The following is a 452,779-nucleotide window of genomic DNA, read 5'->3' as shown; positions in this document are numbered from 1 at the left end:
TACATGTACTGTTCCACCTACACACAGAAGAATTCACTGACCTACACACTCACAGCTAAACAGCCACGGCAAAGGAATTAATCCACCTGACGGATCCCACGGAAAACAAACACCCCCCACTTAAACCACGGCAAATCAGTTGCTCTCACTTCTTCGACCACGACGGACGTCTCACAGCAGCCCTCTTCACAGCACAGCAGCCACCCGCAGCAAAAGAAGGAGTCCACTTGAAGAATTCACTGACCTGCACACTCACAGCTAGACAGCCACGGCAAAGGAATTAATCCACCTAACAGATCCCACGGAAACAAACACCCCGCACTAGGAGCTACGGCAAAGGAGGTGATCTACTGGGTAATCTTTATACTATGTTTAAGAAATCTCTCCGAAGACTTAGGCTTCTTTACTCGAAACAGATCCACGGCTAAGCAAACAGTTTTGCAAACTCTCAGCAACCGGAAGAATCCAGGAGGTAAAACCTACTTCCGCTCGGGCCTTTTCCTGAGAAATTCGTGCTCCTCACCACCACTGGACACCCCGCCTTTACTGGAAACCCGGACAGAGAAAAGAGAACAGCAGGTCGATTTGTAACCATCTGACCAGATTACTTCAGAAGCAAGAGGATCCCAAAGATGTTAGTACCGCATTCTGTGTATTTGATCTGTGTACCCGTTCCCCGCGCTGTGTAGAAACTACTATGGATGGCTAACTAAGTCCCATCACTTCCCTACTTTCTACACTCCAAGGGAATCATCTTTAACTCATCTTTAAAAATCTGGTGGCTCCCCGTGTGCGACTAGAGACCATGGAGTGGCGGTTAGAGTCCGGGCTCCTTCCACCTCGAATCAAACCAAGGGAATAATGTTAAGTACCTACCCCTCCTACCATGCTATATACACCTGTGTTCATTTAAATCCAAATCCATTGGGTGCAGTTCTGTTGCGTAGCGACACAACTCACTCACGAGTATGGCTGTTGTTAAGATGAGACTTAGAGCTAGTAATTGATCCTTGTGACTGTTACCCAAGCCTAATTGCTCTAGCAATAGTAAGAAACACTCGAACCGTGACGTCGTCCGATAAGGGGTAGTTTATCTGCCACCTTTTGAAAGGCACGTGTGGGTTTTGATGCATCTCGCGGTTCGCCATTGCGGCTCCAAAAGAATGATCATTGAAAATGGAAATTAACACAAAAGTAAGCAAAAAACCTTTCCTTCCTATTTTTCACCCTTGTAAAAATTAAGACATCTACTCTGACTCACGTCACTCAAAAACAACATCTTAATCGACTGGAAACTAACGAAGAAAAACAAACTCTACAAGCAAACAACTCTACGAAGGAAGAAATGTGGTTCTTTTCTCTATCTTTTTAAACTTAGAATAAGTCTTAAATTAAAATGTTAAGTTTAGGGTTCCAGTAGAGTGTGGCCCCTTCTGGGCTAACTCTGACCTCGTCCAAAGGGAATATTGAGTTTGAGGTCGAAATTCCCGTCCATGCCTACGGTATGGACAACTTTGGATTCTCAACTGACGAACTGGATTAGAAAACCCTAGTTTTAATAAGAAATTAGGTTAATTTCAAACTAGGTTATTTAGGTTATAACTTTATTACTTGTTAACTTAAAAAAGTACGTATCAGCATGGACCCACCAGCAGAAAGAACAATTTTTGTTAAGGATCTCTTTCCAAATTATCTTGGCGTGATCCTTTCACACTATTGCCCCGCCTTCCTGGCCGGACGATCGGAAGAAGAAATCCACTCTTTTCATAAGTTGGAATCGTCGTCTCTATTTATTAAAAAACACCTTATACTTATTTCTCTCCACAGGCCCTTCCCATTTAGACGGCCGGTTGTATACCATGTCGGGGCCCATAACCTATATAACGTAATGAATAAAGAGAAGAACCTCTCCCAATCAATATGGCTAAACGTTGTGGCCTTAGAGGACCACGAACCGGATGTAGCTGCTAACACCCGAATCCACTTCTACGGGCTTACTCACGTCAACAACACCGTTCACGACTCTTGGAACAGCACACTGCACTACGTTAGTGAAACCATACAACTCTCCGTACAAACAGTTGAGCAACATACTCCAATAAGTTTCAAATTGGCTCTCATTCCCACTGAAGAAAATAACGACCCAAGAGACACGGAACTCAAGAAATATTGCACACCGTCCGATAACACAGAATGGGTAAGACTTGATGGCTACGAGGCCCGGAATATTTGGGTTCTCGCTCTTAACACAATCAACCTCGTCAAAATAAAAGAAACAAGACCGTTACCACCACTGATTATAACTTTTACATTCCCGAGCATCACCACATTGTTCGACATAATGGAACTTGAAGAACAAGAAACAGAACGACACCACTGCAAAATGATCAATTGTCTTGAATTCTCACTTTGCCCAACAACTAAAGAAGAACCGACGAACCAACCACCGCACCTGCACTGTATGTCAAAAACATGCGTTAGATTCTGGGAAATGAGCACAGTACCAACCAACATCCAGCAAACTTGAAAACGCAAAAAATAATAAAATAATGTATTACACGGCACTTGAGGAATGATCAAAATACAAACGGCAGTTTTTTAAATATCAAGTTTTTTTCTATCTTCTGTTATCTTCTTTCGTATGGACAAATCAAGCATCTAAAAACCCCTTCTTCGTCTTCTCATATAGGAGCATGAACGTAACTAGAACCTCCTATGAAATAGAAGGACAAATGATCAACATGGATTTTGTCATTACCCCAACATACCAACATCCCACATCTCCACCAGCTTGGACTGATTTTTTCCAACGGGTCAGTTGGAATACCACTCTTCCGCCACCAAAGAACCTTTTGTGCATCAACTTGGAAAACCACGGTATATTCATGTATAGACGATGCCCACCATTTTTTCTAGACCAAGATCCATGTGCAAACTGGTTGGAATGGATTATCTACGAAACACCGATCCCAAATGGACCCATTAAGATGCTACACGTAAAAAATGGAATGAATCCTAACAACATTCGAAACAACACATCAATCTGCACTCACATAATGTACGAACTATACACATCCCAACTTGAGGCAAAACCGATTGAAGAACCAGCAACCCCAGTCCGGCATTGTACCATACTTTAAAACAGAATATTGTACAAAATAAATGGAAAAAGATGGAAATTATGATTAATTTTACAAATCTCTGTCTGACATGTAACCACCAATAAATAGAATCCCCAATCGGTTAAAATCAACTATGAATAAATTCACTGAGCAAACGAGGTTCTTGGATGCTGTACTAAATATTAACTGCTCGGAATTGGAGCTGTGAATTGGCTATATCCAGTCTAGCGTAACAAACGATGATAATATTTGCAAAATTCATCTATAACCTACCTCTACACCCGAAGAAGAGGAAAGTTTGGTTTTCAACGGAATGGAAAGCTGGGAATTCGGAACTAGTTCGGGCTCCCTTGAGTGCATCACGTCTGTTCGAGATAGCCTAAGAGCTCGACGTGGTCTGGGGGTGCCGGTGAGCTTGAACTACTTCACGTGCCCTTAAGCTCTTCCAATCTGGAGTTAATCAAAGTAATAAAAACATAAGAAAGTATTTGCAAAGTTCATCTTTAACCTACCTCTACACCCGAAGAAGAAGAAAGTTTGGTTTTCAACAGAAAAGAAAGCTGGGAATTCGGAACTAGCTCGGGCTCCCTTGCGTGCATCACGTCTGTCCGAGATAGCCTAAGAGCTCGGCGTGGTCTGGGGGTGCCGGTGAGCTTGAACTACTTCACGTGCCCTTTAGCTCTTCCAATCTGGAGTTTATCAAAGTAATAAAAAGAAGAAAACTGAAGAAACCATTTTTGCACAAATCACACACTACACATAAACACGGCTCTTTTATTTTTTTTTTTTTTTTTTTTTTTTTTTTTTTTTTTTTTTTTTTTTTTTTTTTTTTTTTTTTTTTTATTTTCTTCTCTCTCTTCTCAGTAGGCCATTTCAAAAAATTATTTTTTTTGTTTTTAAATAAACTAACCATACCGGCCGCCCTGGTCACCATCGTGGGAACCAAGGCCATAGCCAGCGCTACCCCAGAGACACCCCCTGCCTCTGGGAAAGGGATTATAAAAATTATCGACAGGAAAGGAAAACGCCCCCATCCAGCATGCGAACTGGCTATATAAAGCACACACACACGGTCAGTAGCTCAGTTGCTCCCACTTCTTCGACCACGACGGACGTCTCACAGCAGCCCTCTTCACAGCACAGCAGCCACCCGCAGCCAAGGAAGGATTCATCTTGGTAATTAGTTTTAATTTAATTATATTTAAAGAACTGAACTACATGTACTGTTCCACCTACACACAGAAGAATTCACTGACCTACACACTCACAGCTAAACAGCCACGGCAAAGGAATTAATCCACCTGACGGATCCCACGGAAAACAAACACCCCCCACTTAAACCACGGCAAATCAGTTGCTCTCACTTCTTCGACCACGACGGACGTCTCACAGCAGCCCTCTTCACAGCACAGCAGCCACCCGCAGCAAAAGAAGGAGTCCACTTGAAGAATTCACTGACCTGCACACTCACAGCTAGACAGCCACGGCAAAGGAATTAATCCACCTAACAGATCCCACGGAAACAAACACCCCGCACTAGGAGCTACGGCAAAGGAGGTGATCTACTGGGTAATCTTTATACTATGTTTAAGAAATCTCTCCGAAGACTTAGGCTTCTTTACTCGAAACAGATCCACGGCTAAGCAAACAGTTTTGCAAACTCTCAGCAACCGGAAGAATCCAGGAGGTAAAACCTACTTCCGCTCGGGCCTTTTCCTGAGAAATTCGTGCTCCTCACCACCACTGGACACCCCGCCTTTACTGGAAACCCGGACAGAGAAAAGAGAACAGCAGGTCGATTTGTAACCATCTGACCAGATTACTTCAGAAGCAAGAGGATCCCAAAGATGTTAGTACCGCATTCTGTGTATTTGATCTGTGTACCCGTTCCCCGCGCTGTGTAGAAACTACTATGGATGGCTAACTAAGTCCCATCACTTCCCTACTTTCTACACTCCAAGGGAATCATCTTTAACTCATCTTTAAAAATCTGGTGGCTCCCCGTGTGCGACTAGAGACCATGGAGTGGCGGTTAGAGTCCGGGCTCCTTCCACCTCGAATCAAACCAAGGGAATAATGTTAAGTACCTACCCCTCCTACCATGCTATATACACCTGTGTTCATTTAAATCCAAATCCATTGGGTGCAGTTCTGTTGCGTAGCGACACAACTCACTCACGAGTATGGCTGTTGTTAAGATGAGACTTAGAGCTAGTAATTGATCCTTGTGACTGTTACCCAAGCCTAATTGCTCTAGCAATAGTAAGAAACACTCGAACCGTGACGTCGTCCGATAAGGGGTAGTTTATCTGCCACCTTTTGAAAGGCACGTGTGGGTTTTGATGCATCTCGCGGTTCGCCATTGCGGCTCCAAAAGAATGATCATTGAAAATGGAAATTAACACAAAAGTAAGCAAAAAACCTTTCCTTCCTATTTTTCACCCTTGTAAAAATTAAGACATCTACTCTGACTCACGTCACTCAAAAACAACATCTTAATCGACTGGAAACTAACGAAGAAAAACAAACTCTACAAGCAAACAACTCTACGAAGGAAGAAATGTGGTTCTTTTCTCTATCTTTTTAAACTTAGAATAAGTCTTAAATTAAAATGTTAAGTTTAGGGTTCCAGTAGAGTGTGGCCCCTTCTGGGCTAACTCTGACCTCGTCCAAAGGGAATATTGAGTTTGAGGTCGAAATTCCCGTCCATGCCTACGGTATGGACAACTTTGGATTCTCAACTGACGAACTGGATTAGAAAACCCTAGTTTTAATAAGAAATTAGGTTAATTTCAAACTAGGTTATTTAGGTTATAACTTTATTACTTGTTAACTTAAAAAAGTACGTATCAGCATGGACCCACCAGCAGAAAGAACAATTTTTGTTAAGGATCTCTTTCCAAATTATCTTGGCGTGATCCTTTCACACTATTGCCCCGCCTTCCTGGCCGGACGATCGGAAGAAGAAATCCACTCTTTTCATAAGTTGGAATCGTCGTCTCTATTTATTAAAAAACACCTTATACTTATTTCTCTCCACAGGCCCTTCCCATTTAGACGGCCGGTTGTATACCATGTCGGGGCCCATAACCTATATAACGTAATGAATAAAGAGAAGAACCTCTCCCAATCAATATGGCTAAACGTTGTGGCCTTAGAGGACCACGAACCGGATGTAGCTGCTAACACCCGAATCCACTTCTACGGGCTTACTCACGTCAACAACACCGTTCACGACTCTTGGAACAGCACACTGCACTACGTTAGTGAAACCATACAACTCTCCGTACAAACAGTTGAGCAACATACTCCAATAAGTTTCAAATTGGCTCTCATTCCCACTGAAGAAAATAACGACCCAAGAGACACGGAACTCAAGAAATATTGCACACCGTCCGATAACACAGAATGGGTAAGACTTGATGGCTACGAGGCCCGGAATATTTGGGTTCTCGCTCTTAACACAATCAACCTCGTCAAAATAAAAGAAACAAGACCGTTACCACCACTGATTATAACTTTTACATTCCCGAGCATCACCACATTGTTCGACATAATGGAACTTGAAGAACAAGAAACAGAACGACACCACTGCAAAATGATCAATTGTCTTGAATTCTCACTTTGCCCAACAACTAAAGAAGAACCGACGAACCAACCACCGCACCTGCACTGTATGTCAAAAACATGCGTTAGATTCTGGGAAATGAGCACAGTACCAACCAACATCCAGCAAACTTGAAAACGCAAAAAATAATAAAATAATGTATTACACGGCACTTGAGGAATGATCAAAATACAAACGGCAGTTTTTTAAATATCAAGTTTTTTTCTATCTTCTGTTATCTTCTTTCGTATGGACAAATCAAGCATCTAAAAACCCCTTCTTCGTCTTCTCATATAGGAGCATGAACGTAACTAGAACCTCCTATGAAATAGAAGGACAAATGATCAACATGGATTTTGTCATTACCCCAACATACCAACATCCCACATCTCCACCAGCTTGGACTGATTTTTTCCAACGGGTCAGTTGGAATACCACTCTTCCGCCACCAAAGAACCTTTTGTGCATCAACTTGGAAAACCACGGTATATTCATGTATAGACGATGCCCACCATTTTTTCTAGACCAAGATCCATGTGCAAACTGGTTGGAATGGATTATCTACGAAACACCGATCCCAAATGGACCCATTAAGATGCTACACGTAAAAAATGGAATGAATCCTAACAACATTCGAAACAACACATCAATCTGCACTCACATAATGTACGAACTATACACATCCCAACTTGAGGCAAAACCGATTGAAGAACCAGCAACCCCAGTCCGGCATTGTACCATACTTTAAAACAGAATATTGTACAAAATAAATGGAAAAAGATGGAAATTATGATTAATTTTACAAATCTCTGTCTGACATGTAACCACCAATAAATAGAATCCCCAATCGGTTAAAATCAACTATGAATAAATTCACTGAGCAAACGAGGTTCTTGGATGCTGTACTAAATATTAACTGCTCGGAATTGGAGCTGTGAATTGGCTATATCCAGTCTAGCGTAACAAACGATGATAATATTTGCAAAATTCATCTATAACCTACCTCTACACCCGAAGAAGAGGAAAGTTTGGTTTTCAACGGAATGGAAAGCTGGGAATTCGGAACTAGTTCGGGCTCCCTTGAGTGCATCACGTCTGTTCGAGATAGCCTAAGAGCTCGACGTGGTCTGGGGGTGCCGGTGAGCTTGAACTACTTCACGTGCCCTTAAGCTCTTCCAATCTGGAGTTAATCAAAGTAATAAAAACATAAGAAAGTATTTGCAAAGTTCATCTTTAACCTACCTCTACACCCGAAGAAGAAGAAAGTTTGGTTTTCAACAGAAAAGAAAGCTGGGAATTCGGAACTAGCTCGGGCTCCCTTGCGTGCATCACGTCTGTCCGAGATAGCCTAAGAGCTCGGCGTGGTCTGGGGGTGCCGGTGAGCTTGAACTACTTCACGTGCCCTTTAGCTCTTCCAATCTGGAGTTTATCAAAGTAATAAAAAGAAGAAAACTGAAGAAACCATTTTTGCACAAATCACACACTACACATAAACACGGCTCTTTTATTTTTTTTTTTTTTATTTTTTTATTTTCTTCTCTCTCTTCTCAGTAGGCCATTTCAAAAAATTATTTTTTTTGTTTTTAAATAAACAAACTACTAAGGTTGCGAGAACGACGCTGATTATGCGATGATACCTTGAGCATTTTCGCGTGAACCGTTCTCGTATCCGGCGATGGTCTTGTCCCTCCAGACATGAAAATACTTAGACACTTTTAAACACAAAACTCTAGCCGAAGAAGAAGAAAATTTGGTTTTTCAAAAGAAAGGAAAGCTGGGAATTCGGAACGAGTTCAGGCTCCCTTGCGTGCATCACGTCTGTTCGAGATAGCCTAAGAGCTCGGCGTGGTCTGGGGGTGCCGGTGAGCTTGGACTTCTTCACGTGCCCTTTGGCTCTTCCAATCTGGCGATAATCAAAATAATAAAAAAGAAAACATAAGAAAACATTTCCAGAATTCATCTTTAACTTATCTCTACACCTGAAGAAGAAGAAAACTTGGTTTTTCAAAGGAAAGGAAAGCTGGGAACTCGGAACTGGTTAGGGCTCCCTCGCGTACATCACGCCTGTTCGAGATAGCCTAAGAGCTCGACATGGTCTGGGGGTGGCGGGTTCGGCGAGCCTGAACTACTTCACGTGCCCTTTGGCTCTTCCAATCCGGCGATAATCAAAATAATAAAAACAGAAGAAACTATTCTCATCAGAAATGGACAATCAACCCTTTGTTTTGCAATAGACTGGTGGAAAGAATGATGTATGCGTTCACTGCGCGAACTAAGTTCATAGATGTTGTGGTGATCGCTACGCGATCTAAGTTCTGGGATGTTGAAATGATCGCTACGCGATCAAAGGACAGCTCTGGTGTGCGCTACGCGCACTAAGCTATGTCAGGTTTTTAATTGAGAATTAAAAAGTGTAAACACTCACGGCCTAACCTAACCTAACCTGGAGTTATCAATTTAAGAGTATCGACATGACAATGGAAAAATCGTCGTCACCCTGAATCAAGATCGTTACCTACTACTTTATCTTTTACTTAAAGTTATTAATAACTACCGCTAGATTGCATTTTTGAAGAAACAAAATTATTGAAAAGTTGCCAAAACTACCGCTAGATGACGTTTTGAAGAAACTAATTTTTGGAAAAGTTGTTAATACCGACCGCTAGATGGCGTTCCGAAGAAACTATTTTTGAAAAAGTTGTTAATAACCACCGCTAGATGGCGCTCTTTCAAAAAATTGCGTGAAGCTGACCCGGTCACCATTAACACTGCCCCGGTCACCATCGAGCTTGGCCTGGCCAACATAAAGACTTGCCCGGTCACCATCAACCTGTTTGTACCATGGAGTCTGACCTGGTCAACATAGAGACTGACCCGGTCACCATCAAGGCTGCCCTGGTCACCATAAAAATAAAAACGAATCACCACAAAAAATGACACAACCACACTGGCCCGGCCACCATGGAGGCTGACCTGGTCACCATAGAGACTGACCCGGTCATCATCGACGCTGACCTGGTCAACATTAAAATCGACACAAATTTCAAGACTGACCCGGTCACCATGGAGGCTGACCTGGTCACCATAGTGACTGACCCGGTCATCATCGAGGCTGCCCTGGTCACCATAAAAATCGACAAAAATTTCAAGACTGACCCGGTCACCATGGAGGCTGACCTGGTCACCATAGAGACTGACCCGGTCATCATCGAGGCTGCCCTGGTCACAATAAAAATCGACACAAATACAAGACTGACCCGGTCACCATGGAGGCTGACCTGGTCACCATGGAAGCTGACCTGGTCACCATGGAAGCTGACCTGGTCACCATCAAGGCTGCCCTGGTCACCATAAGAATAAAAACGAATCAAAATAAAAAGACACAATAACAAGACTGACCCGGTCACCATAGAGGCTGACCTGGTCACCATGGAAGCTGACCTGGTCACCATCAAGGCTGCCCTGGTCACCATAAGAATTAAAACGAATCAAAATAAAAAGACACAATAACAAGACTGACCCGGTCACCATAGAGGCTGACCTGGTCACCATGGAAGCCGACCTGGTCACCATCAAAGCCACGTGGCTCGGCCTAGCAACTGGCCATGAGGTCTTGCCTTAGCAGCAAGGCCGCGTGGGAACCAAGGCTACTGGTCGATCAATATAGGCTGACCTGGTCACCATACCGGCCGCCCTGGTCACCATCGTGGGAACCAAGGCCATAGCCAGCGCTACCCCAGAGACACCCCCTGCCTCTGGGAAAGGGATTATAAAAATTATCGACAGGAAAGGAAAACGCCCCCATCCAGCATGCGAACTGGCTATATAAAGCACACACACACGGTCAGTAGCTCAGTTGCTCCCACTTCTTCGACCACGACGGACGTCTCACAGCAGCCCTCTTCACAGCACAGCAGCCACCCGCAGCCAAGGAAGGATTCATCTTGGTAATTAGTTTTAATTTAATTATATTTAAAGAACTGAACTACATGTACTGTTCCACCTACACACAGAAGAATTCACTGACCTACACACTCACAGCTAAACAGCCACGGCAAAGGAATTAATCCACCTGACGGATCCCACGGAAAACAAACACCCCCCACTTAAACCACGGCAAATCAGTTGCTCTCACTTCTTCGACCACGACGGACGTCTCACAGCAGCCCTCTTCACAGCACAGCAGCCACCCGCAGCAAAAGAAGGAGTCCACTTGAAGAATTCACTGACCTGCACACTCACAGCTAGACAGCCACGGCAAAGGAATTAATCCACCTAACAGATCCCACGGAAACAAACACCCCGCACTAGGAGCTACGGCAAAGGAGGTGATCTACTGGGTAATCTTTATACTATGTTTAAGAAATCTCTCCGAAGACTTAGGCTTCTTTACTCGAAACAGATCCACGGCTAAGCAAACAGTTTTGCAAACTCTCAGCAACCGGAAGAATCCAGGAGGTAAAACCTACTTCCGCTCGGGCCTTTTCCTGAGAAATTCGTGCTCCTCACCACCACTGGACACCCCGCCTTTACTGGAAACCCGGACAGAGAAAAGAGAACAGCAGGTCGATTTGTAACCATCTGACCAGATTACTTCAGAAGCAAGAGGATCCCAAAGATGTTAGTACCGCATTCTGTGTATTTGATCTGTGTACCCGTTCCCCGCGCTGTGTAGAAACTACTATGGATGGCTAACTAAGTCCCATCACTTCCCTACTTTCTACACTCCAAGGGAATCATCTTTAACTCATCTTTAAAAATCTGGTGGCTCCCCGTGTGCGACTAGAGACCATGGAGTGGCGGTTAGAGTCCGGGCTCCTTCCACCTCGAATCAAACCAAGGGAATAATGTTAAGTACCTACCCCTCCTACCATGCTATATACACCTGTGTTCATTTAAATCCAAATCCATTGGGTGCAGTTCTGTTGCGTAGCGACACAACTCACTCACGAGTATGGCTGTTGTTAAGATGAGACTTAGAGCTAGTAATTGATCCTTGTGACTGTTACCCAAGCCTAATTGCTCTAGCAATAGTAAGAAACACTCGAACCGTGACGTCGTCCGATAAGGGGTAGTTTATCTGCCACCTTTTGAAAGGCACGTGTGGGTTTTGATGCATCTCGCGGTTCGCCATTGCGGCTCCAAAAGAATGATCATTGAAAATGGAAATTAACACAAAAGTAAGCAAAAAACCTTTCCTTCCTATTTTTCACCCTTGTAAAAATTAAGACATCTACTCTGACTCACGTCACTCAAAAACAACATCTTAATCGACTGGAAACTAACGAAGAAAAACAAACTCTACAAGCAAACAACTCTACGAAGGAAGAAATGTGGTTCTTTTCTCTATCTTTTTAAACTTAGAATAAGTCTTAAATTAAAATGTTAAGTTTAGGGTTCCAGTAGAGTGTGGCCCCTTCTGGGCTAACTCTGACCTCGTCCAAAGGGAATATTGAGTTTGAGGTCGAAATTCCCGTCCATGCCTACGGTATGGACAACTTTGGATTCTCAACTGACGAACTGGATTAGAAAACCCTAGTTTTAATAAGAAATTAGGTTAATTTCAAACTAGGTTATTTAGGTTATAACTTTATTACTTGTTAACTTAAAAAAGTACGTATCAGCATGGACCCACCAGCAGAAAGAACAATTTTTGTTAAGGATCTCTTTCCAAATTATCTTGGCGTGATCCTTTCACACTATTGCCCCGCCTTCCTGGCCGGACGATCGGAAGAAGAAATCCACTCTTTTCATAAGTTGGAATCGTCGTCTCTATTTATTAAAAAACACCTTATACTTATTTCTCTCCACAGGCCCTTCCCATTTAGACGGCCGGTTGTATACCATGTCGGGGCCCATAACCTATATAACGTAATGAATAAAGAGAAGAACCTCTCCCAATCAATATGGCTAAACGTTGTGGCCTTAGAGGACCACGAACCGGATGTAGCTGCTAACACCCGAATCCACTTCTACGGGCTTACTCACGTCAACAACACCGTTCACGACTCTTGGAACAGCACACTGCACTACGTTAGTGAAACCATACAACTCTCCGTACAAACAGTTGAGCAACATACTCCAATAAGTTTCAAATTGGCTCTCATTCCCACTGAAGAAAATAACGACCCAAGAGACACGGAACTCAAGAAATATTGCACACCGTCCGATAACACAGAATGGGTAAGACTTGATGGCTACGAGGCCCGGAATATTTGGGTTCTCGCTCTTAACACAATCAACCTCGTCAAAATAAAAGAAACAAGACCGTTACCACCACTGATTATAACTTTTACATTCCCGAGCATCACCACATTGTTCGACATAATGGAACTTGAAGAACAAGAAACAGAACGACACCACTGCAAAATGATCAATTGTCTTGAATTCTCACTTTGCCCAACAACTAAAGAAGAACCGACGAACCAACCACCGCACCTGCACTGTATGTCAAAAACATGCGTTAGATTCTGGGAAATGAGCACAGTACCAACCAACATCCAGCAAACTTGAAAACGCAAAAAATAATAAAATAATGTATTACACGGCACTTGAGGAATGATCAAAATACAAACGGCAGTTTTTTAAATATCAAGTTTTTTTCTATCTTCTGTTATCTTCTTTCGTATGGACAAATCAAGCATCTAAAAACCCCTTCTTCGTCTTCTCATATAGGAGCATGAACGTAACTAGAACCTCCTATGAAATAGAAGGACAAATGATCAACATGGATTTTGTCATTACCCCAACATACCAACATCCCACATCTCCACCAGCTTGGACTGATTTTTTCCAACGGGTCAGTTGGAATACCACTCTTCCGCCACCAAAGAACCTTTTGTGCATCAACTTGGAAAACCACGGTATATTCATGTATAGACGATGCCCACCATTTTTTCTAGACCAAGATCCATGTGCAAACTGGTTGGAATGGATTATCTACGAAACACCGATCCCAAATGGACCCATTAAGATGCTACACGTAAAAAATGGAATGAATCCTAACAACATTCGAAACAACACATCAATCTGCACTCACATAATGTACGAACTATACACATCCCAACTTGAGGCAAAACCGATTGAAGAACCAGCAACCCCAGTCCGGCATTGTACCATACTTTAAAACAGAATATTGTACAAAATAAATGGAAAAAGATGGAAATTATGATTAATTTTACAAATCTCTGTCTGACATGTAACCACCAATAAATAGAATCCCCAATCGGTTAAAATCAACTATGAATAAATTCACTGAGCAAACGAGGTTCTTGGATGCTGTACTAAATATTAACTGCTCGGAATTGGAGCTGTGAATTGGCTATATCCAGTCTAGCGTAACAAACGATGATAATATTTGCAAAATTCATCTATAACCTACCTCTACACCCGAAGAAGAGGAAAGTTTGGTTTTCAACGGAATGGAAAGCTGGGAATTCGGAACTAGTTCGGGCTCCCTTGAGTGCATCACGTCTGTTCGAGATAGCCTAAGAGCTCGACGTGGTCTGGGGGTGCCGGTGAGCTTGAACTACTTCACGTGCCCTTAAGCTCTTCCAATCTGGAGTTAATCAAAGTAATAAAAACATAAGAAAGTATTTGCAAAGTTCATCTTTAACCTACCTCTACACCCGAAGAAGAAGAAAGTTTGGTTTTCAACAGAAAAGAAAGCTGGGAATTCGGAACTAGCTCGGGCTCCCTTGCGTGCATCACGTCTGTCCGAGATAGCCTAAGAGCTCGGCGTGGTCTGGGGGTGCCGGTGAGCTTGAACTACTTCACGTGCCCTTTAGCTCTTCCAATCTGGAGTTTATCAAAGTAATAAAAAGAAGAAAACTGAAGAAACCATTTTTGCACAAATCACACACTACACATAAACACGGCTCTTTTATTTTTTTTTTTTTTATTTTTTTATTTTCTTCTCTCTCTTCTCAGTAGGCCATTTCAAAAAATTATTTTTTTTGTTTTTAAATAAACAAACTACTAAGGTTGCGAGAACGACGCTGATTATGCGATGATACCTTGAGCATTTTCGCGTGAACCGTTCTCGTATCCGGCGATGGTCTTGTCCCTCCAGACATGAAAATACTTAGACACTTTTAAACACAAAACTCTAGCCGAAGAAGAAGAAAATTTGGTTTTTCAAAAGAAAGGAAAGCTGGGAATTCGGAACGAGTTCAGGCTCCCTTGCGTGCATCACGTCTGTTCGAGATAGCCTAAGAGCTCGGCGTGGTCTGGGGGTGCCGGTGAGCTTGGACTTCTTCACGTGCCCTTTGGCTCTTCCAATCTGGCGATAATCAAAATAATAAAAAAGAAAACATAAGAAAACATTTCCAGAATTCATCTTTAACTTATCTCTACACCTGAAGAAGAAGAAAACTTGGTTTTTCAAAGGAAAGGAAAGCTGGGAACTCGGAACTGGTTAGGGCTCCCTCGCGTACATCACGCCTGTTCGAGATAGCCTAAGAGCTCGACATGGTCTGGGGGTGGCGGGTTCGGCGAGCCTGAACTACTTCACGTGCCCTTTGGCTCTTCCAATCCGGCGATAATCAAAATAATAAAAACAGAAGAAACTATTCTCATCAGAAATGGACAATCAACCCTTTGTTTTGCAATAGACTGGTGGAAAGAATGATGTATGCGTTCACTGCGCGAACTAAGTTCATAGATGTTGTGGTGATCGCTACGCGATCTAAGTTCTGGGATGTTGAAATGATCGCTACGCGATCAAAGGACAGCTCTGGTGTGCGCTACGCGCACTAAGCTATGTCAGGTTTTTAATTGAGAATTAAAAAGTGTAAACACTCACGGCCTAACCTAACCTAACCTGGAGTTATCAATTTAAGAGTATCGACATGACAATGGAAAAATCGTCGTCACCCTGAATCAAGATCGTTACCTACTACTTTATCTTTTACTTAAAGTTATTAATAACTACCGCTAGATTGCATTTTTGAAGAAACAAAATTATTGAAAAGTTGCCAAAACTACCGCTAGATGACGTTTTGAAGAAACTAATTTTTGGAAAAGTTGTTAATACCGACCGCTAGATGGCGTTCCGAAGAAACTATTTTTGAAAAAGTTGTTAATAACCACCGCTAGATGGCGCTCTTTCAAAAAATTGCGTGAAGCTGACCCGGTCACCATTAACACTGCCCCGGTCACCATCGAGCTTGGCCTGGCCAACATAAAGACTTGCCCGGTCACCATCAACCTGTTTGTACCATGGAGTCTGACCTGGTCAACATAGAGACTGACCCGGTCACCATCAAGGCTGCCCTGGTCACCATAAAAATAAAAACGAATCACCACAAAAAATGACACAACCACACTGGCCCGGCCACCATGGAGGCTGACCTGGTCACCATAGAGACTGACCCGGTCATCATCGACGCTGACCTGGTCAACATTAAAATCGACACAAATTTCAAGACTGACCCGGTCACCATGGAGGCTGACCTGGTCACCATAGTGACTGACCCGGTCATCATCGAGGCTGCCCTGGTCACCATAAAAATCGACAAAAATTTCAAGACTGACCCGGTCACCATGGAGGCTGACCTGGTCACCATAGAGACTGACCCGGTCATCATCGAGGCTGCCCTGGTCACAATAAAAATCGACACAAATACAAGACTGACCCGGTCACCATGGAGGCTGACCTGGTCACCATGGAAGCTGACCTGGTCACCATGGAAGCTGACCTGGTCACCATCAAGGCTGCCCTGGTCACCATAAGAATAAAAACGAATCAAAATAAAAAGACACAATAACAAGACTGACCCGGTCACCATAGAGGCTGACCTGGTCACCATGGAAGCTGACCTGGTCACCATCAAGGCTGCCCTGGTCACCATAAGAATTAAAACGAATCAAAATAAAAAGACACAATAACAAGACTGACCCGGTCACCATAGAGGCTGACCTGGTCACCATGGAAGCCGACCTGGTCACCATCAAAGCCACGTGGCTCGGCCTAGCAACTGGCCATGAGGTCTTGCCTTAGCAGCAAGGCCGCGTGGGAACCAAGGCTACTGGCCGATCAATATAGGCTGACCTGGTCACCATACCGGCCGCCCTGGTCACCATCGTGGGAACCAAGGCCATAGCCAGCGCTACCCCAGAGACACCCCCTGCCTCTGGGAAAGGGATTATAAAAATTATCGACAGGAAAGGAAAACGCCCCCATCCAGCATGCGAACTGGCTATATAAAGCACACACACACGGTCAGTAGCTCAGTTGCTCCCACTTCTTCGACCACGACGGACGTCTCACAGCAGCCCTCTTCACAGCACAGCAGCCACCCGCAGCCAAGGAAGGATTCATCTTGGTAATTAGTTTTAATTTAATTATATTTAAAGAACTGAACTACATGTACTGTTCCACCTACACACAGAAGAATTCACTGACCTACACACTCACAGCTAAACAGCCACGGCAAAGGAATTAATCCACCTGACGGATCCCACGGAAAACAAACACCCCCCACTTAAACCACGGCAAATCAGTTGCTCTCACTTCTTCGACCACGACGGACGTCTCACAGCAGCCCTCTTCACAGCACAGCAGCCACCCGCAGCAAAAGAAGGAGTCCACTTGAAGAATTCACTGACCTGCACACTCACAGCTAGACAGCCACGGCAAAGGAATTAATCCACCTAACAGATCCCACGGAAACAAACACCCCGCACTAGGAGCTACGGCAAAGGAGGTGATCTACTGGGTAATCTTTATACTATGTTTAAGAAATCTCTCCGAAGACTTAGGCTTCTTTACTCGAAACAGATCCACGGCTAAGCAAACAGTTTTGCAAACTCTCAGCAACCGGAAGAATCCAGGAGGTAAAACCTACTTCCGCTCGGGCCTTTTCCTGAGAAATTCGTGCTCCTCACCACCACTGGACACCCCGCCTTTACTGGAAACCCGGACAGAGAAAAGAGAACAGCAGGTCGATTTGTAACCATCTGACCAGATTACTTCAGAAGCAAGAGGATCCCAAAGATGTTAGTACCGCATTCTGTGTATTTGATCTGTGTACCCGTTCCCCGCGCTGTGTAGAAACTACTATGGATGGCTAACTAAGTCCCATCACTTCCCTACTTTCTACACTCCAAGGGAATCATCTTTAACTCATCTTTAAAAATCTGGTGGCTCCCCGTGTGCGACTAGAGACCATGGAGTGGCGGTTAGAGTCCGGGCTCCTTCCACCTCGAATCAAACCAAGGGAATAATGTTAAGTACCTACCCCTCCTACCATGCTATATACACCTGTGTTCATTTAAATCCAAATCCATTGGGTGCAGTTCTGTTGCGTAGCGACACAACTCACTCACGAGTATGGCTGTTGTTAAGATGAGACTTAGAGCTAGTAATTGATCCTTGTGACTGTTACCCAAGCCTAATTGCTCTAGCAATAGTAAGAAACACTCGAACCGTGACGTCGTCCGATAAGGGGTAGTTTATCTGCCACCTTTTGAAAGGCACGTGTGGGTTTTGATGCATCTCGCGGTTCGCCATTGCGGCTCCAAAAGAATGATCATTGAAAATGGAAATTAACACAAAAGTAAGCAAAAAACCTTTCCTTCCTATTTTTCACCCTTGTAAAAATTAAGACATCTACTCTGACTCACGTCACTCAAAAACAACATCTTAATCGACTGGAAACTAACGAAGAAAAACAAACTCTACAAGCAAACAACTCTACGAAGGAAGAAATGTGGTTCTTTTCTCTATCTTTTTAAACTTAGAATAAGTCTTAAATTAAAATGTTAAGTTTAGGGTTCCAGTAGAGTGTGGCCCCTTCTGGGCTAACTCTGACCTCGTCCAAAGGGAATATTGAGTTTGAGGTCGAAATTCCCGTCCATGCCTACGGTATGGACAACTTTGGATTCTCAACTGACGAACTGGATTAGAAAACCCTAGTTTTAATAAGAAATTAGGTTAATTTCAAACTAGGTTATTTAGGTTATAACTTTATTACTTGTTAACTTAAAAAAGTACGTATCAGCATGGACCCACCAGCAGAAAGAACAATTTTTGTTAAGGATCTCTTTCCAAATTATCTTGGCGTGATCCTTTCACACTATTGCCCCGCCTTCCTGGCCGGACGATCGGAAGAAGAAATCCACTCTTTTCATAAGTTGGAATCGTCGTCTCTATTTATTAAAAAACACCTTATACTTATTTCTCTCCACAGGCCCTTCCCATTTAGACGGCCGGTTGTATACCATGTCGGGGCCCATAACCTATATAACGTAATGAATAAAGAGAAGAACCTCTCCCAATCAATATGGCTAAACGTTGTGGCCTTAGAGGACCACGAACCGGATGTAGCTGCTAACACCCGAATCCACTTCTACGGGCTTACTCACGTCAACAACACCGTTCACGACTCTTGGAACAGCACACTGCACTACGTTAGTGAAACCATACAACTCTCCGTACAAACAGTTGAGCAACATACTCCAATAAGTTTCAAATTGGCTCTCATTCCCACTGAAGAAAATAACGACCCAAGAGACACGGAACTCAAGAAATATTGCACACCGTCCGATAACACAGAATGGGTAAGACTTGATGGCTACGAGGCCCGGAATATTTGGGTTCTCGCTCTTAACACAATCAACCTCGTCAAAATAAAAGAAACAAGACCGTTACCACCACTGATTATAACTTTTACATTCCCGAGCATCACCACATTGTTCGACATAATGGAACTTGAAGAACAAGAAACAGAACGACACCACTGCAAAATGATCAATTGTCTTGAATTCTCACTTTGCCCAACAACTAAAGAAGAACCGACGAACCAACCACCGCACCTGCACTGTATGTCAAAAACATGCGTTAGATTCTGGGAAATGAGCACAGTACCAACCAACATCCAGCAAACTTGAAAACGCAAAAAATAATAAAATAATGTATTACACGGCACTTGAGGAATGATCAAAATACAAACGGCAGTTTTTTAAATATCAAGTTTTTTTCTATCTTCTGTTATCTTCTTTCGTATGGACAAATCAAGCATCTAAAAACCCCTTCTTCGTCTTCTCATATAGGAGCATGAACGTAACTAGAACCTCCTATGAAATAGAAGGACAAATGATCAACATGGATTTTGTCATTACCCCAACATACCAACATCCCACATCTCCACCAGCTTGGACTGATTTTTTCCAACGGGTCAGTTGGAATACCACTCTTCCGCCACCAAAGAACCTTTTGTGCATCAACTTGGAAAACCACGGTATATTCATGTATAGACGATGCCCACCATTTTTTCTAGACCAAGATCCATGTGCAAACTGGTTGGAATGGATTATCTACGAAACACCGATCCCAAATGGACCCATTAAGATGCTACACGTAAAAAATGGAATGAATCCTAACAACATTCGAAACAACACATCAATCTGCACTCACATAATGTACGAACTATACACATCCCAACTTGAGGCAAAACCGATTGAAGAACCAGCAACCCCAGTCCGGCATTGTACCATACTTTAAAACAGAATATTGTACAAAATAAATGGAAAAAGATGGAAATTATGATTAATTTTACAAATCTCTGTCTGACATGTAACCACCAATAAATAGAATCCCCAATCGGTTAAAATCAACTATGAATAAATTCACTGAGCAAACGAGGTTCTTGGATGCTGTACTAAATATTAACTGCTCGGAATTGGAGCTGTGAATTGGCTATATCCAGTCTAGCGTAACAAACGATGATAATATTTGCAAAATTCATCTATAACCTACCTCTACACCCGAAGAAGAGGAAAGTTTGGTTTTCAACGGAATGGAAAGCTGGGAATTCGGAACTAGTTCGGGCTCCCTTGAGTGCATCACGTCTGTTCGAGATAGCCTAAGAGCTCGACGTGGTCTGGGGGTGCCGGTGAGCTTGAACTACTTCACGTGCCCTTAAGCTCTTCCAATCTGGAGTTAATCAAAGTAATAAAAACATAAGAAAGTATTTGCAAAGTTCATCTTTAACCTACCTCTACACCCGAAGAAGAAGAAAGTTTGGTTTTCAACAGAAAAGAAAGCTGGGAATTCGGAACTAGCTCGGGCTCCCTTGCGTGCATCACGTCTGTCCGAGATAGCCTAAGAGCTCGGCGTGGTCTGGGGGTGCCGGTGAGCTTGAACTACTTCACGTGCCCTTTAGCTCTTCCAATCTGGAGTTTATCAAAGTAATAAAAAGAAGAAAACTGAAGAAACCATTTTTGCACAAATCACACACTACACATAAACACGGCTCTTTTATTTTTTATTTTTTTATTTTTTTATTTTCTTCTCTCTCTTCTCAGTAGGCCATTTCAAAAAATTATTTTTTTTGTTTTTAAATAAACTAACCATCACTTCCCTACTTTCTACACTCCAAGGGAATCATCTTTAACTCATCTTTAAAAATCTGGTGGCTCCCCGTGTGCGACTAGAGACCATGGAGTGGCGGTTAGAGTCCGGGCTCCTTCCACCTCGAATCAAACCAAGGGAATAATGTTAAGTACCTACCCCTCCTACCATGCTATATACACCTGTGTTCATTTAAATCCAAATCCATTGGGTGCAGTTCTGTTGCGTAGCGACACAACTCACTCACGAGTATGGCTGTTGTTAAGATGAGACTTAGAGCTAGTAATTGATCCTTGTGACTGTTACCCAAGCCTAATTGCTCTAGCAATAGTAAGAAACACTCGAACCGTGACGTCGTCCGATAAGGGGTAGTTTATCTGCCACCTTTTGAAAGGCACGTGTGGGTTTTGATGCATCTCGCGGTTCGCCATTGCGGCTCCAAAAGAATGATCATTGAAAATGGAAATTAACACAAAAGTAAGCAAAAAACCTTTCCTTCCTATTTTTCACCCTTGTAAAAATTAAGACATCTACTCTGACTCACGTCACTCAAAAACAACATCTTAATCGACTGGAAACTAACGAAGAAAAACAAACTCTACAAGCAAACAACTCTACGAAGGAAGAAATGTGGTTCTTTTCTCTATCTTTTTAAACTTAGAATAAGTCTTAAATTAAAATGTTAAGTTTAGGGTTCCAGTAGAGTGTGGCCCCTTCTGGGCTAACTCTGACCTCGTCCAAAGGGAATATTGAGTTTGAGGTCGAAATTCCCGTCCATGCCTACGGTATGGACAACTTTGGATTCTCAACTGACGAACTGGATTAGAAAACCCTAGTTTTAATAAGAAATTAGGTTAATTTCAAACTAGGTTATTTAGGTTATAACTTTATTACTTGTTAACTTAAAAAAGTACGTATCAGCATGGACCCACCAGCAGAAAGAACAATTTTTGTTAAGGATCTCTTTCCAAATTATCTTGGCGTGATCCTTTCACACTATTGCCCCGCCTTCCTGGCCGGACGATCGGAAGAAGAAATCCACTCTTTTCATAAGTTGGAATCGTCGTCTCTATTTATTAAAAAACACCTTATACTTATTTCTCTCCACAGGCCCTTCCCATTTAGACGGCCGGTTGTATACCATGTCGGGGCCCATAACCTATATAACGTAATGAATAAAGAGAAGAACCTCTCCCAATCAATATGGCTAAACGTTGTGGCCTTAGAGGACCACGAACCGGATGTAGCTGCTAACACCCGAATCCACTTCTACGGGCTTACTCACGTCAACAACACCGTTCACGACTCTTGGAACAGCACACTGCACTACGTTAGTGAAACCATACAACTCTCCGTACAAACAGTTGAGCAACATACTCCAATAAGTTTCAAATTGGCTCTCATTCCCACTGAAGAAAATAACGACCCAAGAGACACGGAACTCAAGAAATATTGCACACCGTCCGATAACACAGAATGGGTAAGACTTGATGGCTACGAGGCCCGGAATATTTGGGTTCTCGCTCTTAACACAATCAACCTCGTCAAAATAAAAGAAACAAGACCGTTACCACCACTGATTATAACTTTTACATTCCCGAGCATCACCACATTGTTCGACATAATGGAACTTGAAGAACAAGAAACAGAACGACACCACTGCAAAATGATCAATTGTCTTGAATTCTCACTTTGCCCAACAACTAAAGAAGAACCGACGAACCAACCACCGCACCTGCACTGTATGTCAAAAACATGCGTTAGATTCTGGGAAATGAGCACAGTACCAACCAACATCCAGCAAACTTGAAAACGCAAAAAATAATAAAATAATGTATTACACGGCACTTGAGGAATGATCAAAATACAAACGGCAGTTTTTTAAATATCAAGTTTTTTTCTATCTTCTGTTATCTTCTTTCGTATGGACAAATCAAGCATCTAAAAACCCCTTCTTCGTCTTCTCATATAGGAGCATGAACGTAACTAGAACCTCCTATGAAATAGAAGGACAAATGATCAACATGGATTTTGTCATTACCCCAACATACCAACATCCCACATCTCCACCAGCTTGGACTGATTTTTTCCAACGGGTCAGTTGGAATACCACTCTTCCGCCACCAAAGAACCTTTTGTGCATCAACTTGGAAAACCACGGTATATTCATGTATAGACGATGCCCACCATTTTTTCTAGACCAAGATCCATGTGCAAACTGGTTGGAATGGATTATCTACGAAACACCGATCCCAAATGGACCCATTAAGATGCTACACGTAAAAAATGGAATGAATCCTAACAACATTCGAAACAACACATCAATCTGCACTCACATAATGTACGAACTATACACATCCCAACTTGAGGCAAAACCGATTGAAGAACCAGCAACCCCAGTCCGGCATTGTACCATACTTTAAAACAGAATATTGTACAAAATAAATGGAAAAAGATGGAAATTATGATTAATTTTACAAATCTCTGTCTGACATGTAACCACCAATAAATAGAATCCCCAATCGGTTAAAATCAACTATGAATAAATTCACTGAGCAAACGAGGTTCTTGGATGCTGTACTAAATATTAACTGCTCGGAATTGGAGCTGTGAATTGGCTATATCCAGTCTAGCGTAACAAACGATGATAATATTTGCAAAATTCATCTATAACCTACCTCTACACCCGAAGAAGAGGAAAGTTTGGTTTTCAACGGAATGGAAAGCTGGGAATTCGGAACTAGTTCGGGCTCCCTTGAGTGCATCACGTCTGTTCGAGATAGCCTAAGAGCTCGACGTGGTCTGGGGGTGCCGGTGAGCTTGAACTACTTCACGTGCCCTTAAGCTCTTCCAATCTGGAGTTAATCAAAGTAATAAAAACATAAGAAAGTATTTGCAAAGTTCATCTTTAACCTACCTCTACACCCGAAGAAGAAGAAAGTTTGGTTTTCAACAGAAAAGAAAGCTGGGAATTCGGAACTAGCTCGGGCTCCCTTGCGTGCATCACGTCTGTCCGAGATAGCCTAAGAGCTCGGCGTGGTCTGGGGGTGCCGGTGAGCTTGAACTACTTCACGTGCCCTTTAGCTCTTCCAATCTGGAGTTTATCAAAGTAATAAAAAGAAGAAAACTGAAGAAACCATTTTTGCACAAATCACACACTACACATAAACACGGCTCTTTTATTTTTTTTATTTTTTTATTTTCTTCTCTCTCTTCTCAGTAGGCCATTTCAAAAAATTATTTTTTTTGTTTTTAAATAAACAAACTACTAAGGTTGCGAGAACGACGCTGATTATGCGATGATACCTTGAGCATTTTCGCGTGAACCGTTCTCGTATCCGGCGATGGTCTTGTCCCTCCAGACATGAAAATACTTAGACACTTTTAAACACAAAACTCTAGCCGAAGAAGAAGAAAATTTGGTTTTTCAAAAGAAAGGAAAGCTGGGAATTCGGAACGAGTTCAGGCTCCCTTGCGTGCATCACGTCTGTTCGAGATAGCCTAAGAGCTCGGCGTGGTCTGGGGGTGCCGGTGAGCTTGGACTTCTTCACGTGCCCTTTGGCTCTTCCAATCTGGCGATAATCAAAATAATAAAAAAGAAAACATAAGAAAACATTTCCAGAATTCATCTTTAACTTATCTCTACACCTGAAGAAGAAGAAAACTTGGTTTTTCAAAGGAAAGGAAAGCTGGGAACTCGGAACTGGTTAGGGCTCCCTCGCGTACATCACGCCTGTTCGAGATAGCCTAAGAGCTCGACATGGTCTGGGGGTGGCGGGTTCGGCGAGCCTGAACTACTTCACGTGCCCTTTGGCTCTTCCAATCCGGCGATAATCAAAATAATAAAAACAGAAGAAACTATTCTCATCAGAAATGGACAATCAACCCTTTGTTTTGCAATAGACTGGTGGAAAGAATGATGTATGCGTTCACTGCGCGAACTAAGTTCATAGATGTTGTGGTGATCGCTACGCGATCTAAGTTCTGGGATGTTGAAATGATCGCTACGCGATCTAAGGACAGCTCTGGTGTGCGCTACGCGCACTAAGCTATGTCAGGTTTTTAATTGAGAATTAAAAAGTGTAAACACTCACGGCCTAACCTAACCTAACCTGGAGTTATCAATTTAAGAGTATCGACATGACAATGGAAAAATCGTCGTCACCCTGAATCAAGATCGTTACCTACTACTTTATCTTTTACTTAAAGTTATTAATAACTACCGCTAGATTGCATTTTTGAAGAAACAAAATTATTGAAAAGTTGCCAAAACTACCGCTAGATGGCGTTTTGAAGAAACTAATTTTTGGAAAAGTTGTTAATACCGACCGCTAGATGGCGTTCCGAAGAAACTATTTTTGAAAAAGTTGTTAATAACCACCGCTAGATGGCGCTCTTTCAAAAAATTGCGTGAAGCTGACCCGGTCACCATTAACACTGCCCCGGTCACCATCGAGCTTGGCCTGGCCAACATAAAGACTTGCCCGGTCACCATCAACCTGTTTGTACCATGGAGGCTGACCTGGTCAACATAGAGACTGACCCGGTCACCATCAAGGCTGCCCTGGTCACCATAAAAATAAAAACGAATCACCACAAAAAATGACACAACCACACTGGCCCGGCCACCATGGAGGCTGACCTGGTCACCATAGAGACTGACCCGGTCATCATCGACGCTGACCTGGTCAACATTAAAATCGACACAAATTTCAAGACTGACCCGGTCACCATGGAGGCTGACCTGGTCACCATAGTGACTGACCCGGTCATCATCGAGGCTGCCCTGGTCACCATAAAAATCGACAAAAATTTCAAGACTGACCCGGTCACCATGGAGGCTGACCTGGTCACCATAGAGACTGACCCGGTCATCATCGAGGCTGCCCTGGTCACAATAAAAATCGACACAAATACAAGACTGACCCGGTCACCATGGAGGCTGACCTGGTCACCATGGAAGCTGACTTGGTCACCATGGAAGCTGACCTGGTCACCATCAAGGCTGCCCTGGTCACCATAAGAATAAAAACGAATCAAAATAAAAAGACACAATAACAAGACTGACCCGGTCACCATAGAGGCTGACCTGGTCACCATGGAAGCTGACCTGGTCACCATCAAGGCTGCCCTGGTCACCATAAGAATTAAAACGAATCAAAATAAAAAGACACAATAACAAGACTGACCCGGTCACCATAGAGGCTGACCTGGTCACCATGGAAGCCGACCTGGTCACCATCACAGCCACGTGGCTCGGCCTGGCAACTGGCCATGAGGTCTTGCCTTAGCAGCAAGGCCGCGTGGGAACCAAGGCTACTGGCCGATCAATATAGGCTGACCTGGTCACCATACCGGCCGCCCTGGTCACCATCGTGGGAACCAAGGCCATAGCCAGCGCTACCCCAGAGACACCCCCTGCCTCTGGGAAAGGGATTATAAAAATTATCGACAGGAAAGGAAAACGCCCCCATCCAGCATGCGAACTGGCTATATAAAGCACACACACACGGTCAGTAGCTCAGTTGCTCCCACTTCTTCGACCACGACGGACGTCTCACAGCAGCCCTCTTCACAGCACAGCAGCCACCCGCAGCCAAGGAAGGATTCATCTTGGTAATTAGTTTTAATTTAATTATATTTAAAGAACTGAACTACATGTACTGTTCCACCTACACACAGAAGAATTCACTGACCTAAACACTCACAGCTAAACAGCCACGGCAAAGGAATTAATCCACCTGACGGATCCCACGGAAAACAAACACCCCCCACTTAAACCACGGCAAATCAGTTGCTCTCACTTCTTCGACCACGACGGACGTCTCACAGCAGCCCTCTTCACAGCACAGCAGCCACCCGCAGCAAAAGAAGGAGTCCACTTGAAGAATTCACTGACCTGCACACTCACAGCTAGACAGCCACGGCAAAGGAATTAATCCACCTAACAGATCCCACGGAAACAAACACCCCGCACTAGGAGCTACGGCAAAGGAGGTGATCTACTGGGTAATCTTTATACTATGTTTAAGAAATCTCTCCGAAGACTTAGGCTTCTTTACTCGAAACAGATCCACGGCTAAGCAAACAGTTTTGCAAACTCTCAGCAACCGGAAGAATCCAGGAGGTAAAACCTACTTCCGCTCGGGCCTTTTCCTGAGAAATTCGTGCTCCTCACCACCACTGGACACCCCGCCTTTACTGGAAACCCGGACAGAGAAAAGAGAACAGCAGGTCGATTTGTAACCATCTGACCAGATTACTTCAGAAGCAAGAGGATCCCAAAGATGTTAGTACCGCATTCTGTGTATTTGATCTGTGTACCCGTTCCCCGCGCTGTGTAGAAACTACTATGGATGGCTAACTAAGTCCCATCACTTCCCTACTTTCTACACTCCAAGGGAATCATCTTTAACTCATCTTTAAAAATCTGGTGGCTCCCCGTGTGCGACTAGAGACCATGGAGTGGCGGTTAGAGTCCGGGCTCCTTCCACCTCGAATCAAACCAAGGGAATAATGTTAAGTACCTACCCCTCCTACCATGCTATATACACCTGTGTTCATTTAAATCCAAATCCATTGGGTGCAGTTCTGTTGCGTAGCGACACAACTCACTCACGAGTATGGCTGTTGTTAAGATGAGACTTAGAGCTAGTAATTGATCCTTGTGACTGTTACCCAAGCCTAATTGCTCTAGCAATAGTAAGAAACACTCGAACCGTGACGTCGTCCGATAAGGGGTAGTTTATCTGCCACCTTTTGAAAGGCACGTGTGGGTTTTGATGCATCTCGCGGTTCGCCATTGCGGCTCCAAAAGAATGATCATTGAAAATGGAAATTAACACAAAAGTAAGCAAAAAACCTTTCCTTCCTATTTTTCACCCTTGTAAAAATTAAGACATCTACTCTGACTCACGTCACTCAAAAACAACATCTTAATCGACTGGAAACTAACGAAGAAAAACAAACTCTACAAGCAAACAACTCTACGAAGGAAGAAATGTGGTTCTTTTCTCTATCTTTTTAAACTTAGAATAAGTCTTAAATTAAAATGTTAAGTTTAGGGTTCCAGTAGAGTGTGGCCCCTTCTGGGCTAACTCTGACCTCGTCCAAAGGGAATATTGAGTTTGAGGTCGAAATTCCCGTCCATGCCTACGGTATGGACAACTTTGGATTCTCAACTGACGAACTGGATTAGAAAACCCTAGTTTTAATAAGAAATTAGGTTAATTTCAAACTAGGTTATTTAGGTTATAACTTTATTACTTGTTAACTTAAAAAAGTACGTATCAGCATGGACCCACCAGCAGAAAGAACAATTTTTGTTAAGGATCTCTTTCCAAATTATCTTGGCGTGATCCTTTCACACTATTGCCCCGCCTTCCTGGCCGGACGATCGGAAGAAGAAATCCACTCTTTTCATAAGTTGGAATCGTCGTCTCTATTTATTAAAAAACACCTTATACTTATTTCTCTCCACAGGCCCTTCCCATTTAGACGGCCGGTTGTATACCATGTCGGGGCCCATAACCTATATAACGTAATGAATAAAGAGAAGAACCTCTCCCAATCAATATGGCTAAACGTTGTGGCCTTAGAGGACCACGAACCGGATGTAGCTGCTAACACCCGAATCCACTTCTACGGGCTTACTCACGTCAACAACACCGTTCACGACTCTTGGAACAGCACACTGCACTACGTTAGTGAAACCATACAACTCTCCGTACAAACAGTTGAGCAACATACTCCAATAAGTTTCAAATTGGCTCTCATTCCCACTGAAGAAAATAACGACCCAAGAGACACGAAACTCAAGAAATATTGCACACCGTCCGATAACACAGAATGGGTAAGACTTGATGGCTACGAGGCCCGGAATATTTGGGTTCTCGCTCTTAACACAATCAACCTCGTCAAAATAAAAGAAACAAGACCGTTACCACCACTGATTATAACTTTTACATTCCCGAGCATCACCACATTGTTCGACATAATGGAACTTGAAGAACAAGAAACAGAACGACACCACTGCAAAATGATCAATTGTCTTGAATTCTCACTTTGCCCAACAACTAAAGAAGAACCGACGAACCAACCACCGCACCTGCACTGTATGTCGAAAACATGCGTTAGATTCTGGGAAATGAGCACAGTACCAACCAACATCCAGCAAACTTGAAAACGCAAAAAATAATAAAATAATGTATTACACGGCACTTGAGGAATGATCAAAATACAAACGGCAGTTTTTTAAATAACAAGTTTTTTTCTATCTTCTGTTATCTTCTTTCGTATGGACAAATCTAGCATCTAAAAACCCCTTCTTCGTCTTCTCATATAGGAGCATGAACGTAACTAGAACCTCCTATGAAATAGAAGGACAAATGATCAACATGGATTTTGTCATTACCCCAACATACCAACATCCCACATCTCCACCAGCTTGGACTGATTTTTTCCAACGGGTCAGTTGGAATACCACTCTTCCGCCACCAAAGAACCTTTTGTGCATCAACTTGGAAAACCACGGTATATTCATGTATAGACGATGCCCACCATTTTTTCTAGACCAAGATCCATGTGCAAACTGGTTGGAATGGATTATCTACGAAACACCGATCCCAAATGGACCCATTAAGATGCTACACGTAAAAAATGGAATGAATCCTAACAACATTCGAAACAACACATCAATCTGCACTCACATAATGTACGAACTATACACATCCCAACTTGAGGCAAAACCGATTGAAGAACCAGCAACCCCAGTCCGGCATTGTACCATACTTTAAAACAGAATATTGTACAAAATAAATGGAAAAAGATGGAAATTATGATTAATTTTACAAATCTCTGTCTGACATGTAACCACCAATAAATAGAATCCCCAATCGGTTAAAATCAACTATGAATAAATTCACTGAGCAAACGAGGTTCTTGGATGCTGTACTAAATATTAACTGCTCGGAATTGGAGCTGTGAATTGGCTATATCCAGTCTAGCGTAACAAACGATGATAATATTTGCAAAATTCATCTATAACCTACCTCTACACCCGAAGAAGAGGAAAGTTTGGTTTTCAACGGAATGGAAAGCTGGGAATTCGGAACTAGTTCGGGCTCCCTTGAGTGCATCACGTCTGTTCGAGATAGCCTAAGAGCTCGACGTGGTCTGGGGGTGCCGGTGAGCTTGAACTACTTCACGTGCCCTTAAGCTCTTCCAATCTGGAGTTAATCAAAGTAATAAAAACATAAGAAAGTATTTGCAAAGTTCATCTTTAACCTACCTCTACACCCGAAGAAGAAGAAAGTTTGGTTTTCAACAGAAAAGAAAGCTGGGAATTCGGAACTAGCTCGGGCTCCCTTGCGTGCATCACGTCTGTCCGAGATAGCCTAAGAGCTCGGCGTGGTCTGGGGGTGCCGGTGAGCTTGAACTACTTCACGTGCCCTTTAGCTCTTCCAATCTGGAGTTTATCAAAGTAATAAAAAGAAGAAAACTGAAGAAACCATTTTTGCACAAATCACACACTACACATAAACACGGCTCTTTTATTTTTTTTATTTTTTTATTTTCTTCTCTCTCTTCTCAGTAGGCCATTTCAAAAAATTATTTTTTTTGTTTTTAAATAAACAAACGGCTTGTTAGCCACCAATTTACCGGAGATATTATTTTAAATTTTCAAAAGGATCCCAAGATTTAACTCTACAAAGAAAATAATAAATGAAAAAACAAATCTCTTTTAGTATGCTTCAGCTATTCAATTTAAAACCCATCTCTAAATTTACTCGTACAAAAATCCGAAGAAGAAGAAAGTTTGGTTTTCACCGGAAAGGAAAGCTGGGAATTCGGAACAAGTTCGGGCTCCCTCGCGTACATCACGCCTGTTCGAGATAGCCTAAGAGCTCGACATGGTCTGGGGGTGGCGGGTCCGGTGAGCTCGGACTTCTTCACGTGCCCTTTGGCTCTTCCGACCTGGAGTTAATCAAAGTAATAAAAAGAAGAAAACTGAAGAAACTATTTTTGCACAAATCACACACTACACATAAACACGGCTCTTTTATTTTTTTATTTTTTTATTTTCTTCTCTCTCTTCTCAGTAGGCCATTTCAAAAAATTATTTTTTTTGTTTTTAAATAAACAAACTACTAAGGTTGCGAGAACGACGCTGATTATGCGATGATACCTTGAGCATTTTCGCGTGAACCGTTCTCGTATCCGGCGATGGTCTTGTCCCTCCAGACATGAAAATACTTAGACACTTTTAAACACAAAACTCTAGCCGAAGAAGAAGAAAATTTGGTTTTTCAAAAGAAAGGAAAGCTGGGAATTCGGAACTAGTTCGGGCTCCCTCGCGTACATCACGCCTGTTCGAGATAGCCTAAGAGCTCGACATGGTCTGGGGGTGGCGGGTTCGGCGAGCCTGAACTACTTCACGTGCCCTTTGGCTCTTCCAATCTGGCGATAATCAAAATAATAAAAAGAAGAAAAACAGAAGAAACTATTCTCATCAGAAATGGACAATCATCCTATTTTTTTGCAATAGACTGGTGGAAAGAATGATATATGAGTTCGCTGCGCGAACTAAGTTCATAGATGTTGTGGTGATCGCTACGCGATCTAAGTTCTGGGATGTTGAAATGATCGCTACGCGACCTAAGGACAGCTCTGGTGTGCGCTACGCGCACTAAGCTATGTCAGGTTTTTAATTGAGAATTAAAAAGTGTAAACACTCACGGCCTAACCTAACCTAACCTGGAGTTATCAATTTAAGAGTGTTTTTAATTAAGAATTAAAAAGTGTAAACACTCACGGCCTAACCTAACCCAACCTTGAGTTATCAATTTAAGAGTATCGGCATGACAATGGAAAAATCGTCGTCACCCTGAATCAAGTTCGGTACGATCAACCCACTGCTGTATTCTTTTGCTAAAAGTTATTAAAAACTACCGCTAGATTGCGTTTTGAAGAAAATTGATTTTTAATAAAGTTGTTAATAACCACCGCTAGATGGCGCTCTTTCAAAAAATTGCGTGAAGCTGACCCGGTCACCATTAAGACTGCCCCGGTCACCATTGAGCTTGGCCTGGCCAACATGGAGACTGGCCCGGTCACCATCAACCTATTTGTACCATGGAGTCTGACCCGGTCAACATAGAGACTGACCCGGTCATCATCGAGGCTGCCCTGGTCACCATAAAAATCGACACAAATTTCAAGACTGACCCGGTCACCATGGAGGCTGACCTGGTCACCATAGAGACTGACCCGGTCATCATCAAGGCTGCCCTGGTCACCATAAAAATCGACACAAATTTCAAGACTGACCCGGTCACCATGGAGGCTGACCTGGTCACCATACAGTCTGACCCGGTCACCATCGAGCATGACCTGGTCACCATAAAGGCCGCCCCGGTCACCATCAAACCACGTGGTGTGGCCAAGGCCACTAGCCGCATGGAAACCAAGGCCACTGACCGCGTGGGAACCAAGGCCACTGGCCGCGTGGGAACCAAGGCCATACAAAAGGGATTAAAGGCTTTTTCACCAAAATTAAATACGCCCCCTTCCGGAGAGAGGGCTATATAAACAGCGCGCCTCATGACCAGAGCTCAGTTGGATTCCGGAGCTCGCCCGAGCAACACCTCTTCTACAGGACCCACCACTACCCAGGAGAAGGAGCCAGGCCCAGGACCCTGGAGTGAACCAGAAGTAGGCACCGCCACCAGCATTTTTTAATGCTACCGCTATTTTCTCGTCTTAATGCATTCTGTGTATTCGATCTGTGTGCCGTTCCCTCCAGCTGTGTAAAACTACTATGGATGGCTAACTAAGTCCCATCACTTCCCTACTTTTACACACCGGGGGAATCATCTTTAACTCATCTTTAAAAACCTGGTGGCTCCCCGTAACCGACTAGAGACTATGGAGTGGAGGTTAGAGTCCTCACTCCTTTCACCTCAAATCAACCCAAGGGAATAATGTTAAGTACCTACCCCTCCTACCACGCTATGTACACCTGTGTTCATTTAAATCCAAATTCATTGGGTGCAGCTCTGTTGCGTAGCGACACAACTCACTCACGAGTATGGCTGTTGTTACGATGAGACTTAGAGCTAGTAATTGCTCCTTGTGACTGTTACCCAAGCCTAATTGCTCTAGCAATAGTAAGAAACACTCGAACCGTGACGCTGTCCGATAAGGGGTAGTTCATCTGCCACCTTTTGAAAGGCACGTGTGGGTTTTGATGCATCTCGCGGTTCGCCATTGCGGCTCCAAAAGAACGATCATTGAAAATGGAAATAAACACAAAGTAAGCAAAATCCTTTTCCTTCCTATTCTACCCTGGTTAAAATTAAGACACTGCTCAAACCTGCGCTACTCGAAAAGAAACCCTCAAATCAACTTAAATCACTTGGAATGAAGAAACCAAACTCAACAGAGAAGACCTGTAATTTTAAATTTGCATTTGTGTTAGCTTTTAAATATATTTTTAAAATATAAGTTAAGGGATCCAGTAGAGAACGGTCCCTTCTGGGCTGTCTCTGACTCCGTCCAAATCAGAATATTGAGATAGGAGTCGAAATTCTGGCGTCTATGCTTATGGCATAGATAAATTTGGATTCTCAACTGACGAACTGGATTAGAATTCCCTTTTTTACTAAGAAATTAGATTTAATTATGCATTTATTTACTATATAAATTATTTTTATTTACTCTACAAGACATTCCCATCAATTCCGGAAAATCAAACCAATATGGTACAACAAAAACAGTCTCTGATCTTCACCTGAATCTAACAAGTTCGGACGCCGATATCAACGTAGATTCAACAACGAAATACGAAATTTATACATCTGTAACTAACTTCAAATTTTTCCCGTTTAACTCAGACCTCTATTCTGAGTCCTCCAATCTTATTTTAATTCTTTCCGGAATTGGAACAAAACTCTACGTATCCGAAGGGATAGATCTATTTCTCTATATTAAAATTTTTTTTACGATTCAAGATCTCCAAAGAAGAAATTTCTATTTAAAAACACTATTTTTTTAATAAAAAAGTACTACGAGCTCCGTTCTAAACTTCCCTCAAGGACTTTGAAATATTTCAACTAACTTAAAATGTTTTCCACTCAACTCAGTTTCTCATGCCGGGTCCTTCAGTCACCGATACCTCTCTTATATGCAACTTAATTGTCCTTCAGGACTCGAAAGGGAATTAAAATTCGTGAAAGGTTTTTTTCGCTGGTTTTGTTTATCAAAAACCACCCAACAAATCGTATTTATTCTACTTTGAAATGGAAAGGAGGCCACTTAGCCAGAAAATTACCACAGAAAATGAAAAACGCCAACACTCAAGACCTGGCCTTACGATAATTCGATTTCTATGTAAAAAACCTCATTTCATGTTGAGTTAATTCGGATTCTTTTGATTCACCGAATCTATTAGTAATATACATCTTTGACTCAATCTGTTACGCCGAACTTGAACATCACCTCTACATATTTTATCCACTCTTAAAACGGCTTGTTAGCCACCAATTTACCGGAGATATTATTTTAAATTTTCAAAAGGATCCCAAGATTTAACTCTACAAAGAAAATAATAAATGAAAAAACAAATCTCTTTTAGTATGCTTCAGCTATTCAATTTAAAACCCATCTCTAAATTTACTCGTACAAAAATCCGAAGAAGAAGAAAGTTTGGTTTTCACCGGAAAGGAAAGCTGGGAATTCGGAACAAGTTCGGGCTCCCTCGCGTACATCACGCCTGTTCGAGATAGCCTAAGAGCTCGACATGGTCTGGGGGTGGCGGGTCCGGTGAGCTCGGACTTCTTCACGTGCCCTTTGGCTCTTCCGACCTGGAGTTAATCAAAGTAATAAAAAGAAGAAAACTGAAGAAACTATTTTTGCACAAATCACACACTACACATAAACACGGCTCTTTTATTTTTTTATTTTTTTATTTTCTTCTCTCTCTTCTCAGTAGGCCATTTCAAAAAATTATTTTTTTTGTTTTTAAATAAACAAACTACTAAGGTTGCGAGAACGACGCTGATTATGCGATGATACCTTGAGCATTTTCGCGTGAACCGTTCTCGTATCCGGCGATGGTCTTGTCCCTCCAGACATGAAAATACTTAGACACTTTTAAACACAAAACTCTAGCCGAAGAAGAAGAAAATTTGGTTTTTCAAAAGAAAGGAAAGCTGGGAATTCGGAACTAGTTCGGGCTCCCTCGCGTACATCACGCCTGTTCGAGATAGCCTAAGAGCTCGACATGGTCTGGGGGTGGCGGGTTCGGCGAGCCTGAACTACTTCACGTGCCCTTTGGCTCTTCCAATCTGGCGATAATCAAAATAATAAAAAGAAGAAAAACAGAAGAAACTATTCTCATCAGAAATGGACAATCATCCTATTTTTTTGCAATAGACTGGTGGAAAGAATGATATATGAGTTCGCTGCGCGAACTAAGTTCATAGATGTTGTGGTGATCGCTACGCGATCTAAGTTCTGGGATGTTGAAATGATCGCTACGCGACCTAAGGACAGCTCTGGTGTGCGCTACGCGCACTAAGCTATGTCAGGTTTTTAATTGAGAATTAAAAAGTGTAAACACTCACGGCCTAACCTAACCTAACCTGGAGTTATCAATTTAAGAGTGTTTTTAATTAAGAATTAAAAAGTGTAAACACTCACGGCCTAACCTAACCCAACCTTGAGTTATCAATTTAAGAGTATCGGCATGACAATGGAAAAATCGTCGTCACCCTGAATCAAGTTCGGTACGATCAACCCACTGCTGTATTCTTTTGCTAAAAGTTATTAAAAACTACCGCTAGATTGCGTTTTGAAGAAAATTGATTTTTAATAAAGTTGTTAATAACCACCGCTAGATGGCGCTCTTTCAAAAAATTGCGTGAAGCTGACCCGGTCACCATTAAGACTGCCCCGGTCACCATTGAGCTTGGCCTGGCCAACATGGAGACTGGCCCGGTCACCATCAACCTATTTGTACCATGGAGTCTGACCCGGTCAACATAGAGACTGACCCGGTCATCATCGAGGCTGCCCTGGTCACCATAAAAATCGACACAAATTTCAAGACTGACCCGGTCACCATGGAGGCTGACCTGGTCACCATAGAGACTGACCCGGTCATCATCAAGGCTGCCCTGGTCACCATAAAAATCGACACAAATTTCAAGACTGACCCGGTCACCATGGAGGCTGACCTGGTCACCATACAGTCTGACCCGGTCACCATCGAGCATGACCTGGTCACCATAAAGGCCGCCCCGGTCACCATCAAACCACGTGGTGTGGCCAAGGCCACTAGCCGCATGGAAACCAAGGCCACTGACCGCGTGGGAACCAAGGCCACTGGCCGCGTGGGAACCAAGGCCATACAAAAGGGATTAAAGGCTTTTTCACCAAAATTAAATACGCCCCCTTCCGGAGAGAGGGCTATATAAACAGCGCGCCTCATGACCAGAGCTCAGTTGGATTCCGGAGCTCGCCCGAGCAACACCTCTTCTACAGGACCCACCACTACCCAGGAGAAGGAGCCAGGCCCAGGACCCTGGAGTGAACCAGAAGTAGGCACCGCCACCAGCATTTTTTAATGCTACCGCTATTTTCTCGTCTTAATGCATTCTGTGTATTCGATCTGTGTGCCGTTCCCTCCAGCTGTGTAAAACTACTATGGATGGCTAACTAAGTCCCATCACTTCCCTACTTTTACACACCGGGGGAATCATCTTTAACTCATCTTTAAAAACCTGGTGGCTCCCCGTAACCGACTAGAGACTATGGAGTGGAGGTTAGAGTCCTCACTCCTTTCACCTCAAATCAACCCAAGGGAATAATGTTAAGTACCTACCCCTCCTACCACGCTATGTACACCTGTGTTCATTTAAATCCAAATTCATTGGGTGCAGCTCTGTTGCGTAGCGACACAACTCACTCACGAGTATGGCTGTTGTTACGATGAGACTTAGAGCTAGTAATTGCTCCTTGTGACTGTTACCCAAGCCTAATTGCTCTAGCAATAGTAAGAAACACTCGAACCGTGACGCTGTCCGATAAGGGGTAGTTCATCTGCCACCTTTTGAAAGGCACGTGTGGGTTTTGATGCATCTCGCGGTTCGCCATTGCGGCTCCAAAAGAACGATCATTGAAAATGGAAATAAACACAAAGTAAGCAAAATCCTTTTCCTTCCTATTCTACCCTGGTTAAAATTAAGACACTGCTCAAACCTGCGCTACTCGAAAAGAAACCCTCAAATCAACTTAAATCACTTGGAATGAAGAAACCAAACTCAACAGAGAAGACCTGTAATTTTAAATTTGCATTTGTGTTAGCTTTTAAATATATTTTTAAAATATAAGTTAAGGGATCCAGTAGAGAACGGTCCCTTCTGGGCTGTCTCTGACTCCGTCCAAATCAGAATATTGAGATAGGAGTCGAAATTCTGGCGTCTATGCTTATGGCATAGATAAATTTGGATTCTCAACTGACGAACTGGATTAGAATTCCCTTTTTTACTAAGAAATTAGATTTAATTATGCATTTATTTACTATATAAATTATTTTTATTTACTCTACAAGACATTCCCATCAATTCCGGAAAATCAAACCAATATGGTACAACAAAAACAGTCTCTGATCTTCACCTGAATCTAACAAGTTCGGACGCCGATATCAACGTAGATTCAACAACGAAATACGAAATTTATACATCTGTAACTAACTTCAAATTTTTCCCGTTTAACTCAGACCTCTATTCTGAGTCCTCCAATCTTATTTTAATTCTTTCCGGAATTGGAACAAAACTCTACGTATCCGAAGGGATAGATCTATTTCTCTATATTAAAATTTTTTTTACGATTCAAGATCTCCAAAGAAGAAATTTCTATTTAAAAACACTATTTTTTTAATAAAAAAGTACTACGAGCTCCGTTCTAAACTTCCCTCAAGGACTTTGAAATATTTCAACTAACTTAAAATGTTTTCCACTCAACTCAGTTTCTCATGCCGGGTCCTTCAGTCACCGATACCTCTCTTATATGCAACTTAATTGTCCTTCAGGACTCGAAAGGGAATTAAAATTCGTGAAAGGTTTTTTTCGCTGGTTTTGTTTATCAAAAACCACCCAACAAATCGTATTTATTCTACTTTGAAATGGAAAGGAGGCCACTTAGCCAGAAAATTACCACAGAAAATGAAAAACGCCAACACTCAAGACCTGGCCTTACGATAATTCGATTTCTATGTAAAAAACCTCATTTCATGTTGAGTTAATTCGGATTCTTTTGATTCACCGAATCTATTAGTAATATACATCTTTGACTCAATCTGTTACGCCGAACTTGAACATCACCTCTACATATTTTATCTACTCTTAAAACGGCTTGTTAGCCACCAATTTACCGGAGATATTATTTTAAATTTTCAAAAGGATCCCAAGATTTAACTCTACAAAGAAAATAATAAATGAAAAAACAAATCTCTTTTAGTATGCTTCAGCTATTCAATTTAAAACCCATCTCTAAATTTACTCGTACAAAAATCCGAAGAAGAAGAAAGTTTGGTTTTCACCGGAAAGGAAAGCTGGGAATTCGGAACAAGTTCGGGCTCCCTCGCGTACATCACGCCTGTTCGAGATAGCCTAAGAGCTCGACATGGTCTGGGGGTGGCGGGTCCGGTGAGCTCGGACTTCTTCACGTGCCCTTTGGCTCTTCCGACCTGGAGTTAATCAAAGTAATAAAAAGAAGAAAACTGAAGAAACTATTTTTGCACAAATCACACACTACACATAAACACGGCTCTTTTATTTTTTTATTTTTTTATTTTCTTCTCTCTCTTCTCAGTAGGCCATTTCAAAAAATTATTTTTTTTGTTTTTAAATAAACAAGCTGACCTGGTCACCATCAAAGCTGCCCTGGTCACCATATGAATAAAAATGAATCAAAATAAAAAGACACAATAACAAGACTGACCCGGTCACCATAGAGACTGACCTGGTCACCATGGAAGCTGACCTGGTCACCATCAAAGCTGCCCTGGTCACCATATGAATAAAAATGAATCAAAATAAAAAGACACAATAACAAGACTGACCCGGTCACCATAGAGACTGACCTGGTCACCATGGAAGCTGACCTGGTCACCATCATGGCTGCCCTGGTCACCATAAGAATAAAAACGAATCAAAATAAAAAGTCACAATAACAAAACTGACCCGGTCACCATAGAGGCTGACCTGGTCACCATGGAAGCTGACCTGGTCACCATCAAGGCTGCCCTGGTCACCATAAGAATTAAAACGAATCAAAATAAAAAGACACAACCACAATACTGCCCCGGCCACCATGGAGGCTGACTTGGTCACCATAGAGACTGACCCGGTCATCATCGAGGCTGCCCTGGTCACCGTAACAATCAACGCAAATAACAAAACTGACCCAGTCACCATAGAGGCTGACCTGGTCACCATAGAAGCTGACCTGGTCACCATCAAGGCTGCCCTGGTCACCATAAGAATAAAAATGAATCAAAATGAAAAGACACAACAACAAGACTGACCCGGTCACCATAGAGGCTGACCTGGTCACCATGGAAGCTGACCTGGTCACCATCAAGGCTGCCCTGGTCACCATAAGAATAAAAACGAATCAAAATAAAAAGACACAATAACAAGACTGACCCGGTCACCATAGAGGCTGACCTGGTCACCATGGAAGCTGACCTGGTCACCATCAAAGCTGCCCTGGTCACCATAAGAATAAAAATGAATCAAAATAAAAAGACACAATAACAAGACTGACCCGGTCACCATAGAGACTGACCTGGTCACCATGGAAGCTGACCTGGTCACCATCAAGGCTGCCCTGGTCACCATAAGAATAAAAACGAATCAAAATAAAAAGTCACAATAACAAGACTGACCCGGTCACCATAGAGGCTGACCTGGTCACCATGGAAGCCGACCTGGTCACCATCAAAGCCACGTGGCTCGGCCTAGCAACTGGCCATGAGGTCTTGCCTTAGCAGCAAGGCCGCGTGGGAACCAAGGCCACTGGCCGATCAATATAGGCTGACCTGGTCACCATACCGGCCGCCCTGGTCACCATCGTGGGAACCAAGGCCATAGCCAGCGCTACCCCAGAGACACCCCCTGCCTCTGGGAAAGGGATTATAAAAATTATCGACAGGAAAGATAAACGCCCCCATCCAGCATGCGAACTGGCTATATAAAGCACACACACACGGTCAGTAGCTCAGTTGCTCCCACTTCTTCGACCACGACGGACGTCTCACAGCAGCCCTCTTCACAGCACAGCAGCCACCCGCAGCCAAGGAAGGATTCATCTTGGTAAATAGTTTTAATTTAATTATATTTAAAGAACTGAACTACATGTACTGTTCCACCTACACACAGAAGAATTCACTGACCTACACACTCACAGTTAAACAGCCACGGCAAAGGAATTAATCCACCTGACGGATCCTACGGAAAACAAACAACCCCCCCACTTAAACCACGGCAAGTCAGTTGCTCTCACTTCTTCGACCACGACGGACGTCTCACAGCAGCCCTCTTCACAGCACAGCAGCCACCCGCAGCAAAAGAAGGAGTCCACTTGGTAATTAGCTTTGATTTAAATATTTTTAAGAACTGAACTACATGTACTGTTTCACCTACGCACAGAAGAATTCACTGACCTGCACACTCACAGCTAGACAGCCACGGCAAAGGAATTAATCCACCTAACAGATCCTACGGAAACAAACACCCCGCACTAGGAGCTACGGCAAAGGAGGTGATCTACTGGGTAATCTTTATCTCTCCGAAGACTTAGGCTTCTTTACTCGAAACAGATCCACGGCTAAGCAAACAGTTTTGCAAACTCTCAGCAACCGGAAGAATCCAGGAGGTAAAACCTACTTCCGCTCGGCCCTTTCCTGAAAAATTCGTGCTCCTCACCACCACTGGACACCCCGCCTTTACTGGAAACCCGGACAGAGAAAAGAGAACAGCAGGTCGATTTGTAACCATCTAACCAGATTACTTCAGAAGCAAGAGGATCCCAAAGATGTTAGTACCGCATTCTGTGTATTTGATCTGTGTACCCGTTCCCCGCGCTGTGTAGAAACTACTATGGATGGCTAACTAAGTCCCATCACTTCCCTACTTTCTACACTCCAAGGGAATCATCTTTAACTCATCTTTAAAAATCTGGTGGCTCCCCGTGTGCGACTAGAGACCATGGAGTGGCGGTTAGAGTCCGGGCTCCTTCCACCTCGAATCAAACCAAGGGAATAATGTTAAGTACCTACCCCTCCTACCATGCTATATACACCTGTGTTCATTTAAATCCAAATCCATTGGGTGCAGTTCTGTTGCGTAGCGACATAACTCACTCACGAGTATGGCTGTTGTTAAGATGAGACTTAGAGCTAGTAATTGATCCTTGTGACTGTTACCCAAGCCTAATTGCTCTAGCAATAGTAAGAAACACTCGAACCGTGACGTCGTCCGATAAGGGGTAGTTTATCTGCCACCTTTTGAAAGGCACGTGTGGGTTTTGATGCATCTCGCGGTTCGCCACTGCGGCTCCAAAAGAACGATCATTGAAAATGGAAATTAACACAAAAGTAAGCAAAAACCTTTTTTCCTTCCTATTTTTCACCCTGGTTAAAATTAAGACATCTACTCTACTCAAGAAAAACTTCTAATCAACTGGAAACGAACGGAAAAAAAAGCTCTGCAAAACCCTACCAGCAAACAACTCTATGAAGGAAGAAATTTGTCTTTCTTTAATTCTATATTTCTGTTAAATTTAGAGTTATTCTTAAAAAATTAAAATGTTAAGTTAAGGGTTCCAGTAGAGTTTGGTCCCTTCTGGGCCAACTCTGACCCCGTCCAAAGGGAATATTGAGACTGGGGGTCGAAATTCCCGTCCATGCCTACGGTATGGACAACTTTGGATTCTCAACTGACGAACTGGATTAGAAAACCCTAGTTTTACTAAGAAAATTAGATTAATTCTCCAACTAAGTTATCTAGGTTGAAACTACATTACTTGTTAACTTAAAATAAGAACAATCTTCTTTACATTAAAAAAAAGTACATATCAGCATGGACCCACCAGCAGAAAGAACAATTTTGGTTACGGATCTCTTTCCAAATTATCTTGGTGTGATCCTTTCACACTATTGCCCCGCCTTCCTGGCCGGACGATCGGAAGAAGAAATCCACTCTTTTCTTAACGAGAAATCATCGTCTCTAGACAATGGCTCCCACAAATGTTTTTATTGGCCTTGTTGGGCTTTCAATATTTGTCCAACAAACTGAAAATCCCCCATTTCCTCTCCATTGTTGTAGCCACTGGTATTGCGTCTATAGCGATTGCACCTATTTTTCAAATCATCTCATCACCACTAACTACTTGTTAATATATAAATTAAAATAATAAAATAGATTACGGCCCACCCGTAAAAAACAAGAAACCTTCTAAAAAACAATACTATTTTTTTAATAGATAAAAATGAGCCAACATGTTTCACTCGACTTCGTGGAAATCAACAAAAGATACTTCAACCTCAGCTACATAATCGTAAAAAATCGGGATCCCAAAGATCCATGGTCAAATTTCTTCTGCCGAACTCCATGGGCCTCAAACGTCACCACGCCCATGTCTTTTTACACTCTTGACCTTGGCTTTCATGGCCGACACACATTCTACCCATGTGCACCGTTTTTTCTCGCTAAAGATGACTGCAGTACTTGGTTAGAATGGGAAATCGTCCCCCGCAGTAACGACGAAGAAGATAAGGTTAAGATGCTGCATTTCATCAACGACCCTACTGAAACAATTGCTGACACCAAACTCAAAACAAGGATTTCAGCCCACCCATGCATCGCCCAGTGGGCTGAACAACTATTACAAGGGCCCGCACCCATACTTGGAAATCTAAACCGGATGGAAGATCTCGTAAGAAACACAATACTTCACTCTACACGTCAGATACCAAATATCGTATCGAACAGACTCCGTCAGGATATACGGAACCTCCAGCAGCAGCAACCACACCGAGAAGAACGACAGTCGCGACCACGATCGCCTCACAATCGGAACTACAATAGGTCACCCGACCGACGTCGATCCCCTCGACGTCGTAATTCACCACAGCAATACAACACACATCCGGTAATTCAACCCGAGTACGGAACCCAGCAGATACAGCCGCAGCAACTACTACAAACCCAAGGGATGCTCCCACCAATTTATACCACACAGCAGCAACAACCTGTACAACAAGTTATGCCACAACAACACCTTGTACAACAACAACACCAACTGAACCCCCAACAGCAGCAATGGAACAACGGGATACAGAATGTGATGTCTAACCAGCCGCAGCCGGGACTCCTTTACGCACCACAACTACCCTATCGGAATTACGTAACATCGGTTCATGAAGACTACAAACCGCAATTCTTTGCTAATGCAAATCATCTTAATAAACTACTCCAGAAGAAATTCCTGATCAACCAATCGAATACGAAAATTACGGACGAAGAAACAGAGGTTCTGTGTCTAGGCCTTAATTTCATCCCTTCTACCAAAATCAATGACAAAAGAATCAACGTACCCCTTAACCAACTTATCTTGGACATAAACAAACAAATAGTACTCTTTAAAAAAAAGGAAACCGAAAACAAGGGATGGTTATCAAAAATCGTAAAAAGCGAGTGGACCCCGGATGAACAAACCTGGACAACAGACCATCGAGTTGCACCTTTACTTGTCAAACTATCGGACCCTGAGGAACTGGTCAACCCCATCCTCCACACCAGTACCCTCGAGACCTTAAAAAAGTTACGTGAGAACAAAGACATCCACATTTTAAAAGCCGATAAAGGACGAAACACAGTTATTTGGTGCACCACCGACTATAATAAAGAAGCCTCACGACAATTGGCGGACTCATCCACTTATTCCGAACTCTCAGAAAAGGCCTACAACACCGAACTTATTCAAATTCAGTCTAAATGCTCCCTAATGGCAGAAAACCTACTCGCGCTTAACCACATTTCACCAACAGAGGACGAGGCCATCCAAAAACGAGAGCCGAAGGGTGCTGAGATTTACTTCCTTCCAAAAATCCACAAGGAAATACAGAAAGAGAGTCAAACATTCCCAGGAAGACCCATAGTAGCCACATTCTCAGCTGTCACACACTTACTCGATAAATATATCACTGAAATCACCAGTCATCTGATACGACTTATCCCAGGTTCTCTCATGGACACACAGGATTTCCTTAACCAGCTTCCTCCTCATCCACTCCCTGGATCTGCAATGCTCACTACAGCAGACTTATCTAGTCTATACCCCAGCATCCCATGGAAAGAGGGAATAGAAGCATCAACCCAGTTTTACAAAGAAAACTTTTTGAGCCTTAGCAACAAAGCAACAGAACTAAAGAAGAGGAAACCTCCCCAACCTCATCTATTTAAAAGAATCCTCGAGCTAGTCCTCACCAACTCGATGATCACATTTAAAAACGAACGCTTTTTTAAACAAATTAAAGGTACGGCAATGGGGTGCTGCATTTCTGTCTACTTCGCGAACTGTTACATGTTCTCACTAACAAGAAATCTCATCAACAACAGACCATCGTGGCTTATAACTTTCCTGAGATTCATCGATGATTTATTCTTCATAACTAACACAAACGACGGCTCTGAAATGGATAAACTAATCCAATCGATCTCAAACGAGAACATCCGCTACGAAGTTAACACTCCAGGGAAAACCCAGAATTTTCTGGATACAACAATCACGTTGAACAAAAAAGGCATCATTTCGTTCGCCCCATTTTCGAAGGAAACAGCATCAGGGGCTTACCTCCACCCATCCTCAACACACCCTCGGCACACAATCACTGCATCACCATACTCACAGTTCCTACGACTCAGAAGAATCTCATCCAATAAATATATCTACAGAAAGCATGCCCAACCCATGAAAAGAGATTTCATTAATATGGGGTATCCTAAAACACTGATACAACGACTCTACACGATAATCGGAAGGAAAACTGTAGCTGAACTATTTGACAAAAAAGAAAACCCCTCTAAAAAAGCCTTTAGACTGGTCACGAAGTTCAACTTTTCCCACGACTGGAAAAAAACTAACAGCGACCTAAAAACCCTCCACCAGGCTATCATCATGCACTATGAGGAGGAAGGACCAAACAAAAACGAGGACGTGGCCTCGATATTTCGTGATAAACCAATAAAACTGGTCACGGGAAATGAACCAAACATTAACTCTTTCTTCTCTTCACATGTCAAAAAGGGATCTAGATGAAATATCTAATTTTCCTTGAATTTCTGATCTGCCCAACAACTAAGGAGGAACCAACAGACCAACCACACGATTTATGAATTGAACGTATCCTCACTTGAAAAAATTCCTAAAAAAGAACCAACAACCCCAAACTGACAGTGTACCATCCCTTGTAACTTTTCAAACGACTCGGCTCAATGAAATAAAAAACTGGGATAAGGACTTTTGTCTCTAAAATATATATCATCTTTTAATTACCCCTAAACCCGAAGAAGAAGAAGAAAGTTTGGTTTTAAACGGAAAGGAAAGCTGGGAATTAGCTCTTCCAATCTGGAGTTAATCAAAGTTTAAACATAAGAAAATATTTGCATAATTCATCTTTAAACTTACATCTACACCCGAAGAAGAAGAAAGGTTGGTTTTCAACGGAAAGGTAAGCTGGGAATTCGGAACTAGTTCGGGCTCCCTTGAGTGCATCACGTCTGTTCGAGATAGCCTAAGAGCTCGGCGTGGTCTGGGGGTGCCGGTGAGCTTTAACTACTTCACGTACCCTTTAGCTCTTCCAATCTGGAGTTAATCAAAGTAATAAAAAATAGAAAAACATAAGAAAATATTTGCATAATTCATCTTTAAACTTACATCTACACCCGAAGAAGAAGAAAGGTTGGTTTTCAACGGAAAGGAAAGCTGGGAATTCGGAACTAGTTCGGGCTACCTTGAGTGCATCACGTCTGTTCGAGATAGCCTAAGAGCTCGGCGTGGTCTGGGGGTGCCGGTGAGCTTGAACTACTTCACGTACCCTTTAGCTCTTCCAATCTGGAGTTAATCAAAGTAATAAAAAATAGAAAAACATAAGAAAATATTTGCATAATTCATCTTTAAACTTACATCTACACCCGAAGAAGAAGAAAGGTTGGTTTTCAACGGAAAGGAAAGCTGGGAATTCGGAACTAGTTCGGGCTCCCTTGAGTGCATCACGTCTGTTCGAGATAGCCTAAGAGCTCGGCGTGGTCTGGGGGTGCCGGTGAGCTTTAACTACTTCACGTACCCTTTAGCTCTTCCAAATCTGGAGTTAATCAAAGTAATAAAAAATAGAAAAACATAAGAAAATATTTGCATAATTCATCTTTAAACTTACATCTACACCCGAAGAAGAAGAAAGGTTGGTTTTCAACGGAAAGGAAAGCTGGGAATTCGGAACTAGTTCGGGCTTCCTTGAGTGCATCACGTCTGTTCGAGATAGCCTAAGAGCTCGGCGTGGTCTGGGGGTGCCGGTGAGCTTGAACTACTTTACGTGCCCTTTAGCTCTTCCAATCTGGAGTTTATCAAAGTAATAAAAAGAAGAAAACTGAAGAAACCATTTTTGCACAAATCACACACTACACATAAACACGGCTCTCTTATTTTTTTTATTTTTTTATTTTCTTCTATTTTTTCCCGGTGGCCATGCCCAGAATATTTTTATTTTTGCTTTGAATGGACGAGCCTAACGGGGACAAGACCGACGCTGATTATGCAATGATACCCTGAGCATTTAGCGTGGCACGGTCTTGTATCCAGGGACCAGGCCCTGTCCTATACAGTACTAAAAACCTAGACACTTTTAAACACGCAACTATAGCCGAAGAAGAAGAAAATTTGGTTTTTCAAAGGAAAGGAAAGCTGGGAACTCGGGACTGGTTCAGGCTCCCTCGCGTACATCACGTCTGTCCGAGATAGCCTAAGAGCTCGGCATGATCTGGGGGTGGCGGGTTCGGCGAGCTTGGACTACTTCACGTGCCCTTTAGCTCTTCCAATCTGGCGATAATCAAAATAATAAAAAGATAAAAAAACGGAAGAAAAAATCCTCATCAGAAACGGACACCCACCCTAATTTTACCAATAGAAGCTGGTGGAAAAAAAGATGAATGCATCCGTTGCGCAAACAAAATCTTAGGAATATTGTGGTGATCGCTGCGCGATCTAAGCTCTGGGATACTGTATTAATCGCTACGCGATCTAAGGAGAGCTCTGGTGTGCGCTACGCGCATTGAGCTATGATAGATTTTTAAAAAAAAGATAATGAAAAAGTGTAAACACTCACGGCCTAACCTAACCTAATTGTTGCTGCATATGATGCACAGCCTGCATCAGAATAAATTGGGTCGAGCATTTGTTGAACATATATTTTATACCAGCAGTCTGGTCCCTTACCTCTTCCAATCTAGTAATAATCGAAATAATATAAAACGGAAGAAAATAATCTCATCGAAAAACGGACATAATCCCAACTTTAACCAATAGAAACTGTTGAAAAAAGGATTGATGCGTTCGCTGCGCGAACCAAAAAAATTCAAATGGTGTGGTGATCGCTACGCGATCTAAATTCTGGGACACTGTATTTATCGCTACGCGATCTAAGGACAGCTCTGGTGTGCGCTACGCGCACTAAGCTATGACAGGTTTTTCATTAAAACAATTAAAAAGTGTAAACACTCACGGCCTAACCTAACCTAATTGTTGCTGCATATGATGCACAGCCTGCATCAGAATAAATCGGGTCGAGCATTTGTTGAACATGTATGTTATACCAGCAGTCTGGTCTCTAACCTCTTCCAATCTAGTAATAATAAAAATAATATAAAACGGAAGAAAAATAATCTCATCGAAAAACGGACATCATCCCAACTTTAACAAATAGAAACTGTTGAAAAAAGGATGGATGAGTTCGCTGCGCGAACCAAAAATTCAAATGGTGTGGTGATCGCTACGCGATCTAAATTCTGGGACACTGTATTTATCGCTACGCGATCTAAGGACTGTTCTGGTGTGCGCTACGCGCACTAAGCTATGACAGGTTTTTCATTAAAACAATTAAAAAGTGTAAACACTCACGGCCTAACCTAACCTAATTGTTGCTTCATATTCTACACTGCTAGCATTGACATAAATCGGATTGGCACTTTGAAAAAGACTTCTTTACCAGCGGTCTGGTCTCTTGTCTCTTCCAATCTGGCAATAATGAAAATAATAAAAAGAAGATAAAACGGGAGAAAAAATATTCTCATCAGAAACGAATAATCGTCCTATTGTTGCAATTGAAAATGGTGGGAAAAATGATGAATGCGTTCGCTGCGCGAACTAAAATTCCGGGATGTTGTGGTGATCGCTACGCGATCTAAATTCTGGGATGTTGTAATAACCACTACGCGGTTTAAGGACAGCTCTGGTGTGCGCTACGCGCACTAAGCAATGACAGGTTTTTAATTAAAAGAATTAAAAAGTGTAAACACTCACGGCCTAACCTAACCTAACCTGGAGTCATCAATTTAAGACTACCGGCATGACAATGGAAAAATCGTCGTCACCCTGAATCAAGATCGGTACGATCAACCCACTAATGTATCTTTTTGCTAAAAGTTATTAACAACTACCGCTAGATGGCGTTTTGAAGAAAATGGATTTTTAAATAAAGTTGTTAATAACCACCGCTAGATGGCGCTCTTTCAAAAAAATTGCGTAAAACTGACCCGGTCACCATTAAGACTGCCCCGGTCAACATCGAGCTTGGCCTGGCCAACATGGAGACTGGCCCGGTCACCATCAACCTGTTTGTACCATGGAGTCTGACCCGGTCAACAAAGAGACTGACCTGGTCACCATCAAGGCTGCCCTGGTCACCATAAGAATAAAAACAAATCACCACAAAAAAATGACACAACCACACTGGCCAGGCCACCATGGAGGCTGACCTGGTCACCATAGAGACTGACCCGGTCACCATCGAGGCTGCCCTGGTCACCATAAAAATCAACGCAAATAACAAGATTGACCCGGTCACCATAGAGGTTGACCTGGTCACCATGGAAGCTGACCTGGTCACCATCAAGGCTGCCCTGGTCACCATAAGAATAAAAACGAATCAAAATAAAAAGACACAACCAGAATACTGACCTGGCCACCATGGAGGCTGACCTGGTCACCATAGAGACTGACCCGGTCATCATCAAGGCTGCCCTGGTCACCATAAAAATCAACGCAAATAACAAGACTGACCCGGTCACCATAGAGGCTGACCTGGTCACCATGGAAGCTGACCTGGTCACCATCACGGCTGCCCTGGTCACCATAAGAATAAAAACGAATCAAAATAAAAAGACACAACCACAATACTGCCCCGGCCACCATGGAGGCTGACTTGGTCACCATAGAGACTGACCCGGTCATCATCGAGGCTGCCCTGGTCACCGTAACAATCAACGCAAATAACAAAACTGACCCGGTCACCATAGAGGCTGACCTGGTCACCATAGAAGCTGACCTGGTCACCATCAAGGCTGCCCTGGTCACCATAAGAATAAAAATGAATCAAAATGAAAAGACACAATAACAAGACTGACCCGGTCACCATAGAGGCTGACCTGGTCACCATGGAAGCTGACCTGGTCACCATCAAGGCTGCCCTGGTCACCATAAGAATAAAAACGAATCAAAATAAAAAGACACAATAACAAGACTGACCCGGTCACCATAGAGACTGACCTGGTCACCATGGAAGCTGACCTGGTCACCATCAAAGCTGCCCTGGTCACCATATGAATAAAAATGAATCAAAATAAAAAGACACAATAACAAGACTGACCCGGTCACCATAGAGACTGACCTGGTCACCATGGAAGCTGACCTGGTCACCATCATGGCTGCCCTGGTCACCATAAGAATAAAAACGAATCAAAATAAAAAGTCACAATAACAAAACTGACCCGGTCACCATAGAGGCTGACCTGGTCACCATGGAAGCTGACCTGGTCACCATCAAGGCTGCCCTGGTCACCATAAGAATAAAAATGAATCAAAATGAAAAGACACAATAACAAGACTGACCCGGTCACCATAGAGGTTGACCTGGTCACCATGGAAGCTGACCTGGTCACCATCAAGGCTGCCCTGGTCACCATAAGAATAAAAACGAATCAAAATAAAAAGACACAATAACAAGACTGACCCGGTCACCATAGAGACTGACCTGGTCACCATGGAAGCTGACCTGGTCACCATCAAAGCTGCCCTGGTCACCATATGAATAAAAATGAATCAAAATAAAAAGACACAATAACAAGACTGACCCGGTCACCATAGAGACTGACCTGGTCACCATGGAAGCTGACCTGGTCACCATCATGGCTGCCCTGGTCACCATAAGAATAAAAACGAATCAAAATAAAAAGTCACAATAACAAAACTGACCCGGTCACCATAGAGGCTGACCTGGTCACCATGGAAGCTGACCTGGTCACCATCAAGGCTGCCCTGGTCACCATAAGAATTAAAACGAATCAAAATAAAAAGACACAACCACAATACTGCCCCGGCCACCATGGAGGCTGACTTGGTCACCATAGAGACTGACCCGGTCATCATCGAGGCTGCCCTGGTCACCGTAACAATCAACGCAAATAACAAAACTGACCCAGTCACCATAGAGGCTGACCTGGTCACCATAGAAGCTGACCTGGTCACCATCAAGGCTGCCCTGGTCACCATAAGAATAAAAATGAATCAAAATGAAAAGACACAACAACAAGACTGACCCGGTCACCATAGAGGCTGACCTGGTCACCATGGAAGCTGACCTGGTCACCATCAAGGCTGCCCTGGTCACCATAAGAATAAAAACGAATCAAAATAAAAAGACACAATAACAAGACTGACCCGGTCACCATAGAGGCTGACCTGGTCACCATGGAAGCTGACCTGGTCACCATCAAAGCTGCCCTGGTCACCATAAGAATAAAAATGAATCAAAATAAAAAGACACAATAACAAGACTGACCCGGTCACCATAGAGACTGACCTGGTCACCATGGAAGCTGACCTGGTCACCATCAAGGCTGCCCTGGTCACCATAAGAATAAAAACGAATCAAAATAAAAAGTCACAATAACAAGACTGACCCGGTCACCATAGAGGCTGACCTGGTCACCATGGAAGCCGACCTGGTCACCATCAAAGCCACGTGGCTCGGCCTAGCAACTGGCCATGAGGTCTTGCCTTAGCAGCAAGGCCGCGTGGGAACCAAGGCCACTGGCCGATCAATATAGGCTGACCTGGTCACCATACCGGCCGCCCTGGTCACCATCGTGGGAACCAAGGCCATAGCCAGCGCTACCCCAGAGACACCCCCTGCCTCTGGGAAAGGGATTATAAAAATTATCGACAGGAAAGATAAACGCCCCCATCCAGCATGCGAACTGGCTATATAAAGCACACACACACGGTCAGTAGCTCAGTTGCTCCCACTTCTTCGACCACGACGGACGTCTCACAGCAGCCCTCTTCACAGCACAGCAGCCACCCGCAGCCAAGGAAGGATTCATCTTGGTAAATAGTTTTAATTTAATTATATTTAAAGAACTGAACTACATGTACTGTTCCACCTACACACAGAAGAATTCACTGACCTACACACTCACAGTTAAACAGCCACGGCAAAGGAATTAATCCACCTGACGGATCCTACGGAAAACAAACAACCCCCCCACTTAAACCACGGCAAGTCAGTTGCTCTCACTTCTTCGACCACGACGGACGTCTCACAGCAGCCCTCTTCACAGCACAGCAGCCACCCGCAGCAAAAGAAGGAGTCCACTTGGTAATTAGCTTTGATTTAAATATTTTTAAGAACTGAACTACATGTACTGTTTCACCTACGCACAGAAGAATTCACTGACCTGCACACTCACAGCTAGACAGCCACGGCAAAGGAATTAATCCACCTAACAGATCCTACGGAAACAAACACCCCGCACTAGGAGCTACGGCAAAGGAGGTGATCTACTGGGTAATCTTTATCTCTCCGAAGACTTAGGCTTCTTTACTCGAAACAGATCCACGGCTAAGCAAACAGTTTTGCAAACTCTCAGCAACCGGAAGAATCCAGGAGGTAAAACCTACTTCCGCTCGGCCCTTTCCTGAAAAATTCGTGCTCCTCACCACCACTGGACACCCCGCCTTTACTGGAAACCCGGACAGAGAAAAGAGAACAGCAGGTCGATTTGTAACCATCTAACCAGATTACTTCAGAAGCAAGAGGATCCCAAAGATGTTAGTACCGCATTCTGTGTATTTGATCTGTGTACCCGTTCCCCGCGCTGTGTAGAAACTACTATGGATGGCTAACTAAGTCCCATCACTTCCCTACTTTCTACACTCCAAGGGAATCATCTTTAACTCATCTTTAAAAATCTGGTGGCTCCCCGTGTGCGACTAGAGACCATGGAGTGGCGGTTAGAGTCCGGGCTCCTTCCACCTCGAATCAAACCAAGGGAATAATGTTAAGTACCTACCCCTCCTACCATGCTATATACACCTGTGTTCATTTAAATCCAAATCCATTGGGTGCAGTTCTGTTGCGTAGCGACACAACTCACTCACGAGTATGGCTGTTGTTAAGATGAGACTTAGAGCTAGTAATTGATCCTTGTGACTGTTACCCAAGCCTAATTGCTCTAGCAATAGTAAGAAACACTCGAACCGTGACGTCGTCCGATAAGGGGTAGTTTATCTGCCACCTTTTGAAAGGCACGTGTGGGTTTTGATGCATCTCGCGGTTCGCCACTGCGGCTCCAAAAGAACGATCATTGAAAATGGAAATTAACACAAAAGTAAGCAAAAACCTTTTTTCCTTCCTATTTTTCACCCTGGTTAAAATTAAGACATCTACTCTACTCAAGAAAAACTTCTAATCAACTGGAAACGAACGGAAAAAAAAGCTCTGCAAAACCCTACCAGCAAACAACTCTATGAAGGAAGAAATTTGTCTTTCTTTAATTCTATATTTCTGTTAAATTTAGAGTTATTCTTAAAAAATTAAAATGTTAAGTTAAGGGTTCCAGTAGAGTTTGGTCCCTTCTGGGCCAACTCTGACCCCGTCCAAAGGGAATATTGAGACTGGGGGTCGAAATTCCCGTCCATGCCTACGGTATGGACAACTTTGGATTCTCAACTGACGAACTGGATTAGAAAACCCTAGTTTTACTAAGAAAATTAGATTAATTCTCCAACTAAGTTATCTAGGTTGAAACTACATTACTTGTTAACTTAAAATAAGAACAATCTTCTTTACATTAAAAAAAAGTACATATCAGCATGGACCCACCAGCAGAAAGAACAATTTTGGTTACGGATCTCTTTCCAAATTATCTTGGTGTGATCCTTTCACACTATTGCCCCGCCTTCCTGGCCGGACGATCGGAAGAAGAAATCCACTCTTTTCTTAACGAGAAATCATCGTCTCTAGACAATGGCTCCCACAAATGTTTTTATTGGCCTTGTTGGGCTTTCAATATTTGTCCAACAAACTGAAAATCCCCCATTTCCTCTCCATTGTTGTAGCCACTGGTATTGCGTCTATAGCGATTGCACCTATTTTTCAAATCATCTCATCACCACTAACTACTTGTTAATATATAAATTAAAATAATAAAATAGATTACGGCCCACCCGTAAAAAACAAGAAACCTTCTAAAAAACAATACTATTTTTTTAATAGATAAAAATGAGCCAACATGTTTCACTCGACTTCGTGGAAATCAACAAAAGATACTTCAACCTCAGCTACATAATCGTAAAAAATCGGGATCCCAAAGATCCATGGTCAAATTTCTTCTGCCGAACTCCATGGGCCTCAAACGTCACCACGCCCATGTCTTTTTACACTCTTGACCTTGGCTTTCATGGCCGACACACATTCTACCCATGTGCACCGTTTTTTCTCGCTAAAGATGACTGCAGTACTTGGTTAGAATGGGAAATCGTCCCCCGCAGTAACGACGAAGAAGATAAGGTTAAGATGCTGCATTTCATCAACGACCCTACTGAAACAATTGCTGACACCAAACTCAAAACAAGGATTTCAGCCCACCCATGCATCGCCCAGTGGGCTGAACAACTATTACAAGGGCCCGCACCCATACTTGGAAATCTAAACCGGATGGAAGATCTCGTAAGAAACACAATACTTCACTCTACACGTCAGATACCAAATATCGTATCGAACAGACTCCGTCAGGATATACGGAACCTCCAGCAGCAGCAACCACACCGAGAAGAACGACAGTCGCGACCACGATCGCCTCACAATCGGAACTACAATAGGTCACCCGACCGACGTCGATCCCCTCGACGTCGTAATTCACCACAGCAATACAACACACATCCGGTAATTCAACCCGAGTACGGAACCCAGCAGATACAGCCGCAGCAACTACTACAAACCCAAGGGATGCTCCCACCAATTTATACCACACAGCAGCAACAACCTGTACAACAAGTTATGCCACAACAACACCTTGTACAACAACAACACCAACTGAACCCCCAACAGCAGCAATGGAACAACGGGATACAGAATGTGATGTCTAACCAGCCGCAGCCGGGACTCCTTTACGCACCACAACTACCCTATCGGAATTACGTAACATCGGTTCATGAAGACTACAAACCGCAATTCTTTGCTAATGCAAATCATCTTAATAAACTACTCCAGAAGAAATTCCTGATCAACCAATCGAATACGAAAATTACGGACGAAGAAACAGAGGTTCTGTGTCTAGGCCTTAATTTCATCCCTTCTACCAAAATCAATGACAAAAGAATCAACGTACCCCTTAACCAACTTATCTTGGACATAAACAAACAAATAGTACTCTTTAAAAAAAAGGAAACCGAAAACAAGGGATGGTTATCAAAAATCGTAAAAAGCGAGTGGACCCCGGATGAACAAACCTGGACAACAGACCATCGAGTTGCACCTTTACTTGTCAAACTATCGGACCCTGAGGAACTGGTCAACCCCATCCTCCACACCAGTACCCTCGAGACCTTAAAAAAGTTACGTGAGAACAAAGACATCCACATTTTAAAAGCCGATAAAGGACGAAACACAGTTATTTGGTGCACCACCGACTATAATAAAGAAGCCTCACGACAATTGGCGGACTCATCCACTTATTCCGAACTCTCAGAAAAGGCCTACAACACCGAACTTATTCAAATTCAGTCTAAATGCTCCCTAATGGCAGAAAACCTACTCGCGCTTAACCACATTTCACCAACAGAGGACGAGGCCATCCAAAAACGAGAGCCGAAGGGTGCTGAGATTTACTTCCTTCCAAAAATCCACAAGGAAATACAGAAAGAGAGTCAAACATTCCCAGGAAGACCCATAGTAGCCACATTCTCAGCTGTCACACACTTACTCGATAAATATATCACTGAAATCACCAGTCATCTGATACGACTTATCCCAGGTTCTCTCATGGACACACAGGATTTCCTTAACCAGCTTCCTCCTCATCCACTCCCTGGATCTGCAATGCTCACTACAGCAGACTTATCTAGTCTATACCCCAGCATCCCATGGAAAGAGGGAATAGAAGCATCAACCCAGTTTTACAAAGAAAACTTTTTGAGCCTTAGCAACAAAGCAACAGAACTAAAGAAGAGGAAACCTCCCCAACCTCATCTATTTAAAAGAATCCTCGAGCTAGTCCTCACCAACTCGATGATCACATTTAAAAACGAACGCTTTTTTAAACAAATTAAAGGTACGGCAATGGGGTGCTGCATTTCTGTCTACTTCGCGAACTGTTACATGTTCTCACTAACAAGAAATCTCATCAACAACAGACCATCGTGGCTTATAACTTTCCTGAGATTCATCGATGATTTATTCTTCATAACTAACACAAACGACGGCTCTGAAATGGATAAACTAATCCAATCGATCTCAAACGAGAACATCCGCTACGAAGTTAACACTCCAGGGAAAACCCAGAATTTTCTGGATACAACAATCACGTTGAACAAAAAAGGCATCATTTCGTTCGCCCCATTTTCGAAGGAAACAGCATCAGGGGCTTACCTCCACCCATCCTCAACACACCCTCGGCACACAATCACTGCATCACCATACTCACAGTTCCTACGACTCAGAAGAATCTCATCCAATAAATATATCTACAGAAAGCATGCCCAACCCATGAAAAGAGATTTCATTAATATGGGGTATCCTAAAACACTGATACAACGACTCTACACGATAATCGGAAGGAAAACTGTAGCTGAACTATTTGACAAAAAAGAAAACCCCTCTAAAAAAGCCTTTAGACTGGTCACGAAGTTCAACTTTTCCCACGACTGGAAAAAAACTAACAGCGACCTAAAAACCCTCCACCAGGCTATCATCATGCACTATGAGGAGGAAGGACCAAACAAAAACGAGGACGTGGCCTCGATATTTCGTGATAAACCAATAAAACTGGTCACGGGAAATGAACCAAACATTAACTCTTTCTTCTCTTCACATGTCAAAAAGGGATCTAGATGAAATATCTAATTTTCCTTGAATTTCTGATCTGCCCAACAACTAAGGAGGAACCAACAGACCAACCACACGATTTATGAATTGAACGTATCCTCACTTGAAAAAATTCCTAAAAAAGAACCAACAACCCCAAACTGACAGTGTACCATCCCTTGTAACTTTTCAAACGACTCGGCTCAATGAAATAAAAAACTGGGATAAGGACTTTTGTCTCTAAAATATATATCATCTTTTAATTACCCCTAAACCCGAAGAAGAAGAAGAAAGTTTGGTTTTAAACGGAAAGGAAAGCTGGGAATTAGCTCTTCCAATCTGGAGTTAATCAAAGTTTAAACATAAGAAAATATTTGCATAATTCATCTTTAAACTTACATCTACACCCGAAGAAGAAGAAAGGTTGGTTTTCAACGGAAAGGAAAGCTGGGAATTCGGAACTAGTTCGGGCTCCCTTGAGTGCATCACGTCTGTTCGAGATAGCCTAAGAGCTCGGCGTGGTCTGGGGGTGCCGGTGAGCTTTAACTACTTCACGTACCCTTTAGCTCTTCCAATCTGGAGTTAATCAAAGTAATAAAAAATAGAAAAACATAAGAAAATATTTGCATAATTCATCTTTAAACTTACATCTACACCCGAAGAAGAAGAAAGGTTGGTTTTCAACGGAAAGGAAAGCTGGGAATTCGGAACTAGTTCGGGCTCCCTTGAGTGCATCACGTCTGTTCGAGATAGCCTAAGAGCTCGGCGTGGTCTGGGGGTGCCGGTGAGCTTTAACTACTTCACGTACCCTTTAGCTCTTCCAAATCTGGAGTTAATCAAAGTAATAAAAAATAGAAAAACATAAGAAAATATTTGCATAATTCATCTTTAAACTTACATCTACACCCGAAGAAGAAGAAAGGTTGGTTTTCAACGGAAAGGAAAGCTGGGAATTCGGAACTAGTTCGGGCTTCCTTGAGTGCATCACGTCTGTTCGAGATAGCCTAAGAGCTCGGCGTGGTCTGGGGGTGCCGGTGAGCTTGAACTACTTTACGTGCCCTTTAGCTCTTCCAATCTGGAGTTTATCAAAGTAATAAAAAGAAGAAAACTGAAGAAACCATTTTTGCACAAATCACACACTACACATAAACACGGCTCTCTTATTTTTTTTATTTTTTTATTTTCTTCTATTTTTTCCCGGTGGCCATGCCCAGAATATTTTTATTTTTGCTTTGAATGGACGGGACTAACCTAACCTAACCTAACCTAACCTAACCTAACCTAACCTAACCCAAGATCCAAAATTGGATAAAAATTTAAGATTTATTTCGAGCCACAATTTTTCTGGTTAACTAGCCCCAGAGGACCGAAATTGATTTACTTAATGAAAAAAATTACAAAATCATTGCCTAGAAACAATTATATTGCACAATAAGTACACTTGAACGCGGCTTCGCCGCTATTTTTTGCTAACACGGAGGAAAAACACAAGATGCAACACGCATCTTGATTTTAACAGCCCATCATAGCACCTAGTGCTGGGAGATTTTAAATTTAGGACACGACGGCTTCGCCGCGTATTCGGTCAAAACAGTGGACACGATTGCTAAACGCATACCCACTTTAGGAAAAATATCAAAACTTAACCTGACCGGACCTAACCTAATTGCTCCGGATGGATTCAACAAGAATCCGCCGGATTCGCCGCGCTCTTTTCAAAATGCGTTAACATAACGGAATTTAATTTTTTATCCGACGATTGACCATTGGTTACCACTGGCAAGCCAGTGGGGAGAACGGAGACGTCTGATCTCCCTCGCGGACATTGCGACCGCCCGGGATAGCCTTAGAGCCCGGGGGGATCAGTTGATGACGGGTTCGGTGAGAACGGATGCTCTTGTACCCGTTTCACTCGGCCCGCCTCGGACCAATATAGATCTTAGGACACGGTTTCAACACGAAAACCATCAAAAATTCGTCAATGAACCCAAATTAGGACTAACAAACGCTGAATTCGCCGCGATTTTATAACACGCAGTGCAAAGGGACCAAAAATATAAAGATAAACATGAATTTGTATCAAGTGCATCCCGCACAAATTTTTGTCAAGTGCATTCGGCACAAATTCTTATTAAGTGCACCCCGCACAAATTTGTATCAAGTGCATCCCGCACAAATTTTCGCCAAGTGCACCCGGCACAAATTTTCATTAAGTGCACCCCGTACAAATTTGTATCAAGTGCATCCCGCACAAATTTTCGCCAAGTGCACTCGGCACAAATTTTCAATAAGTGCATCCCGCACAAATTTGTATCAAGTGCATCCCGCACAAATTTTCGCCAAGTGCACTCGGCACAAATTTTCAATAAGTGCATCCCGCACAAATTTATATCAAGTGCATCCCGCACAAATTTTCGCCAAGTGCACTCGGCACAAATTTTCAATACGTGCACTTAGCACAAATTCAAAAACAAGTGCATCCCGCACCAAATTTTTTAAATTTTTTTTTTTTTTTTTTTTTTTTAATAAATGCATTATGCACAATGTTTAACAAGTACATCTGGCACAAATTTGTAACAAGTGCACTGGGCACAAATTTACAAAAAACATTCTAGAACATTCTAGAACAAATATAAAACCCGCGGAAATTTCTATGACACGTGCAATCAGCACAAAAATATTCTAGAACATTCGAGAACATTCTAGAATAAACCCTGAACACCCGCGAATTTCTTAATGACACGATTGTCTACCTCACCTCTGGGATAACATACGCCCACCGAACTTCATACGCCACCGCTGCAAAATGGGATATATAAACCCCGGCCGTATGCTGTTCTACCATCATTCGACTACTTGAGAGCAACCGCTCGTTCCGGAATAGTCTTCTAAAAAACAGGCAAATATCTTCGGCACTTATATTTTGTTTCATTTTTTTGTTTCGCCAAGATATTGGTCTTTATCGGCTGTGTCGTGCCACATCCAACCGGATCGGCACATGGTTAGCGGCAGCTTCTACAACCAACATCAACTTGTACTCTTCCTTCAAGAACGAGCCGCCCGACACCGTAGCCTCCTCCTGAACCAGCAGCATCAGCAGGACGGGACCCGATCCATCAGTGGCCAGGAATCCCTTCCAGCCTGGACGGAGCCTAAAATTGAAGGAAATCTTTCTGTCTTGACGACACTCTCGGCCTCTCTGCAATCCGGGACAACGCCGTCGACTCTTCTCCCTACTTCTAGATCTTCACTCTGCAGGATCAACACGAAGCAATTAGCTTCCAATCCGGATACGTGGATACCACTATCCGAAGGTTCCCTCCGGAACTCTTAGCAAATTATTGCTTTTCTTCCTGGCTAAATCCAGAAGATCGAAAATTTGGTTAAAATTTTACGATTTGCATCAAGTGCACTCAATAAAAACTGCAAAATCATTGCTTTATTCCTGGTTAACATGGTCCAGAAGATCCAAAATTGGCTTAAAACCTAAGATTTATTTCAAGCCACAATATTCCTGGCTAACTAGCTCCAGAAGATCAAATTTGATTAATTAAAATATAAAAAAATTGCCTCAAATCCTGGTTAACATGGTCCAGAAGATCCAAAATTGGCCAACTATCTATTTTTAGCCACAATATTCGTGGTTTAATAGCCCAAGAAGAACTAATTTGATTAATTAAATCTAAAAAATTGCAAAATTATTGCTTTACACCTGGTTAACGTGGTCCAGAAGATCCAAAATTGGATAAAAATTTAAGATTTATTTCGAGCCACAATTTTTCTGGTTAACTAGCCCCAGAGGACCGAAATTGATTTACTTAATGAAAAAAATTACAAAATCATTGCCTAGAAACAATTATATTGCACAATAAGTACACTTGAACGCGGCTTCGCCGCTATTTTTTGCTAACACGGAGGAAAAACACAAGATGCAACACGCATCTTGATTTTAACAGCCCATCATAGCACCTAGTGCTGGGAGATTTTAAATTTAGGACACGACGGCTTCGCCGCGTATTCGGTCAAAACAGTGGACACGATTGCTAAACGCATACCCACTTTAGGAAAAATATCAAAACTTAACCTGACCGGACCTAACCTAATTGCTCCGGATGGATTCAACAAGAATCCGCCGGATTCGCCGCGCTCTTTTCAAAATGCGTTAACATAACGGAATTTAATTTTTTATCCGACGATTGACCATTGGTTACCACTGGCAAGCCAGTGGGGAGAACGGAGACGTCTGATCTCCCTCGCGGACATTGCGACCGCCCGGGATAGCCTTAGAGCCCGGGGGGATCAGTTGATGACGGGTTCGGTGAGAACGGATGCTCTTGTACCCGTTTCACTCGGCCCGCCTCGGACCAATATAGATCTTAGGACACGGTTTCAACACGAAAACCATCAAAAATTCGTCAATGAACCCAAATTAGGACTAACAAACGCTGAATTCGCCGCGATTTTATAACACGCAGTGCAAAGGGACCAAAAATATAAAGATAAACATGAATTTGTATCAAGTGCATCCCGCACAAATTTTTGTCAAGTGCATTCGGCACAAATTCTTATTAAGTGCACCCCGCACAAATTTGTATCAAGTGCATCCCGCACAAATTTTCGCCAAGTGCACCCGGCACAAATTTTCATTAAGTGCACCCCGTACAAATTTGTATCAAGTGCATCCCGCACAAATTTTCGCCAAGTGCACTCGGCACAAATTTTCAATAAGTGCATCCCGCACAAATTTGTATCAAGTGCATCCCGCACAAATTTTCGCCAAGTGCACTCGGCACAAATTTTCAATAAGTGCATCCCGCACAAATTTATATCAAGTGCATCCCGCACAAATTTTCGCCAAGTGCACTCGGCACAAATTTTCAATACGTGCACTTAGCACAAATTCAAAAACAAGTGCATCCCGCACCAAATTTTTTAAAATTTTTTTTTTTTTTTTTTTTTAATAAATGCATTATGCACAATGTTTAACAAGTACATCTGGCACAAATTTGTAACAAGTGCACTGGGCACAAATTTACAAAAAACATTCTAGAACATTCTAGAACAAATATAAAACCCGCGGAAATTTCTATGACACGTGCAATCAGCACAAAAATATTCTAGAACATTCGAGAACATTCTAGAATAAACCCTGAACACCCGCGAATTTCTTAATGACACGATTGTCTACCTCACCTCTGGGATAACATACGCCCACCGAACTTCATACGCCACCGCTGCAAAATGGGATATATAAACCCCGGCCGTATGCTGTTCTACCATCATTCGACTACTTGAGAGCAACCGCTCGTTCCGGAATAGTCTTCTAAAAAACAGGCAAATATCTTCGGCACTTATATTTTGTTTCATTTTTTTGTTTCGCCAAGATATTGGTCTTTATCGGCTGTGTCGTGCCACATCCAACCGGATCGGCACATGGTTAGCGGCAGCTTCTACAACCAACATCAACTTGTACTCTTCCTTCAAGAACGAGCCACCCGACACCGTAGCCTCCTCCTGAACCAGCAGCATCAGCAGGACGGGACCCGATCCATCAGTGGCCAGGAATCCCTTCCAGCCTGGACGGAGCCTAAAATTGAAGGAAATCTTTCTGTCTTGACGACACTCTCGGCCTCTCTGCAATCCGGGACAACGCCGTCGACTCTTCTCCCTACTTCTAGATCTTCACTCTGCAGGATCAACACGAAGCAATTAGCTTCCAATCCGGATACGTGGATACCACTATCCGAAGGTTCCCTCCGGAACTCTTAGCAAATTATTGCTTTTCTTCCTGGCTAAATCCAGAAGATCGAAAATTTGGTTAAAATTTTACGATTTGCATCAAGTGCACTCAATAAAAACTGCAAAATCATTGCTTTATTCCTGGTTAACATGGTCCAGAAGATCCAAAATTGGCTTAAAACCTAAGATTTATTTCAAGCCACAATATTCCTGGCTAACTAGCTCCAGAAGATCAAATTTGATTAATTAAAATATAAAAAAATTGCCTCAAATCCTGGTTAACATGGTCCAGAAGATCCAAAATTGGCCAACTATCTATTTTTAGCCACAATATTCGTGGTTTAATAGCCCAAGAAGAACTAATTTGATTAATTAAATCTAAAAAATTGCAAAATTATTGCTTTACACCTGGTTAACGTGGTCCAGAAGATCCAAAATTGGATAAAAATTTAAGATTTATTTCGAGCCACAATTTTTCTGGTTAACTAGCCCCAGAGGACCGAAATTGATTTACTTAATGAAAAAAATTACAAAATCATTGCCTAGAAACAATTATATTGCACAATAAGTACACTTGAACGCGGCTTCGCCGCTATTTTTTGCTAACACGGAGGAAAAACACAAGATGCAACACGCATCTTGATTTTAACAGCCCATCATAGCACCTAGTGCTGGGAGATTTTAAATTTAGGACACGACGGCTTCGCCGCGTATTCGGTCAAAACAGTGGACACGATTGCTAAACGCATACCCACTTTAGGAAAAATATCAAAACTTAACCTGACCGGACCTAACCTAATTGCTCCGGATGGATTCAACAAGAATCCGCCGGATTCGCCGCGCTCTTTTCAAAATGCGTTAACATAACGGAATTTAATTTTTTATCCGACGATTGACCATTGGTTACCACTGGCAAGCCAGTGGGGAGAACGGAGACGTCTGATCTCCCTCGCGGACATTGCGACCGCCCGGGATAGCCTTAGAGCCCGGGGGGATCAGTTGATGACGGGTTCGGTGAGAACGGATGCTCTTGTACCCGTTTCACTCGGCCCGCCTCGGACCAATATAGATCTTAGGACACGGTTTCAACACGAAAACCATCAAAAATTCGTCAATGAACCCAAATTAGGACTAACAAACGCTGAATTCGCCGCGATTTTATAACACGCAGTGCAAAGGGACCAAAAATATAAAGATAAACATGAATTTGTATCAAGTGCATCCCGCACAAATTTTTGTCAAGTGCATTCGGCACAAATTCTTATTAAGTGCACCCCGCACAAATTTGTATCAAGTGCATCCCGCACAAATTTTCGCCAAGTGCACCCGGCACAAATTTTCATTAAGTGCACCCCGTACAAATTTGTATCAAGTGCATCCCGCACAAATTTTCGCCAAGTGCACTCGGCACAAATTTTCAATAAGTGCATCCCGCACAAATTTGTATCAAGTGCATCCCGCACAAATTTTCGCCAAGTGCACTCGGCACAAATTTTCAATAAGTGCATCCCGCACAAATTTATATCAAGTGCATCCCGCACAAATTTTCGCCAAGTGCACTCGGCACAAATTTTCAATACGTGCACTTAGCACAAATTCAAAAACAAGTGCATCCCGCACCAAATTTTTTAAATTTTTTTTTTTTTTTTTTTTTTTTTTTTTTTAATAAATGCATTATGCACAATGTTTAACAAGTACATCTGGCACAAATTTGTAACAAGTGCACTGGGCACAAATTTACAAAAAACATTCTAGAACATTCTAGAACAAATATAAAACCCGCGGAAATTTCTATGACACGTGCAATCAGCACAAAAATATTCTAGAACATTCGAGAACATTCTAGAATAAACCCTGAACACCCGCGAATTTCTTAATGACACGATTGTCTACCTCACCTCTGGGATAACATACGCCCACCGAACTTCATACGCCACCGCTGCAAAATGGGATATATAAACCCCGGCCGTATGCTGTTCTACCATCATTCGACTACTTGAGAGCAACCGCTCGTTCCGGAATAGTCTTCTAAAAAACAGGCAAATATCTTCGGCACTTATATTTTGTTTCATTTTTTTGTTTCGCCAAGATATTGGTCTTTATCGGCTGTGTCGTGCCACATCCAACCGGATCGGCACATGGTTAGCGGCAGCTTCTACAACCAACATCAACTTGTACTCTTCCTTCAAGAACGAGCCGCCCGACACCGTAGCCTCCTCCTGAACCAGCAGCATCAGCAGGACGGGACCCGATCCATCAGTGGCCAGGAATCCCTTCCAGCCTGGACGGAGCCTAAAATTGAAGGAAATCTTTCTGTCTTGACGACACTCTCGGCCTCTCTGCAATCCGGGACAACGCCGTCGACTCTTCTCCCTACTTCTAGATCTTCACTCTGCAGGATCAACACGAAGCAATTAGCTTCCAATCCGGATACGTGGATACCACTATCCGAAGGTTCCCTCCGGAACTCTTAGCAAATTATTGCTTTTCTTCCTGGCTAAATCCAGAAGATCGAAAATTTGGTTAAAATTTTACGATTTGCATCAAGTGCACTCAATAAAAACTGCAAAATCATTGCTTTATTCCTGGTTAACATGGTCCAGAAGATCCAAAATTGGCTTAAAACCTAAGATTTATTTCAAGCCACAATATTCCTGGCTAACTAGCTCCAGAAGATCAAATTTGATTAATTAAAATATAAAAAAATTGCCTCAAATCCTGGTTAACATGGTCCAGAAGATCCAAAATTGGCCAACTATCTATTTTTAGCCACAATATTCGTGGTTTAATAGCCCAAGAAGAACTAATTTGATTAATTAAATCTAAAAAATTGCAAAATTATTGCTTTACACCTGGTTAACGTGGTCCAGAAGATCCAAAATTGGATAAAAATTTAAGATTTATTTCGAGCCACAATTTTTCTGGTTAACTAGCCCCAGAGGACCGAAATTGATTTACTTAATGAAAAAAATTACAAAATCATTGCCTAGAAACAATTATATTGCACAATAAGTACACTTGAACGCGGCTTCGCCGCTATTTTTTGCTAACACGGAGGAAAAACACAAGATGCAACACGCATCTTGATTTTAACAGCCCATCATAGCACCTAGTGCTGGGAGATTTTAAATTTAGGACACGACGGCTTCGCCGCGTATTCGGTCAAAACAGTGGACACGATTGCTAAACGCATACCCACTTTAGGAAAAATATCAAAACTTAACCTGACCGGACCTAACCTAATTGCTCCGGATGGATTCAACAAGAATCCGCCGGATTCGCCGCGCTCTTTTCAAAATGCGTTAACATAACGGAATTTAATTTTTTATCCGACGATTGACCATTGGTTACCACTGGCAAGCCAGTGGGGAGAACGGAGACGTCTGATCTCCCTCGCGGACATTGCGACCGCCCGGGATAGCCTTAGAGCCCGGGGGGATCAGTTGATGACGGGTTCGGTGAGAACGGATGCTCTTGTACCCGTTTCACTCGGCCCGCCTCGGACCAATATAGATCTTAGGACACGGTTTCAACACGAAAACCATCAAAAATTCGTCAATGAACCCAAATTAGGACTAACAAACGCTGAATTCGCCGCGATTTTATAACACGCAGTGCAAAGGGACCAAAAATATAAAGATAAACATGAATTTGTATCAAGTGCATCCCGCACAAATTTTTGTCAAGTGCATTCGGCACAAATTCTTATTAAGTGCACCCCGCACAAATTTGTATCAAGTGCATCCCGCACAAATTTTCGCCAAGTGCACCCGGCACAAATTTTCATTAAGTGCACCCCGTACAAATTTGTATCAAGTGCATCCCGCACAAATTTTCGCCAAGTGCACTCGGCACAAATTTTCAATAAGTGCATCCCGCACAAATTTGTATCAAGTGCATCCCGCACAAATTTTCGCCAAGTGCACTCGGCACAAATTTTCAATAAGTGCATCCCGCACAAATTTATATCAAGTGCATCCCGCACAAATTTTCGCCAAGTGCACTCGGCACAAATTTTCAATACGTGCACTTAGCACAAATTCAAAAACAAGTGCATCCCGCACCAAATTTTTTAAATTTTTTTTTTTTTTTTTTAATAAATGCATTATGCACAATGTTTAACAAGTACATCTGGCACAAATTTGTAACAAGTGCACTGGGCACAAATTTACAAAAAACATTCTAGAACATTCTAGAACAAATATAAAACCCGCGGAAATTTCTATGACACGTGCAATCAGCACAAAAATATTCTAGAACATTCGAGAACATTCTAGAATAAACCCTGAACACCCGCGAATTTCTTAATGACACGATTGTCTACCTCACCTCTGGGATAACATACGCCCACCGAACTTCATACGCCACCGCTGCAAAATGGGATATATAAACCCCGGCCGTATGCTGTTCTACCATCATTCGACTACTTGAGAGCAACCGCTCGTTCCGGAATAGTCTTCTAAAAAACAGGCAAATATCTTCGGCACTTATATTTTGTTTCATTTTTTTGTTTCGCCAAGATATTGGTCTTTATCGGCTGTGTCGTGCCACATCCAACCGGATCGGCACATGGTTAGCGGCAGCTTCTACAACCAACATCAACTTGTACTCTTCCTTCAAGAACGAGCCGCCCGACACCGTAGCCTCCTCCTGAACCAGCAGCATCAGCAGGACGGGACCCGATCCATCAGTGGCCAGGAATCCCTTCCAGCCTGGACGGAGCCTAAAATTGAAGGAAATCTTTCTGTCTTGACGACACTCTCGGCCTCTCTGCAATCCGGGACAACGCCGTCGACTCTTCTCCCTACTTCTAGATCTTCACTCTGCAGGATCAACACGAAGCAATTAGCTTCCAATCCGGATACGTGGATACCACTATCCGAAGGTTCCCTCCGGAACTCTTAGCAAATTATTGCTTTTCTTCCTGGCTAAATCCAGAAGATCGAAAATTTGGTTAAAATTTTACGATTTGCATCAAGTGCACTCAATAAAAACTGCAAAATCATTGCTTTATTCCTGGTTAACATGGTCCAGAAGATCCAAAATTGGCTTAAAACCTAAGATTTATTTCAAGCCACAATATTCCTGGCTAACTAGCTCCAGAAGATCAAATTTGATTAATTAAAATATAAAAAAATTGCCTCAAATCCTGGTTAACATGGTCCAGAAGATCCAAAATTGGCCAACTATCTATTTTTAGCCACAATATTCGTGGTTTAATAGCCCAAGAAGAACTAATTTGATTAATTAAATCTAAAAAATTGCAAAATTATTGCTTTACACCTGGTTAACGTGGTCCAGAAGATCCAAAATTGGATAAAAATTTAAGATTTATTTCGAGCCACAATTTTTCTGGTTAACTAGCCCCAGAGGACCGAAATTGATTTACTTAATGAAAAAAATTACAAAATCATTGCCTAGAAACAATTATATTGCACAATAAGTACACTTGAACGCGGCTTCGCCGCTATTTTTTGCTAACACGGAGGAAAAACACAAGATGCAACACGCATCTTGATTTTAACAGCCCATCATAGCACCTAGTGCTGGGAGATTTTAAATTTAGGACACGACGGCTTCGCCGCGTATTCGGTCAAAACAGTGGACACGATTGCTAAACGCATACCCACTTTAGGAAAAATATCAAAACTTAACCTGACCGGACCTAACCTAATTGCTCCGGATGGATTCAACAAGAATCCGCCGGATTCGCCGCGCTCTTTTCAAAATGCGTTAACATAACGGAATTTAATTTTTTATCCGACGATTGACCATTGGTTACCACTGGCAAGCCAGTGGGGAGAACGGAGACGTCTGATCTCCCTCGCGGACATTGCGACCGCCCGGGATAGCCTTAGAGCCCGGGGGGATCAGTTGATGACGGGTTCGGTGAGAACGGATGCTCTTGTACCCGTTTCACTCGGCCCGCCTCGGACCAATATAGATCTTAGGACACGGTTTCAACACGAAAACCATCAAAAATTCGTCAATGAACCCAAATTAGGACTAACAAACGCTGAATTCGCCGCGATTTTATAACACGCAGTGCAAAGGGACCAAAAATATAAAGATAAACATGAATTTGTATCAAGTGCATCCCGCACAAATTTTTGTCAAGTGCATTCGGCACAAATTCTTATTAAGTGCACCCCGCACAAATTTGTATCAAGTGCATCCCGCACAAATTTTCGCCAAGTGCACCCGGCACAAATTTTCATTAAGTGCACCCCGTACAAATTTGTATCAAGTGCATCCCGCACAAATTTTCGCCAAGTGCACTCGGCACAAATTTTCAATAAGTGCATCCCGCACAAATTTGTATCAAGTGCATCCCGCACAAATTTTCGCCAAGTGCACTCGGCACAAATTTTCAATAAGTGCATCCCGCACAAATTTATATCAAGTGCATCCCGCACAAATTTTCGCCAAGTGCACTCGGCACAAATTTTCAATACGTGCACTTAGCACAAATTCAAAAACAAGTGCATCCCGCACCAAATTTTTTAAATTTTTTTTTTTTTTTTTTTTAATAAATGCATTATGCACAATGTTTAACAAGTACATCTGGCACAAATTTGTAACAAGTGCACTGGGCACAAATTTACAAAAAACATTCTAGAACATTCTAGAACAAATATAAAACCCGCGGAAATTTCTATGACACGTGCAATCAGCACAAAAATATTCTAGAACATTCGAGAACATTCTAGAATAAACCCTGAACACCCGCGAATTTCTTAATGACACGATTGTCTACCTCACCTCTGGGATAACATACGCCCACCGAACTTCATACGCCACCGCTGCAAAATGGGATATATAAACCCCGGCCGTATGCTGTTCTACCATCATTCGACTACTTGAGAGCAACCGCTCGTTCCGGAATAGTCTTCTAAAAAACAGGCAAATATCTTCGGCACTTATATTTTGTTTCATTTTTTTGTTTCGCCAAGATATTGGTCTTTATCGGCTGTGTCGTGCCACATCCAACCGGATCGGCACATGGTTAGCGGCAGCTTCTACAACCAACATCAACTTGTACTCTTCCTTCAAGAACGAGCCGCCCGACACCGTAGCCTCCTCCTGAACCAGCAGCATCAGCAGGACGGGACCCGATCCATCAGTGGCCAGGAATCCCTTCCAGCCTGGACGGAGCCTAAAATTGAAGGAAATCTTTCTGTCTTGACGACACTCTCGGCCTCTCTGCAATCCGGGACAACGCCGTCGACTCTTCTCCCTACTTCTAGATCTTCACTCTGCAGGATCAACACGAAGCAATTAGCTTCCAATCCGGATACGTGGATACCACTATCCGAAGGTTCCCTCCGGAACTCTTAGCAAATTATTGCTTTTCTTCCTGGCTAAATCCAGAAGATCGAAAATTTGGTTAAAATTTTACGATTTGCATCAAGTGCACTCAATAAAAACTGCAAAATCATTGCTTTATTCCTGGTTAACATGGTCCAGAAGATCCAAAATTGGCTTAAAACCTAAGATTTATTTCAAGCCACAATATTCCTGGCTAACTAGCTCCAGAAGATCAAATTTGATTAATTAAAATATAAAAAAATTGCCTCAAATCCTGGTTAACATGGTCCAGAAGATCCAAAATTGGCCAACTATCTATTTTTAGCCACAATATTCGTGGTTAAATAGCCCAAGAAGAACTAATTTGATTAATTAAATCTAAAAAATTGCAAAATTATTGCTTTACACCTGGTTAACGTGGTCCAGAAGATCCAAAATTGGATAAAAATTTAAGATTTATTTCGAGCCACAATTTTTCTGGTTAACTAGCCCCAGAGGACCGAAATTGATTTACTTAATGAAAAAAATTACAAAATCATTGCCTAGAAACAATTATATTGCACAATAAGTACACTTGAACGCGGCTTCGCCGCTATTTTTTGCTAACACGGAGGAAAAACACAAGATGCAACACGCATCTTGATTTTAACAGCCCATCATAGCACCTAGTGCTGGGAGATTTTAAATTTAGGACACGACGGCTTCGCCGCGTATTCGGTCAAAACAGTGGACACGATTGCTAAACGCATACCCACTTTAGGAAAAATATCAAAACTTAACCTGACCGGACCTAACCTAATTGCTCCGGATGGATTCAACAAGAATCCGCCGGATTCGCCGCGCTCTTTTCAAAATGCGTTAACATAACGGAATTTAATTTTTTATCCGACGATTGACCATTGGTTACCACTGGCAAGCCAGTGGGGAGAACGGAGACGTCTGATCTCCCTCGCGGACATTGCGACCGCCCGGGATAGCCTTAGAGCCCGGGGGGATCAGTTGATGACGGGTTCGGTGAGAACGGATGCTCTTGTACCCGTTTCACTCGGCCCGCCTCGGACCAATATAGATCTTAGGACACGGTTTCAACACGAAAACCATCAAAAATTCGTCAATGAACCCAAATTAGGACTAACAAACGCTGAATTCGCCGCGATTTTATAACACGCAGTGCAAAGGGACCAAAAATATAAAGATAAACATGAATTTGTATCAAGTGCATCCCGCACAAATTTTTGTCAAGTGCATTCGGCACAAATTCTTATTAAGTGCACCCCGCACAAATTTGTATCAAGTGCATCCCGCACAAATTTTCGCCAAGTGCACCCGGCACAAATTTTCATTAAGTGCACCCCGTACAAATTTGTATCAAGTGCATCCCGCACAAATTTTCGCCAAGTGCACTCGGCACAAATTTTCAATAAGTGCATCCCGCACAAATTTGTATCAAGTGCATCCCGCACAAATTTTCGCCAAGTGCACTCGGCACAAATTTTCAATAAGTGCATCCCGCACAAATTTATATCAAGTGCATCCCGCACAAATTTTCGCCAAGTGCACTCGGCACAAATTTTCAATACGTGCACTTAGCACAAATTCAAAAACAAGTGCATCCCGCACCAAATTTTTTAAATTTTTTTTTTTTTTTTTTTTTTTTTTTTTTTTTTTTAATAAATGCATTATGCACAATGTTTAACAAGTACATCTGGCACAAATTTGTAACAAGTGCACTGGGCACAAATTTACAAAAAACATTCTAGAACATTCTAGAACAAATATAAAACCCGCGGAAATTTCTATGACACGTGCAATCAGCACAAAAATATTCTAGAACATTCGAGAACATTCTAGAATAAACCCTGAACACCCGCGAATTTCTTAATGACACGATTGTCTACCTCACCTCTGGGATAACATACGCCCACCGAACTTCATACGCCACCGCTGCAAAATGGGATATATAAACCCCGGCCGTATGCTGTTCTACCATCATTCGACTACTTGAGAGCAACCGCTCGTTCCGGAATAGTCTTCTAAAAAACAGGCAAATATCTTCGGCACTTATATTTTGTTTCATTTTTTTGTTTCGCCAAGATATTGGTCTTTATCGGCTGTGTCGTGCCACATCCAACCGGATCGGCACATGGTTAGCGGCAGCTTCTACAACCAACATCAACTTGTACTCTTCCTTCAAGAACGAGCCGCCCGACACCGTAGCCTCCTCCTGAACCAGCAGCATCAGCAGGACGGGACCCGATCCATCAGTGGCCAGGAATCCCTTCCAGCCTGGACGGAGCCTAAAATTGAAGGAAATCTTTCTGTCTTGACGACACTCTCGGCCTCTCTGCAATCCGGGACAACGCCGTCGACTCTTCTCCCTACTTCTAGATCTTCACTCTGCAGGATCAACACGAAGCAATTAGCTTCCAATCCGGATACGTGGATACCACTATCCGAAGGTTCCCTCCGGAACTCTTAGCAAATTATTGCTTTTCTTCCTGGCTAAATCCAGAAGATCGAAAATTTGGTTAAAATTTTACGATTTGCATCAAGTGCACTCAATAAAAACTGCAAAATCATTGCTTTATTCCTGGTTAACATGGTCCAGAAGATCCAAAATTGGCTTAAAACCTAAGATTTATTTCAAGCCACAATATTCCTGGCTAACTAGCTCCAGAAGATCAAATTTGATTAATTAAAATATAAAAAAATTGCCTCAAATCCTGGTTAACATGGTCCAGAAGATCCAAAATTGGCCAACTATCTATTTTTAGCCACAATATTCGTGGTTTAATAGCCCAAGAAGAACTAATTTGATTAATTAAATCTAAAAAATTGCAAAATTATTGCTTTACACCTGGTTAACGTGGTCCAGAAGATCCAAAATTGGATAAAAATTTAAGATTTATTTCGAGCCACAATTTTTCTGGTTAACTAGCCCCAGAGGACCGAAATTGATTTACTTAATGAAAAAAATTACAAAATCATTGCCTAGAAACAATTATATTGCACAATAAGTACACTTGAACGCGGCTTCGCCGCTATTTTTTGCTAACACGGAGGAAAAACACAAGATGCAACACGCATCTTGATTTTAACAGCCCATCATAGCACCTAGTGCTGGGAGATTTTAAATTTAGGACACGACGGCTTCGCCGCGTATTCGGTCAAAACAGTGGACACGATTGCTAAACGCATACCCACTTTAGGAAAAATATCAAAACTTAACCTGACCGGACCTAACCTAATTGCTCCGGATGGATTCAACAAGAATCCGCCGGATTCGCCGCGCTCTTTTCAAAATGCGTTAACATAACGGAATTTAATTTTTTATCCGACGATTGACCATTGGTTACCACTGGCAAGCCAGTGGGGAGAACGGAGACGTCTGATCTCCCTCGCGGACATTGCGACCGCCCGGGATAGCCTTAGAGCCCGGGGGGATCAGTTGATGACGGGTTCGGTGAGAACGGATGCTCTTGTACCCGTTTCACTCGGCCCGCCTCGGACCAATATAGATCTTAGGACACGGTTTCAACACGAAAACCATCAAAAATTCGTCAATGAACCCAAATTAGGACTAACAAACGCTGAATTCGCCGCGATTTTATAACACGCAGTGCAAAGGGACCAAAAATATAAAGATAAACATGAATTTGTATCAAGTGCATCCCGCACAAATTTTTGTCAAGTGCATTCGGCACAAATTCTTATTAAGTGCACCCCGCACAAATTTGTATCAAGTGCATCCCGCACAAATTTTCGCCAAGTGCACCCGGCACAAATTTTCATTAAGTGCACCCCGTACAAATTTGTATCAAGTGCATCCCGCACAAATTTTCGCCAAGTGCACTCGGCACAAATTTTCAATAAGTGCATCCCGCACAAATTTGTATCAAGTGCATCCCGCACAAATTTTCGCCAAGTGCACTCGGCACAAATTTTCAATAAGTGCATCCCGCACAAATTTATATCAAGTGCATCCCGCACAAATTTTCGCCAAGTGCACTCGGCACAAATTTTCAATACGTGCACTTAGCACAAATTCAAAAACAAGTGCATCCCGCACCAAATTTTTTAAATTTTTTTTTTTTTTTTTTTTTTTTTTTTTTTAATAAATGCATTATGCACAATGTTTAACAAGTACATCTGGCACAAATTTGTAACAAGTGCACTGGGCACAAATTTACAAAAAACATTCTAGAACATTCTAGAACAAATATAAAACCCGCGGAAATTTCTATGACACGTGCAATCAGCACAAAAATATTCTAGAACATTCGAGAACATTCTAGAATAAACCCTGAACACCCGCGAATTTCTTAATGACACGATTGTCTACCTCACCTCTGGGATAACATACGCCCACCGAACTTCATACGCCACCGCTGCAAAATGGGATATATAAACCCCGGCCGTATGCTGTTCTACCATCATTCGACTACTTGAGAGCAACCGCTCGTTCCGGAATAGTCTTCTAAAAAACAGGCAAATATCTTCGGCACTTATATTTTGTTTCATTTTTTTGTTTCGCCAAGATATTGGTCTTTATCGGCTGTGTCGTGCCACATCCAACCGGATCGGCACATGGTTAGCGGCAGCTTCTACAACCAACATCAACTTGTACTCTTCCTTCAAGAACGAGCCGCCCGACACCGTAGCCTCCTCCTGAACCAGCAGCATCAGCAGGACGGGACCCGATCCATCAGTGGCCAGGAATCCCTTCCAGCCTGGACGGAGCCTAAAATTGAAGGAAATCTTTCTGTCTTGACGACACTCTCGGCCTCTCTGCAATCCGGGACAACGCCGTCGACTCTTCTCCCTACTTCTAGATCTTCACTCTGCAGGATCAACACGAAGCAATTAGCTTCCAATCCGGATACGTGGATACCACTATCCGAAGGTTCCCTCCGGAACTCTTAGCAAATTATTGCTTTTCTTCCTGGCTAAATCCAGAAGATCGAAAATTTGGTTAAAATTTTACGATTTGCATCAAGTGCACTCAATAAAAACTGCAAAATCATTGCTTTATTCCTGGTTAACATGGTCCAGAAGATCCAAAATTGGCTTAAAACCTAAGATTTATTTCAAGCCACAATATTCCTGGCTAACTAGCTCCAGAAGATCAAATTTGATTAATTAAAATATAAAAAAATTGCCTCAAATCCTGGTTAACATGGTCCAGAAGATCCAAAATTGGCCAACTATCTATTTTTAGCCACAATATTCGTGGTTTAATAGCCCAAGAAGAACTAATTTGATTAATTAAATCTAAAAAATTGCAAAATTATTGCTTTACACCTGGTTAACGTGGTCCAGAAGATCCAAAATTGGATAAAAATTTAAGATTTATTTCGAGCCACAATTTTTCTGGTTAACTAGCCCCAGAGGACCGAAATTGATTTACTTAATGAAAAAAATTACAAAATCATTGCCTAGAAACAATTATATTGCACAATAAGTACACTTGAACGCGGCTTCGCCGCTATTTTTTGCTAACACGGAGGAAAAACACAAGATGCAACACGCATCTTGATTTTAACAGCCCATCATAGCACCTAGTGCTGGGAGATTTTAAATTTAGGACACGACGGCTTCGCCGCGTATTCGGTCAAAACAGTGGACACGATTGCTAAACGCATACCCACTTTAGGAAAAATATCAAAACTTAACCTGACCGGACCTAACCTAATTGCTCCGGATGGATTCAACAAGAATCCGCCGGATTCGCCGCGCTCTTTTCAAAATGCGTTAACATAACGGAATTTAATTTTTTATCCGACGATTGACCATTGGTTACCACTGGCAAGCCAGTGGGGAGAACGGAGACGTCTGATCTCCCTCGCGGACATTGCGACCGCCCGGGATAGCCTTAGAGCCCGGGGGGATCAGTTGATGACGGGTTCGGTGAGAACGGATGCTCTTGTACCCGTTTCACTCGGCCCGCCTCGGACCAATATAGATCTTAGGACACGGTTTCAACACGAAAACCATCAAAAATTCGTCAATGAACCCAAATTAGGACTAACAAACGCTGAATTCGCCGCGATTTTATAACACGCAGTGCAAAGGGACCAAAAATATAAAGATAAACATGAATTTGTATCAAGTGCATCCCGCACAAATTTTTGTCAAGTGCATTCGGCACAAATTCTTATTAAGTGCACCCCGCACAAATTTGTATCAAGTGCATCCCGCACAAATTTTCGCCAAGTGCACCCGGCACAAATTTTCATTAAGTGCACCCCGTACAAATTTGTATCAAGTGCATCCCGCACAAATTTTCGCCAAGTGCACTCGGCACAAATTTTCAATAAGTGCATCCCGCACAAATTTGTATCAAGTGCATCCCGCACAAATTTTCGCCAAGTGCACTCGGCACAAATTTTCAATAAGTGCATCCCGCACAAATTTATATCAAGTGCATCCCGCACAAATTTTCGCCAAGTGCACTCGGCACAAATTTTCAATACGTGCACTTAGCACAAATTCAAAAACAAGTGCATCCCGCACCAAATTTTTTAAATTTTTTTTTTTTTTTTTTTTTTTTTTTTTTTTTTTTTAATAAATGCATTATGCACAATGTTTAACAAGTACATCTGGCACAAATTTGTAACAAGTGCACTGGGCACAAATTTACAAAAAACATTCTAGAACATTCTAGAACAAATATAAAACCCGCGGAAATTTCTATGACACGTGCAATCAGCACAAAAATATTCTAGAACATTCGAGAACATTCTAGAATAAACCCTGAACACCCGCGAATTTCTTAATGACACGATTGTCTACCTCACCTCTGGGATAACATACGCCCACCGAACTTCATACGCCACCGCTGCAAAATGGGATATATAAACCCCGGCCGTATGCTGTTCTATCATCATTCGACTACTTGAGAGCAACCGCTCGTTCCGGAATAGTCTTCTAAAAAACAGGCAAATATCTTCGGCACTTATATTTTGTTTCATTTTTTTGTTTCGCCAAGATATTGGTCTTTATCGGCTGTGTCGTGCCACATCCAACCGGATCGGCACATGGTTAGCGGCAGCTTCTACAACCAACATCAACTTGTACTCTTCCTTCAAGAACGAGCCGCCCGACACCGTAGCCTCCTCCTGAACCAGCAGCATCAGCAGGACGGGACCCGATCCATCAGTGGCCAGGAATCCCTTCCAGCCTGGACGGAGCCTAAAATTGAAGGAAATCTTTCTGTCTTGACGACACTCTCGGCCTCTCTGCAATCCGGGACAACGCCGTCGACTCTTCTCCCTACTTCTAGATCTTCACTCTGCAGGATCAACACGAAGCAATTAGCTTCCAATCCGGATACGTGGATACCACTATCCGAAGGTTCCCTCCGGAACTCTTAGCAAATTATTGCTTTTCTTCCTGGCTAAATCCAGAAGATCGAAAATTTGGTTAAAATTTTACGATTTGCATCAAGTGCACTCAATAAAAACTGCAAAATCATTGCTTTATTCCTGGTTAACATGGTCCAGAAGATCCAAAATTGGCTTAAAACCTAAGATTTATTTCAAGCCACAATATTCCTGGCTAACTAGCTCCAGAAGATCAAATTTGATTAATTAAAATATAAAAAAATTGCCTCAAATCCTGGTTAACATGGTCCAGAAGATCCAAAATTGGCCAACTATCTATTTTTAGCCACAATATTCGTGGTTTAATAGCCCAAGAAGAACTAATTTGATTAATTAAATCTAAAAAATTGCAAAATTATTGCTTTACACCTGGTTAACGTGGTCCAGAAGATCCAAAATTGGATAAAAATTTAAGATTTATTTCGAGCCACAATTTTTCTGGTTAACTAGCCCCAGAGGACCGAAATTGATTTACTTAATGAAAAAAATTACAAAATCATTGCCTAGAAACAATTATATTGCACAATAAGTACACTTGAACGCGGCTTCGCCGCTATTTTTTGCTAACACGGAGGAAAAACACAAGATGCAACACGCATCTTGATTTTAACAGCCCATCATAGCACCTAGTGCTGGGAGATTTTAAATTTAGGACACGACGGCTTCGCCGCGTATTCGGTCAAAACAGTGGACACGATTGCTAAACGCATACCCACTTTAGGAAAAATATCAAAACTTAACCTGACCGGACCTAACCTAATTGCTCCGGATGGATTCAACAAGAATCCGCCGGATTCGCCGCGCTCTTTTCAAAATGCGTTAACATAACGGAATTTAATTTTTTATCCGACGATTGACCATTGGTTACCACTGGCAAGCCAGTGGGGAGAACGGAGACGTCTGATCTCCCTCGCGGACATTGCGACCGCCCGGGATAGCCTTAGAGCCCGGGGGGATCAGTTGATGACGGGTTCGGTGAGAACGGATGCTCTTGTACCCGTTTCACTCGGCCCGCCTCGGACCAATATAGATCTTAGGACACGGTTTCAACACGAAAACCATCAAAAATTCGTCAATGAACCCAAATTAGGACTAACAAACGCTGAATTCGCCGCGATTTTATAACACGCAGTGCAAAGGGACCAAAAATATAAAGATAAACATGAATTTGTATCAAGTGCATCCCGCACAAATTTTTGTCAAGTGCATTCGGCACAAATTCTTATTAAGTGCACCCCGCACAAATTTGTATCAAGTGCATCCCGCACAAATTTTCGCCAAGTGCACCCGGCACAAATTTTCATTAAGTGCACCCCGTACAAATTTGTATCAAGTGCATCCCGCACAAATTTTCGCCAAGTGCACTCGGCACAAATTTTCAATAAGTGCATCCCGCACAAATTTGTATCAAGTGCATCCCGCACAAATTTTCGCCAAGTGCACTCGGCACAAATTTTCAATAAGTGCATCCCGCACAAATTTATATCAAGTGCATCCCGCACAAATTTTCGCCAAGTGCACTCGGCACAAATTTTCAATACGTGCACTTAGCACAAATTCAAAAACAAGTGCATCCCGCACCAAATTTTTTAAATTTTTTTTTTTTTTTTTTTTTTTTTTTTTAATAAATGCATTATGCACAATGTTTAACAAGTACATCTGGCACAAATTTGTAACAAGTGCACTGGGCACAAATTTACAAAAAACATTCTAGAACATTCTAGAACAAATATAAAACCCGCGGAAATTTCTATGACACGTGCAATCAGCACAAAAATATTCTAGAACATTCGAGAACATTCTAGAATAAACCCTGAACACCCGCGAATTTCTTAATGACACGATTGTCTACCTCACCTCTGGGATAACATACGCCCACCGAACTTCATACGCCACCGCTGCAAAATGGGATATATAAACCCCGGCCGTATGCTGTTCTACCATCATTCGACTACTTGAGAGCAACCGCTCGTTCCGGAATAGTCTTCTAAAAAACAGGCAAATATCTTCGGCACTTATATTTTGTTTCATTTTTTTGTTTCGCCAAGATATTGGTCTTTATCGGCTGTGTCGTGCCACATCCAACCGGATCGGCACATGGTTAGCGGCAGCTTCTACAACCAACACCAAAATTGGATAAAAATTTAAGATTTATTTCGAGCCACAATTTTTCTGGTTAACTAGCCCCAGAGGACCGAAATTGATTTACTTAATGAAAAAAATTACAAAATCATTGCCTAGAAACAATTATATTGCACAATAAGTACACTTGAACGCGGCTTCGCCGCTATTTTTTGCTAACACGGAGGAAAAACACAAGATGCAACACGCATCTTGATTTTAACAGCCCATCATAGCACCTAGTGCTGGGAGATTTTAAATTTAGGACACGACGGCTTCGCCGCGTATTCGGTCAAAACAGTGGACACGATTGCTAAACGCATACCCACTTTAGGAAAAATATCAAAACTTAACCTGACCGGACCTAACCTAATTGCTCCGGATGGATTCAACAAGAATCCGCCGGATTCGCCGCGCTCTTTTCAAAATGCGTTAACATAACGGAATTTAATTTTTTATCCGACGATTGACCATTGGTTACCACTGGCAAGCCAGTGGGGAGAACGGAGACGTCTGATCTCCCTCGCGGACATTGCGACCGCCCGGGATAGCCTTAGAGCCCGGGGGGATCAGTTGATGACGGGTTCGGTGAGAACGGATGCTCTTGTACCCGTTTCACTCGGCCCGCCTCGGACCAATATAGATCTTAGGACACGGTTTCAACACGAAAACCATCAAAAATTCGTCAATGAACCCAAATTAGGACTAACAAACGCTGAATTCGCCGCGATTTTATAACACGCAGTGCAAAGGGACCAAAAATATAAAGATAAACATGAATTTGTATCAAGTGCATCCCGCACAAATTTTTGTCAAGTGCATTCGGCACAAATTCTTATTAAGTGCACCCCGCACAAATTTGTATCAAGTGCATCCCGCACAAATTTTCGCCAAGTGCACCCGGCACAAATTTTCATTAAGTGCACCCCGTACAAATTTGTATCAAGTGCATCCCGCACAAATTTTCGCCAAGTGCACTCGGCACAAATTTTCAATAAGTGCATCCCGCACAAATTTGTATCAAGTGCATCCCGCACAAATTTTCGCCAAGTGCACTCGGCACAAATTTTCAATAAGTGCATCCCGCACAAATTTATATCAAGTGCATCCCGCACAAATTTTCGCCAAGTGCACTCGGCACAAATTTTCAATACGTGCACTTAGCACAAATTCAAAAACAAGTGCATCCCGCACCAAATTTTTAAAATTTTTTTTTTTAATAAATGCATTATGCACAATGTTTAACAAGTACATCTGGCACAAATTTGTAACAAGTGCACTGGGCACAAATTTACAAAAAACATTCTAGAACATTCTAGAACAAATATAAAACCCGCGGAAATTTCTATGACACGTGCAATCAGCACAAAAATATTCTAGAACATTCGAGAACATTCTAGAATAAACCCTGAACACCCGCGAATTTCTTAATGACACGATTGTCTACCTCACCTCTGGGATAACATACGCCCACCGAACTTCATACGCCACCGCTGCAAAATGGGATATATAAACCCCGGCCGTATGCTGTTCTATCATCATTCGACTACTTGAGAGCAACCGCTCGTTCCGGAATAGTCTTCTAAAAAACAGGCAAATATCTTCGGCACTTATATTTTGTTTCATTTTTTTGTTTCGCCAAGATATTGGTCTTTATCGGCTGTGTCGTGCCACATCCAACCGGATCGGCACATGGTTAGCGGCAGCTTCTACAACCAACATCAACTTGTACTCTTCCTTCAAGAACGAGCCGCCCGACACCGTAGCCTCCTCCTGAACCAGCAGCATCAGCAGGACGGGACCCGATCCATCAGTGGCCAGGAATCCCTTCCAGCCTGGACGGAGCCTAAAATTGAAGGAAATCTTTCTGTCTTGACGACACTCTCGGCCTCTCTGCAATCCGGGACAACGCCGTCGACTCTTCTCCCTACTTCTAGATCTTCACTCTGCAGGATCAACACGAAGCAATTAGCTTCCAATCCGGATACGTGGATACCACTATCCGAAGGTTCCCTCCGGAACTCTTAGCAAATTATTGCTTTTCTTCCTGGCTAAATCCAGAAGATCGAAAATTTGGTTAAAATTTTACGATTTGCATCAAGTGCACTCAATAAAAACTGCAAAATCATTGCTTTATTCCTGGTTAACATGGTCCAGAAGATCCAAAATTGGCTTAAAACCTAAGATTTATTTCAAGCCACAATATTCCTGGCTAACTAGCTCCAGAAGATCAAATTTGATTAATTAAAATATAAAAAAATTGCCTCAAATCCTGGTTAACATGGTCCAGAAGATCCAAAATTGGCCAACTATCTATTTTTAGCCACAATATTCGTGGTTTAATAGCCCAAGAAGAACTAATTTGATTAATTAAATCTAAAAAATTGCAAAATTATTGCTTTACACCTGGTTAACGTGGTCCAGAAGATCCAAAATTGGATAAAAATTTAAGATTTATTTCGAGCCACAATTTTTCTGGTTAACTAGCCCCAGAGGACCGAAATTGATTTACTTAATGAAAAAAATTACAAAATCATTGCCTAGAAACAATTATATTGCACAATAAGTACACTTGAACGCGGCTTCGCCGCTATTTTTTGCTAACACGGAGGAAAAACACAAGATGCAACACGCATCTTGATTTTAACAGCCCATCATAGCACCTAGTGCTGGGAGATTTTAAATTTAGGACACGACGGCTTCGCCGCGTATTCGGTCAAAACAGTGGACACGATTGCTAAACGCATACCCACTTTAGGAAAAATATCAAAACTTAACCTGACCGGACCTAACCTAATTGCTCCGGATGGATTCAACAAGAATCCGCCGGATTCGCCGCGCTCTTTTCAAAATGCGTTAACATAACGGAATTTAATTTTTTATCCGACGATTGACCATTGGTTACCACTGGCAAGCCAGTGGGGAGAACGGAGACGTCTGATCTCCCTCGCGGACATTGCGACCGCCCGGGATAGCCTTAGAGCCCGGGGGGATCAGTTGATGACGGGTTCGGTGAGAACGGATGCTCTTGTACCCGTTTCACTCGGCCCGCCTCGGACCAATATAGATCTTAGGACACGGTTTCAACACGAAAACCATCAAAAATTCGTCAATGAACCCAAATTAGGACTAACAAACGCTGAATTCGCCGCGATTTTATAACACGCAGTGCAAAGGGACCAAAAATATAAAGATAAACATGAATTTGTATCAAGTGCATCCCGCACAAATTTTTGTCAAGTGCATTCGGCACAAATTCTTATTAAGTGCACCCCGCACAAATTTGTATCAAGTGCATCCCGCACAAATTTTCGCCAAGTGCACCCGGCACAAATTTTCATTAAGTGCACCCCGTACAAATTTGTATCAAGTGCATCCCGCACAAATTTTCGCCAAGTGCACTCGGCACAAATTTTCAATAAGTGCATCCCGCACAAATTTGTATCAAGTGCATCCCGCACAAATTTTCGCCAAGTGCACTCGGCACAAATTTTCAATAAGTGCATCCCGCACAAATTTATATCAAGTGCATCCCGCACAAATTTTCGCCAAGTGCACTCGGCACAAATTTTCAATACGTGCACTTAGCACAAATTCAAAAACAAGTGCATCCCGCACCAAATTTTTAAAATTTTTTTTTTTAATAAATGCATTATGCACAATGTTTAACAAGTACATCTGGCACAAATTTGTAACAAGTGCACTGGGCACAAATTTACAAAAAACATTCTAGAACATTCTAGAACAAATATAAAACCCGCGGAAATTTCTATGACACGTGCAATCAGCACAAAAATATTCTAGAACATTCGAGAACATTCTAGAATAAACCCTGAACACCCGCGAATTTCTTAATGACACGATTGTCTACCTCACCTCTGGGATAACATACGCCCACCGAACTTCATACGCCACCGCTGCAAAATGGGATATATAAACCCCGGCCGTATGCTGTTCTATCATCATTCGACTACTTGAGAGCAACCGCTCGTTCCGGAATAGTCTTCTAAAAAACAGGCAAATATCTTCGGCACTTATATTTTGTTTCATTTTTTTGTTTCGCCAAGATATTGGTCTTTATCGGCTGTGTCGTGCCACATCCAACCGGATCGGCACATGGTTAGCGGCAGCTTCTACAACCAACATCAACTTGTACTCTTCCTTCAAGAACGAGCCGCCCGACACCGTAGCCTCCTCCTGAACCAGCAGCATCAGCAGGACGGGACCCGATCCATCAGTGGCCAGGAATCCCTTCCAGCCTGGACGGAGCCTAAAATTGAAGGAAATCTTTCTGTCTTGACGACACTCTCGGCCTCTCTGCAATCCGGGACAACGCCGTCGACTCTTCTCCCTACTTCTAGATCTTCACTCTGCAGGATCAACACGAAGCAATTAGCTTCCAATCCGGATACGTGGATACCACTATCCGAAGGTTCCCTCCGGAACTCTTAGCAAATTATTGCTTTTCTTCCTGGCTAAATCCAGAAGATCGAAAATTTTGTTAAAATTTTACGATTTGCATCAAGTGCACTCAATAAAAACTGCAAAATCATTGCTTTATTCCTGGTTAACATGGTCCAGAAGATCCAAAATTGGCTTAAAACCTAAGATTTATTTCAAGCCACAATATTCCTGGCTAACTAGCTCCAGAAGATCAAATTTGATTAATTAAAATATAAAAAAATTGCCTCAAATCCTGGTTAACATGGTCCAGAAGATCCAAAATTGGCCAACTATCTATTTTTAGCCACAATATTCGTGGTTTAATAGCCCAAGAAGAACTAATTTGATTAATTAAATCTAAAAAATTGCAAAATTATTGCTTTACACCTGGTTAACGTGGTCCAGAAGATCCAAAATTGGATAAAAATTTAAGATTTATTTCGAGCCACAATTTTTCTGGTTAACTAGCCCCAGAGGACCGAAATTGATTTACTTAATGAAAAAAATTACAAAATCATTGCCTAGAAACAACTATATTGCACAATAAGTACACTTGAACGCGGCTTCGCCGCTATTTTTTGCTAACACGGAGGAAAAACACAAGATGCAACACGCATCTTGATTTTAACAGCCCATCATAGCACCTAGTGCTGGGAGATTTTAAATTTAGGACACGACGGCTTCGCCGCGTATTCGGTCAAAACAGTGGACACGATTGCTAAACGCATACCCACTTTAGGAAAAATATCAAAACTTAACCTGACCGGACCTAACCTAATTGCTCCGGATGGATTCAACAAGAATCCGCCGGATTCGCCGCGCTCTTTTCAAAATGCGTTAACATAACGGAATTTAATTTTTTATCCGACGATTGACCATTGGTTACCACTGGCAAGCCAGTGGGGAGAACGGAGACGTCTGATCTCCCTCGCGGACATTGCGACCGCCCGGGATAGCCTTAGAGCCCGGGGGGATCAGTTGATGACGGGTTCGGTGAGAACGGATGCTCTTGTACCCGTTTCACTCGGCCCGCCTCGGACCAATATAGATCTTAGGACACGGTTTCAACACGAAAACCATCAAAAATTCGTCAATGAACCCAAATTAGGACTAACAAACGCTGAATTCGCCGCGATTTTATAACACGCAGTGCAAAGGGACCAAAAATATAAAGATAAACATGAATTTGTATCAAGTGCATCCCGCACAAATTTTTGTCAAGTGCATTCGGCACAAATTCTTATTAAGTGCACCCCGCACAAATTTGTATCAAGTGCATCCCGCACAAATTTTCGCCAAGTGCACCCGGCACAAATTTTCATTAAGTGCACCCCGTACAAATTTGTATCAAGTGCATCCCGCACAAATTTTCGCCAAGTGCACTCGGCACAAATTTTCAATAAGTGCATCCCGCACAAATTTGTATCAAGTGCATCCCGCACAAATTTTCGCCAAGTGCACTCGGCACAAATTTTCAATAAGTGCATCCCGCACAAATTTATATCAAGTGCATCCCGCACAAATTTTCGCCAAGTGCACTCGGCACAAATTTTCAATACGTGCACTTAGCACAAATTCAAAAACAAGTGCATCCCGCACCAAATTTTTAAAATTTTTTTTTAATAAATGCATTATGCACAATGTTTAACAAGTACATCTGGCACAAATTTGTAACAAGTGCACTGGGCACAAATTTACAAAAAACATTCTAGAACATTCTAGAACAAATATAAAACCCGCGGAAATTTCTATGACACGTGCAATCAGCACAAAAATATTCTAGAACATTCGAGAACATTCTAGAATAAACCCTGAACACCCGCGAATTTCTTAATGACACGATTGTCTACCTCACCTCTGGGATAACATACGCCCACCGAACTTCATACGCCACCGCTGCAAAATGGGATATATAAACCCCGGCCGTATGCTGTTCTATCATCATTCGACTACTTGAGAGCAACCGCTCGTTCCGGAATAGTCTTCTAAAAAACAGGCAAATATCTTCGGCACTTATATTTTGTTTCATTTTTTTGTTTCGCCAAGATATTGGTCTTTATCGGCTGTGTCGTGCCACATCCAACCGGATCGGCACATGGTTAGCGGCAGCTTCTACAACCAACATCAACTTGTACTCTTCCTTCAAGAACGAGCCGCCCGACACCGTAGCCTCCTCCTGAACCAGCAGCATCAGCAGGACGGGACCCGATCCATCAGTGGCCAGGAATCCCTTCCAGCCTGGACGGAGCCTAAAATTGAAGGAAATCTTTCTGTCTTGACGACACTCTCGGCCTCTCTGCAATCCGGGACAACGCCGTCGACTCTTCTCCCTACTTCTAGATCTTCACTCTGCAGGATCAACACGAAGCAATTAGCTTCCAATCCGGATACGTGGATACCACTATCCGAAGGTTCCCTCCGGAACTCTTAGCAAATTATTGCTTTTCTTCCTGGCTAAATCCAGAAGATCGAAAATTTGGTTAAAATTTTACGATTTGCATCAAGTGCACTCAATAAAAACTGCAAAATCATTGCTTTATTCCTGGTTAACATGGTCCAGAAGATCCAAAATTGGCTTAAAACCTAAGATTTATTTCAAGCCACAATATTCCTGGCTAACTAGCTCCAGAAGATCAAATTTGATTAATTAAAATATAAAAAAATTGCCTCAAATCCTGGTTAACATGGTCCAGAAGATCCAAAATTGGCCAACTATCTATTTTTAGCCACAATATTCGTGGTTTAATAGCCCAAGAAGAACTAATTTGATTAATTAAATCTAAAAAATTGCAAAATTATTGCTTTACACCTGGTTAACGTGGTCCAGAAGATCCAAAATTGGATAAAAATTTAAGATTTATTTCGAGCCACAATTTTTCTGGTTAACTAGCCCCAGAGGACCGAAATTGATTTACTTAATGAAAAAAATTACAAAATCATTGCCTAGAAACAATTATATTGCACAATAAGTACACTTGAACGCGGCTTCGCCGCTATTTTTTGCTAACACGGAGGAAAAACACAAGATGCAACACGCATCTTGATTTTAACAGCCCATCATAGCACCTAGTGCTGGGAGATTTTAAATTTAGGACACGACGGCTTCGCCGCGTATTCGGTCAAAACAGTGGACACGATTGCTAAACGCATACCCACTTTAGGAAAAATATCAAAACTTAACCTGACCGGACCTAACCTAATTGCTCCGGATGGATTCAACAAGAATCCGCCGGATTCGCCGCGCTCTTTTCAAAATGCGTTAACATAACGGAATTTAATTTTTTATCCGACGATTGACCATTGGTTACCACTGGCAAGCCAGTGGGGAGAACGGAGACGTCTGATCTCCCTCGCGGACATTGCGACCGCCCGGGATAGCCTTAGAGCCCGGGGGGATCAGTTGATGACGGGTTCGGTGAGAACGGATGCTCTTGTACCCGTTTCACTCGGCCCGCCTCGGACCAATATAGATCTTAGGACACGGTTTCAACACGAAAACCATCAAAAATTCGTCAATGAACCCAAATTAGGACTAACAAACGCTGAATTCGCCGCGATTTTATAACACGCAGTGCAAAGGGACCAAAAATATAAAGATAAACATGAATTTGTATCAAGTGCATCCCGCACAAATTTTTGTCAAGTGCATTCGGCACAAATTCTTATTAAGTGCACCCCGCACAAATTTGTATCAAGTGCATCCCGCACAAATTTTCGCCAAGTGCACCCGGCACAAATTTTCATTAAGTGCACCCCGTACAAATTTGTATCAAGTGCATCCCGCACAAATTTTCGCCAAGTGCACTCGGCACAAATTTTCAATAAGTGCATCCCGCACAAATTTATATCAAGTGCATCCCGCACAAATTTTCGCCAAGTGCACTCGGCACAAATTTTCAATACGTGCACTTAGCACAAATTCAAAAACAAGTGCATCCCGCACCAAATTTTTAAAATTTTTTTTTAATAAATGCATTATGCACAATGTTTAACAAGTACATCTGGCACAAATTTGTAACAAGTGCACTGGGCACAAATTTACAAAAAACATTCTAGAACATTCTAGAACAAATATAAAACCCGCGGAAATTTCTATGACACGTGCAATCAGCACAAAAATATTCTAGAACATTCGAGAACATTCTAGAATAAACCCTGAACACCCGCGAATTTCTTAATGACACGATTGTCTACCTCACCTCTGGGATAACATACGCCCACCGAACTTCATACGCCACCGCTGCAAAATGGGATATATAAACCCCGGCCGTATGCTGTTCTATCATCATTCGACTACTTGAGAGCAACCGCTCGTTCCGGAATAGTCTTCTAAAAAACAGGCAAATATCTTCGGCACTTATATTTTGTTTCATTTTTTTGTTTCGCCAAGATATTGGTCTTTATCGGCTGTGTCGTGCCACATCCAACCGGATCGGCACATGGTTAGCGGCAGCTTCTACAACCAACATCAACTTGTACTCTTCCTTCAAGAACGAGCCGCCCGACACCGTAGCCTCCTCCTGAACCAGCAGCATCAGCAGGACGGGACCCGATCCATCAGTGGCCAGGAATCCCTTCCAGCCTGGACGGAGCCTAAAATTGAAGGAAATCTTTCTGTCTTGACGACACTCTCGGCCTCTCTGCAATCCGGGACAACGCCGTCGACTCTTCTCCCTACTTCTAGATCTTCACTCTGCAGGATCAACACGAAGCAATTAGCTTCCAATCCGGATACGTGGATACCACTATCCGAAGGTTCCCTCCGGAACTCTTAGCAAATTATTGCTTTTCTTCCTGGCTAAATCCAGAAGATCGAAAATTTGGTTAAAATTTTACGATTTGCATCAAGTGCACTCAATAAAAACTGCAAAATCATTGCTTTATTCCTGGTTAACATGGTCCAGAAGATCCAAAATTGGCTTAAAACCTAAGATTTATTTCAAGCCACAATATTCCTGGCTAACTAGCTCCAGAAGATCAAATTTGATTAATTAAAATATAAAAAAATTGCCTCAAATCCTGGTTAACATGGTCCAGAAGATCCAAAATTGGCCAACTATCTATTTTTAGCCACAATATTCGTGGTTTAATAGCCCAAGAAGAACTAATTTGATTAATTAAATCTAAAAAATTGCAAAATTATTGCTTTACACCTGGTTAACGTGGTCCAGAAGATCCAAAATTGGATAAAAATTTAAGATTTATTTCGAGCCACAATTTTTCTGGTTAACTAGCCCCAGAGGACCGAAATTGATTTACTTAATGAAAAAAATTACAAAATCATTGCCTAGAAACAATTATATTGCACAATAAGTACACTTGAACGCGGCTTCGCCGCTATTTTTTGCTAACACGGAGGAAAAACACAAGATGCAACACGCATCTTGATTTTAACAGCCCATCATAGCACCTAGTGCTGGGAGATTTTAAATTTAGGACACGACGGCTTCGCCGCGTATTCGGTCAAAACAGTGGACACGATTGCTAAACGCATACCCACTTTAGGAAAAATATCAAAACTTAACCTGACCGGACCTAACCTAATTGCTCCGGATGGATTCAACAAGAATCCGCCGGATTCGCCGCGCTCTTTTCAAAATGCGTTAACATAACGGAATTTAATTTTTTATCCGACGATTGACCATTGGTTACCACTGGCAAGCCAGTGGGGAGAACGGAGACGTCTGATCTCCCTCGCGGACATTGCGACCGCCCGGGATAGCCTTAGAGCCCGGGGGGATCAGTTGATGACGGGTTCGGTGAGAACGGATGCTCTTGTACCCGTTTCACTCGGCCCGCCTCGGACCAATATAGATCTTAGGACACGGTTTCAACACGAAAACCATCAAAAATTCGTCAATGAACCCAAATTAGGACTAACAAACGCTGAATTCGCCGCGATTTTATAACACGCAGTGCAAAGGGACCAAAAATATAAAGATAAACATGAATTTGTATCAAGTGCATCCCGCACAAATTTTTGTCAAGTGCATTCGGCACAAATTCTTATTAAGTGCACCCCGCACAAATTTGTATCAAGTGCATCCCGCACAAATTTTCGCCAAGTGCACCCGGCACAAATTTTCATTAAGTGCACCCCGTACAAATTTGTATCAAGTGCATCCCGCACAAATTTTCGCCAAGTGCACTCGGCACAAATTTTCAATAAGTGCATCCCGCACAAATTTGTATCAAGTGCATCCCGCACAAATTTTCGCCAAGTGCACTCGGCACAAATTTTCAATAAGTGCATCCCGCACAAATTTATATCAAGTGCATCCCGCACAAATTTTCGCCAAGTGCACTCGGCACAAATTTTCAATACGTGCACTTAGCACAAATTCAAAAACAAGTGCATCCCGCACCAAATTTTTAAAATTTTTTTTTTTTTTTAATAAATGCATTATGCACAATGTTTAACAAGTACATCTGGCACAAATTTGTAACAAGTGCACTGGGCACAAATTTACAAAAAACATTCTAGAACATTCTAGAACAAATATAAAACCCGCGGAAATTTCTATGACACGTGCAATCAGCACAAAAATATTCTAGAACATTCGAGAACATTCTAGAATAAACCCTGAACACCCGCGAATTTCTTAATGACACGATTGTCTACCTCACCTCTGGGATAACATACGCCCACCGAACTTCATACGCCACCGCTGCAAAATGGGATATATAAACCCCGGCCGTATGCTGTTCTATCATCATTCGACTACTTGAGAGCAACCGCTCGTTCCGGAATAGTCTTCTAAAAAACAGGCAAATATCTTCGGCACTTATATTTTGTTTCATTTTTTTGTTTCGCCAAGATATTGGTCTTTATCGGCTGTGTCGTGCCACATCCAACCGGATCGGCACATGGTTAGCGGCAGCTTCTACAACCAACATCAACTTGTACTCTTCCTTCAAGAACGAGCCGCCCGACACCGTAGCCTCCTCCTGAACCAGCAGCATCAGCAGGACGGGACCCGATCCATCAGTGGCCAGGAATCCCTTCCAGCCTGGACGGAGCCTAAAATTGAAGGAAATCTTTCTGTCTTGACGACACTCTCGGCCTCTCTGCAATCCGGGACAACGCCGTCGACTCTTCTCCCTACTTCTAGATCTTCACTCTGCAGGATCAACACGAAGCAATTAGCTTCCAATCCGGATACGTGGATACCACTATCCGAAGGTTCCCTCCGGAACTCTTAGCAAATTATTGCTTTTCTTCCTGGCTAAATCCAGAAGATCGAAAATTTGGTTAAAATTTTACGATTTGCATCAAGTGCACTCAATAAAAACTGCAAAATCATTGCTTTATTCCTGGTTAACATGGTCCAGAAGATCCAAAATTGGCTTAAAACCTAAGATTTATTTCAAGCCACAATATTCCTGGCTAACTAGCTCCAGAAGATCAAATTTGATTAATTAAAATATAAAAAAATTGCCTCAAATCCTGGTTAACATGGTCCAGAAGATCCAAAATTGGCCAACTATCTATTTTTAGCCACAATATTCGTGGTTTAATAGCCCAAGAAGAACTAATTTGATTAATTAAATCTAAAAAATTGCAAAATTATTGCTTTACACCTGGTTAACGTGGTCCAGAAGATCCAAAATTGGATAAAAATTTAAGATTTATTTCGAGCCACAATTTTTCTGGTTAACTAGCCCCAGAGGACCGAAATTGATTTACTTAATGAAAAAATTACAAAATCATTGCCTAGAAACAATTATATTGCACAATAAGTACACTTGAACGCGGCTTCGCCGCTATTTTTTGCTAACACGGAGGAAAAACACAAGATGCAACACGCATCTTGATTTTAACAGCCCATCATAGCACCTAGTGCTGGGAGATTTTAAATTTAGGACACGACGGCTTCGCCGCGTATTCGGTCAAAACAGTGGACACGATTGCTAAACGCATACCCACTTTAGGAAAAATATCAAAACTTAACCTGACCGGACCTAACCTAATTGCTCCGGATGGATTCAACAAGAATCCGCCGGATTCGCCGCGCTCTTTTCAAAATGCGTTAACATAACGGAATTTAATTTTTTATCCGACGATTGACCATTGGTTACCACTGGCAAGCCAGTGGGGAGAACGGAGACGTCTGATCTCCCTCGCGGACATTGCGACCGCCCGGGATAGCCTTAGAGCCCGGGGGGATCAGTTGATGACGGGTTCGGTGAGAACGGATGCTCTTGTACCCGTTTCACTCGGCCCGCCTCGGACCAATATAGATCTTAGGACACGGTTTCAACACGAAAACCATCAAAAATTCGTCAATGAACCCAAATTAGGACTAACAAACGCTGAATTCGCCGCGATTTTATAACACGCAGTGCAAAGGGACCAAAAATATAAAGATAAACATGAATTTGTATCAAGTGCATCCCGCACAAATTTTTGTCAAGTGCATTCGGCACAAATTCTTATTAAGTGCACCCCGCACAAATTTGTATCAAGTGCATCCCGCACAAATTTTCGCCAAGTGCACCCGGCACAAATTTTCATTAAGTGCACCCCGTACAAATTTGTATCAAGTGCATCCCGCACAAATTTTCGCCAAGTGCACTCGGCACAAATTTTCAATAAGTGCATCCCGCACAAATTTGTATCAAGTGCATCCCGCACAAATTTTCGCCAAGTGCACTCGGCACAAATTTTCAATAAGTGCATCCCGCACAAATTTATATCAAGTGCATCCCGCACAAATTTTCGCCAAGTGCACTCGGCACAAATTTTCAATACGTGCACTTAGCACAAATTCAAAAACAAGTGCATCCCGCACCAAATTTTTAAAATTTTTTTTTTTAATAAATGCATTATGCACAATGTTTAACAAGTACATCTGGCACAAATTTGTAACAAGTGCACTGGGCACAAATTTACAAAAAACATTCTAGAACATTCTAGAACAAATATAAAACCCGCGGAAATTTCTATGACACGTGCAATCAGCACAAAAATATTCTAGAACATTCGAGAACATTCTAGAATAAACCCTGAACACCCGCGAATTTCTTAATGACACGATTGTCTACCTCACCTCTGGGATAACATACGCCCACCGAACTTCATACGCCACCGCTGCAAAATGGGATATATAAACCCCGGCCGTATGCTGTTCTATCATCATTCGACTACTTGAGAGCAACCGCTCGTTCCGGAATAGTCTTCTAAAAAACAGGCAAATATCTTCGGCACTTATATTTTGTTTCATTTTTTTGTTTCGCCAAGATATTGGTCTTTATCGGCTGTGTCGTGCCACATCCAACCGGATCGGCACATGGTTAGCGGCAGCTTCTACAACCAACATCAACTTGTACTCTTCCTTCAAGAACGAGCCGCCCGACACCGTAGCCTCCTCCTGAACCAGCAGCATCAGCAGGACGGGACCCGATCCATCAGTGGCCAGGAATCCCTTCCAGCCTGGACGGAGCCTAAAATTGAAGGAAATCTTTCTGTCTTGACGACACTCTCGGCCTCTCTGCAATCCGGGACAACGCCGTCGACTCTTCTCCCTACTTCTAGATCTTCACTCTGCAGGATCAACACGAAGCAATTAGCTTCCAATCCGGATACGTGGATACCACTATCCGAAGGTTCCCTCCGGAACTCTTAGCAAATTATTGCTTTTCTTCCTGGCTAAATCCAGAAGATCGAAAATTTGGTTAAAATTTTACGATTTGCATCAAGTGCACTCAATAAAAACTGCAAAATCATTGCTTTATTCCTGGTTAACATGGTCCAGAAGATCCAAAATTGGCTTAAAACCTAAGATTTATTTCAAGCCACAATATTCCTGGCTAACTAGCTCCAGAAGATCAAATTTGATTAATTAAAATATAAAAAAATTGCCTCAAATCCTGGTTAACATGGTCCAGAAGATCCAAAATTGGCCAACTATCTATTTTTAGCCACAATATTCGTGGTTTAATAGCCCAAGAAGAACTAATTTGATTAATTAAATCTAAAAAATTGCAAAATTATTGCTTTACACCTGGTTAACGTGGTCCAGAAGATCCAAAATTGGATAAAAATTTAAGATTTATTTCGAGCCACAATTTTTCTGGTTAACTAGCCCCAGAGGACCGAAATTGATTTACTTAATGAAAAAAATTACAAAATCATTGCCTAGAAACAATTATATTGCACAATAAGTACACTTGAACGCGGCTTCGCCGCTATTTTTTGCTAACACGGAGGAAAAACACAAGATGCAACACGCATCTTGATTTTAACAGCCCATCATAGCACCTAGTGCTGGGAGATTTTAAATTTAGGACACGACGGCTTCGCCGCGTATTCGGTCAAAACAGTGGACACGATTGCTAAACGCATACCCACTTTAGGAAAAATATCAAAACTTAACCTGACCGGACCTAACCTAATTGCTCCGGATGGATTCAACAAGAATCCGCCGGATTCGCCGCGCTCTTTTCAAAATGCGTTAACATAACGGAATTTAATTTTTTATCCGACGATTGACCATTGGTTACCACTGGCAAGCCAGTGGGGAGAACGGAGACGTCTGATCTCCCTCGCGGACATTGCGACCGCCCGGGATAGCCTTAGAGCCCGGGGGGATCAGTTGATGACGGGTTCGGTGAGAACGGATGCTCTTGTACCCGTTTCACTCGGCCCGCCTCGGACCAATATAGATCTTAGGACACGGTTTCAACACGAAAACCATCAAAAATTCGTCAATGAACCCAAATTAGGACTAACAAACGCTGAATTCGCCGCGATTTTATAACACGCAGTGCAAAGGGACCAAAAATATAAAGATAAACATGAATTTGTATCAAGTGCATCCCGCACAAATTTTTGTCAAGTGCATTCGGCACAAATTCTTATTAAGTGCACCCCGCACAAATTTGTATCAAGTGCATCCCGCACAAATTTTCGCCAAGTGCACCCGGCACAAATTTTCATTAAGTGCACCCCGTACAAATTTGTATCAAGTGCATCCCGCACAAATTTTCGCCAAGTGCACTCGGCACAAATTTTCAATAAGTGCATCCCGCACAAATTTGTATCAAGTGCATCCCGCACAAATTTTCGCCAAGTGCACTCGGCACAAATTTTCAATAAGTGCATCCCGCACAAATTTATATCAAGTGCATCCCGCACAAATTTTCGCCAAGTGCACTCGGCACAAATTTTCAATACGTGCACTTAGCACAAATTCAAAAACAAGTGCATCCCGCACCAAATTTTTAAATTTTTTTTTTTTTTAATAAATGCATTATGCACAATGTTTAACAAGTACATCTGGCACAAATTTGTAACAAGTGCACTGGGCACAAATTTACAAAAAACATTCTAGAACATTCTAGAACAAATATAAAACCCGCGGAAATTTCTATGACACGTGCAATCAGCACAAAAATATTCTAGAACATTCGAGAACATTCTAGAATAAACCCTGAACACCCGCGAATTTCTTAATGACACGATTGTCTACCTCACCTCTGGGATAACATACGCCCACCGAACTTCATACGCCACCGCTGCAAAATGGGATATATAAACCCCGGCCGTATGCTGTTCTATCATCATTCGACTACTTGAGAGCAACCGCTCGTTCCGGAATAGTCTTCTAAAAAACAGGCAAATATCTTCGGCACTTATATTTTGTTTCATTTTTTTGTTTCGCCAAGATATTGGTCTTTATCGGCTGTGTCGTGCCACATCCAACCGGATCGGCACATGGTTAGCGGCAGCTTCTACAACCAACATCAACTTGTACTCTTCCTTCAAGAACGAGCCGCCCGACACCGTAGCCTCCTCCTGAACCAGCAGCATCAGCAGGACGGGACCCGATCCATCAGTGGCCAGGAATCCCTTCCAGCCTGGACGGAGCCTAAAATTGAAGGAAATCTTTCTGTCTTGACGACACTCTCGGCCTCTCTGCAATCCGGGACAACGCCGTCGACTCTTCTCCCTACTTCTAGATCTTCACTCTGCAGGATCAACACGAAGCAATTAGCTTCCAATCCGGATACGTGGATACCACTATCCGAAGGTTCCCTCCGGAACTCTTAGCAAATTATTGCTTTTCTTCCTGGCTAAATCCAGAAGATCGAAAATTTGGTTAAAATTTTACGATTTGCATCAAGTGCACTCAATAAAAACTGCAAAATCATTGCTTTATTCCTGGTTAACATGGTCCAGAAGATCCAAAATTGGCTTAAAACCTAAGATTTATTTCAAGCCACAATATTCCTGGCTAACTAGCTCCAGAAGATCAAATTTGATTAATTAAAATATAAAAAAATTGCCTCAAATCCTGGTTAACATGGTCCAGAAGATCCAAAATTGGCCAACTATCTATTTTTAGCCACAATATTCGTGGTTTAATAGCCCAAGAAGAACTAATTTGATTAATTAAATCTAAAAAATTGCAAAATTATTGCTTTACACCTGGTTAACGTGGTCCAGAAGATCCAAAATTGGATAAAAATTTAAGATTTATTTCGAGCCACAATTTTTCTGGTTAACTAGCCCCAGAGGACCGAAATTGATTTACTTAATGAAAAAAATTACAAAATCATTGCCTAGAAACAATTATATTGCACAATAAGTACACTTGAACGCGGCTTCGCCGCTATTTTTTGCTAACACGGAGGAAAAACACAAGATGCAACACGCATCTTGATTTTAACAGCCCATCATAGCACCTAGTGCTGGGAGATTTTAAATTTAGGACACGACGGCTTCGCCGCGTATTCGGTCAAAACAGTGGACACGATTGCTAAACGCATACCCACTTTAGGAAAAATATCAAAACTTAACCTGACCGGACCTAACCTAATTGCTCCGGATGGATTCAACAAGAATCCGCCGGATTCGCCGCGCTCTTTTCAAAATGCGTTAACATAACGGAATTTAATTTTTTATCCGACGATTGACCATTGGTTACCACTGGCAAGCCAGTGGGGAGAACGGAGACGTCTGATCTCCCTCGCGGACATTGCGACCGCCCGGGATAGCCTTAGAGCCCGGGGGGATCAGTTGATGACGGGTTCGGTGAGAACGGATGCTCTTGTACCCGTTTCACTCGGCCCGCCTCGGACCAATATAGATCTTAGGACACGGTTTCAACACGAAAACCATCAAAAATTCGTCAATGAACCCAAATTAGGACTAACAAACGCTGAATTCGCCGCGATTTTATAACAAGCAGTGCAAAGGGACCAAAAATATAAAGATAAACATGAATTTGTATCAAGTGCATCCCGCACAAATTTTTGTCAAGTGCATTCGGCACAAATTCTTATTAAGTGCACCCCGCACAAATTTGTATCAAGTGCATCCCGCACAAATTTTCGCCAAGTGCACCCGGCACAAATTTTCATTAAGTGCACCCCGTACAAATTTGTATCAAGTGCATCCCGCACAAATTTTCGCCAAGTGCACTCGGCACAAATTTTCAATAAGTGCATCCCGCACAAATTTGTATCAAGTGCATCCCGCACAAATTTTCGCCAAGTGCACTCGGCACAAATTTTCAATAAGTGCATCCCGCACAAATTTATATCAAGTGCATCCCGCACAAATTTTCGCCAAGTGCACTCGGCACAAATTTTCAATACGTGCACTTAGCACAAATTCAAAAACAAGTGCATCCCGCACCAAATTTTTAAAATTTTTTTTTTAATAAATGCATTATGCACAATGTTTAACAAGTACATCTGGCACAAATTTGTAACAAGTGCACTGGGCACAAATTTACAAAAAACATTCTAGAACATTCTAGAACAAATATAAAACCCGCGGAAATTTCTATGACACGTGCAATCAGCACAAAAATATTCTAGAACATTCGAGAACATTCTAGAATAAACCCTGAACACCCGCGAATTTCTTAATGACACGATTGTCTACCTCACCTCTGGGATAACATACGCCCACCGAACTTCATACGCCACCGCTGCAAAATGGGATATATAAACCCCGGCCGTATGCTGTTCTATCATCATTCGACTACTTGAGAGCAACCGCTCGTTCCGGAATAGTCTTCTAAAAAACAGGCAAATATCTTCGGCACTTATATTTTGTTTCATTTTTTTGTTTCGCCAAGATATTGGTCTTTATCGGCTGTGTCGTGCCACATCCAACCGGATCGGCACATGGTTAGCGGCAGCTTCTACAACCAACATCAACTTGTACTCTTCCTTCAAGAACGAGCCGCCCGACACCGTAGCCTCCTCCTGAACCAGCAGCATCAGCAGGACGGGACCCGATCCATCAGTGGCCAGGAATCCCTTCCAGCCTGGACGGAGCCTAAAATTGAAGGAAATCTTTCTGTCTTGACGACACTCTCGGCCTCTCTGCAATCCGGGACAACGCCGTCGACTCTTCTCCCTACTTCTAGATCTTCACTCTGCAGGATCAACACGAAGCAATTAGCTTCCAATCCGGATACGTGGATACCACTATCCGAAGGTTCCCTCCGGAACTCTTAGCAAATTATTGCTTTTCTTCCTGGCTAAATCCAGAAGATCGAAAATTTGGTTAAAATTTTACGATTTGCATCAAGTGCACTCAATAAAAACTGCAAAATCATTGCTTTATTCCTGGTTAACATGGTCCAGAAGATCCAAAATTGGCTTAAAACCTAAGATTTATTTCAAGCCACAATATTCCTGGCTAACTAGCTCCAGAAGATCAAATTTGATTAATTAAAATATAAAAAAATTGCCTCAAATCCTGGTTAACATGGTCCAGAAGATCCAAAATTGGCCAACTATCTATTTTTAGCCACAATATTCGTGGTTTAATAGCCCAAGAAGAACTAATTTGATTAATTAAATCTAAAAAATTGCAAAATTATTGCTTTACACCTGGTTAACGTGGTCCAGAAGATCCAAAATTGGATAAAAATTTAAGATTTATTTCGAGCCACAATTTTTCTGGTTAACTAGCCCCAGAGGACCGAAATTGATTTACTTAATGAAAAAAATTACAAAATCATTGCCTAGAAACAATTATATTGCACAATAAGTACACTTGAACGCGGCTTCGCCGCTATTTTTTGCTAACACGGAGGAAAAACACAAGATGCAACACGCATCTTGATTTTAACAGCCCATCATAGCACCTAGTGCTGGGAGATTTTAAATTTAGGACACGACGGCTTCGCCGCGTATTCGGTCAAAACAGTGGACACGATTGCTAAACGCATACCCACTTTAGGAAAAATATCAAAACTTAACCTGACCGGACCTAACCTAATTGCTCCGGATGGATTCAACAAGAATCCGCCGGATTCGCCGCGCTCTTTTCAAAATGCGTTAACATAACGGAATTTAATTTTTTATCCGACGATTGACCATTGGTTACCACTGGCAAGCCAGTGGGGAGAACGGAGACGTCTGATCTCCCTCGCGGACATTGCGACCGCCCGGGATAGCCTTAGAGCCCGGGGGGATCAGTTGATGACGGGTTCGGTGAGAACGGATGCTCTTGTACCCGTTTCACTCGGCCCGCCTCGGACCAATATAGATCTTAGGACACGGTTTCAACACGAAAACCATCAAAAATTCGTCAATGAACCCAAATTAGGACTAACAAACGCTGAATTCGCCGCGATTTTATAACACGCAGTGCAAAGGGACCAAAAATATAAAGATAAACATGAATTTGTATCAAGTGCATCCCGCACAAATTTTTGTCAAGTGCATTCGGCACAAATTCTTATTAAGTGCACCCCGCACAAATTTGTATCAAGTGCATCCCGCACAAATTTTCGCCAAGTGCACCCGGCACAAATTTTCATTAAGTGCACCCCGTACAAATTTGTATCAAGTGCATCCCGCACAAATTTTCGCCAAGTGCACTCGGCACAAATTTTCAATAAGTGCATCCCGCACAAATTTGTATCAAGTGCATCCCGCACAAATTTTCGCCAAGTGCACTCGGCACAAATTTTCAATAAGTGCATCCCGCACAAATTTATATCAAGTGCATCCCGCACAAATTTTCGCCAAGTGCACTCGGCACAAATTTTCAATACGTGCACTTAGCACAAATTCAAAAACAAGTGCATCCCGCACCAAATTTTTAAAATTTTTTTTTTTAATAAATGCATTATGCACAATGTTTAACAAGTACATCTGGCACAAATTTGTAACAAGTGCACTGGGCACAAATTTACAAAAAACATTCTAGAACATTCTAGAACAAATATAAAACCCGCGGAAATTTCTATGACACGTGCAATCAGCACAAAAATATTCTAGAACATTCGAGAACATTCTAGAATAAACCCTGAACACCCGCGAATTTCTTAATGACACGATTGTCTACCTCACCTCTGGGATAACATACGCCCACCGAACTTCATACGCCACCGCTGCAAAATGGGATATATAAACCCCGGCCGTATGCTGTTCTATCATCATTCGACTACTTGAGAGCAACCGCTCGTTCCGGAATAGTCTTCTAAAAAACAGGCAAATATCTTCGGCACTTATATTTTGTTTCATTTTTTTGTTTCGCCAAGATATTGGTCTTTATCGGCTGTGTCGTGCCACATCCAACCGGATCGGCACATGGTTAGCGGCAGCTTCTACAACCAACATCAACTTGTACTCTTCCTTCAAGAACGAGCCGCCCGACACCGTAGCCTCCTCCTGAACCAGCAGCATCAGCAGGACGGGACCCGATCCATCAGTGGCCAGGAATCCCTTCCAGCCTGGACGGAGCCTAAAATTGAAGGAAATCTTTCTGTCTTGACGACACTCTCGGCCTCTCTGCAATCCGGGACAACGCCGTCGACTCTTCTCCCTACTTCTAGATCTTCACTCTGCAGGATCAACACGAAGCAATTAGCTTCCAATCCGGATACGTGGATACCACTATCCGAAGGTTCCCTCCGGAACTCTTAGCAAATTATTGCTTTTCTTCCTGGCTAAATCCAGAAGATCGAAAATTTGGTTAAAATTTTACGATTTGCATCAAGTGCACTCAATAAAAACTGCAAAATCATTGCTTTATTCCTGGTTAACATGGTCCAGAAGATCCAAAATTGGCTTAAAACCTAAGATTTATTTCAAGCCACAATATTCCTGGCTAACTAGCTCCAGAAGATCAAATTTGATTAATTAAAATATAAAAAAATTGCCTCAAATCCTGGTTAACATGGTCCAGAAGATCCAAAATTGGCCAACTATCTATTTTTAGCCACAATATTCGTGGTTTAATAGCCCAAGAAGAACTAATTTGATTAATAAAATCTAAAAAATTGCAAAATTATTGCTTTACACCTGGTTAACGTGGTCCAGAAGATCCAAAATTGGATAAAAATTTAAGATTTATTTCGAGCCACAATTTTTCTGGTTAACTAGCCCCAGAGGACCGAAATTGATTTACTTAATGAAAAAAATTACAAAATCATTGCCTAGAAACAATTATATTGCACAATAAGTACACTTGAACGCGGCTTCGCCGCTATTTTTTGCTAACACGGAGGAAAAACACAAGATGCAACACGCATCTTGATTTTAACAGCCCATCATAGCACCTAGTGCTGGGAGATTTTAAATTTAGGACACGACGGCTTCGCCGCGTATTCGGTCAAAACAGTGGACACGATTGCTAAACGCATACCCACTTTAGGAAAAATATCAAAACTTAACCTGACCGGACCTAACCTAATTGCTCCGGATGGATTCAACAAGAATCCGCCGGATTCGCCGCGCTCTTTTCAAAATGCGTTAACATAACGGAATTTAATTTTTTATCCGACGATTGACCATTGGTTACCACTGGCAAGCCAGTGGGGAGAACGGAGACGTCTGATCTCCCTCGCGGACATTGCGACCGCCCGGGATAGCCTTAGAGCCCGGGGGGATCAGTTGATGACGGGTTCGGTGAGAACGGATGCTCTTGTACCCGTTTCACTCGGCCCGCCTCGGACCAATATAGATCTTAGGACACGGTTTCAACACGAAAACCATCAAAAATTCGTCAATGAACCCAAATTAGGACTAACAAACGCTGAATTCGCCGCGATTTTATAACACGCAGTGCAAAGGGACCAAAAATATAAAGATAAACATGAATTTGTATCAAGTGCATCCCGCACAAATTTTTGTCAAGTGCATTCGGCACAAATTCTTATTAAGTGCACCCCGCACAAATTTGTATCAAGTGCATCCCGCACAAATTTTCGCCAAGTGCACCCGGCACAAATTTTCATTAAGTGCACCCCGTACAAATTTGTATCAAGTGCATCCCGCACAAATTTTCGCCAAGTGCACTCGGCACAAATTTTCAATAAGTGCATCCCGCACAAATTTGTATCAAGTGCATCCCGCACAAATTTTCGCCAAGTGCACTCGGCACAAATTTTCAATAAGTGCATCCCGCACAAATTTATATCAAGTGCATCCCGCACAAATTTTCGCCAAGTGCACTCGGCACAAATTTTCAATACGTGCACTTAGCACAAATTCAAAAACAAGTGCATCCCGCACCAAATTTTTAAAATTTTTTTTTAATAAATGCATTATGCACAATGTTTAACAAGTACATCTGGCACAAATTTGTAACAAGTGCACTGGGCACAAATTTACAAAAAACATTCTAGAACATTCTAGAACAAATATAAAACCCGCGGAAATTTCTATGACACGTGCAATCAGCACAAAAATATTCTAGAACATTCGAGAACATTCTAGAATAAACCCTGAACACCCGCGAATTTCTTAATGACACGATTGTCTACCTCACCTCTGGGATAACATACGCCCACCGAACTTCATACGCCACCGCTGCAAAATGGGATATATAAACCCCGGCCGTATGCTGTTCTATCATCATTCGACTACTTGAGAGCAACCGCTCGTTCCGGAATAGTCTTCTAAAAAACAGGCAAATATCTTCGGCACTTATATTTTGTTTCATTTTTTTGTTTCGCCAAGATATTGGTCTTTATCGGCTGTGTCGTGCCACATCCAACCGGATCGGCACATGGTTAGCGGCAGCTTCTACAACCAACATCAACTTGTACTCTTCCTTCAAGAACGAGCCGCCCGACACCGTAGCCTCCTCCTGAACCAGCAGCATCAGCAGGACGGGACCCGATCCATCAGTGGCCAGGAATCCCTTCCAGCCTGGACGGAGCCTAAAATTGAAGGAAATCTTTCTGTCTTGACGACACTCTCGGCCTCTCTGCAATCCGGGACAACGCCGTCGACTCTTCTCCCTACTTCTAGATCTTCACTCTGCAGGATCAACACGAAGCAATTAGCTTCCAATCCGGATACGTGGATACCACTATCCGAAGGTTCCCTCCGGAACTCTTAGCAAATTATTGCTTTTCTTCCTGGCTAAATCCAGAAGATCGAAAATTTGGTTAAAATTTTACGATTTGCATCAAGTGCACTCAATAAAAACTGCAAAATCATTGCTTTATTCCTGGTTAACATGGTCCAGAAGATCCAAAATTGGCTTAAAACCTAAGATTTATTTCAAGCCACAATATTCCTGGCTAACTAGCTCCAGAAGATCAAATTTGATTAATTAAAATATAAAAAAATTGCCTCAAATCCTGGTTAACATGGTCCAGAAGATCCAAAATTGGCCAACTATCTATTTTTAGCCACAATATTCGTGGTTTAATAGCCCAAGAAGAACTAATTTGATTAATTAAATCTAAAAAATTGCAAAATTATTGCTTTACACCTGGTTAACGTGGTCCAGAAGATCCAAAATTGGATAAAAATTTAAGATTTATTTCGAGCCACAATTTTTCTGGTTAACTAGCCCCAGAGGACCGAAATTGATTTACTTAATGAAAAAAATTACAAAATCATTGCCTAGAAACAATTATATTGCACAATAAGTACACTTGAACGCGGCTTCGCCGCTATTTTTTGCTAACACGGAGGAAAAACACAAGATGCAACACGCATCTTGATTTTAACAGCCCATCATAGCACCTAGTGCTGGGAGATTTTAAATTTAGGACACGACGGCTTCGCCGCGTATTCGGTCAAAACAGTGGACACGATTGCTAAACGCATACCCACTTTAGGAAAAATATCAAAACTTAACCTGACCGGACCTAACCTAATTGCTCCGGATGGATTCAACAAGAATCCGCCGGATTCGCCGCGCTCTTTTCAAAATGCGTTAACATAACGGAATTTAATTTTTTATCCGACGATTGACCATTGGTTACCACTGGCAAGCCAGTGGGGAGAACGGAGACGTCTGATCTCCCTCGCGGACATTGCGACCGCCCGGGATAGCCTTAGAGCCCGGGGGGATCAGTTGATGACGGGTTCGGTGAGAACGGATGCTCTTGTACCCGTTTCACTCGGCCCGCCTCGGACCAATATAGATCTTAGGACACGGTTTCAACACGAAAACCATCAAAAATTCGTCAATGAACCCAAATTAGGACTAACAAACGCTGAATTCGCCGCGATTTTATAACACGCAGTGCAAAGGGACCAAAAATATAAAGATAAACATGAATTTGTATCAAGTGCATCCCGCACAAATTTTTGTCAAGTGCATTCGGCACAAATTCTTATTAAGTGCACCCCGCACAAATTTGTATCAAGTGCATCCCGCACAAATTTTCGCCAAGTGCACCCGGCACAAATTTTCATTAAGTGCACCCCGTACAAATTTGTATCAAGTGCATCCCGCACAAATTTTCGCCAAGTGCACTCGGCACAAATTTTCAATAAGTGCATCCCGCACAAATTTGTATCAAGTGCATCCCGCACAAATTTTCGCCAAGTGCACTCGGCACAAATTTTCAATAAGTGCATCCCGCACAAATTTATATCAAGTGCATCCCGCACAAATTTTCGCCAAGTGCACTCGGCACAAATTTTCAATACGTGCACTTAGCACAAATTCAAAAACAAGTGCATCCCGCACCAAATTTTTAAAATTTTTTTTTTTTTAATAAATGCATTATGCACAATGTTTAACAAGTACATCTGGCACAAATTTGTAACAAGTGCACTGGGCACAAATTTACAAAAAACATTCTAGAACATTCTAGAACAAATATAAAACCCGCGGAAATTTCTATGACACGTGCAATCAGCACAAAAATATTCTAGAACATTCGAGAACATTCTAGAATAAACCCTGAACACCCGCGAATTTCTTAATGACACGATTGTCTACCTCACCTCTGGGATAACATACGCCCACCGAACTTCATACGCCACCGCTGCAAAATGGGATATATAAACCCCGGCCGTATGCTGTTCTATCATCATTCGACTACTTGAGAGCAACCGCTCGTTCCGGAATAGTCTTCTAAAAAACAGGCAAATATCTTCGGCACTTATATTTTGTTTCATTTTTTTGTTTCGCCAAGATATTGGTCTTTATCGGCTGTGTCGTGCCACATCCAACCGGATCGGCACATGGTTAGCGGCAGCTTCTACAACCAACATCAAATCCTGGTTAACATGGTCCAGAAGATCCAAAATTGGCCAACTATCTATTTTTAGCCACAATATTCGTGGTTTAATAGCCCAAGAAGAACTAATTTGATTAATTAAATCTAAAAAATTGCAAAATTATTGCTTTACACCTGGTTAACGTGGTCCAGAAGATCCAAAATTGGATAAAAATTTAAGATTTATTTCGAGCCACAATTTTTCTGGTTAACTAGCCCCAGAGGACCGAAATTGATTTACTTAATGAAAAAAATTACAAAATCATTGCCTAGAAACAATTATATTGCACAATAAGTACACTTGAACGCGGCTTCGCCGCTATTTTTTGCTAACACGGAGGAAAAACACAAGATGCAACACGCATCTTGATTTTAACAGCCCATCATAGCACCTAGTGCTGGGAGATTTTAAATTTAGGACACGACGGCTTCGCCGCGTATTCGGTCAAAACAGTGGACACGATTGCTAAACGCATACCCACTTTAGGAAAAATATCAAAACTTAACCTGACCGGACCTAACCTAATTGCTCCGGATGGATTCAACAAGAATCCGCCGGATTCGCCGCGCTCTTTTCAAAATGCGTTAACATAACGGAATTTAATTTTTTATCCGACGATTGACCATTGGTTACCACTGGCAAGCCAGTGGGGAGAACGGAGACGTCTGATCTCCCTCGCGGACATTGCGACCGCCCGGGATAGCCTTAGAGCCCGGGGGGATCAGTTGATGACGGGTTCGGTGAGAACGGATGCTCTTGTACCCGTTTCACTCGGCCCGCCTCGGACCAATATAGATCTTAGGACACGGTTTCAACACGAAAACCATCAAAAATTCGTCAATGAACCCAAATTAGGACTAACAAACGCTGAATTCGCCGCGATTTTATAACACGCAGTGCAAAGGGACCAAAAATATAAAGATAAACATGAATTTGTATCAAGTGCATCCCGCACAAATTTTTGTCAAGTGCATTCGGCACAAATTCTTATTAAGTGCACCCCGCACAAATTTGTATCAAGTGCATCCCGCACAAATTTTCGCCAAGTGCACCCGGCACAAATTTTCATTAAGTGCACCCCGCACAAATTTGTATCAAGTGCATCCCGCACAAATTTTCGCCAAGTGCACTCGGCACAAATTTTCAATAAGTGCATCCCGCACAAATTTGTATCAAGTGCATCCCGCACAAATTTTCGCCAAGTGCACTCGGCACAAATTTTCAATAAGTGCATCCCGCACAAATTTATATCAAGTGCATCCCGCACAAATTTTCGCCAAGTGCACTCGGCACAAATTTTCAATACGTGCACTTAGCACAAATTCAAAAACAAGTGCATCCCGCACCAAATTTTTAAAATTTTTAATTGTTTTTTAATAAATGCATTATGCACAATGTTTAACAAGTACATCTGGCACAAATTTGTAACAAGTGCACTGAGCACAAATTTACAAAAAACATTCTAGAACATTCTAGAACAAATATAAAACCCGCGGAAATTTCTATGACACGTGCAATCAGCACAAAAATATTCTAGAACATTCGAGAACATTCTAGAATAAACCCTGAACACCCGCGAATTTCTTAATGACACGATTGTCTACCTCACCTCTGGGATAACATACGCCCACCGAACTTCATACGCCACCGCTGCAAAATGGGATATATAAACCCCGGCCGTATGCTGTTCTATCATCATTCGACTACTTGAGAGCAACCGCTCGTTCCGGAATAGTCTTCTAAAAAACAGGCAAATATCTTCGGCACTTATATTTTGTTTCATTTTTTTGTTTCGCCAAGATATTGGTCTTTATCGGCTGTGTCGTGCCACATCCAACCGGATCGGCACATGGTTAGCGGCAGCTTCTACAACCAACATCAATTTGCATCAAGTGCACTCAATAAAAACTGCAAAATCATTGCTTTATTCCTGGTTAACATGGTCCAGAAGATCCAAAATTGGCTTAAAACCTAAGATTTATTTCAAGCCACAATATTCCTGGCTAACTAGCTCCAGAAGATCAAATTTGATTAATTAAAATATAAAAAATTGCCTCAAATCCTGGTTAACATGGTCCAGAAGATCCAAAATTGGCCAACTATCTATTTTTAGCCACAATATTCGTGGTTTAATAGCCCAAGAAGAACTAATTTGATTAATTAAATCTAAAAAATTGCAAAATTATTGCTTTACACCTGGTTAACGTGGTCCAGAAGATCCAAAATTGGATAAAAATTTAAGATTTATTTCGAGCCACAATTTTTCTGGTTAACTAGCCCCAGAGGACCGAAATTGATTTACTTAATGAAAAAAATTACAAAATCATTGCCTAGAAACAATTATATTGCACAATAAGTACACTTGAACGCGGCTTCGCCGCTATTTTTTGCTAACACGGAGGAAAAACACAAGATGCAACACGCATCTTGATTTTAACAGCCCATCATAGCACCTAGTGCTGGGAGATTTTAAATTTAGGACACGACGGCTTCGCCGCGTATTCGGTCAAAACAGTGGACACGATTGCTAAACGCATACCCACTTTAGGAAAAATATCAAAACTTAACCTGACCGGACCTAACCTAATTGCTCCGGATGGATTCAACAAGAATCCGCCGGATTCGCCGCGCTCTTTTCAAAATGCGTTAACATAACGGAATTTAATTTTTTATCCGACGATTGACCATTGGTTACCACTGGCAAGCCAGTGGGGAGAACGGAGACGTCTGATCTCCCTCGCGGACATTGCGACCGCCCGGGATAGCCTTAGAGCCCGGGGGGATCAGTTGATGACGGGTTCGGTGAGAACGGATGCTCTTGTACCCGTTTCACTCGGCCCGCCTCGGACCAATATAGATCTTAGGACACGGTTTCAACACGAAAACCATCAAAAATTCGTCAATGAACCCAAATTAGGACTAACAAACGCTGAATTCGCCGCGATTTTATAACACGCAGTGCAAAGGGACCAAAAATATAAAGATAAACATGAATTTGTATCAAGTGCATCCCGCACAAATTTTTGTCAAGTGCATTCGGCACAAATTCTTATTAAGTGCACCCCGCACAAATTTGTATCAAGTGCATCCCGCACAAATTTTCGCCAAGTGCACCCGGCACAAATTTTCATTAAGTGCACCCCGCACAAATTTGTATCAAGTGCATCCCGCACAAATTTTCGCCAAGTGCACTCGGCACAAATTTTCAATAAGTGCATCCCGCACAAATTTGTATCAAGTGCATCCCGCACAAATTTTCGCCAAGTGCACTCGGCACAAATTTTCAATAAGTGCATCCCGCACAAATTTATATCAAGTGCATCCCGCACAAATTTTCGCCAAGTGCACTCGGCACAAATTTTCAATACGTGCACTTAGCACAAATTCAAAAACAAGTGCATCCCGCACCAAATTTTTAAAATTTTTAATTGTTTTTTAATAAATGCATTATGCACAATGTTTAACAAGTACATCTGGCACAAATTTGTAACAAGTGCACTGAGCACAAATTTACAAAAAACATTCTAGAACATTCTAGAACAAATATAAAACCCGCGGAAATTTCTATGACACGTGCAATCAGCACAAAAATATTCGAGAACATTCGAGAACATTCTAGAATAAACCCTGAACACCCGCGAATTTCTTAATGACACGATTGTCTACCTCACCTCTGGGATAACATACGCCCACCGAACTTCATACGCCACCGCTGCAAAATGGGATATATAAACCCCGGCCGTATGCTGTTCTATCATCATTCGACTACTTGAGAGCAACCGCTCGTTCCGGAATAGTCTTCTAAAAAACAGGCAAATATCTTCGGCACTTATATTTTGTTTCATTTTTTTGTTTCGCCAAGATATTGGTCTTTATCGGCTGTGTCGTGCCACATCCAACCGGATCGGCACATGGTTAGCGGCAGCTTCTACAACCAACATCAACTTGTACTCTTCCTTCAAGAACGAGCCGCCCGACACCGTAGCCTCTTCCTGAACCAGCAGCATCAGCAGGACGGGACCCGATCCATCAGTGGCCAGGAATCCCTTCCAGCCTGGACGGAGCCTAAAATTGAAGGAAATCTTTCTGTCTTGACGACACTCTCGGCCTCTCTGCAATCCGGGACAACGCCGTCGACTCTTCTCCCTACTTCTAGATCTTCACTCTGCAGGATCAACACGAAGCAATTAGCTTCCAATCCGGATACGTGGATACCACTATCCGAAGGTTCCCTCCGGAACTCTTAGCAAATTATTGCTTTTCTTCCTGGCTAAATCCAGAAGATCGAAAATTTGGTTAAAATTTTACGATTTGCATCAAGTGCACTCAATAAAAACTGCAAAATCATTGCTTTATTCCTGGTTAACATGGTCCAGAAGATCCAAAATTGGCTTAAAACCTAAGATTTATTTCAAGCCACAATATTCCTGGCTAACTAGCTCCAGAAGATCAAATTTGATTAATTAAAATATAAAAAATTGCCTCAAATCCTGGTTAACATGGTCCAGAAGATCCAAAATTGGCCAACTATCTATTTTTAGCCACAATATTCGTGGTTTAATAGCCCAAGAAGAACTAATTTGATTAATTAAATCTAAAAAATTGCAAAATTATTGCTTTACACCTGGTTAACGTGGTCCAGAAGATCCAAAATTGGATAAAAATTTAAGATTTATTTCGAGCCACAATTTTTCTGGTTAACTAGCCCCAGAGGACCGAAATTGATTTACTTAATGAAAAAAATTACAAAATCATTGCCTAGAAACAATTATATTGCACAATAAGTACACTTGAACGCGGCTTCGCCGCTATTTTTTGCTAACACGGAGGAAAAACACAAGATGCAACACGCATCTTGATTTTAACAGCCCATCATAGCACCTAGTGCTGGGAGATTTTAAATTTAGGACACGACGGCTTCGCCGCGTATTCGGTCAAAACAGTGGACACGATTGCTAAACGCATACCCACTTTAGGAAAAATATCAAAACTTAACCTGACCGGACCTAACCTAATTGCTCCGGATGGATTCAACAAGAATCCGCCGGATTCGCCGCGCTCTTTTCAAAATGCGTTAACATAACGGAATTTAATTTTTTATCCGACGATTGACCATTGGTTACCACTGGCAAGCCAGTGGGGAGAACGGAGACGTCTGATCTCCCTCGCGGACATTGCGACCGCCCGGGATAGCCTTAGAGCCCGGGGGGATCAGTTGATGACGGGTTCGGTGAGAACGGATGCTCTTGTACCCGTTTCACTCGGCCCGCCTCGGACCAATATAGATCTTAGGACACGGTTTCAACACGAAAACCATCAAAAATTCGTCAATGAACCCAAATTAGGACTAACAAACGCTGAATTCGCCGCGATTTTATAACACGCAGTGCAAAGGGACCAAAAATATAAAGATAAACATGAATTTGTATCAAGTGCATCCCGCACAAATTTTTGTCAAGTGCATTCGGCACAAATTCTTATTAAGTGCACCCCGCACAAATTTGTATCAAGTGCATCCCGCACAAATTTTCGCCAAGTGCACCCGGCACAAATTTTCATTAAGTGCACCCCGCACAAATTTGTATCAAGTGCATCCCGCACAAATTTTCGCCAAGTGCACTCGGCACAAATTTTCAATAAGTGCATCCCGCACAAATTTGTATCAAGTGCATCCCGCACAAATTTTCGCCAAGTGCACTCGGCACAAATTTTCAATAAGTGCATCCCGCACAAATTTATATCAAGTGCATCCCGCACAAATTTTCGCCAAGTGCACTCGGCACAAATTTTCAATACGTGCACTTAGCACAAATTCAAAAACAAGTGCATCCCGCACCAAATTTTTAAAATTTTTAATTGTTTTTTAATAAATGCATTATGCACAATGTTTAACAAGTACATCTGGCACAAATTTGTAACAAGTGCACTGAGCACAAATTTACAAAAAACATTCTAGAACATTCTAGAACAAATATAAAACCCGCGGAAATTTCTATGACACGTGCAATCAGCACAAAAATATTCGAGAACATTCGAGAACATTCTAGAATAAACCCTGAACACCCGCGAATTTCTTAATGACACGATTGTCTACCTCACCTCTGGGATAACATACGCCCACCGAACTTCATACGCCACCGCTGCAAAATGGGATATATAAACCCCGGCCGTATGCTGTTCTATCATCATTCGACTACTTGAGAGCAACCGCTCGTTCCGGAATAGTCTTCTAAAAAACAGGCAAATATCTTCGGCACTTATATTTTGTTTCATTTTTTTGTTTCGCCAAGATATTGGTCTTTATCGGCTGTGTCGTGCCACATCCAACCGGATCGGCACATGGTTAGCGGCAGCTTCTACAACCAACATCAACTTGTACTCTTCCTTCAAGAACGAGCCGCCCGACACCGTAGCCTCTTCCTGAACCAGCAGCATCAGCAGGACGGGACCCGATCCATCAGTGGCCAGGAATCCCTTCCAGCCTGGACGGAGCCTAAAATTGAAGGAAATCTTTCTGTCTTGACGACACTCTCGGCCTCTCTGCAATCCGGGACAACGCCGTCGACTCTTCTCCCTACTTCTAGATCTTCACTCTGCAGGATCAACACGAAGCAATTAGCTTCCAATCCGGATACGTGGATACCACTATCCGAAGGTTCCCTCCGGAACTCTTAGCAAATTATTGCTTTTCTTCCTGGCTAAATCCAGAAGATCGAAAATTTGGTTAAAATTTTACGATTTGCATCAAGTGCACTCAATAAAAACTGCAAAATCATTGCTTTATTCCTGGTTAACATGGTCCAGAAGATCCAAAATTGGCTTAAAACCTAAGATTTATTTCAAGCCACAATATTCCTGGCTAACTAGCTCCAGAAGATCAAATTTGATTAATTAAAATATAAAAAATTGCCTCAAATCCTGGTTAACATGGTCCAGAAGATCCAAAATTGGCCAACTATCTATTTTTAGCCACAATATTCGTGGTTTAATAGCCCAAGAAGAACTAATTTGATTAATTAAATCTAAAAAATTGCAAAATTATTGCTTTACACCTGGTTAACGTGGTCCAGAAGATCCAAAATTGGATAAAAATTTAAGATTTATTTCGAGCCACAATTTTTCTGGTTAACTAGCCCCAGAGGACCGAAATTGATTTACTTAATGAAAAAAATTACAAAATCATTGCCTAGAAACAATTATATTGCACAATAAGTACACTTGAACGCGGCTTCGCCGCTATTTTTTGCTAACACGGAGGAAAAACACAAGATGCAACACGCATCTTGATTTTAACAGCCCATCATAGCACCTAGTGCTGGGAGATTTTAAATTTAGGACACGACGGCTTCGCCGCGTATTCGGTCAAAACAGTGGACACGATTGCTAAACGCATACCCACTTTAGGAAAAATATCAAAACTTAACCTGACCGGACCTAACCTAATTGCTCCGGATGGATTCAACAAGAATCCGCCGGATTCGCCGCGCTCTTTTCAAAATGCGTTAACATAACGGAATTTAATTTTTTATCCGACGATTGACCATTGGTTACCACTGGCAAGCCAGTGGGGAGAACGGAGACGTCTGATCTCCCTCGCGGACATTGCGACCGCCCGGGATAGCCTTAGAGCCCGGGGGGATCAGTTGATGACGGGTTCGGTGAGAACGGATGCTCTTGTACCCGTTTCACTCGGCCCGCCTCGGACCAATATAGATCTTAGGACACGGTTTCAACACGAAAACCATCAAAAATTCGTCAATGAACCCAAATTAGGACTAACAAACGCTGAATTCGCCGCGATTTTATAACACGCAGTGCAAAGGGACCAAAAATATAAAGATAAACATGAATTTGTATCAAGTGCATCCCGCACAAATTTTTGTCAAGTGCATTCGGCACAAATTCTTATTAAGTGCACCCCGCACAAATTTGTATCAAGTGCATCCCGCACAAATTTTCGCCAAGTGCACCCGGCACAAATTTTCATTAAGTGCACCCCGCACAAATTTGTATCAAGTGCATCCCGCACAAATTTTCGCCAAGTGCACTCGGCACAAATTTTCAATAAGTGCATCCCGCACAAATTTGTATCAAGTGCATCCCGCACAAATTTTCGCCAAGTGCACTCGGCACAAATTTTCAATAAGTGCATCCCGCACAAATTTATATCAAGTGCATCCCGCACAAATTTTCGCCAAGTGCACTCGGCACAAATTTTCAATACGTGCACTTAGCACAAATTCAAAAACAAGTGCATCCCGCACCAAATTTTTAAAATTTTTAATTGTTTTTTAATAAATGCATTATGCACAATGTTTAACAAGTACATCTGGCACAAATTTGTAACAAGTGCACTGAGCACAAATTTACAAAAAACATTCTAGAACATTCTAGAACAAATATAAAACCCGCGGAAATTTCTATGACACGTGCAATCAGCACAAAAATATTCTAGAACATTCGAGAACATTCTAGAATAAACCCTGAACACCCGCGAATTTCTTAATGACACGATTGTCTACCTCACCTCTGGGATAACATACGCCCACCGAACTTCATACGCCACCGCTGCAAAATGGGATATATAAACCCCGGCCGTATGCTGTTCTATCATCATTCGACTACTTGAGAGCAACCGCTCGTTCCGGAATAGTCTTCTAAAAAACAGGCAAATATCTTCGGCACTTATATTTTGTGTCATTTTTTTGTTTCGCCAAGATATTGGTCTTTATCGGCTGTGTCGTGCCACATCCAACCGGATCGGCACATGGTTAGCGGCAGCTTCTACAACCAACATCAACTTGTACTCTTCCTTCAAGAACGAGCCGCCCGACACCGTAGCCTCCTCCTGAACCAGCAGCATCAGCAGGACGGGACCCGATCCATCAGTGGCCAGGAATCCCTTCCAGCCTGGACGGAGCCTAAAATTGAAGGAAATCTTTCTGTCTTGACGACACTCTCGGCCTCTCTGCAATCCGGGACAACGCCGTCGACTCTTCTCCCTACTTCTAGATCTTCACTCTGCAGGATCAACACGAAGCAATTAGCTTCCAATCCGGATACGTGGATACCACTATCCGAAGGTTCCCTCCGGAACTCTTAGCAAATTATTGCTTTTCTTCCTGGCTAAATCCAGAAGATCGAAAATTTGGTTAAAATTTTACGATTTGCATCAAGTGCACTCAATAAAAACTGCAAAATCATTGCTTTATTCCTGGTTAACATGGTCCAGAAGATCCAAAATTGGCTTAAAACCTAAGATTTATTTCAAGCCACAATATTCCTGGCTAACTAGCTCCAGAAGATCAAATTTGATTAATTAAAATATAAAAAATTGCCTCAAATCCTGGTTAACATGGTCCAGAAGATCCAAAATTGGCCAACTATCTATTTTTAGCCACAATATTCGTGGTTTAATAGCCCAAGAAGAACTAATTTGATTAATTAAATCTAAAAAATTGCAAAATTATTGCTTTACACCTGGTTAACGTGGTCCAGAAGATCCAAAATTGGATAAAAATTTAAGATTTATTTCGAGCCACAATTTTTCTGGTTAACTAGCCCCAGAGGACCGAAATTGATTTACTTAATGAAAAAAATTACAAAATCATTGCCTAGAAACAATTATATTGCACAATAAGTACACTTGAACGCGGCTTCGCCGCTATTTTTTGCTAACACGGAGGAAAAACACAAGATGCAACACGCATCTTGATTTTAACAGCCCATCATAGCACCTAGTGCTGGGAGATTTTAAATTTAGGACACGACGGCTTCGCCGCGTATTCGGTCAAAACAGTGGACACGATTGCTAAACGCATACCCACTTTAGGAAAAATATCAAAACTTAACCTGACCGGACCTAACCTAATTGCTCCGGATGGATTCAACAAGAATCCGCCGGATTCGCCGCGCTCTTTTCAAAATGCGTTAACATAACGGAATTTAATTTTTTATCCGACGATTGACCATTGGTTACCACTGGCAAGCCAGTGGGGAGAACGGAGACGTCTGATCTCCCTCGCGGACATTGCGACCGCCCGGGATAGCCTTAGAGCCCGGGGGGATCAGTTGATGACGGGTTCGGTGAGAACGGATGCTCTTGTACCCGTTTCACTCGGCCCGCCTCGGACCAATATAGATCTTAGGACACGGTTTCAACACGAAAACCATCAAAAATTCGTCAATGAACCCAAATTAGGACTAACAAACGCTGAATTCGCCGCGATTTTATAACACGCAGTGCAAAGGGACCAAAAATATAAAGATAAACATGAATTTGTATCAAGTGCATCCCGCACCAAATTTTTAAAATTTTTAATTGTTTTTTAATAAATGCATTATGCACAATGTTTAACAAGTACATCTGGCACAAATTTGTAACAAGTGCACTGAGCACAAATTTACAAAAAACATTCTAGAACATTCTAGAACAAATATAAAACCCGCGGAAATTTCTATGACACGTGCAATCAGCACAAAAATATTCTAGAACATTCGAGAACATTCTAGAATAAACCCTGAACACCCGCGAATTTCTTAATGACACGATTGTCTACCTCACCTCTGGGATAACATACGCCCACCGAACTTCATACGCCACCGCTGCAAAATGGGATATATAAACCCCGGCCGTATGCTGTTCTATCATCATTCGACTACTTGAGAGCAACCGCTCGTTCCGGAATAGTCTTCTAAAAAACAGGCAAATATCTTCGGCACTTATATTTTGTTTCATTTTTTTGTTTCGCCAAGATATTGGTCTTTATCGGCTGTGTCGTGCCACATCCAACCGGATCGGCACATGGTTAGCGGCAGCTTCTACAACCAACATCAAGTGCACTAGGGCACAAATTTACAAAAAACATTCTAGAACATTCTAGAACAAATATAAAACCCGCGGAAATTTCTATGACACGTGCAATCAGCACAAAAATATTCTAGAACATTCGAGAACATTCTAGAATAAACCCTGAAACACCCGCGAATTTCTTAATGACACGATTGTCTACCTCACCTCTGGGATAACATACGCCCACCGAACTTCATACGCCACCGCTGCAAAATGGAATACATAAACCCCGGCCGTATGCTGTTCTATCATCATTCGACTACTTGAGAGCAACCGCTCGTTCCGGAATAGTCTTCATCTTTATCAGGCAAATATCTTCGGCACTTATATTTTGTTTAATTTTTTTGTTTCGCCAAGATACTTGTCTTTATCGGCTTTGTGTCGTGCCACATCCGACCGGATTGGCACATGGCTGCGGCAGCTTCCACAACCACAACCTAACCTAACCTAACCTAACCTTACCTAACCTAACCTAACCTAACCTAACCTAACCTAACCTAACCTAACCTAACCTAACCTAACCTAACCTAACCTAACCTAACCTAACCTAACCTAACCTAACCAACCTAACCTAACCTAACCTAACCTAACCTAACCTAACCTAACCCCGCGTGTACCGTTCTCGTATCCGGGGCTCGAGCTTTGTCTCTCCAGACATGAAAATACTTAGACACTTTTAAACACGCAACCATAGCCGAAGAAGAAGAAAATTTGGTTTTTCAAAGGAAAGGAAAGCTGGGAATTCGGAACGAGTTCAAGCTCCCTTGCGTGCATCACGTCTGTTCGAGATAGCCTAAGAGCTCGGCGTGGTCTGGGGGTGCCGGTGAGCTTGGACTTCTTCACGTGCCCTTTGGCTCTTCCAATCTGGCGATAATCAAAGTAATAAAAAGAAGAAAACTGAAGAAAATATTTGCACCATTTCCACAATCACCACAATAGAAGAAGATGAGAAACTGATAAATATGTTCGCTGCGCGAACTAAGTTCACAAATGTTGCGGTGATCGCTACGCGATCTAAGTTCTGGGATGTTGAAATGATCGCTACGCGATCTAAGGACAGCTCTGGTGTGCGCTACGCGCACTAAGCTATGTCAGGTTTTAATTGAAAGAATTAAAAAGTGTAAACACTCACGGCCTAACCTAACCTAACCTGGAGTTATCAATTTAAGAGTATCGGCATGACCCTGGAAAAATCGTCGTCACCCTGAATCAAGATCGATACCTACCGCTTTATCTTTTACTTAAAGCTATTAATAACTACCGCTAGATTGCACTTTGAAGAAACAAAATTATTGAAAAGTTGTCAATAACTACCGCTAGATGGCGTTTTGAAGAAACTAATTTTTTGAAAAGTTGTTAATAACGACCGCTAGATGGCGTTCTGAAGAAACTAATTTTTGAAAAGTTGTTAATAACGACCGCTAGATGGCGTGAAAAATTGTTAATAACGACCGCTAGATGGCGTTTTGAAGAAACTTGATTTTTTGAAAAGTTGTTAATATCGACCGCTAGATGGCGTAACGGCACCAACCTGAGACTATCGGCGTCAATCTGAGACTATCGGGGCCCATCTGAGATTATCGGCGTCACCCTCGGGGCCACCTGGGCCTAAACCCAAGGTCAAATGAGTTCAACGGCCAAGGCCAACTGAGTTCAGCAGCCAAGGCCACACAACAAAGGAATTGCGCCAATTCTGAATACGCCCACTTCCGGCAAAAGGACTATATAAGCAGCGAGCCTCATGGCCGGAGCTCAGTCAGTTTCCGGAGCTCGCCCGAGCAACATCTCTACTACAGGACCCACTGCTACCCAGGAGAAGGAGCCACCCTATGGATCACACTGGAAAACAATGCCCAGGACCCTGGATTTAACCGGAAGACCCACTGCTACCCAGGAGAAGGAGCCACCCTATGGATCACACTGGAAAACAATGCCCAGGACCCTGGATTTAACTGGAAGTAGGCACCGCTACCAGCATTTTTTAATGCTACCGCTATTTCTCGTCTTAATGCATTCTGTGTATTTGATCTGTGTACCCGTTCCCTTCTTGCTGTGTATAACTACTATGGGTGGCTAACTAAGTCCCACCCTTCCCTACTTATACACTCCAAGGGAATCATCTATAATGCATCTTTAATTATCTGGCGGCTCCCATCGTTCGACTAGAGACTATGGAGTGGCGGTTAGAGTCCGGGCTCCTTCCACCTCGAATCAAACCAAGGGAATAATGTTAAGTACCCACCCCTCCTTCCACGCTATATACACCTGTGTTTATTCAATCCAAATTCATAGAGTGCAGTTCTAATGCGTTGCATTTCAACTCACTCACGAGTATGGCCTTGTTATTATGAGACTTAGAGCTAGTAATTGCTCCCTCGCGTCAATTACCCAAGCCTAATTGCTCTAGCAATGGTAAGATACACTCGTACCGTGACGATGTCTGATAAGGGGTAGTTCCTGCCACCTTTTGAAAGGCACGTGTGGGTATTGATACATCTAGTGGTTCGCCATTGCGGCTCCTAAAGAACAATCATTGAAAATGGAATAAATACAAAAGTAAGCAATTTCCTTTCCTTCTCCCTTGTCTACCCCATTAAAATAAGACATCTTTAAAACCAAATCAACTGGAATCGCCTGAAATGAAGAAAAACTCAACAAAGAAGACACATATTTTAAAATTTGCATTTGTGTTAGCTTTATAATATATTTTTAATGATAAGTAAGGGATCCAGTAGAGAACGGTCCCTTCTGGGCTGTCTCTGACTCCGTCCAAATCAGAATATTGAGATAGGAGTCGAAATTCTGGCGTCTATGCTTATGGCATAGATAAATTTGGATTCTCAACTGACGAACTGGATTAGAACTCCCTTTTTTACTAAGAATTAGATTTAAATATATTTATCTTTACTAAATTAAGGCATTTTTCGGTATCCTGCATCACATTCCCATCAAATTGGAAAATCTATGCAACTATAGTTCAACAAAAAATCTTCCAATCATGAATTTAATATTCCTACGCCGACTTCAACATGAATTCAACTTCGAGATAAAAGAAACTCATATTTATATTCTTCTTTCTTCAATCATCTTATTTTTTACTAATTTACACATGGCTCTTCGTATCCAAATGGATAAACTAATAATTTAAAAAAATGGACATTTGAGATCCTCAAGAAGGATCTGTTGAATTTAAAATTAAAAAAACATTGTAAAATACAAAATTGGAACAAGAACCATTTATTTTCCTGCAGGACTTTAATATTTGAATTAACTCCGAAAATACTTACGTCTAAAAACTCAGTTTTTTATGCCGAGCTGTCAGGTCAGCTCTATTTTTCTTCCATATGCAACAAACTTGTTTTTTACTGAAAATTGAATAAAGGTTATTTTTTAATAAAAAACCTTCATTTACAATCAACTTCTTTCGACACCCGTCCAAAAAATCGCATCTTTTCTATTTTGAAATAAACAAGAGGCCACTGGGCTCAAAAATTTTACCAAAGAAATTTTGAACACAAAAATTCCGGTTTTCATAAAATTCTGGCTTGAACGACAATTCGCTGTTATGGAAAACACCCATCAAATTATGTCAATTTGGATTCTAAGAAAACTCATCAATTCTCTGTGGAAAAACATATCTTTGCCTCAATCTGTTTTTTTGAGCTTAAAATCATCTTTATTTTTCTCAAAATTTACTTACGAAAAGAACGACTATTGACCATTGGTTACCACTGGCAAGCCAGTGGGGAGAACGGAGACGTCTGATCTCCCTCGCGGACATTGCGACCGCCCGGGATAGCCTTAGAGCCCGGGGGGATCAGTTGATGACGGGTTCGGTGAGAACGGATGCTCTTGTACCCGTTTCACTCGGCCCGCCTCGGACCAATATAGATCTTAGGACACGGTTTCAACACGAAAACCATCAAAAATTCGTCAATGAACCCAAATTAGGACTAACAAACGCTGAATTCGCCGCGATTTTATAACACGCAGTGCAAAGGGACCAAAAATATAAAGATAAACATGAATTTGTATCAAGTGCATCCCGCACAAATTTTTGTCAAGTGCATTCGGCACAAATTCTTATTAAGTGCACCCCGCACAAATTTGTATCAAGTGCATCCCGCACAAATTTTCGCCAAGTGCACCCGGCACAAATTTTCATTAAGTGCACCCCGTACAAATTTGTATCAAGTGCATCCCGCACAAATTTTCGCCAAGTGCACTCGGCACAAATTTTCAATAAGTGCATCCCGCACAAATTTGTATCAAGTGCATCCCGCACAAATTTTCGCCAAGTGCACTCGGCACAAATTTTCAATAAGTGCATCCCGCACAAATTTATATCAAGTGCATCCCGCACAAATTTTCGCCAAGTGCACTCGGCACAAATTTTCAATACGTGCACTTAGCACAAATTCAAAAACAAGTGCATCCCGCACCAAATTTTTAAAATTTTTTTTTTTAATAAATGCATTATGCACAATGTTTAACAAGTACATCTGGCACAAATTTGTAACAAGTGCACTGGGCACAAATTTACAAAAAACATTCTAGAACATTCTAGAACAAATATAAAACCCGCGGAAATTTCTATGACACGTGCAATCAGCACAAAAATATTCTAGAACATTCGAGAACATTCTAGAATAAACCCTGAACACCCGCGAATTTCTTAATGACACGATTGTCTACCTCACCTCTGGGATAACATACGCCCACCGAACTTCATACGCCACCGCTGCAAAATGGGATATATAAACCCCGGCCGTATGCTGTTCTATCATCATTCGACTACTTGAGAGCAACCGCTCGTTCCGGAATAGTCTTCTAAAAAACAGGCAAATATCTTCGGCACTTATATTTTGTTTCATTTTTTTGTTTCGCCAAGATATTGGTCTTTATCGGCTGTGTCGTGCCACATCCAACCGGATCGGCACATGGTTAGCGGCAGCTTCTACAACCAACATCAACTTGTACTCTTCCTTCAAGAACGAGCCGCCCGACACCGTAGCCTCCTCCTGAACCAGCAGCATCAGCAGGACGGGACCCGATCCATCAGTGGCCAGGAATCCCTTCCAGCCTGGACGGAGCCTAAAATTGAAGGAAATCTTTCTGTCTTGACGACACTCTCGGCCTCTCTGCAATCCGGGACAACGCCGTCGACTCTTCTCCCTACTTCTAGATCTTCACTCTGCAGGATCAACACGAAGCAATTAGCTTCCAATCCGGATACGTGGATACCACTATCCGAAGGTTCCCTCCGGAACTCTTAGCAAATTATTGCTTTTCTTCCTGGCTAAATCCAGAAGATCGAAAATTTGGTTAAAATTTTACGATTTGCATCAAGTGCACTCAATAAAAACTGCAAAATCATTGCTTTATTCCTGGTTAACATGGTCCAGAAGATCCAAAATTGGCTTAAAACCTAAGATTTATTTCAAGCCACAATATTCCTGGCTAACTAGCTCCAGAAGATCAAATTTGATTAATTAAAATATAAAAAAATTGCCTCAAATCCTGGTTAACATGGTCCAGAAGATCCAAAATTGGCCAACTATCTATTTTTAGCCACAATATTCGTGGTTTAATAGCCCAAGAAGAACTAATTTGATTAATTAAATCTAAAAAATTGCAAAATTATTGCTTTACACCTGGTTAACGTGGTCCAGAAGATCCAAAATTGGATAAAAATTTAAGATTTATTTCGAGCCACAATTTTTCTGGTTAACTAGCCCCAGAGGACCGAAATTGATTTACTTAATGAAAAAAATTACAAAATCATTGCCTAGAAACAATTATATTGCACAATAAGTACACTTGAACGCGGCTTCGCCGCTATTTTTTGCTAACACGGAGGAAAAACACAAGATGCAACACGCATCTTGATTTTAACAGCCCATCATAGCACCTAGTGCTGGGAGATTTTAAATTTAGGACACGACGGCTTCGCCGCGTATTCGGTCAAAACAGTGGACACGATTGCTAAACGCATACCCACTTTAGGAAAAATATCAAAACTTAACCTGACCGGACCTAACCTAATTGCTCCGGATGGATTCAACAAGAATCCGCCGGATTCGCCGCGCTCTTTTCAAAATGCGTTAACATAACGGAATTTAATTTTTTATCCGACGATTGACCATTGGTTACCACTGGCAAGCCAGTGGGGAGAACGGAGACGTCTGATCTCCCTCGCGGACATTGCGACCGCCCGGGATAGCCTTAGAGCCCGGGGGGATCAGTTGATGACGGGTTCGGTGAGAACGGATGCTCTTGTACCCGTTTCACTCGGCCCGCCTCGGACCAATATAGATCTTAGGACACGGTTTCAACACGAAAACCATCAAAAATTCGTCAATGAACCCAAATTAGGACTAACAAACGCTGAATTCGCCGCGATTTTATAACACGCAGTGCAAAGGGACCAAAAATATAAAGATAAACATGAATTTGTATCAAGTGCATCCCGCACAAATTTTTGTCAAGTGCATTCGGCACAAATTCTTATTAAGTGCACCCCGCACAAATTTGTATCAAGTGCATCCCGCACAAATTTTCGCCAAGTGCACCCGGCACAAATTTTCATTAAGTGCACCCCGTACAAATTTGTATCAAGTGCATCCCGCACAAATTTTCGCCAAGTGCACTCGGCACAAATTTTCAATAAGTGCATCCCGCACAAATTTGTATCAAGTGCATCCCGCACAAATTTTCGCCAAGTGCACTCGGCACAAATTTTCAATAAGTGCATCCCGCACAAATTTATATCAAGTGCATCCCGCACAAATTTTCGCCAAGTGCACTCGGCACAAATTTTCAATACGTGCACTTAGCACAAATTCAAAAACAAGTGCATCCCGCACCAAATTTTTAAAATTTTTTTTTAATAAATGCATTATGCACAATGTTTAACAAGTACATCTGGCACAAATTTGTAACAAGTGCACTGGGCACAAATTTACAAAAAACATTCTAGAACATTCTAGAACAAATATAAAACCCGCGGAAATTTCTATGACACGTGCAATCAGCACAAAAATATTCTAGAACATTCGAGAACATTCTAGAATAAACCCTGAACACCCGCGAATTTCTTAATGACACGATTGTCTACCTCACCTCTGGGATAACATACGCCCACCGAACTTCATACGCCACCGCTGCAAAATGGGATATATAAACCCCGGCCGTATGCTGTTCTATCATCATTCGACTACTTGAGAGCAACCGCTCGTTCCGGAATAGTCTTCTAAAAAACAGGCAAATATCTTCGGCACTTATATTTTGTTTCATTTTTTTGTTTCGCCAAGATATTGGTCTTTATCGGCTGTGTCGTGCCACATCCAACCGGATCGGCACATGGTTAGCGGCAGCTTCTACAACCAACATCAACTTGTACTCTTCCTTCAAGAACGAGCCGCCCGACACCGTAGCCTCCTCCTGAACCAGCAGCATCAGCAGGACGGGACCCGATCCATCAGTGGCCAGGAATCCCTTCCAGCCTGGACGGAGCCTAAAATTGAAGGAAATCTTTCTGTCTTGACGACACTCTCGGCCTCTCTGCAATCCGGGACAACGCCGTCGACTCTTCTCCCTACTTCTAGATCTTCACTCTGCAGGATCAACACGAAGCAATTAGCTTCCAATCCGGATACGTGGATACCACTATCCGAAGGTTCCCTCCGGAACTCTTAGCAAATTATTGCTTTTCTTCCTGGCTAAATCCAGAAGATCGAAAATTTGGTTAAAATTTTACGATTTGCATCAAGTGCACTCAATAAAAACTGCAAAATCATTGCTTTATTCCTGGTTAACATGGTCCAGAAGATCCAAAATTGGCTTAAAACCTAAGATTTATTTCAAGCCACAATATTCCTGGCTAACTAGCTCCAGAAGATCAAATTTGATTAATTAAAATATAAAAAAATTGCCTCAAATCCTGGTTAACATGGTCCAGAAGATCCAAAATTGGCCAACTATCTATTTTTAGCCACAATATTCGTGGTTTAATAGCCCAAGAAGAACTAATTTGATTAATTAAATCTAAAAAATTGCAAAATTATTGCTTTACACCTGGTTAACGTGGTCCAGAAGATCCAAAATTGGATAAAAATTTAAGATTTATTTCGAGCCACAATTTTTCTGGTTAACTAGCCCCAGAGGACCGAAATTGATTTACTTAATGAAAAAAATTACAAAATCATTGCCTAGAAACAATTATATTGCACAATAAGTACACTTGAACGCGGCTTCGCCGCTATTTTTTGCTAACACGGAGGAAAAACACAAGATGCAACACGCATCTTGATTTTAACAGCCCATCATAGCACCTAGTGCTGGGAGATTTTAAATTTAGGACACGACGGCTTCGCCGCGTATTCGGTCAAAACAGTGGACACGATTGCTAAACGCATACCCACTTTAGGAAAAATATCAAAACTTAACCTGACCGGACCTAACCTAATTGCTCCGGATGGATTCAACAAGAATCCGCCGGATTCGCCGCGCTCTTTTCAAAATGCGTTAACATAACGGAATTTAATTTTTTATCCGACGATTGACCATTGGTTACCACTGGCAAGCCAGTGGGGAGAACGGAGACGTCTGATCTCCCTCGCGGACATTGCGACCGCCCGGGATAGCCTTAGAGCCCGGGGGGATCAGTTGATGACGGGTTCGGTGAGAACGGATGCTCTTGTACCCGTTTCACTCGGCCCGCCTCGGACCAATATAGATCTTAGGACACGGTTTCAACACGAAAACCATCAAAAATTCGTCAATGAACCCAAATTAGGACTAACAAACGCTGAATTCGCCGCGATTTTATAACACGCAGTGCAAAGGGACCAAAAATATAAAGATAAACATGAATTTGTATCAAGTGCATCCCGCACAAATTTTTGTCAAGTGCATTCGGCACAAATTCTTATTAAGTGCACCCCGCACAAATTTGTATCAAGTGCATCCCGCACAAATTTTCGCCAAGTGCACCCGGCACAAATTTTCATTAAGTGCACCCCGTACAAATTTGTATCAAGTGCATCCCGCACAAATTTTCGCCAAGTGCACTCGGCACAAATTTTCAATAAGTGCATCCCGCACAAATTTGTATCAAGTGCATCCCGCACAAATTTTCGCCAAGTGCACTCGGCACAAATTTTCAATAAGTGCATCCCGCACAAATTTATATCAAGTGCATCCCGCACAAATTTTCGCCAAGTGCACTCGGCACAAATTTTCAATACGTGCACTTAGCACAAATTCAAAAACAAGTGCATCCCGCACCAAATTTTTAAAATTTTTTTTTTTTTAATAAATGCATTATGCACAATGTTTAACAAGTACATCTGGCACAAATTTGTAACAAGTGCACTGGGCACAAATTTACAAAAAACATTCTAGAACATTCTAGAACAAATATAAAACCCGCGGAAATTTCTATGACACGTGCAATCAGCACAAAAATATTCTAGAACATTCGAGAACATTCTAGAATAAACCCTGAACACCCGCGAATTTCTTAATGACACGATTGTCTACCTCACCTCTGGGATAACATACGCCCACCGAACTTCATACGCCACCGCTGCAAAATGGGATATATAAACCCCGGCCGTATGCTGTTCTATCATCATTCGACTACTTGAGAGCAACCGCTCGTTCCGGAATAGTCTTCTAAAAAACAGGCAAATATCTTCGGCACTTATATTTTGTTTCATTTTTTTGTTTCGCCAAGATATTGGTCTTTATCGGCTGTGTCGTGCCACATCCAACCGGATCGGCACATGGTTAGCGGCAGCTTCTACAACCAACATCAAATCCTGGTTAACATGGTCCAGAAGATCCAAAATTGGCCAACTATCTATTTTTAGCCACAATATTCGTGGTTTAATAGCCCAAGAAGAACTAATTTGATTAATTAAATCTAAAAAATTGCAAAATTATTGCTTTACACCTGGTTAACGTGGTCCAGAAGATCCAAAATTGGATAAAAATTTAAGATTTATTTCGAGCCACAATTTTTCTGGTTAACTAGCCCCAGAGGACCGAAATTGATTTACTTAATGAAAAAAATTACAAAATCATTGCCTAGAAACAATTATATTGCACAATAAGTACACTTGAACGCGGCTTCGCCGCTATTTTTTGCTAACACGGAGGAAAAACACAAGATGCAACACGCATCTTGATTTTAACAGCCCATCATAGCACCTAGTGCTGGGAGATTTTAAATTTAGGACACGACGGCTTCGCCGCGTATTCGGTCAAAACAGTGGACACGATTGCTAAACGCATACCCACTTTAGGAAAAATATCAAAACTTAACCTGACCGGACCTAACCTAATTGCTCCGGATGGATTCAACAAGAATCCGCCGGATTCGCCGCGCTCTTTTCAAAATGCGTTAACATAACGGAATTTAATTTTTTATCCGACGATTGACCATTGGTTACCACTGGCAAGCCAGTGGGGAGAACGGAGACGTCTGATCTCCCTCGCGGACATTGCGACCGCCCGGGATAGCCTTAGAGCCCGGGGGGATCAGTTGATGACGGGTTCGGTGAGAACGGATGCTCTTGTACCCGTTTCACTCGGCCCGCCTCGGACCAATATAGATCTTAGGACACGGTTTCAACACGAAAACCATCAAAAATTCGTCAATGAACCCAAATTAGGACTAACAAACGCTGAATTCGCCGCGATTTTATAACACGCAGTGCAAAGGGACCAAAAATATAAAGATAAACATGAATTTGTATCAAGTGCATCCCGCACAAATTTTTGTCAAGTGCATTCGGCACAAATTCTTATTAAGTGCACCCCGCACAAATTTGTATCAAGTGCATCCCGCACAAATTTTCGCCAAGTGCACCCGGCACAAATTTTCATTAAGTGCACCCCGCACAAATTTGTATCAAGTGCATCCCGCACAAATTTTCGCCAAGTGCACTCGGCACAAATTTTCAATAAGTGCATCCCGCACAAATTTGTATCAAGTGCATCCCGCACAAATTTTCGCCAAGTGCACTCGGCACAAATTTTCAATAAGTGCATCCCGCACAAATTTATATCAAGTGCATCCCGCACAAATTTTCGCCAAGTGCACTCGGCACAAATTTTCAATACGTGCACTTAGCACAAATTCAAAAACAAGTGCATCCCGCACCAAATTTTTAAAATTTTTAATTGTTTTTTAATAAATGCATTATGCACAATGTTTAACAAGTACATCTGGCACAAATTTGTAACAAGTGCACTGAGCACAAATTTACAAAAAACATTCTAGAACATTCTAGAACAAATATAAAACCCGCGGAAATTTCTATGACACGTGCAATCAGCACAAAAATATTCTAGAACATTCGAGAACATTCTAGAATAAACCCTGAACACCCGCGAATTTCTTAATGACACGATTGTCTACCTCACCTCTGGGATAACATACGCCCACCGAACTTCATACGCCACCGCTGCAAAATGGGATATATAAACCCCGGCCGTATGCTGTTCTATCATCATTCGACTACTTGAGAGCAACCGCTCGTTCCGGAATAGTCTTCTAAAAAACAGGCAAATATCTTCGGCACTTATATTTTGTTTCATTTTTTTGTTTCGCCAAGATATTGGTCTTTATCGGCTGTGTCGTGCCACATCCAACCGGATCGGCACATGGTTAGCGGCAGCTTCTACAACCAACATCAATTTGCATCAAGTGCACTCAATAAAAACTGCAAAATCATTGCTTTATTCCTGGTTAACATGGTCCAGAAGATCCAAAATTGGCTTAAAACCTAAGATTTATTTCAAGCCACAATATTCCTGGCTAACTAGCTCCAGAAGATCAAATTTGATTAATTAAAATATAAAAAATTGCCTCAAATCCTGGTTAACATGGTCCAGAAGATCCAAAATTGGCCAACTATCTATTTTTAGCCACAATATTCGTGGTTTAATAGCCCAAGAAGAACTAATTTGATTAATTAAATCTAAAAAATTGCAAAATTATTGCTTTACACCTGGTTAACGTGGTCCAGAAGATCCAAAATTGGATAAAAATTTAAGATTTATTTCGAGCCACAATTTTTCTGGTTAACTAGCCCCAGAGGACCGAAATTGATTTACTTAATGAAAAAAATTACAAAATCATTGCCTAGAAACAATTATATTGCACAATAAGTACACTTGAACGCGGCTTCGCCGCTATTTTTTGCTAACACGGAGGAAAAACACAAGATGCAACACGCATCTTGATTTTAACAGCCCATCATAGCACCTAGTGCTGGGAGATTTTAAATTTAGGACACGACGGCTTCGCCGCGTATTCGGTCAAAACAGTGGACACGATTGCTAAACGCATACCCACTTTAGGAAAAATATCAAAACTTAACCTGACCGGACCTAACCTAATTGCTCCGGATGGATTCAACAAGAATCCGCCGGATTCGCCGCGCTCTTTTCAAAATGCGTTAACATAACGGAATTTAATTTTTTATCCGACGATTGACCATTGGTTACCACTGGCAAGCCAGTGGGGAGAACGGAGACGTCTGATCTCCCTCGCGGACATTGCGACCGCCCGGGATAGCCTTAGAGCCCGGGGGGATCAGTTGATGACGGGTTCGGTGAGAACGGATGCTCTTGTACCCGTTTCACTCGGCCCGCCTCGGACCAATATAGATCTTAGGACACGGTTTCAACACGAAAACCATCAAAAATTCGTCAATGAACCCAAATTAGGACTAACAAACGCTGAATTCGCCGCGATTTTATAACACGCAGTGCAAAGGGACCAAAAATATAAAGATAAACATGAATTTGTATCAAGTGCATCCCGCACAAATTTTTGTCAAGTGCATTCGGCACAAATTCTTATTAAGTGCACCCCGCACAAATTTGTATCAAGTGCATCCCGCACAAATTTTCGCCAAGTGCACCCGGCACAAATTTTCATTAAGTGCACCCCGCACAAATTTGTATCAAGTGCATCCCGCACAAATTTTCGCCAAGTGCACTCGGCACAAATTTTCAATAAGTGCATCCCGCACAAATTTGTATCAAGTGCATCCCGCACAAATTTTCGCCAAGTGCACTCGGCACAAATTTTCAATAAGTGCATCCCGCACAAATTTATATCAAGTGCATCCCGCACAAATTTTCGCCAAGTGCACTCGGCACAAATTTTCAATACGTGCACTTAGCACAAATTCAAAAACAAGTGCATCCCGCACCAAATTTTTAAAATTTTTAATTGTTTTTTAATAAATGCATTATGCACAATGTTTAACAAGTACATCTGGCACAAATTTGTAACAAGTGCACTGAGCACAAATTTACAAAAAACATTCTAGAACATTCTAGAACAAATATAAAACCCGCGGAAATTTCTATGACACGTGCAATCAGCACAAAAATATTCGAGAACATTCGAGAACATTCTAGAATAAACCCTGAACACCCGCGAATTTCTTAATGACACGATTGTCTACCTCACCTCTGGGATAACATACGCCCACCGAACTTCATACGCCACCGCTGCAAAATGGGATATATAAACCCCGGCCGTATGCTGTTCTATCATCATTCGACTACTTGAGAGCAACCGCTCGTTCCGGAATAGTCTTCTAAAAAACAGGCAAATATCTTCGGCACTTATATTTTGTTTCATTTTTTTGTTTCGCCAAGATATTGGTCTTTATCGGCTGTGTCGTGCCACATCCAACCGGATCGGCACATGGTTAGCGGCAGCTTCTACAACCAACATCAACTTGTACTCTTCCTTCAAGAACGAGCCGCCCGACACCGTAGCCTCTTCCTGAACCAGCAGCATCAGCAGGACGGGACCCGATCCATCAGTGGCCAGGAATCCCTTCCAGCCTGGACGGAGCCTAAAATTGAAGGAAATCTTTCTGTCTTGACGACACTCTCGGCCTCTCTGCAATCCGGGACAACGCCGTCGACTCTTCTCCCTACTTCTAGATCTTCACTCTGCAGGATCAACACGAAGCAATTAGCTTCCAATCCGGATACGTGGATACCACTATCCGAAGGTTCCCTCCGGAACTCTTAGCAAATTATTGCTTTTCTTCCTGGCTAAATCCAGAAGATCGAAAATTTGGTTAAAATTTTACGATTTGCATCAAGTGCACTCAATAAAAACTGCAAAATCATTGCTTTATTCCTGGTTAACATGGTCCAGAAGATCCAAAATTGGCTTAAAACCTAAGATTTATTTCAAGCCACAATATTCCTGGCTAACTAGCTCCAGAAGATCAAATTTGATTAATTAAAATATAAAAAATTGCCTCAAATCCTGGTTAACATGGTCCAGAAGATCCAAAATTGGCCAACTATCTATTTTTAGCCACAATATTCGTGGTTTAATAGCCCAAGAAGAACTAATTTGATTAATTAAATCTAAAAAATTGCAAAATTATTGCTTTACACCTGGTTAACGTGGTCCAGAAGATCCAAAATTGGATAAAAATTTAAGATTTATTTCGAGCCACAATTTTTCTGGTTAACTAGCCCCAGAGGACCGAAATTGATTTACTTAATGAAAAAAATTACAAAATCATTGCCTAGAAACAATTATATTGCACAATAAGTACACTTGAACGCGGCTTCGCCGCTATTTTTTGCTAACACGGAGGAAAAACACAAGATGCAACACGCATCTTGATTTTAACAGCCCATCATAGCACCTAGTGCTGGGAGATTTTAAATTTAGGACACGACGGCTTCGCCGCGTATTCGGTCAAAACAGTGGACACGATTGCTAAACGCATACCCACTTTAGGAAAAATATCAAAACTTAACCTGACCGGACCTAACCTAATTGCTCCGGATGGATTCAACAAGAATCCGCCGGATTCGCCGCGCTCTTTTCAAAATGCGTTAACATAACGGAATTTAATTTTTTATCCGACGATTGACCATTGGTTACCACTGGCAAGCCAGTGGGGAGAACGGAGACGTCTGATCTCCCTCGCGGACATTGCGACCGCCCGGGATAGCCTTAGAGCCCGGTGGGATCAGTTGATGACGGGTTCGGTGAGAACGGATGCTCTTGTACCCGTTTCACTCGGCCCGCCTCGGACCAATATAGATCTTAGGACACGGTTTCAACACGAAAACCATCAAAAATTCGTCAATGAACCCAAATTAGGACTAACAAACGCTGAATTCGCCGCGATTTTATAACACGCAGTGCAAAGGGACCAAAAATATAAAGATAAACATGAATTTGTATCAAGTGCATCCCGCACAAATTTTTGTCAAGTGCATTCGGCACAAATTCTTATTAAGTGCACCCCGCACAAATTTGTATCAAGTGCATCCCGCACAAATTTTCGCCAAGTGCACCCGGCACAAATTTTCATTAAGTGCACCCCGCACAAATTTGTATCAAGTGCATCCCGCACAAATTTTCGCCAAGTGCACTCGGCACAAATTTTCAATAAGTGCATCCCGCACAAATTTGTATCAAGTGCATCCCGCACAAATTTTCGCCAAGTGCACTCGGCACAAATTTTCAATAAGTGCATCCCGCACAAATTTATATCAAGTGCATCCCGCACAAATTTTCGCCAAGTGCACTCGGCACAAATTTTCAATACGTGCACTTAGCACAAATTCAAAAACAAGTGCATCCCGCACCAAATTTTTAAAATTTTTAATTGTTTTTTAATAAATGCATTATGCACAATGTTTAACAAGTACATCTGGCACAAATTTGTAACAAGTGCACTGAGCACAAATTTACAAAAAACATTCTAGAACATTCTAGAACAAATATAAAACCCGCGGAAATTTCTATGACACGTGCAATCAGCACAAAAATATTCTAGAACATTCGAGAACATTCTAGAATAAACCCTGAACACCCGCGAATTTCTTAATGACACGATTGTCTACCTCACCTCTGGGATAACATACGCCCACCGAACTTCATACGCCACCGCTGCAAAATGGGATATATAAACCCCGGCCGTATGCTGTTCTATCATCATTCGACTACTTGAGAGCAACCGCTCGTTCCGGAATAGTCTTCTAAAAAACAGGCAAATATCTTCGGCACTTATATTTTGTGTCATTTTTTTGTTTCGCCAAGATATTGGTCTTTATCGGCTGTGTCGTGCCACATCCAACCGGATCGGCACATGGTTAGCGGCAGCTTCTACAACCAACATCAACTTGTACTCTTCCTTCAAGAACGAGCCGCCCGACACCGTAGCCTCCTCCTGAACCAGCAGCATCAGCAGGACGGGACCCGATCCATCAGTGGCCAGGAATCCCTTCCAGCCTGGACGGAGCCTAAAATTGAAGGAAATCTTTCTGTCTTGACGACACTCTCGGCCTCTCTGCAATCCGGGACAACGCCGTCGACTCTTCTCCCTACTTCTAGATCTTCACTCTGCAGGATCAACACGAAGCAATTAGCTTCCAATCCGGATACGTGGATACCACTATCCGAAGGTTCCCTCCGGAACTCTTAGCAAATTATTGCTTTTCTTCCTGGCTAAATCCAGAAGATCGAAAATTTGGTTAAAATTTTACGATTTGCATCAAGTGCACTCAATAAAAACTGCAAAATCATTGCTTTATTCCTGGTTAACATGGTCCAGAAGATCCAAAATTGGCTTAAAACCTAAGATTTATTTCAAGCCACAATATTCCTGGCTAACTAGCTCCAGAAGATCAAATTTGATTAATTAAAATATAAAAAATTGCCTCAAATCCTGGTTAACATGGTCCAGAAGATCCAAAATTGGCCAACTATCTATTTTTAGCCACAATATTCGTGGTTTAATAGCCCAAGAAGAACTAATTTGATTAATTAAATCTAAAAAATTGCAAAATTATTGCTTTACACCTGGTTAACGTGGTCCAGAAGATCCAAAATTGGATAAAAATTTAAGATTTATTTCGAGCCACAATTTTTCTGGTTAACTAGCCCCAGAGGACCGAAATTGATTTACTTAATGAAAAAAATTACAAAATCATTGCCTAGAAACAATTATATTGCACAATAAGTACACTTGAACGCGGCTTCGCCGCTATTTTTTGCTAACACGGAGGAAAAACACAAGATGCAACACGCATCTTGATTTTAACAGCCCATCATAGCACCTAGTGCTGGGAGATTTTAAATTTAGGACACGACGGCTTCGCCGCGTATTCGGTCAAAACAGTGGACACGATTGCTAAACGCATACCCACTTTAGGAAAAATATCAAAACTTAACCTGACCGGACCTAACCTAATTGCTCCGGATGGATTCAACAAGAATCCGCCGGATTCGCCGCGCTCTTTTCAAAATGCGTTAACATAACGGAATTTAATTTTTTATCCGACGATTGACCATTGGTTACCACTGGCAAGCCAGTGGGGAGAACGGAGACGTCTGATCTCCCTCGCGGACATTGCGACCGCCCGGGATAGCCTTAGAGCCCGGGGGGATCAGTTGATGACGGGTTCGGTGAGAACGGATGCTCTTGTACCCGTTTCACTCGGCCCGCCTCGGACCAATATAGATCTTAGGACACGGTTTCAACACGAAAACCATCAAAAATTCGTCAATGAACCCAAATTAGGACTAACAAACGCTGAATTCGCCGCGATTTTATAACACGCAGTGCAAAGGGACCAAAAATATAAAGATAAACATGAATTTGTATCAAGTGCATCCCGCACCAAATTTTTAAAATTTTTAATTGTTTTTTAATAAATGCATTATGCACAATGTTTAACAAGTACATCTGGCACAAATTTGTAACAAGTGCACTGAGCACAAATTTACAAAAAACATTCTAGAACATTCTAGAACAAATATAAAACCCGCGGAAATTTCTATGACACGTGCAATCAGCACAAAAATATTCTAGAACATTCGAGAACATTCTAGAATAAACCCTGAACACCCGCGAATTTCTTAATGACACGATTGTCTACCTCACCTCTGGGATAACATACGCCCACCGAACTTCATACGCCACCGCTGCAAAATGGGATATATAAACCCCGGCCGTATGCTGTTCTATCATCATTCGACTACTTGAGAGCAACCGCTCGTTCCGGAATAGTCTTCTAAAAAACAGGCAAATATCTTCGGCACTTATATTTTGTTTCATTTTTTTGTTTCGCCAAGATATTGGTCTTTATCGGCTGTGTCGTGCCACATCCAACCGGATCGGCACATGGTTAGCGGCAGCTTCTACAACCAACATCAAGTGCACTAGGGCACAAATTTACAAAAAACATTCTAGAACATTCTAGAACAAATATAAAACCCGCGGAAATTTCTATGACACGTGCAATCAGCACAAAAATATTCTAGAACATTCGAGAACATTCTAGAATAAACCCTGAAACACCCGCGAATTTCTTAATGACACGATTGTCTACCTCACCTCTGGGATAACATACGCCCACCGAACTTCATACGCCACCGCTGCAAAATGGAATACATAAACCCCGGCCGTATGCTGTTCTATCATCATTCGACTACTTGAGAGCAACCGCTCGTTCCGGAATAGTCTTCATCTTTATCAGGCAAATATCTTCGGCACTTATATTTTGTTTAATTTTTTTGTTTCGCCAAGATACTTGTCTTTATCGGCTTTGTGTCGTGCCACATCCGACCGGATTGGCACATGGCTGCGGCAGCTTCCACAACCACAACCTAACCTAACCTAACCTAACCTTACCTAACCTAACCTAACCTAACCTAACCTAACCTAACCTAACCTAACCTAACCTAACCTAACCTAACCTAACCTAACCTAACCTAACCTAACCTAACCTAACCAACCTAACCTAACCTAACCTAACCTAACCTAACCTAACCTAACCCCGCGTGTACCGTTCTCGTATCCGGGGCTCGAGCTTTGTCTCTCCAGACATGAAAATACTTAGACACTTTTAAACACGCAACCATAGCCGAAGAAGAAGAAAATTTGGTTTTTCAAAGGAAAGGAAAGCTGGGAATTCGGAACGAGTTCAAGCTCCCTTGCGTGCATCACGTCTGTTCGAGATAGCCTAAGAGCTCGGCGTGGTCTGGGGGTGCCGGTGAGCTTGGACTTCTTCACGTGCCCTTTGGCTCTTCCAATCTGGCGATAATCAAAGTAATAAAAAGAAGAAAACTGAAGAAAATATTTGCACCATTTCCACAATCACCACAATAGAAGAAGATGAGAAACTGATAAATATGTTCGCTGCGCGAACTAAGTTCACAAATGTTGCGGTGATCGCTACGCGATCTAAGTTCTGGGATGTTGAAATGATCGCTACGCGATCTAAGGACAGCTCTGGTGTGCGCTACGCGCACTAAGCTATGTCAGGTTTTAATTGAAAGAATTAAAAAGTGTAAACACTCACGGCCTAACCTAACCTAACCTGGAGTTATCAATTTAAGAGTATCGGCATGACCCTGGAAAAATCGTCGTCACCCTGAATCAAGATCGATACCTACCGCTTTATCTTTTACTTAAAGCTATTAATAACTACCGCTAGATTGCACTTTGAAGAAACAAAATTATTGAAAAGTTGTCAATAACTACCGCTAGATGGCGTTTTGAAGAAACTAATTTTTTGAAAAGTTGTTAATAACGACCGCTAGATGGCGTTCTGAAGAAACTAATTTTTGAAAAGTTGTTAATAACGACCGCTAGATGGCGTGAAAAATTGTTAATAACGACCGCTAGATGGCGTTTTGAAGAAACTTGATTTTTTGAAAAGTTGTTAATATCGACCGCTAGATGGCGTAACGGCACCAACCTGAGACTATCGGCGTCAATCTGAGACTATCGGGGCCCATCTGAGATTATCGGCGTCACCCTCGGGGCCACCTGGGCCTAAACCCAAGGTCAAATGAGTTCAACGGCCAAGGCCAACTGAGTTCAGCAGCCAAGGCCACACAACAAAGGAATTGCGCCAATTCTGAATACGCCCACTTCCGGCAAAAGGACTATATAAGCAGCGAGCCTCATGGCCGGAGCTCAGTCAGTTTCCGGAGCTCGCCCGAGCAACATCTCTACTACAGGACCCACTGCTACCCAGGAGAAGGAGCCACCCTATGGATCACACTGGAAAACAATGCCCAGGACCCTGGATTTAACCGGAAGACCCACTGCTACCCAGGAGAAGGAGCCACCCTATGGATCACACTGGAAAACAATGCCCAGGACCCTGGATTTAACTGGAAGTAGGCACCGCTACCAGCATTTTTTAATGCTACCGCTATTTCTCGTCTTAATGCATTCTGTGTATTTGATCTGTGTACCCGTTCCCTTCTTGCTGTGTATAACTACTATGGGTGGCTAACTAAGTCCCACCCTTCCCTACTTATACACTCCAAGGGAATCATCTATAATGCATCTTTAATTATCTGGCGGCTCCCATCGTTCGACTAGAGACTATGGAGTGGCGGTTAGAGTCCGGGCTCCTTCCACCTCGAATCAAACCAAGGGAATAATGTTAAGTACCCACCCCTCCTTCCACGCTATATACACCTGTGTTTATTCAATCCAAATTCATAGAGTGCAGTTCTAATGCGTTGCATTTCAACTCACTCACGAGTATGGCCTTGTTATTATGAGACTTAGAGCTAGTAATTGCTCCCTCGCGTCAATTACCCAAGCCTAATTGCTCTAGCAATGGTAAGATACACTCGTACCGTGACGATGTCTGATAAGGGGTAGTTCCTGCCACCTTTTGAAAGGCACGTGTGGGTATTGATACATCTAGTGGTTCGCCATTGCGGCTCCTAAAGAACAATCATTGAAAATGGAATAAATACAAAAGTAAGCAATTTCCTTTCCTTCTCCCTTGTCTACCCCATTAAAATAAGACATCTTTAAAACCAAATCAACTGGAATCGCCTGAAATGAAGAAAAACTCAACAAAGAAGACACATATTTTAAAATTTGCATTTGTGTTAGCTTTATAATATATTTTTAATGATAAGTAAGGGATCCAGTAGAGAACGGTCCCTTCTGGGCTGTCTCTGACTCCGTCCAAATCAGAATATTGAGATAGGAGTCGAAATTCTGGCGTCTATGCTTATGGCATAGATAAATTTGGATTCTCAACTGACGAACTGGATTAGAACTCCCTTTTTTACTAAGAATTAGATTTAAATATATTTATCTTTACTAAATTAAGGCATTTTTCGGTATCCTGCATCACATTCCCATCAAATTGGAAAATCTATGCAACTATAGTTCAACAAAAAATCTTCCAATCATGAATTTAATATTCCTACGCCGACTTCAACATGAATTCAACTTCGAGATAAAAGAAACTCATATTTATATTCTTCTTTCTTCAATCATCTTATTTTTTACTAATTTACACATGGCTCTTCGTATCCAAATGGATAAACTAATAATTTAAAAAAATGGACATTTGAGATCCTCAAGAAGGATCTGTTGAATTTAAAATTAAAAAAACATTGTAAAATACAAAATTGGAACAAGAACCATTTATTTTCCTGCAGGACTTTAATATTTGAATTAACTCCGAAAATACTTACGTCTAAAAACTCAGTTTTTTATGCCGAGCTGTCAGGTCAGCTCTATTTTTCTTCCATATGCAACAAACTTGTTTTTTACTGAAAATTGAATAAAGGTTATTTTTTAATAAAAAACCTTCATTTACAATCAACTTCTTTCGACACCCGTCCAAAAAATCGCATCTTTTCTATTTTGAAATAAACAAGAGGCCACTGGGCTCAAAAATTTTACCAAAGAAATTTTGAACACAAAAATTCCGGTTTTCATAAAATTCTGGCTTGAACGACAATTCGCTGTTATGGAAAACACCCATCAAATTATGTCAATTTGGATTCTAAGAAAACTCATCAATTCTCTGTGGAAAAACATATCTTTGCCTCAATCTGTTTTTTTGAGCTTAAAATCATCTTTATTTTTCTCAAAATTTACTTACGAAAAGAACGACTAATTAACCAACACTGCTCCGGAATAATTTATTCAACAAACTACCAAAAGATCATCAAGATACAAATCTACAGAATAATTATTAAAAAAACAAAGCTGATTCAGCATATTTTGTCTACTCCACACAAAAAAATCAATTTATTTACCTCTACAACCGAAGAAGAAGAAAGTTTGGTTTTCAACAGAAGGAAAGCTGGGAATTCGGAACTAGTTCGGGCTCCCTTGAGTGCATCACGTCTGTTCGAGATAGCCTAAGAGCTCGGCGTGGTCTGGGGGTGCCGGTGAGCTTGAGCTACTTCACGTGCCCTTTGGCTCTTCCAATCTGGAGTTGATCAAAGTAATAAAAAGAAGAAAGCATAAGAAAATATTTGCATAATTCATCTTTAACTTACCTCTACACCCGAAGAAGAAGAAAGTTTGGTTTTCAACGGAAAGGAAAGCTGGGAATTCGGAACTAGTTCGGGATCCCTTGAGTGCATCACGTCTGTTCGAGATAGCCTAAGAGCTCGGCGTGGTCTGGGGGTGCCGGTGAGCTTGAACTACTTCACGTGCCCTCTAGCTCTTCCAATCTGGAGTTGATCAAAGTAATAAAAAGAAGAAAGCATAAGAAAATATTTGCAGAATTCATCTTTAACTTACCTCTACACCCGAAGAAGAAGAAAGTTTGGTTTTCAACGGAAAGGAAAGCTGGGAATTCGGAACTAGTTTGGGCTCCCTTGAGTGCATCACGTCTGTTCGAGATAGCCTATGAGCTCGGCGTGGTCTGGGGGTGCCGGTGAGCTCGAGCTACTTCACGTGCCCTTTTGGCTCTTCCAATCTGGAGTTAATCAAAGTAATAAAAAGAAGAAAACTGAAGAAACTATTTTTGCACAAATCACACACACATAAACACGGCTCTTTTATTTTTTATTTTTTTTATTTTCTTCTCTTTTTTCTCGGTAGCCAGCCCAAAAAATTTTTTATTTTTGTTTTTAATAACAAACCTCTTCAGGTTGCGAGACCGACGCTGATTATGCGATGATATCTTGAGCATTTAGCGAGGCCCGGTCTCGTATCCGGGGATCAGGCCCTGTCCTATACAGAAATTAAAATACTGAGACATTTTTAAACACGCAACTATAGCCGAAGAAGAAGAAAATTTGGTTTTTCAAAGGAAAGGAAAGCTGGGAATTCGGAACTAGTTCTGGCTCCCTCGCGTACATCACGCTTGTTCGAGATAGCCTAAGAGCTCGACATGGTCTGGGGGTGGCGGGTTCGGTGAGCTCGGACTTCTTCACGTGCCCTTTGGCTCTTCCAATCTGGAGTTAATCAAAGTAATAAAAAGAAGAAAACTGAAGAAACTATTTTGCACAAATCACACCTTACACATAAACACGGCTCTTTTATTTTTTATTTTTTTATTTCCTTCTCTCTTTTCCCAGTAAGCCTGCCCGAAAAATTCTTTTTTTTGCTTTTAAATGAACAAACCTACTCAGGTTGCGAGACCGACGCTGAAAATGCAATGATATCTTGAGCATTTCGCGTGTACCGTTCTCGTATCCGGGGCTCGAGCTTTGTCTCTCCAGACATGAAAATACTTAGACACTTTTAAACACGCAACCATAGCCGAAGAAGAAGAAAATTTGGTTTTTCAAAGGAAAGGAAAGCTGGGAATTCGGAACGAGTTCAAGCTCCCTTGCGTGCATCACGTCTGTTCGAGATAGTCTAAGAGCTCGGCGTGGTCTGGGGGTGCCGGTGAGCTTGGACTTCTTCACGTGCCCTTTGGCTCTTCCAATCTGGCGATAATCAAAGTAATAAAAAGAAGAAAACTGAAGAAAATATTTGCACCATTTCCACAATCACCACAATAGAAGAAGATGAGAAACTGATAAATATGTTCGCTGCGCGAACTAAGTTCACAAATGTTGCGGTGATCGCTACGCGATCTAAGTTCTGGGATGTTGAAATGATCGCTACGCGATCTAAGGACAGCTCTGGTGTGCGCTACGCGCACTAAGCTATGTCAGGTTTTAATTGAAAGAATTAAAAAGTGTAAACACTCACGGCCTAACCTAACCTAACCTGGAGTTATCAATTTAAGAGTATCGGCATGACCCTGGAAAAATCGTCGTCACCCTGAATCAAGATCGATACCTACCGCTTTATCTTTTACTTAAAGCTATTAATAACTACCGCTAGATTGCACTTTGAAGAAACAAAATTATTGAAAAGTTGTCAATAACTACCGCTAGATGGCGTTTTGAAGAAACTAATTTTTTGAAAAGTTGTTAATAACGACCGCTAGATGGCGTTCTGAAGAAACTAATTTTTGAAAAGTTGTTAATAACGACCGCTAGATGGCGTGAAAAATTGTTAATAACGACCGCTAGATGGCGTTTTGAAGAAACTTGATTTTTTGAAAAGTTGTTAATATCGACCGCTAGATGGCGTAACGGCACCAACCTGAGACTATCGGCGTCAATCTGAGACTATCGGGGCCCATCTGAGATTATCGGCGTCACCCTCGGGGCCACCTGGGCCTAAACCCAAGGTCAAATGAGTTCAACGGCCAAGGCCAACTGAGTTCAGCAGCCAAGGCCACACAACAAAGGAATTGCGCCAATTCTGAATACGCCCACTTCCGGCAAAAGGACTATATAAGCAGCGAGCCTCATGGCCGGAGCTCAGTCAGTTTCCGGAGCTCGCCCGAGCAACATCTCTACTACAGGACCCACTGCTACCCAGGAGAAGGAGCCACCCTATGGATCACACTGGAAAACAATGCCCAGGACCCTGGATTTAACCGGAAGACCCACTGCTACCCAGGAGAAGGAGCCACCCTATGGATCACACTGGAAAACAATGCCCAGGACCCTGGATTTAACTGGAAGTAGGCACCGCTACCAGCATTTTTTAATGCTACCGCTATTTCTCGTCTTAATGCATTCTGTGTATTTGATCTGTGTACCCGTTCCCTTCTTGCTGTGTATAACTACTATGGGTGGCTAACTAAGTCCCACCCTTCCCTACTTATACACTCCAAGGGAATCATCTATAATGCATCTTTAATTATCTGGCGGCTCCCATCGTTCGACTAGAGACTATGGAGTGGCGGTTAGAGTCCGGGCTCCTTCCACCTCGAATCAAACCAAGGGAATAATGTTAAGTACCCACCCCTCCTTCCACGCTATATACACCTGTGTTTATTCAATCCAAATTCATAGAGTGCAGTTCTAATGCGTTGCATTTCAACTCACTCACGAGTATGGCCTTGTTATTATGAGACTTAGAGCTAGTAATTGCTCCCTCGCGTCAATTACCCAAGCCTAATTGCTCTAGCAATGGTAAGATACACTCGTACCGTGACGATGTCTGATAAGGGGTAGTTCCTGCCACCTTTTGAAAGGCACGTGTGGGTATTGATACATCTAGTGGTTCGCCATTGCGGCTCCTAAAGAACAATCATTGAAAATGGAATAAATACAAAAGTAAGCAATTTCCTTTCCTTCTCCCTTGTCTACCCCATTAAAATAAGACATCTTTAAAACCAAATCAACTGGAATCGCCTGAAATGAAGAAAAACTCAACAAAGAAGACACATATTTTAAAATTTGCATTTGTGTTAGCTTTATAATATATTTTTAATGATAAGTAAGGGATCCAGTAGAGAACGGTCCCTTCTGGGCTGTCTCTGACTCCGTCCAAATCAGAATATTGAGATAGGAGTCGAAATTCTGGCGTCTATGCTTATGGCATAGATAAATTTGGATTCTCAACTGACGAACTGGATTAGAACTCCCTTTTTTACTAAGAATTAGATTTAAATATATTTATCTTTACTAAATTAAGGCATTTTTCGGTATCCTGCATCACATTCCCATCAAATTGGAAAATCTATGCAACTATAGTTCAACAAAAAATCTTCCAATCATGAATTTAATATTCCTACGCCGACTTCAACATGAATTCAACTTCGAGATAAAAGAAACTCATATTTATATTCTTCTTTCTTCAATCATCTTATTTTTTACTAATTTACACATGGCTCTTCGTATCCAAATGGATAAACTAATAATTTAAAAAAATGGACATTTGAGATCCTCAAGAAGGATCTGTTGAATTTAAAATTAAAAAAACATTGTAAAATACAAAATTGGAACAAGAACCATTTATTTTCCTGCAGGACTTTAATATTTGAATTAACTCCGAAAATACTTACGTCTAAAAACTCAGTTTTTTATGCCGAGCTGTCAGGTCAGCTCTATTTTTCTTCCATATGCAACAAACTTGTTTTTTACTGAAAATTGAATAAAGGTTATTTTTTAATAAAAAACCTTCATTTACAATCAACTTCTTTCGACACCCGTCCAAAAAATCGCATCTTTTCTATTTTGAAATAAACAAGAGGCCACTGGGCTCAAAAATTTTACCAAAGAAATTTTGAACACAAAAATTCCGGTTTTCATAAAATTCTGGCTTGAACGACAATTCGCTGTTATGGAAAACACCCATCAAATTATGTCAATTTGGATTCTAAGAAAACTCATCAATTCTCTGTGGAAAAACATATCTTTGCCTCAATCTGTTTTTTTGAGCTTAAAATCATCTTTATTTTTCTCAAAATTTACTTACGAAAAGAACGACTAATTAACCAACACTGCTCCGGAATAATTTATTCAACAAACTACCAAAAGATCATCAAGATACAAATCTACAGAATAATTATTAAAAAAACAAAGCTGATTCAGCATATTTTGTCTACTCCACACAAAAAAATCAATTTATTTACCTCTACAACCGAAGAAGAAGAAAGTTTGGTTTTCAACAGAAGGAAAGCTGGGAATTCGGAACTAGTTCGGGCTCCCTTGAGTGCATCACGTCTGTTCGAGATAGCCTAAGAGCTCGGCGTGGTCTGGGGGTGCCGGTGAGCTTGAGCTACTTCACGTGCCCTTTGGCTCTTCCAATCTGGAGTTGATCAAAGTAATAAAAAGAAGAAAGCATAAGAAAATATTTGCATAATTCATCTTTAACTTACCTCTACACCCGAAGAAGAAGAAAGTTTGGTTTTCAACGGAAAGGAAAGCTGGGAATTCGGAACTAGTTCGGGATCCCTTGAGTGCATCACGTCTGTTCGAGATAGCCTAAGAGCTCGGCGTGGTCTGGGGGTGCCGGTGAGCTTGAACTACTTCACGTGCCCTCTAGCTCTTCCAATCTGGAGTTGATCAAAGTAATAAAAAGAAGAAAGCATAAGAAAATATTTGCATAATTCATCTTTAACTTACCTCTACACCCGAAGAAGAAGAAAGTTTGGTTTTCAACGGAAAGGAAAGCTGGGAATTCGGAACTAGTTTGGGCTCCCTTGAGTGCATCACGTCTGTTCGAGATAGCCTATGAGCTCGGCGTGGTCTGGGGGTGCCGGTGAGCTCGAGCTACTTCACGTGCCCTTTTGGCTCTTCCAATCTGGAGTTAATCAAAGTAATAAAAAGAAGAAAACTGAAGAAACTATTTTTGCACAAATCACACACACATAAACACGGCTCTTTTATTTTTTATTTTTTTTATTTTCTTCTCTTTTTTCTCGGTAGCCAGCCCAAAAAATTTTTTATTTTTGTTTTTAATAACAAACCTCTTCAGGTTGCGAGACCGACGCTGATTATGCGATGATATCTTGAGCATTTAGCGAGGCCCGGTCTCGTATCCGGGGATCAGGCCCTGTCCTATACAGAAATTAAAATACTGAGACATTTTTAAACACGCAACTATAGCCGAAGAAGAAGAAAATTTGGTTTTTCAAAGGAAAGGAAAGCTGGGAATTCGGAACTAGTTCTGGCTCCCTCGCGTACATCACGCTTGTTCGAGATAGCCTAAGAGCTCGACATGGTCTGGGGGTGGCGGGTTCGGTGAGCTCGGACTTCTTCACGTGCCCTTTGGCTCTTCCAATCTGGAGTTAATCAAAGTAATAAAAAGAAGAAAACTGAAGAAACTATTTTGCACAAATCACACCTTACACATAAACACGGCTCTTTTATTTTTTATTTTTTTATTTCCTTCTCTCTTTTCCCAGTAAGCCTGCCCGAAAAATTCTTTTTTTTGCTTTTAAATGAACAAACCTACTCAGGTTGCGAGACCGACGCTGAAAATGCAATGATATCTTGAGCATTTCGCGTGTACCGTTCTCGTATCCGGGGCTCGAGCTTTGTCTCTCCAGACATGAAAATACTTAGACACTTTTAAACACGCAACCATAGCCGAAGAAGAAGAAAATTTGGTTTTTCAAAGGAAAGGAAAGCTGGGAATTCGGAACGAGTTCAAGCTCCCTTGCGTGCATCACGTCTGTTCGAGATAGCCTAAGAGCTTGCGTGGTCTGGGGGTGCCGGTGAGCTTGGACTTCTTCACGTGCCCTTTGGCTCTTCCAATCTGGCGATAATCAAAGTAATAAAAAGAAGAAAACTGAAGAAAATATTTGCACCATTTCCACAATCACCACAATAGAAGAAGATGAGAAACTGATAAATATGTTCGCTGCGCGAACTAAGTTCACAAATGTTGCGGTGATCGCTACGCGATCTAAGTTCTGGGATGTTGAAATGATCGCTACGCGATCTAAGGACAGCTCTGGTGTGCGCTACGCGCACTAAGCTATGTCAGGTTTTAATTGAAAGAATTAAAAAGTGTAAACACTCACGGCCTAACCTAACCTAACCTGGAGTTATCAATTTAAGAGTATCGGCATGACCCTGGAAAAATCGTCGTCACCCTGAATCAAGATCGATACCTACCGCTTTATCTTTTACTTAAAGCTATTAATAACTACCGCTAGATTGCACTTTGAAGAAACAAAATTATTGAAAAGTTGTCAATAACTACCGCTAGATGGCGTTTTGAAGAAACTAATTTTTTGAAAAGTTGTTAATAACGACCGCTAGATGGCGTTCTGAAGAAACTAATTTTTGAAAAGTTGTTAATAACGACCGCTAGATGGCGTGAAAAATTGTTAATAACGACCGCTAGATGGCGTTTTGAAGAAACTTGATTTTTTGAAAAGTTGTTAATATCGACCGCTAGATGGCGTAACGGCACCAACCTGAGACTATCGGCGTCAATCTGAGACTATCGGGGCCCATCTGAGATTATCGGCGTCACCCTCGGGGCCACCTGGGCCTAAACCCAAGGTCAAATGAGTTCAACGGCCAAGGCCAACTGAGTTCAGCAGCCAAGGCCACACAACAAAGGAATTGCGCCAATTCTGAATACGCCCACTTCCGGCAAAAGGACTATATAAGCAGCGAGCCTCATGGCCGGAGCTCAGTCAGTTTCCGGAGCTCGCCCGAGCAACATCTCTACTACAGGACCCACTGCTACCCAGGAGAAGGAGCCACCCTATGGATCACACTGGAAAACAATGCCCAGGACCCTGGATTTAACCGGAAGACCCACTGCTACCCAGGAGAAGGAGCCACCCTATGGATCACACTGGAAAACAATGCCCAGGACCCTGGATTTAACTGGAAGTAGGCACCGCTACCAGCATTTTTTAATGCTACCGCTATTTCTCGTCTTAATGCATTCTGTGTATTTGATCTGTGTACCCGTTCCCTTCTTGCTGTGTATAACTACTATGGGTGGCTAACTAAGTCCCACCCTTCCCTACTTATACACTCCAAGGGAATCATCTATAATGCATCTTTAATTATCTGGCGGCTCCCATCGTTCGACTAGAGACTATGGAGTGGCGGTTAGAGTCCGGGCTCCTTCCACCTCGAATCAAACCAAGGGAATAATGTTAAGTACCCACCCCTCCTTCCACGCTATATACACCTGTGTTTATTCAATCCAAATTCATAGAGTGCAGTTCTAATGCGTTGCATTTCAACTCACTCACGAGTATGGCCTTGTTATTATGAGACTTAGAGCTAGTAATTGCTCCCTCGCGTCAATTACCCAAGCCTAATTGCTCTAGCAATGGTAAGATACACTCGTACCGTGACGATGTCTGATAAGGGGTAGTTCCTGCCACCTTTTGAAAGGCACGTGTGGGTATTGATACATCTAGTGGTTCGCCATTGCGGCTCCTAAAGAACAATCATTGAAAATGGAATAAATACAAAAGTAAGCAATTTCCTTTCCTTCTCCCTTGTCTACCCCATTAAAATAAGACATCTTTAAAACCAAATCAACTGGAATCGCCTGAAATGAAGAAAAACTCAACAAAGAAGACACATATTTTAAAATTTGCATTTGTGTTAGCTTTATAATATATTTTTAATGATAAGTAAGGGATCCAGTAGAGAACGGTCCCTTCTGGGCTGTCTCTGACTCCGTCCAAATCAGAATATTGAGATAGGAGTCGAAATTCTGGCGTCTATGCTTATGGCATAGATAAATTTGGATTCTCAACTGACGAACTGGATTAGAACTCCCTTTTTTACTAAGAATTAGATTTAAATATATTTATCTTTACTAAATTAAGGCATTTTTCGGTATCCTGCATCACATTCCCATCAAATTGGAAAATCTATGCAACTATAGTTCAACAAAAAATCTTCCAATCATGAATTTAATATTCCTACGCCGACTTCAACATGAATTCAACTTCGAGATAAAAGAAACTCATATTTATATTCTTCTTTCTTCAATCATCTTATTTTTTACTAATTTACACATGGCTCTTCGTATCCAAATGGATAAACTAATAATTTAAAAAAATGGACATTTGAGATCCTCAAGAAGGATCTGTTGAATTTAAAATTAAAAAAACATTGTAAAATACAAAATTGGAACAAGAACCATTTATTTTCCTGCAGGACTTTAATATTTGAATTAACTCCGAAAATACTTACGTCTAAAAACTCAGTTTTTTATGCCGAGCTGTCAGGTCAGCTCTATTTTTCTTCCATATGCAACAAACTTGTTTTTTACTGAAAATTGAATAAAGGTTATTTTTTAATAAAAAACCTTCATTTACAATCAACTTCTTTCGACACCCGTCCAAAAAATCGCATCTTTTCTATTTTGAAATAAACAAGAGGCCACTGGGCTCAAAAATTTTACCAAAGAAATTTTGAACACAAAAATTCCGGTTTTCATAAAATTCTGGCTTGAACGACAATTCGCTGTTATGGAAAACACCCATCAAATTATGTCAATTTGGATTCTAAGAAAACTCATCAATTCTCTGTGGAAAAACATATCTTTGCCTCAATCTGTTTTTTTGAGCTTAAAATCATCTTTATTTTTCTCAAAATTTACTTACGAAAAGAACGACTAATTAACCAACACTGCTCCGGAATAATTTATTCAACAAACTACCAAAAGATCATCAAGATACAAATCTACAGAATAATTATTAAAAAAACAAAGCTGATTCAGCATATTTTGTCTACTCCACACAAAAAAATCAATTTATTTACCTCTACAACCGAAGAAGAAGAAAGTTTGGTTTTCAACAGAAGGAAAGCTGGGAATTCGGAACTAGTTCGGGCTCCCTTGAGTGCATCACGTCTGTTCGAGATAGCCTAAGAGCTCGGCGTGGTCTGGGGGTGCCGGTGAGCTTGAGCTACTTCACGTGCCCTTTGGCTCTTCCAATCTGGAGTTGATCAAAGTAATAAAAAGAAGAAAGCATAAGAAAATATTTGCATAATTCATCTTTAACTTACCTCTACACCCGAAGAAGAAGAAAGTTTGGTTTTCAACGGAAAGGAAAGCTGGGAATTCGGAACTAGTTCGGGATCCCTTGAGTGCATCACGTCTGTTCGAGATAGCCTAAGAGCTCGGCGTGGTCTGGGGGTGCCGGTGAGCTTGAACTACTTCACGTGCCCTCTAGCTCTTCCAATCTGGAGTTGATCAAAGTAATAAAAAGAAGAAAGCATAAGAAAATATTTGCAGAATTCATCTTTAACTTACCTCTACACCCGAAGAAGAAGAAAGTTTGGTTTTCAACGGAAAGGAAAGCTGGGAATTCGGAACTAGTTTGGGCTCCCTTGAGTGCATCACGTCTGTTCGAGATAGCCTATGAGCTCGGCGTGGTCTGGGGGTGCCGGTGAGCTCGAGCTACTTCACGTGCCCTTTTGGCTCTTCCAATCTGGAGTTAATCAAAGTAATAAAAAGAAGAAAACTGAAGAAACTATTTTTGCACAAATCACACACACATAAACACGGCTCTTTTATTTTTTATTTTTTTTATTTTCTTCTCTTTTTTCTCGGTAGCCAGCCCAAAAAATTTTTTATTTTTGTTTTTAATAACAAACCTCTTCAGGTTGCGAGACCGACGCTGATTATGCGATGATATCTTGAGCATTTAGCGAGGCCCGGTCTCGTATCCGGGGATCAGGCCCTGTCCTATACAGAAATTAAAATACTGAGACATTTTTAAACACGCAACTATAGCCGAAGAAGAAGAAAATTTGGTTTTTCAAAGGAAAGGAAAGCTGGGAATTCGGAACTAGTTCTGGCTCCCTCGCGTACATCACGCTTGTTCGAGATAGCCTAAGAGCTCGACATGGTCTGGGGGTGGCGGGTTCGGTGAGCTCGGACTTCTTCACGTGCCCTTTGGCTCTTCCAATCTGGAGTTAATCAAAGTAATAAAAAGAAGAAAACTGAAGAAACTATTTTGCACAAATCACACCTTACACATAAACACGGCTCTTTTATTTTTTATTTTTTTATTTCCTTCTCTCTTTTCCCAGTAAGCCTGCCCGAAAAATTCTTTTTTTTGCTTTTAAATGAACAAACCTACTCAGGTTGCGAGACCGACGCTGAAAATGCAATGATATCTTGAGCATTTCGCGTGTACCGTTCTCGTATCCGGGGCTCGAGCTTTGTCTCTCCAGACATGAAAATACTTAGACACTTTTAAACACGCAACCATAGCCGAAGAAGAAGAAAATTTGGTTTTTCAAAGGAAAGGAAAGCTGGGAATTCGGAACGAGTTCAAGCTCCCTTGCGTGCATCACGTCTGTTCGAGATAGCCTAAGAGCTCGGCGTGGTCTGGGGGTGCCGGTGAGCTTGGACTTCTTCACGTGCCCTTTGGCTCTTCCAATCTGGCGATAATCAAAGTAATAAAAAGAAGAAAACTGAAGAAAATATTTGCACCATTTCCACAATCACCACAATAGAAGAAGATGAGAAACTGATAAATATGTTCGCTGCGCGAACTAAGTTCACAAATGTTGCGGTGATCGCTACGCGATCTAAGTTCTGGGATGTTGAAATGATCGCTACGCGATCTAAGGACAGCTCTGGTGTGCGCTACGCGCACTAAGCTATGTCAGGTTTTAATTGAAAGAATTAAAAAGTGTAAACACTCACGGCCTAACCTAACCTAACCTGGAGTTATCAATTTAAGAGTATCGGCATGACCCTGGAAAAATCGTCGTCACCCTGAATCAAGATCGATACCTACCGCTTTATCTTTTACTTAAAGCTATTAATAACTACCGCTAGATTGCACTTTGAAGAAACAAAATTATTGAAAAGTTGTCAATAACTACCGCTAGATGGCGTTTTGAAGAAACTAATTTTTTGAAAAGTTGTTAATAACGACCGCTAGATGGCGTTCTGAAGAAACTAATTTTTGAAAAGTTGTTAATAACGACCGCTAGATGGCGTGAAAAATTGTTAATAACGACCGCTAGATGGCGTTTTGAAGAAACTTGATTTTTTGAAAAGTTGTTAATATCGACCGCTAGATGGCGTAACGGCACCAACCTGAGACTATCGGCGTCAATCTGAGACTATCGGGGCCCATCTGAGATTATCGGCGTCACCCTCGGGGCCACCTGGGCCTAAACCCAAGGTCAAATGAGTTCAACGGCCAAGGCCAACTGAGTTCAGCAGCCAAGGCCACACAACAAAGGAATTGCGCCAATTCTGAATACGCCCACTTCCGGCAAAAGGACTATATAAGCAGCGAGCCTCATGGCCGGAGCTCAGTCAGTTTCCGGAGCTCGCCCGAGCAACATCTCTACTACAGGACCCACTGCTACCCAGGAGAAGGAGCCACCCTATGGATCACACTGGAAAACAATGCCCAGGACCCTGGATTTAACCGGAAGACCCACTGCTACCCAGGAGAAGGAGCCACCCTATGGATCACACTGGAAAACAATGCCCAGGACCCTGGATTTAACTGGAAGTAGGCACCGCTACCAGCATTTTTTAATGCTACCGCTATTTCTCGTCTTAATGCATTCTGTGTATTTGATCTGTGTACCCGTTCCCTTCTTGCTGTGTATAACTACTATGGGTGGCTAACTAAGTCCCACCCTTCCCTACTTATACACTCCAAGGGAATCATCTATAATGCATCTTTAATTATCTGGCGGCTCCCATCGTTCGACTAGAGACTATGGAGTGGCGGTTAGAGTCCGGGCTCCTTCCACCTCGAATCAAACCAAGGGAATAATGTTAAGTACCCACCCCTCCTTCCACGCTATATACACCTGTGTTTATTCAATCCAAATTCATAGAGTGCAGTTCTAATGCGTTGCATTTCAACTCACTCACGAGTATGGCCTTGTTATTATGAGACTTAGAGCTAGTAATTGCTCCCTCGCGTCAATTACCCAAGCCTAATTGCTCTAGCAATGGTAAGATACACTCGTACCGTGACGATGTCTGATAAGGGGTAGTTCCTGCCACCTTTTGAAAGGCACGTGTGGGTATTGATACATCTAGTGGTTCGCCATTGCGGCTCCTAAAGAACAATCATTGAAAATGGAATAAATACAAAAGTAAGCAATTTCCTTTCCTTCTCCCTTGTCTACCCCATTAAAATAAGACATCTTTAAAACCAAATCAACTGGAATCGCCTGAAATGAAGAAAAACTCAACAAAGAAGACACATATTTTAAAATTTGCATTTGTGTTAGCTTTATAATATATTTTTAATGATAAGTAAGGGATCCAGTAGAGAACGGTCCCTTCTGGGCTGTCTCTGACTCCGTCCAAATCAGAATATTGAGATAGGAGTCGAAATTCTGGCGTCTATGCTTATGGCATAGATAAATTTGGATTCTCAACTGACGAACTGGATTAGAACTCCCTTTTTTACTAAGAATTAGATTTAAATATATTTATCTTTACTAAATTAAGGCATTTTTCGGTATCCTGCATCACATTCCCATCAAATTGGAAAATCTATGCAACTATAGTTCAACAAAAAATCTTCCAATCATGAATTTAATATTCCTACGCCGACTTCAACATGAATTCAACTTCGAGATAAAAGAAACTCATATTTATATTCTTCTTTCTTCAATCATCTTATTTTTTACTAATTTACACATGGCTCTTCGTATCCAAATGGATAAACTAATAATTTAAAAAAATGGACATTTGAGATCCTCAAGAAGGATCTGTTGAATTTAAAATTAAAAAAACATTGTAAAATACAAAATTGGAACAAGAACCATTTATTTTCCTGCAGGACTTTAATATTTGAATTAACTCCGAAAATACTTACGTCTAAAAACTCAGTTTTTTATGCCGAGCTGTCAGGTCAGCTCTATTTTTCTTCCATATGCAACAAACTTGTTTTTTACTGAAAATTGAATAAAGGTTATTTTTTAATAAAAAACCTTCATTTACAATCAACTTCTTTCGACACCCGTCCAAAAAATCGCATCTTTTCTATTTTGAAATAAACAAGAGGCCACTGGGCTCAAAAATTTTACCAAAGAAATTTTGAACACAAAAATTCCGGTTTTCATAAAATTCTGGCTTGAACGACAATTCGCTGTTATGGAAAACACCCATCAAATTATGTCAATTTGGATTCTAAGAAAACTCATCAATTCTCTGTGGAAAAACATATCTTTGCCTCAATCTGTTTTTTTGAGCTTAAAATCATCTTTATTTTTCTCAAAATTTACTTACGAAAAGAACGACTAATTAACCAACACTGCTCCGGAATAATTTATTCAACAAACTACCAAAAGATCATCAAGATACAAATCTACAGAATAATTATTAAAAAAACAAAGCTGATTCAGCATATTTTGTCTACTCCACACAAAAAAATCAATTTATTTACCTCTACAACCGAAGAAGAAGAAAGTTTGGTTTTCAACAGAAGGAAAGCTGGGATTTCGGAACTAGTTCGGGCTCCCTTGAGTGCATCACGTCTGTTCGAGATAGCCTAAGAGCTCGGCGTGGTCTGGGGGTGCCGGTGAGCTTGAGCTACTTCACGTGCCCTTTGGCTCTTCCAATCTGGAGTTGATCAAAGTAATAAAAAGAAGAAAGCATAAGAAAATATTTGCATAATTCATCTTTAACTTACCTCTACACCCGAAGAAGAAGAAAGTTTGGTTTTCAACGGAAAGGAAAGCTGGGAATTCGGAACTAGTTCGGGATCCCTTGAGTGCATCACGTCTGTTCGAGATAGCCTAAGAGCTCGGCGTGGTCTGGGGGTGCCGGTGAGCTTGAACTACTTCACGTGCCCTCTAGCTCTTCCAATCTGGAGTTGATCAAAGTAATAAAAAGAAGAAAGCATAAGAAAATATTTGCAGAATTCATCTTTAACTTACCTCTACACCCGAAGAAGAAGAAAGTTTGGTTTTCAACGGAAAGGAAAGCTGGGAATTCGGAACTAGTTTGGGCTCCCTTGAGTGCATCACGTCTGTTCGAGATAGCCTATGAGCTCGGCGTGGTCTGGGGGTGCCGGTGAGCTCGAGCTACTTCACGTGCCCTTTTGGCTCTTCCAATCTGGAGTTAATCAAAGTAATAAAAAGAAGAAAACTGAAGAAACTATTTTTGCACAAATCACACACACATAAACACGGCTCTTTTATTTTTTATTTTTTTTATTTTCTTCTCTTTTTTCTCGGTAGCCAGCCCAAAAAATTTTTTATTTTTGTTTTTAATAACAAATCTCGATTCTGCGAGAGTAAACATGGCCATCAGCGCTCCGATAGATCGGCTGCCTTCCATCACTTACCGGAAGGAGATGATAACCTTCGAAATCAGGATCCAAATCAAAATCATTAACGGGAAGAGGGTTGTTAAGAGGGGGGACTGGGTTATCAAGGGGGGTCGGGGGTGGGTTAGTGGGAGGGGTCGGGATGGTAGGAGTAGGAAGGATTTGGTTAGTAGGAGGGGTCTGGTCAGTAGGGATAGGAAGGGGTGGGTTAGTAGGTTCAGGGAGAGGAGGGTTAGAAGGTTGAGACATGTTAAAAAACAAATTGGGATGAGTAGATTGGAGAGCAAAATTAAAACACGTCTGGTCGCTTTGGGAAAGTAAAAAGAAGTGCAAAGAAGATAATACGAAATTTTGGTACCAAACCAATTTTGGTCTTCAACAAAGGCCTTATGGATAAATAATTTTTTTACAATATATAACAATAAAAACATATATTTTCCAACATAATTAGAATATATACAGCCAATATTTTACAAAATTACAAAAAATTAAACAAAAAAATGGACATCACAACAAAACTACCACGATTTTGGGTAAATATACAAAAAACAACAAAAAACAGAGAAAATAAATAAATCAGGCAACAACTGTGTATAAAAATTTGTATAAATATATATATATATATATCCCAAAAAAAGGAACAAAGAAACTCAATAAGGAATGTTTTAACTTTTATTTACAAAAAATATCAACACATCACCATCATGAAAAATCATAACCATTCAACACAAGAAAATAAAAAGCCAGGGAAATCGCAATAGAAAACAGCCAAAGCAATGAATATAAAATCTCTGTTTTGAACAGAAGTTAAAAAGGAATAAAAACAGTTAAAACTTATTTCATAAAATACATAAGTTTTTGAAATTAAAAAAATTATTATGGTTTTTTTTCTGATACTATCCCCGTCATCCTAAGACTATCGCCGTCATCCTGAGACTATTGCCGCTATCCTGAGACAATCGCCACCATCCTCAGAATAACGCCGCCATGCTCAGGTTACCGCCGACACACTAGCTGAGGCTGTCAACCTGAGACTATCCCCGTTACGCTTAGACTATCGCCACTATCCTGAGATAATCGCCGCTATCCTCAGATAAACGCCGTCATGCTCAGGCTACCACCGACACACTGGCTAAAGCAGTCAACCTGAGACTATCCCCACCACGCTAAGACTATCGCCGCTATCCTGAGATGAGCGCCGCTGTCCTCAGATGAACGCCGTCATACTCAGGCTACCGCCGACACACTGGCTAGGGCAGTCAACCTGAGACTATCCCCGCCACGCTAAAACTGTCGCCGCTATCCTGAGATAATCACCGCCATCCTCAGATAAACGCCGCCATGCTCAGACTACCGCCGACACACTGGCTGAGGCAGCCAACCCGAGACTATCCCCGCTAACTTAAGACTATCGCCGCTATCCTGAGATAATCGCCGCCAACTTTAGACAATCGCCGACATGCTCAGACTACCGCCGACACACTGGCTGAGGCAGTCAACCTGAGACTATTCCCGCCATCCTAGGACTGTCGCCGCCATCCTGAGCATATCGCAACTACCCTCAGACTATCGCCGCTATGATCTTTTCTTAGAAATAATACAATAAACAACAAATATCCATTCAACAACCTCGTTTATTTCCCGAAACAACTCACAACCGCTCGTAATAATTTATGAAATCAACAGCAGCGTTGATAAAATCCAATCCATGATCTCTTGGATTAACCAAGACGTCTGCAGCAAGGTCGATATCTGCATAAAATAAGAGAGAATTAATTAAGAACACCCTAAAATAAATAGAAAAATGTCTTACCCATAAGATCAGGTACACCTTGTTCATCATCGGTCAAATCAATGAGCTCATAAACAATGGCAACATCTGGTTCTGGGATTTCGAAAGCCGGAGCAATCAGAATCAAGAATTCGTTCAGGTCTTGAGCCATCCTGTTAGCCTCGGCTTCAATACCTGCACGCATAGCAAGTACAACTGCGTTTTCATCAGGAGTCAAAAGGCAAGCAATTGATTCAGCCATGACTAGAGAGCAGTGAAGCCAGAGAGAGACTGACGAAAATCTATAGAAACCGGCGCCTTTTATATGGAAATTTTTAAGAAACGTTGAGGAGACGTCTTATTTCTGAGAAACAAAGCCTCATCAAAAAAGAAATGGATCCGCTAAACTGGGATTATCGCCGACAGCCTGAGCCTACCGCCGCTATCCTGAGATAACCGCCGTCAAACTTCAGATAATCGCCGCCATGCTCAGGTTACCCCCGACCTACTGGCTGAGGCAGTCAACCTAGGACTATCCCCGGTAATCTAAGACTATCGCCGTTATACTGAGATAATCGCCGCCTAACTTCAGACAATCGCCGCCATACTCAGGCTACCGCCGACACACTGGCTGAGGCAGTCAACCTGAGACTATCCCCGCTAACTTAAGACTATCGCCGCTATCCTAAGGTAATCGCCGCCAACCTCAGATAATCGCCGACATGCTCAAGCTACCGCCGACACACTGGCTGAGGCGGTCAACCTGAGACTATCCCCGCTAACCTAAAGACTATCGCCGCTATCCTGATATAATCGCCGCCAACCTCAGATAATAGCCGACATGCTCAGGCTACCGCCGACACACTGGCTTAGGCAGTCAACATGAGACTATCCCCGCTAATGTAAGACTATCGCCGCTATCCTGAGATAACCGCCGCCAACCTCAGATAATCGCCGACATGCTCAGGCTACCGCCGACACACTGGATGAGGCAGTCAACCTGAGATTATCCCCGCCACCCTTAGACTATCGCCGTTATCCTGAGATAATCGCCGCCAACTTCAGATAATCGCCACCATGCTAAGGCTATCGCCGACACACTGGCTGAGGCCGTCAACCTAAGACTATCCCCGCTAAACTTAAGACTATCGCCGCTATCCTGAGATAATCGCCGTCAACCTCAGATAATCGCCGACATGCTCAGGCTACCGCCGACACACTGGCTAAGGCAGTCAACCTGAGACTATCCCCGCTAACGTAAGACTATCGCCGCTATCCTGAGATAACCACCGCCAACCTCAGATAATCGCCGACATGCTCAGGCTACCGCCGACACACTGGATGAGGCATTCAACCTAAGATTATCCCCGCCACCCTTAGACTATCGCCGTTATCCTGAGATAATCGCCGCCAACTTCAGATAATCGCCACCATGCTAAGGCTACCGCCGACACACTGGCTGAGGCCGTCAACCTAAGATTATCCCCGCTAAACTTAAGACTATCGCCGCTATCCTGAGATAATCGCCGCCAGCTTCGGACAATCGCCGCCTTGCTCAGGCTACCGCCGACACAATAGCTGAGGCAGTCAACCGGAGACCATCCCCGCTAACTTAAGACTATCGCCGCTACCCTGAGATAATCGCCGCCAACGTCAGATAATCGCCGCCATGCTCAGACTACAACCTAGAGAATTACTCACAGGGTCAACCTGAGATTATCGCCGCCAAACTAAGACTATCGCCGTCACCCTGATCCTAACGCCGTTATTGTTGAACCACATAGCAACCGGGAGCAAGGCCACTTCGTCCCAGGAACTGCGCAGTGCCCTCAACCAAGGTCATAACCTTGACCTGAAATAAGAAATTCACCGGAAATCAAAAAACGCCCCCACCAGCTGCGCCGGGGTATATAAAGGGAGCCCCATCTGGCCAAGAGCTCATTCTTAGTTTATCTCCCACACAAGAAGGACCTCTCTTGCCTCTCAGCAGCCACACAGGACCCCTACTGGACATCTACTGGACATCTACTGGCCACATTTGGTAAACAGAAAAAAATCTCAAACTTGTTTTTACATAATTGTTAACTGCCTCATTTTTGTAAAAACTATATTCCTACGGACGTTCAAAATTTCTCTTTTTAACTGGACCAGCAAAAAAAACTTTCTTCCACTGGAATTACGTCGGCCAACCACGGGATTCACTGGACATCCACTGGACAACTCTGGTATAAAACAATTATTCTGAAAATCTCACTGGAAAAACTCTGAACTATGTCATTCTTTAAACCACATGGCTGGTAACGACAGGCCGAAAGAAGCAATTCACTGGACCAACGAATCCCTTCACTGGAAACCACCCTCGTATCCTGGACTTTAAGGAGCCATCCTGATCCCTGGAAACTCAGCTAGCTCCCAACACTGTACTCCAAGGACCCAATCAACGCAGAATCAACATAAAAAATGTTAGTAACCACCGCTTCACCAGCACTTCTCAGTGCTACCGCTATTTTCTCGTCTTAATGCATTCTGTGTATTTAATCTGTGTACCCGTTCCCTTCTTGCTGTGTATAACTACTATGGGTGGCTAACTAAGTCCCACCTTTCCCTACTTATACCCTCCAAGGGAATCATCTATAACGCATCTTTAATTATCTGGCGGCTCCCATCGTTCGACTAGAGACTATGGAGTGGCGGTTAGAGTCCGGACTCCTTCCACCTCGAATCAACCAAGGGAATAATGTTAAGTACCCACCCTTCCTACCACGCTATACACCTGTGTTCATTTAAATCCAAATCCATTGGGTGCAGTTCTGTTGCGTAGCGACACAACTCACTCACGAGTACGGCTGCGGTTAAGACGAGACTTAGAGCTAGTAATTGCTCCTTGTGACTGTTACCCAAGCCTAATTGCTCTAGCAATAGTAAGTAACACTCGAACCGTGACGTTGTCCGATAAGGGGTAGTTTATCTGCCACCTTTTGAAAGGCACGTGTGGGTTTTGATGCATCTCGCGGTTCGCCATTGCGGCTCCAAAAGAACGATCATTGAAAATGGAAATTAACACAAAAGTTGGCAAAATCCTTTCCTTCCTTTTTCTGCCCTGGTTAAAATTAAAAACATCTCCTCAAACTTACACTAATCAAATGCAAATCAACTAAAAAACAAACCAAAAAAGGAAAAAAAAGTTCTACAAAAAACAACTCTACAAAGAAGAATTGTGTCTTTTTAAGTCTATAATTTTTAAAAATTTAGAATTGTTCTTAAATTTAAATGATAAGTTTTGGGTTCCAGTAGAGTTTGGTCCCTTCAGGGCCTACTCTGACCTCGTCCAAAGGGAATATTGAGATTAGAGGTCGAAATTCCCGTCCATGCCTATGGTATGGACAACTTTGGATTCTCAACTGAAGAAACTGGATAGAACACCCTAATTTTTACTAAAAATAAAATTAAGAATTTACATCTAATTGCCTAAGTGTAAATTCAGTTGTTTAATTAGTTATTTCTTAAATTAAGAAGAAACATGTCTTCCATGTTTTTTCTTTCTTCCACTCAGCATGTCCTCAAATACAACAAGAATACCTCTGAATACGAACATATTTCCGAATTATCTTGGTGTTGTTCTCTCGCACTACTGCCCCCTTTTCCTGGCCGGACACACTGCAGAAGAAATCCATTTTTCCCTCAACTGGTTAACATTAGTTCAGGATAATGGCACCCACAATTGTTTCTACTGGCCTTGCTGGGCTTTCAAAATTTGCCCAACAACTGAATCCTCCCCAGTCCCCTTTTATTGCTGTAGCCACTGGCATTGCGTGTATTGCGATTGTGCTAATTTTATCGAACATTTTACCCCTTTCTTTCTTCCAGTATCTTTGTCTGTTTTATAAGATAATAGAAAATTAATAATAAAACATGGTCCAATCCTCTTCTTTTAAAAAAAAAAAAAAAAAAAAAAAAAAAAAAAAAAAACTCAAAAATCTACATTTCTTAACAATAGATCAAGATGAGTCAACACGTTTCCCAAGACTTCGTGGAAATCAACGGAAGGCACTTCAATCTAAGTTTCATCATTGTAAAAAGTCGTGGTAGTAATGACCCATGGTCTCATTTTTTCTGCCGGACACCATGGATCTCAAACGTCGAAACACCACAATCCTTTTATACGCTGGATCTTGGCGTAAGCGGCCGGCATACCTACTACCCATGCGCTCCGTTCCTGCTCGTAAAGGACGAGTGTAGCTCCTGGCTGGAATGGGAAATCGTCCCCCCGAACAGCACCGAAGAGGACGAAATTAAGATGCTGCATTTCATCAACGATCCAGCGGAAACACTTTCCGACACAAAACTCAAAACCAGGATCTCAGCACACCCTTGCATCGTCCAATGGGCTGATCAACTAAGCAAAGGACCTCCACCCGTAGTCGGAAACCTAAATCGAATGGAAGAACTGGTGAAATCTACGGTCTACACGTTCGATACCAAACATGGTATCAAACCGACTCCGCCAGGACATGCGGGACCTGCGGGACCTCAAACAGGAAGAACCAAGGCGAGGAGATCGACAGCAACGACCCCGATCCCCCGGATATCGAAGCTATGACAGATCACCAAGCCGACATCGATCGCCAAGACGTCCTAGGTCACCACAACAATACAGCACTCATCCGGCAGCTCAACACTTGTACGGAGCCCAGCATCCGCAGCCACAACAACAGATGCAACAACCGGGAATGATACAACCGATGTATGTCCCACAGCAGCAACACATTCCACAACAACAACCAGCTCAACAACAGCCTATGCAGCAACAGCATCCTGCACAACAACAACATCTGAATCCCCAGCAGCAGCAATGGAACAACGGGATACAGACTATGATGCAGAATCAACCACAACCGGGACTTCTCTATGCACCACAACGTACGAATACGAATTAAAAAAATTCTTTTTTTCTGTTGTACGAAGTCTCATAACCATTGAACCAAGAAATAAAATACTTGGTCCTCAGAAAATAAATTCATTTTCATTTTTTTTCTTAAAAACTTTTTCATATGGTTCCAGTACCTTATCGGAACTTTGTGACATCGGTCAACCAAGACTACGGTCCACAATTCTTTGCAACAACGGAGGAATTGAATATATTACTTCAAAAAAAGTTTTTAATTAACCAATCCAATACGGAAATATCTGACGAGGCAATAGAGGTGCTGTGCCTTGGCCTCAACTTCATCCCCTCCAAAAAATTAGTTAAAGAGAAAATTGACAAACCCCTCAACAAACTAATCTCGGACATCAACAAACATATAGGGCTATACAAACGAAAAGAAACCGGGAATAAGGGATGGCTATCAAAAATCGTAAAAAGTAAATGGACTCCTGACGAGCAGACATGGACACTGGATAGCCGGATAATCCCATTATTGAACAAACTATCCGACCCGGAGGAACTGATTAACCCTGTCCTTCACGACAGTGTCCTGGAAACACTGAAGAAATTACAAACGCGTACGGATATACACATTCTAAAAGCGGACAAAGGAAGGAACACAGTGATCTGGAGTACCACTGATTATGATAGAGAGGCAGAACGACAACTAGCTGACTCATCCACTTACCTCGAACTCTCAAAGGATGAGTACAACAGTGAGCTTTTAAATATAAAGTACGAATGCTCCGAAATGGCAGAAAACTTACTCGCCCTTAACCACATTTCCCCGACAGAGGATGAGGCCATCCAACAAAGACAACCAAAGGGAGCAGAAATATATTTCCTTCCCAAAATACACAAGGACATACAAAAAGATAGTAAAACGTTTCCGGGTAGACCAATAGTAGCCACTTTCTCGTCAGTCACATACCTCCTCGACAAATATATCACTGAAATCACCAGCAACCTGATAAGGCTGATTCCCGGATCCCTTATCGACACACAGGACTTTCTAAATCAGCTCCCAGTACATTCACTACCCGAATCGACAATACTCATCACCGCGGACGTATCTAGCCTCTACCCTAACATTCCATGGAAGGAGGGAATTGACGCATCAACACAGTTCTACAAGGACAACCACTTAACCCTGGTTAACAAAGCAATAGAACTAAAAAAGAAAAAACCCCCACTACCTCATCTGTTCAAAAGGATCCTCGAGCTCGTTCTCACCAACTCAATGATCACCTTTAAAAATAAGCGTTTCTTCAAACAAACTAAAGGCACAGCAATGGGTTGCTGCATTTCAGTATACTTCGCAAATTGTTACATGTTTGCTATCACAAAAAATCTTATCAACAACAGACCACCTTGGCTTATATCCTTTCTTAGATTTATCGATGATTTGTTTTTTATTTCAGAACTAAATGATAGTACTGAAATCAATAACATAATTCAATCCATTTCGAACGAAAATATCAAATACGAAGTAAGCACTCCTGGTAAAATGCAGAATTTCCTTGACACAACAATCACCTTGACCAAAAAAGGTGCCATTTTGTTCGCCCCTTACTCGAAAGAAACGGCATCAGGTGCCTACCTTCATCCTTCTTCTACACATCCACAACACACAATTTTAGCATCACCGTACTCCCAGCTCCTAAGAATAAGACGGATATCCTCCAATCTACGTATTTACAAACAACATGCCATACCCATGAAAAAGAACTTCATTGACATGGGCTATCCAGAGAAACTGATCCAACGCCTCTTTACCATAATTAGGAAAAAAACTTTGGCTGAACTTATTGACAAAAAAGAAAACAATTTTGGGAATGCTTTCAGACTTATCACAAAATTTAACTTCTCCCATGACTGGAAAAAAACCAACAGTGACCTAAAAACCCTCCATGAAGCCATTATTACGCACTATGAAGAGGAAGGACCTAACCAAAACAAAGACATCGCCTCAACACTACGGAAAAAACCAATCCAACTCGTTACGGGAAATGAACCTAACATAAACTCTTTTTTTTCACCATATGTTAAAAAAGGAAAAAACGGAAAGAATTTTTCAAAAAATAATTTGTCTCTTTTAAAGGATAAACTTGGGACTCATCGACACCACCACGCTTGAAAACGGACAGTTTATCTTCCACCAAATAATAAAGAAATCTGGATATTATGGGGACTCTACAATTCTGATCGACCCCTTATATACGACAAATTACCCCTATGAAAAGGGCTTACCAACTTTTAAATACGAGTTCCGGACCAACACGGGAAAGAAAACAAGAGAATACCTACCAATTCAAAATGATCCAACAATTCTAGAGTACCTTGGAACCAACCCGGGAACTACTTGGATACCGGTCCAACCGGCAAACCATGAGCAAGAAATTATACACACCCTCGAGATTACAAACGCACCGCAATTCGAAAACATTGACTTCCAATTTTACTGGGAAGAAAAAATCCAACCGGGCCAACTAGCGATACCCAGGGAACTCAACATTCAACCCCCACGAAAACGGAAGTGGAGTATTGCACATGGTCAATCATATCTCATGTCCTCAAAAACTGATGAAAATATCCAAGTGACTAACCAAGTTATGCTGGGACCAAAACCAAGACAACTCTACACAATTACGGTCCCCGAATGGTACGTCCAGGAAAACCAACGCCTCGCAACCATACTAAAACGAGGAGAGAAAACCCCATCAAGAGAGCCGGATTGGGGTAACATTTATCTTCGCTTCCGGAAGGGAAAACTCAATCACTACTATGTATTTTGTGAAAATCCCTCCCACAATGGTTTAACCTTCGAACATGGAGACAACACAATATATTTTCACCGAATCTCGCCACTGACGGGTCAAAAGTACAGATTCATCCACAAGAAATTGTCAAAATTCACAGGGTTAGCCGACTGGATTCCTTTGTCCCTGGATGAAATCATGTTCCTATCCATAATTATGCCATCTAAAATTCATGCTAAGTTACTTGAACGAATCCTATGAAATACAACTCTCCTTTAAAAAATTAATTGGTTTCTGATTATTCTCTTCTCATTACCTCTCCAAACAGGCCCTTTCCGTTTAAACGCCCGGTTATCTACCACTGCGACACTAACAATTTGTGCATGACCACAAATGGGGCGAACAAGTTGGCCCAGATAATATGGATAAACATCATGGCTATATCACACCAGGAACAGGGCGCCCAAGCCAATATCACAACCAACTTTTACGGCCTGACACATGTTAACAACAAATCTACAGATTCCGGAAATTTCGCACTCCATTTTAGCACCAATACCCGTTCCCTAACGTTGCGTTTATTTAAAAACAACCATCCCTCGACTCTCCGTTACGCACTCATCCCAACATCTGATGAAAACAATACGCTGGATATTGAACTGGCTAAATACTGCACACCCTCCATCCACACAAAGTGGGCCAAACTAGAGGGATATGAAAACCAAAATATTCATGTCCTCACTCTACGCACCATCACACTCACAAGAACAAGGGAGATCAAACCCACCCCACAACCAATCATAACCTTTTCATTCCCCAGCATCATTGATATAAACGACTTAATTGAATTAGAGGGAAAAGCTGCCTCTAGACACCATTGTACAATGTTACCTTGCAAAGAGTTTTCAATATGCCCGACAACACGCCAAATACCCATCCCCACATCACCTCCACACTTGCATTGCATGTCAGATAAATGCGTCCGATTTTATGAAATGTCCAGTATGCCACCCTCTAACCCACAAATTTAAAAAAAGGGAAAAAAAAGAATTAAAAAAACGCACCTCCACAAATACCCATTCTGTTCCCCCACAGGAGCATGAACGTGACCAGGACATCCTACGAAATAAACGGAGTCATGATAAACATGGATTTCCTTATTATCCCAAATTACCAACACCCAACAGCTAGGCCAGCTTGGACGAATTTCTTTCAACGAGTCAGCTGGAATACAACCCTCCCACCACCGGAAAATCTCCTCTGCATCAACTTGGAAAACCACGGAATATTCGTATATAGAAAATGCCCACCATTCGACCTGGACAAAGATCCATGCGCTACCTGGTTAGAATGGACAACCTACACACCGCCATTTCCACACGGGCCACTTAAGCTGCTCCACGTTAAAAAATAAAAATCCAATAAAAAAGAATCCGAACAACATCCGAAATAATACATCAATTTGCACCCACATAATGTATGAATTGTACATATCCCAACTTGAAGCGAAACCAGAAGAGCAAACGCCGGCCCCAAACCAATGCTGTGCCATCCTTTGAACTGTTAAAATGATGCGCTATACAGGAAAGAAATAATAAAATAATGGGGTTTTTTTCAAAAAAAACGGCCTTATCTCTTATGTTTTTTTCTATATTCTTTGTCAAATGGATACGAAACCATTAACACAGTTGATGAAATTAATTCCCAAATATAAAACCTCGTTATACGGATAGGTAAAAAAATACCCATACCCTCATCTCCGATGGAAGCAAAATAATTTCCCCGAAGAAGAAGAAAGTTTGGTTTTCAACGGAAAGGAAAGTTGGGAATTCGGAACTAGTTCGGGCTCCCTTGTGTGCATCACGTCTGTTCGAGATAGCCTAAGAGCTCGGCATGGTCTGGGGGTGCCGGTGAGCTTGAACTACTTCACGTACCCTTTGGCTCTTCCAATCTGAAGATAATCAAAACTATAAAAAGGAAGAAAACATAAGAAAATATTTGCAAAATTCATCTTTAACCTACCTCTACACCCGAAGAAGAAGAAAGTTTGGTTTTCAACGGAAAGGAAAGCTGGGAATTCGGAACTAGTTCGGGCTCCCTTGCGTGCATCACGTCTGTTCGAGATAGCCTAAGAGCTCGGCATGGTCTGGGGGTGCCGGTGAGCTTGAAATACTTCACGTGCCCTTTGGCTCTTCCAATCTGTAGTTAATCAAAGCAATAAAAAAAAGAAGACAATGTTTGCACAATTTCCACACACTACACATTAACACGGCTCTTTTATTTCTTCTCTCTTTTCTCGGTAGCCAGCCCAAAAAAATTTTTATTTTTGCTTTTAATAAACAAACCTAACCTAACCTAACCTAACCTAACCTAACCTAACCTAACCTAACCTAACCTAACCTAACCTAACCTAACCTAACCTAACCTAACCTAACCTAACCTAACCTAACCTAACCTAACCTAACCTAACCTAACGATCATAATAAAATTTAGTTCCAAAACTTGTCACTAGATGGCGCTGATTTCAATACTTAGAAAAAGGCACTTCTACTGCTCAGAAACATCAGTCTAGGGTAAATTCTTGATCAGAATTTCACGCTGAATACGATGCGATCAAAATAAAATTTAGTTCCAAAACTTGTCACTAGATGGCGCTGATTTCAATACTTAGAAAAAGGCACTTCTACTGCTCAGAACCATTTGAAACAAACATTTTCTTGATCAGAATTTCACGCTGAGCACGATGCGATCATAATAAAATTTAGTTCCAAAACTTGTCACTAGATGGTGCTGATTTCAATACTTAGAAAAACCCCTTCTACTGCTTAGAAACATGCAATCTAGGGTAAATTCTTGATCAGAATTTCACGCTGAATACGATGCGATCAAAATAAAATTTAGTTCCAAAACTTGTCACTAGATGGCGCTGATTTCAATACTTAGAAAAAGGCACTTCTACTGCTCAGAACCATCTGAAACATACATATTCTTGATCAGAATTTCACGCTGAGCACGATGCGATCAAAATAAAATTTAGTTCCAAAACTTGTCACTAGATGGCGCTGATTTCAACACTTAGAAAAAGGCACTTCTACTGCTCAGAACCATTTGAAACAAACATATTCTTGATCAGAATTTCACGCTGAGCACGATGCGATCAAAATAAAATTTAGTTCCAAAACTTGTCACTAGATGGCGCTGATTTCAACACTTAGAAAAAGGCACTTCTACTGCTCAGAACCATTTGAAACAAACATATTCTTGATCAGAATTTCACGCTGAGCACGATGTGATCAAAATAAAATTTAGTTCCAAAACTTGTCACTAGATGGCGCTGATTTCAATACTTAGAAAAAGGCACTTCTACTGCTCAGAACCATCTGAAACATACATATTCTTGATCAGAATTTCACGCTGAGCACGATGCGATCATAATAAAATTTAGTTCCAAAACTTGTCACTAGATGGCGCTGATTTCAATACTTAGAAAAACCCCTTCTACTGCTCAGAAACATGCAATCTAGGGTAAATTCTTGATCAGAATTTCACGTTGAATACGATGCGATCAAAATAAAATTTAGTTCCAAAACTTGTCACTAGATGGCGCTGATTTCAGCATTTAGAAAATGGCACTTCTACTGCTCAGAACCATTTGAAACAAACATATTCTTGATCAGAATTTCCCGCTGAGCACGATGCGATCATAATAAAATTTAGTTCCAAAACTTGTCACTAGATGGCAATGATTTCAATACTTAGAAAAAGGCACTTCTACTGCTCAGAACCATATGAAACATACATATTCTTGATCAGAATTTCACGCAAAACACGATGCGATCAAAATAAAATTTAGTTCCAAAACTTTTCAACAGGTGGCGCTGATTTCAACACTTAGAAAAAGGCACTTCTACTGCTCAGAACCATTTGAAACAAACATATTCTTGATCAGAATTTCACGCTGAGCACGATGCGATCATAATAAAATTTAGTTCCAAAACTTGTCACTAGATGGCGCTGATTTCAATACTTAGAAAAACCCCTTCTACTGCTCAGAAACATGCAATCTAGGGTAAATTCTTGATCAGAATTTCACGCTGAGCACGATGCGATCAAAATAAAATTTAGTTCCAAAACTTGTCACTAGATGGCGCTGATTTCAACACTTAGAAAAAGGCACTTCTACTGCTCAGAACCATTTGAAACAAACATATTCTTGATCAGAATTTCACGCTGAGCACGATGTGATCAAAATAAAATTTAGTTCCAAAACTTGTCACTAGATGGCGCTGATTTCAACACTTAGAAAAAGGCACTTCTACTCCTCAGAACCATTTGAAACAAACATATTCTTGATCAGAATTTCACGCTGAGCACGATGCGATCAAAATAAAATTTAGTTCCAAAACTTTTCAACAGGTGGCGCTGATTTCAACACTTAGAAAAAGGCACTTCTACTGCTCAGAACCATTTGAAACAAACATATTCTTGATCAGAATTTCACGCTGAGCACGATGCGATCAAAATAATATTTAGTTCCAAAACTTGTCACTAGATGGCGCTGATTTCAATACTTAGAAAAAGGCACTTCTACTGCTCAGAACCATCTGAAACATACATATTCTTGATCCGAATTTCACGCTGAGCACGATGCGATAATAATAAAATTCAGTTCCAAAACTTTTCACTAGATGGCGCTGATTTCAATACTTAGAAAAAGGCACTTCTACTGCTCAGAAACATGCAATCTAGGGTAAATTCTTGATGAGAATTTCACGCTGAATACGATGCGATCAATATAAAATTTAGTTCCAAAACTTGTCACTAGATGGCGCTGATTTCAATACTTAGAAAAAGGCACTTCTACTGCTCAGAACCATTTGAAACAAACATATACTTGATCAGAATTTCACGCTGAACACGATGCGATCAAAATAAAATTTAGTTCCAAAACTTGTCACTAGATGGCGCTGATTTCAATACTTAGAAAAACCCCTTCTACTGCTTAGAAACATGCAATCTAGGGTAAATTCTTGATCAGAATTTCACGCTGAATACGATGCGATCAAAATAAAATTTAGTTCCAAAACTTGTCACTAGATGGCGCTGATTTCAGCATTTAGAAAATGGCACTTCTACTGCTCAGAACCATTTGAAACAAACATATTCTTGATCAGAATTTCCCGCTGAGCACGATGCGATCATAATAAAATTTAGTTCCAAAACTTGTCACTAGATGGCGCTGATTTCAACACTTAGAAAAAGGCACTTCTACTGCTCAGAACCTATTAAAACAAACATATTCTTGATCAGAATTTCACGCTGAGCACGATGCGATAATAATAAAATTCAGTTCCAAAACTTGTCACTAGATGGCGCTGATTTCAATACTTAGAAAAAGGCACTTCTACTGCTCAGAACCATCTGAAACATACATATTCTTGATCAGAATTTCACGCTGAGCACGATGCGATCATAATAAAATTTAGTTCCAAAACTTGTCACTAGATGGCGCTGATTTCAATACTTAGAAAAACCCCTTCTACTGCTCAGAAACATGCAATCTAGGGTAAATTCTTGATGAGAATTTCACGCTGAATACGATGCGATCAATATAAAATTTAGTTCCAAAACTTGTCACTAGATGGCGCTGATTTCAATACTTAGAAAAAGGCACTTCTACTGCTCAGAACCATTTGAAACAAACATATACTTGATCAGAATTTCACGCTGAACACGATGCGATCAAAATAAAATTTAGTTCCAAAACTTGTCACTAGATGGCGCTGATTTCAATACTTAGAAAAACCCCTTCTACTGCTTAGAAACATGCAATCTAGGGTAAATTCTTGATCAGAATTTCACGCTGAATACGATGGCGATCAAAATAAAATTTAGTTCCAAAACTTGTCACTAGATGGCGCTGATTTCAGCATTTAGAAAATGGCACTTCTACTGCTCAGAACCATTTGAAACAAACATATTCTTGATCAGAATTTCCCGCTGAGCACGATGCGATCATAATAAAATTTAGTTCCAAAACTTGTCACTAGATGGCGCTGATTTCAACACTTAGAAAAAGGCACTTCTACTGCTCAGAACCATCTGAAACATACATATTCTTGATCAGAATTTCACGCTGAGCACGATGCGATCATAATAAAATTTAGTTCCAAAACTTGTCACTAGATGGCGCTGATTTCAATACTTAGAAAAACCCCTTCTACTGCTCAGAAACATGCAATCTAGGGTAAATTCTTGATCAGAATTTCACGCTGAATACGATGCGATCAAAATAAAATTTAGTTCCAAAACTTGTCACTAGATGGCGCTGATTTCAGCATTTAGAAAATGGCACTTCTACTGCTCAGAACCATTTGAAACAAACATATTCTTGATCAGAATTTCCCGCTGAGCACGATGCGATCATAATAAAATTTAGTTCCAAAACTTGTCACTAGATGGCAATGATTTCAATACTTAGAAAAAGGCACTTCTACTGCTCAGAACCATATGAAACATACATATTCTTGATCAGAATTTCACGCAAAACACGATGCGATCAAAATAAAATTTAGTTCCAAAACTTTTCAACAGGTGGCGCTGATTTCAACACTTAGAAAAAGGCACTTCTACTGCTCAGAACCATTTGAAACAAACATATTCTTGATCAGAATTTCCCGCTGAGCACGATGCGATCATAATAAAATTTAGTTCCAAAACTTGTCACTAGATGGCAATGATTTCAATACTTAGAAAAAGGCACTTCTACTGCTCAGAACCATATGAAACATACATATTCTTGATCAGAATTTCACGCTGAACACGATGCGATCAAAATAAAATTTAGTTCCAAAACTTTTCAACAGGTGGCGCTGATTTCAACACTTAGAAAAAGGCACTTCTACTGCTCAGAACCATTTGAAACAAACATATTCTTGATCAGAATTTCACGCTGAGCACGATGCGATCAAAATAATATTTAGTTCCAAAACTTGTCACTAGATGGCGCTGATTTCAATACTTAGAAAAAGGCACTTCTACTGCTCAGAACCATCTGAAACATACATATTCTTGATCCGAATTTCACGCTGAGCACGATGCGATAATAATAAAATTCAGTTCCAAAACTTGTCACTAGATGGCGCTGATTTCAATACTTAGAAAAAGGCACTTCTACTGCTCAGAAACATGCAATCTAGGGTAAATTCTTGATGAGAATTTCACGCTGAATACGATGCGATCAAAATAAAATTTAGTTCCAAAACTTGTCACTAGATGGCGCTGATTTCAATACTTAGAAAAAGGCACTTCTACTGCTCAGAACCATTTGAAACAAACATATACTTGATCAGAATTTCACGCTGAACACGATGCGATCAAAATAAAATTTAGTTCCAAAACTTGTCACTAGATGGCGCTGATTTCAATACTTAGAAAAACCCCTTCTACTGCTTAGAACCTATTAAAACAAACATATTCTTGATCAGAATTTCACGCTGAGCACGATGCGATAATAATAAAATTCAGTTCCAAAACTTGTCACTAGATGGCGCTGATTTCAATACTTAGAAAAAGGCACTTCTACTGCTCAGAACCATCTGAAACATACATATTCTTGATCAGAATTTCACGCTGAGCACGATGCGATCATAATAAAATTTAGTTCCAAAACTTGTCACTAGATGGCGCTGATTTCAGCATTTAGAAAATGGCACTTCTACTGCTCAGAACCATTTGAAACAAACATATTCTTGATCAGAATTTCCCGCTGAGCACGATGCGATCATAATAAAATTTAGTTCCAAAACTTGTCACTAGATGGCAATGATTTCAATACTTAGAAAAAGGCACTTCTACTGCTCAGAACCATATGAAACATACATATTCTTGATCAGAATTTCACGCTGAACACGATGCGATCAAAATAAAATTTAGTTCCAAAACTTTTCAACAGGTGGCGCTGATTTCAACACTTAGAAAAAGGCACTTCTACTGCTCAGAACCATTTGAAACAAACATATTCTTGATCAGAATTTCACGCTGAGCACGATGCGATCAAAATAATATTTAGTTCCAAAACTTGTCACTAGATGGCGCTGATTTCAATACTTAGAAAAAGGCACTTCTACTGCTCAGAACCATCTGAAACATACATATTCTTGATCCGAATTTCACGCTGAGCACGATGCGATAATAATAAAATTCAGTTCCAAAACTTGTCACTAGATGGCGCTGATTTCAATACTTAGAAAAAGGCACTTCTACTGCTCAGAAACATGCAATCTAGGGTAAATTCTTGATGAGAATTTCACGCTGAATACGATGCGATCAAAATAAAATTTAGTTCCAAAACTTGTCACTAGATGGCGCTGATTTCAATACTTAGAAAAAGGCACTTCTACTGCTCAGAACCATTTGAAACAAACATATACTTGATCAGAATTTCACGCTGAACACGATGCGATCAAAATAAAATTTAGTTCCAAAACTTGTCACTAGATGGCGCTGATTTCAATACTTAGAAAAACCCCTTCTACTGCTTAGAACCTATTAAAACAAACATATTCTTGATCAGAATTTCACGCTGAGCACGATGCGATAATAATAAAATTCAGTTCCAAAACTTGTCACTAGATGGCGCTGATTTCAATACTTAGAAAAAGGCACTTCTACTGCTCAGAACCATCTGAAACATACATATTCTTGATCAGAATTTCACGCTGAGCACGATGCGATCATAATAAAATTTAGTTCCAAAACTTGTCACTAGATGGCGCTGATTTCAATACTTAGAAAAACCCCTTCTACTGCTCAGAAACATGCAATCTAGGGTAAATTCTTGATCAGAATTTCACGCTGAATACGATGCGATCAAAATAAAATTTAGTTCCAAAACTTGTCACTAGATGGCGCTGATTTCAGCATTTAGAAAATGGCACTTCTACTGCTCAGAACCATTTGAAACAAACATATTCTTGATCAGAATTTCCCGCTGAGCACGATGCGATCATAATAAAATTTAGTTCCAAAACTTGTCACTAGATGGCAATGATTTCAATACTTAGAAAAAGGCACTTCTACTGCTCAGAACCATATGAAACATACATATTCTTGATCAGAATTTCACGCTGAACACGATGCGATCAAAATAAAATTTAGTTCCAAAACTTTTCAACAGGTGGCGCTGATTTCAACACTTAGAAAAAGGCACTTCTACTGCTCAGAACCATTTGAAACAAACATATTCTTGATCAGAATTTCACGCTGAGCACGATGCGATCAAAATAATATTTAGTTCCAAAACTTGTCACTAGATGGCGCTGATTTCAATACTTAGAAAAAGGCACTTCTACTGCTCAGAACCATCTGAAACATACATATTCTTGATCCGAATTTCACGCTGAGCACGATGCGATAATAATAAAATTCAGTTCCAAAACTTGTCACTAGATGGCGCTGATTTCAATACTTAGAAAAAGGCACTTCTACTGCTCAGAAACATGCAATCTAGGGTAAATTCTTGATGAGAATTTCACGCTGAATACGATGCGATCAAAATAAAATTTAGTTCCAAAACTTGTCACTAGATGGCGCTGATTTCAATACTTAGAAAAAGGCACTTCTACTGCTCAGAACCATTTGAAACAAACATATACTTGATCAGAATTTCACGCTGAACACGATGCGATCAAAATAAAATTTAGTTCCAAAACTTGTCACTAGATGGCGCTGATTTCAATACTTAGAAAAACCCCTTCTACTGCTTAGAAACATGCAATCTAGGGTAAATTCTTGATCAGAATTTCACGCTGAATACGATGCGATCAAAATAAAATTTAGTTCCAAAACTTGTCACTAGATGGCGCTGATTTCAGCATTTAGAAAATGGCACTTCTACTGCTCAGAACCATTTGAAACAAACATATTCTTGATCAGAATTTCCCGCTGAGCACGATGCGATCATAATAAAATTTAGTTCCAAAACTTGTCACTAGATGGCGCTGATTTCAACACTTAGAAAAAGGCACTTCTACTGCTCAGAACCTATTAAAACAAACATATTCTTGATCAGAATTTCACGCTGAGCACGATGCGATAATAATAAAATTCAGTTCCAAAACTTGTCACTAGATGGCGCTGATTTCAATACTTAGAAAAAGGCACTTCTACTGCTCAGAACCATCTGAAACATACATATTCTTGATCAGAATTTCACGCTGAGCACGATGCGATCATAATAAAATTTAGTTCCAAAACTTGTCACTAGATGGCGCTGATTTCAATACTTAGAAAAACCCCTTCTACTGCTCAGAAACATGCAATCTAGGGTAAATTCTTGATCAGAATTTCACGCTGAATACGATGCGATCAAAATAAAATTTAGTTCCAAAACTTGTCACTAGATGGCGCTGATTTCAGCATTTAGAAAATGGCACTTCTACTGCTCAGAACCATTTGAAACAAACATATTCTTGATCAGAATTTCCCGCTGAGCACGATGCGATCATAATAAAATTTAGTTCCAAAACTTGTCACTAGATGGCGCTGATTTCAATACTTAGAAAAAGGCACTTCTACTGCTCAGAACCATATGAAACATACATATTCTTGATCAGAATTTCACGCTGAACACGATGCGATCAAAATAAAATTTAGTTCCAAAACTTTTCAACAGGTGGCGCTGATTTCAACACTTAGAAAAAGGCACTTCTACTGCTCAGAACCTATTGAAACAAACATATTCTTGATCAGAATTTCACGCTGAGCACGATGCGATCAAAATAATATTTAGTTCCAAAACTTGTCACTAGATGGCGCTGATTTCAATACTTAGAAAAAGGCACTTCTACTGCTCAGAACCATCTGAAACATACATATTCTTGATCCGAATTTCACGCTGAGCACGATGCGATAATAATAAAATTCAGTTCCAAAACTTGTCACTAGATGGCGCTGATTTCAATACTTAGAAAAAGGCACTTCTACTGCTCAGAACCATCTGAAACATACATATTCTTGATCCGAATTTCACGCTGAGCACGATGCGATCATAATAAAATTTAGTTCCAAAACTTGTCACTAGATGGCGCTGATTTCAATACTTAGAAAAACCCCTTCTACTGCTCAGAAACATGCAATCTAGGGTATATTCTTTATCAGAATGATCAGAACCCCATGTAAAAATGAAATATGGGAAAATGAATGGGAGGGAGGAGGGCGTACGAAAAAAAGGGGACCCACGTTCCTCTTCTCCCCCATTCGTCCCATTCTCTCTCTTCTCCCCGTTCTTCCCTCAAAGAAACCAAAACAAAGTTTTACATTTAAATTTTTAGCCCTAAACAATTTTTAAGTCCTAGTAAATTATACATCAAATTAACAACCAATATCTTACCTAGAGCACTGTGAAATTCTTTTGAAGAAATATTCCGAATTAAAAACACTAGATTATTTTTATTGAAGCCACTTAGATTTCTTATGGCCTTTGCCATGTAAACGGAAAAAACTACAAAACGCATGCGTTGCCAGATTTCTGGAAGTCGGATTTTTGCGATGTGAATAAGCCCTATTGTTGATCATGAAAATAATTAAAGAATTTATTGGAGTTCTACTGTCTCTGAGCAGGTATCGGAATCGCAAGTGCTATAAGTGAAATTTTGGCAAACAAAAATTCAAGGTCCCTTTAAGAGGTAAAGAAGAAGTCCCCCTAATAAAGGTGAAGATTAGAATAAACAGAAAATCTATTGCATTAGCTATAAATACAAGAGTTAATTTCCAGGCTTAGTTTCTTGCCACAATTTTTGAAATTCAGCACAAAAAGGTTCAACAGTCCAGGGATCATTAGTGATTATGACAGATTCGTTGTTACCAGTGACAGCTTGTGAAGTCCAGTTGAAGGACCCAGAGCAAAGCAGCTCATCGTCAATAATAAAAAACTTGTGGTGCATTAGAAATGGGGTGTTACTAAAGTATGGAATTGGAACTTCCAAAATGGAAGTATAAAATATGGAATTCGATCGAAAACTATGGAATTCAAGGGCCGACTTTCCAGATTTTAGCAAAATTTCTGCCGTCTAAAATATGGAAAGGAACTTCCAAAAATTAATGGAATTCAACTAAAAATTCTAAAAATTCACATTTTTTTTTTTTGTGTGGCACTAGATGGCATATACATTTCATATTCATATTTATTTACAAAAGTGCCACCAATACTGCCCAACCCACATATTGTTCTATTTTTTTAGATTTTTTTTTGCTTGTCCTACAACTTTTTTGTAAAATATAAGGAAAGCTGAATAAACTAAGGAATCTATATATTTTTATTTTGAAAAATTCATTTTTTAAATCGCACCTTTGAAATTGGGTGAGTTAAGAAGGTTAGTGACTTAGTCCCCAGAGAGAAAAACCATGCTTTAGAGAGGGGGAATCAGTACGCACAATTTTCGAATGGGTGGCCTCTAGACTTGCAACTGAACATAAATTTGATTTGTATCTGTAAAATACCGCTTAATGAGAAATATTGTGGGATTTCAGAAAATACCGTAAGGTCTTTTAATGCATCACTTGTGTAACGACCACTCCATCTCGCGGAGATCGGGTCGTACAATTAACACAAGCGAATAAATGAGGCTTGGGGCTACCCACAATTGCTAAAAGTATTCTGGATTTCTAAGCTAAGAGTACATAAACGAGACAAGAGTTAAACGCGGGACATACCGATATTGACGGAAGCTGATGACACGGAAAGGAAAAGGAAGTAGAGTGCGAACCCGGCACAAAAGAGCACACGGATGATAATCGCACGGTGGCAGACGCGCGTACACACACGACACAGCAAGCGCAAATGCGCACACAAAACAGACACGGAGGTAGAGAAATAGAAATGGGAAAGATAACTCGTAATCGGCACTTAACTGGGTTAACTGAAGAAGAACGGAGAAAAATGAAAGGAGTCGATAAGTAACTAGCTAATCAGAAATTAGGAAGAGCTCTACGAACTAGTCGGAGAGTCGAACGAGACTAACTAACTGTTCGGCGCACATTTGCGACGAAACTTTGCATACAGCTGGGCCCATCTGGTCCAGCAACAAAGGCACATTATTCACTAATAATCGTCCTGTGTAAAGGGTACCCCCAAATACGTTGACGTGTGAAACGATGTGGGAGGCTGACAGAAGAATTCCAAAGACAGAAGAATTCCACCGACAGTAGAACCCCAATATTTTGATTAATTTTTAAAAATTTCTTTGTATGCGACAGTAGAACGACAGTAGAACTCCTTTTTTAAATATTATTAAAAATATCCGACAACAGAACTCCAGTGCCCAACAGCAAAACTCCACTACGCGATAATAGAACTCCAATAATTTTTTAAGTTTTGTTCATGTCCGATAATAGAACTTTAATAATTATCCTTCGAAAATAATTAAAGAATTTATTGGAATTCTATTGTCTCGTAGTGGAGTTATACTGTCGGGCAGTGGAGTTCTATTGTCAGGTATTTAAAATAATTTTAAAATAATTTCTTATATGTCTTTGGGTTTCAACTGTCGTCGGAGTTCTACTGTCGCATAAAAAGATTTTTTTTTTAAATTATTTAAAATATTTGGGTTCTATTTTCGGTCGAGTTCTTCTGTCTTTAGAGTTCTACGGTCGCCGCCATAACTTTTATTTATATGCAATCGTATTTTTCTTTATTTGCTTGATCTTTCTTAACATATATAAATTCATGATGTTGTGTTGAATAATAATAAACTATAAAAATTCAAGAATTTAATTCGTGTTCCATTTTTTTAAAATTCTGTGTTCAATTTTGGAATTCCATATTTTTCGTCTACTTCCATACTTTAGGCTCCTACTTCCAGTGTTTGAGACACCTAACGCCACCTAGCGGATTCCATAGTTTTCTGTCGATTTCCAGATTTTATACTTCCATTTTGGAAGTTCCAATTCCATAGTTTAGTAACACCCTTAGAAATGGGGGTTTGTTGGTATGTACCCTGATCCCTGTTTGATAAGTGGAAAATAAGCATGCTTCCTAAAATTTGTATAAAGTCCTTTACCATCTTTCATAAAACGGTTATTCTGGGATCCGAAAGCTATCTCCATGCTCTGGTCTGTAATCACTCTGACTCTGACTCCAACTTTGTGACATTGCAACACAACATCTGCAATCTCAAAACAAGAGATGCAATAAACAGCAATGTCGATAGATTTCCTTGCTGACTTTATGTGGGAAAGTAGTTGCCTGCATTGCAAAAAGTGATAAAATAAAGGTTGTCTTTTACATTCACAGACCGACACACCAAAAACTCATATATGTCCAACCTGAAGCCAGTTGTTGTGTGGCTGAAATCGCAGCGAATCCTAGAACAGCTTTCGACTGAATCGAAAAAGTCTTTACAGGCAATTTGTTTATCAGGAAAGAATATCACTTGTCTAATCACTGGCTTTGAATTTTTTCGCTGCAGGTAATTCAAGCCTTGCCGAGTGCATTCTACCAACACAATTCCTAATTTCCTACTACGACTAGACCAAGTTTGGGGATAAAACCAGAGATTTCTACCGAATTCATTTCGTTTATCGACTTTTCTTCAACGAGTTTTGGCTAGGAAATAAATTAATAACAACGTAAACGTGTGAAGATTGAAGAACGAAGATGGGATTTGAAAGGGAAGGGAAAATAAATCAACGTTGCCGGGTTATTAAAAACAGATTTTTAAAGTTTCGGAAAAAATAAAACATTTTAGAAACGCGTCTGGGAAATGTATTTTCAATTTTCATAGCTTCTACACATGAAAAAATAAAGAAAAAAAAACGAATAAAAATCCCAACAGAATCTCAATCAATCACCTTGAGATGACCTTTATTGGTTCCCAATACAAATCCCTGCCCAGCAGTAGGAATCCAGCGAATGCAATTGAGACTTGTCAATCCAACGTCAGTCGTTTGACTTAAATCACGTACGTGGAGCAAACTGCCTTGTGGCGGGGGAATGCTCTGCTTCTTTTCTAACAGCGGATGCATTTGGTCTGCCGACACTATTTTGGCCAGCAGCAGTTGCAGCATTAGCAGCCGTAGTTGACGGATTGTTTCTTTGAGCTTGAAAGGCTTTGGTAGGAATCTGATACACCTGGGCCCAGAGTGTTGGAAGAGCATGATCACGACTGGCCACAGAGAGGGCGCGGGAACTTGCCAAGCCCAGCAGAAGATGGCGACAAGTTGGTGAAATGCTGACGGACACGACAAACTGGTCGACATTGACTTGTGCAAGGCACAAGCCCAACCGAGACGGTTCTAAACTAAGCAGACCTGGTAAAAAATACAAAAAATATAATCAATTCAATTCAATAATAACAAATTAAAATTCTGTTTTGTTAGTACTAATGAGAGCTCCAGTGAGTGAAGTGCAAGGGACGAGCGTAACGAGGAACCGGCCGTCAGCTGACACATCGACACTGGCGTCATTGTGGATTTTACTTTCGGGAACGACAATGTTGGCGTAAGGATCGCGGATGTCGGGAATGCATCCGTCTTTGGCGCAGAAATTCCAGGCCTGGATGCGGTACGTCAGATGTGCGCTGAGTGACACTTGTGATTCCGCATTCCGGCGGAGAGTCCAGCGCTGCTGCCCTGGTCCTTGTTCGGCTCCCCCGAAAGCAATTCCGGCAGCTCCAGCGCCTCCTCCCACGACATGCCGAGAAACGGGAAACGTAAGGGAATGACTGGGGAACGGCCGAAGTTCCAGGTCTGGGTGGAATTCCTGGAAATTGTCTAGCCTGACTGCTTCCGGCTACCGATGTTGTCGTCGTTGCTGTTGGTGGTTGCGGAGTAGGAGCTGGAGTCGCATCGACCGAATCAGATGAATTGATTCCGTGTTGGGAAAAGAAACTGGTGAGACTTTCCACCATGGTCGAAAGCCAGAGACGATAATGAGTTCGTTTTTGGTCGTTGTTATCGCCTCCGCTATCCGGCGCTCCTGGCTGTTAAGAGCTGGGAGCGTTGCTGCTTCCGCCGCCGTCACTCATATTGTTTAGCTGCACATTAACTACCTGAGACAAATACTCTCTCCACAAAAGCCTGTCAAATATAATTGGCAGGTTAAAAACTGCTGTCCCAATGAGTCATTAACATTAGTTTACCTCATTCGCTGCTCTACACCCCGGGGTGAACGAATGGGACTCGACTGTCGCCAACGATTCGCTGCCGTTGCGGCGGACTCGGCAGTCACATCTGAGAGAGTGGGCCAGTAAATTAAAAACATGAAGATTAACAGTCAAATTTATGATAAAATTATAAATGTTCGTCCCAACAGAGACGAATTTTACCAATGTCTGTATCGGAACTGACTTCATCTTCTACAAGGCGAAATGGGCGATAACGTGGCGGAAATCCAATGTTTAGGCTAAGCTATCCATCCGCCTGGGCGGTTGAAAACTATCCAAGCTGCCACCCGAGGATAATCTGTTTCGAATAAAAGTGAAAATATTTAACTTGTCAGGAAGTCATACAACGAAACCAAATTTACCTGGACTCGAAAGAACGAGCTCTTTCAAAGGCATCTCTTCTAGCTCGCCAATGGCGGATGCTGTGCAGGACATTAGAGGCCCACGGCCCGCCACGGGATGATACGCTGCTATCACTAAAACTGGCCGTGGACGCACCACCGCCGTCGATCAAACTTTCTCCAGCGGCCGTGGAACCATCGGTAGTTGTGCCAATGCCGTTGGCTACAGCGGCTTCGTTCAGCTGGGCCAATATGCCGATTGTCTGACGCTGAAGTCGGAAATGCGACTCTAGACGCTCCATCAAAGGACGAAGTGACTGGAAAAAATGGCAAAAATAACAAATTAATCCAGGACAATTTCATAATAATCAGAAAATGTTACCTGATCGCCGGAACGTTGTCCAGTTTCCAGATTGACTGGAGCAGTGGCTTCCGATGTCGAATGGTGAGTCGACAGGGATCTCATGATGTTTTGAAGGGTACGCCCGTGGAAAATGCGGTTGAGCAGTGAAGGTTTTCTTCGCTGGATTCCCAAATGACGGGCGTGAAGTAGGGAGTTGCTCCTGGGCGAGATGTGTGAGTTGTTGCGACGAGTCATCCGAGAGAACCGAGATCTTCTCCAGCCGACCGAATGACTCGATCCACGATCCAAACTCGGCATCACTTCATTGAATGCCAAATCTTAACAAAATTTAAAAGAAACAAAACAAGAAATTAGAATTAAATTTTCAAGTTCTAATAGGTTATAACGTTTACAACACCCACCAATTTCCATGGAATAATCACGAGAAGTTCCCGGCTGCGGGTCAATTTGTTCAACCGGATTGACTGGGGGCGAACTAGGACCACTCTGATAAAGACTCAATCTTCTGTAAAAACCCAAACAAAATTGAATAAATTGAAGCCACAGCTAATTTCAATAGAATTTTACCGGATGGGATATCTGGTGTCTCTTCCGGCAACAAAATAGCGTCTGAGTCTCGGTTCATCGCGGTGATGTTGGAGTCCAATTCGACGCAAACGGCCAAACAAATAATTGGCGAATCGGTGGCACTGAACGGGCGAATAAGCTCGTGATCCCAGGACCATTCGCCCGCTGCTGTTGAACTGGAGATCGCTTTCAAGGATCGGGCCGCTGTTGCTGCTCCCGGCTGTCCCTCCTGCTTCACGATTGTACGGGAAATGATCCTTCATTTCATGGGAATGGTCCTGGAGCTTGTTGTTACCCGCCGATGCCGTTTCGGTCGTGTTGACCGACATGGTGGACCGGATTTCCGCTTGCGACTCTCTGACTTGGTCGTGGAACACCTTGAAGAAGATGGCGCTCGTCTCGGCCGACTGCAATTTCGTGTAGAGATTCCACTGGATGGTTGCCGCCTTCAAGAAGGGCGATGCCCAACTGGACCGCTTCCATGAAAACGTTTGGCGATAACGACGACTTCATGACCAATTCGGCCACCAAATCAGAGGCGCCTTCTCGGTCCAGGTACACTTGCACCTCGTGCAAACACATTTCACCTCGCGACAGGAGACGCCCTCCAGGTCCGTGGGTTGTCAGCGATTACGATTGTCCCACACCGCCTCCACCACCACCAGTACCACCAGCAGATAATGTTGAATGAATTCCAGCGGTAGAGATTCCGCTTCCGCCATTGAGCTCGGTTTTTTTTAAACTATGCGAGGTTGGTTTGGCAAAGTAGCGAACTAAAAGATTCTTCCTCAATGCGTCTCCCTGATAATAATTGATTCATTAAGGTAATTTTATTGCTTTCAAATCATAATAAAATAATTACCTTTTCGCCATTGTGAACATCGAAATTCATCATCTGACGTAAGGTGTTGAGAACTTGGATGCAAAGTTTTTCCTCCTTGTCCTCCAGCAATCATTCAGTGTGTTTAATCAACCTTCAATCAAAATAAATTCAAAGTTAGATCAAGGGTTAACATAAATACAAGTCAAATTTACCTGCGAATGAATCCACCATTGTCACACTTTTTCCGTGCTTCCGTGCCAGGCTGGAAAAGGTATTCCGGTCGGTAAAGGACATCGACGATAACGGAAGACTCGGCTTGAATCAAAGGATGCAGTTGAGCCTTAACAAGACGACAATTTCTTGCAGGCCCTCAATAATTGTCCGATCAAAGCGGACGCTCAACTGCGAAATGAGGTACCTGAAAAAAGACCAGATAAAGTCAAAAGCTTTAAGGAAATTAAATTTCTTTTGGTTTTACTTGAGAGCTCCGCTGCTGTCAGTGGCGTCCAGCCTTTCCTTCACCTCCTTCCGCTTCACGATCGATGAAGTGCAGTCTGCAGAAAGTGGAGATATTCCACGTGACGGCCGTGAGTCTCGATGTAGTGAACGAAATGCTGGACCACTTTGTCGCTCAGTTCGCTGCACAGTTGGGCATAGTCTTGGAAGATGGCACAAACCGTTTAAGCTTCCAGCAACTGAATTGAAAAAATGATCAAGTTTGAAAAACATTAGGGCTACCAACATGGTGTGGTGACGCTGGCTAGCGGGTCGCCGTTGATGGACCAGAGGTGGAGCCAAGTGCCTGAGCAGGCAGCGCTTGTCGCCCGTCAACTGGCGGATGAAAGTCAAACGAGACAAGATCACGCGGAGAAGATCTCCAGGGCGATGAGCTGGCAGAGGTAGCGGTGCTTGTGCACCTCGCCAATGTCCTCGTAGTCCAGCAGGGAGAACTTGCTGCTGTTGCTGCTGCCGTAGGTAAGCGTCGTGTACGTTGGAACGATCTGCCCGAAAGTCCCAGACGGGAAATTGAGTCTGAGTGAATCTGTCCACCACGTACGAATGTCCCTTTCCTGTTTCATTCAATTTAAAAATTTAAATTCCCGGCCAGCAATTGAAGGAGGGAAACAAAGAGTTTACCGAAAATGAGGAGGCCGTCCTCCAGCACCATCCTCAGGCCCTTTCTTCCAGTCGCATTAGGTTCTGCCAATCCTGCGGTTGCTGTTGGGCCGTCGATTGCAAAGACGGAACGGGAAACGGAAGACAGTTTGCTAGACTGTGGGGCGTGGGCTTCTAAAACAATTCTGGCTGAAATAAACCGACATGAAACTAGAATCAAACTACTGACTGCAGGTCTGGGGTTGAACTGACCAGACTGGGCTCAGGTGAGATCCACCTTCTAACCTCTGTGGTTAAGACATTCTGCCAAATGTTGGTGACTGCTGGAATCGTAGTGAAAGGACCAGGGCAAAATCACACTACCACAGACGATGGGTGAATCTCTCGTAGAGTCGAGTCTACAGGCCCAGCCAGCCAGAGTGCAACTTGCTCACCACATCCACACTGCGACTGAACAATCTGGAGACAGCCTTCAAGATGAATTCATCTCTGGTGACGTCTGTTTTCTCCAATATCTCATTCGAGGAAGTCCCCCCTGATTCCTGCAACTGCTGACGGCCGTGCATGGGGCGCCGGAAAAACAGGAAACAGCTCCAGCGGCTGGAATAGGCTGGCTAGTCTTTTATCAACACTGTCACAAGAGATCAGACTCGGCCACCAAGTATTGCTGACCAATGTGGAAGAAAATAACTACATATCACATCAATGAAAAAACTGAATCGAAGTTTTGTAATAATTCAAAGGTTACCTAAACGCCAATTGACGAGGTATCACTGACACTGAGTTAGTGTCAGTCAGTGAATAGACAAATTATGTCACTGACAAACGTGACACAGCCATTTGTTGTTTCTTTGTTTTGGAGGGGGGAGGGGGTAGGAATGCATGTCAAATTTCTTTAAATTTTTAAATACATTTTATTTATTTGCTTGTTTTCTAAAATTTGACCAGGATTCAATTAATAAGAAATATTCAAAGTAAAATTCACAATCCATTCAACTTCTAATCTCTTCGAATTTTTACGTAACAGTTTGAAAGAATTAAGAATAATTGCAACCATGATAGCAGAAGTCAAAATAAACATTTGACTGATTTCATCATGCTTGTTCCCTTGTTCTTATTCCGACAACAAAGTAATGCTTGTTTATAAAAAAGAAAACTGCAAAATGTGTGTATTCGAATTGAGAACCATAGTTTGATCCTTACTGTTTTTATTGCTAAGCATAAGGCTATGTAGAGCAACAAAAACAAAGATGGATTCTTTTGAAAACATCAGTGTATCACACGAACAATTGGAGGACTTTGCAGAATATTATTTTGGGTTGTCAATCAGCAAATTAGTCGCTCTTCTGCTTGCTATTATACTGTTTAGTTATGTGTTAGCCAACTTGCTTGTGGAGAAGTGTAGGGAAAATGGTTTCTTGGGTAGCGTGTACGAGCAAAAGTTACTCTTTGTGCCTGATGCTGGTTCAAAACCTGAAGAGGAACACGAAGTAACAGAAATTGGGCTACTACTCTCACTCCATGAAGGACCAAGGACACAACTCGATGAAGCTGAAACACTGGACTATTTAAAAGACATCAACACAGAGTCGAAAATTACTCAGGTCGAAATCCACCAAAGCAGCATGAAGAAAGCGACAGATGTGATCAAGGCATTTCACGTTTTCCTCATCTTCAAAACGACAAGTGAAGCAGACGAGGGAGACTTTTGGTGGTCATTAGAGAAGAACCTGGACTACATCGTCTTGCAAAGATCCCGCAACAAAGACGACGTCAAAAACAAGTTGTACGGCGAAGAGCGAAAACCAGGCGAACAAATTATTGAAAATTTGGTCGGAAAAGGTTCAATCAAGGATCTGTTTGGAATGCTTTTGACACATCAAGTCATTGAAGAACACTACAACATCGAAGATTCCAACTGCGAGTCCTTGGTCTATTTCGTCAGCAAACGCATTACTGAAATAGGATACGAATACGAGCGTTGGAATCGCGCCTACTCTCCTCTTAAATGTGAACGCAACTCTAACGTACTTCACTTGCAAGTGATCAATTTATTAACGGGTGTAACTGACTGGCCCACTTTATTCATTCTCGTTTATTTAAAAAATACCAATGTCATTGATAAAGTGATGAAGAGTGGCAACTATGACATCAACGCCCTCCACGGGGGAATCACTCCGCTCCAGTTTGCCATTATGTATTCAAAAACCAACATGGTGAAACATCTTCTAAAAGATCCAATCAATGCCGACCCGACAACTCGCGACAGTCAATCGGGGGGGAATGCACTTCACGCGGCAGTAACGTACACATTGGAAACAGAGATCATTGATTTACTCCTGGCTCATCCCAAAGTCAACGTTGACGACGTAGACGGAGATGGAGAATCGGCTCTCCATCGGGCCGCTTATCGATCCCACACCATCGCTGTTGGAAAATTATTAGAAAAAGGTGCCAATCCCAACATTTTCAACAAAAAAGGTTGGTCTCCTCTTCATGTAGCAGCTTTGCACGGAAGCGAAACAGAGATCATCGATTTAATCCTTCAAGCTCAAAAACAAAACCACGTTGACGATGACAAAGCTCAAAATGGAGCAACTGCTCTTCATTGCGCCGCCGCCTCATCCAATGAAATCATTGCCCAACATTTGATCAACAAGGGCGCATACCTCCATTCTCGAGACAAGAATGGAGATCCTCCACTTCACTATGCTGTAGTCGGTGCAAAGAATATGAAAAACATAGACTTACTATTACGAAACATAAAAGATGAAGACATGTTGTACGAGTACAGAAACGATGACAAACTTTTGTATCGTGCCTACCAAAACCAGCACTTACTAGGAGCGGAAATTGCTGCTCGGTTAAAGGCAATCGACAGGATACAAAAACCTCAAAGTTGGGCTGACAAAATACTTGAGGTACTCCGCCGTGTCATCGAGATTCCCGCCAATCTTTTACGTAAAACCATCAAGAAAGTCGAAACATTTTTCTTTTCTTTTACACTACTGGTTCGCCTCCGAATAGCCAACGCCAAGAATTCACAGGAAATTGATGAAATCCTGAAACAAGAAGAAATCGGAACCAACAACCGCGATGAAAATGGGGAAACTCCACTTTTTTGCGCAATAAGAGCCAACAACGTGAATGCTGTTAGATGTTTGCTGGAAAAAGGAGCCGATACCACCAGACGCAACAACAATGGCCTCACTCCGTTTCAAGTGGCTACGATACAACCTGAGGATAATGTCGATATTCTCGACTTACTTCTGGCAAACGACAAAGTCGACATCAATGACGGTGGCAAATCTGGATACACTCTTCTTCATTTGGCAATGGCAACATCCGACGTGACTACCGTTCGCTTCCTGTTATCAAAAGGAGCTAATCCAAATGTTGCTGACCAAAATGGAACCACTCCAATCCATGTGGCGGCCTATTGTGCAGACACAACTGACGTTCTCGGCCTGATCCTGGAAAAAAAAGAAGTCGTCATCAATCGTCTCGACAATGATGGCCAAACTGCTCTTCATTATGCAGTAAGAGGCAAGAGAGAGAATAATGTTGGCTACTTGCTGGAAAACGGAGCCGACCGCACCATATGCGACAAAAAAGGCAACACTCCGTTTCAAGTGGCAGCAGCGGCAGTCAGTCAAGACTCGGCTATTCTCGACTTACTTCTGGCAAACGAAAAAAAATCTGAGATTGACGAAAGGAACAACGCAGAAGACTTGGACATTATCGAGCTACCCCCGAGTCAGGAAAATGTCGTCAATGTCAACTCCTTGGACAACAGCGGAGCACATCATCAACATATCCAGTCTGAGCAAAGTGAAGAAATTTCTAATCCTTTGAAAAACGCCACGGAGGTAATAGGAAACACAAGTTCAGGGGTGCAGAGCACAGCAGATTAGCATTCCTATTCAAATGATTGCATCATTTATCTAATTTACTTTTTTTTATTTTCCGGTCCATCCCTGGAAGGTTATTGGCAACCCTTGCGGGTGTGGTGCCCTACGAGTCCAAGGTGAAATTCCCCAGGAAGCGTCGAGCAGCGCTGGACGGTCAGGATTCACCACGGATTAATAATGCAGAACGTTTAGAGTAAAAATATGATTTTGATGTCAAGCCTGTACCGTCAGTCCGTCCCAGCAGCGCAATTCACCTCCTGCAATTAAATGTTAAGATGTTAGGTTGATTACTTGATTCAATGCAACACATCATTTAGCCATTCAGTTGGTTGCTGCTTCGGTAACTGGAAAAGCCAAACAAATTCTGTTATCACTCAACCAATTAATGAAATACAATATTATAAATATGAAGTACAGTATAAATGGACTCGGCATTTCAATCAAATAGACCTTAGATATGAATCGATGTGTTGCTTACCTACAGATAATCGTGGCCAGCCTCCAAATAGAAATGTGGTGAATGCCAACCCTATACCATACCATACCACCATGAATGCCATAATAACTTGCTGGTTAACTTCACTAAGGAAGTAAGGAACAATTCCCTAGTCCAATAAAATATTAGCCAAAACTCCTGTAGAAAACGTCAGAACACCACGAACTTGCTTCAGACCGTCCGTCACTTTCTTTATCTTGAACTGGAAACTGATTGGGCGTTGGCGACCAAAAGTCGTATCTCTTCCACTCAAATAAGTCATAATAAACGAACCCATCACCCGACTTTCGGTTTAGGTACACTACAAATCAGTCAGCCTGCCGTGCGTCACGGTTGGCATCCTAGCGATGTGGTACCAATGCGCAACAGCCGCTTCGGTACAAACTATACTCACCCCATACAGGAGTGCTGGAATAAAAAACTGTAGGTCTCGATGGCCACTTGTGCTGTTGTCCTTGGTGTCACATTCGGTCACATTGCAACGTGTTAGACAAATAAGTGAACGTCAAAAAGTTGAACTAATCATGGAGAACGTGGAAAACTTCATTAAAAGCATTCCAGGTATGGGGCAATATTTCGGTGGATATTTTGGTGGCGAGTCGCAGCAAAAATTGCTCTTCGTGCCCGATGCTGATAACAACCCTGATACGGATTACGAAATAACGGAACCTGCGCTCTTTCGATTCTTACTCAACGAAGAAACTACGGAACAATGCAAAGAGGTTCAAGCTGTATTACCCGACATGCTGAACGTTTTAAAAGACATAAAAAAAGAGTCGAAAATCACCGAGTTCGAAGCCCACCAAAGCAGCATAGACATGATGAAAGATTTCAAAGGAGCCTTTCACGTTTTCATCCTCTTCAAAACGACAAGTGAAACAGATGGAGTCTACTGGTGGTCCCTCGAAAAAAACCGGGACTACATCGTCTTGCAACGATCCCGTAACAAAGATGACGTCAAGAACCAGTGTTATGGAGAAACGCGAAGAAAAGTGAAACCCATTGTCGAAAAGTTGGCGGGAAAAGGTAGGATTGACGATCTTTTTGCAATGCTTTGGGTCAATCAGATGATTCCGGAAGAGTACCACATTAGGAAATCCAACTGTCAGTCCTTTGTCACTTTCGTCAGCAAACGAATAACTGAAGAAGAATACGAATACAAGGGGTATTTCGAATACTTTCCTCCCGAAAACGACCGCAACGTCAAAATGTTGGATTTATTAAAAATCTTGACGATAGAATCCCATCCGCTATTGAGTCTTATCAATTATGAAAATACCGATCTTCTCGACAAGGTAATAAAGAGTGGGAAATACGTCATCGATGCCCTTCACAGCGGAATTACTCCGCTCCACTTTGCGATTGCCATGTCAAAAACCAAAGTGGTAGAATATCTTCTACAAAACCAAAATGCCGATCCCACAACGCGCGGCCAATACGGAGGAAGTGCACTACAAATGGCGGCCTTGTTCACTACGAAAACGGAGATCATCGATTTGATTCTAGCTCACCCCAAGGTCAAGCTTGACGATGTAGACGAAAACGGAGACACGGCTCTTCATGCTGCCGCTGATTCATCCAACGTCATTGCCGTCAAACACTTGATAAACAAAGGAGCCCATCCCAACATATTAGACGTAGACGGTCTGTCTCCTCTTCATGTGGCAGCCAGGAACAGAAACGGTAACCCTATCATCGATCTCCTCCTGGAAGCTCAAAAAGTCAAAGGCATGGGCGGCGGTGTGGACGATGCCAATGAAAAAGGAATGACGGCCCTTCATTACGCCGCCTTCGAATCCAATGAAATCACGGCCGAGCATTTGATCCAAAAGGGCGCCGATCCCAATAATCCAGACAAAGGTGGTATTACTCCACTTCACTATGCTGCACTCGGTGCAAAGGACATGAACATCATCGACTTATTATTGCTGAACATAAAAGATGAAGAGATCGGCCAGTACAACAACAACCAAATACTTTTCTTTGGCGCCAAGACTAACAAGCACGGACTGCAGGCGAAAATAGTTGCTCGGCTGGCGGAAAAAGGCATAGCTACAGAAGACGAACCTGAAAATAGGACTGGCAACTTTTACAAGGTGTTTGAAGAATTGGACGAGGCAACAGGAGCTGTGACTCGCCGATTCGCAAAGGAAGACGAAGACGCTGCCGATCCTTCAACAATGAACTTTGCCCAACTGTATGGATGTTGGATAGCAGGAGCAAAGACTTTACAAGAAGTGGAGGAAATCCTGAAAGAAAGAAACTACAATATCAATGACCGCGATCAAAACGGGGAAACTGCTCTTCACTTGACATGCAAAGCCGCAAACGTGGACATTGCTCGCTACTTGCTGGAAAATGGAGCCGATCCAACGGCACGCGACAACGACGGCCTCACTCCACTTCACATAGCGGCGGCATACATTTCAGATTCTGACATTTTCGATTTACTACTTGTGGCAAATCGAAATGTCGACATTGACGCAAGTGACGAATCTGGAATGACTGCCCTTCATTTCGCAACGGCGACATCCAACGTGACTTGTGCTCGCTTCCTCTTATCAAACGGAGCCAATCCCAACACTCGAAATCAAAATGGATCCACTCCACTTCATTTTGCTGCTATGTTCGCCAAAGACATGGACATTGTCGAATTACTCGTCAATCACAAAGACGTGGATGCTGTCAACTGCTTGGACAATAGTGAACTAAACGCGCTAATGCATTGCGCAACATTCAACGAGAACGGCCACGGCGAAAGAATTGTTAATCTTTTGAGAGAGAAACGTGCCTCGGCGGAAGAAAGAAACATCTTGAACGGATCGCTCATAATCTGGGACGGTGACCAGCCGGATCGTGAAGACGTGCAACACTTTTACCTCTCTCACAGGGAGAGGATGCTGGGGAGTCGGGAAAAAGAAGGTCAAAGTGTGGATTACGTAGACTTCTTCAACGACGACAAAGTGAAAATCGAGGACAAAATCGAGAAAATGTTTCTAATTCGTCTAGATAACGCAATGGCAAATTCGGACGTGGGAAAGGTTCGCCACCTGATAGAAATGGGAGCAGAGCTCAGCAAAGCGACTTGGGGAGGAGGAAGGAATGCCCTTCATGCGGCATCAAAATACGTGACCAAAACGGAACTACTCGACGTCATTCTGGCAACCGGAATATTCGATGTCAACAGTCGCGACGAAAATGGACACACTGCTCTTCGTTTTGCCGTAGACGCCAACAGCGTAGAGAATGTTCGCCACTTACTGGAACAAGGAGCCGATCCCACCATTAGCGACAACGACGGCTTCACTCCATTTCATATGGCAGCGGCATTCAATAAAGATTCCGAGATTCTCATTTTACTCAGCCTGGCAACTGATGGCAATACATTTGAGATGGACGAAAGAAACAAATTTGGATTGACTGCCCTCCACCTGGCTACTTATGCATCCAACGTGACTGCCGCTCGCCTCCTCTTATCAAACGGAGCCGACCCCAACGTCACTGACAAAAACGGAGCTACTCCACTCCATGTGGCTGCCATTTTTGCTAAAGACATGCAAGTCGTCGAGTTACTCGTGAATCATCCCGACGTCGATGTCAACTGCTTGGACAACTGGGGAAGAAATGCGCTAGATCACGCAAGAAAAAACACGAACGGACAGAGTGACAAAATTTCAGAATTGTTGAAAGAAAAAGGCGCAGTGGAAACAGAAGTAGAAAACAAGCCGGAGAAAGTAGAGAAGGCAGCATTGGCTCTAAGGAACGCCATCACCGATTCGGAGGTCGAAACGATTCGCAACTTGTTAACAACAGCACAAGGATTAGATATTATTAGCGCTGTGATCTGGGGAGAAGAAGGAATGAATGCACTTCACTTGGCATCACGTCATGCAAAGACGACGGATGTCATCGACGTCGTTCTCGAAACTGGGAAATTCGACATCAACGGAGTCGACAACGATGGAAAAACACCTCTCCACTACGCAGTCGAGGGATCTGATCGTGCAATTATTGTTCCTCACCTGATTGAAAAGGGAGCCGATCCCAACATTGGTGAAAAAGGAGGAATAACTCCAGTTCATGTGGCAGCAGCGTTGAATAGAGACTTGGATATTCTCGATCGTCTAGTCTCAGCATATGAAAATGTCAATGTAAATCAATGTGATTGTGATGGTTTAACTGCCCTACATTCGGCCGCCCTAGCATCCAACGTGACAGCCGCTCGCATTCTCTTATCGAAAGGAGCTAACCCCAACGCTGCTCTTCAAAATGGAGTCACTCCACTTCATTTGGCGGCCAAGTTTGCCAAAGACATTGACATCGTTGAGTTACTCCTCAATCATGAGGACACAAATGTCAACTACTCGGACAACATTGGACGCAAGGCGCTAGATTACGCAACGATCAACGAGAGCGGGCTCGGTGAAAGAATTGTCAATCTGTTGAAAGAAAAAGACGCCGTGGACGAGGCAGGAATAGAAAACAAATCGGAAAACATTGTAGCATTGGTATTTAACGCAATCAAAAATTCGAACGTGGAAACGACTCGTAACTTGATAGAAAATGGATATGATATCAGCACTGCGACTTGGGAAGAAGGAATGAATGCACTTCACTTGGCATCATATTACGCAGAGACGACCGATCTCATCGACGTCGTTCTTGAAACACGGAAATTCGACATCAACGGAGGCGACAACAGTGGAAGGACACCTCTCCATTACGCAATCAATGGGACGAGCCATGCAATCATTGCATGGGTTCAAAGGAGAACGGACCCCAACATTTTTGACACTAAGAATGATGCAAGGACTTCAATCCATCACATTACGGCAAATAACGAGACCGACATGGATTTCATTCGGGAAATAAATGCCAACAGAAATGTTATTGTTGGTTATTTGATGGGAAAAGGAGCTGATCCCACTATACGCGACAACCATGGCATCACTGCACTTCACGTGGCAGCGACAGGCATTACGAATACCGATATTCTTGATTCACTTCTGGCAAACGGAAAATTAGATGTAAACGACAGCAGCAAATCTGGATTGACTGCCCTCCATATGGCAGTTGCAGAACATAACGTGACTGCCACTCGCTTCCTCTTATCGAATGGAGCCAACCCCAACGCTGCCGAAGAAAATGGACTCACTCCACTCCATGTGGCGGCCAATTATGCAAGGGACATGGACATTATCGAACTACTCCTTAATCACAAAGACGTAAATGTCAACTATTTGAACAATAGAGGACAAAATGCACTACACTGCGCAAGAAACAATTTTCACGGGCTCGGCGAAGCCATTACCAATTTGTTGAGGGAAAAAATGGCCGGGAAGGCAGAAGGAAACAACCACGAACCGGAGAACATTACTGCATTGGTACCACCAGGTCGCATCAAAGAAGATTCGGACATAAAGACGATTCGTTTCTTGATTGAAAGTGGACAAGATATTAGCGCGATGACGTGGGGAGAAAACGGATCGAACGCACTTCATCTGGCGGCAGCTAATGCAAAGACGACCGATGTCATCGACGTCATTTTGGAAACGGGAGAATTCGACATCAACGGAGGTGACAACGATGGAAGAACACCTCTCCATTACGCAATTAAGAGACCCGACCCTGTTACAATCAACGCTCGACGTCTGATTAAACTGGGAGCCAATCCCGGCATCGCTGACAAGAACAGAGTCACCCCTCTTCACATGGCCGCAAGGAATGCAGAATCGATGGATCTCATCGAACTACTCCTCAATACAGAAGCGGTGGACGTGAATTGTGTCGACAAACAAGGACGGACTCCTCTCGATTGTGCTCGGGCCAACAAACACGGACTAGGTGAGAAGATTATCGCTCGTCTGACCGAATATGACCAAAAGGAATGGTAAGAATTGATATTCTGTTTACATTCTAGTTTCTCCCAACTCCTAATAAGAAAACCTTGCAAACTGATGGTGGCTGTGTAGCAACAGTAAAAAAAAAATAACAATAAAACGACTTTTTTAGAATCGTCACTCCAGGCGACTGTGCTAAAACGTTACATTTGCATCGGTATTGGCTTACCTCTCTGTATACCACTGTTCTTCTTTAAACCAGTCGAGGTATCAACAATTATCTATGAGTTCATAGATAATTGTAAAAATTGTAAAAGAGTAAAGTTAAAGTAATAATTGTAAAAGATAATTCGTAGATAATTCTCCAATTGTCGACGAGTTCATAGATAATTGTCATTGAACTTGTGACGCGCCAGTAGCGTTAATACATCTTAGATCATTTCCTAGTGTGTGTATACTACTTTAATAGGCTAAGAAACTGACCTGAACAAAGGCAGTTACGGTGTGTGTGAGGATCCATCTCAGATTTTTCTTTTCTTTCGTGTCCAACAGCAGGAGCACCGCCCATAATCCGGAGATGAGCGGAGGTGAGCGGAGGTGAGCGGAGGACGCCGGAAGGATATTTTCTGAATTGCATCGTCTTTCGTTGTTATTAATGAAATGTACAATTGAAAGTCTTGAAGAACTTTGGTGTCGAACGATATGAAATGCAAAATATTTTCTGATTAAGAATAAACTCTTACAAACTACACTGGTGTTAAATAAATTCTGATTATTTTTCCCCCTTTTCAAATGTGACAACTTCATTAATAAAATGAAATAAATTGCTTAAGCTAGATAGAATTTAAAAATAAATAGCCTATCCTTTATACCCTTATAGATTAAGTCTTGTGTGGCCTACGTTACCCTCATAAGAAAACCCCAATGAATCGTACCCACACCCAGCAAAAATAACATTTTCTAATTAGTTGAAATGCGGGTTTTGGCCTAATTTCGGATAAACTCTTAAATGTTCCAGAAACATTAACTGTGTTGTTTGCCTTCCTTGGAACAGCTCCGACTCACATACGTACCTGGAAAACTGCATGATCAACTCATCGCGCCATAGTTTGACAAGAAATCAAGACTGCATCTGAAGGCCCTCTGGTAAATTGTACAATGAACTACAGCAATTAAATTAGCGATGTTTGGCTTCAACCTATTGAAGCAGAGCTGATGTTGGATGTTGTCGCCCAGGTTGCAAGTGGTCAAGGCTCCCTCCTCGACGGCCAGCTTCTTGCTGACGCACAATTCCTCCGCACAATTACCGGCGCTCTGTGGGCGGCCACGGCAAACCAAAATGCAGGGCCCCTATCAAACTACTGTGGGTCAAATAAAATATAATTAAAGGGCAAACAAAATATAATTAAAGAGCAAATAAAATAAATTTCGTACTCGGCTTGCCCGTTGCACTGACGGACGCGTCGAGGCAGATTAATAAGCGCGTCCTCGACAAGATGAGTCGGCCCTTGACGCCAGACGAGCCACGACTGGGGCCGCCGTGCCATAGCCGAAAACGGACGAAGCCCTCGTCGAGTGGGCGGCTCCTCGGCCCGGGTTCATGTAATGCATCTGCACCTGAAATTAAATGAACGAGAGAAATCAGACTGAACCAAACAAATGACTGGTGACTCGCTTTGCCCGTGTACACAACAACTGGCCGTTGATGTGAAGGGAAAACTGGGAATAACCCTTCAAGACGACCCGTCTCCAGACAAAGGCCAAGTGATGCCAATGACCTTCCTGGATCATATCGGGATTCCAAATACAAACACTAAAATCCCACTTTCCATTGCTTAATTTTAATGCAATTCACTTTCAATTTGAATTCAATCGGCCAACTTGGAATTCATTTTCAGAAAAATTATTTACGTTCATTAATAACCACACCCCTACCTAAAACATAAAAGACAAATAATCAAGTTAAACAGTGCAATGGTGTGATAAGGACTTGATTGTTTACAAAAAATAATCTAATTCAGGCGACTAATCCCACGATCGTAATCAGATGCCAAGTCAAACAGTCGCTGACGGCCGGGATCATGGAACCAACTGACGTGGCACAATATGAAAAATGATAACTTAGGTGGCGCAATAAGGGCGGCACATTTCTTATCATTCCTCCGCCACCAAAAAGAGAAAATCTATTTGCATCCATTCAGTCAAAGTGCTGAAACCAACTCCCAACGTACTGCAGAGTGTCAGCAAAGTCAAACAACGAAAAAGCAAGATTAATTGTCACTGTGAAATCCTCAGAGTATCAAATGATAATATCAGCATGAAGTGCTCACGAGTTCTCTTTGATTTCGTTTGGTGGTTGGCTGTTGTTGGTAGTGCAAGTGGTAGTGGTTTATATGGTCGCGTGCAAAATTTAAGCTTCGTGCCTGACGCTGCTACAAATCCCGAAGATAAGCACGATATGCCGGAACCTGCGCTATTTCAATTTTTACTCGACGAAGAAATTATGGAGCAACTCGATGAAGCTGGAGCTGAAATACCTGAAATGCTGGACGTTTTAAAAGACCTCGACAAAGAATCGAAAATCACGGAATTCGAAATCCACCAAATCAACAGGACGGGCAAAGTTGCAGACTTGAAAAAATTAGCATTTCACACTTTTGTCGTGTTCAAAACGACAAGTGAAACAGAGGGAGACGATTGGTGGTCATTGGAAAAGAATAACCTGGATACTGGCCTCGTCTTGCAGAGATCCGGCAACAAAGACGACGTCAAAAACAAGTTGTACGGCGTCGAGCGAATCAATGTTGAGCCCATTCAAAAAGGACTGAAAGGAAAAGGTACCGTTCAAGATCTTTTTGTGTTACTTTGGGCCCATCAAGTCATGGGGAAAAACTCGGATATCGACGACTCTTACTGCCAGACCTTTGTCACTTTTCTCAGCCAACAAATGACTGAAATAGGATACGAATACCAGGGTGATTTCGAGTGCTCCTCTCCCCTTGAAAATGAACGAAAAACCAGATTATTGACTGTAATTAACTACCTGTCAGATGTGACTGTGTGGCGGCCTTTAGATATTTTCATTTATTTAGAAAATGCAGATCTTGTTGATCAAGTCTTGATGGAGAGTGGCGAGTTTGACATCGATGAACTCCGTAGGGAAATTACTTTTGCCCTCCATTTTGCGATTATGTTTTCGAAAACAAAAATGGTTGGACATCTTTTGAAACCTCCGCATAGTGCCGATCCAACAAGAAGCGACGAAGACGGGATGGACGCCCTTCGAATAGCGGGCACGTTCGCAAAAGACCCGGAGATCTTGGATTTGCTCCTAGCCCATGGCAATATCGAAATTGACCGTGTCGACGGAGTAGGACATACTGCGCTTCACGCTGCCGCTCTCGCCTCCAACGTCGTTGCAGTCAAACGCTTGATAAACAAAGGAGCCCATCCCAACATGTTGACCAAGATGGTCTGTCTCCTCTTCATTTGGCAGCCCACCAAAGAGACGGTAATCCTATCATTGATCTACTGCTGGAAGCTCAAAGAGTCAAAGGGATGGGCGACGTCAACGATCAAGATGAACGTGGATGGACTACACTTCATTACGCCGCCATGGCATCCAATGAAATCACGGCCGAGCATTTGATTCAAAAGGGCGCAGATCTCAATCGTCGAGCCAATGATGGGAATACTCCACTTCACTTTGCTGCAACCTTCGCAAAGAACATGAAAATCATCGACGTCTTACTAAAGAATGTGAAAAATGAAGACATAAACACAAACGATGCAGCAACAATTTTCGCTAGCGCCAAGAGGAACATGCACGGGCTAGGCGATCAAATTGTTGCTCGGTTGAAGGCCAAAGGCATCGTCGGCATTGATGAATCCCAAAAACCCGAAATGGACGTAGAAATGATTCGTTTGCTAATCAAAAGTGAACGCAATATTGGCACTAAAACATTTGGGGAAACCGAAATGAATCTACTCCATGTGGTAGCATTTGATGCAAAGACGACGGATGTCATCGACGCCGTTCTGGAAACGGGAGAATTCGACATCAACGGAGGTGACAACGACGGACAGACACCTCTCCAATATGCAATGCAGGGGAAAAATCCTACGATCATAGTGGCTCATCTATTACAAAAGGGAGCCGATCCCAACGTTGCTGACAAGTATGGATTTATGCCACTAACTATGGCGGTCTTTTCCGCCAAAGACGTGCACATGGTCGAGTTACTCCTCAATCATCCGGACGTGGATGTCAATTACTTGGACAACTGGGGAAGAAATGCGCTCGATTACGCAGAGGGCAACAAACACGGGCACGGCGAAAGAATTGCCAATCTGTTGAAAGCGAAAGGCGCCATGAAAAGAGAAAACAAACCGGATGCGAGGGCACGGGGTCTAGATCGTGTCATAAAAGATTCGAATGTACGAATGATTCGTGAGCTAATCAATAAAGGATTAAAGATTAGCGCTGAGAAATGGGGGGAAAGCAAAATGAATGCACTTCATGTGGCCTCATTTCATGCAAAGACGACAGATCTCATCGACGTCATTCTGGAAACGGGAGAATTCGACATCAACGGAGGTGACAACGACGGACTGACACCTCTCCATCACGCACTACTGGGACTCTATCCTAAGAGAAACGTTGCTCATTTAATTCAACTAGGAGCCGATCCCAACGTTGCCGACAAGAACGGAGTCACCCCTCTTAAGATGGCAGCGAGAAATGCAGAATCAATGCACTTGATTGAACTACTCCTGCTGAATAGGGAAGCGGTGGGCGTTGGTTACTGCGACAAGCAAGAATATTATTTCTATCCAACCAATGTATGTTTTGTTAACTCTTAATTATTCTACTCCATCCGTCCCTATCCAAAAAAAAAGACGAATGAGGTGATTGCCCGTCTCAGAATGTACGTGGCAGAGGAAAAATCACAAACTGCTGTCTACCTATTTTCTTATTTCTAGTAGTATGTTCTAACAAGATATTGTATAAGTAATAAAGCATTTTAACCTACGGTGACAATTACACGGCTTGGGTATCTAAATAAAAGTTTCAAATATTGTGTTTCACAAGGAAAACCCGCTTATCGTTTACATATTTTCAGTGCAAATGGGTGTGGCGCTCAAATTCTTTAACATATCTAAAATTGCTGTCCCAATGAATCGATTAATGTTTCGTTCGTTTAACTCATTCGCTGTTTTATAACCCGGGGTGGAACAGAATAGGACTTGACTGTCACCAACGATTCGCTGCCGTTGCGCCGGATTCAGACGTCACATCTAAAAGGGTGGACCGCCATTAACTTAAATAAAAAGTAAAATGAATGGTCAAATCAAAATGTTGGGAACATTGACGAACTTTACCAATGTGTTCAAGGGAGACAGCGGTTAATGTTGTCCAGCGACTGAAAGGCCAGGGCGGTAGAGCCCGAGCCGCTGCTGGCGCTGCTGTTGTTGCCGCCGACACTCGACGTCCGCTTCTTGGCCTGCGTGATGAGCTAGACGATGAAATCTAGGCGTAGTGGGGGTCCCGGTTGAAGACGCCCGGCCAGAGCTTGTCCACCAAGCGGCCGGCAAGTTATAAAATGTTGGGCGCCATAATCTGGAGACTGCCACCGATGTGAGTGACGAAGCGCAGGACTCCCTGCCGGCCCAGGATGACGTTGCCGGCAGTCGTACGACAGGTAATCTATTGCGTGTTGTTGTCAACGTAAAAGAGGAGAACTGGAGCAGTGCCTTGTCCACGCTGCTCTCCTCCGAATTCATAATGCTTAAGCAGGCTGGTGTGGCTGACTAGCATCCAGCCCATCAGCTAAAACCCTGGAAGCTGTTGGCTCTGCAGGTTGCTGAAATGCTGAAAACAGAAATCAACAACACATTATCAGGACATTCTGAAACATTTCAATGACAAAGTAAGGAAGAATTTCTCACGTCTGATCGATGACGCCCCTGTAGTGGACGAGTAGCAATTTGAAGAGGAGAGTCAGACCTTCCGCTTCGACTTGCCACCCAATATTCTCGTGCAGATGAAACGCAGGCAAAAGACTCTGACGCACAGGGTGCTGGCCGAGTCGGATAGATGTCCAGCCGCTTTGTGCAGCAGCCGGATCGGGAAGTGTTCTCGTCCAACAACAGTATATGCCAAACTGTTTGGCCACGGAGCGCGAGTTCGTCCTGCGGTAACTCGCGGATCTTGAACAAAGTCAATAGGCTCATGGCGGACGCGTTCAAAACGTATATCGATCCGCTCCTCGTTGACCAACGAGCACAGGGCCTCCGCCTACCGCGGCAACTGAGGCGTCGCCTGGAGACTGCCGACGTCCTGAAGATCCACTGGATCACTTCGGACTGAACACGTGTTTGACGAGATAACACGGCCCTTGATTCCAGTCGAGGTTTTTCTGGCGGGGCCACGACGGGCCCCGTGTCGATGTAGCCGAAAACGGATGAGGCCAACGTCAATTTGGAACGTCACCTAGAAGTGGAACGGTATAATCAGACTGAACAATGCAACTGTTCATTGCTGTTGTTGGCCTGTTTACAACAAATTGACATAACATCTTTCGAACTGGACACGAAACCCTATCAGGTGGAAGATTACATTGAGTCGCTGACGACGAGGCTGATTAATTCAACTGACGCGATAAATTCTTATCTATGACATTGACATCTAAATCAGTCGAATTGGTTGTTTCACCACTAACAGATACATCGCACAAGTGCTGAAACGTAGCCTACTGCAAAGTGTAGACGGAATAAAAATTAACACCGAAAAAAAGTGATTCAGTGTTTTTCGAACATTGGAGCATCAGCCATTTACACCATGGAGTACTACTTTCTCGTTGGTATCCCAGGTTTGCTATTATTTTGTGCGTACGTGTATTTTTGGAGGTTTCGTCCATTGCTTGGGGGCGAGTCCAAGCAAAAGTTAAGCTTCGTGCCCGATGCTGATAACAACCCTGATACGGATTACGAAATAACGGAACCTGCGCTAGTTCGATATTTACTCAACAAAGAAGCTGTGGAAGAACTCGACGAAGCTGAAGCTGAACTCCCCGAAATGCTGAACGTTTTAAAAGACATCGACAAAGCATCGAAAATCACCCTGTTCGAAACTCACCAAAGCAGCATAGACATGATGAAAGATTTCAAGCAAGCGTTTCACGCTTTCGTCGTCTTCAAAACGACAAGTGAAACAGAGGGGGACTATTGGTGGTCACTAGAAAAGGGCATCGACTACATCACTTTACAACGATCCCTAAACAAAGAAAACGTCAAGGACAAATTTTATGGCGAAGGCCGAAATAAAGTCAAACCCATTGTTGACAATTTGACGGGCAAGGGATCGATCAAGGATCTTCTGGCAATACTGTGGACCCAACAAATGATTCCAGAAAAGTACCACATCCGGAAATCCAACTGCCAATCCTTAGTCACTTACGTCAACAAACAGATGACTGAAGTAGGATACGACTACAACGGTTTTTTCAAATACTCTCTCCCTCCTAAAAGTAACCGAAACGTCATGTTCGACATAATCAAAGTCGTTTCGCATCTGAATTCGTGGCATCCGTTATTCTCTCTCATTTATATGGAAGGAGCCGTCATTATTGATGAACTAATTGAGAGCGGGAAGTATCAAATCAACACCATCTACAAGGGAATTACTCCGCTCCAATGTGCCATCAGGTATTCGAAAACCCAAATGGTCAAACATTTTCTAAAAAACCTTCAAGCCGACCCAACGATGCGCGACGACACGGGAAACGACGCACTTCAGGTGGCCGCCATCTTCACAAAGGAAACGGAGATCTTCGATCTGCTACTCGCACATGACAAAGTCAAAATTGACGATGTTAACGAATCGGGACAAACTGCGCTTCATGCTGCCGCTCTCGCCTCCAACGTCATCGCAGTCAAACACTTGATAAACAAAGGAGCCCATCCCAACATTTTTGACAAACGTGGTCTGACTCCTCTTCATGTGGCAGCAGCACAGGAAACGGATAACAACGAAATCTTCGATCTACTTCTACTAGCTAAATCAATTAAAGGGATGGGCAATGTCAACGATCCGAACGAACTAGGAGTGACTGCACTTCCTAGTGCCGCCTGCGGGTCCAGTAAAACCACTGAAGGATGCCGGATGAGAAAGGGCGCAGATCAAACTTATTGGGGCGATTTTTTGAATCCAACACTTCGATTACAGGCATTGCTGCGCGGAACAAAGGACTTCAAAATCATAGATCTATTACGACTACTGCAGGTGCTGGAAAAAAACAACCAAGAAAAACTAGTAACTTGCACCGAGAATAACAAGCAGACACTCGAAGGGAAAATATTTGCTCAGTTAATAAGAAAAGGCATTGCCAAGGAAAAAGGACGAGAAAGAACCCCTTTTCGCAGTGAGGCAGTTGAAGAATTCGACAGCGAAACAGGTGTGGCTCGCCGTTTTGCAGAGAACCGTGCCGATCCTCCTTCAACTAACTTTACATTAAAAGATGGACTCGGAATAGCAAGAGCAAAGAGTTCAAAGGAAATCGATGAAATGATGAAGGAAGGAAACTTCGATATCCACGACCGTTATGAAAATGGAGAAACCCCTCTGTGCTTCGCCATACGCGGCAATAACGCCAACGTTGTTGAATGCTTGTTGGAAAAAGGAGCCGACCCCACTACGGGCGACAATAACGGCAACACTCCATTGCAAGTAGCAGTAGCATTGCATAAGGATTTGAAGATTCTCGATTTACTTGTGGAACGTGGAAAAGTTGACTTAAATGACAGCAACAACACACCTGGAGACACTGCCCTCCATATGGCCATCAAGACATCAAACGTGACTGCCGCTCGCTTCCTATTATCAAAAGGAGCCAACCCCAACGTCGCCAATAAAAAAAATGGAGTCACTCCACTCCATCTGGCGGCTGGTTATGCCAAAAACATGGACATCGTCGAGCTACTCGCGAATCACAAGGACCTCGACGTCCATGCTTTAGACGTTAAGGGACAAAATGCGCTACACTATGCAAAAAAGAACAAGCACGGGCAAAGTGAAATCATTATTAATCTATTGAAAGAGAAATACAGCTTTGACGGACGGCTAAACTTGAACAGAAATTCGATTCGTGGAATTGCGAAACACTTTCATCAACTTCTAAACAGTAACTTGTTAAAGGGCGATGATGAAGATGAATGTCAAGACAAATTCCAGACAGCTTCAGAATTCCATCTTTATGGCGAAGTAAAATTTTCGGATGTAAAAGAGATTCGAAACCTGATGGAAAAGGGAGAAGATCTCAGCAAAGCGACATGGGGTGGAGGAACGAATGCACTTCATGCGGCCTCAAAATATGCGCCAAAACCGGAGTCGCTCGATGTCATCCTGGCAACTGGGAAATTCGATATAAATAGCCGCGACGGAAATGGGGTAACACCTTTACATTATGCAATACGTGAAAACAAGGTGGAAATGGCTCGCTACTTGCTGGAGAAGGGAGCCGATCCCACCATACGCGACAACGATGGTATCACGCCGCTGCATGTGGCAGCGGCATCCATTACGGATTCCGATTTCCTCCGCTTGCTGCTAGACAACGAAAAAGTCGACATCAACGAAAGTAGCCAGTCTGGAATGACTGCCCTTCATTTCGCAATGAGGACATCCAACGTGACCGCCGCTCGCTTTCTGTTATCAGAACGAGCTAATCCCAACGCGACTACCCATGAAAATGGATATAGTCCACTCCAGGTGGCGGTCTTTTATGCACGCGACGCTCAAGACGTGGACACTATCGAGTTACTCCTGAGTCACAAAGACGTGGACGTTAACTATCTGGACAGCAATGGAGGAAATGCGCTACATTACGCAAAGAACAATCTGCACGGGCACGGTCAAAGAATTGCCAACCTCTTGAAGAGAAACGGCGTCGTGGAAACACAAGTCAACAACGAAACAGAGGACATTATAGCAATTATGCTAAGTAGCGCTGCCAACCTTTTAGGCGTAGAATTCATTACCGCCCTGATGAAGATGAGAGCAGGTATCAGCAACGCGACATTGCGAGATAGCGGAAAGAACGAACATGGCGCGGTATGGACGCAATTACTGGATTTCATTTTGACAAGTGTAAAATTCGATTTTAACAAAAATGGCAACGACGGAGAAACACCTCTCCCTCACGCAATCGAAGGATCCAAAATGAAAATAAATGCTTGGCAACTGATTCAAAGGGGAGCCCATCCCAGCACTCCACTGCATCTGGCGGCATTTCAGGCATTCGAAAAAGCGGACATCGACTTTGCCCTGCAAATGAAACAAGTCGACATTGATGGCCGTGATAGAGATGGCAAAACGGCTCTTCATTTCGCATTCAGTGCTAACAACGCGGCAATGGCTCGCTACTTGCTGGAAAAGGGAGCCGATCCCACCACGCGCGACAATGACGGAATCACTCCTTTTCATCTGGCAGCGGCATTTACTGAGGATTCCAATATTCTCGACTTACTTCTAGCGAATGAAAAGCGAATTGATATCAACGAAAGTAACAACTCTGGATTGACTGCACTCCATATGGCAATCAAAACATCCAACGCGACTATCGCTCGATTTCTCTTATCTAAAAGAGCTGATCCAAACGCTACCGACAAAAACGGACAAACTCCGCTGCATCTGGCGGCAAAATATGCAAAAGACATGGACATTGTCGAGTTACTCTTGAATCATCAAGACGTGGATGTCAACTATTTGGACAATAGCGGACAAAGTGCGCTACATTACGCAAGGGAAAACGAACACGGGCACAGTGAGAGAATTGTTACTCTTTTGAAGGAAAAGGGCGCCAAGGATGAAGGAATCAACCAGGGACCGGAGAACTTTGCGGCACCGGTTTTGAGCGCAATCAAAAATTCTAACGCGTTTAAAAATATCATATCAGATTTTATCACTGCCTTCGGTGACCAGATGGGATTCAATGAACTTGATGTGGCGGAAGCTAAACCAAAACTCGAAGCCTTTCTGGAAACCGGGAAATTAAATTCCAACAAACTTAACAAAGATGGAAACACTACCCTCAATCACGATGGAACCAATCCTACCGTAAATGCCCCTGATGCGACTCAAATGGGTACAAATCCCAGCAAAGCCGACAAGAATGGAGTCACCCCCCTTCATTTGGGCGACTGTATTAAAGAAATAACTGAAATTACAGGACAAATCCTGGGACTCGCACAAGTTGACGTCGATGCTCTTGACAAAGATGGAAACACTGCTTATATCGCAGGATTAACTAACACCTTGAATACTACTCTCGCCTTGATGCCAAAGCTAATCAACACCTATAACTACTGGGACAGCGTTGGGAGAGGTGCGCAAAATCTCAAGCAAATAATTGCTAATCAGTCCAAAAAAAGCGACGTCGTCACAGCTAAAGTCGACGACCAAACAAAGCAAATTGCGACACGGACGGTATTAAAAGCGATCTACGATTCGGACGTCGAAAAAATTCGTGCACTGATCAAAAATGGATTAGATCTTAGCACTGAGGCTTGGGGGGAGAGCAAAAAGAATGCTCTTCATGTGGCCTCATATTATGCAAAGACGACGGATGTCATCGACTTCATTGTAGAATCAGGAGACTTCGATATCAACGTACTTGAAAACGACGGACTGACACCTCTCCATAACGCAATAATGGGACTCTACCCTACAATAAATGTTGTTCACCTGATCAACATGGGAGCCGACCCCAGCATTGCCAACAAGGATGGAATCACTCCGCTACATCTGGCGGTTTTTTTTGCCAAAGACGTGCACCTCGTCGAGTTACTACTCAATCATCCGGACGTGGACGTCAATTACTTGGACGACTGGGGAAGAAATGCGCTAGATTACGCAAAGGACAACAAACACGGGCACGGCGAAAGAATTGCCAATTTGTTCAAAGAGAAAGGTGCCGTACAGTCAGAAATCAACAAAGAATCGGGGAACATTGCGGCATTGGTACCAGGTCACATCAAAGAAGATCCGGACATGAAAACGATTCGTTTCTTGATAGAAAATGGACAAGATATTAGCGCGTTGACATGGGGAGAAAACGGAACGAACGCACTTCACGTAGCGGCAGCTAATGAAAAGACGACGGATCTCATCGACGCCATTCTGGAAACGGGAAAATTCGACATCAATGGATTGGACAACGATGGCCACACACCTCTCCATCACGCAATGGATGGATCGAATCGTACAGTAAATGTTCCTTATCTAATTAAAAAGGGAGCCGATCCCAACATTGCCAATAAAACTGGAATTACTCCACTGCATTTGGCGGCACAAAAAGAAGAGACGACGGAACTCATTGACATCATCCTGGGAACCGGGCAATGCAACATCAACCCAGTTGACAACGACGGAAGGACACCTCTTCATTACGCAATTAAGAGACCCAAGCCAATTACAATCAATGCTCGTCGTCTGATTAAAATTGGAGCCAACCCCGGCGTCGCTGACAAGAACGGAGTCACACCTCTTCACATGGCAGTGAGAAATGCAGAATCGATGGATCTGATCGAGATTCTCCTCAATACTGAAGCGGTGGACGTGAAGAATGTTGATAAACAAGGGCGTACTGCTCTCGATTGTGCTAGAGGCAACAAACACGGACTAGGCCAGAGGATTATCGATCGTCTGGAGGAATATGGCACAGAGGAATAGTATGAATATCTTTCTAATTTCTCCTAACTCGTAATGAAAATATTGAAACTAATAGTAGTTGTACAATTTAAAAAAAAAAAGGAAATATTTCTTTTCTATCGTCACTCGTATTGCCATCCCTTAAGGCCTAAGTATCAAGAGAGGTAAGTTAAACGAGGCGACTGCGTTTAGCTTTTCAAGTAATGCATCAATTACTTCCCTCTCTTTACCAATGTTCTTCTTTAAGATTTTATTTACCAACAATTGTCTATGAATTCAGACAATTGTCAATAAAATTCTGGTGCGCCAGTAGCGTCACAGAACAACTAGAAATATAGATTATAATAATTTTCTTACCTGAAAAAGGCAGTTACGGTGTGTATAATGAACAATCACAGATTTTTGTTTTCTGCCATAGGCAACTCCTTGGTTCCTCGCCAGATAGTAGGAGCATTGGGCATAATCTGGATGTGAGCTCGGGACGCCGACGAAAGAATGCTTCCTGGATTGAATTGTCTTCGTTATTAGTGAAAATGGCCAGTTAAGGTTTTCTAGATGTATTTGAGTAACTTTAGTGTTAGACTACATTAACAGCAACATACCTTGTTAAAAAATAAACTACACTGGTGCCAAATTAATTATGATTCATTCATTTTTTCCTTTCTCAAATTTTACAACCACACTAGCGAATCGTGTAAGTTAAATATAGTTTTAAAAAAAAATAGCGTAGCCTATGCACCCTAGTTTAACTCTTTTGTACGTTAACCTCCTAAGACGACCCGCAAGTGGGCGAAGTGGCAATTTGTAGCACGAATCGCAAACATTCAAAAATGGAAAGTGAAGAATCAAATTTTCAATTTTGTAAATTCGTTGATAAAAGTGGAAGGGAAACGCGTTAATGCTACAAGTATTTTCAATGAATCCAATAACTGAGAAACCTTTTATGCGGCCATAATTTATGTAGGAATTCAAATAGACCATAACGTTTGCTCATAACAAAACAAAAACTTAAATTTTAAAATTGATAGTCGTGAAGTGCGATTATCTTTTATTTAGTGAAAAGTTCTTATTCGTTACACTTTTATCTATAGTCCGATAAAAAGAAAGATTATATTTATTTAGTATGAATGAGATGCGCTATTGAGTGAATTCTTGGAATCAAAATAGACATCAAGAGACGTCAGACAGGAAGTGACTTTGATCCAAAATGGGAAAGCACTTTGTGAGTGTTCGGAAGGAAATAGTTGGTATAAAAGATTTATCAGCGCAGTGCGGAGGGTCTGTTTGACGTCTCGCAAACCACACAAGGTCTAAAAAGTGTTTAAAACCAAGAGATAAAATGAAAGATGAAAAATAAAAATCGATCGTCGAACGCGCCATTCAAAATCATCATGATATCCGGGTAAGTTTTTATTGCACAACAGGACCGCAAAATCTATGTGGCCAGTAGTTCCCCATAGCTTCCTGTTCTCTGCAACTATTATACAACTAACAAAAGCTAAATAGGCCCATCTTTCTGCTTTTGTTGCGGATAAACATCATGGCTGTTGGCTGGAAATGGTGGCTGGCTGGCCAGCAATTCGTCGTCAGCGCCGTTTCCTCTTTTCAATCAATGCACATCGGAGAGTGCCGTGCCGATTGTTATCCAACATGTTGCGTCACAGCAGGGTCAAAGAAACAGAGAATTGGCGCTCTACATGTTGGGATACTGGGAGGTCCGATCAATGGCTGACATCCTCTTGTTATTATAAGGGGCACCACCCCTGTGCCTGGCCATCCAGTTGTCCTCAACCGGCACAATAACACGACCCACTCATCAATCAATCGTGTCTATCTCTCTGTATATGGACGACCCCCAGATCACTTTACCAGCGCAGTAGAATAAATGAAAACTTTATTCTTCTAATAGTTGCGATTAATTCAAGTTATTATCAAGGCGTTGTTGTAGTGTTTCCTTCACTGTAATTTTAGAAGAAATGTTTTTTAAAAATAAAGCTTCACGCACCGGTCAGCACGAGACTACAAATATTGGACTTTCTAAAAGAGAATTCATATTATTTTGACAGGACACAATTCAGTTTTGAGGTAGTACTTTCAAAAGGATAGATTTGAAGTGCACATGTTCATTGAGCAGCTCGAAAGGTTGAATGGGATCGAAATTCATGATGGGTGGCTTGGATTCATAGCGTCCGCAAAGAGCGCGTCATGGCAAGGTGAGCACGTCCATGTACACATTCTATATCATAACCACCGGACAGAGAAAAAAGGGGGGAGAGAGTCTCAATGAAAATATCTAAAGGGGGTAAAAAACCACCAGCGAAAGTCTTTCAAGAAAAGGCAGAAGAGATCAATGGACCTGATGGAGAGATGACGATCCCCTACCGAGCCTCTTTACACGATCACGCTATAGTGCCCAGCCAGCAGGCGCTGAGACTGCTGTGTGCAGCTCGTCTTTTTTTTCAAATCTCTTTTTGACTCTCTCCATTGTCACTGGACCAACCACAAAAGTGGATCCCATTCAGGTCAGCCTCTGCTGTCACCTCTTGAAAACTTCTTTTTTACCTTTCTCAAAAGCTTGGAAATCTAAACTCTGGCGCAGAGTATTTTACTCCCCTTTCCCATTCATTGTCTCCCGTCTATATGATCGAGCCCCTCTTGTGTTGGTTCGTTGGTTCGAGTGCATCAGCTGTATGGTTGGCTACTACATTGATAGATTTATATGCATGCGCTGCACAATTGGACAGCACAGAGTGGACAACACACACCGAAATCGAGCATGTTTAGATTTGAGAACCCCCTTTTCGGGATAAGCGGGGGGTTATTGATTGTTTGATTATTGTGGAGATGATTTAAACAGCCAGCAACCAACTCTTTATTATTATATTTCATGAATGAATCCAAACATGTATTTCCAGACCCACCGCTACGTACGAGAACGTCGAGAAGACTGTTTGGGCCTAGACTCTCTGCTGGGTCCCACATTATTAAGGGCTATAGACGGCAGCAGCAACAGCATCCCACAGGTCTCTATAGGCTGTTGGAAAGTCCAACTCTTTTGACTGGGAAAAAACTCCAACTGAGTTGGCAACAAACAGACAGCAAAGCGCAGTGGCTATTCTTCTTCGTTTTACTTGGAAAATGTACACAGACAAGAATAGCCATAAAAGTTTGTTTCATTCGTACATGTTTATGGTGACAACATGGCCGTGTGAAATACACAAGACGCAATGCGAGCCGCAAAGCTTTTTTGATATCAACCATAAGAGAGAGAGAAAGTCGGTGGTGTGATGACGTGCCACAAAACTGAAATATTGGAACCAACTTTATTTTTTACGGACCATAAAAGTATAGGTAGCAAGTTCAATTGACGTTTAATGCTTTACCACATACTCAAAATAGATTTGTCTATTTAATTAACCAGCTGTTCTTTTTGTAAAAACTCTTGGACGGAACTCGCGTGTGCCGCAACAGTTTTCCCCCTTTTTTATCTTTTTTTATTATATTCGTAGATATGATGGCGTTTTAATTCCCAAATCAATTGTGTTTTCAAACCCAATACAGGCAGGGTCCAACAATAAAAAAAAAGTGTGCCCAGAATAAAAAAAAGTGACCCACGCCGGATGCTGCTGCTTCTAGCATTATGATAAAAAGTAAAAAAAGAAACAAGCCTCAATTTTCCAGACTTTATGATATCTCGCGCGCTCGATACTTTATAGCTGCTGCCTCTATAGACGTATAGAGAGAGATAGACCCATGGCGGATAGTTGGATATTATATTGGCGCCTCCAATACTGATGAGAATTGCCGCCTATTTACGCTGGCCCTATATCCATACGTACACGGGAATACATAGAAATCTAGAATTGGAAAAAAAGGCCTTTTTGTTAACCCCTTTATATTTTTTTTTGGCCTCCGAGTGGCTGTGAATGAGGACCCAAGAGAGAACTTGGCAGTATAAAATCTCTAGTAGGCCTCATCACCAAGCCCCGAGATGTACACGGCGGCATTTCTCTAAGCACACTGCACACAGCAGATCCCTCAAATCTACACAGGCAATATAATCTAAGGGCCTCTACATCGATAGCTGCTGATGGTCTATACGGACAATAAGACTTTTTCCTCGTTCAATGTCAAATCTCTCAAGTCTAGTCTCTATATACTAGGATACCACGATTAGCTTTTATTGTGTGTTGGAGACTCGTGTCACACAGAGTGTTGGTTCTGCTTGTGTTACGCGTTGAAATCACCGGCCTGTTGGCCTTGCTGCAGTTGATTATTCCGCGTTATCGGCTGCTGGGTCTCGTATTTTATTACAGTTGCAGATTGAAAATAGTTCAAGATATGATTTACAATTCGAGAATGGCTTTTGACTTTGTTATGGCAGTCGACACTAAATAAAACAACAACCCAATAAACAGAGTTTATTGATTAGCCTGAAACTGAAACAATTTCGATATCAATAAAAGCGTGTCACTCATTTGATGGGCCTAATCTTTAGTTATTCCATTCTCTTTTTACACCGGTCAATAGCTTCACTTTCACTACAAGATAAAACTGCCAGACATGTCTAGCGCTAGAGCTGCTGATTTGAAAAGAGGCGACAGTGTACACGATATTATATGATCTAGAATATCCGACGGGAAATTGTCGACTTGGGAACATAATACGCTGAGTCAATTGATTACGAGTTTTGCCAATCGAACCAGGCACCTATCACTACATTAAGATGAGACTTTAGCCATTGAGCTCTCAATCAGTACAAAAAGCTATCAAATTGACGAAATTGATTGGACAAGTGTCAATCACAAAATCGACCTGCCTGAATTCAACTGATGCGGCATTTGTTAATGGCAACTGTATCTAACAAGTGTCCATAGATGATTCAGTTTTGTTGTCAATTTGATAGATTCCACTAGTAAAATTGATTCACGTCCTGTAGGCTAGTAGCTGCGATCACTTACTGACTACACGGCAAAACTAACGTAAGAAATGTTTAAAAAAGATGATAGCCTGTTGGATGTGGCAGAAAGATGTCATCTGCTTGTAGCATTTGCTCTAGCGCTCAGACTGCATGATGGTCTTTTATAATGTTATATTCCTATAAATAAAAATATAAGAGTAGATAGCGGCGGTGCGATGTGTGTGTGTATCTCTCTCCCCCCTCATTGGCCATTGGAGGAAATCAACCAACCGAAATCAAACGCTTCCCATTGTCATGGCCGTCCATAGTCTATACTACGGTACACCCTATATTTCCAGCTCTCATATCACTTTGTTCGGATAGGGCCAGACCATAATATATGAGAAGCAGCACCCATTGAATGCACGACGCGGCACCCAAAACGAGAAAGGGATGCATGGGGTGGGGCCTGCTGCGCTTCATCGTCAATCTCCAAAAATATAGATTTATTATTACACATAACATTCGAACTGATTTCCAACCGCGAGATCTTCATATTGGAATTTTTATAAAAGTGATAAAAATAGGTATTTGCAAGTTGTATCAATGGCGGACGCGGGCAAAGGCCTACAGAATCAATGGCCATCGTATATAGTAAAAAGAAAAGATGGCATTCATTCTTTCAACCCAAAAAGTTCATTCTCTTTTTTTAGCGCTGGCTGTGCTGATGTCCTGTGGTCTAGCCGTTTTCTTTATCCTCCTCTCGCTTTCTTCTGTTATTATAAATGACTTTTTTTCTTTTTAGGACATTTATCTAAAGCCACGACCTATAGCCTTTGGATGCTTTGCTCATGCCGAGTGAGCCCGTGCTTTATAGTATATAGTATCCAATTTTAGAAACAAAAATTCAATGAATGAAACGAAATCTCAGCATATGGGGACAGTTGGAAAATCGACAAAATTCCAGCTGATTCGGAATACGGCCGCAATCACGTCGTGTGATAAACTTGCATCAATCGCCAGAATAAAAATAATTTCTGTGGTTATTAATCGCTCGATTAAACTAAACTTCATCATCAATAGCACAAGATTCTCTCTAGTCTCGTGCCGATTTTCATCGAATCACAATCTCAGCACACGGAACGAATGAATGAAAAGAAGAAGTCTAAGAATAACAGTTTGGGCTGGTGGTGGCGGCGGGTGGTGGTGGTTGATTCCCTTTTGGCGGCGTTTTAATCACCCACCGCTGTCGGTCGACTCGACAGTCTAAGGTGCGCAACGTTTTGATGATCATTTTTCATCTTCGCTCGGCTAGTCTCCACCAGCAGTCGAGTCGTTATCAAAAGGTGATGGCTTTTCTACAAACACAAAAACGACACGAGGACGACTGCTGAGAAGACCTGCCTGCGAGTTAAAAAGAGGAGAAAAAAGGTCCGACTCGGTTGTGCCATACGGCGACCAGGTGATGTTGGCTCAGGCCTTACAAAAGACTTTCCCCAATGTTTTTTTCTTTTCTTTTTTTAATATAAAATATCAACACTTTAAAAACAAAATTTCTCTCCCCTGCCCGGTTTAATATCTTTAGGCCTGATCCGCCCGACTGAACGCGCATACACAATTTCAGCTGCTGTCGCTTATTTGGGTCTAATGTCATCACATAATAGTAGACGATGTTGCGGCCACCGTTTAGTTCTATTTTGGTCAGGTTCGAGATGGATTGGGCAAAGGTTAAACAGCGGCGGCAAAAACCCACAGTGGCGGTTTCGTGTCTGTGTGTGTGTGACGGACTATTATGTAACCGCCATCCATTGGCACACCTTTTAGGCGGTTATAACAGGAATGTCTTTTGCGCCGAGCGCTCTATATATTTTAAATGCCATTTGTACAACACGTGCCGACGTTTCCCTTATTCTATTCTACGAGTCAAAAAATGTAAAGTGAATTTTTTGAAAAAGAATTTTCCTATCGGCTATTTTTATAAGGATTTTTCCATCCGCACCGTTGGTCGACCTTGAGTGAATCTAACGATGGCGATTAACGGCATCAAAACGTTTTTTCCCTTGCAATAATCAAAAAGAGTGCCGATATTTATCCATTTTTGAAAAAAAAAGAAAAGTGAATTGAAATTTTTCGAGTCCCCGCCCATCTCGAACAATTCCCACGGCTCCGTCGTCGTTTTGTTTCTACCCCATTCATTTTCTATTTTCTAGGAATCGTCAAAAAATAGGCAGATGGAATTAAAAAAGCAAAATTTTCTTACTTTTTCTAAAATTCCTATGATGGATTGATTGCGACAATTGACTCGTCACACGCACACCTTCTCGACATTCGATTGTTATCCACAGACAAAATTGTGAGGTACAAAAAGAGGCCTGATCTGCAGTCGTTCAACAAATGAGATATTTAACGAACTCAAGTCAGCAAAAGCGTTAAGTCCAATAAGCCTAGCCCAACACAGGAATAATCGTACTCCTTACCATGTCACGGTTTACATAATCAACGTCACCAGATAGACAAAAAGGAAGAAAAGAGTCTAATTTTTGTTCCTACCTTTAAGACTGGGGCAGCCAGGAGTTGATCCACAAGTGCTCCTTCCATCCACAGAAAAGTTGAATCCACCAGGCAGATCAGCAATTAAGGGTGTCCTCGTGAATACACCCACACTCACATGGGCATACACGAGGACATTGAAGGAAAAGGGAAGAAGAGATCCGTAACTCGGCAGACATCCTGGGTAGTTTCTCCAATCAAACGGGATGTGTTGTTGATCTTGATAAAAAATACAAAATTGGTTACGAAAAATTATTGACAGGAAATGGAAAATGCCATTTGGAAAAGTTGGAAATGAAAGAGTGGGTATTGTAATTCTTATTGAGAATAAATGGGAGAATTTAAGGTTACCATGTCAATGTGCCATACACAGTGATGCAGGTCATGCATCATACATCTAGCAGGTCACAACACAGACTGATAATAGTAACGAAATCATCATTACCCAGGCAATGATGTTTAGATTGTTGGTGATGACAATCTCAGGTCCAGCACAAGCAGAACTTGAATATAATCTTGTGGTTATGATGGCTGGCTTAGGGCTTCAAATCTGCACGAAGAAAAAAGGTTACACAGTGCAAATAACAAACTGCCATTCATCAACAGGGGGCTTACATGCTAAATGCTAGGCTGAAACTAGTAACATTTCACAAATTTTGGAACAGGTTCCTCTTACATTAAAGCTCTCATAATCATTCTAATTGTATACTTAGTTATTCATTACCTGCCAAAGTGCCAAACCGCATGGCCAGAGAGTCTGAAGCTATTCCATCTAGAGACGCGAGCAGAGCTGATACAACGGCCACATTTTTGTAATTTTATTTGTTGGGCTGTTTTCCTGCAATCACGTACGTTTCCAAACAAATGAAAAGGTGATATCGTTCGTTCAGTTTTTTTTATAGTCTTCATCTCGTGTTCGAAAAAATCGAAACTCTTGAACAAAACGAAACAAAGCATGAGTAGCAGACGACAGTAATATTCTAATTAGCTACCTGATAAGATATCGATACAAATTAAATCGACTATATTAAATCGACCCAATCAAGATAATAAATTAAGGTCAAAATTTGCAAGAATCCCGCAGACTTTTAGACCGAAATCACCACAAGAAAATCCTCCAGGACCCTCTTGGAAGCCAAGAGAAAATAAAGAACCATGTACAGTACCTCAATAACTATATATACTGTACAACACAAAGTCTGGTTGCTGTGCTGTGCAATAAAAGAAGGGAAGCCTCTCCAATCAGGAATTCCCAGTCGCTTGTTTGTTATCTCTTTACGGGGCCTTGCAGATTGGTCACATAAATACCGTGAACATATTGGAGCTGAGATTGTATGTAGATAATAATAAAAGGTAACAGCAGCTCAGCAACCAGCAGACTGTACGGATTGGAATGTTCACGGTGGCTAAATTCGCAGGTATGCGCATGCAGCTAGGGCCGTGTGCCGTTTTTCTTTTTCAAAAAAATATATATCTTGTCTCTCTTGTTGTAATGTTTGACCGAGTGTTTGACACACAAAAGTCTCACAAGGGCCGCGTGAACAAAAGTCGACAAGCTGCTGTGGGCCAGTAGCAGCAGTAGTCCTTCCAATGTTATATCCATCTATTTGGATAACACTCGATGTACAATGCAATATTGATCTCTCAACCAAAGCGTGACCAACAAGATGGATCAAGTCATATCCACGCCGAGACTCCCATATAGGCGGTGAATCTCCCTTGGTAGGCCTCCAGAAGCAAAAACAAATTCCATTCATCCATAAGTAATCGCTGATGGATCGGATGATGTGCTGATCGTCCCCCCTCCTTATATTGTGTTCTGTTTGTCGATTGAAAAGGAGAAAAAGTTGGAAGAAATTCCAGCGCCAAAAGGAAAAGGAAAAAAAGTAGCCAAAAAGATAATAACCGTGTGCAATTGGTTAACTCACGGTGTATACTGCGCTGTGTGAAACCGCGAGCCTGGTGTCGTCCACATATAAAAGAGACACGATAACTAATAATGTGTCCATGCAGGATTTCTCTCTCCAGTTCATATCGACACTTTTGGTATATCATAGAAAGAGATGTTTTCTATATAAAGACATCATCATGCTGGTCCTTTTTATAATCAAGTTGCCGGGTCCTCTCCTTTTGATTTCTGGCCTCATGTTGTCACGGTGGATTATGTCGGGGCTGGCGGATCGAATCGCAAAAGGCGGAGTCAATCTTTTCTCTCTCTCTCTCATCCAGCACCGACCGAAAAAGGCGAAATTGAATAGAATAAAGAGAAGAGTCTCTTGTAACGACGACAAAAGGAACAAAACGGCGCAGATTAACTCGTCATCGACAACCGGAGCTAAAGTGCTGCTGCTGCTGCAGAAGCACAAAAAGATGGCCGCGAAAAAATAATAAAAATGAAAAAGCCAAAAAAGGTATATTTTATACAGCAGAGGAACTCTTTGGACACGGTGAAAAATCCTTTCATACATTTATTACAATAAAATGAAAAGCAGAAGCGTATTTTTTTCGGCCTCCGCGCATTCCGAGCCAATATGTTTACAGGCCTCTATTAATAGATGAACACAGGCGTGAACAAGTTTGACTCTTATTCGCTTGGTCGACTTTTGGCTTCCAACTTTTCTTCTTCTTCCTGCGAGTGACATTTTCAGCTGGGCTGACGACAGCTCACTCATATCGATATAGTAGCCTACAGTATGAGTACAATATAATAAAACGATAATATGGCCACGCGAACGAATAATACTACATGGCCAGCAGAAAACAAAGCGAAAACGGAACTGGCTGCCGAAGCCGACACTCTCCGAATATAAGAAAAAAGGAACAAAAATCAATGGCCCTTGACAAAAAAGAGTCTAGAAAAGAATAAAAGAAGAAAGAAGAAAACTCTTGTCGGCATCTCTTAGCCGATGGTTGGACACAAGTGGGCCGGGGCTTCCGCTTCATCTCTCCTCTATGCTGATGGGGGCAAAATGTGGCCCTTTTTTTCCAGCTACAAAATGGGAAAACGGCGGCCTTTTTTTTGGCTTTTGGGCTGACCAGAGCTCAGCTTAAATAAGAAAGAACTGTAAAGGTATATAGACACTCATGCACACGAGGTATACACACAATCAAAGAGACTAGAGGGGGGGATATCGAGAGCAAAAGGAAAAACTAACTCGACACACACAGCAGCAGCACAAAAGGTATAAAAATCACTGCGCTATATGCCCAGTTGTAGAAAAACGCCGACGACATTTTGTTGTATTTGTGTGGACCTTTTTTTCACTTCTTCTTTGGTCCTCTGATTTCGATATTAGTGGCGACCTTTTTTTTCTTCTTTTCTTGTTCGTTTTCTTGTTCGTTTTTTGGCTTTTTGATTTTTTCCATAAGCTGAGCGGCGATTCTCTTCTGTTCCGTTTTCGCCGCTCGCCTTTATATCGGACTTGTTTCTTTCTTTCTCTGTTGTGTATGTGTGTGTGTTGAGCATCTCTAAAGATTTCATCAGCACTTGTGTGTGTCTATTCGTCAATTTCACTCTGTGGATGGCGGCGAAAGGCACAAGAAGACGGGAGAAACGAATTGAATGGCCGGGCGAATAGAATGGACGAGAGAACAAGGAATAAACCTTATAGAGGCTGGCCGCCAAGCTCTTATTGTTACAATCTATTGAGACACGTATATATAATAATCATCATACTATAGTGCTGAATGTGTCAATGCAATTCACACAACAAATCTTTCCGGTGCCAAGTTTCCCATTTATATTCTGGAGCAATTCAATTCCATCGCTTATTGGTTGCTGTGTGTCGGCATCTTGGCCCCGCAACAAAGCTAATTAACAGCATTGATTATTATACAAAGGAATAGGCCAAATAAGAAACCAAGTCGGCTTCTTGAGATTGAGTTGTAGAGTCATCAGAAAAGTCACACGACTTTTTTTCCCCTGTCCAGTCAAATATTTTTTGATTTCATTTAAGCCGATTTGTTCATTTCCGTTTTCTCATTCATTTGGTTGATACACTGTGTAGGCTATGGCCTTTTTGTGTCCGAGTTTGTCGAACATGTACACACACACACCAACCACAATCGCAGAGAGTCTAGTAGTACATACAGACCGGGCGGTAGAGTGGCTTTAGCGAGCGGTCTCTTCCTTTTATCTTTTTAATCCGCTTATCTTTTTTCTATCTTCTTTAAAAAAACATTTCCATATAAGCCACAAAAGTGACTGCGAAAATTGACTTGACATGGAAGGTGTGTCTTCTTGTCTTGTTGGCTTCTAATCCTCTCGGTGTGTGTGTCTATAGATAGAAATATAGAAAGACGCAGGAGTGGATTAGATTCCTTGGAAAAGGAAAAGCCTATTTTTAATAATAATGGGGATCTCGACGACGATGATTGGACGCTGGCATATCCAACCGTTTTCTCCTTTTAGTAAATAGAAAAGGCAACGTTCAAAATGGCGTGACGGTGCAGATGAATCAACGCGTCCCCCTCTTACTCTTATATAATAATAATAAAGGCAACTAGGATCTATCTAATAATTCATGCGATTTTGTATGAAAAGAGTGTCGATGGAGAAGATGTTACAAGAGGATAAAGAAGCCTATAGAGAAAGAGATGGGAGATAACCAGGCGTGGAAATCAGACACTCCCCCCGTTTTTTCAGTTCTGATGTGCTCCATGACTTTTCCTTTTTGCTGCTCCTCTGCGTCAATAATAATCAAAGGCCCAGCACCATCCACTTTCATTTGGAGTCAGTGGGTCTGGTGTGGTTGTTTGTTGTTGGTCTAATAGAATCAAAGTGCTGCTGCCATCGAGTATAGTATCCGAAATCTCCATAATATTCTTCTCATTCAAACAACAAAACAGCGACGGCGATGATATGGGAGTGGCTTTAGCAAACGACAGCACAGGCCCAGGCTGTTGCGGTATAGACCGCGCCATCATCGTCGTTCTCCCCTCTACACGGCCGCAAATCTATTCAACACAGAAGAGTAGAGGGGTGTGTTCCCTTATAGAAAAGGGCATCCGCATGGAACCGCTATAAGGGGGGATATTGTGTCACCAGCAAATATAGACAAGGGCCTTTTCACTCGACATCCACACGCGCCTCAGACGTCAAAGGGAAAAAAGATGCGCCGCCAATGAATCAAAAAGAGAAATTGACCTTTATACTCAGCACTCGACGCTCCGATGTGGCCACAGAATCTCCGCTGCTGCAATTCACATGTGAAAGACCTGAAAAAGGAAAATAATAACAATCAAATCGTCCCCCCCTTCCATTTTATTTAGGCTCTTTTTTCCATTTTTGGTATACCGTCGATCCAGCGGGGGGGGGAGAATTCCGGGGACGTCGAGTCCAACTGTGACGCGTCTCCGCCCCATCTCTCGATGACACATGGCCACTTGAAATTTATCAATTCCCTTTATCTCCTTATCCGCAAGTTTTTTCTTATTGAATCATCTCGCCATATGCCCGACTACTCTATACGATTCGATTCCATCTTGTTGCTGGCCCTTTTGGGTCGACGTCTTGACACTTTTCCCATTTTGTATTCCGTCACAAAGTTTGGCCCATTTCTATATAAACCACTGAAATGGACTGAATAAAATTAAAAAAGGTCAAACTGAATTGGAATAGTTTAGTTCATTATTTATTTTATGCACTTTCCGGGTGGAGATTGAGACGAACGAATCGACTAACAACCGATTTAATTCTTAACACAAAGTGACAAATCCGAAATTCTTAAAATTGCCAATTCAATCAAGTATTTACAAATGTTATTCTAGAAATGAAATGGATATAGGCCTATAGCTCGGTTGTCGTTATCTGTGTAACATCAGCTATAGGGCGTGGCGTGTGCATCCGATTGACTTTGATGGATTCGCAAGTGACGGCCAGCCAAAAAAGACTCGGAGTCTAATTCAATTATTCCAGCAACGCTAAAATTCTCGTCGTCAACCTCCAGTGCAGCCCATCATCATCATCATCTCTATCCCCCCCCCCCCCCCTATATATAAATTTGAATCATTTCCATCTCATCCTCGTGAAACATATCCCTCGGCTGCTGCTGCTGCAGTGGCGGATGGGAGGGGCCCAATTGACGCAGCCCCGCAACGCCGGATGATAGGCTGCAACATTGGGGCGCCCAAAAAAAGGCCGGAAGGCGGTTGGATGATGGGCCCCATCCACTTCTTTTTTGAATAAAAAGATCCGTATGTGTGAAGGGAGGATATCGGATGGGCTGTGATATGGTTGGAGCCCCGTCAGCGCCTCCAAATTCTCACTGGGCCCAGCAGCAGCAGATGGGCGAGAGGGGGCGGCCGTGTCGTCACAGCCTCTCTACCTACTGCCAACCATTGAGACTGGCCTCCTCCCATTTTGTCGAGTTCACCCCTCCTACTCAGCCCCCATCCACTCCCTCCCTTCTCCCTGGCCCCTATATAAAGTGGGACTGGGCCACCAGACGGACCAACATTGGCAGTCCACTCGCCATCGAGTCAGCACCTCTCTCATCTCCATCGTCTCTCCTGAAAGTGAAAACCAGTTTTTAATTGAATTAAAATCAGAATGACTCTGATTCCGTGCAACGCTCAAAGTGAGAAACTCTTCCGGCCGTGGGATTCAGATTGCGGCGCATCCGCCCGCACCAGCAACAGCAAAGAATCTTCTCCGGCCGCTGCAATCATCCTGGCCATGAAGGAAGAACAACACGACCGGCTCTTGGTCGTCAGCTCGCCGGAATCTTCACCATCCGGAGCTCATTCCTCATCTTCATCCGGCGCTTCCTCTTGTGACGAGTCGGAAGCTTCTTCATCCAGCAGCAGTTTGGGTGCTGGATCACCAGCAGCTTCCGCCTATTCTTATTCGGCCATCCAGCAGGCCTACTCGGCCCACATGATGTCCCTGGGCCACCACCACCAGCCGTCGCCTTTCCTTGCTTCCGGATGGATGCCCAGCGCCGACACCTTTCCCCATCCGTATCACCTACACCACCACCACCAGTTGCCACAGCATTTCCAGCCGGAAGCTCCGTCGATGGAACGATTTTTGGCTTCACTGGAATCTTCGCCGGAAGCTTTGCATCCGAGCCGATTGGCCGCCCTGGGAATGGGCCCCAACGAGATTGGCGAACTTTACCAAATGGCCGGATTCAAGCCACTGATCCAGCACCATTACCCGTCGGCCGCCATGGCCGGAACCACCTCCTCCTCCCACCATCACAATCCGTCTTCCGGTTCGGGCAATAAGAAGCAGCGACCCAAGCGATTCCGGTGCCCGCACTGTCAGGTGGCCTTTAGCAACAATGGCCAACTCAAAGGCCACGTCCGCAGTCACACTGGTACTACATTCATTTGTTCTAACTTGATTCCATTTAGAGCCAATTGTATTAACTTTTTGATTATTTTAATTATTTAAGGAGAGAGACCGTTCAAATGCGATGAGGAATCGTGCGGGAAAACGTTCACCCGCAACGAGGAATTGACCCGTCACAAACGAATCCACACGGGACTGAGGCCGTTCTCGTGTGCCGTCTGTTCCAAACGATTCGGCCGACGGGATCACCTGAAAAAGCACAGCCGCATCCATCAGCGCAGCAGCAGTGGCCATTCCGCCTCTTCCGCCGCCCACCACGGATTGAACACGAGCGGAAGCTCCAGCGGTGGCGGCCAACTGGACCTCCACCACCTCCCGTACCACTACCACGGCGGTTTGAGCGTTCTTCAGCCCGCTGGATCAATTCCGTCTTCTTCTTTATCCGGCGGAAGTAGTTTTTCCTTCCAGTGAATCCTCCTCGACTGAGTCGCTGTCTATAATTACATAATAATACCTCGCGCAGATTGTCCATATCGTAATGTACATAATTGAAATTGTGTATTTGTACACTCGTCGTTTATTCTGAATGATTTGCTCAAAATACAAAATAACAACCAATCGATTTCTATTAGCTATTCTATTCGACATATTGACTGGACTATATATGCACACAGGTGAGAGAGGAGAGGAAGTGGCCGCCTGTTGTTATATTGTATCCAGCAATGGACGAGAAAGATAAAACGGGTCGGAAGACGAAGCCATTAGCCGATGACACAACACACGGCCCGGCCCCTTGTGCCCATCGTGCCCATGTCCAGCACAAAAATCCACTTGATCGTCATCACACTGGCCATCCGCAACATCAGTTTGAATGTGCGGATATAAGAAAACAGCGGGTGACATTTGCTGCTGGTCGTATCGATATGGGTCCCCCTATTATAACCGGCCGGCCTATTGATCTGTGTACACATTGGGGACCCCTGGTTATTATATATGGGACTGACCTGGCCGGCCCCCGCCCGTTAAAAATGTGCCAACGACGTCCGATCGTCGTTAAATCTTTCTCGTCGTCACTCACACAGTGAGAGTGTGTAGAAAGCCAGCAGCAAATAACACCAAAGTGATGAAAATCACAGGTCCACTTTCAGTAGACCAAAACTGGATTGAGGTCAAGTCATCATTCCGGCCTATACAAATGAGTATCTACACACAAAAGTGATGGAAATCGATATTTATACGAGTCCAAATTTTATAGGTGTCTTATATTATATTGTATCTTGTAGGCTTATATTAGATATTCCAGTTGCGCTCGTCTAATAGACCATCAATTTAGGCCTACAAGTCTGAAACAAATATAGTAGTCAACCAGTCTTTGCTTTAGACTATTTGGCATTTTCAGATTCGACCCAATTGATTCCGTATTTCTGTTTGTGGGTTCATCTCAAAGGTAAAAGGGCCATAACAAACAGCAAGTTGATGCAGAGTTGTATAGCCGAGAAGAAGAATTCAAAAAGTGAAACAGTATATCGAGTGCCCTTTTTCTCTAGTTGATTTGCTTTTGAAAGGTCTCAAAAGCCAATCCAGTATCCTTTTGTGTGTCACTTTTGACTCTGCGTCTCCCCACACACAGAAGTATACAGAAGCCCCAGCAAATGAATGGCCCATATAATATAAAGTGAGGGGGGAAATATATAAGTCAAGAATGAAAACCCTCAGCTCCATCTTCTTCTTCTCGGTGCATCCCTCATCGTTGGTCGATATGCCCCGAAAAAATCTAAAGGCTATAACCCCCCCCCCCACCCCCGCCGTATATATATACCTTGGCCCTTGGCCATTATTATTAGAGGCAGCACAACAACAAACGAGATGGACCTGCCGTTTACCATTTCCCAATAGTTGTGAGAGGCCCAGCTAGAAAAGAAGAAGAAGAAGAAGAATAGATCAACTCCCACGAGAAAAGGTCGATCCTCCTGTAGTATAGAGATGCGCGTGAGGAGAGAGAGAGAGAGGTAAGGTGCTGTGTATAAGATATACGTTGCTGGTGTATAGTAGCACTATGGTGGCAGTCACAGGTCTAATTAAAAGGTGCGACACTCCTGGATGAAGAGCCTCCCCTCTATCCTTAAAGAAGGTGGAGGATGAATGTCTTTTGAAAGGAGGGGACCCTCCCGCTGAGAATGGGAGGGCGTACCTGAGGGAACGACAATTCCATCCATCCATCTCTACACTGCTGCTCTTTTTTCCTTATTCTTCAAAACTGATTCGATTGCCTATTCTTCCGGCCGGACGGAATTGACATGAAGTTGAGAAGAATCGACTTTCTTCCCACATCATCTCGACCATTTTCCCAGTAGAAAATTCAAACATCAATCCGAGTTATATGTCGTTTTAATTTGATATCAAAATTGACTTTGATTTAGCCAATGTTTTTCAAAAGTATTTGAACTAGTGTACAAAAATTTGTTGATTGGAAGTTGGAGGGGCGGGCGGCACGTCCAGACAGAGCGAATCGACTGGGGAATGAAAGACAATGAGCCGGTCGTCCCCGTCCGTCCGTCCGTCCCCGGAGAACGTGACTCCAGTCGATTGGCAAAAGAAAAGAAAATCCGGACTGACTAGACGACGACCAACCAACTTTTTAATTCAACCAAGACCATAGGACCTGCCCTTTTTTCTTAAAAAAATATTCTTCTATGTCATCCATATAAAGACTGTGGACATACAAAACGTTTCTGCTGGCCAGCATATCTCCTTGTGTCGTTTGTTTCTGTTGGGTTTGGCCTCCCTTCACGCCTTTGATGAAACCCCAAAACTACCGCGCCAAGAACAAATCGTATTCGTCGTTGTTTTTCGCTATTTCCAACATGTCCCATAGGTGCTGGACTGGACTGGACTAGCACAATAGTGTCTGAGCCTATTTTGACCAAGGATACGGATTTCGTCTCCTATCCACCACATCGAACGCCGATCGCAATAATAACTCAGGTAGAGACTGCAGCCAAGGAGAAGAATGGCTAAGCCAAAAGCAGAATAATTCGATCGGAAGAAAACTAAACCACACAGCGACTCACATCTACATACACCGGGGCGTTGGGTTGGTATATAGCGACACACAGTCGCTCATGTTTCACACACAACCTCACACAAATCTCTACGACCAGAAAAGAAGAAGGAGAGTCAAGAAGAAGATGCTGATCCTTCTATAAAGTCGGCACTTGTTATCTTCTCTCTATCTCTCCTTTTATGCAGCATCAGATACTATATACCACCCAAAACGATAAAGAAACAGCAGCAGCAGCAGCCTGTATTCGAAATTCGATACGCCGCCGCCGATTTTCATCATCTCCGGCAGCCCTTCTTCTTACTTCTTTTGATATATACAAGCCCCATGACCGTCGCACATCATTCCGATCCTGCTGCAGTGGCTGGCCATCTCAGGCGTGTAGCAAAGTGCGCACCTTAACAGCATCCCTTTTGGCTAGCAGGAGAAGAAGAAGAAGATGGCTAATTATCTATTCAAGCGGATATATACAAACACGGCGGCGGTGCTGATGTATCCAATTAAAAAGACCGACTGGTGGGAAATAATCGCCCGACGAATGGAATTAAAAGAAGAAGAAGAAGACGACCACACAGAGCACATTGGCTGGCCGCATAGATGACATCTCATTCAAACATTTCAAATGTTTCTCTCTCTCCCGCCATTGCCTTTTTCTTTTAAATAAAAATTAAACGGCCGCTTCTTATACGCCTTTTTCTTATACTACCTCGGCCACACATCAGTCCATTATATCATTGGTGAATACCAACTTTTTTTCTTTCTTTTTAAATTTTTAAAAACTGTGCAAAGGGGAAAATGTTTCGTTTTTCTTGTCTCCGTTTCGTTTCGCTTGGCCCTCGCCTTTGAGTCCCCAAAAAGGTGACACCACCACCAGCTAGAAGAAGAAGAAGAAGTTGATAATGCAGCAGGTAAAAGATTCAGTTTCTCCACGGTTGTCAACTTGCAGCAGCAGAGTCCACAGTATATCGGCCATTGCACGATAGGCAGCAGCAGCCCGACGGCGGTGAAAATGTGTCCCCGCTAGAATATAGAATCAAATGTTTTTAAATGGAGGGAAAAGGCTTGCTGGAAATTGTTTTTGATGTATAAGCGGACGTATATTGCATCGGCAGGTAATAAAAACGGCCCAGCAGCTAGCTACAACCGTGCGGTGTAGTACACGGTTTATTTCTTATTGGGGAACAAAAGGGACGGACGAGATTTTCGACCTGCGACAGCAACAGATGACACCAAATTCAAAATGCGCCAGCACTCGTCTGCCTCTAAATGAGAGGATCCACCGCCCATTTTTTGATTGGGAAATTGTAAAAAAACATTTTTCTTTCCTTTTGTTTTGGGTATTTTCTTTTTACTTTACCCGGCCCCATATGACAGTGGGCGTGTATTTCTACCTCTTTTTAAAAGACGTTTAGTTCTTTTTCCTTTTTCAGTTGACATTTGCATTCAAACGAGAATTTGGCCGCCATTCCGGGAAATAGTAAAAAAGGGCCACGTCGAAAATTGCACACAAGAATTGGAGTGGATTACACAGCGACTTAAACTTGTACTACATCTCGGTGGATTATAAGACGGTGGTTGTAATGCAGGTCACAAGTGGGCTCTTACCAGCTCTTACTTTAGAGGCCCATGTAAAAAGTGACGCGATGAGTGTTATTTATGCACACAGCCACAGTAGCTTCTTATACAGTGTGACCTATAATTCCACTCAAAAGAACTGTTGCTTTTTGCTATAGGGAAATGTTGAATAGATGTTTAAAAAAAGGTCTAAAAGATATAGACTCCTGGTCTGGTCGTCGTCGGACTCTTGAGCAACACAAAGATATAACAGAAGCCTTTTATTTATCGATGTATTTATGGTTTTCCATATACTAGTAGCTTCTATTTCATTTTTGTTTATTTATTTTGGGTGGGAAAATAACATTTCCCCCTCCTTTTATAGAAAGACTCGTCGAGATCGTGTCGACTGTTTGTTGGGAATTTAAAAGAGTCTGATGAAAAGGACACGGACGTGAATTATATATCTAATAAGAAACGAGCTGGTAAAAGTTGCTCGGCGGTCGCTGGGTTTCACTGAACGTCTCTGATGCCTCTTGACGTTATTGGAATCCCCCCCAAAAAAACAGAACAAAAGTTACGACCATCTGCCGCGGTTAGTCTGCCATATCAACAGCAGCAGGTTCTTCTTCTTCTTCATCTTTTTTCAATGGAAAAATTTCTTTTTTCTAAAAAATGGTGAGAGTTGCCCGAAAATGTCAATAATTTACCGTCGAATAATCAAGTTCCAGCACCGTCGGCATATGCAATGAGGTTGGGCCTCCCAAAGGCCTAAAGAGTCGACAACATTTTGTGGTGTGACAAGTCAAGACAAGCGGATTTCGATATTTTACGACTGACGCCATCCAAATAAATCGACTTATTATTATTATTATGATTCTTATATTCTATAGATTTCATTAGGGAGGCTGTGGCTGGCTGCCCCCCTTTTTCCTCTTTTATATTATAATAGGTAAAAAGGTTTTAAAACTGCTGTCTGCCACAGGATCAGACAGTCTGAGACAAGATCCACCGCGCGGATTGGAAAACAAGTGTCAAAGAAACTATGAGTGCCTGCCGCCTTTTCCCTGCGCAGTAGCTGATGATATCCATTTGTCCAGGGTGGAGGGGGGAGCCAGCCCAAAACTCCCTACTGGATGCTGGATTCAGAGCGATGGAAGGGGGAGAATTGTAAGACAATGACGACCACAACAACAAACAAAATGAACAAGGGAAATCCAGCAGCCGGCCGGATCGTCCGGGGACTATTGCGGAGACAATGGCCGACTAGACAGTCATAAGAGACTGTCGTCTATTGGCACTACTGAATGTTTGGCGTAGATTCATTACAATGACTGCAAATATATTTCGATTGGTAGTGTGCACCATTTTTTTTTAAAATTCCGGAATGCGGAAATTTTGTTTTCTTCATTTTAATAGGTAATTGGGCAAAGTTGCAAATGACCCCGAAAGTTATACAACTTTCATGCCAAACCCCCCAGCAGCCCTTAAGAAACAATCTGTGCGTGATGCCAAAGTTGGCCGGCGTTCAATTCATTTGAGCTTCAATTCAAATTGTCGATCCAAATTGACTAGTTGTTTTTCTTTTGTGAATTATTCCAAACAAAGAGATGACGTCTTCGTTCCAAGGTTATCATCCGCATGATTACTCCGCTGCCCAGTCATTATTAGACGCTGGATCATTAATTTATTCGAGATTGTGATTAGGGCGTTGTCTCGTGCCCAGAGCCATGCCAAATCCCATAATAAGCGCCGAGTATAAAAAGGTAGCCGACAATTCAATATCGACATCACTCGTCCGATCAACCAGGAAACGATGAAAGTCTTATTTGTGGTAAGTTGCTCAGTCTCAATTGATTTTATTTAATTTCTAAAAATCTTTAATACAATTTTTGAGCAGATGTTTAGTTTGTTGCTGGTCTGTGCCACTGCCGTGCCGCAATTGTGGCCGTACCATGGCCACCAGTCAATGTCCAATGCCTTTTACAATAACAACAACCCCGGCTACAACAATTTCGCCGTTGCCCAGCAGTCTTCCAATTACGGCGGATATCCTTACGCCCAGCAGCAGCCAAATCATTTCTTCGCCTTCCCAGCATATCCCAGCCACTCGGCTGCCGCCGCTGCTGTCGCCACTTCGGGATCCTTTTACTAATTCTCACCTTTGCGCTAGACGTACATACAAGTAGATGACTATAAGCTACTGTTTAGAAACTGATTCAACTTTTCGCTGTCAATAAAAATGAGATTGGATTTCGAGTTCCAAAAAGAGAAGAGATTTGCCATTGTCGTTTTTCAGGTGAACTATGGCCCTGGGCAGTTTGCCACTCGTTGCTAACAAAAGAATTAGAGACGGGAGTCGTGTTTTTCATGGCTGTTATCCATCCATCCATCCCTGGAGAGAGGAATCCAGGCGCAAATAAGTCTCCTCCGACCAATCGGGTCGCTCGATTTGTTTATGACCGTCCAGCAGTTCTCATATTTCCATCAGATATGCTGGGGCATAGTAGACTATCCATCTCAAGACTGTGTCTGCTGTGTCATATTTCATTAACTCGATGGTATTCCGGAATGTTGGCACAGCTCTTGTGAATTGATTCTGTTGGAGAGAGAAGAGATTCGGCGCGGATCATTTGCTTTTCTCATTAAAGGGCACGCGGCTTCTTCTTCTATGGAGGCCAGCAGCTACCAGCAGAGCCCACAAGATTGAAAAAGATAGAAAAAAGGTACGAGCCTACGAAGGGGTTTGAAGGGACAGAGAGGTGCTGCTAGTGGTTGGCTACGACAAACGACAGCCAGCACACCTTCTTCTTCTTCTTCTTGGATGGAACCGAAAAGAAGAAGAGCAACTCCAATCTAGAAAGGAGAAAAAAAAGGCTCCATCATAAAAACATAAAATGCCATACAGCACAAAAGTGGGGGCTAAAGAATAAAGGGACTTTTTCTAAATAATAAAAAAGGAGGAAAGCGGCTGCTTCATCATCTCATACTCGACCTGGCAGCACTCGGTGTGACCAGGGTATCAATAATAATCATAAAAAAATACACCGAAATTCGAACCCTTTTTCCCCTTAACCCCCTCGATTGATACAACAACAACAACACACACAAAAAAGGTCAGAAAGGGGCTAATGTGTTATTGTCAAGACTTTGGGGTTACACTCGTTGTCTCCGGGACACTTTCCAGTGGCCTGAGCACGGACATAAGAGGCGCCACAACAATATCCTCCTCCCAGCGGACATGCATTTGGCTGTGCGCGCCCATTTGGATGGAAGATTCAATAGCCACCGACTACACACTAGCTACTGAATGCGCAAAATACACACACCCATACATTATCGGCCCATAAAATGATGGCTGACAGCGACAAATGGCAAAGATGGCAAGCGTTTGTATATTCCCAACTCTTTTTTTTTCCCTTTTTCATCCACAATCAATTTAGTAACGCATGAAAAATAACGTTGAAGAGATGGCGGAGCTGCTGCTGGCTCCATTCATCACCTTTTAGAGGAGCTGTTGAGTTTTGGTGAGATAGCGCTCGACACTGTAGAGCCGCTCGCCGACCGCTTCCTCGTCACCTATCGGAAAGAAGAAATAAAAGATGATGAGTGAACACCGTGGAATAACGGGGGAATGTCCACAAAGAGATCCATCAGCGAGATGGTGATCAAGAAACTACATCGGATATATCATGTACCTGCCGAGGAAGCGTCGAGGAGGTTGTTGGCCGTCAGTTGACAAGCCAATTTAACCGGATGGCAATCAGTCGTCGAGGTGAATTCCACTCGCCATTTCTCCACCGAAGAGCCGCTCCTGTTCGAAAGGTAAAAAAAGAAGAAAAGGACAATCATAAAATAAAGTTCGCTCCACATTCCAGGTTAATGGTAAGCCCTTAAGAAGCCGATCTAAGCCACTCAAATTCAACCTATACAAGACTAGGAGCTTCTGCTACTACAATTTTCGAGATACGACTATCTCTCTTTTTCTATATAGAGTGAGAAGGAGGAAAGTGGATTTACATGCTGTCCCTCACCTCCTCCCCCACCCCCACCAAGAAATAGAAAAAAAAACTCCCATGTCTAATTGTTTTGTTTTACAACAGCGGCTCCTTGTCTTTGTACCCTTTACTCGACATGGAAAATTGCAGAGCCATTCGACTGCAATTCAAACCAATTTTTCTAAAAAATTTATTAGTTTTCTCTCTTTTTCTTTACTCTTGATGTTGAAAGAAGCCCTTCAGGAGGCAAACGCCCAGCTGGAAGGAGAATTCTTTTCCGAGGTTATCAGGGTTGCGATAGTGTTCCAGCAAAGGGGTGATGACATCGCGCAGGGCCAAATGAGGAAGTTGGAGGACTCGATGGCACAAGCAAACGACCTCGACGGCAGATTGGATCGACGTTAAACAGTTGAGTTGCTCGCCAAAGGCAGTGCCATCTTGCGGCAGAAACATGGAGATCACACGCTCGGCCACCAAGTTGTTGCCTACACGGGAAAAACATCACGAGAACGTTACTAATTTACTAAACTATAGACGAGGCTCTTATTTACCGCTAAAGATGTACAGGTAGTCGCGCTTCAGTTTTTCAATCCCCATTTCAATGAGGAGAGACACGGGCTCCATGCCTGTAAACTGCGGAAGCGCATCGTTCTGGCGCAACATTTTACCGAATCGGGTCGGATTGTCGAAAAACACCTACCAAAAATCATGCGAAACAGAATGACGACAATGCTTAAATCGATTGGATATTCATCATACCATTGGGTGATCCGATTTGGCTCGTTGTAACGTGTACTGTAAACTCTGGGATAATTCGCTGAAACTGCTGCAGTTCTCTGTTGGATTTAAAACAATTGTGCGTAAGTCATAAATAGTAAAAAGGAAACATCTGTTTAAATTACGTGATAGCAATTCCCACAGGTGGTCGATAAAATCCATCGGCGTGCGCTTGTAAATCAATTGTTGTTCGTCGTAAAGCTCCTCGTAGTCCATTTTTCCTAAAATTCAACGAGAGCATCATTAATTAGATTTTGATCAAGGTACCCGATGAATTCAGAAATAATTTATTGGTAAAAATCATGTACCTTTCAGTTGATCGGTCTCGTCTTTGCAAAAGGCCGAAATCAATTTGTCGATTTCTTCCCTCAACGTTTTCTGTGACGTTTTGACGAACCAAACAATTTCGAGCGATTCCAGTCCTTTGATCAAATGTTGAAGCGTGTTTAATTGCCTCCAGATTTCGTAGGCTCCGCTACAGGTTTCACCGGGTAATGGACGGACGATCTAAATAGAATTTTTAAATCAATAATTTTATCTACAAATCTCCATTCGACTTCTTAGTTCTTACCACTTTAGCCTGTGAGGCAATGTGAGGAAATTCAAGAACTTTTGATGGTTTCATCCAACTGCATTCCAGCCTAACGTATGCTACACTAACATCTGGCTCGGCATTGAAATTGATTCCACGATAGGCTTCGTAAACAGCAAATGCTCGCGTCGAAAACTGTCGTAAAGGAAAAATCAATTACGCTGTGATGTTAACGCAAATTTTGACTCCCCTCACCTCTCCAACTTGTGTCATGAAGGCCATTTCAGATTTCAAGTGGTCGAATTGAATGTTGGTGTGTGTTGCCGTAATGGGACCAGCAACTGTAATCTTGTAATGAGTCAACTCGTTGTTCTTCCCTTTTTCAATCCCAAGGATGGAGGTTCTTTCTCCGTCTTCTGCATCACACAAACAGAATACCGGTAAAGCAGACTGGAGTGATGTATCAAGGATGAAGTTTGATAAAATTCCTCTGTAAAGTATATAAAAATTTATCTTGATGGATCAGATACCAGACTGAAAACTAATTATTCAAATTGAATGAACTTCATACTACCTAGCTTCAAACGACGAAAAGGGTTTGTAGCGACAGGATTTTAGTTCTGATTTATGGTGAGAGTCCATGGATTCTTTAGAATAAAAATCTTCATCTTGAATTTTCAAGACATCTAAATCAAATGGGCACTCTAGTGGGGTTCCTGCCATGTCCATCTGTTCTTGCAAAGATTTTACTTCCACTTCCGGCTCAATTATTGGCTGTATCTTGGGTGATTGAACTTCTTTTTGGACTGGAACCTAGATTTTATTTAACAAAGGTTATACATAGAGTTTAATTGAAATAATATAATAATTTTGATTCTTACCACTTTGTCTTTGAAAACAAATAGACATTCTTTCTTTCTGATGAATGATAGGAAATCACTGTGAATTGGAAGTTGTGACAGTACCAAAGACTGGAAAGCAGGTGTAGTAAGTTTCATCTTTTAAAGTAATAGAGTATTTGTATGATTTTGATTAAAAATAGGAAAGATGTTATTCAACAATCGTCGTTTGTGCATACGACACGATAACCAATAACAAATTTGAAGTTTCACAAGTCCAAGAAAAGTTATCTGGCGGGTCGGCTTAGAACTAAAAATAGGTTTCTGCAACCGGCACAACGTCGATAAAGCTCAACAGGCCAGTGGGGAATTGCAGAACCTATTTCATTCCGACTGAAATTTTCAAAAATTTTCAGAGTTGCCAGTTCAGCTAAATAATGAATCTGATAGAATGTATGTTTTTATTTTTTTTGTAAACAATTGATTGCTAAAAATGCGGAAAAACGACGACGGCGCAATAGAAAAAGGGACTCAGCGTAAATATTCTTCTCTTTTCCCATGTTCCCAAATTCTTAGCTTATTATTAGCCTCCTGACGTGCGTAGTTGTATATTGCGGTTTAGTTTTTGCACGATTCAGCGCAAATACCCTTCGAAGGAATTTTTGCAGCTCGGGAAAAACAGGAAGAGAGGGCAATGTGCAGTTATGTTCATGTCATAAACCATTTATAAATGCTTATAAGATATCATCGTTAAGTAGCGATGTCTGTCCTTTTCAACGCTTCGCCACGTAACCCAACCGTATTAGAAATGTAAGATTCGAGGTGGGGGGGAAATGTTACGTAAATGGCTTTTTCCGAGGGCTGTCACCCGCACAAAAAGTTGGCCGAGCCAGAAGTGCCTATCAGTTCGTGGCTCCCTCCTCCTATTCTCCTGATATTTGTTATATCCCCCCCCCCTCCTTCGTGAGCCACGGCCCACGGAACGAACACAACGGGATTTTTTGTATTCTTTTCACAAGGTGCTATTTTTTGTGGCTAGATGTCGTTTGAAACTTTCAACTCTTTTTCTCTAATTATGTGCGTTACTTTAATCAATACTTGAGTTTGCAATTTATTGAGCAAGTTTCCGATTAGGCAATTTCTCAGTCAAAAGGGTTTTGGCTACGCAGTGGAAAAATAACGATTAGAAAATCAGAGTGATTGTACTGGTTAACAGATGTCGTTTTCAAGGCCCGTAAAGCAGAAAGAGAATTAGCTTTAGGGCTCCTATTTTACAGAAGGGAGAGAGTAGCCAACGTTGGTTGTCGGCAGTGGAAGCCCAGAGCCCCAGAATCGTCCTTTCTCTCGAGTTGAACGGGTCATAGTCTGTACATGTAAACCGAAATTTTTGTTTAGTGTTACATTTCCGCCTTCTCATAATCATAACATTAATGTACATCAGTAGATCGACGAACGTGTTAATATGTTTGTGATTTTTTATCTATTTTCGTAACATTTACTAAACATCACATCTATTTGTATTACTCACTTCCGGTGTATTACATGCTGTCGTGTTAATTGAATAACAATAAAAAAATTGTATTTAGTTATATTAATGTGATTGTGTTTTATTTGTCTGTTATTTTTGAAAAGAGGTTGAGAAGTAATAAAAAAAAAGAAGAAACTGGAATAGTGACATATTTTTATTTGGCAACCAGACAGCCGAGTAGTTCACCTTATAGCCGCAAAGACGACTTGTCGCCTTGTAAAGAAGACGCCATGTTGGGATGAGGACGGTTGTGTCGTCGCTATTGCTTTGGTGTTAAAAAAATCTGAATTGGTTTCATTATCCGGTCGTATCATGGAGCAGGAGGGCCATCCCCATCCGTACGATCGGCCTTCTTCAGAATCCTCTGATGGGTACAATTATAACTTTTGTATCTTTCGAGTAGCAATAAACGTGAATTTCGTTTGGAGATTGACGATTTCGTTACTATCCCGCCCCAGCACAGAGACCCCAAGCTTTCCGTTCTAGTATGCGTCCTCCAAGCCAGCCGTTGTTTGGGGCTCGTCTCTATGACTAGGGTCTCTTCATTTCAAAGTTGTGATTGCAATTGTGATTATTACGAAAGAGTCATTACTGGGTTCTGGTGTGTTAAATCTTCTTTTCTAAAATCTTAACGGGAATTGTGTGTTTCGTCATCCTCTTGTGTGTGTGATTAGTGACCCAAGCTTCAGGTTCAAAACTTGCCCCAAGCCCCCTCAACTGTCATTGTTGTTGGGCTTCCAATTTGCTAGACAGTTTGTGACTATGTGCATTGTGTTAAAACTAGTGATAGTGCTCAAGTTATTGTGGAAAAACAACTAACCCTGGAATTATTATCTTTTGTAGATTTGCCATGTCCTATCGGAGTGAAGGAGAATCAACCAAGGAAAATGACAAAATGGTATGGCCTTTTGGCTTCCCCCCAATGTTTGGTAGCATTTTTTAACATTATGTATGATGTTTACAGATGTCTACACCTATATCAAGACCTGAACCCCCTCCAAGAGAGGAACCAATTCTGGAGCCCATCAACGGGATTGTACAGCCTCCAGTTGTCCCTCCACCTAACCGCCCTGGAAGATGTACCAACCAGCTCCAGTACATTCAGAAGTTTGTCATGAAAGCGGTGTGGAAACACTCTTTCGCTTGGCCATTTCACCAACCTGTTGATGCCAAGAAACTTGGCTTACCTGTAAGTCAACAAGTCTCTTTTTCCTTCCTGCCTTTGCTTGCCGCTAATGTCTAGACTTGTGTGTGATGTGCTTCTCAGGACTATTTCAAAATCATAAAATACCCCATGGATCTGGGAACTGTGAAAAAGCGACTGGAGAATAATTACTACTGGAGTGCCAAAGAGTGCATTCAAGACTTTAACACAATGTTCACCAATTGCTATGTGTACAATAAGCCCGGGGAAGATGTGGTTTTGATGGCCCAGACTCTGGAAAAGCTTTTCCTGACTAAGGTAGCTCAAATGCCCAAAGATGAGATTGAAATCGAATCAACACCGGGCAAAGCTAGCAAATTCAAGAAAGCACCAATCAGGGGGAGACCGCCTGGTTCCACCAAAATCATATTGCCAGGACTGAATCAAATAGCAGCAGGTAAGGATTTTGTTGTTGTTGCTGGTTCCCATGTGCTTAGGACCTTGATTGAATGTTACATAACTTTAACCAAACAGGTATAACCATGAACAATGCAATGTCAATGGGTGGGCCATCATTGATTGGACCCCCATCGTCATTACCACCAGTTCCTTCTTCGGCCCCATCAGTCGGGGGATCGTATTATCCTGGTCCTGAAATGCCTTTGCCTCCCATCGCGACGACGATGAGTAACAACAGTAACAGCAGCTCAACAACGTCCACAATCCCCTCGATGCCATCACATCCTCCACCCCCTATGCGCAGTTTACCCGCTCCAACTTTACCACCTGTACAGCCCACCTTACCTACTCCACCCCCGGCTCCGACGATGCCTGTCAGAGGCCCGGTCAACCCAGTCCATCCTTCGTCGGCGGCGCATCCCAGCGCCGCTCCCATGTCGAGTGGGGCAGGAGGAGGAGGAGGAGGGTTTCCTTCCACTCAGGGGCCTTCAGCTCCCGGTTTGGTGGACAGCGGACAGTTGAGCATGCACGACTCGTCGTCACTGCATGGGGCAGGTGTCCTGGGCAACCACAATCCCAGCAAAGTAAAGAAAGGCGTGAAACGGAAGGCCGACACGACGACTCCAACGTCCAACACGCCTTACGATTCCCCCGGCGGCATGGTGTTGCACAGCGCTGGCAAAGTGGCCAAGATCTCTTCACGGCGTGAGTCTGGACGACAGATCAAGAAAGTGGTCAAAGACTTGCCCGACACGCTGCCACAACACCATTCGAAGCCTCGCGACAAGTTGCGCGAATCCACAAAGGCCTGTAACGAGATTCTCAAGGAACTATTTTCAAAGAAGCACTCTGGCTATGCGTGGCCATTTTACAAGCCGGTGGACGCCGGATTGCTGGGACTTCACGATTACCACGACATCATCAAGAAACCCATGGATCTGGGTACGGTCAAGGCCAAAATGGACGGCAGAGAATACCGGTCGGCTGCTGAATTTGCCAGCGATGTCCGAATGATCTTCACCAATTGCTACAAATACAACCCCCCAGACCATGACGTTGTAGCCATGGCGAGGAAACTTCAAGACGTTTTCGAGATGCGCTACGCCAAGATCCCCGACGACGGGCCCGATGCCGATGGGGAATCCATCGGAGGTGACGACAAGTCATCGGGCTCTGATATGGAGTCGGGCTCCGAGTCTGACTCTGACGGATCCGACAGTGACGATAGCGCACACGACGAAAGAGACCGGAAGCTCATGCAGTTCCAGGAGCAGCTTCGAATTATGCAGGAACAATTGCGATCGCTGATGGAGGACAGCGCCAGACGGAGAAGGAAGCGAGAAAAGACCAAGAAGGATCTCAAACGAGATGTCATCAAAGACAAAGCGGGACCGACAGCAGCTTCCGTGGCTGAAAGCAACGCCATGGCAGCACCTTTATCCGGACCGCCTGCTTCCATGGCATCGCAGAATTCCATGGCGCCTTTGAGTGACATGAAACTGCCACCCATGCCCATGCCCGGTATGCCGGGCATGGTCGAATCAAAGTTGGTATCGACTGGGAAACAAATGAAACCGTCCAAGGTAAAAAAATTTCGCTTCTTCTTTCTTTCTTCTTTTGTGTTCAAATCTGTAATTTGCTCGATTTTTATTTGTGCGCAGGTGAGTGCTAGTGCCAGTAGTCAACCCAAGAAACCGAGAAATTCGGCGTCCACCAAGTCGGCCGTAACGGCGCCACCTGGCAAGAAGAAACCCGCCCCTCCACCTGCAGGTGCTTTTGATTCGGAAGACGAGGACAATGCTAAACCAATGTCTTATGACGAGAAGCGACAACTCAGTTTGGACATCAACAAGCTTCCAGGTACGGAAACTTTCTCGACCTTGTCTCTTTTTAAAAGAAAAAAAAATCAGATTGACGTAACCTTTTAACTGATTGCTCGTTTTTCAGGGGACAAACTCGGTCGTGTCGTTCACATCATTCAATCGAGAGAACCATCTTTACGAGACTCTAATCCTGACGAGATTGAAATCGACTTTGAAACACTCAAACCCTCAACGCTCCGAGAGCTTGAATCCTACGTGGCTTCGTGCTTGCGCAAGAAGCCTCGTAAACCTTACTGTACGTTATTTTCATTGAAGGTTAACTATTGCTGTCGTTCATTAATGTAATTGATGGGAAATCTTATGGCAGACAAAAAGCAAGCTGGAAAGACGAAAGATGAGGCCATGCGGGAGAAGGAACGAGAGTTGAATGAGAGATTGCAAGACGTGACGGGAAAACTGGGATCAGCCAAGAAGGTCCATCGCAAAGGTTAAAACTTTCCATTTTCTCTTACATTTCTTGTCGTGTAGTTAATGCCCCCAGTGAGAATCTATTGATGAGCCTTTTCTCGACAAAGGTCTACCGTTTCTACCAATGACGGGATTCTTTCAGCTAAAAAAGCATTTGCCATCGTATTGTTTCTATTTGAGAGATTGAAGTTATAACATTTGTTTTCTTTTCCGCTTTTTTTTCGTGGTTTATCTGTTGGTATGTTTAGAAGAGGCTAAAGGAGCCGCTGATGGTGCTGGTGGTGGTGGAGCCGCAGGGGCCGGAGCTGCTTCCCGCTTGTCTTCATCTTCGAGCAGTTCCGATTCCGACAGTAGCAGTTCGAGTTCCAGTTCGAGTTCTTCCGATTCATCGGATTCGGAAGCAGGTTAGCCCCTCTTCTCCGTCTTAAACTGAAAGACCGAACGTTCTCATGCCCTTCCTCAGCCCCCCAATCCTCCTCTTTTTTTTTTTTACCCGTCAATTCCAATCTCATACTCGTTCACATTGTGAAGTGTCGCGGTATTTTCCTCCATAATCAATCAAGCAATAGCTGCCGCTCGTTTGCTCCTATTTTTCCTGCCAGTTCGCCATGATTAGATCGTGAGCTGTTTGACGAAGGAGTCTGGTTCTTAAGACGGTTCAGATTTCCTCGCAGTATCACACGAAGCGACCGTGTACCCAAAGAATTGCTACACACTCACACAGCTAGCTCTTCTTTGGTGACACACGCAAAATTCTAGTTTCGAACATAATAGTTGTCTTCAGCAAACACGGTAGAGATGATTCAAAGCAGTGAGTTGCGCCAAGAGTGTCAGAGCTGTACGCAAGAGAAAAAACAAAAAGCCGCGAGTGCAGAATGTGTCTTTGGGAGGCTCGACCTGAGCCTTAAAAAACACCAAATTTTTGGTTTTCCTTTTATTTCTCTCATTCTTCTTCTTCTTCCTTTTGGGTTATCTTTCAACTGGCCACACACACTGAAAGATCTCCATTTTTCAGTATTCCTATCTCATTCCTCCTCTCACACATCATCATCCTGTGTCATCATCACACATCGACATTGAAAAGAATTAAGTTTTTTTTTATTTCCTTCCTTCCTCTGCCCATCCGTTTTTGTTTTTTTTGCGCGAGATGATGAACTTGTTTGGTTTTCGTTTTGTTTGTTATCGCCGCCGAGATCTCCTTTCAACACACACGGATTCTTTGTTATCCATTCCGCCATTCAATTATTTTGACTAGTGGATGATTTTGTCCCTTGCCATGTTGACAAATCCTCAGTAGGTCTGGTACCTGAAACGCTTGTGTCGCGTGAGTTGTCGGATCACTCGCTGCTCTTTTTACTTCGTCTCTTTCAACTGCGACGAAAAGGAGGCGATTTTTGATGGCGTTGCGTCTACACTTAAAACAAAAAGAAACAAGCAAAAGTGGTTGCGAAGGATCATCAGGCCTCGTCTTCCCCTTCCAGCCTTCTCTCCATCACCAGTGTTTGTTTGTTTTTTTCCTTTTTGAATTCACTCGGGCTCGAGACTTAAAAAAACAAGAGCCTCCAAGACGCTTTCAGCACTCAACGGCTCCCTCCACCACCTCCTCTCACTTTCTCTTCCGATGACGACGCCATTACCGACCCCACTTGTTTGCACGCATGCAAATAAGGACGACATTGTCTTTCTCTGCCACACCGCATCCCCCCCTACCACGCCATGTCCTCCTCTTAGCTAATTTTCGTCATCTTTTGGGATTGGAGTCCAGTTTGATTCAGAAAGATTCGAGTGCTCAAGTTTGATGGGAGGGAAAGCGTTCGGGGGGAGCCCCTTCTTTTTTCATTATTTCTTTCTTTTGAAACGACAAACTGCCTCAGAAAGTTATAAAAAAAAATCGAGTATTTAGTACGGTCGTTTTTCTTTTTTTGCGAGGATTGCGTCATCCTCTTACATGAACGGTGAAAATAGAACGGGGATATCGTCCCTGTTTTGATTTGTTTTTTTGCATGGAAGTTAGTAACGTTTGGAAATGTAAATAGTTTCTCTCTTGACTTCTCCACTTGGAGAACAAATGAACAATTCAGAATAATTAAGCTATAATTAAAGACCATTTCTTTTTTCTCTAAAGTGACTACTTGAAAGAAGAGAAAAAAACAAATTATCTCCCTTCCCTCCTGACTTTTGATGATTGTTCGTTTCTTTTGACTTTCCGAATTTCTAATCTGATCCGCTAGCGTCAAAATGTAGAAAGTTGCCAACGTTTTCGCGTGACGTGGTTTCCTTCAATCTCGTACTTAAAACAAGAAAAAATAGCCCTAAAAATATTTAAAAAAAAAATCGTGGTCGTCGTGCGATTGAGACATGAAAAGACAAATTCTATCTCGAAACAAAAATTCCTCCCTTTCACCCAAGAGAACCGCCGCCCGCCTGTTTTTTGGCTTCAAAGATTCTGTGGTTCATTCGCTCATATTTTGTAACAATGAATAGTTTTTTTTTTCCTCCTTCTTCTCATCTGTAAAATGTTGTCATCGTCTCGTTCACACACATCTTCCCCTCCTCCTCTTCACACACACAAAACTTTTGTTACTCGGATTCAAAAAAATTTTACATTTTTTAAAAACTTAATTTTGGTTTTTAAGAATTCTATACCCCCCCCCCCCCCCCCCCACCTCCTATTTTTTTTTCTTCTCTTCTTTCCTCTGTTTCATGGTTTACCGTACATCGTACAATGTATACCGTACAACACTGTGTAAGGTCATCGACAAAATTTTTTTGCAATAAACGAAGTGTAAAACAAACACACATGATAAATCATCCATGCCGGCCCTAAAAAAACAAACAAGACAAGATGCTCCTCGGACACTTTCACACACACACACGCATCACGTCGTTCACTACTTTCCATGTCTCAAGCTGATTGATCTTTTTCTCTTTCTTTTTTACTTCTTTGTCCTTTTTTATCATCATCATCATCACTTCCTGTTTGACAATGAAAATTGTATCTCTTCTTTCATTTGGGTTTTTGATCGAATCACATTCTGCACTCGGTCGCTCTGATACTGAATCGTAGTAGATTTATTGTTGGACTTTTTTTTCATTTTTTTTTTTTTTTTTTTTTTTTTTGAAAATACCGCCAGCCCGTAGTAGTTTTGAAGTCGACTTGCTTTTTTTTTTTCGAATCGACTCGTCAGAAATTTTTTGGGGAATTTCGGGGCGGCTATGGGAGAAGGAAGGAAGGAAGGAAGGAGGACGCGGGAAATGTTTTATTGTGTCGGATGAATGAAAATGTGACGATGATATCAATACTACCACGCCTTTTTCAGAACCCAATGCACAACAACAGCAGCAGCAACAACAGCAGCAACAACAACGCAAGGCCAAGCGAAAGGAGTCCGAAGGCGAGGTAACGAATTGATTCCCATTTTTCTTTTTGATTGGATGTCTACATTTTTTCGCAAATTTCGTTTTTCAACTTGTTTTTCTTTCTTTTTGCTGGCCCTGACATTTCTAGATGGTGGACGTCATGAGCGTGACACCGCGCCGAAGCTGGCCAACTAACGAGGGTGCTCACAGTCAGGGTGGTGGCGATAGTCAGCGAGCGCATCCATCGACTGGCAACATTCACCACCAATCTCACCACCCTCACGGCAATCGTGCCATGACTTCTGCCGCTGCTCACGCAAATGCGACAACTTCTTCAAACACTTCTGCTGCCAACAACACCTTGCCCTCACACATGGAGTCGTCAGCTCAAAAATCGAGCTCACATGCTGGCCAGGGATCGCTCAAACCACCACTGCCGCCGCCAGTGATGACACCACAGCAGCAACAGCAACAGCCAACTCAGCAACAACAATCGCTGCCACATCAGCAGCAGGTCCGACCTCTGGCAAGTGCCGCGTCCAACAACAACCTGCCTCCAGGTTCGAGCAGCCTCTTTAGTCCACCGTCTGGCACGTCGTTGCCATCTATGGCTGACATACAACAACAGCAACAACACCTCCTTCACCAGCAGCAGCAACAACAACAACCCAACTTGTTCGTTAACGGCCAATCGGACATGAATCAACCGCCAGGCTACCCTGGCGCTGGTGGGGGTTCGGCTGCTCACAACAACATGGGCCATGTCAAATCGGAAAATCAATCCGCCTCGGGTGGACAATACGATTTCCAATCTCGGATGGATCTTCCCATGAACGACTTTGACCAGCATCAAAAGGACATCATGCAAATGCCTGGCGACAATCTCTTCAACTCGATGGCCCAGCAGCAGCAGCATCCCATCCACCATTCGCAATCACTTGGAGATATCAAATCCATGGGCCATGCCTCGAATGTCTCCAGTCCGGCGATGTCGATGCCCGTCTCGGGCGGCAAACCCAAGTCTCACTCGGCCGCCATGGCCCAAGTCCGAAACGCGAGTTCGTGGTCGTCATTGGCCGCCTCCACTCCGGCCGGCTCTTCGAAATCGTCCAATATTGGCGATTCGTTTCAAATGTTTAAACGCCAAGCCAAGGAGAAGGAGGCCCGCCAAAAGGCTCTGATTGAACAGCAGGAAATGCGTCGCCAGCAGAAGGAGCAGGCGGAAAGGGAACGAATGAGGGTGGAAGCCGATCGCAGACGCGAGCGGGAAGAAGAAGAAGCTTTGGAGAATGCCAGGTAATGTTCACTCCAGTTTGTAATTTTTTTTTAAAAGACGAATATGAACTAACCTTGTTTCTTTTGGCGTTGTTGTTGTTTGTATTTGACACACAGGCGAGTGGCCATTGGCTTGCAAGATGAAGCTCGTCCGTCGCCTCCAACCAAGACGGGATTGAGTCCAATCCAGCAGAGCGCTCCGCCGCCACCTCCACTTTCTGCTTCGGTCGTCACCAAAACACACCACTCACACGTGGCGGCCCAGCAGCAGCATCGGACTTCACCCGCCCCGACACCCCCGTCGGCTCCCTCGCCAGCAGCGGCCGTTGGTGGAGGGGTTCCTCTTCCCTCGCCATCTCCTAAAGGTATGTTGTTTATCCGTCATTCTCCCCCCTCCTGACTTTCCCAGCACTGCAACTTTCACCCTAACGATTTTTCTTTCTTTCTCTTTCTCTTCTGATTTTTATTTTATTCGTTGCGTAGGACAATCAGCGCCGAGCCCCGCTTCTTCGGCTCCACCGATGGGTGGCGCTTCAACCAATGCTGACAAAGAGCGTGAAAGGCAGAGGCTGCGAGAGCAAGAGCGTAGGAAGCGAGAAGCCGTAAGATGATTTACCTTTTTTTATTTTATTTTGTATTGATTTCTAAAAATTTCTTTTTCTTTTCTTTCAGTTGGCTGGCCAAATTGACATGAATCGCCAGAGCGATTTGATGGCAGCGTTCGAGGAATTGCTCTAAAATCTGGACGAGTCTTGTGCTATAGACGGATCGACGAGTTTACCCTTCTGAACCTTTGTTACGTGTACTGGCCATTCAACCATTACAAACTTGTTGCGTTACGTATCTTGTTCTTTTTTTTTTTTTTTTTTCCTTATTTTTGTGTGTCCTCTTGTTTGTATTTTTCCCTCCTTTTTCTCAATGATGATGCGCCACCCATTTTCTGTCTTGATTTCATCCTCTTCTTATTTTGTCTCCACAATCGTCTTCTTCTTTCAGTGGAAATCGAAATGTAGAATAAGGCAAAATTGTCCTTCCTGCTCCACCCCCCCCCCTCCTCATCGTAGATTTAAGTTTATTCAAATTACCATTTTTTTCTTTTCAATTGGAATTCAATGCAAGAACCCCTTGACCACCACCGTCTCCTCCACATGCGCCCGAATATCTCTTCTAAACACACTTCCCCAAGCTCCCGCCTCCCTTTTTTAATTATTATTATAATTAAGTGTAATCGAATGTAAATACTTGTGTAACACGTAGGACTCAAAATTGTCTGAAACCACGAAATGTCGTCATTGGAAACGTTCAAGGGTACTCGTTGACAGTGTAGACGCTTTCGAAAGAAAAAAAAACAAAACAAAATATTGAAGAAAAAGAAAAATTGATGACAAAAAAATACTTGATTACAAGTCTTATGTTTTTCCTCTTTCTCTTTCTGCCCTCTTATCATTCATTTGAAATAAAGAAAATTTGAGAAAAAACAAACAATTAACCTTATAAAAACCAGCACAAATAAAAATTTGCTGAATTCCTGTTTGTTTAAAATTCTTGGAAAATTGACACGTTGTGGCAATGATATTGTATCGTGTCCTTGGATTTATTATTATTAACTTTTTTTTTTCCTGAAATGTGGTTTTCATTTACATACACAACTTAGCCATTGGTGCTGCTATAATGTCTCATTTATTCAAATTGTCGAGTAGTCATACCGACTAATATAATCCCATAATAACAACGGTCATTAATCCAATCGAATGGAATACAACCAAATAATTCCCCATGACACAAGTGACAAAATGTACACACACTTGATCCCGTTGATCCGTGGAAGGAGAGGAAACGTCATCATCATCAACTGCATCATTTTTCTAATGACAATGTTCTGTAATATCGACAAGAAATCCTTTGCGCCAGCCGAAGAAAAAGTAGCCGACGGTGCAGCCCAAAACGACGGCCATGAAGAGCCACACGTTGTAGGTCATGACGATCAACATGAGCAAATAGGAAATGATCATCTGGAGAAGATGTAAAGCCGTTTGAATGTAATGGGACGCACTGGTCACGCTCGTCTTGAAGCTGATTAAAGGAAAGACAAAAGCATTTAGAACACAAATCTCGTCTTACATTTAGAATTCGGAATATCGGTTCGGTGTAGTACCTCATTGGCGTCCTATTGACTTGACTAGAAGTCTCACTGCCGGCCTCACCGGGAGTTTTGACGTTATTGTAAGTGACGGATGTATAATGTTTGCTACTCAGGTACTCACTGGGCAGAAATAAAAGAGAATGTAATTTATTTTGATCAATGGTTGCAATGGTTTTAAAAAAAGATAAATTACCGGAAATATTTCAATCCTTCGTAAAGGATTCCCATCAGGAAAATGCCGATACAAGAACCGACCATAGCACCGATAGTTTGAATGTCCCATCCCTGGAACAGGACAACGGCCTCGTAACCTGCCTCAAAGGACATCTGCAATAAAAAAGAAATGTAAGTTTCTACTGAAAATATTGAATTTGAAAAGATTTAGAAATACCTGCATCATCATTCCACCGTCAGATCCGCCGTGATTATGACCAGTAGACATGGCTGCGTGGTCGTGCATCGTAGTGGTTTCCATGCTGGCACCGTGCGCGCCCATGTCGTGTCCATCGTGGCCCATATTGTGATGATCGTGGTGATCGTGAGACATTTTATTTTCTGTAACCAAAATAAACCAAAATAACAGCGTTACTAAATGTAAACAAAAACGTTTCAATTTCGACCTTGGAGAAACTTTAGGGGATACGCAACTCGCTTACGTATACGACTTTCTCGAGGGACGAATGGCAAACAACTACTGGAAAATAGGAAAGATGTGTGTGAGATGTGGGTGAAACCAAAAGTGACCCAACAACCGGGTTTTCCCTTTACAAACAAATGGGGAGTGAGGAAAGTTAGCTCCAGGGGCTTTCAAGTGAAAGGCAATAACTTTCGCTCATCTTGTAAACATTGCGCGGAAAAAAAAATTGCACTTTCTACACAAGATTTTAACACATTTCCCCGTGGTTATTTCGTTTTGCAAAGTTATTGAACTCGATTTGCCAAAAAAAATTCGTTTAGAAAACGTGTGAAAATGTGACTGGGCTCTCACCTGAATGTTACCAGTAGTGCTGCACGATCGGCTCCCAAATTGAGTCTACCAAGGATTTGGCACTGCGGCTGAGATAGAAAAGACAAGTGCTGACGCCCATCGGCAGTTGGAGGCGTCGCTTATATAGGATACCGCCGCGGTGGCGCGCGTGATTAGACCCGGGCATACCGTTATCGCTCATCTCCCGATGATGATAACAACAGGTTAATCTTAATCTCAGCACTGGACCAAAAAAAAATGTCGTTGCAGGAAAACAGGTTCTGATGAGCCTTTAATTTCAAGACGAAAGAGGATCAGTGCGTCCCATTACATTCAAATGAGTCGCAATCCAGTCCACCTAGCGGACCATTACATCAGAAATGGAAGAGCTAAAGGGGGGGGGGGGGAGGAGACTAGGGGCTCTATTTTTAAAACTTTTTTGGCATTTCGGCAGCAAGAAAAAAACAATCTCAACAAATATAATGTCGACCAAGACACTTTGGGTTGATGGGGGCACCAGGCGGCTAAACTAAAAATATGGGCCATTGGGACCAGTTTCCGGAATTCTACAGAATGAATTACAAATAATTCCGAGTAGAGTATAATCCAAAATGTAGTCCATCCTGGATGTCTGAATTCCCTAGTCGCGATATTGGATCGGCTGGTGATGAAAAGTGGAAAAATAAGTTTTGTGGTTTAAGGTTCACTCTCAGCTGATCCGCCATCACCGGACGCCCCGAGTTCGTCCCGGCGTTGGGGGGATACGAACCCCCCACTCCCGATCACCACCAGTCCACCCGTCGTACACTCGCCGCCCTTCTTTCTCTCTTACTATCTCGGCTCATGTTTTGTTAAAAATAATAACCACACAAGACGTGACGTCAGGGAAGTGCCGGCAGCAATGGGACGGACGTGCCGTGCGCAGAACAGGTACAACCGGGTCACTCTAACACGAAACTAGACGCTAGCGAATGAATTTTAATTTAATTGGCGGCAATGCAAATCGATTTACGGAAAAATAAAATGGAAAATCATTCGTTTCGATTATTACGAATTTTCAACTTTTAATTTCATTTGAATTTTCATTCCTATTGGCGGGGAGTCGGAGGTTTGAATTTAGTCGTTTACCGAGTATGAGAGCAGTGCCGTGCGCAAAGTATGATCCTTGGACGGACGAAAGTCGATAGGGAGGAGGATGTAACCGTCAGACGGTCGTGCCGTGCGCATTAAACGCGTTCGATATCGAACAGAGAGCGGTCGGCCTGACGTGAGAGCCGCCTACGTGATCCTTCCTACACACCCGATCTGTACATTGAACAATATACCAGTTGCACATACCGATTCGCCCCTTTTTTTTTCCTTTCTCATCTCGTTAAACTTTGACCGCAAAATAACGACCGTCGCTATATTACACCAAGCCCACTAGCCCAGTAACAATTATCTATATAGCTAGTCATTTGTGCAAACAATCTTGTTATTTTCAGTACAATCATCCCGGCTATAAATAATTGGTGGAATGGAATTAATTATGAGGATATCCGGATGTTAGTGCACTTGAAATGCTTATACACGAACCGATGATCCTCTTATTACTTGACGGGTGCATCATCCAAGCCAAGGTTAAAGCATTTTTGTCATTACATAAAAGACATTCTTGACGGTATTATTAATTTATTATGCCCATTCCTTATAATCAAATTCCTGAAATGTCTTTTCCTTTATTGTCAGCCGACTCATATGACCCCGAAAATAAATCGATGAATGAAAGTGATCGTTTAATAACTTTAAGAACAGCGCAAAAATGATTTCGTGTTATTTAATGTCAAAATAATTAACTTTGAATATCTCATTTGTTTTTTTTTTGCCACTCTGAGACAGTCCAATCCAATCTAGATCCTTTTTGTCGCGTTGACAAATTTCAATCAGATTTGCGAAATTAATCCAAGGTCGCTCCATGATTTAGAAAGAGATTCGGTATCATTTATTTAATGCGACAGCACGATCACGATTTGTTTTCCTCTTCAGATTGCGTGAAACTTGAACGTTTAATTTTCACGAAATGTTCCCGCTCAACTCCGCCATCTTTTGTTGGGAAAAGAAAGCTCATTCAGCCCAATTTGAAACTTTGAATTAGACTAAAATTATTGGCCACCATGAAAGGATGACAAGATTGAATTATTTCAGTTGGGACAGTCATCATCTCGGCTAAATTTCCCAATTAATTTTTTGGAAAAAAACAATTTGCATTAACTATGCATGACGTCATTAGATTTAGATGGGCTTTGTGTTGATTCGATGGACAAGAGTAAAACGAGTTTTAGTGATCGATCTCCACACGAACGCGCAACACAAACAGAAATGAATCCTCCACGCGCATCGCAACAACCTTCAAACTGAAGAAGTCATCAGCTAATAAAATCATTTCTTTTGTTTGGCTCTTCATTTCTGCGTTCATCGGTCATCTGCCCTTTACAGAAATAACCACACCCGGATTGTCTCTGAAAATGAATTAATTTGCGTGCAAATGCCCGGGATAAATAAATTCGCCTCATCTCTGCTAGAGAAAAGAACCGGCCGTTTTACATCCAATGAACGTCCTTTTACCATCCGTGAAAATCTCAAATAGATTGACATGGAACTAACCCACCATTCATCTACAATGAACGTTGTTTGGTAGGTAACATTGCGTTAATTGTGTTTCTGGGAAAATATGGCCAACAAATGAGCGCTCATCCAACAATTCCGTACAAAAAATGTTTTAACAACTGGAGGTCTGCTATTGTGTTTAACCACATCAATTTTAAACTCGTAAAAAGAAATTGTATTGAAATCATTGAGATAACACATTGTTTTCATCTGCTCGCCCAACAATTCCCCTACGCCTGTTTGAACTACCGTGCTGGATTCCCCTACACTTACGGAGCTCCTTTCACCTACCCCTTCGTCCAGGCTGCCGCTGCTGTGGTTTAAAATATCTGATCTGTCTGAGTTAATGTTACTTTTTGATCTTGTTTTGTTACATCAGTTAATTTTTTTGTAATTATTTTGCATTCAATAAAAAATATTAATAAAATTATTTTGGCATTTTGGTGACATATATCCTGCCGTTGATAAACAATCGTGAACAATGACATAGAAGCATAGTCAAGTTGATGTATCGAAGTTAAGCGTGATTGTAGGTCAATGGTCATCCCACTGTTAATGACAGGCACCAAAATTAATTCTAGATGTCATAACATACTAAGTAAACAAATTGACAGGCATTAACTGCTAATCAGCAACCAGTAGAAGAAAAGTGTCGTCTGCTCTTGTTTTGTTTAAAAAACGAGATAAAGTTTTTAAGCAAAACGGATTTGAATGATGACATTCGAAATTCAGCTGAAGGTAAAATTCAATTTGACATGATTAAGTCTATTGCTAAGGTATGTTTTAATTGTTTAAAGTCATTCGAAAGTCATTCGAAAGCAATCGTGTATTTGCGAAAACATCTTGGTAAACACAAAATTTCCTAATTGCTCTTTTTTGCTTTTAGAAAAGTTACAACATTTTTGAATTGGAAAGTCATTTATTAATAATCCAAATTGTAAACCTAATAACACAAGTTGTTTGTCAACAAATCATTCCATTGTTCTTCCTGCAAGAAAATCACAAGTTTATGAGGAAAACAATCACGTTGTTGAATTAGAAAACATGGTAAACATAACATTTTGAAATTTTATTGCAAGTTTTCTTTAATTGTTTCATGCTGCATTGTACAACCCTTTGAAATATTTTATTTTTAATATTTTAATTTAAATGCTCTGGTTTTCTTAGAGGGAACAACAAATGGAATGTTTGACGAAAAACATTAAACTATGTTTCACAATTTATTATTGCATTATTTTTTTTAAATACAATAATGTTATAACTTTAATCTCTTAAAGTAAAGTGCAAATAACAAATTTTATTACCAAGAAGGTCCTGCCGCAACACCGGCACCTCCTGTTTCAAAAATTAATGGTTATGTGTTTATCAGACTTTATTATTGCAGAGCGAGAGCGGAAGAAAACGAACGATGTGCTAGCTAGCCCTTTCGATTTCGTTATATTTCGATTACAGCCGTTTGGTTTCCAGCTGAAAAAATATCCTCTAGTACTTTTATGGCGTGAAACGGTTGTGTAGCTGACGAATCGAGAAAAAATTGACATTGGCGAACCTTCTTTCTCACGAATCCCACCCATTTCACTCCTCATCCACTTTGTTGATATGTCCAAAACAAATGCGGGTCCAGCAACAGTCCTTTTACAGCGGGAACGCACCAAATGAATTTTGTCTTTAATAAAATTCCAGTTTTTTCCAGATTAAAGCTCAAAGTAAAATATTGCAGAACATGGGTGTGGTTGAATCAGCCAAGGGTGGGATTCACCAGGTGTATCTTATCCCATGGATACATTGGCCGGGATGACTGCTCGCATAACCTCTCGTCAAACGAGATTTCAAGGTTATTTAGCATCCTTTAGTGAAAGGAATGGATTTGACCGTGAAAGTTGAAAATAAAATTATATGCGGAAGTTTTGTTTCTCCCAATTCAAGTAAAGGGTGTAGTCTTTTGCCCAACGGCTAACTTTGAACGATATAAAAGAAGACCCCAATTCCAATCTCTTCACTTGTTCACTGCAACGTCTGTCCACTACAAGCATTATCCCAACATGAAATTCTTGGTAAGTTCTTTTGTCTTTGAAAAATTCTTTTAAATATATTTTCATTCTCTACCATTAACAATCAATTCAATTTAATCAATAGATCATCAGCTTCTTCTTGGCTTGCGCCTCCGCCCAATGGGTCGCCCCATATTACAGCCAATGGTCCCCATACAATACTCAGTTTACCAATGACTTGTTGTCGAAGAGCGTTGACTTGAACAAGGACGGCCAACCCGATGTCCCAGTCTACACCGCAGCCCCCGCTCTCTTGCCCAACTACTACCCCTACGCCGGTCTGAACTACCGCGCTGGATTCCCCTACACTTACGGCGCTCCTTTCACCTACCCCTTCGTCCAGGCTGCCGCTGCTCCCGCCGCTGAGGTCAAGTCCACCCGCAGCAAACGTCAAGTTGCCGTCCTTCCCCACAACCCAGCTGAATTCCTCAACGATTTCCGTTACAAAAGCGTTGACCTGAACCAGGACGGCCAGCCCGACAACGCCGTTTACACTGCCCCAGTTGCTCCCATTGCTCCTGCCCGATTCGTCACTCCTTACCCTGGATTTACTGGTTACTACCCTCAAACTTACCCATTCTTCAACGGATTCTATTAACTTAATAGTCCGTGAAACCGCCGCTGAAATGATCTGTTGTTATAATTGTTATTACCTTCTTGTTTTGAAACTCTAATTGTTTCTTACTTTCTGATTACAAAATTCATACCGCATTTTTATGGATCATTGTGATTAGTTGAAACGAAGTTTAGATTATTAGTTGTAACACGGTTATGTTTATTGGAAGTATTACGGAAAAGGTCAGTTTAGAAAACGGTCAATTTAGAAGAGCTCTTTCTTTGCTTTTGCTCGTTCACTATGTGACGATCAGAAGCTCGAAGTCGATCTAAATCTTTTTCTTTCTCGGCCAGTCTCGATCTGATTTGCGAAACGGATGCAAGGTCACCACGATCACTCTGACGTTGAAGAGATTGTTTCATTTTGATGATGTCGCGCTCAGCTCTGCGAATTTCTTCTCCGATCTGGAGGCTTTGAACGTTCAGCTTTTCACGAGTTAGCTGCCCCAAGTCGGACACTTTTGTTCGTGAATGTGAAGCCCCGTCTGCCCAATCAAACAAACAATAAAGATTGCTAAGGGCTGCTAACGGATGAGTTATTGGTTCTCTTACCTCCTTTGGAATCCTGTCCACTGGTTTTTGTAAGCTTGGAATTGATGAAATCGAAAACTGATCCACGTTCGGATGCGTTGGCTATTTGACGCAATCGATGCTGGGCTTTGGCTTTTTGGCGTTCAAGTTTCTTTTCCACCGAAAGCATATTCCCACTTCCGGCTTCTTCTCTCAATTCCATACAACGATCTTTTTAAAAACCAACAAAGAGACCAATTAAAATTTAAAAGAAAAGATATCTACTGATGCCACTTACCCAGTGATCGACCAGGCGGGAAAACCATGGCTTCTACTGGATTGATTCTACCTTCTCCTTCCTTCCCCAATCCCGAACCATGGACATACCCCATTTTCTCCATTAGTCTAGATCCAATTCCTCTAGTATGTTTTTCCCAGAATCCAAACGAGCCAGAGTCTTTAGCAGCTCCTACGTTATGTTCTTCTAGGCATCTCGGAGTAAATTGAGAGTCGTCGTCGTCTTCATCCTCACTGGATTCAGAGGACGAATCTTCGTCGTCTTCATCTGATGAAATCAAAATAATTTTGAAATAATTCCATTGCCATAAATATTGTAATCTTTACCTAGAGGATAGACAGCATGCAAATTGAGTAACAGTACATCATTGCAATGTTGGAATTTGACAGAAAACTCTGTTCCTTTGATGATGTCTTCAACAATTCCTCTGTACCACAGTTCATCTTTATACTTTGCTAATACTGTGCAGCCCTCAGTGATTTTGCTATAGTCTGGATCACTGTTTTGAAGTGAGAAAAAATAATTACTTTTAGATTTAGATTTGATGAGATACAGACCTGAAATCTTGCACTTCATCCAATCGGACAGTGTAGCCATGGGAATAATGACACTTTTCATCTGGATATTTACAATTTCCTTCTAAAAAATATGGACATGGCTGCATTTTTTTAGTAGTGGGGTGCATGAAAACAGCTTTCACATAAACTAAATCATCCTCGCCTAACTCAGAACCAAGGATAATAGCACCGTGGTATCCAACTCCACCCCATTCATATTTAAACGGAGCTTTACATTTCATCCCCTCTAATGCTGAAAGTTCTTCCTAGAATATAAAAATAAAACCAAACGTTTCAGCTGATTCATTGAAATTATGCCACTTATTGTCAACCAAAACTAACATCCAAGTTTGATTCATTTTGGCTGTTTGCTGATGAGGTATCATTATCTTCCTGGACCGGTGCACTTGATAGACTTGTTTCAGTAAGCAATATGATTTCTTCTAAATCTTTTACAACTTGCTGCAAGTCCGGTTTTTGTTCTTCATTCGCGATCAACAATGCATCTTGTATTTGTTTCAACTTCGTTTGAATAAAAACAACTTAAAAATTGCGATTCTTTAGAAAATTAAAATCGTGTCTACCTGATTTCGGTATATTTCAAGTGAATCTTGTAGTGATTGCACGCTTTCTGACATATTATAAGGATAACGGTCAACTTCAAAACTGTAGCGAGAAAGTCATCGAGCTTTGTCGAGAATTGAAAAGGTTTTGATGTTTTGTTTATAAATACTACGGTAGTCTGCTAGCAGCGTTGCAAAGCAATGAAAATGTGACGAGAGCATAATCTGTTAATCTAAAGTTAGATTAGATTTTTGCTAATGAGTGATTTCGATTTTTTATGTATAATTTTGGCTAAATGTTTGGCTATTTTGAACAAAAAATTTGGCCGTAATTGGCCATATCTGGCAACGTCGAAGGCCAAATGAAAAAAATCGAGTGGACGGCTGGTGGGCTCTGGACGGTGGACGCACTGCATTCGAGCACCGTCAGCCCGACGCCTTTAAACCTCATCTTCGACATTGCCCAGCATAGTGTAGGTTTTTCCTGCACTATTGGCTCCGTAAGTGAAAAGCAGTGCATTCTTGCCCATCAAGAAATCTTGTACAAAATTAATCTGGCAGAGTCTTTGAAAAGATGTTCCTGTTTCACTGATGAGTAATAAATTTTGTTGAATTTTAATTTCGGCAAAGTGTTTTTTCCAGAGTGGTGTCTAGTCTTGAATGACACAGAAGGTTTTGGTGCTCTTACAATAATGTGATTTCCGTTGATCGATTAAGTGCTGTTTTTTATTTTCTCGTCTAATGGCTTTATTCTTACGTGGACTTTCAAATAGTTGTTAGGAGATCCATCTGACGGTGCTCGAATGCAGTGCGTCCAGACTCCAGCCATCCACTAGATTTCTTGATGGGCAAGAATGCACTGCTTTTCACTTACGGAGCCAATAGTGCAGGAAAAACCTACACTATGCTGGGCAATGTCGAAGATGCAGGTTTAATTCTTCGTTCTTTGGATGTTGTATTCAACAGCCTGAAAGATAGACTACTTAAGAATCCTGTCCTAAAGCCACTCGCTCTTAATGAAGTCATGAAACTGAATCATAACCAAATTGAAGCAGAAGAGTTGGAGAGGTAGAATAGTTCATTTGGAATAATTTGAAAATTTTAAACCTACATACTGTTAATTTCAGGGCAATTTTGATGGATGGATTTCATTTCCACTCTAAAACTAAGGATAGCATTTCCTCGGTTCCTTTTGGATCATTGGAGGATTGGAATATTCAAGCTTGAGAAGAGACAGTTTGCCCTCTTCAACACCCTCAAGATTATTTTTCAGTTTGGGTATCGTACTGCGAAATTTATAATGAACAAGCCTTTGATCTACTGGATGGATGTGACAAAAAGAAGAAACGAATAGCCTTGCGTATTACTGATGATTGCAAGAAGAAATTCTTTGTTAAAGGTAACATGTGCTATTTAATATTGTGTGAATCATTTTTTAAATACTAATTTATTGTTTACTAGGCCTTATTTAGATTTGCGTCCGTTCTGCTGATGAAGCTGTCCGAGTTTTGCTTTTTGGAAAAGAGAACTTACACTTTGCTGCTACCAAGTTGAACTACAATTCCAGTCGATCTCATTGCATCTTTACGGTTAAGTTATTTCGAACAAACCATTGCGACGAGGCAAGTGAAGCTGCCATCCACATGATGTCCTTTGGCGATCTTGCTGGAATGGAACGAACAACAAAGACTCAAAGTAAAGGTGAACGGCTAAAAGCAGCCGGAAACAACAATACTTCACTCTTGATACTTGGTCGTTGCATCGACGCTATGAGAAGTAATCAACAATTCTCCAGTAATAAAACAACAATGATTCCGTATCGAGAGTCTAAATTGACGCGAATCCTGCAACACTTTTTTTCTGGTGAGATATTAACTAAACTATCCCTCTTGCTGAGTTTTTTATCTCTACATCTTTTGTAGGTCAGGGTAGAGCCGCCATGTTTGTGAATGTCAGTCCCTCTGCAAACTTGTTTGACGAAACTCTTCGTGTTCTAGAATTTGGCGCCTTAGCTCAAGAAATAATCATTCAGCCGGATCGTGACGCTTCAGTTTCTGATATATCCAGTAGCCAATTCGCTCCACCTTTGCGTCCATCAAAGTTCCGACAGTACGTTCGCAAATCAATCAGTATTTTAAGTGCCAGGGCGTCAGTGCTAGAAACGTCGACGTTCCAGGCCATTGGCGAAGAAGATGACCCTCATAAACGCATTCAAGAATTAGAAGAAGAAAATGCTCGGCCTAAAGCTGGCTGGAAAGAAAACGAACGGAAGGTACGATGCCACTCCGCGATAATCGCTCAGTGGCAAGTTTGTGTTTTCAGAAGTTTCTTTTTAATCCATAGTTTTCTACGTTTCTTTTTTATTTAGTTTCGTGATGAATGTTGCAACGAATGGAGGGAAGTTGTCACTAAGATGGAAAAGTCGTGGAATCAGCGATATGAAGCCTCCTTGATCAGATTTCACATTTGAAAAAGGACATCGAAATTTCCAGTACTGGAAGGAAACACGACGAAGGTAGTCATTCTTACTTATTGGAAGAAAACGAAAGGATGCACAAAAACTATATGCAAGACACTAAGGTATATTTTCATTTGAAGTTTAAATTGTTGTTCAAATAAATGATTCTATTAATTTTGCAGGCTAAACTTACTAAAGAGAATGCCGAATTCCGGAAAATCATGGCGGAATACGAGTATACAATGGAAGAACTAACTTCAGATTGGTCAGCTGAAAACAATCAAATTTGAACGAGGTTTACTCGAGTAAGAGCTTAAAACTTTAGCCGCTACTCTCGCTCGGGTTCAACTGGGGAAGTCTCAAATGGAAAAAGAAGTAGACCAGATCCGGAATGAGTGTCAGGTTTCAGATGTAACTATTGTGTAAATCATTCCGGGAGAAAAACACTCTTTTTAATTATAATTTTTCTTTTAAGGAACGATACAGAAAGTTAATAATCGAATTGGAAGAAAGTCGCAGTCGAGAAGCAGCGTTAAAAGAAGAGCTCAAACGTTTGAAGGAAGATTTGAAATGTGAACTAGAAAAGAAGAAATGGAACAGCAAAACGAGCGTATGTTGATGGAGAAAAATGGAAACATAAATCGTTTGGAAAATGGTAGGATATTCAATTTTGTTTGTGAGCTTGTCTTATATACAGCACGTTTACATATGCCGTTTAGATCTGAAGTCCATAATGAGCAATCGTGTCAACATTAATGTGCCTGACATAAAAGTAGAAGGTCCGGCCGATGATGAATTGGTAAGGCGTAAATGGGTTTGAGTCTTTTTATGTTTATCTGACACTAAAAGTTTCTTTTTATTTTAAGCATCAAGACGACGGCTCGCTGATGGTCATAAATTTTATTGAATTTAAATTTCTGCAAAGTGTTCTATCCAGAGTGGTGTCTAGTCTTGAATGACGCAGAAGTTTTTGGTGCTCTTACAATAATGTTATTTCCGTTGATCGATAAAGTGCTGTTTTTGTTTTTCTCGTCTAATGGCTTTATTCTTACGTAAACTTTCAAATAGTTGTTAGGAGATCCATGGTCGAGTCTATTGCACCGTCGGGCTGACGGTGCTCGAACGCTATGGTGCGCCGTTTTTAGCAGCGAAATACAATACTTTTTTAAGCACACCCCTCCTACGTCTGCTACAGTCGTCTGGTTAGCACGTCATCGTAGACGCAGGTCAATGACGCACGTCCCGTTCTAGTACACCATTGTTTTTGGCATTGTTTCAACACGTTAGATGTGATATAGAGTTGAACGACACGCGATAGCTAACCGAAGTGTGGGTATGCATCAGATTCACGCACATTTGATTTGAAACTTGGCTGCGTTAAAATCCTTTTCACTTTTTTTTATTGCGGGCGAATCGCTAGTGAAGTATTAATTCTACAGTTGGTTTCAAGTAAATCAACTATCATTCCAACATAAAGTATTTAAAATGAAATCCACAATTATGTGTTTTGCCAGCTGGAACAACTAAAAAATAATATAGTCTATTTTGACAAGGAATCAGTTTAGTTCACCTAGTTTACATGTAGAGAAGACTCGACGTGACTATTTCTTTTACTTCAATAAGTTATTAAACCGCCTCAGCTGATGAGTTCGCAAGAAAACGATGTGCTGGTCCTTTCGATTTCGCTATTCAGATTACCACCGTTTGGTTTCGAGTAAAAAACGTATCCTGTAGTATATTATGGCGTGAAACGGTTGTGTAGCTAACGAATCAAGAAATTGACATTGGCGAACCTTCTTTCTCACGAATCCCACCCATTTCACTCCTCAGCCTTTTTGTTGATATGTCCAAAACAAATGCGGGTCCAGCAACAGTCATTTTAGAGCGGGAACGCACCAAATGAATTTTTTTGTTCAAATTCGAGTTTTTTTTTTTTTTTTTTCAAATATTGCAGAACATGGGTGTGGTTAAATTAGCCAAGAGGAAAAGCGAAAACGGGATTCACCAGGTGTATCTTTTCCCATGGATACATCGGGCGGGATGACTGCTCGCATAACCTCTCGTCAAACGAGATTTCAAGGTCACTAGCATCCTTTAGTGAAAGGAATGGATTTGACCGTGAAATTTGAAAATAAAATAATATGCGGAAGTTTTTTTTCTCCCAATTCAAGTAAAGGGTGTAGTCTTTTGCCCAACGGCTAATTTTGAACGATATAAAAGAAGACCCCAATTCCAATCTCTTCACTTGTTCACTGCAACCTCTGTCCACTACAAGCATTATCCCAACATGAAATTCTTGGTAAGTTCTTTTGTCTATATTTAATTATTTTCAATATACTTTCATTCTCTACCATAAACAATGTAATCAACAGATCATCAGCTTCTTCTTGGCTTGCGCCTCCGCCCAATGGGTTGCCCCATATTACAGCCAATGGTCCCCATACAATACTCAGTTTACCAATGACTTGTTGTCGAAGAGCGTTGACTTGAACAAGGACGGCCAACCCGATGTCCCAGTCTACACCGCAGCCCCCGCTCTCTTGCCCAACTACTACCCCTACGCCGGTCTGAACTACCGCGCTGGATTCCCCTACACTTACGGCGCTCCTTTCACCTACCCCTTCGTCCAGGCTGCCGCTGCTCCCGCCGCTGAGGTCAAGTCCACCCGCAGCAAACGTCAAGTTGCCGTCCTTCCCCACGACCCAGCTGAATTCCTCAACGATTTCCGTTACAAAAGCGTTGACCTGAACCAGGACGGCCAGCCCGACAACGCCGTTTACACTGCCCCAGTTGCTCCTATCGCTCCTGCCCGATTCGTCACTCCCTACCCTGGATTCACTGGTTATTACCCTCAAACTTACCCATTCTTCAACGGATTCTATTAACTTAATAGTCCGCCAACCCGCCATTGAAAATGATCTGTTGTTATAATTGTTATTACCTTTTTGTTTTGAAACTTTAATTGTTTCTTACTTTCTGATTACAAAATTCATACCGCATTTTTATGGATCAATCACTGGTCATACTAAAAATTAATAGATAATGAATAGTGGTGAATTGGAAAGGAATCAACTCTCGAAACTGTTTAATTGGGACATAATTCTTGGCTGCCATTCAAGAGATTGTAGTGACCCCCGCTTGAATTCATTAGGAAAACGGAACACAACTCCAGTCAATCTGCTGGACAGCGTTCCAAAGATTCCTTTTTCACATTTTGTGATTTTTGTGAAAGCACCGGTAATTTATTTAATAATTTATATTTGATAATTGATAACGTATAAGCATTGCTGTGTGCTATGAATATCTTTTTTTTTATTTATTTATTGTTAAGATAGATTAAGTGAGAAGTGAGTCACAGTTGATCATCGGAACCTGTTCCACCTTCTGAAGTTGTTTAAAAGATGTAAAACATTGTATCAATTATTGTTTTTATTTTACATGTAAATTTTGTGACTCAGACTACCATGTGTATTGTGTAAGTTTTATCTACCATGTAATTTAATTAGAATTGTAATGTTAATTCCTTATGCTTGATTGGGGTCATTTAGGCTAATAATGGGAGGATGTAGCTTATGTGTTGGAAGTTTGTCGGTATCTTTGCATGACAATGTCATTTCATGAAAAGTTCATTCATTAAATTGTGTTTTCATTTCAGGGTACATTGTTCGTTTAATAGTTTTTTAGGAATGGATGCATCCGGCGTCACTGGCCACCAGCGGAGTTCCCCGCCTGAAAACGTTTACGTAGGTCACGCAGTGCTGAGCTAAATCAAAATGCGATTTCGACTTGAAGGTTATCGGTTGTAAGTTAAGGATCGATTTTCGAAAATAGCCAATAAATTGTGCGACTTTTTTACAGTAAACTTGCCTTCCACCATTTCACTCAAGATGTGGTGGATCCGGAAAAAGAGAGAAGGGAAAATTAAACGCCAACTTTTACGGGAGGAAAGTGGATTTACATTTGAACTTGTTTTATATTTTAAACTTTATGTCTTGATAGGGAAAAATCTTACCTTCTGTCTTAACAACTTGGAAACGCAATCTTCTCTTTTAGGTGGGGTCAATTATGTTTTCCAATCAATTTTTTGGCTTTGTGAAAAAAAGATGTTTAGGGCAGGTTGGCCCCAGAAACCTTGAAGATGTTCCAAAAATGTTTCACACCTAAACAGATACGTGTGCATACGAACAAGACGTCGCACCATGCCTTTTTCTGAGTCCTGGCATCATCATGCCATCCAGCCGATAGTTTACCATGAGCAATTGTTTGAGTTGTAGCGTGTGTATTTGTGGAATTTCATGTGGTTGTCTTCTATTTTGAAGCTTCCCTTACACCGCAGTTGAACCAAATTCAAAGACGGGGCTTGGATTTCTTTTTTCGTCAATCGATGTCTTTTATCCATCTCCCTTTTTTAATTTTTGTAGCCGCATCTTTCGAAATGTCAATTTGCATTTCGAGGCTGATAAGCTTGGTGAATGATTCGTCCTGGACTCCTGATAGTTTGGTCAAATGGAGAGATCCGTCTGGAATATGTTACCAACTGGTTTATTTTATCATGCGTTCGCTCTAGTTACACATTCAAGATCGTTTACTATTTACTAAAGATTATCCCATCCAGTATCAAAAATAGACGAGTCGCCTAGAAGCCAAGCGTATTCTTCGATAGTTGCATCTATTTATCGTCGCAAGGTGGCGTTAAAACGAAGGTCCACCAGGGGGCCTAATTTTGTTTTGACGCTGCTGTTCTAGTTCTAGAAGAATTTTTCCATTTTGCAGTTGACCACGAGTCGAGACTGTTCTTTCTCCTTACTTACTTACGTTTTTCAGATTTATTGTTTTTCAGCTCTTAATTTTGGGTGAGTCGATCGAATATTTTCTTAATAATTTCAATTAGAATGAACAATCTGATTTTCCAGAGTCTCGCCATTCAGTTTTGTGAAATACATCATCATGTCATCAGAATCGAAGGCGATGATGATTGTGCCGTACGAGTGGATTCTGGAGAATATCGAGGAAGAACCAATGACGATTGCGTCGAATATGATTCTGTTTCGTGGCAAAAGAGTCTTCCGTGTGGGTTTGAAGAATCACGCACTAAATCCCGTTTTGTTTTTGTTGGCAATTGATCTCGATAAAATCGGAATGAAAGTAGAAGATGTAATGTACGGAAATCCAGGTAGTAGCTTTGGACTAGCAAAGATGTGGAAAATGAGAAACCAGGACATCGGTGATGAAGGAAGTTTACAGCTATTCACCATAACATATCCTAAGAAGTTCATTGGAAAATTAGAAATTATGTTTCGAATTTGCATCGTAGGGGCTCATCCCGGCTACCCCTTTAATCCGTCTGATCGTCTGGCCAAGGATCAATTATGGGCTGCTTTAAAAAATCAACAATATCTCACGGACGTTGAATTTGTGGTAAAAGACAAAACATTTCCTGCACACAGAGCCATTCTTGCTGCCCGCAGTCCCGTGTTTGCAGCCGAATTCGAGAAGGTTCAATCAGACGTTCCTCAACAGATCCGAATCGACAACGTTGAACCTTCAACTGTGTTGAATTTTCTTCACTTCATCTACACGGGAGAGCCGATTGGAACATTTGCAGATGAAGAATTACTTAAATTAGCTGCTATCTATCAACTTACAATTCTGACTGGACTATGTAAACTTGCTCTGAAGAAAAGAAGTGCCATGCAAATGGCTAAAGTCAGCAAATATTTAAACAGCAACGCCGAAGATCTTTCCTCTTCTAAAATCATGTAATATTTTCCTTTCTTTTGTATATTCCACAACATGCTCGAACTTGGTTTCGCTAATTTTTGTTTCTTAACTTTTGCCATTTTCACACAGGCCGGAGAAAGAAACGGAAATATTTTTTGATCGGACCACGCCTACCTTCCGATGCCCTTGGCTATTGAAAAAAGCTGAAAATGACTAAACCATATGTGTGATGCAATATCAAAATGAGGATATTTTTATTGCTTACTTCACTGAAGAAAAACAAATTGATTCGCAATTGAACCAAAGCGATAACAGTAAACCTGTGATTCATTTTGCATGTGCGAAGCATCGCACCTTTGGTCTGCAAATTGAAGATGTTTATTGCGGCATGCAGGAATCAGCCACGCGGGGATACCAACAATGGTTAAAAATGGAACCGAAACATCAGAAAAACGCAGAATTACTACACTTTACCGTACGAGCTCTTTTTGACTTGAGCCAAGGAAAACTTCAATCCCGAGTCTACTTCCACATCAAAACGGTCAGCACGATCAGCAACTATTACTACGAGATGATGGACAACGCTTGGACGATAGATTTTTGGATTGCAGCTATAAATCAGAAGTTGACGGATGTCGAAATTTTTATCGGGACTGTTAAGGTGATGGAAGCCCATCGGATTATTCTATGCGCCCGAAGTCCTGTACTGAATGCATCTTTGAAGAAGATCAGTAACACAGTGAAATCAATCGTCACATTCGGGACGGCATTCGATGTTGATACTGTGAAGCATTTTCTAAATTTTCTTTACACCGGATCTTTGAAAACGACTGACGGTGGCCATCAACTTGGTAAATTGGCGACAATGTACCAAGTGGAGACTTTGAACAATGTGTGTCAACTAATCAATCGCGTACCAGATATTAAAGAACTGAGCGACTCTCTCTTGCAGGTAGAATCATCAAATGAGTTGCCGTAATTCTTTAATTGGATATTTTACAATATGGTTATGAATTTAATTATTTATGTCGTTTAAATACAGAATTTCATGAAAAATATTTGCATAATTTTTTTTGTATCTCTTTTTATTTCTTACTTTCGTTTCTTTCGTTTTAAAATTTTAAGTTTGTTTTAGCCTTTTAGGAAGGTTGAAGGATAAACAATTTTGGACATGTTCGTCAAGGTCTCACCACCCCCTTGTAGTTTCGTTTCGCCTTCGTCATCACCCACCCTCCCTATTTTCTTGACCCTTTCCCTCGTTTTATTTAGTTTATCGTTGACCAGCGACTAGTCCAGTGTTGCAGTTCATTGCACCGTACTTCAATTAACTGGATTTGAGTTTTTTTTGTTATTCAACTCTTAATTGCGAGCCCGAAGGGCGAAGCTAATAATCGTATACGCAGAAAAAAAAAAGCCATGTCACTTTGTCTGTATGTATGTATGTATGTATGTATGTAACGCCCCATAGCTCGGGCTTTTTACGACACATTTCAGACTTTTTGGTCTTAAAAATTAGACAAAAAATATGCGGTGCGACCAGAACAAAAATAATTTCATTTACTTAATTAGTTCTCCTGTAATTAATGAAAAACTGTTAAAATAATTGATTAACGACTAGTGACATCTTGCGGTGGCGACTACAACTTTTTCAATTTGGGTCAAAATAAATCACCACCAGATGTCCATAGCATCGCTGTGATGACGCAATCTTTGATGTCCCAACCATGACGCAACAACCAGATTTGCAATTATGTTTTGCAGTTATTTGACTAAAAGATGGTTATTTTTAAAATTCAATCATTGAACTTTATGTGTAAAAATAGGAAAATATGAGTTAAGCAAACTAAACGTAAATAACTTGCAAGGATATTGAACAGTGACGGAAAAGTCCCGTTTTAAGACCAAAAAGTCTGTGAAGAAAAGTGTGAATTGTGAATAAGTCCGAGTTAACAATTAGCCCTGAATTTGTCATTTAAGACAGTTTTCAACTGGCTTACGATTATCCCTTCGCGGCGAGCTGATAAGCTTGCTTTTCTATCTTATTTGGTGAGTCGATTCAATTATTTTCTATTCATGTGATTATTGCGAGCCCGAAGGGCGAAGCTAATAATCGCATACGCAGAAAAAAAAAGCCATGTCACTTTGTCTGTCTGTATGTATGTAACGCTCCATAGCTCGGGTGTTTCACGACAGATTTCGGACTTTTTGGTCTTAAAAATTACACAAAAAATATGCGGTGCGACCAGAACAAAAATAATTTCATTTGCTTAATTAGTTTTCCCGTAAATAACGAAAAACTGTTAAAATAATTTCTTTACGACTGGTGACATCTGGCGGTGGCGACTACAACTTTTTCACCTTAGGTTTAAATTCCACTTTCCATTACAGCCTTATAGGTTCCCTCGTTTTGGGTTGCCTTTACTTTTTTTTACTGTTTGGTCTTAAAAATTAGAAAAAAAAATATGTGGTGCGACCAAACAAAAATAATTTAATTAACTTAATTACTTCTCCCTTTATTAATGAAAAACTTCTAATTGCTTAACGACTAGTGACATCTGGCGGTTGCGACTACAACTTTTTCGCTTTGGGTCAAATAAATCAACACCAGATGGCCAAAGCATCGCCGCGATGACGCAATAATTGATGACCCAGCCTTGACGCAACAACCAGATTTGCATTTATGTTTTGTAGTTATTTGACTAAAAGATAGTTATTTTTAAATTCAATTATTAAACTTTATGTGTAAAAATTGGAAAATATGAGTTGATCAAACCAAACGAAAATAACTTGCAAGGATATTCAACTGTGTCAGAAAAATCCCGTTTTAAGACCAAAAAATCTATGAAAAAAAGTGTGAATTGTGAATAGTTCCGACTTAGCAATAGGCCCTGAATGTTTAATTTAAGACAGTTTTCAACTGGCTTACGACTATCCCTTCGCGGCGAGCTGATAAGCTTGCTTTTCTATCTTTTGGAGTATAATTTCACTAGTTAGCGTTATGAAACGTTACTTCGGGCAAACTCGCCGCAGCTTTTTCTTTTTCTGATGAACACCAGCGTTCTTGTTCAACTATCTACAACAGTACGTGTTATTTGATGCGTCGCGGGAGCTTTACTATTCTTTCTCAATGTGAAACATGACGTCAAGATCAAACCTTGGGCTGAGTCACCAAATCCACATCCGGAAATTTTTACGGTGGAATTTTGTAAATTGCTACTTGTGACAAGGTTACAGTATTATTGCAAACCCAGATAAAACTGTTTCGACTCGAAGCATCAAAGCATACCGTCTTTACGAAGATAACTAGATTAAATGGTTTAGATTTAATCCCTTTTAATGATTAAAAAAAATCCCGTTCCCCTGCTTTTTTACACAGTGATATAAACCGGTATGGTATAAAGGCCTGGTTAAAATATATGAGTAGTTCAGTCGATGAACAGGAGTTTTCGGAATCTTAATTGTACAATTAGATCAGATTGAAAAAACACATTTCCTTACCGCAATGAATGTACCAGTATATTTCGCGTGCACATCTGGTAGGTCATAAGTATTTTTTAAAATAAATTGTGTATAGAATTACTTTGATTTTAGAAACGCTTTTAAACGGCAAAATTCATACTTAGACCTACTAAACGATTTCCTTTGCAGCTTTCCTTTTGTGCCTAGGAACAGGAGTGATGTCGCGACAAATCGCTTTCGATTCAGAGGTAAATTACATTTTAGATATTTCATGAATGAAAAATACGTTGTCACAAATCTGAGCATTAAATTGAGTATATGTTTATGTTCTCTCATGTAATAAAAGCATCGGCAATCATGGTTTTACGTATTTTAAAAATAAATTGACATTCTGAAATTGTAGATGTGCCCTCCGAATGGCGTTTTTGAACCATCCACGTCGACTTGCGTCTCAGTAGACACTGCACCTTGCAAAGGTATTTCAACTTATTATTTTTACCGATTTTTACATAATGAAAAAAAGTGAATTCATTTATAAACGCCTTTGTTTTTAGCCACGACTACGACAACAACGACAACAACCACGACGACTACTACCTTGGCACCGTTTACTTGCCCCGTGGCAGATGGATTCTACGAAATTTCTGCTTGCATTCAAACGTACTACGCTTGCATCGGAGGACAGGAGTATCCTCAAGTAAGGCTGTTAGTTGTAGTCTTAGAATAAAGGAAGTTCTTTCAATTTTAAAACTTTTTTCGTTTTTAAAAATTGCATTTTCTAAATTTTCTAAATTAAAAAATGGTTGGTACTGCGCAGACTTGCCCAGGAAACGCAATTTTTGTCGGTCCACCAACTTCGGCTTGCAAATCCCCGGAAGAGACAACCTGTTGTAAGTAATTTGTCTTTTTTTCTAGTATTGTGTTCTCATTTTGCTCTCCTTTTTTTAGCTACCTTATTATCTTCTTCTTTTGATTAAATTTTAGTTCTAACTACGGAGCTTCCAACTCAGCCCCCAACTCAGCCTCCAACTCAGCCCCCAACTGAACCACCATGTCCACCAACAACAGCACCAACAACAGCACCAACAACAGCACCAACAACAGCACCAACTGAACCACCAACAACACCAACTGAAGCACCAACAACAGCACCAACTGAACCACCAACAACAACACCAACAACGACATTTACAACACCAAAGTCAACGACGACAGCCACAACTGTTACCAGCACGGGAACTACGCCCTTTGCCTGCTCTGGAACAAATGGAGTCTTTCCAAATCCGACTAACTGCAAGACTTTTTACATGTGCTCAAATGGAATACCTTATCTTTACGTAAGTTAACCGTGTTTAGCTAAACTAAACCAAATCGGATAGTCTCATATGTATATTTTTTTAAACTTCTTTTAGGACTGTCCAAGTAATCTAGTATTCAACGCAGCTACGGGAAATTGTGATTATGAAGTAAACGTTGCTGGTCCCTGCGGATCCGCACGTTGAAAAGTTCGAAGCTTTTTTTATTAAATAATGCTAGCTAAAATGACTATCATTCCTTCATTCTCAATGTGTATCGACAATCCAATTAGCTCCAGTTATTTACATATGAATAAGTGAAATAATGTTGCGCTACTCGTATTTCTTCGACATTTTGCATTCATTTTACACACAAGCGTACGAAAATTAGAACTTGATTGTCGAATTTCCTTCAACCTTATTGCCTTCAACCAAATGTAATCATGCAATGTAATCCATGGAAACCTTTAAAATCTCTTTTTTTTACCATGAAAACAGATTTTTAGCCATTAATTTCGAAATAAATTATTTGAAATAGCATTTTGTAAAAGAATGATTTGCCTTCGCAGTTTTTAAAAACAGATGAATAAAAAGTTGCCGAATAGAATATGCGCGTAAGAATATGCGCGGTTGGAGGATAAACAATTTTGGACATGTTCGTCAAGGTCTCACCACCCCCTTGTGGTTAAGTTTCGCCTTCGTCATCACCCACCCTCCCTATTTTCTTGACCCTTTCCCTCGTTTTATTTAGTTTATCGTTGACCAGCGACTAGTCCAGTGTGGCAGTTCATTGCACCGTACTTCAATTAACTGGATTTGAGTTTTTTTGTTATTCAACTCTTAATTTTTGGTGAGTCGATTCAATTATTTTCTATTCATGTGATTATTTAAAATTAAAATTAACAATGTGGTTTTCTTTATTGTAACCAGTTTTGTGAATTACGTCATCGTGACATCCAAGATGTTTGAAATCCCGAAGACTCGCCCGAAGATGATTGTGCCATACGAGTGGATCCTGGAGAATGTCGTAGAAGAACCGATGACAATTACATCAAAAATGATTTCGTTTGGAGGTGAAAAAGTATTCCGTGTTGGGTTGAAGAACTACGCCGAATATGCCATTTTGTTTTTCGTGGAAATTTATCTCGTAAAAATCGGAATGGAAGTGGAAGACGTCAAATACGGAATTCAAGGTAGTGGAATCGGTCCAGCAACGATGATGGAAATGAAAAAGGAAAATATCGGCGGCTGTGAAAATCTACACTTATTCAAAACTATACTTGACAAGAAGATTGTTGGAAACTGCACGTTTTCGTTTCGAATTGTCATCGCAGGAACTTCAGAATTCTATTGTTATCGACTGTGTGATCGACTTGCCAAGTCGCAATTGTGGGCTGCTTTAGAAAATCAACAGAATCTGGCGGACGTTGAATTTGTCGTGAAAGACAAATCATTTCCTGCACACAAAGCCATCCTTGCTGCCCGCAGTCCAACGTTTGCAGACGAGTTTGAGAAAATACAACCGGGAAAAGACGGTCTTCACTCTTCATCAGATCCAAATCGAAATCGAAGCAGAACCTTCAACCATATTGAATTTTCTTCACTTCTTTTATACAGGAGAGCCATTGGGAACGCTGGCAGATGAAAAATTGTTCCAGTTAGCCCATAGGTACGATCCGACAACCCTGAATACAATTGGCGAAATTGCTAAGATGGAAATGGATGCAACGGCGATGACAAAACTGATGGATAGTTTAAATAATGAAATTGATGCAGTTTATCCTTCCAAAATCATGTAATTGCGAGCCCGAAGGGCGAAGCTAATAATCGGATACGCAGAAAAAAAAAAGCCATGTCACTTTGTCTGTATGTATGTAACGCTCCATAACTCGTGTTTTTTACGACACATTTCAGACTTTTTGGTCTTAAAAATTACACAAAAAATATGCGGTGCGACCAGAACAAAAATAATTTAATTTACTTAATTAGTTCTCCTGTAATTAATGAAAAACTGCTAAAATAATTGCTTAACGACTAGTGACATCTGGCGGTTGCGACTACAACTTTTTCATTTTGGGTCAAAATCAATCACAACCAGATGTCCATAGCATCGCCGTGATGACGGCGCAACCGCCAGATGTCACTAGTCGTTAAGCAATTATTTTAGCAGTTTTTCATTAATTACAGGAGAACTAATTAAGTAAATTAAATTATTTTTGTTCTGGTCGCACCGCATATTTTTTGTGTAATTTTTAAGACCAAAAAGTCTGAAATGTGTCGTAAAAAACACGAGTTATGGAGCGTTACATACATACAGACAAAGTGACATGGCTTTTTTTTTTCTGCGTATCCGATTATTAGCTTCGCCCTTCGGGCTCGCAATAATTAATGAAAAACTGCTAAAATAATTGCTTAACGACTAGTGACATCTGGCGGTTGCGACTACAACTTTTTCATTTTGGGTCAAAATCAATCACAACCAGATGTCCATAGCATCGCCGTGATGACGCAATCATTGATGTCCCAACCATGACGCAACAACCAGATTTGCATTTATGTTTTGCAGTTATTTGACTAAAAGATGGTTATTTTTAAATTCAATTATTGAACTTTATGTGTAAAAATTGGAAAATAAGAGTTAAGCAAACTAAACGTAAATAACTTGCAAGGATATTGAACTGTGACAAAAAAATCCCGTTTTAAAACTAAAAAGTCTGTGAAGAAAAGTGTGAATTGTGAATAAGTCCGAGTTAACAATAGGCCCTGAATTTGTCATTTAAGACAGTTTTCAACTGGCTTACGATTATCCCTTCGCGGCGAGCTGATAAGCTTGCTTTTCTATCTTAATCGCATACGCAAAAAAAAAGCCATGTCACTTTGTCTGTCTGTATGTATGTAACGCTCCATAGCTCGGGTGTTTCACGACAGATTTCGGACTTTTTGGTCTTAAAAATTACACAAAAAATATGCGGTGCGACCAGAACAAAAATAATTTCATTTGCTTAATTAGTTTTCCCGTAAATAACGAAAAACTGTTAAAATAATTTCTTTACGACTGGTGACATCTGGCGGTGGCGACTACAACTTTTTCACCTTAGGTTTAAATTCCACTTTCCATTACAGCCTTATAGGTTCCCTCGTTTTGGGTTGCCTTTACTTTTTTTTACTATTTGGTCTTAAAAATTAGAAAAAAAAAATATGTGGTGCGACCAAACAAAAATAATTTAATTAACTTAATTACTTCTCCCTTTATTATTGCGTCATCGCGGCGATGCTTTGGACATCTGGTGTTGATTTATTTGACCCAAAGCGAAAAAGTTGTAGTCGCAACCGCCAGATGTCACTAGTCGTTAAGCAATTAGAAGTTTTTCATTAATAAAGGGAGAAGTAATTAAGTTAATTAAATTATTTTTTGTGCCAGTTTTCAACTGGCTTACGACTATCCCTTCGCGGCGAGCTGATAAGCTTGCTTTTCTATCTTAGTTCGTTTCCTCTATTTAATATTAATTTGCTCAGTTTTCTTAATTTATACATTTTTTATTCTCAGGCCGGAAAAAGACACTGAAATATCTTTTGATCGGATGTCCACTTTTCGATGCGTTTTGTCCTTTATTAAAGGGTTTGATAAATCAGTTATTGGAAGTCCAAAATGTATAATGGAATATCAAGATGAAGAATTGTTTTTCGCTTACATCACTGGGGATTACGTTGAAAACCATATTATTCAACCTGAGATTCACTTGGTGTGCGCCAAGCATCGAAGATTCGGTTTGAAAGTTGTGGATATTTATTGCAGCTTAAAGGGGCAGGATCAGTGGTTCAAAATGGAAGCGAAGAATTCAAAAGAAAACGCAGAATTACTTCAACATTTTACCGTCAAATGGAACTTGGATTTTCAACGCAGCATGAAACGCCCAATTCAATTCGACTTTGACAGTAAAGTCGTCAGCACGATTGATAATTCTTATTACGCGATGATGGACAAACATTGGTTCAAGAATTTATGGGTTGCCGCCACAAAACAAAAATTTACCGATGTCGAAATATTTCTCGGGAGTGTTAAAATGATGGAAGCCCACCGAGTTATTCTCTCAGCTCGGAGTCCTGTCCTGAATGAAACTCTAAGCAAGATCAGCAACACAGCAGGGAAATCTATCGTCACATTTGGGGTGGAATTCGATGAAAATGTTGTGTATTGTTTCTTGAATTTCCTTTACACTGGCCGTTTAGAGTGGAGTCCTTTATGCAGTTAAGTAAATTAGCCGCAACGTACGAAGTGGAGACTGGAGACGTTGAAAAATATTTGTCAGCCTCTCAGTGCCAGCCCACCGGATGGAGAACAAGTGACCAACTTTCTTCTAGAGCTTAATCGTCGAGTCACCGTAATTCTTTGATTGAATATTCCACATGAGTTGTGTATCTATGTCGTTTAAATACAGACAAATTTGGGAAACATTTACGTATTTATTTTTTAATTTTTGTTAGTTTTGGTTTTCTGAATTTAGTTTCTTTTGTTTCAACTTTAAAGTTAAAGTTTGTTTTAGGTGTGGGGGATGGTATAGCCTGAGGTCTCACGAGGCTTATTGTCGCCATTGTTACTCGTCCCCTCCCCTTAATTTCTTAACCCTCCCCCGGCTTAGCCTAGTGGTTCTGGCTGTTCAAAGATGGATGTGTATAGTAAAAGTGCCACCACCACGTCGAAATTCTGATTGGAAGATATTGGAAGAAAATTTGCGTTTCCATCATTGAAAAGGTAATCACTAATCAGTTCTCTTCAAGAAATTATTCAGTTGGTTATCAATAAATTGCTTCATTTTTACATTCCTGGCCTATAAATCGGTAGTACGGCGTTCTATGCTTCCAGCATACTTCAAGTCTGTTGAAATCGATGAGTCAACTCAACTTACTTTCCCTGGGATTATTCGTCATAAAAATGGTAACTCCTTGCATTCATTTAAGGCTATTAAATGTAAATTTTTTGTGTGATGCATTTACAGATAACAAGCCTACAATTTACACTTGGCAATACCATCTGATCATGTAGCCTGAAAATGCTGTTTCCCAAGATGTTGTCTCTTGCTGCACATACCGGCTGTGCGTTTCCTCACATGTAGAAATACTTCACAACAGTAAAAGTGATCATGTTGTGTAACCTTAGGTTACCTTTAGTTATTTGATGACCTTGTTTCTGATAATAATCTAGTTTTTATTTTTCTATTAACAGCATGGTGAAGTCTGAGATTCTTCATTGCAGTCCAATGTGCTGTGCCAGTGTGATTTGTTGCAGCCAGCTGGCGAAAGGTGTTCCTCTTGCAGGCTGACTTGTTACCAGTACCATTTGTATGTTTGTCATGCAGAAACACACACTTAAAGTGCTGATGTTGTCCTGGAGTGTGGGAGAGTTCCATGCTTCAAGTCTTCTGGGATCAGCCATATCTGAGTTGATGCTGGATCATGCTGCATTGAGGTTGCCGAAATGTGGACATCTAGTAGAACTGCAAGAAGACTTCTTGAAATGGTAATTTGATAAAAATTATAAGTTCTAACTTGGGAAGTATCATGCTTGGACTACTATAATTGCTTACATTGTTTAATTTTAACATTTGGGGATTTCATCATGTCAACAGCTCTTTCCTTTGATCCTATGTAAATTGAGTTATGAATTGTTTAAGGGTAATTGGTAAACAAGATAGACAGATACTATAGAAGAATGTTTTTGTTTTGCTGCAGAGCACTACAAATTTCAATTGAATTTGTATTGAAATCTTAAATGAGTAATCTAGTTTCATGTAAATTTTTGTTTAAACTATAGTCATCAGATAGCAGTATTGCCGTAGAATAATTGGGGTGAACTCCATTTGAAGTAATTTTTTTTATTTTATACAAAATCTCCATTGATTAAACGTTAATTTCATTTTGGTCATAGGTTTATGTTTACGTAGCAGTGATGTTGCTGTCCAATATGGCATGTTGTTGCAGCCTATAGACTGGTGACAGATTTTTTGCATCGAGCTATGCTGTTGCTGTTCCTTGGTGCCGGACTGCTGGTGTGGTGCACAAAAGTTACATCCAGTTTTAATTGTTGTTTGTGTCTAAATGCAGTTAACCGTTTATATGTTGAAAAGGAACAGAAAAGTTCCTTGGAGTTGAATCGCTGTTGTTGTGCTGCATAAGTTACATCCAGTATTTTGTTTAATTGCTATTTGAGTCTATGAAGTTAACCGTTTATATGTTGAGAATGAAAAAAAATTAGTAATACGGGGAATATTTACGTTGAAAAAATAATAAACATGCCTTCGCGGTTGGGAAATCAGCGAGGAGGAGATTGGGGGTGGGGGTGGGTAATTGATTTTCATTAATTAGAAAAAGTCGTTTTTTTTAATAAGGTAGAAAATCCTTTGTCTATAACATCCATATACCTACCTATATAACCACATCTATTCCTCAAACTCCATAACCTCCACCAACATCCATTCCTTAAACTCCCATTTCCCCTCAAATGTCAAATATCTGTAATATGTACATGTTATTGTTCAATAAATAAACCAACTTTATGCTATGTAAAACTCATTTTTATTCTGGAACACTTAAAAAATAAACAATTCATTAAACAGAGCGTCCGGTTCAAGACAATCTTTTTTGTGCGAGGCTTTTTGGCAAGCAATCCGCCACCCAATTTGACAAAAAGTGATAGTTGGTTTTCACGAAAGTTGCGTTAGACGGTTAAAAAATTTCTAGTTCAACAATCTCATGTAGAAATTTGCATCTAGTCTACTAGTGCAAATTGCGATTCTTTAAGCTTGATTATTTAGGAGATGTGTTAAAAAATTGTGAGTAGCCAATAAATTAAAATAATTCGCTTTTTCAGAATATTTTGAAGATAGACCACAAGAAAATCTAAAAACAACAAAATGATCTAAAACCAAAATATCCAGAAAAAGTGGATTAGTTCAATTGTTTAGCTATCCACATTTGCTTTTAACACATCACCTAAATTAATCAAGCTTAAAGAATCACAATTTGCACCAGTAGACTAGATGCAAATTTCTACATGAGATTATTGAATTAGAAATTTTGTAACCGTCGACGAAATTTCCGAGAAAACAAACTATCACTTTTTGTCAAATTTGGTGGCGGATTGCTTGCTAAAACTCGCACATGCAGTGTCGGCGTAGATCCAGGGAGATTACCTGGAAATGGAAGAGGAGAGAAGAGTGCGAGGCAAGTTTTACTGGGGAGCGATTAGTCATACTAGGCTTCCGGGTTAGACTCATGACCCTCTAAAAGTTTTCGTCGGATCATGCGCCTTCCAAGTCCCCGTTCGACCAGAGCCCTCCCCTCCTCCTGGTTTCACAGCGGGTGAGTGACCACCGGCGGGCGTTGGTTAGTGGTTAGTTAGGGAAACGGGGCCACAGAAAAGAAGGGAGCCCAGAAATGCACTTGTAATTTAATCTAACAACACAATTTATCAGTCTTGGATTACAGCATTCTCTCTTCGGTTTTCAGTTCCACCAATGGAGTCCATGATCAGTAGCGAAGGATTACCCTGTAAGCAGAATGAACATTTAATTGGATGACAATAATTTTCAATAAGATTGTAGTGACAAAAAGCAATACCTCAAATCAAGAGGGACTGTGTAAGGAGCTAAATAGGGAGATTCAAGGGTAGCAGCCATTGGGTTATCAAACAAGGGAGTAAGGGACCTCGTTGACTACTTTTCATATTTAGGAACCTGAAGGTTAGAAACTGTAAATAAAAAAAAAAAAAAAAATTATAAAAACAAGTACAAGAATAATTAAACAGTTTTAAGTATATTACTCACGCAATATTTTTCTCGCCAAAATCATCATCTCGTCCAAGGAAACGCCATCACACATCGCGAACAGCCAAAAATCTAAGGGTAAAACTCCGTGCTGTGAGCAGGCCTATGTAGAAGCCGATTGGGTAGTCGAATGATGCTGGCCGCCTAAATGAAGTTCATGTAGGCCGCATCTTCTCGGTCATTACCTAAATGTCTAAGTCAAGAAACAAATGTAAACTAAATTTAAATTCAGTGACATGACAATGAAGTTACACAGGTAACACCAATCAGCTTTCCTAAGCAATCCAGAAGATGGAATGAGTCAAGTTCGATGACAAAACGAATTATCCGCGTTGAACGTGTGGTTATTGCCTTATTTTGGAGGGATAACCCCACATTTGGTCTTATAGGCAACATCTAAATAAGAAACCAAACAATCGTTAAAATTGCTATTAGTATGAAAACTTTTCTAAATTCAATGTAAACACAATAACTTACAATGATGATAGCATTATCACAATATTTAACCTCATTTATGTTGTTGACAAATAGGGAGATTCAAGGGTAGCAGCCAACGGGTTAGCAAACAAGGAATCTTGTTACTGTAAGTCCTTTTTCTTGAAAGGACATAACTTCTCATAAAGTCAGTCATGCCAATTTAGAAACCTGTAAATAAAATAAAAATTCATATTAGACTGCAATTAATTAAGTTCAGTAACATGACAAGAAACCACCAATCAGTTATCCAAGATTCTCTAGAAGATGGAATGAGAGATTTGATTTGATTTGAGAGGATAGGTGCCTCTGACCATGGCTGTGCCATTGGTTGCAGATTACGGGCTTCCGGAGGAAGCCCTTACACACCATAATTCGTGAGTTTCTTATTTTGTTTATATTGAAGAATTTTGAGCCAAAACAGGGGGGGAGGGGGGTTGTGCTAGGTTCTGTTTAAAGTCTGTTGACTAAATTTGTTTCGATCAGGAATTTAATCAGGCGTGATCCGATTTTTTTTTGTGTGTGTTTAGGGATGGAGTTATTCATTCCGGTTATTGTAGGTACATCCAGAGGGAGCTGTAGCGAGGCGAGAAGATTTTTCAGTGGCGATCTTGCTCTAGAGTAGTGAGGGCCTATGATGAGGACGTGTGTGTTATTCTCCGTTTCTACGCAGCCGTTTGGGCAGTTTGGTGTTGTGTCGGCATTCCATTTGCTTACGCAGTGGTTTAGTCTATTGTGGCCGCATCTAAGTCTGAGTAGTGCGACTTGGATTCTTCTGTTATTGTGTCTAAACCACGGGATTGGCTTCATGTTGGTTCGGTGTAAAACCGCTAGGTTTGTTGACAATGATTTAATTTTTTCGAACGTTGATTGAATATGTTTACTTTTTAGGTTTGTGAGCTTTTCAGAGATGTTTGGTGTGTATTCCAACACCAGTCTGTCAGGGTCTGTTCGAGTTCTGTTGGCAAGTTCGTCTGCGACTTCATTTCCATGTATGCCAGCATGACTAGGAATCCATACGAAGGTGACTTGGGTACCTGCTGATTTTTGATTAGTTATGATGTTTAATATCTCTGTTATTAGTGTGCTGGATTCCCATTTGAAGTTGGATATGGCCTGTATTGCTGATTTGGAGTCTGTGAGAATAGTGATAACTGGCCAGTCGAGTGGGTAAGTGAATTGTAAAGCTTGTTTAATTGCTGCTAGCTCAGCGTTGAAGCTTGTTGTGAATGCTGATAATGCCCATGCTTTTTTTCCCCTAGTTTAGGTATGTAAAAGGCACAGGAGGAAATGTTTGTGAGTTCGCAGCATGAACCATCTGTGTAGATGGTTAGGTTATCTGTGGGTTCATTTTCCATCAGCTTTCTAAATATTTCTTGGGTAAGTTGAGGTTTATTTATCGCTGCTTTTTTAGATAGTGGGAATAACTTGGTTTTTATTTCGAATAGGTTCCAAGGGGCTATAGGCTCTATCCAGGGATTGTAGATCGGCATTAGGGAGAAACATTCTTCGGAGTTGATACGCATCTTATTTAAATGGGGGATTACTGCCGGTATGCTTCTGGGTTTCCAGGTTTCAATGTTGTTCAGTGTATTTTGGATTGTGGAGTAGGCTGGGTTCCATGGCTTGGTGTTGAGTTTGTTTAGGTATCTTGATGCTAAGAGATCCCACCTATCTTTGATTGAGGTTAGTCCTGTTTCAAGGTAGATAAGGGGGGTCGGAGTAGACTTGAGGGCACCGATGATGTTGCGTAGGATTGTATTTTGAGTTGTTTCTAGTTTGTTCATTTTGGATTTTGGTATAGAAGATAGGACGGTGGCGCCGTAGTCGAGCTTGCTGCGTATTGTGGCTTTGTATATTCTTACTAATAGTTTGGTGTTTAGTGTTGATTTGCCAAAGGTTAGGAGCTTGAGCAAGTTTGCTTTCCTTTCTACACTATGGAGGGTATTGTTTAAGTGGTTATCCCAGTTCAATTTAGAGTCGAAGGTGATCCCTAGGTATTTGTAGTGGTTGACTGAGTTGATTTGGCTTTTGTTCAGGAATAACTTTACGTCAATTTCCTTGGCTCGTTTCCTTGAGAAGGTTAGGGTGGCACATTTGGGAACGGAGAATTTGAATTTCCATGAGGTTGCCCAGTAATCGATTTTGTTAAGGTATCTTTGTAGGATACGTTCGGCTTCCGGATTGGTTGGGGATGTAGTGTGTATTAGTATGTCGTCAGCGAATAGAGCCAGGTTGGTGCGAGGGTCAGGAAGAGGGAAGTCTGCCATCATAATGTTGAACAGTATGGGGCTGAGAACGCATCCTTGTGGGACTCCTTTGTTTATGGTTCGTGTTGTTGAGAGAGAATCTTCGATTTTTACGTTGACTGTTCTATTAGTAAGAAAGTTGCTTAACCAGTTTAACATGACACCTCTAATATTGAATTTTGTGACTTTGTATAGGAGGCCGGTTAACCAGGTATCATCGTAGGCTTTAGCCAGGTCTAGGAAGACAGCTGTGGTGGAATGGCTAGTGTTGAATCCGTTTGAGATGGCTTCTTCGAGTCGGATTAGGTTGTCTGTTGTTGTACATCCTCGCCTAAATCCCGTTTGGTGTTTTGGAAGGTGAGCATTTTTATCCAGGTACCATTTCGGTCTGTTATTAATCATTTTTTCTTGGATTTTTGCTAGACAAGAGGTTAATGATATGGGCCTGTACGAGTCTGTGCGTTCTGGGGGTTTCCCTGGTTTTAGTATCGGTGTGACTACTGCGTGCTTCCATGCTTCAGGTATGTATCCAGTACGGAACATATAGTTGAGTACAAATAGCAATGAGTGGAGGTTTTGGTCGGATAGTTTTGAGAGCATCTTGTTGTGAAGCCTGTCAGCGCCCATGGCTTTGTTAGGGAGGGGTTTTAATGCACATTTTGAGTTCTGTAATGTTAAATTGAGAGTTGATCGGGTGGGGAATTTCATTGTTTATTGCGTCTTGGATCTTCTGAAGGTATAGAGTTGACCTGTCATCTTCTGGGTGGTTGTTGTTTGGGCAGAGTTGGTCTAGCATAGCATTCGCTTTGTCTAGGTTGTCGGTGAGTTGCCTGTTCGTTTGGTCCACAAGGGTGGGCCAGGATTGTTTGGTTCTCTTTTCTTTGAGCATGAATTTGGCGAAGTTCCAGAAGGTGGTGGTGTTTCCCGGTTGGTCCAGTGAACCAATGAATTTTTCCCAGGCGTCGTTCTTAGCTTTGATAATAGTCTTCTTTTTTATGGCTTCTAGTCTATTTAATTCTGTTTTGTCTGATTGTAGGAGGGAAGATCGCCACTTGTTGTAAGCTCTTCGTACCATGCTGGTTGCCTTTTTACATTGGGGGGTCCACCAAGGCTTCGGTTTTTCCCTTGCCAACGCGTTTCGGTTGGGTGTAAAGTGTATCTGGCTTGCCTCGATAATTGAGGAGTATAGTGTGGAGTAGGCTGACTCGGGGGATGTTGCGTTGCTCAATTTGTTGGTGGTTACGGTTTTTGAGATTTCTTCGTTCCATTCCTCCCATTTCTCTTCATTGAATCTCCAGTTAGGGTTGGTCAGTTGCGTAGGGGGTAGGTCAGTGTTGATATTGATGATTATTGGCAAATGGTCACTGCTCCAGTAAGGGCCGAGATGGATTGTTGTGGTTGGTCCTAGTGCTGGTCAAGTAAAGGTGAGGTCTATTGTTGAATTTTGGGTGTTGTTGTGACTCGGCCGTGTACCTAGGTTCTTCGGGGTGGCGAGTATTAGGTTAGATTGGTTTAATAGATAGTTGCTAATTATCTTTCCATTGTTATTTTCAGGTTTCCCGTCTTCCCACATCCCTGAGTGGGCATTCAAGTCTCCGCCTATGATAGTGGTATTACGTGGGGCATTAAGGATGGCTTCTATGTTTCCTCTTCTGCACGAGTTCCCGTTTGGGCAGTAAAGGGAAATAATGTCTAGGTGCGTATTGTTTCCAGTTTTTATTGTGACTCCTATTGCTTCTATGTCACTAGATTGGGGGAGTGGCAGTGGTGAAGTTTGAATATTTTTTTTAACAAGGATGGCTACTCCACCACCTTGTGTGGGGCGATTTAGTGCGAATGTTTGGTAGGCAGAAAATTGTGCGGTATAATGGTCTTTCCAATGGGTTTCACTTAAGAGGACAATGTGGGGGTTGGTTAACAAAAGATTGTACTTAAATTCTTGTAACTTAGATTTATAAAGACTTCTTGCGTTCCATTGGATTATCTTTAGTGGGGGGGTCATTTCTTTGATGAAGAGGCGCTAGTGTTGGTTGTGGTATTCGAAATCGGCTTGGGAGGTGGGCGGTTTGCCTGGACTGGTTGGCTGGGCTGTACGCTCAAGGATCTTTGTATGAGGGCTGATAGCTGTGCTAGTTGGTCCTGGGTTTCAGAGAATCCTTTTTTCATCTCTTGATTAGATTTCTCTACTGAGGCGGGGAGTGTGAGGAGGGGCTCGATCTGTTCTTTGATTTGGACCACTTCAGTCTCTAGAGCCGTCACTCTTTCTGAAAGTTCGGTAATTGGTGGTGATTGCAGGATTTTTTCAATTTGTTGTTTGAGGTTTTTTACTTCCCGACGGAGGGCTAAGATTTCGGGGTTCTCTTTCTCGAAGACTGGGAGATGGATTGGTTTGGTTTGGGTGACGTTGTTGCGGTCTAGTAATTTTCCGGCCTCGCTAATTGGGATATTACTTTCATATGCAAATCTGATCACATTTTGTTTGTTTGCGAATAAGGGGCAGGCAAAGGTTCCCGCGGCATGGTCAGATTTATGGCATGTTGGGCATTTAGGTGCGTTTGTACAAACAGGGGTATGAGGGTGTTGCTGGGAGCAGTACCTGCAGATTGGGCTAACTTTGCATGTGTCTTCTTGGTGTTGGAGCGACCAGCATTTCCGACATTGAGAGGGGCGTGGGATGTATTTCTTGACGCGGAATATTTCATGGGCGATTACAATCTCACGAGGGAGTGTTTGGGTGTTGAAGGTTAAGGCCACTGTTGTCAGGGGAGTTTTTGATTCTTCTGGACCTGACTGGAATCTGTGTACATGTGTGACACCTTGTGATGAAACTAGCTCTAGGAGATCCGCATCGGAGTTGTTGATCGGCACATTATATATCACTCCTTTATCATTTATTTCTGACTTAGCTAGATTGCACGAGATCTGGAATTCTTTTACCGCTTTGAGTTCTAGTAGCTGTTTCTTTTGGCGATTGGAAGTAGGGTATATGTAGAGTTGTCCATGGCGGGTCCATTTGGTTCCGTCTTTCACCTGGCCGATGGTGTTGATTAATCCATTTATGAACTGTTTCTTTTCTAGAAGGCTGAGGCGTTCGAATGATTGAGGCTCACTGACGAGGTTCACTATCACTGGGGCACCACTTTCGAGAGGGGAATTTAGGGTGTCTACTAGACGGGAATGGTGTGGGCGAGGATCGTGGTTGTGGTTTAATCTTCTTTTTGCGTTTCCTTTGATCGATACCTTCCATAGTGTGGTCGATGAGTGTGGATAAAGAGTCTGAATTAGCCAGATTTTCGGCCATTTCTTTCCTGAAGTATGAGTGGGGGAGTTTAACGTGTTGGGGGATGGGAAGTTTGAGAACAATTGGTTGTGGCGCACTGATTTTGACGTCCGTTCTGGATAAGGTCTAGCGCGCATGATGGAATGAGAGATTGTTCCATGCTGGGGTCGGTGATCTAGCAAGTTCAATAGAAACAGCCGATAATTAAGATTATCCTAATAAAACATGAGAAGAACATATGTTTTAGCATGAAATAAAGCTAGTGTTGGTTTTCACCTGTATCATTTCGATGACACATTCAGAAGAATACAATGAGTTTGAACATATTAGTTGGGTCCTGGATTCCTGGACCCAATAGCCAAATTGACTATTGAGTCCGGCCGCTAGGGGGACATTGCACTCCTCTGACTCCTCCAAGAAATCGGCACGAAATACCTTATTATTAAAAGAATAACAATTTAAACTTATTAAAACTGGCAAGTGAATAGAAATAATGAATAAATCTTGAATAATCAAAAGAATCCGCTAGGTACACAAATTTTTCAATACCATTTCAAACCATTTTTGGCAGCTACAAAAGTATCTGCACAGTGCACACATCTTTTAAAGTATGAACCTATACCACACAATCACCCCCCTTTTAGTAAAAGTTTCAATTTTTTACATCCGTACGTTTGAAATAAATAGGAAATAAGCGGAAATAAGTCAAATTATGCTGGAAAATGGTACTTTGCGATGTCCCCCTAGTGGCTGGACTCAATAGTCAATTTGGCACAGTTTGAGGGTTTGAGTTTGAGGGTGAAAATGATGGCTTTCTGTGCTTTAAATTTTTAGAGTTTTTGGCTTGCTTGACAGCCTTGACTACACTTGCTCACTTGTTGCAATTTGTAAATAAACAATAAGGCCAACTCGGTAGTATGGTATTTTTCCGTATGGTATGTGTCCCCCTAGCCGACGGACTCAATAGTCAATTTGGCTATTGGGTCCAGGAATCCGGGACCCAATAGGTGCGACCTATTAGTTGACGGTAGGTTGCACGACTTTCACGTTTGCTCTGACTGTGAGTTGATTACTTAATTTTATAGATCATGGCGGTAGTCACTGGAATTTCTTCGATTACTACTAGGACGGTGAGGTCTATACCTTGTTCGACACGAGATCTTTTCTCTTCTGACACCTCGCTCACCAATTCGACTACTTGTTTTCGATTTTGGTATCTTGTCCAGGCACTTGTTTGGTAAACATTGTTTTGTTTCGATTCGAATTTGTCGGGCGTAGCGAACGCCACCACCAAGGTGCGGTTGAAAATAAAAATAAAAAAGCCATCTAGCGACAAAGTCTTTTTGGAGCGAAAACAGTGAAAACGGAAATGACTTTGAGAAAGCAATTTAACATCTATGAATATCATGATCACATTATGATCTATCAACTAAAAGTTAATAAATCTGCATGATACATTTGTGAAATGGTTACTATAGCACTTTTTCTAATGAATGGTAATAAGAAGTTTACAAGTGGTGAGACTGGTGACTAAACAATGACAGTAGGATAGATTTTAAAGGGGTAATATTTTAATTGCATCAAATTTAAGAAAAAATACAAAAATGTTTAGTCAAGGTTCAAGGGTCAACGTGCGAATGATATTTGGTAGGAGAAAAACCATCACAGTGACACACAGCAACTCTGTTCCAATACAGTCGACCAGTGATTCCACTAATATCACCTCGATAAATTACTCCGGAATCTGAATCGTCATAAATAATCTCAAGTTTGATTTAGTTATTATTTCCTCCAAATTTACCCTGTTTACCTCGTTTCCAAAAGGTAATTCGATGAAGTTTTTTAAACAGATTTTCAGCTTGTGGATCTTGACGGAATCGAATTTGATTGAGAGCGTGGAGTCGGCAATATAGTTCGGCGTCTATAGCCGTGTCAGACATGCCTTCCATTAAAATCCATTGCTTGTTTAGCGAGACACTCTCTTGAATCTAAACAAGAACATTTTAATTCAACTTATTCTAATAATATTAATAAGTAATACGCTCAAGAAAAGGTTAAACCTTTTGAATGATCACAGTCAGCCGTGTTATTATAGACTGAGTATTAATGGCTTCTATCAATGAGCTTAAAACGGCTAATTTGTTGGCGACATCCTCCTGGTTATTTGATACACTCTTGCCTTCATCACGAACAAGGTTACTGTTGATTGTTATAGTCTGTTGAACAGCTTTGAAAACTGTCTCAATCGCTGTTTTGACTTGGATTTCATTAATGGGTACTGGGGAGGTAACCTCACCAGAGAAAAATCTAATGAAAGAAAATGCAATGAATTGTGAATGAAATGAATCGGCCGAAACAAATTATTTAACTAAATTACGACAGTGAATTTAAAATCTCGAGTGGCAAATTATCAAAGGTCGTGGGCAACTTCTTTTGCAGCACCATAAGAAGAAATTGGCGAAGTTTATCGACAGAATGTTTCGACAGGGACGGACATTCTAAGGTATCCGGACTCCACAGAAGCTGATTCAAAAAATTCTGCAACCCTGTTCATAGTAAACAGTTCACGAGTTCACTTTAGATTTATCAAAACTAAACACAATCATATTCTGACTTACCTGTATCCGGATTAGGTTTCCCTTCATAATCGGCATAAATAGTTTTGCGCATGAAGTGAGTAACGACTTTAGCGAAGCGCTCGTGCCAAGACTGATGCAACGGCGGATGAATTTTAGGATCTTGAGTTGATGCGCTTTTGGTAGATGAAATATCGAAAGGAAAAAACGGCCAATAAGTAAATAGGCCGTTTAAGACGGAATCCATAAAATAGGCCGACACAGAATTGTATGATGTAGAAGCGACTAGCAGGCCACCCAATGCTTGACTTATTAAAAGAATTTGTTCCTGCTGTGACTTTTGTTGTTCGGACTATGAGGAATTAAAATTGTTCAACTCAGCTGTTGATCTAAGACTTCATTACGGAAAGTTACCTGGTTCGACAGTATCAAACGATCATTTAATAATTCAATCAAACCGTACAGTTGACCAAAAAGAGTGGCATCAAAGTTCAGACGAAGTTCGACATGAGATGGACACCTAAAAATAGAATCAATTTTATAACACAGAAAATATAAAACCTATATCGTCCTGCTGGACTTACTGGTTACGTTTGATTAGGCGGTTCCGTTCCAGTTGAATCATTCTAAATTTGTCAAGTACTTCAGGTACAATTACCTCATTTCCTCGAAGTGGTAAATAGGTTTTGTCATCTATCTACAATATACATTTGACATCACATCGATGTAATCAAATAATAAAACTTAATAAATACCTTATAAAGAAATGCATTCAGTGACATGGCACCGCTAAACTGCAATGAAGTGAACATCAGAGCTGAGCGTCCCATTGAAAACTCGTCAGGAACCACGTCGCAGGATCCCAAATTTGCAAGCATCATCTCCGGTAAAGCTGTTTTAGGAAATATTCAAGAAATTAATGGCAAATACTTAATCTAGCAAGGCTAGTGTACATTACCAGAACAATCAAGAAAAACCGGAATAACGGCAAAGTTGTTTTCAACATTCAAATCTTCCAACTCTAAGCGAAAAACCATCCAAGCTTCACCGCATATGCTGGTCGATAAAAACTGCAAAACACTGGAGTTCAGAAGCAACTTCTGGCCGGGATTGATGGCTAAAAGAAATTTTAATCAAAATGCGAAATACTCTAATCAACCATTTTGGAATTATCTGGTCACTTACCCGACGAGCTATAATCCAATTCCACGTCAATTAGTTGGTCTCGATGCAAAATTTCATCTCCCAAACGATGTCGTACAGTCTTGTAACTCGCAACGCTAAAAATTGTAATACAACCCCATGACATTTTCAATTTCATTCTTACTGCTACGACACTCAAGCAAGCGCAAACCCTTTAATAAGCAACGAGTGCTTTCTCGGCGTAATGTGAACCATAACTTTAGGTAAACTTGGGCTGGTACGGCGTAAAAAGGATGTTTTGGATTCGTCCGCATTTGCTAAGTAAATTTTCAAACCTAAAAAAATAAGTCGTTCAACACGACCAAGAAATTCAGTTATCTTCCTAGAAAAATTTATGAAATGAACACAAATACCTAATAACTGTTGAAGGATAGGAATGCTAATTATTAGCGTCATGTTATTACTGAATATTCCGCTGCTAAGCGGGAAAGAATTCAACTCGACGTACAGGGCTAGGTCTACGTCGGCTGAAACGACACATAAAACAAATGAGGTGACCGAACGACGTCTAAAAGTTCATTTAAATGTTACCATTTTCACACGTAACTTGAAAAGGCCATGCTATTTTTGCCACCAGCGACTTGTTGTTAACGGATGAATGGTTCCACAATGCGGCTATCAGAAACATCTGCCCACAAGTTTCAGTTGGAAGAACCAAAGATGTATTCCGCAAATCAAACTGAATCTCAGTTGCATTAGCCTTGATTTGTTGATTGTTAGCACTGGCATCTAAACGAATGAAATAAACGAATTTTAATTGCAAGGAAGAGAACTGAAAGGGAAGGGATCATTTATGAATACTTGACGAGTCGTGATCAAAAAGAATTCGTGTTCCAGGTGGGATTTTATTAACATTTAGTGTAACCTCTTCCATGTGGCTGATTTCATCTGAAATCGTTGAAAGCAAAAACTTCAAGGTGTAGTTTATGTTGATATCATCTACCGTGGAGGCCTTGGCATTTCGCTGAACCTGAACTTTGAGTACTACATCGCAGATGTCCTAAAAAAACAAATTTGTAACAGAAATGTCAAGTCACCCTACTGAATTTAATTATGTTTTAGTATTTTATGTCTTACTGAAATGCGATCAGCTGTCGTAGGTACAGCGATATTCCATTTTGAAACATCAGAACAAATATCCGCGTCACCAAAATCCAATATAAGGTCATTCGTCGCTTAAAAGAAACAATAACTTTGATATTATTTAGATTTTACAACTATTTGGAATTCCCCTTCACCTTTGACGCTGACTTGCATTAATAATAGGAGATACATCAATAAGCGCAAATAGATTTCGTTCATTTTGAAATAAATAAATTCGTAAATATGAAAGGAGAATCAAGTGACAAGCTAACAAAATAAAAGGACAGTTGGATATTCCTCGGGAGAGAAGAGCAACTTTTTAGCGCACAAACCAATAGATAACTCGTTCAAGTCTGAAAGGGTTTACCTCGTTTACCTTCTTTCTGGTGGTACTCTGACTTTCACGAAATATTGATAATCGACCGTGCGAAAACTCCCATAGTAACTAACCAGCAGAAATTATAGTACAGCAAGAAGTTACAGCCTAATAGATCTTATTACTTGCTAACAACATACACAGTAACCCCACAACAAACCGTTGCTATCAACACCTCCCCAACGCTATTGCGAAAGACAGCTAAACACACAAACATACTATACATTATAGAATAGCCTATAGGCTTAACTTCATAGTCCATCATGTCAATCGAAGGTCATATTTTTGCCTTTACAATAGGAGCCATCATAGATTGAAGGACAATACACAGACGCATAGTTACGATTTTCAGATGGTTCACATGACCCAGGTGCTAAAACTCGAACGTGATCGATGGTTGCTAAGGTGATGATAGAGCAAACATACATGGATACTCTACCCATATCGTTACTATCATGCATCGTAACAAGTCAAGTGAGAGCTCTGCTTACATTTTATTATTTTTATTAACATATAATTTACCGTCACACTATTCTTGTTAACGTAACGGATATTTCAGGTAGCACTTGGATGGTGCAGAAATTAATCGAGCGTGATCACATGAATCATCATTATCGACGGCTTCATGTAGCTCAGTCCCACTTGCATCTGAGTAATTACCGGAATTCGACCGTTTCCAAAAATCGACTCTCTAAATCTACCAACGATGTACGTTTCGAAGATTCTTTGCGGGACGTCGAGAAACGAATGGCTAGTGATTTTTGTTTGAATGTCTCACCTCCCGCCTCGGAAAAGAAAAAGGAAATCTCCGATAAGACGCTCGACGTTATGACTCGACACTCAAAATACTTTACACAACCGAAACATTTTACACCACGACTTGTACGCAAAATCGTTAGACCTAACACTTCACCAACCACTCGCCCACTTTCTGCTGTACGCCCGATGAAATTGGAGGCCACCGAAAATGTCCCAGTTAAAATGGTGAGCAGTGCACGAAAAACTAAGAAGGTAATTATCCCGGAGAATTCACAACGCAACGTCTCCGACGACTCTGCTTTTGGAGATGAACAATCCATAGAATCTTCAATAAGCTCATCTAGCAGTGAAAGTTCAGAGGAAATGGATGTTTTCAACATCAAAGAATGGCTAAGAGAACAGTAAGCTAACTCCAAAAGGAACACGTATTAGAATAAAGTCTTACTTGCTGATTGTGTTTGATTCACAGGGAAGAAGAGAACTGCTACATGCAGCTGATGTGTGACATCACGGCAGACCTTCTTCAGAGGAGTCTCTGCACTAATGGAAACATGAAGGAGATCATAGCGATCTATATAAGAAAATCAAGAAAGAAATTTTCAGTAACGAGCTCATTTCTAGTCCTATTTTAGTTTTCTTGCATAAAATAATTTTATTATTTTTAAAATTATTTTTAGGTAGGCAGGGAGATTTTGATGAAAAGACTTTGTGAGGATTTAATGATACCTAATGATAACGGCTTCGACGGACAATTCTATGGATCCAAATGTACAGTGGGGTCTACTACCTATTCATATCAAACCCGTCGAGATAAACAAGAAGATATTAGGATATTTTACAACGAAATCAAAACTACGGACAACTTACCCGAAGTTGCAATTAATCAAAATGAGGTTGTACCTGACAAAAACCATCGTTACGAAAACGTGGCAGTAAAACGCCCGTCCATCCTTAAATCTCAAACATCGAAATTGGAAAGTCCGGAACTTGACTGGTTTGAAGATAAGCCATGTGCTCCCCTAAAGAACGAAGAAAACGCGTTAAAAAATTTGGCAAATTCACAGCAAGCAGCACAAACGATAAATAATACTTGCCAGAAGTCGGACATTCCGGATCTTGATGGATACTTTTCGGATTTCACCAACGACACGGATAACGACATTGAAGAAGAATTTGATTTCGATTAAACGAATCAATTTTGAACAAACCTTTTTATATTCCGTAAAACTTAATAGTTCAATTGTACATTGTCGCAAGTATAACTTCACCCTTCATATTCCACAAAACCCGCACCAACAACCCAACCCCCCAACCAACAACTGCTATAAGCCGATGTAGATAGGTTGGTTTGAAACACATTTGATGCACACTATAACAACCTTTAATATGCATCATTTAAATTTACTTAAAAATACTATACATTCTGTTGATATAATAACCTTGCAAATTTTCATGTTTCAACATTGTGTCCTGTAATTCTTTACGGAGGTGTGCACATTTCAAAACTGAAGCCTACGTTCAAAATGGAATACACTTCATTTTTTGCCAGGTCTAATGTAGACAGTTTCTTGTCTTCCATCCAGTTTGGCGGCATACCTCGCTAAGGTGAACAGCAGGTCAGATAAACTAAACACGAGTAATTTTTAATAAGAATAGATGAAAAAAGAATTGGATGAAAAGTAATAAGAATATAACGCGGCTTTATTCCTACCGATTGACGTATTTAAGTGTTTCTGGGTTTATATGTTGCTCTCGAACAATGGGTACAATAGCTCTTTCGGCTCTTCGACAAACTGTTCGAGCAACATGAAGTGACGAGCTTGCTTTTCCTCCACCCTGTGTATGCAAAAAAAAAAAAAAACAACCATAAACATGCTACCTGGCAATAAAATAAAGTTTCAGATATATTACTGGCAGAATAAAGTTTTCCAGAGGTGGAAGGTGATTAGTGTAAGAATCTATCCATTCTTCTACTTCCTCAACATGCCCAGAGTCAAATTCTGTTTTCTTCAAATGTGCTTCACGAGCTGAAGAATATGGTGTTGCTATACAGGCATTTACATCTTGCAAAATACACTGGATTCTTTGAAGATGGTCAGTGTATGGGTGGCCATTTTCCAAACCAAATTCTCTTGCAAGCCTTATTGTTTAAATATATATTTGTAGAATATGTTGGTTGAATTGTGGTTAATCACAATAATTTTCTTACCCTATACAGGAAGCAAGTTCGTCCACTGCACCTAGTGCCTGAAATATGTTATCATCCTTAGCACGCCTTTCTCCCGTAAATGTTGATGTCATTCCACTATCTCCAGTTTTTGTGTATATTTTAAGAAATCCTTTTGATGTGGGTGGTATACTTTTATCTTTGGATGAGGAACTGTACAAACTGGACAAATTGATTCAAAGAATCAATTATTAAAAATAAATTACTTTTGATTATTCATTTCAAGATTTTACCATGAATTGGATCCGATGAAAACAGCATTATGTTGAGAAAACATTAATGGTATTTTTTGAATAAAAGTAAAACGTTTACTTATAAGAAACCTAGCCATTTTTCAAAAGTAAATATTGATTCTAAATTTTATTTTTTATTTCTGAACCGTTCTGAACACACGAATTTGTCTCTCAACTTGATCATATATCGTCTGCTTTATAACAACGTTGAAAATTACATTAAATGAAAAATCAACAGGTTGATTCGATTTCTATCTAGTTAATTCTTAGTTGATTAGTTCATACAATTTTAACTTTTGTACTATTTAACTAAAGTAATAAATAAATACGAGTTTTTTTATTGTCAATTTTCATAAATAAAAATTTTAGCTTGCAGAAATTGCAACACGGCACTTGCTGAAGCACTGGCTGAAGTGGCATAGCGACACTAGAACGTATTGCCACTAGAACTTTAAGAATCCGACACTAGAACGCGACACTAGAACTACAAATTTTTTAACGCGTCACTAGAACGCGGCACTAGAACTTCAAGATTTTAGGGCCGACACTAGAACTTATCAACCCCGACACTAGAACGCGACGCTAGAACGGCGACACTAGAACGGCAACAGGGCCGACACTAGAACGGCGACATTAGAACGCGACGCCAGAACGGCGACACTAGAACGCGACACTAGAACGGCGACACTAGAACGGCGACACTAGAACGGCAGCCGGGCCGACACTAGAACGGCAGCCAGGCCGACACTAGAACGGCAGCCGGGCCGACACTAGAACGGCAGTCGGGCCGACACTAGAACGGCGACACTAGAACGGCGACGCTAGAACGGCAGCAGGGCCGACACTAGAACGGCGATAATATTAACGGCGTCACTAGAAAAACGTCACCCTAAAAGAGGATGTTGCGATCGGTTGTTAATATAAATAGAGGGAAATTTACAAAAAGAATCCAAGATCGGATGAAATAAAAACAAAAAAAATCATCTTTCTTGAATGTGGATTAAGTAACATCAACAGTTTTTTTTTTACTCTTTTGATTGTATTTAGGCCTACATCATTACACATCATCGTTTTTGTTGGGCAAAGTAACAGGATTAATAAAATAGAATGAAAAAGAAGTTTCGATTGTGCAGAATTGTTTCTCAGTAAATGGTCTTCTGTAGAATTGCTTTATAGCATAGTTGAGAAAATATCCGAGATACTTCGGCGCCCATTAAACTCGATTCCGGAAGCAATCATTATTTTCACTGGACTTTTGTCCACAGCTTTCCTAGGGAGGCTTTTAAAAGCGCATGAATGGCTTGGAATGTTAACCGTCATCATGGGTCTGAGTGTGGTGGGCTCTTCCGATTTCATCTTTGGCTCTGGTAGCAGCAACAACTCAATCAACAGCATTATCACTGGTGATCTGCTGATTGTTATGGCGCAAATCGTTACAGCCAGCCAAATGGTATGGGAAGAGAAATTTGTTACCAAACACAATGTGCCATTGTTGCAGGCCGTCGGCTGGGAGGGTAATTTTGGTTTTGTAACCCTGTCCCTCTTGCTTATTCCTATGTATTTCCTTCGTGTGGGACCTCCATTTAGCTCTAATCCTCGTATGCTCCTTGAAGATGCTCTGGATGGTTTCATCCAAATGCGTAATAACCCAATGATTATTCTCGCCATGTCAGGTATTTATTTTCTATTGTTTTTCAGCCTTCAATCCCTCATTGTCATTTCTTTCTAGGTACTGTGATAAGTATCGCATTTTTTTATTTCGCTGGTGTCAGCGTCACAAAGGAATTGTCAGCGACCACTCGTATGGTTCTGGATTCGGTACGAACGCTTGTTATTTGGAGCGTAAGTCTATCTCTTCAATGGCAACAATTTTATTGGCCTCAGGTATGAATCATATATAAATTAGTTTTACCGATTAAATACTAATCAAAACTTTGTAAAGAAAAATCTAATTAATGTGACGCTTTTATTACAGATTATTGGATTTGCTTTGCTTGTGATGGGCATGGGCTTGTACAATAACATTATCAACGCTTCGATTTGCAAGTGCCGCCGCGGATCGGACTCGGAGCCACTTTTAGGGGTTAATGAAGACCAATCCATCAATGAGGAAGAAGGAAGACCTAGTGTTATCCACTAGTCTCGCAATATTATTTTTCTCTTCGTCAAAGTTTCTCTATATGCTTTTCTCAATTCATAGCGGTAACTCCTCATATTTTTTTTCCTTTTTTCCTCCAAACGACGGAAAATTTGCAATCGTTTCGTTACTAGTGCAGTCTCGTTCAGCAAAATTAATGCGTATTTAAAAAAAATGAATTGGGACGAGAATTATTTCCTGTTGGTTTCATATCGTGGAACTACCAGATTCTCTTTCATCGTCTGTCTTTCATTAAATGGCGGGTCTTCCTTGATGAAAATTAACAATAGATTATCGTGTGTAGGCGATTGATGTTTATCTTGTTGATTATCTCCTTATAAACAATGAAAAAATTAGGAACTACCACGTCGGGTTTATTGTGGAAAAGACTAGACAATACTAATTATACGAATGCACAGATTTTACAACCATCCTAACTGTTGTTACTTTTTGTCCAACGAACACGTCCGATAATCCTTTATAGTTTAGGAAAAGAAGAAGAAGTAGACCGAGTCGAGAACAAGGCGCAAATCAAACATACCGCGTCTAGGCACTTCACTTATAATTTGATTCAATCTGTGTCTTGCAAGTCCTTTGGGCGTGTCATCGTCAACAGCATCGGCACCACTTAAAAAAAAAGATAAATTTAACAACTGAAGTGTGAGCAATATAGCAAATCTATTATTAAATACCTCGCTCGGACGGCAAACTGTGAGACCAAAAACTTTGAAAGATCTTCCAAAATAGGCTGAGAGTGTAGAGAGACGAATTGTTGTCGGCAGATCTGAAATTTAAAAAAAAAAAAATACAGGGGAAAGATGAATAAACAACAAATCTGGAATGCAAGGTTTTTTAAATATCACCTTATTCATTTCTGCCACAGTGCAAGGGTGAGTCCAGAAACAATCGTGAATGGACGCAACAGTGATGCCTTTTCGTTGGCAATAGAGCGCCGTTAGCATCATGTGGCTCGAGTCCGAGGAGTGAATAAAGTTTGGTGGGAATGCGTTGCGTTGTTTAATCGCATTCGGTCGACTGTCAACATAAACTATTAGAATTTCTGGGAATGATAAAAAAAAAAATACCCAATTTACATTGCTTCGTAAGGATTATTGTTGTACGACTGCACAGCTGGTAACCCAATCGGAGTGATCCATTCGACACTTTCTCCGGCGACGGTTGAAATCAATTTAGCACTTTCAGTAAACCAGTCTTGAATATCTTTAGCCGACGTAAACCTTGTAAACTTTGAAATGTTTTGTCAGCTAAATAAACAGATTCAACTTGAACTTGTTCAGGTGTTAGATTCGGTAGTTCTGTTTAGGCAGAAGCCAATGAAGTTAGTAATTTACCCAAAAATATCAGAATCGTGTACTGTACACCACAAAAATTATGTACCTTTAAGCTGTTTGGCAATTTGTAATCGGGCACCGTATTACCGCGTGACACCGTATACTGTCGTCATTACTGTTTGCTTGATGATCTTTCGATTGATCAGTCCAGCAAGAAGTTGAGCAATTTCAACATTATTCGCAGCATCTTTGGAACGTTCCCTTTCAACCTATATTTAAAAAACAAAACAAAAAATTAATTCTCTGTAAAAAGCAAACAATCGAAAGTATTGTGTACTAGATTGGCCACGTTGCTGTAAACGTCTTGTGGTCTATCAGTCGGTGTTAAATTGACGCTTTCGGCTCCAACTGTATCTCGCCCTAAAGCTGCATAATGTTGTAATCCATTACACGATCCGTCTTGATGGATAGGTAAGTGACAAACATAAGCTTCCAGTCCTTCTGGACATCTTAATGCATTTGCGACTTCCATACAAGCTGCTAAGGTTTGCCACGGTTCATCTGAATTGACCCACCATTGTCTTCCCTGTATTGTTGTTAAAGTTTCAACAGTTAAAAAAAAATAAATGATAATAAATCTTGGCAAGTCTAACCGTTAAAGGATTATCAGCTGAGTCGAGAATTTCCGGCATTATTTTCTCGGCATAGGCATGACGTTCACTAATCGGCTCCCTTTTCTTCGTACCAGTCAAATATATCACCTGCAGTTTTAACCAGTTGAAACCGTCAGCACCCAAAGGTTTACGGGTTTCATCGTCCATCCACTCGAGTTCGTCGATTATTTCCGAGAAAACGCTGCGGATATTTTTGACCATCTCGTTCATCGATTGGCGCCGCCTCTTCAAAATATTCGCGGACGTACATGGCGCCAACGGCATTGCCAAAACTGTAAACGAAAAATAAAAAGAGGACACGAGTTTAGTCCGGGTTAGTCAACAAGAAATAAACAAACAGAGAAAAGAGCAAAGGACAAAATGTGGCGGAATCAAATAAAAATGGGCGTGTCTTCTTCATCTTACATTTTGCCTTTTGATTTTTTGGCTCTGTGCCAGACAACAAACACACAAAGAGGGATATGCAAATATAAAGAAAAATAAAATAAAAGACAAGTTTTGAATTAACGAGTTTCTTTTGGGATGAGGAGGAAGATTTGGTTACCTGCCGGACACGAGGTAAGTGCACTCCTCCCAGTGGGGTTTTCGTTCAGTTGTGCAGGTCAAGACGGCGGAATATTTCAGCTGCAGATTTCTAGCAGCTTCGTTCAAGTAGCCGACAGACGCCGAGGAAACGCGCCACATCTAATAATTGACCAAAGTCCTTGAGAAAATCAAATCAAAATGTTGTGTTGTTAATGAAAAACCTCGTGAAAAACGCTGGATGATGATGGATGTTGTACCCTCTCAGGAGTTTTGGCCAGCAAATCAACCAGCTTGGGGAAATAGTCGGGCACATCGACAACGACGCGCTCGTTTTCCGTCAGGACGTGATGCGGGGCCAGGATCGTGTTCATGTAAGACCAGCCAAGGGATTTCGGGTAATTTGAGGCTCAATTCTTTAATAGTCATGGGATTGTAAAGTTTGTTGGCATCACGGCGCTCCACCCTCGGCAAATTGATCTGTTTTTATTTTCGGTCGGGAAGGGTATAGCAATCAAAATTAATGATCCCGCCGTTTTTTTTACTACGTACACAGCTTAGAGGGAGAAAAGGGAGAAAAGAGGCTTTGAAATAGAAGAATTACATTGGCATGCTTGATTTCAAATTCCAGCGCTTCCGTCTGTTGCTTGGTTGCGGTATCCTTATCCTTATCGCTCCCAGAAGTTGGCTAAACCGACTTGATAATCGAGGTAAGCTTTGACGTCCTTGTCTCCGAGACCTTTGATCAGATATTCCCGGCTCAGTTCCAGAGTGGCTTGATCCAACTGTCCCAACGAAATAATAAGCGAATCATCAACCATTCAATATTTCTGACGAGGTGAAATGATGGCAATAGGGGCGAAATTATTTACGTCAATAATACGCGAAGTCGAGTTCTTCAGGTCGGTCGTGACGGAAAAGTCGACAAAGTAGTCGATCGAGTAGCCGGCCAGACGGAACTTGTAAATCGTCGTCGCCCCAGCTGTCGCCAACGACGACCGGCCAGCCGCCAAACTGGTCAAGGACCTCCTTGAGCGGCGCCAGGCCCACCTCCTCCGCCCGGGTCTTATTGTTCAAACACGACTGGAAGAGCTGCGATTCAAAACGGAATTATTTATCCATCCAGGCCGGCACATCAAAGAAGAAAGAGATGGTTTTAAATACGTACTTTCTTGATCAGCTTGAACGGCTCAGCAGCGTCCGTTTCTTTGGTGGGCCTCTCGATGAGCGACCGCAGCTGCTCCGTCACTTCGTCGCTAATCAAACTGAAAGTCGTCACGCTCGACTGGTCGTCCGGAATCACGTTCCTCGTTTCGAATCCGCCGCAAGCGAACGAGTAGAAATCCTCGCAAGGATCCACCGTCTTGTCCATGTTTTTCAGGATCTCGGCCGCTTTGATTTAGAATTCAAATTAGTTGATTTTCACAAGGAAAGTAGATGGGACAAGTTAATTTGTACCTGCCAGGACGCAGCCGGAAGTGTTGCAAACGTCGCGGTTGGCGCTTTTGGCCGAAGGATCGGCGTCGGATTTGGTGGCCTTGTCCAAATCGAGAACTTTGTGACTGCTGACGGTAAAGGCTGCGGCAGAGGACGAGACCATGGCAAGAGTTTCACTATCGAACACTATTTCAAGATGGCAATGGGGATATTGGGGTTTATAAACAGATCAATCTCATCAAAAAAATAATAATTTAATAACCAAAAAATTGAGAATTGGAAAAATAGCCGAACCTTTTGAGGGGTCGTTTTGCTGGCCTCGGTAGATGAAAGCGGCCATGGCGATAGCCAATCCGACGGCCACAAAGACGACGACGGTGGCGCAAAGGGATAGGCGTCACTCTAGACGAGTCCTGCGCTCCGCAGAAACAGTCAACTGGGAACCCAATTGGATAAATTTTTCTTTTAATGAAAAGCCATGAGGAACTGCATATCAGGCATTGGGTGATAGCTCGACGATGTAACAGGATCGATGCGATAGAATTTGCGATCGCAAGTTCCATTTCTGCCATATTTCTTACGTTCTTTAGGCTGTAGGGCGTAAGCGCGACACACACACACAATTCTTTTCTCCTTTCCAACACCACCACCAAACACACACTCAAATAGTTCGATGGCTTTTTCGGACAGAATGACAGTCACAAAATTGTTCAATCACTAGTTGACATCTTGACGCAGTCGAGGTGATCACTTATTCAGGGGGCAAATCAACCATTGTGTGTGAATAGTGTTGGAATAAAAACAGATGGCCGTAAGACCAAGTCGACGTTTCATCCAGACTCGGTATGAGATTGTACTGAGCTTGATCATCAGTGGGTTTCTTTTTTTTAGGCATATCACGTTAGAGAAACGTATTTTCGTTTTTTGCCGTTATATTTCATGGAGTCCTCGGAATACATTCCAAGAACTATGTGATGTTTATGCGACGCATGTGCCTTTGTACAAGGCTTTGAAGACAGTATACTACAATCCATTTATACTTTCGTTATGCTATGAAAGGACATTCGACGAACGAGATGGCACTTGTTGTCTGACGATCGAGGAAACATTATTCTCCAATGATTCGACCCGCTTCACCTGAGTGACCTGAAAAACCTTTTCAGAAGTAACCCTTACGTAACCTTTTAAGTCGGCCGTTCCGCCAATCCAAATTTACGGACTCCATCCTGCGCCTTGCACAATGCCGCCGTCCGACCGACACAGTAGAACCAGCCACTTTGGCCGACTCGGGTTGCCCTTAATCCCATCGACAACACTCCTCACTGGATAAATGTCGTGCTGAAGCTCACGGCTTGGCAGTTCGTCCAACTGTCCAAGTTGCAGACGGACAATTCCGATTTCTCACGAAGCCGGCAAAGTGTCAATTCTCCTCTGCTAATTGTTGCTCAATTGTGGTGTTAAGTCATGACAGCTGCCCAAGAATTCGTATTAGTTAGTTGGCTGGAATTGGTTCAATAAAAACAGTTTCTATTCCCATTTATATACTTGCTAGACTGTTGTTTGGTTTCTTTTGTATATGTATGCAACTAGAATTAGATTTAAATAAGGTGTTTTGCTGGAATCTAAGGGCGTTGTTTTACTCCCGTACTCTATAACATGCCCTATCTAACATGCCCTATTTTTCTTACGGGTGACGTTTTTCTAGTGACGCCGTTAATATTATCGCCGTTCTAGTGTCGGCCCTGAAATTACTGCCGTTCTAGCGTCGCCGTTCTAGTGTCGGCCCGACTGCCGTTCTAGTGTCGGCCCGGCTGCCGTTCTAGTGTCGGCCTGGCTGCCGTTCTAGTGTCGGCCCGGCTGCCGTTCTAGTGTCGGCCTGGCTGCCGTTCTAGTGTCGCCGTTCTAGTGTCGCCGTTCTAGTGTCGCGTTCTAGTGTCGCCGTTCTGGCGTCGCGTTCTAGTGTCGGGGTTGATAAGTTCTAGTGTCGGCCCTAAAATCTTGAAGTTCTAGTGCCGCGTTCTAGTGACGCGTTAAAAAATTTGTAGTTCTAGTGTCGCGTTCTAGTGTCGGATTCTTAAAGTTCTAGTGGTAATACGTTCTAGTGTCTACATGCCGCTGAAGTAGATGTATGAGTAGCGCTGAACATTCATGATTTCGGTTTTCTTAAGGTAATAAATTTGGTTTTCTGAAGATATTCGAGAGTACTGAAAAGTTCTTTTCATTTGTTCAGTTTTCGGCTCAAAAGAGTCGTTTTCGGACATATCGCCTCGCATAGTCACATGAAGGTAAGTGATCGCAAAGTTACACCGAAGTCTATTGCACTAGATTTAGTTACCAAGCCGCGAATACACCATGATTCAGCCAATTCACTTACCTTCACCAAAACGTTATCCCTCCAACAAACAATTTCAAGCTACCGCTGATTTCCGCCCAACGACATTAGCAGCAAAACAAAGAGCGCAATGGAATCGATCAAATGTTGTACTTACGAGTCATTGGCAACGGAATTTTCCTTCAGACTAGATCCGACGTAGGAATCAAGCAAAGCTTGTGTTAAGGCCTTTGGATATCCTTCAAATGACAGTTTCAACTGAGTAGACTCTTTGTGTGGTGGTGCAGTTTCACCGATTGACTTCCCACTAGATTTAACATCAATCTCTCTACACAGACGAGAAAACTTCTCTAGAGAATTGCCATGACATGTCTAAAAAGATCAATCAACAATTATTACTACTGCCACATGTGCCCAATTTTACTATATTGCTTACCTTGATGTGTTTCCTGAGGTTGCCTCTTGAATTATCTGTAGTTGAAAGAATTTTTTCTTTCGACTGACAGTCACCTACCATACATTTGTATAGGGAATTTCCTGGCTTGTTTCCACATTTGTGGAATTTGAAGTACTGTTCAGGGTACTCTAAACGTTTTGTTTGTAAAGCAGTATATGAGGTGTGAACACTGTTCAGCAAATCAGGGTTTGAATCTGGACTTTCTAGGTTGTTCAATGGGTCACCATCACCAGGTGATTCCAAGTCATCTAGTTAATGCACATTTTTCACAATTAGTAATCAAAAAGAGATTTATATAACAAAGGAGTTATTACTTGTTGGTAGATCAACATTATTAACCACCAGACAATCAGTATCTACTCGATTTCTCTTTGGTGAAGGACCAGAATTGCTCTTTCGTTTCCTGCCAATGCAACAATTATCATTTTTAATTATCAATCAGTTATTTCTTATTTGTAAAATCATTCTTACCTTCTCATTTTCCAAGTGAAGTCAGACACGACACGACAAAGCTAATTTGAAAATTTACCATCAGTCTAACTGACAGCCTGTGAGTGACTGGAGTGACGAAGAAAACTAGATCGTCTGTAAAAAAACGCCACCTAAAAGCTTCGAATCTTGGCCGCTAGATGGCTATTTTAAAGAGAAACTACCGCTACCGCAAACTGAAAGTTTCTGCCGTGTTACTGCGGTTCGGTACTAAAAAAAAAGTAAGACCGCGGTAGAAGCCGGCGGTAGTACCGCGGTATTAAGTCACCGCGGTAGTTCCAACACTGCCGCTGATTTTCATCGTCAGGAGGGGCGGACGTCAGGAGTGGCGGACGTCAGCAGTAAAAGAAAAAAAAAAAAAGGTTTAGTTACAATAAAACAATTAATAGTTCGTTCAAAAATGATTCCGCTGATTGCCTGTAATATTGCCTGGACCTGCCGTGAATCCTGACAGTAATTAACCTTGCAATAAGGAATGCTAGTTGACATAATAAGAATTTAAAATTAAGAATGATTTATTCAAATTAATGAAATTTGGAAACGAAATCTTTGTTTTAACCAAGAAAAAATAATGATCAGTTAAGAAACCGGAGACGGGAGTTTTAATGGAGCATTGTAATGCTGTATCACATAGAGTTGCGTATTATTGATAATATCCTCAATCGCACGTTTCCAGGAATCGTTTATATCACTCCCCCTTCTGATGTGAAAGAAAAGTTTGATTAAACATGAAATAACGGATCGTTTGAAAACATTTTCAAATACCTTTTTAGAAAAAGAATGATTGGCTCAATCTTGTGCAATTCTTTATTATTCACCAAACTTGCGAGGAAACTAGAGACTGCTTCACAGTCTTCGTTTTCAGGTACATCAGTTGAAGAAAACCATTCAATCAACAACTGGCGAATTTCAGGCAGAGTAGTTGCACCACTCAACCCTAGTTCTTCTTTCAATACTTCAGGAGGATGAACTTGAACTTCCTTTTTCTAACATAAAATTGAACTATTCAAAATTTGCTGACCGAGAAAATTCTAAATGTTCTGTTACCTCTTCCGGGACAGCAGCAATTGGAGCTCTAACAATAGGCTGAATTTTTGCTTTAGAAGGGGCGTTCGGTTTCGTCTTCCGCTTCACTTCTGCTTTAGTCTTCCCGCTTCCCAGTTTGCTGGTAGCTTTGGCAGGAGATCGTTGAGGTTTGAATATACTTTTCCAGCCTTTGACCGGCGAGGTGGATTCGGCTTTGCGTTGTTGAATGTCTCTTTCAATTTCCGTTTTAATATCGTCAGGCAATGCTGACCAATAACTGGCGTCTATGTCCGCTACTTCTTCAATGCCGTCATAGGATACTGGATTCTCTGATCGGGAAGTGCCAGCAGAGTTCGGCGTAGGTACCGAGGAGCCATTCACAGCTGACGATGTTGTAGGTTTGATTGTAAAACTATTCACTTCACTTAAAGCGATTCCTTTTCGTTGATATTCTTGAATAATGTCGTTCTTTAAATCGTCAGGAAGCTCGTTAAAGACGGCAGAATCAATCTGAGAAGCTGAGGGAAGTTCAAAGAGAGAAGGTGGGTGTTGTGTTTCTCTTGTATCATCTTTCTTCTCCTTATCAACTGTTTTAAAACTAGTTGGTTCCAGGATTTCACGTTCCGGTTCGGTTACATCCGCCACTGTTGTTACAACTTCTTCTGGTGGCACTATCCTTGAGCGGGCTACAAAATTGAGAAGAGAGTTCTGTATCGGTTGTTTGCCTTTGGATACGTTATCCTCTACAAGTTTACTAAACTGAATGCCCATTCCCCGCAACTCGCAGCAATCAACTGAAAAGAATAATTGAGATGGGTTAGAATAATATGGTTTGTGTAGGATAAGGTATAGCGTACTACCTTTGAGTTGTTTTAAAAGGATTTGAACTTCTTTTTCGACGATTTTGGTGTCTCGAGTGGCAGAACACAATGTTGTGGATCGAGAAATGCTATCACATACTCCGTGACCCATAAATTTCGCTGTTTCTACAGGGGCATCTTTGGCGCGGATTTTGAGCTTCAAAGTCAACAGTTTTCCTCTCACCTAACGAGAAATTTAACAAAGTTAAAATTGCTTTCGCTGTTAAAAAAATGTTAAAATTAATTACGTGAATTTCTTCCATTCGTTTGGACACTTCAATGGACAGTTCTTGAACGAATTTGTGCATTTCCTGATCATTTGCGAAACGAATTCCATAATTTATATCTGCCGAAACAGATTTTCGAACGTGGTCCGTCTATGTGGACCAAACACGCAATATAAACAATTTTCAAATGGAAAACTAACGTGAGATAATAAACCTTTAGAGCGCGTTTATCTTCTCCCCGGCACATATGATATAATGTTTGTCCTTGCTTTTGACCAAATTCTTGTTGGAGCTTTCCCAAGCTTACCTGATTTTCAGAAACACAATTACATATATTTGTTTAATGAAATAGAAGCTATGTACACATACTTGCTGCATTTCAACACAAGTGCGAACGCCCATGCCATGAAGTCGATGAGCCATGGACCTTCCCACACCCGGCAGATCTTCTATTTTGTGGTCCTTCATAAATTCATTCATGTCTTTCTTGTTGATATAAAACAGTCCGTTCGGTTTGGCTTTTTTGGTTGCAAGCCTAGCCATCAGCATATTCGGGCCCATTCCGACAGAGGCGTTACACTGTGTCTTATTACAGATGACTTCTTTCAAATGAGTAGCAAACTCGGCCGGCGTGAGTCCACTTTGGCGTAAAACGGAGGTAATGTCTGCGTACAACTCATCACAGCTGACGGCTTCCAAGTCCAAAGTGTACGCGGCAACAGTATTGTACAGCGAAGTGGACACCTTTAACACGCCCACGAATGGAAAAATTAATTAAAGATTTGAAACAATTGATTGTAAATGTATTACCTCCTTGTATCCTTCAAAATCGTAAGGAATGGCAACCAGATTAGGACATAATTTCAAGGCACCTCCCATGAACATTCCATTATAAATTCCAGCTGCGCGAGCTTCGTAGCTACACGAAGCGATTTCGGACATGGAACAAGTTTCATCCAAATCCTGAAGTCGTGGAAAAACATCTGAAAGCGTAGCCACCGTATCAACAGCATTGCTGTTATTTTCAGAAAATTTCGATTTTTTGATCCAATGTTCTTTATAGCAATCAAATTCATATTCTCGATTGCTGCCTTCGCGTCTTGGAAGCGGTTTAGCGTCAGCTCTTGCATGGGTCACAACAACCGGTTTACCCACCAACGATGGATAGTTGCGCAGTCCAACCGAGACAAAGAAGCAATCCATGTCAATGTGCATGAAAACAGTTTCTTCACACTTGTGGTTTCCTAGGCAACCAGTCAAGTTCTTCCAGTTTTCAATACTTTCCATGCCTGAATTTTTAAATATTACATGTAATTGTATTAATAAAATGCTGCTATCAAAATTGTACCTGGAAAAACACCATCATTTTTCTCTCGAAGCTCAGTCACATGTCTTTTGAATAACGCTCCCATTGTGGAAATGTGGTGAAGCCTTGAGCGTTTGTAAAATTCAGATAAAAAATCGTCTTCTCCTGCGCGTTTCATTTCTCTTGAATGTCTAGTAATATCACCAGGTGGAACTGGTTCAGAGGAATGTGCTTCATCAATTTTCCTTTCTATTGCTGTTTGATTGTCATCATTTTTCTTCTGAATTGAAGCAATGTCCAACTTTTGTTGCCCTTTGTCTAACGTTAAACCAGTGTAAAGCAAATAGGGCTTCACATCCAATAACGTATTGGCTTTCAGACTTTCAACAATCCATTCTGGCTTGACAAATTTTTCGTCACCCTTGAGTTTCTTGATTTTAGCACCGCACAAGTTGGACGCAATTATATGAGTAGTAGTTTTTGAATTATAGTAATGGTGGTAAACTCCTCCATTGGCCAGCATGATGCGCTTCAGTTCTTCTGCAGTTGGACTGGTGTATCCATTGACATAAATTGCAACATTTGAAAATACATTGCTTAGTTTATCATCTTCTTGTACTTCATTGAATTGTTCATTCAAATACTGATTTTCTAGTTTAGAAATTTTAGCTGCCATATAACCCCCCTGTAAATAGTGATTCCAAATATGAATAACATAATTAGTAGTGCCAGAAGTCGAATAAGTTGTCTCACCCACTCTGCAAATCCATTATCGTCCCCATTTTTCCTTTTACCCCTTCCAGCCATCGTTTAATAAAAAAGAAAATCTCAACACTTGCAAGAAAATTTTCCACTACATTTGAGTTTGCTGTGCACGTTTGTTTACATAAATTGTTTCAAAAAATATCACTAGATGGCAGAAGAAATTGCGCATTGCCAGATATTGTAAATCGCGGTTCGGAAAAGATATTTTGAAATTTAGTTTTTAAAAAATTATATAAAACTACTGGATCAGGAGTCAGGACTGCTGTTATTCTTTTTGAAAGTGTGGAAAGACACACAAAAGATATGCCAATTACTAAAGAAGATTTGAATGTTATCAGGAAAACAAATCTCAAAATGTAGGAAACAAAGGAAGAGGAACGCCCAAAGTATTTCCTGTTTGAACAATTATAAAACTTCCCAAATGTATAGCAGATGATGATGGCCGGAGATAATTACATGTATCCTCGTCTTTTTCATTTGATGGTTTGCGATGGTATTATCTTCATTCGTATTTGTGTGTTAATCAGAAGAAGACGATAAACTGCCAGTTTTGTTTCCCAGAAATGGAACGACGTTATTGTGTCTCTAGGTACTTGTCCTTGGCTGGAATTATAATAATGTTTGTGATTACTATAATTTGTTATCATCAGACATCGATCATTCGGGAAAGAGTAATAGTGCGCATCCAACCTAATGATGTGTTACCCGAAACAAAGTCCCAGACGAAGAACATTCTATTGTGGAACGGTTACGATCGAATCGAAATGAAAGTCTTTCTTAGAAGTTTGCCGAATAATAACTCGTGTCCGTACAGGAATTGTCGAGTCACAACTGATCGTCGATCAAACTTACTGGGCAAATTTGATGCCATCATTTTCAATATGGCTGTGCTTCATCAACTGGAAAAGTCTGACAAGCTGCCACCAGCCGACACACGGGAGAGTCATCAATATTACATCTTTTTCAGCCAAGAATCACCTTTCTATCACAAGGAAAACGTCCAAAAGGATTACATCGGATATTTCAACTGGACCATGAGTTATCTGCCGGAATCAAACATTCCTTATCCGTACGGCCGGATAGAACGGGCAGCGGTTGATTTAAAATCCAAATCTTATCCAATAAGGAAAAAGACGAAACTGGTCGCCTGGTTTGTTTCGCATTGCAACACAACGCAAAGTCGGCGAGAAAACTACGTCAGAGAATTGCAGAAGCACATCCCTATCGACATCTTTGGTCTTTGCGGTCCGTTGAAATGCAATTGGAACTCTGATACGGGGATTTCACATCCGGAATGTTACGACATGCTGGAAAAGGAATACAAGTTTTATCTGTCGTTTGAGAATTCGCTGTGCAGCCATTACGTCACGGAGAAATTCTACTCGATATTGAAGCTTGACGTGGTGCCAGTTGTCATGGGTAGGGCCAATTACAGTGCTATTGCTCCGCCGTATTCATTTATCGACGCCCTGAGGTATTCACCCAAACAACTGGCCGATTACTTGCTGTTGCTCGATGGCAACCAAACACTTTACGAGAGTTACTTGCAATGGAAAACCAGTTACATTATCCGCAGCGGATATGAAGAGATGGGCGGCCAGGCCTTGTGTTCTCTTTGTGCACAACTCAATCTCTCGGATGACCGGAAGGAAATGATGCTCGCTGATGTTTTGTCGACATGGAACCCAACGACCCGTTGTCTCAATCCGCGCTACGTGAAAGCTTTTCTCAGTATTGACCGTAATAATAATAGATCTACGACATCTTAGACTTGTTTCTACATCTCTGACTTGTCTCGTGCCTAATCAAATGAGACCATAAGTTCATCTAACAAGATTAGAGAGTTGCTTTATTCCCTACAGCATTATAAGGAATTGGAAAATAAAAAGAGCTTTTTCTTCTCGAAAAGACGATGGTAATCCCCTTTTGCATTGCACAGATACTTTTTGTAGAGCACATTCTCTCACTATATATGGGGCGAACTTAAATATAGACTCGGCTGACGAGCAGCCGGCAGTCAACTGCTGAAACCTGCAATGTGATTCCCAAGCGCAACCAAAATAACTCGGATGCGGCTCGTTCGCAACAACGAAGAATCTTCTTAAAGAAACAAGTGGTGATTCGCTATAAAACAATTGTACACAAACCCCCCCAGCTCGGTGTGTAAAAGAACTGAACACTGGAATCGATCCAACAAGATGATTTAGAAAGTTGAAGGAGAATGGAACTGTTGTTTTTTAAAAACTGGAAAAACTCGATCCACGGTTGAACGTTGAATATTTATTTTCCAAAGTGTGACGGGAATAGGTGGGAACAGAGCAGACAAGGAGCATTACTATATATTATTAGTATAGAAAAAGAGAGGCTTTTTACCTTCAGCTCTTAAAGAATAAAAAATATAACAATAAATTTTTATCTGAAATATTGGGGGAGTAGATAGAGAAATTTTTAGGAAAAAGGGAACTCATGAGTGCCACCAAAGCAGGACGAGAAGCGCGAATAACTTTTCTGTCTGAAATTCTGTTTGGGAGTTGTATCGAGTAAGAGGCTGACGACAAAAGAAAAAAAACAACACACTACTACAGCTCTGCTCGCACCGAGATTCGAGAGACTGACAAAATTTTAGCATGTCGACAAGCCACACACTGGTTCACAAGACAATAAAATGATGTTTGAAGACTTGTTGAGAGATTCGGTTACACAACAACACAAAAAAAAAAGAGTAGTAATAATAAGAGGATAATATAGGTGAGCAAACTCAAAAATTAGCCCGTGGCTTTCGTGAGTTTTCCAATAACTTGTTTGAAACCACCGACAAACTCCCATATTAAATATCGTCTTCTTAAAATACACGACCGCCTTCCGAATTTCAAAGTCCGACAAGAGATGGATAAAGAAAGAAATTTTGCTATGGAGCACTACCCAAGTGCAAATGATGTTCATGGATCTTCATCTACGGGCCCAAGGATTTATTAGAGGGGAAAGGAAGGAAAAAGAAAGTGTATCATTGTGACCTGCTGCTCGCCCCTTTCAAACGAGTGTCTGAGAAAAAAGAGAGAAAGCAGCAGCAGCCACAACCAATTAAGAGAAAGGAGAAAATGAACTAGTAAAGGTTTCTTCTCGTCAAGTCTACCGAATCCCGACTGACCCAAGCACACCGAGGACGGGGCCGAAACACAAGCCTCGCTATTCTAAGTTTTCAAATTTATTGGCTCTTGGCTTTCTTGCCGATGGGCAGCACAGCTTGAACCCTATTTTCAAAATAAAAATGCCAATCATTAGAAAATTCGATCCTTACTTATCATTACAGTGTCAAATTTTAATTACTTATCAACAACATCGTTGATCTTGCCTTTCACGAGGTCAAGATTCTGATCAATCTTTTCTTGGTGTGTTTCGTACACTTTGGGAAGTGTAAAAAGACCCACGACGGCTAAAATATAAAATCGTGTCAGTAAATTCATCCGAGTAATGTTGAAGTGAGAATCTTGATTTACCCAAGATGACCAGAGTCAGTCCATTGAACAAAGAACCAACATAGGTTAACAACCACAAGACGAGCGCGAATTTGACAGAGTCCACCAGGTCTTCAACCAGGAACAACCGGCGCAGCTCGACCAAAGAGGCATTCAGTTTAGCGGCAGTCAAATCAGCCACTTCATGCACCTTTTCCGTGGTAACAGTGACATCATGTTCCAAGTATTCTCTGTGATTAAACAATAATTAATTCAGTGTTTTTTAAATTAAAAAAAAATACATTTGAAAATGACTTACTTGAACGGATGTCCATCTTGAGTCTTTTGAACGGCCTGCAGGACATTCTTGTAGAGTCGGAAAGAAAGGGTGCCCGACAAGACGGCCAATGCAGAATAGGAAATGACGGACACGACCGAGACGACAGACAGCGAGAGTAGGATGGCCAGGATAGCACCAAGGACAATTCCGCTCTTACGCGGATCACGCCAGTGCACCAAGTCCAAAACTGCGGTTAGAAATGTGGTGTGAACCACTTCGATTAATAATCGACCGAAAATTGAATCGATTTAAAAAGGTGCTTGCCACGTAAGTCTACTACCAAGCTGCCAAACGCAGAATGGAATGCAAGTCAAATTTTGACACACAAAGCTTAAGCCAGCACAAGTAAATGCACAAGTTGAATTTCGATATGAATAATAATTAAAACACAATCTTTTCACTTTGAAAAAATTTGATTCTTACCAAGTCCCCGAGATTCGTACACTTCTTCCGTGTTACTAGCTTCACGATTACGGCGACCCATTTTTTCAAGTTTTACAAAAAGTTAAAAACCCCGAAAGGATGACTGGAGGTGAATTAAAAGGGGGATAAAAAAAGATGAGCGAATGAGGTCAATCGACACGAGCACCTGGGCTACCAGCTGTTGTAACACAAAGGCAAACACAGCTAGGTAAATGGAAGACTTTAGTAGAGGGGGGGAATGAGCAGTGATTCACCGATGAAAATATCAATGGCAAAAACGATGATTCGGTTGCTATTGAAAAACGATCAGTGGAATTGAGATATCAGTTTCCAAGACTGAAGAAGTGAAGGGAAGAAAATCACGTGAATGTTGCACGCTGACGTTGACAGCAGCTTCCTTCAACAGACTGGACTAACGCTCAGGTACGAAAGGGAAGGGAAAGAAAGAATTGCCTCTGTTAAGTAGTCGGGTGAAGAGAAACTTTTAGAGCCTAGAGCAGTAATAGAGCTATGTTCAATCGTCTGAGGACAGGTGGCGTTGAACCTGCCAACAACCCTAACACACCTAACTGGAAAAAACTGAAAGGAAACAGGAGGGGGGAAGACAAAAACAAAAATCGATTGACATTAACTCGACTAACAAAGTCGAGAGAAAGGAAATCGAGCACAGGACAGGTTTCCAAAGAAAGAAAAAGATCGATTACAGAATATCAGAGACAAACGACGACGACGACTAATTCATAATTGAATTTAAATAAGGTTAAACTCAAACAGAACCAACTAGAACGCTGATCAACGTTGGAGTGAGATCGAGTCTTGTCGCAATCGACGACGACAACGAATGTCTTTCGCCGTAAATTATGCTTACATTGGCGCCATATTATCTTTCCTCGGCAACAGCAAGATCAAGGGCATACAGTCAAGATCAAGCACAAGAGCAATGACACATGTCGGTTACTTTCAATTAAAAAAACTGGTCAGCATTTGTCTGTTGCAATAGCAGCATCAGCTGTTTAGATTTCCGGAAAAAATTATCTTGACAGGCGAATTTTTTTAAATTTAATTTAGATGTATGCATGACAGCCTGGAAAGGAAACCCAAAAAACCACAGTAGAATTTCGAGGGGGAAAAAAAATCAGATATTTTTTTTTTCTGGTTTGAATCAATCACGGTGCTAGAGAGCAGTGGGAAACCGAAATAGCTCGAGCTTGAGTCTTATGTCTAGAGCTGGTGCATTATTGGCTCATATGACGTCGCTCCTGAGAAAATCCTACAAGTAAAAGAATTTTACCTCCCACCCATTCTATTTCCGACCTCCATCAAACATGGAGTAGTATACTCAAGTAGCAACATTTAAACAAAGAAATCATTAATAATGTATAAATGAAGTGGAGACGAAAAGATAAAGGCTGCCGGAAACAGGGTTAAAACTCTACTACTGATAATTTTGGCCCAGGACACAAAGTCCAGAAACGAGGAGTCGATTTTCGCAGGCATCGACACAACCACATCGACGCACACGATCGAAATTGATAAAAGAGAAATTGGAGAAAGAGAAACACTCACCCTGATCGTTGGAAAACAGAGCCATTTTGTTGAAACCCACACTCTGTACTGCACTCATAACACTGTGACACGGAACAGGAGAGAGATTAGACAACCGAGTCTAAAAGGAAGCAGAGAGTTAAAAAAAAATGTTGTTTCGTTAGTCTCACAGAGACCAAAAAATGATGAGCGGACACGACTGGGTGTCTCCGTATTCCAGACGATCCTGCGAAAAATCCCGAGCTGGGAATCAACGAGCAAACAGCAGGAAACAATAATACTCTCGCTAGCTAGCTAGTAGCTCTCGCTTTGGGTTTCAACCTAGGCTTTTGGCGCTGGCATCGAAGTCCGCAGGCGACTCTCATGGCGCTGGCGTCGCACGTCGATAAAGACCCCCAATGCGGCGCGCGCGGGAAAAGAAAAAGAAGAAATGCTCGGCGGGATATATAGGATTAGACAGGGATGGGGAAATGGGCACAGTACAAAAGGAATGAAAAGAGGAAGAGGCATGTAGATCACGCCCTCTTTTTACTTATTGCTCACGCATCAATGACATACAGCCTGGCTGGGTACGATTTCACTCCAACGCGCGGTTTCGACAACCAACTATTTCGCGAGGAAATAATAATTTCCAATTGCATAGTTATTATCAATGATCTTTCTTTTTTTGCGGGGGATACACTACTGGTCATGGCGATGAACAAGTGGCTCGCCTTAAAATTCAACCGATGCCAAAGAACATTCGACGTAGTACACACACACACATATGGTGAGAAAGTATACAGTCAGGTTGTTCATCTCTTCTACTAACCCAACATTTCGCAATGGAAATTGCATTAGAAAAAGTGACAAAAAAAAGGTATGACGCATTCGCCCTTCGGGATATGCTCCAACTGTTTTCTGGGGGGAAAAAAAGAAGGTAGACAGACGGCGCAGAAAAACTTCCTCTCCCCAATTTTATAGCCCCCATTTCGTCGACGTCGTGATCCGGAAGAAATGTCGAATTACATTTAACTGGTACTATACAATTAAACGTTTCTGTTTGTCTTGAAACTTTGAAAACTTCAAGAGGCCTGTCTACTTTACAATAACTTGGCCAAAACACAAAGATGGATTGTTGTAGAAGAAAGGTGCTTACCATTATTATTAAGGCGCGAGAGATCAAACCATCGACCTGTGAGTGTGTGTGTGGGAAGTCCAAAAGCCATGCACCGTGCGTAATAATAATTTGAATAGAGAAAGATGGCGAGTGTGTTAAAGCATTTTAGTTGTGGGCACTCCTAGCTGAAGAATAAATGAATCGAGTACTTACCGAGAAAGCTGTGTCCTCCTGTTCCATCCGACTTTGTGCTCTTGACAGAACGCGTTTTGAGGGGCTCGGCTGCAATAGTAGTAGGTTCGGCTAAAGTGGCCAGCTCGACCAAAGAAGCTGGTTCGGCTTGAAGGGACTTTGGGGTTTCAGCTTGACTAATAGGAGTTACATTAGAAATCGACGACTTTTCTTCACCAGCAGGGAGAGATTCGGGTAACTTATTCGAAAGTGTCTCATGCTTGGGCTCCTCCACGGGAACAGGTGAAGGCGAGCGATGACTTTGAGACGGTGGTGTAAAAATTTCTTCCGATTTAGGGACAACAGCTTCAGGGGACGCTTCCTGTGGTTTCCAGTGACTGACTTCTTGTTCAGGTTCTAAAACTTCTTCTTCTTCTTCTACTTCATCTTCATCCTCTTCGACATCTCCCTCTGAGTGTTCTTCTTTCTTAGTTTCGACTGGAGGATGCTCAACTTCATCGTGACTTACTTCATCTTGGAAATGTGCAGGAGAAAACTTCATCGATGAATCTTCATTTTTCAGAGAATCATGTGGAATATCTGGAAGCTTCTTTTCGAAATCAAAATCTTCTTCTCTAACTTTGGGCGAGGCTTCTTCCTTTTTCAAGTTTTTATCTGGAATGTCTCCATTTTGTTCCGGAAATTTCTCATCGAGATCAAGCAGACTGGGAATGTGAGTTTCAGGCTTTACATGGTGTGAATCTGGCTTTGCCTCTTCTGTCGGGTGGTGACTATCTTCTTCGGGCAGAATTTGTTCATTATCAGCTTTGAATTCACCAGATTGGTTGCTGCCATTTTCATATTGATCCATGGTATAGCTAGACTGTGTTTCTTCTTATTGGTAACAAAAGGACAAAGCTTCACGACACGTACTTTAAAGGTTTAAACCTGTGAAATGAAAATGAGATAAAAGACGTTACAGTCTGCTGGAGAGAAGACAACGATTGAATTACGTCTTAACTCGGACGATACCTCAAGTCAACTGAAGAACATATACAGAGAGAGCAAAAATAAAATAATGGAAGAAAAAGTAATTTTTATTTTTTCTGGCTAGACTTTCTTCTACTTACTTGTGTGTCTGGACGTCTCAACTAAACCGGCGTGAAGTTGGTTCGTGTGTGCGTTTGTTCGCTTATTGTTGCTTTGGGACTGAGTCGACAGGGAGTTTTCTACTAAACAGCAAGCAGACTAGCAGAGGCCATCGGGGGTGACGTCACGAAATCGATAATAAGAGGATAGGATCATAAGCCCATCCCCCTTTTCGCCTTTAGGTTATAAAACCGCACCATGAATCAACTGAAAACGTATTTTTCGTTTGTTTGCTTTTCATCAAATGTTATCTATGGCGATATGGGAAAATTTACTTTAAAACCCAGACAGAAAAGAATTAGTTGAGTCATTTCGTGTTTCGGATTTCGTCCTGCGCACCAGCTACGAGTTCGTTGCCCAATAGGCCAACAGGCTTTTTTCTAAAAAGATAAAAATTTGTCGTAACTCGTAAGGTGGAGTCTCAGTGTATAGGACCTTTCCACAGCAGACAGACAGTGAATCGGGGCGTTGTTTGTACTTTTTTTTATTTTCTTTTCAAATTTATCCCATTCAAAGTAGTGTTACAAGTAGTGAAATTATTATTATTCGGGAATGGCGATTATTAATTCGTGTAATTGCAAATTGGCACCTGGACAAAATGGGAAATCGAAACACACCTACTGCCCAACGGAGAGTCATTTTACAGATAAGGTAATGACCGTATGACGTATTTCTTTACCTATCCTTAAAGTGCAGGTGTCCTGATTTTGTTGACGGATAACATATTCCCCTCGTCGATTGTTCTGGATTGTACTAGAAAGACGTATTAGGTTGACCATGCTTCTAATTTATGCATTTTCTATTTCGAAATTCAGCAATCATTCCAAGAGGGCTACGAAGGAATTGGCAAGCCACGTAACAGAAATGGCATTGAATCGTTTGAAGAAGTCCCCATGTCAGTTGCATTGCTGACCTACATGGGTTGGGGAATTGTTATTCTTATTGGATACGTGAAAGAATTTCTACTGAGTTTTGTCCCTAGTCAAAATCCAGAAAAGAACCGTGAGGTATTTGTTTGTTTTCAACCAGAAAACCTGTTTGCCCCAACCTAGTATGGCATTTTATTTTTAGGGTTATGCTCCACTTTATTCCTCTTTTGAATCTTTCTACACGCGAAACGTCTATCGTCCCATTCGTGATTGTTGGAATAGACCAATTTGCTCTGTACCAGGAGCTGAACTTGTGCTTAAAGATCGTGTGACTCATGATAACGGCTGGACATTCAAGTAACTAATCATGATTTGTGTGGTTTTCCTGTATTTATTTATTCATTGTCTTTGAAAATAGCTTCACCAACACCTTTACTAAATGTCTTAACATGGGATCTTACAATTACTTGGGTTTCGCTGAATGTGAAGGGCCTTGCGCCACTGCAGCTCAAAAAACTACACACAGCTTGGGAGTGGGAGTCTGCAGTCCCAGACAAGAGCTTGGTATTGCTTTAAGAGAAATATCTGTAGCCATAAAACAGCCTTTAATATGTTTATTATTACAATCCTGCAGGCACTATGGCTATTCACAAGGAATTGGAAACGTTGGTTACAAGATTTGTAGGAGCTGAAGACGCCATTACTTTTGGTATGGGTTTCGCTACGAACGCCCTCAATCTACCGAGTCTAGTCTCCAAAGGCTGCCTTGTTATCAGTGACGAAAACAACCACGCTTCCCTCATTCTTGGTCTTCGATTGTCAGGAGCCACCATTCGGGTGTTCAAACACAACAGTACGTCCCCAGATATATATTTTCAATATCAAATAAAAGATGATACATTTCACATTAGATATGAAGAGTTTAGAGGCGAAACTGCGCGAAGCTGTGGTCCAAGGACAACCTCGCACTTACCGGCCATGGCGTAAAATTTTGATTGTCGTTGAAGGCGTTTACTCAATGGAGGGCTCAATCGTCAACCTTCCTGAGATAATCGCACTCAAGAAAAAGTACAAGGTATGATCTTATCACCAAGTAATAAACAGCATGGCTTTAAACGTGCTTTCTTTCCTAGGCTTATCTCTACTTGGACGAAGCTCATAGCATCGGAGCCCTCGGTCCCCGTGGACGCGGTGCCGTAGATTATTTCGGTTGCGATCCCAAAGACGTTGATGTGTTGATGGGCACGTTCACGAAAAGTTTCGGCTCAGCTGGGGGTTACATCGCTGGATCAAAGGTTCGACCCGATTGGTTTACATACGCTTGAAAACTCTATACTTATCGTTTTGAATTGATATAGAAACTGATTAACCATCTAAGAATCCACAGCCACGCCCATTGTTATGCCACTTCAATGTCACCGCCTGTCGCCCAGCAAATTATCTCATCAATGCGCATTATCATGGGAGAAGACGGAACAGATGAAGGCAATTGCGTCCTAATGCTTTAGTAATACCTAGGTCTTAACTTGCGTCATGGATTACTTCATTGCAGGACAGCGACGCTTGGTTCAGCTATCTCGCAATAGTCGTTATTTCCGCCAAAAGCTGCGCCAGCTTGGTTTAATCGTCTATGGCAATGATGACTCACCCGTCGTCCCAGTCTTACTTTTCATGCCAGCAAAAATTGCGTAAGTTTCAATAATTGTTGTACTACTTGCGTACATTGTGACCTTAATTTCTTTCCTATTGAATGGGTAGTGCCACATCACGGGAGCTCATCAAACGCGGCGTAGCCTCCGTCAGTGTCGGCTTCCCAGCCACGCGAATCACCGAAAGCCGTTCAAGATTCTGTATCTCTGCCTCACACACCAAAGAAATGCTCGACAAGGTATGTAGTTTTCTCTTTCGTGTGATGTGAATTATAGACAACACTTTTGATCATCAGGCTATTGAGGCCATGGACGAGGTTGGTGATCTGTTACGCCTTAAATATTCCCGCCTACCGATTCCTGTCGGACCCGTAATTTTCGGCGAAGATAACAAGCCTCAACAGGACCAAGTTGATTAATTGGAACAAAACAAGTAAATTTTGAAACTAAGGAAATGGAATCATCCCTGCGTCAGGAAGAAATCTTATTCAACGTCCGTTTAAAATGTTTTCTTCACGCTCTTTTTACATGTAAATTTATTAATATAGCATTGTTGATTAAGTTCATTCTTCTACGCGGATGACTTTTTCCATCAACGAAAGCCCTTGCAACACAATCAAACAAAGAACACAATCCAACGTAGTAGTTATCGACCTCGAACAAGACGTTCAGTACAGTTGCAAACTGAGTGAAGGAGGTCAACTAAATTTTTGTTGCATTATTTCTGTTGAATAATGTATGTCTTGTATCTCTTGCCCCTTTCCTGCCTTGTTGTTGCGCCTATGGTTCGTTGACACAACAAATTAACTACCAACAAAGAAGACTTGTGTGAACTAATTTATTAGGTCTTTGTATCATTGTTGGTCCGTTAACAATTTCCTTATCCGTTCAAGTCACATCCACACATAGTGCCTGCTTGTTATGCTTGCTTCTCTGCCTCAATATAACCATTTGTGTAGTTCCAAAAATTCTTACCAAAATACATTACACCATTACCAATGATCAGGTTCAAGCAGCTTGTGCCCGTTGTTGAATCTTCTTTTGCATCTCTTCGCTCTGCAGCTGTTCAAGGGTTAATAGCGATATTCCTAGCTGGTCTTCACGAGAGAAAGGCTGCGCCATTTGCCGAAGCCATCGTTTGGAAATCTAATTTTCCAACATTTACAATCTGTAAATTATTCGGGCATGTTATTTACTGGTTGTTAGTACCTGCACACATTCTTCGGTTGACAAATTGCAATTGGTATCCTTCAAGTGCTCCTGAATCCATTTGGGTAACTTGCTACGCTTGTCTGCCCGCGAGAAGCGCTTTAATAAACAAGGAATTGCCCATGAATAAATTTCGAGGTTGACCTAGTTCATCGTCCCCAAAATCATTATTACCTTGTCAGCCAATATCATGATACCATAATCCGTTTTCCCGCGCATGCACCGACCGAGACACTGGGCAGCGTGACGCATGGCATCGAAGGTCAAAAAATCGTTTTCGCGGATCTAGAACAAATTCGATCAAGAAAGAAAAGCCTTAAAAAGCCGACGAATTATTAGCGACAAGCAATTTCAAACCAGTAATACCTGAAACTGATCCCTTAGGTATTCCAAGCGTGCTCTAAGAATCCGTGATTGGGTGTAAACGTAGGGAATACCAAACATTAACACGGCGCTACATGAATCGGTAAAAGAAATGGTCAATAAAGTCAGAATCTTTTGTTTTCCTATTATTTTTCATACCGTCCAAGATGGTGGTCAAAATCAATTCCTTCAGAGACTTTACCTCGTGCGACTGAAAGTAGTACAGCTCCTCGTCCATTATCACAAGCCTTCACTCACAGATTAAAAGAAAATCTTTAGACTAGAGGAATTAATTACTTTTAGAAACGGGACGTACTTTGATGTAGTTAATTAGCGCCAAACTCGTTTCTGCTGCGTCTTGGGTTTCGATAAAGAGGAGCTTGTGTCTTTGCAATTGATCGATAATGCCCTGATCGTACCAAGACGACACAATTGTTTCCAGGTATAGGTAGCTGGTAAAGAAGCAAACAATGCTTGGTATCCCAATAATGAAAATAATTATTAAAATTAATATGAATTTATTAAATAATTAATTAATTATTGAATTACCCGTCAGGTACAGCGGCCGCTACTTCAACCAACAAATTTCCGTAGTTACGAATAACGGCAGTGTCCTCACGAGTTTCGTATCGCGATGACATGGCGACCTGGTCGTTACCTTTCGATACGATCTATACTCAAAATAAGAATTTTAGTGTAACGTTAACATTAATGAAAAATGAGGCATCTACTACCATTGGCAGAATACAGGGTCTCGCCAAAGTCATAGTAAATGAGGTCATTATGACTGGATGGAAGTCGAGGATTTTCGGATACATATCAAGCGGTGAAAGGGTTCCTGAGGTGATGACGACAGTTTGGAAACGATTGAAAACTGGTTTGATGGCAATAGATGAATCTAAACAGCTGTAAAATGTACTAGCATTAATCACTGTTTTTTCTTTCTTTGTTCTATATTCACATACCTGAAATATAAAATTGGGTTGGAAACTGTAGGTGCCCGATCTTCAAACGGTTCAATGATGATGGTGAATCTAAAATAGTAAATTACTTTTAGATATTTTTCACCAATTCATCACCGTAAATATAAGATATTAACCCTTTAGTATATGTCGAGACCAATGTAGCAAAGTGAGAAACGGTCACAAGAGGTGAGAAATCCGTCAGGTCGGAAATTTCAAGAGTGCGAATGAGTGAAGATAAACGCTCTGCGGTGAATCTGGAAAGTTTATCAACAAAACAGGTAAAATAATAATTCTTGCGTGTGAAACTGATTTTTAAATACCTTAGAGGTTTCCTATCGATACACACTTTGATGTGAATATCTCTCAAGAAACCGGCGGGACTTTCTTGGACGACGTGCTGGACGCGGAGTCGAGTTTTGATGTACTCTACTACTCGCTTCAAAAAGGCCACAAAGTGCTCAGCAGTACGGATCGTTCCAGGGACGGCCTCTATAAATGAAAGAAATGTTAAAATGGCCCGAATGGATAGTTGTGAATAAATACAGACCTTCTAAGATTTCAGAAGGTAAAACCGGGTTGACTAAAGCCATGTCAGTTTCTCTCGCTATGTTAGCATCTCGCAATCCTTCAACTAGCCTTTGGTATTCCTTCTCCAACCTCCTGTTGTCATTTTCTTTCATGCTAAAAAGAGTTAAAAGTTAACAACTCTACAATTAATGCACATCCAGTTGTGATTACTTTGAAATGGTGGTTTCAAGAATTTGTATGCTATTGGAGCATTTGTCGAGCAGACGTTTCGTAATCTTGACGCTCATCGAATCTATACAGACATTATCTAGAAAAACCAATATTTGATTAGTAGGGCAAGTCTAAGTGGTTACGTTTCAGTATAATTACCAATATTGTGGGCTTCATCAAAAACAACGACGCTATTTTTTGAAATTTCCTTGGATACGACTTCTGCAATCTTGGGATCAAGTAAGTAATGATAGCTGTACACCACAATGTTGGCGTGAGTTATCTATAATTTTAATTTGGTATTAATTTGGTTGTAGAATATATTATAAATGTCATGATCTAACGGTGTATCGGGCAAGAAAATAAGGACACCATCCTTTGGCCTGTCCATATTCCTTTAAATCGTCCAGGTTGTACACCCCAGGAGGCAACGGAAATTCTTTTCCATGAGCATCAAATCCTTCATAAAAGTTGCATACTGGCACAGCGTCATCACCTGCATGACGAGCTCTTACAAACGATGCCGTGAGACCGTAACAGCGCCCGTCGACTACTTTTCCTTCTCTCTCCTTACTGACCTGTTATGTAATTGTGTTGTTGATTATCTGTACTTTTAAATCTTTGTACTATTTAATTCATATTACTGAGGGGTGAATGCAGAGATTCTTTCTGGAGCTAAGTGCCAAGCCAAGAATGTTTTGTTCCATGCCCATCTCTTTTTCGTAGTAATTCATTAGTTTTCGCAATTCTTCCATAACCTTTTCAATTTCAGGAACAGTTCTTGAACAGTAGACTAGTTTGGTTAAATCAAGGGGGTGAGCCTTCATGTAGGCCACAATTAATGATAGCAATGTTGTTGTCTTGCCCGTTCCAGAAGGCATTTCCAATAAACAGTGACCCTGAATTGATCCAACATCAACATATATTTATGTAATTTCAAATTATATTAATATTGGACGATACAACATACTTTTGCATCGAGAGCATGTTTCAGTTCGAGCATGTATGAAAACTGCTCCGGGTATATGTAATCGTATGGGAAGTAGACGAGGAGTCCATCAACATTTAATCTATGAACATGTAAATAAATTAAATGTGGTCTCTGAATTGACAAAAGTGTTGAATTTACTTCATTTTTGTACGAGAAATTTTACAACAACATGCAAATAAAGTTGCTTGCCACTTGTTCTTCTTCAAATTTCTAGCAGACTAATTTTCGTTTTCACGTGTCGACAGTGGTTACCAATAGATGGCGCGTAGTCAAGGCAACCAATTTGTTGTTTAAAAATATTTGTTGCGATTAGTTTTTTTAAACGTTCTCATGGAAAGATATATTGTGAACGGCAGGATTGGGGAAGGGGCACACGGGATCGTTCTTAAAGGTATCGACAAGTCCACAATGAAACTGGTCGCCATGAAACGGATAACGTTGAAGAACATTAACGAGCAGGGATTGCCGAACTCGGCTGTACGTGAATTGCTGGCTCTTCGCCTGATCCGCCATGAATATGTAGTGAACCTAGTGGACTATTTCCCACAAGGATATTCGCTTGTGTTGGTCTTTGAATATTTACCAATAGATCTCTACGAATTTTTGCGCTCCAACTCCAAACCTTTACCGACGAGTCACGTGAAAAGCTGTACCATATTTACATCTCTACAATCAGATTGTATGCATTCAAATAACCAATATGCAATCCTTTCAATTTAGACATGTGGATGCTAGCCAGCGCTGTGGAATATATTCATAGTTTGGGTATTATGCATCGGGATTTGAAGCCGGCCAATTTGCTGATTGGTTCCCGAGGCGAACTGAAAGTGACCGATTTCGGATTGTGTCGTACGTTCAATCATTCCGAAAAGGCTCAAAGATTATTCACACATCAGGTGGCTTCACGGTGGTACAGAGCACCGGAACTGCTCTATGGTTCTCGCAATTATGGTAAGTTTCATTTCAATTTAAAAATGCCATGTTAATTTTAACACCGTTTTTCATAACAGGACCGGAAGTCGATCTATGGGCTATGGGCTGTATCTTTGGTGAAATGTTGAAGAATTCTCCCCTTTTTCCGGTAAATAATGGGCCAATGTTGTCAATATAATATGTTGTAATAGTATCCGGATTTCCATCAAACCCTAGGGAGAAAATGACATTGGCCAACTGTGCACAGTCATTCAAGGTCATTAACACTACGGTAATCATGATCAAGGTGAATGACATTAACTCTTGTGTGGGTAATTACAGTACTAGGCACTCCAGACGAAGAAAATTGGCCAGGTGTATCAGCATTGCCAGATTTCCACAAAATTTCATTTACCAAAACTCGGAAACAAATCTCCTTTAAGAAAATCCTGATTGATGTAGACGAATCGTCACGAACGATGCTGGAACAATTTCTTCGCTATTGCCCCCAATCACGAATAACCGCTAAACAAGTCATTTCTAATTCTCTAACTTGAAATTGTTTTTGAATAATTAAAACTTTACGTTCACAAACAGTTTTTAGAAGCTAAATATTTTCAAGAAGATCCGTTGATGGCTGCAATAGAAGAGCTGCCTCTTCCGACCGAGAAATCAGTGAATACCGCAACGGCTGAATTTGTTAACTGGGACTGGTCTTCTACACATTTTTAAATAAAAGTCTAAATAAAACAACTTATTTCTTTTCACTGACAGAGTGCTGCCATTTATTTTTATTATATTTGCTGCTGGCTGGGGGGAGATCTTAATGTGAATATTTTTACGCTACTAGAACCGGCTGGCATGTCCCTCGGCGGAGAAAGTTTTCATTAGGTCAAGGTTTCCTATAGCGTTAAGAAAGGTCACGTAGAGAAAAAATGCCATCTCATACTCGGAGAAAGTAGGGAGGTGGAGCACCGCGAGGACGGGGGGTGGTGGAAGTATAAAGGCACAAGAAGAAGGTGCTGCGCTGAATTGAAAGTAGTCTACGTGTGCTCGTCCTCTACGTGTTGTAACTTTCGATTTCTGTAGCCAAACTCAATTTGCAACACAATGTATATTAATAAGGTACTTTATTGACAAATTTACGCAATATTATTTAATAAACTAACGTATACTTATCTATGCAGAAAGGTTGCGTCGCACTGGCCTTTTCTTTCACCTTAATTTTCAGTATACAAAACTGCGAAGCCAATAAGCGCGAAAAACTTAAAAAAGTTTTCGGATTTCTCGATTTTGATGCCAGGGACGTTAAAGAACCTACGGCGTTTGCTCCGAGAGCCCCCGTGGTTGTCGTTCCGCAGTATCGGTCCAGCAACCCAATATACATACAACCGTTAACAAACCCTGTCCCTGAGGTGAGTTTGGTGTAAAATTTAATTGCTTAGGTTGTCATTAACAGGATCATCTTTCATTCAAATTAGGTTATGCTCGGTGGTGTTTCTCCGTACTCGAATTTGGATGCTAATGGAAGGAACAATCCTGCACTGTGGCAATATTCAAATTTGTATCCAGAGCATCAATAATATCATAGTTACGCGTATGACCAAAGAAACTGTCATTTATTTTAACCGTTAACAACTATCTTTCTATTTTAAACCATAAATAAAAGCCGACATTTATTGATTTTATTGTGACTTTTTAAAATGTTTCAACAGAATTCCCAATGCAATTTTTGCTACTTTTTAATTTTTACTTAAAGAATTAAGTGAATGAAATTAATTAGTAATTATAAAACGATACATTTCCACATAAGTGATGGCCTACTCGGTTACCAAACTCAGAGCTTTCACTCAGAAGTCTCAGGGTCTCAGTGATAAGATGGAAATTGAACACGCAAGCGACAGATAATTGGGCAACTACTCCAACTATAATTCATATTTTTCAGATCGCGCGTTTCATCGTGCAAGTCACGATTCTTCCCAGTTGATAGGTCATTTGAGTGACTCTTACTTAAATGCTTTCAAAGTCCCCGTGTCGGTTTTTGAGAGAAAAATGGCAAAGTGATAAAAAACAGTGATAAATAATATCAGACTTGATGGCTCCAGTGCGTGTCACACGATTATTATGCGCGTTCATATTATTCACGAAAACTTCACGCGAGAATAACCGAACAGAAAATATATCCGACAACGTTGCAATTCCATTGATTTGATCGTCAGCAAAAAAGATGCAGACATTGTTTTGACAGGTGAGTGTAACTTGTGCTAGTTACAAGGACTAGGAGGATATTACCTGTACAGTTTTCTCTGGTTTATTTTACCGAATTGTTTTTAGTCCAATTTTAATATGGCTGCAGCTAAGAAATCCTCGGAAGGAACAGAACTGGTTCAACAAGCAGAGAAACAGTAAGTCTTTTCTGTTAAGTTTACATTTGATGATATGTTAATATTGTTTCATTTTCTTCACCAAATCAATCACAATAGCTTGAAAACTTCCTTGCTGAAATGGAAACCTGACTATGAATTGGCAGCCGACAGTTACAATAAAGCTGCGACATGTTTCAAAACTGCAAAAGAGCTACAGAAGGCAAAGGATTGTCTGTACAAAGCTTCAGATTGCTACAAGCAAACTAAAGCGTATCCTTTTACTGTTACTCACTATTCTTTATGAATAATTAATGTCGTGAGATTTTATAATTTGTTAAGAACGTTCTAGTTTTGTTAAAGCATGATTTATTGATTTTCTATAATATAAATGATGATAGTATTAAGCTAGAATTAATAAGAATCATGTGTTTTATATCTTATGAAACATTATTCCTTGACTTGGTATTTTTTTTTGTTTGACACAGTTTCTTCTCTGCTGCAAAGTTAGTATCCATTTTAATGCATAAAAAAAGTAACAGTTACCAACACATTTGTTTCTATTTAGGAGCTTGGATCAAGCAATTATTTTGCTGAAGGAATTACAAGAATGGAAGGAAATATCAAATATTGCACACAAGGCCTGCCAACTGTTTCAGGAGCACGGATCTCCGGATACAGCGGCATTACTGCTTGACAAGTCCGCAAAGATGATTGAGGCCCATCTGCCTGAAGATGCGCTCATTCTATACAGGTATACCTTTCCCGCAACATTTATTTAACATGTTATTTTAACCTTCACCCTCGATAGGAGAGCAATGGAAGTAGTCATGATTGAAGACAGGCCACGCCAAGCAGCCGAGTTTGCAACCAGAGCTGGACGACTCCTTGTCAAATTGGGAAAGTATGTTTCTGACAAGTCAAATTATTGTTTAAAATTGTTAATCAACCTTTTCTCGCTTAAGATATGAAGACGCCATCAATATGTTGTCAAGAGAGATGAACTATCACATTGCCGGTGAAAATCCTGCAGCCGTTGGAAGAGTATTAGTAGTGGTTGTGCTGGTATTGTTCAACTTTACATGTTACAATCTTTTCCTTTGTAATCACCACACTGTTTTCGGCTGGTTCTAGCTTCATCTAGCTCGTGAAGATGTTATCGCTGCTGGTAAAGCCATACAGGAATGGGGAGGCAATGGCCAGCAAGATGAAGTAAGCATTGCTTTAAGAAAGTCTTATTTGTTTGCTAATTTAAAAAATGTTGATGATTAGCTTCAAGTCGCTATGAATCTCCATCGCGCATTTGACTCTGAAGATGCCCAAGCAGCCGAGAGAGCTCTCGCTGATCCATTTATTCGTCACATGGATGTAGAGTATGCTAAATTAACTCGGGTCGTCCCATTACCAAAGGGCTACAGTGATTTAGAAAATGCAGCCAGACCAAAGACGAACCTAGAAGATCTTGTGGATGATATCCCAGACATTGATGATGACGTGAGAACAATTTCTTCCATTTTCTTTATTCATTAAGAATGAAGTGTTGACGTGTTTTTGCTTTGAACGAAGGATCTCGAGAATGAATACGGAGGCGGTAGTCGAAGCAACAATGACGTAGAACCTCAAGCAAAGTCGACAGGAGTGAAACACGAGGAAGATTTGGAAGAAGAAGGTGGATTGTGTTGAAAGAACTAAGATCTAATCACGTATTTACTCATTCCTCTTTTGCTTGGTGTTGTCGTATTTGTTTATTTTTTGGTTGGTTTAACGCTGTGCTACTTACATAATATGAAATTCAATGTTGCCGTGTATTCCAAATACACAATTTGCTGCGTCGGTGTAACATGTTTTCCAAGTCTGTTTGAACTGTAATGGCTATATAGGTGCTGAGAAGAAATTCAAGTAAACCACATGGAAGGAATCGAAGGTTCTAATCTAATTGAAAACAACGTACCATTTAGTGGGTGGAATTTCCCGGGACGACGTGATGTATACACGAAATCCTGGTGAAAGCACGGAAGTTTGTACGGCGGAAGGCACCAAGAACTTAAGCTTAATTATAGAGTAAATATTTGAAAAAAAGCTCCAGATGTGTTGGATTTTATACACGAGTCGTGAGAAAAGGCTGTAACAGAATGGGCAAGAAGGTTCACGTTTGTTTTTTTACCCGCGATTTAAAATCCGAAAGTTCTTCTAAACAAAATTTCCTGACCTCTTCGTTCCTAACAAAGAAAGGCCCGTCGGCCTACAGGCCTACATTGCCCTTTATAAATAGTTAAAATGTGCTCTAGACTCTTCCAGAAGGTATTTCCAGAGTTTGCACGCTGAAGCAGGCTCTCAACGTGCGACTGTTGTTAATTGTTTACGTGTCGAATGCAGATGGGCGGGAACCACCAGAAGCCATGGATACAAAAGAGATAAAAACCCAAGTGGGGAGCAGTTCACGCAGGCAGTTTTCTGATTGCCTTGGTGCAATACGGAAGTTCTTAACCTCTAACGAAAATGAGCCTTCCGCTTTCTATTGGAAAGGTTGGATTGATCGTTTTCTTCATTTGTCTCATTCAGGTTGAAGCCGCAGTCTTGAAAGATGAAGAGGGTGAAATTGGTGAAGTCGGCCAGTGCCCCAACAGCTACATCAACAAAGATATGAGTTGGTTCAGACAGAACGCTCAAACTTTGCTCTTCATGGAACATCTCCAACAGCGAGCCAGTCAGGAAAATCTCTTTGATTGGTCCAAAGAGCAAACATCGGAAAAATACCGAAAGCAACTCCGCAATCTGGAAGATCAGTTTGTAATGCCGGAAGAAGTCCCCGACGATTGCTACGAAAGGATGCCGATCCCGCAGAAGATTGCCCAACGGATTTCCTTCCTGGAAGACCGCCTGGAAGGTTGCGGAGCTGCCCAGCCGCCGCAGCCCTGCGCTTACGGCGAACCAGTCGTTGGCGGATACGGATCAGGTTTAGTTTTTCGCCGTTTATCCGTCATCCAAGCGGAATTAATGCGACAAAGAAACGTCATTCGCTTCATGAGAACGCGTTTGATGGACATCAATCGACAGTGCGAAGGTAAACTGATTTTTTCGAGGTTTTTTGGACGATTTTCTCAAGTGGATGAATTTTGATTTTTTTTTCAGATTTCATGGCTGTTATTCCTGAGAGAACCAATTTCTTGGACGACTGCTCCGGTGGAGTTGTAGAAGCGAAAGAGGTTTCATATTTCTTCCAATGCCTTTTCTTTATATTGGTTATAGTTTACTCATTTGGTTTGTTGATGTTGACAGACTTCGTGCATGACCGGACCTCCCGGCCCACCAGGACCGGAAGGTAATAAATCAATATTGTATCCATATTATTTAATTAATTTTTAACTCAAATTACATTTTAAAAGGAACGCCTGGCCCGATTGGAGTTGAGGGTCCCCCAGGACCACAAGGTAAAAAAAATGAAATTATTTGTTTTATTAGTTTGAAAATTAATTTTTATAATTTAATTTAATAGGACTTCCTGGTTTGAACGGTTTACCTGGTGAAATGGGACTGACAGGAGAGCCAGGTACTCCAAGCGAATGCAGTTCCCCATGTGGGCAAACTTTTCAACCTTTCCAACCCATCCAACATCCTATGGTAACAATTTTTTTAAATCAAACATTATTTCCTAAATTAGCAACTCTGACCAATTGGAATTTTTTTTAAACAGATGTCATTTCAGAATCCTCCGCCATTGTGCAGTCAACCCCCGTGCAGTCCACCCAAAACGAACACGTTCTATCCATATCCCTGCAAAAACCAACTCGACTGTCCATCCCTGTACCCCTATCAAAACCCTTACGTATTGAGACCTTCCTATGCTCCTGCGTGGCCTTCCTATCTTTCGTATGATCCCTCGAATCGTTATGTTCTCCCTCAACAGTCTACCATCACGACACCTGCTCCGCTAAAAGGTTCACTGGAAATCGCAGAAACGATTGATTCAATCGAAAGCGTTTAAAAGTGTTTTAATGCAACCTTCTTAAATTCAGTTTTGACTTGCAAGCACGCTTCGTTTTACATTATTAAAAAAAACCAATGGCTTTAGCCGATTGGGATTTTAAAACAATGTAGTTATTAGTTTCTTAAAATGTAGTGTTTTTTACTTAGCAATAAAATCATTTTTCAAAATAGGCCTACTTGTTATTTTATTTGAATTTTTGGAAATTACTAACCTTCATTGCTGGCCAAATAATGCTGGCAGTGGCAGCTCCTTGGGGTGCGACGTGTGAGGTTCCCGTAAGAAAAACAAAATAGGCCTAAAATAATAAACAAGACAAAAAATAAGATAAGTACTAACATTCAACACAAATAATCAAATAATAACAAATGAATCTAATAATCTATGACCGCCAGTCTGCCACACCAACGGCTTCCACCAGTGAATCCCATGGAACAGCGGCGAAGGCCTGAAAAGACGGCCTCGATTACAAGTTTTAAAAGTTACTGTTTTGTTGCTGTTTACTGTTTGTTACTGTTTTAAAAGTTACACAAGTCTTTTATTCATCAGAAATCACAAAATATTGGGTTAAATCATTATAGGGAAACTCAGACGTTGTTCAGTCTTTCAGTGACAAAGCAATTCCGGCTCGGTACCAGTCGTCAATTATACCAGAAGCAAAGGGAATATCCAGTACGGTAATCAAACGCTGTCTTTCTTCATCAACATACAGCGGCACTTTAACAGTGTGCAATCCATTGGGCCGAGAATTCTTTTATCAAAAATAAAATTTACAAAATGAGGTGTCAATCGCCAATGCATTAAATATATATAAGTTGTTGCATCAGTTTTACGAACCGCATCTTCGAGGGGAACCCACGACAGGAAACAGGGAGGAATTGGATTCCACGATGGAGTCTCGACGAAGCACTCTTCCATCCCAACAGCAGATGTCATTCGAGCTCCCTGAATGTATATCCCACTCAGAGTAGCAGTGCTGATATCAACAGATGTTTGCGACTTGTTCCATGAAACCAACAATTGCAGAGAATCCATTGAAATCCCCATTTCCCTAGGTGTTATATTAAAATTGCATTGTTATACTGTTACGAATTTATGGTGAGAACTCCAGGACAACCAGTCTATTATACCTTGCGCTATGTTGCCGATGTACACTGAAGAAAGCTTCTGGGTTCATAAGCTCTGAAATATCCAAAACAGCCGACAATAGTTGATTCTTCTGCACGGCTGGTAGCCATATTTCTGCTAATGCTCGCGCCCTTTTAACTAAAGAGCGAAGATATTGCTCCACTTGCAACGGTCCTTCCCATAAAGTATACCACGACTTCGGGGTCTGCAAAATGATTGAAAACACATGAATTATTTTATCATATAAAAATGCAATTTTTCTAAAAGTAACCTTCATCAAGGTGATTTCAGACGCTGATTCCATTAAAGAAAAAGGGAGAGGCATGCCAGATTTGAGGAATCGGTTCATGGCGGCTAGAGATTGATGTACGGTTTGAATCAAGCGGAGAGCCAAGGAACTTTCTGCAGCGATGAAAGCCGCCAACGGGTTAGATGGGACACTCGTTGAGGACGAGATGGAATCTTTCATCGACAGGAGTGTGGTTCCCTAAATTAAGTAGTATTTTTTTGTAATTTTATGGGATAGAACCCGATGGGTCACCAGTACAACCTGCAATAAAGATTTCCATGCGGAGAAAATAGGAGCGAGTTTGTTCATGAGAAGTTTCACGTCCCCAGCTGAAGGCTGAACTGAAGCCTGATAAAAAGCTGAATCGATAAAAGGCAATTAAAAATGACATTTTAAAATGCGCTTATTAAATCTGTTTTACCTTTTAATCGTGCTGACAAATAGACACTTTCGTTATATTGAACGGTCACATCAATGTTGGGTGGCAATCCGAAATAAGCGGATTTATCCGTTTCGGGTAAATGGCGTACAAGCGTCACATAATCCTAAAATCGAGATAATGAAAACAGCAATATAAACAGATATTGATTACACAAGGCAACTTTTATAAATACCCGAAGATTTTTTGACAAGGGAACGCTAATTTCCTCATTAATTGGGGAACGATCTTTTCCAAGCACATCATCATTAAAGTATTGTGTTAGATATGAACGAAGAATTCGTAGATCAAAGTTGTTGTCTATCCGGCCACCGTAAATGACATTCAAAAGTAATCCATTCACGTATTCCCAGCGGTTACCTATTTCAAGAAAATTTTGGATCGTGCAAGTATAAATTTGATTTTAAAAAGCGAACAGATTTTTACCCGAGTTATCAATCTCTTTGAAAACCTGATCGAGTAATTCAGTTGACGCTCGCAGATCGGATTCGTTAAATTCATGTTTTTTGAGCCATCCTTGCGGGACGTAATTTCTTCTTTCCTAATTCAAAAAATGAGCTGTATCCCAGACAAAGCCAATTTAAAGTCAAACAAAATAATACATACTTGAACCACTGCGTGAAACCAAGCTAGTACGAACAAGGCTTGCATGTGAATAGGAGAACTTGGCAAGGAACTCGGGTTCCAGGCTTCGAAAATGCGATTCAAGTTGCGCTTCATTCCTTGCGGAGCCTAATTGAAAATGTTTAATTAATTTCTGATGAAAAAGAGTTAACGTATTTGCAATTCACCTCGCTAACTATTTTCTTGCAACGTTGAAGAAGTGAAACTGGCAAAGTGGAAACGGGCTCAGCCGTCATCCACAATCGGAAATTGACGTGAAGACCACCGTCTTCCTGGTCGAGTTCATTCATTAACCGGTCGAGCACAGGTAACCAACTGCTGACCAAATGGATATTTTTGAGGCAAGTCCAATGACCGTTCCGAGCTGCTTGCATCACGGATTCAGTCGCTTTCTCCGTCTCGTCGGTTCCCATAGCGATTTCGACCAGACAGTTTTCTCCAAGCGTGTCTCTGGCCAACTCTTCCAACTCGACCGTCATGTCATAAGCGCCCGAGCCGTCACAAGGAAGAAGCACCAAAATAGGTTCAGTTGAAGACGTTTCATTTAAAATAGTTCGTAGACTTGACGTCGCTGGAAACAATTCGGTCAATTCTAAACAGCCAAAAACATGATGAAAGTTGGTTAGTTTTTTCGGGTGTGGTCAATTCGAGCTTACCTAAAGTCCTTGAGAGAAACTGCGTCAAAGTGTTGATGAGTTTGTCAGGATAGATGGCCTGAACCACAAGCACTTGTTGGAAAGGAGAAAGTACTTGGCTGATGACCGAAGGGATAGCCGTACTCGATTTAGTCCATAGCGCAGCGTCTTCCACATGTAAGGCCGAGAAAATACTGGGGAAAATCACCTAGCGAAACGATGGTTAACCGTTATTTCCATGTTAACCCCACTCTACGGGTAACTTATTGATACTTTGATAGCTGATACGTTAAGAGCACGACTTTCATCAATCCAGCCCGGAAGCTCTATCTGCTTGGACTGGATACGACCCGATTTTAATCCAACAAACAATTCCCATTCCTAAATTATTTTCAAAGATTAATAGTTATCCATAAAATAAAGCAAATTTCAATTACATTCGATTGAAAAATGTGCGGATACATTTCTCTAACAATGTGGAGAGCAGCAACCATCTTATCGGGTTTAAACAGAGCTCGAGAGACCATGGTGTACACCGTCTTGAGGAGCCGCTGCCGAATGAAGCCCATTTTTTCCGGTCCATTTTCGATCTAGTTGAAATATAAAAATGATATTACAAGTCGTCCAGTGATAGTCTGTATAAAGATTTATCGTAGAAAAGAGTTACATTCTTGGAATCTAGATTCTTCAGAAATATGTGCATGAAGGCCTGCACGGAAAACTGGTAGCAAACGTTCAGTTTGGAAAGTTCTTGTATGGCGAAAAACAAACGACTCCCAAACTGGGCTAACTCATTATAAGTCGACCTCTCTTTTTCCAATGAATATTGCAGTTCCAGTGATTCCCTCAGAGACTTTCCTATCGTAGCGCTAGATTGCTTAAGTTGCCTCAAAGAAGTCAGGACATCCTAGTTCATATAAAAAGAAAAAAGTTATTATTTAGCCCCTGCCAATTAAATAGAAAAAGTTTAAGTTTGAACCGAATTTTCCAAAATGTTTCCTGTAGAATTTCCCAGAGTTTGAAGAAGTTTCTCCTCTAACTGTGCCAGTTGCAGTTTGAGCTGTTCTTCTTGTTCCAGTAACTGTTTCTTCCGTTGTTCCAGTTCTGGATTTTCGAATTTGACTGTCAGTGCGACGAGCTGGCAGACGAATTCAGGGGATATTATGTTAGCACCTATAAACATTTATGTGTTTGACTTACCTGTTCACATAGTCCAGCTTGAGTGGTATTAAAATTTATGGTGTTGACTAAGGCATTTGATTGCGGGGAAGGCACCAACCCCGTCGAGCGGCTGAAGAGAAACAGCCGGAAATTGTCATTCCAGTCTACTAGTTTGTCGCCCAATCGAACAAGTTTTCGCACTCCTAAAATAAAAATGAAATTCCACAATTGAAACCTGCCAAATTGCGCCAAGTTACAGATTATATCACCTTGAATAACGTAATCGTTTCGTAAAATAGGAAATAGAATTGGATCTATGGTGTCTACATCTTGAACGATTAAAATTTTCCCGAATCTGTTTTCAACAAATTGTTAAATTCGTTATCAATTTCATTTTAGTGTCATCTTAAAACCTGATGGCGAGATCGAGGATGTTAGCAAAGCGCTCATCCCCTTGCGAAGTTATTTCGACAGTCATTGATTTAAAATGAGTTGCAATCCACTGAATACTTTTTCCAGTGGCATCAAGAACGTGGGGATATAATGTTCCCTGTATGAAATAACATTTGTAATCAAATTTCTTCCTATATAATTCAAATTAATAATTTCGTACCTGTAGGATGGCTAAAGCATTGTCGACGGCCAAATCATCTGCAGCCAATCCTTCTGAGCGCCAAAGCATTAATTCTTGTTCACTAGTCAGAAATTTCTTTAATGAAAAAATCGATTTTTCTGCTTCTGTTTCCGATTTTGCAGGATGCAATTGAAGCTGAGTTAACCATCTAGACAATGAACTTTTCCTATCATCCTCTGTAGAGCACGACAGAAAATTGATGAAGGCAGCTGCAAGTAGAGCGTAAAAGGCCACATTGTGATGATCGTGTTCCAGTTCCTCGAGCTACCGACAAAACAGCGACGTACATAAATGATTGAGAAATTGCGATTCATTTTCCTCGTCAGATAAGAAGATTACCTGTAACCGCCAGCGATCGTATTCGTCGGCCAATTCCATTACCAAATTTTGCGAAACGCTGAGAGTCTCACGCGCTTTCTTTAGTCCAATTTCGATCTCACTGGCTTCGCGAGTCGACGCCGAGAGTTGATCTCGTAGGATTGCCACCTGCTTGTCCACATCGTCCAATCCGGTGGCTAAACGAGTCATGCTGTCTTCAGCTGCCTGAAGGTTCCTGTTGAAGATAGGAGAAACAAATTGAGAAGATGAGCCGATTCATTTTCAAGAAATTTTGATGATCAAGTCAAACTTGCCTTCTGAGATTGGCTTGCTCTTGTTCCAGTGGAGTGATCCTTTCCAACACACGTGAGTAGCTCACGTTGGCACGAACCCAAGAGGCCAATGGGGCGGCTGCAGCCGAAGCTCTTTTAGCAACTCTGCAATCAGCGAAAATAAAAATTACAGTTGATTAATGAAAATGCATGGAACGTATTAAAACATTTACCTGTCATCGAAGGATTCTTTCCGGCGGGCTAGCAATTGTTCGACGGCTCGTCGACTTTCTCCGGAAATTTTTCTGGCGTCAAACGACCTTTTTTAAAAAAAAAAAATACCAAATCGATTGATAAGATGAATGTATAGCGGATTTCCTATTCAGGTCATTTATAATGTTCTCTCGATTATCGATTATCTCATTATCTATATGTAGTCACGATTTGCTACATGCTACAAACGTACAAATCTGTCAGACTGGTAAATCACTGGCACAAATGGTTAAAATTCGGATAACAGTTAAAGAGAAAATAGAAAAGAAAAAACCTCGACGGAAATGACGGCAGTTTAGTTGGGCGGAAAAAGTAAACTAATACCCGCTTTCTTGTGTACACAATGCCAAGATACTCGTCAGATCTTTTGTTACGTAATAAAGAAGTAAAACAAAAATGAAAGTTAAAACCATAACTTGCCAATACCCATGAAACGTTGTTATGTATGAACTGTCGGCTGCAACAAAAGAAAACGGCAATACTCGACGAATAAATTTCGTATTAAACTGCGTAACCATAGAAAGTGTAAAGAAAATAAAAACGGTTGTGGAGAGCAGCAATAAACATTTTCTAATAAATAAATCTATATTTGTATGGCCTCGAAAAATTATCTGATGCGTTCTTGCGGAAATGATGTACATCACCCAACATCGTAATAGTATCATTTTGGCCATGACAGGAATGTAAGCAAAGAATATTTTCTCACATTTATCATTCTAATATAGTTCCATGGGCCTCATGCATGTCCATTTTGCTACACCAAGTTTTGGAACAGCAGCATTTCAATGTCAAATTTCTAGATTTTTAAATTAGATTAAACTAAACTAATAATTGTTTTTACGCTATAAGCTCTTCACCCTTTTAAGCTATCCAAAATGTTTGGCTTGTTACAATACAAAGAAAATTTTGAAACATCAATTAAGATGAAATAGATGCCGAGTTGAGCCGCGCCAATAAAAAATAAAACTCGCGAGTGAAAGTCTGAGAATGATCACGAGAGTTAAGTAAAGAATTCCAAACAAGTTAAGCCAAGAGTTTCGCATATTGTTTACGGAATGGTAGCGATCGCGTTTCTATGGTTTTCAAAAAAAGAGAAAAGTTACTCGGCCATTATAATTGCTTCGTCATAAATTGAAGGAAGCAAAAAAATAAAACGGAAAAGTTTGAGTCAGCGACTGTTAACATAACAAAAATCACCTACAGTTTCACAGGAAACATTTCGAATACTATCGGCAGATGAGATTTTCCCATTATCCAAATCAGAAAACTGACATTATATAACACGCACGGTGAAACCAAGATCAAATGTAGACAAGGTTCGGATGAAATGAATAAATAAGAAAGCTGCATGGGCGTCTGTTCTAAATTCAAAAATGTCAATATTAAGGAAAAAGAAAAAAAACAATAAGTAAGAATGCCAATCATCCCAAACCCCAATCATTTGTGAAACTACCACTAACGATATGATTATATTTCCTGGCGTAAAGCTAAGCTGAATGGTATATTAGTATAGTTGTATTGTGAAATGGAAGCTATAGTACGAAAAGGAAGAAGAGAGAAAACGAGAAAATCATTCATCCTTAAAAGACTCCCATGGTCCCGCCCTGCCGCCGTTGTAGGTTTCCTCCCTCCCTCCACTGCTCGGGATATAAAAGACGGCGTGAATGGCAAACAAAATATCAGTTGCATCTCTCGTCTTCTACTAACAAACAACAATGCATCAGGTAAGAAAAGGCAAATTTAGATATTCGCATCGGCCTATTATCTACAACAAAATTGTGTTAAATGTCAATTTATAGTTTGCCGTCGTCGTCATTTGCGCTGTTGCGGCTTTCGCTGCCGAACTTCCGTACCCGAAACCACCACCTGCTGCTGCTGCTGGTTACCCTGCACCCAGTTACGATGCTAAGGAGGTATGATTAAACTAAGCTGATGTAAATTTTGATTTGGCAAATGTTAACCACCACCGCATCGATTTCGAAATTGATAGCCGTTGATGCCCTACAATTTCGGCTACGCCGTCAAGGATGAGCCGACCTACAACAACTTTGCCCATCAAGAGACGGCCGACACCAAAGCCGTGACGGGATCTTACCGGGTCTCTCTGCCCGATGGCCGCACCCAGATCGTCTCCTACAAGGCCGACGAATACGGCTACGTCGCCGACGTCAAATACGAGGGTGAAGCCAAATACCCCGACAACAAACCCGCCTACAAACCAGCACCACCCCAGCAAAACTACAAACCCTGAATATAGAGTCAAAAACATATCAACTTTCATAACTACACACACCACCCCATACATACATCCTATATTTGTTTCCAAGTGAAAGACGAGAACTGGTTCTTGCCACTCCTAGAACAAGAAACTCAGTAGGTCTAAACACATTATATCGATTGATGAATCATCAATAAACAAATCATTTGTTCAAACCAACATTTCTTCACTCTCGTTCATTGTTCACTTATTTTTAAAAATTCTGACCTGATTTCCTCCTTGATGCCTCTTTTGGCCAAAAAGCTCTTCATAGATGTCCACGATGTGTCCAAGATGCCCATCAGTCGGAGGACTCCTTCGAGGATGTCACGGATCACTTCGGGTGGTGCGCGCAGCGAGCGGATTTCAGACAGCGCTTCGTTACGGATATCCGACACGGCGGATCGAGCTTCCATAAGGAGTGGCTCGATCTCAGCCAGCTCCTGGTCGATGGCCTCCTTTCTAAAAACAAATAAGACGATTGAGAAAAATAAGACAAATCAATAACTTTTCCAACATTAATTGCTGTGGACGTTTCAAACACAGGATCACTAGGGCTTATTACGTTCAATTAGAAATTGATGGGGAAACGAGTCGAATATAGTCATCGATAGTTAATAAGAAGAGATTTATGGATGCTGAAACCCACAGAAAAAGAGAAAGTGACAACTACTGTATTTCTCTTTTGTTTCACCTAGTCACGCTTTTCCTACTTTGTTCTCTCGGTTTACGGTCAACATTTACTATTTATCACTCATGCAAAGTCGCCGCATATTAGACGGAAAAAAGAAAATGTGAAACGATACCTGGTGGTAAGGGCAACGTTCTCATTGGCGATAGTACTGCGGAGGTCTTGCATTTCATCTCTTTTCACTCCGGCACTCTGGATCGTGTCGGTAATCTTTTGCAATGCCGCCTGGGCTTCCATTTGCTTCTGAGCTAGCAATTGCTCTTGTTGGCCGGCTTCCGCTTGCAACTGAGCGACAAGCTCGCGAGCATCGGACAACTTGCTAACACCAGTCTAATTAATAAACAAGGAGTTTTATACCTTCAAAATGAATGGGACAAGTGCAAAAGAAGTACCTGTATTCTTTGCTGTTGTTCGAAAATACGATCCGTCTTTTTGCCGCATATGCTGGAAAAGGTTTGAATGAACGAAACGTAACGCCTCGGGCATTTCAACGAAGCATCCAAACTCTCGTAAATGTGTACAGATTTATCAAGTTCTTGCACAGCTCTTTCATCCCTATAAAATAATTTAAAAAAAAAAAGATTTAAATTTAAAAAAATTAAATATTATAGTTTTGTCTTTTTATTAAAATAATTACTTGAGAATTCTAGCTGCAACGGCCGTCATGCTTATCTTCGTCCAGTTTTCCATCCAAATTGCGTCACTGTATTTGTACATGGAAGGATGCGTCTCCAAGACGGTCTCATAAGTCGGCTGGGCGCAATCGATGATGAAGATGACACGTAACCTATTTTTCACACCTGTTGAACGAAATAACAATACAACAAGCCCTTTCTTCGCTATTAAAAAAATAAATGGAAATTCACGCACGTTGAGCATAGAAAGAGAAAAGACTGCCGCCATAGCCTTCGTCAGCAGCTACTTCCTTCAACGGCGCCAAAAGAGCCTCGATTTCTTCACTAGTGTACATCCCTGGAACCTGATCAAAGTAAAAGATAAAATGAAGTTCCACAGATCATCTTAGCTGCCTGTTTGTACCTCTCCCGAAGCCAATAATGAGTCAATCAGGGCATAAAAATTGGAGTCTGTAACATGATGATCTTCCAGCACAAAATACACCAAGTCGCCATCAACACCAGCGGCATGCATGGCCTAAAACAGTTTTTTAGTTAAATATTTACATGATTTTGTAATTATTTTTTTTTCTAACCGATTTCAAGTCATTGGTAAATTGCTTCCGGCCGTAGTTCCTTCCGGGAAAGGGGGTCATAACTCGGGCGTGATGCATGAAAGACAGCAGCTTGATAGACGTGTGGCGACCGACCCCTGATCTCCCAATCAATAGCAATGAGCGGCCAGATGGGTCGCTTAATACTCTGTCCGCTCGAACGACTGCTTGCAGTAACTCCAACAGCATTTCTACATCCAAGGGCTCGTTTTCTCTCCCTATATAATGAAACACCAAATGTAAGTGAAACTACACAACGAGTTATTATACCGTGTACCGTATTGCTGCAGAGTCTTTTTCACGATCTTTTCCCACTCTGACAGTGTCACTGGAATGAGTCCGTGTTTCTTCGATCGATAAGTGGTGTAAAGTGTTCCTCCTGACGTTTGTGTAGACGTCTTCCATTCTTCGTTGAAAAGTTGATTCGAAAGCCCGTCAAATTGCGTTCGTTGCTCATCGGATACCAACTTGTCACGATAGATCCTGGACGCCTCGTAGCCCAATGCCTGTAATGTACAATTTGATTGATTACGGATCCTTTGAGTGGATGAGGTGGTCGGAAAGGACTTACCATTACAACGGCATTTGAATCTTCCCAGCGGATTTCGTAACGAGCTAAACCTTCGGCCCAGCTGGTTAAATGTCTTGTTGTGAACAGAATTTGAAAGTTGTTTGTCGGAACTACATTCCGTCTCATCTAAATAAAAGTTTACAATTTTCAGGTAGGCTTGATTTCTAAATAGGATTTACTTCGCCATCAAAATGGACCATGAAAGAAGTGATTTTCTGAAGTAAACGATCAGCAACCACCGCTTTTTCCCTTTTGAAGGAAGCGCTCAAATAGCTAAAGGTTAGTAATTCCAATTCTCTTAACAGTGGGTCTCTGTCCAGTAAAAATTGATTATTAAATTTCCAATATTTTAGTTTTAAATAAATATTATGCTGAATACCCAACGGCTGCAACACGCAACAAGGAAATGAAGCGAGGATTAAGTTGAAAACGTCCTTGCGAATGGTTCAGGTTCAAAGTACACACAAGCTGGATATTATCCATAACCAACCACTCGCCGTTATTATCGTAGCATCCCTTGTAGTTGATCACCTGGTGTTGATTAAAACAGCTGATTATTTCATACTAGTAATAAAAATGGAATGAAATTACTTGTTCCAAAAAGGCGGTGAGTTGGCAGGTTCCCCACTTGTCTGGCATGACAATGTTTAAATCTTTCAAATAGAGAACCAACGTTGAAGCCTCTCTCGGTACCAAAACTTGTCCGTTTGAACTCGAAACGATGATGGAATTCTAAAAATAAATTATAGTAGTTAATCAAGACGACTGAAAGATATCGGATTTTTACTTGAAGCAATTTATGAAGAACGTTCTGCGGAGTAGTTGAAGCTGTGCAATGGAAAATTACAATCCGTGTGGATCGCATCTGCCTTAAGCAGTGTTCGACAAGCAGGCTGTGATTCCCATTGAAATTGATTGAAACCAATCAGCGTTAGTGTATCAAGAAATCGACAACGGCTATATAAAAAGGAATTACCTCTTCCCGCAAGCTTCCGGACCAACAACAAGAACATGTTCCTTATTGTCAAACCATGGTTGAATCATCTCGTAAGTGACGAGCAAGTTGGTCGTTGGCACTAATAAATTTTGCTCGTCATTATTCCAGTGAGTGCTGTCCAAGACATTGGAGTCGAGAGTGACTAAAGAATTCAGTTTGGAATCATATCGACATAGAAAAGGATTTTCCATGTCTGGCGCCTTTTCCCCACACATGGATAAAACCTATCAAAAATTTGTATGGGTAATTGTATTATACGTCTTTTTGTTCCAGTTTGAAAAATATTAACACACCATTTGTCCGAATTGGATAAGAGACTGGGAAGTTAAATTAGCACCGCCTCCTTTGAGAAGGCCGTTAACGAATTGTTTTTTGGTCTTGCAACATGTCAAGTGGCTGAGTATGCCACGAATTGTTGTCAAAGTAGATACTGGGACAACGACTTCTCCATTCTTGGATATCCACTCAAGAGCTAAAGAATATCCATAACAGCTATTAGTTTCATGTTTAAAAATAAAACTGGGCAAATACAAAGAGATCAACGTGTTGACCGTTACCTTTGTAAAAATAACTGTCAATCAGAGACTGAAGCGATTTTTGTACTTCACTGGGTTGTTCGAGCAGCCAACTGCGGATGACAATATGGAAATCCATATCGTCCTCACTTATTCATCAAGGAAAAGAGTTATTAAGGTCCATGTAAAATGGAACTTGGCAATAAAATATTTAGCGATTCAAACTTGAGATGTTACCTAAAAAAGACAACACCCATTCGTGAAATGGTGGCTGGTGAGGCGTAAGTCAAGTCGTGAGTCTCAAAAATGAAGTTGACATCGGGACCAAATTTGATGCGCTCGCCGGACGCCATGGTTAACAAACGATTATCGTCAAGAACTGAATTAAGCGCTTCAATCCATTCAGGATCGATATCTCCGTCACAAACAACCCAAGAAATAATTTCTAAACAAAGAAACTTACCAAAATTATTTGAAAAAAATTCATTTAAAATTTCTTTTTTCATCATTACCAGCATCTGAAACAACGAGCCGTGCAATTTTAGTGAGGACACCGTCCGTCCATTCCCGAGTCGCCGGATCAATCAGACCCAGTAAATGGATACGACTGATGGCCTTGGGATTCAGTGTGTACGCTTGCACTTTACGTTTCTGCTGCTGAAGGACCTGAAAATGTTCAACGTTAGTATCGGCAGCAAATAACAAAAATATAGAAGAAAATGACCTTTTTTAAAATTGCGCACACGGTAGATTTTCCAGTTTGAGGTGGTCCGACAATGACGACCCCCATTCGCTGTTTCGCTTGTTCGTAGACTTCCAGGATTTTTTTTACCTAGAAATTATTTTGTGAATTTTTAAAGAATTCGTATATTTTGAAGTCTACACTTACTTGTCGATCCAACGGAATCAATCCCATATCTTGGCAACAGGTGGCGATGACGTCCACCAGATGAGCATGTGCAGGATCGTGACTTTGTTGAGCAGTTGGGAAAATATCGGCCACAAGTCCGAGAAATAAAGTCGAGTCGACTGTGGTCAATTTGGATAAGGTGTTGAAGTTGAGAGCGCGAACGACCGTTGTATATTCGACATCATCGGAGATACTCGTCGCCAAAGAGGCCCGTAAACCATCACCCGCTGTCCGCAAGACGCTCTTCAAGGCTCGCAGGCCCCAGTCGTAGTGCTGCTGTCGACTCAAAAGTTTCCTGTCCGACATCAAATGAAAATGAAACTTTTGGGTTTTTGAAAATCACGTTTCGTAGAAAACTTACTGAGCGAGACGAAAGACGTCGACCAACTTTTTGCCAATAATTTGAGCATCTCGAAAACCCTGCGAATAAAGAATCACTTCGGCGATTAATTCAATGTCCGGCTCAGACATGACCACCGGACGAAAAAGTAGTTTCAAATTATCCGGAAGCTTCTGACGTCCTCCGTACTCTTTGCCGGCCGGATTGAGCGTGACAAAAATACCAGTGTGTGGATTAATGTCAACCTGTTTTCACAAAAATGTTATTAATTGAATAGGAAATTAAAAAAATTGGATCAATACTTGAGTGCCCAGCAGCGTGACGACATGACTTTTGTTCTTGAGCGACAGCTGGATAGCCTGGATCAACGTAGAGACAGTCGATAGAGTATTTTCATCGAGGCGATTAAACTCGTCGAAACAGCCCCAAGCTCCGCTTTTGGCCAGTCCTACGAAAATGCGTCCCATTGATTTCACATCCAATCCCTAGACAAATCGTAGCATATAATCAGTGCTGCACCATGAATAATGAAACACAATTGATGGGACCTCATCGCAATTGAAGACCAACACCTGACGTCCGAGTAGAGAGCCGAGCGCTTTAACCGATTCCGTTTTGCCCGTTCCAGCCGGGCCATACGGATTGCCACCAAGTCCCATACGTAAGGCCTTTTATTATTTGCAACAAAATTTCAATATAAATTTGAATAACGTGACGCATAAATAAAAAAATAACAAACCAATGTCAACGTGAGGTAGCATTTATCCGTCAGAGGTGTGTGAACGAGTTTCGCTACGTTTCCTTGGTATTCGTAAGTGTACTCGACTTCGGTACTGGCCATCTGCGCTACTGCTACGCCATCCTTCAAGTAGAACCTATTTGAATTTAAAATCAATATAAGCCCATCAACACTTAATTCATTATGATACCTGAGTTGCTTTTTCCATGCCCAGTCGTTAGTCGAACGACACTTGGCATCAAGGATCTGCTTGATCACGTCAATGTAATGAATAATGTCCATGATAAGAGCTTGCAACTTTAAAACGATGACACCCTGCTCGTCAGAACCACTGCTCTGCAACAGCGGAGCACTGGTGTAACTGGCCAATTGATTTTGATAGTCACTTTTGAGTTTGGACAACGCGCCGGGTGAGGAGGAAATAGCTTTTTCGCATCGCTCTGTGAAAACGATCGCTTCGGCCAAACAGAGGATCTGTGTCGGGAATCGTGAGAGATCGGTGGCGTCCCGCTGACGCTCCTGTACACAGTTGCGTAACATGGCCTGCAGTGTGGAGCGGGTTTCCGATACCAAACGGTTGAGCCACATCTCGACTGGTTCCGACGACACCGACACTGGCGATTTCAACTCGACTCGCTCGCCCTCCAACGAAGCCACAGCCACGATGAAGCGTTGATCGTTGCTGAAAAGGACAGAGTGAATGCCGGCGAAAAGCTTTTTCAAGTGCGGTTGCACTACAGAGGGCCTGGTGGCTGCCTGGCCGACTATATCTAGCAGATCTTCGTCCCCCAAAAAGTAGAAACGTGCAAATTTCGAGCGTTTATCCTGTAGAATTTCCAAATCAAAAGGTCGTGAAAATGGATTCCATTCGTGGAAGAGCGATTAACAACTTGCCTCTAAAAATTCAAAGAGACTTTTCTGGCAGCGGCCAACTTGATCTAGCAGACTAGTAACCAAAGAGCGCAGATTAGTAATGCGTAAGATTGACGTCACTCTGCTGTCACGCTTGATCTCGGTGATAATGAACCGAAAATCGGCATCCAGGCGACGAAAACGTCCGGCATCTTTTAATAAAGCTCCTCGATTGAAAACAGGTTCTAAATAGAGCCACCTTTTGTTTTAAAAAATGAAATATTGCCATTTTATTAAAGGTAGATGTAAATGGATTGAAATATTAAGCAACCCACTTGATTTGAATTTGACTCAAATGGCGGAGGTAAAAATCTAGGTCTGTCATTTTGGTTTCCCACAGCATTATCCGGTCGCTGTATGCCTGATAGTAGGATGAATCCTTGACTGACTGGATAAGACTCATATTCTCACCAACCTGATTGGTTAAATGCTTTTTAGAATTAGGAAATTGCGTGTTGGAAATATTCAGGAAATTTACCTTGTTGAGCAATTCTTTGAATTCTTTAATGATGAATAACTGAATGCCATTTGAATCAACGTGCTGAGCCAATGTCCAATGTGACTCTACTTCCCATTGTTCTAATTCAACCAGCGCTTGTCTGACCAGCGATTCGCCAGCTGCTCTGCTATTTAATTCCTACAAGAGTTGGAAAAAAAACTGTTTCATAAATTATTTAAAAAATTAGGGCTTTAATTTAACTTTTAATTCATTGAAGTTTTGAGATAAAACAGTTTGCGCTCGAAGAAGGTCTTCAAGGGTGACTTGTTCGATGCTTGTAGTAGATAGGCCAGTTATTTTCAGAAATTCTGCCCAGTGGCGCTCTGTAAATGTTTCACCGCGCGCTAGTTTCAGCACTGGAATGAAAGCCTATAAAGTAAAATGGGATTTGAAATGTTTAAAAACGCAGTCAATGTCGAGGTAAAGAAGGGAAATCAAAAAAACCTTGTGTTGCTCGATTTGATTCTTTAGCCAATCAATTATTGGTGATTTATCCTCACTTTTATTAAGCCTATTCATCCAAGTTTCCAGGTATTCGTCTAGTTTAACAATCTTGTTTCGTGACAAAAGCCAATCTTCATGACCCATCTCATCCAATTCTAACACACCAAAAATACAAAATGTCCATTAGATTTCGATAGAGTATGAGTGCAAAAAAATACAACCTTCGGTGAAAGATTGGTAGAGGCTCCAAATCCTCTCTCGCTGAGCAATTTCACCTTCGATTTCGGTTATCACAGATAATTCGACAGGTTTCTCTCCAACTTTTTCCAAATTGACGCTAATGTCGATTTTTAAAATAATTATTTGTAATCGCGCAATTTAAACAGAATGGAAATTAATTGTTTTACTTTAACCGTATCTGATTCTCCATCAGTTTGTTCCATTCCCTACGACTCTTTCGTAAGAGTTTTAAATACTGGTCTAAATTTGTAATGTCTAGTCTATCCGGTGGCTGTTCTTGTTGCCACTTCTGATAAAACTGGTCGATTTCAGATGTAAACTTGATTATCTGGGACTGGCTGTTTGATTTTAGACTGTCCAACTGTATAGGAAGTTACCAATATTAGCTTAGAAATTGATATTCTAATAATGAAAACGATTACCTGTTGATTAATGTCTTGTTTATGGCGAGAGAGAAGCGTGTTGAAATTTTCCCATTTGGTAGAGACTTGGGTAAAAATCTCCACACTGTCCTGTGTCCATCTTGACAAAACTTGAGCTTTAGTTTCAGCTTTTTTCATAAGGCGAGTTATCTAGATAATTAAATATTTTTAAAAGTAATTGATGACATAATTAAGCTGGTATGAAAAATACTTCGGGAGTCGTGCGAAGTAATTCGTTAAAGTCACTGCTGGCCTGAGAAAGTTCGTCGACATCATGCAACTGGACATTCAGCACAACAGTTGCGTTGGATATGAAAGTTTCGATGGCTGTCGAGTCCTTGTGAATGGACGTGTAGAGTGAGGAGGTTATGGCATCCCAATAACGACGTTGAATGTATTCAATCTCTCGATGCAAAGGAGTTAGACTAATCACGAAACATCCAACACGCTCGTCATCACTGTTGAAATGAGAGTAGAATTACAAGCGGACATTATACACTGGTAATTGTGTAGTACCTCGATAAACCAGACATTTCTTCTTTCTTCTTTTTGGCTGCCTGGAATGCCAAGTCCCAATCCTGCGGTTCATTGAGTCGTTGTTCAAACAGAGTGTCTAGATCAACAAGAGCTGGGACTATCCAAATCTTAAATTGTTCCTGAAACTGGTCCAATTCCCTAAACACTTTGCCTGATGCGGCGTACACCTGACTGAATCGATTGGCGTGTTTTTCGACAATTTTTGGAAATAGGCTCGGAGCCCCAGGCTGCTCCAAAAATCCTTTGAAATGTAGAGGGAGAGACAGAAACTTGCGTAATTTGGTGTAGTATTCGCGCCTTATGTCTTCAATTGGGGGCTTGAACAGCAAATTTTGTTTCCTGAAACAAAACAAAATTATAAATCTCAAGGCGACATCCTAAAAATATTTCCCCTATCTATTTCTTATCCAGTGTTGTCGAAAACTTAAGTAAGGGTGCCCACCACACCCATTTTTCTGCTAATGCAAAGCAATAAAAAGGTCACCCCCCCCACCACTACTTTTTCCGTCAAACAAAATAAAGAAATCGAAAAAGAATTGCGGGAACAATAAACTTTTGCTTACTTGAAATCAAGTTCAATGTGAATATCCGACACGTTCGTGTGTAGCTCGTCCAAATGTAACAGGTACTGACACTCTACGGCCTTGTACAGCTGATAATCCCAATACAAGCGCCAGGCGTATGAATTGTGGAAACCCTTGAATTGCAATTCATTCAAATTATTTATTGGGATAATAGCCCTGTGATTGATAATTTATATGCTTACTTGAGCTTCCACAGTTCCGAATAGCAATCGGACTTCCCGTAGGCTATCTTTCCATTTTTGTTGTTGCGTCATCAGATCAATATCAAATAGCTTTAAAACCTATGACATTCAATAGCATTAGCTTGTTTTAAAAACAGGGAAGGGAAAACAATTAAGTAAGTACCTTTTCTTGAATTTTTTCATGGCACATGGTGAGTTGCTGATTTAGGGCGGTTAGCCTTTGAACAGCCTGCTGGAGTCGACGGATGTAGCTGTTGACATTTTCTGCTTGCGCCCAGGTGACGACATTTTGTTCCTGCACCAAAGCAGAGAGTCCAATTGCCGCTTCCAACATCAGAGGTTTCAAGCAAGGCATCATACTGTCACCAATATTGTTGTGAAAGGTTGCAATCTGTATAAGCAACGCATAAACAGTGAGCAAATAGAAAATTTAGTTTTAAAATTTAACCTTACATTACCTCCTCTAAACTTTTCGCTTGTTGCATGAAATCTTCAGCTAATTTCGAGTTGCGCATGATTTGCGGAGCCATTTTAAAACCCATGGACGATAGTAGGCGAACTTCTTCGACAAAATTGATCAAACGAGGATCGTAGTTGATTATCATTAATTTGTTCTCATCGAATGACATGACCGGCGAGTCGCTCGATAGACTAACCAAATAAATTTTTACATTTTATTTAAAGCAATCAATAAAAGTATTAATGTTTCCACCATACCTTAACGACTCGTCACGTATTCCGGCCAAAATATTTCGGCTCCAATCGTCAAAGATTTCATTAATTTGATCTTTTATCTCCGACAACAAATTTCGTGATTCCTGGTCCAAATTTTTGGCTTCCACCATATCGTTTGCAAAAATCTGGACACCTTTTTGTATATTGGTTACCTACAATTTTGTTTGTACTTACGATCAATCGTTCAATTCAGCATAATTTGATTTAAATTTGTTACTTGCGTTTCCAAGTGGCGGATTGCATTGATCTCCCGTAATGTTTCTGGCACTTTTGATGACGAGTTGGACCCAATATTAACTTTAGCTGTCGCAAGGTCTCGTCGTAGCTTCTCTAACCATGTTTTTGTATAGTTCATAAGCGCTTGACCCTCTGATTCCAGCTCTCGGCGGATGCGAGGCCGTTGAACCAGCTCTTTGAATTCAAGAAGCGAGTCTAATAGCTGTAAATGCGATCAACAAAAACCATTTGAATCCTATGCCACATGTTTTTTGTCTTAATCAATAATCGTACTGCAGATGGATCACCGCTGGATGCTGAAGTCAAACGCGGCCGGAGGGCGGAACCGGCTTCCTTTTCAGCCTGAGTAAAGTGATCGTTGAACTGGGTGACGGCGGCTTTCCACCCCGCGTTGTCTAGCAAGGAATTTGGCATGCCATCTAAAGCTGCCAATGAAATTGTTGTTTTCAGACCCATTAACATCTTAAGAATGAAATGCTACCTTGAAAGCCCTCGAATAAATAATTGGGATCTAGCAAATCATTTTTGGATGACGGTATCAATTGGGCAGCAAGGCTGATGACTTGGAGTATTGAAGTAATCTATTAAATAAACTCCTAGTTCAAATCGTCCTTTTTAAAATACGCGCCAAATGATTGCACCTGATTGATACGATCACGTAGCTTGACAACATTTAACGAAAGAAAAGGTTCTCCTTTCCATGGATGGTACATGTCGTTTTTCCAGAAGAGTGACGTCATCCGATGGCATTCATTAATCCACGCATTACAACCAGTCAAAGCCTAAAGCAATTAGTTAACAATTACGCAGTTCTGAGAAACATTCAAAATGCAACATACTTGAGCCAAGTGAGTATGACTTGTAGAATTTGGCAACCAAATTGAACTGTTTTTGAGTTTCTTGGCGATCGCTTCTGCGAAACACGCACCTGCAATAATAAATTTCAATCAGATAACAATTCATATTTTCCCCTGTGGATTAGGTAGTACTTGATATGTTAAGAAGATGGTCCATTTGATCTTGAGGATACTTGTAATCTTCAAGTTTCCACAAATCATCAATACATCCTAGAATGCTATTTGCAGAATCTTCCATCTCCCTTAGTCGGAATGATTCCAGCGCTTTGATTTCTTCGACGATTGGCTCAATCGCACGAATAAATGTATTGGCACGTCGCCGTTCTTCCATTTCTTGGCTGTTTTTGGAGATGTTTTTCCAATTTTGGAGCTCCGCGTCGACATTATCTGAAAGTGTAAACGTAGATAGAGATTTCGAATGACATGTTGACGTGCTCATAAGCAATGTTTAGTTTTAGTCCATGGTTTAGTCTATCAAATGTAATTATAGTGGCAGAATTATTAATTGAAATCATTTGTAGGGCGAATTGACAACCCCTAGGACGAAATCGTACGGAGATGCTGATATCACTGATTGCACGTAGAACAATTTAAAAATATAAACGACTTACTAGTTTGTGGTGTTTGAAGACGATTGTAATTGAAGTGATCATTGGCTGTTCCATCCATCTCGAAGTATTGTCAGTTTCAGTCAGCCGGTTTGCCGACCTAATGGTGTTTTTCTGAGTGTTACCATTTGTGTTTCGAGCGTTGCTAAGGGTAACACGGAGAAATAACACGTTACTACCGGTTACCGTACGCGCCAGTTTTTATGGCCGAAACTAACACACCTGAACACGTGGTTTTTCTCTTTATCTTTGCTTGAGCATAGCCAGTGCTGTTTTAACTGACACATTTTATTGCCTTCTTTTTGAATTTCACAATTGATCATGAGAAATCATAATTTTTACTTTTTTTACATTCTTTTAATCATTTCGTCAACAAGGATGAGTAGTAGGTTCACGGACGCACGCAGGCCACGCACTCACAGTGATTGTGAGGTTCTGTCGTCTGTCGACTGAATAATTTTTGAGCGGGAAAAATTGAGATTTACTGAAGTACGATTATATGATATAATTGATGAATAATCAATTTTAATTTAATTTTAATTTCTTTGCCTCTCCAGTTCTGAATTTTAAATTATTTTTCGAACGAAACACAAGTTTAATGCCATCTATTGAGAATCCACGAAGCTATTGGAAAAATACGTTTTTTGGGGGAAAAAAGCAAAAACGTCATCAGTTGTAAGAGAGCCAAGTCGCAACAATAAATAACAAGAAAAACAAACACATCAGAGAAATACAGAAAGTAAATTAGTTTATTTAAGTTAATCTATGAGAATTATTACATTCATGGCCCTTATGACAGGAAATCTATTTTTATTGGCCTAAATCTATTTTTGCGGACCTCATCGAGTCATCGCGATTTCCGGAACTTGTGTTAAACAAAAACAAAACCTTCTCAAAACTAGATTATAAACTTAATTATTATTTCAATCAAAGATGAATTCGTATGTAGAAAAATAAAAACGTATAAAATACGTTTCAGAAACTTCTTCTAATTAGTTAACCAAGAAGACATGGAAAAATGAAAATATTCTTGATTACTGCAACACTGTAAAACATGTCCGACAGTATTACATATTAGTAATATTGTTAGGGCAGTCGACCTCTAGAAGGTTTTCTCAAGTCGAAATAATTAATTAGGCAATTTTTTTTACTTGAATTATAACCTCTGGAAAATAGTGCCAGACAAAGAAAGGAAAAAAGAATTTTATTTACACTTGAAACCCGGAATAGCGATACACACAAAAGACCAAAAGAGATTGAGAAACGTCCTTGGCCATTCGCGTTTGACGGCCTTTTTTTTTTCTCTCTTTCAATTGCAGCTCTTTGGGGATTTTACACCACAGACAAGAGAATCGTTCTCTTCTATATTCCTTTCCAATTTTCCAACCAAATCAGTTGTTCTTCAGCTGATGAGATCCAATTGCAGTGTCTTAGTGGAACAGATTTGCTGGTGTACTAACATACACCAAGTGCTTATCAACGTTCATTGTTTCGTAAAAGCAGGTTCGTCACAAACATATTCGTCATAAAACGTCGAGAATAGACACTGAGACTTGACTGCACTAAATTTCACAACCTTCAGTTGCTCTTGCTCTTAGTTTTTTTAATTAAATCAAATTAGTAGTGACAAGAAATCAAAATTGCCTAGAGTCTAGTTGTGAATATTATGTATTTAGTATTTAGTTTGAAGTAAATATTAAAATTTTTGTTTGTGTTTTCAGATACATCATGGATTCTGATGAGGAAATAATGTACGATGATTATGATGATTCTGGTAACGAGTCCAGTGGCGATGATGATGTTGAGTTTGCAATGGTAGAAGAACCCAATAATCCCAAAGACAGGCAAGAACTCGATGAATATCCATACGAAGTTCTGACCACTGAACAAATTCTTCAGCACATGAATGAGTGTATGAAAGAAGTTAACATAGTTGTTGAGGTATGTATATTACTATTTTGATTGGCATGGACTATGTATATAATGAAATGGCTTCCTTGCAGATGCCCTCCACTGTTATTCGAATGTTGCTTAACCATTTTCGTTGGGATAAAGAGAAACTAATGGAGAGATACTATGATGGAGATCCAGAAAAACTTTTTACAGAAGCTCATGTTGCAAGTCCATTTGCCAAAGCTGCAGTTCCAGCTAAAGTTGCCAAGAAAGATCAGCGCCGTGCAGGTCCAAGTGTCGAAGAGTGTGAGGTGCGTTTTTGTGGGCATTTTTGTGAAAGACTCGAACCTTCCAACATGCGTCTTATTTTGCTCTAGATTTGTTTATCAACCTTACCTTCGTCTGTGATGTCTGGATTGGAGTGTGGGCACCGGTTTTGCGTCTCGTGCTGGGCCGAATATCTCACCACTAAGATCATGTCAGAAGGTATCGGCCAAACTATATCGTGTGCCGCTCACAATTGTGAAATTCTTATTGATGATGCCACTGTCATGAAACTCGTACCTGACGCCAAAGTACGACTCAAGTATCAACATCTCATCACCAATAGCTTTGTGGAGGTATGTTGTTTTTGTTACATTTCTTGTCAAAACATGGTCCTTATTAAGTAAACGTATCTTGTTCGTTGCAGTGTAATCGATTATTAAGGTGGTGCCCAAGTCCGGATTGTAGCAGTGTTCTTCGAGTTCAGCACGTCGAATCACGTCCAGTTACTTGTCGTTGCGGACATACGTTCTGTTTTGCATGTGGTAACAATTGGCACGAGCCAGTTCGCTGCACACTTCTCCGGAAGTGGATAAAAAAGTGTGACGATGACTCTGAAACTTCCAATTGGATTGCAGCTAACACCAAGGTAGAGCGACTTGATGATTGGTAGTAAGTGTTATTGTAATCATTCATTTCCTATTATTTTTCGTATTACAGGAATGCCCTAAATGCAAAGCTACGATTGAAAAAGATGGAGGATGCAATCACATGGTTTGCAAAAACTCTCATTGTAAAACCGAATTTTGCTGGGTTTGTCTCGGACCATGGGAGCCTCATGGAACATCTTGGTGAATCCAGTCTAACCATATGAAATTTCCTTTTGCTAATTTTAAATTTAAAAAACGATAGGTACAATTGCAATCGTTACGACGAAGACGAAGCCCGAGCAGCTAGAGATGCCCAAGAGCGTTCAAGGGCGGCGCTGCAGCGTTACCTCTTTTACTGCAATCGCTACATGAATCACATGCAGTCGCTTCGTCTGGAGCACAAGCATTACGCCACCGTTAAGGAGAAGATGGAGGAAATGCAGCAGCACAACATGTCATGGATTGAGGTGAGAAGATCGTTACAATGGAGACTGACAAACAAAACTGACATTCTGCTATTGTGTTCTAGGTACAATTCTTGAAAAAGGCCGTTGACATTCTGTGCCAATGCCGACAGACTTTGATGTACACCTACGTGTTCGCCTACTATCTAAAGAAAAATAATCAGTCAGTCATTTTTGAGGTACGTTTGCTGCTCACATTGTAGACGACGTCGAATTAATATCGATACACATTTATTGCTCGTGCAGGACAATCAGAGAGATTTGGAAACGGCAACTGAGAAGCTTTCTGAATACCTTGAGCGCGACATCACGCAAGAGAACCTCGTCGATATCAAACAGAAGGTCCAAGATAAATACAGATACTGTGACAGCCGGAGAAGAGTATTGGCTGAACACGTTTACGAGGGTTATGACAAGGAGTGGTGGGAGTACAATGACTAATGCAAATTGAACGAAAGGAGTGCGCCAACCCTTGTTGTGTCAAAATTTCGGAACGCAACAAAAAGTCGGAAGAGGCACGAGCGAGTTCATTTAGTCTCCTTTAGAAGAAGGAAAGAATCAAGGTTGGAACGACAACTGCGTCAGCTTTCGTTCGTCTAGTTTGAATACTTTGAATTAACGCTCCTGTCTCGAAAATTATTTCAAAATTTTTTTTCTATCTCTCTTTGTATGTGCGGAATGCTCGTTTTGCACTCTGCTATACATTAAACAATCGTTTATCCCTCCCAAATCTTTTTCGCCCTTTTTTGTTGTATTGCTTTCAATCCATTATTGTACATGTACCCTTTTGCGGCGAAATGGATACATTTATATCCGCGACTTTGCGGAACGATATTTTGTTGATATCGATTATTTCTGAATAAGGAGCTTTAGCCTGGCTTGTCACAGCGTCCTTCCGTCAAATCGATTTTTCTTGATTTTGTCATTTCTTTTGCAGTACTTTACAAAAGCAAGATTTCTTCGTGTCTTTCTAAAAAAACAGAAAAAATCGGCGGGCCATCAATTCATTTGAATGTGCAACGCGACGCAGACCTCCTAATGTTGGCTACCCTTTTCTCGTTTATATCTTAGACCTATCATATACGATACCTATCTGCCTCTTGAAATTCATGTTCTTGTGTGAATGTTTATACGAAGTATACGAGATGAAACAGAAGGTGTCATCATGTAGTTATCTTTTTATGCTTTCAATCTTTTATAAAAGAGTCTTAAAATAGAATATCCTAATCTAAGTTGGCTGACAAATGATCTTAAAGTGTCATTTGCACTTTTCTTTGCAAAGTATTTCATCATCCTAATACCAAAACAATAAACACATTTTTTAGGGGGAAAGTGGGGAGGGTTTCCTCCTTTAGTACGACGATAGGACGACTGAGTAGCCTACGACATACAATAGTGGTTTGTATTGCATCAGTCCAGGATGTCGAGTATGCTGTCGACCGGGTATAAAACAAGTTTCTCAGACTTGTGTCTGACAGTGGAGAGAAATGTTGTGCGAGAAACCATCCGCTGAAAATATATATTCAAGCGTCATGACTAAGTCAGGGAGTCACTGAGTTTATTTTATTTTGTTTTCAAATTTCAAATAAAAATAGCATAAAATGCAAAGTGTTAATGGTAGCTAGTAGATGCTTCCTAGTTCGAAGCAGTAGTAGTAGTAGGAAGTTGGCTGAGTTGGAGTTTGAGGCTGGGGAAAATACAACACAACAACAAAGCGAGTTTTTCAAGAGAATTCAACCGAATACTTTTCGTTATTGACACTGCGAGGCTGTGATCCCCTGTCTGTGTGCATGTATCCAAGTTTCATCCTATGATTAGGTTTAATTTCGTCATTTGTTATCACGTGAGTTTTGTTGTTTCATTTTATGAGTTTTATTACAAGCCTTGGGGGGGGGGGGATCTGTGTAAGTTATTGGGGATCTAAATAACAGCTGTTGCAGCTTCTGTAGTTTGCCCATGTAAAGTGTTCTTGTTTTTTTCAAATTATATTTATAGAATCAACATAGTTTTGGCCATGGCAACAGCTAAAGAAAAATCTGTGGAACCTGAGAATGGCAATAATAGTTTGGCCAATCTTCTCTCTGGGTTGCACACATCTGATAATGTTAACAGTCTACATACAAATGGGATAGACTTTTCTAGTGTAAATACCAAGGTAATTTTGTAAGAAATAACTACATGGCAAATACCTACTGATGACAAATCTTGTATATGGTGTGATCACCCAAATGTTGTAGGATGCCCTTGTTAAACCAAATGAGAGCCAGTATGAACTCTTAGTGAAAAAACTGCAATATTTAATTGAAATGGGTAATGGTGAAACCATTCTTGAAGTTGGAGCTGGTGAAGGTAATTGATATTGTTTTATATTGAAATCATAACTACTGATCCAGTCTTCATGTACATCTAAAACCAGGTGAGGAAAGTGGGTTGATTGAAGAAGATTACAAAGCTTCTGTGGCAACACTCGAGTCTATTGCGACGACACTAGAAGCCGATTGTGTTGTGCTTCGTGAGAGGACTTCTGAATGCGGAATTGTTGGTCAGTATTTAATCCGCCATCGAGCAGATCAAGAAGATTTCGTAGAAATTCGGTAATGGTGGAATTTACGTGTGTCTTACTATATTGGTTCGATTGTATATTTTCTGATTAACGTTTAAACAGAGTCGCTGTAGTTGGTAATGTCGACGCGGGTAAGTCGACTTTACTTGGTGTTTTGACCCACGGTGATTTGGACAATGGCAGAGGTCTCGCTCGCCAAAAGCTCTTCCGCCACAAACACGAAATCGAAACGGGAAGAACGTCATCGGTGGGTAATGATATCCTCGGTTTTGATAGTAGTGGAAACGTAGTCAATGAGCCTGATCACGGAACACTGGATTGGGTTAAGATCTGCTCCAAAGCAACAAAGGTATATAAAGCAGATTGATCTATTCGACGATTTTTCGTTTTCCCGCCTAATTACCAAGGTCATCCGTTGATTATTTAGGTAGTGACATTCATTGATTTGGCCGGCCATGAGAAATACTTAAAAACAACGGTCTTTGGAATGACAGGACATGTACCAGACTTTACAATGTTGATGGTAAATTTTCAGAAAAGCAAATGTTAAATAAATGGTCAATATTTCTCATGATTATCACAGGTTGGAGCGAATGCAGGCATCGTAGGAATGACGAAAGAACATTTAGGATTGGCATTAGCCTTGAATGTTCCAGTATTTGTTGTCGTAACCAAAGTAAGAAGCCATTTCATTCAGCTATTCTTGCGTGAATTACCCCAATTTAATGGTTTCAATTCATAGGTTGACATGTGTCCAGCAAACGTTTTACAAGATACACTAAGACTATTGCTGAAAGTTTTGAAATCGCCAGGTTGTCGTAAAACCCCACTGTTGGTCCGGACAAAAGATGATGTCGTCTTAAGCGCTACAAATTTCGTATCCGAGCGGTAAGAGTGAATTGAATTAGTCGAAAACACAAAACCTTTATTAAAAATCGTTACTCTCGTTCAATTTATTCAGATTGTGTCCAATTTTTCAAGTATCCAACGTATCGGGTCTAAATCTTGATCTACTCAAAACCTTTATGAATTTGTTATCAGCGAGAATGACCCCTGGCGCAGACGAACCCGCCGAGTTCTCAATCGATGATTCTGTAATGAATTTTTGAATATTTCAAGAATATTTCAATTCAAATTTTCAATATTTAAAATTCATTTACGAATATTTCACGTAATATTCTTTCGTCTTCAGTATAGTGTGCCAGGTGTTGGAACAGTAGTATCCGGGACAACATTAAGAGGCACAATTCGTCTCAATGACACACTACTCCTTGGACCTGACCCAGTCGGGCAATTTATTCCTATTGCTATTAAAAGCATACATCGTAAGCGGATGCCAGTTAAAGAAGTTCGTGGCGGTCAAACAGCCTCATTCGCACTTAAAAAGGTTGTACCAAAGTCTTTTTCCTTGTGGGAATTGTCTACAGCTAACATTTAAATGTATGTTCATATAGATTAAAAGATCACAGATCAGGAAGGGGATGGTTTTGGTGTCTCCATTACTCAACCCTACAGCATCGTGGGAATTTGAAGGTGAAATCCTAGTCCTTCATCACCCTACAACAATCAGCACAAGATACCAAGCAATGGGTAAGAGAAATAATCAACAAGTTGTGAGGGTTTGGGGATTAATGCGGATTTTGTTTCAACTCATTGCAGTTCACTGTGGCTCTTTACGACAAACGGCCCAAATCCAGTCCATGTCCCAAGAGTGTTTACGTACTGGCGATAAGGCTTTAGTTCATTTTCGCTTCATTAAGCATCCAGAATATATTAAACCGGGGTTAAGATTGGTGATTATTATTACTGATTTGATTGTTTTCAACTGTCTTAAATTTGTATTATGTTGGTTCAATTAGGTTTTCCGAGAAGGAAGAACTAAGGCAGTTGGAAACGTTGTTCGAGCAATCGCTCATACAGTTCAGTCGCAAACAACAAATCGCTCTAAACCAACCAAAATGCAACGATACTCTCAACAGGTTGGTCAAATAGTGTAAATCACCGTTTCTCTAGAATTTTAATTTCTAAATGTTTACGTAAATAACAGCAGCAGCAGCCACAGCAGAGTAGTGAATTGCAAGACAACGGAGAAAAACTTGAAAATCAGCCTCAGAAACCGTCAAAGAGAAATCGAGGGCGTCGTAACTATAGTACACCAGTAGTACCAACGACGACGGTCAAAGAGAATTGATCTTAAAATCCTCGTTATAGCTGTGGCATGTCAAGGGTTGCTGACTGGTTAACAATCACCTCTCGGATCTCTCTCTTTAAATTTACACGTTTTAATCAAGAAACTTGATGCAGCAGCACTACTTTATTGACAATACAAGTAAAAGAAATACATAATTCTTGGAAGATCTTGGTCACCTTTTTTTAGCATCTTTAATTTCTTTCATTCCTTGCTTGAGTTCCTCTTTGAATCTTCCATGAAATGAACTAACTCTCCCTGCTCCGTCCTTTAGTTTTTCTTGAATAACACCTTCTCCCAAAGACTTACCCTTGTGGTACAAATAAACAGTGAGTCGGGCGGCGCGACGCACAGGGTAAGAATCAGAGAGTTTTTCAATTACTTGTGGGTTGTTGGCAAAGTAATTGAAAAAGTAACGGAAAACCATAATTAATGTTGGTGAATTTGAAACTCTGACTGAGCTTCACGATCAAAAGAAGTAATCAATCTGTATTTGTTCAGAAGATCTCTTTTCAGTGTGAGTTGTCTTCTAAGTAAATCAATTTGTAGCAGTTGTTCGTCTTTACTGAGTTCAATTCCGGGAAGCTTTTTAACCTGTGATTAGCACAATTTGTTTAAACTCATATCTATAATTGAATTCATTCTTTAAACACATTAAAACAACCACTACAGAATACAATGAGTGACTTCTGAGAGACTCTTACCACTTCTCTTGCGTGATCCAACTTTCTTTGTAATTCCAGAACTTTTTGACCAGCTTCTTGGCTATCTTTCTGCTTTTGGGCGTTATCTTGTTGTTCTTTTTCGACACTATTAATGTAGTGATTGGAAAACGTATTTTTCTTCGTCCAGCAAAACAAAAAATAAGCTATTTATACCTTTTTATTATGTCATATATAGTAGACAGCAAGTCAAAGTCTCCTCCCTCAACTAATTGCGTCGCCATTGTAAACAACCCTGCCAGTCTGCTTCTGCTGTGCCAACCTCTACGCAAAGTGCCATATTTAATAAATACGTATTAGACTATTAAACCACTAAATAGTAAATACATTGTTTTTAAAGAATACAGAATTTTAACAAGAATTTTCCTTATTGATTTCTGAAATCAAAGGGTGAGAATAACTTGCGCATTAAGAATAATTAGCGCATACGACGACCAATTTTGCCGTTTTTAAATTGTTCAGTCTACGTGACATGAGACTCGTCTTTTTGTTCCTTTCTCGTATACCTTTCAAAGTTTTCAATCAATGTTGATGAGCAATTTTTACAAAAATGAAAGGGTTTTAGCTATTACAACAGCAAGCGAAATATTCCGCCAGGTAATAGTTAATCAAGATGTCGTAATCACAGGGCCCCTGTTTCGTAATATAGGTCAGTTTCGCAATAAGACAGAAAGGTTTGGGAATAAGCAATTCTTCTACCATTCACCTTGCACTATTATTATTTAATAAGAACAGATAATGGCTAATTCATTATTTTTTTTAAAATCATTTAAAGTTGCTCTGCTGATTATTATCAGGCCCTAGCACGACTAGCAGCATATGCAGTAAAACGGTTGATATACAAAATAGCAAAATAGTTGCATTTCTTTGTTTGTGTTTGAAATTTATCCGTTAGGGGGAAATATCTGCAAGTTTTCTCGCGCCTGCGTAGAGGGGGGTGGGGAGATAGAGCGGGATACCCCTAAGGCGTCGTCCTGGCCTCCAAAAACGAAAACGGTCGCCATTGTTCGTAAGGTGTTCCGAGAGTGCAGACCCTAAGTACTACGTGTGGTAAGTTCTCAATTAAAGTTTCACCTATTTAATCATGTTAAACTCAATCTTTGTAACTGCCTTCAGGAAGAGTGAATTCTCTAGATTCGATTAAGTGTTTTTTAAACCCGAATTGGTTGTGAAGTGGTGTTGAAAGTTCTGTTTGAAATTTGTGTCGTTTCTGGGTATTTCGCCGTTCGTCTCGGGAATGGGGTTCATCGGCCAAGCCCTGTATCTAGTTGTAGAAGGAGAGAAGCATTTTTCCCAGGACGCGTTAGTTTTTTCTCTCCCTATGAATCGATAGTAATAGCGCCGTGGTTGCCACATTGTATTTTGTGTACCCATTTTCCCGCCAAAGCGGCCCAAGTTGTTTGACAGCCAATGTGTTGAGTCATCGATCCCCTTTAGTTTGTATTTAGATTCCTAGTGTTCTTTGCGTTTATTTTTGCATATTCAAGGAAATTCTCTAAGGTTCTCTTCATTTTACTATAGTGAGATATTCAGAAAAGTTACATCTGTATTCAAGTGATTTGTTTTCACTAGTGCTTCTTTTAGATTTAAAGCATTTTGATACATGAATTTATTCATTCTCTTTATTTTCAGATTTAAACAGTTAATTCAAAATGGCTCGTACCAAGCAGACTGCTCGTAAATCTACTGGTGGTAAAGCTCCACGTAAACAGCTTGCCACCAAGGCTGCTCGTAAGAGTGCCCCATCAACTGGAGGTGTCAAGAAGCCCCATCGTTACAGGTAAATGAAATGTTTCGTGGATAATGTAATTCACAAGTTGCATTCTTTAGACATTATGTTTTACTCGTGAAATTGGCTATCGTGAACATGTTGCTAATGTTATTTATTTCTCATTTTATAAATTAGGCCTGGTACTGTCGCTCTTCGTGAGATTCGTCGTTATCAGAAATCCACAGAGTTGCTCATCCGCAAATTGCCATTCCAGCGCCTCGTTCGTGAGATTGCACAGGATTTCAAGACTGATCTGCGTTTCCAGAGTGCAGCTATTGGTGCCCTGCAAGAGGCTTCCGAAGCTTACCTTGTCGGCCTCTTCGAAGATACAAACTTGTGCGCCATTCACGCCAAGCGCGTCACTATCATGCCTAAAGACATCCAGTTGGCTCGGCGTATTCGAGGAGAGCGTGCTTAAGAGCAAGAAATCATCCTATCTGACAATAACAACTACAGTTAAAAATTTCCTTCCCTCCCACAACGCTCCATTTTTTTAAGCGAAGCATTTTTCATCGTCCCGCCACTACCAAAATTTTTTAGAATTTTCAAACTCGGAAAGGCCCCTTCAAATATAAATCAATCAAATCGATTTTTTTTTTTATTATTATTTTTTAAAACACCAATTCTTCCCCCGTTTTGGACTTTGGTCGCGCACCCGCCACGATCTCATAAACCGCACTTCATGTTTTTTCCGGTGTGGAGGGATTTTTGTTGTACGTTGTATAAGCTAAAAAACAAACAAACAAAAAAAAGTAAAAGAATCAGATCGGATTAATATGGTCGTTCCCTCATCCTTCATTACTGTCTGTCGCGTGAGGACAGCTCAAGAATAATAAATCTTTAGGTATCATCTACGAAGAACTAGAATCGGGAACGAAATTGTATGCTGAGCCGCCCCCCTTCTAGATACTATACCCACACCTTTCTATCTCAGAAGACACAACTAGACCACTCTTTACTGTCTTTATGTAACGCATTTTTTTTTTGTCTTTCCTTCTAATCGATCGCCAGTCTTGTATGTGTGTCTCTGTTCGGTGGAGGGATTGTCTTTCTTAATGACATCTCTGCGAAACTTTTTCTTTTTGTGTTTGAATTTGTGTGGGGTTTCTTCTATTCACCCTTTCAGCCCCGACCCAAAATCACTTCAACTTCATTTCACAGCATCCTTTCGGCGTATTATTATGTGTACCGTCGCGTTGGTACTCTATAGAATGTCGCTGTCTACTCATTTAATAAATCTTTTTCTAATACCTTTATCCGTGCGAGGTTCTTCATTCTATAAGACTTATTTGTGGTACCAAGGAAAATAATACTTAAGGCAATTTACTAGCAATATTATTCGGAAAATACAGTAACACAACCTAAGCTTAATTGACATGATGACAGATCTATCTAATGAAAAGAGCCGTTGTCAGACGATAGCCTATGTTTATTGATTGTATAATCATAGCTGAATTTACACTTCAGTTCAATAAAGACAATTGGTATTTCAGTTAAACGTTTGGCTATAAGGTCTAGAGTGCGAGTCTAGACTAGAGTGTCCTTGGTGCTGTCAACCACGATTGTGTTGATACATTTACAAAAACAAATCAACAAAAGGAGTATAACGTGTGAATTTTGGCCACTTTCAGTGTTGGAGCCATTGCCACCATAGAAAGAGAATTATTAATGGAAGACTCGACGATTTTTGCTTAGGAACAGTGTTCAAGAAATTTGTGAATCATTTAGTAATTGTGACATGTACCAGAGCTTGTACAAATAATTTCATGTATAAGAACTAATTATTACGGAGTTAATTTTTTTTTTTATTGTTCGTTTTAATTCTGTTTAGTAGACTATACTAAATTTGTAAATTACAACCACGCTCCCGACTCCACAAGTCAACAAGTAAATTTTGCTTTTTTTAAATTTTTATATTTGCCGCGCACTGGCGCACAGGCATTTTGTTTGGTTTGATATGGCAATGCTGTACCACAACCCTGGGGGTTCCTTGCCCCCATTTCTCGACAAAGGTTTCTTTTTTGCTGAATTTCTGTACCAACGATCAATTCGTCTCGTGGCTCGGCCATTGTCACATTGGAAGCAGCATGTCTGCGTGTCTTAACCAAGACCGGGTAAGTTGTTTTCAGCCATTACGTTTAACTTAATAGTAGATTAGATTAAATTATATATGTTAAAAATTTGATAGCAAATGTCCTGTTTTAAAATATTTGAATGTCATGTAGAACATTCAGTCTAATCTTAAAATGAAATTGTGGACACGTGTAGCATTTTTTTATTTTGAGATACTTCGCTTTTTCTTAGTTAAACGTGTCCTTTGTGGGAAAAAATGTTAAAGTTGAAAATGAAAAATTATTAAGGTTACTGTGTTGCATGCTTTCAGCAGAAATGCTTTCAGAACTTTACATGAAACTTTGTGTATTTACAGGACATAGGAATCTTATTCTATCACTGGTTCGCTGTTAATGGGCTTGGTGTTATAGGTTCATCTCCCAAACCATGAACTTCAAAAGGAGGTAATTTTACAATTAATTTTCACATGATTCTGTTTCGTGATGACAAATACAGACCTGTTCCGATCGCTTTGAGGAAAAACTATTGCATATCTGATAAGCTTATATACTGGGTGATGTATAGTGTTTGGAATGGCTTCTAATTTTGCATTGTCTTGCTGGATACAGGATTGGTGCAGTCATAAGTTCTTTCCGATGATTCATGTGTTGGGCAGTTTTGGCCTTGTTGGTCTCTTGTGGAGTACATCTACTTGGCTTGCTTCATTAAGAGGTAATCAATGTTATTTGTGTATGCGTACTGATTAATTTATGTGATGATCATTCTTTCTGACTTGCACAACGTTGCATTATGAAGTCAATCAAAATATTAGACATGCATGACTCTGACATTTCCATTTCAATGCTTGGATGGTGAGTTGTAGGTTCTTGCTAATTTTAGAATTTCTACAGGTCTCTTCTAGCAGGGCAGCGTGTCGCGTCTCCCACAGCGGGTGGTCTATTGCTCTTTTATTCCGCAGGTATGTGTTTGCTATTTTCTATACGATGTAAGTTACTTCCTGTGACGATACCATTTATTCCAGACAAAAAGCTGGTGGTATAAACTGATTTATTGAGACTGAGGAAACATTTGAATGCAATGATTGACAAGGTTAATCGACTCGGTGTAGTAATCTCGTTGAATTCTTTTAGTTAGGTAGGAGTCAACACGGCCCTTCCTACCCGAAAGCTGAGTGAAATCAGGGTTTCCTATATCAAACCTTTGAACTTCATTAGAACGTGAAACTGAAGGTAATATGAATTTATAATTATCTTGATTTGTTCTTGTTCTTTATGATGTATACAAATTATAATTTGAAGATTTCAATGATAGATCTAAAGTTTCGTCACTACCACTGATCAAAACTTTGCATCCGTTTATGATTTTTTTTTATACGGCTTACTGAGATTTTTTCATTTGTTCTAGAATGTCGTTGTGGCATATCTGCTGTGCAGTGGGTGCCAATTATGTTCCAACGAATATGCAGGCGAATTTGTTTCACGGTAATTGAGTTGCTTAGCGTGGTTTTCTTTTCTGTAAATGATGACATTCGTAAAATTTCTGACATCTCTTCTGAGTTTGTCGTTGAAGAGCGATTTACCACTGAAATGGTTTTTGATCAAAAATCGAGTTACGTTCTCCGAATGCCATACTAATGGTTTCTCTTTTGCAGATTTGTGTCTTTCCCGTTGGATGGGCTGTCGTTTCGTCGCAAGTCAATGGGAGGATTAGGCATGGACAGGTATTATATTTACTCGAATCTAATTGTGTTTTTCACCGAAAAGTCAGCGGCTTACTCTTTTTCTTGGTTTGTGGCGTTACTTTGGTGGTAAATTAAAAATTCTTCGAGTGGAAGGCGTCTGTGCCGTTCTGGCATGGGTGTTTTCAAATCTCGAAGAATTCTTGAAGACTTGAGAGTTGAACTCGACATTGTACCAAGTTTCATAGCAAGTTCTCCTACAATACAATTTTTTCTTTTTCTTGTTTAGGTACGTCGACCTGTAGGGCGATTCGTTGTCGGGAGGCGACTGGGGCTTATTCCAGGTTGGTAACCATTTAACAGTATTTACCCCACTAATTAAGCCGATTGGATATGCTCATAAATGGCTGTTCTTTGGTATACGGTGGGAACAGTAAAATGCTATTCCGTGTAAGGTCTCCTTTTCAATTCTTGACAGGAAATCTAAGGGTTGAAGAGCAATATTTATTACTCTATATTATGCAGACTTCTAATCCTTGTCTTTTGTACAGTTGGCGTTTGGTGCTGAGCTGACGTTTCGGTTGGATTTTCTATGTCGTTTTTAAATATCCAGGTATTCTTCGGTTCATTTTTACCATTTGCGTTTGACGGCAGTATTTATGGTGTTTCTACTTGTTGTAGTTGTACACATCCCTGCTGTCGAAAATAATAGTACGTAGTATATCCTTCGTCTTGTCTGGTACTGTAGACATGGGGAGTGGAAAGCTACGCTACATATTTTGTCTCACTTAGTTATGCTAATTTGGGGGTAGTTAACAACTTTATTTACTTTTATAGGTTTGAACGTGATCCAAGAATGAAATGCTGTCCTTGTTGCATCGGTCATACGCACAAACATGAAGGCGCCAGGTGTTTCATAATGTTCATTGGCCTAGTTTCTGTTGGATGATGTGAATAAAGATTATCAAATTTGATTTACGATTGGTTCTTGTCTTTTAATTCGCCTACTATTTTTGCTTAATAATCGGAATATTTTAAAGCACTTCGCGGTGCTATGCTATAACGTAGTTAGTTGGCCAGTAGTTGCTTTTAAGGTGGTGAAAGTATCAATGCTACGTGACTGACCTATTTACCACATTATGAAGGAGTAATGTAGATGAAAATTAAGTTCTGATCATTCATAGAATAGGGAAAGGTTTGATAAAATATACTCAGTACAGCGTTGTTACAGAGTACAGTTAAGATGTCACAGTTTTACCGGTCGTCTTCGTTTGCGGCTAGTGCAGTCATTTTATGCTTTTTAAGGGTTTGTTCTTGGCATGGGCATGCCAAACATGCTGCATAATTTTCTAAGCACCTATTTTTTTAAAAATTCATTTAACCACGAAGTTCTCTGGCATTGTTGTTCGAAATATAAATAAAAGCAGACGACAATTTTGGGGGAAATTCAAGCTAGTCGTGGACTCGCGACAGGTGTATAGGTTACGCTGTACAGACTGAAGATATCGACTGAAAATGTGTGGAATTCTATTATGTGTCACAACCAAGTCAGAGGATCACAAGTGCACTAAACAACTGGTTGCTTAACCTAAACTATACTTAATTTTTGTCGAATAAATTTGCATTAACTAGACTGTTTTTTTCTGCAGAATGAAAATAAAGTTGTACTGGAACGAAGAGGTCCAGATGCTAGTCATGAAATTGAAATTGACTTATCAACATCTTGGAAAGCAACATTTTCCGGCCATACCTTATGGCTACAAGGTGATTTTCCTGTTCCACAACCATTGGTAGACTCAAGAGGCAATATCCTTCTATGGAATGGGGATGTTTTTTACAGTCGAATTGGAGATGAACACATTCCAAACGGACATTCAGACACAAAATTTCTTTTAGACAAACTTGAAAATGTTGAAACAGTGGAAGAAATATGTAACACTTTGGAAATCATAAAAGGACCCTGGTCGCTGATTTATTACAAGAAAAGCCTTAATCGAATAATTACTGGAAGAGACAGGTTTGTTCAAAGTTTAAATACTAATATGGTTGGTATATTACTACATGGAACTTGTTATAATAGGTTTGGAAGACATAGTTTACTCTGGAATTGCTTAAATGGGGATGGGGAACTCACCTGTCCTCAATTAATAATTTCATCCTCATCACAATGCTCCACATTATGTGAAATACCTGCTTCCAGTTTGTACCAAATCAGCTTTGAAAACACCATTTCAGTTAAAAAGGTCTACTCGCGGAATCCATATGCTATAAACAAGAAGCCTGTCTCTGACCACGAATTTTTTGGTTGGATTCCTGATTTGTTGGACAACACATCTTCTGATCAAATTATTAGTGATTACTTGAACATTTGGCAAAAGGAAGTAGAAGGATTGAAAGCCGCTCTGTTGGATTCAATCAAATCTCGAGTTCATTGCCAGCCAATGCTTTGTAAGGCGTGCGTGCTACTGCATCTCAATGGAAATCAAATCAAGTGCACCCATTCAAAAGTGGCCATTCTATTCTCCGGTGGATTGGACTCGAGTGTTCTAGCTGCACTTACGGATCGTGTCTGGCCAGAAAACGAATCCATTGATCTACTGAATGTAGCATTTCCATTACGCACCAAGAATAATCTCACCGCTAACAAATTTGATGTCCCTGACCGTTTGACTGGTCTCCAAGCGTTAGAAGAATTACAGAAGCTCAACCCCTCTCGGAAATGGAATTTTTGCAAAGTATTTTTGAATTAATATCAAAAATTAATTGTTAATTTGTTTTAAATTTTCCTTTACTCCCGCGATTATTAGATCAACGTGGAATTGGAAGAGTTACTAGAAATGAGGAAGTCGAGGATCGCGACGCTCATTCATCCAGCCTCAACCGTCCTCGACGACAGCATCGGTTGTGCCCAATGGTTCGCCACTCGTGGGCGAGGTGTTTTGACCTCGAACAATGAGGAATACGTATCTCCGGCCAGGGTAATGCGACACTTGCATTCAATTTAAATTCGGTTGTTGTTGTTCATTCATATTTATTTATTTCGATTGACGTCATTGGTTTTAGGTTGTTTTGATGGGTGCAGGAGCGGACGAACAAATGGCTGGTTACGCTCGGCATCGCCAAAAATTCGCAAATGGGGGCTGGTCGTTGCTTGTCTCCGAGATCGAAATGGAAATGAACCGAATATCAGAGCGAAATCTCGGTCGCGACAACCGTATATTAGCCGATCATGGCAGAGCTCCAAGATTGCCGTACCTCGACGAAATGGTTGTTGAATATCTAGCTCAGTTGCCGATCTGGACTAAGGTCGATCTAAGGTTGCCGATCGGCTTGGGCGATAAAATCATCCTTAGAGCACTTGCCTTTCAGATGGGATTGAATAAAACGGCCATTGAACCGAAACGAGCCATTCAGTTTGGATCAAGAATTGCAAAAACCGAAGCCAGAAAAGAAAAAGGTTCCCAAATATGTGATCGATTAACCAAATCTCTCGTTTTGGAACAATAAGGTTATTTTTTATTAATACATCAAATTGTACATTTAATTCGTTTAAACTCTAGATTTAAAAAATATTAAAAAAAAAAAAAAAATTTTTAGCGCGTAAAATATGTTCCCGGGTTGATTTGTTTGTCATTGACAGTAGGTCCTGATTGGGCGTTTTAATTACCCTCAAGCGGGACTCGTGTAAACATGGGAAGGGGAAGGCCATTAGAGACAAGTTTTTGTGTGCGGCAAGGTCGGAGGGTATTTGAGAATTCCTGACGTAAAATATTGAAAAGAGAGAGGGAGCAAACGTCAGTTGTGTGCACGAGTTCATTTCTGATGGTCGCCATTGTTCAACTTGTTCAACTGCAGCCGAGAATAAATAACTTGTTCACGGAGATCTCATCGTTCGACACTGCCAGGTAGAATTTCCTTTTTTATTAAGCCCTGCCTTTTTTAAAAAATATTTTTGACTCAACATTTAGGTAGTTACTTTCTCTCTGCTGTACCACTCGAAAATAAGTATGTCGAATTCATCGCCGAGAGGTCTGGCCACGGCCACTGTGGAACTAGTACGTGATACTTCGCGTCGTTTAAGTGCCGACCTGCGTGACATGAGTCGTGATTTCGGCAACGAGTTTCGTAACATGGGCCGAGAAATTCGTGACATTCATCGAGAGATTGGCCAACGTTTCCGCAGTTCATCGTTACAAGGCGTTCCACGCATCGAGATCCCTCGCATTGGCTTACCTTCGTTCGCCGATGGCCCACGCTACACCAACATGGACGACGTGATGCTTCCACCAGGTAACAACTACTTTTGTCAATTAGCTTTCGATTGTTGCTAATGATTGTGTGGTCAGGACAAGAATTGGATCGACTTTTGGACGATGATGAGGAGAGCATGTGGTCGAGCAATCCACAATTGTGCTACGAAGAAGAACAAGGTGAATTCCAATCCAACAGCAATCGTCTTTCCATCATTCGCTCGCCGAGAACTGAAGAAATTCTGAAGAATGTTGAACAAGCTTTACGCAAAACAGATCAGGTGAGTGTATGAATATCAAGTTATCGTTCGTTGATTCATTTTCTAATTTGTTTATATCTGGACAGGCTTTCCGTGACATGTTGGGAATGGAGGCAAAGAAGAGCATGTCGTCTGGCATGGTAACACCAAAGAACTGCACTAGAGAGCTGCAACAGCGTATTTCTGCTCCTCCACCATCTCCATCCAATTTCGGCTTATCTGCCCCGACGAAATAGTTGACGCCTTTTATTCCCGTCAAGTCTAATAATTATCTTTCCCTGATCTATTTATTCCTCGATTTCTACCATTTTTTTGTAAAGCATTCATAGAGATTCAGCGTTTAGCAATTAATAATCAGATGTCTATATATTTCACCATGAATAAAGGAGCAAAGTTTATCTTTTGAATTTGAATGTCAATCCCTAGTCATTTGAGTAACAAATCTAGATAGTTACTGCGAGGTACTCTTATGGGTGAATTCAAAAATGAAATTGTTATTCGTCTGATTGATTGTTTAAGGCCGTTTCTTTCACTTCAGCTTCTTCCAAGATGAGTACGGCTTCCATGAGGAGTTGTCGAAGTGAAGTTTGGCGTCCAGTTATTGACAAGGTTTGATGTTTTAATTCGGGTTCGGTTTGGCTGCGAGTGAACGACTTCCATTTACTTAGGATTGCCCTGGACTTTTGCTCGGACGTGTAAGGAAGTGAACAGCCGCTGTTTGTTTTAGACAGTTGCCTCGAATAACCAGGAGACGAGCTTCTGCTGTTGATTTCATCATCATCAAAACCCGAGTCCATGCTGGACGAGTGGGTGTTGACGAGTAACGGCCGAGATTTGACGCTAATTTGCGGCGACATTTGAACTTGGTCTTCGGCAAGGACAGGAACTGGTGCAGGGATTTCAACTGGTTGTTGTTGTTGTTCTTGTCCTTTTCTGTGGCCCAGTGTTTTGACCGACAGTTCGACTAGAGAAAGTAATCCACGACCAGGAACGGCCGGTTTGAAGGCCGTTGCCAAGCCAGGAAGAGGATGTCGCTCCAGTTCAGCTCGTACATTCCCCATGGAGCCCGTGAGTTGCAGAGCGAAATCAAAGACCGCCTCAACAGAAAATTGGTCAAAGTCATCAATGATGTTTTCGTTTTGAAATGTAATTTATAATTCATTTACTTTGGATTTAAATGCAACAAATGAGCCTCTATTGTGGCCGTTGGTTGCGAGTTGATGTTCAATCATTTGCCGCGCTTGCTCAGTGAGTTTCAAACTGGTTTCCTCCCACTTTTGCCTCAACTTTTTCGACTGGTTAAAGCAGATATTTTTTATCGTAAGTATATTGGCCAGCCAGTTGCTATTCACGTTGACTTATTACCTTGAGAGCCTTCGTGATGAAAGAAATGATGATGGCCCAATAAGCGATGCCCAACATGACCCAGATAATCCAGCAAATCCGGTAAATCCACAATTGCGAGAAATTCGTTTCCTGGGCTATGATCAAGTTGACACTCAGTTATACTATGTGACGCCGATAATAAATTGCCATTGATTGCGCAATAATATAATCGAATTTGTCAGTCTCACCAACAACAATGTCTCCAAATCCGACCGTCGTCAGTGTTATGAAGGAGAAATATGTCGCATCCAAGTAGGACCAGCCCTTGAATGAATCACTCAAATGAATTTTAGTTTGGTGGGAACTCGTCTTTAATTGAGTAGTAACCAGTTGTTATTAAATACCTCCAAGTAAACGAAAATTCCGGCCGGAATGAAAAGGAAGGCAGCGAGTCCGGGAAGAAGAAAGGCGGTGGCTGCGATAAAAATGTCGTGCCACTTATCATTTTGCAGCTTAGATCGTCGTCGTTCGTACAGGTGCAGAAAACCGGCGCTAAAGTAGTTGCTAGTCGAAGCCAGGACTATTCCAAATATGGGAATTCCGATGAAGCCGTAAAATATGCAAAAGACTTTTCCCCAGCAACTTTTGGGGCTAAATTTTTGTCAATTGTTAATTTATTGTGACGTCAAGTGATAATTCAAATTCAATTAGTTACCTCAACTCCCCATAACCTGAAAAAAATTAGAAAGAAGAATCAGTAAACAATGTGAACGTCACAGTTTCATATAGCGCGTGTTCTTATTGGTGTTACTGTCTAAAATAACCCACGTTCAAACTGTTCAATCAAAAGCCCCATACATTTTCAATATCTTTTTCTTATTCGTGATTGCTTTGAGTAATATAAAGGGCTGACTGAGGGACAACGTAAACCGGTCAGATTCAGTATCTGATTATATATAGGCAAGCAAAGGTCAACAGGAAAAGGAATACTCGTATAAGAATCGCTTGTCGACTGTTGGACTTGTTACCATATAAACTTTTGAAATAAAATTATTTCGGAGTCTGAAAAGATAGAAAAGATTTAATTATGATTACCGATGGTGGTGAGAATTGTCATGCACAAAAACAGCGCACTTGAGAATTCCCAGGCAACGTCTTGATTAGGATTGTTTCCGTCTTTTTCCAAATTTGTCAAATTGTGGCAGGAATCGTTTAGCAACTTGAACCACGCTTCATCTGAGTGGTTGTGTTGAAGCGGCACAGCCACACGGTTGTTCGTTGCGTAATTGTCAACTAATAATAATAACCAATCATATTGATTATACAATATGTGGAATTGTTACAGATGCAAGTAAGAAGACAATTTACCAGTATAATTCACCAGGTTTTGACAGAAAGTGGCATTGATCGTCTTCACTGTAAATATTTAAGTGTACACGTCAAAATAAATAAATGGATCAAATTGTGACAACTGCCCATATTTGGCTGACACACAAGGGCACATTGCACATTGTTGCTTAGCGACTATTTGGCTTTTTATAGAGCACAAAGACAAGCGAGGACTTGTTGATTGGCTTAAATTGCCATGTCGTCACACTCCGACAGATTCAACTCTTTAGACACCAATATTCACGAATGTAGGTCAAAACAGTTGAAGTAATTGTGTTACATTACGTTTTGGCGGCGCGGGGAGGTGATAGTACGGGTCTTCAATGTAGAAATAAATTGCTCCGCCTCCGACCAGGTAAAACCAAAATCCCAAATGAATAGCCAGTGAACTTTTCCATCCCATTTTTAAAAGGTTTGGCTGGCACTCGACTCTCGATTCCGTCGATTTCTCACTTCACTCGGTCGAACACGTTAGATAATGACAGCCGTCGAAAGGGCTGGCGCAGAATGCCAGTCCAGCCACACCTGAACAAACGTCATACGCACCTATTGGGAGAAGTGTCGCTAGCCAACTGAATTTTACAACTCGTTTGACCAGATATATTGGCCGTCATCGCTCTCGACTGTGCACAAACCGACGAAAGGCGTTGATTTTTCGTCCACAAAGACATCGACAGAATCTTAACGAGATCTCATTCCAGGAAAAATAAACAAACCCATTCGAATGAAAAATTTGATGGAATGAAATCGCATCATTTCTTTTTCCCGACTGTGCTGCAGACGTGTGCTGCTGCTGTTGGCTGAATCTGACGGGATTTTGATTGTTATTATTTCTCGATAATGCAGCGCAGGCGCCCTCCCCCCCTCCCCGCCAGACACTATATGCTGATTGTCATGTCCATCTGTTATAAATTTTCTACTAAACTGGTAAAATCTACCGGTATAGTGCATTGCATTGATGAATAAGGAAATATTTCTATGCTGCCGTTTCGGAAGTGAAGACGTGAATGTACAATATCACGCGAATTAGGCAACTTTTTATTCCAGAACTCACTCTGCAATATAATGTTTGGATCTATTTACACATTCGATTCGAAGGATTTGAGTTAAAGGTCAAACAAGTCTCACTGTATTAGATGCTGCTGTGGAAGGACATTGGATTGTTGTATCGAAGGTCTCCCGCGGGATATAATAGTCGGGACTAAGAAGCAACAACTTTCTGTATACGGATATCACATAAGGAGGAGAGCGCAGCAGCACTAGATGTCAACCAACTCGATCGATTGGAGATTACCGGCGATCCCCAAGAGTTCACGTCCTCCTACTCGCCATCGTTACGACAGGCAACAGCGATAGCCTATCAAACGGATCGATTACATATCTCTTCGGGGGGAGAGAGATGGCAACTGTTGCAGACTTATAATCTTTAATATATATATTCCACCATCAATTCTAAAGATGATTCATTTCATAGTATGTAGACTTTCCTTTTCGAATAGGACCCATTGAATTTCTTGTTGAATGGACTTTTGAGAAATTGAAACTTATATATTTCCGAAACGTGAATCTAATTCGCTGTAGAATAAACTGTATGAAATACCACAAGGAAAACTGTATTGAATCTCCTTATAAACTTTATTGATCGTCACAATTTCCATCTCTTTAACGACAAAAAACATTTAAAATCATTACATTAAAATATGTCAAAAGCAAGCTCATCTTTCACATTTTTAAAAAGTATGTAGCTTTCCCTGGAAAGCTGCTGGTTGCTGGGAAACAACCAAACTAGTTTTTCTTTTTCCCTCATCAATGTGTAAATTATAAATACAAGTTTGTCCTCTACTACTAGTTTTCCGCTTAACACGGCGACACGAGGGTTCATAAGGTCTTTTAATTATAAAATTATCCACCCGTTGAAGCTTAATGGATTATGTGCAGTGGAAATTGGCTCGTCAGCATTAATATGTAAGCTCCGAACGACGACAAGAATAAGACAAAACAACTCGATGGCTCACAACTTTTGGGGGATCCAATTGAAGAAGGAAACAAAGGGCAATTCAATTTGAATTTGAATCCATTAGCCCACTTTTATATATACCTCGACGAGACCTTTTCCATTTCTCAGAGTATATATGGCACAATACGTCAGAGACTGTCAAGGACCTCAATTGACGTATAGTGCACATGATGTCTCTTGTAATAATATGCGCAGGGAAAATGTGCAAAATCGCGAAACCATAGTATTAATCGATGCGGTTTTCACTGGAATCCCCCAGCAATCTTTCCTCCACGGTCGTGTTAAAATTCACTTTGTTATCCCATTTTTGATCAGATTTAAGATCAATTCCATCAATCCTTATTAGAGATCTCTTTATTCCTACTTATTTCTCTCAAATTGATTTATTTTTGCAATTTCATCCAATAGAATCCGCAAATGTGAGACATAAAACATTTCTGTTTAACGTCGTTATTATAGAAAAGGCTCATCTTTCCGGTTTGCTGGGGGGAAATTAGTGTATCGCATCACAACTGACGTCATTGGGCTTCTCGAGATAATAAATCTTTTCTTTGAATGTCGGGTCGTTTAGAGTCTGATGCTGAGTGAAAGGTCGAAATGACTCGCATGCCGTTGGATATTGTGATGGCGGATGAAAAAGAAGAAGATGAATGCGTCATTTGGGTAGAGATGTTCGGCTGTTGCTATTTTCTGTCTCTATGGGTATAAAGAGTATTCCTAATAAGGCGCTTGTTAAACAGGTAATAACCGGATTTGAAAAAAAAAGTATACTCGGCTCAAAATTGGGTTTGTCGTCTATATGTATAAGAAACGGAGAGAGAAACGTTTTTATTTAGAGCATGCGGTGGTATCACATCAGCGATCTATTGAGCCACTTTTTACAAAGCGGCGAGCCCTAGCTGCATGTTGCGCGTTATTATATGAAACCACATCCTTCAGGTATTAAGTTCAAAGTGACGGGATCATTAGTGCTTCTCTCGCTGCTATCAAATTCACCGTGTATGGCAGTCTATGGAGAGAACTTGGACTATAATAGGCCAATAATTTTCTATATAGCAGAGAGAAGTCATGACAGCGATTTATAAAATAGTAATAATAAGGGCCCACCCGCTTTTGACTGTATCGCATTCACGCGGGTTTGACTTGTATCGCGATGGAATTATTGACGTCTACTTTTCTTGAAATGGATCGCGAACAAGAAGAAACAATCCTAATTAAAGGAGTTCTTGTATTATTTATCTCTGCCAATTAAATTTGTTTTTCAAAAGCGACGGCTTTTCTTTTCCAAAACTCACATGACAACCATTTGATTTACACATTTATACCATCAGTATTAGATCGTAAATAATACTACTCGTTCGTCTGACGCAACTGTCATTTTAATCCAATTATTATGAAATTTGTTGCGGCGAGAAAAGCGCCTTTCAATTTCTCCAATTTGGCAACGCCTAATTTTAAGTCAAGCGCGATTCTTTCCCCTTCCCTCCCGAGTCCTTGTGTTAATCCGTCTGCTAGCCTTCGTACGACGTTAAGACCACGCTGGTTTCACTGTCGAAAGAGCTAGTTACTGTCACGATTATTATACTTTTCTGTGTTTCGTGAAGCCATTTATTCAGCTTGTGAGTACATTATGTTTATAATTATCAATTGCCCGACCTGTCTAACCTGTGAATATGTTTGATATTTAGTTTCAGCTCGTTTTCTGTTCTGAGCTGTCAGTTCAAACCCTATTCTGAGTGCTTTTGCTTGCCTAGCATTGGTAAATTACTATTATTATGCTTATATTCTATTGTGTATGCTAATTGCTGTTTATTTTAGGCTTCATATCTATATTCCCTGTCTGTGTGCATATTGGTCTGGGTGACCACTCACATTTTCTCGTGTCACCCCAGGTACAATCCTTCCATGTTTCTTTTCCGTTCCCCAACTAACTCTTTTTCTTTTGGTTTAGACATCACACGTATGTCAGTTCACTGTATGTCAACACAGTTTGAGTCCTACACATATTTCATTTTGTGTCGTGCTTGACCCAGCATCAACTTGCGAATAAATTATAGGGGCTGCTTACAACAGACCCCAGAAGAAACTCTGAAGGCTCTCACTAAATCCATAGCGTCGAAACATTTTGGTCCTTCGAACCGGAGTCATCCACAGAGATTCTTCTTGGCATATTCGTTATCTGAAGTTGATCCTACGTCTACGCTCGTTAGCCAGAGCTTGTCAACGTTTCCTGCTGGTCGAATACGGTCGACCATTCTCTTTCAATCACCTGAGTTGAATCACTGCTTCATTGGAGGAGCTTCTGCCCGCTGTTTCATCTAGCTTCCAGTTGGCCGTCTACTCTCGCCTCATCCATCAGTATGGCCGGTGTAAACGGAGACAATGAGGTTCCTGAAGAAGAGACGACCACGCCTCCAACCCCAAAAGACCTTCGAGATGCTACTACCTGGAAGAAGCAGCGGAGTGCCGTACGCGCGCAAATCACTAAGACAATACGGTACCTCGGCAACCTGGTCAACGAAAGAGGTTCCAGAGGATCAATTTCCAGCATGATGAAACACCTTGAGAATCTATTGGCCACAGCAGCCAAGATCCACACTAATCTATCGACGGTTGAAGATCAGGCCGAAAATGATCGCCAGGACGAGTTCCATCTGAAGTATGTCGAACTGGCTGGAGACGCGCTGGAAAGAGGCCAGCAATATTTGAATTCGCGATTAGGCGAGCCCCCGTCCGTGATTGCAGGCAAGAAGGCGCCGTCTATTTCACCGTCCGAACAAAATCGTCAAGAGGCAGAACGCCAGTTGGCCCAACAAAGAGCAGATGCAGCCATTCTCCAAGCCGACGAAGCCCGTCGTCAAGCAAACGAAGCGGCCAACCGTGCGGATCAGGCTCGACGGGAAGCCACTGCAGCCCAACAAGCCTTGCAAAACCTAGAGAATGATGACGATGACACCAGTGCAGTCACGAACCTTTCTCAACACCTTTCTCAACTCGGTAAAGATTGGAGACAGAACCAACGCCGGCTTAATTCTTCGACTTCATCAGCAGCTCCTGACGAATGGATCGACCGTTATGCTGCCGGCCAGCTGAAGCCAAACGTGACAGCGAGTTCCCGTTCTTCAGTCAAGACAGAGTTAGAAATTTATTCCGGAAGGTCTCTCGACTGGTTTGAATGGATAGATCTGTACAGAGCTCTTGTACACGATTCCGGAAAATCCGCTGGAGAAAAATTGGCCATTCTTAAACGTCATCTGAAAGGCGATTGTCTCGACCTAGTCCAAGGTCTCGGAGGTGGCGAGCCAGCCTACATCGAAGCCTTGGTCCGTCTCAAACAGAGCTGTGGCAGACGGGATGTTATGCGAGCTGCTACTCTACAGGCCATCGACAAAGTGGAACTGAAAAATGATCCGGCCATCTTCAAGCGTTTTGCCGAGCGGATTAGGACTCATCTTTTCGATCTCAGCCGTATCGGAGAATCCAACGCCCCAGATTTGATCGAGAAAATTAGCATGAGACTCCAACCACCAGACCGTCTTGAGTGGAACCGCGGACGACGAGGAGGATTGGAAACCAGAAGTCTCAACGCCTTTGGCTCCTGGCTGTGTGAGAGAGCAGCAGAATACCAAAACGCATACAGCATTGCATCCGAGCAGAATACTTCTTCCGTGCTCAAGCCACCTCGGTCTCATGCTCGCAGCCACCCAGCTTCATCCGCCAAGGCAATCGACAACCACTCAGCACCCAAGGTCACCTTCCGGCCATTCTGTTTCAAGTGCGAAGGAGACCACAAATTGGAAAATTGTAGCCGGTTCAAGGCTTTAGTCGTTGCAGACCGAGTTGCTTTCTGTGCCAAGCACAGGTTATGTTTCGGATGTCTTGGAGCGAAACATTCCGTCCGGAATTGTTTTACGAAGAAGCCGTGTAAGATCGCTGGTTGCAGCCTGCATCATCATGAACTGGTCCACGACCCTGACAGACCAGCCACTGGATCCGCGCCGGATGCACCGAGGACCGAAACGACAAGAACAGCGACGGCCCATCTCCGAAAGCAGAGTCCACAACAAGTCGCCATGGGGATGATGCGGTTGAAAGTTTCCAGTGCTGAAAACGGCTCGGTGTGGGCGAACGTCTTCATCGACGAAGGAAGCGACTCTACGCTCATGCGGCAAAGTTTCGCCAGTGCCAACAGGATTTCCGGTGTGCATCAGATTCTGACCGTGGAAGGCGCCGGCGGTGTAGTCAAACGCTACCGTTCTCAACGTGTTAATTTCCAGATAGACACGATTTATGGTGAGAAGTTGAATCTTTCGTGCTCTACCCTGCCCACTACCGTCGCGAGCACTACCCCAGTTACTGATTGGGGAAATTTGAAGAAACGTTGGTCGCATCTGGCCGACCTTCCTGTTGGAGAGACGGGCGGCAGAGTGGATATCCTGATCGGCAACGACTACTCACACCTCATCGTGGCTTTAGAATCCAGAGTCGGAAATGACTATGAGCCGACCGCCATCAGAAGCAGACTAGGCTGGATCATCCGTGGTGTCGTCAGCGATGGTGCTTCCGTCACAGCCGTCCGGACTCACACCGTCAATAGTTCGACGCAGCTGGAAGAGATTGCGTCAGAACTACGCCGTTTCTGCGACACGGAGAATTTTGGAACGGAGTCGAAGACGAAAGGAATGTCAGACGACGATCGACAAGCCATCGCGATTTTAGAAGCTGGAACAAAGAAGCTGGACGTAGGCTACGAGGTTCCCATCACCTGGAAGACGGGGGAGCCAGCTTTAGTTTGCAACAAGCAGATGTCTCAACAACGATTTGGCGGTCTACTTCGGCGTTTCAGCAGAGAGCCAGCGTTCGAGAAGGATTATCGTGCTGCCGTTCAGAAAACTATCGACAAAGGATATGCTTCCGTGTTATCTGAAGAGGAAGCAGAGTCCGCCAAATACTTTCTCGCGCATCACGGTGTTTACAAAGGCATTAAGTTACGTGTCGTCTTTGATGCTGCAGCCCCCTTTCAGGGAAAGTGTTTGAATGACGCCATACTCAGCGGTCCTGCTCTACAGCCCCCTCTTCCATCCGTTTTAATTCAATTCCGTGAAGGAGCCATAGCCTGGGCTTCAGATGTTGAAGCGATGTTTAGCCGTTTTAGGCTTAATCTATCCGATGCAAATTATTTTTGCTTTTTGTGGCAAGTGTCTCCACCGAAGACGGTCGTTTGCCGGATGGATCGATTGCCCTTTGGCGCTACATGTTCTCCCTTTATCGCCATACAAACCACCCGCCGAGCAGTTGCTGATGCCGGAGTAGGAGAAAAGGCGGTCGAAGCAGTCCAGAAGAGAATGTATGTAGACGATTATCTAGGGTCCGCAAAGAATGCCGACGAAGGCGTTGCAGAAGCATCCACCGTGAGAAAAGCTCTGGCCGGAGCAGACCTTCACTTTCAAGATTGGATTTCCAATTCAGCAGAATTCATTGCAGCCATGCAGGAAGAAAAGAAGCCGATTCCAGAAATCTCCAGTCTTTCTGCGGACAGTGAAAGCACGAAAGTGCTCGGTGCGGTGTGGAACACCACCTCAGACGCTCTAGGCTTCCGGATAAATCGTCCAGCGGATGAAGAATACACACGACTCAGTTTGACTAGCCACGTCGCCGGAATATTCGATCCGCTTGGATTAGCAGCTCCTATCATCATCAAGGCCAAGGTCCGCCTTCGCGATTTAGTCGTCAAAGGACTAAAATGGTCCGACCCTGTAGAAGGAGCTGATCGAGCGTGGTGGGAATCCTGGTTCCAGATCGTCCAAGAATTAGTCCATGTGTCCATCGAGCGCTGCTTATTTCCCGAAGAGGATGATATCGTCGAGTCTCAACTGCACACGTTCGGAGATGCCTCGGAGGAGGCCTACGCTGCAGTAGTGTACATCCGCAACCAGTACCGCTGCGGTAAAATTATTATCAGAATTGTGAAGGCAAGCAGTAAGTTGGCCCCAAAGAAGAGTTTGTCAGTGCCGAAATTGGAGCTTAATGCCGCCTTATTGTCCGCCCGCGTTGCCGCCGCCGTTCAGCACTGTCTCTCCCATTCCATCGGTCGCAGATATTTTTGGACGGATTCCAGTACGGTCCGTAATTGGATCAGGGCAACTGCCTCCTTTTACCAAGTATTCGTCGCCAACCGCGTAGGAGAGATCCAGACGTTAACGGAGAGCGACGAATGGCGATTTATTCCCGGCAAACTCAACCCCGCTGACGCTGCAACCCGTTCCGCCATCGGAGAAGAAATATGGCCAACGATCTGGCAAGATGGCCCGGAATTCCTGCTACAACCTGAATCGACCTGGCCCACAGATCTGCCGTGGATGGCTGCGACGGACGAACTCAAGACCACCAAATTGTATTCCGTTCAGTCCAATCCGGATCCGTTTGATTGGTCAGCAGTCAGTTTGGACCATACTAACCTTTCAACTTTCTTAAAATTAGAAGGAGAAACGAAGAGCCTCATTCAACGATGTCAATTAGAAGCTTTTCCGGAAGACATCGCCAGACTTAAACGAGGAAAGCCACTTCGTTCCTCTTCCCATTTACTGGTGTTAAGCCCAAAACTCGGCGAAGATGGAATCTTACGTCTAGGCGGTCGGATTGATAGAGCGAAGCTGCCGTACGATGCCCGTCATCCTCCGTTACTGCCCAGCAAGCACCCGCTCACGGAGAAAATAGTCCAAGTGGTGCACGGCCAAATGCATCACGCCGGAACCGATTATTTATTTGCCAAGCTGTGTCAACATTTTTGGATCATTCGCGGGCGAGAGCTGGTCAAGAAGGTGCGTCGAATGTGCCCAACGTGCATCAAGGAGAGAGCGGTTCCAGCCGCTCAACTGATGGCCGATCTACCAGCCGTGCGACTTGATTCCTATTCTCCGCCTTTCTTCCACACTGCAAGCGACTATTTCGGCCCAATCGAGACGAGTCCTGGCCGGAACAGAGTGACCAAACGGTACGGTGTCCTCTTCACTTGCCTTGCGACAAGAGCGGTACATTTGGAATTAGCCGAATCATTATCATCTGAAGATTTTCTACTGGTCTTTCGTCGATTCATCGGCCTTTTCGGAAAACCCGCCACCATCCACTCCGATAATGGAACGAACTTCGTCGGGGCGGAGCGTGAGCTGAACGATCTTGTCGACCAACTTGAAAAGGACCCGAAGCTGTCCCAATTCCGAAAAGAGAAGGTGATTGATTGGTACTTCCAGCCTCCACGAGCACCACACTTCGGCGGAGCTCACGAAAGCTTGGTCCGTTCTACGAAACGTGCCCTGTACAGAGCCTTAGATCTTGAGAAGAAAGCTCTGCGCTACCCCACAGACGAGATGCTGCGGACTCTATTTGCCGAAATCGCTGGATTCCTCAATTCTCGCCCTCTGACCTACGCTAGTTCGGACCCAGAGGATTTTCGGCCCTTAACGCCGAATGACTTTTTGAATCGCCCACCTGCTTTCGATTTACTGCCAGGCGAATTCGGCGACGCCTTGCCCCGAGAACGGTTCCGTTACGTCCAGAAGATGGCCCAATTGTTCTGGGATTTATGGACTAAATTGTATCTTCCGACTCTCGTCCCTCGAAAGAAGTGGCAATCGGTTCAAGGGAACCTTACTGTTGGCGACGTCGTCCTCCTGCTGGATCCCAACCAACCGCGCGGCTCCTGGAAAATCGGCCACGTCAATCAAACTTATCCGGGAGGTGATGGACTAGTACGCGTCGTCAAGGTGAAAACAGAAGACGGCGAGTACACCCGAGCGATTCACCGCCTAAGTCTCCTCGAGAAAGCTGCCGTAGCCGATGTTCCTCTGGAAGAGTCTCATTCCCCTTTATCAAAATAGTCCCGATGTTTCATTATCTTTCTTTTCTCTCTTTGATTTTGCTCATCTGTTCCTTCTTTATTCGTCTCGTCGCCGGATGTAACAGATTCGGGGGGAGAATGTTGCGGCGAGAAAAGCGCCTTTCAATTTCTCCAATTTGGCAACGCCTAATTTTAAGTCAAGCGCGATTCTTTCCCCTTCCCTCCCGAGTCCTTGTGTTAATCCGTCTGCTAGCCTTCGTACGACGTTAAGACCACGCTGGTTTCACTGTCGAAAGAGCTAGTTACTGTCACGATTATTATACTTTTCTGTGTTTCGTGAAGCCATTTATTCAGCTTGTGAGTACATTATGTTTATAATTATCAATTGCCCGACCTGTCTAACCTGTGAATATGTTTGATATTTAGTTTCAGCTCGTTTTCTGTTCTGAGCTGTCAGTTCAAACCCTATTCTGAGTGCTTTTGCTTGCCTAGCATTGGTAAATTACTATTATTATGCTTATATTCTATTGTGTATGCTAATTGCTGTTTATTTTAGGCTTCATATCTATATTCCCTGTCTGTGTGCATATTGGTCTGGGTGACCACTCACATTTTCTCGTGTCACCCCAGGTACAATCCTTCCATGTTTCTTTTCCGTTCCCCAACTAACTCTTTTTCTTTTGGTTTAGACATCACACGTATGTCAGTTCACTGTATGTCAACACAGTTTGAGTCCTACACATATTTCATTTTGTGTCGTGCTTGACCCAGCATCAACTTGCGAATAAATTATAGGGGCTGCTTACAACAGACCCCAGAAGAAACTCTGAAGGCTCTCACTAAATCCATAGCGTCGAAACAAAATTTATTTATACCATTATAACTCTGCGACGTCAACTATATGTCCGCTACAGTATAATAAAGTAGTAGAACAGCTGCTCAACTCCTGTGGATTAGATTTGTTTCCATGAATTGCGAGCACAAATCACGACAAGTTGCTGGTTGGAGCGCGGCATATAAATATGGACCGTAATATGTAAGCATTTACCTTCATTTAGCTGTTGCTGTGTCTATATATTATAACACACTATGCGGCTGTGATGTGTAAAGAGAAAACGGTTGCTGCTGCTGCAGCCCAGCATGCGCGTCTGCTGCGGTTATTGATCATGTTGTTCTCTGCTGCTGCTGCTGTTGGCGCTGAGTTCGGCCAACCAGCAGTTGAAAGGCGTAACCACCTATATAGAGACTATATGTACAGCAGGTTGTGTCTATATCCTTTACTATACACATCATATATAGGTTGTATGCTGTGCACTCTGTTATACAGGTTGTATACTGGCGCAGAGAGAGACTTCATATTCTACTTAGCCAGCACGGCTACTATATACACCCGTCGGGTTTTGCTCTCTAGACTGACTTGGCTGTCATGGCGAACTGCTAATCAAGATTTATCCTAAGTAATATAGTACGTAGATCTTATATATAGTTATTTGGGCGCTGCTGACGCAATATCGAGCAGCAGAGTAAATGTGTCTGAGTATAAAAAGGAGAGAGAGAAATGTGGAGCAACAACATCTTATGAGTTGCAGTGACTGTCGAGTAAAGCATCAGTGCGCAACTGTGGGTTTTTTTATTCAGCCAAAAGAGAAATAAAACTAAAAGGGAGGGGGGAAAACAAGATTGCAGCTGGTTGAGACTGGTGACGTGGTTGTCCGGGCAGCAGCAGCAGAGAAAGAGAAAAAAACAATCAATGATTTGATTCCTCTGCTGCCTGTGTGTACGTGTATAACCCAGCCATCCATCTGGTACCGCTTCATCATTTTTGACGCGGGATATAGACGCGTGGCGTCCAACATGCCCGCGCGTGTATACTTTAAATAACATTTATAGTATACCTTATAGGAAATAACCTTTTTTTATATAGTCCTATAGTACTATAAGTCTGAAATGGCGTGGTTTGATGCTATTAGAATCGATAAGAATTGAACATCAAAAATCGTGATTGCATTCAACAGCAACTGCTTCCACGCCGAGCTTATAATATCTGTACATGTTTGGTATTGATTCGAATGGCGTTCAGCTGGGCTCTCGCCACTGCACCCTCCTTATAATAGAGTATTATAGATAGACCCGCATCCAGAAGGTGTAGACAGCAGCTAATCAACGACGGTCTATCTATATCTATCTATAATTCCATCATATTCCAGTTATCACCTGTTGCGAGGCTATTTTACAACCGACTATACAACTGCCATTAAAAATATAACTTGATATGTTCATTTTATGCAGCAGTGCTGCGCTGTGAGAATATCAGTCGTCGGCAGACGCAATTTAAAATGTGCCGGAGCAAATCTGATTTTTTGAGCTGCCAATAATTCAATGAAATGGGTCAAGAATTTCCGACTGCCCTTGCTGCTGTTTCCCCTTCACTGGAAAAACACCCAGGCATATCATAATTCATCGCGGAGAAGAAACAAAAGGCCATTGAATGTTAATCGCAATCTATAAACACACATGTGCTAGCTGTGTGCCGTCCATTCTTTTCTTCTTCAATCAATTAAGACGTTGAGATATTCCGCATTTCAATTCCGCCCCCCCCCCATCCCGAGGGCAACATCAAATATTCCAGCGTCCGCACGGTATTATCTAGAGAGACTGACGCGCGTTTAAAGTCGTTGGCTATTCACCACACAGCGCAGCACACCCTTTTTTTTTATTATTATCTAGCCATTTTTGTATTCTAAGGTCGTCGAGTCTCTTTTCATCTACATAGACTGCACGACTCTGTAAATCATGTCTATATTTGTTTTGGAATTCAGGTGGGTATATCCATCCAACAGCCGGGGTTCACGCACAGCATCCGAATGAATCGAGCTGCTGCCGAGGATTGATAGTCTATACCTGATACTGCGGCTTATTGCTGATTTTATAGGAAATGATTATAGATATGATATGGCCATTCTCATATTCGCCACAACCTTCCTAGAAAAGATTTGCATGGCTAGAACGACAACTCTGGTTGACATTGAATGGAGCCGCTTATATTTCGTTCGTATTTCACTCGATTTGGGTCAAATGTTTTTAATGGCTATGCGCGTTCTTTATTTAAACGGTCTGCTACTGGCCATTTCGCAAGAATTGCAAACGGATGACTCTTGCATTCGAAAACAAATCAGAAAAGAAAAAGCGAAAGATCAACAGCAGAGAAATAAAGGCTAAACTACTTTCTATATGAATTCACGCGCGTCATCATTTTTATGGGTCCTACGCATTTCGATTTTCAATCGACGAGTCGATAGAAAAAGGCGAGAGCAGTTTTGTCTTGACGTGCAATAGGCGACCGACTATATAAGACATTGACGTCGTCTACAGTAGCACGCACAGCACAACTTGCGCCTCCGTATTCCAGCCATCGGTACATCTATTACTTGAAAACGGTATCAACTTGATCAATAACGTTCTAGACTTGCAACACCGTAATTGATTGCCATTACTATCTAGTATACCTTATAGACTATAATCTACTTTGCAAAGTTCCTTTTTGCTTTTCTGTCAAGAAAACTTGCGAGTGCCCCAACCGTATTGATCTGTTTTTCCGGTAAGGGAATAAAAGTTTCTTTTACATTTGTTGTCGTCGTATTATTAGAGTTGTTTTCCAGCGGTACACAATTATATGACAAAAGACTCACGACCTATAGGCCCATGTAGATTTTATCGACATGTTGTGAGAGCTTTGAAATCTTTTATTCAAATGTTCTGTGTGTATAAGATTATTCCGTATTTCTCGGAGCGTCGGCTGCACACATAAACAATCTGCAATTAGCACGTTCCATATATCGCAATAACCAATTTATATCCGCGTAGTGATTGTGCTGCTGTGCGCCGGTTGTGATGACGTCCGTGGGTTCACACCTTGAGGCTGATCAATCCGGTTGTTTGGCATATAGAAGCAGCAGTCGACGATTTGATGGGCTATTGCAGCACCACGTCAAACTGACGTACTGTGTCCTGTTTCTCTCTCTTATATCCTCGCTGTTTTTATTGTCTTGATATACCAGAAAAAAAGAGTTATTTGACGTCGGTATATCAAATATTTCCGACTGACGGTCACACCATACTTCAGCCGCATCATGCACTTTATCGTGAAAAAACAAACGACCCCGACAGACGGACAGACTGTCTCCATTACCAGCCAGGGCTATTGTGTAACTCTGTGCCAAATGTTTGCTTTTTTTTGTACCTGTGCTGGTGTTAAGTAATCACAAAAACAAAGAGGGAATATAATACTTTCACTTTTTCTAATTTCGTATTGGGTGACTTAATGTATCATTTCTAAAAGTCATAATAAGCCAGCTTTTAATAAATTCAAGGAATATAATGCCACACACGATATAACCAATTGATAAGCCACTCGAAGAAAATTGCGCATTCAAACGGGCTGCTATCCCGCTTTTTGGCTCGGGCGGGATAATAATAATCATCATGCTAATGAGCATCAGCAGCAGCGATGGTGGCGGCGATCCAGTCGGAGAAATAAGACACTTCCGTATAGACGCCATAGTAACCGGGTAAAGCTAAAAGACGGATCAAAAATTGATTGAACAGTGCAGCACTACTTAGTCAAAACAATATAACGTTTCTCTCTCTCTCCAGCAAAAATGATTTGAGAAAATAATATTCAACTTGCCGCAATCTTTGCCCCACGAGACGATGCCAATTAATTGCTGCGGATCGCTGGTAAAGAGCGGCCCTCCTGAATCACCGTTACACGAATCCAACCCTCCTGTATTTGATATAACAATACGGATGGATTAGGATCAATAATTCAGGTGCCAGCGTATAAAAGGACTTGAAAAGCATTCAAGCTGTGAAACTTGATTAATTAAATATTGAATAACCGAGAGCGACAGCACAAACCTTCGGGGACTCCTGCGCAGATGAAAGAATCAAACATGTCGATTGGCCCGTACGATCGCCGACATTCCATGTCCGAAACGGTTGGAATCCCGACTTTATTCAACACGTCCGGTCGATTAGGATTGTTAAACTTAACAATTTCGATATAAGGAAGAATAATTCATCAGCACAAAAATCGAATTTGATAAGTAAAAGATCATTATTATTGTACATAAGACTCACTTCAAGATTGCCCCACCCTGTAACGGTAACGTTGGTTCCGGCGGCAGTTTCTTGGCCCATGGCCGGAAGCGAAATTGGGCTGACTTTCCCCGAAGAGAAATCAAGAGGAGTAATTAACTGAAATCGATATGATTAACTATTATAATTGCCATCAAACACAAAAATGATTAGCCCACATTTATACCTTAATCAAGACAATGTCGTTTTCCAATGTAACCCTGGTGAAATAGTTTAATTTTAGTAAAATATGACATATGTAAAATATTCGCCAAAATAACTCACGTGTCATAATTTGGATGCATAACAAACATCTCGACATCGCTGAATTGTTCAAAGCCGCTTGTGGTAGACAAACTGTGCTCACCGGCAGCTATCCTAGTGGCACCAACTAAAGCACTGCAACAGGAAAAATATAAAAGAGCATTCACATCAATTAAAAAAGATATCAAATGATAGACTTGTGCTGTATACTTTTCGGTGCAATGAGATGCGCTAACGACCCAGCGCTCGTTAATAACTGCCCCGCCACATCGGTGATTGTAGGTCCCGCCGACTGCCAGCGATTGCATCGACACCATGAACGGAAATTCGTTGGGCAGCGCCTCTTCACCGCCAACAATCAACGGAGTCGCAGACTTTTGATTCCGTCGCCACACCAAATCATTTCGGCCCGGTGATGGCAGCGCTATAAAATAATTCTATTGTTAACGAATTAATCTAAACAAATTTGACAATATATAATACCAAACAAGCATTGTACACAAATCGCTCCAACTATCACAGCGACTAACTTGGCCATTTTCTCTAAATAGTGTGAGCTTTCTTGATTTACAATTTTTTGGTTACATTGCGTGTGTTATGTAACCTGCAGCTTTTAATATAAGAGGTAGAATCGGTACGGGAGCCCTTGTATATCTTTTCACTATCAACTTTGACTCGACAAACAGCTTTTTGACTTTCTATATTATATTTGGTTTGGGTAAATTTATTAAGTCAACAAATCAACTGTCACTTGCTAGTCCCAGAGTAGTAACGTCACGACCTTACGTCAAACCTTATTAATGCTATGTTTACTTTCGTTTGATAAAATTGGACATCTTATCTAAACAACCTACTAACTTGGATGGTCTAAGCAATTTACAATCGACCATAGCGTTTGGGTTAACAAATGGCGTTGGCAATATTTCCAAATGTTGATTTGTCGTACGCTCAATAAATTTGAGGCCGTCGGGGTTATACGGGACAATTTGGCGACTTATTAGTGATGAAGGTTATAGAATTACAGTTTGGGTATAAATCCATTAAATACACTTGTTATTTATTTATTTATTTTTTAATTTGTTGTTAACAACAACAAGTTCTTCTAATCGTCATTTGGTAACGCCCAACGCCCACCAGCCATTATTTATAACAACAATAACAAATGACGGTTTCTTTTCAGAATAAAGTTTATACATACACAGAAATAATAAGACCTGAGCTGTACACTATAGAGAAATTTAAATGAGTCATACAATTGGCATGTGCACATAATAAAGTCTTCGCATGTTCCCGGTATAACCTTGATTGATTCCTGTTATACCCCCTCCCCGTGGGCTGCCATTAAATCATTCCATTGAACGCATACGTCACCGCCTTCGGACGGACCGAGAGTTTCCTTGCTTGCACTCTCGGGTTCAAAACTTTATATATATTCCAGCGTTCTTCTTGTCCCTTTGTTCTATAAAGCTCAGAGGACTATATAACCAAATAATATTATATACACACGTTGGAATAGTGCGCAGCTATAGCTCGAGACCGAGAATGGCCGCTGGCTACATATGCTAATTCTGATTTATTGTAGTAGTATATATTATATCTGGGTTGAAATGGCGTGTGCAATACTTGTTGGCATGAGAAAACTCATCCATTTGCTTCGTCGTCCATCTGTGCTGCTAGACGGAATTGAGGCACACCCTTTTTCATTAGTCGTGCACTCGTGCTGGTCTTGTTGCGTTTGATGGATGCGCGGATCCCTGCATGATGCTTGCACTTTTTTGTCGAGTCCATTTTCTCAACAGGCTAATCCAAAACTAATTACAATGCACCACGGGAAATAAAATATATTACATTCTTTTGTTATTTGTTTCTTTTATATATCCGACCGGTTTTGTAACTTCTGGCGAATTGTGTTGTCACCCTCATTCGATCGAATTTCTCTCGAATTACCTGTGGACGAACGATTAAACTTGATTAAGAAAACTCATTTATACTCCTTTACCGGAACTTGCATTTCCTGTGAATTAACAAGAGCTTATTGGGCGATTCCAAAAATATCCACGACAAAATTTGGTGTGTGTCACCAAAATTCAATCGTCGCAGAAGAGGCTTCGTCGGTAGTTGCTCGATGCAATCGGCAAGTCGTCTGACAGCAGCAGGAGCAGCTACGATATTAATCGAATTTGGTTTTAGAGCGTCTCTTAATCTGTGCAAACTTGGCCAATTTATTAGAAAGACAACTTGATACACACAAAATAAAAGAATGGCAGGAATTCGGGGTAAGTTGAGCACATGAAATATTTGTCACGTTGTGCAAACTCTGCGATATGCTCACCTTTCCTTTGCAACAACCGATTTTGTGACTCATATACTTCCGTCTTCTACCAAGTCATTTACTGCATCGGTTAATTTGTGGATTATTTTCTTTGTTTCATTAATATGGAATCACTCTGCAACTTGGAATCGGTTTTTCCTTTGTGTGACATTCTCCCCCCATGTTCAGCGTAAGCGAGCAATATTTATTCTTTTCAGCCTTTGAGAAAGTTGTAATTTAAGCTGTGTATACTTTCTTACAGCCTTATTGGATTAGCCTTCTCAGGCTCTATCGGAATGACTTTTCTTGTTCTGGCTTGTGCCTTGCCTCAGTACAGGTAAGCCGTTGTTGGTAAACTTTTCCATACTGAATACTAATAGCAAGTGATGTTTTGCCAAATGATTTTCAGCAACTGGTGGCCATTTTTCATGGTAGCATTTTACCTGTTGGCACCCTTCCCAGTTGTCATTTCACGAAGGTATGGAGATGGAACAGGAAACACAAATCCCTGTCGTGAAATTGCCATGTTCATAACAGCAGTCATTGTTGTGTCTGCCTTTGGTCTACCCATCATCCTAGCAAGAGCCCCAGAGTTGACGCCAGTGGTAAGAAGAAGAAAAAACATGTAACAAGTTTATTCTTGAAATGTATTTTCCTTTGTTTGTTTTTTTCTTTCCTTTAGATCATGTGGGGATCAGCAGGTCTGGTTATCACGGCCAACATAATCGTCTTTCTCACTATCTTGGGATTTTTCATCGCTTTCGATAACGACGATGTGGATTACAGTATGTGGTGAGAATCCTTGTCCAAGGTGCCAACAAGTCCACATCTCTGTAAATAGGGCAATTAACTTTTCGGTTTGTTTTGCCTTCATCTCTTAAAAATATGGTCTCGAATTCGTCGAGCAGACATTTCCTTTCTATCATTTCTTTTGTCTTAACAAACCGTTTAATCTATAAGCGCTTTCACCTCCCATCTTAATCGCCTGATATTTGAGAAAAGAAAAAAAGGAAAACTTTTTCTTTTGTTTTGTTTCATATAAACACATTTCTTGTATTGTGTTGTTGGTTGTCCAGAGGATCACGTTGACGACGCGTTAACATAATATACAACTTCAAATACAAATGTCGTGTGTTTTGCTAGCTGTGCGCCAAAACAAGTTTCCCCCCTTTCTTTCCAGTCACTTGGAAAAATGGGAGGTGACTTCCCCCCTGTTTACGTCACAATGTAGCCGCCACATCTTCTTGGGGGGTAGACTCGTGTCGTGCAAGCCCCACCTCTCGCGTCCGACTCGATCCCGTCGGTGAGTATTGATTTTATTGTCTCGCCTATTCTTTCTTTCAAAAAGGAGCTCACTATTATTATTGTTATTATGCCCAGCCACTCAATTTTTTATTTATTTTTGTTTTGCTTCGTCACGCGACCACCCCAAACACACACACATTTCGATGTGCTGGAAATGAGCCGGTCGAGAAGCAAAAGGCCTAGCTGACACAATTAGAATGGCGCGCAATCAAAAAGTTCAAGGAGCAGTTCTGAGGAGGAGGCGACGTTGAGAGAGTGCTTGTCGTGAAAATCCCGCAGGCCAAAGTGTGTCATAAGACTCTTTGTCGATGGGTTACGCCAAAGACGGTAAAGTCGACATGGAAGATGCCGTGACACCCCAGCAGCAGCTAGCACACACCTATAGGCTCCACCCGAGTTTTATACGTTCGCGCACGATCGGTTCGATCCGCCAGGTAGTCGGCCCGCGCCATGTTTTTCGAGCCGGGAGAAAGGGAGGAGGAGTGTCCGTGTACAGTTTGCAGTCGGAGAAGATACTCGAGACTCATTTCGTTGCGGCTCGTCAACGGGTTCGGGCCTCGTATCGCGCACCTTTTTCATCGTCCCCCCCGCCGCCGGAACACATTTTTTGTTTTGGTTTTTTGTTGGACCATTTTTGTGTGTGTATGTGTGAGTGTGTGTACACTACGGGAATAATATTGTCTCTGCTTCATTGCGCTGACAAAGCGGCTGCTGCTGTTGACGTTGAAATTTATCGCTGCCATAATTCTTCTCTCCTTGAGTGTACCGTTGATTTTAATTCAAAGGTTCATCGTCGTCGTCGGGGGTGGATAGGACATTTCCATCGTGTTCCGGTGAAACCAGCCACCAAAGTGCATCCGTCAAAACGGGAAAAAAAGGATCGACAGCAGGAAAGTGTCATCAACTGGAAAAATCGCCCATCATCGTCATCATCCATTGAACAGGTGTCTATGACTAATATCTATTTACTACTATCTTAATGGCTGAAACAAAAGCGATGATGATAACCTCATGATATAACTTGACGATTGACAGATGCTTTTGTGTGCTGCGTAGAGAAGTAGGACTTGGCCTTGCTCTCGATTTTTTCTTTGTGTATTTCTTTTCCATTGGATTTGACCGACACACCCATACGGGATCGGGCGGCCTCCATTTCTCTTTCCTCGCCGGCTACACAATGTCTATCGATTGCAACCGGAGAGCGAGGAGAGAACTCTATGGATCCCCGCCTACCCGAAAAAGACGGGCAGGCCTGCACATATTGCGTGTGTGTTGCCGTGTGGGTTGCAAGCTCTGTGTCTGTCTATCGATCTTCTTCTTCTTCCCTCCTTTTGCCGGAGCTGCTGCTGCCAGCCGAGAGTCAAAGAGTAAGAGGCACCCAGGGAATGAAGTTTGAGAGATAGACAATGTGCATAGTAGAGACGAGTCAGATGAAAGGAATGAAAGGGAAGAGAGAAATGAGAGAAGAGATCCATCACGAGTGCCAAATGAGTAGTAGTATAGTAGTAGTAGTAGGTTATGAGGACTCCTCCGTCTAGCACTGCTGCACGAGGCTAGTCGTCGTAACGCGATCTGGCGTTAGATGCCTGACAGTGCAGATTCGTCCCCGAGTTAATTGAGAGCAGAAAGAGAAAGTTGAACCGCTGCGCACTAGTTTGGCACACGCTGCCATTGAATTTTTTACAACTTTTTATTTTATTTTATTTCTTTTCTTTTCGCAGAAAACTGACCTGACCAGACCAGAGCCGGGCAGACAGTTGGGCGTCGATCGTCGTGGGGGCTGCCCTCAATTTCAAAGATTGTCATCATCTCAACAACCAAAATAAAAAAAGGTAAAGAAACACTCGTCAATGATGAGAATATTGTCGTCGTCGTCTTTTTTCTGTTGTCGTCATTGGCCGAGCGATGGAAGAAGAAGAAGAAAATGTCACGTCCGGACGCAATCAACCGATAGATGGGATCCTGGGAAAAAGCAATAAGACTCGGTCGGTCGTGTAGGATCGATGAGCTTGCTGACGTCTAGGCAATAGGCATCTAGGGTAGCCACTAAATGAAGAGCTGTGCTGCACCTATTTACCCCCATAACAACACGGCCAGTCGGCCAGTCTATTAGATATCGGCCGTGATGTACAAAAGATAGGAGCCGCGGGAGCTTACAACATCTGTCTATGGGGTTTGAGAACTTTTCTCTCTCCTCGTCGACTCGTTCGTGCAACACTTGAGAGATATAGAGACAACAGACAATAGAGTTCGTTACGGGCGTTACGGGTGGGGAAAGGTGGACGCCGCTGCTGTTGGGGGGTCTGGCCCGGCTTTTGCACCTTCCACACGAGGTGAGTGGACCCGTCAACAGAGGGATTGAAGATCGCCATGGAGATGGTTGTCAAAGCCAAACCAAAAAATGTTACGAGGGGTGGGGAGAGTGCGCTCATCGATCGATGGACTGGGTGGCGCTTCTTGGCGTCGCCAGATGCCCTGCGTCGACGGTGGGGTGGGGCGAAAGAGAGGGGGCGGTACCTAACGTTACCCAGTTCCCCTCGACGCCCACCTACGTTGAAGTGGTTGCCTTTTCTAAACGGGGGAGAAACGATATCATCTCTTACGACTTACGAATTTGTCGTCGACGATATCATCGACGGTGGACGACTAGATGTGCAAGTAGACTAACAGTTAGAGGTGGACAAGCCGGGCGAGAGATTGATGCTGGGATTGATTGGTGCCATTTCTCTTGAAATGCAAATGTGTTAAGAGTTGTTGGCATCCTCCAGCGACGAATGATGAGCTTCCCACTTTCCCAGCTGCACTTAGTACGTAGTCAATCAAAGCGATTTTGGGAGATGAAAAAGAGTTTGATGAAAGAAATTCGCCATTCATTTCACCTTTGAACGACCGAGTGATGCGCAAAAATGAAATGATGAGCGTTTTGCGGCCAAATCAATTCCAGTCGATTCAACCCCAAGCAAAGTTGATTGAAGCGCCAAAGATTCGCGTTCAAAAGTCGGTTTAAAAAAGAGCGCTGAGAAAGTGAAATGGGAAAATGAAAGGCAAGTCGATACTTTTTTGACGTCGTGGCTTGTTATTGTCCCCCCCAAAGAAGATGGCACCGAGATATTTTGTCATCGTCGTCTCTGGGTTTTTATGATGTGACATTCAATACTTTTTCTTCTTGTTATTTTCTTTGATATTTGTGTATGTGCGTTTGACGCTGTGGCGGCGGGAGCAGCAGCAGCGGGAGAGAGACTACAGGACAGGGCGTCGTCATTCGAGGTGGAGGGGTTGAAGAAGAAGCAGCTGGGGGTGGTGGGGGTGGAGGAGGAGGAGGTGGTATCGGTATTGAAGGAGGATCGGGGGCCATGTCACGTGACGCTGCCGCCAGTAGATATGAGATCCCCGGCCAGCTGCAGCAGTTGCTGCTGGATTTCACCGTCAGCTGCCTGGTGGAGCGACCGGCGGATTTAGTCGAATTTGCTGCCGACTACTTTGCTCAGCTCCGACAAAGGCGGACCGAACAGCAGCAGCAGACAGCCGTGCAGCAGCAGCAGACGGGCAGAGGTTTAGTGGCTGGATCGGCGGCACACGGGAATGGACACGGACCCGAGTCGGATGATTCCATGCTTACCGATGAGAGTGACGAACCTTCGCCAGGTAAGAAACCACCACTAACCTTTATTCTACGTATATTCGATTTATCTTTTTTGTGCCGATGGGAATTGTTTTATATTTTTTAATTCAGTCACCGCCGACGGTGTGCATGTTTAACTTTGTAGTCGCTTACGTCATTCGACGGGACCCGATGGTTTAGTTCCGTGACCAATATCGCCGTTTATTCTTATTACAAACGTTTAAAACTTTGGAGCGTTTCTAACGTGGTCGTCAGAAACAGGAAACTTTAAAACTTATCTTGTGGGAAACTGAAAATATCGAACCGCAATCACCGCAACGGAAGACAACAATTGATAGTCAATCTAGAAAAATGAGCGGAAACTCTTCTGTATCCCCCCTAAACAACAACAAAAAATAATAGAAGCAGCCAGTGATGTAACGACCGTCAGACCAAAAAAAAAGTCAAGCGACGACGACGATCTTTTTCTGCATGCCTACGTCAAGTGCATCGAATATAAAAAAATTGAGCAGATAGGAATATGAAAAAGGAACGTCAAAGAATCAAGATCCGACAGCCCGGAAATAATGGATGATTGGCCACGCCAGCAGCCACGAAATGGAGGAATAAGATCCAGCTCGTGGTCGTTTGCTTGTTCCAGAACAGCAGCTAGCTATGCAATCCTAATATCATTCTCTCTGTGCAATTGCATCTGAATCAAAATATGCCAATTGAATAAATCTTGTTTGCAACCGGGGAAAACATTTCATTTGCCAACGCGGAAGAATCCATTTCTAACCATTGCTTGTCTTTTTCCTTCCATCAAAGAATCTCTGGCCAATCGATTCAATCGCCGCAAGTCCGTCTTCGCCGAGTCGTACGATCCCGAAGGCGATGACGACGAAGGAGAAAAGGTATGTCCTCTATTCTATGAAATATTTCATTCCCAACTTTTGTTTTTGTCCTAGACGCTCTTTGATCATTCATCGCTATTCAGACCCGACTAATAAGCATTTTTAGCCATACTGTCTCTATAGATACTAGCTGCGGTTCTAGGCACTCGGAGCATAGTCTAACATTTGTTTCCTGAAATCCTTTGAAAAGAGGGTCCGTTTCATAATACCCCTCCACCCACTTGTCTTTTATTAGATCTGTGATGAATCCACTAAACTATGTTACATGTGTGCGCTTCTACTTTGCTCGAGTCGAGTATAGTTGCTGCTCTTTGGGTGACGCATATTATGTAATCAACAACTTTTTCTTCTTTTCTCTGTGTTGTTCTCTTTGGTCTTTCCAGGTAGTTCATCCGAAATCCGACCAACAACGTCATCGACTCGCCGAAGCCGTCAAGAATATCTTCATCTTCCGATCACTGGACCCGGTACGTCAAAAGCCCCTCTCTTCTTTTTGTCATTATAGAAAAAAAGCAAAGAGCAACATCACACACAAGTGTGTGCGCCGTGTCCGTCCAGTGTAACGACGTTTAATCATCACGACGGGCAAAGGGGGGAGGAGGGATAAAAAGTTGTGTCGTGTACTACCGACGAGTGCCTACTCGACTGACGGTACTCGAAAGAGTCCCGCGAGTTCTATTTGACATCAAAGCCTTTGATTAATTTCATTTATTAGCCTAAACACAAGCAGTGGCGGTCCTGCGGGTCGACATAGGGAGGAAGGATCTCTATGTCCGACCTAATACCAACAAATGCCATATTCTCGTATACATATATTTATCTAAAGATATATCGCTGGCTGGCTGGCTGGCTGGGAGGACATTGTATTGATCGTCTTCTGACATTTTACCTGCGCATTTGACTCGGCTGACTGCCGCTGACGTTCTTTTGGCTTCTGACTCGCCCCTATTACGACGACTACTACTCGGCTCTTTCTTCTTCTTCTTTCTTCCTCCCCCCTTTCTCTATACGCTCGTTGACATTTGCATTATTAGCGTCGTCCAAAAAGGATTAGGTAATCATACCATGTCGAAGGGAGAGAATCTCAACTTCCTCAACAGCGACCGACCCCTACAAAAGAACAAAACTCTCTTCCATCAACATCCATCCGATCCAGCTGTAGATATTGTATTAAGGTCATAATCAAATCAGTCATTCAATCTGTCGCTACTACATGAAAGCGACTGCTAGTATAAAGACATGGGCAAATGAGAATCAATTTGCCATTGTCCAGTGCACTCGCTCCTCAGTAGTTGAGGGTCCGTCCATCCAGTGGCTGCGCCATCATTTTTCCCGTCTCTCTCTCCCCCCTATCACTCGATCACGATTGAAAAAGCTATCTAGTTCAATTGTCGGGAGTTATTGTTGAAGCTTCACGGACATGTGGACACGGTAGGAGCGGCCTAAAGTAGAGAGACGGGCAGGAAATACTCGGCGATGCGTACATAAAGAGAGTACACAAGACGATATGAGCGTCGATCGATCGATCCTTGCCATGTAGATCAGAATGGATGGAAAGAGCAGCGTGAATCCACACATGGGGTACGCCTTAGGGTAAAGAAGAAGGGGAACCGCAGGTTTTTCAATCGAAAATCAACGAAGAAGAAAGGTCCGTCGATTTTAAAAAGAAGAAAAGTTGACGCTCGGCCATCAACTAAGGCCGGATTATATTAAGCGTCTAACATCAACGATGTACAGCAGTTGATATATACCTTGTTCTGTTTGGTCGCCCAATATTCTCCGTGTTGTGCTCGTGTACATATTAGAAAAAGCCGGGCGAAATTCGGTAATAAGAGACATGATCCAATTAATTTCGTGTCCTCTGCTCCCGACGGATATACATAGATTGCTGCTCTACATATTTAAATAGACATTTTCATTTTCTTATTGTTTGATGTTGTACACATACAGGACCAAGTGCAGGACGTCCTGGACGCCATGTTCGAGAAAACGGTCGACAGCGGTGACTACGTCATCCGTCAGGGGGACGACGGGGACAACTTTTACGTCATCGACAGGTACACACGTCAACTCTTGCTCGTCAACTCATTCATTTATGTCATTTTAAAAATTCATTCTATTCAGCGGGGCGTTCCACATCTACGTCGCCACAGACACGGAGCCAACCAAGCGGCTGGTAGGCCAGTACGAGGGGTCGGGCAGTTTTGGAGAGCTGGCCCTCATGTACAACATGCCCCGCGCTGCAACAGTTCAGGTTTGTGTGTTTCATGCAAAAGAAAAGCAAAAGAATCGAGTCATAATATAACGAATGTTGAATGTATTAGGCCATGAGTCACGGATCCCTGTGGGCGATGGACCGGACTACGTTCAGGCGAATTATCCTCAAAACGGCCTGCAAGAAGCGCAAAATGTACGAGACGCTGCTGGAAACGGTGCCCATGTTGCGAGCGCTAACGGTGAGTCGAAAATTAAAATAGAACCGCCCAATGCAAAATGACGTGATTGACGCCAGCGTTCATTTGATACGCCGTAATGGAAGAATATTAAAGCGAACGCGCTATTTAGAGAAACGAGTCGATAGCGCCAAGTTGACGTGAATCGGCCAGAACAATCTAAGCCCCTTGCAAGTACTTTTGGTCACGCAAGAGTGAACGCAACGCACATCTTTTACCAGAAGATAACGACGGAGGCCATCGGTAAAAGAAACGGAAATCCAAGGCCCATTGTCCGGCTCTTGTGTGTGTGTGTGTGCGGATTGGCCTGGGCTGGTCTCTACTCACTCACTCACCGTTGTGCGCGGTTCATTTCACGCGGATGTTGACCAATTTGCTGTGGGCCGGGCGGATTAAATAGGCGAATCGATGAGTCTGATTTACCGGTCGCATTGAATCACGAGGACGATGTAAGCCGAGCTGCAATGTGCCCTGTCCGGCCTGTGTGTTTTTACCAGGCAGGGCATTGAGAATTTCGGGCTGGAGCCATTCAACTGGAGCAATGGGTTTTTGGCCACGATTGAAATCCAATTACTCTAAACCAATTCTAGACCGTGTCAGCCTGACTATATAGTCTGTCTCTAGCGCTTCTGCTGGTCGCCCCGTTCCGACTTATTTGTCGGCGACCAGCAACACAAAAGCCCAGCCCGGCGTTTCCTATTGAGCTGTCAGCACATATCCCTTCACACGGAAAGGACCGAGCTGCGCTCATTGTTATCGATCCACCGACACTTGCATCTCTCTTTCTCTTTCTCTCTGTTGTAGTCTATCTATTCATCAGAGCTTCTTCTTGTTCCCCTTATTCTCCGGCAGATTTCGTCACGGCTTGCGTCTCTTTTTCTTATATTTCTCGCTCGTCGTGAACGCACACACAAACTTAGACGATCGATAGCCTCTCACTCTTCTTCTCCATATAGACCCAACGGGGTATAGGCCAATAATAAAAGCGGCTCTTTTCCTTTCCTTGGGATTCCTTTTTCCCCCTTCGGCAAAAGTCTTTTCGTGACAATCTCATGCAAACAGCAGTTCGGTCCGTGTTGAAATAATACACTGGACTCTTATTCCGCCGTCTCGTTGTCTATTCCCAGCATCGATCGTACTGGGCCGCTGCTGGAATCATTTCCTAGTATACTCGTGCACAAAAGCGCCTCTTTATATCTTCTATAGTCGAAATCTGATTATTTGTCGGCCTAATAAATAATTAATTACAAAATAACTGGCGGGTGATGAAGTCTGTCGTCGTCATAACTTTTGCCGCCTCCAGCACATCATCTAGGGGAGCAGCCCTTTGATATGGGACATTTTTTGATTCTTTTGATGGCATTCGGGATTCCCGGCAACTTAATTGGTTGTTTTCAAAAGGAATTTCGTGAAGGGGGTCTCGTCTGATAACGTCGACGCCATCCACTGACGTGGGCTGCATAACAAGAGCTTGTTTTTAATACGATGGAAATGTTTTTCCGAATCATAAATAATAGAAAAAGGGGAGAAGCTGGAAGGAAAGGCGGCAAATCGGATGGTGCACCCAGTCTGTTCGCATCCGCCGAGTCTTTTGATCCGGACGGACGAGAGCGGAAGAGAAAACGAATAAAAGAAAAGAAATGAGAAACAAGACGCTATATAACTTCATTTGGACGTCAATCAAATCTAATAGTAAAGGACCTTGTGTTGTCTATGTAGGCCTCTTTCCAACACACACACAGAGGATACACAATCAGATCTATATAGAAGAGCGCATACATACACAGATATATCTCTCTGTCTATGTGCACGTCATTCTTTTGTTTCCTCGTAGACGAGAAGGGCATTCAAACATTTCCGCTCTCTCGTTGCACACGACTTGAATCTCTTCAAGAACAATCGCGTTATACCCGCTCGCGGGCCTTTGTGTTTGAATTTTCTGTTTCGTGTCCTGTTTGTCGGAGGGGGGAATCACTTATTTGCTGGGGGGAACGACGATGTCAACGGCAGCAGCACAGCAGCTTGACGCTTCCCCAAGAGTCTTATATATCCATCCCGCAGCTCGGCTATTCTTCTTCGACAACAAAAACACACACACCACGGAAAATCTCATTAAATTGAGATCGAATTGGAACATGTTTTCCCAGCATGTGTGTGGCGTCTATCCCGTAGATGCAATGGCCTTAATATTAATAGGCGGATTTTTCTTTTGTCTTGGCCAAATGACGACAAAATTCCCATTTTCTCACTCCGACGAACGATGGGAAAACTATTCCGACTGATGTGACACATTTCGAGACTGGCAATTGTCATTCCGAGTCGCTATTTGGCAAACGCCCTTTGAAAATCCAACTCGTTTTCATTTCCATCCACTTCTAGAATACCCTCATACCTTTTCCTTTGCCAAATTGAGTCATCAACATGTCTATAGGATATTATAACGTGACGACTAATGTGATGCGCATTTCTTTTGATGTAGTCGTACGAGAGGATGAACGTGGCGGATGCGCTCAATCCGCGGACATTTGAAGATGGCGAATGCATCATCCGGCAGGGCGACGCGGCCGACGGCATGTACTTTGTCGAGACGGGCACCGTTCGCATTGCCGTCGCCGGAGAAAATGAAATTGAGGTCGAGGTCAGTCGGGTCACCAAGGGCGGATACGTTGGAGAATTGGCGCTCGTCACCCATCGACCGCGAGCCGCCTCCGCCTATTGCGTCGGTCCCGTTCGTCTCGCCTGTAAGTTTTTTTTTAAATAATAAACTTAATTTAATTCCATTGATTGACTTCATTTCTCTGCAGTTTTGGACGTGCAGGCGTTTGAGCGTTTGATGGGACCGTGCATGAACATTATGAAGAGAAACATTGACGACTACGAAGATCAACTGGTGCGCATTTTCGGCTCCCGGTTCAACATGAGCGACTTCCGGTAAACACGCCGTCTTATTCACCACACAGAAGATATACATACACGACGTGTACACCAACGATCGCACGTTGGCTGGCGAGATAATGCAAAAACTCCTTTTTCGATCACACACATTTCCCCGAAGATGAAGCCCTTCCCCTTATATTCTGCTGCTGCCAGAGTCTTTTTTTAAAAATTGAATAGAACAACATTTGTGCGAACCTGTTTGTGGATGTCACGGGAAAAAAAAAAAAATAATAATTCAAAGCAAACAAACAAAAACGCGTTGGTGGAAGAAGAAGAAGATAAACTAGAAATAATTCACGGGCGTGATGTTTTTTTCACGTTCTTCTGAGACGCCCACAGAGCTCCTCCCTATGACGCTTATACACATATATACTTCTACGGTTGTCGTTGATATTGTGTCTTACGTGATTGAAAACAAAAAAAAAGGAATGTTAGATGCTTTGTGTGCCCACTCGCAAAAATCCACCACCAACACCTGCAGGTCCTCCTTATATACTTCAACTACCATTCCATTCGTGATTATTCGTCTATTCACGTTTTTTCGTTTTGTTTTGTTTTTCAATTTGCGCCGACGTTGTGTGGCTTATTTACCATCTTTTATATCTGACTCAACTTCTCCTCCCGCCCGAGAAGAATATATAACTTTAATTTGAGCTGATGACGTCTACACTTCCAACCACTTGCTGGCGGAGAAAAACGGCCAGCAGCTCATTCCATTATTCTGCGTCATCCCCCCAAAGCCAATCCCCGTCTAACCTTGTCATTGTGTAACTTTGTCAGACCCCCTTCCGCGTTCTATCAAGTCATCACTCTTCCATGAAGCAAAAACCCTTTCGATTCAATGTAGTCTTATATCAGTGTCTCGCTGTTTGTTATCATCCATATGTTTTTTCTCTCTCTCTCTCCTGCAAACTATCTAGTCTCTAATTTTTCCACTTAACCCAGCGTGATTCATCCTTCGATCATCCAGCCATTTCTTATTCTATCGTCTGTCCTGTTATTATTATTATAATACCGAAAGAGAAAAATCATTGGCATCTCTGCGCCGTAGAATCTTGTGTGTTAAATCATCCTCCCCATTTTTTCGTCGTTGTGATGGCGGTCCCCATCAATCGTTGGTCGGTTTCTTTAACTTGACAATATCGTATTATATCCCCCGCATAATATCCTGTCGTGGCAGAATGGTGTATACGTAGTATGCCATTTCTTCTTTTTTAGCTTCAAAACCGTATAATCCCAACCCGAGTTTCTAAGCCCTTTTCGCTATATATTTTTTATCGTTTCCCAAAAGTCTGTCTAAATGATTTCCAACAACAACAACAACAAAAGAAAAAAAAAGATTAAGAATCGGTGCTTATTTGGTATATATAGTACACGTCCTTATTGCCTTCCAGCAATCGATTCGCCAAGGTTTGTATCATCCGATCAAATTTATCGTTGATCCTTTTTAAAAAACAAGCACCTCCATATTTGAGTTGATTTTTCTTTTCCATTCACCGAGTTTTGTGGATTAATTCTTCTCCAACAATTCTATTGACTCCCCCCCAATTACAAGATGGAGGATTTGGAGATTGTATACGCGGCGCTAGTGTGGAACGCTCTGGGTGTATTTTGTGAGCCTGATGATGACGGTTTGATTGCTTTGTTCCCCTTCGCCACTTTTTTTTTCTGACAGGTCGTCTTTTTATTGTCGTGCAAACAGATGTGTTGACTTGATTGGTTCCTCGATTTCATCACGATATCATCCATACATTTGACAACAATTTCATCGTTGCAAGTGTTTGAAAATCTTCGTCTGGAAGGAAGAAGAAGCGATGCCCCAGGAACTTTTGTGTTTTGCCCTTTATGAATGGCTAGTAAATAAAAGATGATATTGATTTTCAAAAAAAATATATATATGTTTTTATGGCCTTCTAATAACCGTGCATACGCGAGGGCGGTGAAGCCGCAATAAGGTGGAGCCGGGAAATCTAGTAACTGGGCGCGTTTTACGATGAACCGAAAAAGGCAGAACGTATAACATGTATATATATTTCAACAGCGGAATCTCGTCAAGTTTATTAGAGTTGCTCAGTCATGGTCTCGTTTTAACAGAACCAAAAAGAACTATACCAATGCTCATTTTTTGGGGGGAACTTTTTTCTTCTTTTTAGTCAGAATGTGTTATTATCCCGAGTCTGATTTTCGATTATTATACCTTGAATTCATCAGTTCAAAGAGAGCGCCATTTGATTGGTGCGCTTTCAACTATTTGCATGGTTTCAAACTTTGAACTGTAATAATTAACTTTCCAGTAAAGCTAATAATGTTCCACTTCCACCTCAGCAACTGATTGATCTTTGATGCAACTAAGATCAGAATTTTCCCATACAATACAGGGATTTTTCCGTACAGGTTTTTTTTTTGCATACTGGAGGAAGTTGCTCTTTTTCCCTAATAGATGGCTTGGTGATTTTTAATCGCACTGTTGCTCGTTTTACTCGCTAGATGGCATTTATGATTAGAGCAAAAGTAAATAAGACTTTGTCGTGACTGTGTTCGAATTTGTTTGTTTGAGTCCACCTTGAGTTCTGAAAGTGAATAGACGTGTCAAAAAGTGCTTAAAAATCCACTCCCCCTTCTCTCTACAAGTTTCCACTTCCCCACGCCTGCACAGACAAGGAAAGAGCCCGGCACTAGGCCGATCCCGCCCGATCCTCCCCCTCTCTATAGCCATGGGCCCCCACGTGAACAACACGCTACCGCCGATCTTCATGAAAAGAGATGAGAACACCACCTTCAAGAACATGAAATCTGATCAAATCTCGTTAATCATAATTCCGAAGCATAATTATAATACAAAATTTTCCAACTATTATGTAGTTGTGCTTTTTAGTGTTGTTTTGTTGTTTTGAGTGAATGTCTTCACTCACAATAAGATTTGTCACTTAATCAATTCTTTTAATATCAGAAATTAAGCTATGTCATCTGTATCCGACCCAGAAAGTGATGTGTTCGTGGTCGAACAAATCCTGTATAAAGGGTAATATTTTGTTGTAATGTGCTTGAGTATTGTTTGTAATAAAATTTTTTTTTAGCGTTTATAAAAGGAAGACAATGTATCTTGTCAAATGGATGGGATATGATAACACCGAGAATACTTGGGAGCCTTCGAGCAATATGCATTGCAAGGGGTTAGTCAAGATATTCAATAAATTGTAAGTCAATTTTAATGTTTAACTAGAATTAAAAATTTATTTATCGAACAATTTTTGATAGGTTCAAGCAATTGGGCCTGCGAGTGCAACAGCTCACTGATGCAGATGTGGCCAACCCACAGATCGCAATACCACACACCAACAACCAACTGGATCGAGCTTGGCTGGAAGCCCAGTTATGGAGGATTCATAATGACGGAATCCGCCTTGGAATGGTAAGATTTTAATTTTGTTCACTATTTATACATTTTATTAAAATTTCAAATTTGTAGCGTGTTAGAGAAGAAGATGCTGCAGCTGCATCCGCTGGTCCGCCGATGGGAGATGTGCGCCAAGCGACGGTCGACGGGCCAATGGACGAGCCTCCCGTAGTGGCCGTAACTCCAGCGGCGGCTGTGGCGGAGCCCCCGCTGTCTAACATTCCAGCGGCGGCTGTGGCGGAGCCTCCCGTAGTGGCCGTCAATCCAGCGGCGGCTGTAGCTTAGCCTCCCGTAGTGGCCGTCATTCCAGCGGTGGCTGTGGTGGAGCCTCCGCTGTCTAACATTCCAGCGGCGGATGTGGCGGAGCCTCTTGCAGCGGCCGTCAATCCAGCGGCGGATGTGGCGGAGCCTCTTGCAGCGGCCGTCATTCCAGCGGCGGATGTGGTGAAGCCTCCTGGGAACAGGAAATGCTACCACTGCCACGCTAATGGACATATCAAAAGAGATTGTCCAAAACTCTATCTATTCGGTAACTTGAAATAAAATAAAATTCTATGCTATAGTAATTTTTGTATTGAAAGAAACTGTTTACATTAGTAAAGTTAACATTAACATTGTGCAGTTGGTAGAAAGAAATGACTCGTACAATGACTATCTGTAATTTGAAGGACACTAGAATTCAACAAAAAAATTACCTTTTTTTCCCTTAACCCCTTTTTTGTTGTTTGTTTGTGTTCATTTCTTCCATTGTCATATAACTATTTTTTATAAATTAATTCTAAATTATTATCGTTAGGTTGTAGGCCAAACATTCTTTTTCCGGAGAGTGTTTCAGTTCACAGACGGTAGAGGGCAATTTTTTTACTAAGTATAGTTTGGTTAGACGTCGTGGAGATAGGTCATCTGATTTTCTGTTTGAGATTATCTCTCTTTCATTGTTATATCTTTCCTGTTGTGTTATCGTTCCAGACGTTTGTGAATTGAGTGAAATAATTTCTTCGGCCTGTACAGTCGTATTAAACATGGATGCTAGTGTATCTGGGCCGTCCCATTCATCAATGACTGAATCTGGAACCAAAAGGAAATATGAAGGTAAGATTTCTTTTCCCTTTTTTTATTGTATTTCAAAAGCAAAACCTACGTTTATAATTGGCACATTATTTGCTGTATGAAAGGAGCAGGATTGTCAGGAAGTAGTAGGCTTTTCGGCATGTGATGTTACCATTGTTATTGTTGTGATTGTATTAGTTCTGTTATTGCTGTTGCTCCAGTTGTTTTTTAGCCAGGCAAAGTTTAGTCGGGATTCTTTTGTATTTCTTTTACTCTTAGAGTTTTTCGTGACGTTTGATAGATCTTTAACAGTTGGACGAATCAATTGTAATATAGACGATAGACAATTATATATACATATATCTATATATAGCGAAAAATATGCAGAGTGTAGACAATCTTGCCTGTGTTAAACAGTTATAACGTCGATAAATGATTAAATGTAATAATTAAATTTTGTAATTTTGTATATTTACAGTCCTATCGATAGCTTTATTGTTTTTATTTTATTTACTGAAACATGTTTGAATTTTGTGAATCATTTTTGAAATCGATCCTAACTTCACAAAATTTGCAAATTTTTTTAAAAGGAATGCAATGTACCATTTGCAAAAATTGGGGCCACACGGGCAAAGTTTGCCCCAATTGTGGTGAAGTGAAGAAAATGAAGTTAGAGGGTAGAATGCACTGCTATTTCTGTGGAAAGCACGGACATACGCACCCAGACTGTCCAAAACTACGTCTGTGGCAAATTCAAACGGGTGGCCAGCAAGAAATGGAACATCTGCTGAAGCTCGGTATTAATTCCTCAATTTCAATAAATGTGTAGATCCCTGTTTCAAATATTAATATAACGTTTTTTTTACAGATATTCAAAATGCAACAATACCGTTCAGGGTTGCAGCACCAAAAGATTTCTCTGATTTTATATCTTGCATAGAAGAAGCCTTCAAACATTGTTCGCCACACGCTTGTGGATTATTAATCCGCCCGAAATGGCAGATTGATTGTCCAGACTTGGGTGGTGACTGGCCGAAATCCCCAGTTACTGTTCGGAAACAGAAATTTATAAAGCGTCGTCCTGGGGTCTACACAGCGGATTATGAGAAACCCACACGTAGCAGAGTTGAACTCTTCCAAACAAAAGCCACCCTCGCCGAATTGGATAAAGCTGGAAGTTTCAATATTTCTACCAGAAAAAGTTTTTGGAATTCCGCCTAGACAATGTTCGACAACATAGCCACAAGTAAAAAATATCCAATTTACGTTATTGACAAGGAAGGTACATTTTTTCCACGCAACAGTCAAAATTACTGGTAATTATTTTTTAAAGTCTTGGATTATTTTCTTACATTTTAACAATTTTTCAAACTTTTTTGACAGGCATCTAGCGGCGATAAGAACACTTGAATCACACCATTTCTCCGCGATGCTCAAAAGGTGTTGCCTGGAATTAACACAACTGTTATCATGATCGCCCAAATCATGAGCTATACAGCTTGGTAGGTCAAACCTCGATGTGTTTTTTAATCTTAGGTAGCATCATCCTTAAATTATTTTTGTTATCTAGGCATATGGAGGATATGAATTTCCCCAGTGTGATATACCATCACTTAAAGCAGAAGTGATGGGGTGTACTCTAGGAAATCTAGTAACGCGGGTTTACGTACGTACGTAACTAGTATAGGGCGCGTTTTACGATGAACCGAAAAAGGCTGAACGTAACATGTAGCTATATATATTTCAACAGCGGAATCTCGTCAAGTTTATTAGAGTTGCTCAGTCATGGTCTCGTTTTAACAGAACCAAAAAGAACTATACCAACGCTCATTTTTTTTTTTGGGGGGGGGGGAACTTTTCCCTTCTTGTTATTCAGATTGTGTTACTATCCCGAGGCTGATTTTCGATTATTATACCTTGAATTCATCGGTTCAAAGAGAGCGCCATTTGATTGGTGCGCTTTCAACTATTTTGTCTGGTTTCAAACTTTGAATGTAATCATTATTAACTTTCCGGTAAAGCTAATAATGTTCCACTTCCAACTCAGCAACTGATTGATCACAGATATGGAACTGAGATCAGAATTTCCCCGTACAGGGATTTTTCCTTACAGGTTTTTTTTTAAATATTGGAGCAAGTTTTCCCTAATAGATGGCTTGGTGATTTAATCACATATGTTGCTCGTTTTACTAGCTAGATGGAATTTATGATTTGAACAAAAGTAAACAGACTTGTAACTGTGTTCGAGATTGTTTGTTTTTACCGGTTTTTAGTTTTTACGAGGCAAATTCTACCAGAAATTTGATACGTAAAAACAAGTCCCGTAGTTGTAGACTAATCATGGTTGTTTAGTGTTACATAAATTTTTTGATTCTACTGTTGCTAGGTATATTGTGTCTGACTTTCTGTTGTGTTGTCCGATTATCCTAAGGTGTTTGTTCATAGAAGATCATTGGCATTCCCAATTGACAACATCCTGACTATTTCATATATGTACTAGTACATCTACTAGTACTAAACACAACTTTAGCTACCAGACATCAGCTGCTTTAAGACCCAAAAATTGTCGATGGATGAAACAGGTAAGCATCACATGGTTATTTTAATACCACATCAAACACATTTACATGTAGGAGTAGGACTATCTTGACATCATTATGACAAAACACAATGAATAAATTTATAACATTTGACAGGCCCTCTCTAACAGATAAAGGTAGAACTGTACTGCTATACTTGAACTAGCCTACATGTGTAATTGAAACAGTCTGTGGCTATTTTCACAAAAGAAATAAGACAACTGTCAAGATTCTACTATGTGGATTGGATCAGATCATCTGTAAGTAGTGTTTACGTAGAATTTATCATTTTTGCAACATTTTGCAATTGCAAAACGTTCGACCAAGTTCTTTGTTTGTCAACCCGTTGGCTGATACTTCAAATTTCCCTCTGTGAGTTCCTTAGAACCTCTTGATTTGAGGTATTGCTTGGTGTCGCTATAATCTTCTTTTAAAATTAATGACGTCTAAAGCATTGCCCATTCTCGTTTCAGATTAATCCTGCATCGCTATTAAGTATTCGATGGTGGAAAACTGGAAACTGACGAGAGATCAGTGACGATAGTCATACGATGTACGAGATAGTCATCATACAATAATTCTGGCATTATTACGAAAATTTGATCATCCGAGATAGTCAACAGTACCTCTCACTGGCGTGCCGTCCTTTCGTCGCTCCGATTGAGCCTGCACCATGGCCTGATCCAACTACGCGGCCACCAGCATCATTCGACTACCCAACCGACTGCCGGTGAGTCGACGGCAATCTCCCCACTTTTACTAGCTATAGTACCTGGATACTATAGCTCTGCTTTACCTATAGACAGCCATGTGAAATTTCCCCCAAATGACTGGAATGCATGGAGTAAGTATTTGTTTCAAACATTAGTTGTGCTTAGTCATAATATGCTATGTGAGAGGGTTTCCAACAACCCTAGACAGGTTTCAAATTTCAGTCCATCAACCATTTTCAATCCAAGCTGATTCCCACTTGTCATGTTTATCTAATCATAGTATAGCATAGCATAGTAGAATTCTCAGTGTGGTTTTTACTTGATTGGATTTCTCGGGGTTTATGCTACAAAACATTAGTTACTGTTCGTAGATGAAGGAGTTAGAATTTGTTAGTTAAATGCATAGTTATTTTATACAGACAGAAATGGGTTGAAGTTCAAGTTGATGTGGAGATTTCAATATTTCCATGAAGTCTCTATTTTGCATTCGTTATTTATTTTCCTACGCTGTGTTCTCCATGATTTCTTCAATCACTAATACCATTAACAAATCACAGAATCCCGAGAATTTTTTTTTTTTTGGCTTGGTGATACTTTTTCTTCATTTCTTTACTCAAAATCGTTTCCGTTTTTGCTCCAAAAAGACTTTGTCGCTAGATGGCTTTTTATTTTTATTTTAAACCGCACCTTGGTGGTGGCGTTCGCACGCCGCCAACGAATTCGAATGTTATGTTACACTTACGCGTTATTTTGTTCTGAACAGAAGGAAAGGAAGTGAGTTTTCCAGAAATCATCATCGTTCGGCTTTATTTAACGCGAAGCTATTAAAGAAAACTCCAGACGATACAAAGTTTAATCAAAACTCTCAATAAGGAAAAAGTAGAGAAAAGAAAACTTTAGTGTGACAAGATGGAAAACGAAACAATGTTGGGAGGGTCGAAAATCTGGAGATATCACTTCTGAACTAGTGAACAGCCTAAAATTTTCTAAATTGTAAGTTGTGGGACATTTTTTGCATAGAGAATTAAGTAGTAATAGATAAAGTCTTTTTATGCTCTTAGTATTGCTCATTGGCCTGCAAGCAACAAGGCAACATCTGACGATTCTGATCTTGCCATGAATGGAAGAGAACCCTTGGTGCAAAATCATAATTCGGTAATATGATTTAATAAATTAATGGGCTTCCTTGTTTTCTGCTGCCATTTCCCCTTGACTCCTAATTAATCCAGCTGTTAGTTTTGTTTACTCTGTGATGAACTGATAACTAGGATAGGAGGGTTTTAGTTTATTCAAGAAAATTTTGCTGTTCAAAATTGACACTTCTTTCAATTTGCTTCCCATCTGTTTAAGTCTCTGCTGAATTCAAATTTGTGACACTTGTCAAGAGAGTAGTTTCTGCAGCTCAGATAGTATATTAAAATGAAACAAATTTTTATTTACTGTCTTTATTGTTAAACCAAAAATGTTTTAGCTTCACCACTCAATTGAAATTCTTGTTATTTTTATAATACATAGTGAATAATGTTGTAGATGTCCTTCATAAGTGATGGAAATGGTAATGTGTTATTGTTATTGTGATCTAATGAAAATATTAAATTTATTTCAGGTTAACTTTTGAAGAGAAAGTGAGGAGAAAATACTTCAAGGATCTCACTCCTCCAAGAACTATGCAGATTTGTTCCCGGTATCTTCCCCTGATCTTATTAATTTACTGCATTCGTAATTAATCTCTTAATTCTCTTTTCAGGTTTACCCTCGACGCTGTTCGTTAGACTTTATCAATTGGCGGGAAATGACGAGTGGTTGGACGCGCTGAAATTCAAGATTGATAAATTATTTAAATGTTTATAAATTAAAAGTGCATTTCTGGGCTCCCTTCTTCTCTGAGGCCCCGTTTCCCTAACTAAATAACCACTAACCAACGCCCGCCGGTGGTCACTCACCCGCTGTGAAACCAGGAGGAGGGGAGGGCTCTGGTCGAACGGGGACTTGGAAGGCTCATGATCCGACGAAAACTTTTAGAGGGTCATGAGTCTAACCCGGAAGCCTATTATGACTAATCGCTCCCTAGAAAAACTTGCCTCGCACTCTTCTCTCTTCTTCCATTTCCAGGTAATCTCCCTGGATCTACGCCGACACTGCATGTGCGAGTTTTAGCAAGCAATCCGCCACCCAATTTGACAAAAAGTGATAGTTTGTTTTCACGGAAATTGCGTCAGACGGTTAAAAAGTTTCTAGCTCAACAATCTCATGTAGAAATTTGCATCTAGTCTACTGGTGCAAATTGTGATTCTTTAAGCTTCATTAATTTAGGTGATGTGTTAAAACAATTGAAGTAATCCACTTTTTCTGAATATTTTGGTTTTAGATCACTTTTGCTGTTTTTAGATATTTTTGTGATCTATCTTCAAAATATTCTGAAAAAGCGATTAAACGAATTAGTTCAATTTATTGGCTGCTCACAATTTTTTTACATCTCCTAAATAATCAAGCTTAAAGAATCGCAATTTGCACCAGTAGACTAGATGCAAATTTCTACATGAGATTGATGAACTAGAAATTTTTTAACCGTCTTGACGCAATTTCCGTGAAAGCAAACCATCACTTATTGTCAAATTCGGTGGCCGATTGCTTGCTAAAAAGCCTCGCATAAAAAAAATTGTCTCGAACCGGACGCTCTGTTTAATGAATTGTTTATTTTGCAAGTGTTTCAGATTAAAAATAGGTTTTACATATTACAAAGATGGTTTAATTATAGAACAATAATATGTACATATTACAGATATTTGACATTTGTGGGGAAATGTGGTTTTAAGGAATGGATGTTGGTGGAAGTTATAGGGTTTGAGGAATAGATGTGGTTATCTAGGTAGGTATATGGATGTGATAGACAAAGGATTTTTTTCTAACTTGTTAAAACAAAACACGACTTCTTCTAGTTAATGAAAATCAATTGCCCCCTCCCCCCCAATCTCCTCCTCGCTGGTTTCCCAATCGCGAAGGCATGTTTAGTATTTGTTCAACGTAAAAATTCCCCGTATTGCTATTTTTTTTTCATTCTCAACATATAAACGGTTAACTGCATAAACACAAATAACAATTAAAACTGGATGTAACTTTTGTGCACAACACCAGCAGTCCGGCACCAAGGAACAGCAACAGCATAACTCGATACAAAATCTTTCACCAGTCTATAGGCTGCAACAACATGCCATGTTGGACAGCAACATCACTGCTACGTAAACATAAACCTATGACCAAAATGAAATTAATGTTTAATCAATGGAGATTTTGTATAAAATAAAAATCACTTCAAATGGAGTTCACCCCAATTATTCTATGGCAATACTGCTATCTGATAACTATAGTTTAAACAAATATGTACATGAAACTAGATTACTCATTTAAGGTTTCAAAACAAATTCAATTGGAATTTGTAGTGCTCTGCAGCGAAACAAAAACATTCTTCTACAGTATCTGCCTGTCTTGTTAACCAATTACCCTAAAACAATTCATAACTCAATTTACACATGATCGAAGGAAAGAGCTGTTGACATGATGAAATCCCCAAATGTTAAAATTACACAATGTAAGCAATTATAGTAGTCCAAGCATGATACTTCCCAAGTTAGAACTTATAATTTTTATTAAATTACCATTTCAAGGAGTCTTCTTGCAGTTCTACTAGATGTCCACATTTCGGCAACCTCAATGCAGCATGATCCAGCGTCAACTCAGATATGGCTGATCCCAGAAGACTTGAAGCATGGAACTCTCCCACACTCCAGGACAACATCAGCACTTGAAGTGTGTGTGTTTCTGCATGACAAACATACAAATGGTACTGGTAGCAAGTCAGCCTGTAAGAGGAACACCTTTCGCCAGCTGGCTGCAACAAATCACACTGGCACAGCACATTGGACTGCAATGAAGAAGCTCAGACTTCACCATGCTGTTAATAGAAAAATAAAAACTCCATTATTATCAGAAACAAGGTCATCAAATAAATAATGTGTAACCTTAGGGTTACACAACATGATCACTTTTACTGTTGTGAAGTATTTCTACATGTGAGGAAACATACAGCCGGTATGAGCAGCAAGAGACAACATCTTGCTCTTGGGAAACAGCATTTTCAGGCTACATGATCAGATGGTATGCTACATGATCAAATGGTATTGCCAAGTGTAAATTGTAGGCTTGTTATCTGTAAATGCACCACACAAAAAATTTACATTTAATAGCCTTAAATGAATACAAGGAGTTACCATTTTTATGACGAACAATCCCAGGGAAAGTAAGTTGAGTTGACTCATCGTTTTCGACAGACTTGAAGTATGCTGGAAGCATAGAACGCCGTACTACCGATTTATAAGCCAGGAATGTAAAAATGAAGCAATTTATTGATAACCAACTGAATAATTTCGTGAAGAGAGCTGATTACCTTTTCAATTGTGGAAACGAAAATTTTCTTCCAATCAGAATTTCGACGTGGCACTTTTACTCCTTTTACTATACACAGCCATCTTTAAACAAGCGTCAAAACAAAATTAGGCCCCATGGTGGACCTTCCTTTTAACGCCACCTTGCGATAAATAGATGCAACTATCGAAGAATACGCTTGGCTTCTAGGCGACTCGTCTATTTTTGATACTGGATGGGATAATCTTTAGTAAACGATCTTGAATGTGTAACTAGAGCGAACGCATGATAAAATAAACCAATTGGTAACACATTCCAGACGGATCTCTCCATTTGACCAAACCTGACCAAACTATCAGGAGTCCAGGACGAATCATTTACCAAGCTTATCAGCCTCGAAATGCAAATTGACATTTCGAAAGATGCGGCTACAAATTAAAAAAGGGAGACGGATAAAAGACATCGATTGACGAAAATAGAAATCCAAGCCCCGTCTTTGAATTTGGTTCGACTGGTGTAAGGGAAGCTTCATAATAGAAGACAACCACATGAAATTCCACAAATGCACACGCTACAACTCAAACAATTGTTCATGGTAAACTATCGGCTGGACGGCATGATGATGCCAGGACTCAGAAAAGGCATGGTGCGACGTCTTGTTCGTATGCACACGTATCTGTTTAGGTGTGTAACACTTTTGGAACATCTTCAAGGTTTCTGGTGCCAACTTGGCTGCCCTAAACATCTTTTTTTCGCAACGCCAAAAAATTGATTGAAAAACATAATTGACCCCACCTAAAAGAGAAGATTGCGTTTCCAAGTTGTTAAAACAGAAGGTAAAATTTTCCCCTATCAAGACATAAAGTTTAAAATATAAAACAAGTTCAAATGTAAGAGTAATTCCACTTTCCTCACGTAAAAGTTGGCGTTTAATTTTCCCTTCTCTCTTTTTCCGGATCCACCACATCTTGAGTGAAATGGTGGAAGGCAAGTTTACTGTAAAAAAGTCGCACAATTTATTAGCTATTTTCGAAAATCAATCCTTAACTTACAACCGATAACATTCAAGTCGAAATCGCATTTTGATTTAGCTCAGCACCTACGTTAACGTTTTCAGGCGGGGAACTCGGCTGGTGGCCAATGACGCCGGATGCATCCACAGATGTATTTTACATCTCTTAAAAAACTTATAGGATTCAGAAGGTGGAACAAGTCCCGATGATCAACTGTGACTCACTTCTCACTTAATTTATCTTAACAATAAATAAATTTTAAAAAAAAGATATTCATAGCACACAGCAATGCTTATAGGATATCAATTATCAAATAACAAATATCAAATAAATTACCGGTGCTTTCACAAAAATCACAAAATGTGAATAAGGAATCTTTGGAACGCTGTCCAGCAGATTGACTGGAGTTGTGTTCCGTTTTCCTAATGAATTCAAGCGGGGGTCCCTACAATCTCTTGAATGGCACCCAAGAATTATGTCCCAATTAAACAGTTTCGAGAGTTGATTCCTTTCCAATTCAGAATTCACCACTATTCAGTATCTATCATTTTTAGTATGACCGGTGATTCATAAAAATGCGGTATGAATTTTGTAATCAGAAACAATTAAAGTTTCAAACAAGAAGGTAATAACAATTGTAACAACAGATAATTTCAGCGGCGGGTTGACGGACTATTAAGTTAATAGAATCCGTTGAAGAATGGGTAAGTTTGAGGGTAGTAACCAGTGAATCCAGGGTAAGGAGTGACGAATCGGGCAGGAGCGATGGGAGCAACTGGGGCAGTGTAAACGGCGTTGTCGGGCTGGCCGTCCTGGTTCAAGTCAACGCTTTTGTAACGGAAATCGTTGAGGAATTCAGCTGGGTTGTGGGGAAGGACGGCAACTTGACGTTTGCTGCGGGTGGACTTGACCTCAGCGGCGGGAGCAGCGGCAGCCTGGACGAAGGGGTAGGTGAAAGGAGCGCCGTAAGTGTAGGGGAATCCAGCGCGGTAGTTCAGACCGGCGTAGGGGTAGTAGTTGGGCAAAAGAGCGGGGGCTGCGGTGTAGACGGGGACATCGGGTTGGCCGTCCTTGTTCAAGTCAACGCTCTTCGACAACAAGTCATTGGTAAACTGAGGATTGTATGGGGACCATTGGCTGTAATATGGGGCGACCCATTGGGCAGAGGCGCAAGCCAAGAAGATGCTGATGATCTGTTGATTACATTGAATTCAGGTTTATGGTAGAGAATGAAAGTATATTGAAAATAATTAAATAGAGACAAAAGAACTTACCAAGAATTTCATGTTGGGATAATGCTTGTAGAGGACAGACGTTGCAGTGAACAAGTGAAGAGTTTGAAATTGGGGTCTTCTTTTATATCGTTCAAAATTAGCCGTTGGGTAAAAGACTACACCCTTTACTTGAATTGTGAGAAAAAAAACTTCCGCATATTATTTTATTTGCTAATTTCAAGTTCAAACTAAATCCTTTCACTAAAAAATGCTAAATAACCTTGAAATCTCGTTTGACGAGAGTCCATGCGAGCAGTCATCCCGCCCGATGTATCCATGGGAAAAGATACACCTGGTGAATCCCGTTTTCGCTTTTCCCCTTGGCTTATTTAACCACACCCATGTTCTGCAATATTTCACCTTGAAAAAAACAAAAAAAAACAAAAAAAAAACTCGAATTTGAACAACAAAATTCATTTTGTGTGTTCCTGCTGTAAAAGGATTGCTTCTGGACCCATTTTTGTTTTGGACATATCAATGAAGTGTCTGAGGAGTGGAATGGGTGGGATTCGTGAGAAAGAAGGTTCGCCAATGTCAATTTCTCGATTCGTTAGCTACACAACCGTTTCACACCATAAAAGTACTACAAGATACGTTTTTAACTCGAAACCAAACGTCTGTAATCTGAATAACAAAAATCGAAAGGGCCAGCACATCGTTTTCTTGCGAACTATCAGCTGGGACGGTTCAATAAGTTATTGAAGTAAAAGAAATAGTCACCATGTAGAAGGTGAACTAAACTGATTCCTTGTCAAAATAGACTATTTTTTAGTTGTTCAGCTGGCAAAATACATAACTGTGGATTTGATTTTACTTCATGTTGGAGTGATAGTTGATTTGCTTGAAACCAACTGTATAATTAATACTTCCATAGCGATTCGTCTGCAATTTTATTTAAAAAAAAAGAGTGAAAAGGTTTTAACGCAGCCATGTTTCAAATCAAATGTGCTTGAATCTTATGCATACCCGCACTTCTGTTTGCTAGCTATCGCGTTTCGTTCACCTTTATATCCCATCTAACATGTTGAAACAATGCCAAAAACAATGGTGTACTAAAACAGGACGTGCGTCATTGACCTGCGTCTATGATGACGCACTTGCACACCTGCACTGCTTTCAGTCTCCTTCCTTCATATGAGGATTCAACAACAACAAACACTGAGTTGACAGAATTGTCAATTCACAAATTTGGTTTGACTCAGTTTACCTAACGAGGGAAAAGATGGAAAATTAATGCTTTTCACGTTTTTTAATCGGATCACCTAGCTACTGCACTTCCACTTGAAAGTATATCAAATCATAGGTCATCTTAAAAAACAAAAAAAAAATTCGCGTAAGTTCTACCTATTTCAATCATAAATGCCAGCAGTATTCTTAAAAATTTAAAGAAAGTACCAACGATACCGTCACCGTTGCAAGTAGGATGTGGTCCATGATGATGCACGTATCTCGTAATTGAATGGATCGTCACATCCGGAGTAGATGGCGAAAGCCGAAGTATCTGCTCTGTTAGTCGAGGGTTTCTTCCAGAGTTAAGGTATGTTCAGTCTATCTAAATCTAATGCTTATCTACCGAGGAAATAGATGAAAAAGTGGAAATAAAGGTCCATGATCAATAACAGAAGGAATTGTCCTTACCGGAGCGATTAGCCATCGTTGAATTGCTGGATAGTCTCGTTACCATTCAAAGGATATCCTGTGAACACGAGGAACTCGTTCAATCAGAGCCTTCGAATCCTGGTAATACAGCGGAAGCATAAATAACCAATAGCTTATTAAGTGAGGCAAGAGATCTAATACTGTATTGTGCAGATCTGCGAATGATAATAATCACGATTCTCTCTTCAGTCTGCCGTTCTCTTCAATTCGTTCACTTTTCCATTAATACCTACAAAGAAAAGAAGAAAATGAAAATAAGGAATGTTGTTCTAAGTAAAATATACACAATACATGGCAAACAGGCAAAATATGAAAGAAGAATGACGGGAAGTTCATCTTCGTGTAAGCCCAAGGAAGAAATGCTATGAAGCCCAAGAGCATCAACTGGGCCGATTGGCATCCGCTGAAAGAGGATTTTGCATTGGGGAACTCGGAGAGTCCAGTGATCGGGTAGTTAAGCAGATTGTTTCGGGAAAAAGCGCGTAAATGATGACTGCATGAATCCAATGCGAAATCAAGTCATGTAAAAATCACACCGAAAATTCTACTATGCACTTTGGGTTGGGGTGTGCCACTGCTTTCTTCCTTGATATCGACTCCCCCAGAAATACAAGTACGTGCCACAATTATGCCAGTACAGGAGTGAGTGGATCAAGTTCCGTTGGCTGCTGGTTTACTGGTAGCGGATTCTACTCTGGGTTCAGTTTCCACATGTAACTGCCGCATAACATCGTCATCTACTTTTACCAGCCGTACCTTCTCACAACTTTTCCATCCAGTTTTCATTTTATCCTTCTTTGTTTCCATTACTTTGACAAATTTCTTTCTCAAGTATGATGATTATCTGAGTGGATTTGTTCTTGCCTGTAATAATAAAAAACTTTTTTTCTATAAAAAAATAAATAAAAACTAGTTAGTTTATTGTATGTACCTCTGTTAATTTGTGAACAGTATATGGGAGCCACCAGACTCCCAGCTGATATTGTATAACTCTTAACAAATGGCCTTTTCACATTTCATCTTGATCCCAACTGCAAGCAAACTAATGTTTGAAACTGATGGGGTTGCTGATCCTGACCTAGAATTAAGATTGGAATTCTTGTTATTTCAGGCCAACAGTTCAACCACGTATAGGGTGACGAAGTACAAGTGGTTAACACAGACTGGCAAAACAACAGACAAGCTAAATATAAGGTTGTGATCAATTATAAATTGAATTATATGTCGTATAGCTAGCTTAATTAGATATTGTTGGACTGTAACTAAATATAGTTGGAGAAACAAATACCACAGATAAAGACCACTGGCACTAGGTGGTCTTCATCTGTGCACATACACTCGTGCTACCTGGTATCCAAGGCGTTTCATTGTAAATGTAATGTTCGTCACAATATTTAAAAATTTTAAACAAGAGAATACCTGTCACAATCCGTCAAGTTGAACGATCAAACCAATTGGGTACATTTTTCCCAATTTATAGCTGTATCAGTTTTGGACCACCGGATTCAAGCCGCTAATCCTTCACTTTAGTCATCTCATAAAGTCACTTTAAGTGATCTTGCACACCTTTGTACACGAGTGTAACTTACTGCTGTAATAGACCGGAATGAGACATGGCGAACCTAACAGGAAAAACATTTTTAGTTTCAAAAAAGTGAACGAAAAGAAAAGATTACGGCGAAAATTCAGCAATGGGCGAGGGGAGCATTTTCATCGCCATGTGATTTTGTTTAGATATGGCCATAGTAAATAAAGAGGAATAGATATTGAGTTTCACAAGGCAATTCCGCTTTCCGTTTACAAATCTTCAGCGCAGATGGGTGTGGCGCTACAATTTTTTGATAAAAAGTAAGGGTGCTGCACTAACCTAACAATTTTGGCATGCTTCGTAAAGTTTGTTGATGATTGTGAAAAGTGCCGTTGTTAAATTATGTCAAATTCATTCCATCATATTAAAACGTCAATAAGAAAGAGAAGATAAAGAGTTCGTTTTTGGTCGCTGATAACGCTATGGCTGTTGAGAGCTGGGAGTGAATACTGCTTCCACCGCCGTTAACCCATGTTATTTACCTTCACATTAACCACTTGAAACAAATACCATCTTCACAGAAGCCTGTAAAATAAATTATCAGGCAAAAAACTGCGGTCCTTATGAAGCGATTAATGTTTCGTTACTTGTACCAATGCGGTTGGCTACAGCGGCTGGCTTCGTTCAGCTGGGTCAATATACTCATTGGCTAACGCTGAAGTCGGAAACGAGACTCTAGCCATTCCATCAAGGGACGAAAAAACTGAATAATACCAAGAATAGCTTGTAAATCCACGGCAATCTCATAATAATGAGGGTAATGAATCTTTTACCTGATCTCAGATTCTCGGCCGCGTTCATCAGCGTGCGCCAGAAGCTGTCGCTGGACGGATAGGCGTTCAATATATTTGATTCAACAGAAGGGGGTGGGAGCGGCTACGGTTACTTATGGACGGTTCAACTATGGAAGCGAAAGGAACGCTAGCAGGAGTTGGAGCGACAGAAGTGTATGCACTTCGCTATTAATATGAAAGGAAGTTGTTGTTATTGTTGCTGCTGCTGCTGGTCCACTGACTACAGCCGAGGCGTTAAGTTCCAGTTCTGCATCGCGAAGGCGTAGTTCCTGATAACGAACTCGTAGTCTTTCGTATTTCCGTAAATCATGACTACGTATTTTAAGCGAAAAAAAAAAACATTGGAACGACAAGTGATGCTGTAAAGAAACCATGACACTCACTTGATAACGGCTTAGAAGGTTGCGTTAATTGCACTCGAGTCGGTACAGTATAGGATTCAGAACTCGAGAAGGAATTCATAATGTTAAAGGGCCACTTGTTACACCAGACACAAAGTCAGATATGCCACAAGTGCTGGATATTCTAGCAAGTAACAAATTACACAAAGGGTCAAAACTGACATATTCATGTAAGGGGAGGCTATTGGTTGGATGAGTGATAGATAAAGAAGAATATACCAGAGTTTCTGCTTCTTATTGGCTGTAAGTTATTTGGCAAATGGGGAATATCCCAATCCCAGAAATACAAGAAGTGAAGTAATCACTGTGTTTACTTCTGTGGTTGCTGCTAACCACATTTTTCTCCCACTCTAGAATGATGAAGAACTGTTTTCCATGAAAAAAGGATATGTGACTTTCAGTTAAACAAAAATACCTTACAGACAAGCCCCAAACACAAACTTCAGACACTTGCCTCCAAGACATCCTGTTTCTAGGACGATATTTCAATGAAGATGGCAAGCAATGCACCAAGGGGTATGAGGATTTCCAGTCAATATGGATACATATGTTTTAGTCCTTAGATCAGTCACATTGATGGTGGGCTCACCATGTGTTGGAGCAACTTTGAAGTCACTTAAAAAGGAAGACTGCATGATAATTTTAGCTTATTAATCTCTCTCTGGAAATAAACATTTGTCACTTTACTTACCCATCTGGGCTGACGATGGCAGCTGATAAAAATTGGAGATCTTCACTTCCTAGGAAAAGTACAACACTGTAAATGGATAATAATTTTCTTTAGGAGTAACGTTTGGAATAACATTCACTAAGCAGTTATTATCCAATCCATTCTTTTTCGATGGAGAGACAAGAATGAAGACAAAGGAAATTCTCATTTTGATTGAGGGAATAAAAGCAAGAGCACCCCAATGTCGATGTCTTTGGTCTACGGTATCACGAACTTCGCCGTGTGAGACCCCTTATCCAGAAACTGCGACAGGAAGAAAAACTGCCTTTGTCCGCCTATCACATGCTATCACACGTTACAATATTTCACATAGAATCTGAACATCAGCCCAGAGAGGAGTGATTAGCCATCGGCCCATCAGGGTTAAACCACGTAAACTGAACTACCGAAGAGATTAGAGAACAATGAACATTAGAATTTAGAAAGAAAAAAGAAAAGAACACTGGCTTAGGCTACTACAGTACTACACTGTCCAATTTTTGGGAAATGGGAAGCAACTTCGCAGCGATTGCCGGTTGGTGGGATGGTGGCGTAAGTTGCAGTGGCTAGTAAAAAGTTCCGCCAAGCGGGTGTGTTATTAACTAACACATGTTACTCAAACTCAATGTGTCAAAGGAGGGTTCAGAATAACGAAAATAACTTATAGGCTGTACTCACCTTCTTAAAATAAATTAATAGACTTATAATAAATAAAATTCCCTATACATTAAGACTAAGCGAGAGTCGAAGGGTTGTTTGGTTAAGGAACAACACATTTTTTTAGTTTTTGATTTCTGGCTTTCTGCCATAAGCGCCGTGTTGAACGTTTTCTCGGGAGCGGTATTTTATGTGGTGCGAAACTATGGGGTGCGAAATGAACACTTTTTCAAAAAAAAATGTTCAAAAATCGATTACCATATTTGATTTGAAAACAAATTGATAATCGATTTGAATATTGAAATCAAGTTGAAAATAGATTCAAAAATTGAAAATCTTTTGAAAACGATTGCAAAAAGTGAAAATGATTTTAATAAATGTCATTGGAAAACGAAAATGATTTTGAAAACTTAAATTGAATTTGAACAATGAAAATAATTAAAGAAAATGAAAATGATTTTGATAAAACGAAAATGAATTTGAAAAAATAAATGGAAAATGGAAAAATGATTTTGAACAAGTGAAATGAATTTGAAAAATGAAAATGTATTTAAAAAATGTCATTGGAAAACGAAAATTATTTTGAAAACTTGTATTGAATTTGAACAATGAAAATAATTAAAGAACATGAAAATGATTTTGATAAAACGAAAATGAATTTGAAAAAATAAATTGAAAATTGAAAATGATTTTGAACAATTTAAATGAATTTGAAAAATGAAAATGAATTAAAAAATCTATACATTAGATTAAAGTAGTTGAATGAAAAATTACGTGAAATTATTGGTTTTTTCAGCTGATAGCGACGGTGGCGCCGTCCCAACAATAGCGCCACACGAGAAAAACCACCATTAAACGCATGGTGACGTAACGTTTACTTGAAACAACGTAATAGTTAGATGTTTTATTCTCGTCCAAAATGGACGGTTTAAAAGACATTCAAGATTTGCTGTCACAACCTATAATAAGGACCATCGCCGATGCAGCCATGCAATTCCTTCAAGGAATTGCCAACCAAAACCCACAGCAGACTCAAAATGAGAATCCTGGCATGAGTCCCTCCACCCAGAACTTCTTTGGAAATTTCACAGTTTGATTCCCCAAGGGAGGCCACTGGATTTCTGTTACCGGACATGGATCGCAAAGAATATCCAAGACGATAACCAGACGGCCCAGCAATAGGAGATATATCCGATGACGTTGTACACGAATTGCCAGCACAAGATCCACGGGTGACACTTTTCGATCTGGTGTTAGGCATGTCGTACTTTTCACTCTCGTCTTCGTATCGGGTCTTTTTCACCAATTTGGTCTCGGCTCCATAATCCTCATTTACATTAGATGCGCTTGATATAAATAAAAACTTAAATTCTGTTATTATTTTTACAACCATGTATAACTTACCATTCCATTTCGTGCGTATCTAAAACTGGTTATCGTCTTGGATATTCTTTGCGATCCATGTCCGGTAACAGAAATCCAGTGGCCTCCCTTGGGGAATCAAACTGTGAAATTTCCAAAGAAGTTCTGGGTGGAGGGACTCATGCCAGGATTCTCATTTTGAGTCTGCTGTGGGTTTTGGTTGGCAATTCCTTGAAGGAATTGCATGGCTGCATCGGCGATGGTCCTTATTATAGGTTGTGACAGCAATTCTTGAATGTCTTTTAAACCGTCCATTTTGGACGAGAATAAAACATCTAACTATTACGTTGTTTCAAGTAAACGGCGTTTAATGGTGGTTTTTCTCGTGTGGCGCTATTGTTGGGACTATGGGGTACCAAATGATCATTTTTTTTTTTTTTTTTTTTCTAATAATCGATTTACAATTTGAAATTGAAAATCAATTTGAAAAACGCTTTGCAAATTAAAAACGAAGTTAAAAAATTAATCAATGTTGAAACAAAATTCGAAATTTATTTCAAAAATCAAAATAATTTTGAAAGTAAACTCTAAAATTAAAAATGGAAACAAAATCAAAATTAAAAAACAACATTATTTCAAATAAAAAATAATATTCATGACAAATTTTGAAATTGAAAAATGAATTTAATTTTTGAAAAGAATCCATTTTTATACGAAGAACCAGGGGGTATGGAGAGGTTAGGTAGGTTAGGTCTCTCCATGCCCATGGAAGAACTAGCAGCTGCTAGCAGTGTCAGCAGCTTCACATGCTTAGCCACGCTCTATTGCTATGCCGTATTGCGGAATGCGGATTTATTCCGCATATGCAACAGATAGATATCATTAGACGTCGCCTCGTGGCGCCACCGTCCTGACCAGTTGAATAAAACTAAATTTACTGTTCATTATTCATATTTGGTTTTCAAATTCAAATGCGACAACTTTTTGATTTTTATTTTTGAGTTTACTTTCAAAATTATTTTGATTTTTGAAATTAATTTCGAGATTTGTTTCAATATTAATTAATTTTTTAACTTCGTTTTTAATTTGCAAAGCGTTTTTCAAATTGATTTTCAATTTCAAATTGTAAATCGATTTTTAGAAAAAAAATTCAAAAAAAATGATCATTTGGTACCCCATATGGGACGGCGCCACCGTCGCTATCAGAGTATCAGCTGAAAAAATCAATAATTTCACGTAATTTTTCATTCAACTACTTTAATCTTCATAGTACCGAACATGATAATTGAATTTATTTCATATTACACATATACATATGAAAATGTATAGATTTTTAAATTCATTCTCATTTTTCAAATTCATTTAAATTGTTCAAAATCATTTTAGTGTTCAATTCGCACTCATAGTATTTACTTGTTCTTCCAATATTAACATAATTTGATACATTCATGTATGATGACATTTTAATAACCAGTTATTTTTACAATGCAAAAATTTTAATAAATTTATCCATTTTCACACAAAACTTTCACACAAATTTGATGACAATTTGGTTTTACTCACTTACCTACAACAAAGCTAACATAAATAAAGTTCATTAGAAAAATTCTATTTTTTACCTATTTAATTATTTATCTTTTTTTTTTCAAGGGAACCCCGCGTTTGAACTTAAACAAACCTGAAACAAACCAACTACAAAAAGTCGCCATTGAACGCTAGATGGCGCTGGTGATAACAATAACAATACACGTGTAAAGTGACTTGGTTGAAAATGTTTGAGGTCTGAAAGCTATTTTTCCTTTTGATCTTTTCTTTAATGCACAGTTTTGTTTCTGAATGCAGGAGGCCAATATAAGAAAACGAGGGAAACTCGCTAGTGATTTGACTCCATTTGGCTCGGCCGTTGGAATGACGGATAAAAACGGTTACAGCCAGTCTTGGAAATTCCCTTTACTTCCCTCTTTAATTAGTTTAGCTTTCGGCTTTATAATTCTCATGGGAATTTCAATGTTATCGGACCATCGACTACCAAATCCAATCTTGCTGAAAGATTCCAGTTCTCACCCTGGAGCTTTCGTTGGAGAGCGTGCTTATAAGCACCTAGAGAGATTAACAAGCATCGGTCCCCGAGTGGCTGGCAGCTATGAGAATGAAATCAGAGCTGTTGATTTGCTTATGAGAGAAATTGGGTTCATAAAACAATTTGCCCATCCTGCTCACAAAATCACCATGGATCTTCAAAAACCTTCTGGTGTCATGACTCCAGTTGCTCATGGGTTGGATCACAACACAATTTATCATTCACTCGCAAATGTCATCGTCAAAATTGAAGATAAAAACTCAACAGATGTGAATGCAGAAGAAGCGTTGTTAATCAATGCTCATTTTGACAGTGTTCGTGGAAGCCCAGGTTATAGATTTTCTAAATCCTGTTAAAATATCTCTGTTTTTTGTAAAATTATTTAATGCCTATGTTTTGTAGGTGCGAGTGACAATGGTGTCAGTGTTGCAGTGGCTCTTGAAGTACTGGAGGTGCTCTCTCGTGGAAAAGAACCCACCAAACATCCAGTGATTTTTCTGTTTAATGGTGCAGAAGAAAAGGGCATGCTGGTATAGGATTGCATCTTATTATAATAATTCGAGGGTAAGATCCGTGATATAATTCTTTCAACTCTGTTTTTTTTAGGGTGCGCATGGCTTCATCACGCAACACATGTGGGCAAAACAAATCGGGGCCTTCGTAAATCTAGACGCTTGTGGAGCCGGAGGCAGAGAAATTGTTTTTCAGGCGGGTCCTGGCAATGCGTGGCTTATAAAGGTTCATTCTAATCAATATTCCAACGTTATTACCGAGGCATATATAACTGATACTGTGTAATAACGATGCAAAGGCGTACGCGGCAGCTGCCCCTTATCCCTTCGCAAACATCGTCGGCCAGGAAATCTTTGATGCAAAGTTGGTGCCTTCTGACACCGATTTCAAAATCTTTCGAGATTTTGGCAAAATTCCAGGTCTGGATGCTTATGTGATTCATCATAAATATTCCTCCTACTCACGAGAAGGCTCTTTACTGTTGTTTTTTTTTTAGGACTCGACCTCGCGTATTTTAAGAACGGTTATGTCTACCACACGAAATATGACGATATCCAGCACGTTTCATTAAGCTCAGTGCAACGAGCTGGTGATAATTTACTTGCTTTAGTTTCTAACTTGGCCAAGTCTGATTGGCCATCTGTTCGAGATTCTAGCGACATTATTATCTTTTTCGATTACTTGGGATTGTTCATGATCACTTTCTCCAACTTATCGTGGCACCTTTTAAATATCACCCTGATTTCCCTAGCATTTTATCAATCTATCGCCTGGGTGACTATCCAAGACGGTAAATCAAATTTGAATTTCATGTTATAAATATTTTAATTGATTTGCTTTCTATTTATGCAGCTGACTCTCCTTCCGGCCGGATTGGCACTGTGTGCAAACAAGTTGTTTTTAGTTGTTTGACAGGTGTGTTTCAAATGTTGGGTGCGTTTTTCACGGCCTGGCTGGTGGTGGGTGTTATGACGTTGACTGGGAGCACAATGTCGTGGTACAGTCTCCCTCACGTCCTCATGGGGTTGTACGGATTGCCATCTCTGGGCATGTCACTCTTCCTCTTTCTCCAAGTGTCGGCAGCCCAAGAACGAGCCCTGAAATCCAGTTTTCTAGTGGAACGAGTTCAATTCGAAGGCGCTAAATTGAACCTGAGTTTGATCGTTCTCCTCACCTACATGTACGGTATTCGATCCAATGTACTTTTACTCCTCTGGCTGGCTTCGGCCATCTTTGGTCGATGGTTTTTGGACAAGATTTATCAAAGAAAAAGAATAGGTAATAACGGGTTTTTCCATGCCTGATATTATTCGTCATCATCTAGAGAGAGAGACTTTTATCCGTTTGAAAAAAATGCAATAATCTCTTCTGTGTACGATAGATGGCGGTTGGCTTCTTCTTCACTTTTTCTCGTTTGCCGTTCCCATTTTACAAACTCTTTACCTCTCGGACAGCGTTGTAATAATTTCTTTTCTCTTTTTTTTTAAATTCTCATTAACCTTTCCGTAACTAGAAATTAATCCATTGTCCTCCTCTCATTACTAAAGATTGCACTTTTGGTGCCGATTTCCGGACGGAATGGCATCCATACCAATCCCGATCTGTTAGTCGCCATGGTGACGGTTGCATTTGGATTGGTGATCACGGCGTTTATCGTAGGCCTCACATTTCTTTTTTGACATTGAATTCTCTCGAATATGTGACGTGATCTATCGAGTGACGTAATAACTTGCACCTTTTTTATTTTTTCCGGCTTGTTGGCAGTTTCCCTTGACGAGTTTAATACGCCATGCCCGCCGGATCTTGTACGTTCTGTTGGCCGGCCACCTTCTGGTTGCCATCGGAATAATATTCACTCCGTTGGGGTTCCCTTACTCGGCCGGCCTTGTTGAAGTTAAACCTCAGAGAGTCCAAATTCTGGTAGATGAATTGATCGTAAAAATGTTGAGAGAGCGATAGATTTTGAACCTTCTTCTTTTGGTTTATATCTGCTGTTTTATTTCAGCACGTCGAGAGGACCTTTTACGAGTCGAACGGGTTGGTCCGCCGGCGGGAGTCCGGGTATTGGCTCTTCGGTTGGGATCATCACATTAAACCGGAATTGCTGGCGCCACTGGAGCCAAAAGAGGGCGTCCAACTTGTCGACGAATCGCACTGTCACACCCTCCCATATTGCGGTCTGCCTTATTACTTCCCTTCACTAAAAAGGATTCGGTAATGCACACACATTTTTGATTGCGTCCCAAGTCCTTCCAACCCATCTTAATGAAAAAAAAGAGAAAAGAAAACTGTCGGTTAAAATTATCTATCGAAACCGCCACTCTGTCGACAGATCTTCCTATTGGGCGCCGGCTCCGCAACCATTAATTTATCATCCAGCCAAAATCCAGCTGATTGATCAAAAGCTTTCTGGCATAGATAAACGAAGCCTAACCTTTACGCTGACGGGTGAGCATTTGTATCCCCTTTGGTCATCTTTCATGTCCCTCGTGCCGTAATCTTGAATGCTCCTTTTTTTCTTTTTGTTCCGATCGACCAGGCCCGGATCACATGACTCTGTTGATATGGCCCGTCAAGGGAGTTGAACTAGTCGCCTGGTCCGCCAGCCAGGAGTTGCCGCTGCCCGATTCTTTCTACACCGAACGGCCGCTTTATTTCGTGACTTACTTTTACGGCGTTCAGCCCGACGTCCCTTACGAATTAACAGTCACTTTAAAGGTACATTTAATTTTTATTTTAAACTTTCTTATTTCTTTCTGGCAAAGGCTATTTTGGGTGACGAACGACTCTTGTTTTTGAAACTGGTCGTTGGTAGAGTCGTAAATTACCTTAACTAATGATTCACTTTCTTTTTTTGTTTGTTTGCTTGTCCCAACCTCATCTTTTTCTCTCTCTCCTTTTTGGCGCTTGTATATGGTCTGATGACGACGACGACGACGACGACCAAGGTCCCACCCTCTTTGAGTGGGAAGCAAGTGTTGGAGATGGCGGTGACGAGCCACATCCTGCACGGACACGAATCCATAGAAAATGAATTTGCCAACACCTTGAAGAAGAAGTTTCCGCCGTGGATGTACGCTCACGGATGGACCGCCACCTACTCACACTGGTTCTTTTAAAAAAACGAAAAAGATAAAGGCGATTCTGAGAAAAGTCAGCTCAGCTGTTTTGTCTAATACCGTACAACGTCGAAGAAGAAGAAGCACCTCACACCCAAAAAATTGATGTTCCTTTTTTATTTTTTCGAAAATTTTTTCTTCTTCTTCTTTTTTTCCATTTTCGTCGTTTTTCTGTTGTTTTCCAGAGAGTTTATATTACGAATTGATGATGCATGTGCTTTATGAGTGAACCCGCGATGGGTCCATCAAACATCCTTGTTCTCTGTGCCAAACTCTGTGTGTGTTTGCGTGTATACCGTGTGTTTAGATGCTGTGCTTAACCGTCATCACATTTTCGCAGTCCAGCGCTTATGATTTCTTCTTCCAAACGTCTTTTGTATTTTCCCCCCTATATTTTTCTGTTCATCCTTTTTTTTTTATTTTTCGTTAACTTTGCTCCCAGTCTTCCATTACACGCGTCAATTTGCCAGCAGACAATCCCCCGTCGATTTCGACCGGTTCTTTCTCTCCTTTTTGTTGTTTCATTTTCAAATTCCATTTTGTTTTTGGTTTTATATTTCATTTCAGAATTTTCTTGGGATTCTGTTGATTTCTTTTGTTTTTTCCTGTTTGTGCTTGAGGGATTGGTATATTTTTGGTTCTCTCTCTTAGTCTCTTCTATGTTGGTCGTGGCCTAGGCTTCCCCGCGGCTCATCCCAGACTTTTTGATCACGTGATGAAGATGGATTGACAGGAGCGAGTCATTGCTGCGGTCTGATGTTGCTGCCTCGCCTCTTCTTATGCGTCAAAGGAGCCCCGGAGAAAATGGGCGACTAGGAAATCAAGCCTGGAATATTTTCTCTCTTTTTCTTTCGTTTTTTGAATACAGCCCAGGCATTGATAAATAACCCTCCTCTGAGACTGGTACTGGCACTGAATAAAGAACAAAAACTGGAAGGCGCACGTAGAGCTATAGAAAGAAGTTACATGTATTTCACCCATCAGCATCCCGGAGCAACAGTTTAATAGGAAAAAATGATCAAATTTCTATGAAACCAATTGCACGGGAAGATGATTTAACTTGGTAATTGTCGTGAATCAACTGATGATGTCTAGAGACAAAACTGGAGATTACATCATCATTAGGCCGAATCCATCAAAGTTTACAAGGAGAGAAAGAATATGGCAATCCGGGTCGAGTTGTCTATTCTAGTGGTGTGGGTGCCACCTTTGTGTGTGTTTCTATAAAGGCACACACAATCGGTACTGTTTCTTTTTGGGCTCTCCCTTCTTCTTTGTAGCGCTCAGTTTGGAGTTGTGACATCATCGACGCATATATAATGAAGAGAGAGAAACGTGTACTGGTAGGAGAGTAGTAGTAGTAGGTCATCATCCCAGTTTCTTTTTCTTCCTGTCTATTCTTTTTTTTTATTTATTTATTTTCCGTGTGTACCTTAACTTCCTTCTATTCTTTTTGACAAGAAGAAAAGGTGATTCACCATGTAAGAGGTTATTTACTTGGCACCCAAATCTCTTTTTTTCTTTTCTTTTCTACCTTCTTTTTTTGGCTCGAGTTTGGAACAAACAAAACATGAAAAGGCAACTCAGCGTGAATCAAAAACCTGCGCGCGCGTGATTAGATTTATCCGTTTTGGTGATCCTGGACGGCCACTACCACCACCAAGAAATCAAGGGCTCATACACACACAAATACAAAAGAAGATGGAGCGTGTTGGACGTATAAGTGTGAGAGTCTTCACTACGTGATGATGCGTGTGTGTGGCTGGTCATAGTACGAAGGGAAGGGAGATCACGTCACCCGGTAGAAACACTAGCTGCTGGGCCGGCTTCAACCACCCATAAATGTAATTCTCTCTCTCTGGTTATATTCTCTATACCTCGCGATACCAACGTGCTCGCATCACACATTTTTCCGAGACAACGATACATGCTCATTTATGGCGTTGCTGAGGCCGCAGAGGCCCGCAGGCTACATAGCTGGCGCCCTCTGCTGTCATCATATATGCAAAACTAAACCCCAGCCAGCCCCTCCTTGATTTTCACGACTTGTAAATGGGAATCAAGCTGAGTTTTTGCCATTGGTCTGCTGCTGCTGTACGTACGTGTACGTGTACACATGTATTTTCCAGGAATAGGATGAAAAGAGAATGGTGCGGTCGCCATTGCGGTCGATTGTAAATGATACACAATGCCGTCCGTGGATTGTTTTACACACGTCGACCGCATAAGAAGAAGAAGAAGAGGTGGCTGGGAAAATGGTTGAACGCTCACGTCAAAATCAAGACAATATAGTTAACACCTGGCCGCGCGAGTAAACAACATTCAGAATATACAATAATAGTGCGGTGTATTTTTCGACCAGCAAAATGGCCCATAGTCCATCTCATCACCAACAGGCAACAGCGTAATAATAAATGGGAGAAAACGGGACTGGATGAATCACGACGAGAATGCGGGGGATTTCAGTAGTTGATCAATTGGAAGGCGGTTTTTGATAGAAAAATGGAAGAAGAAGAAGATGTACATGGTCACACACAAGTCGTGATTTTACTCCAAACGCCGGTGGTGGCCGTTGACGTCTTCTCTAAATCTCATCGATCGCATCCGCAATAGGAGTTGAGAAGAAGAAAACGATTTATTCGTCACGCGGAACAACAAGCGGCAGACGTACAGTCGAGATAGGAAGAAAAAAAGAAGTTGCAGCCTCTCTTGCTGATATGTCTGTGCCATCCATAATCTTATATTTTCTTGGTCGGGCCACCACCACAAATCTCTGCTGCTGCTCCTTCATCTTTTTTTCTTCCTGTATAACTTGGTTATTTGCTGCTGCTGCTGCTCACGACGGTGCCTCAACTGCAGCAGTCACTTTAGCCCCGGTTATGTATCGATCTGTCACCCAAAAAAGAGCGCCACGATTCAAACATTCCCGCGATGACGACGACGTGATTGGCTCGTCTCTAAACTCGATTAAATGACGACGTGTTACATAACTCTGGCTGAGATAATCTCCAGCCGTTGATTGGACATGTTGACGGCGGCATTCCTGCTCCAAGTGCGGCACGTGGAGAGAAAAAGAGCCGCCGCCGGTGAGATCAGATGGTCAAGGAAAACGTACCGGCCGGCCTTTCCAGTCGAAAAGGGAAATTTTTGTTTTTTCTTTGGGTATGTATTCAAATTATCGATATTAGGTTTGACTGCATAATAACCGGGTGATTATCATTCATAATTCCCCTGCTGTTGTTGTAGTAGGCGCATATGATGCAGACGGGGTGGGCGCGCGCAATATGTTGGACGACCTCAATCTCGAATGGATCGGCCGCGCTGTGAGTGATGATGATGGCCGTTATGTTGTGGAGAGAATGAAAGAATCAAAAAATAGGAAAAAAGATGAGTGAGAGAAGGATGGGGGGACGTCAACAACAACAACAACAGGAAACTGATATCACGGCACAAACATTGAAAAGAGAGAAGAAGCCAAAAATGCACGTAATATAACGAGATAAAACCAAGTGAAAAAGGTAAATGAATCGACATCATCTCACGTTTCTCTCTCCTGTGCTGCGACGTATTATAGCCATCCGCTGGATTATTAGTCAGCATTCAATTGCTGCTAGACGATCCTATAGCGGATTGCTGCTGCTGATTGCAAGAGTTATGAGTTGACTATATTGGGCGGCGGGTGTCAATAGAAGGCGGCAAACTCACGCAGGTCACAGAGGGTCGTGAATCGAAAAAAAACACCCGCCCAACCCAAATCATAATAATAATAATAATAATAACAAAAGAAAAGTTGTAAGAAATTGGAGTTTATAATACCGCGGCGGCACGAGACATGGCCCAGCTGCTGATCCTGCGTGTGCAGATACTATGCGAAACTGTTTGCTGTTGCTCTTCTCGCGGTTGCGTTTATATACCTGTTTACCTTTTGTCCACGGCGTCATGTTGGTTATTATAGAAGGACGGGGCCTGGCCGGGCCGGCAGGAACGTCAGAGTTGTACTGGAATGTTTGGTTGTGGCGGGTCTGGCTTGTCCCGACAAGGGAATGGCGTCATCGCTGGGGCTCATCATGTCAGAATCTAGCGATGGCGGATCGCGCAAATCGTTCATTGACATCACGCCCAGCCCAGCCAAGCCCGGCTCGGCTAGAGAGGATGGGGCGGAATCAGGTAAGAGAAAAAAGAGGATGAAGGTTAGACACGCGGAATGAAATCACCACCTGAAGATGAGAAATCAGAGATGGAGAAACAAAAGGCCTCAGCGTGAATCAACGAAATCAAAAACGGGCGGATGCAGACGAGGAAGCGGAGCATCCGCCCACCTTGTCAGGGGGGGACAAAAGGTGAACGACACAATCAGCAAACAAGAAATTCTCGGCTGGAAATGACAAAAGGAGAAAATATAGAAAAAATAAGCGGACGATGAGACAGTTGTTGTTGGACAACTAGTCCGCGGGATGGACGGCGGCGGGTGAAGTCATTGGGAGCGGTTCACGTTGGCACGATGTAACACAGCTACACTCGGATTATCACGTCAGCTATGCCGACATCTTGCCTTCGCGCGAAACCCTCCATTCCAGCAGTCACTCCCGCGGCTTCGTCCTCGTCACGGCCCCCCACCAACCACACACACACACAGCCGACCCAGACACAGACAGACACACACTCACGACAGACGCACATCATCCTGCAGCACTGCTGGCAGACTCGAGTGCACGGAACAAATAGACTTGATGCGGATCGATCGGAATCAAAAACGACAACAAGGCCGTTGATGTGGGGGAGTAGTAGGAAATTGCTCAATGGCGCTCACGTCAAATTGACGTGAGTCTATTAGAAGAGAATAGCCGAAAAATCGGAAATAATAAAAAAAAGCCGTGACAAGAAAAAGGGCCAACAATCAAAACCAATCATAAAGGGGAGTAGCAAAGACATATAAGAATTAGATCGGGAAAAGAAGAAGAGAAAATAACCGGGGCCCCAACTTGGGAAGAGGGTGGGTCTCTCCTGTTATTTTTCCCCGAGTCACGGATGAGGTCGAGTCACGCGCTCGCCCCATATCAAAATATCGAAAGAGCATCTACAACTCGGCTACAACAACAACAACAACAACACACTTTGACGTTTCTCTACGTTCGTATCAATTCGCGGCACAACAACAGTCTCCCCCAAAACAAAATAAGGATAACCGAAAAAGGGGTTCGTTCGTTCGTTCGGGTGTGGAGAGTGTAGTAGAAAAAACGGCATCGATTGGACGACGCAACCGAACGGGACGGAGACGCAATCAAGACTAAAGTTGTTTCCCGACTCCACGCGTGGGTTATCCTCCCTCTCTCTCTCTCGCCCTTTTTTTCCTTATATTCTCTCACAACGTTCCCGGTCCCAGGTGGTACTGGGCGTTTCACTTTTTTTCTTTTCTTTCTTTCTTTTTTTTTCGGGCTAAAAGAAAAACGAACCAACACACACACCTATAGCTATTCACGCAATGTGTACAAGGTGGAAGGGGGAAAAAGAAATAAGAAGAAGAGAACGAAGGTATTATTGCTGTTGGGCTTCTTCTCTTATTCGGTCCAAACCGGAGTAATCAAGAAACGGTGACTGGATGATCTTGAACGGTCGAGTCCCCTGGCTGATAGGAGGATCCCGCACTTTCCCAGAAGAGTGACGAGGCTAAGCTATTGCCGTTAATATTATAACACGTTGCACGAGGATATAGAATATCTTGGTCGGGATAAGGTGTCCAGGACAAAAAACCTGGGGCCTATGCGCAAACACCAAGAGAAGAAAAAAAGGTGTGAGCGTGAGATTGCCGATCAAGACGCAAGATGGCCAGTCGACTGTGAAAGAATAAAACGAAAATAACTGGCGTGATGCGCGCCGAGCGTTTCTAAAGAAAGGTGAGGCACACACACTCACGGAGGGAAGAAGAAGAAAAATATCTAAATTTCAGGGTTGGGCATCAGACGAGAGAGCGTGAGCGGTAGAGTATAGAGAGGAGGATCTTGAACAAATGTCAAACTGATGCCAAGTGCCGGCCGGGGCTTGGTCCGGCCATCAGCAAGAGCAGCCCACGCCTTTCTTCTTCTTTCTCATTTGATGCCGGAACTGCTGGTAGAGAAATGGGAATGTTCCTCAATTTCTTATCGAATAATTCCTGGTTGTTGTTGGCGACGCGCAGAGAGCCTATCCGCCGACACGTTGCATGTATAGTGTATATCCACACACACAGTGTGTGTACGTATGTGTGTGTGTGTATACATTCACGGGTTTCTACCTCCCACGAGTTCGAGGGGTTGGTTCGTTTTCTCATAAATAAATAATTACCATAGCTAGCTGAGATTCATGCGTGTTTGTGGATGGATACACACACCTCCGGCCAGCGGACCTGGAAGAGCCTGCCTGATGGAAGATAGAGAAATGGCCACAACTTTCTCGTCTCGATTGATACCTGGCTGCTGCTGCCAGAGGATGGAAAAATTGATCAGAATATTTTTGGGAAACATTTGAATAAACGGGAATAGACGTGATGTGAAATCAACCCCGGGAGGGGATATCTAGGGTGGGTGGTAGCTCTGCTCTCGCCGTGTAGTAAAAAGAAACCCGAAAGAAAAAATTACAAGAGAAGATGAAGAGAATGAGTTGACATTATGATGAATGGGCAGTTGAGATTTTTATCTTGAGCTACTACCCCAGCATCCCGACTGCTGGGCGCATCGTGATTCAAACGCGTGCTGATGACGCAGCCCAAATGAATTCTTCCCCTCCACTCGTCGCTTTGTTTCCTTCTTCTTCTTCTTCACATGTTGTTTGTGTTCGACTACGCTACCTTTTTCTTTCTACCAAATTCCCAGGTTTAAAATGCCAAAACATCGACGCAACATTTTCTGCTGGAAACCAAAGAGGTACCGATCGCTTTTCGCCCAAAACCGGTTTTCTTTTTCTTTTTACAAAAATAAATGTTGTGTACCTTAACAATCAACTCGGCGCGCGCATATGGCCCATCTCGTCAAAACACGAAACGGCTTTCGTCTCCTGGGTTCGTCGGTGGTTTTTAAACGGGGCGCTATCCCCATGAATAATGACGGTGAAAGGAAACCAAAAGGGATCCGTTTTTTTATTTATTTATTTTTATGATTTCTTTGTTCAACATTTGGAAATGCAAGGCGGGTAAATGACGTCATTTTTATGGTTTCATTTCCCAGCTCTCAACCGGTTCGTCCCACTCCTCCTTTAGTAGATGAAATTTGAGTTTTTCCCAGTTTTCATTTGTCAGCGACACCTGTTTCGTATTTGTCTCATTTCGATTGGGTGGTGGCCGCAATCACATCCGGCCCCCGTCTCTCTCGACTCGCCGTCGTTCAAAAAACCAAACGATCCCTCACGTCCGCGCCGGAATTCAATCGGTCAATGTTTTTTCGACGTTTCCACCCATGCATATTGGATTGCCCTTTTGTTTTTTCGTTATTTTTTCCAAGCCTTCTTTTATTATTATTATATTATTATTTCCCTCCCCCCTTCCTCCAACGCGCTGCTGTTAACTGCGTTCACAAAAGAGGAAAACGGACGGAAGATGTACACACACACACACGGAGCGGGAACAAAAGGCGGACCGTTCAGTCACGCTGCCGATCGAGTGTGACGTGCGTATTTTGTTGTTTCTTTTTGTTTCTCATTTCACTTGCAACTAATTTATTCGCCGACTGTGACTGGGCGAGATGGTGAGCGCCAAGGTGGGGGCAAAAGTGGGCGGGTCCGTGTGGCGTGTAGGTAGGTTCCAAGCACTGCACGACTAGCTCGTAGCGTGTTATCAATAATGGACGGAGAGGCCATCCATCAACTCGCTGGACAGTCGATCGACAGACGCAGACTACTACCTGGCACACACCACCACACAAGAGTCAGTGGGTGGGTTTTGGGTGTGTGCGCCTCCTCCATGATGAACGAACGCGTGTCCATTTTTCGTTGGCCAAAGTCTCTCATTAAAGTCCCAACAAACGGGCAAATGTGGAACTCGCAGTCGATCGAATTGTATTGCACCGCAGGTGTCAATCCGAGTTGATGATGTGTGTACCTGCTGGAAATGATTTCCTAAAAGGAAAGGAAGAGAAATGGCTGCAACGTCACCACCCAAACCAATTCGGGATGAGACGACACTCGACGACGACGGAACCCTACAGTCAACAATGAAGAATGGTTAGATGTAGTGTGTGTGTTTGCTTAGGGGGCGAGGTCGCAATATTGTCGATGACACAGTCCCCAAGAGAAGACCAATATTGACACGACAACCAGATACTCTCTTCCCCCCCCCTCCAGTCTTGAAGGTATACATTCCGCAATGCAAGTTACTTCCCCCCCCCCACCTCTTCAAGTTACTCTTCCACTGCAGGGATGATGCACTAACGAAAAAATTCAACAACCAAAGAAAAAATGGACAACTCTCAATATGGCGTGCGACACCACACGATGTTATTTTTTTCTTTTTTTCGGTTCTATTTTCCTCTTCCCATTCTCGTTTCTCTTTCAATATTCGCTGGATAACAAAACAGACAAAAACTATTATTTCCTCCCTTCTGGCGCGTACAACATTCAAACCCCTTTCATCATCAGTCGACATCATAGGAGTATTTGGCCAGAGAAAGGAAGACCAAATTGGATATCAGTATGTGCCAGAGGCCACAAAGACTCGATTTGTCATCATTATTTTCTAAATATTCTTCCAATGGAATGACGAGCATACTCATTCCCTCCAACCCCAGAAAAAGCCATCTTTTGAACGGACCCAAAACTGTTGAAAGCAACTTTGATGGCAAGAAGTAATGGCCAACACGAATATCTCGGCGTCATTAAGAGGACAATAAAAATGGTAGGCAAAAGAGATTGTAAATAATCGCGCTTATCCCCCATGTTAATTTGGACAAAACAAACGAGAGAATTCGAATTAGAGAGAGAGAATTAATAGTCGGTTCCGCGGCTGATGACTTCTTTGCAGGTCGGTCGCAGGAGGATCGTGTGCTCCCACTGGGCCGTGTAGCAGCCCTAGGACAATAAAGGTATGACAATAGAAATGAATTAGAAATGACAATAAATGTAACCAATAATAATTGGGGGTCCCAAAGCCAAGGATCATTTACCTTTGTATCGCAGAGAGGTGGATAAGGGTCCACGATCCCTTTGTCGCACAGGTCTTTCAGCCCCATCAAGTACTTGGTTTGGTCGAGTCGATCCAGCCAACGACGACAGAAGGCCAGCGTTCCAAAATTCTGATTGATGACATTCAACAGCTGCTTCGATTTCGCCAACCTGTCAAACGATCGCCAGTATTTAAAACAATCCAATTGGGCGTAAACGTCAGCTGAAAATGTACCTTAGTGGAACGTGGCTCACATCCCAGTTCTTCATGTAATGAGACGTTTCCATGTCATCGTGAACGTATCCGCGACCAGTGGAACCAAACGTTTCAATGGCGTAAAATTCATTTTCCTCCATGCGTGTAGTTTCACCGCCACGAACGATTGGAACAGTTTTTCCAGCATGGATTCCTGCATTGTTCAAAGGATAATAAAAACAGCGCCTCACAATGCTCGTATAAACGTTAACATACGGTACGGTCCGATCGAGTGTCCATTCAGATTGCGGATGGGTTTGACTTGATACGTCTTTCCGTCGATTTCCACTTCGTAAGATTCCATGACTTCCTGGATTGCAGCTCCAATATCGCAGAGCCTCACATCGATCCCCGATTCTCTAATGCCGGTATTAGTGGCATCCTTAACGGCCTCAAGCAGTCGGTCGTACTTGGGGTTGAACGATAACGTGAACGCACAATCGATAATTCGACCTGAGAAGAATAAGACTCAGACAAGCAGGATACAAATTAATACGTGAGACAATTGTACTTACCGTTGACGTGAGTTCCAAAATCAATTTTGCATACATCATCTGCCTGCAAGACAGTGGTGTCTCCAGCATTGGGTGTGTAGTGAGCAGCGCAGTGGTTCAAACTGCATCCAGTTGGAAACGCCAACCCTAATGGAAAGTGTTTTATAAAAGGCTCACCTAATGTAATAAATGACATGTATCAACCTGCTTGAAGTCCATTTTCAGCAATTAGTCTACGAGAAGTTGATTCAAGTTCTTCACAAATTTGAATCATAGTCATTCCTGGTTTAATATATCGCTGCATGTACTGCCTGGTCTAGAATCATAACAAAAAATGTAATAAAAATACCACAGTAAATGCATGCTATTAAGTACTTGACGGTGGGCTTCAGCAGCACATCTGACTTCATTGTAAATATCCATCTGTGCTCTGTCAAGAGCTTTTTTTTCTTCACTTGTAAAGCGATCTTTAGCTGTTCTATCATCCCCTACAACAGGATATTCCATTTCTTCACCAACAGGGAAGTTGCCTGAAATCAAATACAAATTTTAACTGACCCAAGCCCACTTTGGAATAATTAATGTCAGGTGTAGTGTTACCATCAGGGAAAAGTTCAACAATTGGGATTGTTGGAGGATCTGTTTGACCTTTCACTGTTACAACGTTACTGACAGCAGGATTCTTCTTTTTAGAACGGCTCTTCTTCTTCTTTTTTACGGCACCATTACCTTCACCTGTGAGAATGAGATTTATTATAAATGGCATATTTTGCTTGGGAAATTTTTAGGCCATTTAATTACCTTCTACAGCATCCTCATCATCTTTTTCGTCCTGGCCAAGATCTCCTTTGGTTTTCGTGATTTCATTCTCAACGTGATTGGTGTCTTGACCATTCACTTCGGTCGAAGCCGGAGTAGGTTTCTTCTTGTTCTTCTTCTTTTTCTTTTTGGTTTTTACTTCGCCATTATTTTCGTTCGGTAGGTTTTCGCCATTTTCGTCTTCTAAATGGTCCGAATCATCTTGTTCTTTAGACTCACTGACTTTCATGTTTTTCTTCAAGGATGCCGCCATCTTACACAAAATCGCAGGCGACGAAACTGCGCTCGATAAACGTCTGGCTAGCAGAGGCTTCTAGTACTCAAATGCAGAGTGAAAATTTGTTCGAAAAATTAAAATTAAATATTCATAACCATAACTAACAATTTGACGGTGTTTGCTAGCTAAACGATTAAAATTATTTTTTTTTCTTTAAATATAATGTGAAAATTTACTGTTTCCCTCCGAAAAAAGCAATTCTAATTACAATGACCCTGGCCTGGCTTTGACCTTGCTTGAACATCTGAATGCCTTAAACGTTGGAAAATTTTTAAAAAGTTATTCCCTTCGGGGTTGTATATTTTTAAAATGTATATTGAAAGATAGGGTTTTACAAATACAAGTAAGGTCAACGGACCGTTCATCCATCCCCAATTCCCCAGGGTGAACCTTCAAGGCTCTATCTCTATGGCCTTCCACGCTCAAGTAACCTATCGGCTTCGTTTCTGTTTTCTTCTATTTCTCTCTCTATCCCTATAAATTATTTTGCGTTTCCCATTTTTTCTGTCAGTCTTCATTCAGCTGTTGATGGAGCACCACTACAGTGAATACGAGATAGAGGTTTAGGTAAAAGTGAGTTTGCAGTAGAGGACTCAGATACCATTTTCTCTGTGTTGCAAAGCAAAATTACACAGTGGATACTAATTTATCGGTTAACCGATTTCCGATGTCCGGGAAATGTTCATTTTGGTGAATGAATTTTTGGAGTATAAGAGACAGCTTCACATAAGAAACTAATATGTGAAGCTGTTTCGTATGCTCTAATATTCATCCATTGATATGATTGATCCTTCTTTAATAGTTTATCTTTCCAACATGCAAAGCTTCGAATTGACTCTCCCGTTTCCTTTCTACAGTTATCGTAGGGTGTTTGATATTGTTTTCAATATTCTTCCCCATAAATATTTCCTTCGGTACCCGCTTTAAAGTCTCATAGCAACTTCCTTCTATCGACTTATCAATGTATACATGATTGTCACAAAAAAATTTATCTAGCAGTTTTTGACTGAATCTGAGGAGCTGATTTTCAGCAATATTATTTGATTGGCGCAGAAAGCTTTTCAAGACGGTTATCGTACCGTATAGGTTATTATTTGATTGGCACAGAAAATTTTTTGATCTAGCGCAGTTCTCGATTGAATTTTGCTTGTAACGATCTGCATTTTGCAATATTATTTGTTTGACATAAAAGCATCTCACGACAGTGATCGTTCCGTATAGTTTTTTGGCACAAAAAATGTAATCTAGCAGTTCTCGATTGAGTTACAAAGATCTGCATTTTGCGAACGCGAACGCGTAAGAATTGGTCAATGGGGAGGACGGGATCTCGGCCGTGATTTACGAAATACGGTGTTTCGTTAGTTGATGAATCCCATCGCTGCCACCATATGTAAAGGCCCTTTCGTCTGCCAGCCTATCGGGCGAAAGGGTCGGCCAGTGGCTTACTACTTTCACTAGACAGGGGTGAAAGGAAAAAAACCCTTCATTCTGCGATTCCCCCCGCAATTCAAGCGAATTTAATTTTCTATCATTCGTTTTCTCCCCCGATTTGCAACTAGAAATTATTATTTTTCCCCGACATTCAATATACTTTCACTTTCCGTCATACAATTTGCCCATATATTTTCCTCCCTATTTTGCTACTCGTAGTAATAAGTTTTCCCCTAATGTTCCTGTTAATGAAAAAACTAGCAAACAAGACACAAACTTTCATTCCACATTGTATTTTTCAAACACAAAAACACGAATTGATGGAATAAAACGACACATTACAATAAATATTAATCGCCGAGGTGGAGCCGGCCTATATCGGGAAACTCCAATTCTTCTCCAGCGAAGATAATTCCGTCGGGGAAGAAAACATCAACTCCCGACTCGCAATACCATAAGAAACGAGCCGACGGGATATCGAAATGTTTCCGATACCTAGCATAACCAGGATATCGCCTAAAATAAAAAAGAAACAAATAAAACAAACGAATAAGTCCGTAAACCAGAAGAAACAACCACCGCAACAAACATGACAAGAAAATATGAAAAAAAAACTTACGCAAATAGACGCTCGCACATGTTGGGAGGAACAAATTCTCGAGAACGGAATTCCTGCAACGTTAAGAACTGCCAGCTCGCTAACGGCTGCTGCAGTAACCAATTAAATCGAAGACGATCAGTAACAGACAAATGAACATCGTCTGGAATATAAAAATATCGCAACGCGAGTTCAAGAGCATGTTTCTGCGAAGGCTCCATTTCGACTAATAAAATCAAACTGAAACAACAGCGACCATTTCGACAACTAAATAAAAAGAGATTGACAACATGGTGGAGTTGACTACACCAATTCAACCCTGACTAGTGAACTTTCACCAGGGGTGGAAATGGAAGCGGTCGGTTTAATCTTGGGGATCGCCCCTGTGTCTTGAGGTGAGGTTGTATCTATATTAATTAATTCCCCTTCTTGCGCAGTGGTTGTCCCTAACTGCTGGTCCACAAACTCTTGCGTGATTACCAATTCGTTGGTTGGTTTTCTTTCTCGGGGGGTTAGAAAAGGCCTTCGGAAACTCTTGCATACGCGCCGAAGGAAGGAAAAAGGTTTTTTTTTAATGTCCGCTAGAAGAAGGAGTCGACTTCATTGTATAGACAACATAAAGAAAAAATAGATTTTGACTAAAAAGTTGGGAGGTGGCGTTGATTGAGGGACGTGGTAGCGTGATCCGGTCGATGGATCCTTACAATATGATTGATCCTTCTTTAATAGTTTATCTTTCCAACATGCAAAGCTTCGAATTGACTCTCCCTTTCCTTTCTACAGCTTTATCGTAGGGTGTTTGATATTGTATTCAATATTCTTCCCCATAAATCTTTCCTTCGGTACCCGCTTTAAAGTATCATAGCAACTTCCTTCTATCGACTTATCAATGTATACATGATTGTCACAAAAAATTTATCTAGCAGTTTTTGACTGAATCTGAGGAGCTGATTTTCAGCAATATTATTTGATTGGCACAGAAAGCTTTTCAAGACGGTTATCGTACCGTATAGGTTATTATTTGATTGGCACAGGCAGAACATTTTTTGATCTAGCGCAGTTCTCGATTGAATTTTGCTTGCAACGATCTGCATTTTGCAATATTATTTGTTTGACATAAAAGCTTCTCACGACAGTGATCGTACCGTATAGTTTTTTGGCACAAAAAAATTTAATCTAGCAGTTCTCGATTGAGTTACAAAGATCTGCATTTTGCGGCATTTTGCAATATTATTTGTTTGACATAGAAAGCTTTTCACGACGGTTATCGTACCGTATGGGTTATTATCTCTTGGCACAGAAATATTTTTAATCTAGCAGTTTCGATTGCATTTGTTTGCAATGCAACTAATATTATTTGTTTGACGTAGAAAACTTCACGTGGGTTCTGAAGTATTCTCGTCCTGCATTCTCTAGCTTTGTGGTTTGTCTAGCCACATTTATAACAAATGATCTCTGGTTCCTCGGCACCGTCAATAGATCCCATCCCAGGATTCATATGGGACAAGGGAAACGCTAAAAAGAAGAAAAATATCGCTGCCACCAAATGTGGGGACTTGGTTTTTTGTATTCGAGGAGTTGATCCTTAACAATATTATTTGATTGGCGCAGAAAGCTTTTCACAACGAACGTACTATCAATAGATTATTATTCGATTGGCACAACAAATTTTGATCTAGCAGTTCTCGACTGAATCTTGTTTGTTGCTTCATATTGTAAAGGTCTGCCCGTCTGCCAGCCTATAAGGCGAAAGGGTCGGCCGATGGCCTACTACTTTCACGAGACAGGGGAGAGAGACGGTCCGAAACGACGGGACAGCTGAGTAAGAAAATAAGAGTAAGAGTGAGAGAATGGGCGGGACTTACTGGGGAGACATCTGGTGGCGGGGGAGTCAAGTGATGGTGACGGCAGCATGTAAGGCTTGTAAGGCGCGTGACGGTCGAAAGGAGTCGGCGTGAAGATCTTGTAGGTAGTGTCGGAATCTCTGAATTCCGAACACGACTGCAGCGGCTTCTTTCTCAATGGTAGAGTAGTTGAGCTCAGCTTTGTTGAAATGTCGGCTGGCGTACGCAATTGGCCGATCTTTCCCTTCGTGCATTTGCGACAGCCCCCGCACCGTAGTTACTGGCGTCTGTAAAGATGATGAATTCCCTGGCAAAATCGGGGTATGCTAACACGGGTTCTGTTAATAAACTATTCTTTAAACTTTCAAAGGCATTAATTTCTTCTTCCCCCCCAAACGATCTTATCCTTAGGTTTCACTTTCGACTGTTTTAAAAGGGGATGAGCAATGGTGGAATAATTCTTTATAAACCTACGATAATAGGACGCAAGTCCCAAAAAGGATTGCAACTCGACAACGGTAGTCGGCTGGGCATAATTACGAAATTAATCTACTTTTTATGGATCAGGGGCTACACCGTCAGCTGAGATGATATGCCCTAAATATTGTACGGATTTGCGGAGAAACTTACATTTCGACAGTTTAATTTTTAGATTGGCCTCGTCTAATAGGGCGAAGATTAGCTTTAGTTTTCGGAAGTAGTCCTCCGGGGTTTCTAGAACACGATGATGTCGTCAAGATACACTAAACAAGTTTTTTCCTAAAACACATCTAAGCACGAAATTCAACAATCGCTGAAACGTTCCTGGTGTAAGGAATTGGACGGATAGGCCGTGTGACGGTTTCCGCTCAATCCTCAACTTAAAGATTAATTAGAAAGGGACATAATCTATATTGAATCATATGAGTTTTACGAGACTACATGCGAAGCGCGAGACTTCTCTAGCATGAGCCGGGCAATACAATTAACAATCACACAAATAAGGTCAGACAGGATAGACAAAGAATATAGCCGATTGCCACCAGCCATACAGACGGGGAATAACTCCCAGCGTACTGCCTGAGGCCTCATCTCGCCTGCATAACTAGTGACAATTAAACTACGGAAAAAGAGCTAGAAAGACTAAGCTCTAGAAGGAGTGAGCCAACACCAGACCGACTGAACAGCCTGGTATTGACTGAACAGGAGTCCAGCGTTGACTGAAAAGTGGAGACGCAGTCTCCCGCGGTACCAAAAAGTTTTGAACAAAGCATTTTCATCTTCCTTCCCTCTTCGAATTCAGACGTGTCCATCACTCGTTCGAAGTGCTGTATCCAATCTTCGAATTTAGTGGAACCCAACCCGTTAAAGGCGGGCACCTGTGCCAAAAGAGCCATGGTTTGCTGTTGCTGACTCAATAATAACTTCCGACTATTATAATAACTTTGACTCGATTCAGGTGGACAGACTGGGGCGGCATCCGGAGTCGTAGGCCTGGCTGTTTGGCCACTAAGAGTGCACAGTGTCAGAGTTCTCCCATAAGAGGAAAACTCTGCGCATAAAAAAGAAGAACTAAGAATAAATGAGAAAGAATTGTATTACCGCATTTTGTCAATTGATCGGGGAGACAGCAGATGGGAACTGGAAGGCGAAACGTATTAAAGAAGGTGGATACTTGGAACCAGCAGGAAGACACACACACAGAGAGAGAGAGAGAGAGAGAGACGACCGTTCTTCCTTCAACTACTAAAAAAGACTAACTCTAGTTAAACTGCGGGTTCTATTTATCACGTTTGGTAAACAATGTTGCGCGCGGAAAAGAAGCTGACGCGGGGGTGATATTCCCAAGCGTCTCTGTGGGTTCACTCCAGGTCATTGGACTTCCTGGTGTATCTTTTCAGCATAACAGGGGGTTTTTTCTACTAGCTAGTTTTCTCTTATATTTAGTCTAAATAAAGGCCGTAGTTAGAGTTAACATAGGGAGTCGGTCGTGGGGGGTTTGTCAACTGTCAGAGTTCTCCCATAAGAGGAAAACTCTGCGCATAAAAATAAATACTAATATATATAAAAAGAAGAACTAATATTAATAGTCGAGAACTCGTTGTATTACCTTAATTGACACATGATGTTATGGACAGTCAACAGACGTGGAAATTACTCGAGGGCGAAGAAGAGTAAAATGGCGATCTATGCTAGAAGGACGCTATGAGGAAGGGACGCCACGGCTGGAAGAGCAGCAGCAACAATTTAGCACAGAAACAAAAAAAAGACTGCCCGTTGTCTATTTTGTCAGCCTATTTATTAACTAGTCGGATGCTGGGGGTTGGCATCTATTTTTATGCGCGTCTACGTGGGAAACTAGGGGTCAATGCGCGCACTTGTTTTTCTAGGTCACTCTCGGCAGTGACTTTCTAACTCTACTTTTATGAGTTTAAAAAAAGGAGGAAGTTAAAGTTAACATAGCTGCTCAACCTTGGGAGGTTTGTCACAGCGAGGGGGAAACTTCTTATTCTGCGCCTATTGCGGCCACCTGATCTTTATCTGCGCCCTTCCGGCGGTGGTCTCCGCTCGCAGATGCGAGGGGGGCTGCTGATGGCATCTGCACGTCTCGGTTTACGAGGGGAGGGCTTGTTTCATCAACAAGTTTCCCTAGAACGTACAATGTCGCCTAGCAGAATCTTTACACAACTATGGGGGGGGGGGGGGGGGGGTGGCTTTCTGTTATTCAAGATGCTGTGTGATAGCATCTGTGTCCTTAATAGCAGAGGTGACCTTCGCAAGTCAATGTTCTCTCTGAGCTATGTAACATCACAGGCAAAACTCTCTCTCAGATTTGCACCGTATGCTGCGTCTTCCTTTGAAGCACCAGCGTCGCGTAAATAACGATACATACTGTGAAAATGCTGTTGATAAGTTAGTGTCGACCTCTCGACTGGATTTGGGGTCTCTTTTTTCTCCATTTTGAATTCTCTGGGCTCGAGTTTGGTGGGCTCAGATGGTGGTTTTGGAACTATCCGTTGTTTCAAATCGACTGCGGGATGGGGTGGAGGAGGTACAAGTGGTAACCGTGGTAACGGCTTCACATCTACTTTTGGAGACGGCTGAGCTGGCACGGGAACAGAGGTCGTATCTAATTTATCCTCGGGGCAAGTTTGATCCTCGCCCGCGTTTGTGGGCGGGAGGGGGCTGATGTAGTAGTCGTTGTCAGACGAGGATGATTCCTGCATCGGTGTTACGGTCTGATTGTCTAACGGAGGTGTCTCGACTACTGCGCTATCTGGGTTGGTCGCCGTTCTTTTCGTTAAGGCGATTACTCTGGCGAGTAGGGGCTAGCCCTTTAACACGGAGCCGACGCGTCTTTTTAATAGGTTTGCTTGGGCCAGCCTCGTCTACGGATTCGTCGTCGCCGTCGTCGGACCCGTCGTCGAGTGGGTCCTCTCTTTCTACCTCCTGGGTGAGGTCGGGGTAAATCCGCGGTTTGTTCAATGGCGTACGAGCCAGCGATTTTCTCTTGGTATGCGCCCACTCTTGCCTTTGTTCCTCAAACGAACGGCAATTGGCTGGATCCTCAGCGGCGTCCTCCTCATAAATGTCTTCCTCCTCCTCGTACCCTTCCTGGGACCCGTAATCGTCTAAACGATCGTCTGATTTTGGCGCTTTAGGTCGTCTTTTGAATTGCTTAGGGGATAGTTTGTGCAATATTGGGTTCTGAATGGATTTAAAAAAAACCGGTGTGCCTAATTTCTCCTTAGGAGGGTCGATGGAGATACCTTCCATTCGGTAGAAACGCTTTGACCGCGCTGTTCAAAAATGGAAAACGGCAAGCAAAATGGTAATAGACGAGCGGAGCTGTCCGAAGCGCAGTCAAAAAATAACTCTAGCATGTGCAACAGCAGAACCAGTCCCGGAATTTATAGGCAATGAGGAGACGACAAAAAGAAAAGATGAAATTGAAAAAAGGGCAGGTTGGCCGTATACCAATGACTGCTACACAGATCTGTACTTATGAGCAGAGTCGGCCGAAAGCCAACAAAACTGCCATGAAAAAAAAATAAAGCTAGTAGCAGAGCCGGCTGATTACCGACAGAACTGCCATACAACATGTGGTGCACATTACACCGACATACAAATTGGAGGAAAACTATAGTCTGCTTTCAATGTAACATAGTCAAAAGAAAGTGACGATTGACTCGTACATAATTGATTGAAAGCCAATAATTACACGTCGGTCAATCTCTAACCCACTGCAAGGTCCACGCCGTGTTCCGGGTACGGACGCTAAACCTATCAACAGTGTCTTCGAATGTCCCCAAGAACTGGTGATTCTTGTGCATTCGGAACAACCACACGGGGGTTCTAGAGCCAAAAGTTGCAAACGGAAGACAAGAAGCATATGCAAAAAAAGAGAAAATAAAAGCACGCGATTCGGTGAAGTCGCTGCCACCAATGAGATCACCTGGTAAGGGTGATTCACCAGCATGAAGAATAAATCAAGTTAAAATGAAGAATAAATGAGTCGAGAAATTATTAATTTACCCTTGTGATACGTTCATCTTAGACAAGCAGGGGGGTAGTAATGGCGTCTACCAAAGGTCTGGTCAAGCAAGGCGTCGGGGGAAGTTCTCGTTAAACAACGCGTCACGGAAAGGTCTGGTCAAACGCGTCACTCGGTCTTTCCAATATTCACTACAGCTTCCACTTCAGTCGCTCAAACTCTACTGGGTCGCGTCCCCACTTTACTCTTCTATTTAATGCCTTTCTCATCTGTCAGTTGTGGGGGGGACGCCGTGGTATTTTAGTCAACCTCGCTTGGAGGTCAAGCTTGGGTTTTTCCAAATAGGGTGACTTTTCCGGCCTAAAACCGTTAGGTTGACCTCGAAGAATCGAGGGCAACGGAGGTCGTCGACTTTTGTCGGTTAATGACCTTGCTTGCTGCTACGGCTCAGGCCGATTCTTTACACTGGGGCGTTAGTTAGTCCAAAAGCTAGCCTATTCCATTCATATACGTTGTTGTCGACGATAAAGGCCGTTTTCTCTTTGGATTCTTGATCCATTTCGATCAGCCAGTAACCGGAGGCAAGATCGATTGCAGAGAAAAACTTTTGACCGCTAAGCATGTCGAGTGAAGTTCAGTTTGGGCATATCGGCTCCTCGCAGTTACACATTGTAGTCTAGTATGAAAAACAAACAAACCAGACACAAACTTTGATTCAACAGTGTATTAGATATTCCGCAAACACATACACGAATTGACGGAATACAAGAAAAATTACAAAATAAATTTTAATCGCCGAGGTGGAGCCGGCCTATGTCGGGAAACTCCAATTCTTCCCCAGCAAAGACAATTCCGTCGTAGAAGAAAACATCAACTCCCGAATCACAATACCATAGGAAACGTGCCGACGGGATATCGAAAATTTCACGATACGAACAAATTAGTTAAAGGAAACAAGAAAAACAAACACCGCAACCAACAAGACAAGAAACATAAATAACATACTTACACATACAGACGCTCGCACATGTTGGGAGGAACAAATTCACCCTCTCGGGAACGGAATTCCTTCAACGTTAAAAAATGCCAGCTCGCTAACGGCTGCTACAGTAACCAATCGAAACGAAGACAGTCAGTCAGTTCAGTCAGATGAACATCGCCTGGGATATAAAAATATCGCAACGCGAGTTCAAGAGCATGTTTCTGTGAAGGCTCCATTTCGATGAATAAAATCAAACTGAAACAACAGAGACCATTTCGACAACTAAATAAAAATAGATTGACAACATATGGCGGAATTGACTACACCAATTAAACCCAGACGGCGCCATTCAGCCGATGTGTCGCCACTTTCAATATCACCAAACCAAATCCTTTTTATTTTTATTGTGCTCAGCGACTTATCTCTATCAATTCTTTCCATTGCAGACAGAAAAGTAAGGAATCTATATCAGAAAAGTATCTATATCCTACTTCTGAGCGTTGTGACGATTCGGCACGCGTGGCAAACGCCGATGGCTATGATTTTTACATCCAACGAATTGGAGACCGCACCTGGCGTGATTTTTACATACAAGAAAGCAAGACAAGAAGCGTGCAAAAAAAAGCGAACGAGTCGATAACCGCTGCCACCAATGCGACGATTCGGCACGCGTGGTATGCTGAACCGTTACATACAATAATAACTAACATGTGAAAAATAATTCGAGACAAGAAACTAGTTTTATTTACCACATTTTGGAATTACACATCTGAAGACGTCAAATGAGAGGAATGACGGCAGAAGAGAACTTGAAGGCGAAGAGGAAAAATTTGCGATCTACTGGAAGGACGCTACGCAGAAGATGACCCCACGGCTGGGAGAGCAGCAGCAACAATTTGACACAAAAACGGGCAAAAGACTGCTCGTTTTTTGTTTTGTCGCCCTATTTATTAACTAGTGGGATGCTGGGGGTTGGCATCTATTTTTGTGCGCGTCTACGTGGGAAACCGCCCATCACTTTCTATGGGGAGGTGCAAGATCAGCCACTGCGTGTAAAATTTACTCTTTATGGGTTGATTGCCACGTACGACCGTACCCACCATAGACACCAATGGAGTGACGCAGCTATGGTTTTTTTACATACGTATGTGAAAAACCAGTGTGTGGAATTGTTATGTATTAGAGAGTTGTGGTTGGGGTACAGATAATGATAATAAGACTGGTCCCCTCTTTTTTTCATTCTTTCCTTTCCTCCCTTTTCTTCCCTCGGGCACGTTTTACCCGTAAAGCCTATTACTATGCCACATGAGGCGAGCCAAATAAAAATCTTCTGTTCACTGCACTCCTTCACACTGCAACGCGACGCAAAGGGGTCGGCTTGACCCATACCTTTGGATCTTAATAAGGTCTATACAGGGCAGGCTGCGTCTTGTTTTGTCCGCAGCGGAATTCTTTCTTCAAGGATTTGCAATACATGAAGGCTCGGGAATCAGTTTGGTAGGTAGCGGCGTCGTAGCAGTATCTTCGTGGGTGAATTGGGATCGTCCTCGCCGTCGCTATATGAAAGCTTTTGTTTTACCTCCACTCAACGCGGGATTTCTTTCGATAGGTTGGGTACAGAATTTATTGTAGAAACATACAGTGGGTACCGCGCAAAAAAAAAATTCTGTAGTCCCTGAAGCCATCTGGGAATGGGAATCGATACCAAAGCCGGGAGACAAATATTGCCATCTATTGGGGACAACTTTCCTCCCTATCACAATTGGCCAGCAATTGGCAATTTTTCTCCCGTTTCAGAAAAAAAACCTGATGAAAGGAAAGCGAAAGCCTGCGGGAAAAAAAATACCTACCGGAAAATGGTGGCCTTTTACTAAAAATAAACCAAACATAATATTCCTGCATTTAATTTTATAATCTATTGTAAATATAAAAATGTAAATTATGCCTGTAGCCTGTGTAATGCAATAATGCAGTTAGCTTTAACTTAATGTTATTAATTTTACAAATCCTTTGCAATTTGCGGATTACTGAGCTGTTTCGGTTGCCTATTACTGAGCTGTTTCGGTTGCCTATTATATTACGACGCCCATCGAATTCCCGTGAAATATGGCACAGCCCGTGGGCTTGACACAGAAACGCATTGAACCCAATTTTTTAGTACTGAAAAATCATATGATTTACCGTTAACAAATTACTACTAGTGGGTAGCGGCCTAGCGCCCATTGGCCTCATTAAATTCTATCTAAATATTATTCTATCCTAAATTCCGTGGAAACTGTGCACAAAAGCTAACATTTTATATGTAATTTAACTTGTTATTCAAGAAAGATAAAACTATCATGTCTCTAAATCAAATTTAAAATAAGGATTAAGCATCACAAAAAGTATTTATTAATTATTAGTCCATTAAATTGAATAGAAATAGCTTGGGAATGAGAAGAATTTATCTCAACAGATTGACAGCCAATCGTTCAATGTCATCCAGACTATAGTTTGTGAATGCTGTTTGTAATTCTTTGTTGAATTCAATTATCACTTTATCGATTTCTTCCTTTGTTAGATGACTCTTCAATGCATTGAAGAGTGCTATATCCAAACCACTGCGCTTGGTCCCAGCCTCTTCAGTTTTCTTGGTAAAGAGGTGAATTTTAGAGCCCTCAGCAAGTTTGTATGTTGAGAGTGAAGAACCATCTGTTAAATCAACAGGTTAGAAACAGTTTGACACGTGTTTTACAACATTTCTGACCTGTAAGCGTTTTTCCTAGATGAACTAGTCTCTGCTGCTGAACTCCTGGCATATTGCATCTTCTTTCAATCAACTGTTTCAAGTGTTCGACATTACATTCTGGATTCACCTAAAAATGAACCCCAGTTAAATTATAAAGTTAAAAAGATCATATTAAAGAATTATATTGACCTCGACTTCGAATTCCTTTTCAGTGAGAGGCTTTACAATGATTTTCATTTCCTTTGTTGACAGATGAAAACTGAATGAAAATTGAATGAGATCGTAAACACCGTAAACCGTCTTATCGTCTGCCCCTGTCAGTACACAGCGCTGCCAAACAATTTTATTACCGCATATTTTTTTAAGTTTTCTTAGGAATTTTGCATTTTTGGCGCTTTTGATCGCTTATTTTAAATTACTACTGATTGCTTTATATTTCTGTTGTCCAGAACTACTCATAATACCCTTTTTGCTTTCATACGCCAAACTTTTTTGGGGACCCATAGACTTGCAATGTCTTTCAAATAAATTTGTTTGTGGTATAACGAGAATATATAAAAATATAATGTTAAAAAATCCAAATTCCCGCAAATTCCTAGTTCAGTCGTGATGTTATATGGATCAATAAATGGAAAAAATTGTTGAAACTACAGTCGTATTATATTTGGTTGAATTACATTGGCAAAAGAATAATTAAGCTCTATTTATTGAATATGATATCCCATGCATTTCGTGATAGGTTTACAAAATATATATTACAAACAATGATAGTGTCACCGTCTTTTCCTCAACGTTCACGTCACCGGGTTACTAATGTTCACAAAGCTTTTCAGGGCGGAGTCATTTTTGATCTTTTGGCTGCCCCCACGGTTGTGGTTGGTTGGCGCCCTACTTATTGATCGATCGCATGTCAACAAAAATACTAAAACCCTCTAGAGAGCAACACACATATAAGATCAAAGGGGGAAAAACGAAAGATATGTTTTGGAGAAAATCTCCCGCGATATACTTTGTACGGGAGATGAACTTTTCAATTCCAAAGTTGCCAAGGATCACAGGTATCCACGACAACCTAATATAATAGAGCTCTATATTTATTGAATTTTCTCGTATCAAAATCAAAGTTTACAATCATCCAAAAAAAAAACGTTCAAATGTAAGGAAGACTTGAGTGGCTGATTTATACTGCACAGCGTGTCCGATTCAGTATATAAAGTAACGAGTGGAGACGCACTCAACGATGTCAAAGTTTTTTTTATTTTAGAATCTTTCACTTTTTGGAGCCATCGCGGTGTAAGTAGTGAAGGACGTAGTGAAGAACAAGGTCATAGCAGTACTTGAATTCCGTCTGTAACTCGAGAATAATCCATAACATATAAGCAGCAGATCAAATCGATATAGATTTCTTTTTAAAAAAAGAGAAATGAAATTAAAAATCTCACCAAGTTTTCAACGAGTTGGGGTCGGTGTCTTCGGACGTTTTTGACGGCCTGGAAAACGTCCACTTCTCCGTGTTGAATGACTTGCTCGATGCAAGCGTTGGCAGCGAAATAAACTCCAACGCGCGATGTCCCGTCTCTGCTCAAAACAAGCGATAAGGTTAAAATAAAATTGTAAATAAAATGATGCGTGGCGAGAAATTTATTCTTACGAGGAAATAACAACTACAGGCCCGTAATCAGTGCGCTGTCTCCACCGCTCCACCATGTTCATTAATTCGACTAGGGCATTGGTGGAAGTGGGGACTTTGTGTCCCTCAGGCCAGCACATCAGCTGGAACAACTGACAGGTTTTTGGCATTGCCTTCACTCCGGCCATCAACTCTGTCAGTGAAACAATCTGCATAACAAAATGAACACTTTTTTATAAAAATACTGATTCGTTTAAATATATTCTAGTCCTCCAGAAAAGCTATACTAAATGTTAAATTGTTAACAAGGAATTAATACAATTTTTGTTTAGTTGGAATTATTAATGGATGCAATCAAGCAAGTAAAGTTGTACGTACCTCCTGGTTTTCATCCCTATTATAATGTTTGATCATCTTTCTGGTCTCGTTAACAATAGTCACCAATGTTCGTCGATGAGGTGCAATATCCTAATCAGCCAAAGGCTATATCATGCTCATGCGTCATGCGTGTGCATTTTTATTTTAAAAAACAACTTACACACACGTTTTGATCTAGACTATAAACAGAGACGGAGAGAAATGTGTGTTGTGTGCCGTTACCTTTTTGTTGATCCGAAAGATCCAACTTTTGATGTTTGGGTAATGATTGTGGGAAACGTGATCGACTGTGAAAACCGGGCCGTACTTGACGGAACGACGGCCGTCGGGCCAAAATGCCGGGTAACTCTGCGGATAGTCAACGATAACACGTCAAAATGGGTACCAGCGGACATGTATATTGATTGGAAGTAATGGGATATAGGGTTGCTGGAAAAAACTTACCGAACTGGGCGGCGGACTTGTGAGAACGACCACAGCACTGCAATCGTAGTCGTAAACGAGAGACCAAAGATCGCCCAGTGTGTGCGGTAGGGGCCATTCCGTGACGATGTACTCACGCGGACGAGTGTAACCCTGTACTTGGTGGAAATACATACAAATTCAATAACTCAGTCAAATCCAATTTCTGTTGCCACTGTAATTATTGATTTATGTATTACGTCAATGAAGACGGCGTTGATGTAGTCGGTGAAACTGTTTCCCTGGAAGGAAGTCAAATAGGGCCGGAAATTGTCCGCTATATCAAAATGCGTATTGAAAGATTAATATCATTTTAAAAATAATTAATTTAAAAAAATAAATTTTACGTGGTATGATGAGAACATCGCGATTTTTGTGTCGGTTGTCTGACCGATGTCCTCCAGCGCAATCGCCAATGGTGAAACGCGGCGTCAGTTTACAGATTTGCTATCGGTAAATAAAAAAAGGGAAAAATTCCAACCCATCGATATTAACATCGATATGTATAGACACACGTCGTTGAATCAATAAAACAGCCAGCCAGTCAATAATCTTACGGCGTATTCCTTCTGGTACTCGTTGAGTTTCGTGACTGGATGTTTGATCGACTTTTGTTTGAGGCGAGTCGTCAACTCGGAGACGGGAAACCACGACCATCCGCAGGTGATGCTCTCCTCCAACGTGTCGTAAATGAATTTGAATTGCTCCTGTTGTCAAAATGTCAAATGCTGTCAATGAAAAAAAGTCTGATATGGGATGACCAATTTTGTTTCGATTTGTACCAAAGTTTCCACCAGGCCACGTCGTGCCTGTCGGAGTTTCTTCATGTAGCCGAAAATGTCGATGAGACCGTCTTCCTCGACGAGTTCCATGTTTGCGTCGATGGCCATAAACACGCCAGACCTGCCACCTCCGTCACTATAATATAGAGATAAATAGGAATTTGAAAAATGTCCAGGGTATAGAGTATACATTATGAAGTGAAAGGCCATAAAACATCATATAAGAGTGCTGGAGCTATGTAATAGCGCATTGAATTACTTGCAGTGAACGATCATGGGCCCTGTGGTATGAGTAATGGAAGTGGTGGTGAGCAGGGCGGCCCGCACTCGTCGCCGGAATTCCACGATGTTGTTGGAATAAGGCTATATAGACACACACACGTTTATTGACCCAGAGAAAAAAAAGCAAACGGTTATATTAAGTAGAGTGTATAGTATACCCCCGGCCAGCATCAGATGAGAGCCATGCGGGTTATTTCGAATGCTATACAAGAGAGAGAATATATAAATAGTTACGCAAGTGTGAGAGTGCCATTCCGTATAGTGAAACTGGAGCAAAGCCCTCTCCTCTTTCCCTTTCTTCGTGGCGCGCATATAAAAGTAGAAAAAGAAAAACAAAACAACATTAACCCAACAATTTCTAAAAAGGAATCGTCAATTTTGTTTTACACAACAACTTACGGGTCCTTCTTTGGTGATTTTGAAATTGCGGATGACGAAATTCGCTAGCTGCTCTTCGTGATTGTAGCTCACGGTGATGCCGTCGTAGACCTCCACTTTGCCTTTGGAAGCCGGCCAATACTGCACGCACATGACCTACATATCACAGCAGCACAAGCAGGAGCAGCAAAGAATATAAGCAAGTGAGTATATAACTCACTTTTGATCGTCTCATAAGTATAAAATATAGGAGCTGTAGTGTATACTTTGATAAAGTCGAAAGTCTTGGTGAGCATGACGATGCAACTGGCATTGGATTGCCAGACGAGACGCCAAAAATCGGAAACGGTCCTCTCGTTGGGTCCCTGAGTCACCACATAGGCATTTGGTTTGAGTATACTCTGCACAGCCAAAGATGAGAGGAGAGCGTGTTAATTACATTCCAGACGTTTTGAGAGAGTCTATATTAAACGTCGCCCAGCATCAATGACGTACATCGACATAGCTACCGTTGACGTAATCCGAGTCTGGAATTCCAGGTTGTAGGTCGAGCACAACGCGGTTGTAGTCATCTGTGTAGTACAACAAACACACACAAGGCAAAGTTTCACCAAATTTGCTCAATTTGCTAATGAGACCCTTAGAGTATATAGTTGGATTTCTCTTTTTCAAAAAGTAGATCACGAACAATAGAGCGCTAACGAGACGAGTTTAAAAGGGCGAAGGAGCGCAAATGTCAACCATGTTGATTAGGTATAATACTATACTGCTCTATACTGTCATGAAATGAATACATCTCTTTTCTGCCAGTTCGTGTTACGAAGCCGTCTCGTATATTTTACATGGAATTATTGTCATTACGCATGCATAAAAATGCGTAAAAATGTCCCAACGAAATTCGATCAGATTAGGCAGAATTCGGAGGACTCTTGAGCTTAAGATTCTTCTTTAATCATTTCTTTTGATGAAGTAAATTAGGATTTCCTATATGAACAATTTTGGCTTCCAGGGACGAAATCTTTCAACTGGAGACATGACTCGAATATTTCGGTGCGCTAACAAACCAACCGAGTTCTCGTCATGATGCACTGCTGTTTGCTTGGGAATGTGATCAGAACAAATTGCGTAAATGTCGGTCATTTGCGAACAAAAAAAAGGATCTAAAAACAGAAGTCTGACTTGAGAGTTTTAAAAATAAAAAGATCTAGGTCCCAACGAGACTCGAACTCGTGATCTCCTGCTTACTAGGCAGGCGCTTTGCCATCTAAGCCATGAGACCGCGTCAATTTTAAAAACGAATAATTTGATGATCTGGAATAAATCAATCGAGAAGTGGCAAGCTCCTTTCGACATGAAAACTGTTTCGCGTGAACTCGTTAGAGATGAATTATTTGCTAGAAAAGCATCTGTCTTGCACTAACGATCCTTGATATGGATTGCTACCTTGCTGCTGCGCTTGTGCAAGATTGATGTATACGTGGCACAACATGACGCGGTTCGATATTTAAAAGGCCCTTGTGGAATATTCATAGTACCTGCATGATTCAATAGCTTTCACGACTCTGCTCCGTGCAATGCTATCGACGTGTAACAGACAAATGTAAAGCTAAAAGACAAAAACAAAACGGTCCACTTACAGGGAATGATTTTCTGATTTTGGTTCTTTGGTCGGTTTTCCGGCTTGGATCCGTGTCGAGTCGAATGACCTTCCACTTTGCACGCCGTCTGTTTATAAACACGGGAAAAATTTAAAAATATCCATCACGGGGGCCGTCAATTGGCGGATGTTTATTTGTTAAAAATAAAAAATGTTTTACTTGAAATTCGACACGAAGAAGGACAGGATACTTCCTCCTCTGCTCGCAATGTTTGACGAAATTAGCCACGTCAACCGGTTTATCGGCAATGGCCGCCATGGCGTTTCCTTCTTCGGCTGTTATAACATCCCATTCGTCGGAAGTAGTATAGCAGCAGTCAATCAATAAAGAAAAGAAAAGAAAAGACAAAGCAAATAAAGAAAAAGGGGACAAAACAAAAGATAATTATGTTAGAGGAGATAAATCAAGTTGCGCTATCCTACGTGATGGGTCGTCCTCCTCGTGACCGCATCAATATTGACGCCCACATTAAGAGCATTAGGCATCTATAACAAGTCCTATATAAGAGGGTCTTTAATCATCAACGAGAGTATACCACTTTGTCCAATCAGAGTAGTAAATGGCTAGCGCCTTTAAGGATATACAGCAGCAGCAGCCTCGGCGGAATGGGATTCGAGAGTTTTGGTATATAAGAATTCCCCACGTATTAGAGGAGACGGGCTCGTTGTTGGTTTTCCTGGTTCCGACAGCATACAGCGCTCCTTTTTTTTTTTGGCTGAATTCCAGGCCAAGGTTAGCGTGATAAAAGCCCCGGTAAGAGGTAGTAGCTAACTATCTTTAGATCTATATACACGCAGCGCATTATTATCCTTTTGATGCAATATACTACTATTTCTTGTTCTTGTGTGTGGGTGGCATTTCCTTGTCCCTTTTTGATGTTGTCAGACAATAGCGGAGATGCAACAACTAATATCCCATTTCTTTATTATACAGACGTTGTTGGGAGAACAACAACTCAATTCGGTGGGCCAGACAAATAAATGGAATGTGTCTGTGTATAGTATAGCCATATAGGCCAGCAGCTGAAGCCTCTCTCTGCTACTGCTACTGCTGGCCGTCATTTCCCCAGTGTGAGTGAACCGGGTCCTTTTGTGCGTGACTTTATTTTCGGACCCATTGGATCCGCGCAACAGGGCCAAACACACAGGAACAGCACACAGCCACAGGAGCAGCAGCAAACAGACTTTTTGGCTGTGCACAGCTGTGTCATCACTTTTTCCTGTTGTATTAGTACTATACGTATACGGACCCTAATATTTCCGCCGTTTGCAGCAGTTCTGACCGGATCTGACGTCAGAGGAAATTCGACATTCCGCCCTCCTCCTTACATCTAACGCGGGAAATTTGTTTTCTCTTTTTTTTTAAAAAAAGAAATAAGACGACGGACGTGTGTCATACCGACAGAGAGGAGACCGCTGTTGAGCATCGACAGCTTGATGGCGTTGGGGATGGACGTGAGCGACGTGCTGGCCGTGCCCAAATAGCGCCTGGCCTTCTTGGGCTTGGCGGAAGCTGACGGATTGCGGCTGCTGTTGTTGTTTGACGACCCGGTTAGTGTTGTTGTCGTCTTCGGAGTGGACAGTGATCGGTGCTTGCGGTTGCTGAATCCGTTACTAGGGACGACGCGCGTGGGGGAGCGCTCACGATGCGATCCCGGCTGATCGTCGCCCGGCCGGATGGCCAGGAAATCTTCAATGGCATTCCTCTCGTCCTCCAGCTGCTGGATTCGGTGGAGACGAACTCGGCCGTCGCTCGACATGTTCCACGAATCACTGGTGTGATTCGTCGGCCCGTTCATCGCCATCGTCAACGATCGCTGCTGCTGGCCGCTGCTCCCGTTTGGTATTAATTGAGATTGGCTGATGGCTGGGTTATTGCCGGATGAGATTTGATATATTCCTGATGTCGTTCGCAATCAGATTGGCAACAGCAAATTCCCAAATAGTTGGTCACTTTTCTCTTCTCTCTCTCGGCAGAACAAAACCAAAATTCACTCGACAGAAGGGCCGTGCTCTAGTCGGAGCAACAGATGAGACTGGACTGGAGATGATAATCTTTGCGATCCTGCCGGTATATACAGCAGCAACTAGGCCGGAAAACTATTCGTGCACCAGTGTATATATAGCGAGAGAGACGATGGATGCGAGTTAAAAAAAAAAGGGGGGCCGGGAATCCATTTGGCGACTGCGCAGTCAGCTGGATATGATGTGACGACGCTCAATTTTCTTTTTCCTTCACGTCCAACTCTTTTCCATCAAAAGATGGCGCGTCTGACAATGGACGAACGGAAATCTTGGTAAAACACGGCGGAAGTGCCAAAGGTGAACATTTAGTGGCCCATCCATTACATCCAGCAGGATCATTTGAATAATGAGATTTATTCAAAAAGAGTTGTGATGATGTGTAATAGAATTCTCGTTTAGACGTCGGCGACGTTGGTTTATGTTCGCCTTTAAAGTTGATTAATGCCAACCAACTGGGATATTATTTGCCATCTCGATTCAATAATCACCTGGTGACGGCAATTTAGACCTTACTAGGGGGGGGGGGGACATTGGCAAGCAGATTGCCAACAAACCAATGGCCCCATAGAGACGAACTTAATAACCGATGACGGCCAATTAACTTTTTCTATTCGCGGATATTCTCGGGACGTGCTGAGTTATGGTCATTTTATTTTTCACCGATCTTTTATCATTCTGATGTGTTTTGCGAACGTTTAAAACCGACTAGAATGTCAAATTGACGCGTTTGCGATGGCTTATTATTATACACCGGCCTAGTCTGCCGCGATCCGCCATCGAATACATGTTCTAGAAATTTTACACAGTGAACATCTTGTTCCCATTAACGGCTGTTTGTTGCATCACAATGATTGGCATTACAGATGAGTTTGTTCGCTGATTCTTGGCGGTGCTGTGGCTGGTTTGGTTCCATTATTATCGAATTTATTGACTTGATGATATTGCCTCCTGGCCATTTCTTTTTTTTTTGGCAACGACATTACTATGTACAGTATAAAGTTAGAGAGAGATCATAAAAAAAAGAAGAAACTATCCAAGTGACCTCCACCGAAAAAGAAAAGAAGAGGGGAGAATCGATCGGGAACCAGGCCATTATCTATACTATACTATACAGTCGACGAGCATTTATTAACTTTTGTGCTGTGTCTTCTCGGTATAATCCGGCGGTTGAGATTTAAGAGATATAGGCTCCGGGGGGACAATATAAGCCGAACTGCTAGGCTATATATCTCACGGGAATACATAAACCCAGATTCGGTTTTTTCTTTTATCTTCTTTTGTTTTTTTGTTTTTTCAATCGCCTTAAAGTCTCTTTTGAAATGCGCCGATTGCATCACATTTTCGTTTGGCAATCAAATCGGTAACCTATTTGTTCGTGTGAAGGTTCTTTTTATAAAAATATCTCTCGTCGTCCTTTCGGTTTTTGCCGGTCTCTCCGCATTATCATACGCTCAACAGTCGAGGCACGTCAAGTCGTTTCACCTATATACTCTTATATCTAATATGCTATACATGCAACAACAAACTCTGCGCTATATAGACGCAAACTAATATAATCTATCAAGAATAAAAATGTGTCAAATGGTAATAATAATAATAATAGCCAACCTATTTGGTATTTCCTCAATAGTCGACGGTGTTTGCGGGCGGCCCGGGGAGTTGAATATTTCTTGCTACTCCGACAAGAATATATAATGGAATCAAGAATAACATGAGCATACAACAAAGAAACGAAATCAATTCAAAATCGAATTCATTTGAAATTTACCCGAGAAATTTGATGGTGGCCACTCCGAGGAAGAAGAGGGTGACGGAAATGCATCCCATGATGGTGTAAACACCTTCAGTCAGTTTGCAACAACGGGCGTGCTGCTGCTGGGCGGGCACGACGTTAATAGTGGCCGATGTCCGTAAAACCATTTCATTGGCTGATGCACTTTGATCCTGTTGATGCACGGCGAAGAACAAAATACCGGCCGTCTGATTGACCAGAAACGATTGAGCAGCGGCAACAACAGCAGCACTGGTGGTGGCGTTGTTCACATGCTGGTCGCCGATGATGACGGACGACTCCATTTCCTTAGGAGGTCGCCGGACGAATGGCCGGCCTATGTCGCTGCTGCATCCGATCCGACACCCATGCACACCAAGAGGTTATAATTCTCTACCGCAATGGGAATGTTATAAATTCCAGCATTTGGCGTCGTCATATAGCGGAGACGAATGTTTGCACCTCGAGTCTTTGCTGCGGTCTGGTTGAATTGGTCCCCTCCTACTCACTCACTCTTGTAGCAGCAGTAGTACCGATATAGACGTGACTGAGCGGCGTCCATCTTCTTGTATACACGCCTCTTGTCCGTCGTCAACTTCTCACCCTGTCCGGAGATTAGTTAAGCAGAGCACGCAGGCTCTCTTCTTGCTGGTCTGGTCCGTCCGTCCAGCATCCTGGGCCAAAACGGAAAGAAACCAGAAGGCGTTGAATAACAACCTGGCGACGTTGCAATTGTATTTTACCTTATAGACGAGTCTCAATGTCAATATCAATCACTCGATTCACCTGTGTGGATTGTGTAGTACACACTCCTATGATGTAACGTGTAGAGGCTATAGCAGCTCATCATCATCAGTCATCACAGCACGCCAGCAACTCGACTGTGCTGGAGCTGTTGATGAAACTGATT

At 41.5% G+C, this 452,779-nt stretch overlaps 43 protein-coding genes, 17 long non-coding RNA genes and 2 pseudogenes across 102 annotated transcripts; 34 read left to right on the top strand and 28 right to left on the bottom strand.

Moving 5' to 3' along the window:
• Positions 1 to 177,485: 177,485 nt before the first annotated feature.
• LOC124341288 lies at positions 177,486 to 180,327 on the bottom strand. The gene is made up of 7 exons (XM_046794326.1): positions 179,826 to 180,327; positions 179,660 to 179,763; positions 179,277 to 179,575; positions 178,916 to 179,211; positions 178,530 to 178,620; positions 177,772 to 178,467; positions 177,486 to 177,699 (listed from the first exon to the last, which is right to left on the bottom strand). Exons 1-6 carry the CDS (start codon positions 180,152 to 180,154, stop codon positions 178,432 to 178,434), a joined length of 1,155 nt encoding a protein of 384 aa, XP_046650282.1. The 5' UTR covers positions 180,155 to 180,327; the 3' UTR covers positions 177,486 to 177,699; positions 177,772 to 178,431.
• Positions 180,328 to 180,565: 238 nt separating this feature from the next.
• Positions 180,566 to 181,021, bottom strand: LOC124341529. Its single transcript, XR_006918422.1, has 3 exons — positions 180,861 to 181,021; positions 180,688 to 180,799; positions 180,566 to 180,626 (listed from the first exon to the last, which is right to left on the bottom strand). It is a non-coding gene; the product is annotated as an uncharacterized LOC124341529 (long non-coding RNA).
• A 1,993-nt stretch (positions 181,022 to 183,014) lies between these two features.
• On the top strand, positions 183,015 to 185,850 carry LOC124340705 (CARD- and ANK-domain containing inflammasome adapter protein-like). The gene is made up of 2 exons (XM_046793311.1): positions 183,015 to 185,633; positions 185,749 to 185,850. The coding sequence occupies exons 1-2, from the start codon at positions 183,015 to 183,017 to the stop codon at positions 185,848 to 185,850; spliced, it is 2,721 nt and encodes a 906-aa protein (XP_046649267.1).
• An 826-nt stretch (positions 185,851 to 186,676) lies between these two features.
• On the top strand, positions 186,677 to 192,621 carry LOC124340778 (serine/threonine-protein phosphatase 6 regulatory ankyrin repeat subunit B-like). The gene is made up of 2 exons (XM_046793412.1): positions 186,677 to 192,061; positions 192,564 to 192,621. The coding sequence occupies exons 1-2, from the start codon at positions 186,696 to 186,698 to the stop codon at positions 192,610 to 192,612; spliced, it is 5,415 nt and encodes a 1,804-aa protein (XP_046649368.1). The 5' UTR covers positions 186,677 to 186,695; the 3' UTR covers positions 192,613 to 192,621.
• A 3,119-nt stretch (positions 192,622 to 195,740) lies between these two features.
• On the top strand, positions 195,741 to 196,874 carry LOC124340704 (serine/threonine-protein phosphatase 6 regulatory ankyrin repeat subunit B-like). Its single transcript, XM_046793310.1, has one exon. The coding sequence runs from the start codon at positions 195,741 to 195,743 to the stop codon at positions 196,872 to 196,874; it is 1,134 nt and encodes a 377-aa protein (XP_046649266.1).
• A 348-nt stretch (positions 196,875 to 197,222) lies between these two features.
• LOC124341563 lies at positions 197,223 to 213,118 on the bottom strand. The gene is made up of 7 exons (XR_006918473.1): positions 212,895 to 213,118; positions 212,616 to 212,720; positions 212,171 to 212,389; positions 205,078 to 205,222; positions 197,961 to 198,504; positions 197,394 to 197,883; positions 197,223 to 197,332 (listed from the first exon to the last, which is right to left on the bottom strand). It is a non-coding gene; the product is annotated as an uncharacterized LOC124341563 (long non-coding RNA).
• On the top strand, positions 198,746 to 205,343 carry LOC124340776. Its single transcript, XM_046793407.1, has 2 exons — positions 198,746 to 204,740; positions 205,139 to 205,343. Coding segments are annotated over exons 1-2 (5,889 nt in total). The 5' UTR covers positions 198,746 to 198,852; the 3' UTR covers positions 205,140 to 205,343.
• A 5,521-nt stretch (positions 213,119 to 218,639) lies between the features above and the next one.
• LOC124341170 (transcription factor Sp9-like) lies at positions 218,640 to 220,054 on the top strand. The gene is made up of 2 exons (XM_046794139.1): positions 218,640 to 219,492; positions 219,571 to 220,054. Exons 1-2 carry the CDS (start codon positions 218,721 to 218,723, stop codon positions 219,936 to 219,938), a joined length of 1,140 nt encoding a protein of 379 aa, XP_046650095.1. The 5' UTR covers positions 218,640 to 218,720; the 3' UTR covers positions 219,939 to 220,054.
• Positions 220,055 to 227,458: 7,404 nt separating this feature from the next.
• On the bottom strand, positions 227,459 to 230,579 carry LOC124340997 (protein zwilch homolog). Its single transcript, XM_046793862.1, has 11 exons — positions 230,271 to 230,579; positions 229,964 to 230,202; positions 229,645 to 229,879; positions 229,429 to 229,584; positions 229,166 to 229,364; positions 228,983 to 229,078; positions 228,840 to 228,916; positions 228,632 to 228,776; positions 228,298 to 228,565; positions 227,781 to 227,896; positions 227,459 to 227,661 (listed from the first exon to the last, which is right to left on the bottom strand). The coding sequence occupies exons 1-11, from the start codon at positions 230,385 to 230,387 to the stop codon at positions 227,588 to 227,590; spliced, it is 1,722 nt and encodes a 573-aa protein (XP_046649818.1). The 5' UTR covers positions 230,388 to 230,579; the 3' UTR covers positions 227,459 to 227,587.
• A 1,328-nt stretch (positions 230,580 to 231,907) lies between these two features.
• LOC124340793 (bromodomain-containing protein 4A-like) lies at positions 231,908 to 241,944 on the top strand. Of its 2 annotated transcripts, none has more exons than XM_046793465.1 (14): positions 231,908 to 232,127; positions 232,600 to 232,654; positions 232,721 to 232,945; positions 233,024 to 233,357; positions 233,435 to 234,942; positions 235,021 to 235,219; positions 235,307 to 235,477; positions 235,550 to 235,669; positions 235,899 to 236,054; positions 238,971 to 239,050; positions 239,159 to 240,306; positions 240,403 to 240,650; positions 240,769 to 240,887; positions 240,958 to 241,944. In XM_046793465.1, the coding sequence occupies exons 1-14, from the start codon at positions 232,069 to 232,071 to the stop codon at positions 241,021 to 241,023; spliced, it is 4,488 nt and encodes a 1,495-aa protein (XP_046649421.1). In that variant the 5' UTR covers positions 231,908 to 232,068; the 3' UTR covers positions 241,024 to 241,944. The 2 variants fall into 2 exon arrangements, with proteins under 2 accessions (XP_046649421.1, XP_046649422.1); XM_046793466.1 differs by lacking the exon at positions 231,908 to 232,127 and adding an exon at positions 232,173 to 232,357.
• Positions 241,945 to 241,946: 2 nt separating this feature from the next.
• LOC124341342 (high affinity copper uptake protein 1-like) lies at positions 241,947 to 243,073 on the bottom strand. The gene is made up of 5 exons (XM_046794413.1): positions 243,049 to 243,073; positions 242,820 to 242,983; positions 242,622 to 242,755; positions 242,441 to 242,548; positions 241,947 to 242,358 (listed from the first exon to the last, which is right to left on the bottom strand). Exons 2-5 carry the CDS (start codon positions 242,973 to 242,975, stop codon positions 242,151 to 242,153), a joined length of 606 nt encoding a protein of 201 aa, XP_046650369.1. The 5' UTR covers positions 242,976 to 242,983; positions 243,049 to 243,073; the 3' UTR covers positions 241,947 to 242,150.
• A 3,678-nt stretch (positions 243,074 to 246,751) lies between these two features.
• On the top strand, positions 246,752 to 248,803 carry LOC124341368. Its single transcript, XM_046794453.1, has 3 exons — positions 246,752 to 246,779; positions 247,968 to 248,095; positions 248,178 to 248,803. The coding sequence occupies exons 2-3, from the start codon at positions 248,084 to 248,086 to the stop codon at positions 248,688 to 248,690; spliced, it is 525 nt and encodes a 174-aa protein (XP_046650409.1). The 5' UTR covers positions 246,752 to 246,779; positions 247,968 to 248,083; the 3' UTR covers positions 248,691 to 248,803.
• Positions 248,804 to 248,852: 49 nt separating this feature from the next.
• LOC124341078 (zinc finger CCCH-type with G patch domain-containing protein-like) lies at positions 248,853 to 250,973 on the bottom strand. The gene is made up of 7 exons (XM_046793998.1): positions 250,657 to 250,973; positions 250,415 to 250,594; positions 250,073 to 250,338; positions 249,842 to 250,014; positions 249,516 to 249,782; positions 249,260 to 249,448; positions 248,853 to 249,192 (listed from the first exon to the last, which is right to left on the bottom strand). Exons 1-7 carry the CDS (start codon positions 250,708 to 250,710, stop codon positions 248,897 to 248,899), a joined length of 1,425 nt encoding a protein of 474 aa, XP_046649954.1. The 5' UTR covers positions 250,711 to 250,973; the 3' UTR covers positions 248,853 to 248,896.
• A 69-nt stretch (positions 250,974 to 251,042) lies between these two features.
• Positions 251,043 to 256,092, top strand: LOC124341369. Of its 6 annotated transcripts, none has more exons than XR_006918231.1 (12): positions 251,043 to 251,135; positions 251,409 to 251,703; positions 251,763 to 252,034; positions 252,097 to 252,498; positions 252,558 to 252,907; positions 253,004 to 253,215; positions 253,276 to 253,504; positions 253,569 to 253,748; positions 253,813 to 253,892; positions 254,162 to 254,295; positions 255,265 to 255,392; positions 255,466 to 256,092. XR_006918231.1 is itself a non-coding variant. In XM_046794454.1 (2 exons), the coding sequence occupies exons 1-2, from the start codon at positions 255,381 to 255,383 to the stop codon at positions 255,976 to 255,978; spliced, it is 525 nt and encodes a 174-aa protein (XP_046650410.1). In that variant the 5' UTR covers positions 255,246 to 255,380; the 3' UTR covers positions 255,979 to 256,092. The 6 variants fall into 6 exon arrangements, 1 of the variants encoding a protein (XP_046650410.1); XR_006918230.1 differs by having other exon boundaries at positions 251,082 to 251,230; XR_006918232.1 differs by having other exon boundaries at positions 251,094 to 251,108.
• Positions 256,093 to 257,814: 1,722 nt separating this feature from the next.
• Positions 257,815 to 259,872, top strand: LOC124341235 (TD and POZ domain-containing protein 5-like). Of its 2 annotated transcripts, none has more exons than XM_046794245.1 (3): positions 257,815 to 257,946; positions 258,007 to 258,852; positions 258,944 to 259,872. In XM_046794245.1, exons 2-3 carry the CDS (start codon positions 258,041 to 258,043, stop codon positions 259,029 to 259,031), a joined length of 900 nt encoding a protein of 299 aa, XP_046650201.1. In that variant the 5' UTR covers positions 257,815 to 257,946; positions 258,007 to 258,040; the 3' UTR covers positions 259,032 to 259,872. The 2 variants fall into 2 exon arrangements, with proteins under 2 accessions (XP_046650201.1, XP_046650202.1); XM_046794246.1 differs by having other exon boundaries at positions 257,878 to 257,946; positions 258,022 to 258,852.
• Positions 259,873 to 262,669: 2,797 nt separating this feature from the next.
• Positions 262,670 to 263,171, top strand: LOC124340703 (salivary glue protein Sgs-3-like). The gene is made up of 3 exons (XM_046793309.1): positions 262,670 to 262,749; positions 262,828 to 262,970; positions 263,091 to 263,171. Exons 1-3 carry the CDS (start codon positions 262,677 to 262,679, stop codon positions 263,169 to 263,171), a joined length of 297 nt encoding a protein of 98 aa, XP_046649265.1. The 5' UTR covers positions 262,670 to 262,676.
• A 1,393-nt stretch (positions 263,172 to 264,564) lies between these two features.
• Positions 264,565 to 265,012, top strand: LOC124341624. Its single transcript, XR_006918545.1, has 2 exons — positions 264,565 to 264,761; positions 264,903 to 265,012. It is a non-coding gene; the product is annotated as an uncharacterized LOC124341624 (long non-coding RNA).
• A 3,209-nt stretch (positions 265,013 to 268,221) lies between these two features.
• On the top strand, positions 268,222 to 270,134 carry LOC124341497. Of its 5 annotated transcripts, none has more exons than XR_006918371.1 (6): positions 268,222 to 268,321; positions 268,412 to 268,504; positions 268,566 to 268,697; positions 268,793 to 269,086; positions 269,495 to 269,669; positions 269,777 to 270,134. It is a non-coding gene; the product is annotated as an uncharacterized LOC124341497 (long non-coding RNA). The 5 variants fall into 5 exon arrangements; XR_006918369.1 differs by having other exon boundaries at positions 268,566 to 268,703; XR_006918372.1 differs by having other exon boundaries at positions 268,566 to 268,703; positions 269,495 to 269,730.
• An 894-nt stretch (positions 270,135 to 271,028) lies between these two features.
• Positions 271,029 to 271,487, bottom strand: LOC124341531. Of its 2 annotated transcripts, none has more exons than XR_006918424.1 (3): positions 271,392 to 271,487; positions 271,186 to 271,315; positions 271,029 to 271,114 (listed from the first exon to the last, which is right to left on the bottom strand). It is a non-coding gene; the product is annotated as an uncharacterized LOC124341531 (long non-coding RNA). The 2 variants fall into 2 exon arrangements; XR_006918425.1 differs by having other exon boundaries at positions 271,186 to 271,301; positions 271,392 to 271,481.
• Positions 271,488 to 271,544: 57 nt separating this feature from the next.
• Positions 271,545 to 271,992, bottom strand: LOC124341596. The gene is made up of 3 exons (XR_006918515.1): positions 271,869 to 271,992; positions 271,644 to 271,787; positions 271,545 to 271,576 (listed from the first exon to the last, which is right to left on the bottom strand). It is a non-coding gene; the product is annotated as an uncharacterized LOC124341596 (long non-coding RNA).
• A 547-nt stretch (positions 271,993 to 272,539) lies between these two features.
• Positions 272,540 to 273,601, top strand: LOC124341474. 2 transcript variants are annotated; one of them, XR_006918293.1, is made up of 5 exons: positions 272,540 to 272,699; positions 272,757 to 272,889; positions 272,949 to 273,035; positions 273,133 to 273,245; positions 273,314 to 273,601. It is a non-coding gene; the product is annotated as an uncharacterized LOC124341474 (long non-coding RNA). The 2 variants fall into 2 exon arrangements; XR_006918291.1 differs by having other exon boundaries at positions 273,128 to 273,245.
• Positions 273,602 to 278,854: 5,253 nt separating this feature from the next.
• LOC124340895 lies at positions 278,855 to 282,573 on the bottom strand. Its single transcript, XM_046793674.1, has 16 exons — positions 282,412 to 282,573; positions 282,251 to 282,348; positions 281,975 to 282,173; positions 281,705 to 281,902; positions 281,527 to 281,640; positions 281,325 to 281,448; positions 281,156 to 281,250; positions 280,929 to 281,087; positions 280,726 to 280,862; positions 280,555 to 280,667; positions 280,385 to 280,490; positions 280,013 to 280,322; positions 279,772 to 279,940; positions 279,455 to 279,701; positions 279,205 to 279,382; positions 278,855 to 279,138 (listed from the first exon to the last, which is right to left on the bottom strand). Exons 1-16 carry the CDS (start codon positions 282,473 to 282,475, stop codon positions 279,014 to 279,016), a joined length of 2,436 nt encoding a protein of 811 aa, XP_046649630.1. The 5' UTR covers positions 282,476 to 282,573; the 3' UTR covers positions 278,855 to 279,013.
• Positions 282,574 to 283,066: 493 nt separating this feature from the next.
• Positions 283,067 to 284,578, top strand: LOC124341116. Its single transcript, XM_046794051.1, has 4 exons — positions 283,067 to 283,106; positions 283,192 to 283,792; positions 283,861 to 283,993; positions 284,069 to 284,578. The coding sequence occupies exons 1-4, from the start codon at positions 283,088 to 283,090 to the stop codon at positions 284,576 to 284,578; spliced, it is 1,263 nt and encodes a 420-aa protein (XP_046650007.1). The 5' UTR covers positions 283,067 to 283,087.
• Positions 284,579 to 284,587: 9 nt separating this feature from the next.
• On the bottom strand, positions 284,588 to 295,321 carry LOC124341140. 3 transcript variants are annotated; one of them, XR_006918196.1, is made up of 9 exons: positions 295,174 to 295,321; positions 295,017 to 295,105; positions 294,682 to 294,950; positions 294,403 to 294,617; positions 285,601 to 285,780; positions 285,303 to 285,531; positions 285,103 to 285,227; positions 284,831 to 285,017; positions 284,588 to 284,770 (listed from the first exon to the last, which is right to left on the bottom strand). XR_006918196.1 is itself a non-coding variant. In XM_046794094.1 (8 exons), exons 1-8 carry the CDS (start codon positions 295,179 to 295,181, stop codon positions 284,927 to 284,929), a joined length of 1,206 nt encoding a protein of 401 aa, XP_046650050.1. In that variant the 5' UTR covers positions 295,182 to 295,321; the 3' UTR covers positions 284,588 to 284,926. The 3 variants fall into 3 exon arrangements, 2 of the variants coding, with proteins under 2 accessions (XP_046650050.1, XP_046650051.1); XM_046794094.1 differs by having other exon boundaries at positions 284,588 to 285,017; XM_046794095.1 differs by having other exon boundaries at positions 284,588 to 285,017; positions 285,601 to 285,771.
• On the bottom strand, positions 288,288 to 288,795 carry LOC124341506. The gene is made up of 2 exons (XR_006918392.1): positions 288,681 to 288,795; positions 288,288 to 288,615 (listed from the first exon to the last, which is right to left on the bottom strand). It is a non-coding gene; the product is annotated as an uncharacterized LOC124341506 (long non-coding RNA).
• On the bottom strand, positions 288,895 to 290,651 carry LOC124341258 (annotated as a pseudogene).
• Positions 291,130 to 292,353, bottom strand: LOC124341274 (annotated as a pseudogene).
• A 412-nt stretch (positions 295,322 to 295,733) lies between the features above and the next one.
• LOC124340839 (DNA repair protein REV1-like) lies at positions 295,734 to 299,512 on the bottom strand. Of its 2 annotated transcripts, none has more exons than XM_046793566.1 (10): positions 299,364 to 299,512; positions 298,653 to 299,295; positions 298,115 to 298,593; positions 297,674 to 298,048; positions 297,519 to 297,611; positions 297,326 to 297,454; positions 297,078 to 297,261; positions 296,239 to 297,011; positions 295,957 to 296,177; positions 295,734 to 295,891 (listed from the first exon to the last, which is right to left on the bottom strand). In XM_046793566.1, exons 1-10 carry the CDS (start codon positions 299,415 to 299,417, stop codon positions 295,771 to 295,773), a joined length of 3,072 nt encoding a protein of 1,023 aa, XP_046649522.1. In that variant the 5' UTR covers positions 299,418 to 299,512; the 3' UTR covers positions 295,734 to 295,770. The 2 variants fall into 2 exon arrangements, with proteins under 2 accessions (XP_046649522.1, XP_046649523.1); XM_046793567.1 differs by having other exon boundaries at positions 299,368 to 299,456.
• A 44-nt stretch (positions 299,513 to 299,556) lies between these two features.
• LOC124341143 (alpha-(1,3)-fucosyltransferase C-like) lies at positions 299,557 to 301,281 on the top strand. Its single transcript, XM_046794099.1, has one exon. The coding sequence runs from the start codon at positions 299,939 to 299,941 to the stop codon at positions 301,142 to 301,144; it is 1,206 nt and encodes a 401-aa protein (XP_046650055.1). The 5' UTR covers positions 299,557 to 299,938; the 3' UTR covers positions 301,145 to 301,281.
• Positions 301,282 to 301,635: 354 nt separating this feature from the next.
• Positions 301,636 to 307,677, bottom strand: LOC124341072 (reticulon-3-like). Of its 3 annotated transcripts, XM_046793990.1 has the most exons (8): positions 307,539 to 307,627; positions 307,441 to 307,450; positions 306,451 to 307,356; positions 306,277 to 306,312; positions 303,150 to 303,357; positions 302,873 to 303,081; positions 302,703 to 302,808; positions 301,636 to 302,626 (listed from the first exon to the last, which is right to left on the bottom strand). In XM_046793990.1, the coding sequence occupies exons 3-8, from the start codon at positions 307,277 to 307,279 to the stop codon at positions 302,581 to 302,583; spliced, it is 1,434 nt and encodes a 477-aa protein (XP_046649946.1). In that variant the 5' UTR covers positions 307,280 to 307,356; positions 307,441 to 307,450; positions 307,539 to 307,627; the 3' UTR covers positions 301,636 to 302,580. The 3 variants fall into 3 exon arrangements, with proteins under 3 accessions (XP_046649946.1, XP_046649945.1, XP_046649947.1); XM_046793989.1 differs by lacking the exon at positions 307,441 to 307,450 and having other exon boundaries at positions 307,539 to 307,677; XM_046793991.1 differs by lacking the exons at positions 306,277 to 306,312; positions 307,441 to 307,450 and having other exon boundaries at positions 307,539 to 307,677.
• On the top strand, positions 305,664 to 306,037 carry LOC124341628. Its single transcript, XR_006918549.1, has 2 exons — positions 305,664 to 305,907; positions 305,979 to 306,037. It is a non-coding gene; the product is annotated as an uncharacterized LOC124341628 (long non-coding RNA).
• Positions 307,678 to 307,781: 104 nt separating the features above from the next.
• LOC124341013 (serine palmitoyltransferase 2-like) lies at positions 307,782 to 311,090 on the top strand. Of its 2 annotated transcripts, none has more exons than XM_046793893.1 (11): positions 307,782 to 308,208; positions 308,373 to 308,564; positions 308,629 to 308,780; positions 308,842 to 308,990; positions 309,061 to 309,279; positions 309,338 to 309,501; positions 309,560 to 309,721; positions 309,785 to 309,911; positions 309,979 to 310,114; positions 310,185 to 310,314; positions 310,372 to 311,090. In XM_046793893.1, the coding sequence occupies exons 1-11, from the start codon at positions 308,110 to 308,112 to the stop codon at positions 310,492 to 310,494; spliced, it is 1,653 nt and encodes a 550-aa protein (XP_046649849.1). In that variant the 5' UTR covers positions 307,782 to 308,109; the 3' UTR covers positions 310,495 to 311,090. The 2 variants fall into 2 exon arrangements, with proteins under 2 accessions (XP_046649849.1, XP_046649848.1); XM_046793892.1 differs by having other exon boundaries at positions 307,785 to 308,208; positions 308,629 to 308,783; positions 308,845 to 308,990.
• LOC124340914 (general transcription and DNA repair factor IIH helicase subunit XPD-like) lies at positions 310,900 to 314,554 on the bottom strand. Its single transcript, XM_046793716.1, has 18 exons — positions 314,480 to 314,554; positions 314,321 to 314,420; positions 313,995 to 314,249; positions 313,695 to 313,928; positions 313,510 to 313,633; positions 313,351 to 313,447; positions 313,160 to 313,293; positions 312,933 to 313,101; positions 312,747 to 312,866; positions 312,613 to 312,681; positions 312,382 to 312,553; positions 312,197 to 312,318; positions 311,964 to 312,120; positions 311,807 to 311,895; positions 311,651 to 311,738; positions 311,459 to 311,569; positions 311,285 to 311,383; positions 310,900 to 311,221 (listed from the first exon to the last, which is right to left on the bottom strand). The coding sequence occupies exons 1-18, from the start codon at positions 314,482 to 314,484 to the stop codon at positions 311,084 to 311,086; spliced, it is 2,283 nt and encodes a 760-aa protein (XP_046649672.1). The 5' UTR covers positions 314,485 to 314,554; the 3' UTR covers positions 310,900 to 311,083.
• A 105-nt stretch (positions 314,555 to 314,659) lies between these two features.
• On the top strand, positions 314,660 to 316,941 carry LOC124341211 (cyclin-dependent kinase 20-like). Of its 2 annotated transcripts, none has more exons than XM_046794218.1 (8): positions 314,660 to 314,990; positions 315,062 to 315,292; positions 315,352 to 315,422; positions 315,491 to 315,530; positions 315,596 to 315,786; positions 315,851 to 316,378; positions 316,557 to 316,668; positions 316,735 to 316,941. In XM_046794218.1, the coding sequence occupies exons 1-6, from the start codon at positions 314,672 to 314,674 to the stop codon at positions 315,983 to 315,985; spliced, it is 987 nt and encodes a 328-aa protein (XP_046650174.1). In that variant the 5' UTR covers positions 314,660 to 314,671; the 3' UTR covers positions 315,986 to 316,378; positions 316,557 to 316,668; positions 316,735 to 316,941. The 2 variants fall into 2 exon arrangements, with proteins under 2 accessions (XP_046650174.1, XP_046650173.1); XM_046794217.1 differs by having other exon boundaries at positions 316,441 to 316,668.
• A 465-nt stretch (positions 316,942 to 317,406) lies between these two features.
• LOC124341197 (gamma-soluble NSF attachment protein-like) lies at positions 317,407 to 319,456 on the top strand. 2 transcript variants are annotated; one of them, XM_046794199.1, is made up of 10 exons: positions 317,407 to 317,501; positions 317,588 to 317,658; positions 317,737 to 317,889; positions 318,105 to 318,122; positions 318,185 to 318,370; positions 318,428 to 318,520; positions 318,582 to 318,681; positions 318,751 to 318,828; positions 318,889 to 319,110; positions 319,183 to 319,456. In XM_046794199.1, exons 2-10 carry the CDS (start codon positions 317,600 to 317,602, stop codon positions 319,297 to 319,299), a joined length of 1,026 nt encoding a protein of 341 aa, XP_046650155.1. In that variant the 5' UTR covers positions 317,407 to 317,501; positions 317,588 to 317,599; the 3' UTR covers positions 319,300 to 319,456. The 2 variants fall into 2 exon arrangements, with proteins under 2 accessions (XP_046650155.1, XP_046650156.1); XM_046794200.1 differs by lacking the exon at positions 317,407 to 317,501 and having other exon boundaries at positions 317,508 to 317,658.
• A 96-nt stretch (positions 319,457 to 319,552) lies between these two features.
• LOC124341169 lies at positions 319,553 to 321,774 on the top strand. Its single transcript, XM_046794138.1, has 6 exons — positions 319,553 to 320,680; positions 320,749 to 320,822; positions 320,896 to 320,938; positions 321,003 to 321,047; positions 321,113 to 321,237; positions 321,311 to 321,774. Exons 1-6 carry the CDS (start codon positions 320,116 to 320,118, stop codon positions 321,599 to 321,601), a joined length of 1,143 nt encoding a protein of 380 aa, XP_046650094.1. The 5' UTR covers positions 319,553 to 320,115; the 3' UTR covers positions 321,602 to 321,774.
• A 359-nt stretch (positions 321,775 to 322,133) lies between these two features.
• Positions 322,134 to 342,318, bottom strand: LOC124341443 (cytoplasmic dynein 2 heavy chain 1-like). The gene is made up of 69 exons (XM_046794547.1): positions 341,883 to 342,318; positions 341,404 to 341,658; positions 341,254 to 341,342; positions 341,056 to 341,196; positions 340,896 to 340,995; positions 340,688 to 340,839; positions 340,395 to 340,616; positions 340,160 to 340,329; positions 339,901 to 340,093; positions 339,606 to 339,833; positions 339,443 to 339,541; positions 339,240 to 339,373; positions 338,656 to 339,015; positions 338,351 to 338,597; positions 338,140 to 338,289; positions 337,885 to 338,078; positions 337,699 to 337,814; positions 337,478 to 337,632; positions 337,235 to 337,402; positions 337,013 to 337,171; positions 336,810 to 336,949; positions 336,517 to 336,733; positions 335,813 to 336,447; positions 335,623 to 335,758; positions 335,432 to 335,551; positions 335,186 to 335,368; positions 334,905 to 335,128; positions 334,523 to 334,838; positions 334,358 to 334,465; positions 334,146 to 334,299; positions 333,871 to 334,078; positions 333,676 to 333,782; positions 333,412 to 333,590; positions 333,098 to 333,342; positions 332,909 to 333,014; positions 332,713 to 332,853; positions 332,501 to 332,652; positions 332,301 to 332,433; positions 332,122 to 332,247; positions 331,828 to 332,056; positions 331,533 to 331,768; positions 331,361 to 331,474; positions 331,193 to 331,301; positions 330,960 to 331,122; positions 330,715 to 330,877; positions 330,438 to 330,652; positions 329,860 to 330,093; positions 327,335 to 327,421; positions 327,144 to 327,266; positions 326,851 to 327,064; positions 326,491 to 326,775; positions 326,291 to 326,427; positions 326,147 to 326,232; positions 325,917 to 326,080; positions 325,696 to 325,854; positions 325,384 to 325,623; positions 325,154 to 325,306; positions 324,990 to 325,097; positions 324,738 to 324,924; positions 324,249 to 324,673; positions 324,064 to 324,189; positions 323,884 to 323,998; positions 323,633 to 323,817; positions 323,440 to 323,563; positions 323,280 to 323,377; positions 323,001 to 323,216; positions 322,732 to 322,934; positions 322,439 to 322,652; positions 322,134 to 322,352 (listed from the first exon to the last, which is right to left on the bottom strand). Exons 1-69 carry the CDS (start codon positions 341,938 to 341,940, stop codon positions 322,200 to 322,202), a joined length of 12,285 nt encoding a protein of 4,094 aa, XP_046650503.1. The 5' UTR covers positions 341,941 to 342,318; the 3' UTR covers positions 322,134 to 322,199.
• LOC124341418 (pro-resilin-like) lies at positions 329,017 to 329,811 on the top strand. Its single transcript, XM_046794517.1, has 3 exons — positions 329,017 to 329,098; positions 329,174 to 329,287; positions 329,365 to 329,811. Exons 1-3 carry the CDS (start codon positions 329,090 to 329,092, stop codon positions 329,623 to 329,625), a joined length of 384 nt encoding a protein of 127 aa, XP_046650473.1. The 5' UTR covers positions 329,017 to 329,089; the 3' UTR covers positions 329,626 to 329,811.
• Positions 342,319 to 342,926: 608 nt separating the features above from the next.
• LOC124341036 (E3 ubiquitin-protein ligase arih1l-like) lies at positions 342,927 to 345,984 on the top strand. Its single transcript, XM_046793924.1, has 9 exons — positions 342,927 to 343,382; positions 343,601 to 343,820; positions 343,883 to 344,083; positions 344,150 to 344,392; positions 344,464 to 344,685; positions 344,757 to 344,887; positions 344,949 to 345,153; positions 345,216 to 345,329; positions 345,397 to 345,984. Exons 2-9 carry the CDS (start codon positions 343,608 to 343,610, stop codon positions 345,589 to 345,591), a joined length of 1,524 nt encoding a protein of 507 aa, XP_046649880.1. The 5' UTR covers positions 342,927 to 343,382; positions 343,601 to 343,607; the 3' UTR covers positions 345,592 to 345,984.
• Positions 345,985 to 346,623: 639 nt separating this feature from the next.
• Positions 346,624 to 350,070, top strand: LOC124340968 (GTP-binding protein 1-like). 3 transcript variants are annotated; one of them, XM_046793824.1, is made up of 14 exons: positions 346,624 to 346,993; positions 347,146 to 347,305; positions 347,388 to 347,499; positions 347,567 to 347,744; positions 347,816 to 348,062; positions 348,141 to 348,236; positions 348,297 to 348,389; positions 348,456 to 348,601; positions 348,675 to 348,807; positions 348,906 to 349,100; positions 349,168 to 349,303; positions 349,373 to 349,506; positions 349,573 to 349,692; positions 349,764 to 350,070. In XM_046793824.1, exons 2-14 carry the CDS (start codon positions 347,165 to 347,167, stop codon positions 349,902 to 349,904), a joined length of 1,872 nt encoding a protein of 623 aa, XP_046649780.1. In that variant the 5' UTR covers positions 346,624 to 346,993; positions 347,146 to 347,164; the 3' UTR covers positions 349,905 to 350,070. The 3 variants fall into 3 exon arrangements, with proteins under 3 accessions (XP_046649780.1, XP_046649778.1, XP_046649779.1); XM_046793822.1 differs by having other exon boundaries at positions 349,758 to 350,070; XM_046793823.1 differs by having other exon boundaries at positions 346,625 to 346,993; positions 349,761 to 350,070.
• On the bottom strand, positions 350,013 to 351,210 carry LOC124341454. 2 transcript variants are annotated; one of them, XR_006918246.1, is made up of 6 exons: positions 351,196 to 351,210; positions 350,951 to 351,129; positions 350,780 to 350,887; positions 350,606 to 350,711; positions 350,284 to 350,495; positions 350,013 to 350,211 (listed from the first exon to the last, which is right to left on the bottom strand). It is a non-coding gene; the product is annotated as an uncharacterized LOC124341454 (long non-coding RNA). The 2 variants fall into 2 exon arrangements; XR_006918245.1 differs by lacking the exons at positions 350,951 to 351,129; positions 351,196 to 351,210 and adding an exon at positions 351,130 to 351,148.
• Positions 351,211 to 351,523: 313 nt separating this feature from the next.
• LOC124341408 (histone H3.3A) lies at positions 351,524 to 353,650 on the top strand. The gene is made up of 3 exons (XM_046794506.1): positions 351,524 to 351,673; positions 352,256 to 352,403; positions 352,530 to 353,650. Exons 2-3 carry the CDS (start codon positions 352,276 to 352,278, stop codon positions 352,810 to 352,812), a joined length of 411 nt encoding a protein of 136 aa, XP_046650462.1. The 5' UTR covers positions 351,524 to 351,673; positions 352,256 to 352,275; the 3' UTR covers positions 352,813 to 353,650.
• A 736-nt stretch (positions 353,651 to 354,386) lies between these two features.
• On the top strand, positions 354,387 to 357,119 carry LOC124341455. 2 transcript variants are annotated; one of them, XR_006918247.1, is made up of 10 exons: positions 354,387 to 354,508; positions 354,823 to 354,910; positions 355,076 to 355,178; positions 355,358 to 355,425; positions 355,598 to 355,696; positions 355,872 to 355,948; positions 356,119 to 356,187; positions 356,435 to 356,489; positions 356,697 to 356,758; positions 356,983 to 357,119. It is a non-coding gene; the product is annotated as an uncharacterized LOC124341455 (long non-coding RNA). The 2 variants fall into 2 exon arrangements; XR_006918248.1 differs by lacking the exon at positions 356,983 to 357,119 and adding an exon at positions 356,827 to 356,982.
• A 250-nt stretch (positions 357,120 to 357,369) lies between these two features.
• On the top strand, positions 357,370 to 361,062 carry LOC124341000 (asparagine synthetase domain-containing protein 1-like). 5 transcript variants are annotated; one of them, XM_046793870.1, is made up of 9 exons: positions 357,370 to 357,723; positions 357,795 to 358,162; positions 358,226 to 358,880; positions 358,953 to 359,123; positions 359,209 to 359,451; positions 359,515 to 360,050; positions 360,118 to 360,435; positions 360,492 to 360,676; positions 360,742 to 361,062. In XM_046793870.1, exons 1-6 carry the CDS (start codon positions 357,661 to 357,663, stop codon positions 359,650 to 359,652), a joined length of 1,638 nt encoding a protein of 545 aa, XP_046649826.1. In that variant the 5' UTR covers positions 357,370 to 357,660; the 3' UTR covers positions 359,653 to 360,050; positions 360,118 to 360,435; positions 360,492 to 360,676; positions 360,742 to 361,062. The 5 variants fall into 5 exon arrangements, with proteins under 5 accessions (XP_046649826.1, XP_046649824.1, XP_046649825.1 ...); XM_046793868.1 differs by having other exon boundaries at positions 357,372 to 357,723; positions 359,209 to 359,653; positions 359,786 to 360,050; XM_046793869.1 differs by having other exon boundaries at positions 357,372 to 357,723; positions 359,209 to 360,050; positions 360,152 to 360,435.
• On the bottom strand, positions 360,946 to 364,080 carry LOC124341031 (potassium channel subfamily K member 10-like). Its single transcript, XM_046793918.1, has 9 exons — positions 363,656 to 364,080; positions 363,350 to 363,397; positions 363,077 to 363,274; positions 362,697 to 362,712; positions 362,386 to 362,632; positions 362,230 to 362,305; positions 362,021 to 362,136; positions 361,822 to 361,950; positions 360,946 to 361,752 (listed from the first exon to the last, which is right to left on the bottom strand). Exons 1-9 carry the CDS (start codon positions 363,771 to 363,773, stop codon positions 361,150 to 361,152), a joined length of 1,551 nt encoding a protein of 516 aa, XP_046649874.1. The 5' UTR covers positions 363,774 to 364,080; the 3' UTR covers positions 360,946 to 361,149.
• Positions 364,081 to 366,886: 2,806 nt separating this feature from the next.
• LOC124341566 lies at positions 366,887 to 367,509 on the top strand. 2 transcript variants are annotated; one of them, XR_006918478.1, is made up of 4 exons: positions 366,887 to 367,006; positions 367,076 to 367,146; positions 367,206 to 367,279; positions 367,339 to 367,509. It is a non-coding gene; the product is annotated as an uncharacterized LOC124341566 (long non-coding RNA). The 2 variants fall into 2 exon arrangements; XR_006918477.1 differs by having other exon boundaries at positions 367,206 to 367,509.
• A 238-nt stretch (positions 367,510 to 367,747) lies between these two features.
• LOC124340702 lies at positions 367,748 to 372,858 on the top strand. Its single transcript, XM_046793308.1, has 2 exons — positions 367,748 to 372,679; positions 372,820 to 372,858. Exons 1-2 carry the CDS (start codon positions 367,748 to 367,750, stop codon positions 372,856 to 372,858), a joined length of 4,971 nt encoding a protein of 1,656 aa, XP_046649264.1.
• A 103-nt stretch (positions 372,859 to 372,961) lies between these two features.
• On the top strand, positions 372,962 to 374,079 carry LOC124341565. 2 transcript variants are annotated; one of them, XR_006918476.1, is made up of 4 exons: positions 372,962 to 373,581; positions 373,651 to 373,721; positions 373,781 to 373,854; positions 373,914 to 374,079. It is a non-coding gene; the product is annotated as an uncharacterized LOC124341565 (long non-coding RNA). The 2 variants fall into 2 exon arrangements; XR_006918475.1 differs by having other exon boundaries at positions 373,781 to 374,079.
• A 3,426-nt stretch (positions 374,080 to 377,505) lies between these two features.
• Positions 377,506 to 379,299, bottom strand: LOC124341249 (trypsin-1-like). Its single transcript, XM_046794270.1, has 8 exons — positions 379,108 to 379,299; positions 378,835 to 379,048; positions 378,646 to 378,759; positions 378,548 to 378,581; positions 378,364 to 378,480; positions 378,142 to 378,271; positions 377,912 to 378,007; positions 377,506 to 377,798 (listed from the first exon to the last, which is right to left on the bottom strand). The coding sequence occupies exons 1-8, from the start codon at positions 379,160 to 379,162 to the stop codon at positions 377,710 to 377,712; spliced, it is 849 nt and encodes a 282-aa protein (XP_046650226.1). The 5' UTR covers positions 379,163 to 379,299; the 3' UTR covers positions 377,506 to 377,709.
• Positions 379,300 to 380,736: 1,437 nt separating this feature from the next.
• LOC124341398 (leptin receptor gene-related protein-like) lies at positions 380,737 to 382,060 on the top strand. Of its 2 annotated transcripts, none has more exons than XM_046794494.1 (4): positions 380,737 to 380,900; positions 381,198 to 381,272; positions 381,345 to 381,540; positions 381,618 to 382,060. In XM_046794494.1, exons 2-4 carry the CDS (start codon positions 381,232 to 381,234, stop codon positions 381,729 to 381,731), a joined length of 351 nt encoding a protein of 116 aa, XP_046650450.1. In that variant the 5' UTR covers positions 380,737 to 380,900; positions 381,198 to 381,231; the 3' UTR covers positions 381,732 to 382,060. The 2 variants fall into 2 exon arrangements, with proteins under 2 accessions (XP_046650450.1, XP_046650449.1); XM_046794493.1 differs by lacking the exon at positions 380,737 to 380,900 and adding an exon at positions 381,001 to 381,125.
• A 125-nt stretch (positions 382,061 to 382,185) lies between these two features.
• On the top strand, positions 382,186 to 393,913 carry LOC124341125 (cAMP-dependent protein kinase type II regulatory subunit-like). 3 transcript variants are annotated; one of them, XM_046794070.1, is made up of 10 exons: positions 382,186 to 383,184; positions 383,962 to 384,072; positions 385,467 to 385,885; positions 386,670 to 386,755; positions 387,139 to 387,222; positions 388,706 to 388,812; positions 388,880 to 389,009; positions 389,080 to 389,211; positions 391,688 to 391,949; positions 392,013 to 393,913. In XM_046794070.1, exons 3-10 carry the CDS (start codon positions 385,594 to 385,596, stop codon positions 392,141 to 392,143), a joined length of 1,224 nt encoding a protein of 407 aa, XP_046650026.1. In that variant the 5' UTR covers positions 382,186 to 383,184; positions 383,962 to 384,072; positions 385,467 to 385,593; the 3' UTR covers positions 392,144 to 393,913. The 3 variants fall into 3 exon arrangements, with proteins under 3 accessions (XP_046650026.1, XP_046650025.1, XP_046650027.1); XM_046794069.1 differs by having other exon boundaries at positions 385,464 to 385,885; XM_046794071.1 differs by lacking the exon at positions 382,186 to 383,184 and having other exon boundaries at positions 383,977 to 384,071; positions 385,462 to 385,885.
• Positions 393,914 to 398,824: 4,911 nt separating this feature from the next.
• LOC124341585 lies at positions 398,825 to 399,909 on the top strand. 2 transcript variants are annotated; one of them, XR_006918503.1, is made up of 4 exons: positions 398,825 to 398,978; positions 399,038 to 399,174; positions 399,289 to 399,431; positions 399,645 to 399,909. It is a non-coding gene; the product is annotated as an uncharacterized LOC124341585 (long non-coding RNA). The 2 variants fall into 2 exon arrangements; XR_006918502.1 differs by having other exon boundaries at positions 398,825 to 399,174.
• A 63-nt stretch (positions 399,910 to 399,972) lies between these two features.
• LOC124341542 lies at positions 399,973 to 401,785 on the top strand. 2 transcript variants are annotated; one of them, XR_006918447.1, is made up of 5 exons: positions 399,973 to 400,015; positions 400,648 to 400,877; positions 400,946 to 401,039; positions 401,491 to 401,568; positions 401,632 to 401,785. It is a non-coding gene; the product is annotated as an uncharacterized LOC124341542 (long non-coding RNA). The 2 variants fall into 2 exon arrangements; XR_006918446.1 differs by lacking the exon at positions 399,973 to 400,015 and having other exon boundaries at positions 400,024 to 400,877.
• An 832-nt stretch (positions 401,786 to 402,617) lies between these two features.
• LOC124341488 lies at positions 402,618 to 404,467 on the bottom strand. 4 transcript variants are annotated; one of them, XR_006918334.1, is made up of 5 exons: positions 404,329 to 404,467; positions 404,153 to 404,245; positions 403,904 to 404,091; positions 403,541 to 403,836; positions 402,618 to 403,135 (listed from the first exon to the last, which is right to left on the bottom strand). It is a non-coding gene; the product is annotated as an uncharacterized LOC124341488 (long non-coding RNA). The 4 variants fall into 4 exon arrangements; XR_006918335.1 differs by having other exon boundaries at positions 403,928 to 404,091; XR_006918336.1 differs by having other exon boundaries at positions 403,934 to 404,091.
• A 1,428-nt stretch (positions 404,468 to 405,895) lies between these two features.
• Positions 405,896 to 406,868, bottom strand: LOC124341299. Its single transcript, XM_046794347.1, has 3 exons — positions 406,814 to 406,868; positions 406,594 to 406,721; positions 405,896 to 406,512 (listed from the first exon to the last, which is right to left on the bottom strand). The coding sequence occupies exons 1-3, from the start codon at positions 406,851 to 406,853 to the stop codon at positions 406,000 to 406,002; spliced, it is 681 nt and encodes a 226-aa protein (XP_046650303.1). The 5' UTR covers positions 406,854 to 406,868; the 3' UTR covers positions 405,896 to 405,999.
• Positions 406,869 to 406,969: 101 nt separating this feature from the next.
• On the bottom strand, positions 406,970 to 413,857 carry LOC124341413. Of its 2 annotated transcripts, XR_006918234.1 has the most exons (14): positions 413,806 to 413,857; positions 413,176 to 413,747; positions 411,727 to 411,775; positions 411,451 to 411,664; positions 411,018 to 411,385; positions 410,614 to 410,946; positions 409,672 to 410,543; positions 409,541 to 409,599; positions 409,184 to 409,330; positions 408,808 to 409,116; positions 408,544 to 408,745; positions 408,394 to 408,481; positions 408,232 to 408,330; positions 406,970 to 408,162 (listed from the first exon to the last, which is right to left on the bottom strand). XR_006918234.1 is itself a non-coding variant. In XM_046794512.1 (2 exons), exons 1-2 carry the CDS (start codon positions 413,811 to 413,813, stop codon positions 413,354 to 413,356), a joined length of 402 nt encoding a protein of 133 aa, XP_046650468.1. In that variant the 5' UTR covers positions 413,814 to 413,857; the 3' UTR covers positions 413,103 to 413,353. The 2 variants fall into 2 exon arrangements, 1 of the variants encoding a protein (XP_046650468.1); XM_046794512.1 differs by lacking the exons at positions 406,970 to 408,162; positions 408,232 to 408,330; positions 408,394 to 408,481; ... (7 more) ...; positions 411,451 to 411,664; positions 411,727 to 411,775 and having other exon boundaries at positions 413,103 to 413,747.
• Positions 413,858 to 415,406: 1,549 nt separating this feature from the next.
• On the top strand, positions 415,407 to 420,421 carry LOC124340863 (endoplasmic reticulum metallopeptidase 1-like). The gene is made up of 14 exons (XM_046793607.1): positions 415,407 to 415,543; positions 415,606 to 416,173; positions 416,246 to 416,373; positions 416,450 to 416,581; positions 416,655 to 416,775; positions 416,853 to 417,146; positions 417,209 to 417,634; positions 417,738 to 417,814; positions 417,904 to 418,011; positions 418,121 to 418,276; positions 418,362 to 418,570; positions 418,689 to 418,804; positions 418,896 to 419,074; positions 419,305 to 420,421. Exons 1-14 carry the CDS (start codon positions 415,535 to 415,537, stop codon positions 419,473 to 419,475), a joined length of 2,694 nt encoding a protein of 897 aa, XP_046649563.1. The 5' UTR covers positions 415,407 to 415,534; the 3' UTR covers positions 419,476 to 420,421.
• Positions 420,422 to 421,805: 1,384 nt separating this feature from the next.
• LOC124341561 lies at positions 421,806 to 424,772 on the bottom strand. Its single transcript, XR_006918471.1, has 2 exons — positions 423,018 to 424,772; positions 421,806 to 422,796 (listed from the first exon to the last, which is right to left on the bottom strand). It is a non-coding gene; the product is annotated as an uncharacterized LOC124341561 (long non-coding RNA).
• A 3,561-nt stretch (positions 424,773 to 428,333) lies between these two features.
• On the bottom strand, positions 428,334 to 430,477 carry LOC124341058 (methionine aminopeptidase 2-like). The gene is made up of 9 exons (XM_046793965.1): positions 430,153 to 430,477; positions 429,952 to 430,086; positions 429,727 to 429,881; positions 429,556 to 429,667; positions 429,373 to 429,498; positions 429,074 to 429,310; positions 428,837 to 429,011; positions 428,604 to 428,772; positions 428,334 to 428,508 (listed from the first exon to the last, which is right to left on the bottom strand). Exons 1-9 carry the CDS (start codon positions 430,421 to 430,423, stop codon positions 428,425 to 428,427), a joined length of 1,464 nt encoding a protein of 487 aa, XP_046649921.1. The 5' UTR covers positions 430,424 to 430,477; the 3' UTR covers positions 428,334 to 428,424.
• A 1,695-nt stretch (positions 430,478 to 432,172) lies between these two features.
• Positions 432,173 to 432,747, bottom strand: LOC124341421. The gene is made up of 2 exons (XM_046794521.1): positions 432,498 to 432,747; positions 432,173 to 432,394 (listed from the first exon to the last, which is right to left on the bottom strand). Exons 1-2 carry the CDS (start codon positions 432,695 to 432,697, stop codon positions 432,229 to 432,231), a joined length of 366 nt encoding a protein of 121 aa, XP_046650477.1. The 5' UTR covers positions 432,698 to 432,747; the 3' UTR covers positions 432,173 to 432,228.
• Positions 432,748 to 442,144: 9,397 nt separating this feature from the next.
• LOC124341409 (deubiquitination-protection protein dph1-like) lies at positions 442,145 to 442,845 on the bottom strand. The gene is made up of 3 exons (XM_046794507.1): positions 442,694 to 442,845; positions 442,523 to 442,631; positions 442,145 to 442,467 (listed from the first exon to the last, which is right to left on the bottom strand). Exons 1-3 carry the CDS (start codon positions 442,739 to 442,741, stop codon positions 442,220 to 442,222), a joined length of 405 nt encoding a protein of 134 aa, XP_046650463.1. The 5' UTR covers positions 442,742 to 442,845; the 3' UTR covers positions 442,145 to 442,219.
• Positions 442,846 to 443,192: 347 nt separating this feature from the next.
• Positions 443,193 to 452,260, bottom strand: LOC124340908 (receptor-type tyrosine-protein phosphatase mu-like). 3 transcript variants are annotated; one of them, XM_046793706.1, is made up of 19 exons: positions 451,867 to 452,260; positions 451,707 to 451,771; positions 448,234 to 448,349; positions 448,054 to 448,141; positions 446,912 to 446,988; positions 446,683 to 446,817; positions 446,438 to 446,572; positions 446,273 to 446,335; positions 446,016 to 446,119; positions 445,757 to 445,892; positions 445,532 to 445,681; positions 445,322 to 445,421; positions 445,175 to 445,251; positions 444,957 to 445,088; positions 444,735 to 444,860; positions 444,513 to 444,602; positions 444,156 to 444,343; positions 443,947 to 444,082; positions 443,193 to 443,852 (listed from the first exon to the last, which is right to left on the bottom strand). In XM_046793706.1, the coding sequence occupies exons 1-19, from the start codon at positions 452,172 to 452,174 to the stop codon at positions 443,775 to 443,777; spliced, it is 2,304 nt and encodes a 767-aa protein (XP_046649662.1). In that variant the 5' UTR covers positions 452,175 to 452,260; the 3' UTR covers positions 443,193 to 443,774. The 3 variants fall into 3 exon arrangements, with proteins under 3 accessions (XP_046649662.1, XP_046649661.1, XP_046649663.1); XM_046793705.1 differs by lacking the exons at positions 451,707 to 451,771; positions 451,867 to 452,260 and adding an exon at positions 449,473 to 450,189; XM_046793707.1 differs by lacking the exons at positions 444,513 to 444,602; positions 451,707 to 451,771; positions 451,867 to 452,260 and adding an exon at positions 449,473 to 450,187.
• Between the last annotated feature and the right edge of the window lie 519 nt (positions 452,261 to 452,779).

The sequence above is a fragment of the Daphnia pulicaria genome, chromosome 5 (assembly GCF_021234035.1).
Source record: "Daphnia pulicaria isolate SC F1-1A chromosome 5, SC_F0-13Bv2, whole genome shotgun sequence".
Taxonomy (NCBI): Eukaryota; Metazoa; Arthropoda; class Branchiopoda; order Diplostraca; family Daphniidae; genus Daphnia; species Daphnia pulicaria.
Note: the sequence above shows the minus strand (reverse complement) of the source record. Positions and strands in the feature narration are given on the sequence as shown.

Bases quoted from the DNA above. Each gene is read 5' to 3' on its own strand.
- LOC124341409 (XM_046794507.1), bottom strand. From the start codon at position 442,741: ATGAAAATCATTGTAAAGCCTCTCACTGAAAAGGAATTCGAAGTCGAG. The intron at 442,632-442,693 runs GTCAATATAATT...GTTCATTTTTAG, and splicing joins AAAAGGAATTCGAAGTCGAG to GTGAATCCAGAATGTAATGT. The intron at 442,468-442,522 runs GTCAGAAATGTT...TTGATTTAACAG, and splicing joins TCTAGGAAAAACGCTTACAG to ATGGTTCTTCACTCTCAACA.
- LOC124340705 (XM_046793311.1), top strand. From the start codon at position 183,015: ATGGATTCTTTTGAAAACATCAGTGTATCACACGAACAATTGGAGGAC. The intron at 185,634-185,748 runs GTAATAGGAAAC...CATCCCTGGAAG, and splicing joins CTTTGAAAAACGCCACGGAG to GTTATTGGCAACCCTTGCGG.
- LOC124340863 (XM_046793607.1), top strand. The intron at 418,571-418,688 runs GTAATGCACACA...CTCTGTCGACAG, and splicing joins CCTTCACTAAAAAGGATTCG to ATCTTCCTATTGGGCGCCGG. The intron at 418,805-418,895 runs GTGAGCATTTGT...CCGATCGACCAG, and splicing joins CCTAACCTTTACGCTGACGG to GCCCGGATCACATGACTCTG.
- LOC124341000 (XM_046793868.1), top strand. From the start codon at position 357,661: ATGTGTGGAATTCTATTATGTGTCACAACCAAGTCAGAGGATCACAAG. The intron at 357,724-357,794 runs GTTGCTTAACCT...TTTTTTCTGCAG, and splicing joins ACAAGTGCACTAAACAACTG to AATGAAAATAAAGTTGTACT. The intron at 358,163-358,225 runs GTTTGTTCAAAG...TTGTTATAATAG, and splicing joins ATAATTACTGGAAGAGACAG to GTTTGGAAGACATAGTTTAC.
- LOC124341013 (XM_046793893.1), top strand. From the start codon at position 308,110: ATGGCGATTATTAATTCGTGTAATTGCAAATTGGCACCTGGACAAAAT. The intron at 309,912-309,978 runs GCAATTGCGTCC...ACTTCATTGCAG, and splicing joins AGAAGACGGAACAGATGAAG to GACAGCGACGCTTGGTTCAG. The intron at 310,115-310,184 runs GTAAGTTTCAAT...TTGAATGGGTAG, and splicing joins TTCATGCCAGCAAAAATTGC to TGCCACATCACGGGAGCTCA.
- LOC124341398 (XM_046794493.1), top strand. From the start codon at position 381,061: ATGGAATCACTCTGCAACTTGGAATCGGTTTTTCCTTTGTGTGACATT. The intron at 381,273-381,344 runs GTAAGCCGTTGT...AATGATTTTCAG, and splicing joins TGTGCCTTGCCTCAGTACAG to CAACTGGTGGCCATTTTTCA. The intron at 381,541-381,617 runs GTAAGAAGAAGA...TCTTTCCTTTAG, and splicing joins CCCCAGAGTTGACGCCAGTG to ATCATGTGGGGATCAGCAGG.
- LOC124340914 (XM_046793716.1), bottom strand. The intron at 313,102-313,159 runs GTCTGTATTTAT...TTTCATTTATAG, and splicing joins ACCTTCTGAAATCTTAGAAG to AGGCCGTCCCTGGAACGATC. The intron at 311,222-311,284 runs GTACTAACAACC...TTGGAAAATTAG, and splicing joins CAACCGAAGAATGTGTGCAG to ATTTCCAAACGATGGCTTCG.
- LOC124340895 (XM_046793674.1), bottom strand. From the start codon at position 282,475: ATGAACGAAATCTATTTGCGCTTATTGATGTATCTCCTATTATTAATG. The intron at 281,641-281,704 runs GTAACATTTAAA...GTGTCGTTTCAG, and splicing joins TCAAGTTACGTGTGAAAATG to CCGACGTAGACCTAGCCCTG. The intron at 281,251-281,324 runs GTTTGCGCTTGC...TACAATTTTTAG, and splicing joins CACTCGTTGCTTATTAAAGG to CGTTGCGAGTTACAAGACTG.
- LOC124341299 (XM_046794347.1), bottom strand. From the start codon at position 406,853: ATGACTGCTCGCATGGACTCTCGTCAAACGAGATTTCAAG. The intron at 406,722-406,813 runs GTTATTTAGCAT...TCACAATTCAAG, and splicing joins TCGTCAAACGAGATTTCAAG to TAAAGGGTGTAGTCTTTTAC. The intron at 406,513-406,593 runs GTAAGTTCTTTT...TGTAATCAACAG, and splicing joins ATCCCAACATGAAATTCTTG to ATCATCAGCATCTTCTTGGC.
- LOC124341342 (XM_046794413.1), bottom strand. From the start codon at position 242,975: ATGTCTCACGATCACCACGATCATCACAATATGGGCCACGATGGACAC. The intron at 242,756-242,819 runs GTATTTCTAAAT...TTTTTATTGCAG, and splicing joins ACGGTGGAATGATGATGCAG to ATGTCCTTTGAGGCAGGTTA. The intron at 242,359-242,440 runs GTACTACACCGA...TCCTTTAATCAG, and splicing joins GTCAATAGGACGCCAATGAG to CTTCAAGACGAGCGTGACCA.
- LOC124341072 (XM_046793989.1), bottom strand. From the start codon at position 307,279: ATGGATCAATATGAAAATGGCAGCAACCAATCTGGTGAATTCAAAGCT. The intron at 303,082-303,149 runs GTAAGTCATTTT...GTTTAATCACAG, and splicing joins CAAGATGGACATCCGTTCAA to AGAATACTTGGAACATGATG. The intron at 302,809-302,872 runs GTAAATCAAGAT...TTTATATTTTAG, and splicing joins ACTGACTCTGGTCATCTTGG to CCGTCGTGGGTCTTTTTACA.
- LOC124341197 (XM_046794199.1), top strand. From the start codon at position 317,600: ATGGCTGCAGCTAAGAAATCCTCGGAAGGAACAGAACTGGTTCAACAA. The intron at 318,521-318,581 runs GTATGTTTCTGA...TTCTCGCTTAAG, and splicing joins CTCCTTGTCAAATTGGGAAA to ATATGAAGACGCCATCAATA. The intron at 318,682-318,750 runs GTATTGTTCAAC...GGCTGGTTCTAG, and splicing joins TATTAGTAGTGGTTGTGCTG to CTTCATCTAGCTCGTGAAGA.
- LOC124341143 (XM_046794099.1), top strand. From the start codon at position 299,939: ATGGAACGACGTTATTGTGTCTCTAGGTACTTGTCCTTGGCTGGAATT.
- LOC124341058 (XM_046793965.1), bottom strand. From the start codon at position 430,423: ATGGCGGCATCCTTGAAGAAAAACATGAAAGTCAGTGAGTCTAAAGAA. The intron at 429,668-429,726 runs GTACTTAATAGC...TTATGATTCTAG, and splicing joins CTGCTGAAGCCCACCGTCAA to ACCAGGCAGTACATGCAGCG. The intron at 429,311-429,372 runs GTAAGTACAATT...TATTCTTCTCAG, and splicing joins TTTTGGAACTCACGTCAACG to GTCGAATTATCGATTGTGCG.
- LOC124340704 (XM_046793310.1), top strand. From the start codon at position 195,741: ATGAAAATCATCGACGTCTTACTAAAGAATGTGAAAAATGAAGACATA.
- LOC124341211 (XM_046794218.1), top strand. From the start codon at position 314,672: ATGGAAAGATATATTGTGAACGGCAGGATTGGGGAAGGGGCACACGGG. The intron at 315,531-315,595 runs GTCATTAACACT...GGGTAATTACAG, and splicing joins ACTGTGCACAGTCATTCAAG to TACTAGGCACTCCAGACGAA. The intron at 315,787-315,850 runs GTCATTTCTAAT...GTTCACAAACAG, and splicing joins CACGAATAACCGCTAAACAA to TTTTTAGAAGCTAAATATTT.
- LOC124341421 (XM_046794521.1), bottom strand. From the start codon at position 432,697: ATGGAGCCTTCGCAGAAACATGCTCTTGAACTCGCGTTGCGATATTTT. The intron at 432,395-432,497 runs GTAAGTTTTTTT...TTTTTATTTTAG, and splicing joins ATGTGCGAGCGTCTATTTGC to GCGATATCCTGGTTATGCTA.
- LOC124340778 (XM_046793412.1), top strand. From the start codon at position 186,696: ATGGAGAACGTGGAAAACTTCATTAAAAGCATTCCAGGTATGGGGCAA. The intron at 192,062-192,563 runs GTAAGAATTGAT...CGTGTCCAACAG, and splicing joins GAATATGACCAAAAGGAATG to CAGGAGCACCGCCCATAATC.
- LOC124341031 (XM_046793918.1), bottom strand. From the start codon at position 363,773: ATGGGATGGAAAAGTTCACTGGCTATTCATTTGGGATTTTGGTTTTAC. The intron at 363,398-363,655 runs GTAATGTAACAC...AAATATTTACAG, and splicing joins CCTCCCCGCGCCGCCAAAAC to TGAAGACGATCAATGCCACT. The intron at 361,951-362,020 runs GTAATAAGTCAA...TGCTTTAACCAG, and splicing joins TCATCACGAAGGCTCTCAAG to TCGAAAAAGTTGAGGCAAAA.
- LOC124340997 (XM_046793862.1), bottom strand. From the start codon at position 230,387: ATGAAACTTACTACACCTGCTTTCCAGTCTTTGGTACTGTCACAACTT. The intron at 229,365-229,428 runs GTAAGAACTAAG...AATTCTATTTAG, and splicing joins TTGCCTCACAGGCTAAAGTG to ATCGTCCGTCCATTACCCGG. The intron at 228,917-228,982 runs GTAATTTAAACA...TAAATCCAACAG, and splicing joins CCTGTGGGAATTGCTATCAC to AGAACTGCAGCAGTTTCAGC.
- LOC124340839 (XM_046793566.1), bottom strand. From the start codon at position 299,417: ATGGCTGGAAGGGGTAAAAGGAAAAATGGGGACGATAATGGATTTGCA. The intron at 297,612-297,673 runs GTATGTGTACAT...TCTGAAAATCAG, and splicing joins CTTGTGTTGAAATGCAGCAA to GTAAGCTTGGGAAAGCTCCA. The intron at 295,892-295,956 runs GTATTTGAAAAT...CTTTCACATCAG, and splicing joins ATCATTCTTTTTCTAAAAAG to AAGGGGGAGTGATATAAACG.
- LOC124341036 (XM_046793924.1), top strand. From the start codon at position 343,608: ATGGATTCTGATGAGGAAATAATGTACGATGATTATGATGATTCTGGT. The intron at 343,821-343,882 runs GTATGTATATTA...GCTTCCTTGCAG, and splicing joins AAGTTAACATAGTTGTTGAG to ATGCCCTCCACTGTTATTCG. The intron at 344,686-344,756 runs GTAGAGCGACTT...TTCGTATTACAG, and splicing joins GGATTGCAGCTAACACCAAG to GAATGCCCTAAATGCAAAGC.
- LOC124341288 (XM_046794326.1), bottom strand. From the start codon at position 180,154: ATGTCGGTCAACACGACCGAAACGGCATCGGCGGGTAACAACAAGCTC. The intron at 179,764-179,825 runs GTAAAATTCTAT...GGGTTTTTACAG, and splicing joins GACACCAGATATCCCATCCG to AAGATTGAGTCTTTATCAGA. The intron at 179,212-179,276 runs GTAACATTTTCT...CATTTTTTCCAG, and splicing joins GACAACGTTCCGGCGATCAG to TCACTTCGTCCTTTGATGGA.
- LOC124340968 (XM_046793822.1), top strand. From the start codon at position 347,165: ATGGCAACAGCTAAAGAAAAATCTGTGGAACCTGAGAATGGCAATAAT. The intron at 348,602-348,674 runs GTAAGAGTGAAT...CAATTTATTCAG, and splicing joins ACAAATTTCGTATCCGAGCG to ATTGTGTCCAATTTTTCAAG. The intron at 349,304-349,372 runs GTAAGAGAAATA...AACTCATTGCAG, and splicing joins CACAAGATACCAAGCAATGG to TTCACTGTGGCTCTTTACGA.
- LOC124341249 (XM_046794270.1), bottom strand. From the start codon at position 379,162: ATGGCCAAGTTAGTCGCTGTGATAGTTGGAGCGATTTGTGTACAATGC. The intron at 378,582-378,645 runs GTGAGTTATTTT...CTATTTCACCAG, and splicing joins ATGCATCCAAATTATGACAC to GGTTACATTGGAAAACGACA. The intron at 377,799-377,911 runs GCAAGTTGAATA...TCCGTCTTTTAG, and splicing joins CTCGTGGGGCAAAGATTGCG to CTTTACCCGGTTACTATGGC.
- LOC124340908 (XM_046793705.1), bottom strand. From the start codon at position 449,878: ATGGCGATGAACGGGCCGACGAATCACACCAGTGATTCGTGGAACATG. The intron at 445,422-445,531 runs GTAAGATTATTG...ATTTACCGATAG, and splicing joins AGTACCAGAAGGAATACGCC to CAAATCTGTAAACTGACGCC. The intron at 445,089-445,174 runs GTAATACATAAA...CACCAAGTACAG, and splicing joins TCAACGCCGTCTTCATTGAC to GGTTACACTCGTCCGCGTGA.
- LOC124341116 (XM_046794051.1), top strand. The intron at 283,793-283,860 runs GTAAGCTAACTC...TTTGATTCACAG, and splicing joins AAAGAATGGCTAAGAGAACA to GGAAGAAGAGAACTGCTACA. The intron at 283,994-284,068 runs GTAACGAGCTCA...AATTATTTTTAG, and splicing joins AATCAAGAAAGAAATTTTCA to GTAGGCAGGGAGATTTTGAT.
- LOC124341169 (XM_046794138.1), top strand. From the start codon at position 320,116: ATGAGCCTTCCGCTTTCTATTGGAAAGGTTGGATTGATCGTTTTCTTC. The intron at 320,681-320,748 runs GTAAACTGATTT...TTTTTTTTTCAG, and splicing joins CATCAATCGACAGTGCGAAG to ATTTCATGGCTGTTATTCCT. The intron at 321,048-321,112 runs GTAAAAAAAATG...TTAATTTAATAG, and splicing joins GGGTCCCCCAGGACCACAAG to GACTTCCTGGTTTGAACGGT.
- LOC124341140 (XM_046794094.1), bottom strand. The intron at 294,618-294,681 runs GTAAGCAATATA...TGATCTTTTTAG, and splicing joins ACCTCAGGAAACACATCAAG to ACATGTCATGGCAATTCTCT. The intron at 285,228-285,302 runs GTAATATATCTG...TTGCATACACAG, and splicing joins TGGAAAACTTTATTCTGCCA to GGTGGAGGAAAAGCAAGCTC.
- LOC124340793 (XM_046793465.1), top strand. From the start codon at position 232,069: ATGGAGCAGGAGGGCCATCCCCATCCGTACGATCGGCCTTCTTCAGAA. The intron at 232,655-232,720 runs GTATGGCCTTTT...TGATGTTTACAG, and splicing joins CCAAGGAAAATGACAAAATG to ATGTCTACACCTATATCAAG. The intron at 236,055-238,970 runs GTTAGCCCCTCT...CGCCTTTTTCAG, and splicing joins TTCATCGGATTCGGAAGCAG to AACCCAATGCACAACAACAG.
- LOC124340776 (XM_046793407.1), top strand. From the start codon at position 198,853: ATGGAGTACTACTTTCTCGTTGGTATCCCAGGTTTGCTATTATTTTGT.
- LOC124341170 (XM_046794139.1), top strand. From the start codon at position 218,721: ATGACTCTGATTCCGTGCAACGCTCAAAGTGAGAAACTCTTCCGGCCG. The intron at 219,493-219,570 runs GTACTACATTCA...TAATTATTTAAG, and splicing joins CCACGTCCGCAGTCACACTG to GAGAGAGACCGTTCAAATGC.
- LOC124341443 (XM_046794547.1), bottom strand. From the start codon at position 341,940: ATGGATGGAACAGCCAATGATCACTTCAATTACAATCGTCTTCAAACA. The intron at 339,542-339,605 runs GTACTTACTTAA...TGAATGTCATAG, and splicing joins ATGAAAAAATTCAAGAAAAG to GTTTTAAAGCTATTTGATAT. The intron at 337,815-337,884 runs GTAAAACAATTA...AATCGACATTAG, and splicing joins GAGAATCAGATACGGTTAAA to CGTCAATTTGGAAAAAGTTG.
- LOC124341418 (XM_046794517.1), top strand. The intron at 329,288-329,364 runs GTATGATTAAAC...CGAAATTGATAG, and splicing joins CCAGTTACGATGCTAAGGAG to CCGTTGATGCCCTACAATTT.
- LOC124341078 (XM_046793998.1), bottom strand. From the start codon at position 250,710: ATGTCAGAAAGCGTGCAATCACTACAAGATTCACTTGAAATATACCGA. The intron at 250,339-250,414 runs GTTAGTTTTGGT...TTTATATTCTAG, and splicing joins AAAATGAATCAAACTTGGAT to GAAGAACTTTCAGCATTAGA. The intron at 249,193-249,259 runs GTAAGAGAACCA...TTGATTGGGCAG, and splicing joins TGGACAGGATTCCAAAGGAG to ACGGGGCTTCACATTCACGA.
- LOC124341125 (XM_046794070.1), top strand. From the start codon at position 385,594: ATGTCACGTGACGCTGCCGCCAGTAGATATGAGATCCCCGGCCAGCTG. The intron at 385,886-386,669 runs GTAAGAAACCAC...CTTCCATCAAAG, and splicing joins GAGTGACGAACCTTCGCCAG to AATCTCTGGCCAATCGATTC. The intron at 389,212-391,687 runs GTGAGTCGAAAA...CTTTTGATGTAG, and splicing joins CCATGTTGCGAGCGCTAACG to TCGTACGAGAGGATGAACGT.
- LOC124341408 (XM_046794506.1), top strand. From the start codon at position 352,276: ATGGCTCGTACCAAGCAGACTGCTCGTAAATCTACTGGTGGTAAAGCT. The intron at 352,404-352,529 runs GTAAATGAAATG...TTTATAAATTAG, and splicing joins AAGAAGCCCCATCGTTACAG to GCCTGGTACTGTCGCTCTTC.
- LOC124340702 (XM_046793308.1), top strand. From the start codon at position 367,748: ATGGCCGGTGTAAACGGAGACAATGAGGTTCCTGAAGAAGAGACGACC. The intron at 372,680-372,819 runs GTCCGTTCTACG...GACCTACGCTAG, and splicing joins GCGGAGCTCACGAAAGCTTG to TTCGGACCCAGAGGATTTTC.
- LOC124341235 (XM_046794245.1), top strand. From the start codon at position 258,041: ATGTCATCAGAATCGAAGGCGATGATGATTGTGCCGTACGAGTGGATT. The intron at 258,853-258,943 runs GTAATATTTTCC...ATTTTCACACAG, and splicing joins CTTTCCTCTTCTAAAATCAT to GCCGGAGAAAGAAACGGAAA.
- LOC124340703 (XM_046793309.1), top strand. From the start codon at position 262,677: ATGTGCCCTCCGAATGGCGTTTTTGAACCATCCACGTCGACTTGCGTC. The intron at 262,750-262,827 runs GTATTTCAACTT...CTTTGTTTTTAG, and splicing joins AGACACTGCACCTTGCAAAG to CCACGACTACGACAACAACG. The intron at 262,971-263,090 runs GTAAGGCTGTTA...GGTACTGCGCAG, and splicing joins GAGGACAGGAGTATCCTCAA to ACTTGCCCAGGAAACGCAAT.